Source organism: Heterodontus francisci, chromosome 45, assembly GCF_036365525.1.
Source record: "Heterodontus francisci isolate sHetFra1 chromosome 45, sHetFra1.hap1, whole genome shotgun sequence".
NCBI classification, from domain to species: domain Eukaryota; kingdom Metazoa; phylum Chordata; class Chondrichthyes; order Heterodontiformes; family Heterodontidae; genus Heterodontus; species Heterodontus francisci.
This window is the reverse complement of record NC_090415.1, coordinates 17442274-18018989: the sequence shown is the minus strand read 5'-3', so window position 1 is coordinate 18018989 and position 576716 is coordinate 17442274. Positions and strand designations below refer to the sequence as shown.

Here is a 576716-nt window from a genome sequence, read left to right as displayed (position 1 = left end):
ATGTTTCCCAGGACCAAGGAACCGTGCAGCCCAGCTCCTTCTAACACACAGTAGGTACGTGATCATTCACATAGTGTAAAGGCACAGACAGCTCACCAGTTCCACTGTCAGGGACACCAGAAGGAATCATTCTCACACTGATGCCAAGATCCAGACACACATTTTCAATCCCAACAAGGTAAACAGGGCAGGAGAGACAGACATTGTATCCAGTTCAACCCAATTCCGTGCTGCTGAGAGGTCAAGACATGAATCCCAGGTCAACTATCAGATTTAAACAGAATCAGAGAGTCATTTACAGCCCAGAGGAGGCTATTCGGCCAATTGACTCCATGTTTACCCTCCACGAAGCAATACAGTCAGTCCCAATCCCCGGCTCGATCCCCGTAGTCCTACAAGTCTATTTCTCTCAGGTGACCATCCAACATCCTACTGAAGTCAATGATTGTCTCCACTTCCACCTCCCTTGAGGACAGTGAGTTCCAGGTCATTACCACCCCCTGTGTAAAACAGTGTTTCCTCATATTCCCCCTGAATCTCTGGTCAAAAACATTCAATCTGTGTAACCTAGTCCTTGTACCACTTGTTAATGACAACAGTTTTTCCCTTTCCAGCTTGCCTGTGAAAATCTTGTACTCTTCAGTTAAATCTCCCCTCAATCTCCTTTGTTCTGAGGAGAACAAGCCGAGCTTTTCCAACCTAACATTGTAACTAAAATCCTCCATCCCTGAAACCATTCTGGTAAATCTCCTCTGCACCCTCTCAAGGACCCTCCCATCCATGCTGAGGTATGGTGACCAGAACTGGACACAGTACTCCAGTTGGGGGTCTAACCAGAGCTTTATAAAGGTTCAGTATAACCTCCCTGCCTTTGTACTCAATGCCTCTGTTTATAAAGCCCAAGATCCCATATGCTTTACTAACCACTCTCTGAATATGTCCTGCCAGCGACAATGATCTCTGCACTTGCACCCTCAGGACCCTCTGTTGTTGCAAATTCTTTAGAACTGTGCCAAGAATTATATATTGCCTCTCCCTATTCCTTCTGCCAAAATACATCACCTCACACTTGTCAGTATTAAATTCCATCTGCCACCTCTCTGCCCATTCTACTTGCCCATCTACGTTCTGTTGCAGGTGGTTCATATCATCCTCACTGTTTGCCTCACCTCCATGTTTGGTGTTGCCATCAAATTTTGAAATAGACTCTGTGCAGGATGAGCTATAAATTAAATATTAGATAGATCTGATACACTGTACTCGATTGAAAGGTGTTGAATTCATACCAGGAAGATGCTCCAGGACACAAATTAAAATGTCACCCACTTAACCTACAGTATGAGTTTAAACAATATTCATCCCAATAGTGTAACCTCACACCCAGCTTCGATGCAAGTTCAAAATTCTCTGCAGTATCAGATTGAGTAATGCTGTAAAATAGTGAAATCCCGAGGGACAACTTTGATCACAGTTCAGCATTCATCCACATTATACAGCTGCAAGATGCAGTATCAATTGTTTTCAGCCCAGAGCTACACATCACATCCCATTTCAAACTGAAAGATACAGTGTCAATTCCATCACTGTACATTGAGCACCAGAATACAAGCCAGTCCAAAAACCTCATGCACTATTATTAGTGCTGTAAAGGCTGGACTAATATTATGTATCTCTCTTGTGTTTATAGGGAGACTGAGACAATAGTAGTGAAAAAGACTCTCATAATAGTTAAATAAAACCAACAGCATCAAACACTGTGTTGCAATCATTTCATTTAAATGTCAAGCAAATATATTGTGTGGGATTAATTCTGTTACTTTCAGTGTCTGTTACTGTGTGTGAGCGTGGGATTAATTCTGTTACTTTCAGTGTCTGTTACTGTGAGAGAGTGTGGGATTAATTCTGTATCTGTCAGTATCTGTTACTGTGTGTGTGTGGGATTAATTCTGTATCTGTCAGTGTCTGTTACTGTGTGTGAGTGTGGGATTAGTTCAGTATCTGTCAGTGTCTGTTACTGTGTGTGAGTGTGGGATTAATTCAGTATCTGTCAGTGTCTGTTACTGTGTGTGAGTGTGGGATTAATTCAGTATCTGTCACTCTCTCATACAGTATGTGGTTTAGGTCTAAGTCTCTAGCTGTCATAATCTGTTACTGTGTAAGTGTGAAATTAGTTCTGGATCTTTCTCTCTTTCTCTCTCTCTGTTGTCCATGTGTGTGGAATTTATTCTGTATTCACTCTGCTCTGCTATAGTATGTTAGTGAGTGTTTCAGTCTGTATCTGCCACTCGATGGGAATCCGGATTCATTCTGTATCTGACTGTCTCTGCTATTGTATCTTTGTGTGAGAGAAATTGATTCTGGATCTCTCAGTCCCTGATGCAGTTTGTTAGTGTGAGATTCATTCTGCCTCTGACACTCTGATTCAATATAAATGAGAGATTAATTCTGTATCACACACTGTCTGGTACTGTGTGTGTTTTTGTATTTTACCTGCATCTGTCAGTCTCTGCTATATTTTCATGTGTGGGATTAATATTGTTACTGTCAGTCTCTGTTGCAGTATGTGAGCATGGGATGTATTTTATATTTATATCAGTCTCTGCTACTGTGCGTGTCAAATTCTCCCTGTATCTGTCTGTCCATGGGAAAGTGTGTGTGTGTTTTGGATTCATTCTCAGTGTTCATTACTCTGAGAGTGTTGGATTCTTTCCCTATCTTTCTCTGCTACTGTCTGTGAATGTGAGGTTCATTCTGTATCTCTCAGTCACTGGTACTGTTTGTGTGTGTTGGATTCTTTCTGTCGATGTCAGTTTGTGCTAAAGTACGAGTGAGTGATTAATGCTGTTTGTGTCATTCTCTGTTGCAGTCTATAAGTTCGAGTTTAATTCTGTATTTCTCAGTGTCTGGTATTGTTTGTGAATGTCTAGTATTTGTCAGTCTATGTAGTTTGTCAGTGTGCACTATCTTTTTTACCTGTAAGTCTCTGGTACTGGATCTGAATGTGTGTGTGTTTTCTGTGTGAGAGAGAGAGAAATTCATTCTCTGTCAGAATCTGGTACTGTGTATAAGTGGGATTAATTCTGTATTTTTCAGTCTCTGGCACTGTATGTGAATGTGTGGTTCATTTTGTCTATGTCAGTAGTGTGTGAGTGTGGCATTCTGTCTGTACCTATCAGTCTGTGGTACTGTTTGAGGGGTCTGACATTCCCTGCTACTGTGTGTAAGCATGTGATTCATTCTGTTTGTGGTACTGGAGGAGAGTGTGAGATTTAGTCTGTATCTGTCAGTCTCTTGTATGTTTGTGCATCTGCTGTTCATTTGTCAGATGTATTTCATTTGCATCTCACTTCTGGTCTCTCAAATAATATATTTAACATTAATACCTCAGTAGGTATTTACGTCACATTTAATTTAAATTATGACAACACTGGGTTTGATTCTGTAGATGTTATTTAACGAATATGAGAGTGTTATAACTACTATTGACTCAGTCTCCCTGTAAACACATCAGTGATACATCATTTTAACCCAACCTTTACAGCACTAATGATAGTGCATGAGGTTTTCAGACTGGCTTGTATTCTGGAACTCAATCTACAGTGATGGAATTGACAATGTATCTTTCAGTTTGAAATGGGATGTAATGTGTAGCTCTGGGCTGAAAACAATTGATACTGCATCTTGCAACTGCTTAATGTGGATGAATGCTGAACTGTGATCAAAGTTGTCCCTCGGGGTTTCACTATTTTACAGCATCACTCAATCTGATACTGCAGAGAATTTTGAACTTACATCTAAGCTGGGTGTGAGGTTACACTATTGGGATGAATATTGTTTAAACTGATAGAGCAGTTGTTTTTTTTTTCTAATTTGAGTCCTCGTGCACCTTTTCTGGAATGAATTCTGCACCTTTCAATTGGGTACATGTGTCAGATCCATCTTATATTTAATTTGTAGCTCAGGCTGCACAGAGTCTATTTCCAAATTTGTTGACGGCACCAAACATGGAGGTGAGGCAAACAGTGAGGATGATATAAACCGCCTGCAACAGCACATAGACAGGCTAGTAGAATGGGCAGAGAGGTGGCAGATGGAATTTAATACTGACAAGTGTGAGATGATGCATTTTGGCAGAAGGAATAGGGAGAGGCAATATATAATTATTGGCCCAGTTCTAAAGAGTTTGCAGGAATAGAGGGTCCTGAGGGTGCAAGTGCATAGATCATTGTAGGTGGCAGGAGGTATTGAGAGTGGTTAGTAAAACATATGGGATCTTGGGCTTTATAAACAGCGGCATTGAGTACAAAGGCAGGGAAGTTATGCTGAACCTTTACAAAGCTCTGGTCCAGTTCTGGTCACCATACCTCAGCGTGGATGGGAGGGTCCTTGAGAGGGTGCAGAGGAGATTTACCAGAATGGTTTCAGGGATGGAGGATTTTAGTTACAGGGTGAGGCTGGAAAATCTGGGCTTGTTCTTTTTATTTTAAGAACATGACAGCGCAGTACAGGCCCTTCGGCCCTCGATGTTGCGCCGACCTGTGAAACCATCTGACCTACACTATTCCATTTTCATCCATATGTCTATCCAATGACCTTTTAAATGCCCTTAAAGTTGGCGAGTCTACTACTGTTGCAGGCAGGGCGTTCCACGCCCCTACTACTCTCTGAGTAAAGAAACTACCTCTAACATCTGTCCTATATCTATCACCCTTCAACTTAAAGCTATGTCCCCTTGTGTTTGCCATCACCATCCGAGGAAAAAGACTCTCACTATCCGCCCTATCTAACCCTCTGATTATCTTATATGTCTCTATTAAGTCACCTCTCCTCCTCCTTCTCTCCAACGAAAACAACCTCAAGTCCCTCAGCCTTTCCTCGTAAGACCTTCCCTCCATACCAGGCAACATCCTAGTAAAATAAAAGCAAAATACTGCGGATGCTGGAAATCTGAAACAAAAACAAGAAATGCTGGATTCACTCAGCAGGTCTGGCAGCATCTGTGGAAAGAGAAGCAGAGTTAACGTTTCGGGTCAGTGACCCTTCTTCGGAACATCCTAGTAAATCTCCTCTGCACCCTTTCCAAAGCTTCCACATCCTTCCTATAATGCGGTGACCAGAACTGCACGCAATACTCCAGGTGCGGTCTCACCAGAGTTTTGTACAGCTGCAGCATGACCTCGTGGCTCCGAAACTCGATCCCCCTACTAATAAAAGCTAACACACCATATGCCTTCTTAACAGCCCTATTAACCTGGGGAGCAACTTTCAGGGATTTATGTACCTGGACACCAAGATCTCTCTGTTCATCTACACTACCAAGAATCTTCCCATTAGCCCAGTACTCTGCATTCCTGTTACTCCTTCCAAAGTGAATCACCTCACACCGTTCCGCATTAAACTCCATTTGCCATCTCTCAGCCCAGCTCTGCAGCCTATCTATGTCCCTCTGTACCCGACAACATCCTTCGGCACTATCCACAACTCCACCGACCTTAGTGTCATCTGCAAATTTACTAACCCACCCTTCTACACCCTCTTCCAGGTCATTTATAAAAATGACAAACAGCAGTGGCCCCAAAACAGATCCTTGCGGTACACCACTAGTAACTAAACTCCAGGATGAACATTTGCCATCAACCACCACACTCTGTCTTCTTTCAGCTAGCCAATTTCTGATCCAAAGCTCTAATTCACCTTCAACCCCATACTTCCGTATTTTCTGCAATAGCCTACCGTGGGGAACCTTATCAAATGCCTTACTGAAATCCATATACACCACATCCACTGCTTTACCCTCATCCACCTGTTTGGTCACCTTCTCGAAAAACTCAATAAGGTTTGTGAGGCACGACCTACCTTTCACAAAACCGTGCTGACTATCGCTAATGAACTTATTCTTTTCAAGATGATTATAAATCCTGTCTCATAACCTTTTCCAACATTTTACCCACAACCGAAGTAAGACTCACAGGTCTATAATTACCAGGGCTGTCTCTACTCCCCTTCTTGAACAAGGGGACAACGTTTGCTATCCTCCAGTCTTCCAGCACTATTCCTGTCGACAATGACGACATAAAGATCAAGGACAAAGGCTCTGCAATCTCCTCCCTAGCTTCCCAGAGAAGCCTAGGATAAATCCCATCTGGCCCAGGGGACTTATCTATTTTCACACTTTCCAAAATTGCTAACACCTCCTCCTTGTGAACCTCAATCCCATCTAGCCTAGTAGTCTGAATCTCAGTATTCTCCTCGACAACATTTTCTTTCTCTACTGTAAATACTGACAAAAAATATTCATTTAACGCTTCCCCTATCTCCTCTGATTCCACACACAACTTCCCACTCCTATCCTTGATTGGCCCTAATCTAACTCTAGTCATTCTTTTATTCCGGATATACCTACAGAAAGCCTTAGGGTTTTCCCTGATCCTATCCGCCAATGACTTCTCGTGTCCTCTCCTCGCTCTTCTTAGCTCTCCCTTTAGATCCTTCCTGGCTAGCTTGTAACTCTCAAGCGCCCTAACTGAGCCTTCACGTCTCATCCTAACATGAGCCGCCTTCTTCCTCTTGACAAGCGCTTCAACTTCTTTCGTAAACCACGGCTCCCTCGCTCGACAACTTCCTCCCAGCCTGACGGGTACATACTTATCAAGGACACGCAGTAGCTGCTCCTTGAATAAGCTCCACATTTCGATTGTTCCCATCCCCTGCAGTTTCCTTCCCCATCCTACGCATCCTAAATCTTGCCTAATCGCATCATAATTTCCTTTCCCCCAGCTATAATTCTTGCCCTGCGGTATATACCTGTCCCTGCCCATCGCTAAGGTAAACCTAACCGAATTGTGATCACTATCACCAAAGTGCTCACCTACATCTAAATCTAACACCTGGCCGGGTTCATTACCCAGTACCAAATCCAATGTGGCATCACCCCTGGTTGGCCTGTCTACATACTGTGTCAGAAAACCCTCCTGCACACACTGGACAAAAACAGACCCATCTAAAGTACTCGAACTATAGTATTTCCAGTCTATATTTGGAAAGTTAAAGTCCCCCATAACAACTACCCTGTTACTCTCGCCCGTGTCGAGAATCATCTTCGCTATCCTTTCCTCTACATCTCTGGAACTATTCGGAGGTCTATAGAAGACTCCCAACAGGGTGACCTCTCCTCTCCTGTTTCTAACCTCGGCCCATACTACCTCAGTAGACGAGTCTTCAAACGTCCTTTCTGTCGCTGTAATACTCTCCTTGATTAACAATGCCACCCCCCCCACCCCACCTCTTTTACCATCTTCTCTGTTCTGACTGAAACATCTAAATCCCGGAACCTGCAACATCCATTCCTGCCCCTGCTCTACCCATGTCTCCGAAATGGCCACAACATAGAGATCCCAGGTACCAACCCATGCTGCAAGCTCACCCACCTTATTCCGGATGCTCCTGGCATTGAAGTAGACACACTTTAAACCAAGTTCTTGCTTGCCAGTGCCCTCTTGCGTCCTTGTAACCTTATCCCTGACCTCACTACTCTCAACATCCTGTACACTGGAACTACAATTTAGGTTCCCTTCCCCTGCTGAATTAGTTTAAACCCCCCCAAAGAGCACTAGCAAATCTCCCCCCCCCCAGGATATTGGTACCCCTCTGGTTCAGGTGAAGACCATCCTGTTTGTAGAGGTCCCACCTACCCCAGAAAGAGCCCCAATTATCCAGGAAACCAAAACCCTCCCTCCTACACCATCCCTGCAGCCACGTGTTCAACTCCTCTCTCTCCCAATTCCTCGCTTCGCTATCACGTGGCACGGGCACGGCTCCTCAGAACAAAGGAGATTGAGGGGAGATTTAACTGAAATGTACAAGATATTAACAGGCAAGCTGGAAAGCGAAAAACTGTTCCCATTAACAAATGGTACAAGGACTAGTTTACACAGATTGAATGTTTTTGACCAGAGATTCAGGGGGAATATGAGGAAACACTGTTTTACACAGGGGGTGGTAATGACCTGGAACTCACTGCCCACAAGGGAGGTGGAAGTGGAGACAATCACTGACTTGAGTAGGATGTTGGATGGTCACCTGAGAGAAATAGACTTGCAGGGCTACGGGGATCGAGCCAGGGAGTGGGACTGACTGTATTCCTTTGTGGAGAGTAAACATGGAGTCAATGGGCCGAATAGCCTCCTCTGCTGTATATGACTCTATTTAAATCTGATAGTTGACCTGGGATTCAAGTCTCTACCTGTCAGCAGTACTGAATTGGTTTGAACTGGATACAATGTCTGTCTCTCCTGCTCTATTTACCTTGTTGGGATTGAAAATGTGTGTCTGGATCTTGGTATCAGTTTGAGACTGACTCCTTCTGGTGTCCCTGACAGTGGAACTGGTGAGCTGTCTGTACCTTTACACTATGGGAATGATCACGTACCTACTGTGTGTTAGAAGGAGCTGGGCTGCACGGTTCCTTGGTCCTGGGAAACATCACATCTATTCCGGTTCCTGCACAAAGGAGAAGTATTACCTGTTCTTGTCTTACAGGTGAGGGTTAGATCTTTACAGTTTCATCATTGTCATTTCCACATTAGGAACCCGGTGATACAAAGTGTCCGTGTTGGACAGCACTGCAGTACAGCAGCACAGTTTTGTTCCCCCTTAACCTGACTACAACACATTAACAGAAGAACTAGGAACAGGACTAGGTCATTCAGCCCTTTGAGGCTTCTCCACCATTCAATGAGATCAAGGTTGATCTACTTCAACACCATTTTCCTGCACTATCCCTGTAACCCTTGATGTTTTTAGTATATAGAAATGTACCGATCCCCATCCTGAACATACTCAATGACTGAGTCTCCACAGCCCTCTGGGTAGAGAATTCCCAAGATTCACCAGCCTCTGAGTGTAAGAAATTCCTCCTCATCTCAGTCCTAAATGGTCTGCTCCTTATTCTGAGACTGTATCCCCTGGTTCGAGATCCCCAGTCAGGAAAAACATCCTTCCTGCATCTACACTGTCGAGTCCTGTAAGAATTTTGTATGTTTGAATGAGATCACCTCTCATTCTTCTAAACTCCAGAGAATAAAGGCCCAGTCTGTTTAATCTTCCCTCATCACGCAATCCCTTCATCCCAGGAATTAGTTTGGTGAACCTTCATTGCACTCCCTCGGTGACAAGTATATCTTTTTATAGGTAAGAGACCAAAACTGCACACAATACTCCAGGTACAGTCTCAACAAGGCTCTATTTTATTGCAGCAAGACATCTTTACTCCTATACTCATCCTCTTGCAATGAAGACCAACATACCATTTACCTTGTTAATTGCTTGCTGTACCTGCAAGTTACCTTCAGTGAAAGGAAAGATTGATTGTTTGGATAAATGACAGATCAGATAGCAGGCTTTCCCTGTGGTGTTTGATTGTTAGTCTACAGTACTGCAGATTCCCGGTGCTGTCTGATCATTACTCTACAGTACTGCAGATTCCCGGTGCTGTCTGATCATTACTCTACAGTACTGCAGATCTGCAGATTGAAGACTTCTGGTTGATCAGTATACACATAATGGCCAGCACCTTGAATAGCTGACAAAGCAAAACAAAACATATATGTTAACATTGACAAAGCATGTTGAACAATTTCTAGCATTGACATTTAATACAATTTTGCATGAAGTTATCTATCACTTTTTTTAAAGAAAAATATTCTTAGTCTAGATTATTTGATGTCATGGATGAATCTCAAACCTCCAAAGTTTTCAGAGTGTCCATCTATCCTTTGACATCTTTGTAAGTTTTTGTAGCACTGCCAGATAAACAATCTGTTTCAGCTGGTTGAAAGATTGTTTAAAAGATGAAGATTGGAGCCACATTATCAGTGATTGTTTGGTCATGAGTTAAACAGAAACCCATGAGTTGTGCCGCACTGTAGCAGTATCTGTATTGCTTAAACTAATCACAGCAATTGCCCGAAGGCTCAGTAAATATCATTATACATTATGTAAACTCCTGCTTTACAGGTTGAGATACTTGCTGCAAGTTTATACAGTGAGCAGCTGAGATGCAGAGAGCAGGAAGGTCCTGAATGAATAATTATCATAAAATGATTATAAAATATTCAGTATTTATATAAAAAAATTAAACTGTTCACTGTTAAGACTCGAGTCGACACACACACCAAAAACCCGACCGAACCACAGCGGACCCGACCCAACCCTTCCTGACCCCCAACCTGCAAAAAGCTGCAGCGCATGCGTGATGACCGTCACGGCACCGGCTCACTGCGCAGACTCAATTCCTACCCGGACTCCCAGCTCCGGTCAGTTTTTTTAAATTTCAATACTGACCAGCAGAGACTGACCGAGTGTGTCCGACCCGAACCCGAACTGGACCCGAGCCCGAAAGCCGGAGCCGCAAGCTGGGCCCGAGCCGAGGCGGACACATGTGCTCGGGTTGGACTCGGGTATCCAGGCCTCTAGTGTACATTCCACACAGTCCCCGACTCCCGCTGAACTTCCCCGTTATTCAATGTTAATCTCTGAACACATCTGCAGACTCGCTCCCAAACCTGGTGTTGCTGCTGGAAGCAGATGTTGTTTGTTCACTTACCCCGGGACCCGGATGTCTCCATTCGCAGCTGATTTAAACAATCTTCCGCTCACTCACTGAATGACGCTCAGAGACAGTGTTGGGGGAAGGGGAGCGCATGCGCTCTACGCTTCATTATGACGCAATCAGTGGGCAGGGCTATATGAGTGTGGGATTTCCTTTGTGTCTGTCAGTTTCTAGTGTGAATGAGAGGTTTTTAATTCTGTACATGGCAATTCCTGATAAACGAGCATGTGTTTTACTCTGTAACCCTTGTTCTCTGGTATTTGTGTTTGCGTCTTTTTTCTTCTTGTTAGCTGTCTGTTTCTGAAAAGTTTGTTTTGAATTTTACTTTGTACCAGTTACATACTGATCCCTGTTTGTGGGGTTTACTCTGCACCTCTCAATTTCTTATGTGATTGAGATTTATATCTGTACCAGTCAATCTTTGGTATGTGCATCTAGATTTTACTCCACATCAGTCTAACTCAGATTCGTGAAGGCTGTTTTTTACCTTGTTTCCTTTGTACTTTGCAGTATGGAACTTTATTTTTTTTATTTTAGAGATACATCATTGAAACAGGCCCTTTGGCCCACGGAGTCTGTGCCGACCAAGAACCACCCATTTATACTAACCCTACAGTAAGCCCATATTCCCTACCACCGACCTACACGACGAGCAATTTACAATGGCCAATTTACCTGTCACCTGCAAGTCTTTAGCGGTGGGAGGAAACCGGAGCACCCGGTGAAAACCCACGCGGTGACAGGGAGAACTTGCAAACTCCACACAAGAAGTACCCAGAATTGAACTCCGGACCCTGGAGCTGTGAGGCTGCGGTGCTAACCACTGCGCCGCCCGGACCACTGCACCACTGCGCCACCCCGAACTGTACCTGCCACTTTCTGGTATTTGTGTGTAGCTTTTCTTTCATGGCTGTCAGTCTCTGTTGTGTTTTTCTGTCTTGGGCGGGGGGATGGGGGTGTGGGCGGTTGGCGCGGGGGTTTGCTTCATGCCTGTCATTTTCTGTTATCTGTTTCTGTATTGGTGGGGGGGAGCAGTTGGTTGTGTGGGTGAGGGGGTTTTATTCATGCCTGTCAGTTTCTGGTGTGTTAGTGCAGTTTAATTCTTTTCTAGCGGGTGAGTGTTTTTTTTTTCACTTCTTTTGCTGTATTATTCAGTTCCTTGGATACGGGTGTATGTTTCACTCTATATCTCTCAATCCCTAGTCTACAGTTTATCTCTGTCAGTTTCTGATTTTGAGTGTGGGTTTATCTGTACCTGTCACTTTGTTTTTTGTGAGAAACGTCTTATTCTGTATCTTTCAGTTTCTGATGTTTGTTTGTGTGTCTTGTGTGCCCCTCAGTTTATTGCATGTGAATGTGGGTTTGACTGTCAATCTAACACTCACTTGTATATGAGTGGTGTTCACTCATTATCTTTGATTGTCTGGTTTGTAAATTTAAGTTTTAACCTGTGCCTTTAAACTTCTAATGTGCAGGTCTGGTTTTTAACCTGTCTATGTTATGGTCTGGTATACACAAACGTGTTTCAGTCTGGCTTTTGACTCTGGATTGTACACCACATCTCTACATTCTCTAGAATGTGAGTGTGATTTTTAATCTGTACATGTCAGTTTCTAACATCTGTCTGTGAGGTTTACTTTGTGCATTTCATTCTCTGGTCTGTGACTGCTGAATTTATTCTGTATCTGTCAGTTTATGTTAAGTGACTTTGAGTTTTAGTCTGTATCTGTCAGTATCTGGTATATAAATCTTCTTAATTATGTGTGTGTTTTATTCTGTATCTGTCAGAGTGTGAAGTGCAAGTGTTGGGTTTTCTTTGTGTCTGTCAGTTATGGATGAGAGATTTTCACTCACTAACAGTAAATTTCTTGGAATTCACTGTGGATTTCACTCTGTGTCTGTCAGTCTCTTGTAGTTGAGTGTGGCTTTTCTACTGCATTTGCTATTTTCCGAAATATAAATGTAGATTTTAATCTTTACCTGTTAGTTTCTAGTATGTGAGTCTGGGTGTTAATCTGTATCTGTCAGCTTCTCATATGCGAGGGTAACATTTATCTTGCACCTGTTACTTTCTGAAATGTGTGAAGGTTTTTATCTTTCCCTGTCAGTTTCTGGTATGTGATTGTGGCCTTTGTTCTGTCCCTATCTGTTTCTGTGAATGGAATATGGGTTCTGTTCCTGTCAGTTTCTGGTATGTGATTGTGGCCTTTGTTCTGTCCCTATCTGTTTCTGTGAATGGAATGTGAGTTCTGTTCCTGTCAGTTTCTGGTGTGTGAATGTGGGTTTATTCTGTATCTTTCAATCTTTGGAATTTGATTATGTACTTTCTGCAGCACCTTTTAGATTCTGTTAAGTGAATGAGATGTTAAATCTGCACCTGTCCATTGATAGTATATGAATGTTTATTTTACTCTGTACCTGTCAGTTTATGGAACATGAAGGTGTTCCCGCCCCAACCTGCCAACTTCCAATATGTGATTGTTGTTTAATTCTATACCTGCCATTTCCTGGTATATGATTCTGTTTTTTGATCTTTACCTGTCAGTTTCTGTTACTTGAGTGAGTTTTACTTTGCACCAGTTGGTTTCTGGTATGTGAGTGTCACTGTTAGGCTGTATCTGTAAAGTTAAGATATAATAGTATGGGTTAATTCTGTATCTTTCAAACTCTAGTGTGTGATATGGGGCTTTTCTCTGAATCTTCGATTTTTGGTCTGTGTGTTTTAATCTGCAGCTTACAGTTCCTGATAGGTGTGTGTGCACATTTTCTTTTTTTCTGCAGCTATCAACGTCTACTACACAATTATGTGTGTTATTCCTGTCATTCAATTTCTCTTATTGGAGAATTGATTTTCCTTTGTCCCTCTCAGTCTCTGCTATGTGTCCATGTGTTTTACATGGTAACTGTCTGTCTCTGTTAGGTGACTCTGGTGTTATTCTCTATCTGACAGTCTCTTGCATGTGAGTGGTTTTATTTTCTTCTCTGTAGCTGTCAGTCTCCCTTCTGTGACCGGAGGTTTTAATCTTTACTTTAACTCTTTTATAATTTGTAAATGTGAATTTCACTCTGTGTCTGTCTGTTTACAGTATAGGAATGTGTTTATTTTCTTTTAATCATCAATTTCATAAAATCATCGAAGGTTTAAGGCATGGAAAGAGGCCACTTATTCTAATCCCACCTTCCAGGATTTGGTCGTGAACCCTGCATCTTATGGCACTTGAGGTGCCTTGCCAGAGTACTTCTGAATCAGTTGAGGGTCCCTGCCTCAACTATCCTTTCAGGCAGTGAGTTCCAGACCCCTAACACCCTCTGAGTGATTTTCTTTCCCTCATCTCCCCTCTAATTTTTCTACCAATCACTTTAAATCTCTGGCCTTCATCACTGACCTCTTTGTTAAGATGAATAGACCCTTCACCTCCACTCTGTCCAGGTCCCTCAAAATTCGATACATTTCAATCAGCTCTCCCCTCAGCCTTCACTGTTCCAAAGAGAATAATCCCAGCCTATCCAATCTTTCCTCACAGCTGCATTTTTCCAGCCCTGGCAACATCCAAATAAATATCCTCTTTACCCTCTCTAGTGCAGTTACATCATTTCTGTAATGAGGTGACCAGAACTGCACACAGTTTCAGGTATGTGAGGGTGAGATTCACTCTCTATCTTACTGTCTCCAGGATGTGTCCCTCTTGTGAGATTGATATAGTGTCTTTCAATCTGACCGTGGGTGTGCTTTTGAACTGAGATTGATGTACCTAACATTCAGCAGTACAGAATTGGAATGGATTGGATACAATGTCTGTCTCTTCTGCTTTGTTTGATTGTTGGATTGAAAATGTGTCTCTGAACTTGGGATCAGTGAGAGTTTGACTACTTCTGCTCCATGTGACTCTGGAATTAACTGATGGTCTCTGGGAGTGACAACATACCTACTCTGTGTTGCAAGGAGCTGACTGCACATTTCCTTGTGCCTGGGAATCATCACATTCATTCTGTTCCCTTGAAGTATTTGCCTACAGAAAGGAAGAACAATATCTCTTGTAACTGAAGATCAGTTGAGGTGGAAGCTAGAAAAGAGATTAATGTAACATTTCAATTCATAATCATTATTACTAACCACAAATACTCACCAGAAATACAAAGAATGTCATTGTCTGATTTCACTGCAGATCTCAGCATCTGCTGACCAGGTGTTTTGGCCGATTTACAACAATTTAGTGACATCCAGAAACAAGCCAATATCTGCACTGCTCCAAGATTGGGAATACCTGAGGGATGTTTGTGCAGATCAGGTTTCTGTTTCCATCTGACATTATAACATAAAAACCTAAGAAGTAGGAGCAGGAATAGGCCATTCAGCCTCTCGAGTCTGATCCGCCATTCAATGAGATCATGGCTGATCTGATCCTGGATTCAGCTCCATCATCCTGCCTGCTCCCAGAACACATTACTCCCATGGAGATCAAAAGTTTAACTCATCCTTGAATGTATTTAACAACCCAGCCTCCAGTGCTCTCTGAGGTAGAGAATTCCAAAGATGACTGACGCTTTGAGAGAAGAAATTCCTCCTTACCTCCGTCTAAAATGGGAGACTCCTTATTCTGAAACTGTGCACCCTGGATCTTGATTCCACTATTCACTGTGCACTCACAGTAAACAGCGTGAAACAGGAGTTAAACCACCAACATGTATTACAGAACTGAGACGAGAAACAGCAAAGATTTTCAACAGCAGCTTATTCACGTTCTGTCTCACTTACCCAGTGCACACACACAGGCCGAGAAAGGCCTCTCCATTCCGCCGCTCACTCCATGTTGCGGGATCAGTTCATCCTCCACATTGCCTCTCACAAACAGCCCGCGACTCCCCCTGAACTTTCTCCGGAGTCAATGGTGATCTCTGATCCAGACTGCGGACAGGGTCCCAAAGCAATGTGCTGCTGGAAGCAGATCGCTGTTTGCTGCCTTACCCCGAGGCTGTAATATCTCCATTCCCTCTGTTAAAAACAAACTCTTTCCGCTCACTGAGTAAATGGTGTTCAACAGATTTGCTGGAGGAGGGGAGCGCGCATGCGTACATTCGCTCATTCACAATCAGCGGTGGTGGCGGGTTAATACCGCGCATGCGCCTCATTCGGCAATGGTTTGAAAAACAAAAATCAATCGGAACTTTCTCCAGTTCAGTTTTATCTGATTTTGAGCAATGGAACCGGGACTGTGGGCAAGATTAGAGAAGGTTTCCAGCTGGGAGATTACCCTGTTACCAAGCTCAACTTGAGATCATTCTCTGCACTATGTTTGCTGTTCATTAGCTCGAATTCTCAAAGTGATCCTCCGAGGGAGTCGATGTGTTTGCCGGAATGGAGCAGGAGTTAATATCTGACAGCTACAGTCACAGATCAATTTAATCAGATTGAAACTGTCTGTCACTGAGAGTCATAGCGAAGGGTTTGAGCTGAAAGATTACAGAGAGTTCAACAGGGCAGAGAAAGTTACATTTGGGACATTGTATGCCTCACTCTCTGACACTTTCCCGGACTGTGAGATTAATAATGTGTCTTCCTCTGGCTCCATATCAGTGAGGGATGAGATTGTAACGTCTTGTTTCCCCAGGCGGATCTTTCGAGATAAAACGAATCTTACATTTCAGTCTGCAGCTCAATAATTACAGGCCACTCAGTCTAACCTCAGTAGTGGGCAAATTATTGAAATCTATTCTGAGAGACAAGATAAACTGTCACTTAGAAAGGCACATACCAACTGAATTGAATTTGAAAAAGGATGATAGATGAGGGTAGTGCAGTTGATGGATTCTACATGAATTTTAGCTTTTGACAAGGTCCCAAAATACAGAATCTTTATAAAATAAAATCTCATGGAATCCAGGGAAATGCAGCAAGGTGGATGCAAAATTGGCTCAGTGGCAGGAAACAAAGAGTAATTGTTGACGGCTGCTTTTGAGACTGGAGGGCTGTTTCCAGTGGTTTTCCCCAGGGCTCAGTAATGGGTCACCTGTTTTGTTGATGATCTATATAAACAATTTGGACATAAATGTTGAGGGACACGATCAAAAAGTTTGCAGACGACACCAATATTGGCCGTGTGGTAGATAGTGAGGAGGATTGCTGTGGACTTGAGGAAGATGTTTATGGTCTGGTCAGAAGGGCAGAAAAGTGGCAAATAGAATTCAATCCGGAGAAGTGTGATGTGATGCACTTGGGGAGGTCAAACAATGCAAAGGAATACACGATTAATGGGAAAATACTGAGAGGTGCAGAGGAGGTGAGGGACATGGGAGTAAATGTCCACGGATCCCTGAAGGTAACAGGGTAGGGCGGTAATATGGTTAAGAAGACTTATGGAATCCTTTCCTTTATTGGCCGAGGTATAGAATATAAGAGGAGGAAGGTTATGCTGGAACTTTCTCATCATTGGTTAGGCCAGAACTTGAGTTCTGTGTGCAGTTCTGGTCACCTCATTACAGAAAGGATGTAACTGCACTAGAGAGAGTACAGAGGAGATTTACGAAGATGTTGCCGGGACTGAAAAATGCAGCTCTGAGGAAAGATTGGAAAGACTGTGGTTGTTCTCCTTGGAACAGAGAAGGCTGACGGGAGATCTGATTGAAATGTATAAAATGTGGAAGGGCCTGGATAGAGTGGAGCTGAAGGGTCTATTTACCTCAGCATTGAGATCAAAACCTGTCCTGGGAACTCTAGATTTAGTGAACAGTTCGACATGAGAATGTGTAGATGTGAATATTGTGTAAGAGAGAGTGTATTAAAGGTGCTGGCGGGTTAGTCTAATGTCACTGTGTTTGTGCGTCCGGACTCATCGCCGGATTTCCGAGTCCCTCTTGTGTCAAGTAACAAGATTTTCCAGTCAAAGAAGCACATTGATCCCCTTCTCATTCCCAAAGTGGGAATTCAGTGTTGTTTCTTTGTTGATTTCAAGATTTCAGTCAAAATGTAGAGAACATGTCAGCTATCGGGGGAAAGAGCGCCATCAGTGCAGCAATAAAACGGTTTTCAGTCAAAAATGGAGTCTTTACTTCAAGTGCAAACTTTTGGATAGCAAGCATTCTGATGTCAGAGACAGGAAGGATCTAGTCTGGGATTCCACAGTACCCGAATTTCAGTTTAATTGGAGAGTTTAGGGCCAGAGAGAAACACAGAGAGGCAGCAGGAGCCGGGAGCTGACAGCAGGTTGTCTCCGCCCCCGTCCGCTCACTGCCTTTAAGTTGCTCAGTGCCGCCACCACCGGCTTCATTTCTGACCCAGTTCTGACTGACAGAGAGAAGTTGTGCACAGTCCCGGACATGACCGATACAGCAGCCGCCGAAACGGCTCCTCCAGCCGCCGCCGCTCAAGTCAAGACTCCGAAGAAGAAGAAAGCAGCACCCCGGAACAAGTCAGCCGGTCCCACGTTGAGCGAGCAGATCCTCAGGATTGTGGCGGATTGCTCCGATCGCAAGGGGACCTCACTGCCCGCCATAAAGAAGGCTCTGGGTCGGAGCGGTGTGGATGTGGGGAAGCTCAGGACCCAAATCAAGCAAAGTATCAGGAGGAATGTGAACAAAGGTTCCCTGGTGCAGAGCAGCGGTACAGGTGCCTCGGGCTCCTTCAGAATCCCTAAGCAGGGAACCAAGGGAAATGTGGGAAAGAAAGTGAAGTCAGGAGCAGGCAAAAAACCTTTAGTGAAGAAAACAGCTGGCAAGAAAGTGACAGCAAAGAGATCAGCAGCCAAGAAATTACCAGTCAAGAAACTAGCAGCCAAGAAATCGGCAGCGAAGAAAGCAGCAGGCAAGAAAGTGACCAGCAAGAAGGCGGCAACGCCAAAGAAATCCCCAGGGAAGAAAGCAGCGCTTCCGAAAAAGTCTCCTGTGAAGAAGGCCAAAAAACCCAAGAGTGCCACGGGCGGAAAGGTGCTCAAGAAAGTTCAATCATCAAGGGGCAAGACCAAGCCGAAAGCAGCAAAGGCTCAGAAAGCAGCCCCTGGAAAGAAGTGAAACTGCACGGGAAACTTGTACACATCTGAACCCAAAGGCTCTTTTCAGAGCCACCCACATCTCTCAAGAAAGAGCTGATCCCCCGATCAAATGATCCCTGTCCCGCCGCCGTGTGCACATTTCACATAGAAATGATGGGAAGTAAATGCAGGATCCCTGGTGACTCGCTGACATACACCACACTCTGCCCTTCCCCCACTCTCTGTAACAAAACAGAGGGATGTTCCGTCCTCACTAACTGGGGATCTGTTATGTACAGTCTCAGTTCATGCTCCTTTCACTAATTCAGAGCGAGAGGGTCTAACACAGGAATACTGGCGAGAAACCCCGCGTCACAACTCAATTCTCTAATTCAGCTGGGGTAAGGTGTTAGTAAAATACTCAATCCGTCTGGGAGGGGAGGTGTGTGGAAACGGGTTGACTTGTGATCGGAAGCACTGTACATAGGCGGGTAGATGATCAACTTTTAATTGTTATAGATCCTTATTTAACAGCTCTGGGTTTCTGTTATCTTTGACTTTCAAGGTTGAGTCTGGAAGTTTTGTGCTGAGCTCTGTTGTTGAGAGTTCTTTTTTGAATTGGCGGTTCGAGCAAGTGGGAGGCGGAGCTGGAGGATGAAAGACATTTCTCTGCTCTGTCTGTCACTCAGTTTCCTCTCCGCCCCGCCCCTCACTCTCTGTCACTTTCTCAGTCAGGTCCGGGCGGGCTGTATAAAAAAGGCAGCAGAATCAGCTCGTTTCTCATTCAGCAGTGCTTTGACTGAAGAAGCGTCATGTCTGGAAGAGGTAAAGGAGGCAAAGGACTGGGCAAAGGCGGAGCAAAGCGGCACCGCAAAGTGCTTCGTGATAACATCCAGGGTATCACCAAGCCAGCAATCCGCCGCCTGGCTCGCCGTGGTGGAGTGAAGCGCATCTCGGGTTTGATCTATGAGGAGACCCGCGGGGTGCTGAAGGTTTTCCTGGAGAATGTGATCAGAGATGCGGTCACCTACACTGAGCACGCCAAGCGCAAGACGGTCACCGCCATGGATGTGGTGTACGCTCTGAAACGCCAGGGCCGCACTCTCTATGGATTCGGCGGCTAAACAAATCCACCCTTTCTACCAAACACAAAGGCTCTTCTAAGAGCCACCCAAAGACTCACATAGAGAGCAGTGACCTTGCAACTTGAATTAATAAGATCAAGTTATCACTATATTGTTTATCTTTATCAACAACTGCTTTTGTACATCATTTCATTCAGTAAATTTACATATCACAGAAATTTCACTGTCTTTTTCTCTACATTATTCATCGAACGCGTCATGAATTAAACGGTTGCATTTGATAATTTATACGCGAGGGTCTGAACTGCCGGCACGAAGCGGGATTTCCTGCCGTTATAGTAAGTAATGACTGGCGCTTTATTCCCGCCAGAGTACACTGTTTAAACTGTGTTGGAGGACACAGAGGGGGATGTAGGAAGAAAGAAATAAAGCTGCAAGGAGTGAGATTTTATAATTTTATAATTTCCGCCAAATTAGGTGTTTTTTAATCTTTCCCTTGTTTGCTCATCGGAAATTGGCGGGCTTTTTGAAATTGATAAAATTTCAGTTTCAGTTACAGTTCAACCAATCAGTGCACAGCATTTCCCGCCGCCCTTTTACTTCCCAGAACTGGTTTCAAACTTGACTGATGGACGGGGCTGCATCCAATCACAACACTAGGGCGGTCCCTCTACTGTCTTAAATAGACAGTCCCTGAGCAGTCTCAACATTTACAGTGTCTTTGTTCCACATCTTCCACCAGAATGGCCAGAACCAAGCAGACAGCGCGCAAATCGACTGGAGGGAAAGCTCCCCGCAAGCAGCTGGCTACAAAAGCGGCCCGCAAGAGCGCTCCAGCCACGGGCGGAGTGAAGAAGCCTCACCGTTACAGACCCGGCACTGTGGCTCTGCGGGAGATCCGCCGCTACCAGAAATCCACCGAGCTGCTCATCCGCAAACTGCCCTTCCAGCGCCTGGTGCGGGAGATCGCACAGGACTTCAAGACAGACCTGCGCTTCCAGAGCTCGGCCGTCATGGCCCTGCAGGAGGCCAGCGAGGCTTACCTGGTGGGGCTCTTTGAAGACACCAACCTGTGCGCCATCCACGCCAAGCGAGTCACCATCATGCCCAAAGACATCCAGCTGGCCCGCCGTATCCGCGGGGAGCGCGCCTAAACTCACCCTGCCCCGAACTGAGTTTGGCATCAAATAACACAACGGCTCTTTTAAGAGCCACCAAATCGGCAAAACAAAGAGCTGCGATCACCTGTTGTCAGAGAAATGGGGTCTGGAGCAGATCATTTTATTAGAGAGCCGATCATTTTGCAAAAGCTTTTGTTGTGCATAAGCGGTAGATTTGTTAAAATGTCACAAGAGGAGAGCAGCTAAATGCCCGAATCCAGTAGGGAGAAGGCTGAGGGGAGATCTGATTGAAATGTACAACATTTTGGCGGGACTGCAGAGAGTGGAGGTGAAGAGTCTTAGCAGAGAGGTCAGTGACTATGGGGCATATGTTTAAAGCGATTGGTGGAAAAATTAGAGGGAAAACGAGGATTTTATTTTCACCCAGAGGGTGATGGGGGTCTGGAACCCACTGCCTGAAAGGGTAGTTGAGGCAGAGACCCTCAACTCATTCAAAGTGAATCTGGATATGCATTTCAAATGCTGTAATCTGCAGGGCGACGGACTGAATGCTGGACGGTGGGATTAGAATAGGTGGGTCGTTTTTCGGCCGACGACACGACGGGCCAAGTGGCCTCTTTCTGTGCCAATACAAAGCAGCGCGAGCATTATAAAATTGCCGCCTCTCAGATAGCAAGCAACCCTTTAACAGATAAAGTGGGTGGCTCTGAAAAGAGCCTTTGGGTTCGCAGATTTAAGTCAGGCAGCTTCACTTGCTCTTGGTGCTCTGAGCGCTGGTTTTCTTGGGCAGCAGCACGGCCTGGATATTAGGCAGCACCCCGCCTTGTGCGATGGTCACCCCTCCCAGCAGCCTGTTGAGCTCCTCGTCGTTGCGGACTGCCAGCTGGAGGTGTCTGGGGATAATGCGGGTTTTCTTGTTGTCCCGGGCCGCGTTGCCGGCCAGCTCGAGGATTTCAGCTGTCAGATACTCGAGCACAGCAGCCAGATAGACCGGGGCTCCGGCACCCACACGCTCAGCATAGTTCCCCTTTTTAAGGAACCTGTGAACACGGCCCACCGGGAACTGCAGCCCAGCCCGGGAGGAGCGAGACTTGGCCTTGGACCGAGCTTTACCACCGGTCTTCCCTCTTCCAGACATTACCACAATCTGACAAACACTTTCAGGAAGAATGCTGAGAACCGCCCACAATAGTCCCATTTATACCTTCGGGAGGAATGGTGTCGGGGGCACTGGTGATTGGTCATTCTGCACTGGGTGTCATTGTACTCTTCATGTGACCAATCAGAGAGCTGCTGAATTCACCAATCCGGAGACGCCAAGGAGATGAGGGCGGAAAATAACGGCGCGAAATTGTCAGACTGCAAACGATTTTTCACATTTGAAAATCCCGCCAATATATTTGTAAAACACAGAGCGGCTTCAATATAGATCATCACATTTATAGGTAACTTGGTTTTACCGCAAATATTTTAAAATCTTTTTCATATTGTATTATTCTACATGTGGTAACAATTTCCAGATTCACTTTCACATTTCACCATCTATTCGGGTTTACTCTCTATCCTTTTTGAAACATTCTATAACCAGAGGACAGAAAGCCTCTTTCACAGCATTCTGTAACCATTTCAGCTCAATGTTCCTAATGATACCACATCACTGATTATAGATTGATCCCTATTGGTGAAAGACAACAGCGGAGTGTATAATCTTAGTGTCAGGTGTCAAAGAGTGAGACTGAGGGTTCCCACACCACCGGGGTTTCTAGATAATGTACTGATTACTTATTGAGAACAAACTTGATCTCGGGATATGAGTGACTGAGAAATGATGCCTGTGCGTTAAATCAGATTTTATTATCGAAATACAGCAAAGGGGCCGAATATGAACGCGTCCGTGAACAAAGCTCACAAATAGTCAGTAATTAATGATCGGGATATTATTAAGTAGAGACAGGAAGATCACACGGGCAGTGAAACTGTATTAACCAGAATCTGTGGGATTAAAACAGAGATCACAAAGGCAGTTAGAAAATACTTGGTATAAATATCAAAACAAATTGATATTATAGAGATAATGTTGTAGCTTTTTGAGAGACGTTGTGGGTGGCTCTTAAAGGTCAGAAGTCGCATTTTATACACATCCCCAGAGCTCTATGTTAATGAAGGATGGGGTGAAAACCATGTTCGTGATTGGCTGGTTTACAATGATGTCAATTCTTGAGATTCTCTATTTATCTTATTGGTTACTCTAGATAACCAATCAAATTTAGTGCACGGCGAAGCCACAATATTTCACAGCAGTCAGCTCAGTCCATTGCTTTTGCCTGTCACCTATCCACCGATATCCCTGACTTTCTCACTCCCTCTGTTACTGTCTCTTCAACTGGTTCAGTTTTGTTGGCACCAGCCCGTCACCTTTTTCATTCTGCACGGATTATTCCTCCGCACTTCAGCTTACTCACAGAAGACAAGGTGGCCGAGTGATTAAAACGATGAACTGCTAATCTGTTGTGATCTGCATGCGTGGGTTTGAATTCCATACTCCTTGTTTCTGAATGTTTAAAATAAGAGCACCGGCTTCGTGTTCCATTCGAGTGCTCTGGTTCTTTCTAAACAAGAAATACGGATGTGTAAAATAAACACAGTGACGGTGTTGTAGTGGAGTATTGCATCCAGTTCTGGTTATTTGAGGGTTCAGAGGAGATTTATCAGAATGTGTGAAGTCGGTAGAGATGGATTTGTTCTCCATTGAATCAACAACATTGAAACAGTTGAAGAGACAGTAACAGAGGGAGTCAGAAAGTCAGGGATATTGGTGGATAGGTGACAGGCAAGATCAGTGGACGAGCTGACTGAAGGGAGATTTACAACAAGTGTGAAACATCATGACAAGTGAGACAAGGAGAAACAGTTCCCATTCGCTCATTGTACAAGGACATAGTAACAGAAATTGAGGATTTGGGGCGAACACTGAGTGAGTGGTGATGATCTGGAACTCACTTCCCACAAGGGAGCTGGAAGTAGAGACAATCAATTACTTCAAGAGATGATTGAATCAGCATTTGAAGGAATTAAACTTGCAGAGTTACAGGGATAGAGCGGTGGAGTGAGTGTGACTGGATTGCCCTGTCGAGAGCTGTCATGGACTCGATGGGCCAAATAGCCTCCTTCCGTGCTGTAAATAACTCTATGTTTACTATTCGTTTCAGACTGAATACTGATCAGTTTAAAGGCTATTTTAAATCTATATTTATTCAAGAAATGATAAATTTCCAGGAGACGTACATGGATGATGAGAATCATTTTATAAATTGCATTGACTTGTTCAGTTTTAAAACTGTTTTTTTTTGTATTTTGTCTGTGTGTAGCTTGTACTCTGTCCCCGTCAGTTCCTGGTCTGTGAGTGTTATTTTATTTCATTCTCTGTTATCTGAGTGAGGGTACAATCTTTACCCAGAGCGCTGTTTGTGAACTGAACTTTACCTATCTCCCTTTTTATTATTATTAAACAAAGATCTGCACACTCTTGTTTCTGACTGAGAACTCATTTATTAGTTTAAAGGACATGTCTTGTTTAACATAGATTTCATTGAAAGAAAATTGAAGCTCAGCATTGTGGGAGATACACATGGATGATGAGAGTCTTTTGTAAGTTTTAATTTGGAAATCACATTGATAATTTTTATGTTATAAAATGAATCTGTATGATACCAGAATTGAGGTCTGACCTGCAGTAGAGAACTCAGGTCAACTGCTTGGAAAGCAGATATTCTCAGCACTATACCACCATCACTATGTGAGTTTAATGTAGGTAAATGAGTACATTATTCTGTAACATTTATTTTCTGTTATGTGACTATGTCTGGTTCCAGTTCATCATGTCAGCCTCTGGTACTCTGTATGAGGTGGGATTAATGTGGTGTATGTCAGTTTCTGGGACAGCCTGTGAGTGTGAATATACTTCTGTATCCATCAGTCTCTCAAACTGAATGTGAGTGTGGATTAATTCATTTATCATCCGTCTCCGCAACTGACAGTGAGAATGTGATTCATTCAGTATCTCTCTGTCTCTGGTATTGTATGTGAATGTGTTGTTTATTCTGTGTTTTTCTGTGACTGGTAGAGTTTGTGAGTGTGGCATTCATTCTGTACCTGTTAGGAAATATTATTGAATGGCATTGTGGACTCAGTGTTTTTTAGGCACTCCTACTCTGTGTGAATCAGATTTTTACTGTGTCTGTCTGTTTCACGTCATGGAATTGATTATGGGATGCATTATATAGCTATCAGTCTCTGGCTGTGATAGATAGATAGATAGATTTTTGATCTACAAGGCAGTAAAGGGTTATTGGGACAGCGAGGAAAGTGAAGTTAAGCACAATCAGATCAGCCATGATCATACTAAATGGCAGAGTAGGGTGGAGAGGTCAAATGGCCTACTCTTGGTCATATTTGTTATGTTCTTAAGATCTTCTCTTACTTGACATGATTGTGGGCCACATTGTGTATCTTTAAATCTCTGGACCAGAATGTGTGTTTGGAATTCATTCCTTGTGTAGTGGGTGGCACAGTGGCGCAGTGGTTAGCGCCGCAGCCACATAACTCCAGGGACCCGGGTTCGATTCTGGGTACTGCCTGTGTGGAGTTTGCAAGTTCTCCCTGTGACCGTGTGGGTTTTCGCCAAGTGCTTCGGTTTCCTGCCACGGCCATAAGACTTGCAGGTGATAGGTAAATTGCCCCTCGAAGATAGGTGGTCGGGAATATGAGATTACTGTCGGGTTAGTATAAATGGGTAGTTGTTGGTCGCCACAGACTCGGTGGGCCGAAGGGTCTGTTTCAGTGCTGTATCTCTAAATAAATGTATCTGCCTCTGAGGGAGTGTGCAAGTGTAAGATTAATTCTGGAGCAGCCAGTGTGTGTACTGTACATGCATGTTGGATCCATTCAGTATATGTAAATTATGGGTATGATATGTGATTCATTCTCCATCCATTAGGCTCTGGTACCCTGTTTCAGTGTCAGGTTCAATTTGCATCTCTGTGATGTCTGTGTGATCCTTCAGTACTTAATATGTACCTCAAGCATTCTGTTGGCTACTGTTAAATATTTTCATCTATCAATATTTTTTTCCTTGTGTTTAATATAAAATAGGAATTAACTATTTCATAGCTGTCTATTTTGTTCAATTCTTGTACATGAGTTGTGAATTGGTATCCAATTCCTTTCTCTGCCAAATTAATTGTGAATGTTAATCTTTCAATCTGATCCATGACCTGGTATGTACAGTCAAATTACACCATTTTGTAAAAAAAAAGAATGAATACTGTATGTTTCTGTCTGACCCTTAGTGACATGTTTGGACTGGTTTGTAATCTGTAGCTCAGTTGATATTGTGGGGGACTTTATTGGGATTCATTCTGTAGCTTTCAATCAGATAAATTTTGCCTGTTCTAGTTAAGATATCTTATTTGAAATGTAGTCAAATTGACAGTGTATTTAAATCTGATAATGAGTGTGTTTTTAGACTGGGTTTGATGTATCTACCAGTCAGCTGGAGTGAAATAGATACAACTTCAATCTCTCCTGCTCTGCTTGACTGTTGGATTGAAAATGTGTCTCTTGATCTTGGGATGAGTGTGGGTCTGACTACTTCTTTTGTTTGTTACAGTGGAAATGATGAGCTGGCTGTGTCACTGTGCTTTGTGAGTGATACTGTATCTACCTACTGTGTGTTGGAAGAAACTGGCTGCACTTTTCCTTGTGTCCAGGAGTCAGGACTTTCATTCTGGTTCCTTCAAATGTTTGCCTGCAGCAAGAAAAAGTAATTCTTATACTTGAAGAAAGGTCAGTGAGAAGAATCACAGAATCATTACAGTGCAGAAGGAGGCCATTTGGCCCATCGTGTCTGCACCGGTTCTCTGAAAGAGCAACTCCCTCAGTTCCATTCCCCTGCCTTCTCCCCATAACCCCACCAAATTCTTCCCTTTCATAAAACTTTCTAATTCCCTTTTGAATACTTCAGTCAAACCTGCCTCCATCAAATTCCAGATCTTAACCACTCGCTGCATGAAAAAGATTTTCCTCATGTACCTTTTGCTACTCTTACCAAATACTTTAAATTTGTGCCATCTCGTTCTTGATCCTCTGAGTGGGAACAGTTTAGTTTAGAGATACAGCACTGAAACAGGCTCTTCAGCCCACCGAGACTGTGCCGACCATCAACCACCCATTTATACTAATCCTACACTAATCCCATATTCCTACCACATCCCCACCTGTCCCTATATTTCCTTACCAGCTACCTATATTAGGGGCAATTTATAATGGCCAATTTACCTCCCAAACTGCAAGTCTTCTGGCTGTGGGAGGAAAGCGGAGCACCCGGAGAAAACCCACACAGACACAGGGAGAACTTGCAAACTCCACACAGGCAGTACCCAGAATTGAACCCAGGTCGCTGGAGCTGTGAGGCTGCGGTGCTAACCACTGCGCCACCCCTAGAGTTTCTCTCTATCCACTCTACCCAGACACCTCATGATTTTGAATACCTCTATCAAATCACCTCTCAGTCTTCTCTTCCCCTGGGAAAACAGTCCTAACTTCTCCAATCTATCTTTAAAACTAAATTTCCTCATCCCTGGATCCATTTTCGTGACTCTTCTCTTTACTCTCTCCCATGCTGTCAGGTCTTTCCTCAAGTGAGGTGCCCAGAATTGGACATCATACTTCAGCAGAGGCTGAATTAGTGTCTTACAGAAGGTCAACATAACTTCCTTGCTCTTGTACTTTATTCCACTATGAATGAAGTCTAGGATGCTGTATGTTTTATTAAACACATTCTAAACCTGTCCGGCCACTTTCAATAACTTATGCGCATACACACCTCAGTCCATCTGCTCCTGCTCCTCGAATTATACCCTTTATTCTATACAATTCCTCCATGTTCTTACTACCAAAATGAATCACCTTACATTTCTGTGCATTGAACTTCATCTGCCACCTGTCTGTCCATTCCACCAACTTGTCTATGTCCTTTTGTAGTTCTACACTATCCACCTCACAGTTCACAATGCTTCCAAGTTTCGTATCATCTGCATACTTTGAAATTGTGCACCAAGGTCGAGGAGATTAAGCTATATCAGCAAAAGCAAGGGTCCAAACACTGATCCCAGGGAAACTCCATCACAAGCTTCCTGCAGCCAAAAAACATCCATTAACCACTGCTCTTTGTTTCCTGTAACTCAGGCAATTTCGTATCTAGTTGCGACTGTCCATTTTACTGCATGAACTATAAGTTTGCTCACATGTCTGTTGTGTGGCACTGTATCAAACACCTTTTGAAGATCCATGTACACCACATCAACAGCATTGCCCTCATCAATCCTCTCTGTTAACTGCACAAAAGACTTCAGCTATTTGGTTAAACATGATTTTCCCTGAAGAAATCCATGCTGCTTTTCCTTAATTAACTCACATTTAGAGTCATCGAGTTCGACAGCACATAAATAGGCCCTTCAGCCCATCATGTACATCAGGTACCTAAGTATTCTCATCCCATTTTCCAGCACTTGGTCAGTATCCTTGTACACTATGGCAGTTCAAATGTTCATACAAATACTGCTTGAATGTTGAGGGTTTCTGCCTCTACCATCTCTTCAGGCAGTGTGATCCACATTCCAACCATCTTCTGGGTGAAAGCATTTTTCCTCAAAGCCCCTCTAAACCTCCTGCTCCTTGCCTTAAATCTCTGTCCCCTGGTTATTGACATCTCTGCTCAGGGAAAAAAAAATTCCTATCTCTGCTTCTCATAATTTTGTTTATTTTTTTTATTTAAAGATACAGCACTGAAACAGGCCCTTCGGCCCACCGAGTCTGTGCCGAACATCAACCACCCATTTATACTAATCCTACACTAATTCCATATTCCTACCACATCCCCACCTGTCCCTATATTTCCCTCCCACCTACCAATACTAGGGGAAATTTATAATGGCCAATTTACCTTTCAACCTGCAAGTTTTTGGCATGTGGGAGGAAACCGGAGCATCCGGAGGAAACCCACGCAGACACAGGGAGAACTTGCAAACTCCACACAGGCAGTACCCAGAATTAAACCCGGGTCGCTGGAACTGTGAGGCTGCGGTGCTAACCACTGTGCCAGCCAAGTCAGGTTGCCCCTCATCCATCTCTGCTTTAATAGTCCCTGTGACTATTGATTTTGCCCCCAATTACTTTTTCTCTATGTTTTTCCAACACTGAATTTAAACTAACTGGCCTGCAGTTGATAGGCTTATATTTACACCCTTTTTTGAAAAATTCCGCAGTTCTTTATCACCACCACCGAGTCTAAGGAAGAGTGGAAAATTATGTCCAGATCCTCTGTGATTTCCACCCTCACTTCCCTCAGTTTCCTTAGATGCATCTCATCTGGCTCTGGTGCTTTATCCACTTTAAGTACAGACAGACTATCTAACATTTCTTCTTTATCAATTTTAAAACCCTTTAATATCTGACTTACCTCCTCTTTCAACATTACCAAGGAAGAAGATGCAACCCAGCCAAAGACAGATGCAAAGTATTCTTTTAATACCTCAGCTTTGCCCTCTGCCTCCATGTGTAAATCCTCTTTCTGGTCCCTAATCGGCCGCACTCCTCCTTTTACCACCTTTTTACTATTTATATGCTTATAGAAAACGTTGGGATTTCCTTTAATGCTCGCTGGCCGTCTCTTTTCATCTTCTCTCATTGCTTCTCCTATTTGTTTTTTTTTCACTTCCCCTCTGGACCTTCTATATTCAGCCTGGTTCACAGTAATATTTTCTACCTGGCATCTCTCAGAAGCACACTTTTTCTTCTTTATCTCAATCTCTACCTCTTTTGCCATCCAAGGAGTTCTGGTTGTTGGTTTTAATTTTCCCCTTCAAGGGAACATACGTCGACTGTGCCCGAACTATCTGTTCTTTGAAGGTAACCCAATGTTCATCTACCTGCTTTACTGCCAGCTTTTGACTCCAATTTATTCGCCCCAGCTCCATTCTTACCCCATTGAAGTTGACTTTCCCCCAGTTAATTATTCTTACCTTGGATTGCTCTTTGTCCTTTTCCATAGTCAACCTAAACCTTATGATACAATGATCACTATCCCCTAAATGCTCTCCTACTGATACTTGATCCACTTGGCCCACCTCATTCCCAAGAACCAGGTCTAGCAGTGCCTCCTTTCTCGTTGGACTAGCAACATACTGTTGTAGAAAATTTTCCTGAACACACTCTGGGAACTCCTGCCCTTTACACTACTATTATCCCAGTCTATGTTTGGATAATTAAACTCTTACATTATAATTACCCTATAATCTTTGCACCGTGCAGTAATTTCCTTGCAAATTTGTTTTTCCATGTCCTACCCACTAGCTGGTGGCCTATAGATAACACTGATCAATGTAACTGCAGCTTTTTTGTTCCTTAGCTCCAACCAAGTTGATTCTGTCCTCGACCTCTCTGGGACATCCTTTTTCTCCAGCACTGAAATACTCTCATTAATCAATACTGACAACCCTCCCCCTTTATTTCCTTTCATATCTTTCCTGAATACCTTGTATCCAGGAATATTTAATACCCAGTCTTTCCCAGTCTCTGTTCGAGCCACAACATCAAATTTGCACATGACAATCTCCGCCTGTACCTCACCATCTTATTAACCACACTCCGTGTGTTCTCATCCATGTACCCTGATTCAGACTGTATTACATTCTGCCTCACTCTGACCCCACTTAATATCGTATTATTCCCGATTCTTGTGCGATGAATCTCCCCAGTATTCTGTACATGTCGGTATTCCTCTCTAATACTTGCTCCTGGTTCCCACACCCCTGACAATTAACTGACATGATACAAAAGTAATCAATATAATGTTTTCAATAATAATCATTATGAACAATCGGAAAAAGAAAACCAGCAACACAAATAGTGTCTGTCTCCTGCAACACTCTGCTTCTGCTGCCCACCTGTTTGCAGCGGTTTTGCGACAGTTTTGCGACATTCAGAAACAACCCACACCCCGCACCGCTCCATGAATCGGACTACCCGATGGAGTCGTCACCTCTCCCTTCCCCCCACCGGCTCACTCCATGTTCCGGGACCAGTTTCTGCTCCACAATCTCCGACTCCCGCTGAACTTCCCCGCTATTCAATGTTAATCTCTGAACACATCTGCAGACTCGCTCCCAAACCTGGTGTTGCTGCTGGAAGCAGATGTTGTTTGTTCACTTACCCCGGGACCCGGATGTCTCCATTCGCACTGATTTAAACAATCTTCCGCTCACTCACTGAATGACGCTCAGAGACAGTGTTGGGGAGAGGGGAGCGCATGCGCTCTACGCTTCATTATGACGTCGCAGTGGGCGGAGCTATAATGCGCTTGCGCAGCTCTCTGCAAGAATTGAGCGTTCAAAACTCAATGGGAACTTTTCCCATTTCACCCTCATCAATGTGTGAACAATGAAACTGAACATGGGGTTAGGGTGGAGGGAGGGTGGGGAGGGGTGGAGGGAATCTATAACCTAGAAAGCCGGGAGCTGATCCCATTTAGATGTTCAAATTGCCGTCTCTCCCTGCAGGGTGTTTGTTATTATTGAGACCCTCCTCTCAAAACAATCCGACAGAAACATGGGAGGAAGGAGGGAGTCGGTGTGTTTGCTGGGACCTTGTAGAATTCATTTCAGTCAGCAAAGGTTTGTCTAACCGGAGTGAAACCCGCGGTCAATGTGAGTAATACCGAATGGTGATCTTCATCGTTTCATTCTAAACAAGAGAGACACGGAGCTGCCGCGATTATACTGGACACACAAACACAGTGACAATAGAGCCCGTCCCAGAGTTTCAGCTCCCGATTGTTAAATGTCCTCATGTACACAGTCTTTGCTGTGAATTTTCAGGGCTCAGTTGCCGATTCCTATTCCTGTATCCCTTAAACACACGGAACCAGGAGATCCTCACACTCCATTTTGAAAGATTTATTGACAGGAATTTTTCCAAACTTTGGCTGAGTCGATCATAACCTGCTGTTCAATCATAGTATTATTCAAGGAATTAATGAGACATTCTGTTCACTACTTGGGTCTTGAACTCGGTTTGAGCAGATCAATAAGTGAAAGGTTCAGCATTTTTCCAGATATAACAGACAGAGCTGGATAGAGGGACTCAGGGTTAATCCTGCACACACAGGACAGTTTGAGTGACAGTCACACAGGGACGGGAACTCCTCTCGATTCCGTTTCCTACTCACCCAACAAGGACAGTTGGGGACTGACTGAACATCCAACTCACTATAATTCAGTACTGGAGAAAGACAGAGGCTTGTCCACTCCATCTGTCCTTACTGTATCTGGTACATTATGTGAGGGAAAGTGTTCCAGTACCTCTCACTCTCAGACAGCAACTGACATGCGTTCAGACAGACAGTGTTAGTCTTTCACTTACCATGAATAGGCGCCTCTCCAAGAACCTGTAAATCCAATATCCCGAAGCAGCTGTTCTACTCAGAACTTGGTCATGGTAGGAGAACCCCAGGAGGACAGTGGAAACACTTCAGAGATGTCCTCAAATCATCCCTCATTTGGGAAGACATTGTACTCTTCAGGGATATTTGTCAGGAACATGCAAAGGTGAACTCGACGCAGCGAAGACAGCACCCACACCTCCAATGCAGTCATTTACCTGACCCTTCCAGCAACACCAGTCCCTGATATGACAGAGTCTGCAGATCATGCATTGGACTTATCAGCCATTTCAGAACACATCAAACTGGAGTGGAAAAAAGTCATCCTTGATCGCGAGGGACTGTCTGAGATGGAAGATAATAAATAGGCCAATATAATGATCAGCAATAATAATGAACTGGAGAGGGAGGAGATCGAGTGCAGGGAGATAGAATAGGGAGGGGAAGTGGCCTGTGACGTTTATATAATGTAACACATTGACAGAGATCCTGTTCTATTTGGTACACGAATTATTCAAGATAGAAAAATGTAAACTGCTCTCTCGCTGACATATTGTACCAGAGACAACCTCTCTATTATTTCCAAACTCAAAACAGGGCCAGATTATCAACAAATACTGTATTTCTCACTGAACCACTTTTAACTGTTGGACTCTCTGCAGATTCGCAGGACAAGGCCATTCAGATATATTTTCAGTCACGAAGAGATTCATTCTGATGACATTAAGCAGAGACTATCAGATGTTTAACTTTCATCCCTCAAACACTCGGATTCACTTTTACACTTCGACGAGATCCGTTTGGACAGTTTAGGAGCCGCCCCCTCACCCCTTCCTCCGCTTTATTCCGACCATCTTCCAGTCTCAGTGTCACACACGTTACCATTAATTTGCTTTTGATCAATATAATTCAAAGGTTGTTTGCAGCGAAAATCATTGAAATAATGATGACAGTGATTTGTACAAAATATCTCATATCCATCCTATCACCATGATTACAAGCAGGCAGAACCAGGGGAAGGAAAAATCTGCTAACAGAGACTATTATTTTTGACATCAGTGCTGAGTTAATAAAGGACAACCAGTACGGATTTGCTCAGGGCAAATCATGTGCGACTAACATGATTGAATTCTTGTGGTTGAAGTTACCGAAGGTAGTACAGTAATTATTGGATATATGCTCTTCCAAAGGCATTCAATCAAGTAGTGAACAACAGACTTACATGGAGAATAGAAATGCATGTTAAAATTGACACTGGTATTCTGAGATGGTAGTTGGTTAAAGGAGAGGAGGCTACTCTGTGAACTTGTCTTAATTACACCTTCTCCTTTGTTATCTCTTGCCCCAACCCCGCTTTACTTGCTTATAAACTTTCACAATTCTAATATTTGCTCGTTCTGAAGTAGGGTCACAGACCTGAAACGTTAACTCTGCTTCTCTCTCCACAGAAGCTGCCAGACCTGTTGAGTATTTCCAGTATTTCTTGTTTTTATTTCAGGATTCCAGCATCCGCAGTATTTTGCTTTTATTTTAGAGTTTATTAGTGAACTGATCCTTTTTGCTTACTGGGCAGAACTATGCAGTGGAGTGACGCAGAAAACTGTACGAAGAACAATGTTTTTAACGGGCCCACAATTTCGAAGTTTAAGGAGGACAAAATACACAGCAATGTATGCATATAGTAAAGAGCTGTAAGTTTCAGGTAGATTTACCTGAACAGAGGTGAGACAGCGAATACCCAACCTGTCTCACCTTTAGATTCCTGACCAAGATAGACCTACAAGGTACAAACTCAAGTTATGTGACCAAGTCAGAGAGTTTATTAGGCTTAACTAAGATGTACAAAGTTAATACTTAACAATGGTAATAGATATTCAGTAACACACAACACCCGTTCTTGTTTCTGTGCTTGCTGCCGCACGGACTTCTCTCCTTCTTCATCCCTTGCTGTGTTTTTTTGACTATATTCTATCTTCTCCTTTTAAGTATCAACGATCTTCTGTTGACCCCTCTCTAAGTGTGCTGACGATGTCCTGTAACACCCTTTCTTTTATCCTTCTTGTGGTGCAAGGATGTTACCATATTAGTTTTGAATTGTTCCAAGTGTCCTAATTGGTCCAGGTTGACATCACTGTTTGACACTAGTTAGTTAATGGTTGAATCTACACACAGTACAGATGTTTCCCGACTCTTTCTATTTTAGCAAGGATCTTAAAGGTTACATTCTTGCTGATCCCAGACATTTTTTTCTTTAATTCTGCCTTTATCTCATCTCTCTCCATGCAAGGAGTGCTGGTGACTCTCCCATTGTTCTCACAAAAAGGTTTAAACAAAGTATAGCCTTGAAAACACATTTCATAATAAAGCAAGCAACAGATCAAACAGACTTCAATATATTGATGTACAAAGCATATCATTAATCCTATTATTTTAGCTGTTCTTATTTGTCACAAACGTAAAATATGTCACGGTCCATCGCGCCCACTTTGTGGATTCTCCTCCAGCGACATGACTTGCCTTTTTTTTTCCTATGGCTACGTGCATCTTCCACACAGACACATCTCTCAACATGACATTTTAACATAGTTCAGTGAAGATGACCGTCATGCTTCACAATCCAACCTTAACATTGCAGTTCTTGCATAAATGTAAGCCATGAAAATACTCTAAACTTTACACAGCGGTGAGCAGTGTTCAGGTGATACAGAAAATCTGGTGCGTTGAGCAGAGACAATCAGTTCATCTATCAAAGTCTCTTGATGTTATGCTCCTATCGAGACTACTTACAACACAACTATTCTTTTGTTATTGAAAAGCTTGGATAGATGGCTCTGGATTGTGTTATCTAAGTAGGTGGTTGTTTTCCTGACAGCAATGTGGATTGAGGGGAGATCTGATGCAGGTGTAGGTAAGTTAGACAAGGATAACCCGTTCCCATTAGTTGATGGTACAAGGACTAGGAGACACAGATTGATGGTTTTGGGAAAGAGATGCAGCGAAATGTGAGGAAGCACTTTTTGCTTTACCTGCTCCATTGCAACTGCAATGTCTGTCCACAAGTGTGGTGGAAGCAGAGACAATCAATGATTTCAATAGGAAATTGGAGAAACACTTGAAGGAAACAAACTTGCTCCAGGGTGACGCCAATCAAGCGGGAGAATGAATCTGATTGGATGATAAGAATATTTTATCAATTTCAATTCTGTCAAAGCTTTGACATTTTTTTCGTTTGTAAAATACTGCAACATAAAGTAAACCTGCAATTTAAGGTTGCGATGGCTGGGAATCGAACCCAGGTCAACTGCTTGGAAGACAGCTATGCTCACCACTATACCACCATCGCTTACTGTACTGTGATGGTCCAGCGTTTTGATTAATAGAATGCTGTACAATGGTTTCAACTTGCACCTGAGCAACACGATTTTGTTGACAGAAACACAACACTGTGAATGCTGGAAATCTGAAATAAAATCAGAAAGTGCTGCAAATATTCTGATCAATGGTCACTCACCTGAAACATTAACTCTGCTTCTCTCTCCACAGATGCTGCCAGACCTGCTGAGTATTTCCAGCATTTCTTATTATTATTTCAGATTTCCAGCATCTGCAGTATTTTGCTTTTATTTTCGAGTTTAGTAGCGAACTGATCCTTTTTGCTTACTGGGCAGAACTATGCAGTGGAGTGACGCAGAAAACTGTATGAAGAACAATGTTTTTAACGGGCCCACAATTTCGAAGTTTAAGGAGGACAAAATACACAGCAATGTATGCATATAGTAAAGAGCTGTAAGTTTCAGGTAGATGTTACCTGAACAGAGTTGAGACAGAGAATACCCAACCCGTCTCACCTTTAGATTCCTGACCAAGATAGACCTACAAGGTACAAACTCAAGTTATGTGACCAAGTCAGAGAGTTTATTAGGCTTAACTAAGATGTACAAAGTTAATACTTAACAATGGTAATAGATATTCAGTAACACACAACACCCGTTCTTGTTTCTGTGCTTGCTGCCGCACGGACTTCTCTCCTTCTTCATCCCTTGCTGTGTTTTTTGAATATATTCTAGCTTCTCCTTTTAAGTACCAACGATCTTCTGTTGACCCCTCTCTAAGTGTGCTGACGATGTCCTGCAACACCCTTTCTTTTATCCTTCTTGTGGTGCAAGGATGTTACCATATTAGTTTTGAATTGTTCCAAGTGTCCTAATTGGTCCAGGTTGACATCATTGTTTGACACTAGTTAGTTAATGGTTGAATCTACACACAGTACAGATGTTTCCCGATTCTTTCTATTTTAGCAAGGATCCTAAAGGTTACATTCTTGCTGATCCCAGACATTTTTTTCTTTAATTCTTCCTTTATCTCATCTCTCTCCATGCAAGGAGTGCTGGTGAGACTCCCATCGTTCTCACAAAAATGTTTAAACAAAGTATAGCCTTGAAAACACATTTCATAATAAAGCAAGCAACAGATCAAACAGACTTCAATATATTGATGTACAAAGCATATCATTAATCAGATTATTTTAGCTGTCCTTATTTGTCACAAACGTAAAATATGTCACGGTCCATCGCGCCCACATTGTGGATTCTCCTCCAGCTACATGACTTGCCTTTTTTTTTCCTATGGCTACGTGCATCTTCCACACTGACACATCTCTCAACATGACATTTTAACATAGTTCAGTGAAGATGACCGTCATGCTTCACAATCCAACATTAACATTGCAGTTCTTGCATAAATGTAAGCCATGAAAATACTCTAAACTTGACACAGCGGTGAGCAGTGTTCAGGTGATCCAGAAAATCTGGTGCGTTGGGCAGAGACAATCAGTTAATCTATCAAAGTCTCTTGAAGTTATGCTCCTATCTATACTACTTACAACACAACTATTCTTTTGTTATTGAACAGCTTGTATAGATGGCTCTGGATTGTGTTATCTCAGTAAGTGGTTGTTCTCCGACAGCAATGTGAATTGAGGGGAGATCTGATGCAGGTGTAGGTAAATTAGACAAGGATAACCCGTTCCCATTAGTTGATGGTACAAGGACTAGGAGACACGGATTGATGGTTTTGGGAAAGAGATGCAGGGAAATTTGAGGAAACACTTTTTGCTTTACCTGCTACATTGCAACTGCAATGTCTGTCCACAAGTGTGGTGGAAGCAGAGACAATCATTGACTTCAATAGGAAATTGGAGAAACACTTGAAGGAAACAAACTTGCTCCAGGGTGACGCCAATCAAGCAAGAGAATGAATCTGATTGGATGATAAGAATATTTTGTCAATTTCAATTCTGTCAAATCTTTGACATTTTTTTCGTTTGTAAAATACTGCAACCTATAGTAAACCTGCAATTTAAGGTTGCGATGACTGGGAATCGAACCCAGGTCAACTGCTTGGAAGGCAGCTATGCTCAACACTATACCACCATCGCTTACTGTACTGTGCTGGTCCAGCGTTTTGATTAATAGAATGCTGTACAATGGTTTCAACTTGCACCTGAGCAACACGATTATGTTAACAGAGACACAATACTGTGAATGCTGGAAATCTGAAATAAAATCAGAAAGTGCTGCAAATATTCTGATCAATGGTCACTCACCTGAAACGTTAACTCTGCTTCTCTCTCCACAGATGCTGCCAGACCTGCTGAGTATTTCCAGCATTTCTTATTATTATTTCAGATTTCCAGCATCTGCAGTATTTTGCTTTTATTTTAGAGTTTAGTAGCGAACTGATCCTTTTTGCTTACTGGGCAGAACTATGCAGTGAAGTGACGCAGAAAACTGTACGAAGAACAATGTTTTTAACGGGCCCACAATTTCGAAGTTTAAGGAGGACAAAATACAGAGTAATGTATGCATATAGTAAAGAGCTGTAAGTTTCAGGTAGATGTTACCTGAACAGAGGTGAGACAGAGAATACCCAACCCGTCTCACCTTCAGATTCCTGACCAAGACAGACCGACAAGGTACAAACTCAAGTTATGTGACCATGTCAGAGAGTTTATTAGGCTTAACCAAGATGTACAAAGTTAATACTTAACAATGGTAATAGATATTCAGTAACACACAACACCCGTTCTTGTTTCTGTGCTTGCTGCCGCACGGACTTCTCTCCTTCTTCATCCCTTGCTGTGTTTTTTTGACTATATTCTAGCTTCTCCTTTTAAGTACCAACGATCTTCTGTTGACCCCTCTCTAAGTGTGCTGACGATGTCCTGTAACACCCTTTCTTTTATCCTTCTTGTGGTGCAAGGATGTTACCATATTAGTTTTGAATTGTTCCAAGTGTCCTAATTGGTCCAGGTTGACATCATTGTTTGACACTAGTTAGTTAATGGTTGAATCTACACACAGTACAGATGTTTCCCGATTCTTTCTATTTTAGCAAGGATCCTAAAGGTTACATTCTTGCTGATACCAGACATTTTTTTCTTTAATTCTGCCTTTATCTCATCTCTCTCCATGCAAGGAGTGCTGGTGACTCTCCCATTGTTCTCACAAAAGGTTTAAACAAAGTATAGCCTTGAAAACACATTTCATAATAAAGCAAGCAACAGATCAAACAGACTTCAATATATTGATGTACAAAGCATATCATTAATCATATTATTTTAGCTGTCCTTATTTGTCACAAACGTAAAATATGTCACGGTCCATCGCGCCCACTTTGTGGATTCTCCTCCAGCTACATGACTTGCCTTTTTTTTTCCTATGGCTACGTGCATCTTCCACACTGACACATCTCTCAACATGACATTTTAACATAGTTCAGAGAAGATGACCGTCATGCTTCACAATCCAACCTTAACATTGCAGTTCTTGCATAAATGTAAGCCATGAAAATACTCTAAACTTTATACAGCTGTGAGCAGTGTTCAGGTGATACAGAAAATCTGGTGCGTTGGGCAGAGACAATCAGTTAATCTATCAAAGTCTCTTGAAGTTATGCTCCTATCTATACTACTTACAACACAACTATTCTTATGCTATTGAAAAGCTTGGATAGATGGCTCTGGATTGTGTTATCTAAGTAGGTGGTTGTTCTCCTTCCAGCAATGTGGATTGAGGGGAGATCTGATGCAGGTGTAGGTAAGTTAGACAAGGATAACCCGTTCCCATTAGTTGATGGTACAAGGACTAGGAGACACAGATTGATGGTTTTGGGAAAGAGATGCAGGGAAATATGAGGAAGCACCTTTTGCTTTACCTGCTCCATTGCAACTGCAATGTCTGTCCACAACTGTGGTGGAAGCAGAGACAATCAATGATTTCAATAGGAAATTGGAGAAACACTTGAAGGAAACAAACTTGCTCCAGGGTGACGCCAATCAAGGGGGAGAATGAATCTGATTGGATGATAACAATATTTTATCAATTTCAATTCTGTCAAAGCTTTGACATTTTTTTCGTTTGTAAAATACTGCAACATAAAGTAAACCTGCAATTTAAGGTTGCGATGGCTGGGAATCAAACCCAGGTCAACTGCTTGGAAGGCAGTTATGCTCACCACTATACCACCATCGCTTACTGTACTGTGCTGGTCCAGCGTTTTGATTAATAGAATGCTGTACAATGGTTTCAACTTGCACCTGAGCAACACGATTATGTTAACAGAAACACAATACTGTGAATGCTGGAAATCTGAAATAAAATCAGAAAGTGCTGCAAATATTCTGATCAATGGTCACTCACCTGAAACGTTAACTCTGCTTCTCTCTCCACAGATGCTGCCAGACCTGTTGAGTATTTCCAGCATTTCTTGTTTTTATTTCAGATTTCCAGCATCTGCAGTATTTTGCTTTTATTTTAGAGTTCAGTAGCGAACTGATCCTTTTTGCTTACTGGGCAGAACTATGCAGTGGAGTGACGCAGAAAACTGTACGAAGAACAATGTTTTTAACGGGACCACAATTTCGAAGTTTAAGGAGGACAAAATACACAGCAATGTATGCATATAGTAAAGAGCTGTAAGTTTCAGGTAGATGTTACCTGAACAGAGGTGAGACAGAGAATACCCAACCCGTCTCACCTTTAGATTCCTGACCAAGACAGACCGACAAGGTACAAACTCAAGTTATGTGACCATGTCAGAGAGTTTATTAGGCTTAACCAAGATCTACAAAGTTAATACTTAACAATGGTAATAGATATTCAGTAACACACAACACCCGTTCTTGTTTCTGTGCTTACTGCCGCACGGACTTCTCTCCTTCTTCATCCCTTGCTGTGTTTTTTTGACTATATTCTATCTTCTCCTTTTAAGTACCAACGATCTTCTGTTGACCCCTCTCTAAGTGTGCTGACGATGTCCTGTAACACCCTTTCTTTTATCCTTCTTGTGGTGCAAGGATGTTACCATATTAGTTTTGAATTGTTCCAAGTGTCCTAATTGGTCCAGGTTGACATCATTGTTTGACACTAGTTAGTTAATGGTTGAATCTACACACAGTACAGATGTTTCCCGACTCTTTCTATTTTAGCAAGGATCCTAAAGGTTACATTCTTGCTGATCCCAGACATTTTTTTCTTTAATTCTGCCTTTATCTCATCTCTCTCCATGCAAGGAGTGCTGGTGACTCTCCCATTGTTCTCACAAAAAGGTTTAAACAAAGTATAGCCTTGAAAACACATTTCATAATAAAGCAAGCAACAGATCAAACAGACTTCAATATATTGATGTACAAAGCATATCATTAATCCTATTATTTTAGCTGTCCTTATTTGTCACAAAAGTAAAATATGTCACGGTCCATCGCGCCCACTTTGTGGATTCCCCTCCAGCTACATGACTTGCCTTTTTTTTTCCTATGGCTACGTGCATCTTCCACACTGACACATCTCTCAACATGACATTTTAACATAGTTCAGAGAAGATGACCGTCATGCTTCACAATCCAACCTTAACATTGCAGTTCTTGCATAAATGTAATCCATGAAAATACTCTAAACTTTACACAGCGGTGAGCAGTGTTCAGGTGATACAGAAAATCTGGTGCGTTGAGCAGAGACAATCAGTTAATCTATCAAAGTCTCTTGATGTTATGCTCCTATCGAGACTACTTACAACACAACTATTCTTTTGTTATTGAAAAGCTTGGATAGATGGCTCTGGATTGTGTTATCTAAGTAGGTGGTTGTTTTCCTGACAGCAATGTGGATTGAGGGGTGATCTGATGCAGGTGTAGGTAAGTTAGACAAGGATAACCCGTTCCCATTAGTTGATGGTACAAGGACCAGGAGACACAGATTGATGGTTTTGGGAAAGAGATGCAGGGAAATGTGAGGAAGCACTTTTTGCTTTCCCTGCTCCATTGCAACTGCAATGTCTGTCCACAAGTGTGGTGGAAGCAGAGACAATCAATGATTTCAATAGGAAATTGGAGAAACACTTGAACATAGAACATAGAACATAGAACATACAGCACAGAACAGGCCCTTCGGCCCACAATGTTGTGCCGATCCTTTGTCCTCTGTCAAGGACAATTTAATCTATACCCCATCATTCTCCTTTATCCATATACCTATCCAAAAGCCTTTTGAAAGTCCCTAAAGTTTCTGACTCAACAACTTCCCCGGGCAAGGCATTCCATGCCTCGACCACTCTCTGGGTAAAGAAGCTTCCCCTGACATCCCCCTTATATCTCCCACCCTTCACCTTAAATTTATGACCCCTTGTAACGCTTTGCTCCACCCGGGGAAAAAGTTTCTGACTGTCTACCCTATCTATTCCCCTGATCATCTTATAAACCTCTATCATGTCACCCCTCATCCTTCTCCTTTCTAATGAGAAGAGGCCTAGAATGTTCAGCCTTTCCTCGTAAGACTTATTCTCCATTCCAGGCAACATCCTGGTAAATCTCCTCTGCACCCTCTCCAAGGCTTCCACATCCTTCCTAAAATGAGGCGACCAGAACTGCACACAGTACTCCAAATGAGGCCTTACCAAGGTCCTGTACAGCTGCATCATCACCTCACGGCTCTTAAATTCAATCCCTCTGCTAATGAACGCTAACACCCCATATGCCTTCTTCACAGCCCTATCCTATTGAAGGAAACAAACTTGCTCCAGGGTGAAGCCAATCAAGCGGGAGAATGAATCTGATTGGCTGATAAGAATATTTTATCAATTTCAATTCTGTCAAAGCTTTGACATTTTTTTCGTTTGTAAAATACTGCAACATGAAGTAAATAAGCAATTTAAGGTTGCGATGACCTGGAATCGAACCCAGGTCAACTGCTTGGAAGGCAGCTATGCTCACCACTATACCACCATCGCTTACTGTACTGTGCTGGTCCAGCATTTAGATTAATAGAATGCTGTACAATGGTTTCAACTTGCACCTGAGCAACACGATTATGTGAACAGAAACACAATACTGTGAATGCTGGAAATCTGAAATAAAATCAGAAAGTGCTGCAAATATTCTGATCAATGGTCACTCACCTGAAACGTTAACTCTGCTTCTCTGTCCACAGATGCTGCCAGACCTGCTGAGTATTACCAGCATTTCTTATTATTATTTCAGATTTCCAGCATCTGCAGTATTTTGCTTTTATTTTAGAGTTTAGTAGCGAACTGATCCTTTTTGCTTACTGGGCAGAACTATGCAGTGGAGTGACGCAGAAAACTGTACGAAGAACAATGTTTTTAACGGGCCCACAATTTCGAAGTTTAAGGAGGACAAAATACACAGTAATGTATGCATATAGTAAAGAGCTGTAAGTTTCAGGTAGATGTTACCTGAACAGAGGTGAGACAGAGAATACCCAACCCGTCTCACCTTTAGATTCCTGACCAAGATAGACCGACAAGGTACAAACTCAAGTTATGTGACCATGTCAGAGAGTTTATTAGGCTTAACCAAGATGTACAAAGTTAATACTTAACAATGGTAATAGATATTCAGTAACACACAACACCCGTTCTTGTTTCTGTGCTTGCTGCCGCACGGACTTCTCTCCTTCTTCATCCCTTGCTGTGTTTTTTTGACTATATTCTAGCTTCTCCTTTTAAGTACCAACGATCTTCTGTTGACCCCTCTCTAAGTGTGCTGACGATGTCCTGTAACACCCTTTCTTTTATCCTTCTTGTGGTGCAAGGATGTTACCATATTAGTTTTGAATTGTTCCAAGTGTCCTAATTGGTCCAGGTTGACATCATTGTTTGACACTAGTTAGTTAATGGTTGAATCTACACACAGTACAGATGTTTCCCGATTCTTTCTATTTTAGCAAGGATCCTAAAGGTTACATTCTTGCTGATACCAGACATTTTTTTCTTTAATTCTGCCTTTATCTCATCTCTCTCCATGCAAGGAGTGCTGGTGACTCTCCCATTGTTCTCACAAAAAGGTTTAAACAATGTATAGCCTTGAAAGCCTTTGACCTCGTCAGCAGACGTGGTCTCTTCAGACTACTAGAAAAGATCGGATGTCCACCAAAGCTACTAAGTATCATCACCTCATTCCATGACAATATGAAAGGCACAATTCAACATGGTGGCTCCTCATCAGAGCCCTTTCCTATCCTGAGTGGTGTGAAACAGGGCTGTGTTCTCGCACCCACACTTTTTGGGATTTTCTTCTCCCTGCTGCTTTCACATGCGTTCAAATCCTCTGAAGAAGGAATTTTCCTCCACACAAGATCAGGGGGCAGGTTGTTCAACCTTGCCCGTCTAAGAGCGAAGTCCAAAGTACGGAAAGTCCTCATCAGAGAACTCCTCTTTGCTGACGATGCTGCTTTAACATCTCACACTGAAGAATGCCTGCAGAGTCTCATCGACAGGTTTGCGTCTGCCTGCAATGAATTTGGCCTAACCATCAGCCTCAAGAAAACGAACATCATGGGGCAGGATGTCAGAAATGCTCCATCCATCAATATTGGCGACCACGCTCTGGAAGTGGTTCAAGAGTTCACCTACCTAGGCTCAACTATCACCAGTAACCTGTCTCTAGATGCAGAAATCAACAAGCGCATGGGTAAGGCTTCCACTGCTATGTCCAGACTGGCCAAGAGAGTGTGGGAAAATGGCGCACTGACACGGAACACAAAAGTCCGAGTGTATCAGGCCTGTGTCCTCAGTACCTTGCTCTACGGCAGCGAGACCTGGACAACGTATGCCAGCCAAGAGCGACGTCTCAATTCATTCCATCTTCGCTGCCTTCGGAGAATACTTGGCATCAGGTGGCAGGACTATATCTCCAACACAGAAGTCCTTGAAGCGGCCAACACCCCCAGCTTATACACACTACTGAGTCAGCGGCGCTTGAGATGGCTTGGCCATGTGAGCCGCATGGAAGATGGCAGGATCCCCAAAGACACATTGTACAGCGAGCTCGCCACTGGTATCAGACCCACCGGCCGTCCATGTCTCCGTTATAAAGACGTCTGCAAACGCGACATGAAATCGTGTGACATTGATCACAAGTCGTGGGAGTCAGTTGCCAGCATTCGCCAGAGCTGGCGGGCAGCCATAAAGACAGGGCTAAATTGTGGCGAGTCGAAGAGACTTAGTAGTTGGCAGGAAAAAAGACAGAGGCGCAAGGGGAGAGCCAACTGTGCAACAGCCCCAACAAACAAATTTCTCTGCAGCACCTGTGGAAGAGCCTGTCACTCCAGAATTGGCCTTTATAGCCACTCCAGGCGCTGCTTCACAAACCACTGACCACCTCCAGGCGCGTATCCATTGTCTCTCGAGATAAGGAGGCCCAAAAGAAAAGAGCCTTGAAAACACATTTCATAATAAAGCAAGCAACAGATCAAACAGACTTCAATATATTGATGTACAAAGCATATCATTAATCCTATTATTTTAGCTGTCCTTATTTGTCACAAACGTAACATATGTCACAGTCCATCGCGCCCACTTTGTGGATTCCCCTCCAGCTACATGACTTGCCTTTTTTTTTCCTATGGCTACGTGCATCTTCCACACTGACACATCTCTCAACATGACATTTTAACATAGTTCAGAGAAGATGACCGTCATGCTTCACAATCCAACCTTAACATTGCAGTTCTTGCATAAATGTAAGCCATGAAAATACTCTAAACTTTATGCAGCTGTGAGCAGTGTTCAGGTGATACAGAAAATCTGGTGCGTTGGGCAGAGACAATCAGTTAATCTATCAAAGTCTCTTGAAGTTATGCTCCTATCTATACTACTTACAACACAACTATTCTTATGCTATTGAAAAGCTTGGATAGATGGCTCTGGATTGTGTTATCTAAGTAGGTGGTTGTTCTCCTTCCAGCAATGTGGATTGAGGGGAGATCTGATGCAGGTGTAGGTAAGTTAGACAAGGATAACCCGTTCCCATTAGTTGATGGTACAAGGACTAGGAGACACAGATTGATGGTTTTGGGAATGAGATGCCGGGAAATGTGAGGAAGCACCTTTTGCTTTACCTGCTCCATTGCAACTGCAATGTCTGTCCACAAGTGTGGTGGAAGCAGAGACAATCAATGATTTCAATAGGAAATTGGAGAAACACTTGAAGGAAACAAACTTGCTCCAGGGTGACGCCAATCAAGCGGGAGAATGAATCTGATTGGATGATAAGAATATTTTATCAATTTCAATTCTGTCAAAGCTTTGACATTTTTTTCGTTTGTAAAATACTGCAACATAAAGTAAACCTGCAATTTAAGGTTGAATTGGCCAAGAATCGAACCCAGGTCAACTGCTTGGAAGGCAGCTATGCTCACCACTATACCACCATCGCTTACTATACTGCGCTGGTCCAGCGCTTTGATTAATAGAATGCTGTACAATGGTTTCAACTTGCACCTGAGCAACACGATTATGTTCACAGAAACACAATACTGTGAATGCTGGAAATCTGAAATAAAATCAGAAAGTGCTGCAAATATTCTGATCAATGGTCACTCACCTGAAACGTTAACTCTGCTTCTCTCTCCACAGATGCTGCCAGACCTGCTGAGTATTTCCAGCATTTCTTATTATTATTTCAGATTTCCAGCATCTGCAGTATTTTGCTTTTATTTTAGAGTTTAGTAGCGAACTGATCCTTTTTGCTTACTGGGCAGAACTATGCAGTGGAGTGACGCAGAAAACTGTACGAAGAACAATGTTTTTAACGGGCCCACAATTTCGAAGTTTAAGGAGGACAAAATACACAGCAATGTATGCATATAGTAAAGAGCTGTAAGTTTCAGGTAGATGTTACCTGAACAGAGGTGAGACAGAGAATACCCAACCCGTCTCACCTTTAGATTCCTGACCAAGATAGACCGACAAGGTACAAACTCAAGTTATGTGACCATGTCAGAGAGTTTATTAGGCTTAACCAAGATGTACAAAGTTAATACTTAACAATGGTAATAGATATTCAGTAACACACAACACCCGTTCTTGTTTCTGTGCTTGCTGCCGCACGGACTTCTCTCCTTCTTCATCCCTTGCTGTGTTTTTTGACTGTATTCTATCTTCTCCTTTTAAGTACCAACGATCTTCTGTTGACCCCTCTCTAAGTGTGCTGACGATGTCCTGTAACACCCTTTCTTTTATCCTTCTTGTGGTGCAAGGATGTTACCATATTAGTTTTGAATTGTTCCAAGTGTCCTAATTGGTCCAGGTTGACATCATTGTTTGACACTAGTTAGTTAATGGTTGAATCTACACACAGTACAGATGTTTCCCGATTCTTTCTATTTTAGCAAGGATCCTAAAGGTTACATTCTTGCTGATCCCAGACATTTTTTTCTTTAATTCTGCCTTTATCTCATCTCTCTCCATGCAAGGAGTGCTGGTGACTCTCCCATTGTTCTCACAAAAAGGTTTAAACAAAGTATAGCCTTGAAAACACATTTCATAATAAAGCAAGCAACAGATCAAACAGACTTCAATATATTGATGTACAAAGCATATCATTAATCCTATTATTTTAGCTGTCCTTATTTGTCACAAACGTAAAATATGTCACGGTCCATCGCGCCCACTTTGTGGATTCTCCTCCAGCTACATGACTTGCCTTTTTTTTTCCTATGGCTACGTGCATCTTCCACACTGGCACATCTCTCAACATGACATTTTAACATAGTTCAGAGAAGATGACCGTCATGCTTCACAATCCAACCTTAACATTGCAGTTCTTGCATAAATGTAAGCCATGAAAATACTCTAAACTTTATACAGCTGTGAGCAGTGTTCAGGTGATACAGAAAATCTGGTGCGTTGGGCAGAGACAATCAGTTAATCTATCAAAGTCTCTTGAAGTTATGCTGCCATCTATACTACTTACAACACAACTATTCTTATGCTATTGAAAAGCTTGGATAGATGGCTCTGGATTGTGTTATCTAAGTAGGTGGTTGTTCTCCTTCCAGCAATGTGGATTGAGGGGAGATCTGATGCAGGTGTAGGTAAGTTAGACAAGGATAACCCGTTCCCATTAGTTGATGGTACAAGGACTAGGAGACACAGATTGATGGTTTTGGGAAAGAGATGCCGGGAAATGTGAGGAAGCACCTTTTGCTTTACCTGCGACATTGCAACTGCAATGTCTGTCCACAAGTGTGGTGGAAGCAGAGACAATCAATGATTTCAATAATAAATTGGAGAAACACTTGAAGGAAACAAACTTGCTCCAGGGTGACGCCAATCAAGCGGGAGAATGAATCTGATTGGATGATAAGAATATTTTATCAATTTCAACTCTGTCAAAGCTTTGACATTTTTTTCGTTTGTAAAATACTGCAACATGAAGTAAACCTGCAATTTAAGGTTGCGATGGCCAGAAATCGAACCCAGGTCAACTGCTTGGAAGGCAGCTATGCTCACCACTACACCACCATCGCTTACTGTACTGCACTGGTCCAGCGTTTTGATTAATAGAATGCTGTACAATGGTTTCAACTTGCACCTGAGCAACACGATGATGTGAACAGAAACAAAATACTGTGAATGCTGGAAATCTGAATTAAAATCAGAAAGTGCTGCAAATATTCTGATCAATGGTCACTCACCTGAAACGTTAACTCTGCTTCTCTCTCCACAGATGCTGCCAGACCTGCTGAGTATTTCCAGCATTTCTTATTATTATTTCAGATTTCCAGCATCTGCAGTCTTTTGCTTTTATTTTACAGTTTAGTAGCGAACTGATCCTTTTTGCTTACTGGGCAGAACTATGCAGTGGAGTGACGCAGAAAACTGTACGAAGAACAATGTTTTTAACGGGCCCACAATTTCGAAGTTTAAGGAGGACAAAATACACAGCAATGTATGCATATACTAAAGAGCTGTAAGTTTCAGGTAGATGTTACCTGAACAGAGGTGAGACAGAGAATACCCAACCCGTCTCACCTTTAGATTCCTGACCAAGATAGACCGACAAGGTACAAACTCAAGTTATGTGACCATGTCAGAGAGTTTATTAGGCTTAACCAAGATGTACAAAGTTAATACTTAACAATGGTAATAGATATTCAGTAACACACAACACCCGTTCTTGTTTCTGTGCTTGCTGCCGCACGGACTTCTCTCCTTCTTCATCCCTTGCTGTGTTTTTTTGACTATATTCTATCTTCTCCTTTTAAGTACCAACGATCTTCTGTTGACCCCTCTCTAAGTGTGCTGACGATGTCCTGTAACACCCTTTCTTTTATCCTTCTTGTGGTGCAAGGATGTTACCATATTAGTTTTGAATTGTTCCAAGTGTCCTAATTGGTCCAGGTTGACATCATTGTTTGACACTAGTTAGTTAATGGTTGAATCTACACACAGTACAGATGTTTCCCGATTCTTTCTATTTTAGCAAGGATCCTAAAGGTTACATTCTTGCTGATACCAGACATTTTTTTCTTTAATTCTGCCTTTATCTCATCTCTCTCCATGCAAGGAGTGCTGGTGACTCTCCCATTGTTCTCACAAAAAGGTTTAAACAAAGTATAGCCTTGAAAACACATTTCATAATAAAGCAAGCAACAGATCAAACAGACTTCAATATATTGATGTACAAAGCATATCATTAATCCTATTATTTTAGCTGTCCTTATTTGTCACAAACGTAAAATATGTCACGGTCCATCGCGCCCACTTTGTGGATTCTCCTCCAGCTACATGACTTGCCTTTTTTTTTCCTATGGCTACGTGCATCTTCCACACTGACACATCTCTCAACATGACATTTTAACATAGTTCAGAGAAGATGACCGTCATGCTTCACAATCCAACCTTAACATTGCAGTTCTTGCATAAATGTAAGCCATGAAAATACTCTAAACTTTATACAGCTGTGAGCAGTGTTCAGGTGATACAGAAAATCTGGTGCGTTGGGCAGAGACAATCAGTTAATCTATCAAAGTCTCTTGAAGTTATGCTCCTATCTATACTACTTACAACACAACTATTCTTATGCTATTGAAAAGCTTGGATAGATGGCTCTGGATTGTGTTATCTAAGTAGGTGGTTGTTCTCCTTCCAGCAATGTGGATTGAGGGGAGATCTGATGCAGGTGTAGATAAGTTAGACAAGGATAACCCATTCCCATTAGTTGATGGTACAAGGACTAGGAGACACAGATTGATGGTTTTGGGAAAGAGATGCCGGGAAATGTGAGGAAGCACTTTTTGCTTTACCTGCGACATTGCAACTGCAATGTCTGTCCACAAGTGTGGTGGAAACAGAGACAATCAATGATTTCAATAGGAAATTGGAGAAACACTTGAAGGAAACAAACTTGCTCCAGGGTGACGCCAATCAAGCGGGAGAATGAATCTGATTGGATGATAAGAATATTTTATCAATTTCAACTCTGTCAAAGCTTTGACATTTTTTTCGTTTGTAAAGTACTGCAACATGAAGTAAACCTGCAATTTAAGGTTGCGATGGCCGGAAATCGAACCCAGGTCAACTGCTTGGAAGGCAGCTATGCTCACCACTATACCACCATCGCTTACTGTACTGCGCTGGTCCAGCGTTTTGATTAATAGAATGCTGTACAATGGTTTCAACTTGCACCTGAGCAACACGATGATGTGAACAGAAACAAAATACTGTGAATGCTGGAAATCTGAATTAAAATCAGAAAGTGCTGCAAATATTCTGATCAATGGTCACTCACCTGAAACGTTAACTCTGCTTCTCTCTCCACAGATGCTGCCAGACCTGCTGAGTATTTCCAGCATTTCTTATTATTATTTCAGATTTCCAGCATCTGCAGTCTTTTGCTTTTATTTTACAGTTTAGTAGCGAACTGATCCTTTTTGCTTACTGGGCAGAACTATGCAGTGGAGTGACGCAGAAAACTGTACGAAGAACAATGTTTTTAACGGGCCCACAATTTCGAAGTTTAAGGAGGACAAAATACACAGCAATGTATGCATATACTAAAGAGCTGTAAGTTTCAGGTAGATGTTACCTGAACAGAGGTGAGACAGAGAATACCCAACCCGTCTCACCTTTAGATTCCTGACCAAGATAGACCGACAAGGTACAAACTCAAGTTATGTGACCATGTCAGAGAGTTTATTAGGCTTAACCAAGATGTACAAAGTTAATACTTAACAATGGTAATAGATATTCAGTAACACACAACACCCGTTCTTGTTTCTGTGCTTGCTGCCGCACGGACTTCTCTCCTTCTTCATCCCTTGCTGTGTTTTTTTGACTATATTCTATCTTCTCCTTTTAAGTACCAACGATCTTCTGTTGACCCCTCTCTAAGTGTGCTGATGATGTCCTGTAACACCCTTTCTTTTATCCTTCTTGTGGTGCAAGGATGTTACCATATTAGTTTTGAATTGTTCCAAGTGTCCTAATTGGTCCAGGTTGACATCATTGTTTGACACTAGTTAGTTAATGGTTGAATCTACACACAGTACAGATGTTTCCCGATTCTTTCTATTTTAGCAAGGATCCTGAAGGTTACATTCTTGCTGATCCCAGACATTTTTTTCTTTAATTCTGCCTTTATCTCATCTCTCTCCATGCAAGGAGTGCTGGTGACTCTCCCATTGTTCTCACAAAAAGGTTTAAACAAAGTATAGCCTTGAGAACACATTTCATAATAAAGCAAGCAACAGATCAAACAGACTTCAATATATTGATGTACAAAGCATATCATTAATCCTATTATTTTAGCTGTCCTTATTTGTCACAAACGTAAAATATGTCACGGTCCATCGCGCCCACTTTGTGGATTCTCCTCCAGCTACATGACTTGCCTTTTTTTTTCCTATGGCTACGTGCATCTTCCACACTGACACATCTCTCAACATGATATTTTAACATAGTTCAGAGAAGATGACCGTCATGCTTCACAATCCAACCTTAACATTGCAGTTCTTGCATAAATGTAAGCCATGAAAATACTCTAAACTTTATACAGCTGTGAGCAGTGTTCAGGTGATACAGAAAATCTGGTGCGTTGGGCAGAGACAATCAGTTAATCTATCAAAGTCTCTTGAAGTTATGCTCCTATCTATACTACTTACAACACAACTATTCTTATGCTATTGAAAAGCTTCGATAGATGGCTCTGGATTGTGTTATCCAAGTAGGTGGTTGTTCTCCTTCCAGCAATGTGGATTGAGGGGAGATCTGATGCAGGTGTAGGTAAGTTAGACAAGGATAACCCGTTCCCATTAGTTGATGGTACAAGGACTAGGAGACACAGATTGATGGTTTTGGGAAAGAGATGCCGGGAAATGTGAGGAAGCACTTTTTGCTTTACCTGCTACATTGCAACTGCAATGTCTGTCCACAAGTGTGGTGGAAGCAGAGACAATCAATGATTTCAATAGGAAATTGGAGAAACACTTGAAGGAAGCAAACTTGCTCCAGGGTGACGCCAATCAAGCGGCAGAATGAATCTGATTGGATGATAAGAATATTTTATCAATTTCAATTCTGTCAAAGCTTTGACATTTTTTTCGTTTGTAAAATACTGCAACATAAAGTAAACCTTCAATTTAAGGTTGCGATGGCCGGGAATTGAACCCAGGTCAACTGCTTGGAAGGCAGCTATGCTCACCACTATACCACCATCGCTTACTGTACTGTGCTGGTCCAGCGTTTTGATTAATAGAATGCTGTACAATGGTTTCAACTTGCACCTGAGCAACACGATTATGTTAACAGAAACACAATACTGTGAATGCTGGAAATCTGAATTAAAATCAGAAAGTGCTGCAAATATTCTGATCAATGGTCACTCACCTGAAACGTTAACTCTGCTTCTCTCTCCACAGATGCTGCCAGACCTGCTGAGTATTACCAGCATTTCTTATTATTTCAGATTTCCAGCATCTGCAGTATTTTGCTTTTATTTTAGAGTTTAGTAGCGAACTGATCCTTTTTGCTTACTGGGCAGAACTATGCAGTGGAGTGACACAGAAAACTGTACGAAGAACAATGTTTTTAACGGGCCCACAATTTCGAAGTTTAAGGAGGACAAAATACACAGCAATGTATGCATATAGTAAAGAGCTGTAAGTTTCAGGTAGATGTTACCTGAACAGAGGTGAGACAGAGAATACCCAACCCGTCTCACCTTTAGATTCCTGACCAAGATAGACCGACAAGGTACAAACTCAAGTTATGTGACCATGTCAGAGAGTTTATTAGGCTTAACCAAGATGTACAAAGTTAATACTTAACAATGGTAATAGATATTCAGTAACACACAACACCCGTTCTTGTTTCTGTGCCTGCTGCCGCACGGACTTCTCTCCTTCTTCATCCCTTGCTGTGTTTTTTTGACTATATTCTATCTTCTCCTTTTAAGTACCAACGATCTTCTGTTGACCCCTCTCTAAGTGTGCTGACGATGTCCTGTAACACCCTTTCTTTTATCCTTCTTGTGGTGCAAGGATGTTACCATATTAGTTTTGAATTGTTCCAAGTGTCCTAATTGGTCCAGGTTGACATCATTGTTTGACACTAGTTAGTTAATGGTTGAATCTACACACAGTACAGATGTTTCCCGATTCTTTCTATTTTAGCAAGGATCCTAAAGGTTACATTCTTGCTGATCCCAGACATTTTTTCTTTAATTCTGCCTTTATCTCATCTCTCTCCATGCAAGGAGTGCTGGTGACTCTCCCATTGTTCTCACAAAAAGGTTTAAACAAAGTATAGCCTTGAAAACACGTTTCATAATAAAGCAAGCAACAGATCAAACAGACTTCAATATATTGATGTACAAAGCATATCATTAATCCTATTATTTTAGCTGTCCTTATTTGTCACAAACGTAAAATATGTCACGGTCCATCGCGCCCACTTTGTGGATTCTCCTCCAGCTACAAGACTTGCCTTTTTTTTTCCTATGGCTACGTGCATCTTCCACACTGACACATCTCTCAACATGACATTTTAACATAGTTCAGAGAAGACGACCGTCATGCTTCACAATCCAACCTTAACATTGCAGTTCTTGCATAAATGTAAGCCATGAAAATACTCTAAACTTTATACAGCTGTGAGCAGTGTTCAGGTGATACAGAAAATCTGGTGCGTTGGGCAGAGACAATCAGTTAATCTATCAAAGTCTCTTGAAGTTATGCTCCTATCTATACTACTTACAACACAACTATTCTTATGCTGTTGAAAAGCTTGGATAGATGGCTCTGGATTGTCTTATCTAAGTCGGTGGTTGTTCTCCTTCCAGCAATGTGGATTGAGGGGAGATCTGATGCAGGTGTAGGTAAGTTAGACAAGGATAACCCGTTCCCATTAGTTGATGGTACAAGGACTAGGAGACACAGATTGATGGTTTTGGGAAAGAGATGCCGGGAAATGTGAGGAAGCACTTTTTGCTTTACCTGCTACATTGCAACTGCAATGTCTGTCCACAAGTGTGGTGGAAGCAGAGACAATCAATGATTTCAATAGGAAATTGGAGAAACACTTGAAGGAAACAAACTTGCTCCAGGGTGACGCCAATCAAGCGGCAGAATGAATCTGATTGGATGATAAGAATATTTTATCAATTTCAATTCTGTCAAAGCTTTGACATTTTTTTCGTTTGTAAAATACTGCAACATAAAGTAAACCTGCAATTTAAGGTTGCGATGGCCGGGAATTGAACCCAGGTCAACTGCTTGGAAGGCAGCTATGCTCACCACTATACCACCATTGCTTACTGTACTGTGCTGGTCCAGCGTTTTGATTAATAGAATGCTGTACAATGGTTTCAACTTGCACCTGAGCAACACGATTATGTTAACAGAAACACAATACTGTGAATGCTGGAAATCTGAATTAAAATCAGAAAGTGCTGCAAATATTCTGATCAATGGTCACTCACCTGAAACGTTAACTCTGCTTCTCTCTCCACAGATGCTGCCAGACCTGCTGAGTATTACCAGCATTTCTTATTATTTCAGATTTCCAGCATCTGCAGTATTTTGCTTTTATTTTAGAGTTTAGTAGCGAACTGATCCTTTTTGCTTACTGGGCAGAACTATGCAGTGGAGTGACACAGAAAACTGTACGAAGAACAATGTTTTTAACGGGCCCACAATTTCGAAGTTTAAGGAGGACAAAATACACAGCAATGTATGCATATAGTAAAGAGCTGTAAGTTTCAGGTAGATGTTACCTGAACAGAGGTGAGACAGAGAATACCCAACCCGTCTCACCTTTAGATTCCTGACCAAGATAGACCGACAAGGTACAAACTCAAGTTATGTGACCATGTCAGAGAGTTTATTAGGCTTAACCAAGATGTACAAAGTTAATACTTAACAATGGTAATAGATATTCAGTAACACACAACACCCGTTCTTGTTTCTGTGCCTGCTGCCGCACGGACTTCTCTCCTTCTTCATCCCTTGCTGTGTTTTTTTGACTATATTCTATCTTCTCCTTTTAAGTACCAACGATCTTCTGTTGACCCCTCTCTAAGTGTGCTGACGATGTCCTGTAACACCCTTTCTTTTATCCTTCTTGTGGTGCAAGGATGTTACCATATTAGTTTTGAATTGTTCCAAGTGTCCTAATTGGTCCAGGTTGACATCATTGTTTGACACTAGTTAGTTAATGGTTGAATCTACACACAGTACAGATGTTTCCCGATTCTTTCTATTTTAGCAAGGATCCTAAAGGTTACATTCTTGCTGATCCCAGACATTTTTTCTTTAATTCTGCCTTTATCTCATCTCTCTCCATGCAAGGAGTGCTGGTGACTCTCCCATTGTTCTCACAAAAAGGTTTAAACAAAGTATAGCCTTGAAAACACGTTTCATAATAAAGCAAGCAACAGATCAAACAGACTTCAATATATTGATGTACAAAGCATATCATTAATCCTATTATTTTAGCTGTCCTTATTTGTCACAAACGTAAAATATGTCACGGTCCATCGCGCCCACTTTGTGGATTCTCCTCCAGCTACAAGACTTGCCTTTTTTTTTCCTATGGCTACGTGCATCTTCCACACTGACACATCTCTCAACATGACATTTTAACATAGTTCAGAGAAGACGACCGTCATGCTTCACAATCCAACCTTAACATTGCAGTTCTTGCATAAATGTAAGCCATGAAAATACTCTAAACTTTATACAGCTGTGAGCAGTGTTCAGGTGATACAGAAAATCTGGTGCGTTGGGCAGAGACAATCAGTTAATCTATCAAAGTCTCTTGAAGTTATGCTCCTATCTATACTACTTACAACACAACTATTCTTATGCTATTGAAAAGCTTCGATAGATGGCTCTGGATTGTGTTATCCAAGTAGGTGGTTGTTCTCCTTCCAGCAATGTGGATTGAGGGGAGATCTGATGCAGGTGTAGGTAAGTTAGACAAGGATAACCCGTTCCCATTAGTTGATGGTACAAGGACTAGGAGACACAGATTGATGGTTTTGGGAAAGAGATGCCGGGAAATGTGAGGAAGCACTTTTTGCTTTACCTGCTACATTGCAACTGCAATGTCTGTCCACAAGTGTGGTGGAAGCAGAGACAATCAATGATTTCAATAGGAAATTGGAGAAACACTTGAAGGAAGCAAACTTGCTCCAGGGTGACGCCAATCAAGCGGCAGAATGAATCTGATTGGATGATAAGAATATTTTATCAATTTCAATTCTGTCAAAGCTTTGACATTTTTTTCGTTTGTAAAATACTGCAACATAAAGTAAACCTGCAATTTAAGGTTGCGATGGCCGGGATTGAACCCAGGTCAACTGCTTGGAAGGCAGCTATGCTCACCACTATACCACCATCGCTTACTGTACTGTGCTAGTCCAGCGTTTTGATTAATAGAATGCTGTACAATGGTTTCAACTTGCACCTGAGCAACACGATTATGTTCACAGAAACACAATACTGTGAATGCTGGAAATCTGAATTAAAATCAGAAAGTGCTGCAAATATTCTGATCAATGGTCACTCACCTGAAACGTTAACTCTGCTTCTCTCTCCACAGATGCTGCCAGACCTGCTGAGTATTACCAGCATTTCTTATTATTTCAGATTTCCAGCATCTGCAGTATTTTGCTTTTATTTTACAGTTTAGTAGCGAACTGATCCTTTTTGCTTACTGGGCAGAACTATGCAGTGGAGTGACACAGAAAACTGTACGAAGAACAATGTTTTTAACGGGCCCACAATTTCGAAGTTTAAGGAGGACAAAATACACAGCAATGTATGCATATAGTAAAGAGCTGTAAGTTTCAGGTAGATGTTACCTGAGCAGAGGTGAGACAGAGAATACCCAACCCGTCTCACCTTTAGATTCCTGACCAAGATAGACCGACAAGGTACAAACTCAAGTTATGTGACCATGTCAGAGAGTTTATTAGGCTTAACCAAGATGTACAAAGTTAATACTTAACAATGGTAATAGATATTCAGTAACACACAACACCCGTTCTTGTTTCTGTGCTTGCTGCCGCACGGACTTCTCTCCTTCTTCATCCCTTGCTGTGTTTTTTTGACTATATTCTATCTTCTCCTTTTAAGTACCAACGATCTTCTGTTGACCCCTCTCTAAGTGTGCTGACGATGTCCTGTAACACCCTTTCTTTTATCCTTCTTGTGGTGCAAGGATGTTACCATATTAGTTTTGAATTGTTCCAAGTGTCCTAATTGGTCCAGGTTGACATCATTGTTTGACACTAGTTAGTTAATGGTTGAATCTACACACAGTACAGATGTTTCCCGATTCTTTCTATTTTAGCAAGGATCCTAAAGGTTACATTCTTGCTGATCCCAGACATTTTTTTCTTTAATTCTGCCTTTATCTCATCTCTCTCCATGCAAGGAGTGCTGGTGACTCTCCCATTGTTCTCACAAAAAGGTTTAAACAAAGTATAGCCTTGAAAACACGTTTCATAATAAAGCAAGCAACAGATCAAACAGACTTCAATATATTGATGTACAAAGCATATCATTAATCCTATTATTTTAGCTGTCCTTATTTGTCACAAACGTAAAATATGTCACGGTCCATCGCGCCCACTTTGTGGATTCTCCTCCAGCTACAAGACATGCCTTTTTTTTTCCTATGGCTACGTGCATCTTCCACACTGACACATCTCTCAACATGACATTTTAACATAGTTCAGAGAAGACGACCGTCATGCTTCACAATCCAACCTTAACATTGCAGTTCTTGCATAAATGTAAGCCATGAAAATACTCTAAACTTTATACAGCTGTGAGCAGTGTTCAGGTGATACAGAAAATCTGGTGCGTTGGGCAGAGACAATCAGTTAATCTATCAAAGTCTCTTGAAGTTATGCTCCTATCTATACTACTTACAACACAACTATTCTTATGCTATTGAAAAGCTTGGATAGATGGCTCTGGATTGTGTTATTTGAGTAGGTGGTTGTTCTCCTTCCAGCAATGTGGATTGAGGGGAGATCTGATGCAGGTGTAGGTAAGTTAGACAAGGATAACCCGTTCCCATTAGTTGATGGTACAAGGACTAGGAGACACAGATTGATGGTTTTGGGAAAGAGATGCCGGGAAATGTGAGGAAGCACTTTTTGCTTTACCTGCTGCATTGCAACTGCAATGTCTGTCCACAAGTGTGGTGGAAGCAGAGACAATCAATGATTTCAATAGGAAATTGGAGAAACACTTGAAGGAAACAAACTTGCTCCAGGGTGACGCCAATCAAGTGGGAGAATGAATCTGATTGGATGATAAGAATATTTTATCAATTTCAATTCTGTCAAAGCTTTGAAATTTTTTTCGTTTGTAAAATACTGCAACATAAAGGAAAGCTGCAACTTCAGGCTGCGATAGCCTGGAATGAAACCCAGGTCAACTGCTTGGAAGGCAGCTATGCTCACCACTATACCACCATCGCTTACTGTACTGTGCTGGTCCAGCGTTTTGATTAATAGAATGCTGTACAATGGTTTCAACTTGCACCTGAGCAACACGATTATGTTAACAGAAACACAATACTGTGAATGCTGGAAATCTGAAATAAAATCAGAAAGTGCTGCAAATATTCTGATCAATGGTCACTCACCTGAAACGTTAACTCTGCTTCTCTCTCCACAGATGCTGCCAGACCTGCTGAGTATTTCCAGCATTTCTTATTATTATTTCAGATTTCCAGCATCTGCAGTATTTTGCTTTTATTTTAGAGTTCAGTAGCGAACTGATCCTTTTGGCTTACTGGGCAGAACTATGCAGTGGAGTGACGCAGAAAACTGTACGAAGAACAATGTTTTTAACGGGCCCACAATTTCGAAGTTTAAGGAGGACAAAATACACAGCAATGTATGCATATAGTAAAGAGCTGTAAGTTTCAGGTAGATGTTACCTGAAAAGAGGTGAGACAGAGAATACCCAACCCGTCTCACCTTTAGATTCCTGACCAAGATAGACCGACAAGGTACAAACTCAAGTTATGTGACCATGTCAGAGAGTTTATTAGGCTTAACCAAGATGTACAAAGTTAATACTTAACAATGGTAATAGATATTCAGTAACACACAACACCCGTTCTTGTTTCTGTGCTTGCTGCCGCACGGACTTCTCTCCTTCTTCATCCCTTGCTGTGTTTTTTGACTATATTCTATCTTCTCCTTTTAAGTACCAACGATCTTCTGTTGACCCCTCTCTAAGTGTGCTGACGATGTCCTGTAACACCCTTTCTTTTATCCTTCTTGTGGTGCAAGGATGTTACCATATTAGTTTTGAATTGTTCCAAGTGTCCTAATTGGTCCAGGTTGACATCATTGTTTGACACTAGTTAGTTAATGGTTGAATCTACACACAGTACAGATGTTTCCCGATTCTTTCTATTTTAGCAAGGATCCTAAAGGTTACATTCTTGCTGATCCCAGACATTTTTTTCTTTAATTCTGCCTTTATCTCATCTCTCTCCATGCAAGGAGTGCTGGTGACTCTCCCATTGTTCTCACAAAAAGGTTTAAACAAAGTATAGCCTTGAAAACACATTTCATAATAAAGCAAGCAACAGATCAAACAGACTTCAATATATTGATGTACAAAGCATATCATTAATCCTATTATTCTAGCTGTCCTTATTTGTCACAAACGTAAAATATGTCATGGTCCATCGCGCCCACTTTGTGGATTCTCCTCCAGCTGCATGACTTGCCTTTTTTTTTCCTATGGCTACGTGCATCTTCCACACTGACACATCTCTCAACATGACATTTTAACATAGTTCAGAGAAGATGACCGTCATGCTTCACAATCCAACCTTAACATTGCAGTTCTTGCATAAATGTAAGCCATGAAAATACTCTAAACTTTATACAGCTGTGAGCAGTGTTCAGGTGATACAGAAAATCTGGTGCGTTGGGCAGAGACAATCAGTTAATCTATCAAAGTCTCTTGAAGCTATGCTCCTATCTATACTACTTACAACACAACTATTCTTATGCTATTGAAAAGCTTGGATAGATGGCTCTGGATTGTGTTATCTAAGTAGGTGGTTGTTCTCCTTCCAGCAATGTGGATTGAGGGGAGATCTGATGCAGGTGTAGGTAAGTTAGACAAGGATAACCCGTTCCCATTAGTTGATGGTACAAGGACTAGGAGACACAGATTGATGGTTTTGGGAAAGAGATGCCGGGAAATGTGAGGAAGCACTTTTTGCTTTACCTGCTACATTGCAACTGCAATGTCTGTCCACAAGTGTGGTGGAAGCAGAGACAATCAATGATTTCAATAGGAAATTGGAGAAACCCTTGAAGGAAACAAACTTGCTCCAGGGTGACGCCAATCAAGCGGGAGAATGAATCTGATTGGATGATAAGAATATTTTATCAACTTCAATTCTGTCAAAGCTTTGACATTTTTTTCGTTTGTAAAATACTGCAACATGAAGTAAACCTTCAATTTAAGTTTGCGATGGCCGGGAATCGAACCGAGGTCAACTGCTTGGAAGGCAGCTATGCTCACCACTATACCACCATCGCTTACGGTACTGTGCTGGTCCAGCGTTTTGATTAATAGAATACTGTACAATGGTTTCAACTTGCACCTGAGCAACACGATTATGTTAACAGAAACACAATACTGTTAATGCTGGAAATCTGAAATAAAATCAGGTTGTGCTGCAAATATTCTGATCAATGGTCACTCACCTGAAACGTTAACTCTGCTTCTCTCTCCACAGATGCTGCCAGACCTGCTGAGTATTTCCAGCATTTCTTATTATTATTTCAGATTTCCAGCATCTGCAGTATTATGCTTTTATTTTAGAGTTTAGTAGCGAACTTATCCTTTTTGCTTACTGGGCAGAACTATGCAGTGGAGTGACGCAGAAAACTGTACGAAGAACAATGTTTTTAACGGGCCCACAATTTCGAAGTTTAAGGAGGACAAAATACACAGCAATGTATGCATATAGTAAAGAGCTGTAAGTTTCAGGTAGATGTTACCTGAACAGAGGTGATACAGAGAATACCCAACCCGTCTCACCTTTAGATTCCTGACCAAGATAGACCGACAAGGTACAAACTCAAGTTATGTGACCATGTCAGAGAGTTTATTAGGCTTAACCAAGATGTACAAAGTTAATACTTAACAATGGTAATAGATATTCAGTAACACACAACACCCGTTCTTGTTTCTGTGCCTGCTGCCGCACGGACTTCTCTCCTTCTTCATCCCTTGCTGTGTTTTTTTGACTATATTCTATCTTCTCCTTTTAAGTACCAACGATCTTCTGTTGACCCCTCTCTAAGTGTGCTGACGATGTCCTGTAACACCCTTTCTTTTATCCTTCTTGTGGTGCAAGGATGTTACCATATTAGTTTTGAATTGTTCCAAGTGTCCTAATTGGTCCAGGTTGACATCATTGTTTGACACTAGTTAGTTAATGGTTGAATCTACACACAGTACAGATGTTTCCCGACTCTTTCTATTTTAGCAAGGATCCTAAAGGTGACATTCTTGCTGATCCCAGACATTTTTTTCTTTAATTCTGCCTTTATCTCATCTCTCTCCATGCAAGGAGTGCTGGTGACTCTCCCATTGTTCTCACAAAAAGGTTTAAACAAAGTATAGCCTAGAAAACACATTTCATAATAAAGCAAGCAACAGATCAAACAGACTTCAATATATTGATGTACAAAGCATATCATTAATCCTATTATTTTAGCTGTCCTTATTTGTCACAAACGTAAAATATGTCACGGTCCATCGCGCACACTTTGTGGATTCTCCTCCAGCTACATGACTTGCCTTTTTTTTCCTATGGCTACGTGCATCTTCCACTCTGACACATCTCTCAACATGGCATTTTAACATAGTTCAGAGAAGATGACCGTCATGCTTCACAATCCAACCTTAACATTGCAGTTCTTGCATAAATGTAAGCCATGAAAATACTCTAACCTTTATACAGCTGTGAGCAGTGTTCAGGTGATACAGAAAATCTGGTGCGTTGGGCAGAGACAATCAGTTAATCTATCAAAGTCTTTTGAAGTTATGCTCCTATCTATACTACTTACAACACAACTATTCTTATGCTATTGAAAAGCTTGGATAGATGGCTCTGGATTGTGTTATCTAAGTAGGTGGTTGTTCTCCTTCCAGCAATGTGGATTGAGGGGAGATCTGATGCAGGTGTAGGTAAGTTAGACAAGGATAACCCGTTCCCATTAGTTGATGGTACAAGGACTAGGAGACACAGATTGATGGTTTTGGGAAAGAGATGCCGGGAAATGTGAGGAAGCACTTTTTGCTTTACCTGCTGCATTGCAACTGCAATGTCTGTCCACAAGTGTGGTGGAAGCAGAGACAATCAATGATTTCAATAGGAAATTGGGGAAACACTTGAAGGAAACAAACTTGCTCCAGGGTGACGCCAATCAAGTGGGAGAATGAATCTGATTGGATGATAAGAATATTTTATCAATTTCAATTCTGTCAAAGCTTTGACATTTTTTTCGTTTGTAAAATACTGCAACATGAAGGAAAGCTGCAACTTCAGGCTGCGATAGCCTGAAATCGAACCCAGGTCAACTGCTTGGAAGGCAGCTATGCTCACCACTATATCACCATCGCTTACTGTACTGTGCTGGTCCAGCGTTTTGATTAATAGAATGCTGTACAATGGTTTCAACTTGCACCTGAGCAACACGATTATGTTAACAGAAACACAATACTGTGAATGCTGGAAATCTGAAATAAAATCAGAAAGTGCTGCAAATATTCTCATCAATGGTCACTCACCTGAAACGTTAACTCTGCTTCTCTCTCCACAGATGCTGCCAGACCTGCTGAGTATTTCCAGCATTTCTTATTATTATTTCAGATTTCCAGCATCTGCAGTATTTTGCTTTTATTTTAGAGTTCAGTAGCGAACTGATCCTTTTTGCTTACTGGGCAGAACTATGCAGTGGAGTGACGCAGAAAACTGTACGAAGAACAATGTTTTTAACGGGCCCACAATTTCGAAGTTTAAGGAGGACAAAATACACAGCAATGTATGCATATAGTAAAGAGCTGTAAGTTTCAGGTAGATGTTACCTGAACAGAGGTGAGACAGAGAATACCCAACCCGTCTCACCTTTAGATTCCTGACCAAGATAGACCGACAAGGTACAAACTCAAGTTATGTGACCATGTCAGAGAGTTTATTAGGCTTAACCAAGATGTACAAAGTTAATACTTAACAATGGTAATAGATATTCAGTAACACACAACACCCGTTCTTGTTTCTGTGCTTGCTGCCGCACGGAGTTCTCTCCTTCTTCATCCCTTGCTGTGTTTTTTGACTATATTCTATCTTCTCCTTTTAAGTACCAACGATCTTCTGTTGACCCCTCTCTAAGTGTGCTGACGATGTCCTGTAACACCCTTTCTTTTATCCTTCTTGTGGTGCAAGGATGTTACCATATTAGTTTTGAATTGTTCCAAGTGTCCTAATTGGTCCAGGTTGACATCATTGTTTGACACTAGTTAGTTAATGGTTGAATCTACACACAGTACAGATGTTTCCCGATTCTTTCTATTTTAGCAAGGATCCTAAAGGTTACATTCTTGCTGATCCCAGACATTTTTTTCTTTAATTCTGCCTTTATCTCATCTCTCTCCATGCAAGGAGTGCTGGTGACTCTCCCATTGTTCTCACAAAAAGGTTTAAACAAAGTATAGCCTTGAAAACACATTTCATAATAAAGCAAGCAACAGATCAAACAGACTTCAATATATTGATGTACAAAGCATATCATTAATCCTATTATTTTAGCTGTCCTTATTTGTCACAAACGTAAAATATGTCACAGTCCATCGCGCCCACTTTGTGGATTCTCCTCCAGCTGCATGACTTGCCTTTTTTTTTCCTATGGCTACGTGCATCTTCCACACTGACACATCTCTCAACATGACATTTTAACATAGTTCAGAGGACATGACCGTCATGCTTCACAATCCAACCTTAACATTGCAGTTCTTGCATAAATGTAAGCCATGAAAATACTCTAAACTTTACACAGCTGTGAGCAGTGTTCAGGTGATACAGAAAATCTGGTGCGTTGGGCAGAGACAATCAGTTAATCTATCAAAGTCTCTTGAAGCTATGCTCCTATCTATACTACTTACAACACAACTATTCTTATGCTATTGAAAAGCTTGGATAGATGGCTCTGGATTGTGTTATCTAAGTAGGTGGTTGTTCTCCTTCCAGCAATGTGGATTGAGGGGAGATCTGATGCAGGTGTAGGTAAGTTAGACAAGGATAACCCGTTCCCATTAGTTGATGGTACAAGGACTAGGAGACACAGATTGATGGTTTTGGGAAAGAGATGCCGGGAAATGTGAGGAAGCACTTTTTGCTTTACCTGCTACATTGCAACTGCAATGTCTGTCCACAAGTGTGGTGGAAGCAGAGACAATCAATGATTTCAATAGGAAATTGGAGAAACCCTTGAAGGAAACAAACTTGCTCCAGGGTGACGCCAATCAAGCGGGAGAATGAATCTGATTGGATGATAAGAATATTTTATCAACTTCAATTCTGTCAAAGCTTTGACATTTTTTTCGTTTGTAAAATACTGCAACATAAAGTAAACCTTCAGTTTAAGTTTGCGATGGCCGGGAATCGAACCCAGGTCAATTGCTTGGAAGGCAGCTATGCTCACCACTATACCACCATCGCTTACTGCACTGCGTTGGTCCAGCGTTTTGATTAATAGAATACTGTACAATGGTTTCAACTTGCACCTGAGCAACACGATTATGTTAACAGAAACACAATACTGTTAATGCTGGAAATCTGAAATAAAATCAGGTTGTGCTGCAAATATTCTGATCAATGGTCACTCACCTGAAACGTTAACTCTGCTTCTCTCTCCACAGATGCTGCCAGACCTGCTGAGTATTTCCAGCATTTCTTATTATTATTTCAGATTTCCAGCATCTGCAGTATTATGCTTTTATTTTAGAGTTTAGTAGCGAACTTATCCTTTTTGCTTACTGGGCAGAACTATGCAGTGGAGTGACGCAGAAAACTGTACGAAGAACAATGTTTTTAACGGGCCCACAATTTCGAAGTTTAAGGAGGACAAAATACACAGCAATGTATGCATATAGTAAAGAGCTGTAAGTTTCAGGTAGATGTTACCTGAACAGAGGTGATACAGAGAATACCCAACCCGTCTCACCTTTAGATTCCTGACCAAGATAGACGGACAAGGTACAAACTCAAGTTATGTGACCATGTCAGTGAGTTTATTAGGCTTAACCAAGATGTACAAAGTTAATACTTAACAATGGTAATAGATATTCAGTAACACACAACACCCGTTCTTGTTTCTGTGCTTGCTGCCGCACGGAGTTCTCTCCTTCTTCATCCCTTGCTGTGTTTTTTGGACTATATTCTATCTTCTCCTTTTAAGTACCAACGATCTTCTGTTGACCCCTCTCTAAGTGTGCTGACGATGTCCTGTAACACCCTTTCTTTTATCCTTCTTGTGGTGCAAGGATGTTACCATATTAGTTTTGAATTGTTCCAAGTGTCCTAATTTGTCCAGGTTGACATCATTGTTTGACACTAGTTAGTTAATGGTTGAATCTACACACAGTACAGATGTTTCCCGACTCTTTCTATTTTAGCAAGGATCCTAAAGGTGACATTCTTGCTGATCCCAGACATTTTTTTCTTTAATTCTGCCTTTATCTCATCTCTCTCCATGCAAGGAGTGCTGGTGACTCTCCCATTGTTCTCACAAAAAGGTTTAAACAAAGTATAGCCTAGAAAACACATTTCATAATAAAGCAAGCAACAGATCAAACAGACTTCAATATATTGATGTACAAAGCATATCATTAATCCTATTATTTTAGCTGTCCTTATTTGTCACAAACGTAAAATATGTCACGGTCCATCGCGCCCACTTTGTGGATTCTCCTCCAGCTACATGACTTGCCTTTTTTTTTCCTATGGCTACGTGCATCTTCCACTCTGACACATCTCTCAACATGGCATTTTAACATAGTTCAGAGAAGATGACCGTCATGCTTCACAATCCAACCTTAACATTGCAGTTCTTGCATAAATGTAAGCCATGAAAATACTCTAACCTTTATACAGCTGTGAGCAGTGTTCAGGTGATACAGAAAATCTGGTGCGTTGGGCAGAGACAATCAGTTAATCTATCAAAGTCATTTGAAGTTATGCTCCTATCTATACTACTTACAACACAACTATTCTTATGCTATTGAAAAGCTTGGATAGATGGCTCTGGATTGTGTTATCTAAGTAGGTGGTTGTTCTCCTTCCAGCAATGTGGATTGAGGGGAGATCTGATGCAGGTGTAGGTAAGTTAGACAAGGATAACCCGTTCCCATTAGTTGATGGTACAAGGACTAGGAGACACAGATTGATGGTTTTGGGAAAGAGATGCCGGGAAATGTGAGGAAGCACTTTTTGCTTTACCTGCTGCATTGCAACTGCAATGTCTGTCCACAAGTGTGGTGGAAGCAGAGACAATCAATGATTTCAATAGGAAATTGGAGAAACACTTGAAGGAAACAAACTTGCTCCAGGGTGACGCCAATCAAGTGGGAGAATGAATCTGATTGGATGATAAGAATATTTTATCAATTTCAATTCTGTCAAAGCTTTGACATTTTTTTCGTTTGTAAAATACTGCAACATGAAGGAAAGCTGCAACTTCAGGCTGCGATAGCCTGAAATCGAACCCAGGTCAACTGCTTGGAAGGCAGCTATGCTCACCACTATATCACCATCGCTTACTGTACTGTGCTGGTCCAGCGTTTTGATTAATAGAATGCTGTACAATGGTTTCAACTTGCACCTGAGCAACACGATTATGTTAACAGAAACACAATACTGTGAATGCTGGAAATCTGAAATAAAATCAGAAAGTGCTGCAAATATTCTCATCAATGGTCACTCACCTGAAACGTTAACTCTGCTTCTCTCTCCACAGATGCTGCCAGACCTGCTGAGTATTTCCAGCATTTCTTATTATTATTTCAGATTTCCAGCATCTGCAGTATTTTGCTTTTATTTTAGAGTTCAGTAGCGAACTGATCCTTTTTGCTTACTGGGCAGAACTATGCAGTGGAGTGACGCAGAAAACTGTACGAAGAACAATGTTTTTAACGGGCCCACAATTTCGAAGTTTAAGGAGGACAAAATACACAGCAATGTATGCATATAGTAAAGAGCTGTAAGTTTCAGGTAGATGTTACCTGAACAGAGGTGAGACAGAGAATACCCAACCCGTCTCACCTTTAGATTCCTGACCAAGATAGACCGACAAGGTACAAACTCAAGTTATGTGACCAAGTCAGAGAGTTTATTAGGCTTAACCAAGATGTACAAAGTTAATACTTAACAATGGTAATAGATATTCAGTAACACACAACACCCGTTCTTGTTTCTGTGCTTGCTGCCGCACGGAGTTCTCTCCTTCTTCATCCCTTGCTGTGTTTTTTGACTATATTCTATCTTCTCCTTTTAAGTACCAACGATCTTCTGTTGACCCCTCTCTAAGTGTGCTGACGATGTCCTGTAACACCCTTTCTTTTATCCTTCTTGTGGTGCAAGGATGTTACCATATTAGTTTTGAATTGTTCCAAGTGTCCTAATTGGTCCAGGTTGACATCATTGTTTGACACTAGTTAGTTAATGGTTGAATCTACACACAGTACAGATGTTTCCCGATTCTTTCTATTTTAGCAAGGATCCTAAAGGTTACATTCTTGCTGATCCCAGACATTTTTTTCTTTAATTCTGCCTTTATCTCATCTCTCTCCATGCAAGGAGTGCTGGTGACTCTCCCATTGTTCTCACAAAAAGGTTTAAACAAAGTATAGCCTTGAAAACACATTTCATAATAAAGCAAGCAACAGATCAAACAGACTTCAATATATTGATGTACAAAGCATATCATTAATCCTATTATTTTAGCTGTCCTTATTTGTCACAAACGTAAAATATGTCACAGTCCATCGCGCACACTTTGTGGATTCTCCTCCAGCTGCATGACTTGCCTTTTTTTTTCCTATGGCTACGTGCATCTTCCACACTGACACATCTCTCAACATGACATTTTAACATAGTTCAGAGAAGATGACCGTCATGCTTCACAATCCAACCTTAACATTGCAGTTCTTGCATAAATGTAAGCCACGAAAATACTCTAAACTTTATACAGCTGTGAGCAGTGTTCAGGTGATACAGAAAATCTGGTGCGTTGGGCAGAGACAATCAGTTAATCTATCAAAGTCTCTTGAAGCTATGCTCCTATCTATACTACTTACAACACAACTATTCTTATGCTATTGAAAAGCTTGGATAGATGGCTCTGGATTGTGTTATCTAAGTAGGTGGTTGTTCTCCTTCCAGCAATGTGGATTGAGGGGAGATCTGATGCAGGTGTAGGTAAGTTAGACAAGGATAACCCGTTCCCATTAGTTGATGGTACAAGGACTAGGAGACACAGATTGATGGTTTTGGGAAAGAGATGCCGGGAAATGTGAGGAAGCACTTTTTGCTTTACCTGCTACATTGCAACTGCAATGTCTGTCCACAAGTGTGGTGGAAGCAGAGACAATCAATGATTTCAATAGGAAATTGGAGAAACCCTTGAAGGAAACAAACTTGCTCCAGGGTGACGCCAATCAAGCGGGAGAATGAATCTGATTGGATGATAAGAATATTTTATCAACATCAATTCTGTCAAAGCTTTGACATTTTTTTCGTTTGTAAAATACTGCAACATGAAGTAAACCTTCAAATTAAGTTTGCGATGGCCGGGAATCGAACCCAGGTCAACTGCTGGGAAGGCAGCTATGCTCACCACTATACCACCATCGCTTACTGTACTGTGCTGGTCCAGCGTTTTGATTAATAGAATACTGTACAATGGTTTCAACTTGCACCTGAGCAACACGATTATGTTAACAGAAACACAATACTGTTAATGCTGGAAATCTGAAATAAAATCAGAAAGTGCTGCAAATATTCTGATCAATGGTCACTCACCTGAAACGTTAACTCTGCTTCTCTCTCCACAGATGCTGCCAGACCTGCTGAGTATTTCCAGCATTTCTTATTATTATTTCAGATTTCCAGCATCTGCAGTATTTTGCTTTTATTTTAGAGTTTAGTAGCGAACTTATCCTTTTTGCTTACTGGGCAGAACTATGCAGTGGAGTGACGCAGAAAACTGTACGAAGAACAATGTTTTTAACGGGCCCACAATTTCGAAGTTTAAGGAGGACAAAATACACAGCAATGTATGCATATAGTAAAGAGCTGTAAGTTTCAGGTAGATGTTACCTGAACAGAGGTGATACAGAGAATACCCAACCCGTCTCACCTTTAGATTCCTGACCAAGATAGACGGACAAGGTACAAACTCAAGTTATGTGACCATGTCAGTGAGTTTATTAGGCTTAACCAAGATGTACAAAGTTAATACTTAACAATGGTAATAGATATTCAGTAACACACAACACCCGATCTTGTTTCTGTGCTTGCTGCCGCACGGAGTTCTCTCCTTCTTCATCCCTTGCTGTGTTTTTTTGACTATATTCTATCTTCTCCTTTTAAGTACCAACGATCTTCTGTTGACCCCTCTCTAAGTGTGCTGACGATGTCCTGTAACACCCTTTCTTTTATCCTTCTTGTGGTGCAAGGATGTTACCATATTAGTTTTGAATTGTTCCAAGTGTCCTAATTTGTCCAGGTTGACATCATTGTTTGACACTAGTTAGTTAATGGTTGAATCTACACACAGTACAGATGTTTCCCGACTCTTTCTATTTTAGCAAGGATCCTAAAGGTGACATTCTTGCTGATCCCAGACATTTTTTTCTTTAATTCTGCCTTTATCTCATCTCTCTCCATGCAAGGAGTGCTGGTGACTCTCCCATTGTTCTCACAAAAAGGTTTAAACAAAGTATAGCCTAGAAAACACATTTCATAATAAAGCAAGCAACAGATCAAACAGACTTCAATATATTGATGTACAAAGCATATCATTAATCCTATTATTTTAGCTGTCCTTATTTTTCACAAACGTAAAATATGTCACGGTCCATCGCGCCCACTTTGTGGATTCTCCTCCAGCTACATGACTTGCCTTTTTTTTTCCTATGGCTACGTGCATCTTCCACACTGACACATCTCTCAACATGGCATTTTAACATAGTTCAGAGAAGATGACCGTCATGCTTCACAATCCAACCTTAACATTGCAGTTCTTGCATAAATGTAAGCCATGAAAATACTCTAAACTTTACACAGCTGTGAGCAGTGTTCAGGTGATACAGAAAATCTGGTGCGTTGGGCAGAGACAATCAGTTAATCTATCAAAGTCTCTTGAAGTTATGCTCCTATCTATACTACTTACAACACAACTATTCTTATGCTATTGAAAAGCTTGGATAGATGGCTCTGGATTGTGTTATCTAAGTTAGTGGTTGTTCTCCTTACAGCAATGTGGATTGAGGGGAGATCTGATGCAGGTGTAGGTAAGTTAGACAAGGATAACCCGTTCCCATTAGTTGATGGTACAAGGACTAGGAGACACAGATTGATGGTTTTGGGAAAGAGATGCCGGGAAATGTGAGGAAGCACTTTTTGCTTTACCTGCTCCATTGCAACTGCAATGTCTGTCCACAAGTGTGGTGGAAGCAGAGACAATCAATGATTTCAATAGGAAATTGGAGAAACACTTGAAGGAAACAAACTTGCTCCAGGGTGACGCCAATCAAGTGGGAGAATGAATCTGATTGGATGATAAGAATATTTTATCAATTTCAACTCTGTCAAAGCTTTGACATGTTTTTCGTTTGTAAAATACTGCAACATAAAGTAAACCTGCAATTTGAGGTTGCGATGGCTGGGAATCGAACCCAGGTCAACTGCTTGAAAGGCAGCTATGCTCACCACTATAACACCATCGCTTACTGTACTGTGCTGATCCAGCGTTTTGATTAATAGAATGCTGTACAATGGTTTCAACTTGCACCTGAGCAACACGATTATGTGAACAGAAACACAATACTGTGAATGCTGGAAATCTGAAATAAAATCAGAAAGTGCTGCAAATATTCTGATCAATGGTCACTCACCTGAAACGTTAACTCTGCTTCTCTCTCCACAGATGCTGCCAGACCTGCTGAGTATTTCCAGCATTTCTTATTATTATTTCAGATTTCCAGCATCTGCAGTATTTTGCTTTTATTTTAGAGTTTAGTAGCGAACTGATCCTTTTTGCTTACTGGGCAGAACTATGCAGTGGAGTGACGCAGAAAACTGTACGAAGAACAATGTTTTTAACGGGCCCACAATTTCGAAGTTTAAGGAGGACAAAATACACAGCAATGTATGCATATAGTAAAGAGCTGTAAGTTTCAGGTAGATGTTACCTGAACAGAGGTGAGACAGAGAATACCCAACCCGTCTCACCTTTAGATTCCTGACCAAGATAGACCGACAAGGTACAAACTCAAGTTATGTGACCATGTCAGAGAGTTTATTAGGCTTAACCAAGATGTACAAAGTTAATACTTAACAATGGTAATAGATATTCAGTAACACACAACACCCGTTCTTGTTTCTGTGCTTGCTGCCGCACGGACTGCTCTCCTTCTTCATCCCTTGCTGTGTTTTTTTGACTATATTCTAGCTTCTCCTTTTAAGTACCAACGATCTTCTGTTGACCCCTCTCTAAGTGTGCTGATGATGTCCTGCAACACCCTTTCTTTTATCCTTCTTGTGGTGCAAGGATGTTACCATATTAGTTTTGAATTGTTCCAAGTGTCCTAATTGGTCCAGGTTGACATCATTGTTTGACACTAGTTAGTTAATGGTTGAATCTACACACAGTACAGATGTTTCCCGATTCTTTCTATTTTAGCAAGGATCCTAAAGGTTACATTCTTGCTGATCCCAGACATTTTTTTCTTTAATTCTGCCTTTATCTCATCTCTCTCCATGCAAGGAGTGCTGGTGACTCTCCCATTGTTCTCACAAAAAGGTTTAAACAAAGTATAGCCTTGAAAACACATTTCATAATAAAGCAAGCAACAGATCAAACAGACTTCAATATATTGATGTACAAAGCATATCATTAATCCTATTATTTTAGCTGTCCTTATTTGTCACAAAAGTAAAATATGTCACGGTCCATCGCGCACACTTTGTGGATTCTCCTCCAGCTACATGACTTGCCTTTTTTTTTCCTATGGCTACGTGCATCTTCCACACTGACACATCTCTCAACATGACATTTTAACATAGTTCAGAGAAGATGACCGTCATGCTTCACAATCCAACCTTAACATTGCAGTTCTTGCATAAATGTAAGCCATGAAAATACTCTAAACTTTATACAGCTGTGAGCAGTGTTCAGGTGATACAGAAAATCTGGTGCGTTGGACAGAGACAATCAGTTAATCTATCAAAGTCTCTTGAAGTTATGCTCCTATCTATACTACTTACAACACAACTATTCTTATGCTATTGAAAAGCTTGGATAGATGGCTCTGGATTGTGTTATCTAAGTCGGTGGTTGTTCTCGTTCCAGCAATGTGGATTGAGGGGAGATCTGATGCAGGTGTAGGTAAGTTAGACAAGGATAACCCGTTCCCATTAGTTGATGGTACAAGGACTAGGAGACACAGATTGATGGTTTTGGGAAAGAGATACCGGGAAATGTGAGGAAGCACCTTTTGCTTTACCTGCTCCATTGCAACTGCAATGTCTGTCCACAAGTGTGGTGGAAGCAGAGACAATCAATGATTTCAATAGGAAATTGGAGAAACACTTGAAGGAAACAAACTTGCTCCAGGGTGACGCCAATCAAGCGGGAGAATGAATCTGATTGGATGATAAGAATATTTTATCAATTTCAATTCTGTCAAAGCTTTGACATGTTTTTCGTTTGTAAAATACTGCAATATGAAGAAAACCTGCAATTTAAGGTTGAATTGGCCAAGAATCGAACCCAGGTCAACTGCTTGGAAGGCAGCTATGCTCACCACTATACCACCATCGCTTACTGTACTGTGCTGATCCAGCGTTTTGATTAATAGAATGCTGTACAATGGTTTCAACTAGCACCTGAGCAACACGATTATGTTCACAGAAACACAATACTGTGAATGCTGGAAATCTGAAATAAAATCAGAAAGTGCTGCAAATATTCTGATCAATGGTCACTCACCTGAAACGTTAACTCTGCTTCTCTCTCCACAGATGCTGCCAGACCTGCTGAGTATTTCCAGCATTTCTTATTATTATTTCAGATTTCCAGCATCTGCAGTATTTTGCTTTTATTTTAGAGTTTAGTAGCGAACTGATCCTTTTTGCTTACTGGGCAGAACTATGCAGTGGAGTGACGCAGAAAACTGTACGAAGAACAATGTTTTTAACGGGCCCACAATTTCGAAGTTTAAGGAGGACAAAATACACAGCAATGTATGCATATAGTAAAGAGCTGTAAGTTTCAGGTAGATGTTACCTGAACAGAGGTGAGACAGAGAATACCCAACCCGTCTCACCTTTAGATTCCTGACCAAGATAGACCGACAAGGTACAAACTCAAGTTATGTGACCATGTCAGAGAGTTTATTAGGCTTAACCAAGATGTACAAAGTTAATACTTAACAATGGTAATAGATATTCAGTAACACACAACACCCGTTCTTGTTTCTGTGCTTGCTGCCGCACGGACTTCTCTCCTTCTTCATCCCTTGCTGTGTTTTTTGACTATATTCTATCTTCTCCTTTTAAGTACCAACGATCTTCTGTTGACCCCTCTCTAAGTGTGCTGACGATGTCCTGTAACACCCTTTCTTTTATCCTTCTTGTGGTGCAAGGATGTTACCATATTAGTTTTGAATTGTTCCAAGTGTCCTAATTGGTCCAGGTTGACATCATTGTTTGACACTAGTTAGTTAATGGTTGAATCTACACACAGTACAGATGTTTCCCGATTCTTTCTATTTTAGCAAGGATCCTAAAGGTGACATTCTTGCTGATCCCAGACATTTTTTTCTTTAATTCTGCCTTTATCTCATCTCTCTCCATGCAAGGAGTGCTGGTGACTCTCCCATTGTTCTCACAAAAAGGTTTAAACAAAGTATAGCCTTGAAAACACATTTCACAATAAAGCAAGCAACAGATCAAACAGACTTCAATATATTGATGTACAAAGCAAATCATTAATCCTATTATTTTAGCTGTCCTTATTTGTCACAAACGTAAAATATGTCACGGTCCATCGCGCCCACTTTGTGGATTCTCCTCCAGCTACATGACTTGCCTTTTTTTTTCCTATGGCTACGTGCATCTTCCACACTGACACATCTCTCAACATGACATTTTAACATAGTTCAGTGAAGATGACTGTCATGCTTCACAATCCAACCTTAACATTGCAGTTCTTGCATAAATGTAAGCCATGAAAATACTCTAAACTTTATACAGCTGTGAGCAGTGTTCAGGTGATACAGAAAATCTGGTGCGTTGGGCAGAGACAATCAGTTAATCTATCAAAGTCTCTTGAAGTTATGCTCCTGTCTATACTACTTACAACACAACTATTCTTATGCTATTGAAAAGCTTGGATAGATGGCTCTGGATTGTGTTATCTAAGTAGGTGGTTGTTCTCCTTCCAGCAATGTGGTTTGAGGGGAAATCTGATGCAGGTGTAGATAAGTTAGACAAGGATAACCCATTCCCATTAGTTGATGGTACAAGGACTAGGAGGCACAGATTGATGGTTTTGGGAAAGAGATGCCGGGAAATGTGAGGAAGCACTTTTTGCTTTACCTGCTACATTGCAACTGCAATGTCTGTCCACAAGTGTGGTGGAAGCAGAGACAATCAATGATTTCAATAGGAAATTGGAGAAACACTTGAAGGAAACAAACTTGCTCCAGGGTGACGCCAATCAAGCGGGAGAATGAATCTGATTGGATGATAAGAATATTTTATCAATTTCAACTCTGTCAAAGCTTTGACATTTTTTTCGTTTGTAAAATACTGCAACATGAAGTAAACCTGCAATTTAAGGTAGCGATGGCCAGGAATCGAACCCAGATCAACTGCTTGGAAGGCAGCTATGCTCACCACTATACCACCATCGCTTACTGTACTGCGCTGGTCCAGCGTTTTGATTAATAGAATGCTGTACAATGGTTTCAACTTGCACCTGAGCAACACGATGATGTGAACTGAAACAAAATACTGTGAATGCTGGAAATCTGAATTAAAATCAGAAAGTGCTGCAAATATTCTGATCAATGGTCACTCACCTGAAACGTTAACTCTGCTTCTCTCTCCACAGATGCTGCCAGACCTGCTGAGTATTACCAGCATTTCTTATTATTTCAGATTTCCAGCATCTGCAGTATTTTGCTTTTATTTTACAGTTTAGTAGCGAACTGATCCTTTTTGCTTACTGGGCAGAACTATGCAGTGGAGTGACACAGAAAACTGTACGAAGAACAATGTTTTTAACGGGCCCACAATTTCGAAGTTTAAGGAGGACAAAATACACAGCAATGTATGCATATAGTAAAGAGCTGTAAGTTTCAGGTAGATGTTACCTGAACAGAGGTGAGACAGAGAATACCCAACCCGTCTCACCTTTAGATTCCTGACCAAGATAGACCGACAAGGTACAAACTCAAGTTATGTGACCATGTCAGAGAGTTTATTAGGCTTAACCAAGATGTACAAAGTTAATACTTAACAATGGTAATAGATATTCAGTAACACACAACACCCGTTCTTGTTTCTGTGCTTGCTGCCGCACGGACTTCTCTCCTTCTTCATCCCTTGCTGTGTTTTTTGACTATATTCTATCTTCTCCTTTTAAGTACCAACGATCTTCTGTTGACCCCTCTCTAAGTGTGCTGACGATGTCCTGTAACACCCTTTCTTTTATCCTTCTTGTGGTGCAAGGATGTTACCATATTAGTTTTGAATTGTTCCAAGTGTCCTAATTGGTCCAGGTTGACATCATTGTTTGACACTAGTTAGTTAATGGTTGAATCTACACACAGTACAGATGTTTCCCGATTCTTTCTATTTTAGCAAGGATCCTAAAGGTTACATTCTTGCTGATCCCAGACATTTGTTTCTTTAATTCTGCCTTGATCTCATCTCTCTCCATGCAAGGAGTGCTGGTGACTCTCCCATTGTTCTCACAAAAAGGTTTAAACAAAGTATAGCCTTGAAAACACATTTCATAATAAAGCAAGCAACAGATCAAACAGACTTCAATATATTGATGTACAAAGCATATCATTAATCCTATTATTTTAGCTGTCCTTATTTGTCACAAAAGTAAAATATGTCACGGTCCATCGCGCCCACTTTGTGGATTCTCCTCCAGCTACATGACTTGCCTTTTTTTTTCCTATGGCTACGTGCATCTTCCACACTGACACATCTCTCAACATGACATTTTAACATAGTTCAGAGAAGATGACCGTCATGCTTCACAATCCAACCTTAACATTGCAGTTCTTGCATAAATGTAAGCCATGAAAATACTCTAAACTTTATACAGCTGTGAGCAGTGTTCAGGTGATACAGAAAATCTGGTGCGTTGGACAGAGACAATCAGTTAATCTATCAAAGTCTCTTGAAGTTATGCTCCTATCTATACTACTTACAACACAACTATTCTTATGCTATTGAAAAGCTTGGATAGATGGCTCTGGATTGTGTTATCTAAGTCGGTGGTTGTTCTCCTTCCAGCAATGTGGATTGAGGGGAGATCTGATGCAGGTGTAGGTAAGTTAGACAAGGATAACCCGTTCCCATTAGTTGATGGTACAAGGACTAGGAGACACAGATTGATGGTTTTGGGAAAGAGATACCGGGAAATGTGAGGAAGCACCTTTTGCTTTACCTGCTCCATTGCAACTGCAATGTCTGTCCACAAGTGTGGTGGAAGCAGAGACAATCAATGATTTCAATAGGAAATTGGAGAAACACTTGAAGGAAACAAACTTGCTCCAGGGTGACGCCAATCAAGCGGGAGAATGAATCTGATTGGATGATAAGAATATTTTATCAATTTCAATTCTGTCAAAGCTTTGACATGTTTTTCGTTTGTAAAATACTGCAATATGAAGAAAACCTGCAATTTAAGGTTGAATTGGCCAAGAATCGAACCCAAGTCAACTGCTTGGAAGGCAGCTATGCTCACCACTATACCACCATCGCTTACTGCACTGTGCTGATCCAGCGTTTTGATTAATAGAATGCTGTACAATGGTTTCAACTAGCACCTGAGCAACACGATTATGTTCACAAGAACACAATACTGTGAATGCTGGAAATCTGAAATAAAATCAGAAAGTGCTGCAAATATTCTGATCAATGGTCACTCACCTGAAACGTTAACTCTGCTTCTCTCTCCACAGATGCTGCCAGACCTGCTGAGTATTTCCAGCATTTCTTATTATTATTTCAGATTTCCAGCATCTGCAGTATTTTGCTTTTATTTTAGAGTTTAGTAGCGAACTGATCCTTTTTGCTTACTGGGCAGAACTATGCAGTGGAGTGACGCAGAAAACTGTACGAAGAACAATGTTTTTAACGGGCCCACAATTTCGAAGTTTAAGGAGGACAAAATACACAGCAATGTATGCATATAGTAAAGAGCTGTAAGTTTCAGGTAGATGTTACCTGAACAGAGGTGAGACAGAGAATACCCAACCCGTCTCACCTTTAGATTCCTGACCAAGATAGACCGACAAGGTACAAACTCAAGTTATGTGACCATGTCAGAGAGTTTATTAGGCTTAACCAAGATGTACAAAGTTAATACTTAACAATGGTAATAGATATTCAGTAACACACAACACCCGTTCTTGTTTCTGTGCTTGCTGCCGCACGGACTTCTCTCCTTCTTCATCCCTTGCTGTGTTTTTTGACTATATTCTATCTTCTCCTTTTAAGTACCAACGATCTTCTGTTGACCCCTCTCTAAGTGTGCTGACGATGTCCTGTAACACCCTTTCTTTTATCCTTCTTGTGGTGCAAGGATGTTACCATATTAGTTTTGAATTGTTCCAAGTGTCCTAATTGGTCCAGGTTGACATCATTGTTTGACACTAGTTAGTTAATGGTTGAATCTACACACAGTACAGATGTTTCCCGATTCTTTCTATTTTAGCAAGGATCCTAAAGGTGACATTCTTGCTGATCCCAGACATTTTTTTCTTTAATTCTGCCTTTATCTCATCTCTCTCCATGCAAGGAGTGCTGGTGACTCTCCCATTGTTCTCACAAAAAGGTTTAAACAAAGTATAGCCTTGAAAACACATTTCACAATAAAGCAAGCAACAGATCAAACAGACTTCAATATATTGATGTACAAAGCAAATCATTAATCCTATTATTTTAGCTGTCCTTATTTGTCACAAACGTAAAATATGTCACGGTCCATCGCGCCCACTTTGTGGATTCTCCTCCAGCTACATGACTTGCCTTTTTTTTTCCTATGGCTACGTGCATCTTCCACACTGACACATCTCTCAACATGACATTTTAACATAGTTCAGTGAAGATGACTGTCATGCTTCACAATCCAACCTTAACATTGCAGTTCTTGCATAAATGTAAGCCATGAAAATACTCTAAACTTTATACAGCTGTGAGCAGTGTTCAGGTGATACAGAAAATCTGGTGCGTTGGGCAGAGACAATCAGTTAATCTATCAAAGTCTCTTGAAGTTATGCTCCGGTCTATACTACTTACAACACAACTATTCTTATGCTATTGAAAAGCTTGGATAGATGGCTCTGGATTGTGTTATCTAAGTAGGTGGTTGTTCTCCTTCCAGCAATGTGGTTTGAGGGGAAATCTGATGCAGGTGTAGATAAGATAGACAAGGATAACCCATTCCCATTAGTTGATGGTACAAGGACTAGGAGGCACAGATTGATGGTTTTGGGAAAGAGATGCCGGGAAATGTGAGGAAGCACTTTTTGCTTTACCTGCTACATTGCAACTGCAATGTCTGTCCACAAGTGTGGTGGAAGCAGAGACAATCAATGATTTCAATAGGAAATTGGAGAAACACTTGAAGGAAACAAACTTGCTCCAGGGTGACGCCAATCAAGCGGGAGAATGAATCTGATTGGATGATAAGAATATTTTATCAATTTCAACTCTGTCAAAGCTTTGACATTTTTTTCGTTTGTAAAATACTGCAACATGAAGTAAACCTGCAATTTAAGGTTGCGATGGCCAGGAATCGAACCCAGATCAACTGCCTGGAAGGCAGCTATGCTCACCACTATACCACCATCGCTTACTGTACTGCACTGGTCCAGCGTTTTGATTAATAGAATGCTGTACAATGGTTTCAACTTGCACCTGAGCAACACGATGATGTGAACAGAAACAAAATACTGTGAATGCTGGAAATCTGAATTAAAATCAGAAAGTGCTGCAAATATTCTGATCAATGGTCACTCACCTGAAACGTTAACTCTGCTTCTCTCTCCACAGATGCTGCCAGACCTGCTGAGTATTACCAGCATTTCTTATTATTTCAGATTTCCAGCATCTGCAGTATTTTGCTTTTATTTTAGAGTTTAGTAGCGAACTGATCCTTTTTGCTTACTGGGCAGAACTATGCAGTGGAGTGACGCAGAAAACTGTACGAAGAACAATGTTTTTAACGGGCCCACAATTTCGAAGTTTAAGGAGGACAAAATACACAGCAATGTATGCATATAGTAAAGAGCTGTAAGTTTCAGGTAGATGTTACCTGAACAGAGGTGAGACAGAGAATACCCAACCCGTCTCACCTTTAGATTCCTGACCAAGATAGACCGACAAGGTACAAACTCAAGTTATGTGACCATATCAGAGAGTTTATTAGGCTTAACCAAGATGTACAAAGTTAATACTTAACAATGGTAATAGATATTCAGTAACACACAACACCCGTTCTTGTTTCTGTGCTTGCTGCCGCACGGACTTCTCTCCTTCTTCATCCCTTGCTGTGTTTTTTGACTATATTCTATCTTCTCCTTTTAAGTACCAACGATCTTCTGTTGACCCCTCTCTAAGTGTGCTGACGATGTCCTGTAACACCCTTTCTTTTATCCTTCTTGTGGTGCAAGGATGTTACCATATTAGTTTTGAATTGTTCCAAGTGTCCTAATTGGTCCAGGTTGACATCATTGTTTGACACTAGTTAGTTAATGGTTGAATCTACACACAGTACAGATGTTTCCCGATTCTTTCTATTTTAGCAAGGATCCTAAAGGTTACATTCTTGCTGATCCCAGACATTTTTTCTTTAATTCTGCCTTTATCTCATCTCTCTCCATGCAAGGAGTGCTGGTGACTCTCCCATTGTTCTCACAAAAAGGTTTAAACAAAGTATAGCCTTGAAAACACATTTCATAATAAAGCAAGCAACAGATCAAACAGACTTCAATATATTGATGTACAAAGCATATCATTAATCCTATTATTTTAGCTGTCCTTATTTGTCACAAACGTAAAATATGTCACGGTCCATCGCGCCCACTTTGTGGATTCTCCTCCAGCTACATGACTTGCCTTTTTTTTTCCTATGGCTGCGTGCATCTTCCACACTGACACATCTCTCAACATGACATTTTAACATAGTTCAGAGAAGATGACCGTCATGCTTCACAATCCAACCTTAACATTGCAGTTCTTGCATAAATGTAAGCCATGAAAATACTCTAAACTTTATACAGCTGTGAGCAGTGTTCAGGTGATACAGAAAATCTGGTGCGTTGGGCAGAGACAATCAGTTAATCTATCAAAGTCTCTTGAAGTTATGCTCCTATCTATACTACTTACAACACAACTATTCTTATGCTATTGAAAAGCTTGGATAGATGGCTCTGGATTGTGTTATCTAAGTAGGTGGTTGTTCTCCTTCCAGCAATGTGGATTGAGGGGAGATCTGATGCAGGTGTAGGTAAGTTAGACAAGGATAACCCATTCCCATTAGTTGATGGTACAAGGACTAGGAGACACAGATTGATGGTTTTGGGAAAGAGATGCCGGGAAATGTGAGGAAGCACTTTTTGCTTTACCTGCGACATTGCAACTGCAATGTCTGTCCACAAGTGTGGTGGAAGCAGAGACAATCAATGATTTCAAAAGGAAATTGGAGAAACACTTGAAGGAAACAAACTTGCTCCAGGGTGACGCCAATCAAGCGGCAGAATGAATCTGATTGGATGATAAGAATATTTTATCAATTTCAATTCTGTCAAAGCTTTGACATTTTTTTCGTTTGTAAAATACTGCAACATAAAGGAAAGTTGCAATTTAAGGTTGCGATGGCCGGGAATCGAACCCAGGTCAACTGCTTGGAAGGCAGCTATGCTCACCACTATACCACCATCGCTTACTGTACTGTTCTGGTCCAGCGTTTTGATTAATAGAATGCTGTACAATGGTTTCAACTTGCACCTGAGCAACACGATTATGTTAACAGAAACACAATACTGTGAATGCTGGAAATCTGAAATAAAATCAGAAAGTGCTGCAAATATTCTGATCAATGGTCACTCACCTGAAACGTTAACTCTGCTTCTCTCTCCACAGATGCTGCCAGACCTGCTGAGTATTTCCAGCATTTCTTATTATTATTTCAGATTTCCAGCATCTGCAGTATTTTGCTTTTATTTTAGAGTTTAGTAGCGAACTGATCCTTTTTGCTTACTGGGCAGAACTATGCAGTGGAGTGACGCAGAAAACTGTACGAAGAACAATGTTTTTAACGGGCCCACAATTTCGAAGTTTAAGGAGGACAAAATACACAGCAATGTATGCATATAGTAAAGAGCTGTAAGTTTCAGGTAGATGTTACCTGAACAGAGGTGAGACAGAGAATACCCAACCCGTCTCACCTTTAGATTCCTGACCAAGATAGACCGACAAGGTACAAACTCAAGTTATGTGACCATGTCAGAGAGTTTATTAGGCTTAACCAAGATGTACAAAGTTAATACTTAACAATGGTAATAGATATTCAGTAACACACAACACCCGTTCTTGTTTCTGTGCTTGCTGCCGCACGGACTTCTCTCCTTCTTCATCCCTTGCTGTGTTTTTTGACTATATTCTAGCTTCTCCTTTTAAGTACCAACGATCTTCTGTTGACCCCTCTCTAAGTGTGCTGACGATGCCCTGTAACACCCTTTCTTTTATCCTTCTTGTGGTGCAAGGATGTTACCATATTAGTTTTGAATTGTTCCAAGTGTCCTCATTTGTCCAGGTTGACATCATTGTTTGACACTAGTTAGTTAATGGTTGAATCTACACACAGTACAGATGTTTCCCGATTCTTTCTATTTTAGCAAGGATCCTAAAGGTTACATTCTTGCTGATCCCAGACATTTTTTTCTTTAATTCTGCCTTTATCTCATCTCTCTCCATGCAAGGAGTGCTGGTGACTCTCCCATTGTTCTCACAAAAAGGTTTAAACAAAGTATAGCCTTGAAAACACATTTCATAATAAAGCAAGCAACAGATCAAACAGACTTCAATATATTGATGTACAAAGCATATCATTAATCCTATTATTTTAGCTGTCCTTATTTGTCACAAACGTAACATATGTCACGGTCCATCGCGCCCGCTTTGTGGATTCCCCTCCAGCTACATGACTTGCCTTTTTTTTCCTATGGCTACGTGCATCTTCCACACTGACACATCTCTCAACATGACATTTTAACATAGTTCAGAGAAGATGACCGTCATGCTTCACAATCCAACCTTAACATTGCAGTTCTTGCATAAATGTAAGCCATGAAAATACTCTAAACTTTACACAGCGGTGAGCAGTGTTCAGGTGATGCAGAAAATCTGGTGCGTTGGGCAGAGACAATCAGTTAATCTATCAAAGTCTCTTGAAGTTATGCTCCTATCTATACTACTTACAACACAACTGTTCTTATGCTATTGAAAAGCTTGGATAGATGGCTCTGGATTGTGTTATCTAAGTAGGTGGTTGTTCTCCTTCCAGCAATGTGGATTGAGGGGAGATCTGATGCAGGTGTAGGTAAGTTAGACAAGGATAACCCGTTCCCATTAGTTGATGGTACAAGGACCAGGAGACACAGATTGATGGTTTTGGGAAAGAGATGCAGCGAAATGTGAGGAAGCACTTTTTGCTTTCCCTGCTCCATTGAAACTGCAATGTCTGTCCACAAGTGTGGTGGAAGCAGAGACAATCAATGATTTCAATAGGAAATTGGAGAAACACTTGAAGGAAACAAACTTGCTCCAGGGTGAAGCCAATCAAGCGGGAGAATGAATCTGATTGGCTGATAAGAATATTTTATCAATTTCAATTCTGTCAAAGCTTTGACATTTTTTTCGTTTGTAAAATACTGCAACATGAAGTAAACCTGCAATTTACGGTTGCGATGAGCTGGAATCGAACCCAGCTCAACTGCTTGGAAGGCAGCTATGCTCACCACTATACCACCATCGCTTACTGTACTGTGTTGGTCCAGCGTTTTGATTAATAGAATGCTGTACAATGGTTTCAACTTGCACCTGAGCAACACGATTATGTTCACAGAAACACAATACTGTGAATGCTGGAAATCTGAAATAAAATCAGAAAGTGCTGCAAATATTCTGATCAATGGTCACTCACCTGAAACGTTAACTCTGCTTCTCTCTCCACAGATGCTGCCAGACCTGCTGAGTATTACCAGCATTTCTTATTATTATTTCAGATTTCCAGCATCTGCAGTATTTTGCTTTTATTTTAGAGTTTAGTAGCGAACTGATCCTTTTTGCTTACTGGGCAGAACTATGCAGTGGAGTGACGCAGAAAACTGTACGAAGAACAATGTTTTTAACGGGCCCACAATTTCGAAGTTTAAGGAGGACAAAATACACAGTAATGTATGCATATAGTAAAGAGCTGTAAGTTTCAGGTAGATGTTACCTGAACAGAGGTGAGACAGAGAATATCCAACCCGTCTCACCTTTAGATTCCTGACCAAGATAGACCGACAAGGTACAAACTCAAGTTATGTGACCATGTCAGAGAGTTTATTAGGCTTAACCAAGATGTACAAAGTTAATACTTAACAATGGTAATAGATATTCAGCAACACACAACACCCGTTCTTGTTTCTGTGCTTGCTGCCGCACGGACTTCTCTCCTTCTTCATCCCTTGCTGTGTTTTTTTGACTATATTCTAGCTTCTCCTTTTAAGTACCAACGATCTTCTGTTGACCCCTCTCTAAGTGTGCTGACGATGCCCTGTAACACCCTTTCTTTTATCCTTCTTGTGGTGCAAGGATGTTACCATATTAGTTTTGAATTGTTCCAAGTGTCCTAATTTGTCCAGGTTGACATCATTGTTTGACACTAGTTAGTTAATGGTTGAATCTACACACAGTACAGATGTTTCCTGATTCTTTCTATTTTAGCAAGGATCCTAAAGGTTACATTCTTGCTGATCACAGACATTTTTTTCTTTAATTCTGCCCTTATCTCATCTCTCTCCATGCAAGGAGTGCTGGTGACTCTCCCATTGTTCTCACAAAAAGGTTTAAACAAAGTATAGCCTTGAAAACACATTTCATAATAAAGCAAGCAACAGATCAAACAGACTTCAATATATTGATGTACAAAGCATATCATTAATCCTATTATTTTAGCTGTCCTTATTTGTCACAAAAGTAAAATATGTCACGGTCCATCGCGCCCACTTTGTGGATTCTCCTCCAGCTACATGACTTGCCTTTTTTTATCCTATGGCTACGTGCATCTTCCACACTGACACATCTCTCAACATGACATTTTAACATAGTTCAGAGAAGATGACCGTCATGCTTCACAATCCAACCTTAACATTGCAGTTCTTGCATAAATGTAAGCCATGAAAATACTCTAAACTTTATACAGCTGTGAGCATTGTTCAGGTGATACAGAAAATCTGGTGCGTTGGGCAGAGACAATCAGTTAATCTATCAAAGTCTCTTGAAGTTATGCTCCTATCTATACTACTTACAACACAACTATTCTTATGCTGTTGAAAAGCTTGGATAGATGGCTCTGGATTGTCTTATCTAAGTCGGTGGTTGTTCTCCTTCCAGCAATGTGGATTGAGGGGAGATCTGATGCAGGTGTAGGTAAGTTAGACAAGGATAACCCGTTCCCATTAGTTGATGGTACAAGGACTAGGAGACACAGATTGATGGTTTTGGGAAAGAGATGCCGGGAAATGTGAGGAAGCACTTTTTGCTTTACCTGCCACATTGCAACTGCAATGTCTGTCCACAAGTGTGGTGGAAGCAGAGACAATCAATGATTTCAAAAGGAAATTGGAGAAACACTTGAAGGAAACAAACTTGCTCCAGGGTGACGCCAATCAAGCGGCAGAATGAATCTGATTGGATGATAAGAATATTTTATCAATTTCAATTCTGTCAAAGCTTTGACATTTTTTTCGTTTGTAAAATACTGCAACATAAAGGAAAGTTGCAATTTAAGGTTGCGATGGCCGAGATTCGAACCCAGGTCAACTGCTTGGAAGGCAGCTATGCTCACCACTATACCACCATCGCTTACTGTACTGTGCTGGTGTAGCGTTTTGATTAATAGAATGCTGTACAATGGTTTCAACTTGCACCTGAGCAACACGATTATGTTAACAGAAACACAATACTGTGAATGCTGGAAATCTGAAATAAAATCAGAAAGTGCTGCAAATATTCTGATCAATGGTCACTCACCTGAAACGTTAACTCTGCTTCCCTCTCCACAGATGCTGCCAGACCTGCTGAGTATTTCCAGCATTTCTTATTATTATTTCAGATTTCCAGCATCTGCAGTATTTTGCTTTTATTTTAGAGTTTAGTAGCGAACTGATCCTTTTTGCTTACTGGGCAGAACTATGCAGTGGAGTGACGCAGAAAACTGTACGAAGAACAATGTTTTTAACGGGCCCACAATTTCGAAGTTTAAGGAGGACAAAATACACAGCAATGTATGCATATAGTAAAGAGCTGTAAGTTTCAGGTAGATGTTACCTGAACAGAGGTGAGACAGAGAATACCCAACCCGTCTCACCTTTAGATTCCTGACCAAGATAGACCGACAAGGTACAAACTCAAGTTATGTGACCATGTCAGAGAGTTTATTAGGCTTAACCAAGATGTACAAAGTTAATACTTAACAATGGTAATAGATATTCAGTAACACACAACACCCGTTCTTGTTTCTGTGCTTGCTGCCGCACGGACTTCTCTCCTTCTTCATCCCTTGCTGTGTTTTTTGACTATATTCTATCTTCTCCTTTTAAGTACCAACGATCTTCTGTTGACCCCTCTCTAAGTGTGCTGACGATGTCCTGTAACACCCTTTCTTTTATCCTTCTTGTGGTGCAAGGATGTTACCATATTAGTTTTGAATTGTTCCAAGTGTCCTAATTGGTCCAGGTTGACATCATTGTTTGACACTAGTTAGTTAATGGTTGAATCTACACACAGTACAGATGTTTCCCGATTCTTTCTATTTTAGCAAGGATCCTAAAGGTTACATTCTTGCTGATCCCAGACATTTTTTCTTTAATTCTGCCTTTATCTCATCTCTCTCCATGCAAGGAGTGCTGGTGACTCTCCCATTGTTCTCACAAAAAGGTTTAAACAAAGTATAGCCTTGAAAACACATTTCATAATAAAGCAAGCAACAGATCAAACAGACTTCAATATATTGATGTACAAAGCATATCATTAATCCTATTATTTTAGCTGTCCTTATTTGTCACAAACGTAAAATATGTCACGGTCCATCGCGCCCACTTTGTGGATTCTCCTCCAGCTACATGACTTGCCTTTTTTTTTCCTATGGCTGCGTGCATCTTCCACACTGACACATCTCTCAACATGACATTTTAACATAGTTCAGAGAAGATGACCGTCATGCTTCACAATCCAACCTTAACATTGCAGTTCTTGCATAAATGTAAGCCATGAAAATACTCTAAACTTTATACAGCTGTGAGCAGTGTTCAGGTGATACAGAAAATCTGGTGCGTTGGGCAGAGACAATCAGTTAATCTATCAAAGTCTCTTGAAGTTATGCTCCTATCTATACTACTTACAACACAACTATTCTTATGCTATTGAAAAGCTTGGATAGATGGCTCTGGATTGTGTTATCTAAGTAGGTGGTTGTTCTCCTTCCAGCAATGTGGATTGAGGGGAGATCTGATGCAGGTGTAGGTAAGTTAGACAAGGATAACCCATTCCCATTAGTTGATGGTACAAGGACTAGGAGACACAGATTGATGGTTTTGGGAAAGAGATGCCGGGAAATGTGAGGAAGCACTTTTTGCTTTACCTGCGACATTGCAACTGCAATGTCTGTCCACAAGTGTGGTGGAAGCAGAGACAATCAATGATTTCAAAAGGAAATTGGAGAAACACTTGAAGGAAACAAACTTGCTCCAGGGTGACGCCAATCAAGCGGCAGAATGAATCTGATTGGATGATAAGAATATTTTATCAATTTCAATTCTGTCAAAGCTTTGACATTTTTTTCGTTTGTAAAATACTGCAACATAAAGGAAAGTTGCAATTTAAGGTTGCGATGGCCGGGAATCGAACCCAGGTCAACTGCTTGGAAGGCAGCTATGCTCACCACTATACCACCATCGCTTACTGTACTGTTCTGGTCCAGCGTTTTGATTAATAGAATGCTGTACAATGGTTTCAACTTGCACCTGAGCAACACGATTATGTTAACAGAAACACAATACTGTGAATGCTGGAAATCTGAAATAAAATCAGAAAGTGCTGCAAATATTCTGATCAATGGTCACTCACCTGAAACGTTAACTCTGCTTCTCTCTCCACAGATGCTGCCAGACCTGCTGAGTATTTCCAGCATTTCTTATTATTATTTCAGATTTCCAGCATCTGCAGTATTTTGCTTTTATTTTAGAGTTTAGTAGCGAACTGATCCTTTTTGCTTACTGGGCAGAACTATGCAGTGGAGTGACGCAGAAAACTGTACGAAGAACAATGTTTTTAACGGGCCCACAATTTCGAAGTTTAAGGAGGACAAAATACACAGCAATGTATGCATATAGTAAAGAGCTGTAAGTTTCAGGTAGATGTTACCTGAACAGAGGTGAGACAGAGAATACCCAACCCGTCTCACCTTTAGATTCCTGACCAAGATAGACCGACAAGGTACAAACTCAAGTTATGTGACCATGTCAGAGAGTTTATTAGGCTTAACCAAGATGTACAAAGTTAATACTTAACAATGGTAATAGATATTCAGTAACACACAACACCCGTTCTTGTTTCTGTGCTTGCTGCCGCACGGACTTCTCTCCTTCTTCATCCCTTGCTGTGTTTTTTGACTATATTCTAGCTTCTCCTTTTAAGTACCAACGATCTTCTGTTGACCCCTCTCTAAGTGTGCTGACGATGCCCTGTAACACCCTTTCTTTTATCCTTCTTGTGGTGCAAGGATGTTACCATATTAGTTTTGAATTGTTCCAAGTGTCCTCATTTGTCCAGGTTGACATCATTGTTTGACACTAGTTAGTTAATGGTTGAATCTACACACAGTACAGATGTTTCCCGATTCTTTCTATTTTAGCAAGGATCCTAAAGGTTACATTCTTGCTGATCCCAGACATTTTTTTCTTTAATTCTGCCTTTATCTCATCTCTCTCCATGCAAGGAGTGCTGGTGACTCTCCCATTGTTCTCACAAAAAGGTTTAAACAAAGTATAGCCTTGAAAACACATTTCATAATAAAGCAAGCAACAGATCAAACAGACTTCAATATATTGATGTACAAAGCATATCATTAATCCTATTATTTTAGCTGTCCTTATTTGTCACAAACGTAACATATGTCACGGTCCATCGCGCCCGCTTTGTGGATTCCCCTCCAGCTACATGACTTGCCTTTTTTTTCCTATGGCTACGTGCATCTTCCACACTGACACATCTCTCAACATGACATTTTAACATAGTTCAGAGAAGATGACCGTCATGCTTCACAATCCAACCTTAACATTGCAGTTCTTGCATAAATGTAAGCCATGAAAATACTCTAAACTTTACACAGCGGTGAGCAGTGTTCAGGTGATGCAGAAAATCTGGTGCGTTGGGCAGAGACAATCAGTTAATCTATCAAAGTCTCTTGAAGTTATGCTCCTATCTATACTACTTACAACACAACTGTTCTTATGCTATTGAAAAGCTTGGATAGATGGCTCTGGATTGTGTTATCTAAGTAGGTGGTTGTTCTCCTTCCAGCAATGTGGATTGAGGGGAGATCTGATGCAGGTGTAGGTAAGTTAGACAAGGATAACCCGTTCCCATTAGTTGATGGTACAAGGACCAGGAGACACAGATTGATGGTTTTGGGAAAGAGATGCAGCGAAATGTGAGGAAGCACTTTTTGCTTTCCCTGCTCCATTGAAACTGCAATGTCTGTCCACAAGTGTGGTGGAAGCAGAGACAATCAATGATTTCAATAGGAAATTGGAGAAACACTTGAAGGAAACAAACTTGCTCCAGGGTGAAGCCAATCAAGCGGGAGAATGAATCTGATTGGCTGATAAGAATATTTTATCAATTTCAATTCTGTCAAAGCTTTGACATTTTTTTCGTTTGTAAAATACTGCAACATGAAGTAAACCTGCAATTTACGGTTGCGATGAGCTGGAATCGAACCCAGCTCAACTGCTTGGAAGGCAGCTATGCTCACCACTATACCACCATCGCTTACTGTACTGTGTTGGTCCAGCGTTTTGATTAATAGAATGCTGTACAATGGTTTCAACTTGCACCTGAGCAACACGATTATGTTCACAGAAACACAATACTGTGAATGCTGGAAATCTGAAATAAAATCAGAAAGTGCTGCAAATATTCTGATCAATGGTCACTCACCTGAAACGTTAACTCTGCTTCTCTCTCCACAGATGCTGCCAGACCTGCTGAGTATTACCAGCATTTCTTATTATTATTTCAGATTTCCAGCATCTGCAGTATTTTGCTTTTATTTTAGAGTTTAGTAGCGAACTGATCCTTTTTGCTTACTGGGCAGAACTATGCAGTGGAGTGACGCAGAAAACTGTACGAAGAACAATGTTTTTAACGGGCCCACAATTTCGAAGTTTAAGGAGGACAAAATACACAGTAATGTATGCATATAGTAAAGAGCTGTAAGTTTCAGGTAGATGTTACCTGAACAGAGGTGAGACAGAGAATATCCAACCCGTCTCACCTTTAGATTCCTGACCAAGATAGACCGACAAGGTACAAACTCAAGTTATGTGACCATGTCAGAGAGTTTATTAGGCTTAACCAAGATGTACAAAGTTAATACTTAACAATGGTAATAGATATTCAGCAACACACAACACCCGTTCTTGTTTCTGTGCTTGCTGCCGCACGGACTTCTCTCCTTCTTCATCCCTTGCTGTGTTTTTTTGACTATATTCTAGCTTCTCCTTTTAAGTACCAACGATCTTCTGTTGACCCCTCTCTAAGTGTGCTGACGATGCCCTGTAACACCCTTTCTTTTATCCTTCTTGTGGTGCAAGGATGTTACCATATTAGTTTTGAATTGTTCCAAGTGTCCTAATTTGTCCAGGTTGACATCATTGTTTGACACTAGTTAGTTAATGGTTGAATCTACACACAGTACAGATGTTTCCTGATTCTTTCTATTTTAGCAAGGATCCTAAAGGTTACATTCTTGCTGATCACAGACATTTTTTTCTTTAATTCTGCCCTTATCTCATCTCTCTCCATGCAAGGAGTGCTGGTGACTCTCCCATTGTTCTCACAAAAAGGTTTAAACAAAGTATAGCCTTGAAAACACATTTCATAATAAAGCAAGCAACAGATCAAACAGACTTCAATATATTGATGTACAAAGCATATCATTAATCCTATTATTTTAGCTGTCCTTATTTGTCACAAAAGTAAAATATGTCACGGTCCATCGCGCCCACTTTGTGGATTCTCCTCCAGCTACATGACTTGCCTTTTTTTATCCTATGGCTACGTGCATCTTCCACACTGACACATCTCTCAACATGACATTTTAACATAGTTCAGAGAAGATGACCGTCATGCTTCACAATCCAACCTTAACATTGCAGTTCTTGCATAAATGTAAGCCATGAAAATACTCTAAACTTTATACAGCTGTGAGCATTGTTCAGGTGATACAGAAAATCTGGTGCGTTGGGCAGAGACAATCAGTTAATCTATCAAAGTCTCTTGAAGTTATGCTCCTATCTATACTACTTACAACACAACTATTCTTATGCTGTTGAAAAGCTTGGATAGATGGCTCTGGATTGTCTTATCTAAGTCGGTGGTTGTTCTCCTTCCAGCAATGTGGATTGAGGGGAGATCTGATGCAGGTGTAGGTAAGTTAGACAAGGATAACCCGTTCCCATTAGTTGATGGTACAAGGACTAGGAGACACAGATTGATGGTTTTGGGAAAGAGATGCCGGGAAATGTGAGGAAGCACTTTTTGCTTTACCTGCCACATTGCAACTGCAATGTCTGTCCACAAGTGTGGTGGAAGCAGAGACAATCAATGATTTCAAAAGGAAATTGGAGAAACACTTGAAGGAAACAAACTTGCTCCAGGGTGACGCCAATCAAGCGGCAGAATGAATCTGATTGGATGATAAGAATATTTTATCAATTTCAATTCTGTCAAAGCTTTGACATTTTTTTCGTTTGTAAAATACTGCAACATAAAGGAAAGTTGCAATTTAAGGTTGCGATGGCCGAGATTCGAACCCAGGTCAACTGCTTGGAAGGCAGCTATGCTCACCACTATACCACCATCGCTTACTGTACTGTGCTGGTGTAGCGTTTTGATTAATAGAATGCTGTACAATGGTTTCAACTTGCACCTGAGCAACACGATTATGTTAACAGAAACACAATACTGTGAATGCTGGAAATCTGAAATAAAATCAGAAAGTGCTGCAAATATTCTGATCAATGGTCACTCACCTGAAACGTTAACTCTGCTTCCCTCTCCACAGATGCTGCCAGACCTGCTGAGTATTTCCAGCATTTCTTATTATTATTTCAGATTTCCAGCATCTGCAGTATTTTGCTTTTATTTTAGAGTTTAGTAGCGAACTGATCCTTTTTGCTTACTGGGCAGAACTATGCAGTGGAGTGACGCAGAAAACTGTACGAAGAACAATGTTTTTAACGGGCCCACAATTTCGAAGTTTAAGGAGGACAAAATACACAGCAATGTATGCATATAGTAAAGAGCTGTAAGTTTCAGGTAGATGTTACCTGAACAGAGGTGAGACAGAGAATACCCAACCCGTCTCACCTTTAGATTCCTGACCAAGATAGACCGACAAGGTACAAACTCAAGTTATGTGACCATGTCAGAGAGTTTATTAGGCTTAACCAAGATGTACAAAGTTAATACTTAACAATGGTAATAGATATTCAGTAACACACAACACCCGTTCTTGTTTCTGTGCTTGCTGTCGCACGGACTTCTCTCCTTCTTCATCCCTTGCTGTGTTTTTTTGACTATATTCTATCTTCTACTTTTAAGTACCAGCGATCTTCTGTTGACCCCTCTCTAAGTGTGCTGACAATGTCCTGTAACACCCTTTCTTTTATCCTTCTTGTGGTGCAAGGATGTTACCATATTAGTTTTGAATTGTTCCAAGTGTCCTAATTGGTCCAGGTTGACATCATTGTTTGACACTAGTTAGTTAATGGTTGAATCTACACACAGTACAGATGTTTCCCGATTCTTTCTATTTTAGCAAGGATCCTAAAGGTTACATTCTTGCTGATACCAGACATTTTTTTCTTTAATTCTGCCTTTATCTCATCTCTCTCCATGCAAGGAGTGCTGGTGACTCTCCCATTGTTCTCACAAAAAGGTTTAAACAAAGTATAGCCTTGAAAACACATTTCATAATAAAGCAAGCAACAGATCAAACAGACTTCAATATATTGATGTACAAAGCATATCATTAATCCTATTATTTTAGCTGTCCTTATTTGTCACAAACGTAACATATGTCACGGTCCATCGCGCCCACTTTGTGGATTCCCCTCCAGCTACATGACTTGCCTTTTTTTTCCTATGGCTACGTGCATCTTCCACACTGACACATCTCTCAACATGACATTTTAACATAGTTCAGAGAAGATGACCGTCATGCTTCACAATCCAACCTTAACATTGCAGTTCTTGCATAAATGTAAGCCATGAAAATACTCTAAACTTTATACAGCTGTGAGCAGTGTTCAGGTGATACAGAAAATCTGGTGCGTTGGGCAGAGACAATCAGTTAATCTATCAAAGTCTCTTGAAGTTATGCTCCTATCTATACTACTTACAACACAACTATTCTTATGCTATTGAAAAGCTTGGATAGATGGCTCTGGATTGTGTTATCTAAGTAGGTGGTTGTTCTCCTTCCAGCAATGTGGATTGAGGGGAGATCTGATGCAGGTGTAGGTAAGTTAGACAAGGATAACCCGTTCCCATTAGTTGATGGTACAAGGACTAGGAGACACTGATTGATGGTTTTGGGAAAGAGATGCCGGGAAATGTGAGGAAGCACCTTTTGCTTTACCTGCTCCATTGCAACTGCAATGTCTGTCCACAAGTGTGGTGGAAGCAGAGACAATCAATGATTTCAATAGGAAATTGGAGAAACACTTGAAGGAAACAAACTTGCTCCAGGGTGACGCCAATCAAGCGGGAGAATGAATCTGATTGGATGATAAGAATATTTTATCAATTTCAATTCTGTCAAAGCTTTGACATTTTTTTCGTTTGTAAAATACTGCAACATAAAGTAAACCTGCAACTTAAGGTTGCGATGGCTGGGAATCGAACCCAGGTCAACTGCTTGGAAGGCAGCTATGCTCACCACTATACCACCATCGCTTACTGTACTGTGTTGGTCCAGCGTTTTGATTAATAGAATGCTGTACAATGGTTTCAACTTGCACCTGAGCAACACGATTATGTGAACAGAAACACAATACTGTGAATGCTGGAAATCTGAAATAAAATCAGAAAGTGCTGCAAATATTCTGATCAATGGTCACTCACCTGAAACGTTAACTCTGCTTCTCTCTCCACAGATGCTGCCAAACCTGCTGAGTATTACCAGCATTTCTTATTATTATTTCAGATTTCCAGCATCTGCAGTATTTTGCTTTTATTTTAGAGTTTAGTAGCGAACTGATCCTTTTTGCTTACTGGGCAGAACTATGCAGTGGAGTGACGCAGAAAACTGTACGAAGAACAATGTTTTTAACGGGCCCACAATTTCGAAGTTTAAGGAGGACAAAATACACAGTAATGTATGCATATAGTAAAGAGCTGTAAGTTTCAGGTAGATGTTACCTGAACAGAGGTGAGACAGAGAATACCCAACCCGTCTCACCTTTAGATTCCTGACCAAGATAGACCGACAAGGTACAAACTCAAGTTATGTGACCATGTCAGAGAGTTTATTAGGCTTAACCAAGATGTACAAAGTTAATACTTAACAATGGTAATAGATATTCAGTAACACACAACACCCGTTCTTGTTTCTGTGCTTGCTGCCGGACGGACTTCTCTCCTTCTTCATCCCTTGCTGTGTTTTTTGACTATATTCTAGCTTCTCCTTTTAAGTACCAACGATCTTCTGTTGACCCCTCTCTAAGTGTGCTGACGATGCCCTGTAACACCCTTTCTTTTATCCTTCTTGTGGTGCAAGGATGTTACCATATTAGTTTTGAATTGTTCCAAGTGTCCTAATTTGTCCAGGTTGACATCATTGTTTGACACTAGTTAGTTAATGGTTGAATCTACACAAAGTACAGATGTTTCCCGATTCTTTCTATTTTAGCAAGGATCCTAAAGGTTACATTCTTGCTGATCCCAGACATTTTTTTCTTTAATTCTGCCTTTATCTCATCTCTCTCCATGCAAGGAGTGCTGGTGACTCTCCCATTGTTCTCACAAAAAGGTTTAAACAAAGTATAGCCTTGAAAACACATTTCATAATAAAGCAAGCAACAGATCAAACAGACTTCAATATATTGATGTACAAAGCATATCATTAATCCTATTATTTTAGCTGTCCTTATTTGTCACAAAAGTAAAATATGTCACGGTCCATCGCGCCCGCTTTGTGGATTCTCCTCCAGCTACATGACTTGCCTTTTTTTTTCCTTTGGCTACGTGCATCTTCCACACTGACACATCTCTCAACATGACATTTTAACATAGTTCAGAGAAGTTGACCGTCATGCTTCACAATCCAACCTTAACATTGCAGTTCTTGCATAAATGTAAGCCATGAAAATACTCTAAACTTTATACAGCTGTGAGCAGTGTTCAGGTGATACAGAAAATCTGGTGCGTTGGGCAGAGACAATCAGTTAATCTATCAAAGTCTCTTGAAGTTATGCTCCTATCTATACTACTTACAACACAACTATTCTTATGCTGTTGAAAAGCTTGGATAGATGGCTCTGGATTGTCTTATCTAAGTCGGTGGTTGTTCTCCTTCCAGCAATGTGGATTGAGGGGAGATCTGATGCAGGTGTAGGTAAGTTAGACAAGAATAACCCGTTCCCATTAGTTGATGGTACAAGGACTAGGAGACACAGATTGATGGTTTTGGGAAAGAGATGCCGGGAAATGTGAGGAAGCACTTTTTGCTTTACCTGCTACATTGCAACTGCAATGTCTGTCCACAAGTGTGGTGGAAGCAGAGACAATCAATGATTTCAATAGGAAATTGGAGAAACCCTTGAAGGAAACAAACTTGCTCCAGGGTGACGCCAATCAAGCGGGAGAATGAATCTGATTGGATGATAAGAATATTTTATCAATTTCAACTCTGTCAAAGCTTTGACATTTTTTTCGTTTGTAAAATACTGCAACATAAAGTAAACCTGCAATTTAAGGTTGCGATGGCAGGGAATCAAACCCAGATCAACTGCTTGAAAGGCAGCTATGCTCACCACTATAACACCATCGCTTACTGTACTGTGCTGATCCAGCGTTTTGATTAATAGAATGCTGTACAATGGTTTCAACTTGCACCTGAGCAACACGATTATGTTCACAGAAACACAATACTGTGAATGCTGGAAATCTGAAATAAAATCAGAAAGTGCTGCAAATATTCTGATCAATGGTCACTCACCTGAAACGTCAACTCTGCTTCTCTCTCCACAGATGCTGCCAGACCTGCTGAGTATTTCCAGCATTTCTTATTAATATTTCAGATTTCCAGCATCTGCAATATTTTGCTTTTATTTTAGAGTTTAGTAGCGAACTGATCCTTTTTGCTTACTGGGCAGAACTATGCAGTGGAGTGACGCAGAAAACTGTACGAAGAACAATGTTTTTAACGGGCCCACAATTTCGAAGTTTAAGGAGGACAAAATACACAGCAATGTATGCATATAGTAAAGAGCTGTAAGTTTCAGGTAGATGTTACCTGAACAGAGGTGAGACAGAGAATACCCAACCCGTCTCACCTTTAGATTCCTGACCAAGATAGACCGACAAGGTACAAACTCAAGTTATGTGACCATGTCAGAGAGTTTATTAGGCTTAACCAAGATGTACAAAGTTAATACTTAACAATGGTAATAGATATTCAGTAACACACAACACCCATTCTTGTTTCTGTGCTTGCTGCCGCACGGACTGCTCTCCTTCTTCATCCCTTGCTGTGTTTTTTTGACTATATTCTAGCTTCTCCTTTTAAGTACCAACGATCTTCTGTTGACCCCTCTCTAAGTGTGCTGACGATGTCCTGTAACACCCTTTCTTTTATCCTTCTTGTGGTGCAAGGATGTTACCATATTAGTTTTGAATTGTTCCCAGTGTCCTAATTGGTCCAGGTTGACATCATTGTTTGACACTAGTTAGTTAATGGTTGAATCTACACACAGTACAGATGTTTCCCGATTCTTTCTATTTTAGCAAGGATCCTAAAGGTTACATTCTTGCTGATCACAGACATTTGTTTCTTTAATTCTGCCTTGATCTCATCTCTCTCCATGCAAGGAGTGCTGGTGACTCTCCCATTGTTCTCACAAAAAGGTTTAAACAAAGTATAGCCTTGAAAACACATTTCATAATAAAGCAAGCAACAGATCAAACAGACTTCAATATATTGATGTACAAAGCATATCATTAATCCTATTATTTTAGCTGTCCTTATTTGTCACAAACGTAAAATATGTCACGGTCCATCGCGCCCATTTTGTGGATTCTCCTCCAGCTAAATGACTTGCCTTTTTTTTTCCTATGGCTACGTGCATCTTCCACACTGACACATCTCTCAACATGACATTTTAACATAGTTCAGTGAAGATGACCGTCATGCTTCACAATCCAACCTTAACATTGCAGTTCTTGCATAAATGTAAGCCATGAAAATACTCTAAACTTTATACAGCTGTGAGCAGTGTTCAGGTGATACAGAAAATCTGGTGCGTTGGGCAGAGACAATCAGTTAATCTATCAAAGTCTCTTGAAGTTATGCTCCTATCTATACTACTTACAACACAACTATTCTTATGCTATTGAAAAGCTTGGATAGATGGCTCTGGATTGTGTTATCTAAGTAGGTGGTTGTTCTCCTTCCAGCAATGTGGATTGAGGGGAGATCTGATGCAGGTGTAGGTAAGTTAGACAAGGATAACCCGTTCCCATTAGTTGATGGTACAAGGACTAGGAGACACAGATTGATGGTTTTGGGAAAGAGATGCAGGGAAATGTGAGGAAGCACCTTTTGCTTTACCTGCTCCATTGCAACTGCAATGTCTGTCCACAAGTGTGGTGGAAGCAGAGACAATCAATGATTTCAATAGGAAATTGGAGAAACACTTGAAGGAAACAAACTTGCTCCAGGGTGACGCCAATCAAGCGGGAGAATGAATCTGATTGGATGATAACAATATTTTATCAATGTCAACTCTGTCAAAGCTTTGACATTTTTTTCGTTTGTAAAATACTGCAACATAAAGTAAACCTGCAATTTAAGGTTGCGATGGCAGGGAATCAAACCCAGGTCAACTGTTTGGAAGGCAGCTATGCTCACCACTATAACACCATCGCTTACTGTACTGTGCTGATCCAGCGTTTTGATTAATAGAATGCTGTACAATGGTTTCAACTTGCACCTGAGCAACACGATTATGTTCACAGAAACACAATACTGTGAATGCTGGAAATCTGAAATAAAATCAGAAAGTGCTGCAAATATTCTGATCAATGGTCACTCACCTGAAACGTCAACTCTGCTTCTCTCTCCACAGATGCTGCCAGACCTGCTGAGTATTTCCAGCATTTCTTATTAATATTTCAGATTTCCAGCATCTGCAATATTTTGCTTTTATTTTAGAGTTTAGTAGCGAACTGATCCTTTTTGCTTACTGGGCAGAACTATGCAGTGGAGTGACGCAGAAAACTGTACGAAGAACAATGTTTTTAACGGGCCCACAATTTCGAAGTTTAAGGAGGACAAAATACACAGCAATGTATGCATATAGTAAAGAGCTGTATGTTTCAGGTAGATGTTACCTGAACAGAGGTGAGACAGAGAATACCCAACCCGTCTCACCTTTAGATTCCTGACCAAGATAGACCGACAAGGTACAAACTCAAGTTATGTGACCATGTCAGAGAGTTTATTAGGCTTAACCAAGATGTACAAAGTTAATACTTAACAATGGTAATAGATATTCAGTAACACACAACACCCGTTCTTGTTTCTGTGCTTGCTGCCGCACGGACTGCTCTCCTTCTTCATCCCTTGCTGTATTTTTTTGACTATATTCTAGCTTTTCCTTTTAAGTACAACGATCTTCTGTTGACCCCTCTCTAAGTGTGCTGACGATGTCCTGTAACACCCTTTCTTTTATCCTTCTTGTGGTGCAAGGATGTTACCATATTAGTTTTGAATTGTTCCAAGTGTCCTAATTGGTCCAGGTTGACATCATTGTTTGACACTAGTTAGTTAATGGTTGAATCTACACACAGTACAGATGTTTCCCGATTCTTTCTATTTTAGCAAGGATCCTAAAGGTTACATTCTTGCTGATCACAGACATTTGTTTCTTTAATTCTGCCTTGATCTCATCTCTCTCCATGCAAGGAGTGCTGGTGACTCTCCCATTGTTCTCACAAAAAGGTTTAAACAAAGTATAGCCTTGAAAACACATTTCATAATAAAGCAAGCAACAGATCAAACAGACTTCAATATATTGATGTACAAAGCATATCATTAATCCTATTATTTTAGCTGTCCTTATTTGTCACAAACGTAAAATATGTCACGGTCCATCGCGCCCACTTTGTGGATTCTCCTCCAGCTACATGACTTGCCTTTTTTTTTCCTATGGCTACGTGCATCTTCCACACTGACACATCTCTCAACATGACATTTTAACATAGTTCAGAGAAGATGACCGTCATGCTTCACAATCCAACCTTAACATTGCAGTTCTTGCATAAATGTAAGCCATGAAAATACTCTAAACTTTATACAGCTGTGAGCAGTGTTCAGGTGATACAGAAAATCTGGTGCGTTGGACAGAGACAATCAGTTAATCTATCAAAGTCTCTTGAAGTTATGCTCCTATCTATACTACTTACAACACAACTATTCTTATGCTATTGAAAAGCTTGGATAGATGGCTCTGGATTGTGTTATCTAAGTAGGTGGTTGTTCTCCTTCCAGCAATGTGGATTGAGGGGAGATCTGATGCAGGTGTAGGTAAGTTAGACAAGGATAACCCGTTCCCATTAGTTGATGGTACAAGGACCAGGAGACACAGATTGATGGTTTTGGGAAAGAGATGCAGCGAAATGTGAGGAAGCACTTTTTGCTTTCCCTGCTCCATTGCAACTGCAATGTCTGTCCACAAGTGTGGTGGAAGCAGAGACAATCAATGATTTCAATAGGAAATTGGAGAAACACTTGAAGGAAACAAACTTGCTCCAGGGTGACGCCAATCAAGCGGGAGAATGAATCTGATTGGATGATAAGAATATTTTATCAATTTCAATTCTGTCAAAGCTTTGACATGTTTTTCGTTTGTAAAATACTGCAACATGAAGAAAACTTGCAATTTAAGGTTGAATTGGCCAAGAATCGAACCCAGGTCAACTGCTTGGAAGGCAGCTATGCTCACCACTATACCACCATCGCTTACTATACTGCGCTGGTCCAGCGCTTTGATTAATAGAATGCTGTACAATGGTTTCAACTTGCACCTGAGCAACACGATTATGTTAACAGAAACACAATACTGTGAATGCTGGAAATCTGAAATAAAATCAGAAAGTGCTGCAAATATTCTGATCAATGGTCACTCACCTGAAACGTTAACTCTGCTTCTCTCTCCACAGATGCTGCCAGACCTACTGAGTATTTCCAGCATTTCTTATTATTATTTCAGATTTCCAGCATCTGCAGTATTTTGCTTTTATTTTAGAGTTTAGTAGCGAACTGATCCTTTTTGCTTACTGGGCAGAACTATGCAGTGGAGTGACGCAGAAAACTGTACGAAGAACAATGTTTTTAACGGGCCCACAATTTCGAAGTTTAAGGAGGACAAAATACACAGCAATGTATGCATATAGTAAAGAGCTGTAAGTTTCAGGTAGATGTTACCTGAACAGAGGTGAGACAGAGAATACCCAACCCGTCTTAACTTTAGATTCCTGACCAAGATAGACCGACAAGGTACAAACTCAAGTTATGTGACCATGTCAGAGAGTTTATTAGGCTTAACCAAGATGTACAAAGTTAATACTTAACAATGGTAATAGATATTCAGTAAAACACAACACCCGTTCTTGTTTCTGTGCTTGCTGCCGCACGGACTTCTCTCCTTCTTCATCCCTTGCTGTGTTTTTTTGACTATATTCGATCTTCTCCTTTTAAGTACCAACGATCTTCTGTTGTCCCCTCTCTAAGTGTACTGACGATGTCCTGTAACACCCTTTCTTTTATCCTTCTTGTGGTGCAAGGATGTTACCATATTAGTTTTGAATTGTTCCAAGTGTCCTAATTGGTCCAGGTTGACATCATTGTTTGACACTAGTTAGTTAATGGTTGAATCTACACACAGTACAGATGTTTCCCGACTCTTTCTATTTTAGCAAGGATCCTAAAGGTTACATTCTTGCTGATCCCAGACATTTTTTTCTTTAATTCTGCCTTGATCTCATCTCTCTCCATGCAAGGAGTGCTGGTGACTCTCCCATTGTTCTCACAAAAAGGTTTAAACAAAGTATAGCCTTGAAAACACATTTCATAATAAAGCAAGCAACAGATCAAACAGACTTCAATATATTGATGTACAAAGCATATCATTAATCCTATTATTTTAGCTGTCCTTATTTGTCACAAAAGTAAAATATGTCACGGTCCATCGCGACCACTTTGTGGATTCTCCTCCAGCTACATGACTTGCCTTTTTTTTTCCCTATGGCTACGTGCATCTTCCACACTGACACATCTCTCAACATGACATTTTAACATAGTTCAGAGAAGATGACCGTCATGCTTCACAATCCAACCTTAACATTGCAGTTCTTGCATAAATGTAAGCCATGAAAATACTCTAAACTTTATACAGCTGTGAGCAGTGTTCAGGTGATACAGAAAATCTGGTGCGTTGGGCAGAGACAATCAGTTAATCTATCAAAGTCTCTTGAAGTTATGCTCCTATCTATACTACTTACAACACAACTATTCTTATGCTATTGAAAAGCTTGGATAGATGGCTCTGGATTGTGTTATCTAAGTTAGTGGTTGTTCTCCTTACAGCAATGTGGATTGAGGGGAGATCTGATGCAGGTGTAGGTAAGTTAGACAAGGATAACCCGTTCCCATTAGTTGATGGTACAAGGACTAGGAGACACAGATTGATGGTTTTGGGAAAGAGATGCCGGGAAATGTGAGGAAGCACTTTTTGCTTTACCTGCTACATTGCAACTGCAATGTCTGTCCACAAGTGTGGTGGAAGCAGAGACAATCAATGATTTCAATAGGAACTTGGAGAAACACTTGAAGGAAACAAACTTGCTCCAGGGTGACGCCAATCAAGCGGGAGAATGAATCTGATTGGATGACAAGAATATTTTATCAATTTCAATTCTGTCAAAGCTTTGACATGTTTTTCGTTTGGAAAATACTGCAACATAAAGTAAACCTGCAATTTAAGGTTGCGATGGCCGAGAATCGAACCCAGGTCAACCCCTTGAAAGGCAGCTATGCTCACCACTATACCACCATCACTTACTGTACTATGCGGATTCAGCGTTTTGATTAATAGAATGCTGTACAATGGTTTCAACTTGCACCTGAGCAACACGATTATGTTCACAGAAACACAATACTGTGAATGCTGGAAATCTGAAATAAAATCAGAAAGTGCTGCAAATATTCTGATCAATGGTCACTCACCTGAAACGTTAACTCTGCTTCTCTCTCCACAGATGCTGCCAGACCTGCTGAGTATTTCCAGCATTTCTTATTATTATTTCAGATTTCCAGCATCTGCAGTATTTTGCTTTTATTTTAGAGTTCAGTAGCGAACTGATCCTTTTTGCTTACTGGGCAGAACTATGCAGTGGAGTGACGCAGAAAACTGTACGAAGAACAATGTTTTTAACGGGCCCACAATTTCGAAGTTTAAGGAGGACAAAATACACAGCAATGTATGCATATAGTAAAGAGCTGTAAGTTTCAGGTAGATGTTACCTGAACAGAGGTGAGACAGAGAATACCCAACCCGTCTCACCTTTAGATTCCTGACCAAGATAGACCGACAAGGTACAAACTCAAGTTATGTGACCATGTCAGAGAGTTTATTAGGCTTAACCAAGATGTACAAAGTTAATACTTAACAATGGTAATAGATATTCAGTAACACACAACACCCGTTCTTGTTTCTGTGCTTGCTGCCGCACGGACTTCTCTCCTTCTTCATCCCTTGCTGTGTTGTTTTGACTATATTCTATCTTCTCCTTTTAAGTACCAACGATCTTCTGTTGACCCCTCTCTAAGTGTGCTGACGATGTCCTGTAACACCCTTTCTTTTATCCTTCTTGTGGTGCAAGGATGTTACCATATTAGTTTTGAATTGTTCCAAGTGTCCTAATTAGTCCAGGTTGACATCATTGTTTGACACTAGTTAGTTAATGGTTGAATCTACACACAGTACAGCTGTTTCCCGATTCTTTCTATTTTAGCAAGGATCCTAAAGGTGACATTCTTGCTGATCCCAGACATTTTTTTCTTTAATTCTGCCTTTATCTCATCTCTCTCCATGCAAGGAGTGCTGGTGACTCTCCCATTGTTCTCACAAAAAGGTTTAAACAAAGTATAGCCTTGAAAACACATTTCACAATAAAGCAAGCAACAGATCAAACAGACTTCAATATATTGATGTACAAAGCATATCATTAATCCTATTATTTTAGCTGTCCTTATTTGTCACAAACGTAAAATATGTCACGGTCCATCGCGCCCACTTTGTGGATTCTCCTCCAGCTACATGACTTGCCTTTTCTTTTCCTATGGCTACGTGCATCTTCCACACTGACACATCTCTCAACATGACATTTTAACATAGTTCAGTGAAGATGACCGTCATGCTTCACAATCCAACCTTAACATTGCAATTCTTGCATAAATGTAAGCCATGAAAATACTCTAAACTTGAGACAGCTGTGAGCAGTGTTCAGGTGATACAGAAAATCTGGTGCGTTGGGCAGAGACAATCAGTTAATCTATCAAAGTCTCTTGAAGGTATGCTCCTGTCTATACTACTTACAACACAACTATTCTTATGCTATTGAAAAGCTTGGATAGATGGCTCTGGATTGTGTTATCTAAGTAGGTGGTTGTTCTCCTTCCAGCAATGTGGATTGAGGGGAGATCTGATGCAGGTGTAGATAAGTTACACAAGGATAACCCATTCCCATTAGTTGATGGTACAAGGACTAGGAGACACAGATTGATGGTTTTGGGAAAGAGATGCCGGGAAATGTGAGGAAGCACTTTTTGCTTTACCTGCTACATTGCAACTGCAATGTCTGTCCACAAGTGTGGTGGAAGCAGAGACAATCAATGATTTCAATAGGAAAATGGAGAAACACTTGAAGGAAACAAACTTGCTCCAGGGTGACGCCAATCAAGCGGGAGAATGAATCTGATTGGATGATAACAATATTTTATCAATTTCAACTCTGTCAAAGCTTTGACATTTTTTTCGTTTGTAAAATACTGCAACATGAAGTAAACCTGCAATTTAAGGTTGCGACGGCCGGGAATCGAACCCAGGTCAACTGCTTGGAAGGCAGCTATGCTCACCACTATACCACCATCGCTTACTGTGCTGCGCTGGTCCAGCGTTTTGATTAATAGAATGCTGTACAATGGTTTCAACTTGCACCTGAGCAACACGATGATGTGAACAGAAACAAAATACTGTGAATGCTGGAAATCTGAATTAAAATCAGAAAGTGCTGCAAATATTCTGATCAATGGTCACTCACCTGAAACGTTAACTCTGCTTCTCTCTCCACAGATGCTGCCAGACCTGCTGAGTATTACCAGCATTTCTTATTATTTCAGATTTCCAGCATCTGCAGTATTTTGCTTTTATTTTAGAGTTTAGTAGCGAACTGATCCTTTTTGCTTACTGGGCAGAACTATGCAGTGGAGTGACGCAGAAAACTGTACGAAGAACAATGTTTTTAACGGGCCCACAATTTCGAAGTTTAAGGAGGACAAAATACACAGCAATGTATGCATATAGTAAAGAGCTGTAAGTTTCAGGTAGATGTTACCTGAACAGAGGTGAGACAGAGAATACCCAACCCGTCTCACCTTTAGATTCCTGACCAAGATAGACCGACAAGGTACAAACTCAAGTTATGTGACCATGTCAGAGAGTTTATTAGGCTTAACCAAGATGTACAAAGTTAATACTTAACAATGGTAATAGATATTCAGTAACACACAACACCCGTTCTTGTTTCTGTGCTTGCTGCCGCACGGACTTCTCTCCTTCTTCATCCCTTGCTGTGTTTTTTGACTATATTCTATCTTCTCCTTTTAAGTACCAACGATCTTCTGTTGACCCCTCTCTAAGTGTGCTGACGATGTCCTGTAACACCCTTTCTTTTATCCTTCTTGTGGTGCAAGGATGTTACCATATTAGTTTTGAATTGTTCCAAGTGTCCTAATTGGTCCAGGTTGACATCATTGTTTGACACTAGTTAGTTAATGGTTGAATCTACACACAGTACAGATGTTTCCCGATTCTTTCTATTTTAGCAAGGATCCTAAAGGTTACATTCTTGCTGATCCCAGACATTTTTTTCTTTAATTCTGCCTTTATCTCATCTCTCTCCATGCAAGGAGTGCTGGTGACTCTCCCATTGTTCTCACAAAAAGGTTTAAACAAAGTATAGCCTTGAAAACACATTTCATAATAAAGCAAGCAACAGATCAAACAGACTTCAATATATTGATGTACAAAGCATATCATTAATCCTATTATTTTAGCTGTCCTTATTTGTCACAAACGTAAAATATGTCACGGTCCATCGCGCCCACTTTGTGGATTCTCCTCCAGCTACATGACTTGCCTTTTTTTTTCCTATGGCGACGTGCATCTTCCACACTGACACATCTCTCAACATGACATTTTAACATAGTTCAGAGAAGATGACCGTCATGCTTCACAATCCAACCTTAACATTGCAGTTCTTGCATAAATGTAAGCCATGAAAATACTCTAAACTTTATACAGCTGTGAGCAGTGTTCAGGTGATACAGAAAATCTGGTGCGTTGGGCAGAGACAATCAGTTAATCTATCAAAGTCTCTTGAAGCTATGCTCCTATCTATACTACTTACAACACAACTATTCTTATGCTATTGAAAAGCTTGGATAGATGGCTCTGGATTGTGTTATCTAAGTAGGTGGTTGTTCTCCTTCCAGCAATGTGGATTGAGGGGAGATCTGATGCAGGTGTAGGTAAGTTAGACAAGGATAACCCGTTCCCATTAGTTGATGGTACAAGGACTAGGAGACACAGATTGATGGTTTTGGGAAAGAGATGCCGGGAAATGTGAGGAAGCACTTTTTGCTTTACCTGCTACATTGCAACTGCAATGTCTGTCCACAAGTGTGGTGGAAGCAGAGACAATCAATGATTTCAATAGGAAATTGGAGAAACCCTTGAAGGAAACAAACTTGCTCCAGGGTGACGCCAATCAAGCGGGAGAATGAATCTGATTGGATGATAAGAATATTTTATCAACTTCAATTCTGTCAAAGCTTTGACATTTTTTTCGTTTGTAAAATACTGCAACATGAAGTAAACCTTCAATTTAAGTTTGCGATGGCCGGGAATCGAACCCAGGTCAACTGCTTGGAAGGCAGCTATGCTCACCACTATACCACCATCGCTTACTGTACTGTGCTGGTCCAGCGTTTTGATTAATAGAATGCTGTACAATGGTTTCAACTTGCACCTGAGCAACACGATTATGTTAACAGAAACACAATACTGTGAATGCTGGAAATCTGAATTAAAATCAGAAAGTGCTGCAAATATTCTGATCAATGGTCACTCACCTGAAACGTTAACTCTGCTTCTCTCTCCACAGATGCTGCCAGACCTGCTGAGTATTACCAGCATTTCTTATTATTTCAGATTTCCAGCATCTGCAGTATTTTGCTTTTATTTTAGAGTTTAGTAGCGAACTGATCCTTTTTGCTTACTGGGCAGAACTATGCAGTGGAGTGACACAGAAAACTGTACGAAGAACAATGTTTTTAACGGGCCCACAATTTCGAAGTTTAAGGAGGACAAAATACACAGCAATGTATGCATATAGTAAAGAGCTGTAAGTTTCAGGTAGATGTTACCTGAACAGAGGTGAGACAGAGAATACCCAACCCGTCTCACCTTTAGATTCCTGACCAAGATAGACCGACAAGGTACAAACTCAAGTTATGTGACCATGTCAGAGAGTTTATTTGGCTTAACCAAGATGTACAAAGTTAATACTTAACAATGGTAATAGATATTCAGTAACACACAACACCCGTTCTTGTTTCTGTGCTTGCTGCCGCACGGACTTCTCTCCTTCTTCATCCCTTGCTGTGTTTTTTTGACTATATTCTATCTTCTCCTTTTAAGTACCAACGATCTTCTGTTGACCCCTCTCTAAGTGTGCTGACGATGTCCTGTAACACCCTTTCTTTTATCCTTCTTGTGGTGCAAGGATGTTACCATATTAGTTTTGAATTGTTCCAAGTGTCCTAATTGGTCCAGGTTGACATCATTGTTTGACACTAGTTAGTTAATGGTTGAATCTACACACAGTACAGATGTTTCCCGATTCTTTCTATTTTAGCAAGGATCCTAAAGGTTACATTCTTGCTGATCCCAGACATTTTTTTCTTTAATTCTGCCTTTATCTCATCTCTCTCCATGCAAGGAGTGCTGGTGACTCTCCCATTGTTCTCACAAAAAGGTTTAAACAAAGTATAGCCTAGAAAACACGTTTCATAATAAAGCAAGCAACAGATCAAACAGACTTCAATATATTGATGTACAAAGCATATCATTAATCCTATTATTTTAGCTGTCCTTATTTGTCACAAACGTAAAATATGTCACGGTCCATCACGCCCACTTTGTGGATTCTCCTCCAGCTACATGAATTGCCTTTTTTTTTCCTATGGCTACGTGCATCTTCCACACTGACACATCTCTCAACATGACATTTTAACATAGTTCAGAGAAGACGACCGTCATGCTTCACAATCCAACCTTAACATTGCAGTTCTTGCATAAATGTAAGCCATGAAAATACTCTAAACGTTATACAGCTGTGAGCAGTGTTCAGGTGATACAGAAAATCTGGTGCGTTGGGCAGAGACAATCAGTTAATCTATCAAAGTCTCTTGAAGTTATGCTCCTATCTATACTACTTACAACACAACTATTCTTATGCTATTGAAAAGCTTGGATAGATGGCTCTGGATTGTGTTATTTGAGTAGGTGGTTGTTCTCCTTCCAGCAATGTGGATTGAGGGGAGATCTGATGCAGGTGTAGGTAAGTTAGACAAGGATAACCCGTTCCCATTAGTTGATGGTACAAGGACTAGGAGACACAGATTGATGGTTTTGGGAAAGAGATGCCGGGAAATGTGAGGAAGCACTTTTTGCTTTACCTGCTACATTGCAACTGCAATGTCTGTCCACAAGTGTGGTGGAAGCAGAGACAATCAATGATTTCAATAGGAAATTGGAGAAACACTTGAAGGAAACAAACTTGCTCCAGGGTGACGCCAATCAAGTGGGAGAATGAATCTGATTGGATGATAAGAATATTTTATCAATTTCAATTCTGTCAAAGCTTTGACATTTTTTTCGTTTGTAAAATACTGCAACATAAAGGGAAGCTGCAACTTCAGGCTGCGATAGTCTGGAATCGAACCCAGGTCAACTGCTTGGAAGGCAGCTATGCTCACCACTATACCACCATCACTTACTGTACTGCGCTGGTCCAGCGTTTTGATTAATAGAATACTGTACAATGGTTTCAACTTGCACCTGAGCAACACGATTATGTTAACAGAAACACAATACTGTTAATGCTGGAAATCTGAAATAAAATCAGAAAGTGCTGCAAATATTCTGATCAATGGTCACTCACCTGAAACGTTAACTCTGCTTCTCTCTCCACAGATGCTGCCAGACCTGCTGAGTATTTCCAGCATTTCTTATTATTATTTCAGATTTCCAGCATCTGCAGAATTTTGCTTTTATTTTAGAGTTTAGTAGCGAACTTATCCTTTTTGCTTACTGGGCAGAACTATGCAGTGGAGTGACGCAGAAAACTGTACGAAGAACAATGTTTTTAATGGGCCCACAATTTCGAAGTTTAAGGAGGACAAAATACACAGCAATGTATGCATATAGTAAAGAACTGTAAGTTTCAGCTAGATATTACCTGAACAGAGGTGAGACAGAGAATGCCCAACCCGTCTCACCTTTAGATTCCTGACCAAGATAGACGGACAAGGTACAAACTCAAGTTATGTGACCATGTCAGTGAGTTTATTCGGCTTAACCAAGATGTACAAAGTTAATACTTAACAATGGTAATAGATATTCAGTAACACACAACACCCGTTCTTGTTTCTGTGCTTGCTGCCGCACGGACTTCTCTCCTTCTTCATCCCTTGCTGTGTTTTTTTGACTATATTCTATCTTCTCCTTTTAAGTACCAACGATCTTCTGTTGACCCCTCTCTAAGTGTGCTGACGATGTCCTGTAACACCCTTTCTTTTATCCTTCTTGTGGTGCAAGGATGTTACCATATTAGTTTTGAATTGTTCCAAGTGTCCAAATTTGTCCAGGTTGACATCATTGTTTGACACTAGTTAGTTAATGGTTGAATCTACACAAAGTACAGATGTTTCCCGACTCTTTCTATTTTGGCAAGGATCCTAAAGGTGACATTCTTGCTGATCCCAGACATTTTTTTCTTTAATTCTGCCTTTATCTCATCTCTCTCCATGCAAGGAGTGCTGGTGACTCTCCCATTGTTCTCACAAAAAGGTTTAAACAAAGTATAGCCTAGAAAACACATTTCATAATAAAGCAAGCAACAGATCAAACAGACTTCAATATATTGATGTACAAAGCATATCATTAATCCTATTATTTTAGCTGTCCTTATTTGTCACAAACGTAAAATATGTCACGGTCCATCGCGCCCACTTTCTGGATTCTCCTCCAGCTACATGACTTGCCTTTTTTTTTCCTATGGCTACGTGCATCTTCCACAATGACACATCTCTCAACATGGCATTTTAACATAGTTCAGAGAAGATGACCGTCATGCTTCACAATCCAACCTTAACATTGCAGTTCTTGCATAAATGTAAGCCATGAAAATACTCTAACCTTTATACAGCTGTGAGCAGTGTTCAGGTGATACAGAAAATCTGGTGCGTTGGGCAGAGACAATAAGTTAATCTATCAAAGTCTCTTGAAGTTATGCTCCTATCTATACTACTTACAACACAACTATTCTTATGCTATTGAAAAGCTTGGATAGATGGCTCTGGATTGTGTTATCTAAGTAGGTGGTTGTTCTCCTTCCAGCAATGTGGATTGAGGGGAGATCTGATGCAGGTGTAGGTAAGTTAGACAAGGATAACCCGTTCCCATTAGTTGATGGTACAAGGACTAGGAGACACAGATTGATGGTTTTGGGAAATAGATGCAGCGAAATGTGAGGAAGCACTTTTTGCTTTCCCTGCGACATTGCAACTGCAATGTCTGTCCACAAGTGTGGTGGAAGCAGAGACAATCAATGATTTCAATAGGAAATTGGAGAAACACTTGAAGGAAACAAACTTGCTCCAGGGTGACGCCAATCAAGCGGGAGAATGAATCTGATTGGATGATAAGAATATTTTATCAATTTCAATTCTGTCAAAGCTTTGACATTTTTTTCGTTTTTAAAATACTGCAACATAAAGTAAACCTGCAATTTAAGGTTGCGATGGTCAGAAATCGAACCCAGATCAATTGCTTGGAAGGCAGTTATTCTCACCACTATACCACCACCGCTTATTGCACTGTGCTGGTCCAGCGTTTTGATTAATAGAATGCTGTACAATGGTTTCAACTTGTACCTGAGCAATGCGATTATGTTAACAGAAACACAATACTGTGAATGCTGGAAATCTGAAATAAAATCAGAAAGTGCTGCAAATATTCTCATCAATGGTCACTCACCTGAAACGTTAACTCTGCTTCTCTCTCCACAGATGCTGCCAGACCTGCTGAGTATTTCCAGCATTTCTTGTTTTTATTTCAGATTTCCAGCATCTGCAGTATTTTGCTTTTATTTTAGAGTTCAGTAGCGAACTGATCCTTTTTGCTTACTGGGCAGAACTATGCAGTGGAGTGACGCAGAAAACTGTACGAAGAACAATGTTTTTAACGGGCACACAATTTCGAAGTTTAAGGAGGACTAAATACACAGCAATGTATGCATATAGTAAAGAGCTGTAAGTTTCAGCTAGATATTACCAGAACAGAGGTGAGACAGAGAATACCCAACCCGTCTCACCTTTAGATTCCTGACCAAGATAGACCTACAAGGTACAAACTCAAGTTATGTGACCAAGTCAGAGAGTTTATTAGGCTTAACTAAGATGTACAAAGTTAATACTTAACAATGGTAATAGATATTCAGTAACACACAACACCCGTTCTTGTTTCTGTGCTTGCTGCCGCACGGACTTCTCTCCTTCTTCATCCCTTGCTGTGTTTTTTGGACTATATTCTATCTTCTCCTTTTAAGTACCAACGATCTTCTGTTGACCCCTCTCTAAGTGTGCTGACGATGTCCTGTAACACCCTTTCTTTTATCCTTCTTGTGGTGCAAGGATGTTACCATATTAGTTTTGAATTGTTCCAAGTGTCCTAATTGGTCCAGGTTGACATCATTGTTTGACACTAGTTAGTTAATGGTTGAATCTACACACATTACAGATGTTTCCCAACTCTTTCTATTTTAGCAAGGATCCTAAAGGTTACATGCTTGTGATCCCAGACATTTTTTTCTTTAATTCTGCCTTTATCTCATCTCTCTCCATGCAAGGAGTGCTGGTGAGACTCCCATCGTTCTCACAAAAATGTTTAAACAAAGTATAGCCTTGAAAACACATTTCATAATAAAGCAAGCAACAGATCAAACAGACTTCAATATATTGATGTACAAAGCATATCATTAATCCTATTATTTTAGCTGTCCTTATTTGTCACAAACGTAAAATATGTCACGGTCCATCGCGCCCACATTGTGGATTCTCCTCCAGCTACATGACTTGCCTTTTTTTTTCCTATGGCTACGTGCATCTTCCACACTGACACATCTCTCAACATGACATTTTAACATAGTTCAGAGAAGATGACCGTCATGCTTTACAATCCAACATTAACATTGCAGTTCTTGCATAAATGTAAGCCATGAAAATACTCTAAACTTTACACAGCTGTGAGCAGTGTTCAGGTGATACAGAAAATCTGGTGCGTTGGGCAGAGACAATCAGTTAATCTATCAAAGTCTCTTGAAGTTATGCTCCTATCTATACTCCTTACAACACAACTATTCTTATGCTATTGAAAAGCTTGGATAGATGGCTCTGGATTGTGTTATCTAAGTAGGTGGTTGTTCTCCTTCCAGCAATGTGGATTGAGGGGAGATCTGATGCAGGTGTAGGTAAGTTAGACAAGGATAACCCGTTCCCATTAGTTGATGGTACAAGGACTAGGAGACACAGATTGATGGTTTTGGGAAAGAGATGCCGGGAAATGTGAGGAAGCACTTTTTGCTTTACCTGCTACATTGCAACTGCAATGTCTGTCCACAAGTGTGGTGGAAGCAGAGACAATCAATGATTTCAATAGGAAATTGGAGAAACACTTGAAGGAAACAAACTTGCTCCAGGGTGACGCCAATCAAGCGGGAGAATGAATCTGATTGGATGAGAAGAATATTTTATCAATTTCAATTCTGTCAAAGCTTTGACGTTTTTTTCGTTTGTAAAATACTGCAACATAAAGTAAACCTGCATTTTAAGGTTGCTATGGCCGGGAATCAAACCCAGGTCAACTGCTTGGAAGGCAGCTATGCTCACCACTACACCACCATCGCTTACTGTACTGTGCTGCTCCAGCGTTTTGATTAATAGAATGCTGTACAATGGTTTCAACTTGTACCTGAGCAATACGATTGTGTTAACAGAAACACAAAACTGTGAATGCTGGAAATCTGAAATAAAATCAGAAAGTGCTGCAAATATTCTGATCAATGGTCACTCACCTGAAACGTTAACTCTGCTTCTCTCTCCACAGATGCTGCCAGACCTGCTGAGTATTTCCAGCATTTCTTGTTTTTATTTCAGATTTCCAGCATCTGCAGTATTTTGCTTTTATTTTAGAGTTTAGTAGCGAACTGATCCTTTTTCTTACTGGGCAGAACTATGCAGTGGAGTGACGCAGAAAACTGTACGAAGAACAATGTATTTAACGGGCCCACAATTTCGAAGTTTAAGGAGGACAAAATACACAGCAATGTATGCATATAGTAAAGAGCTGTAAGTTTCAGGTAGATGTTACCTGAACAGAGGTGAGACAGAGAATACCCAACCCGTCTCACCTTTAGATTCCTGACCAAGATAGACCGACAAGGTACAAACTCAAGTTATGTGACCAAGTCAGAGAGTTTATTAGGCTTAACCAAGATGTACAAAGTTAATACTTAACAATGGTAATAGATATTCAGTAACACACAACACCCGTTCTTGTTTCTGTGCTTGCTGCCGCATGGACTTCTCTCCTTCTTCATCCCTTGCTGTGTTTTTTGGACTATATTCTATCTTCTCCTTTTAAGTACCAACGATCTTCTGTTGACCCCTCTCTAAGTGTGCTGACGATGTCCTGTAACACCCTTTCTTTTATCCTTCTTGTGGTGCAAGGATGTTACCATATTAGTTTTGAATTGTTCCAAGTGTCCTAATTGGTCCAGGTTGACATCACTGTTTGACACTGGTTAGTTAATGGTTGAATCTACACACAGTACAGATGTTTCCCGACCCTTTCTATTTTAGAAAGGATCCTAAAGGTTACATTCTTGCTGATCCCAGACATTTTTTTCTTTAATTCTGCCTTTATATCATCTCTCTCCATGCAAGGAGTGCTGGTGACTCTCCCATTGTTCTCACAAAAAGGTTTAAACAAAGTATAGCCTTGAAAACACATTTCATAATAAAGCAAGCAACAGATCAAACAGACTTCAATATATTGATGTACAAAGCATATCATTAATCCTATTATTTTAGCTGTCCTTATTTGTCACAAAAGTAAAATATGTCACGGTCCATCGCGCCCACATTGTGGATTCTCCTCCAGCTACATGACTTGCCTTTTTTTTTCCTATGGCTACGTGCATCTTCCACACTGACACATCTCTCAACATGACATTTTAACATAGTTCAGTGAAGATGACCGTCATGCTTCACAATCCAACCTTAACATTGCAGTTCTTGCATAAATGTAAGCCATGAAAATACTCTAAACTTTACACAGCTGTGAGCAGTGTTCAGGTGATACAGAAAATCTGGTGCGTTGGGCAGAGACAATCAGTTAATCTATCAAAGTCTCTTGAAGTTATGCTCCTATCGAGACTACTTACAACACAACTATTCTTTTGTTATTGAAAAGCTTGGATAGATGGCTCTGGATTGTGTTATCTAAGGAAGTGGTTGTTCTCCTTGCAGCAATGTGGATTGAGGGGAGATCTGATGCAGGTGTAGGTAAGTTAGACAAGGATAACCCGTTCCCATTAGTTGATGGTACAAGGACTAGGAGACACAGATTGATGGTTTTGGGAAAGAGATGCCGGGAAATTTGAGGAAGCAATTTTTGCTTTACCTGCTACATTGCAACTGCAATGTCTGTCCACAAGTGTGGTGGAAGCAGAGTCAATCAATGATTTCAATAGGAAATTGGAGAAACACTTGAAGGAAACAAACTTGCTCCAGGGTGACGCCAATCAAGCGGGAGAATGAATCTGATTGGATGATAAGAATATTTTATCAATTTCAATTCTGTCAAAGCTTTGACATTTTTTTCGTTTGTAAAATACTGCAACATAAATTAAACCTGCAATTTAAGGTTGTGATGTTCAGGAATCAAACCCAGGTCAACTGCTTGGAAAGCAGCTATGCTCACCACTATACCACCATCGCTTACTATAAAATATTCATTCAAATATTTGACCTACGATTGGACATTGCAGTGACCAAGCACAACAGCTCCTTGCAGATCTCCACAATGTACAAAAATAAAGCACCAAGCAGATCGGCTCTTTTAAGATCCACTGACAGCCTCTCTGAAAGAGTCGATTTACTGCAGTTATTTGAATACCAACTGCTCACATTTCAGCTGGAGGTAATTTCGAGATCTCCTACAAGAACGTTCATGGATCGGATCGATCATTGCGTCACTTTTTAATTCCCTGCCTTCAAATAAATACCGGCCAACGATCTGTATTGTACCTGTCAGTTCCTGGTATGTGAATGTTGATTTTACTCTGCACCTGTCAGTTCCTGGTATGTGAATTTTGATTTTACTCTGTATCTGTCTGTTCCTGGTATGTGAATGTTGATTTTTCTCTGTACCTGTCAGTTCCTGGTATGTGAATGTTGATTTTACTCTGTACCTGTCAGTTCCTGGTCTGTGAATGTTGATTTTACTCTGTACCTGTCAGTTCCTGGCATGTGAATGTTGATTTTACTCTGTACCTGTCAGTTCCTGGTCTGTGAATGTTGATTTTACTCTGTACCTGTCAGTTCCTGGTCTGTGAATGTTGATTTTACTCTGTACCTGTCAGTTCCTGGCATGTGAATGTTGATTTTACTCTGTACCTGTCAGTTCCTGGTCTGTGAATGTTGATTTTACTCTGTACCTGTCAGTTCCTGGCATGTGAATGTTGATTTTACTCTGTACCTGTCAGTTCCTGGTATGTGAATGTTAATTTTACTCTGTACCTGTCAGTTCCTGGTATGTGAATGTTGATTTTACTCTGTACCTGTCAGTTCCTGGTATGTGAATGTTGATTTTACTCTGTCCCTGTCAGTTCCTGTTATGTGAATGTTAATTTTACTCTGTCCCTGTCAGTTCCTGGTATGTGAATGTTGATTTTACTCTGTATCTGTCAGTTCCTGGGATGTGAATGTTGATTTTACTCTGTACCTGTCAGTTCCTGGTATGTGAATGTTGATTTTACTCTGTACCTGTCAGTTCCTGGTATGTGAATGTTGCTTTTACTCTGTACCTGTCAGTTCCTGGTATGTGAATGTTGATTTTACTCTGTCCCTGTCAGTTCCTGGTATGTGAATGTTGATTTTACTCTGTCCCTGTCAGTTCCTGGTATGTGAATGTTGATTTTACTCTGTACCTGTCAGTTCCTGGTATGTGAATGTTGATTTTATTCTGCACCTGTCAGTTCCTGGTATGTGAATGTTGATTTTACTCTGTACCTGTCAGTTCCTGGTATGTGAATGTTGATTTTACTCTGTACCTGTCAGTTCCTGGTATGTGAATGTTGATTTTACCCTGTATCTGTCAGTTCCTGGTATGTTAATGTTGATTTTACTCTGTACCTGTCAGTTCCTGGTATGTGAATGTTGATTTTACTCTGTATCTGTCAGTTCCTGGGATGTGAATGTTGATTTTATTCTGCACCTGTCAGTTCCTGGTATGTGAATGTTGATTTTACTCTGTACCTGTCAGTTCCTGGTATGTGAATGTTGATTTTACTCTGTACCTGTCAGTTCCTGGTATGTGAATGTTGATTTTACTCTGTACCTGTCAGTTCCTGGTATGTGAATGTTGATTTTATTCTGCACCTGTCAGTTCCTGGTATGTGAATGTTGATTTTACTCTGTACCTGTCAGTTCCTGGTATGTGAATGTTGATTTTACTCTGTACCTGTCAGTTCCTGGTATGTGAATGTTGATTTTACCCTGTATCTGTCAGTTCCTGGTATGTTAATGTTGATTTTACTCTGTACCTGTCAGTTCCTGGTATGTGAATGTTGATTTTACTCTGTATCTGTCAGTTCCTGGGATGTGAATGTTGATTTTATTCTGCACCTGTCAGTTCCTGGTATGTGAATGTTGCTTTTACTCTGTACCTGTCAGTTCCTGGTATGTGAATGTTGATTTTACTCTGTCCCTGTCAGTTCCTGGTATGTGAATGTTGATTTTACTCTGTCCCTGTCAGTTCCTGGTATGTGAATGTTGATTTTACTCTGTACCTGTCAGTTCCTGGTATGTGAATGTTGATTTTATTCTGCACCTGTCAGTTCCTGGTATGTGAATGTTGATTTTACTCTGTACCTGTCAGTTCCTGGTATGTGAATGTTGATTTTACTCTGTACCTGTCAGTTCCTGGTATGTGAATGTTGATTTTACCCTGTATCTGTCAGTTCCTGGTATGTTAATGTTGATTTTACTCTGTACCTGTCAGTTCCTGGTATGTGAATGTTGATTTTACTCTGTACCTGTCAGTTTCTGGTATGTGAATGTTGATTTTACTCTGTACCTGTCAGTTTCTGGTTTGTGAATGTTGATTTTAATCTGTACCTGTCAGTTCCTGGTATGTGAATGTTGATTTTACTCTGTACCTGTCAGTTTCTGGTATGTGAATGTTGATTTTACTCTGTCCCTGTCAGTTCCTGGTACGTGAAGGTTGATGTTACTCTGTATCTGTCAGTTTCTGCAATGAGAGGGGTCAACAGAAGATCGTTACCTCTTGGAAGGAGAAGGTAGAACACAGTCAAGAAAACACAGCAAAGGAAGAAGAAGGAGAGAAGTCCGTGCCGCAGCAAGCACAGAAACAAGAACGGGTGTTGGGTGTTACTGAATATCTATTACCATTGTTAAGTATTAACTTTGTGCATCTTAGGTAAGCCTAATAAACTCTCTGACTTGGTCACATAACTTGAGTTTGTACCTTGTTGGTCTATCTTGGTCAGGAATCTAAAGGTGAGACGGGTTGGGTATTCTTTGTCTCACCTCTGTTCAGGTAACATCTACGTGAAACTTACAGCTCTTTACTATTTGCATACATTGCTATTTATTTTGTCCTCCTCAAACTTCGAAATTGTGGGACCGTTAAAAACATTGTTCTTCGTACAGTTTTCTGCGTCACTCCACTGCATAGTTCTGCCCAGTAAGCAAAAAGGATCAGTTCACTACTAAACTCTAAAATAAAAGCAAAATACTGCAGATGCTGGAAATCTGAAATAAAAACAAGAAATGCTGGAAATACTCAGCAGGTCTGGCAGCATCTGTGGAGAGAGAAGCAGAGTTAACGTTTCAGGTGAGTGTTCTTTGATCAGAATATGAGCAGCACTTTCTGTTTTTATTTCAGATTTCCAGCATTCACAGTATTGTGTTTTTATTAACATAAACGTGTTGCTCAGGTGCAAGTTAAAATGATTGTAAAGTGTTCTGTGAATTAAACCAAAGCACACAGTGCAGTAAGCGATGGTGGTATAGTGGTGAGCATCGCTGTTTTCCAAGTTGTTGACCCAGATTTGATTCCCAGCCTTCGCAATCTTAAATTGCTGTTTATTTTTATGTTGCAGTATTTTGCAAAGGAAAAAAACTGTCAAACCCTTGACAGAATTGAAGTTGATAAAATATTCTCATCATCCAATCAGATTCATTCTCCTGCTTGATGGACGTCGCCCTGCAGCAAGTTTGTTTCCTTCAAGTGTTTCTCCAATTTCCTTTTGAAATCATTGATTTTCTCTGCTTCCACCACACTTGTGGGCAGGGAGTTGTCGCAGGTAAAACAAAAAGTGCTTCCTCACATTTCCCTGCATCTCTTTCCCAAAACCATCTATCTGTGTCTCCTTGTCCTTGCACCATCAACTAATGGGAACTGGTTCTCCTTGTCTAACTTACCTACACCTGCATCAAATTTCCCCTCAATCCACATTACTGGAAGGAGAACAACCACTTACTTACCATCCATCAATATTGGCGACCACGCTCTGGAAGTGGTTCAAGAGTTCACCAGCCTAGGCTCAACTATCACCAGTAACCTGTCTCTAGATGCTGAAATCAACAAGCGCATGGGTAAGGCTTCCACAGCTATGTCCAGACTGGCCAAGAGAGTGTGGGAAAATGGCGCACTGACACGGAACACAAAAGTCCGAGTGTATCAGGCCTGTGTCCTCATTACCTTGCTCTACAGCAGCGAGGCCTGGACAACGTATGCCAGCCAAGAGCGACGTCTCAATTCATTCCATCTTCGCTGCCTTTGGAGAATAATTGGCATCAGGTGGCAGGACTATATCTCCAACACAGAAGTCCTTGAAGCGGCCAACACCCCCAGCTTGTACACACTACTGAGTCAGCGGCGCTTGAGATGGCTTGGCCATGTGAGCCGCATGGAAGATGGCAGGAACCCCAAAGACACATTGTACAGCGAGCTCGCCACTGGTATCAGACCCACCGGCCGTCCATGTCTCTGCTATAAAGACGTCTGCAAACGCGACATGAAATCGTTTGACATTGATCACAAGTCATGGGAGTCAGTTGCAAGCATTCGCCAGAGCTGGCGGGCAGCCAGAAAGACAGGGCTAAATTGTGGCGAGTCGAAGAGACTGAGTAGTTGGCAGGAAAAAAGACAGAGGCGCAAGGGGAGAGCCAACTGTGCAACAGCCCCGACAAACAAATTTCTCTGCAGCACCTGTGGAAGAGCCTGTCACTCCAGAATTGGCCTTTATAGCCACTCCAGGCGCTGCTTCACAAACCACTGACCACCTCCAGGCGCGTATAAATTGTCTCTCGAGATAAGGAGGCCCAAAAGAAGAAAAAAAGAAAAAGAAGGAGAACAACCACTTACTTAGATAACATAGTCCAGAGCCATCTATCCAAGCTTTTAGATAACAAAAGAATAGTTGTGTTGTAAGTAGTATAGATAGGAGCATTACATCAAGAGACTTTGATAGATCAACTGATTGTCTCTGCCCAATGCACCAGATTTTCTGTATCACCTGAACACTGCTCACCGCTGTGTAAAGTTTAGAGCATTTTCATAGCTTACATTTATGCAAGAACTGCAATGTTAAGGTTGGATTGTGAAGCATGACGGTCATCTTCACTGAACTATGTTAAAATGTCATGTTGAGAGATGTGTCAGTGTGGAAGATGCACATAGCCATAGGGGAAAAAGAGGCAAGTCATGTAGCTGGAGGAGAATCCACAATGTGGGTGCGATGGACTGTGACATATTTTACGTTTGTGACAAATAAGGACAGCTAAAATAATAGGATTAATTTGTACATCAATATATTGAAGTCTGTTTGATCTGTTGCTTGCTTTATTATGAAATGTGTTTTCAAGGCTATACTTTGTTTAAACCTTTTTGTGAGAACAATGGGAGAGTCACCAGCACTCCTTGCATGGAGAGAGATGAGATAAAGGCAGAATTAAAGAAAAAAATGTCTGGGATCAGCAAGAATGTAACCTTTAGGATCCTTGCTAAAATAGAAAGAGTCGGGAAACATCTGTACTGTGTGTAGATTCAACCATTAACTAACAAGTGTCAAACAATGATGTCACCCTGGACCAATTAGGACACTTGGAACATTTCAAAACTAATATGGTAACATCCTTGCACCACAAGAAGGATAAAAGAAAGGGTGTTACAGGACATCGTCAGCACACTTAGAGAGGGGTCAACAGAAGATCGTTGGTACTTAAAAGGAGAAGATAGAATACAGTCAAGAAAACACAGCAAGGGAAGAAGAAGGAGAGAAGTCCGTGCGGCAGCAAGCAGAGAAACAAGAACGGGTGTTGTGTGTTACTGAATATCTATTACCATTGTTAAGTATTAACTTTGTACATCTTAGTTAAGCCTAATAAACTCTCTGACTTGGTCACATAACTTGAGTTTGTACCTTGTAGGTCTATCTTGGTCAGGAATCTAAAGGTGAGACAGGTTGGGTATTCTCTGTCTCACCTCTGTTCAGGTAACATCTACCTGAAACTTACAGCTCTTTAATATTTGCATACATTACTGTGTATTTTGTCCTCCTCAAACTGCAACATTGTGGGCCCTATTGAAGTAATGTTCTTCGTACAGTTTTCTGCGTCACACCACTGCATAGTTCTGCCCAGTCAGCAGAAAGGATCAGTTCACTACTAAACTCTAAAATAAAAGCAAAATACTGCGGATGCTGGAAATCTGAAATAAAAACAAGAAATGCTGGAAATACTCAGCAGATCTGGCAGCATCTGTGGAGAGAGAAGCAGAATTAACGTTTCAGGTCTGTGACCCTACTTCAGAACAAGCAAATATTAGAATAGTCAGAGGTGAAAAGCAAGTAAAGCGGGGGTGGGGCAAGAGATAACAAAGGAGAAGGTGTAAGTAATACAAGGTCACAGAATAGGCTCCTATCCTTGAACCAACTACCATCTCAGGATACCAGTGTCAATTTTAACATGCATTCTATTCTCCATGTAAGTCTGTTATTCACTACTTGATCGAATGCCTTTGGAAGAGCATGTATCCAATAATTACTGTACTACCTTCAGTAACTTCAACCACAAGAATTCAATCATGTTAGTAGCACATGATTTGCCCTCAGCAAATCCGTACTGGTTGTCCTTTATTAATTCACCACTGATGTCAAAAATAATGGTCTTTGTTACCAGATTTTTCCTTCCCCTGGTTCTGCCTGCTTGTAATCATGGTGATAGGATGGATATGGGATGTTTTGTACAAATCACTGTCATCATTATTTCTATGATTGTCGCTGCAAACAACCTTTGAATTATATTGATCAAAAGCAAATTAATGGTAACGTGTGTGACACTGAGACTGGAAGATGGTCGGAATAAAGCGGAGGAAGGGGTGAGGGGGCGGCTCCTAAACTGTCCAAACGGATGTCGTCGAAGTGTAAAAGTGAATCCGAGTGTTTGAGGGATGAAAGTTAAACATCTGATAGTCTCTGCTTAATGTCATCAGAATGAATCTCTTAGACTGAAAATATATCTGAATGGCCTTGTCCTGCGAATCTGCAGAGAGTCCAACAGGTAAAAGTGGTTCAGTGAGAAATACAGTATTTGTTTATAATCTGGCCCTGTTTTGAGTTTGGAAATAATAGAGAGCTTGTCTCTGGTACAATATGTCATCGAGAGAATAGTTTACATTTTTCTATCTTGAATAAGTCTTTACCCAAATAGAACAGGATCTCTGTCAATGTGTTACATTATATAAACGTCCCAGGCAACTTCCCCTCCCTATTCTGTCTCCCTGCTCTCGATCTCCTCCCTATCCAGTTCATTATTATTGCTGATCATTATATTGGCCTATTTATTCTCTTCCATCTCAGACAGTCTCTCGTGATCAAGGATGACTTTTTTCCACTCCAGTTTGTTGAGTTATGAAATGGCTGATAAGTCCAATGCATGATCTGCAGATTCTGTCATATCAGGGACAGGTGGTGCTGGAAGGGTCAGGTAAATGACTGCATCGGACGTGTGGGTGCTGTCTTCGCTGCGTCGAGTTCGCCTTTGCATGTTCCTGACAAATATCCCTGAAGAGTACAATGTCTTCCCAAATGAGGGATGATTTGAGGACATCTCTGAAGTGTTTCCACTGTCCTCCTGGGGTTCTCCTACCATGACCAAGTTCTGAGTAGAACAACTGCTTCGGGATATTGGATTTACAGGTTCTTGGAGAGGCGCCTATTCATGGTAAGTGAAAGACTAACACTGACTGTCTGAACACATGTCAGTTGCTCTCTGAGAGTGAGAGGTACTGGAACACTTTCCCTTACATAATGTCCCAGATACAGTAAGGAAAGATGGAGTGGACAAGCCTCTGTCTTTCTCCAGTACTGAATTATAGTGAGTTGGATGTTTAGTCAGTCCCGAACTGTCCTTGTTGGGTGAGTAGGCAACGGAATCGAGATCAGTTCCCGTCCCTGTGTGACTGTCACTCAAACTGCCCTGTGTGTGCAGGATTAACCCTGAGTCCCTCTATCCAGCTCTGTCTGCTTTATCTTGAAAAATGCTGAAGCTTTCACTTATTGATCTGCTCAAACCGAGTTCAAGACCCAAGTAGTGAACAGAATGTCCCATTAATTGTTTGAATAATACTATGCTTGATCAGCAGGTTATGTTCGACTCAGCCAAAGTTTGGAAAAATTCCTGTCAATAAATCTTTCAAAATGGAGTGTGAGGATCTCCTGGTTCCGTGTGTTTAAGGGATACAGGAATAGGAATCGGCAACTGAACCCTGAAAATTCACAGCAAAGACTGTGTACATGAGGACATTTAACAACCGGGAGCTGAAACTCTGGGAGGGGCTCTATTGTCACTGTGTTTGTGTGTCCGGTATAATCGCGGCAGCTCCGTGTCTCTCTTGTTTAGAATGAAACGATGAAGATCACCATTCGGTATTACTCACATTGACCGCGGGTTTCACTCCGGTTAGACAAACCTTTGCTGACTGAAATGAATTCTACAAGGTCCCAGCAAACACACCGACTCCCTCCTTCCTCCCATGTTTCTGTCGATTGTTTTGAGAGGAGGGTCTCAATAATAACAAACACCCTGCAGGGAGAGACGGCAATTTGAACATCGAAATGGGATCAGCTCCCGGCTTTCTAGGTTATAGATTCCCTCCACCCCTCCCCACCCTCCCTCCACCCTAACCCCATGTTCAGTTTCATTGTTCACACATTGATGAGGGTGAAATGGGCAAAGTTCCCATTGAGTTTTGAACGCTCAATTGTTGCAGAGATCTGCGCAAGCGCATTATAGCTCCGCCCACTGGGACGTCATAATGAAGCGTAGAGCGCATGCGCTCCCCTTCCCCCAACACTGTCTCTGAACGTCATTCAGTGAGTGAGCGGAAGATTGTTTCAATCAGCTGCGAATGGAGACATCCGGGTCCCGGGGTAAGTGAACAAACAACATCTGCTTCCAGCAGCAACACCAGGTTTGGGAGCGAGTCTGCAGATGTGTTCAGAGATTAACATTGAATAGCGGGGAAGTTCAGCGGGAGTCGGAGATTGTGGAGCAGAAACTGGTCCCGGAACATGGAGTGAGCCGGTGGGGGGAAGGGAGAGGTGACGACTCCATCGGGTAGTCCGATTCATGGAGCGGTGCGGGGTGTGGGTTGTTTCTGAGTGTCGCAAAACTGTCGCAGACAGGTGGGCAGCAGAAGCAGAGTGTTGCAGGAGACAGACACTGTTTGTGTTGCTGGTTTTCTTTTTCCGATTGTTCATAATGATTATTATTGAAAAGATTATATTGATTACTTTTGTATCATGTCAGTTAACTTGTCAGGGAGCAAGTAATAGAGAGGGATACCGACATGTACAGAATACTGGGGGAGATTGATAACACAAGAGTAGGGAATAATACGTTATTAAGTGGAGTCAGAGTAAGGCAGAATGTAATACAGTCTGAATCAGGGTACATGTATGTGAACACACGGAGTGTGGTTAATAAGATGGTGAGGTACAGGCGGAGATTGTCATGTGCAAATTTGATGTTGTGGCTCGAACAGAGACTGGGAAAGTCTGGGTGTTAAACATTCCTGGATACAAGGTGATCAGGGAAAACATGAAAGGGAATAAAGGGGGAGGGGTGTCAGTATTGATTAAGGAGAGTATTTCAGTGTTGGAGAAAAAGGATGTCCCAGAGTGGTCGAGGACAGAATCAATTTGGTTCGAGCTTAGGAACAAAAAAGCTGCAGTTACATTGCTCGGTGTTGTCTATAGGCCACCAGCTAGTGGGTAGGACATGGAAAAATAAATTTGCAAGGAAATTACAGCAAGGTGCAAACATTATAGGGTAGTTATAATGGAAGAGTTTAATTATTCAAACATAGACTGGGATAATAACAGTGTGAAGGGCAGTGAGGGGCAAGAGTTCCTAGAGTGTGTTCAGGAAAATTTTCTACAACAGTATGTTGCTAGTCCAACGAGAAAGGAGGCACTGCTAGACCTGGTTCTTGGGAATGAGGTGGGCCAAGTGGATCACGTATCAGTAGGAGAGCATTTAGGGGATAGTGATCATTGTATCATAAGGTTTAGGTTGACTATGGAAAAGGACAAAGAGCAATCCAAGGTAAGAATAATTAACTGGGGGGAAAGCCAACTTCAATGGGGTAAGGATGGAGCTGGGGCGAATAAATTGGAGTCAAAAGATGGCAGTAAAACAGGTAGATGAACATTGGGTTACCTTCAAAGAACAGATAGTTCGGGCACAGTCGATGTATGTTCCCTTGAAGGGGAAAATTAAAACAAACAAACCCAGAACTCCTTGGATGGCAAAAGAGGTAGAGATTAAGATAAAGAAGAAAAAGTGTGCTTCTGAGAGATGCCAGGTAGAAAATATTACTGTGAACCAGGCTGAATATAGAAGGTCCAGAGGGGAAGTGAAAAAAAAACAAATGGGAGAATCAATGAGAGAAGATGAAAAGAGACGGCCAGCGAGCATTAAAGGAAATCCCAACGTTTTCTATAAGCATATAAATAGTAAAAAGGTGGTAAAAGGAGGAGTGCGGCCGATTAGGGACCAGAAAGGGGATTTACACATGGAGGCAGAGGGCATAGCTGAAGTATTAAAAGAATACTTTGCATCTGTCTTTGACTGGGTTGCATCTTCTTCCTTGGTAATGTTGAAAGAGGAGGTAAGTCAGATATTAAAGGGTTTTAAAATTGATAAAGAAGAAATATTAGATAGTCTGTCTGTACTTAAAGTGGATAAAGCACCAGAGCCAGATGAGATGCATCTAAGGAAACTGAGGGAAGTAAGGGTGGAAATCACAGAGGATCTGGCCATAATTTTTCACTCTTCCTTAGACTCGGTGGTGGTGATAAAGAACTGCAGAATATTACAAAAAAGGGTGTAAATATAAGCCTATCAACTACAGGCCAGTTAGTTTAAATTCAGTGTTGGAAAAACATAGAGAAAAAATAATTGGGGGCAAAATCAATAGTCACAGGGACTATTAAAGCAGAGATGGATGAGGGGCAACCTGACTTGGCCAGCACAGTGGCGCAGTGGTTAGCACCGCAGCCTCACAGCTCCAGCGACCTGGGTTTAATTCTGGGTACTGCCTGTGTGGAGTTTGCAAGTTCTCCCTGTGTCTGTGTGGGTTTCCTCCGGATGCTCTGGTTTCCTCCCACATGTCAAAGACTTGCAGGTTGAAAGGTAAATTGGCCATTATAAATTTCCCCTAGTATAGGTAGCTGGGAGGGAAATATAGGGACAGGTGCGGATGTGGTAGGAATATGGAATTAGTGTAGGATTAGTATAAATGGGTGGTTGATGGTCGGCACAGACTCGGTGGGCCGAAGGGCCTGTTTCAGTGCTGTATCTCTAAATAAAAAAAATAAACAAAATTATGAGAAGCAGAGATAGGAAGATTTTTTTCCCTGAGCAGAGATGTCAATAACCAGGGGACAGAGATTTAAGGTAAGGAGCAGGAGGTTTAGAGGGGCTTTGAGGAAAAATGCTTTCACCCAGAAGATGGTTGGAATGTGGATCACACTGCCTGAAGAGGTGGTAGAGGCAGAAACCCTCACAACATTCAAGCAGTATTTGGATGAACATTTGAACTGCCATAGCGTACAAGGATACTGACCAAGTGCTGGAAAATGGGATTAGAATACTGAGGTACCTGATGTACATGATGGGCTGAAGGGCCTATTTATGTGCTGTCGAACTCGATGACTCTAAATGTGAGTTAATTAAGGAAAAGCAGCATGGATTTCTTCAGGGAAAATCATGTTTAACCAAATTGCTGAAGTCTTTTGTGGAGGTAACAGAGAGGGTTGATGAGGGCAATGCAGTTGATGTGGTGTACATGGACCTTCAAAAGGTGTTTGATACAGTGCCACACAACAGACATGTGAGCAAACTTATAGTTCATGCAGTAAAATGCACAGTCGCAACTAGATACGAAATTGCCTGAGTTAGAGGAAACAAAGAGCAGTGGTTAATGGATGTTTTTTGGCTGGAGGAAGGTTGTGTTGGAGTTTCCCTGGGATCAGTGTTTGGACCCTTGCTTTTGCTGATATAGGTTAATCTCCGAGACCTTGGTGCACAATTTCAAAGTATGCAGATGATAAGAAACTTGGAAGCATTGTGAACTGTGAGGTGGATAGTGTAGAACTACAAAAGGACATAGACAAGTTGGTGGAATGGACAGACAGGTGGCAGATGAAGTTCAATGCACAGAAATGTAAGGTGATTCATTTTGGTAGTAAGAACATGGAGAAACAGTATAAAATAAAGGGTATAATTCGAGGAGCAGGAGCAGATGGACTGAGGTGTGTATGTGCATAAGTCATTGAAAGTGGCCGGACAGGTTTAGAATGTGTTTAATAAAACATACAGCATCCTAGACTTCATTCATAGTGGAATAAAGTACAAGAGCAAGGAAGTTATGTTGAACTTCTGTAAGACACTAATTCAGCCTCTGCTGAAGTATGATGTCCAATTCTGGGCACCTCACTTGAGGAAAGACCTGACGGCATGGGAGAGAGTGAAGAGAAGAGTCACGAAAATGGATCCAGGGATGAGGAAATTCAGTTTTAAAGATAGATTGGAGAAGTTAGGACTGTTTTCCCAGGGGAAGAGAAGACTGAGAGGTGATTTGATAGAGGTATTCAAAATCATGAGGTGTCTGGGTAGAGTGGATAGAGAGAAACTCTAGGGGTGGTGCAGTGGTGAGCACCGCAGCCTCACAGCTCCAGCGACCTGGGTTCAATTCTGGGTACTGCCTGTGTGGAGATTGCAAGTTCTCCCTGTGTCTGCGTGGGTTTTCTCCGGGTGCTCCAGTTTCCTCCAACAGCCAAAAGACTTGCAGTTTGGGAGGTAAATTGGCCATTATAAATTGCCCCTAGTATAGGTAGCTGGTAGGGAAATATAGGGACAGGTGGGGATGTGGTAGGAATATAGGATTAGTATAATTGGGTGGTTGATGGTCGGCACAGACTCGTTGGGCCGAAGAGCCTGTTTCAGTGCTGTATCTCTAAACTAAACTGTTCCCACTCATGAGAGGATCAAGAATGAGAGGGCACAAATTTAAAGTATTTGGTAAGAGTAGCAAAAGGTACATGAGGGAAATCTTTTTCATGCAGCGAGTGGTTAAGATCTGGAATTTGATGGAGGCAGGTTTGACTGAAGTATTCAAAAGGGAATTAGAATGTTTTATGAAAGGGAAGAATTTGGTGGGGTTATGGGGAGAAGGCAGGGGAATGGAACTGAGGGAGTTGCTCTTTCAGAGAACCGGTGCAGACGCGATGGGCCAAATGGCCTCCTTCTGCACTGTAATGATTCTGTGATTCTTCTCACTGACCTTTCTTCAAGTATAAGAATTACTTTTTCTTGCTGCAGGCAAACATTTGAAGGAACCAGAATGAAAGTCCTGACTCCTGGACACAAGGAAAAGTGCACCCAGCTTGTTCCAACACACAGTAGGTAGATACAGTATCACTCTCAAAGCACAGTGACACAGCCAGCTCATCATTTCCACTGTAACAAACAAAAGAAGTAGTCAGACCCACACTGATCCCAAGATCAAGAGACACATTTTCAATCCAACAGTCAAGCAGAGCAGGAGAGATAGAAGTTGTATCTATTTTACTCCAGCTGACTGGTAGATACATCAAACCCAGTCTAAAAACACACTCATTATCAGATTTAAATACACTGTCAATTTGACTACATTTCAAATAAGATATCTTAACTAGAACAGGGAGAACTTGCAAACTCCACACAGGCAGTACCCAGAATTGAACCCGGATCCCTGGAGTTATGTGGCTGCGGCGCTAACCACTGCGCCACTGTGCCACCCACTAGACAAGGAATGAATTCCAAGCACACATTCTGGACCAGAGATTTAAAGATACAGAATGTGGCCCACAATCATCTCAAGTAAGAGAAGATCTTAAGAACATAACAAATATGACCAAGAGTAGGCCATTTGACCTCTCCACCCTACTCTGCCATTTAGTATGATCATGGCTGATCTGATTGTGCTTAACTTCACTTTCCTCGCTGTCCCAATAACCCTTTACTGCCTTGTAGATCAAAAATCTATCTCTCTATCTCTCTATCTCTCTATCTCTCTATCTCTCTATCTCTCTATCTCTCTATCTCTCTATCTCTCTATCTCTCTATCTCTCTATCTCTCTATCTCAGACTGACAGCTATATAATGCATCCCATAATCAATTACATGACGTGAAACAGACAGACACAGTAAAAATCTGATTCACATAGAGTAGGAGTGCCTAAAAAACAGAGTCCACAATGCCATTCAATAATATTTCCTAACAGGTACAGAATGAATGCCACACTCACAAACTCTACCAGTCACAGAAAAACACAGAATAAACAACACATTCACATACAATACCAGAGACAGAGAGATACTGATTGAATCACATTCTCACTGTCAGTTGCGGAGACGGATGATAAATGAATTAATCCACACTCACATTCAGTTTGAGAGACTGATGGATACAGAAATATATTCACACTCACAGGCAGTACCAGAAACTGACATACACCACATTAATCCCACCTCATACAGAGTACCAGAGGCTGACATGATGAACTGGAACCAGACATAGTCACATAACAGAAAATAAATGTTACAGAATAATGTACTCATTTACCTGCATTAAACTCACATAGTGATGGTGGTATAGTGCTGAGAATATCTGCTTTCCAAGCAGTTGACCTGAGTTCTCTACTGCAGGTCAGACCTCAATTCTGGTATCATGCAGATTCATTTTATAACTTAAAAATTATCAATGTGATTTCCAAATTAAAACTTACAAAAGACTCTCATCATCCATGTGTATCTCCCACAATGCTGAACTTCAATTTTCTTTCAATGAAATCTATGTGAAACAAGACATGTCCTTTAAACTAATAAATGAGTTCACAGTCAGAAACAAGAGTGTGCAGATCTTTGTTTAATAATAATAAAAAGGGAGATAGGTAAAGTTCAGTTCACAAACAGCACTCTGGGTAAAGATTGAACCCACACTCAGATAACAGAATGAAACAAAATGAGGTAAACTCACACTCACAGACCAGGAACTGACGGGGACAGAGTACAAGCTACACACAGACAAAATACAAAAAAATAACAGTTTTAAAACTGAACAAGTCAATGCAATTTATAAAATGATTCTCATCATCCATGTACGTCTCCCGGAAATTTATCATTTCTTGAATAAATACAGATTTAAAATAGCCTTTAAACTGATCAGTATTCAGTCAGAAACTAATAGTAAACATAGTTATTTACAGCACCGAAGGAGGCTATTTGGCCCATCGAGTCCATGACAGCTCTCCACAGTGCAATCCAGTCACACTCACTCCACCGCTGGATCCCTGTAACTCTGCAAGTTTAATTCCTTCAAATGCTGATTCAATAATCTCTTGAAGTAACTGATTGTCTCTACTTCCAGCACCGTTGTGGGAAGTGAGTTCCAGATCATCACCACTCACTCCGTGTTCGCCCCAAATCCTCAATTTCTGTCACTATGTCCTTGTACAATGAGCGAATGGGAACTGTTTATCCTTGTCTCACTTGTCATGATGTTTCACACTTGTTGTAAATCTCCCTTCAGTCAGCTCGTCCACTGATCTTGCCTGTCACCTATCCACCAATATCCCTGACTTTCTGACTCCCTCTGTTACTGTCTCTTCAGCTGTTTCAATGTTGTTGATTCAATGGAGAACAAATCCATCTCTACCGACTTCACACATTCTGATAAATCTCCTCTGAACCCTCAAATAACCAGAACTGGATGCACCGTCACTGTGTTTATTTTACACATCCGTATTTCTTGTTTAGAAAGAACCAGTGCACTCGAATGGAACACGAAGCCGGTGCTCTTATTTTAAACATTCAGAAACAAGGAGTATGGAATTCAAACCCACGCATGCAGAGCACAACAGATTAGCAGTTCATCGTTTTAATCACTCGGTCACCTTGTCTTCTGTGAGTAAACTGAAGTGCGGAGGAATAATCCGTGCAGAATGAAAAAGGTGACGGGCTGGTGCCAATAAAACTGAACCAGTTGAAGAGACAGTAACAGAGGGAGTGAGAAAGTCAGGGATATTGGTGGATAGGTGACAGGCAAAAGCAATGGACTGAGCTGACTGCTGTGAAATATTGTGGCTTCGCCGAGCACTAAATTTGATTGGTTACTTTAGATAACCAATCAGATAAATAGAGAATCTCAAGAATTGACATCATTGTAAACCAGCCAATAACGAACATGCTTTTCACCCCATCCTTCATTAACATAGAGCTCTGGGGATGTGTATAAAATGCGAGTTCTGACCTTTAAGAGCCACCCACAACGTCTCTCAAAAAGCTACAACATTATCTCTATAATATCAATTTGTTTGGATATTTTTACCAAGTATTTTCTAACTGCCTTTGTGATCTCAGTTTTAATCCCACAGATTCTGGTTAATACAGTTTCACTGCCCGTGCGATCTTCCTGTCTCTACTTAATAATATCCCGATCATTAATTACTGACTATTTGTGAGCTTTGTTCACGGACGCGTTCATATTCGGCCCCTTTGCTGTATTTCGATAGTAAAATCTGATTTAACGCGCAGGCATCATTTCTCAGTCACTCATATCCCGAGATCAAGTTTGTTCTCAATAAGTAATCAGTACATTATCTAGAAACCCCGGTGGTGTGGGAACCCTCAGTCTCACTCTTTGACACCTGACACTAAGATTATACACTCCGCTGTTGTCTCTCACCAATAGGGATCAATCTATAATCAGTGATGCGGTATCATTAGGAACATTGAGCTGAAATGGTTACAGAATGCTGTGAAAGAGGCTTTCTGTCCGCTGGTTATAGAATGTTTCAAAAAGGATAGAGAGTAAACCCGAATAGATGGTGGAATGTGAAAGTGAATCTGGAAATTGTTACCACATGTAGAATAATACAATATGAAAAAGATTTTAAAATATTTGCGGTAAAACCAAGTTACCTATAAATGTGATGATCTATATTGAAGCCGCTCTGTGTTTTACAAATATATTGGCGGGATTTTCAAATGTGAAAAATCGTTTGCAGTCTGACAATTTCGCGCCGTTATTTTCCGCCCTCATCTCCTTGGCGTCTCCGGATTGGTGAATTCAGCAGCTCTCTGATTGGTCACATGTAGAGTACAATGACACCCAGTGCAGAGTGACCAATCACCAGTGCCCCCGACACCATTCCTCCCGAAGGTATAAATAGGACTATTGTGGGCGGTTCTCAGCATTCTTCCTGAAAGTGTTTGTCAGATTGTGGTAATGTCTGGAAGAGGGAAGACCGGTGGTAAAGCTCGGTCCAAGGCCAAGTCTCGCTCCTCCCGGGCTGGACTGCAGTTCCCGGTGGGCCGTGTTCACAGGTTCCTTAAAAAGGGGAACTATGCTGAGCGTGTGGGTGCCGGAGCCCCGGTCTATCTGGCTGCTGTGCTCGAGTATCTGACAGCTGAAATCCTCGAGCTGGCCGGCAACGCGGCCCGGGACAACAAGAAGACCCGCATCATCCCCAGACACCTCCAGCTGGCCGTCCGCAACGACGAGGAGCTCAACAGGCTGCTGGGAGGGGTGACCATCGCTCAGGGCGGGGTGCTGCCTAATATCCAGGCCGTGCTGCTGCCCAAGAAAACCAGCGCTCAGAGCAGCAAGAGCAAGTGAAGCTGCCTGACTAAAATCTGCGAACCCAAAGGCTCTTTTCAGAGCCACCCACTTTATCTGTTAAAGGGCTGCTTGCTGTCTGAGAGGCGGCAATTTTATAATGCTCGCGCTGTTCTGTGTTGGCGGAGAAAGAGGCCACTTGGCCCATCGTGTCGGTGTCGGGCGAGAAACGACCCACCTATTCTAATCCCACCGTCCAGCATTCAGTCCGTCGCCCTGCAGATTACAGCATTTGAGATGCATATCCAGATTCCTTTTGAATGAGTTGGGGGTCTCTGCCTCAACTACCCTTTCAGGCAGTGAGTTCCAGACCCCCATCAGCCTCTGGGTCAAAATAAAATCCTCGTTTTCCCTCTAATTTTTCCACCAATCGCTTTAAACATATGCCCCATAGTCACTGACCTCTCTGCTAAGACTAAAAGCAAAATACTGTGGATGCTGGAAATCTGAAACAAAAACAAGAAATGCTGGATTCACTCAGCAGGTCTGGCAGCATCTGTGGAAAGAGAAGCAGAGTTAACGTTTCGGGTCAGTGACCCTTCTTCCGAAGGGCGGATTGCTGGCTTGGTGATACCCTGTATGTTATCACGAAGCACTTTGCGGTTCCGCCTTTGCCCAGTCCTTTGCCTCCTTTACCTCTTCCAGACATGCCGCTTCTTCAGACAAACCGATTCTGAATGAGAAACGAGCTGATTCTGCTGCCTTTTTTATACAGCCCGCCCGGACCTGACTGAGAAAGTGACAGAGAGTGAGAGGCGGGGCGGAGAGGAAACTGAGTGACAGACAGAGCAGAGAAATGTCTTTCATCCTCCAGCTCCGCCTCCCACTTGCTCGAACCGCCAATTCAAAAAAAAACTCTCAACAATAGAGCTCAGCACAAAACTTCCATACTCGACCTTTATAGTCAAAGATAACAGAAACCCAGAGCTTTTAAATAAGGATCTATAACAATTAAAAGTTGATCATCTACCCGCCTAAGTACAGTGCTTCCGATCACAAGTCAACCCGTTTCCACACACCTCCCCTCCCAGACGGATTGAGTATTTTACTAACACCTTACCCCAGCTGAATTAGAGAATTGAGTTGTGACGCGGGGTTTCTCGCCAGTATTCCTGTGTTAGATCCTCTCACTCTGAATTAGTGACACGAGCATGAACTGAGACTGTACCGAACAGATCCCCAGTTACAGTGAGGCCGGGACATCCCTCTGTTTTGTTACAGAGAGTGGGGGAAGGGCTGAGTGTAGTGCATGTCAGCGAGTCACCAGGGATCCTGCATTTACTTCCCATCATTTCTGTGTGAAATGTGCACACGGCGGCGGGACAGGGATCATTTGATCGGGGGATCAGCTCTTTCCTGAGAGATGTGGGTGGCTCTGAAAAGAGCCTTTGGGTTCAGATGTCTACAAGTTTCCCGTGCAGTTTCACTTCTTTCCAGGGGCTGCTTTCTGAGCCTTTGCTGCTTTCGGCTTGGTCTTGCCCCTTGATGATTGAACTTTCTTGAGCACCTTTCCGCCCGTGGCACTCTTGGGTTTTTTGGCCTTCTTCACAGGAGACTTTTTCGGAAGCGCTGCTTTCTTCGCAGGGGATTTCTTTGGCGTTGCCGCCTTCTTGCTGGTCACTTTCTTGCCTGCTGCTTTCTTCGCTGCCGATTTCTTGGCTGCTAGTTTCTTGACTGGTAATTTCTTGCCTGCTGATCTCTTTGCTGTCACTTTCTTGCCAGCTGTTTTCTTCACTGAAGGTTTTTTGCCTGCTCCTGACTTCACTTTCTTTCCCACATTTCCCTTGGTTCCCTGCTTCGGGATTCTGAAGGAGCCGGAGGCGCCCGTACCGCTGCTCTGCACCAGGGAGCCTTTGTTCACATTCCTCCTGATACTTTGCTTGATTTGGGTCCTGAACTTCCCCACATCCACACCGCTCCGACCCAGAGCCTTCTTTATGGCGGGCAGTGAGGTCCCCTTGCGATCGGAGCAATCCGCCACAATCTTGAGGATCTTCTCGCTCAACGTGGGACTGGCTGACTTGTTCCGGGGAGCCGCTTTCTTCTTCTTGGCAGTCTTGACTTGAGCGGCGGGGACTGGAGGAGCCGTTTCGGCGCCTGCTGTATCGGTCATGTCCGAGACTCTGCACAAAGTCTCTCTGTCAGTCAGAACTGGGTCAGAAATGAAGCCGGTGGTGGCGGCACTGAGCAACTTAAAGGCAGTGAGCGGACGGGGGCGGAGACAACCTGCTGTCAGCTCCCGGCTCCTGCTGCCTCTTTGTGTTTCTCTCTGGTCCTAAACTCTCCAATTCCACTGAAATTCGGGTACTGTAGAATCCCAGACTAGATCCTTCCTGTCTCTGACATCAGAATGCTTGCTGTTCAAAAGTTTGCACTTGAAGTAAAGACTCCATTTTTGACTGAAACCCGTTTTATTGCTGCACTGATGGCGCTCTTTCCCCCGATAGCTGACATGTTCTCTACATTTTGACTGAAGTCTTGAAATCAACAAAGAAATTACACTGAATTCCCACTTTGGGAATGAGGAGGGGATCAATGTGCTTCTTTGACTGGAAAATCTTGTTACTTGACACAAGAAGGACTCGGAAATCCGGCGATGTGTCCGGACCCACAAACACAGTGACATTAGACAAACCCGCCTGCCCCTTTAATACACTCTCTCTTACACAATATTCACATCTACACATTCCCATGCCGAACTGTTCGATAAATGTAGAGTTCCCAGGACAGGTTTTGATCTCAATGCTGAGGTAAATAGACCCTTCAGCTCCACTCTATCCAGGCCCTTCAACATTTTATACATTTCAATCAGATCTCAAGTCAGCCCTCTCTGTTCCAAGGAGAACAACCACAGTCTATCCAATCTTTCCTCAGAGCTGCATTTTTCAGTCCCGGCAACATGCTCGTAAATCTCCTCTGTACTCTCTCTAGTGCAGTTACATCCTTTCTGTAATGAGGTGACCAGAACTGCACACAGAACTCAAGTTCTGGCCTAACCAATGATGAGAAAGTTCCAGCATAACCTTCCTCCTCTTATATTCTATACCTCGGCCAATAAAGGAAAGGATTCCATAAGTCTTCTTAACCATATTACCGCCCTACCCTGTTACCTTCAGGGATCCGTGGACACTTACTCCAAGGTCCCTCACCTCCTCTGCACCTCTCAGTATTTTCCCATTAATCGTGTATTCCTTTGCATTGTTTGACCTCCCCAAGTGCATCACGTCACACTTCTCCGGATTGAATTCTATTTGCCACTTTTCTGCCCTTCTGACCAGACCATAAACATCTTCCTCAAGTCCACAGCAATCCTCCTCGCTATCTACCACACGGCTAATATTGGTGTCGTCTGCAAACTTCTTGATCGTGTCCCTCAACATTTATGTCCAAATTGTTTATATAGATCATCAACAAAACAGGCAACCCATTACTGAACCCTGGGGAAAACCAGTGGAAACCGCCCTCCAGTCTCAAAAGCAGCCGTCAACAATTACTCTTTGTTTCCTGCAACTGAGCCAATTTTGCATCCACCTTGCTGCATTTCCCTGGATCCCATGAGATTTTATTTTATAAAGATTCTGTATTTTGGGACCTTGTCAAAAGCAAAAATTCATGTAGAATCCATCAACTGCACTACCCTCATCTATCATCCTTTTTCAAATTCAATTCAGTTGGTATGTGCCTTTCTAAGTGACAGTTTGTCTTGTCTCTCAGAATAGATTTCAATAATTTGCCCACTACTGAGGTTAGACTGAGTGGCCTGTAATTATTGAGCTGCAGACTGAAATGTAAGATTCGTTTTATCTCGAAAGATCCGCCTGGGGAAACAAGACGTTACAATCTCATCTCTCACTGATATGGTGCCAGAGGAAAACACATTATTCATCTCACAGTCCGGGAAAGTGTCAGAGAGTGAGGCATACAATGTCCCAAGTGTAACTTTCTCTGCCCTGTTGAACTCTCTGTAATCTTTCAGCTCAAACCCTTCGCTATGACTCTCAGTGACAGACAGTTTCAATCTGATTAAATTGATCTGTGACTGTAACTGTCAGATATTAACTCCTGCTCCATTCCTGCAAACACATCGACTCCCTCGGAGGATCACTTTGAGAATTCGAGCTAATGAACAGCAAACATAGTGCAGAGAATGATCTCAAGTTGAGCTTGGTAACAGGGTAATCTCCCAGCTGGAAACCTTCTCTAATCTTGCCCACAGTCCCGGTTCCATTGCTCAAAATCAGATAAAACTGAACTGGAGAAAGTTCCGATTGATTTTTGTTTTTCAAACCATTGCCGAATGAGGCGCATGCGCGGTATTAACCCGCCCCCACCGCTGATGTGAATGAGCGAATGTACGCATGCGCGCTCCCCTCCTCCAGCAAATCTGTTGAACGCCATTCATTCAGTGAGCGGAAAGAGTTTGTTTTTAACAGAGGGAATGGAGATATTACAGCCTCGGGGTCAGGCAGTAAACAGCAATCTGATTCCAGCAGCACATTGCTTTGGGACCCTGTCCGCAGTCTGGATCAGAGATCACCATTGACTCCGGAGCAAGTTCAGGGGGAGTCGCGGGCTGTTTGTGAGAGGCAATGTGGAGGATGAACAGATCCCAGAACATGGAGTGAGCGGCGGAATGGAGAGGCCTTTCTCGGCCTGTGTGTGTGCACTGGGTAAGTGAGACAGAACGTGAATAAGCTGCTGTTGAAAATCTTTGCTGTTTCTCGCCTCAGTTCTGTAATACATGTTGGTGGTTTAACTCCTGTTTCACGCTGTTGACTGTGAGTGTACAGTGAATAGTGGAATCAAGATCCAGGGTGCACAGTTTCAGAATAAGGAGTCTCCCATTTTCGACGGAGTGAAGGAGGAATTTCTTCTCTCAAAGCGTCAGTCATCTTTGGAATTCTCTACCTCAGAGAGCAGTGGAGGCTGGGTTGTTAAATATATTCAAGGATGAGTTAAACTTTTGATCTCCATGGGAGTAATGTGTTCTGGGAGCAGGCAGGATAATGGAGCTGAATCCATGATCTCATTGAATGGCGGATCAGACTCGAGAGGCTGAATGGCCTATTCCTGCTCCTACTTCTTAGGTGCTTATGTTATAATGTCAGATGGAAATAGAAACCTGATCTGCACAAACATCCCTCAGGTAGTCCCAATCTTAGAGCAGTGCAGATATTGGCTTGTTTCTGGATGTCACTAAATTGTTGTAAATCGGCCAAAACACCTGGTCAGCAGATGCTGAGATCTGCAGTGAAATCAGACACTGACATTCTTTGTATTTCTGGTGAGTATTTGTGGTTAGTAATAATGGTTATTAATTGAAATGTTACATTAATCTCTTTTCTAGCTTCCCCCTCAACTGATCTTCAGTTACAAGATATATTGTTCTTCCTTTCTGTAGGCAAATACTTCAAGGGAACAGAATGAATGTAATGATTCCCAGGCACAAGGGAATGTGCAGTCAGCTCCTTGCAACACAGAGTAGGTATGTTCTCACTCCCAGAGACCATCAGTTAATTCCAGAGTCACATGGAGCAGAAGTAGTCAAACTCTCACTGATCCCAAGTTCAGAGACACATTTTCAATCCAGCAATCAAACAAAGCAGAAGAGACAGACATTGTATCCAATCCATTCCAATTCTATACTGCTGAATGTTAGGTACATCAATCTCAGTTCAAAAGCACTCCCACTATCAGATTGAAAGGCACTAATTCAATCTCACAAGAGGGACACATCCTGGATACAGTAAGATAGAGAGTGAATCTCACCCTCACATACCTGAAACTGTGTGCAGTTCTGGTCACCTCATCACAGAAATGATGTAACTGCACTAGAGAGGGTAAAGAGGATATTTATTTGGATGTTGCCAGGGCTGGAAAAATGCTGTTGTGAGGAAAGATTGGATAGGCTGGGATTATTCTCTTTGGAACAGTGAAGGCTGAGGGGAGAGCTGATTGAAATGTATCGAATTTTGAGGTACCCGGACAGAGTGGAGGTGAAGGTTCTATTCACCAAAACAAAGAGGTCAGTGACGAAGGCCAGAGATTTAAATTGATTGACAAAAAAATTAGAGGGGAGATGAGGGATAGAAAATCACTCAGAGGGTGTTCGGGGTCTGGAACTCACTGCCTGAAAGGATAGTTGAGGCATGGACCCTCAACTGATTCAGAAGTACTCTGGCAAGGCACCTCAAGTGCCATAAGCTGCAGGGTTCACGACCAAATCCTGGAAGGTGGGATTAGAATAAGTGGCCTCTTTCCATGCCTTAAACTTTCTATGATTCTATGAAATTGATGATTAAAAGAAAATAAACACATTCCTATACTGTAAACAGACAGACACAGAGTGAAATTCACATTTACAAATTATAAAAGAGTTAAAGTAAAGATTAAAACCTCCAGCCACAGAAGGGAGACTGACAGCTACAGAGAAGAAAATAAAACCACTCACATGCAAGAGACTGTCAGATAGAGAATAACACCAGAGTCACCTAACAGAGACAAACACTTACCATGTAAAACACATGGACACATACCAGAGACTGAGAGGGACAATGAAAAATCAATTCTCCAATAAGAGAAATTGAATGACAGGAATAACACACATACTTGTGTAGTAGACATTGACAGCTGCAGAAAAAAAGAAAATGTGCACACACACCTATCAGGAACTGTAAGCTGCAGATTAAAACACACAGACCAAAAATCGAAAGATTCAGAGAACAGTCCCATATCACACACTAGAGTTTGAAAGATACAGAATAAACCCACACTGTTATATCTTAACTTTACAGGGACAACTTAAAAGTGACACATACCAGAAACCAACTGGTGCAAAGTAAAACTCACTCAAGTAACAGAAACTGACAGGTAAAGATCAAAAACCAGAATTATATACAGAAAATGGCAGGTCTACAATAAAACAACAATCACATCTTGGCAGTTAGCAGGTGGGGGGGGGGGGACACCTTCATGTTCCATAAACTGACAGGTACAGAGTAAAATAAACATTCATCTACTATCAATGGACAGGTACAGATTTAACATCTCATTCACTTAACAGAAACTAAAAGGTGCTGCAGAAAGTACATAATCAAATTCCAAAGATTGAAAGATACAGAATAAACCCACATTCACATGCCAGATATTGACAGGAACAGAACCCACATTCCATTCACAGAAACAGATAGGGACAGAACAAGGGCCACAATCACATACCAGAAACTGACAGGGAAAGATAAAAACCTTCACACATTTCAGAAAGTAAAAGGTGCAGAATAACTGCCTCCCTCACATGAGAAACTGGCAGATACAGATTGACAACCAGACTCACATACTAGAAACTAACAGGTAAAGATAAAAATCTACATTTACATGTCAGAAAATAGCAAATGCAGTATAAAAGCCACACTCAACTACCAGAGACTGACAGACACAGAGTGAAATCCACAGTGAATTCCAAGAAATTTACTGTTAGAGAGTGAAAATCTCTCATCCATAACTGACAGGTACAAAGAAAACCCAACACTTGCACTTCACACTCTGACAGATACAGAATAAAACACACACATAATTAAGAAGATTTATATACCAGATACTGACAGATACAGACGAAAATTCAATGTCACATCACATAAACTGACAGATACAGAATAAATTCAGCAGTCACAGACCAGAGAATGAAATGTACAAAGTAAACCTCACAGACACATGTCAGAAACTGACATGTACAGATTAAAAATCACACTCACATTCTAGAGAATGTAGAGATGTGGTGTACAATCCAGACTCAAAAGCCAGACTGAAACACGTACTTGTGTACCAGACCATGACATAAACAGGTTGAAAACCAGACCTGCTCATTAGAAATTTAAATGCACTGGTTAAAACTTAAATTTACAAACCAGACAATCAAAGATAAAGAGTAAACACCACTCATATCCAAGTAAGTGTTAGATTAACAGTAAAACACACATTCACATGCAATAAACTGAGGGGCACAAGTTCAAGACACACAAACAAACATCAGAAACTGAAAGATACAGAATAAGACGTTTCTCACATAAAACAAAGTGACAGTTACAGATAAACCCACACTCAAAATCAGAAACTAACAGAGATAAACTGTAAACTAGAGATAGAGAGTGAAACTTACACCCAAGGTCAAGAAACTGAATAATACAGCAAAAGAAGTGAAAACAACACTGACCCACCAGAAAAGAATAAAACTGCACTAACATACCAGAAACTGACAGGCAAGAAGCAAACCCCCACACCCACCCAACCAACCGCTCCCCCCACACCCCCAATACAGAAACACATAACAGAAACTGACAGGCATGAAACAAACCCCCTCACCCACCCACCCAACCGCTTCCCCTGTGTCCCTCCACTCCCGCCCCACCCCGCGCAATACAGAAAAACACAGCAGAGACTGACAGCCATGAAATAAAAGCTACACACAAATACCAGAAAGTGACAAGTACAGTTCCATACTGCAAAGTACAAAGGAAACAAGGTAAAAACTAACACTCACGATTCTGAGTTAGACTGATGTGGAGTAAAATCTAGATGCACATACCAGAGACTGACTGGTACAGATATAAATCTCAATCACATAAGAAATTGAGAGGTGCAGAGTAAACCACACAAACAGGGATCAGAATGTAACTTGTACAATGTAAAATTCAAACCAACTTTTCACAAACAGGCAGGTAATGAGAAGAAGAAAGACACAAACTCAAATACCAGAATATGAGTGTTACAGAGTAATACACATGCTCATATATCAGGAATTGCCATGTACAGAATTAAAAACCTCTCTAGAAACTTACAGACACAAAGGAAATCCCACACTCACACTTCAGAGACTGACAGATACTCAGAATAAAATGCTGTTATAACAGAGACTGACAGGAACAGAATTAAGTATACCATCAAGATAAACAAATGGCAGATTCAGCATAAATCACAAATTCCCATTGCAGATACTGACATGAACAGAGTTAAATGAACACCTATTTAGCAGAAATTAACAATCACCCTTTAAAAGTACAGTCACAGAATAGAAACTGTCAGTTCAAGGCTGAAGCAGATTCACAGAACAAATTGAAATATACAATTTGAACCTCATACTCAAATACCAGAAGCTGATGGATACACAGTAAAACTGATAATGACTTACCAGACACAGACAGACAGAGAAAAGCCAATATCACATCGCAGAATCTGACAAGTGCAGAATAAAATGTATAGTAGCATATCAGAGATTGACAGGAAAAGCACTACCATAAATCAACAAGTACAGAATAATGGCCACACTCACAAGTGTGATATTGATAGGTACAGGGAAAACTTTACACTCACCAGAGACATGCAGAAACAGAATAAAACCCACATAGACATAAAGTAACTCAGAGGTACATAGCGAAATCCACATTCACATGCCAGAAACAGACTGGGAAAGTAAAACATATCCTCACAAATCATGCACAGACAAATACAGAGTAATAGCGGCATTCACATTACAGAGACTGACAGATGCAGGTTAAAATCCACAATCAATTACCACAAACAAAAAGGTACAGAATAAAACAGATATTTGTGTTGCAGTAAATGACAACATGCTGGGTAAAATCCCCATTCATATATCAGAAATGAAAGGGTGAAGAGTGATCCCACATTCACTTGCCAGAATAGAAAGGGTACAGTGTAAATGAAAGCAGAAAATGCTGGAATACTCTGCAAGTCTGCCGGCACCTGTGGAGAGATGGAGACAGTTAACATTTCAGGTCAATGACCTTTGATCAGGACAGACGTTTCTGATAAAAGAACATTGACCTGAAATGTTAACTCTGTTTCTGTCTCCGCAGATGTTAGCAGGCCTGCTGAGTATTTACAGCATTTTCTGTTTGTAATTTCCAGCATTCACAGTATTTTGCTTTGTATTATGTTCAATGTAAAGAGCTTTCTTCTATTCCAGAAATTGACAAGAAAAAAACAATGCTCATTCTCACATAACAGACAGTGAGAGATTCAAACCAAAACCACTGTTCAGTTCAGCAGAAACTGACAGGTACATTACAAAACCAACACTTACATACCAGAAGCTGATAGGTACATAATAAAACCCACACTCACATCAGAAGTAGACAGGTACAGTGGAAAGCCCACATGTGTTTATCAGTAATTGACAGATACAGAGAAAAACCCATAGTCACAGTCCACATCCTGAGATAAAGAATAAATCCCTCACTCTCATACCATACAAAGAGGGACAGATAGTTGGACAGATCTAGATGCGTAAGAGTTCCTTCATTGTTTTTTAAATATAAACAAACAGATCCTGTCTTTCAGACTGACAGATGTAGAATGACTTCTACACTCATACTGTACCAGTGATGAACAGACACAGAACGAATGTTATTCATATACACACCTTTATGATTATTTGTAGTGTATGTTTATGGGATGTGAGCATCTCTAGAAAGGAGAGTAGTTTTTGTCCATCCCTCATTGCCCTTTCGAAGATGGTGTCGAGTGGCCTTCTTGCTCCCTCCAGTCTTTGTAGTGTAGGTACACCCAAAGTGGTGTTCGGTAGGGAGTTGCAGAATTTGGACTGAGTGATGATGCAGGAATGGTGTTATATTTTCAAGTCAGGATGACATATGAACTGGAGATGAACTTGCAGGTGGTAATGTCCTCATACGTTTGCTGCCTATGTTCTACTTGGTCGCAGATGTCGGAGGTTTGGAAGGTGCAGTTTCATGGTGCTTCCTCAGGTTGATGCAGTACATCTTGTAGATGGTACACACTGTGCACTGGTGGTAGAGGGAGTAAATGGTTAATCTGGTGAATGGTAAGCCAATCAAGCCTGCTGTTTTGTCCTGGATGGTATCGAGTTTCTTGAGTGTTGTTAGAGGTGCACACATCCAGGCAAGTGGGGAGTAATCCATCAGACTTCTGACTTGTGGCTTGTAGGTGGTGGAAAGTCTTTAAGGAGTTTGGATGTGAGTTACTAACCACAGGGTTTCCGGCTTCTGACCAGCTCTTGAAGCCACAGTCGTAATATGGCAGGAAATGTCTAAATCCTGCAGTCATTTCCCATAAAGTAACATGCACAGAATAATGGGCATATGCAAACAAGTTAGTGACAGGTCTAGGACACAAGTCACAATCACTAATCATAGGCTTGTGGATACAGAATAAAACCCACAATCACAGACCAGGAACTGAGAGATACATAGTAAAATCCACATTCATATGTCAGGAACAGAAAGGGAAAGTAAAACACTTGCTGGCAAATCAGACACAGACAGACACAGAGTAATAGCAACATTCACATTCCAGAGACTGACAGATATAGAGTAAAAGCTCCAATCAATTACAGGAAACAAACAGGGACAGAATAAAATACAAACTTGCTTTGTAGTAACTGACAGGTACAGAATAAAATCCACATTCACATATCAGAAACTGACAGGTGAAGAGTAAAAGACACAGTAACATGTCACAAACTGACAGATACAGAGTGATCTCACATTCACTTGTCAGAATATAAAAGGTAAAGAATAAAAAATTTTCTTCCAGACCAGAAAATGACAGGCACAGAATAAAGGAGCAACTTACATTGCAGTAACTGACTGGAACAGAGGAAAATCCATATTCACATGTCAGAAACTGACAGGAACAGAAAGAACACACACTCACAGCCCAGAAATTGGCACACAGAATAAAATTCACACGCTCATATCAGAAATTAACTTTACAGATGAAAATCCACAATCATACAGCAGAGAGTGAGATGTACAATTAAACCCAGCTTCTGACACGTGAGGCTAACACACACAGAGTAAAAACAATGCTCATGTCACATACCAGAAACAGGCAGATGCAGATCACAACCCACACTCACATATCAGATACCGGCAGTTACAGTGTAAAATAACTCTTAATGATCACTGACAGGGATATGATACAATCCACATTCATTCATCAGAAACTTACAGATACAGATAATAAACAGTACTGACATATAACAGATTGGCAGGAACAGGTTAAAACCCACCCTCATATATAGATAAAAGCAAAATACTGCGGATGCTGGAAATCTGAAATAAAAACAAGAAATGCTGGAATCACTCGGCAGGTCTGGCAGCATCTGTGGAAAGAGAAGCAGAGTTAACGTTTCGGGTCAGTGACCCTTCATCCTCAAAAATAGATGTCTGATCGGTACAGAATACAGTCGAGGCCTCCAAACCAGAGACTGACATGTAGAGTGAAAACAACCACTGACACGTCATCAATTAACATGTGCAGTGTGAAGTTACACAAACATATTACTGACTAACAAGTACAGAGGGAAAATCAAACAACCTTCCATAGCAGAAACTGACAGGTACAGATTAAACTCCAAATTCACATATCAGAAACTAACAAAGAGAAAGGCCCAGACTCCCATCAGTTTAGCTTCAATAATTAATAAGTACATTATTTAGAAACCCTGGTGGTGTAGGAACCCTCAGTCTCACTCTTTACACCTCACACTGAAAATGGACATCCGCTTTTGTCTCCCACAAACAGGGACCAATTTATAATGTGTGATGTGTTTTTTTTTAACATTGATCTGAAATGTATCCGGTTACTGAATGTTGTGAATGAGACTTTTTACCTGCCGGTTACAGACTGTTTTAAAACAGGACAGAGAATGAATCCGAATAGATGCCGGATTGGAAAAGCGAATCTGGAACTAGTGAGAAAATGTGAAATAATACAATATTGGGGATATTTTTACATTCCTGTCAAAAGGCTATATGACCTATTAACGTGATATGCAGTGAAGCCGCTCCTTGTTTTACAAATCTGTTGGCGGGCTTTTCAAATTTGAAAAAGAAACGGTTTGGAGTCTGCCAATCCGGAGCGGTTATTTTCCGCCATATTAACGTGATGTCTCCGGATTGGTGAACTAAGCAACTATCTGATTGGTAACATGAACAACACAATGAGAAGCTGCACAGAGTGACCAATCACCAGTGTCCTCACTATCATTCATCCAGAAGGGAGAAGTGAGGCGGATTTGATCATTCTTCCTGAACTTTTATAATGTAGTTTTTACAGATTTTTATGAATAAAGTATTTTTTTTTGGGGGGTGGGGTGGGAATGTCTGGAAGAGGGAAGACTGGTGGCAAAGTTTGGGCCAAGGTCAAGTCTCACTCCTCCCGGGCTGGACTGCAGTTCCCGGTGGGCCGTGTTCACAGGTTCCTTAAAAAGGGGAACGATGTTGAGAGTGTGAGTGCCGGAGCCCCGGTCTATCTGGCTGCTGTGCTCGAGTATCTGACAGCTGAAATCCTCGAGTTGGCCGGCAACGCGGCCCGGGACAAGAAGAAGACCCGCATCATCCCCAGCCACCTCCAGCAGGCCCAAAGACTCTTTTCAGAGCCACCCACTTTATCTGTGAAAGAGCTGGTTCCTGTCTGACAGACGGCAATTTTATAATGCAAGCGCTGCTTTCTGTTGGTATGATTCGGGATTTAGCCGCTTGCCTTTGGAGATATTTGTCAGGCATTTTAACAACTCTACTGTTTCTGTACAATTAAAGCTTTTGTTGAGTCCTAAAATGATCGCCTCTCTAATAAAATGATCTGTTCTGTGCACATTGGTATCGCTGCTCCAGACCCCATTTCTCTGACAACTGGTGATCGCAGCTCTTTGTTTTGCCGATTTGGTGGCTCTTAAAAGAGCCGTTGTGTTATTTGATGCCAAACTCAGTTCGGGGCAGGGTGAGTTTAGGCGCGCTCCCCGCGGATACGGCGGGCCAGCTGGATGTCTTTGGGCATGATGGTGACTCGCTTGGCGTGGATGGCGCACAGGTTGGTGTCCTCAAAGAGCCCCACCAGGTAAGCCTCGCTGGCCTCCTGCAGGGCCATGACGGCCGAGCTCTGGAAGCGCAGGTCTGTCTTGAAGTCCTGTGCGATCTCCCGCACCAGGCGCTGGAAGGGCAGTTTGCGGATGAGCAGCTCGGTGGATTTCTGGTAGCGGCGGATCTCCCGCAGAGCCACAGTGCCGGGTCTGTAACGGTGTGAGGCTTCTTCACTCCGCCCGTGGCTGGAGCGCTCTTGCGGGCCGCTTTTGTAGCCAGCTGCTTGCGGGGAGCTTTCCCTCCAGTCGATTTGCGCGCTGTCTGCTTGGTTCTGGCCATTCTGGTGGAAGCTCTGGAACAAAGACACTGTAAATGTTGAGACTGCTCAGGGACTGTCTATTTAAGACAGTAGAGGGACCGCCCTAGTGTTGTGATTGGATGCAGCCCCGTCCATCAGTCAAGTTTGAAACCAACTCTGGGAAGTAAAAGGGCGGCGGGAAATGCTGCGCCCTGATTGGTTAACTTGTAACTGGAATGTCATCGATCTCAAAAAGCCCGCCAATTTCAGACAGCAAAACAAGACAAAGATTTTTTTAAAACCCTAATTGGCGGGAAGAATGATGAAATCTGACTCCTTGCAGCTTCATTTATTTCGTCCGAGATCCCCCCACTCTCTGACAACACAGTTTGAATCGGCCCTCACGAATACATTATCACTTGCAGCCGTTTAATTCATGACGCTCTGAATAAAATGGAACAGAAATATACAGTAAAACAACGGGACAGAGTTGGGTATCCTGGTACATGAATCACAAAAAAGTTTGTTGGTACGTACAACATGAGTTTAGGAAGGCAAATGGAATGATGTCAGTTATTGCAAGAGGAATGGACTATTAAAGTAAGGAAGATTTGCTACAGTTGTCCAGGGTATTGGTGAAACTGTATCTGTAATAATGTGTACAGTTTTGGTCTCCTTACTGTTGAAAACAAAGAAATTGCATTAGAAGCAGTTCGGAGAAGATTCACTCGACTGATCGCTGGGATGAAGGGGTTATCTTCTGGGAAATGGTTGGACAGGTTGCCCTGTATCCATTAGAATTGAGAATGAGAAGTGATCTTATTGAAATGCATAAGATCTTGAGAACACTTGGCCGGGTGGATACTGAGAGGATGTTTCCCCTTATGAGAGAGACTGGAACCAGGGAACACAAGGATCCTTGCTAAATGTGAAAGACACAGGAAGCATCTGTAAAGTGTATAGATTGAACCAATTAGGATAACCGGAACAATTCAGAACCTAATATGGTCAGATCCCAGCACACCGAGAAGGGTAAAATAAAGGGTGATAGGGGATGTCATCGGTACACTTTGCAAGGGGTGAACAGAACATTGTTGGCACATTTAGAAGGAGCAGATACACTATGGTCAACACAGCAAGAGACGAAGAAGGAGAGAAGTCCATGTCCCAGCAAGCTCAGAAGCAAGAACCAGTACTGAGTGCTACTGTATACTTATTGCTGTTGTTAAGGATTAACTTTGTGAATCTTAGTTAAGTCTAATAAACTCTCTGACTTGATCACATAACTTGACTCTGTACCTTGTAGGTCCATCTTGGTCCAGAATCTCAAGGTGAGACAGGTTGGGTATTCTCTGTCTCACCTCTGTTCAGGTAACATCTACCTGAAACTTACAGCTCTTTACTATTCACATACATTGCTATGTATTTTGTCCTCCTCAAACTTCCAAATTATGTTCCCTATAAAAGCAATGTTGTTAATAAAGATTTCTGTGTCACCCTACTGCATACTTCTTCACATTAAAAAGACATCAGTTCACTACTACACTCTGTCTCCTATCCTTTAGCCAACTACCATCTCAGCATAACAGTAACAATTTTTAACATGAATTTCTATTTTCTGTGTAACTCTGTTATGTACTACTTGATCGAATGCCTTTTAAAAAGCAGATATCCAATATCGATAATACTACCTTCAGCAAAGTCAACCCCAAGAATTCAATCAGGTTAGTCTCACATGATTTGTCCTTAGCAGATCGGTACTGCTTGTCCCTTATTAACTCATCATTCTTCAAGTTGAAGTTTATTTGATCCTTGACACTTGTTTCCAATTGTTTTCGACCACTGATGACAAAATTCATTGGTCTGTAGTCACCAGCTTTTTCCTTCCCATTTTTGGAACAGGAGTGTAACATTTGCACTGATTCGGTCAACTGGAACTACTTCAATATCCAAACATTGTCGTCAGGATTTCTGTTATCTCCCTCAGTAATCTGAGATGCTTTCTATCTGGACTCATTAACTTAAAGTGATGCCAATCTATTGAGAACCTCCTTTCTGTCTATTTTCATTCTATCCAATATCTCTGTACCCCTCCTCTACTGGGACATTAACTTCATCCTGGCTTTTGTGAACAGACATATAATGCTCTCATTCATTACCTTTTCCAACACAAGGAGATTTCATTTCTTTATCCCTAAAAGCTCCGCAATTTTTTGCACTGTCATTTTACATTTTTGTTTAGTTATAAATTATTTTTGTTTCTCTTGGTTGCTACTCATTAATATTTTCTTATACTCTTTTAGAAACATGTTTTGTTTTTTACCTGCACTCTCACTATTCTGCCTGGTTGGAATCATGGTGATGTCGAGGATATGGGATATTTGTACAAATCACTGCCATTATTATTTAAGTGATTGACACTGCAAACAATCTTTGAGTCATATTGATCAAAAGCAAATTAATGGTAACGAGTGTGAGGCTGAGACTGGAAGGTTGTCTGAATAAGGCAGGGGAGCGGGTGTGGGGGCGGCTCCTCATTTGGCCAAAACAATCTGGTAGAAGTGTAAGAGTGAGTCCGAGTATTTCCAGGATGAAGGATAAATATCTGATAGTCTCTGTTTAATATCATCGGAATGAAACTCTTGGTCACGGAAATGATACCTGAAAGGCCTTGTGCTGTCAATCTGCCGTGTGTACGGGAGGGAAGAATGGAGTGGAAGAGCCTCTGTATTTCTCCAGTACTGAATTGTAGTGGGTTGGATGTTTGATCAGTCTCTAACTCTGCCTGTTGGGTGAGTAGGCGACAGAAACGATACCAGTTCCCATCCCTGTGTGACTGTCACTCCTTCTGTTGTGTGTGTGCAGGATTAAACCCTGAGTCCCTCTATCCAGCTCTGGCTGCTATATCTGGAAAGATGCTGAATCTTTCAGTAGTTGGTCTGCTCAAACCGAGTTCAAGGCCCAAGTAGTGAACAGAATTTCACATTAATTGTTTGAATAATACTATGTTTGAACAACAGGTTATGATCGACTGGACCAAAGGCTGGAAAAATTCCTGTCCATAAATCTTTCAACAGGGAGTGCGAGGATCTCCTGGTTCCGAGTGTTTAAGGGATACAGGATTAGGAATCGGCAACTGAGCCCTGAAAACTCACAGCAAAGACTGTGTACATGAGGACATTTAACAACCGGGAGCTGAAACTCTGGGACGGGCTCTATTGTCACTGTGTTTGTGTGTCCGGTATAATCGCGGCAGCTCCGTGTCTCTTGTTTAGAATGAAACGATGAAGATCACCATTGTGTATTTCTCACATTGACCGCGGGTTTCACTCCGGTTAGACAAACCTTTGCTGACTGAAATGAATTCTACAAGGTCCCAGCAAACACACCGACTCCCTCCTTCCTCCCATGTTTCTGTCGGATTGTTTTGAGAGGAGGGTCTCAATAATAACAAACACCCTGCAGGGAGAGACGGCAATTTGAACATCTAAATGGGATCAGCTCCCGGCTTTCTAGGTTATAGATTCCCTCCACCCCTCCCCACCCTCCCTCCACCCTAACCCCATGTTCAGTTTCATTGTTCACACATTGATGAGGGTGAAATGGGCAAAGTTCCCATTGAGTTTTGTTGCAGAGAGCTGCGCACGCGCGATATAACCCCGCCCTCTGTGATGTCATCATGAGGATAAGAGCGCATGCGCTCCCCTTCCCCCAACACTGTCTCTGAGTGTCATTCAGTGAGTGAGCGGAAGATTGTTTAAATCAGCTGCGAATGGAGACATCCGGGTCCCGGGGTAAGTGAACAAACAACATCTGCTTCCAGCAGCAACACCAGGTTTGGGAGCGAGTCTGCAGATGTGTTCAGAGATTAACATCGAATAGCGGGGAAGTTCAGCGGGAGTCGGAGATTGTGGAGCACAAACTGGTCCCGGAACATGGAGTGAGCCGGTGGGGGGAAGAAACTGACAGGAACAGAACCCACATTCCATTCACAGAAACAGATAGGGACAGAACAAAGGTCACATTCACACACCAGAAACTGACAGGGAAAGATAAAAACCTTCACACATTTCAGAAAGTAACAGGTGCAGAATAACTGCCTCCCTCACATATGTGAAACTGACAGATACAGATTGACAACCAGACTCGCATACTAGAAAATAACAGGTAAAGATTAAAATCTACATTTGCATATCAGAAAATAGCAAATGCAGTATAAAAGCCACACTCAACGACCAGAGACTGACAGACACAGAGTGAAATCCACAGTGAATTCCAAGAAATTTACTGTTAGAGAGTGAAAATCTCTCATCCATAACTGACAGGTACAAAGAAAACCCAACACTTGCACTTCACACACTGACAGATACCGAATAAAACACACACATAATTAAGATGATTTATATACCAGATACTGACAGATACAGACTAAAACTCAAAGTCACTTTACATAAACTGACAGATACAGAATAAATTCAGCAGTCACAGACCAGAGAATGAAATGTACAAAGTAAACCTCACAGACACATGTCAGAAACTGACATGTACAGATTAAAAATCACACTCGCATTCTAGAGAATGTAGAGATGTGGTGTACAATCCAGAGTCAAAAGCCAGACTGAAAAACGTACTTGTATACCAGACCGTGACATAGACAGGTTAAAAACCATACCTGCACATTCGAAATTTAAATGCACAGGTTAAAACTTAAATTTACAAACCAGACAATCAAAGATAAAGAGTGAACACCACTCATATACAAGTAAGTGTTAGATTAACAGTAAAACCCACACTCACATGCAATAAAATGAGGGGCAAAAGTTCAAGACACACAAACAAACATCAGAAACTGAAAGATACAGAATAAGATGTTTCTCACATAAAACAATGTGACAGGTACAGATAAACCCACACTCAAAATCAGAAACTGACAGAGATAAACTGTAGACTAGGGATTGAGAGATATAGAGTGAAACATACACCCGTATCCAAGGAACTGAATAATACAGCTAAAGAAGTGAAAAAAAAAACACACACCCACTAGAAAATAAAACCGCACTAACATATAGAAACTGACAGGCATGAAGCAAACCCACTCACCCCACGCCTAATACAGAAAAACACAACAGAGACTGAGAGGCATGAAAGAAAAGCAACACACAAATACCAGAAAGTGACAATTACAGTTCCATACTGCAAAGTACAAAGGAAACAAGGTAAAAATCAACACTCACGATTCTAAGTTAGACTGATGTGGAGTAAAATCTTGATGCAAATACCAGAGATTGACTGGTACAGATAAAAATCTCAATCACATAAGAAAGTGAGAGGTGCAGAGTAAACCCCACAAACAGGGATCAGTATGTAACTGGTACAAAGTAAAATTCAAATCAACTTTTCAGAAACAGACAGGTAATGAGAAGAAAAAGACACAAACACAAATACCAGAGTATGAGGGTTACAGAGTTAAATCCATGCTCGCTTTTCAGGAATTGCCATGTACAGATTTAAAAACCTCTCATTCACACTAGAAACTTACAGACACAAAGGAAATCCCACACTCACACGTCAGAGACTGACAAATACTCAGAAAAAAATCCTTAAAAACAGAGACTGACAGGAACAGAATTAAGCATACCATCAAGATAAACAAATGGCAGATTCAGCATAAATCACAAACTCTCATTGCAGAGACTGACATGAACAGAGTTAAATGAACACCTATTGAGCAGAAATTAACAATTATCCTTTAAATGTACAGTCACAGAATAGAAACTGTCAGTTCAAGGACGAAGTAGATTCACAGAACAGATTGAAATATACAATGAGAACCTCATACTCAAATACCAGAAGCTAATAAGTACACAGTAAAACTGATAATGACATACCAGACACACATAGACAGAGAAAAACAATATCACATCACAGAATCTGACAAGTACAGAATAAAATGTAAAGTAGCATATCAGAGATTGACAGGAAAAGCACTACCATAAAGAAACAGGTACAGAATAAAGGCCAGACTGACAAGTGTGATATTTATAGGTACAGGGAAAACGTTACACTCACCAGAGACATGCAGAAACAGAATAAAACCCACATAGACATAAAGTAACTCAGAGGTACATAGCGAAATACACATTCAGATGCCAGAAACAGACAGGGAAAGTAAAACATATCCTCACAAATCATGCACAGACAAATACAGAGTAATAGCAGCATTCACATTACAGAGACTGACAGATGCAGGTTAAAATCCACAATCAATTACCACAAACAAAAAGGTACAGAATAAAACAGATATTTGCATTGCAGTAAATGACAACACGCTGGGTAAAATCCACATTCACATATCAGAAATGAAAGGGTGAAGAGTGATCCCACATTCACTCGCCAGAATAAAGAAGGTACAGTGTAAATGAAAGCAGAAAATGCTGGACATACTCTGCAAATCTGGCAGCACCTGTGGAGAGAGGGAGACTGTTCACATTTCAGATCAATGATGTAAGGCCATTGACCTGAAAGGTTAACTCTGTTTCTGACTCCATAGTTGTTGGCAGTCCTGCTGAGTGTTTACAGCATTTTCTGTTTTTAAATTCCATCATTCACAATATTTTGCTGTGTATTATGTGCAATGTAAAGAGCTTTCTTCTATTCCAGAAATTGACAAGTACAAAACAATGCTCATTCTCACATAACAGATAGTGAGAGATTCAAACCAAAACCACTGTTCAGTTCAGCAGAAACTGACAGGTACATGACAAAACCAACACATACATACCAGAAGCTGATAGATACATAATAAACCCCACACTCACATCAGAAGTTGGCAGGTAGATTGAAGCACATGCTCATACATCGGATACTGACTGAAAAGAGTTAAACCCACACTCACATCAGATGTAGACAGGTACACTGGAAAGCACACATGTGCTTATCAGTAATTGACAGATACAGAGAAAAACCCACAGTCACATTCCACATTCTGAGATAAAGAATGCATCCCTCACTCTCATACCATACAAAGAGGGAAAGATAATTGGACAGATCTAGATGTGTAAGAGTTCCTTCATTGTTCCTTAAATATAAACAAACAGATCCTGTCTTTCAGAATGACAGATGTGGAATGACTTCCAAACTCATACTGTACCAGTGATGAACAGACACAGAACAAATGTCATTCATATACACACCTTTATGATTATTTGTCGTGTATGTTTATGGGATGTGAGCATCTGTAGAAAGGAGAGTAGTTTTTGTCCATCCCTCATTGCCCTTTAGAAGATGGTGTCGAGTGGCCTTCTTGCTCCCTCCAGTCTTTGTAGTGTAGGTAGACCCAAAGTGGTGTTCGGTAGGGAGTTGCAGAATTTGGACTGAGTGATGATGCAGGAATGGTGTTATATTTTCAAGTCAGGATGACATATGAACTGGAGATGAACTTGCAGATGGTAATGTTCTCATACGTTTGCTGCCTATGTTCTACTTGGTAGCAGATGTTTGAAAGGTGCTGTTCACGGTGCTTCCTCAGGTTGATGCAATACATCTTGTAGATGGTACACACTGTGCATTGCTGGCAGAGGGAGTAAATGGCTAATCCGGTGAATGGTAAGCCAATCAAGCCTGCTGTTTTGTCCTGGATGGTATAGAGTTTGTTGAGTGTTGTTTGGGTGCACACATCCAGGCAAGTGGGGAGTAATCCATCAGACTTCTGACTTGTGGCTTGTAGGTTGTGGAAAGTCTTTAGGAGTTAGGACGTGAGTTACTAACCACAGAGTTTCTGGCTTCTGACCAGCTCTTGAAGTCATAGTAGTAATATGGCAGGAAAAGAATAAATCCTGCAGTCATTTCCCATAAAGTAACATGCACAGAATAATGGACATATTAAACAAGATAGTGAAAGACCTAGGACACAAGCCACAATCACTAATCATAGGCTTGTGGATATAGAATAAAACCCACAATCACATCCCAGTAACTGAGAGATACATGGTAAAATCCACATTCATATGTCAGGAACAGAAAGGGAAAGTAAAACACTTGCTGACAAATCTGACACAGACAGCAAAGACTGTGTACATGAGCTCATTTAACAACCGGGAGCTGAAACTCTGGGACGGGCTCTATTGTCACTGTGTTTGTGTGTCTGGTATAATCGCGGCAGCTCCGTGTCTCTCTTGTTTAGAATGAAACGATGAAGATCACCATTGTGTATTTCTCACATTGACCGCGGGTTTCACTCCGGTTAGACAAACCTTTGCTGACTGAAATGAATTCTACAAGGTCCCAGCAAACACACCGACTCCCTCCTTCCTCCCATGTTTCTGTCGGATTGTTTTGAGAGGAGGGTCTCAATAATAACAAACACCCTGCAGGGAGAGACGGCAATTTGAACATCTAAATGGGATCAGCTCCCGGCTTTCTAGGTTATAGATTCCCTCCACCCCTCCCCACCCTCCCTCCACCCTAACCCCATGTTCAGTTTCATTGTTCACACATTGATGAGGGTGAAATGGGCAAAGTTCCCATTGAGTTTTGTTGCAGAGAGCTGCGCACGCGCGATATAACCCCGCCCTCTGTGATGTCATCATGAGGATAAGAGCGCATGCGCTCCCCTTCCCCCAACACTGTCTCTGAGTGTCATTCAGTGAGTGAGCGGAAGATTGTTTAAATCAGCTGCGAATGGAGACATCCGGGTCCCGGGGTAAGTGAACAAACAACATCTGCTTCCAGCAGCAACACCAGGTTTGGGAGCGAGTCTGCAGATGTGTTCAGAGATTAACATCGAATAGCGGGGAAGTTCAGCGGGAGTCGGAGATTGTGGAGCACAAACTGGTCCCGGAACATGGAGTGAGCCGGTGGGGGGAAGAAACTGACAGGAACAGAACCCACATTCCATTCACAGAAACAGATAGGGACAGAACAAAGGTCACATTCACACACCAGAAACTGACAGGGAAAGATAAAAACCTTCACACATTTCAGAAAGTAACAGGTGCAGAATAACTGCCTCCCTCACATATGTGAAACTGACAGATACAGATTGACAACCAGACTCGCATACTAGAAAATAACAGGTAAAGATTAAAATCTACATTTGCATATCAGAAAATAGCAAATGCAGTATAAAAGCCACACTCAACGACCAGAGACTGACAGACACAGAGTGAAATCCACAGTGAATTCCAAGAAATTTACTGTTAGAGAGTGAAAATCTCTCATCCATAACTGACAGGTACAAAGAAAACCCAACACTTGCACTTCACACACTGACAGATACCGAATAAAACACACACATAATTAAGATGATTTATATACCAGATACTGACAGATACAGACTAAAACTCAAAGTCACTTTACATAAACTGACAGATACAGAATAAATTCAGCAGTCACAGACCAGAGAATGAAATGTACAAAGTAAACCTCACAGACACATGTCAGAAACTGACATGTACAGATTAAAAATCACACTCGCATTCTAGAGAATGTAGAGATGTGGTGTACAATCCAGAGTCAAAAGCCAGACTGAAAAACGTACTTGTATACCAGACCGTGACATAGACAGGTTAAAAACCATACCTGCACATTCGAAATTTAAATGCACAGGTTAAAACTTAAATTTACAAACCAGACAATCAAAGATAAAGAGTGAACACCACTCATATACAAGTAAGTGTTAGATTAACAGTAAAACCCACACTCACATGCAATAAAATGAGGGGCAAAAGTTCAAGACACACAAACAAACATCAGAAACTGAAAGATACAGAATAAGATGTTTCTCACATAAAACAATGTGACAGGTACAGATAAACCCACACTCAAAATCAGAAACTGACAGAGATAAACTGTAGACTAGGGATTGAGAGATATAGAGTGAAACATACACCCGTATCCAAGGAACTGAATAATACAGCTAAAGAAGTGAAAAAAAAAACACACACCCACTAGAAAATAAAACCGCACTAACATATAGAAACTGACAGGCATGAAGCAAACCCACTCACCCCACGCCTAATACAGAAAAACACAACAGAGACTGAGAGGCATGAAAGAAAAGCAACACACAAATACCAGAAAGTGACAATTACAGTTCCATACTGCAAAGTACAAAGGAAACAAGGTAAAAATCAACACTCACGATTCTAAGTTAGACTGATGTGGAGTAAAATCTTGATGCAAATACCAGAGATTGACTGGTACAGATAAAAATCTCAATCACATAAGAAAGTGAGAGGTGCAGAGTAAACCCCACAAACAGGGATCAGTATGTAACTGGTACAAAGTAAAATTCAAATCAACTTTTCAGAAACAGACAGGTAATGAGAAGAAAAAGACACAAACACAAATACCAGAGTATGAGGGTTACAGAGTTAAATCCATGCTCGCTTTTCAGGAATTGCCATGTACAGATTTAAAAACCTCTCATTCACACTAGAAACTTACAGACACAAAGGAAATCCCACACTCACACGTCAGAGACTGACAAATACTCAGAAAAAAATCCTTAAAAACAGAGACTGACAGGAACAGAATTAAGCATACCATCAAGATAAACAAATGGCAGATTCAGCATAAATCACAAACTCTCATTGCAGAGACTGACATGAACAGAGTTAAATGAACACCTATTGAGCAGAAATTAACAATTATCCTTTAAATGTACAGTCACAGAATAGAAACTGTCAGTTCAAGGACGAAGTAGATTCACAGAACAGATTGAAATATACAATGAGAACCTCATACTCAAATACCAGAAGCTAATAAGTACACAGTAAAACTGATAATGACATACCAGACACACATAGACAGAGAAAAACAATATCACATCACAGAATCTGACAAGTACAGAATAAAATGTAAAGTAGCATATCAGAGATTGACAGGAAAAGCACTACCATAAAGAAACAGGTACAGAATAAAGGCCAGACTGACAAGTGTGATATTTATAGGTACAGGGAAAACGTTACACTCACCAGAGACATGCAGAAACAGAATAAAACCCACATAGACATAAAGTAACTCAGAGGTACATAGCGAAATACACATTCAGATGCCAGAAACAGACAGGGAAAGTAAAACATATCCTCACAAATCATGCACAGACAAATACAGAGTAATAGCAGCATTCACATTACAGAGACTGACAGATGCAGGTTAAAATCCACAATCAATTACCACAAACAAAAAGGTACAGAATAAAACAGATATTTGCATTGCAGTAAATGACAACACGCTGGGTAAAATCCACATTCACATATCAGAAATGAAAGGGTGAAGAGTGATCCCACATTCACTCGCCAGAATAAAGAAGGTACAGTGTAAATGAAAGCAGAAAATGCTGGACATACTCTGCAAATCTGGCAGCACCTGTGGAGAGAGGGAGACTGTTCACATTTCAGATCAATGATGTAAGGCCATTGACCTGAAAGGTTAACTCTGTTTCTGACTCCATAGTTGTTGGCAGTCCTGCTGAGTGTTTACAGCATTTTCTGTTTTTAAATTCCATCATTCACAATATTTTGCTGTGTATTATGTGCAATGTAAAGAGCTTTCTTCTATTCCAGAAATTGACAAGTACAAAACAATGCTCATTCTCACATAACAGATAGTGAGAGATTCAAACCAAAACCACTGTTCAGTTCAGCAGAAACTGACAGGTACATGACAAAACCAACACATACATACCAGAAGCTGATAGATACATAATAAACCCCACACTCACATCAGAAGTTGGCAGGTAGATTGAAGCACATGCTCATACATCGGATACTGACTGAAAAGAGTTAAACCCACACTCACATCAGATGTAGACAGGTACACTGGAAAGCACACATGTGCTTATCAGTAATTGACAGATACAGAGAAAAACCCACAGTCACATTCCACATTCTGAGATAAAGAATGCATCCCTCACTCTCATACCATACAAAGAGGGAAAGATAATTGGACAGATCTAGATGTGTAAGAGTTCCTTCATTGTTCCTTAAATATAAACAAACAGATCCTGTCTTTCAGAATGACAGATGTGGAATGACTTCCAAACTCATACTGTACCAGTGATGAACAGACACAGAACAAATGTCATTCATATACACACCTTTATGATTATTTGTCGTGTATGTTTATGGGATGTGAGCATCTGTAGAAAGGAGAGTAGTTTTTGTCCATCCCTCATTGCCCTTTAGAAGATGGTGTCGAGTGGCCTTCTTGCTCCCTCCAGTCTTTGTAGTGTAGGTAGACCCAAAGTGGTGTTCGGTAGGGAGTTGCAGAATTTGGACTGAGTGATGATGCAGGAATGGTGTTATATTTTCAAGTCAGGATGACATATGAACTGGAGATGAACTTGCAGATGGTAATGTTCTCATACGTTTGCTGCCTATGTTCTACTTGGTAGCAGATGTTTGAAAGGTGCTGTTCACGGTGCTTCCTCAGGTTGATGCAATACATCTTGTAGATGGTACACACTGTGCATTGCTGGCAGAGGGAGTAAATGGCTAATCCGGTGAATGGTAAGCCAATCAAGCCTGCTGTTTTGTCCTGGATGGTATAGAGTTTGTTGAGTGTTGTTTGGGTGCACACATCCAGGCAAGTGGGGAGTAATCCATCAGACTTCTGACTTGTGGCTTGTAGGTTGTGGAAAGTCTTTAGGAGTTAGGACGTGAGTTACTAACCACAGAGTTTCTGGCTTCTGACCAGCTCTTGAAGTCATAGTAGTAATATGGCAGGAAAAGAATAAATCCTGCAGTCATTTCCCATAAAGTAACATGCACAGAATAATGGACATATTAAACAAGATAGTGAAAGACCTAGGACACAAGCCACAATCACTAATCATAGGCTTGTGGATATAGAATAAAACCCACAATCACATCCCAGTAACTGAGAGATACATGGTAAAATCCACATTCATATGTCAGGAACAGAAAGGGAAAGTAAAACACTTGCTGACAAATCTGACACAGACAGCAAAGACTGTGTACATGAGCTCATTTAACAACCGGGAGCTGAAACTCTGGGACGGGCTCTATTGTCACTGTGTTTGTGTGTCTGGTATAATCGCGGCAGCTCCGTGTCTCTCTTGTTTAGAATGAAACGATGAAGATCACCATTGTGTATTTCTCACATTGACCGCGGGTTTCACTCCGGTTAGACAAACCTTTGCTGACTGAAATGAATTCTACAAGGTCCCAGCAAACACACCGACTCCCTCCTTCCTCCCATGTTTCTGTCGGATTGTTTTGAGAGGAGGGTCTCAATAATAACAAACACCCTGCAGGGAGAGACGGCAATTTGAACATCTAAATGGGATCAGCTCCCGGCTTTCTAGGTTATAGATTCCCTCCACCCCTCCCCACCCTCCCTCCACCCTAACCCCATGTTCAGTTTCATTGTTCACACATTGATGAGGGTGAAATGGGCAAAGTTCCCATTGCTTTTTGTTGCAGAGAGCTGCGCAGGCGCGATATAACCCCGCCCACTGTGACGTCATCATGAGGATAAGAGCGCATGCGCTCCCCTCCCCCCAACACTGTCTCTGAGCGTCATTCAGTGAGTGAGCGGAAGATTGTTTAAATCAGCTGCGAATGGAGACATCCGGGTCCCGGGGTAAGTGAACAAACAACATCTGCTTCCAGCAGCAACACCAGGTTTGGGAGCGAGTCTGCAGATGTGTTCAGAGATTAACATTGAATAGCGGGGAAGTTCAGCGGGAGTCGGGGACTGTGTGGAATGTACACTAGAGGCCTGGATACCCGAGTCCAACCCGAGCGGGACCCGAGCACATGTGTCCGCCTCGGCTCGGGCCCAGCTTGCGGCTCCGGCTTTCGGGCTCGGGTCCAGTTCGGGTTCGGGTCGGACACTCTCGGTCAGTCTCTGCTGGTCAGTATTGAAATTTAAAAAAACTGACCGGAGCTGGGAGTCCGGGTCGGAACTGAGTCTGCGCAGTGAGCCGTTGCCGTCAATTTGCCGTCATCACGCATGCGCTGCAGCATCTTGCAGGTTGGGTGTCAGGAAGGGAAGTGAAGGGATGGTCGGGTCGGGTTCGGGTCCGGTCAGGTACTGTGTGTGTGTGTGGACTAGAGTCCAGACAATGAGCAGGTTATATTTTTAATGTAAATACTGTATATTTTATAATCATTTTGTAATAATTAATCACTCAGAACATTCCTGCTCTTTGCATCTCAGCTGCTCACTGGATAAACTTGCAGCAAGGATTTCAACCTGCAAAGCAGGAGTTTACATAATGTATTATAATATTTACTGAGCCTTCTGGCAATTGCTGTGTTTATTTTAAGCAATACAGATACTGGTACAGTGTGGCACAACTCCATGGGTTTCTGTTTAACTCATGACCAAACAATCACTGACCTCGTGGCTCCAATCGTCATCTTTTTAAACAACCTTTCACGTCCGATTAATACTGTGTTTGTCCGACCCGAGCCCAAGAGCTCGACCCGCAAGAGTGACCGACCCAAACCCGACACACGTCGTCAGGTCCTGTTGGGTTCGGGTCTGGTCGCAGGCCTTTAGCAGGTACTGGTCCTGGGACATGGAGTGAGTCAGGAGAAGAGAGAGGTATTTCTCAGGCAGTGTCTGGACAGGGTGAGAGAGACAGAATGAGAAGTGCTCACTATTGAAAATCATTGCTGCTTTCTGTCTCCAAACTGTAATGAATGTTCCTGGTTCAGATCCAGAGTCTCTCTGTTCATTGTTATTGGACAGTGAACAGCAGAAAAAAATGGCTGAATTATAACGATGCGGCGATTTTTTAAAGACTAGGTGAGAAGTTTAAGGACACATTTTAAACAATGTCTGCTTGTTTTCCCTTCAACAATAGGACTTGGAAGTAGAAATCTGACTTAAAGCCTGGCTGCCTGACCCAAACACGACTAGACCCGACTATATGTGTCCAAAGGTGATTTTACATTACTGTACACTATGGATGTAAAACAAATGCTGTCTACTGGAGAATGTTTAGCAGTGGAAAGTCCTGTCGCTGGAAAACGTAAATCTTCCGTGTGGGAACATTTCAATGTTGTTGTTTTCCGCAATAGTAAAAGTTCAAGTGGATTTGTACAATGTAAATCTTGCAAACTTCTCCTAAAATATCACAGCAAAAAGACAGGAAATTCATCTTTGCAGCGACACACTGTAAAAGGATGTACTCGACCCACAGCAGGGCCAAGTCGGTCAGACTTAACTTCCTTTGTACGGACAAGAAAGAAAAACATACCCACTCACACGAAATCAGAAATTATAGACAAATGCGTGAGTTTCTGTTGCAAAGATATTCGATCTTTCCAAACTGTTTCTGGTGAAGGGTTTGTTGAGCTAGCACAAGAGCTTATCAATGTGGGTGCGACATACGGTCAAGTATCAGCATCAAGTGTGTTACCAAATCCAAGTACAGTTTCAAGAAGGTGTCGTGATGTGGCCAAAGAAAAGAGAAAAGAACTAATTTCTCAGATTACTGACATACTGAAGGATGTGAATGTGGGAATGACAACTGACATGTGGACGGACGACTACAATAAAATCCATTATATGTCGATAACTTGTCATTACATCACAGTAGATTTTAAACTTCATGTCAAAGTTTTAACAACAGCAATGTTTCCACTGGAGGACGTCAAAACTGGTAAAAACATCAGGCAGGAGATTTTAATTCTGCTCGTGAATACATTTGGATTCGACCCAGCAAATTTATATAAACTCGTCTGGGTGACAGATCAAGGCACCAACAGTGTGTTTGATCTGAGACCATATCGATGTCTGGATTGTCAGGGCCATGTATATAACACAGTCCTTCAACATTCACTTGATCCAAAGGAATTATCTTCTGAAGCTCCGGATGTTGTAGAAACTATACATCATGCCAAAGACTTGGTGACATATATTAAACAGTCTGGTCTTGCTGCACAGTTGTCTAAAACTTTAAATCCAATGGAAGAAACGAGGTACAGTACTGTGTATCTGACACTGAATTCAATTCAGGATCTTTATCATGAGCTGTACGAGAAACTGGAACAGCGTGGGGAAAGCTACAGGCTGGAAAATATCACCCCTGATGTCTTGCAGTTTTTGGTGGATTTCCTCCGACCATTTTATGAAGCTCAGAGGGAGCTCGAGGGAGACCAATATCCTACATTGAACCTGGTAATTCCGTGGTTTGAGAAACTTAAACGTCTCTGTATGCCACATTCTTCAGATACTCCAACGCAAGCAGTTGTCAGGGAACGGCACAGACAGTGGCTTCTGAAGAAAGTTAAAATAAATGACGAGCACAAAATAGCAACATTTCTCTGGCCTAAATTTAATCAGCTACGAATGTTATCCAGCCATGATAGGGAAGTAGTTTATTCTGAAGTGCGCAGACTTATCAACAACATTAAAACAGAAGAACCGGTGAAGGAAACGACAGTGGTTGAGAATGAACCTACAGCTGCCAAAAAAGCAGTGACTGCATTTGCTGAATGGGAGAATGTTCATGAAGAAATAGACACAAATGAGGAAGTGCAGCAGTACACAGCACAGAGACCTGCTGTGTTGGCGATGGAAAACGAACGTGATCTGTTGGGCTGGTGGAAGGAACACAGTGTTACATACCCTAAATTGACCAGGCTGGCTAGAAGTATACTTTGCATTCCGGCGAGCTGTAGCATCAGGGAGAGGAACTTCAGTGTAGCTGGAAGGACAATCAACCAGTGGAGGACTGTCCTTCAGCCTTCCACTGTTGACTCTATTCTTTTTTTACATGACAATTTATAAGACATTTTGTTTTTTTTTTTTTGCTCTGACTGAGACTACTCAGTTGCTCTGTCTGCGACTGAGACTACTCAGTTGCTCTGTCTGCGACTGAGACTACCACATCCAATGTTCACCTCACTGCTGATTGGGTGCCTCGTTGGAGTAGGTTATTAGTTTTCTTTTTAATCTATTTTAATCTATTTGGGCGGCACAGTGGCGCAGTGGTTAGCACCGCAGCCTCACAGCTCCAGCGACCCGGGTTCAATTCTGGGTACTGTCTGTGTGGAGTTTGCAAGTTCTCCCTGTGTCTGCGTGGGTTTCCTCCGGGTGCTCCGGTTTCCTCCCACATGCCAAAGACACGCAGGTTGGTAGGTTAATTTGCCATTATAAATTGCCCCTTGTCTCGGTAGGTGGTCTGGATATGGGATTAGTGTAGGATTAGTATAAATGGGTGGTTGATGGTCGGCACAGACTCGGTGGGCCGAAGTGCCTGTTTCAGTGCTGTATCACTAAACTAAACTAAACTATGGTTTGACACGATTTGTTTCTGATGTATCTGGTTATTATCACAGTGCTGTTTGTGGGAACTTGCTGTGGGCAATGGCTGCTGTGTTTCCTACTGTACAACAGTGATGACAATTCACAAAGATCTTCATTGGGTGGAATGTGGTTTGGGACGTCCTGAGATTGTGAAAGGTGCTCGAGAAGAGCAAGTCTTTCTTTGTGGAGAGAAAATGGATAATCTCATGAGAAGACTGCGTAAAAATCACGAGGGAGTCAAGACGTTGTTTGAAAGTCTAAGAGACAGGCTGATATTTCTGACAGAAAAGATAAATACTGTGTGTATTTATAAGTTAACAAAAACTTATTTTGGTTCCTAGAGTTGGGATCTTTAATTTTATGTACTCAAGGAGTTGGAAGAAAGATGTTCAATAAATACATAACTGTATTTGATCATTAGATTATTTGTTTTGCATTTTAATACTTGCAAAGCATTAAGTTAGATAAGTCCCCTGGGCCTGATGGGATCTACCCTAGAATTCTGAGGGATGCAAGGGAAGAAATTGCTGGGGCCTTGACAGAAATCTTTGCATCCTCATTGGCTACAGGTGAGGTCCCTGAGGACTGGAGAATAGCCAATGTTGTTCCTTTGTTTAAGAAGGGTGGCAAGGATAATCCAGGAAATTCTAGGCTGGTGAGCCTGACGTCAGTGGTAGGGAAACTATTGGAAAGGATTCTTCAGGACAGGATTTAATCCCATTTGGAAACAAACAAACTTATTAGCGAGAGACAGCATGGTTTTGTGAAGGGGAGGTCGTGTCTTACTAATTTGATTGACTTTTTTGAGGAAGTGACGAAGATGATTGATGAGGGAAGGGCAGTGGATGTTGTCCATATGGATTTTAGTAAAGCCTTTGACAAAATCCCGCATGGCAGACTGGTGCAAAAGGTGAAGTCACACGGGTTCAGAGGTGAGCTGGCAAGATGGATACAGAACTGGCTCTGTCACAGAAGACAGAGGGTAACAGTGGATGGGTGTTTTTCTGAATGGAGGGATGTGACTAGTGGTGTTCCACAGGGATCAGAGCTGGGACCTTTGCTGTTTGTAGTATATATAAATGATTGAGGAAAATGTAGCTGGTCTGATTAGTAAGTTTGCGGACGACACAAAGGTTGGTGGAGTTACGGATAATGATGAGGATTGTCAGAGGTTACAACAGGATATCGATCGGTTGGAGACTTGGGTGGAGAAGTGGCAGATGGAGTTTAATCCAGACAAATGTGAGGTAATGCATTTTGGAAGGTCTAATGCAGGTGGGAGGTATACAGTAAATGGCAGAACCCTTTGGAGCATTGACAGGCAGAGAGATCTGGGCGTATAGGTCCACAGGTCACTGAAAGTGGCAACGCAGGTGGATAAGGTAGTCAAGAAGGCATACGGCATGCTTGCCTTCATCGGTCGGGGCATAGAGTATAAAAATTGGTAAGTCATGTTGCAGCTGTACAGAACCTTAGTTAGGACCCACTTAGAATATTGCATGCAATTCTGGTCGCCACACTACCAGAAGGACGTGAAGGCTTTGGAGAGGGGACAGAAGAGGTTTACTGGGATGTTGCCTAGTCTGGAGGGCATTAGCTATGAGGGGAGGTTGGAAAAACTCGGATTGATTTCACTGGAACGACGGAGGTGGAGGGGCGACATGATAGAGGTTTACAAAGTTATGAGCGCATGGACAGAGTGGATAGTCAGAAGCTTTTTCCCAGGGTGGAAGAGTCAGTTACTAGGGGACATAGATTTAAGGTGCGAGGGGCAAAGTTTAGAGGGGATGTGCGAGGCAAATTTTTTACACAGAGGGTGGTGAGTGCCTGGAACTTGCTGCCAGGGGAGGTGGTGGAAGCAGATACGATAGCGACGTTTAAGAGCCATCTTGACAAATATATGAATAGGAAGGGAATAGAGGGATATCGGCCCCGGAAGTGCAGAAGGTGTTAGTTTCAGCAGGCATCAAGATCGGCGCAGGCTTGGAGGGCCGAATGGCCTGTTCCTGTGCTGGACTGTTCTTTGTTCACATCAGGGTTTCTGGGATGTTTTATCTCTTCTAAGACTGAACTGTAATTTTTTGAGGAACAGGGCAGTCCAGTGTGTAAAAGCAATGAACAAGCAGCACTTGCTGATTTTTTGTAGTACTGCCAGATAAACACTTACAAAGATCTCAAAGGATAGATGGACACTCTGAAAGCTTTGGAGGGTTGAGATTCACCCATGACATCAAATAATCTAGGGTAAGAATATTTTTATTTGAAAAAAAAAGTGATAGGAAGCTTTATGTAAAATTGTATTAAATGTTAATGCAAGAAACTGTTCAACATACTTTGTCAACATTAACATATATGTTTTGTTTTGTTTTGTAGGCTATTTGAGGTGCTGGCCATTGTGTATGCTGATCAACCAGAAGTCTTCAATCAAACAGTATTGTAGATCTGCAGTACTGTAGACTAATGATCAGACAGCACCGGGAATCTGCAGTACTGTAGACTAATGATCAGACAGAGGATGAGTATAGGAGTGAAGATGTCTTGCTGCAATGAAATAGAGCCTTGTTGAGACTGTACCTGGAGTATTGTGTGCAGATTTGGTCTCTTACCTATAAAAAGATATACTTGTCATAGAGGGAGTGCAATGAAGGTTCACCAAACTAATTCCTGGGATGAAGGGATTACCTTATGAGGAAAGATTAAACAGACTGGGCCTTTATTCTCTGGAGTTTAGAAGAATGAGAGGTGATCTCATTCAAACATACAAAATTCTTACAGGGCTCGATAGGGTAGATGCAGGAAGGATGTTTCCCCTGACTGGGGATCTAGAACCAGGGGACACAGTCTCAGAATAAGGAGCAGGACATTTAGGACTGAGATGAGGAGGAATTTCTTCACTCAGAGGCTGGTGAATCTTTGGAATTCTCTACCCCAGAGGGCTGTGGAGACTCGGTCATTGAGTATGTTGAAGATGGGGATCGGTACATTTCTATATATTAAAAACATCAAGGGTTACAGGTGTTGAAGCAGACCAACCATGATCTCATTGAATGGTGGAGAGGGCTCAATGGGCTGAATGGCCTACTCCTGTTCCTAGTTCTTATGTTCTTGTGCTGTGGTCAGGGTAAGGGGGAACAAAACTGTGCTGCTGTACTGCAGTGCTGTCCAACACTGACACTTTGTATCACCGGGTTCCCACTGTGTAAATGACAATGATGAAACTGTAAAGTTCTAACCCTCACCTGTTCTTGTCTTACAGGGAATACTTCTCCTTTGTGCAGGAACTGGAATAGATGTGATGTTTCCCAGGACCAAGGAACCGTGCAGCCCAGCTCCTTCTAACACACAGTAGGTACGTGATCATTCCCAGAGTGTAAAGGCACAGACAGCTCACCAGTTCCACTGTCAGGTACACCAGAAGGAATCATTCTCACACTGATGCCAAGATCCAGACACACATTTTCAATCCCAACAAGGTAAACAGGGCAGGAGAGACAGACATTGTATCCAGTTCAACCCAATTCCGTGCTGCTGAGAGGTCCAGACATGAATCCCAGGTCAACTATCTGATTTTACAGCCCAGAGGAGGCTATTCGGCCAATTGACTCCATGTTTACCCTCCACGAAGCAATACAGTCAGTCCCAATCCCCGGCTCGATCCCCGTAGCCCTGCAAGTCTATTTCTCTCAGGTGACCATCCAACATCCTACTGAAGTCAGTGATTGTCTCCACTTCCACTTCCCTTGTGGGCAGTAAGTTCCAGGTCATTACCACCCCCTGTGCAAAACAGTGTTTCCTCATATTCCCCCTGAATCTCTGGTCAAAAACATTCAATCTGTGTAACCTAGTCCTTGTACCATTTGTTAATGGCAACACTTTTTCCCTTTCCAGCTTGCCTGTGAAAATCTTGTACACTTCAGTTAAATCTCCCCTCAATCTCCTTTGTTCTGAGGAGAACAAGCCGAGCTTTTCCAACCTCACATTGTAACTAAAATCCTCCATCCCTGAAACCATTCTGGTAAATCTCCCTCTGCACCCTCTCAAGGACCCTCCCATCCATGCTGAGGTATGGTGACCAGAACTGGACACAGTACTCCAGTTGGGGGTCTAACCAGAGCTTTATAAAGGTTCAGTATAACCTCCCTGCCTTTGTACTCAATGCCTCTGTTTATAAAGCCCAAGATCCCATATGCTTCACTAACCACTCTCTCAATATGTCCTGCCAGCGACAATGATCTCTGCACTTGCACCCTCAGGACCCTCTGTTGTTGCAAATTCTTTAGAACTGTGCCAAGAATTATATATTGCCTCTCCCTATTCCTTCTGCCAAAATACATCACCTCACACTTGTCAGTATTAAATTCCATCTGCCACCTCTCTGCCCATTCTACTTGCCTATCTATGTTCTGTTGCAGGCGGTTCATATCATCCTCACTGTTTGCCTCACCTCCATGTTTGGTGTTGCCATCAAATTTTGAAATAGACTCTGTGCAGGCTGAGCTATAAATTAAATATTCGACAGATCTGACACACTGTACTCGATTGAAAGGTGTTGAATTCATACCAGGAAGATGCTCCATGACACAAATTAAAATGTCACCCACTTAACCAACAGTATGAGTTTAAACAATATTCATCCCAATAGTGTAACCTCACACCCAGCTTAGATGCAAGTTCAAAATTCTGTGCAGTTTCAGATTGAGTGATGCTATAAAATAGTGAAACCCCGAGGGACAACTTTGATCACAGTTCAGCATTCATCCACATTATACAGCTGCAAGATGCAGTATCAATTGTTTTCAGCCCAGAGCTACACATTACATCCCATTTCAAACTGAAAGATACAATGTCAATTCCATCACTGTACATTGAGCTCCAGAATACAAGCCAGTCCAAAAACCTCATGCACTATTATTAGTGCTGTAAAGGCTGGACTAATATTATGTATCTCTCGTGTTTATAGGGAGACTGAGACAATAGTAGTTAAAAAGACTCTCATAATAGTTAAATAAAACCAACACAATCAAACACTGTGTTGCCATCATTTCATTTAAATGTCAAGCAAATATATTGTGTGGGATTAATTCTGTATCTGTCAGTGTCTGTGACTGTGTGTGATGATGTGATTAATTCTGTATCTGTCAGTATCTGTTACTGTGTGTGATGATGTGATTAATTCTGTATCTGTCAGTGTCTGTGACTGTGTGATGTGATTAATTCTGTATCTGTCAGTGTCTGTGACTGTGTGTGATGATGTGATTAATTCTGTATCTGTCAGTGTCTGGTACTGTGTGTGACTGGAATTAATTCTCTCGCTGTCACTCTCTCGTACAGTATGTGGTTTAGGTCTAAGTCTCTAGCTGTCATAATCTGTTACTGTGTCAGTGTGAAATTAGTTCTGGATCTTTCTCTCTCTCTCTGTTGTCCTTGTGTGTGGAATTTATTCTGTATTCACTCTGCTCTGCTATAGTATGTTAGTGAGTGTTTCAGTCTGTATCTGCCACTCTATGGGAATCCGGATTCATTCTGTATCTGACTGTCTCTGCTATTGTATCTTTGTGTGAGAGAAATTGATTCCGGATCTCTCAGTCCCTGATGCAGTTTGTTAGTGTGAGATTCATTCTGCCTCTGACACTCTGATTCAATATGAATGAGAGATTAATTCTGTATCACACACTGTCTGGTACTGTGTGTGTTTTTGTATTTTACCTGCATCTGTCAGTCTCTGCTATTTTTTCATGTGTGGGATTAATATTGTTCCTGTCAGTCTCTGTTGCAGTATGTGAGCATGGGATGTATTTTATATTTACATCAGTCTCTGCTACTGTGCGTGACAAATTCTCCCTGTATCTGTCTGTCCATGGGAAAGTGTGTGTGTGTTTTGGATTCATTCTCAGTGTTCATCACTCCATGAGAGTGTGGGATTCTTTCTGCACCTGTCTCTGCATGTGGGATTCATTCAGTATTTGTCAGTCTATGTAGTTTGTCAGTGTGCACTATCTTTTTTATCTGTAAGTCTCTGGTACTGGATCTGAATGTGTGTGTGTTTTCTGTGTGAGAGAGAGAGAAGTGGGATTAATTCTGTATTTTTCAGTCTCTGGCACTGTATGTGAATGTGTGGTTCATTTTGTCTATGTCAGTGGTGTGTGAGTGTGGCATTCTGTCTGTACCTATCAGTCTGTGGTACTGTTTGAGGGGTCTGACATTCCCTGCTACTGTGTGTAAGCATGTGATTCATTCTGTTTGTGGTACTGGAGGAGAGTGTGAGATTTAGTCTGTATCTGTCAGTCTCTTGTATGTTTGTGCATCTGCAGTTCATTTGTCAGATGTATTTCATTTGCATCTCACTTCTGGTCTCTCAAATAATATATTTAACATTAATACCTCAGTAGGTATTTACATCACATTTAATTTAAATTATGACAACACTGGGTTTGATTCTGTAGATGTTATTTAACAAATATGAGAGTGTTATAACTACTATTGACTCAGTCTCCCTGTAAACACATCAGTGATACATCATTTTAACCCAACCTTTACAGCACTAATGATAGTGCATGAGGTTTTTAGACTGGCTTGTATCCTGGAGCTCAATCTACAGTGATGGAATTGACAATGTATCTTTCAGTTTGAAATGGGATGTGATGTGTAGCTCTGGGCTGAAAACAATTGATAATGCATCTTGCAACTGCTTAATGTGGATGAATGCTGAACTGTGATCAAAGTTGTCCCTCGGGGTTTCTTTATTTTACAGCATCACTCAATCTGATACTGCAGAGAATTTTGAACTTGCATCTAAGATGGGTGTGAGGTTACACTATTGGGATGAATATTGTTTAAACTGATAGAGCAGGTTAAGTGGGTTGTTTTTAAATTTGAGTCCTCGTGCACCTTTTCTGGGATGAATTCTGCACCTTTCAATCGGGTACATGTGTCAGATCTATCTTATATTTAATTTGTAGCTCAGGCTGAACAGAGTCTATTTCCAAATTTGTTGACGGCACCAAACATGGAGGTGAGGCAAACAGCGAGGATGATATAAACCGCCTGCAACAGCACATAGACAGGCTAGTAGAATGGGCAGAGAGGTGGCAGATGGAATTTAATACTGACAAGTGTGAGATGATGCATTTTGGCAGAAGGAATAGGGAGAGGCAATATATAATTATTGGCCCAGTTCTAAAGAGTTTGCAGGAATAGAGGGTCCTGAGGGTGCAAGTGCAAAGGTCATTGTAGGTGGCAGGAGGTATTGAGAGAGTAGTCAGTAAAACATATGGGATCTTGGGCTTTAAAAACAGCGGCATTGAGTACAAAGGCAGGGAAGTTATGCTGAACCTTTACAAAGCTCTGGTCCCGTTCTGGTCACCATACCTCAGCATGGATGGGAGGGTCCTTGAGAGGGTGCAGAGGAGATTTACCAGAATGGTTTCAGGGATGCAGGATTTTAGTTACAAGGTTTGGCTGGAAAATCTGGGCTTGTTCTTTTTTTTTTTAAAAGAACATTACAGCGCAGTACAGGCCCTTCGGCCCTCGATGTTGCGCCGACCTGTGAAACCATCTGACCTACACTATTTCATTTTCATCCATATGTCTATCCAATGACCACTTAAATGCCCTTAAAGTTGGTGAGTCTACTACTGTTGCAGGCAGGGCGTTCCACGCCCCTACTACTCTCTGAGTAAAGAAACTACCTCTAACATCTGTCCTATATCTATCACCCTTCAACTTAAAGCTATGTCCCCTCGTGTTTGCCATCACCATCCGAGGAAAAAGACTCTCACTATCCGCCCTCTCTCACCCTCTGATTATCTTATATGTCTCTATTAAGTAACCTCTCCTCCTCCTTCTCTCCAACGAAAACAACCTCAAGTCCCTCAGCCTTTCCTCGTAAGACCTTTCCTCCATACCAGGCAACATCCGAGTAAATCTCCTCTGCACCCTTTCCAAAGCTTCCACATCCTTCCTATATTGCGGTGACCAGAACTGCACGCAATACTCCAGGTGCGGTCTCACCAGAGTTTTGTACAGCTGCAGCATGACCTCGTGGCTCCGAAACTCGATCCCCCTACTAATAAAAGCTAACACACCATATGCCTTCTTAACAGCCCTATTAACCTGGGGAGCAACTTTCAGGGATTTATGTACCCGGACACCAAGATCTCTCTGTTCATCTACACTACCAAGAATCTTCCCATTAGCCCAGTACTCTGCATTCCTGTTCCTCCTTCCAAAGTGAATCACCTCACACTGTTCTGCATTAAACTCCATTTGCCATCTCTCAGCCCGACTCTGCAGCCTATCTATGTCCCTCTGTACCCGACAACATACTTCGGCACTATCCACAACTCCACCGACCTTAGTGTCATCTGCAAATTTACTAACCCACCCTTCTACACCCTCTTCCAGGTCATTTATAAAAATGACAAACAGCAGTGGCCCCAAAACAGATCCTTGCGGTACACCACTAGTAACTAAACTCCAGGATGAACATTTGCCATTAACCACCACACTCTGTCTTCTTTCAGCTAGCCAATTTCTGATCCAAAGCTCTAAATCACCTTCAACCCCATACTTCCGTATTTTATGCAATAGCCTACCGTGGGGAACCTTATCAAATGCCTTACTGAAATCCATATACACCACATCCACTGCTTTACCCTCATCCACCTGTTTGGTCACCTTCTCGAAAAACTCAATAAGGTTTGTGAGGCACGACCTACCCTTCACAAAACCGTGCTGACTATCGCAAATGAACTTATTCTTTTCAAGATGATTATAAATCCTGTCTCTCATAACCTTTTCCAACATTTTACCCACAACCGAAGTAAGGCTCACAGGTCTATAATTACCAGGGCTGTCTCTACTCCCCTTCTTGAACAAGGGGACAACATTTGCTATCCTCCAGTCTTCCGGCACTATTCCTGTCGACAATGACGACATAAAGATCAAGGACAAAGGCTCTGCAATCTCCTCCCTAGCTTCCCAGAGAAGCCTAGGATAAATCCCATCTGGCCCAGGGGACTTATCTATTTTCACACTTTCCAAAATTGCTAACACCTCCTCCTTGTGAACCTCAATCCCATCGAGCCTAGTAGTCTGAATCTCCGTATTCTCCTCGACAATATTTTCTTTCTCTACTGTAAATACTGACGAAAAATATTCATTTAACGCTTCCCCTATCTCCTCTGATTCCACACACAACTTCCCACTACTATCCTTGATTGGCCCTAATCTAACTCTAGTCATTCTTTTATTCCTGATATACCTATAGAAAGCCTTAGGGTTTTCCCTGATCCTATCCGCCAATGACTTCTCGTGTCCTCTCCTCGCTCTTCTTAGCTCTCCCTTTAGATCCTTCCTGGCTCGCTTGTAACTCTCAAGCGCCCTAACTGAGCCTTCACGTCTCATCCTAACATAAGCCTTCTTCCTCTTGACAAGCGCTTCAACTTCTTTAGTAAACCACAGCTCCCTCGCTCGACAACTTCCTCCCAGCCTGACAGGTACATACTTATCAAGGACACGCAGTAGCTGCTCCTTGAATAAGCTCCACATTTCGATTGTTCCCATCCCCTGCAGTTTCCTTCCCCATCCTACGCATCCTAAATCTTGCCTAATCGCATCATAATTTCCTTTCCCCCAGTTATAATTCTTGCCCTGCGGTATATACCTGTCCCTGCCCATCGCTAAGGTAAACCTAACCGAATTGTGATCACTATCACCAAAGTGCTCACCTACATCTAAATCTAACACCTGGCCGGGTTCATTACCCAGTACCAAATCCAATGTGGCATCACCCCTGGTTGGCCTGTCTGCATACTGTCAGAAAACCCTCCTGCACACACTGGACAAAAACTGACCCATCTAAAGTACTCAAACTATAGTATTTCCAGTCAATATTTGGAAAGTTAAAGTCCCCCATAACAACTACCCTGTTACTCTCGCCCCTGTCGAGAATCATCTTCGCTATCCTTTCCTCTACATCTCTGGAACTATTCGGAGGTCTATAGAAGACTCCCAACAGGGTGACCTCTCCTCTCCTGTTTCTAACCTCAGCCCATACTACCTCAGTAGACGAGTCCTCAAACGTCCTTTCTGTCGCTGTGATACTCTCCTTGATTAACAATGCCACCCCCCCCCCACCTCTTTTACCATCTTCTCTGTTCTTACTGAAACATCTAAATCCCGGAATCTGCAACATCCATTCCTGCCCCTGCTCTACCCATGTCTCCGAAATGGCCACAACATCGAGATCCCAGGTACCAACCCATGCTGCAAGCTCACCCACCTTATTCCGGATGCCTCTGGCGTTGAAGTAGACACACTTTAAACCAAGTTCTTGCTTGCCAGTGCCCTCTTGCGTCCTTGTAACCTTATCCCTGACCTCACTACTCTCAACATCCTGTACACTGGAACTACAATTTAGGTTCCCATTCCCCTGCTGAATTAGTTTAAACCCCCCCGAAGAGCACTAGCAAATCTCCCCCCCGCCCCCCCCAGGATATTGGTACCCCTCTGTTTCAGGTGAAGACCATCCTGTTTGTAGAGGTCCCACCTACCCCAGAAAGAGCCCCAATTATCCAGGAAACCAAAACCCTCCCTCCTACACCATCCCTGCAGCCACGTGTTCAACTCCTCTCTCTGCCAATTCCTCGCTTCGCTATCATGTGGCACGGGCACGGCTCCTCAGAACAAAGGAGATTGAGGGGAGATTTAACTGAAATGTACAAGATATTAACAGGCAAGCTGGAAAGCGAAAAACTGTTCCCACTAACAAATGGTACAAGGACTAGTTTACACAGATTGAATGTTTTTGACCAGAGATTCAGGGGGAATATGAGGAAACACTGTTTTACACAGGGGGTGGTAATGACCTGGAACTCACTGCCCACAAGGGAGGTGGAAGTGGAGACAATCACTGAATTCAGTAGGATGTTGGATGGTCACCTGAGAGAAATAGACTTGCAGGGCGACGGGGATCGAGCCAGGGTGTGAGACTGACTGTATTCCTTTGTGGAGAGTAAACATGGAGTCAATGGGCCGAATAGCCTCCTCTGCTGTATATGACTCTATTTAAATCTGATAGTTGACCTGGGATTCATGTCTCTACCTGTCAGCAGTACTGAATTGGTTTGAACTGGATACAATGTCTGTCTCTCCTGCTCTATTTACCTTGTTGGGATTGAAAATGTGTGTCTGGATCTTGGGATCAGTTTGAGACTGACTCCTTCTGGTGTCCCTGACAGTGGAACTGGTGAGCTGTCTGTACCTTTACACTATGGGAATGATCACGTACCTACTGAGTGTTAGAAGGAGCTGGGCTGCACGGTTCCTTGGTCCTGGGAAACATCACATCTATTCCGGTTCCTGCACAAAGGAGAAGTATTCCCTGTAAGACAAGAACAGGTGAGGGTTAGAACTTTACAGTTTCATCATTGTCATTTCCACATTAGGAACCCGGTGATACAAAGTGTCCATGTTGGACAGCATTGCAGTACAGCAGCACAGTTTTGTTCCCCTGAACCTGACTACAACACATTAACATCAGAACTAGGAACAGGACTAAGTCATTCAGCCCTTTGAGCCCTCTCCACCATTCAATGAGATCAAGGTTGATCTACTTCAACACCATTTTCCTGCACTATCCCTGTAACCCTTGATGTTTTTAGTATATAGAAATGTACCGATCCCCATCCTGAACATACTCAATGACTGAGTCTCCACAGCCCTCTGGGTAGAAAATTCCCAAGATTCACCAGCCTCTGAGTGTAAGAAATTCCTCCTCATCTCAGTCCTAAATGGTCTGCTCCTTATTCTGAGACTGTATCCCCTGGTTCGAGATCCCCAGTCAGGGGAAACATCCTTCCTGCATCTACCCTGTCGAGTCCTGTAAGAATTTTGTATGTTTGAATGAGATCACCTCTCATTCTTCTAAACTCCAGAGAATAAAGGCCCAGTCTGTTTAATCTTCCCTCATCACGCAATCCCTTCATCCCAGGAATTAGTTTGGTGAACCTTCATTGCATTCCCTCTATGACAAGTATATCATTTTTATAGGTGAGAGACCAAAACTGCACACAATACTCCAGGTACAGTCTCAACAAGGCTCTATTTCATTGCAGCAAGACATCTTTACTCCTATACTCATCCTCTTGCAATGAAGACCAACACACCATTTACCTTGTTAATTGCTTCCTGTACCTGCAAGTTACCTTCAGTGAAAGGAAAGATTGATTGTTTGGATAAATGACAGATCAGATAGCAGGCTTTCCCTGTGCTGTTTGATTGTTAATGTACAGTACTGCAGATTCCCCGTGCTGTCTGATCATTACTCTACAGATCTGCAGATTGAAGACTTCTGGTTGATCAGTGTACACATAATGGCCAGAACCTCGAATAGCTGACAAAGCAAAACAAAACATATATGTTAACATTGACAAAGCATGTTGAACAATTTCCAGCATTGACATTTAATACAATTTTGCATGAAGTTATCTATCACTTTTTTTAAAGAAAAATATTCTTAGTCTAGATTATTTGATGTCATGGATGAATCTCAAACCTCCAAAGTTTTCAGAGTGTCCATCTATCCTTTGACATCTTTGTAAGTTTTTGTAGCACTGCCAGATAAACAATGTTTCAGCTGGTTGAAAGATTGTTTCAAAGATGAAGATTGGAGCCACAATGTCAATGATTGTTTGGTCATGAGTTAAACAGAAACCCATGGAGTTGTGCCGCACTGTACCAGTATCTGTATTGCTTAAACTAATCACAGCAATTGCCCGAAGGCTCAGTAAATATCATTATACATTATGTAAACTCCTGCTTTACAGGTTGAGATACTTGCTGTAAGTTTATCCAGTGAGCAGCTGAGATGCAGAGAGCAGGAAGGTCCTGAATGAATAATTATCATAAAATGATTATAGAATATTCAGTATTAATATAAAAAAATTAAACTGTTCACTGTTCGGACTCGAGTCGACACACACACCAAGAACCCGACCGAACAACAGCGGACCCGACCCAACCCTTCCTGACCCCCAACCTGCAAAAAGCTGCAGCGCATGCGTGATGACCGTCACGGCACCGGCTCACTGCGCAGACTCAATTCCGACCCGGACTCCCAGCTCCGGTCAGTTTTTTTAAATTTCAATACTGACCAGCAGAGACTGACCGAGTGTGTCCGACCCGAACCCGAACTGGACCCGAGCCCGAAAGCCGGAGCCGCAAGCTGGGCCCGAGCCGAGGCGGACACATGTGCTCGGGCCCCGCTCGGGTTGGACTCGGGTATCCAGGCCTCTAGTGTACATTTCCTTTCCTATCCTGAGTGGTGTGAAACAGGGCTGTGTTCTCGCACCCACACTTTTTGGGATTTTCTTCTCCCTGCTGCTTTCACATGCGTTCAAATCCTCTGAAGAAGGAATTTTCCTCCACACAAGATCAGGGGGCAGGTTGTTCAACCTTGCCCGTCTAAGAGCGAAGTCCAAAGTACGGAAAGTCCTCATCAGAGAACTCCTCTTTGCTGACGATGCTGCTTTAACATCTCACACTGAAGAATGCCTGCAGAGTCTCATCGACAGGTTTGCGTCTGCCTGCAATGAATTTGGCCTAACCATCAGCCTCAAGAAAACGAACATCATGGGGCAGGATGTCAGAAATGCTCCATCCATCAATATTGGCGACCACGCTCTGGAAGTGGTTCAAGAGTTCACCTACCTAGGCTCAACTATCACCAGTAACCTGTCTCTAGATGCAGAAATCAACAAGCGCATGGGTAAGGCTTCCACTGCTATGTTCAGACTGGCCAAGAGAGTGTGGGAAAATGGCGCACTGACACGGAACACAAAAGTCCGAGTGTATCAGGCCTGTGTCCTCAGTACCTTGCTCTACGGCAGCGAGGCCTGGACAACGTATGCCAGCCAAGAGCGACGTCTCAATTCATTCCATCTTCGCTGCCTTCGGAGAATACTTGGCATCAGGTGGCAGGACTATATCTCCAACACAGAAGTCCTTGAAGCGGCCAACATCCCCAGCTTATACACACTACTGAGTCAGCGGCGCTTGAGATGGCTTGGCCATGTGAGCCGCATGGAAGATGGCAGGATCCCCAAAGACACATTGTACAGCGAGCTCGCCACTGGTATCAGACCCACCGGCCGTCCATGTCTCCGTTATAAAGACGTCTGCAAACGCGACATGAAATCGTGTGACATTGATCACAAGTCGTGGGAGTCAGTTGCCAGCATTCGCCAGAGCTGGCGGGCAGCCATAAAGACAGGGCTAAATTGTGGCGAGTCGAAGAGACTTAGTAGTTGGCAGGAAAAAAGACAGAGGCGCAAGGGGAGAGCCAACTGTGCAACAGCCCCAACAAACAAATTTCTCTGCAGCACCTGTGGAAGAGCCTGTCACTCCAGAATTGGCCTTTATAGCCACTCCAGGCGCTGCTTCACAAACCACTGACCACCTCCAGGCGCGTATCCATTGTCTCTCGAGATAAGGAGGCCCAAAGAAGAAGTGTACATTCCACACAGTCCCCGACTCCCGCTGAACTTCCCCGTTATTCAATGTTAATCTCTGAACACATCTGCAGACTCGCTCCCAAACCTGGTGTTGCTGCTGGAAGCAGATGTTGTTTGTTCACTTACCCCGGGACCCGGATGTCTCCATTCGCAGCTGATTTAAACAATCTTCCGCTCACTCACTGAATGACGCTCAGAGATAGTGTTGGGGGAAGGGTAGCGCATGCGCTCTACGCTTCATTATGACGCAATCAGTGGGCAGGGCTATATGAGTGTGGGATTTCCTTTGTTTCTGTCAGTTTCTAGTGTGAATGAGAGGTTTTTAATTCTGTACATGGCAATTCCTGATAAACGAGCATGTGTTTTACTCTGTAACCCTTGTTCTCTGGTATTTGTGTTTGTGTCTTTTTTCTTCTTGTTACCTGTCTGTTTCTGAAAAGTTTGTTTTGAATTTTACTTTGTACCAGTTACATACTGATCCCTGTTTGTGGGGTTTACTCTGCACCTCTCAATTTCTTATGTGATTGAGATTTATACCAGTCAATCTTTGGTATGTGCATCTAGATTTTACTCCACATCAGTCTAACTCAGATTCGTGAAGGCTGTTTTTTACCTTGTTTCCTTTGTACTTTGCAGTATGGAACTTTACTTTTTTTATTTTAGAGATACAGCATTGAAACAGGCCCTTTGGCCCACGGAGTCTGTGCCGACCAAGAACCACCCATTTATACTAACCCTACAGTAAGCCCATATTCCCTACCACCGACCTACACGACGAGCAATTTACAATGGCCAATTTACCTGTCACCTGCAAGTCTTTAGCGGTGGGAGGAAACCGGAGCACCCGGTGAAAACCCACGCGGTGACAGGGAGAACTTGCAAACTCCACACAAGAAGTACCCAGAATTGAACTCCTGTCCCTGGAGCTGTGAGGCTGCGGTGCTAACCACTGCGCCGCCCGGACCACTGCACCACCCCGAACTGTACCTGCCACTTTCTGGTATTTGTGTGTAGCTTTTCTTTCATGGCTGTCAGTCTCTGTTGTGTTTTTCTGTCTTGGGCGGGGGGATGGGGGTGTGGGCGGTTGGCGCGGGGGTTTGCTTCATGCCTGTCATTTTCTGTTATCTGTTTCTGTATTGGTGGGGGGGGGGGGGAGCAGTTGGTTGTGTGGGTGAGGGGGTTTTATTCATGCCTGTCAGTTTCTGGTGTGTTAGTGCAGTTTAATTCTTTTCTAGCGGGTGAATGTTTTTTTTCACTTCTTTTGCTGTATTATTCAGTTCCTTGGATACGGGTGTATGTTTCACTCTATATCTCTCAATCCCTAGTCTACAGTTTATCTCTGTCAGTTTCTGATTTTGAGTGTGGGTTTATCTGTACCTGTCACTTTGTTTTATGTGAGAAACGTCTTATTCTGTATCTTTCAGTTTCTGATGTTTGTTTGTGTGTCTTGTACTTGTGCCCCACAGTTTATTGCATGTGAATGTGTGCTTGATTGTCAATCTAACACTCACTTGTATATGAGTGGTGTTCACTCATTATCTTTGATTGTCTGGTTTGTAAATTTAAGTTTTAACCTGTGCCTTTAAACTTCTAATGTGCAGGTCTGGTTTTTAACCTGTCTATGTTATGGTCTGGTATACACAAACATGTTTCAGTCTGGCTTTTGACTCTGGATTGTACACCACATCTCTACATTCTCGAGAATGTGAGTGTGATTTTTAATCTGTACATGTCAGTTTCTGACATCTGTCTGTGAGGTTTACTTTGTGCATTTCATTCTCTGGTCTGTGACTGCTGAATTTATTCTGTATCTGTCAGTTTATGTTAAGTGACTTTGAGTTTTAGTCTGTATCTGTCAGTATCTGGTTTATAAATCTTCTTAATTATGTGTGTGTTTTATTCTGTATCTGTCAGAGTGTGAAGTGCAAGTGTTGGGTTTTCTTTGTACCTGTCAGTTATGGATGAGAGATTTTCACTCTCTAACAGTAAATTTCTTGGAATTCACTGTGGATTTCACTCTGTGTCTGTCAGTCTCTTGTAGTTGAGTGTGGCTTTTATACTGCATTTGCTATTTTCCGAAATATAAATGTAGATTTTAATCTTTACCTGTTAGTTTCTAGTATGTGAGTCTGGGTGTTAATCTGTATCTGTCAGTTTCTCATATGCAAGGGTAACATTTATCCTGCACCTGTTACTTTCCGAAATGTGTGAAGGTTTTTATCTTTCCCTGTCAGTTTCTGGTATGTGATTGTGTCCCTATCTGTTTCTGTGAATGGAATGTGGGTTCTGTTCCTGTCAGTATCTGGTGTGTGAATGTGGGTTTATTCTGTATCTTTCAATCTTTGGAATTTGATTATGTACTTTCTGCAGCACCTTTTAGCTTCTGTTAAGTGAATGAGATGTTAAATCTGTACCTGTCCATTGATAGTATATGAATGTTTATTTTACTCTGTACCTGTCAGTTTATGGAACATGAAGGTGTTCCCGCCCCAACCTGCCAACTTCCAATATGTGATGATTGTTGTTTTATTCTATACCTGCCATTTCCTGGTATATGATTCTGTTTTTTGATCTTTACCTGTCAGTTTCTGTTACTTGAGTGAGTTTTACTTTGCACCAGTTGGTTTCTGGTATGTGAGTGTCACTGTTAGGCTGTATCTGTAAAGTTAAGATATAATAGTATGGGTTAATTCTGTATCTTTCAAACTCTAGTGTGTGATGTGGGGCTTTTCTCTGAATCTTTCGATTTTTGGTCTGTGTGTTTTAATCTGCAGCTTACAGTTCCTGACAGGTGTGTGTGCACATTTTCTTTTTTTCTGCAGCTATCAATGTCTACTACACAATTATGTGTGTTATTCCTATCATTCAATTTCTCTTATTGGAGAATTGATTTTCCTTTGTCACTCTCAGTTTCTGGTATGTGTCCATGTGTTTTACATGGTAAGTGTCTGTCTCTGTTAGGTGACTCTGGTGTTATTCTCTATCTGACAGTCTCTTGCATGTGAGTGGTTTTATTTTCTTCTCTGTAGCTGTCAGTCTCCCTTCTGTGGCTGGAGGTTTTAATCTTTACTTTAACTCTTTTATAATTTGTAAATGTGAATTTCACTCTGTGTCTGTCTGTTTACAGTATAGGAATGTGTTTATTTTCTTTTAATCATCAATTTCATAGAATCATAGAAAGTTTAAGGCATGGAAAGAGGCCACTTAATCGAATCCCACCTTCCAGGATTTGGTCGTGAACCCTGCAGCTTATGGCACTTGAGGTGCCTTGCCAGAGTACTTCTGAATCAGTTGAGGGTCCATGCCTCAACTATCCTTTCAGGCAGTGAGTTCCAGACCCCGAACACCCTCTGAGTGATTTTCTATCCCTCATCTCCCCTCTAATTTTTTTGTCAATCAATTTAAATCTCTGGCCTTCGTCACTGACCTCTTTGTTTTGGTGAATAGAACCTTCACCTCCACTCTGTCCGGGTACCTCAAAATTCGATACATTTCAATCAGCTCTCCCCTCAGCCTTCACTGTTCCAAAGAGAATAATCCCAGCCTATCCAATCTTTCCTCACAACAGCATTTTTCCAGCCCTGGCAACATCCAAATAAATATCCTCTTTACCCTCTCTAGTGCAGTTACATCATTTCTGTGATGAGGTGACCAGAACTGCACACAGTTTCAGGTATGTGAGGGTGAGATTCACTCTCTATCTTACTGTCTCCAGGATGTGTCCCTCTTGTGAGATTGAATTAGTGCCTTTCAATCTGATAGTGGGAGTGCTTTTGAACTGAGATTGATGTACCTAACATTCAGCAGTACAGAATTGGAATGGATTGGATACAATGTCTGTCTCTTCTGCTTTGTTTGATTGCTGGATTGAAAATGTGTCTCTGAACTTGGGATCAGTGAGAGTTTGACTACTTCTGCTCCATGTGACTCTGGAATTAACTGATGGTCTCTGGGAGTGATAACATACCTACTCTGTGTTGCAAGGAGCTGAATGTACGTTCCCTTGTGCCTGGGAATCATCACATTCATTCTGTTCCCTTGAAGTATTTGCCGACAGAAAGGAAGAACAATATATCTTGTAACTGAAGATCAGTTGAGGTGGAAGCTAGAAAAGAGATTAATGTAACATTTCAATTCATAATCATTATTACTAACCACAAATACTCACCAGAAATACAAAGAATGTTAGTGTCTGATTTCACTGCAGATCTCAGCATCTGCTGACCAGGTGTTTTGGCCGATTTACAACAATTTAGTGACATCCAGAAACAAGCCAATATCTGCACTGCTCCAAGATTGGGAATACCTGAGGGATGTTTGTACGGATCAGGTTTCTATTTCCATCTGACATAACATAAGAACCTAAGAAGTAGGAGCAGGAGTAGGCCATTCAGCCTCTCGAGTCTGATCCGCCATTCAATAAGATCATGGCTGATCTGATCCTGGATTCAACTCCATTATCCTACCTGCTCCCAGAACACATTACTCCCATGGAGATCAAAAGTTTAACTCATCCTTGAATATATTTAACAACCCAGCCTCCACTGCTCTCTGAGGTAGAGAATTCCAAAGATGACTGACGCTTCAAGAGAAGAAATTCCTCCTTACCTCCGTCCAAAATGGGAGATTCCTTATTCTGAAACTGTGCACCCTGGATCTTGATTCCACTATTCACTGTTCACTCACAGTAAACAGCGTGAAACAGGAGTTAAACCACCAACATGTATTACAGAACTGAGGCGAGAAACAGCAAAGATTTTCAACAGCAGCTTATTCACGTTCTGTCTCACTTACCCAGTGCCCACACACAGGCCGAGAAAGGCCTCTCCATTCCGCCGCTCACTCCATGTTCTGGGATCAGTTCATCCTCCACATTGCCTCTCACAAACAGCCCGCGACTCCCCCTGAACTTGCTCCGGAGTCAATGGTGATCTCTGATCCAGACTGCGGACAGGGTCCCAAAGCAATGTGCTGCTGGAAGCAGATTGCTGTTTGCTGCCTTACCCCGAGGCTGTAATATCTCCATTCCCTCTGTTAAAAACAAACTCTTTCCGCTCACTGAGTAAATGGCGTTCAACAGATTTGCTGGAGGAGGGGAGCGCGCATGCGTACATTCGCTCATTCACAATCAGCGGTGGGGGCGGGTTAATACCGCGCATGCGCCTCATTCGGCAATGGTTTGAAAAACAAAAATCAATCGGAACTTTCTCCAGTTCAGTTTTATCTGATTTTGAGCAATGGAACCGGGACTGTGGGCAAGATTAGAGAAGGTTTCCAGCTGGGAGATTACCCTGTTACCAAGCTCAACTTGAGATCATTCTCTGCACTATGTTTGCTGTTCATTAGCTCGAATTCTCAAAGTGATCCTCCGAGGGAGTCGATGTGTTTGCAGGAATGGGTCAGGAGTTAATATCTGACAGTTACAGTCACAGATCCATTTAATCAGATTGAAACTGTCTGTCACTGAGAGTCATAGCGAAGGGTTTGAGCTAAAAGATTACAGAGAGTTCAACAGGGCAGAGAAAGTTACATTTGGGACATTGTATGCCTCACTCTCTGACACTTTCCCGGACTGTGAGATTAATAATGTGTTTTCCTCTGGCACCATATCAGTGAGAGATGAGATTGGAAAGTCTTGTTTCCCCAGGCGGATCTTTCGAGATAAAACGAATCTTACAGTTCAGCCGAAAACTCAATAATTACAGGCCACTCAGTCTAACCTCAGTAGTGGGTAAATTATTGAAATCTATTCTGAGAGACAAGACAAACTGTCACTTAGAAAGGCACATACAAACTGAATTGAATTTGAAAAAGGATGATAGATGAGGGTAGTGCAGTTGATGGATTCTACATGAATTTTAGCAAGGCTTTTGACAAGGTCACAAAATACAGAATCTTTATAAAATAACATCTCATGGGATCCAGGGAAATGCAGCAAGGTGGATGCAAAATTGGCTCAGTGGCAGGAAACAAAGAGTAATTGTTGACGGCTGCTTTTGAGACTGGAGGGCTGTTTCCAGTGGTTTTCCCCAGGGCTCAGTAATGGGTCACCTGTTTTGTTGATGATCTATATAAACAATTTGGACATAAATGTTGAGGGACACGATCAAGAAGTTTGCAGACGACACCAACATTGGCCGTGTGGTCGATAGTGAGGAGGATTGCTGTGGACTTGAGGAAGATGTTTATGGTCTGGTCAGAAGGGCAGAAAAGTGGCACATCGAATTCAACCTGGAGAAGTGTGATGTGATGCACTTGGGGAGGTCAAACAATGCAAAGGAATACACGATTAATGGGAAAATACTGAGAGGTGCAGAGGAGGTGAGGGACCTTGGAGTAAATGTCCACGGATCCCTGAAGGTAACAGGGTAGGGCGGCAATATGGTTAAGACGACATATGGAATCCCTGGTTATTAACCGAGGTATAGAATATAAGAGGAGGAAGGTTATGCTGGAACTTTATCAACATTGGTTCGGCCAGAACTTGAGTTCTGTGTGCAGTTCTGGTCACCTCATTACAGAAAGGATGTAACTGCACCAGAGAGAGTACAGAGGAGATTTACGAGCATGTTGCCGGGACTGAAAAATGCAGCTCTGAGGAAAGATTGGAAAGACTGTGGTTGTTCTCCTTGGAACAGAGAAGGCTGACTTGAGATCTGATTGAAATGTATAAAATGTGGAAGGGCCTGGATAGAGTGGAGCTGAAGGGTCTATTTACCTCAGCATTGAGATCAAAACCTGTCCTGGGAACTCTACATTTAGTGAACAGTTCGACATGAGAATGTGTAGATGTGAATATTGTGTAAGAGAGAGTGTATTAAAGGTGCTGGCGGGTTAGTCTAATGTCACTGTGTTTGTGCGTCCGGACTCATCGCCGGATTTCCGAGTCCCTCTTGTGTCAAGTAACAAGATTTTCCAGCCAAAGAAGCACATTGATCCCCTTCTCATTCCCAAAGTGGGAATTCAGTGTAGTTTCTTTGTTGATTTCAAGATTTCAGTGAAAATGTAGAGAACATGTCAGCTATCGGGGGAGAGAGCGCCATCAGTGCAGCAATAAAACGGGTTTCGGTCAAAAATGGAGTCTTTACTTCAAGTACAAACTTTTGGATAGCAAGCATTCTGATGTCAGAGACAGGAAGGATCTAGTCTGGGATTCTACAGTACCCGAATTTCAGTGGAATCGGAGAGTTTAGGACCAGAGAGAAACACAGAGAGGCAGCAGGAGCCGGGAGCTGACAGCAGGTTGTCTCCGCCCCCGTCCGCTCACTGCCTTTAAGTTGCTCAATGCCGCCACCACCGGCTTCATTTCTGACCCAGTTCTTACTGACAGAGAGAAGTTGTGCAGAGTCCCGGACATGACCGATACAGCAGCCGCCGAAACGGCTCCTCCAGCCGCCGCCGCTCAAGTCAAGACTCCGAAAAAGAAGAAAGCAGCACCCCGGAACAAGTCAGCCGGTCCCACGTTGAGCGAGCAGATCCTCAGGATTGTGGCGGATTGCTCCGATCGCAAGGGGACCTCACTGCCCGCCATAAAGAAGGCTCTGGGTCGGAGCGGTGTGGATGTGGGGAAGCTCAGGACCCAAATCAAGCAAAGTATCAGGAGGAATGTGAACAAAGGCTCCCTGGTGCAGAGCAGCGGTACGGGCGCCTCCGGCTCCTTCAGAATCCCGAAGCAGGGAACCAAGGGAAATGTGGGAAAGAAAGTGAAGTCAGGAGCAGGCAAAAAACTTTTAGTGAAGAAAACAGCTGGCAAGAAAGTGACAGCAAAGAAATCAGCAGGCAAGAAATTACCAGTCAAGAAACTAGCAGCCAAGAAATCGGCAGCGAAGAAAGCAGCAGGCAAGAAAGTGACCAGCAAGAAGGCGGCAACGCCAAAGAAATCCCCAGGGAAGAAAGCAGCGCTTCCGAAAAAGTCTCCTGTGAAGAAGGCCAAAAAACCCAAGAGTGCCACGGGCGGAAAGGTGCTCAAGAAAGTTCAATCATCAAGGGGCAAGACCAAGCCGAAAGCAGCAAAGGCTCAGAAAGCAGCCCCTGGAAAGAAGTGAAACTGCACGGGAAAGTTGTAGACATCTGAAACCAAAGGCTCTTTTCAGAGCCACCCACATCTCTCAGGAAAGAGCTGTTCCCCCTATCAAATGATCCCTGTCCCGCCGCCGTGTGCACATTTCACATAGAAATGATGGGAAGTAAATGCAGGATCCCTGGTGACTCGCTGACATGCACTACACTCAGCCCTTCCCCCACTCTCTGTAACAAAACAGAGGGAAGTTCCGTCGTCACTGTAACTGGGGATCTGTTCGGTACAGTCTCAGTTCATGCTCGTTTCACTAATTCAGAGTGAGAGGGTCTAACACAGGAATACTGGCGAGAAACCCCGCGTCACAACTCAATTCTCTAATTCAGCTGGGGTAAGGTGTTAGTAAAATACTCAATCCGTCTGGGAGGGGAGGTGTGTGGAAACGGGTTGACTTGTGATCGGAAGCACTGTACTTAGGCGGGTAGATGATCAACTTTTAATTGTTATAGATCCTTATTTAACAGCTCTGGGTTTCTGTTATCTTTGACTATAAAGGTTGAGTCTGGAAGTTTTGTGCTGAGCTCTATTGTTGAGAGTTTATTTTTTGAATTGGCGGTTCGAGCAAGTGGGAGGCGGAGCTGGAGGATGAAAGACATTTCTCTGCTCTGTCTGTCACTCAGTTTCCTCTCCGCCCCGCCTCTCACTCTCTGTCACTTTCTCAGTCAGGTCCGGGCGGGCTGTATAAAAAAGGCAGCAGAATCAGCTCGTTTCTCATTCAGCAGTGCTTTGACTGAAGAAGCGTCATGACAGGAAGAGGTAAAGGAGGCAAAGGACTGGGCAAAGGCGGAGCAAAGCGGCACCGCAAAGTGCTTCGTGATAACATCCAGGGTATCACCAAGCCAGCAATCCGCCGCCTGGCTCGCCGTGGTGGAGTGAAGCGCATCTCGGGTTTGATCTATGAGGAGACCCGCGGGGTGCTGAAGGTTTTCCTGGAGAATGTGATCAGAGATGCGGTCACCTACACTGAGCACGCCAAGCGCAAGACGGTCACCGCCATGGATGTGGTGTACGCTCTGAAACGCCAGGGCCGCACTCTCTATGGATTCGGCGGCTAAACAAATCCACCCTTTCTACCAAACACAAAGGCTCTTCTAAGAGCCACCCAAAGACTCACAGAGAGAGCAGTGACCTTGCAACTTGAATTAATAAGATCAAGTTATCAGTATATTGTTTATCTTTATCAACAACGGCTTTTATACATCATTTCATTCTCTCAGTAAATTTACAGATCGCAGAATTTTCACTCTCTTTTTCTCTTCATTATTTATCGAACACGTCATGAATTAAACGGTTGCATTTGATAATTGATACGTGAGGGTCTGAACTGCCGGCACGAAGCGGGATTTACTGCCGTTATAGTAAGTAATGACTGGCGCTTTATTCCCGCCAGAGAACACTGTTTAATCTGTGTTGTAAGACACAGAGGGGGATCTAGGAAGAAAGAAATAAAGCTACAAGGAGTGAGATTTTATAATTGTTTCCGCCAAATTAGGTGTTTTTTAATCTTTCCCTTGTTTGCTCATCGGAAATTGGCGGGCTTTTTGAAATTGATAAAATTTCAGTTTCAGTTACAGTTCAACCAATCAGTGCACAGCATTTCCCGCCGCCCTTTTACTTCCCAGAGCTGGTTTCAAACTTGTCTGATGGACGGGGCTGCATCCAATCACAACACTAGGGCGGTCCCTCTACTGTCTTAAATAGACAGTCCCTGAGCAGTCTCAACATTTACAGTGTCTTTGTTCCTGATCTTCTACCAGAATGGCCAGAACCAAGCAGACAGCGCGCAAATCGACCGGAGGGAAAGCTCCCCGCAAGCAGCTGGCTACAAAAGCGGCCCGCAAGAGCGCTCCAGCCACGGGCGGAGTGAAGAAGCCTCACCGTTACAGACCCGGCACTGTGGCTCTGCGGGAGATCCGCCGCTACCAGAAATCCACCGAGCTGCTCATCCGCAAACTGCCCTTCCAGCGCCTGGTGCGGGAGATCGCACAGGACTTCAAGACAGACCTGCGCTTCCAGAGCTCGGCCGTCATGGCCCTGCAGGAGGCCAGCGAGGCTTACCTGGTGGGGCTCTTTGAAGACACCAACCTGTGCGCCATCCACGCCAAGCGAGTCACCATCATGCCCAAAGACATCCAGCTGGCCCGCCGTATCCGCGGGGAGCGCGCCTGAACTCACCCTGCCCCAAACTGAGTTTGGCATCAAATAACACAACGGCTCTTTTAAGAGCCACCAAATCGGCAAAACAAAGAGCTCCGATCACCTGTTGTCAGAGAAATGGGGTCTGGAGCAGATCATTTTATTAGAGAGCCGATCATTTTGCAAAAGCTTTTGTTGTGCATAAACGGTAGATTTGTTAAAATGTCACAAGAGGAGAGCAGCTAAATGCCCGAATCCAGTAGGGAGAAGGCTGAGGGGAGATCTGATTGAAATGTACAACATTTTGGCGGGACTGCAGAGAGTGGAGGTGAAGAGTCTTAGCAGAGAGGTCAGTGACTATGGGGCATATGTTTAAAGCGATTGGTGGAAAAATTAGAGGGAAAACGAGGATTTTATTTTCACCCAGAGGGTGATGGGGGTCTGGAACCCACTGCCTGAAAGGGTAGTTGAGGCAGAGACCCTCAACTCATTCAAAGGGAATCTGGATATGCATTTCAAATGCTGTAATCTGCAGGGCGACGGACTGAATGCTGGACGGTGGGATTAGAATAGGTGGGTCGTTTTTCGGCCGACGACACGACGGGCCAAGTGGCCTCTTTCTGTGCCAATACAAAGCAGCGCGAGCATTATAAAATTGCCGCCTCTCAGACAGCAAGCAACCCTTTAACAGATAAAGTGGGTGGCTCTGAAAAGAGCCTTTGGGTTCGCAGATTTAAGTCAGGCAGCTTCACTTGCTCTTGGTGCTCTGAGCGCTGGTTTTCTTGGGCAGCAGCACGGCCTGGATATTAGGCAGCACCCCGCCTTGTGCGATGGTCACCCCTCCCAGCAGCCTGTTGAGCTCCTCGTCGTTGCGGACTGCCAGCTAGAGGTGTCTGGGGATGATGCGGGTTTTCTTGTTGTCCCGGGCCGCGTTGCCGGCCAGCTCGAGGATTTCAGCTGTCAGATACTCGAGCACAGCAGCCAGATAGACCGGGGCTCCGGCACCCACACGCTCAGCATAGTTCCCCTTTTTAAGGAACCTGTGAACACGGCCCACCGGGAACTGCAGTCCAGCCCGGGAGGAGCGAGACTTGGCCTTGGACCGAGCTTTACCACCGGTCTTCCCTCTTCCAGACATTACCACAATCTGACAAACACTTTCAGGAAGAATGCTGAGAACCGCCCACAATAGTCCTATTTATACCTTCGGGAGGAATGGTGTCGGGGGCACTGGTGATTGGTCACTCTGCACTGGGTGTCATTGTACTCTTCATGTGACCAATCAGAGAGCTGCTGAATTCACCAATCCGGAGACGCCAAGGAGATGAGGGCGGAAAATAACGGCGCGAAATTGTCAGACTGCAAACGATTTTTCAAATTTGAAAATCCCGCCAATATATTTGTAAAACACAGAGCGGCTTCAATATAGATCATCACATTTATAGGTAACTTGGTTTTACCGCAAATATTTTAAAATCTTTTTCATATTGTATTATTCTACATGTGGTAACAATTTCCAGATTCACTTTCACATTCCACCATCTATTCGGGTTTACTCTCTATCCTTTTTGAAACATTCTATAACCAGAGGACAGAAAGCCTCTTTCACAGCATTCTGTAACCATTTCAGCTCAATGTTCCTAATGATACCACATCACTGATTATAGATTGATCCCTATTGGTGAGAGACAACAGCGGAGTGTATAATCTTAGTGTCAGGTGTCAAAGAGTGAGACTGAGGGTTCCCACACCACCGGGGTTTCTAGATAATGTACTGATTACTTATTGAGAACAAACTTGATCTCGGGATATGAGTGACTGAGAAATGATGTATGTGCGTTAAATCAGATTTTATTATCGAAATACAGCAAAGGGGCCGAATATGAACGCGTCCGTGAACAAAGCTCACAAATAGTCAGTAATTAATGAACGGGACATTATTAAGTAGAGACAGGAAGATCACACGGGCAGTGAAACTGTATTAACCAGAATCTGTGGGATTAAAACAGAGATCACAAAGGCAGTTAGAAAATACTTGGTAAAAATATCCAAACAAATTGATATTATAGAGATAATGTTGTAGCTTTTTGAGAGACGTTGTGGGTGGCTCTTAAAGGTCAGAAGTCGCATTTTATACACATCCCCAGAGCTCTATGTTAATGAAGGATGGGGTGAAAACCATGTTCGTGATTGGCTGGTTTACAATGATGTCAATTCTTGAGATTCTCTATTTATCTGATTGGTTACTTTAGATAACCAATCAAATTTAGTGCTCGGCGAAGCCACAATATTTCGCCGCAGTCAGCTCAGTCCATTGCTTTTGCCTGTCACCTATCCACCGATATCCCTGACTTTCTCACTCCCTCTGTTACTGTCTCTTCAACTGGTTCAGTTTTGTTGGCACCAGCCCGTCACCTTTTTCATTCTGCACGGATTATTCCTCCGCACTTCAGCTTACTCACAGAAGACAAGGTGGCCGAGTGATTAAAACGATGAACTGCTAATCTGTTGTGATCTGCATGCGTGGGTTTGAATTCCATACTCCTTGTTTCTGAATGTTTAAAATAAGAGCACCGGCTTCGTGTTCCATTCGAGTGCGCTGGTTCTTTCTAAACAAGAAATACGGATGTGTAAAATAAACACAGTGACGGTGTTGTAGTGGAGTATTGCATCCAGTTCTGGTTATTTGAGGGTTCAGAGGAGATTTATCAGAATGTGTGAAGTCGGTAGAGATGGATTTGTTCTCCATTGAATCAACAACATTGAAACAGTTGAAGAGACAGTAACAGAGGGAGTCAGAAAGTCAGGGATATTGGTGGATAGGTGACAGGCAAGATCAGTGGACGAGCTGACTGAAGGGAGATTTACAACAAGTGTGAAACATCATGACAAGTGAGACAAGGATAAACAGTTCCCATTAGCTCATTGTACAAGGACATAGTAACAGAAATTGAGGATTTGGGGCGAACACGGAGTGAGTGGTTTGGCACTCACTTCCCACAAGGGTGCTGGAAGTAGAGACCATCAATTACTTCAAGAGATTATTGAATCAGCATTTGAAGGAATTAAACTTGCAGAGTTACAGGGATCCAGCGGTGGAGTGAGTGTGACTGGATTGCACTGTGGAGAGCTGTCATGGACTCGATGGGCCAAATAGCCTCCTTCGGTGCTGTAAATAACTCTATGTTTACTATTAGTTTCTGACTGAATACTGATCAGTTTAAAGGCTATTTTAAATCTGTATTTATTCAAAAAATGATAAATTTCCAGGAGACGTACATGGATGATGAGAATCATTTTATAAATTGCATTGATTTGTTCAGTTTTAAAACTGTTATTTTTTTGTATTTTGTCTGTGTGTAGCTTGTACTCTGTCCCCGTCAGTTCCTGGTCTGTGAGTGTGAGTTTACCTCATTTTATTTCATTCTCTGTTATCTGAGTGTGGGTTCAATCTTTACCCAGAGCGCTGTTTGTGAACTGAACTTTACCTATCTCCCTTTTTATTATTATTTAACAAAGATCTGCACACTCTTGTTTCTGACTGTGAACTCATTTATTAGTTTAAAGGACATGTCTTGTTTCACATAGATTTCATTGAAAGAAAATTGAAGCTCAGCATTGTGGGAGATACACATGGATGATGAGAGTCTTTTGTAAATTTTAATTTGGAAATCACATTGATCATTTTTATGTTATAAAATGAATCTGTCTGATACCAGAATTGAGGTCTGACCTGCAGTAGAGAACTCATGTCAACTGCTTGAAAAGCAGATATTCTCAGCATTATACCACCATCACTATGTGAGTTTAATGTAGGTAAATGAGTACATTATTCTGTAACATTTATTTTCTGTTATGTGACTATGTCTGGTTCCAGTTCATCATGTCAGCCTCTGGTACTCTGTATGAGGTGGGATTAATGTGGTGTATGTCAGTTTCTGGGACAACCTGTGAGTGTGAATATATTTCTGTATCCATCAGTCTCTCAAACTGAATGTGAGTGTGGATTAATTCATTTATCATCCGTCTCCGCAACTAACAGTGAGAATGTGATTCATTCAGTATCTCTCTGTCTCTGGTATTGTATGTGAATGTGTTGTTTATTCTGTGTTTTTCTGTGACTGGTAGAGTTTGTGAGTGTGGCATTCATTCTGTACCTGTTAGGAAATATTACTGAATGGCATTGTGGACTATGTTTTTTAGGCACTCCTACTCTATGTGAATCAGATTTTTACTGTGTCTGTCTGTTTCACGTCATGTAATTGATTATGGGATGCATTATATAGCTATCAGTCTCTGGCTGTGATAGATAGATAGATAGATTTTTGATCTACAAGGCAGTAAAGGGTTATTGGGACAGCGAGGAAAGTGAAGTTCAGCACAATCAGATCAGCCATGATCATACTAAATGGCAGAGTAGGGTGGAGAGGTCAAATGGCCTACTCTTGCTCATATTTGTTATGTTCTTAAGATCTTCTCTTACTTGACATGATTGTGGACCACATTCTGTATCTTTAAATCTCTGGTCCAGAATGTGTGTTTGGAATTCATTCCTTGTGTAGTGGGTGGCACAGTGGCGCAGTGGTTAGCGCCGCAGCCACATAACTCCAGGGACCCGGGTTCGATTCTGGGTACTGCCTGTGTGGAGTTTGCAAGTTCTCCCTGTGACCGTGTGGGTTTTCGCCAAGTGCTTCGGTTTCCTGCCACAGCCATAAGACTTGCAGGTGATAGGTAAATTGCCCCTCGAAGATAGGTGGTCGGGAATATGAGATTACTGTTGGGTTAGTATAAATGGGTAGTTGTTGGTCGCCACAGACTCGGTGGGCCGAAGGGTCTGTTTCAGTGCTGTATCTCTAAATAAATGTATCTGCCTCTGAGGGAGTGTGCAAGTGTAAGATTAATTCTGGAGCAGCCAGTGTGTGTACTGTACATGCATGTTGGATCCATTCAGTATATGTAAATTATGGGTATGATATGTGATTCATTCTCCATCCATTAGGCTCTGGTACCCTGTTTCAGTGTCAGGTTCAATTTGCATCTCTGTGATGTCTGTGTGATCCTTCAGTATTTAATATGTACCTCAAGCATTCTGTTGGCTACTGTTAAATATTTTCATCTATCAATATTTTTTTCCTTGTGTTTAATATAAAATAGGAATTAACTATTTCATAGCTGTCTATTTTGTTCAATTCTTGTACATGAGTTGTGAATTGGTATCCAATTCCTTGCTCTGCCAAATTAATTGTGAATGTTAATCTTTCAATCTGATCCATGACCTGGTATGTACAGTCAAATTACACCATTTTGTAAAAAAAAAGAATGAATACTGTATGTTTCTGTCTGACCCTTAGTGACATGTTTGGACTGGTTTGTAATCTGTAGCTCAGTTGATATTGTGGGGGACTTTATTGGGATTCATTCTGTAGCTTTCAATCAGATAAATTTTGCCTGTTCTAGTTAAGATATCTTATTTGAAATGTAGTCAAATTGACAGTGTATTTAAATCTGATAATGAGTGTGTTTTTAGACTGGGTTTGATGTATCTACCAGTCAGCTGGAGTGAAATAGATACAACTTCAATCTCTCCTGCTCTGCTTGACTGTTGGATTGAAAATGTGTCTCTTGATCTTGGGATCAGTGTGGGTCTGACTACTTCTTTTGTTTGTTACAGTGGAAATGATGAGCTGGCTGTGTCACTGTGCTTTGTGAGTGATACTGTATCTACCTACTGTGTGTTGGAAGAAGCTGGCTGCACTTTTCCTTGTGTCCAGGAGTCAGGACTTTCATTCTGGTTCCTTCAAATGTTTGCCTGCAGCAAGAAAAAGTAATTCTTATACTTGAAGAAAGGTCAGTGAGAAGAATCACAGAATCATTACAGTGCAGAAGGAGGCCATGTGCCCCATCATGTCTGCACCGGTTCTCTGAAAGAGCAACTCCCTCAGTTCCATTCCCCTGCCTTCTCCCCATAACCCCACCAAATTCTTCCCTTTCATAAAACTTTCTAATTCCCTTTTGAATACTTCAGTCAAACCTGCCTCCATCAAATTCCAGATCTTAACCACTCGCTGCATGAAAAAGATTTTCCTCATGTACCTTTTGCTACTCTTACCAAATACTTTAAATTTGTGCCTTCTCGTTCTCGATCCTCTCATGAGTGGGAACAGTTTAGTTTAGAGATACAGCACTATAACAGGCCCTTCGGCCCAACGAGTCTGTGCCGACCATCAACCACCCAATTATACTAATCCTATATTCCTACCACATCCCCACCTGTCCCTACATTTCCCTACCACCTACCTATACTCGGGGCAATTTATAATGGCCAATTTAACTGCCAACCTGCAAGTCTTTTGGCTGTTGGAGGAAAGCGGAGCACCCGGAGGAAACCCATGCAGACACAGGGAGAACTTGCAAACTCCACACAGACAGTACCCAGAATTGAACCCAGGTTACTGGAGCTGTGAGGCTGCAGTGCTAACCACTGCACCACTGTGCCACCCCCAGAGTTTCTTTCTATCTACTCTACCCAGACACCTCATGATTTTGAATACCTCTATCAAATCACCTCTCAGTCTGCTCTTCCCCAGGGAAAACAGTCCTAACTTCTCCAATCTATCTTCAAAACTGAATTTCCTCATCCCTGGATCCATCCTCATGAATCTTCTCTGTACTATCTCCCATGCTGTCAGGTCTTTCCTCAAGTGAGGTGCCCAGAATTGGACATCATACTCCAGCAGAGGCTGAATTAGTGTCTTACAGAAGGTCAACATAACTTCCTTGCTCTTGTACTTTATTCCACTATGAATGAAGTCTAGGATGCTGTATGTTTTATTAAACACATTCTAAACCTGTCCTGCCACTTTCAATGACTAATGCACATACACACCTCAGTCGATCTGCTCCTGCTCCTCGAATTATACCCTTTATTTTATACTGTTTCTCCATGTTCTTACTACCAAAATGAATCACCTCACATTTCTTTGCATTGAACTTCATCTGCCACCTGTCTGTCCATTCCACCAACTTGTCTATGTCCTTTTGTAGTTCTACACTATCCACCTCACAGTTCACAATGCTTCCAAGTTTCGTATCATCTGCATACTTTGAAATTGTGCACCAAGGTCTCGGAGATTAACCTATATCAGGAAAAGCAAGGGTCCAAACACTGATCCCAGGGAAACTCCATCACAACCTTCCTCCAGCCAAAAAACATCCATTAACCACAGCTCTTTGTTTCCTGTAACTCAGGCAATTTCGTATCTAGTTGCGACTGTCCATTTTATTGCACGAACTACAAGTTTGCTCACAAGTCTATTGTTGCACTGTATCAAACGCCTTTTGAAGGTCCATGTGCAGCACATCAACAGCATTGCCCTCATCAACCCTCTCTGTTACCTCCTCAAAAGACTTCAGCAATTTGGATCAACATGATTTTCCCTGAAGAAATCCATGCTGCTTTTCCTTAATTAACTCACATTTAGAGTCATAGAGTTCTACAGCACATAAATAGGCCCTTCGGCCCATCATGTACATGCTGGCCATCAGGTACCTAAGTATTCTAATCCCATTTTCCAGCACTTGGTCAGTATCCTTGTATGCTATGGCGGTTCAAATGTTCCTCTAAATACTTCTTGAATGTTGTGAGGGTTTCTGCCTCTACCATCTCTTCAGGCAGTGTGATCCACATTCCAACCATCTTCTGGGTTAAAACATTTTTCCTCAAGGCCCCTCTAAACCTCCTGCTCCTAACCTTAAATCTATGTCCCCTGGTTATTGACATCTCTGCTCAGGGAAAACAAATCGTCCTATCTATACTTCTCATAATTTTGTTTTCCTCAGTCAGGTCCCCCCTCAGCCTTCTCTGCTTTAATAGTCCCTGTGACTATTGATTTTGCCCCTAATTATTTTTTCTCGATTTTTTCCCAACACTGAATTTAAACTAACTGGCCTGCAGTTGATAGGCTTATATTTACACCCTTTATTGAAAAATTCTGCAGTTCTTTATCACCACCCCCGAGTCTAAGGAAGAGTGAAAAATTATGGCCAGATCCTCTGTGATTTCCACCCTCACTTCCCTCAGTTTCCTTAGATGCATCTCATCTGGCTCTGGTGCTTTCTCCACTTTAAGTACAGACAGACTATCTAACATTTCTTCTTTATCAATTTTAAAACCCTTTAATATCTGACTTACCTCCTCTTTCAACATTACCAAGGAAGAAGATGCAACCCAGACAAAGACAGATGCAAAGTATTGCTTTAATACCTCAGCTATGCCCTCTGCCTCCATGTGTAAATCCACGTTCTGGCCCCTAATCGGCCGCATTCCTCCTTTTACCACCTTTTTACTATTTATATGCTTATAGAAAACGTTGGGATTTCCTTTAATGCTCGCTGGCCGTCTCTTTTCATCTTCTCTCATTGCTTCTCCTATTTATTTTTTTTTCCACTTCCCCTCTGGACCTTCTATATTCAGCCTGGTTCTCAATAGTATTTTCTATCTGGCATCTCTTATAAGCACACTTTTTCTTCTTTATCTTAATCTCTACCTCTTTTGCCATCCAAGGAGTTCTGGGTTTGTTTGTTTTAATTTTCCCCTTCAAGGGAACATACATCGACTGTGCCCAAACTATCTGTTCTTTGAAGGTAACCCAATGTTCATCTACCAGTTTTGATGCCAGCTTTTGACTCCAATTTATTCGCCCCAGCTCCATTCTTCCCCCATTGAAGTTGACTTTCCCCCAGTTAATTATTCTTACCCTGGATTGCTCTTTGTCCTTTTCCATAGTCAGCCTAAACCTTATGATACAATGATCACTATCCCCCTAAATGCACTCCTCCTGATACTTGATCCAATTGGCCCACCTCATTCCTTAGAACCAGGTCTAGCAGTGCCTTCTTTCTCGTTGGACTAGCAACATACTGTTGTCGAAAATTTTCCTGAACACACTCTGGGAACTCTTGTCCCTCATTGCCCTTAACACTACTATTATCCCAGTCCATATTTGGATAATTAAACTCTTCCATTATTACTACCCTATAATGTTTGCACCTTGCTTTAATTTCCTTGCAAATTTGTTTTTCCATGTCTTACCCACTGGCTGGTGGCCTGCAGACAACACTGAGCAATGTCACTGCAGCTTTTTTGTTCCTTAGCTCTCGCTTAATTGATTCTGTCCTCGACCCCTCTGGGACATCCTTTTTCTCCAGCACTGAAATACTCTCCTTAATCAATACTGACAACTCTCCCCCTTTATTCCCTTTCATATCTTTCCCGAACACCTTGTATCCAGGAATGTTTCACACCCAGTCTCTGTTCGAGCCACAACATCAAATTTCCACATGACAATCTCCGCCTGTACCTCACCATCTTATCAACCATACTCCGTGTGTTCACATACATGTACCCTGATTCAGACTGTATTACATTCTGCCTTACTCTGACTCCACTTAATAACGTATTATTCCCGACTCTTGTGTTATCAATCTCCCCCAGTATTCTGTACATGTCGGTATTCCTCTCTATTACTTGCTCCCTGACAAGTTAACTGACATGATACAAAAGTAATCAATATAATCTTTTCAATAATAATCATTATGAACAATCGGAAAAAGAAAACCAGCAACACAAACAGTGTCTGTCTCCTGCAACACTCTGCTTCTGCTGCCCACCAGTTTGCAGCGGTTTTGCGACAGTTTTGCGACACTCAGAAACAACCCACACCCCGCACCGCTCCATGAATCGGACGACCCGATGGAGTCGTCACCTCTCCCTTCCCCCCACCGGCTCACTCCATGTTCCGGGACCAGTTTCTGCTCCACAATCTCCGACTCCCGCTGAACTTCCCCGCTATTCAATGTTAATCTCTGAACACATCTGCAGACTCGCTCCCAAACCTGGTGTTGCTGCTGGAAGCAGATGTTGTTTGTTCACTTACCCCGGGACCCGGATGTCTCCATTCGCAGCTGATTTAAACAATCTTCCGCTCACTCACTGAATGACGCTCAGAGACAGTGTTGGGGAGAGGGGAGCGCATGCGCTCTACGCTTCATTATGACGTCCCAGTGGGCGGAGCTATAATGCGCTTGCGCAGATCTCTGCAAGAATTGAGCGTTCAAAACTCAATGGGAACTTTCCCCATTTCACCCTCATCAATGTGTGAACAATGAAACTGAACATGGGGTTAGGGTGGAGGGAGGGTGGGGAGGGGTGGAGGGAATCTATAACCTAGAAAGCCGGGAGCTGATCCCATTTAGATGTTCAAATTGCCGTCTCTCCCTGCAGGGTGTTTGTTATTATTGAGACCCTCCTCTCAAAACAATCCGACAGAAACATGGGAGGAAGGAGGGAGTCGGTGTGTTTGCTGGGACCTTGTAGAATTCATTTCAGTCAGCAAAGGTTTGTCTAACCGGAGTGAAACCCGCGGTCAATGTGAGTAATACCGAATGGTGATCTTCATCGTTTCATTCTAAACAAGAGAGACACGGAGCTGCCGCGATTATACCGGACACACAAACACAGTGACGATAGAGCCCGTCCCAGAGTTTCAGCTCCCGGTTGTTAAATGTCCTCATGTACACAGTCTTTGCTGTGATTTTTCAGGGTTCAGTTGCCGATGTCTACTTCTGTATCCCTGAAACACTCGGAGCCAGGAGATCCTCACACTCCATTTTGAAAGATTTATGGACAGGAATTTTTCCAAACTTTGGCTGAGTCGATCATAACCTGCTGTTCAATCATAGTATTATTCAAGGAATTAATGAGACATTCTGTTCACTACTTGGGTCTTGAACTCGGTTTGAGCAGATCAACAAGTGAAAGGTTCAGCATTTTTCCAGATATAACAGACAGAGCTGGATAGAGGGACTCAGGGTTAATCCTGCACACACAGGACAGTTTGAGTGACAGTCACACAGGGACGGGAACTGATCTCGATTCCGTTGCCTACTCACCCAACAAGGACAGTTCGGGACTGACTAAACATCCAACTCACTATAATTCAGTACTGGAGAAAGACAGAGTCTTGTCCACTCCATCTGTCCTTACTGTATCTGGGACATTATGTGAGGGAAAGTGTTCCAGTCCCTCTCACTCTCAGACAGCAACTGACATGTGTTCAGACAGTCAGTGTTAGTCTTTCACTTACCATGAATAGGCGCCTCTCCAAGAACCTGTAAATCCAATATCCCGAAGCAGCTGTTCTACTCAGAACTTGGTCATGGTAGGAGAACCCCAGGAGGACAGTGGAAACACTTCAGAGATGTCCTCAAATCATCCCTCATTTGGGAAGACATTGTACTCTTCAGGGATATTTGTCAGGAGCATGCAAAGGTGAACTCGACGCAGTGAAGGCAGCACCCACACCTCCAATGCAGTCATTTTCCTGACCCTTCCAGCACCACCTGACTCTGATATGACAGAGTCTGCAGATCATGAATTGGACTTATCAGCCATTTCATAACTCATCAAACTGGAGTGGAAAAAAGTCATCCCTGATCGCGAGAGACTGTCCGAGATGGAAGAGAATAAATAGGCCAATATAATGATCAGCAATAATAATGAACTGGAGAGGGAGGAGATCGAGAGCAGGGAGATAGAATAGGGAGCGGAAGTGGCCTGTGACCTTTATATAATGTAACACATTGACAGAGATCCTGTTCTATTTGGGTAAAGAGTTATTCAAGATAGAAACATTTAAACTAGTCTCTCGCTGACATATTGTACCAGAGACAAGCTCTCTATTATTTCCAAACTCAAAACAGGGCCAGATTATAAACAAATACTGTATTTCTCACTGAACCACTTTTACCTGTTGGACTCTCTGCAGATTCGCAGGACAAGGCCATTCAGATATATTTTCAGTCACTAAGAGATTCATTCTGATGACATTAAGCAGAGACTATCAGATGTTTAACTTTCATCCCTCAAACACTCGGATTCACTTTTACACTTCGACGAGATCCGTTTGGACAGTTTAGGAGCCGCCCCCTCACCCCTTCCTCCACTTTATTCCGACCATCTTCCAGTCTCAGTGTCACACACGTTACCATTAATTTGCTTTTGATCAATATAATTCAAAGGTTGTTTGCAGCGACAATCATTGAAAAAATGATGACAGTGATTTGTAATAAACATCCCATATCCATCCTATCACCATGATTACAACCAGGCAGAACCAGGGGAAGGAAAAATCTGCTAACAAAGACTATTATTTTTGACATCAGTGCTGAGTTAATAAAGGACAACCAGTACGGATTTGCTCAGGGCAAATCATGTGCGACTAACATGATTGAATTCTGGTGGTTGAAGTTACTGAAGGTAGTACAGTAATTATTGGATATATGCTCTTCCAAAGGCATTCAATCCAGTAGTGAATAACAGACTTACATGGAGAATAGAAATGCATGTTAAAATTGACACTGGTATTCTGAGATGGTAGTTGGTTAAAGGAGAGGAGGCTACTCTGTGAACTTGTCTTAATTACACCTTCTCCTTTGTTATCTCTTGCCCCAACCCCGCTTTACTTGCTTATAACCTTTCACAATTCGAATATTTGCTCGTTCTGAAGTAGGGTCACAGACCTGAAATGTTAACTCTGCTTCTCTCTCCACAGATGCTGCCAGACCTGTTGAGTATTTCCAGTATTTCTAGTTTATATTTCAGATTTCCAGCATCTGCAGTATTTTGCTTTTATTTTAGAGTTTACTAGTGAACTGATCCTTTTTGCTTACTGGGCAGAACTATGCAGTGGAGTGACGCAGAAAACTGTACGAAGAACAATGTTTTTAACAGGCCCACAATTTCGAAGTTTAAGGAGGACAAAATACACAGCAATGTATGCATATAGTAGAGAGCTGTAAGTTTCAGCTAGATTTACCTGAACAGAGGTGAGACAGAGAATACCCAACCCATCTCACCTTTAGATTCCTGACCAAGATAGACCTACAAGGTGCAAACTCAAGTTATGTGACCAAGTCAGAGAGTTTATTAGGCTTAACTAAGATGTACAAAGTTAATACTTAACAATGGTAATAGATATTCAGTAACACACAACACCCGTTCTTGTTTCTGCGCTTGCTGCCGCATGGACTTCTCTCCTTCTTCATCCCTTGCTGTGTTTTTTGACCATATTCTATCTTCTCCTTTTAAGTACCAACGATCTTCTGTTGACCCCTCTCTAAGTGTGCTGATGATGTCCTGTAACACCCTTTTTTTATCCTTCTTGTGGTGCAAGGATGTTACCATATTAGTTTTGAATTGTTCCAAGAGTCCTAATTGGTCCAGGTTGACATCACTGTTTGACACTAGTTAGTTAATGGTTGAATCTACACACAGTACAGATGTTTCCCGACTCTTTCTATTTTAGCAAGGATCCTAAAGGTTACATTCTTGCTGATCCCAGACATTTTTTTCTTTAATTCTGCCTTTATCTCATCTCTCTCCATGCAAGGAGTGCTGGTGACTCTCCCATTGTTCTCACAATAAGGTTTAAGCAAAGTATAGCCTTGAAAACACATTTCATAATAAAGCAAGCAACAGATCAAACAGACTTCAATATATTGATGTACAAAGCATATCATTAATCCTATTATTTTAGCTGTCCTTATTTGTCACAAACGTAAAATATGTCACGGTCCATCACCCCCACATTGTGGATTCTCCTCCAGCTACATGACTTGCCTTTTTTTTCCCTATGGCTACGTGCATCTTCCACACTGACACATCTCTCAACATGACATTTTAACATAGTTCAGTGAAGATGACCGTCATGCTTCACAATCCAACATTAACATTGCAGTTCTTGCATAAATGTAAGCCATGAAAATACTCTAAACTTTACACAGCGGTGAGCAGTCTTCAGGTGATACAGAAAATCTGGTGCGTTGGGCAGAGACAATCAGTTAATCTATCAAAGTCTCTTGATGTTATGCTCCTATCGAGACTACTTACAACACAACTATTCTTTTGTTATTGAAAAGCTTGGATAGATGGCTCTGGATTGTGTTATCTAAGGAAGTGGTTGTTCTCCTGACAGCAATGTGGATTGAGGGGAGATCTGATGCAGGTGTAGGTAAGTGAGACAAGGATAACCCGTTCCCATTAGTTGATGGTACAAGGACTAGGAGACACAGATTGATGGTTTTGGGAAAGAGATGCAGCGAAATGTGAGGAAGCACTTTTTGCTTTACCTGCTACATTGCAACTGCAATGTCTGTCCACAAGTGTGGTGGAAGCAGAGACAATCAATGATTTCAATAGGAAATTGGAGAAACACTTGAAGGAAACAAACTTGCTCCAGGGTGACGCCAATCAAGCGGGAGAATGAATCTGATTGGATGATAAGAATATTTTATCATTTTCAATTCTGTCAAAGCTTTGACATTTTTTTCGTTTGTAAAATACTGCAACATAAAGTAAACCTGCAATTTAAGGTTGCGCTGGCCAGGAATCGAACCCAGGTCAGCTGCTTGGAAGGCAGCTATGCTCACCACTATACCACCATCGCTTACTGTACTATGCTGGTCCAGCGTTTTGATTAATAGAATGCTGTACAATGGTTTCAACTTGCACCTGAGCAATACGATTATGTTGACAGAAACACAATACTGTGAATGCTGGAAATCTGAAATAAAATCAGAAAGTGCTGCAAATATTCTGATCAATGGTCACTCACCTGAAAAGTTAAATCTGCTTCTCTCTCCACAGATGCTGCCAGACCTGCTGAGTATTTCCAGCATTTCTTGTTTTTATTTCAGATTTCCAGCATCTGCAGTATTTTGCTTTTATTTTAGAGTTTAGTAGCGAACTGATCCTTTTTGCTTACTGGGCAGAACTATGCAGTGGAGTGACGCAGAAAACTGTACGAAGAACAATGTTTTTAACGGGCCCACAATTTCGAAGTTTAAGGAGGACAAAATACACAGCAATGTATGCAGATAGTAAAGAGCTGTAAGTTTCAGGTAGATGTTACCTGAACAGAGGTGAGACAGAGAATACCCAACCCGTCTCACCTTTAGATTCCTGACCAAGATAGACCGACAAGGTACAAACTCAAGTTATGTGACCAAGTCAGAGAGTTTATTAGGCTTAACCAAGATGTACAAAGTTAATACTTAACAATGGTAATAGATATTCAGTAACACACAACACCCGTTCTTGTTTCTGTGCTTGCTGCCGCACGGACTTCTCTCCTTCTTCATCCCTTGCTGTGTTTTTTTGACTATATTCTATCTTCTCCTTTTAAGTACCAACGATCTTCTGTTGACCCCTCTCTAAGTGTGCTGACGATGTCCTGTAACACCCTTTCTTTTATCCTTCTTGTGGTGCAAGGATGTTACCATATTAGTTTTGAATTGTTCCAAGTGTCCTAATTGGTCCAGGTTGACATCATTGTTTGACACTAGTTAGTTAATGGTTGAATCTACACACAGTACAGATGTTTCCCGACTCTTTCTATTTTAGCAAGGATCCTAAAGGTTACATTCTTGCTGATCCCAGATATTATTTTCTTTAATTCTGCCTTTATCTCATCTCTCTCCATGCAAGGAGTGCTGGTGACTCTCCCATTGTTCTCACAAAAAGGTTTAAACAAAGTATAGCCTTGAAAACACATTTCATAATAAAGCAAGCAACAGATCAAACAGACTTCAATATATTGATGTACAAAGCATATCATTAATCCTATTATTTTAGCTGTCCTTATTTGTCACAAACGTAAAATATGTCACGGTCCATCGTGCCCACATTGTGGATTCTCCTCCAGCTACATGACTTGCCTTTTTTTTTTCCTATGGCTACGTGCATCTTCCACACTGACACATCTCTCAACATGACATTTTAACATAGTTCAGTGAAGGTGACCGTCATGCTTCACAATCCAACATTAACATTGCAGTTCTTGCATAAATGTAAGCCATGAAAATACTCTAAACTTTACACAGCGGTGAGCAGTGTTCAGGTGATACAGAAAATCTGGTGCGTTGGGCAGAGACAATCAGTTAATCTATCAAAGTCTCTTGAAGTTATGCTCCTATCGAGACTACTTACAACGCAACTATTCTTTTGTTATTTTTAAAGCTTGGATAGATGGCTCTGGATTGTGTTATCTAAGTAAGTGGTTGTTCTCCTTACAGCAATGTGGATTGAGGGGAGATCTGATGCAGGTGTAGGTAAGTTAGACAAGGATAACCCGTTCCCATTAGTTGATGGTACAAGGACTAGGAGACACAGATTGATGGTTTTGGGAAAGAGATGCAGGGAAATTTGAGGAAGCACTTTTTGCTTTACCTGCTACATTGCAACTGCAATGTCTGTCCACAAGTGTGGTGGAAGCGGAGACAATCAGTGATTTCAATAGGATATTGGAGAAACACTTGAAGGAAACAAACTTGCTCCAGGGTGACGCCAATCAAGCGGGAGAATGAATCTGATTGGATGATAAGAATATTTTATCAATTTCAATTCTGTCAAAGCTTTGACATTTTTTTCGTTTGTAAAATACTGCAACATAAGGAAAAGCTGCAATTTAAAGTTGCGATGGCCGGGAATCGAACCAAGGTCAACTGCTTGGAAGGCAGCTATGCTCACCACTATACCACCATCGCTTACGGTGCAGTGTTGGTCCAGCGTTTTAATTAATAGAATGCTGTACAATGGTTTCAACTTGTACCTGAGCAATACGATTGTGTCAACAGAAACACAAAACTGTGAATGCTGGAAATCTGAAATAAAATCAGAAAGTGCTGCAAATATTCTGATCAATGGTCACTCACCTGAAACGTTAACTCTGCTTCTCTCTCCACAGATGCTGCCAGACCTGCTGAGTATTTCCAGCATTTCTTGTTTTTATTTCAGATTTCCAGCATCTGCAGTATTTTGCTTTTATTTTAGAGTTTCGTAGCGAACTGATCCTTTTTGCTTACTGGGCAGAACTATGCAATGGGGTGACGCAGAAAACTGTACGAAGAACAATGTTTTTAACGGGCCCACAATTTCGAAGTATAAGGAGGACAAAATACACAGCAATGTATGCAGATAGTAAAGAGCTGTAAGTTTCAGATAGATGTTACCTGAGCAGAGGTGAGACAGAGAATACCCAACCCGTCTCACCTTTAGATTCCTGACCAAGATAGACCTACAAGGTACAAACTCAAGTTATGTGACCAAGTCAGAGAGTTTATTAGGCTTAACTAAGATGTACAAAGTTAATACTTAACAATCATTTGCGATAGTCAGCACGGTTTTGTGAAAGGTAGGTCGTGCCTCACAAACCTTATTGTGTTTTTCGAGAAGGTGACCAAACAGGTGGATGAGGGTAAAGCCGTGGATGTGGTGTATATGGATTTCAGTAAGGCGTTTGGTAAGGTTCCCCACGGTAGGCTATTGCAGAAAATACGGAAGTATGGGGTTGAAGGTGATTTAGAGCTTTGGATCAGAAATTGGCTAGCTGAAAGAAGACAGAGGGTGGTGGTTGATGGCAAATGTTCCTCCTGGAGTTTAGTTACTAGTGGTGTACCGCAAGGTTCTGTTTTGGGGCCACTGCTGTTTGTCATTTTTATAAACGACCTGGATGAGGGTGTAGAAGGGTGGGTTAGTAAATTTGCGGATGACACGAAGGTCGGTGGAGTTGTGGATAGTGTCGAAGAGTGTTGTAGGGTACAGAGGGACATAGATAGGCTGCAGAGCTGGGCTGAGAGATGGCAAATGGAGTTTAATGCGGAGGAGTGTGAGGTGATTCACTTTGGAAGGAGTAACAGCAATGCAGAGTACTGGGCTAATGGGAAGATTCTTGGTAGTGTAGATGAGCAGAGAGATCTTGGTATCCAGGTACATAAATCCCTGAAAGTTGCTACTCAGGTTAATAGGGCTGTTAAGAAGGCATATGGTGTGTTAGCTTTTATTAGTAGGGGGATCGAGTTTCGGAGCCACGAGGTCATGATGCAGCTGTCCAAAACTCTGGTGAGGCCGCACCTTGAGTATTGCGTGCAGTTCTGGTCACCGCATTATAGGAAGGATGTGGAAGCTTTGGAAAGGGTGCAGAGGAGATTTACTAGGATGTTGCCTGGTATGGAAGGAAGGTCTTACGAGGAAAGGCTGAGGGACTTGGGGTTGTTTTCGTTAGAGAGAAGGAGGAGGAGAGGTGACTTAATAGAGACATACAAGATAATCAGAGGGTTAGATAGGGTGGATAGTGAGAGTCTTTTTCCTCGGATGAGGATGGCAAACACGAGGGGACATAGCTTTAAGTTGAGGGGTGAAAGATATAGGACAGATGTCAGAGGTAGTTTCTTTACGCAGAGAGTAGTAGGGGCATGGAACGCCCTGCCTGCAACAGTAGTAGACTCGCCAACTTTAAGGGCATTTAAGTGGTCATTGGATAGACATATGGATGCAAATAGAATAGTGTAGGTCAGATGATCGGCGCAACATCGAGGGCCGAAGGGCCTGTACTGCGCTGTAATATTCTAATTCTAATTCTAATTCTAATGGTAATAGATATTCAGTAACACACAACACCCGTTCTTGTTTCTGTGCTTGCTGCCGCACGGACTTCTCTCCTTCTTCATCCCTTGCTGTGTTTTTTTGACTATATTCTATCTTCTCCTTTTAAGTACCAACGATCTTCTGTTGACCCCTCTCTAAGTGTGCTGACGATGTCCTGTAACACCCTTTCTTTTATCCTTCTTGTGGTGCAAGGATGTTACCATATTAGTTTTGAATTGTTCCAAGTGTCCTAATTGGTCCAGGTTGACATCATTGTTTGACACTAGTTAGTTAATGGTTGAATCTACACACAGTACAGATGTTTCCCGACTCTTTCTATTTTAGCAAGGATCCTAAAGGTTACATTCTTGCTGATCCCAGACATTTTTTTCTTTAATTCTGCCTTTATCTCATCTCTCTCCATGCAAGGAGTGCTGGTGACTCTCCCATTGTTCTCACAAAAAGGTTTAAACAAAGTATAGCCTTGAAAACACATTTCATAATAAAGAAAGCAACAGATCAAACAGACTTCAATATATTGATGTACAAAGCATATCATTAATCCTATTATTTTAGCTGTCCTTATTTGTCACAAATGTAAAATATGTCACGGTCCATCGCGCCCACATTGTGGATTCTCCTCCAGCTACATGACTTGCCTTTTTTTTCCCTATGGCTACGTTCATCTTCCACACTGACACATCTCTCAACATGACATTTTAACATAGTTCAGTGAAGATGACCGTCATGCTTCACAATCCAACCTTAACATTGCAGTTCTTGCATAAATGTAAGCCATGAAAATACTCTAAACTTTACACAGCGGTGAGCAGTGTTCAGGTGATACAGAAAATCTGGTGCGTTGGGCAGAGACAATCAGCTAATCTATCAAAGTCTCTTGAAGTTATGCTCCTATCTATACTACTTACAACACAACTATTCTTATGCTATTGAAAAGCTTGGATAGATGGCTCTGGATTGTGTTATCTAAGTAGGTGGTTGTTCTCCTTCCAGCAATGTGGATTGAGGGGAGATCTGATGCAGGTGTAGGTAAGTTAGACAAGGATAACCCGTTCCCATTAGTTGATGGTGCAAGGACTAGGAGACACAGATTGATGGTTTTGGGAAAGAGATGCAGCGAAATGTGAGGAAGCACCTTTTGCTTTACCTGCTACATTGCAACTGCAATGTCTGTCCACAAGTGTGGTGGAAGCAGAGACAATCAATGATTTCAATAGGAAATTGGAGAAACACGTGAAGGAAACAAACTTGCTCCAGGGTGACGCCAATCAAGCGTGAGAATGAATCTGATTGGATGATAAGAATATTTTATCAATTTCAATTCTGTCAAAGCTTTGACATTTTTTTCGTTTGTAAAATACTGCAACATAAAGGAAAGCTGCAATTTAAGGTTGCGATGGCTGGGAATCGAACCCAGGTCAATTGCTTGGAAGGCAGTTATGCTCACCACTATACCACCATCGCTTACCATACTATGCTGGTTCAGCGTTTTGATTAATAGAATGCTGTACAACGTGCACCTGAGCAACACGATTTTGTTTACAGAAACACAATACTGTGAATGCTGGAAATCTGAAATAAAATCAGAAAGTGCTGCAAATATTCTGATCAATGGTCACTCACCTGAAACGATAACTCTGCTTCTCTCTCCACAGATGCTGCCAGACCTGCTGAGTATTTCCAGCATTTCTTGTTTTTATTTCAGATTTCCAGCATCTGCAGTATTTTGCTTTTATTTTAGAGTTTAGTAGCGAACTGATCCTTTTTGCTTACTGGGCAGAACTATGCAATGGAGTGACGCAGAAAACTGTACGAAGAACAATGTTTTTAACGGGCCCACAATTTCGAAGTATAAGGAGGACAAAATACACAGCAATGTATGCATATAGTAAAGAGCTGTAAGTTTCAGATAGATGTTACCTGAACAGAGGTGAGACAGAGAATACCCAACCCGTCTCACCTTTAGATTCCTGACCAAGATAGACCTACAAGGTACAAACTCAAGTTATGTGACCAAGTCAGAGAGTTTATTAGGCATAACTAAGATGTACAAAGTTAATACTTAACAATCATTTGCGATAGTCAGCACGGTTTTGTGAAAGGCAGGTCGTGCCTCACAAACCTTATTGTGTTTTTCGAGAAGGTGACCAAACAGGTGGATGAGGGTAAAGCCGTGGATGTGGTGTATATGGATTTCAGTAAGGCGTTTGGTAAGGTTCCCCACGGTAGGCTATTGCAGAAAATACGGAAGTATGGGGTTGAAGGTGATTTAGAGCTTTGGATCAGAAATTGGCTAGCTGAAAGAAGACAGAGGGTGGTGGTTGATGGCAAATGTTCATCCTGGAGTTTAGTTACTAGTGGTGTACCGCAAGGTTCTGTTTTGGGGCCACTGCTGTTTGTCATTTTTATAAACGACCTGGATGAGGGTGTAGAAGGGTGGGTTAGTAAATTTGCGGATGACACGAAGGTCGGTGGAGTTGTGGATAGTGTCGAAGAGTGTTGTAGGGTACAGAGGGACATAGATAGGCTGCAGAGCTGGGCTGAGAGATGGCAAATGGAGTTTAATGCGGAGGAGTGTGAGGTGATTCACTTTGGAAGGAGTAACAGCAATGCAGAGTACTGGGCTAATGGGAAGATTCTTGGTAGTGTAGATGAGCAGAGAGATCTTGGTATCCAGGTACATAAATCCCTGAAAGTTGCTACTCAGGTTAATAGGGCTGTTAAGAAGGCATATGGTGTGTTAGCTTTTATTAGTAGGGGGATCGAGTTTCGGAGCCACGAGGTCATGATGCAGCTGTCCAAAACTCTGGTGAGGCCGCACCTTGAGTATTGCGTGCAGTTCTGGTCACCGCATTATAGGAAGGATGTGGAAGCTTTGGAAAGGGTGCAGAGGAGATTTACTAGGATGTTGCCTGGTATGGAAGGAAGGTCTTACGAGGAAAGGCTGAGGGACTTGGGGTTGTTTTCGTTAGAGAGAAGGAGGAGGAGAGGTGACTTAATAGAGACATACAAGATAATCAGAGGGTTAGATAGGGTGGATAGTGAGAGTCTTTTTCCTCGGATGAGGATGGCAAACACGAGGGGACATAGCTTTAAGTTGAGGGGTGAAAGATATAGGACAGATGTCAGAGGTAGTTTCTTTACGCAGAGAGTAGTAGGGGCGTGGAACGCCCTGCCTGCAACAGTAGTAGACTCGCCAACTTTAAGGGCATTTAAGTGGTCATTGGATAGACATATGGATGCAAATAGAATAGTGTAGGTCAGATGATCGGCGCAACATCGAGGGCCGAAGGGCCTGTACTGCGCTGTAATATTCTAATTCTAATTCTAATTCTAATGGTAATAGATATTCAGTAACACACAACACCCGTTCTTGTTTCTGTGCTTGCTGCCGCACGGACTTCTCTCCTTCTTCATCCCTTGCTGTGTTTTTTTGACTATATTCTATCTTCTCCTTTTAAGTACCAACGATCTTCTGTTGACCCCTCTCTAAGTGTGCTGACGATGTCCTGTAACACCCTTTCTTTTATCCTTCTTGTGGTGCAAGGATGTTACCATATTAGTTTTGAATTGTTCCAAGTGTCCTAATTGGTCCAGGTTGACATCATTGTTTGACACTAGTTAGTTAATGGTTGAATCTACACACATTACAGATGTTTCCCGACTCTTTCTATTTTAGCAAGGATCCTAAAGGTTACATTCTTGCTTATCCCAGACAATGTTTTCTTTAATTCTGCCTTTATCTCATCTCTCTCCATGCAAGGAGTGCTGGTGTCTCTGCCATCGTTCTCACAAAAAGGTTTCAACAAAGTATAGCCTTGAAAACACATTTCATAATAAAGCAAGCAACAGATCAAACAGACTTCAATATATTGATGTACAAAGCATATCATTAATCCTATTATTTTAGCTGTCCTTATTTGTCACAAACGTAAAATATGTCACGGTCCATCGCGCCCACATTGTGGATTCTCCTCCAGCTACATGACTTGCCTTTTTATTTCCTATGGCTGCGTGCATCTTCCACACTGACACATCTCTCAACATGACATTTTAACATAGTTCAGTGAAGATGACCGTCATGCTTCACAAACCAACCTTGACATTGCAATTCTTGCATAAATGTAAGCTATGAAAATGATCTAAACGTTACTCAGCGGTGAGCAGTGCTCAGGTGAGTTGGGCAGAGACAATCAGTTAATCTATCAAAGTCTCTTGATGTTATGCACCTATCTATACTACTTACAATACAACTATTCTTTTGTTATTGAAAAGCTTGGATAGATGGCTCTGGATTGATTTATCTAAGTGGTTGTTCTCCTTACAGCAATGTGGATTGAGGGGAGATCTGATGCAGGTGTAGGTAGGTTAGACAAGGATAACCCGTTCCCATTAGTTGATGGTACAAGGACTAGGAGACACAGATTGATGGTTTTGGGAAAGAGATGCAGGGAAATGTGAGGAAGCACTTTTTGCTTTACCTGCTACATTGCAACTGCAATGTCTGTCCACAAGTGTGGTGGAAGCAGAGACAATCAATGATTTCAATAGGAAATTGGAGAAACACTTGAATGAAACAAACTTGCTCCAGGGCGACGTCGAACGAGCAGGAGAATGAATCTGATTGGATGATGATAATATATTATCAACTTCTATTCAGTAATGGCTTTGACATTTTTTTCCTTTGTAAAATACTGCAACATAAATTTGACCTGCGATTGGACATTGGGGTGACCAAGAACAACAGCTCCTTGCAGATCTCCACAACGTACAACAATAAAGCACCAAGCATACCGGCTCTTTTAAGATCCACTGACAGCCTCTCTGAAAGAATCGATTTACTGCAGTAATTTGATTACCAACTGCTAACATTTCAGCTGGAGGTATTTTCCAGATCTCCGACAAGAACATTCATGGATCGGTTCGATCATTGTGTCAATTTTTAATTCCCTGCCTTAAAATAAATACCGGCCAACGATCTGTATTGTACCTGTCAGTTCCTGGTATGTGAATGTTGATTTTACTCTGTACCTGTCAGGTCCTTGTATGTGAATGTTGATTTCACTCTGTACCTGTCAGTTCCTGGTATGTGAATGTTGATTTTACTCTTTACCTGTCAGTTCCTGGTATGTGAATGTTGATTTTTCTCTGTACCTGTCAGTTCCTGGTATGTGAATGTTGATTTTACTCTGTACCTGTCAGTTCCTGGTATGTGAATGTTGATTTTACTCTGCACCTGTCAGTTCCTGGTATGTGAATGTTGATTTTACTCTTTACCTGTCAGTTCCTGGTATGTGAATGTTGATTTTTCTCTGTACCTGTCAGTTCCTGGTATGTGAATGTTGATTTTACTCTGTACCTGTCAGTTCCTGGTATGTGAATGTTGATTTTACTCTGTACCTGTCAGTTCCTGGTATGTGAATGTTGATTTTACTCTTTACCTGTCAGTTCCTGGTATGTGAATGTTCATTTTTCTCTGTACCTGTCAGTTCCTGGTATGTGAATGTTGATTTTACTCTATACCTGTCAGTTCCTGGTATGTGAATGTTGATTTTACTCTGTACCTGTCAGTTCCTGGTATGTGAATGTTGATTTTACTCTTTACCTGTCAGTTCCTGGTATGTGAATGTTGATTTTTCTCTGTACCTGTCAGTTCCTGGTTTGTGAATGTTGATTTTACTCTGTACCTGTCAGTTCCTGGTATGTGAATGTTGATTTTACTCTGTGCCTGTCAGTTCCTGGTATGTGAATGCTGATTTTACTCTGTATCTGTCAGTTCCTGGTATGTGAATGTTAATTTTACTCTGTACCTGTCAGTTCCTGGTATGTGAATGTTGATTTTACTCTGTACCTTTCAGTTCATGGCATGTGAATGTTGATTTTACTCTGTACCTGTCAGTTCCTGTTATGTAAATGTTGATTTTACTCTGTACCTATCAGTTCCTGGTATGTGAATGTTGATTTTACTCTGTACCTATCAGTTCCTGGTATGTGAATGTTGATTTTACTCTGTACCTGTCAGTTCCTGGTATGTGAATGTTGATTTTACTCTGTACCTATCAGTTCCTGGTATGTGAATGTTGATTTTACTCTGTACCTGTCAGTTCCTGGTCTGAGAATGTTAATTTTACTCTGTACCTGTCAGTTCCTGGTATGTGAATGTTGATTTTACTCTGTACCTGTCAGTTCCTGGTAAGTGAATGTTAATTTTACTCTGTACCTGTCAGTTCCTGGTATGTGAATGTTGATTTTACTCGGTACCTTTCAGTTCCTGGTATGTGAATGTTGATTTTACTCTGTACCTGTCAGTTCCTGGTATGTGAATGTTGATTTTACTCTGTACCTGTCAGTTCCTGGTATGTGAATGTTGATTTTACTCTGTACCTGTCAGTTCCTGGTATGTGAATGTTAATTTTACTCTGTACCTGTCAGTTCCTGGTATGTGAATGTTGATTTTTCTCTGTACCTGTCAGTTCCTGGTATGTGAATGTTGATTTTACTCTGTACCTGTCAGTTCCTGGTCTTTGAATGTTGAATTTACCCTGTACCTGTCAGTTCCTGGTATGTGAATGTTGATTTTACTCTGTACCTGTCAGTTCCTGGTATGTGAATGTTGATTTTACTCTGTACCTGTCAGTTCCTGGTATGTGAATTTTGATTTTACTCTGTACCTTTCAGTTCCTGGTATGTGAATGTTGATTTTACTCTGTACCTGTCAGTTCCTGGTATGTGAATGTTGATTTTACTCTGTACCTGTCAGTTCCTGGTATGTGAATGTTGATTTTACTCTTTACCTGTCAGTTCCTGGTATGTGAATGTTAATTTTTCTCTGTATCTGTCAGTTCCTGGTATGTGAATGTTGATTTTACTCTATACCTGTCAGTTCCTGGTATGTGAATGTTGATTTTACTCTGTACCTGTCAGTTCCTAGTATGTGAATGTTGATTTCACTCTTTACCTGTCAGTTCCTGGTATGTGAATGTTGATTTTTCTCTGTACCTGTCAGTTCCTGGTTTGTGAATGTTGATTTTACTCTGTACCTGTCAGTTCCTGGTATGTGAATGTTGATTTTACTCTGTGCCTGTCAGTTCCTGGTATGTGAATGCTGATTTTACTCTGTATCTGTCAGTTCCTGGTATGTGAATGTTAATTTTACTCTGTACCTGTCAGTTCCTGGTATGTGAATGTTGATTTTACTCTGTACCTTTCAGTTCATGGCATGTGAATGTTGATTTTACTCTGTACCTGTCAGTTCCTGTTATGTAAATGTTGATTTTACTCTGTACCTATCAGTTCCTGGTATGTGAATGTTGATTTTACTCTGTACCTGTCAGTTCCTGGTCTGTGAATGTTAATTTTACTCTGTACCTGTCAGTTCCTGGTATGTGAATGTTGATTTTACTCTGTACCTGTCAGTTCCTGGTATGTGAATGTTAATTTTACTCTGTACCTGTCAGTTCCTGGTATGTGAATGTTGATTTTACTCTGTACCTTTCAGTTCCTGGTATGTGAATGTTCATTTTACTCTGTACCTGTCAGTTCCTGGTATGTGAATGTTGATTTTACTCTGTACCTGTCAGTTCCTGGTATGTGAATGTTGATTTTACTCTGTACCTGTCAGTTCCTGGTATGTGAATGTTAATTTTACTCTGTACCTGTCAGTTCCTGGTATGTGAATGTTGATTTTACTCTGTACCTGTCAGTTCCTGGTTTGTGAATGTTGATTTGACTCTGTACCTGTCAGTTTCTGGTATGTGAATGTTGATTTTACTCTGTACCTGTCAGTTCCTGGTATGTGAATGTTGATTTTACTCTGTACCTGTCAGTTCCTGGTATGTGAATGTTGATTTTACTCTGTACCTGTCAGTTCCTGGTCTGTGAATGCTGATTTTAATCTGTATCTGTCAGTTCCTGGTATGTGAATGTTGATTTTACTCTGTACCTTTCAGTTCCTGGTATGTGAATGTTGATTTTACTCTGTATCTGTCAGTTCCTGGTATGTGAATGTTAATTTTACTCTGTATCTGTCAGTTCCTGGTATGTGAATGTTAAATTTTCTCTGTATCTGTCAGTTCCTGGTATGTGAATGTTGATTTTACTCCGTACCTGTCAGTTCCTGGTATGTGAATGTTGATTTTACTCTGTACCTGTCAGTTCCTGGTATCTGAATGTTGATTTTACTCTGTACCTGTCAGTTCCTGGTATGTGAATGTTGATTTTACTCTGTATCTGTCAGTTCCTGGTATGTGAATGTTGATTTTACTATGTACCTGTCAGTTCCTGGTCTGTGAATGTTGATTTCACTCTGTAACTGTCAGTTCCTGGTCTGTGAATGTTGATTTTGCTCTGTACCTGTCAGTACCTGGTATGTGAATGTTGATTTTACTCTGTACCTGTCAGTTCCTGGTCTGCGAATGCTGATTTTACTCTGTACCTGTCAGTTCCTGGTATGTGAATGTTGATTTTACTCTGTATCTGTCAGTTCCTGGTATGTGAATGTTGATTTTACTCTGTACCTGTCAGTCCCTGGTATGTGAATGTTGATTTTACTCTGTACCTTTCAGTTCCTGGTCTGTGAATTTTGATTTTACTCTGTACCTGTCAGTACCTGGTATGTGAATGTTGATTTTACTCTGGACCTGTCAGTTCCTGGTATGTGAATGTTGATTTTACTCTGTACCTTTCAGTTCCTGGTCTGTGAATTTTGATTTTACTCTGTACCTGTCAGTACCTGGTATGTGAATGTTGATTTTACTCAGTACCTGTCAGTTCCTGGTATGTGAATGTTGATTTTACTCTGTACCTGTCAGTTCCTGGTATGTGAATGTTGATTTTTCTCTGTACCTGTCAGTTCCTGGTATGTGAATGTTGATTTTACTCTGTACCTGTCAGTTCCTGGTCTTTGAATGTTGATTTTACCCTGTCCCTGTCAGTTCCTGGTATGTGAATGTTGATTTTACTCTGTACCTGTCAGTTCCTGGTATGTGAATGTTGATTTTACTCTGTACCTGTCAGTTCCTGGTATGTGAATTTTGATTTTACTCTGTACCTTTCAGTTCCTGGTATGTGAATGTTGATTTTACTCTGTACCTGTCAGTTCCTGGTATGTGAATGTTGATTTTGCTCTGTACCTTTCAGTTCCTGGTATGTGAATGTTGATTTTACTCTGTCCCTGCCAGTTCCAGGTATGTGAATGTTGATTTTACTCGGTACCTGTCAGTTCCTGGTATGTGAATGTTGATTTTACTCTGTACCTTTCAGTTCCTGGTATGTGAATGTTGATTTTACTCTGTACCTGTCAGTTCCTGGGATGTGAAGGTTGATTTTACTCTGTACCTTTCAGTTCCTGGTATGTGAATGTTGATTTTACTCTGTACCTGTCAGTTCCTGGTATGTGAATGTTGATTTTACTCTGTACCTGTCAGTTCCTGGTATGTGAATGTTGATTTTACTCTGTACCTTTCAGTTCCTGGTATGTGAATGTTGATTTTACTCTGTATCTGTCAGTTCCTGGTATGTGATGGTTGATTTTACCCTGTACCTTTCAGTTCCTGGTATGTGAATGTTGATTTTACTCTGTACCTGTCAGTTCCTGGTATGTGAATGTTGATTTTACTCTGTACCTGTCAGTTCCTGGTATGTGAATGTTGATTTTACTCTGTACCTGTCAGTTCCTGGTATGTGAATGTTGATTTTACTCTGTACCTGTCAGTTCCTGGTATGCGAATGTTGATTTTACTCTTTACCTGTCAGTTCCTGGTATGTGAATGTTGATTTCACTCTGTACCTGTCAGTTCCTGGTCTGTGAATGTTGATTTTACTCTGTACCTGTCAGTTCCTGGTATGTGAATGTTGATTTTACTCTGTATCTGTCAGTTCCTGGTATGTGAATGTTGATTGTACTCTACCAGTCAGTTCCTCGTATGTGAATGTTGATTTTGCTCTGTACCTGTCAGTTCCTGGTATGTGAAGGTTGATTTTACTCTGTGTCTGTCAGTTCCTGGTATGTGAATGTTGATTTTACTCTGTACCTGTCAGTTCCTGGTATGTGAATGTTGATTTTACTCTGTACCTGTCAGTTCCTGGTATGTGAATGTTGATTTTACTCTGTACCTGTCAGTTCCTGGTATGTGAATGTTGATTTTACTCTGTACCTGTCAGTTCCTGGTATGTGAATGTTGATTTTACTCTGTACCTGTCAGTTCCTGGTATGTGAATGTTGATTTTACTCTGTACCTGTCAGTTCCTGGTATGTGAATGTTGATTTTACTCTGTACCTGTCAGTTCCTGGTCTGTGAATGTTGATTTTACTCTGTACCTGTCAGTTCCTGGTATGTGAATGTTGATTTTACTCTGTATCTGTCAGTTCCTGGTATGTGAATGTTGATTTTACTCTGTACCTGTCAGTTCCTGGTATGTGAATGTTGATTTTACTCTGTACCTTTCAGTTCCTGGTCTGTGAATTTTGATTTTACTCTGTACCTGTCAGTACCTGGTATGTGAATGTTGATTTTACTCAGTACCTGTCAGTTCCTGGTATGTGAATGTTGATTTTACTCTGTACCTGTCAGTTCCTGGTATGTGAATGTTGATTTTACTCTGTACCTTTCAGTTCCTGGTCTGTGAATTTTGATTTTACTCTGTACCTGTCAGTACCTGGTATGTGAATGTTGATTTTACTCTGTACCTATCAGTTCCTGGTATGTGAATGTTGATTTTACTCTGTACCTGTCAGTTCCTGGTCTGCGAATGCTGATTTTACTCTGTACCTGTCAGTTCCTGGTATGTGAATGTTGATTTTACTCTGTATCTGTCAGTTCCTGGTATGTGAATGTTGATTTTACTCTGTACCTGTCAGTCCCTGGTATGTGAATGTTGATTTTACTCTGTACCTTTCAGTTCCTGGTCTGTGAATTTTGATTTTACTCTGTACCTGTCAGTACCTGGTATGTGAATGTTGATTTTACTCTGGACCTGTCAGTTCCTGGTACGTGAATGTTGATTTTACTCTGTACCTTTCAGTTCCTGGTCTGTGAATTTTGATTTTACTCTGTACCTGTCAGTACCTGGTATGTGAATGTTGGTTTTACTCAGTACCTGTCAGTTCCTGGTATGTGAATGTTGATTTTACTCTGTACCTGTCAGTTCCTGGTATGTGAATGTTGATTTTTCTCTGTACCTGTCAGTTCCTGGTATGTGAATGTTGATTTTACTCTGTACCTGTCAGTTCCTGGTCTTTGAATGTTGATTTTACCCTGTCCCTGTTAGTTCCTGGTATGTGAATGTTGATTTTACTCTGTACCTGTCAGTTCCTGGTATGTGAATGTTGATTTTACTCTGTACCTGTCAGTTCCTGGTATGTGAATTTTGATTTTACTCTGTACCTTTCAGTTCCTGGTATGTGAATGTTGATTTTACTCTGTACCTGTCAGTTCCTGGTATGTGAATGTTGATTTTGCTCTGTACCTTTCAGTTCCTGGTATGTGAATGTTGATTTTACTCTGTACCTGTCAGTTCCTGGTATGTGAATGTTGATTTTACTCTGTACCTTTCAGTTCCTGGTATGTGAATGTTGATTTTACTCTGTATCTGTCAGTTCCTGGTATGTGAAGGTTGATTTTACCCTGTACCTTTCAGTTCCTGGTATGTGAATGTTGATTTTACTCTGTACCTGTCAGTTCCTGGTATGTGATTGTTGATTTTACTCTGTACCTGTCAGTTCCTGGTATGTGAATGTTGATTTTACTCTGTACCTGTCAGTTCCTGGTATGCGAATGTTGATTTTACTCTGTACCTGTCAGTTCCTGGTATGTGAATGTTGATTTCACTCTGTACCTGTCAGTTCCTGGTCTGTGAATGTTGATTTTACTCTGTACCTGTCAGTTCCTGGTATGTGAATGTTGATTTTACTCTGTATCTGTCAGTTCCTGGTATGTGAATGTTGATTGTACTCTACCAGTCAGTTCCTCGTATGTGAATGTTGATTTTGCTCTGTACCTGTCAGTTCCTGGTATGTGAAGGTTGATTTTACTCTGTGTCTGTCAGTTCCTGGTATGTGAATGTTGATTTTACTCTGTACCTGTCAGTTCCTGGTATGTGAATGTTGATTTTACTCTGTACCTGTCAGTTCCTGGTATGTGAATGTTGATTTTACTCTGTACCTGTCAGTTCCTGGTATGTGAATGTTGATTTTACTCTGTACCTGTCAGTTCCTGGTATGTGAATGTTGATTTTACTCTGTACCTGTCAGTTCCTGGTATGTGAATGTTGATTTTACTCTGTACCTGTCAGTTCCTGGTCTGTGAATGTTGATTTTACTCTGTACCTGTCAGTTCCTGGTATGTGAATGTTGATTTTACTCTGTATCTGTCAGTTCCTGGTATGTGAATGTTGATTGTACTCTACCAGTCAGTTCCTGGTATGTGAATGTTGATTTTGCTCTGTACCTGTCAGTTCCTGGTATGTGAAGGTTGATTTTAATCTGTGTCTGTCAGTTCCTGGTATGTGAATGTTGATTTTACTCTGTACCTGTCAGTTCCTGGTATGTGAATGTTGATTTTACTCTGTACCTGTCAGTTCCTGGTATGTGAATGTTGATTTTACTCTGTATCTGTCAGTTCCTGGTATGTGAATGTTGATTTCACTCTGTAACTGTCAGTACCTGGTATGTGAATGTTGATTTTACTCTGTACCTGTCAGTTCCTGGTCTGCGAATGCTGATTTTACTCTGTACCTGTCAGTTCCTGGTATGTGAATGTTGATTTTACTCTGTATCTGTCAGTTCCTGGTATGTGAATGTTGATTTTACTCTGTACCTGTCAGTCCCTGGTATGTGAATGTTGATTTTACTCTGTACCTTTCAGTTCCTGGTCTGTGAATTTTGATTTTACTCTGTACCTGTCAGTACCTGGTATGTGAATGTTGATTTTACTCTGGACCTGTCAGTTCCTGGTATGTGAATGTTGATTTTACTCTGTACCTTTCAGTTCCTGGTCTGTGAATTTTGATTTTACTCTGTACCTGTCAGTACCTGGTATGTGAATGTTGATTTTACTCAGTACCTGTCAGTTCCTGGTATGTGAATGTTGATTTTACTCTGTACCTGTCAGTTCCTGGTATGTGAATGTTGATTTTTCTCTGTACCTGTCAGTTCCTGGTATGTGAATGTTGATTTTACTCTGTACCTGTCAGTTCCTGGTCTTTGAATGTTGATTTTACCCTGTCCCTGTTAGTTCCTGGTATGTGAATGTTGATTTTACTCTGTACCTGTCAGTTCCTGGTATGTGAATGTTGATTTTACTCTGTACCTGTCAGTTCCTGGTATGTGAATGTTGATTTTACTCTGTACCTGTCAGTTCCTGGTATGTGAATGTTGATTTTACTCTGTACCTGTCAGTTCCTGGTATGTGAATGTTGATTTTACTCTGTACCTGTCAGTTCCTGGTATGTGAATGTTGATTTTACTCTGTACCTGTCAGTTCCTGGTCTGTGAATGTTGATTTTACTCTGTACCTGTCAGTTCCTGGTATGTGAATGTTGATTTTACTCTGTATCTGTCAGTTCCTGGTATGTGAATGTTGATTGTACTCTACCAGTCAGTTCCTGGTATGTGAATGTTGATTTTGCTCTGTACCTGTCAGTTCCTGGTATGTGAAGGTTGATTTTAATCTGTGTCTGTCAGTTCCTGGTATGTGAATGTTGATTTTACTCTGTACCTGTCAGTTCCTGGTATGTGAATGTTGATTTTACTCTGTACCTGTCAGTTCCTGGTATGTGAATGTTGATTTTACTCTGTATCTGTCAGTTCCTGGTATGTGAATGTTGATTTCACTCTGTAACTGTCAGTACCTGGTATGTGAATGTTGATTTTACTCTGTACCTGTCAGTTCCTGGTCTGCGAATGCTGATTTTACTCTGTACCTGTCAGTTCCTGGTATGTGAATGTTGATTTTACTCTGTATCTGTCAGTTCCTGGTATGTGAATGTTGATTTTACTCTGTACCTGTCAGTCCCTGGTATGTGAATGTTGATTTTACTCTGTACCTTTCAGTTCCTGGTCTGTGAATTTTGATTTTACTCTGTACCTGTCAGTACCTGGTATGTGAATGTTGATTTTACTCTGGACCTGTCAGTTCCTGGTATGTGAATGTTGATTTTACTCTGTACCTTTCAGTTCCTGGTCTGTGAATTTTGATTTTACTCTGTACCTGTCAGTACCTGGTATGTGAATGTTGATTTTACTCAGTACCTGTCAGTTCCTGGTATGTGAATGTTGATTTTACTCTGTACCTGTCAGTTCCTGGTATGTGAATGTTGATTTTTCTCTGTACCTGTCAGTTCCTGGTATGTGAATGTTGATTTTACTCTGTACCTGTCAGTTCCTGGTCTTTGAATGTTGATTTTACCCTGTCCCTGTTAGTTCCTGGTATGTGAATGTTGATTTTACTCTGTACCTGTCAGTTCCTGGTATGTGAATGTTGATTTTACTCTGTACCTGTCAGTTCCTGGTATGTGAATTTTGATTTTACTCTGTACCTTTCAGTTCCTGGTATGTGAATGTTGATTTTACTCTGTACCTGTCAGTTCCTGGTATGTGAATGTTGATTTTGCTCTGTACCTTTCAGTTCCTGGTATGTGAATGTTGATTTTACTCTGTCCCTGCCAGTTCCTGGTATGTGAATGTTGATTTTACTCGGTACCTGTCAGTTCCTGGTATGTGAATGTTGATTTTACTCTGTACCTTTCAGTTCCTGGTATGTGAATGTTGATTTTACTCTGTACCTGTCAGTTCCTGGGATGTGAAGGTTGATTTTACTCTGTACCTTTCAGTTCCTGGTATGTGAATGTTGATTTTACTCTGTACCTGTCAGTTCCTGGTATGTGAATGTTGATTTTACTCTGTACCTGTCAGTTCCTGGTATGTGAATGTTGATTTTACTCTGTACCTTTCAGTTCCTGGTATGTGAATGTTGATTTTTCTCTGTATCTGTCAGTTCCTGGTATGTGAAGGTTGATTTTACTCTGTACCTTTCAGTTCCTGGTATGTGAATGTTGATTTTACTCTGTACCTGTCAGTTCCTGGTATGTGAATGTTGATTTTACTCTGTACCTGTCAGTTCCTGGTATGTGAATGTTGATTTTACTCTGTACCTGTCAGTTCCTGGTATGTGAATGTTGATTTTACTCTGTACCTGTCAGTTCCTGGTATGCGAATGTTGATTTTACTCTGTACCTGTCAGTTCCTGGTATGTGAATGTTGATTTCACTCTGTACCTGTCAGTTCCTGGTCTGTGAATGTTGATTTTACTCTGTACCTGTCAGTTCCTGGTATGTGAATGTTGATTTTACTCTGTATCTGTCAGTTCTGGTATGTGAATGTTGATTGTACTCTACCAGTCAGTTCCTCGTATGTGAATGTTGATTTTGCTCTGTACCTGTCAGTTCCTGGTATGTGAAGGTTGATTTTACTCTGTGTCTGTCAGTTCCTGGTATGTGAATGTTGATTTTACTCTGTACCTGTCAGTTCCTGGTATGTGAATGTTGATTTTACTCTGTACCTGTCAGTTCCTGGTATGTGAATGTTGATTTTACTCTGTACCTGTCAGTTCCTGGTATGTGAATGTTGATTTTACTCTGTACCTGTCAGTTCCTGGTATGTGAATGTTGATTTTACTCTGTACCTGTCAGTTCCTGGTATGTGAATGTTGATTTTACTCTGTACCTGTCAGTTCCTGGTATGTGAATGTTGATTTTACTCTGTACCTGTCAGTTCCTGGTCTGTGAATGTTGATTTTACTCTGTACCTGTCAGTTCCTGGTATGTGAATGTTGATTTTACTCTGTATCTGTCAGTTCCTGGTATGTGAATGTTGATTGTAGTCTACCAGTCAGTTCCTGGTATGTGAATGCTGATTTTGCTCTGTACCTGTCAGTTCCTGGTATGTGAAGGTTGATTTTAATCTGTGTCTGTCAGTTCCTGGTATGTGAATGTTGATTTTACTCTGTACCTGTCAGTTCCTGGTATGTGAATGTTGATTTTACTCTGTACCTGTCAGTTCCTGGTATGTGAATGTTGATTTTACTCTGTACCTGTCAGTTCCTGGTATTTGAATGTTGATTTCACTCTGTATCTGTCAGTTTCTGGTATGTGAATGTTGATTTTACTCTATACCTTTCAGTTCCTGATATGTGAATGTTGATTTTACTCTGTACCTGTCAGATCCTGGTATGTGAATGTTGATTTTACTCTGTACCTGTCAGTTCCTGGTATGTAAATGTTGATTTTACTCTGTACCTGTCAGTTCCTGGTCTGTGAATGTTGATTTTACTCTGTACCTGTCAGTTCCTGGTCTGTGAATGTTGATTTTACACTGTACCTGTCAGTTCCTGGTCAGTGAATGTTGATTTTATTCTATACCTTTCAGTTCCTGGAGTGTGAATGTTGATTTTACTCTGTACCTGTCAGTTCCTGGTATGTGAATGTTGATTTTACTGTGTACCTGTCAGTTCCTGGTATGTGAATGTTGATTTGACTCTGTACCTGTCAGTTCCTGCTATGTGAATGTTGATTTAACTCTGTACCTGTCAATTTCTGGTCTGTCAATGTTGATTTTTCTCTGTACCTGTCAGTTCCTGGTATGTGAATGTTGATTTTACTCTGTATCTGTCAGTTCCTGGTATGTGAATGTTGATTTTACTCTGTACCTGTCAGTTCCTGGTATGTGAAGGTTGATTTTACTCTGTACCTGTCAGTTTCTGAGATGTGAATGTTGATTTTACTCTGTACCTGTCAGTTCCTGGTATGTGAAGGTTGATTTTACTCTGTACCTGTCAGATTCTGGGATGTGAATGTTGATTTTACTCTGTACCTGTCAGTTTCTGGGATGTGAATGTTAATTTTACTCTGTACCTGTCAGTTCCTGGTATGTGAATGTTGATTTTACTCTGTACCTGTCAGTTCCTGGTATGTGAATGTTGATTTTACTCTGTACCTGTCAGTTCCTGGTCTGTGAATGTTGATTTTACTCTGTACCTGTCAGTTCCTGGTATGTGAATGTTGATTTTACTCTGTACCTGTCAGTTCCTGGTATGTGAATGTTGATTTTACTCTGTATCTGTCAGTTTCTGGTATGTGAATGTTGATTTTACTCTATACCTTTCAGTTCCTGGTATGTGAATGTTGATTTTACTCTGTACCTGTCAGTTCCTGGTATGTGAATGTTGATTTTACTCTGTACCTGTCAGTTCCTGGTATGTGAATGTTGATTTTACTCTGAGCCTGTCAGTTCCTGGTCGGTGAATGTTGATTTTACTCTGTACCTGTCAGTTCCTGGTCTGTGAATGTTGATTTTACACTGTACCTGTCAGTTCCTGGTCAGTGAATGTTGATTTTACTCTGTACCTTTCAGTTCCTGGAGTGTGAATGTTGATTTTACTCTGTACCTGTCAGTTACTGGTATGTGAATGTTGATTTTACTCTGTACCTGTCAGTTCCTGTTATGTAAATGTTGATTTTACTCTGTACCTGTCAGTTCCTGGCCTGTGAATGTTGATTTTACTCTATACCTGTCAGTTCCTGGTATGTGAATGTTGATTTTACTGTGTACCTGTCAGTTCCTGGTATGTGAATGTTGATTTTCCTCTGTACCTGTCAGTTCCTGGTATGTGAATGTTGATTTTACTCTTTACCTGTCAGTTCCTGGTATGTGAATGTTGATTTTACTCTGTACCTTTCTGTTCCTGGTATGTGAATGTTGATTTTACTCTGTACCTTTCAGTTCCTGGTATGTGAATGTTGATTTTACTCCGTCCCTGCCAGTTCCTGGTATGTGAATGTTGATTTTACTCGGTACCTGTCAGTTCCTGGTCTGTGAATGTTGATTTTACTCTGTACCTGTCAGTTCCTGGGTTGTGAATGTAGATTTTATTCTGTAGCTGTCAATTCCTGGTATGTGAATGTTGATTTTACTCTGTACCTTTCAGTTCCTGGCATGTGAATGTTGATTTTACTCTGTACCTGTCAGTTCCTGGTATGTGAAGTTTGATTTTACTCTGTACCTTTCAGTTCCTGGTATGTGAATGTTGATTTTACTCTGTGTCTGTCAGTTCCTGGTATGTGAATGTTGATTTTACTCTGTACCTGTCAGTTCCTGGTATGTGAATGTTGATTTTACTCTGCACCTGTCAGTTTCTGGTATGTGAATGTTGATTTTACTCTGTACCTGTCAGTTCCTGGTATGTGAATGTTGATTTTACTCTGTATCTGTCAGTTCCTGGTATGTGAATGTTGATTTTACTCGGTACCTGTCAGTTCCTGGTATGTGAATGTTGATTTTACTCTGTACCTGTCAGTTCCTGGGATGTGAATGTAGATTTTACTCTGTACCTGTCAATTCCTGGTATGTGAATGTTGATTTTACTCTGTACCTTTCAGTTCCTGGCATGTGAATGTTGATTTTACTCTGTACCTGTCAGTTCCTGGTATGTGAAGGTTGATTTTACTCTGTACCTTTCAGTTCCTGGTATGTGAATGTTGATTTTACTCTGTAATTGTCAGTTCCTGGTATGTGAATGTTGATTTTAATCTGTATCTGTCAGTTCCTGGTATGTGAATGTTGATTTTACTCTGTACCTGTCAGTTCCTGGTATGTGAAGGTTAATTTTACTCTGTAACTGTCAGTTCCTGGTATGTGAATGTAGAATTTACTCTGTACCTGTTAGTTCCTGGTATGTGAATGTTGATTTTACTCTGTACCTGTCCGTTCCTGGTATGTGAATATTGATCTTACTCTGTACCTGTCAGTTCCTGGTATGTGAATGTTGATTTTACTCTGTACCTGTCAGTTCCTGGTATGTGAATGTTGATTTTACTCTGCACCTGTCAGTTTCTGGTATGTGAATGTTGATTTTACTCTGTACCTGTCAGTTCCTGGTATGTGAATGTTGATTTTACTCTGTATCTGTCAGTTCCTGGTATGTGAATGTTGATTTTACTCTGTACCTGTCAGTTCCTGGTATGTGAATGTTGATTTTACTCTGTACCTGTCAGTTCCTGGTATGTGAAGTTTGATTTTACTCTGTGTCTGTCAGTTCCTGGTTTGTGAATGTTGATTTTACTCTGTACCTGTCAGTTCCTGGTCTGTGAATGTTGATTTTACTCTGTACCTGTCAGTTCCTGGTCTGTGAATGTTGATTTTACTCTGTACCTGTCAGTTCCTGGTATGTGAATGTTGATTTTACTCTTTACCTGTCAGTTCCTGGAGTGTGAATGTTGATTTTACTCTGTACCTGTCAGTTCCTGGTATGTGAATGTTGATTTTACTCTGTACCTGTCAGTTCCTGTTATGTAAATGTTGATTTTACTCTGCACCTGTCAGTTCCTGGCATGTGAATGTTGATTTTACTCTATACCTTTCAGTTCCTGGTATGTGAATTTTGATTTTACTCTGTACCTGTCAGTTCCTGGTATGTGAATGTTGATTTTACTCTGTACCTGTCAGTTCCTGGTATTTGATGTTGATTTTACTCTGTACCTGTCAGTTTCTGGTATGTGAATGTTGATGTTATTCTGTATCTGTCAGTTCCTGGTATGTGAATGTTGATTTTACTCTGTACCTATCAGATCCTGGGATGTGAATGTTGATTTTACTCTGTACCTGTCAGTTCCTTGTATGTGAATGTTGATTTTACTCTGTACCTGTCAGTTCCTGGTATGTGAATGTTGATTTTACTCTGTACCTGTCAGTTCCTGTTATGTAAATGTTGATTTTACTCTGTACCTGTCAGTTCCTGGCATGTGAATGTTGATTTTACTCTATACCTGTCAGTTCCTGGTATGTGAATGTTGATTTTACTCTGTACCTGTCAGTTCCTGGTATGTGAATGTTGATTTTACTCTGTACCTGTCAGTTCCTGGTATGTGAATGTTGATTTTACTCTGTACCTGTCAGTTCCTGGTATGTGAATGTTGATTTTACTCTGCACCTGTCAGTTCCTGGTATGTGAATGTTGATTTTACTCTGTACCTTTCAGTTCCTGGTATGTGAAAGTTGATTTTACTCTGTCCCTGCCAGTTCCTGGTATGTGAATGTTGATTTTACTCGGTACCTGTCAGTTCCTGGTATGTGAATGTTGATTTTACTCTGTACCTGTCAGTTCCTGGGATGTGAATGTAGATTTTACTCTGTACCTGTCAATTCCTGGTATGTGAATGTTGATTTTACTCTGTACCTGTCAGTTCCTGGTATGTGAATGTTGATTTTACTCTTTACCTGTCAGTTCCTGGAATGTGAATGTTGATTTTACTCTGTACCTTTCTGTTCCTGGTATGTGAATGTTGATTTTACTCTGTACCTTTCAGTTCCTGGTATGTGAATGTTGATTTTACTCTGTCCCTGCCAGTTCCTGGTATGTGAATGTTGATTTTACTCTGTACCTGTCAGTTCCTGGTATGTGAATGTTGATTTTACTCTGTACCTGTCAGTTCCTGGGATGTGAATGTAGATTTTACTCTGTACCTGTCAATTCCTGGTATGTGAATGTTGATTTTACTCTGTACCTTTCAGTTCCTGGCATGTGAATGTTGATTTTACTCTGTACCTGTCAGTTCCTGGTATGTGAAGGTTGATTTTACTGTGTACCTTTCAGTTCCTGGTATGTGAATGTTGATTTTACTCTGTACCTGTCAGTTCCTGGTATGTGAATGTTGATTTTACTCTGTATCTGTCAGTTCCTGGTATGTGAATGTTGATTTTACTCTGTACCTGTCAGTTCCTGGTAAGTGAAGGTTAATTTTACTCTGTACCTGTCAGTTCCTGGTATGTGAATGTAGAATTTACTCTGTACCTGTTAGTTCCTGGTATGTGAATGTTGATTTTACTCTGTACCTGTCCGTTCCTGGTATGTGAATGTTGATTTTACTCTGTACCTGTCAGTTCCTGGTATGTGAATGTTGATTTTACTCTGTACCTGTCAGTTCCTGGGATGTGAATGTTGATTTTACTCTGCACCTGTCAGTTTCTGGTATGTGAATGTTGATTTTACTCTGTCCCTGTCAGTTCCTGGTATGTGAATGTTGATTTTACTCTGTATCTGTCAGTTCCTGGTATGTGAATGTTGATTTTACTCTGTACCTGTCAGTTCCTGGTATGTGAATGTTGATTTTACTCTGTACCTGTCAGTTCCTGGTATGTGAAGTTTGATTTTACTCTGTGTCTGTCAGTTCCTGGTTTGTGAATGTTGATTTTACTCTGTTCCTGTCAGTTCCTGGTCTGTGAATCTTGATTTTACTCTGTACCTGTCAGTTCCTGGTCGGTGAATGTTGATTTTACTCTGTACCTGTCAGTTCCTGGTCAGTGAATGTTGATTTTACTCTATACCTGTCAGTTCCTGGAGTGTGAATGTTGATTTTACTCTGTACCTGTCAGTTCCTGGTATGTGAATGTTGATTTTACTCTGTACCTGTCAGTTCCTGTTATGTAAATGTTGATTTTACTCTGCACCTGTCAGTTCCTGGCATGTGAATGTTGATTTTACTCTGTACCTGTCAGTTCCTGGTATGTGAATGTTGATTTTACTCTGTACCTGTCAGTTCCTGGTATTTGAATGTTGATTTTACTCTGTACCTTTCAGTTTCTGGTATGTGAATGTTGATGTTATTCTGTATCTGTCAGTTCCTGGTATGTGAATGTTGATTTTACTCTGTACCTGTCAGATCCTGGTATGTGAATGTTGATTTTACTCTGTACCTGTCAGTTCCTTGTATGTGAATGTTGATTTTACTCTGTACCTGTCAGTTCCTGGTATGTGAATGCTGATTTTACTCTGTACCTGTCAGTTCCTGTTATGTAAATGTTGATTTTACTCTGTACCTGTCAGTTCCTGGCATGTGAATGTTGATTTTACTTATACCTGTCAGTTCCAGGTATGTGAATGTTGATTTTACTGTGTACCTGTCAGTTCCTGGTATGTGAATGTTGATTTTACTCTGTACCTGTCAGTTCCTGGTATGTGAATGTTGATTTTACTCTGTACCTGTCAATTTCTGGTCTGTGAATGTTGATTTTACTCTGTACCTGTCAGTTCCTGGTATGTGAATGTTGATTTTACTCTGTACCTGTCAGTTCCTGGTATGTGAATGTTGATTTTACTCTGTACCTGTCAATTGCTGGTCTGTGAATGTTGATTTTACTCTGTACCTTTCAGTTCCTGGTATGTGAAGGTTGATTTTACTCTGTACCTGTCAGTTCCTGGTATGTGAATGTTGGTTTTACTCTTTACCTGTCAGTTCCTGGTATGTGAATGTTGATTTTACACTGTACCTTTCTGTTCCTGGTATGTGAATGTTGATTTTACTCTGCACCTGTCAGTTCCTGGTATGTGAATGTTGATTTTACTCTGTACCTTTCAGTTCCTGGTATGTGAATGTTGATTTTACTCTGTCCCTGCCAGTTCCTGGTATGTGAATGTTGATTTTACTCGGTACCTGTCAGTTCCTGGTATGTGAATGTTGATTTTACTCTGTACCTGTCAGTTCCTGGGATGTGAATGTAGATTTTACTCTGTACCTGTCAATTCCTGGTATGTGAATGTTGATTTTACTCTGTACCTGTCAGTTCCTGGTATGTGAATGTTGATTTTACTCTTTACCTGTCAGTTCCTGTTATGTGAATGTTGATTTTACTCTGTACCTTTCTGTTCCTGGTATGTGAATGTTGATTTTACTCTGTACCTTTCAGTTCCTGGTATGTGAATGTTGATTTTACTCTGTCACTGCCAGTTCCTGGTATGTGAATGTTGATTTTACTCGGTACCTGTCAGTTCCTGGTATGTGAATGCTGATTTTACTCTGTACCTGTCAGTTCCTGGGATGTGAATGTAGATTTTACTCTGTACCTGTCAATTCCTGGTATGTGAATGTTGATTTTACTCTGTACCTTTCAGTTCCTGGTATGTGAATGTTGATTTTACTCTGTACCTGTCAGTTCCTGGTATGTGAATGTTGATTTTACTCTGTATCTGTCAGTTCCTGGTATGTGAATGTTGATTTTACTCTGTACCTGTCAGTTCCTGGTATGTGAAGGTTAATTTTACTCTGTACCTGTCAGTTCCTGGTATGTGAATGTAGAATTTACTCTGTACCTGTTAGTTCCTGGTATGTGAATGTTGATTTTACTCTGTACCTGTCCGTTCCTGGTATGTGAATGTTGATTTTACTCTGTACCAGTCAGTTCCTGGTATGTGAATGTTGATTTTACTCTGTACCTGTCAGTTCCTGGTATGTGAATGTTGATTTTACTCTGCACCTGTCAGTTTCTGGTATGTGAATGTTGATTTTACTCTGTCCCTGTCAGTTCCTGGTATGTGAATGTTGATTTTACTCTGTATCTGTCAGTTCCTGGTATGTGAATGTTGATTTTACTCTGTACCTGTCAGTTCCTGGTATGTGAATGTTGATTTTACTCTGTACCTGTCAGTTCCTGGTATGTGAAGTTTGATTTTACTCTGTGTCTGTCAGTTCCTGGTTTGTGAATGTTGATTTTACTCTGTACCTGTCAGTTCCTGGTCTGTGAATCTTGATTTTACTCTGTACCTGTCAGTTCCTGGTCTGTGAATGTTGATTTTACTCTGTACCTGTCAGTTCCTGGTCAGTGAATGTTGATTTTACTCTATACCTGTCAGTTCCTGGAGTGTGAATGTTGATTTTACTCTGTACCTGTCAGTTCCTGGTATGTGAATGTTGATTTTACTCTGTACCTGTCAGTTCCTGTTATGTAAATGTTGATTTTACTCTGCACCTGTCAGTTCCTGGCATGTGAATGTTGATTTTACTCTATACCTTTCAGTTCCTGGTATGTGAATGTTGATTTTACTCTGTACCTGTCAGTTCCTGGTATGTGAATGTTGATTTTACTCTGTACCTGTCAGTTCCTGGTATTTGAATGTTGATTTTACTCTGTACCTGTCAGTTTCTGGTATGTGAATGTTGATGTTATTCTGTATCTGTCAGTTCCTGGTATGTGAATGTTGATTTTACTCTGTACCTGTCAGATCCTGGTATGTGAATGTTGATTTTACTCTGTACCTGTCAGTTCCTGGTATGTGAATGTTGATTTTACTCTGTACCTGTCAGTTCCTGGTATGTGAATGTTGATTTTACTCTGTACCTGTCAGTTCCTGTTATGTAAATGTTGATTTTACTCTGTACCTGTCAGTTCCAGGTATGTGAATGTTGATTTTACTGTGTACCTGTCAGTTCCTGGTATGTGAATGTTGATTTTACTCTGTACCTTTCAGTTCCTGGTATGTGAATGTTGATTTTACTCTGTACCTGTCAGTTCCTGTTATGTGAATGTTGATTTTACTCTATACCTGTCAGTTCCAGGTATGTGAATGTTGATTTTACTGTGTACCTGTCAGTTCCTGGTATGTGAATGTTGATTTTACTCTGTACCTGTCAGTTCCTGGTATGTGAATGTTGATTTTACTCTGTACCTTTCAGTTCCTGGTATGTGAATGTTGATTTTACTCTGCCCCTGCCAGTTCCTGGCATGTGAATGTTGATTTTACTCGGTACCTGTCAGTTCCTGGTATGTGAATGTTGATTTTACTCTGTACCTGTCAGTTCCTGGGATGTGAATGTAGATTTTACTCTGTACCTGTCAATTCCTGGTATGTGAATGTTGATTTTACTCTGTACCTTTCAGTTCCTGGCATGTGAATGTTGATTTTACTCTGTACCTGTCAGTTCCTGGTATGTGAAGGTTGATTTTACTCTGTCCCTTTCAGTTCCTGGTATGTGAATGTTGATTTTACTCTGTACCTGTCAGTTCCTGGTATGTGAATGTTGATTTTACTCTGTATCTGTCAGTTCCTGGTATGTGAATGTTGATTTTACTCTGTACCTGTCAGTTCCTGGTATGTGAAGGTTGATTTTACTCTGTACCTGTCAGTTCCTGGTATGTGAATGTTAATTTTACTCTGTACCTGTCAGTTCCTGGTATGTGAATGTAGAATTTACTCTGTACCTGTCAGTTCCTGGTATGTGAATGTTGATTTTACTCTGTACCTGTCCGTGCCTGGTATGTGAATTTTGATTTTACTCTGTACCTGTCAGTTCCTGGTATGTGAATGTTGATTTTACTCTGTACCTGTCAGTTCCTGGTATGTGAAGTTTGATTTTACTCTGTGTCTGTCAGTTCCTGGTATGTGAATGTTGATTTTACTCTGTACCTGTCAGTTCCTGGTCTGTGAATGTTGATTTTACTCTGTACCTGTCAGTTCCTGGTCTGTGAATGTTGATTTTACTCTGTACCTGTCAGTTCCTGGTCAGTGAATGTCGATTTTACTCTATACCTTTCAGTTCCTGGAGTGTGAATGTTGATTTTACTCTGTACCTGTCAGTTCCTGGTATGTGAATGTTGATTTTACTCTGTACCTGTCAGTTCCTGTTATGTAAATGTTGATTTTACTCTGCACCTGTCAGTTCCTGGCATGTGAATGTTGATTTTACTCTATACCTGTCAGTTCCTGGTATGTGAATGTTGATTTTACTCTGTACCTGTCCGTTCCTGGTATGTGAATGTTGATTTTACTCTGTACCTGTCAGTTCCTGGTATTTGAATGTTGATTTTACTCTGTACCTGTCAGTTTCTGGTATGTGAATGTTGATGTTATTCTGTATCTGTCTGTTCCTGCTTTGTGAATGTTGATTTTACTCTGTACCTGTCAGTTCCTGGTATGTGAATGTTGATTTTACTCTGTACCTGTCAGTTCCTGGTATTTGAATGTTGATTTTACTCTGTACCTGTCAGTTTCTGGTTTGTGAATGTTGATGTTATTCTGTATCTGTCAGTTCCTGGTATGTGAATGTTGATTTTACTCTGTACCTGTCAGTTCCTGGTATGTGAATGTTGATTTTACTCTGTACCTGTCAGTTCCTTGTATGTGAATGTTGATTTTACTCTGTACCTGTCAGTTCCTGGTATGTGAATGTTGATTTTACTCTGTACCTGTCAGTTCCTGTTATGTAAATGTTGATTTTACTCTGTACCTGTCAGTTCCTGGCATGTGAATGTTGATTTTACTCTATACCTGTCAGTTCCTGGTATGTGAATGTTGATTTTACTGTGTACCTGTCAGTTCCTGGTATGTGAATGTTGATTTTACTCTGTACCTGTCAGTTCCTGGTATGTGAATGTTGATTTTACTCTGTACCTGTCAAGTTCTGGTCTGTGAATGTTGATTTTACTCTGTACCTGTCAGTTCCTGGTATGTGAAGGTTGATTTTACTCTGTACCTGTCAGTTCCTGGGATGTGAATGTTGATTTTACTCTGTACCTGTCAGTTCCTGGTATGTGAAAGTTGATTTTACTCTGTACCTTTCTGTTCCTGGTATGTGAATGTTGATTTTACTCTGCACCTGTCAGTTCCTGGTATGTGAATGTTGATTTTACTCTGTACCTTTCAGTTCCTGGTATGTGAATGTTGATTTTACTCTGTCCCTGCCAGTTCCTGGTATGTGAATGTTGATTTTACTCGGTACCTGTCAGTTCCTGGTATGTGCATGTTGATTTTACTCTGTACCTTTCAGTTCCTGGGATGTGAATGTAGATTTTACTCTGTACCTGTCAATTCCTGGTATGTGAATGTTGATTTTACTCTGTACCTTTCAGTTCCTTGCATGTGAATGTTGATTTTACTCTGTACCTGTCAGTTCCTGGTATGTGAAGGTTGATTTTACTCTGTACCTTTCAGTTCCTGGTATGTGAATGTTGATTTTACTCTGTACCTGTCAGTTCCTGGTATGTGAATGTTGATTTTACTCTGTATCTGTCAGTTCCTGGTATGTGAATGTTGATTTTACTCTGTACCTGTCAGTTTCTGGTATGTGAAGGTTGATTTTACTCTGTACCTGTCAGTTCCTGGTATGTGAATGTAGAATTTACTCTGTACCTGTCAGTTCCTTGTATGTGAATGTTGATTTTACTCTGTACCTGTCCGTTCCTGGTATGTGAATGTTGATTTTACTCTGTACCTGTCAGTTCCTGGTCTGTGAATGTTGATTTTACTCTGTACCTGTCAGTTCCTGGTCAGTGAATGTCGATTTTACTCTATACCTTTCAGTTCCTGGAGTGTGAATGTTGATTTTACTCTGTACCTGTCAGTTCCTGGTATGTGAATGTTAATTTTACTCTGTACCTGTCAGTTCCTGGTCAGTGAATGTCGATTTTACTCTATACCTTTCAGTTCCTGGAGTGTGAATGTTGATTTTACTCTGTACCTGTCAGTTCCTGGTATGTGAATGTTAATTTTACTCTGTACCTGTCTGTTCCTGGTATGTGAATGTTGATTTTACTCTGTACCTGTCAGTTCCTGGTCTGTGAATGTTGATTTTACTCTGTACCTGTCAGTTCCTGGTCTGTGAATGTTGATTTTACTCTGTACCTGTCAGTTCCTGGTATGTGAATGTTGACTTTACTCTGTACCTGTCAGTTCCTGGTATGTGAAGTTTGATTTTACTCTGTGTCTGTCAGTTCCTGGTATGTGAAGGTTGATTTTACTCTGTACCTGTCAGTTCCTGGTCTGTGAATGTTGATTTTACTCTGTACCTGTCAGTTCCTGGTCTGTGAATGTTGATTTTACTCTGTACCTGTCAGTTCCTGGTCAGTGAATGTCGATTTTACTCTATACCTTTCAGTTCCTGGAGTGTGAATGTTGATTTTACTCTGTACCTGTCAGTTCCTGGTATGTGAATGTTAATTTTACTCTGTACCTGTCAGTTCCTGGTATGTGAATGTTGATTTTACTCTGTACCTGTCAGTTCCTGGTCTGTGAATGTTGATTTTACTCTGTACCTGTCAGTTCCTGGTCTGTGAATGTTGATTTTACTCTGTACCTGTCAGTTCCTGGTCTGTGAATGTTGATTTTACTCTGTACCTGTCAGTTCCTGGTCTGTGAATGTTGATTTTACTCTGTACCTGTCAGTTCCTGGTCAGTGAATGTCGATTTTACTCTATACCTTTCAGTTCCTGGAGTGTGAATGCTGATTTTACTCTGTACCTGTCAGTTCCTGGTATGTGAATGTTAATTTTACTCTGTACCTGTCAGTTCCTGTTATGTAAATGTTGATTTTACTCTGCACCTGTCAGTTCCTGGCATGTGAATGTTGATTTTACTCTATACCTGTCAGTTCCTGGTATGTGAATGTTGATTTTACTCTGTACCTGTCAGTTCCTGGATGTGAATGTTGATTTTTCTCTGTACCTGTCAGTTCCTGGTATTTGAATGTTGATTTTACTCTGTACCTGTTAGTTTCTGGTATGTGAATGTTGATGTTATTCTGTATCTGTCAGTTCCTGTTATGTGAATGTTGATTTTACTCTGTACCTGTCAGTTCCTGGTATGTGAATGTTGATTTTACTCTGTACCTGTGAGTTCCTTGTATGTGAATGTTGATTTTACTCTGTACCTGTCAGTTCCTGGTATGTGAATGTTGATTTTACTCTGTACCTGTCAGTTCCTGTTATGTGAATGTTGATTTTACTCTGTACCTGTCAGTTCCTGGCATGTGAATGTTGATTTTACTCTATACCTGTCAGTTCCTGGTATGTGAATTTTGATTTTACTGTGTACCTGTCAGTTCCTGGTATGTGAATGTTGATTTTACTCTGTACCTGTCAGTTCCTGGTATGTGAATTTTGATTTTACTCTGTAACTCTCAATTTCTGGTCTGTGAATGTTGATTTTACTCTGTACCTGTCAATTCCTGGTATGTGAAGGTTGATTTTACTCTGTACCTGTCAGTTCCTGGTATGTGAAGGTTGATTTTACTCTGTACCTTTCAGTTCCTGGTATGTGAATGTTGATTTTACTCTGTACCTGTCAGTTCCTGGTATGTGAATGTTGATTTTACTCTGTATCTGTCAGTTCCTGGTATGTGAATGTTGATTTTACTCTGTACCTGTCAGTTCCTGGTATGTGAAGGTTGATTTTACTCCGTACCTGTCAGTTCCTGGTATGTGAATGTTAATTTTACTCTGTACCTGTCAGTTCCTGGTATGTGAATGTAGAATTTACTCTGTACCTGTCAGTTCCTGGTAGGTGAATGTTGATTTTACTCTGTACCTGTCCGTTCCTGGTATGTGAATGTTGATTTTACCCTGTACCTGTCCGTTCCTGCTATGTGAATGTTGATTTTACTCTGTACCTGTCAGTTCCTGGTATGTGAATGTTGATTTTACTCTGCACCTGACAGTTTCTGGTATGTGAATGTTGATTTTACTCTGGACCTGTCAGTTCCTGGTATGTGAATGTTGATTTTACTCTGTACCTGTCAATTCCTGGTATGTGAATGTTGATTTTACTCTGCACCTGTCAGTTTCTGGTATGTGAATGTTGATTTTACTCTGTACCTGTCAGTTCCTGGTCTGTGAATGTTGATTTTACTCTGTACCTGTCAGTTCCTGGTCTGTGAATGTTGATTTTACTCTGTAGCTGTCAGTTCCTGGTCAGTGAATGTCGATTTTACTCTATACCTTTCAGTTCCTGGAGTGTGAATGTTGATTTTACTCTGTACCTGTCAGTTCCTGGTATGTGAATGTTGATTTTACTCTGTACCTGTCAGTTCCTGTTATGTAAATGTTGATTTTACTCTGCACCTGTCAGTTCCTGGCATGTGAATGTTGATTTTACTCTGTACCTGTCAGTTCCTGGTATGTGAATGTTGATTTTACTCTGTACCTGTCAGTTCCTGGTATTTGAATGTTGATTTTACTCTGTACCTGTCAGTTTCTGGTATGTGAATGTTGATGTTATTCTGTATCTGTCAGTTCCTGGTATGTGAATGTTGATTTTACTCTGTACCTGTCAGATCCTGGTATGTGAATGTTGATTTTACTCTGTACCTGTCAGTTCCTTGTATGTGAATGTTGATTTTACTCTGTACCTGTCAGTTCCTGGTATGTGAATGCTGATTTTACTCTGTACCTGTCAGTTCCTGTTATGTAAATGTTGATTTTACTCAGTACCTGTCAGTTCCTGGCATGTGAATGTTGATTTTCCTCTATACCTGTCAGTTCCAGGTATGTGAATGTTGATTTTACTGTGTACCTGTCAGTTCCTGGTATGTGAATGTTGATTTTACTCTGTACCTGTCAGTTCCTGGTATGTGAATGTTGATTTTACTCTGTACCTGTCAATTTCTGGTCTGTGAATGTTGATTTTACTCTGTACCTGTCAGTTCCTGGTATGTGAATGTTGATTTTACTCTGTACCTGTCAGTTCCTGGTATGTGAATGTTGATTTTACTCTGTACCTGTCAATTTCTGGTCTGTGAATGTTGATTTTACTCTGTACCTTTCAGTTCCTGGTATGTGAATGTTGATTTTACTCTGTATCTGTCAGTTCCTGGTATGTGAATGTTGATTTTACTCTGTACCTGTCAGTTCCTGGTATGTGAAGGTTGATTTTACTCCGTACCTGTCAGTTCCTGGTATGTGAATGTTAATTTTACTCTGTACCTGTCAGTTCCTGGTATGTGAATGTAGAATTTACTCTGTACCTGTCAGTTCCTGGTAGGTGAATGTTGATTTTACTCTGTACCTGTCCGTTCCTGGTATGTGAATGTTGATTTTACCCTGTACCTGTCCGTTCCTGCTATGTGAATGTTGATTTTACTCTGTACCTGTCAGTTCCTGGTATGTGAATGTTGATTTTACTCTGCACCTGACAGTTTCTGGTATGTGAATGTTGATTTTACTCTGTACCTGTCAGTTCCTGGTATGTGAATGTTGATTTTACTCTGTACCTGTCAATTCCTGGTATGTGAATGTTGATTTTACTCTGCACCTGTCAGTTTCTGGTATGTGAATGTTGATTTTACTCTGTACCTGTCAGTTCCTGGTCTGTGAATGTTGATTTTACTCTGTACCTGTCAGTTCCTGGTCTGTGAATGTTGATTTTACTCTGTAGCTGTCAGTTCCTGGTCAGTGAATGTCGATTTTACTCTATACCTTTCAGTTCCTGGAGTGTGAATGTTGATTTTACTCTGTACCTGTCAGTTCCTGGTATGTGAATGTTGATTTTACTCTGTACCTGTCAGTTCCTGTTATGTAAATGTTGATTTTACTCTGCACCTGTCAGTTCCTGGCATGTGAATGTTGATTTTACTCTGTACCTGTCAGTTCCTGGTATGTGAATGTTGATTTTACTCTGTACCTGTCAGTTCCTGGTATTTGAATGTTGATTTTACTCTGTACCTGTCAGTTTCTGGTATGTGAATGTTGATGTTATTCTGTATCTGTCAGTTCCTGGTATGTGAATGTTGATTTTACTCTGTACCTGTCAGATCCTGGTATGTGAATGTTGATTTTACTCTGTACCTGTCAGTTCCTTGTATGTGAATGTTGATTTTACTCTGTACCTGTCAGTTCCTGGTATGTGAATGCTGATTTTACTCTGTACCTGTCAGTTCCTGTTATGTAAATGTTGATTTTACTCAGTACCTGTCAGTTCCTGGCATGTGAATGTTGATTTTCCTCTATACCTGTCAGTTCCAGGTATGTGAATGTTGATTTTACTGTGTACCTGTCAGTTCCTGGTATGTGAATGTTGATTTTACTCTGTACCTGTCAGTTCCTGGTATGTGAATGTTGATTTTACTCTGTACCTGTCAATTTCTGGTCTGTGAATGTTGATTTTACTCTGTACCTGTCAGTTCCTGGTATGTGAATGTTGATTTTACTCTGTACCTGTCAGTTCCTGGTATGTGAATGTTGATTTTACTCTGTACCTGTCAATTTCTGGTCTGTGAATGTTGATTTTACTCTGTACCTTTCAGTTCCTGGTATGCGAAGGTTGATTTTACTCTGTACCTGTCAGTTCCTGGTATGTGAATGTTGATTTTACTCTTTACCAGTCAGTTCCTGGTATGTGAATGTTGATTTTACTCTGCACCTGTCAGTTCCTGGTATGTGAATGTTGATTTTACTCTGTACCTTTCTGTTCCTGGTATGTGAATGTTGATTTTACTCTGCACCTGTCAGTTCCTGGTATGTGAATGTTGATTTTACTCTGTACCTTTCAGTTCCTGGTATGTGAATGTTGATTTTACTCTGTCCCTGCCAGTTCCTGGTATGTGAATGTTGATTTTACTCGGTACCTGTCAGTTCCTGGTATGTGAATGTTGATTTTACTCTGTACCTGTCAGTTCCTGGTATGTGAATGTTGATTTTACTCTGTACCTGTCAGTTCCTGGTATGTGAAGGTTAATTTTACTCTGTACCTGTCAGTTCCTGGTATGTGAATGTAGAATTTACTCTGTACCTGTTAGTTCCTGGTATGTGAATGTTGATTTTACTCTGTACCTGTCCGTTCCTGGTATGTGAATGTTGATTTTACTCTGTACCTGTCAGTTCCTGGTATGTGAATGTTGATTTTACTCTGTACCTGTCAGTTCCTGGTATGTGAATGTTGATTTTACGCTGCACCTGTCAGTTTCTGGTATGTGAATGTTGATTTTACTCTGTCCCTGTCAGTTCCTGGTATGTGAATGTTGATTTTACTCTGTATCTGTCAGTTCCTGGTATGTGAATGTTGATTTTACTCTGTACCTGTCCGTTCCTGGTATGTGAATGTTGATTTTACTCTGTACCTGTCAGTTCCTGGTATGTGAAGTTTGATTTTACTCTGTGTCTGTCAGTTCCTGGTTTGTGAATGTTGATTTTACTCTGTACCTGTCAGTTCCTGGTCTGTGAATCTTGATTTTACTCTGTACCTGTCAGTTCCTGGTCTGTGAATGTTGATTTTACTCTGTACCTTTCAGTTCCTGGTCAGTGAATGTTGATTTTACTCTATCCCTGTCAGTTCCTGGAGTGTGAATGTCGATTTTACTCTGTACCTGTCAGTTCCTGGTATGTGAATGTTGATTTTACTCTGTACCTGTCAGTTCCTGTTATGTAAATGTTGATTTTACTCTGCACCTGTCAGTTCCTGGCATGTGAATGTTGATTTTACTCTATACCTTTCAGTTCCTGGTATGTGAATGTTGATTTTACTCTGTACCTGTCAGTTCCTGGTATGTGAATGTTGATTTTACTCTGTACCTGTCAGTTCCTGGTATTTGAATGTTGATTTTACTCTGTACCTGTCAGTTTCTGGTATGTGAATGTTGATGTTATTCTGTATGTGTCAGTTCCTGGTATGTGAATGTTGATTTTACTCTGTACCTGTCAGATCCTGGTATGTGAATGTTGATTTTACTCTGTACCTGTCAGTTCCTTGTATGTGAATGTTGATTTTACTCTGTACCTGTCAGTTCCTGGTATGTGAATGTTGATTTTACTCTGTACCTGTCAGTTCCTGGCATGTGAATGTTGATTTTACTCTATACCTGTCAGTTCCTGTTATGTAAATGTTGATTTTACTCTGTACCTGTCAGTTCCTGGCATGTGAATGTTGATTTTACTCTATACCTGTCAGTTCCAGGTATGTGAATGTTGATTTTACTGTGTACCTGTCAGTTCCTGGTATGTGAATGTTGATTTTACTCTGTACCTGTCAATTTCTGGTCTGTGAATGTTGATTTTACTCTGTACCTGTCAGTTCCTGGTATGTGAAGGTTGATTTTACTCTGTACCTGTCAGTTCCTGGTATGTGAATGTTGATTTTACTCTTTACCTGTCAGTTCCTGGTATGTGAATGTTGATTTTACTCTGTACCTTTCTGTTCCTGGTATGTGAATGTTGATTTTACTCTGCACCTGTCAGTTCCTGCTATGTGAATGTTGATTTTACTCTGCACCTTTCAGTTCCTGTTATGTGAATGTTGATTTTACTCTGCCCCTGCCAGTTCCTGGCATGTGAATGTTGATTTTACTCGGTACCTGTCAGTTCCTGGTATGTGAATGTTGATTTTACTCTGTACCTGTCAGTTCCTGGGATGTGAATGTAGATTTTACTCTGTACCTGTCAATTCCTGGTATGTGAATGTTGATTTTACTCTGTACCTTTCAGTTCCTGGCATGTGAATGTTGATTTTACTCTGTACCTGTCAGTTCCTGGTATGTGAAGGTTGATTTTACTCTGTACCTTTCAGTTCCTGGTATGTGAATGTTGATTTTACTCTGTACCTGTCAGTTCCTGGTATGTGAATGTTGAATTTACTCTGTATCTGTCAGTTCCTGGTATGTGAATGTTGATTTTACTCTGTACCTGTCAGTTCCTGGTATGTGAAGGTTGATTTTACTCTGTACCTGTCAGTTTCTGGTATGTGAATGTTGATGTTATTCTGTATCTGTCTGTTCCTGCTTTGTGAATGTTGATTTTACTCTGTACCTGTCAGTTCCTGGTATGTGAATGTTGATTTTACTCTGTACCTGTCAGTTCCTGGTATTTGAATGTTGATTTTACTCTGTACCTGTCAGTTTCTGGTTTGTGAATGTTGATGTTATTCTGTATCTGTCAGTTCCTGGTATGTGAATGTTGATTTTACTCTGTACCTGTCAGTTCCTGGTATGTGAATGTTGATTTTACTCTGTACCTGTCAGTTCCTGTTATGTAAATGTTGATTTTACTCTGTACCTGTCATTTCCTGGCATGTGAATGTTGATTTTACTCTATACCTGTCAGTTCCTGGTATGTGAATGTTGATTTTACTGTGTACCTGTCAGTTCCTGGTATGTGAATGTTGATTTTACTCTGTACCTGTCAGTTCCTGGTATGTGAATGTTGATTTTACTCTGTACCTGTCAAGTTCTGGTCTGTGAATGTTGATTTTACTCTGTACCTGTCAGTTCCTGGTATGTGAAGGTTGATTTTACTCTGTACCTGTCAGTTCCTGGTATGTGAATGTTGATTTTACTCTGTACCTGTCAGTTCCTGGTATGTGAAGGTTGATTTTACTCTGTACCTTTCTGTTCCTGGTATGTGAATGTTGATTTTACTCTGCACCTGTCAGTTCCTGGTATGTGAATGTTGATTTTACTCTGTACCTTACAGTTCCTGGTATGTGAATGTTGATTTTACTCTGTCCCTGCCAGTTCCTGGTATGTGAATGTTGATTTTACTCGGTACCTGTCAGTTCCTGGTATGTGCATGTTGATTTTACTCTGTACCTGTCAGTTCCTGGGATGTGAATGTAGAGTTTACTCTGTACTTGTCAATTCCTGGTATGTGAATGTTGATTTTACTCTGTACCTTTCAGTTCCTTGCATGTGAAGGTTGATTTTACTCTGTACCTTTCAGTTCCTGGTATGTGAATGTTGATTTTACTCTGTACCTGTCAGTTCCTGGTATGTGAATGTTGATTTTACTCTGTATCTGTCAGTTCCTGGTATGTGAATGTTGATTTTACTCTGTACCTGTCAGTTTCTGGTATGTGAAGGTTGATTTTACTCTGTACCTGTCAGTTCCTGGTATGTGAACGTTGATTTTACTCTGCACCTGTCAGTTTCTGGTATGTGAATGTTGATTTTACTCTGTACCTGTCAGTTCCTGGTATGTGAATGTTGATTTTACTCTATATCTGTCAGTTCCTGGTATGTGAATGTTGATTTTACTCTGTACCTGTCAGTTCCTGGTATGTGAATGTTGATTTTACTCTGTACCTGTCAGTTCCTGGTATGTGAAGTTTGATTTTACTCTGTGTCTGTCAGTTCCTGGTATGTGAATGTTGATTTTACTCTGTACCTGTCAGTTCCTGGTCTGTGAATGTTGATTTTACTCTGTACCTGTCAGTTCCTGGTCTGTGAATGTTGATTTTACTCTGTACCTGTCAGTTCCTGGTCAGTGAATGTCGATTTTACTCTATACCTTTCAGTTCCTGGAGTGTGAATGTTGATTTTACTCTGTACCTCTCAGTTCCTGGTATGTGAATGTTGATTTTACTCTGTACCTGTCAGTTCCTGTTATGTAAATGTTGATTTTACTCTGCACCTGTCAGTTCCTGGCATGTGAATGTTGATTTTACTCTATACCTGTCAGTTCCTGGTATGTGAATGTTGATTTTACTCTGTACCTGTCCGTTCCTGGTATGTGAATGTTGATTTTACTCTGTACCTGTCAGTTCCTGGTATTTGAATGTTGATTTTACTCTGTACCTGTCAGTTTCTGGTATGTGAATGTTGATGTTATTCTGTATCTGTCTGTTCCTGCTTTGTGAATGTTGATTTTACTCTATACCTGTCAGTTCCTGGTATGTGAATGTTGATTTTACTCTGTACCTGTCAGTTCCTGGTATTTGAATGTTGATTTTACTCTGTACCTGTCAGTTTCTGGTTTGTGAATGTTGATGTTATTCTGTATCTGTCAGTTCCTGGTATGTGAATGTTGATTTTACTCTGTACCTGTCAGTTCCTGGTATGTGAATGTTGATTTTACTCTGTACCTGTCAGTTCCTGTTATGTAAATGTTGATTTTACTCTGTACCTGTCATTTCCTGGCATGTGAATGTTGATTTTACTCTATACCTGTCAGTTCCTGGTATGTGAATGTTGATTTTACTGTGTACCTGTCAGTTCCTGGTATGTGAATGTTGATTTTACTCTGTACCTGTCAGTTCCTGGTATGTGAATGTTGATTTTACTCTGTACCTGTCAAGTTCTGGTCTGTGAATGTTGATTTTACTCTGTACCTGTCAGTTCCTGGTATGTGAAGGTTGATTTTACTCTGTACCTGTCAGTTCCTGGTATGTGAATGTTGATTTTACTCTGTACCTGTCAGTTCCTGGTATGTGAAGGTTGATTTTACTCTGTACCTTTCTGTTCCTGGTATGTGAATGTTGATTTTACTCTGCACCTGTCAGTTCCTGGTATGTGAATGTTGATTTTACTCTGTACCTTTCAGTTCCTGGTATGTGAATGTTGATTTTACTCTGTCCCTGCCAGTTCCTGGTATGTGAATGTTGATTTTACTCGGTCCCTGTCAGTTCCTGGTATGTGCATGTTGATTTTACTCTGTACCTGTCAGTTCCTGGGATGTGAATGTAGAGTTTACTCTGTACCTGTCAATTCCTGGTATGTGAATGTTGATTTTACTCTGTACCTTTCAGTTCCTTGCATGTGAATGTTGATTTTACTCTGTACCTGTCAGTTCCAGGTATGTGAAGGTTGATTTTACTCTGTACCTTTCAGTTCCTGGTATGTGAATGTTGATTTTACTCTGTACCTGTCAGTTCCTGGTATGTGAATGTTGATTTTACTCTGTATCTGTCAGTTCCTGGTATGTGAATGTTGATTTTACTCTGTACCTGTCAGTTTCTGGTATGTGAAGGTTGATTTTACTCTGTACCTGTCAGTTCCTGGTATGTGAATGTTAATTTTACTCTGTACCTGTCAGTTCCTGGTATGTGAATGTAGAATTTACTCTGTACCTGTCAGTTCCTGGTATGTGAATGTTGATTTTACTCTGTACCTGTCCGTTCCTGGTATGTGAATGTTGATTTTACTCTGTACCTGTCAGTTCCTGGTATGTGAATGTTGATTTTACTCTGTACCTGTCAGTTCCTGGTTTGTGAATGTTGATTTTACTCTGTACCTTTCAGTTCCTGGTATGTGAATGTTGATTTTACTCTGTACCTGTCAGTTCCTGGTATGTGAATGTTGATTTTACTCTGTATCTGTCAGTTCCTGGTATGTGAATGTTGATTTTACTCTGTACCTGTCAGTTTCTGGTATGTGAAGGTTGATTTTACTCTGTACCTGTCAGTTCCTGGTATGTGAATGTTAATTTTACTCTGTACCTGTCAGTTCCTGGTATGTGAATGTAGAATTTACTCTGTACCTGTCAGTTCCTGGTATGTGAATGTTGATTTTACTCTGTACCTGTCCGTTCCTGGTATGTGAATGTTGATTTTACTCTGTACCTGTCAGTTCCTGGTATGTGAATGTTGATTTTACTCTGTACCTGTCAGTTCCTGGTTTGTGAATGTTGATTTTACTCTGCACCTGTCAGTTTCTGGCATGTGAATGTTGATTTTACTCTGTACCTGTCAGTTCCTGGTATGTGAATGTTGATTTTACTCTGTATCTGTCAGTTCCTGGTATGTGAATGTTGATTTTACTCTGTACCTGTCAGTTCCTGGTATGTGAATGTTGACTTTACTCTGTACCTGTCAGTTCCTGGTATGTGAAGTTTGATTTTACTCTGTGTCTGTCAGTTCCTGGTATGTGAATGTTGATTTTACTCTGTACCTGTCAGTTCCTGGTCTGTGAATGTTGATTTTACTCTGTACCTGTCAGTTCCTGGTCTGTGAATGTTGATTTTACTCTGTACCTGTCAGTTCCTGGTCAGTGAATGTCGATTTTACTCTATACCTTTCAGTTCCTGGAGTGTGAATGTTGATTTTACTCTGTACCTGTCAGTTCCTGGTATGTGAATGTTAATTTTACTCTGTACCTGTCAGTTCCTGTTATGTAAATGTTGATTTTACTCTGCACCTGTCAGTTCCTGGCATGTGAATGTTGATTTTACTCTATACCTGTCAGTTCCTGGTATGTGAATGTTGATTTTACTCTGTACCTGTCAGTTCCTGGTATGTGAATGTTGATTTTTCTCTGTACCTGTCAGTTCCTGGTATTTGAATGTTGATTTTACTCTGTACCTGTTAGTTTCTGGTATGTGAATGTTGATGTTATTCTGTATCTGTCAGTTCCTGGTATGTGAATGTTGATTTTACTCTGTACCTGTCAGTTCCTGGTATGTGAATGTTGATTTTACTCTGTACCTGTGAGTTCCTTGTATGTGAATGTTGATTTTACTCTGTACCTGTCAGTTCCTGGTATGTGAATGTTGATTTTACTCTGTACCTGTCAGTTCCTGTTATGTGAATGTTGATTTTACTCTGTACCTGTCAGTTCCTGGCATGTGAATGTTGATTTTACTCTATACCTGTCAGTTCCTGGTATGTGAATTTTGATTTTACTGTGTACCTGTCAGTTCCTGGTATGTGAATGTTGATTTTACTCTGTACCTGTCAGTTCCTGGTATGTGAATTTTGATTTTACTCTGTAACTGTCAATTTCTGGTCTGTGAATGTTGATTTTACTCTGTACCTGTCAGTTCCTGGTATGTGAAGGTTGATTTTACTCTGTACCTGTCAGTTCCTGGTATGTGAATGTTGATTTTACTCTTTACCTGTCAGTTCCTGGTATGTGAATGTTGATTTTACTCTGTACCTTTCTGTTCCTGGTATGTGAATGTTGATTTTACTCTGCACCTGTCAGTTCCTGGTATGTGAATGTTGATTTTACTCTGTACCTTTCAGTTCCTGGTATGTGAATGTTGATTTTACTCTGTCCCTGCCAGTTCCTGGTATGTGAATCTTGATTTTACTCGGTACCTGTCAGTTCCTGGTATGTGAATGTTGATTTTACTCTGTACCTGTCAGTTCCTGGGATGTGAATGTAGATTTTACTCTGTACCTGTCAATTCCTGGCATGTGAATGTTGATTTTACACTGTACCTTTCAGTTCCTGGCATGTGAATGTTGATTTTACTCTGTACCTGTCAGTTCCTGGTATGTGAAGGTTGATTTTACTCTGTACCTTTCAGTTCCTGGTATGTGAATGTTGATTTTACTCTGTACCTGTCAGTTCCTGGTATGTGAATGTTGATTTTACTCTGTATCTGTCAGTTCCTGGTATGTGAATGTTGATTTTACTCTGTACCTGTCAGTTCCTGGTATGTGAAGGTTGATTTTACTCCGTACCTGTCAGTTCCTGGTATGTGAATGTAAATTTTACTCTGTACCTGTCAGTTCCTGGTATGTGAATGTAGAATTTACTCTGTACCTGTCAGTTCCTGGTATGTGAATGTTGATTTTACTCTCTACCTGTCCGTTCCTGGTATGTGAATGTTGATTTTACTCTGTACCTGTCAGTTCCTGGTATGTGAATGTTGATTTTACTCTGCACCTGACAGTTTCTGGTATGTGAATGTTGATTTTACTCTGTACCTGTCAGTTCCTGGTATGTGAATGTTGATTTTACTCTGTACCTGTCAATTCCTGGTATGTGAATGTTGATTTTACTCTGCACCTGTCAGTTTCTGGTATGTGAATGTTGATTTTACTCTGTACCTGTCAGTTCCTGGTCTGTGAATGTTGATTTTACTCTGTAGCTGTCAGTTCCTGGTCAGTGAATGTCGATTTTACTCTATACCTTTCAGTTCCTGGAGTGTGAATGTTGATTTTACTCTGTACCTGTCAGTTCCTGGTATGTGAATGTTGATTTTACTCTGTACCTGTCAGTTCCTGTTATGTAAATGTTGATTTTACTCTGCACCTGTCAGTTCCTGGCATGTGAATGTTGATTTTACTCTGTACCTGTCAGTTCCTGGTATGTGAATGTTGATTTTACTCTGTACCTGTCAGTTCCTGGTATGTGAATGTTGATTTTTCTCTGTACCTGTCAGTTCCTGGTATTTGAATGTTGATTTTACTCTGTACCTGTCAGTTCCTGGTATGTGAATGTTGATTTTACTCTGTACCTGTCAGTTCCTTGTATGTGAATGTTGATTTTACTCTGTACCTGTCAGTTCCTGGTATGTGAATGTTGATTTTACACTGTACCTGTCAGTTCCTGTTATGTGAATGTTGATTTTACTCTGTACCTGTCAGTTCCTGGCATGTGAATGTTGATTTTACTCTATACCTGTCAGTTCCTGGTATGTGAATGTTGATTTTACTGTGTACCTGTCAGTTCCTGGTATGTGAATGTTGATTTTACTCTGTACCTGTCAGTTCCTGGTATGTGAATGTTGATTTTACTCTGTAACTGTCAATTTCTGGTCTGTGAATGTTGATTTTACTCTGTACCTGTCAGTTCCTGGTGTGTGAAGGTTGATTTTACTCTGTACCTGTCAGTTCCTGGTATGTGAATGTTGATTTTACTCTTTACCTGTCAGTTCCTGGTATGTGAATGTTGATTTTACTCTGTACCTTTCTGTTCCTGGTATGTGAATGTTGATTTTACTCTGCACCTGTCAGTTCCTGGTATGTGAATGTTGATTTTACTCTGTACCTTTCAGTTCCTGGTATGTGAATGTTGATTTTACTCTGTCCCTGCCAGTTCCTGGGATGTGAATCTTGATTTTACTCGGTACCTGTCAGTTCCTGGTATGTGAATGTTGATTTTACTCTGTACCTGTCAGTTCCTGGGATGTGAATGTAGATTTTACTCTGTACCTGTCAATTCCTGGTATGTGAATGTTGATTTTACTCTGTACCTTTCAGTTCCTGGCATGTGAATGTTGATTTTACTCTGTACCTGTCAGTTCCTGGTATGTGAAGGTTGATTTTACTCTGTACCTTTCAGTTCCTGGTATGTGAATGTTGATTTTACTCTGTACCTGTCAGTTCCTGGTATGTGAATGTTGATTTTACTCTGTATCTGTCAGTTCCTGGTATGTGAATGTTGATTTTACTCTGTACCTGTCAGTTCCTGGTATGTGAAGGTTGATTTTACTCTGTACCTGTCAGTTCCTGGTATGTGAATGTTAATTTTACTCTGTACCTGTCAGTTCCTGGTATGTGAATGTAGAATTTACTCTGTACCTGTCAGTTCCTGGTATGTGAATGTTGATTTTACTCTGTACCTGTCCGTTCCTGGTATGTGAAGTTTGATTTTACTCTGTACCTGTCAGTTCCTGGTATGTGAATGTTGATTTTACTCTGCACCTGTCAGTTTCTGGTATGTGAATGTTGATTTTACTCTGTACCTGTCAGTTCCTGGTATGTGAATGTTGATTTTACTCTGTACCTGTCAATTCCTGGTATGTGAATGTTGATTTTACTCTGCACCTGTCAGTTTCTGGTATGTGAATGTTGATTTTACTCTGTACCTGTCAGTTCCTGGTCTGTGAATGTTGATTTTACTCTGTACCTGTCAGTTCCTGGTCTGTGAATGTTGATTTTACTCTGTAGCTGTCAGTTCCTGGTCAGTGAATGTCGATTTTACTCTATACCTTTCAGTTCCTGGAGTGTGAATGTTGATTTTACTCTGTACCTGTCAGTTCCTGGTATGTGAATGTTGATTTTACTCTGTACCTGTCAGTTCCTGTTATGTAAATGTTGATTTTACTCTGCACCTGTCAGTTCCTGGCATGTGAATGTTGATTTTACTCTATACCTGTCAGTTCCTGGTATGTGAATGTTGATTTTACTCTGTACCTGTCAGTTCCTGGTATGTGAATGTTGATTTTTCTCTGTACCTGTCAGTTCCTGGTATTTGAATGTTGATTTTACTCTGTACCTGTCAGTTTCTGGTATGTGAATGTTGATGTTATTCTGTATCTGTCAGTTCCTGGTATGTGAATGTTGATTTTACTCTGTACCTGTCAGTTCCTGGTATGTGAATGTTGATTTTACTCTGTACCTGTCAGTTCCTTGTATGTGAATGTTGATTTTACTCTGTACCTGTCAGTTCCTGGTATGTGAATGTTGATTTTACTCTGTACCTGTCAGTTCCTGTTATGTGAATGTTGATTTTACTCTGTACCTGTCAGTTCCTGGCATGTGAATGTTGATTTTACTCTATACCTGTCAGTTCCTGGGATGTGAATGTTGATTTTACTGTGTACCTGTCAGTTCCTGGTATGTGAATGTTGATTTTACTCTGTACCTGTCAGTTCCTGGTATGTGAATGTTGATTTTACTCTGTACCTGTCAATTTCTGGTCTGTGAATGTTGATTTTACTCTGTACCTGTCAGTTCCTGGTATGTGAAGGTTGATTTTACTCTGTACCTGTCAGTTCCTGGTATGTGAATGTTGATTTTACTCTTTACCTGTCAGTTCCTGGTATGTGAATGTTGATTTTACTCTGTACCTTTCTGTTCCTGGTATGTGAATGTTGATTTTACTCTGCACCTGTCAGTTCCTGGTATGTGAATGTTGATTTTACTCTGTACCTTTCTGTTCCTTGTATGTGAATGTTGATTTTACTCTGTCCCTGCCAGCTCCTGGTATGTGAATGATGATTTTACTCGGTACCTTTCAGTTCCTGGTATGTGAATGTTGATTTTACTCTGTACCTGTCAGTTCCTGGGATGTGAATGTAGATTTTACTCTGTACCTGTCAATTCCTGGTATGTGAATGTTGATTTTACTCTTTACCTTTCAGTTCCTGGCATGTGAATGTTGATTTTACTCTGTACCTGTCAGTTCCTGGTATGTGAAGGTTGATTTTACTCTGTACCTTTCAGCTCCTGGTATGTGAATGTTGATTTTACTCTGTACCTGTCAGTTCCTGGTATGTGAATGTTGATTTTACTCTGTATCTGTCAGTTCCTGGTATGTGAATGTTGATTTTACTCTGTACCAGTCAGTTCCTGGTATGTGAAGGTTGATTTTACTCTGTACCTGTCAGTACCTGGTATGTGAATGTTAATTTTACTCTGTACCTGTCAGTTCCTGGTATGTGAATGTAGAATTTACTCTGTACCTGTCAGTTCCTGGTATGTGAATGTTGATTTTACTCTGCACCTGTCAGTTTCTGGTCTGTGAATGTTGATTTTACTCTGTACCTGTCAGTTCCTGGTATGTGAATGTTGATTTTACTCTGTACCTGTCAGTTTCTGGTCTGTGAATGTTGATTTTACTCTGTACCTGTCAGTTCCTGGTATGTGAATGTTGATTTTACTCTGTATCTGTCAGTGCCTGGTATGTGAATGTTGATTTTACTCTGTACCTTTCAGTTCCTGGTATGTGAATGTTGATTTTACTCTGTACCTGTCAGTTCCTGGTATGTGAAGTTTGATTTTACTCTGTGTCTGTCAGTTCCTGGTATGTGAATGTTGATTTTACTCTGTACCTGTCAGTTCCTGGTCTGTGAATGTTGATTTTACTCTGTACCTGTCAGTTCCTGGTCAGTGAATGTTGATTTTACTCTATACCTTTCAGTTCCTGGAGTGTGAATGTTGATTTTACTGTGTACCTGTCAGTTCCTGGTATGTGAATGTTGATTTTACTCTGTACCTGTCAGTTCCTGTTATGTAAATGTTGATTTTACTCTGCACCTGTCAGTTCCTGGTATGTGAATGTTGATTTTACTCTGTACCTTTCAGTTCCTTGCATGTGAATGTTGATTTTACTCTGTACCTGTCAGTTCCAGGTATGTGAAGGTTGATTTTACTCTGTACCTTTCAGTTCCTGGTATGTGAATGTTGATTTTACTCTGTACCTGTCAGTTCCTGGTATGTGAATGTTGATTTTACTCTGTATCTGTCAGTTCCTGGTATGTGAATGTTGATTTTACTCTGTACCTGTCAGTTCCTGGTATGTGAATGTTAATTTTACTCTGTACCTGTCCGTTCCTGGTATGTGAATGTTGATTTTACTCTGTACCTGTCAGTTCCTGGTATGTGAATGTTGATTTTACTCTGTACCTGTCAGTTCCTGGTTTGTGAATGTTGATTTTACTCTGTACCTTTCAGTTCCTGTTATGTGAATGTTGATTTTACTCTGTACCTGTCAGTTCCTGGTATGTGAATGTTGATTTTACTCTGTATCTGTCAGTTCCTGGTATGTGAATGTTGATTTTACTCTGTACCTGTCAGTTTCTGGTATGTGAAGCTTGATTTTACTCTGTACCTGTCAGTTCCTGATATGTGAATGTTAATTTTACTCTGTACCTGTCAGTTCCTGGTATGTGAATGTAGAATTTACTCTGTACCTGTCAGTTCCTGGTATGTGAATGTTGATTTTACTCTGTACCTGTCCGTTCCTGGTATGTGAATGTTGATTTTACTCTGTACCTGTCAGTTCCTGGTATGTGAATGTTGATTTTACTCTGTACCTGTCAGTTCCTGGTTTGTGAATGTTGATTTTACTCTGCACCTGTCAGTTTCTGGCATGTGAATGTTGATTTTACTCTGTACCTGTCAGTTCCTGGTATGTGAATGTTGATTTTACTCTGTATCTGTCAGTTCCTGGTATGTGAATGTTGATTTTACTCTGTACCTGTCAGTTCCTGGTATGTGAATGTTGACTTTACTCTGTACCTGTCAGTTCCTGGTATGTGAAGTTTGATTTTACTCTGTGTCTGTCAGTTCCTGGTATGTGAATGTTGATTTTACTCTGTACCTGTCAGTTCCTGGTCTGTGAATGTTGATTTTACTCTGTACCTGTCAGTTCCTGGTCTGTGAATGTTGATTTTACTCTGTACCTGTCAGTTCCTGGTCAGTGAATGTCGATTTTACTCTATACCTTTCAGTTCCTGGAGTGTGAATGTTGATTTTACTCTGTACCTGTCAGTTCCTGGTATGTGAATGTTAATTTTACTCTGTACCTGTCAGTTCCTGTTATGTAAATGTTGATTTTACTCTGCACCTGTCAGTTCCTGGCATGTGAATGTTGATTTTACTCTATACCTGTCAGTTCCTGGTATGTGAATGTTGATTTTACTCTGTACCTGTCAGTTCCTGGTATGTGAATGTTGATTTTTCTCTGTACCTGTCAGTTCCTGGTATTTGAATGTTGATTTTACTCTGTACCTGTTAGTTTCTGGTATGTGAATGTTGATGTTATTCTGTATCTGTCAGTTCCTGGTATGTGAATGTTGATTTTACTCTGTACCTGTCAGTTCCTGGTATGTGAATGTTGATTTTACTCTGTACCTGTGAGTTCCTTGTATGTGAATGTTGATTTTACTCTGTACCTGTCAGTTCCTGGTATGTGAATGTTGATTTTACTCTGTACCTGTCAGTTCCTGTTATGTGAATGTTGATTTTACTCTGTACCTGTCAGTTCCTGGCATGTGAATGTTGATTTTACTCTATACCTGTCAGTTCCTGGTATGTGAATTTTGATTTTACTGTGTACCTGTCAGTTCCTGGTATGTGAATGTTGATTTTACTCTGTACCTGTCAGTTCCTGGTATGTGAATTTTGATTTTACTCTGTAACTGTCAATTTCTGGTCTGTGAATGTTGATTTTACTCTGTACCTGTCAGTTCCTGGTATGTGAAGGTTGATTTTACTCTGTACCTGTCAGTTCCTGGTATGTGAATGTTGATTTTACTCTTTACCTGTCAGTTCCTGGTATGTGAATGTTGATTTTACTCTGTACCTTTCTGTTCCTGGTATGTGAATGTTGATTTTACTCTGCACCTGTCAGTTCCTGGTATGTGAATGTTGATTTTACTCTGTACCTTTCAGTTCCTGGTATGTGAATGTTGATTTTACTCTGTCCCTGCCAGTTCCTGGTATGTGAATCTTGATTTTACTCGGTACCTGTCAGTTCCTGGTATGTGAATGTTGATTTTACTCTGTACCTGTCAGTTCCTGGGATGTGAATGTAGATTTTACTCTGTACCTGTCAATTCCTGGCATGTGAATGTTGATTTTACACTGTACCTTTCAGTTCCTGGCATGTGAATGTTGATTTTACTCTGTACCTGTCAGTTCCTGGTATGTGAATGTTGATTTTACTCTGTATCTGTCAGTTCCTGGTATGTGAATGTTGATTTTACTCTGTACCTGTCAGTTTCTGGTATGTGAATGTTGATTTTACTCTGTACCTGTCAGTTCCTGGTATGTGAATGTTGATTTTACTCTGTACCTGTGAGTTCCTTGTATGTGAATGTTGATTTTACTCTGTACCTGTCAGTTCCTGGTATGTGAATGTTGATTTTACTCTGTACCTGTCAGTTCCTGTTATGTGAATGTTGATTTTACTCTGTACCTGTCAGTTCCTGGCATGTGAATGTTGATTTTACTCTATACCTGTCAGTTCCTGGTATGTGAATTTTGATTTTACTGTGTACCTGTCAGTTCCTGGTATGTGAATGTTGATTTTACTCTGTACCTGTCAGTTCCTGGTATGTGAATTTTGATTTTACTCTGTAACTGTCAATTTCTGGTCTGTGAATGTTGATTTTACTCTGTACCTGTCAGTTCCTGGTATGTGAAGGTTGATTTTACTCTGTACCTGTCAGTTCCTGGTATGTGAATGTTGATTTTACTCTTTACCTGTCAGTTCCTGGTATGTGAATGTTGATTTTACTCTGTACCTTTCTGTTCCTGGTATGTGAATGTTGATTTTACTCTGCACCTGTCAGTTCCTGGTATGTGAATGTTGATTTTACTCTGTACCTTTCAGTTCCTGGTATGTGAATGTTGATTTTACTCTGTCCCTGCCAGTTCCTGGTATGTGAATCTTGATTTTACTCGGTACCTGTCAGTTCCTGGTATGTGAATGTTGATTTTACTCTGTACCTGTCAGTTCCTGGGATGTGAATGTAGATTTTACTCTGTACCTGTCAATTCCTGGCATGTGAATGTTGATTTTACACTGTACCTTTCAGTTCCTGGCATGTGAATGTTGATTTTACTCTGTACCTGTCAGTTCCTGGTATGTGAATGTTGATTTTACTCTGTATCTGTCAGTTCCTGGTATGTGAATGTTGATTTTACTCTGTACCTGTCAGTTTCTGGTATGTGAAGGTTGATTTTACTCTGTACCTGTCAGTTCCTGGTATGTGAATGTTAATTTTACTCTGTACCTGTCAGTTCCTGGTATGTGAATGTAGAATTTACTCTGTACCTGTCAGTTCCTGGTATGTGAATGTTGATTTTACTCTGTACCTGTCCGTTCCTGGTATGTGAATGTTGATTTTACTCTGCACCTGTCAGTTCCTGGTATGTGAATGTTGATTTTACTCTGTACTGTCAGTTCCTGGTTTGTGAATGTTGATTTTACTCTGCACCTGTCAGTTTCTGGCATGTGAATGTTGATTTTACTCTGTACCTGTCAGTTCCTGGTATGTGAATGTTGATTTTACTCTGTATCTGTCAGTTCCTGGTATGTGAATGTTGATTTTACTCTGTACCTGTCAGTTCCTGGTATGTGAATGTTGACTTTACTCTGTACCTGTCAGTTCCTGGTATGTGAAGTTTGATTTCACTCTGTGTCTGTCAGTTCCTGGTATGTGAATGTTGATTTTACTCTGTACCTGTCAGTTCCTGGTCTGTGAATGTTGATTTTACTCTGTACCTGTCAGTTCCTGGTCTGTGAATGTTGATTTTACTCTGTACCTGTCAGTTCCTGGTCAGTGAATGTCGATTTTACTCTATACCTTTCAGTTCCTGGAGTGTGAATGTTGATTTTACTCTGTACCTGTCAGTTCCTGGTATGTGAATGTTAATTTTACTCTGTACCTGTCAGTTCCTGTTATGTAAATGTTGATTTTACTCTGCACCTGTCAGTTCCTGGCATGTGAATGTTGATTTTACTCTATACCTGTCAGTTCCTGGTATGTGAATGTTGATTTTACTCTGTACCTGTCAGTTCCTGGTATGTGAATGTTGATTTTTCTCTGTACCTGTCAGTTCCTGGTATTTGAATGTTGATTTTACTCTGTACCTGTTAGTTTCCGGTATGTGAATGTTGATGTTATTCTGTATCTGTCAGTTCCTGGTATGTGAATGTTGATTTTACTCTGTACCTGTCAGTTCCTGGTATGTGAATGTTGATTTTACTCTGTACCTGTGAGTTCCTTGTATGTGAATGTTGATTTTACTCTGTACCTGTCAGTTCCTGGTATGTGAATGTTGATTTTACTCTGTACCTGTCAGTTCCTGTTATGTGAATGTTGATTTTACTCTGTACCTGTCAGTTCCTGGCATGTGAATTTTGATTTTACTCTATACCTGTCAGTTCCTGGTATGTGAATTTTGATTTTACTGTGTACCTGTCAGTTCCTGGTATGTGAATGTTGATTTTACTCTGTACCTGTCAGTTCCTGGTATGTGAATTTTGATTTTACTCTGTAACTGTCAATTTCTGGTCTGTGAATGTTGATTTTACTCTGTACCTGTCAGTTCCTGGTATGTGAAGGTTGATTTTACTCTGTACCTGTCAGTTCCTGGTATGTGAATGTTGATTTTACTCTTTACCTGTCAGTTCCTGGTATGTGAATGTTGATTTTACTCTGTACCTTTCTGTTCCTGGTATGTGAATGTTGATTTTACTCTGCACCTGTCAGTTCCTGGTATGTGAATGTTGATTTTACTCTGTACCTTTCAGTTCCTGGTATGTGAATGTTGATTTTACTCTGTCCCTGCCAGTTCCTGGTATGTGAATCTTGATTTTACTCGGTACCTGTCAGTTCCTGGTATGTGAATGTTGATTTTACTCTGTACCTGTCAGTTCCTGGGATGTGAATGTAGATTTTACTCTGTACCTGTCAATTCCTGGCATGTGAATGTTGATTTTACACTGTACCTTTCAGTTCCTGGCATGTGAATGTTGATTTTACTCTGTACCTGTCAGTTCCTGGTATGTGAAGGTTGATTTTACTCTGTACCTTTCAGTTCCTGGTATGTGAATGTTAATTTTACTCTGTACCTGTCAGTTCCTGGTATGTGAATGTTGATTTTACTCTGTATCTGTCAGTTCCTGGTATGTGAATGTTGATTTTACACTGTACCTGTCAGTTCCTGGTATGTGAAGGTTGATTTTACTCTGTACCTGTCAGTTCCTGGTATGTGAATGTAAATTTTACTCTGTACCTGTCAGTTCCTGGTATGTGAATGTAGAATTTACTCTGTACCTGTCAGTTCCTGGTATGTGAATGTTGATTTTACTCTCTACCTGTCCGTTCCTGGTATGTGAATGTTGATTTTACTCTGTACCTGTCAGTTCCTGGTATGTGAATGTTGATTTTACTCTGCACCTGACAGTTTCTGGTATGTGAATGTTGATTTTACTCTGTACCTGTCAGTTCCTGGTATGTGAATGTTGATTTTACTCTGTACCTGTCAATTCCTGGTATGTGAATGTTGATTTTACTCTGCACCTGTCAGTTTCTGGTATGTGAATGTTGATTTTACTCTGTACCTGTCAGTTCCTGGTCTGTGAATGTTGATTTTACTCTGTAGCTGTCAGTTCCTGGTCAGTGAATGTCGATTTTACTCTATACCTTTCAGTTCCTGGAGTGTGAATGTTGATTTTACTCTGTACCTGTCAGTTCCTGGTATGTGAATGTTGATTTTACTCTGTACCTGTCAGTTCCTGTTATGTAAATGTTGATTTTACTCTGCACCTGTCAGTTCCTGGCATGTGAATGTTGATTTTACTCTATACCTGTCAGTTCCTGGTATGTGAATGTTGATTTTACTCTGTACCTGTCAGTTCCTGGTATGTGAATGTTGATTTTTCTCTGTACCTGTCAGTTCCTGGTATTTGAATGTTGATTTTACTCTGTACCTGTTAGTTTCTGGTATGTGAATGTTGATGTTATTCTGTATCTGTCAGTTCCTGGTATGTGAATGTTGATTTTACTCTGTACCTGTCAGTTCCTGGTATGTGAATGTTGATTTTACTCTGTACCTGTCAGTTCCTTGTATGTGAATGTTGATTTTACTCTGTACCTGTCAGTTCCTGGTATGTGAATGTTGATTTTACACTGTACCTGTCAGTTCCTGTTATGTGAATGTTGATTTTACTCTGTACCTGTCAGTTCCTGGCATGTGAATGTTGATTTTACTCTATACCTGTCAGTTCCTGGTATGTGAATGTTGATTTTACTGTGTACCTGTCAGTTCCTGGTATGTGAATGTTGATTTTACTCTGTACCTGTCAGTTCCTGGTATGTGAATGTTGATTTTACTCTGTAACTGTCAATTTCTGGTCTGTGAATGTTGATTTTACTCTGTACCTGTCAGTTCCTGGTATGTGAAGGTTGATTTTACTCTGTACCTGTCAGTTCCTGGTATGTGAATGTTGATTTTACTCTTTACCTGTCAGTTCCTGGTATGTGAATGTTGATTTTACTCTGTACCTTTCTGTTCCTGGTATGTGAATGTTGATTTTACTCTGCACCTGTCAGTTCCTGGTATGTGAATGTTGATTTTACTCTGTACCTTTCAGTTCCTGGTATGTGAATGTTGATTTTACTCTGTCCCTGCCAGTTCCTGGGATGTGAATCTTGATTTTACTCGGTACCTGTCAGTTCCTGGTATGTGAATGTTGATTTTACTCTGTACCTGTCAGTTCCTGGGATGTGAATGTAGATTTTACTCTGTACCTGTCAATTCCTGGTATGTGAATGTTGATTTTACTCTGTACCTTTCAGTTCCTGGCATGTGAATGTTGATTTTACTCTGTACCTGTCAGTTCCTGGTATGTGAAGGTTGATTTTACTCTCTACCTGTCCGTTCCTGGTATGTGAATGTTGATTTTACTCTGTACCTGTCAGTTCCTGGTATGTGAATGTTGATTTTACTCTGCACCTGACAGTTTCTGGTATGTGAATGTTGATTTTACTCTGTACCTGTCAGTTCCTGGTATGTGAATGTTGATTTTACTCTGTACCTGTCAATTCCTGGTATGTGAATGTTGATTTTACTCTGCACCTGTCAGTTTCTGGTATGTGAATGTTGATTTTACTCTGTACCTGTCAGTTCCTGGTCTGTGAATGTTGATTTTACTCTGTAGCTGTCAGTTCCTGGTCAGTGAATGTCGATTTTACTCTATACCTTTCAGTTCCTGGAGTGTGAATGTTGATTTTACTCTGTACCTGTCAGTTCCTGGTATGTGAATGTTGATTTTACTCTGTACCTGTCAGTTCCTGTTATGTAAATGTTGATTTTACTCTGCACCTGTCAGTTCCTGGCATGTGAATGTTGATTTTACTCTATACCTGTCAGTTCCTGGTATGTGAATGTTGATTTTACTCTGTACCTGTCAGTTCCTGGTATGTGAATGTTGATTTTTCTCTGTACCTGTCAGTTCCTGGTATTTGAATGTTGATTTTACTCTGTACCTGTTAGTTTCTGGTATGTGAATGTTGATGTTATTCTGTATCTGTCAGTTCCTGGTATGTGAATGTTGATTTTACTCTGTACCTGTCAGTTCCTGGTATGTGAATGTTGATTTTACTCTGTACCTGTCAGTTCCTTGTATGTGAATGTTGATTTTACTCTGTACCTGTCAGTTCCTGGTATGTGAATGTTGATTTTACACTGTACCTGTCAGTTCCTGTTATGTGAATGTTGATTTTACTCTGTACCTGTCAGTTCCTGGCATGTGAATGTTGATTTTACTCTATACCTGTCAGTTCCTGGTATGTGAATGTTGATTTTACTGTGTACCTGTCAGTTCCTGGTATGTGAATGTTGATTTTACTCTGTACCTGTCAGTTCCTGGTATGTGAATGTAGATTTTACTCTGTAACTGTCAATTTCTGGTCTGTGAATGTTGATTTTACTCAGTACCTGTCAGTTCCTGGTATGTGAAGGTTGATTTTACTCTGTACCTGTCAGTTCCTGGTATGTGAATGTTGATTTTACTCTTTACCTGTCAGTTCCTGGTATGTGAATGTTGATTTTACTCTGTACCTTTCTGTTCCTGGTATGTGAATGTTGATTTTACTCTGCACCTGTCAGTTCCTGGTATGTGAATGTTGATTTTACTCTGTACCTTTCAGTTCCTGGTATGTGAATGTTGATTTTACTCTGTCCCTGCCAGTTCCTGGGATGTGAATCTTGATTTTACTCGGTACCTGTCAGTTCCTGGTATGTGAATGTTGATTTTACTCTGTACCTGTCAGTTCCTGGGATGTGAATGTAGATTTTACTCTGTACCTGTCAATTCCTGGTATGTGAATGTTGATTTTACTCTGTACCTTTCAGTTCCTGGCATGTGAATGTTGATTTTACTCTGTACCTGTCAGTTCCTGGTATGTGAAGGTTGATTTTACTCTGTACCTTTCAGTTCCTGGTATGTGAATGTTGATTTTACTCTGTACCTGTCAGTTCCTGGTATGTGAATGTTGATTTTACTCTGTATCTGTCAGTTCCTGGTATGTGAATGTTGATTTTACTCTGTACCTGGCAGTTCCTGGTATGTGAAGGTTGATTTTACTCTGTACCTGTCAGTTCCTGGTATGTGAATGTTAATTTTACTCTGTACCTGTCAGTTCCTGGTATGTGAATGTAGAATTTACTCTGTACCTGTCAGTTCCTGGTATGTGAATGTTGATTTTACTCTGTACCTGTCCGTTCCTGGTATGTGAAGTTTGATTTTACTCTGTACCTGTCAGTTCCTGGTATGTGAATGTTGATTTTACTCTGCACCTGTCAGTTTCTGGTATGTGAATGTTGATTTTACTCTGTACCTGTCAGTTCCTGGTATGTGAATGTTGATTTTACTCTGTACCTGTCAATTCCTGGTATGTGAATGTTGATTTTACTCTGCACCTGTCAGTTTCTGGTATGTGAATGTTGATTTTACTCTGTACCTGTCAGTTCCTGGTCTGTGAATGTTGATTTTACTCTGTACCTGTCAGTTCCTGGTCTGTGAATGTTGATTTTACTCTGTAGCTGTCAGTTCCTGGTCAGTGAATGTCGATTTTACTCTATACCTTTCATTTCCTGGAGTGTGAATGTTGATTTTACTCTGTACCTGTCAGTTCCTGGTATGTGAATGTTGATTTTACTCTGTACCTGTCAGTTCCTGTTATGTAAATGTTGATTTTACTCTGCACCTGTCAGTTCCTGGCATGTGAATGTTGATTTTACTCTATACCTGTCAGTTCCTGGTATGTGAATGTTGATTTTACTCTGTACCTGTCAGTTCCTGGTATTTGAATGTTGATTTTACTCTGTACCTGTCAGTTTCTGGTATGTGAATGTTGATGTTATTCTGTATCTGTCAGTTCCTGGTATGTGAATGTTGATTTTACTCTGTACCTGTCAGTTCCTGGTATGTGAATGTTGATTTTACTCTGTACCTGTCAGTTCCTTGTATGTGAATGTTGATTTTACTCTGTACCTGTCAGTTCCTGGTATGTGAATGTTGATTTTACTCTGTACCTGTCAGTTCCTGTTATGTGAATGTTGATTTTACTCTGTACCTGTCAGTTCCTGGCATGTGAATGTTGATTTTACTCTATACCTGTCAGTTCCTGGTATGTGAATGTTGATTTTACTGTGTACCTGTCAGTTCCTGGTATGTGAATGTTGATTTTACTCTGTACCTGTCAGTTCCTGGTATGTGAATGTTGATTTTACTCTGTACCTGTCAATTTCTGGTCTGTGAATGTTGATTTTACTCTGTACCTGTCAGTTCCTGGTATGTGAAGGTTGATTTTACTCTGTACCTGTCAGTTCCTGGTATGTGAATGTTGATTTTACTCTTTACCTGTCAGTTCCTGGTATGTGAATGTTGATTTTACTCTGTACCTTTCTGTTCCTGGTATGTGAATGTTGATTTTACTCTGCACCTGTCAGTTCCTGGTATGTGAATGTTGATTTTACTCTGTACCTTTCTGTTCCTGGTATGTGAATGTTGATTTTACTCTGTCCCTGCCAGCTCCTGGTATGTGAATGATGATTTTACTCGGTACCTTTCAGTTCCTGGTATGTGAATGTTGATTTTACTCTGTACCTGTCAGTTCCTGGGATGTGAATGTAGATTTTACTCTGTACCTGTCAATTCCTGGTATGTGAATGTTGATTTTACTCTTTACCTTTCAGTTCCTGGCATGTGAATGTTGATTTTACTCTGTACCTGTCAGTTCCTGGTATGTGAAGGTTGATTTTACTCTGTACCTTTCAGCTCCTGGTATGTGAATGTTGATTTTACTCTGTACCTGTCAGTTCCTGGTATGTGAATGTTGATTTTACTCTGTATCTGTCAGTTCCTGGTATGTGAATGTTGATTTTACTCTGTACCAGTCAGTTCCTGGTATGTGAAGGTTGATTTTACTCTGTACCTGTCAGTACCTGGTATGTGAATGTTAATTTTACTCTGTACCTGTCAGTTCCTGGTATGTGAATGTAGAATTTACTCTGTACCTGTCAGTTCCTGGTATGTGAATGTTGATTTTACTCTGCACCTGTCAGTTTCTGGTCTGTGAATGTTGATTTTACTCTGTACCTGTCAGTTCCTGGTATGTGAATGTTGATTTTACTCTGTACCTGTCAATTCCTGGTATGTGAATGTTGATTTTACGCTGCAGCTGTCAGTTTCTGGTCTGTGAATGTTGATTTTACTCTGTACCTGTCAGTTCCTGGTATGTGAATGTTGATTTTACTCTGTATCTGTCAGTGCCTGGTATGTGAATGTTGATTTTACTCTGTACCTGTCAGTTCCTGGTATGTGAATGTTGATTTTACTCTGTACCTGTCAGTTCCTGGTATGTGAAGTTTGATTTTACTCTGTGTCTGTCAGTTCCTGGTATGTGAATGTTGATTTTACTCTGTACCTGTCAGTTCCTGGTCTGTGAATGTTGATTTTACTCTGTACCTGTCAGTTCCTGGTCAGTGAATGTTGATTTTACTCTATACCTTTCAGTTCCTGGAGTGTGAATGTTGATTTTACTCTGTACCTGTCAGTTCCTGGTATGTGAATGTTGATTTTACTCTGTACCTGTCAGTTCCTGTTATGTAAATGTTGATTTTACTCTGCACCTGTCAGTTCCTGGCATGTGAATGTTGATTTTACTCTATACCTGTCAGTTCCTGGCATGTGAATGTTGATTTTACTCTGTACCTGTCAGTTCCTGGTATGTGAAGGTTGATTTTACTCTGTACCTTTCAGTTCCTGGTATGTGAATGTTGATTTTACTCTGTACCTGTCAATTTCTGGTCTGTGAATGTTGATTTTACTCTGTACCTGTCAGTTCCTGGTATGTGAATGTTGATTTTACTCTGTACCTGTCAGTTCCTGGTATGTAAATGTTGATTTTACTCGGTACCTGTCAGTTCCTGGTATGTGAATGTTGATTTTACTCGGTACCTGTCAGTTCCTGGGATGTGAATGTAGATTTTACTCGGTACCTGTCAATTCCTGATATGTGAATGTTGATTTTACTCTGTACCTGTCAGTTCCTGGTATGTGAATGTTGATTTTACTCTGCACCTGTCAGTTCCTGTTATGTAAATGTTGATTTTACTCTGCACCTGTCAGTTCCTGGCATGTGAATGTTGATTTTACTCTATACCTGTCAGTTCCTGGCATGTGAATGTTGATTTTACTCTGTACCTGTCAGTTCCTGGTATGTGAAGGTAGATTTTACTCTGTACCTTTCAGTTCCTGGTATGTGAATGTTGATTTTACTCTGTACCTGTCAATTTCTGGTATGTGAAGGTAGATTTTACTCTGTACCTTTCAGTTCCTGGTATGTGAATGTTGATTTTACTCTGTACCTGTCAATTTCTGGTCTGTGAATGTTGATTTTACTCTGTACCTGTCAGCTCCTGGTATGTGAATGTTGATTTTACTCTGTACCTGTCAGTTCCTGGTATGTAAATGTTGATTTTACTCGGTCCCTGTCAGTTCCTGGTATGTGAATGTAGATTTTACTCGGTACCTGTCAATTCCTGGTCTGTGAATGTTGATTTTACTCTGTACCTGTCAGTTCCTGGTATGTGAAGGTTGATTTTACTCTGTACCTTTCAGTTCCTGGTATGTGAATGTTGATTTTACTCTGTACCTGTCAGTTCCTGGTATGTGAATGTTGATTTTTCTCTGTACCTGTCAGTTCCTGGTATTTGAATGTTGATTTTACTCTGTACCTGTCAGTTTCTGGTATGTGAATGTTGATGTTATTCTGTATCTGTCAGTTCCTGGTATGTGAATGTTGATTTTACTCTGTACCTGTCAGTTCCTGGTATGTGAATGTTGATTTTACTCTGTACCTGTCAGTTCCTTGTATGTGAATGTTGATTTTACTCTGTACCTGTCAGTTCCTGGTATGTGAATGTTGATTTTACTCTGTACCTGTCAGTTCCTGTTATGTGAATGTTGATTTTACTCTGTACCTGTCAGTTCCTGGCATGTGAATGTTGATTTTACTCTATACCTGTCAGTTCCTGGGATGTGAATGTTGATTTTACTGTGTACCTGTCAGTTCCTGGTATGTGAATGTTGATTTTACTCTGTACCTGTCAGTTCCTGGTATGTGAATGTTGATTTTACTCTGTACCTGTCAATTTCTGGTCTGTGAATGTTGATTTTACTCTGTACCTGTCAGTTCCTGGTATGTGAAGGTTGATTTTACTCTGTACCTGTCAGTTCCTGGTATGTGAATGTTGATTTTACTCTTTACCTGTCAGTTCCTGGTATGTGAATGTTGATTTTACTCTATACCTTTCTGTTCCTGGTATGTGAATGTTGATTTTACTCTGCACCTGTCAGTTCCTGGTATGTGAATGTTGAATTTACTCTGTACCTTTCTGTTCCTGGTATGTGAATGTTGATTTTACTCTGTCCCTGCCAGTTCCTGGTATGTGAATGTTGATTTTCCTCGGTACCTGTCAGTTCCTGGTATGTGAATGTTGATTTTACTCTGTACCTGTCAGTTCCTGGGATGTGAATGTAGATTTTACTCTGTACCTGTCAATTCCTGGTATGTGAATGTTGATTTTACTCTGTACCTTTCAGTTCCTGGCATGTGAATGTTGATTTTACTCTGTACCTGTCAGTTCCTGGTATGTGAAGGTTGATTTTACTCTGTACCTTTCAGCTCCTGGTATGTGAATGTTGATTTTACTCTGTACCTGTCAGTTCCGGGTATGTGAATGTTGATTTTACTCTGTATCTGTCAGTTCCTGGTCTGTGAATGTTGATTTTACTCTGTACCAGTCAGTTCCTGGTATGTGAAGGTTGATTTTACTCTGTACCTGTCAGTAAATGGTATGTGAATGTTAATTTTACTCTGTACCTGTCAGTTCCTGGTATGTGAATGTAGAATTTACTCTGTACCTGTCAGTTCCTGGTATGTGAATGTTGATTTTACTCTGCACCAGTCAGTTTCTGGTCTGTGAATGTTGATTTTACTCTGTACCTGTCAGTTCCTGGTATGTGAATGTTGATTTTACTCTGTACCTGTCAATTCCTGGTATGTGAATGTTGATTTTACGCTGCAGCTGTCAGTTTCTGGTATGTGAATGTTGATTTTACTCTGTACCTGTCAGTTCCTGGTATGTGAATGTTGATTTTACTCTGTATCTGTCAGTGCCTGGTATGTGAATGTTGATTTTACTCTGTACCTGTCAGTTCCTGGTATGTGAATGTTGATTTTACTCTGTACCTGTCAGTTCCTGGTATGTGAAGTTTGATTTTACTCTGTGTCTGTCAGTTCCTGGTATGTGAATGTTGATTTTACTCTGTACCTGTCAGTTCCTGGTCTGTGAATGTTGATTTTACTCTGTACCTGTCAGTTCCTGGTCAGTGAATGTTGATTTTACTCTATACCTTTCAGTTCCTGGAGTGTGAATGTTGATTTTACTCTGTACCTGTCAGTTCCTGGTATGTGAATGTTGATTTTACTCTGTACCTGTCAGTTCCTGTTATGTAAATGTTGATTTTACTCTGCACCTGTCAGTTCCTGGCATGTGAATGTTGATTTTACTCTATACCTGTCAGTTCCTGGTATGTGTATGTTGATTTTACTCTGTACCTGTCAGTTCCTGGTATGTGAATGTTGATTTTACTCTGTACCTGTCAGTTCCTGGTATGTGAATGTTGATTTTACTCTGTACCTGTCAGTTTCTGGTATTTGAATGTTGATGTTATTCTGTATCTGTCAGTTCCTGGTATGTGAATGTTGATTTTACTCTGTACCTGTCAGTTCCTGGTATGTGAATGTTGATTTTACTCTGTACCTGTCAGTTCCTTGTATGTGAATGTTGATTTTACTCTGTACCTGTCAGTTCCTGGTATGTGAATGTTGATTTTACTCTGTACCTGTCAGTTTCTGGTATGTGAATGTTGATTTTACTCTGTACTTGTCAGTTCCTGGTATGTGAATGTTGATTTTACTCTGTACCTTTCAGTTCCTGGTATGTGAATGTTGATTTTGCTCTGTACCTGTCAGTTCCTGGTATGTGAATGTTGATTTTACTCTGTATCTGTCAGTTCCTGGTATGTGAAGGTTGATTTTACTCTGTACCTTTTAGTTCCTGGTATGTGAATGTTGATTTTACTCTGTACCTGTCAGTTCCTGGTATGTGAATGTTGATTTTACTCTGTACCTGTCAGTTCCTGGTATGTGAATGTTGATTTTACTCTGTACCTGTCAGTTCCTGGTATGTGAATGTTGATTTTACTCTGTACCTGTCAATTTCTGGTCTGTGAATGTTGATTTTACTCTGTACCTGTCAGTTCCTGGTATGTGAATGTTGATTTTACTCTGTCCCTGCCAGTTCCTGGTATGTGAATGTTGATTTTACTCTGTACCTGTCAGTTCCTGGTATGTGAAGTTTGATTTTACTCTGTGTCTGTCAGTTCCTGGCATGTGAATGTTGATTTTACTCTGTACTTGTCAGTTCCTGGTCTGTGAATGTTGATTTTACTCTATACCTTTCAGTTCCTGGAGTGTGAATGTTGATTTTACTCTGTACCTGTCAGTTCCTGGTATGTGAATGTTGATTTTACTCTGTACCTGTCAGTTCCTGTTATGTGAATGTTGATTTTACTCTGCACCTGTCAGTTCCTGGCATGTGAATGTTGATTTTACTCTATACCTGTCAGTTCCTGGTATGTGAATGTTGATTTTACTCTGTACCTGTCAGTTCCTGGTATGTGAATGTTGATTTTTCTCTGTACCTGTCAGTTTCTGGTATGTGAATGTTGATGTTATTCTATATCTGTCAGTTCCTGGTATGTGAATGTTGATTTTACTCTGTACCTGTCAGTTCCTGGTATGTGAATGTTGATTTTACTCTGTACCTGTCATTTCCTTGTATGTGAATGTTGATTTTACTCTGTACCTGTCAGTTCCTGGTATGTGAATGTTGATTTTACTCTGTACCTGTCAGTTCCTGTTATGTAAATGTTGATTTTACTCTGTACCTGTCAGTTCCTGGCATGTGAATGTTGATTTTACTCTATACCTGTCAGTTCCTGGTATGTGAATTTTGATTTTACTGTGTACCTGTCAATTCCTGGTATGTGAATGTTGATTTTACTCTGTACCTGTCAGTTCCTGGTATGTGAATGTTGATTTTACTCTGTACCTGTCAATTTCTGGTCTGTGAATGTTGATTTTACTCTGTACCTGTCAGTTCCTGGTATGTGAAGGTTGATTTTACTCTGTACCTGTCAGTTCCTGGTATGTGAATGTTGATTTTACTCTGTATCTGTCAGTGCCTGGTATGTGAATGTTGATTTTACTCTGTACCTGTCAGTTCCTGGTATGTGAATGTTGATTTTACTCTGTACCTGTCAGTTCCTGGTATGTGAAGTTTGATTTTACTCTGTGTCTGTCAGTTCCTGGTATGTGAATGTTGATTTTACTCTGTAACTGTCAGTTCCTGGTCTGTGAATGTTGATTTTACTCTGTACCTGTCAGTTCCTGGTCAGTGAATGTTGATTTTACTCTATACCTTTCAGTTCCTGGAGTGTGAATGTTGATTTTACTCTGTACCTGTCAGTTCCTGGTATGTGAATGTTGATTTTACTCTGTACCTGTCAGTTCCTGGTATGTTAATGTTGATTTTACTCTGTACCTGTCAGTTCTTGGTATGTGAATGTTGATTTTACTCTGTACCTGTCAGTTCCTGTTATGTAAATGTTGATTTTACTCTGCACCTGTCAATTCCTGGCATGTGAATGTTGATTTTACTCTATACCTGTCAGTTCCTGGTATGTGTATGTTGATTTTACTCTGTACCTGTCAGTTCCTGGTATGTGAATGTTGATTTTACTCTGTACCTGTCAGTTCCTGGTATTTGAATGTTGATTTTACTCTGTACCTGTCAGTTTCTGGTATTTGAATGTTGATGTTATTCTGTATCTGTCAGTTCCTGGTATGTGAATGTTGATTTTACTCTGTACCTGTCAGTTCCTGGTATGTGAATGTTGATTTTACTCTGTACCTGTCAGTTCCTTGTATGTGAATGTTGATTTTACTCTGTACCTGTCAGTTCCTGGTATGTGAATGTTGATTTTACTCTGTACCTGTCAGTTTCTGGTATGTGAATGTTGATTTTACTCTGTACTTGTCAGTTCCTGGTATGTGAATGTTGATTTTACTCTGTACCTTTCAGTTCCTGGTATGTGAATGTTGATTTTGCTCTGTACCTGTCAGTTCCTGGTATGTGAATGTTGATTTTACTCTGTATCTGTCAGTTCCTGGTATGTGAAGGTTGATTTTACTCTGTACCTTTTAGTTCCTGGTATGTGAATGTTGATTTTACTCTGTACCTGTCAGTTCCTGGTATGTGAATGTTGATTTTACTCTGTACCTGTCAGTTCCTGGTATGTGAATGTTGATTTTACTCTGTACCTGTCAGTTCCTGGTATGTGAATGTTGATTTTACTCTGTACCTGTCAATTTCTGGTCTGTGAATGTTGATTTTACTCTGTACCTGTCAGTTCCTGGTATGTGAATGTTGATTTTACTCTGTACCTGTCAGTTCCTGGTATGTGAAGTTTGATTTTACTCTGTGTCTGTCAGTTCCTGGCATGTGAATGTTGATTTTACTCTGTACCTGTCAGTTCCTGGTCTGTGAATGTTGATTTTACTCTATACCTTTCAGTTCCTGGAGTGTGAATGTTGATTTTACTCTGTACCTGTCAGTTCCTGGTATGTGAATGTTGATTTTACTCTGTACCTGTCAGTTCCTGTTATGTGAATGTTGATTTTACTCTGCACCTGTCAGTTCCTGGCATGTGAATGTTGATTTTACTCTATACCTGTCAGTTCCTGGTATGTGAATGTTGATTTTACTCTGTACCTGTCAGTTCCTGGTATGTGAATGTTGATTTTTCTCTGTACCTGTCAGTTTCTGGTATGTGAATGTTGATGTTATTCTATATCTGTCAGTTCCTGGTATGTGAATGTTGATTTTACTCTGTACCTGTCAGTTCCTGGTATGTGAATGTTGATTTTACTCTGTACCTGTCAGTTCCTTGTATGTGAATGTTGATTTTACTCTGTACCTGTCAGTTCCTGGTATGTGAATGTTGATTTTACTCTGTACCTGTCAGTTCCTGTTATGTAAATGTTGATTTTACTCTGTACCTGTCAGTTCCTGGCATGTGAATGTTGATTTTACTCGAAACCTGTCAGTTCCTGGTATGTGAATTTTGATTTTACTGTGTACCTGTCAGTTCCTGGTATGTGAATGTTGATTTTACTCTGTACCTGTCAGTTCCTGGTATGTGAATGTTGATTTTACTCTGTACCTGTCAATTTCTGGTCTGTGAATGTTGATTTTACTCTGTACCTGTCAGTTCCTGGTATGTGAAGGTTGATTTTACTCTGTACCTGTCAGTTCCTGGTATGTGAATGTTGATTTTACTCTTTCCTGTCAGTTCCTGGTATGTGAATGTTGATTTTACTCTGTACCTTTCTGTTCCTGGTATGTGAATGTTGATTTTTCTCTGTACCTGTCAGTTTCTGGTATGTGAATGTTGATGTTATTCTATATCTGTCAGTTCCTGGTATGTGAATGTTGATTTTACTCTGTACCTGTCAGTTCCTGGTATGTGAATGTTTATTTTACTCTGTACCTTTCAGTTCCTGATATGTGAATGTTGATTTTACTCTGTCCCTGCCAGTTCCTGGTATGTGAATGTTGATTTTACTCGGTACCTGTCAGTTCCTGGTATGTGAATGTTGATTTTACTCTGTACCTGTCAGTTCCTGGGATGTGAATGTAGATTTTACTCTGTACCTGTCAATTCCTGGTATGTGAATGTTGATTTTACACTGTACCTTTCAGTTCCTGGCATGTGAATGTTGATTTTACTCTGTACCTGTCAGTTCCTGGTATGTGAAGGTTGATTTTACTCTGTACCTTTCAGTTCCTGGTATGTGAATGTTGATTTTACTCTGTACCTGTCAGTTCCTGGTATGTGAATGTTGATTTTACTCTGTATCTGTCAGTTCCTGGTATGTGAATGTTGATTTTACTCTGTACCTGTCAGTTCCTGGTATGTGAAGGTTGATTTTACTCTGTACCTGTCAGTTCCTGGTATGTGAATGTTAATTTTACTCTGTACCTGTCAGTTCCTGGTATGTGAATGTAGAATTTACTCTGTACCTGTCAGTTCCTGGTATGTGAATGTTGATTTTACTCTGTACCTGTCCGTTCCTGGTATGTGAATGTTGATTTTACTCTGTACCTGTCAGTTCCTGGTATGTGAATGTTGATTTTACTCTGTACCTGTCAGTTCCTGGTATGTGAATGTTGATTTTACTCTGCACCTGTCAGTTTCTGGTATGTGAATGTTGATTTTACTCTGTACCTGTCAGTTCCTGGTATGTGAATGTTGATTTTACTCTGTATCTGTCAGTTCCTGGTATGTGAATGTTGATTTTACTCTGTACCTGTCAGTTCCTGGTATGTGAATGTTGATTTTACTCTGTACCTGTCAGTTCCTGGTATGTGAAGTTTGATTTTACTCTGTACCTGTCAGTTCCTGGTCTGTGAATGTTGATTTTACTCTGTACCTGTCAGTTCCTGGTCAGTGAATGTTGATTTTACTCTATACCTTTCAGTTCCAGGAGTGTGAATGTTGATTTTACTCTGTACCTGTCAGTTCCTGGTATGTGAATGTTGATTTTACTCTGTACCTGTCAGTTCCTGTTATGTAAATGTTGATTTTACTCTGCACCTGTCAGTTCCTGGCATGTGAATGTTGATTTTACTCTATACCTGTCAGTTCCTGGTCTGTGAATGTTGATTTTACTCTGTACCTGTCAGTTCCTGGTCTGTGAATGTTGATTTTACTCTGTACCTGTCAGTTCCTGGTCAGTGAATGTTGATTTTACTCTATACCTTTCAGTTCCAGGAGTGCGAATGTTGATTTTACTCTGTACCTATCAGTTCCTGGTATGTGAATGTTGATTTTACTCTGTACCTGTCAGTTCCTGTTATGTAAATGTTGATTTTACTCTGCACCTGTCAGTTCCTGGCATGTGAATGTTGATTTTACTCTATACCTGTCAGTTCCTGGCATGTGAATGTTGATTTTACTCTGTACCTGTCAGTTCCTGGTATGTGAATGTTGATTTTACTCTGTACCTGTCAGTTCCTGGTATTTGAATGTTGATTTTACTCTGTACCTGTCAGTTTCTGGTATGTGAATGTTGATGTTATTCTGTATCTGTCAGTTCCTGGTATGTGAATGTTGATTTTACTCTGTACCTGTCAGTTTCTGGTATGTGAATGTTGATTTTACTCTGTACCTGTCAGTTCCTGGTATGTGAATGTTGATTTTACTCTGTACATTTCAGTTCCTGGTATGTGAATGTTGATTTTGCTCTGTACCTGTCAGTTCCTGGTATGTGAATGTTGATTTTACTCTGTACCTTTCAGTTCCTGGTATGTGAATGTTGATTTTACTCTGTATCTGTCAGTTCCTGGTATGTGAAGGTTGATTTTACTCTGTACCTTTCAGTTCCTGGTATGTGAATGTTGATTTTACTCTGTACCTGTCAGTTCCTGGTATGTGAATGTTGATTTTACTCTGTACCTGTCAGTTCCTGGCATGTGAATGTTGATTTTACTCTGTACCTGTCAATTTCTGATCTGTGAATGTTGATTTTACTCTGTACCTGTCAGTTCCTGGTATGTGAATGTTGATTTTACTCTGTACCTGTCAGTTCCTGGTATGTGAATGTTGATTTTACTCTTTACCTGTCAGTTCCTGGTATGTGAATGTTGATTTTACTCGGTACCTGTCAGTTCCTGGTATGTGAATGTTGATTTTACTCTGTACCTTTCTGTTCCTGGTATGTGAATGTTGATTTTTCTCTGTACCTGTCAGTTTCTGGTATGTGAATGTTGATGTTATTCTATATCTGTCAGTTCCTGGTATGTGAATGTTGATTTTACTCTGTACCTGTCAGTTCCTGGTATGTGAATGTTTATTTTACTCTGTACCTTTCAGTTCCTGATATGTGAATGTTGATTTTACTCTGTCCCTGCCAGTTCCTGGTATGTGAATGTTGATTTTACTCGGTACCTGTCAGTTCCTGGTATGTGAATGTTGATTTTACTCTGTACCTGTCAGTTCCTGGGATGTGAATGTAGATTTTACTCTGTACCTGTCAATTCCTGGTATGTGAATGTTGATTTTACACTGTTCCTTTCAGTTCCTGGCATGTGAATGTTGATTTTACTCTGTACCTGTCAGTTCCTGGTATGTGAAGGTTGATTTTACTCTGTACCTTTCAGTTCCTGGTATGTGAATGTTGATTTTACTCTGTACCTGTCAGTTCCTGGTATGTGAATGTTGATTTTACTCTGTATCTGTCAGTTCCTGGTATGTGAATGTTGATTTTACTCTGTACCTGTCAGTTCCTGGTATGTGAAGGTTGATTTTACTCTGTACCTGTCAGTTCCTGGTATGTGAATGTTAATTTTACTCTGTACCTGTCAGTTCCTGGTATGTGAATGTAGAATTTACTCTGTACCTGTCAGTTCCTGGTATGTGAATGTTGATTTTACTCTGTACCTGTCCGTTCCTGGTATGTGAATGTTGATTTTACTCTGTACCTGTCAGTTCCTGGTATGTGAATGTTGATTTTACTCTGTACCTGTCAGTTCCTGGTATGTGAATGTTGATTTTACTCTGCACCTGTCAGTTTCTGGTATGTGAATGTTGATTTTACTCTGTACCTGTCAGTTCCTGGTATGTGAATGTTGATTTTACTCTGTATCTGTCAGTTCCTGGTATGTGAATGTTGATTTTACTCTGTACCTGTCAGTTCCTGGTATGTGAATGTTGATTTTACTCTGTACCTGTCAGTTCCTGGTATGTGAAGTTTGATTTTACTCTGTACCTGTCAGTTCCTGGTCTGTGAATGTTGATTTTACTCTGTACCTGTCAGTTCCTGGTCAGTGAATGTTGATTTTACTCTATACCTTTCAGTTCCAGGAGTGTGAATGTTGATTTTACTCTGTACCTGTCAGTTCCTGGTATGTGAATGTTGATTTTACTCTGTACCTGTCAGTTCCTGTTATGTAAATGTTGATTTTACTCTGCACCTGTCAGTTCCTGGCATGTGAATGTTGATTTTACTCTATACCTGTCAGTTCCTGGTCTGTGAATGTTGATTTTACTCTGTACCTGTCAGTTCCTGGTCTGTGAATGTTGATTTTACTCTGTACCTGTCAGTTCCTGGTCAGTGAATGTTGATTTTACTCTATACCTTTCAGTTCCAGGAGTGCGAATGTTGATTTTACTCTGTACCTATCAGTTCCTGGTATGTGAATGTTGATTTTACTCTGTACCTGTCAGTTCCTGTTATGTAAATGTTGATTTTACTCTGCACCTGTCAGTTCCTGGCATGTGAATGTTGATTTTACTCTATACCTGTCAGTTCCTGGCATGTGAATGTTGATTTTACTCTGTACCTGTCAGTTCCTGGTATGTGAATGTTGATTTTACTCTGTACCTGTCAGTTCCTGGTATTTGAATGTTGATTTTACTCTGTACCTGTCAGTTTCTGGTATGTGAATGTTGATGTTATTCTGTATCTGTCAGTTCCTGGTATGTGAATGTTGATTTTACTCTGTACCTGTCAGTTTCTGGTATGTGAATGTTGATTTTACTCTGTACCTGTCAGTTCCTGGTATGTGAATGTTGATTTTACTCTGTACATTTCAGTTCCTGGTATGTGAATGTTGATTTTGCTCTGTACCTGTCAGTTCCTGGTATGTGAATGTTGATTTTACTCTGTACCTTTCAGTTCCTGGTATGTGAATGTTGATTTTACTCTGTATCTGTCAGTTCCTGGTATGTGAAGGTTGATTTTACTCTGTACCTTTCAGTTCCTGGTATGTGAATGTTGATTTTACTCTGTACCTGTCAGTTCCTGGTATGTGAATGTTGATTTTACTCTGTACCTGTCAGTTCCTGGCATGTGAATGTTGATTTTACTCTGTACCTGTCAATTTCTGATCTGTGAATGTTGATTTTACTCTGTACCTGTCAGTTCCTGGTATGTGAATGTTGATTTTACTCTGTACCTGTCAGTTCCTGGTATGTGAATGTTGATTTTACTCTTTACCTGTCAGTTCCTGGTATGTGAATGTTGATTTTACTCGGTACCTGTCAGTTCCTGGTATGTGAATGTTGATTTTACTCTGTACCTGTCAGTTCCTGGGATGTGAATGTAGAATTTACTCTGTACCTGTCAATTCCTGGTATGTGAATGTTGATTTTACTCTGTACCTGTCAGTTCCTGGTATGTGAATGTTGATTTTACTCTGTACCTGTCAGTTCCTGGGATGTGAATGTTGATTTTACTCTGCACCTGTCAATTCCTGGTATGTGAATGTTGATTTTACTCTGTACCTTTCAGTTCCTGGTATGTGAATGTTGATTTTACTCTGTACCTGTCAGTTCCTGTTATGTGAAGTTTGATTTTACTCTGTACCTTTCAGTTCCTGGCATGTGAATGTTGATTTTACTCTGTACCTGTCAGTTCCTGGTATGTGAATGTTGATTTTACTCTGTACCTGTCAATTTCTGGTCTCTGAATGTTGATGTTATTCTGTATCTGTCAGTTCCTGGTATGTGAATGTTGATTTTACTCTGTACCTGTCAGTTCCTGGTATGTGAATGTTGATTTTACTCTGTACCTGTCAGTTCCTTGTATGTGAATGTTGATTTTACTCTGTACCTGTCAGTTCCTGGTATGTGAATGTTGATTTTACTCTGTACCTGTCAGTTTCTGGTATGTGAATGTTGATTTTACTCTGTACTTGTCAGTTCCTGGTATGTGAATGTTGATTTTACTCTGTACCTTTCAGTTCCTGATATGTGAATGTTGATTTTGCTCTGTACCTGTCAGTTCCTGGTATGTGAATGTTGATTTTACTCTGTATCTGTCAGTTCCTGGTATGTGAAAGTTGATTTTACTCTGTACCTTTTAGTTCCTGGTATGTGAATGTTGATTTTACTCTGTACCTGTCCGTTCCTGGTATGTGAATGTTGATTTTACTCTGTACCTGTCAGTTCCTGGTATGTGAATGTTGATTTTACTCTGTACCTGTCAGTTCCTGGTATGTGAATGTTGATTTTACTCTGTACCTGTCAATTTCTGGTCTGTGAATGTTGATTTTACTCTGTACCTGTCAGTTCCTGGTATGTGAATGTTGATTTTACTCTGTCCCTGCCAGTTCCTGGTATGTAAATGTTGATTTTACTCAGTACCTGTCAGTTCCTGGTATGTGAATGTTGATTTTACTCTGTACCTGTCAGTTCCTGGGATGTGAATGTAGATTTTACTCGGTACCTGTCAATTCCTGGTATGTGAATGTTGATTTTACTCGGTACCTTTCAGTTCCTGGCATGTGAATGTTGATTTTACTCTGTACCTGTCAGTTCCTGGTATGTGACGGTTGATTTTACTCTGTACCTTTCAGTTCCTGGTATGTGAATGTTGATTTTACTCTGTACCTGTCAGTTCCTGGTATGTGAATGTTGATTGTACTCTGTACCTGTCAGTTCCTGGTATGTGAATGTTGATTTTACTCTGCACCTGTCAGTTCCTGGTATGTGAATGTTGATTTTACTCTGCACCTGTCAGTTTCTGGTATGTGAATGTTGATTTTACTCTGTACCTGTCAGTTCCTGGTATGTGAATGTTGATTTTACTCTGTATCTGTCAGTTCCTGGTATGTGAATGTTGATTTTACTCTGTACCTGTCAGTTCCTGGTATGTGAATGTTGATTTTACTCTGTACCTGTCAGTTCCTGGTATGTGAATGTTGATTTTACTCTGTACCTGTCAGTTCCTGGGATGTGAATGTTGATTTTACTCTGCACCTGTCAATTCCTGGTATGTGAATGTTGATTTTACTCTGTACCTTTCAGTTCCTGGTATGTGAATGTTGATTTTACTCTGTACCTGTCAGTTCCTGTTATGTGAAGTTTGATTTTACTCTGTACCTTTCAGTTCCTGGCATGTGAATGTTGATTTTACTCTGTAACTGTCAGTTCCTGGTATGTGAATGTTGATTTTACTCTGTACCTGTCAATTTCTGGTCTCTGAATGTTGATGTTATTCTGTATCTGTCAGTTCCTGGTATGTGAATGTTGATTTTACTCTGTACCTGTCAGTTCCTGGTATGTGAATGTTGATTTTACTCTGTACCTGTCAGTTCCTTGTATGTGAATGTTGATTTTACTCTGTACCTGTCAGTTCCTGGTATGTGAATGTTGATTTTACTCTGTACCTGTCAGTTTCTGGTATGTGAATGTTGATTTTACTCTGTACTTGTCAGTTCCTGGTATGTGAATGTTGATTTTACTCTGTACCTTTCAGTTCCTGGTATGTGAATGTTGATTTTGCTCTGTACCTGTCAGTTCCTGGTATGTGAATGTTGATTTTACTCTGTATCTGTCAGTTCCTGGTATGTGAAGGTTGATTTTACTCTGTACCTTTTAGTTCCTGGTATGTGAATGTTGATTTTACTCTGTACCTGTCCGTTCCTGGTATGTGAATGTTGATTTTACTCTGTACCTGTCAGTTCCTGGTATGTGAATGTTGATTTTACTCTGTACCTGTCAGTTCCTGGTATGTGAATGTTGATTTTACTCTGTACCTGTCAATTTCTGGTCTGTGAATGTTGATTTTACTCTGTACCTGTCAGTTCCTGGTATGTGAATGTTGATTTTACTCTGTCCCTGCCAGTTCCTGGTATGTAAATGTTGATTTTACTCAGTACCTGTCAGTTCCTGGTATGTGAATGTTGATTTTACTCTGTACCTGTCAGTTCCTGGGATGTGAATGTAGATTTTACTCGGTACCTGTCAATTCCTGGTATGTGAATGTTGATTTTACTCGGTACCTTTCAGTTCCTGGCATGTGAATGTTGATTTTACTCTGTACCTGTCAGTTCCTGGTATGTGAAGGTTGATTTTACTCTGTACCTTTCAGTTCCTGGTATGTGAATGTTGATTTTACTCTGTACCTGTCAGTTCCTGGTATGTGAATGTTGATTGTACTCTGTACCTGTCAGTTCCTGGTATGTGAATGTTGATTTTACTCTGCACCTGTCAGTTCCTGGTATGTGAATGTTGATTTTACTCTGCACCTGTCAGTTTCTGGTATGTGAATGTTGATTTTACTCTGTACCTGTCAGTTCCTGGTATGTGAATGTTGATTTTACTCTGTATCTGTCAGTTCCTGGTATGTGAATGTTGATTTTACTCTGTACCTGTCAGTTCCTGGTATGTGAATGTTGATTTTACTCTGTACCTGTCAGTTCCTGGTATGTGAAGTTTGATTTTACTCTGTACCTGTCAGTTCCTGGTATGTGAATGTTGATTTTACTCTGTATCTGTCAGTTCCTGGTATGTGAATGTTGATTTTACTCTGTACCTGTCAGTTCCTGCTATGTGAATGTTGATTTTACTCTGTACCTGTCAGTTCCTGGTATGTGAAGTTTGATTTTACTCTGTGTCTGTCAGTTCCTGGCATGTGAATGTTGATTTTACTCTGTACCTGTCAGTTCCTGGTCTGTGAATGTTGCTTTTACTCTATACCTTTCAGTTCCTGGAGTGTGAATGTTGATTTTACTCTGTACCTGTCAGTTCCTGGTATGTGAATGTTGATTTTACTCTGTACCTGTCAGTTCCTGTTATGTGAATGTTGATTTTACTCTGCACCTGTCAGTTCCTGGAGTGTGAATGTTGATTTTACTCTGTACCTGTCAGTTCCTGGTATGTGAATGTTGATTTTACTCTGTACCTGTCAGTTCCTGTTATGTGAATGTTGATTTTACTCTGCACCTGTCAGTTCCTGGCATGTGAATGTTGATTTTACTCTGTACCTGTCAGTTCCTGTTATGTGAATGTTGATTTTACTCTGCACCTGTCAGTTCCTGGCATGTGAATGTTGATTTTACTCTGTACCTGTCAGTTCCTGTTATGTGAATGTTGATTTTACTCTGCACCTGTCAGTTCCTGGTATGTGAATGTTGATTTTACTCTGTACCTGTCAGTTCCTTGTATGTGAATGTTGATTTTACTCTGTACCTGTCAGTTCCTGGTATGTGAATGTTGATTTTACTCTGTACCTGTCAGTTCCTGTTATGTAAATGTTGATTTTACTCTGTACCTGTCAGTTCCTGGCATGTGAATGTTGATTTTACTCTATACCTGTCAGTTCCTGGTATGTGAATGTTGATTTTACTGTGTACCTGTCAGTTCCTGGTATGTGAATGTTGATTTTACTCTGTACCTGTCAGTTCCTGGTATGTGAATGTTGATTTTACTCTGTACCTGTCAATTTCTGGTCTGTGAATGTTGATTTTACTCTGTACCTGTCAGTTCCTGGTATGTGAAGGTTGATTTTACTCTTTACCTGTCAGTTCCTGGTATGTGAATGTTGATTTTACTCTGTACCTTTCTGTTCCTGGTATGTGAATGTTGATTTTACTCTGCACCTGTCAGTTCCTGGTATGTGAATGTTTATTTTACTCTGTACCTTTCAGTTCCTGATATGTGAATGTTGATTTTACTCTGTCCCTGCCAGTTCCTGGTATGTGAATGTTGATTTTACTCGGTACCTGTCAGTTCCTGGTATGTGAATGTTGATTTTACTCTGTACCTGTCAGTTCCTGGGATGTGAATGTAGATTTTACTCTGTACCTGTCAATTCCTGGTATGTGAATGTTGATTTTACACTGTACCTTTCAGTTCCTGGTATGTGAATGTTGATTTTACTCTGTACCTGTCAGTTCCTGGTATGTGAAGGTTGATTTTACTCTGTACCTTTCAGTTCCTGGTATGTGAATGTTGATTTTACTCTGTACCTGTCAGTTCCTGGTATGTGAATGTTGATTTTACTCTGTATCTGTCAGTTCCTGGTATGTGAATGTTGATTTTACTCTGTACCTGTCAGTTCCTGGTATGTGAAGGTTGATTTTACTCTGTACCTGTCAGTTCCTGGTATGTGAATGTTAATTTTACTCTGTACCTGTCAGTTCCTGGTATGTGAATGTAGAATTTACTCTGTACCTGTCAGTTCCTTGTATGTGAATGTTGATTTTACTCTGTACCTGTCCGTTCCTGGTATGTGAATGTTGATTTTACTCTGTACCTGTCAGTTCCTGGTATGTGAATGTTGATTTTACTCTGTACCTGTCAGTTCCTGGCATGTGAATGTTGATTTTACTCTGCACCTGTCAGTTTCTGGTATGTGAATGTTGATTTTACTCTGTACCTGTCAGTTCCTGGTATGTGAATGTTGATTTTACTCTGTATCTGTCAGTTCCTGGTATGTGAATGTTGATTTTACTCTGTACCTGTCAGTTCCTGGTATGTGAATGTTGATTTTACTCTGTACCTGTCAGTTCCTGGTATGTGAAGTTTGATTTTACTCTGTGTCTGTCAGTTTCTAGTATGTGAACGTTGATTTTACTCTGTACCTGTCAGTTCCTGGTCTGTGAAAGTTGATTTTACTCTGTACCTGTCAGTTCCTGGTCTGTGAATGTTGATTTTACTCTGTACCTGTCAGTTCCTGGTCAGTGAATGTTGATTTTACTCTATACCTTTCAGTTCCTGGAGTGTGAATGTTGATTTTACTCTGTACCTATCAGTTCCTGGTATGTGAATGTTGATTTTACTCTGTACCTGTCAGTTCCTGTTATGTAAATGTTGATTTTACTCTGCACCTGTCAGTTCCTGGCATGTGAATGTTGATTTTACTCTATACCTGTCAGTTCCTGGTATGTGAATGTTGATTTTACTCTGTACCTGTCAGTTCCTGGTATGTGAATGTTGATTTTACTCTGTACCTGTCAGTTCCTGGTATTTGAATGTTGATTTTACTCTGTACCTGTCAGTTTCTGGTATGTGAATGTTGATGTTATTCTGTATCTGTCAGTTCCTGGTATGTGAATGTTGATTTTACTCTGTACCTGTCAGTTTCTGGTATGTGAATGTTGATTTTACTCTGTACCTGTCAGTTCCTGGTATGTGAATGTTGATTTTACTCTGTACCTTTCAGTTCCTGGTATGTGAATGTTGATTTTGCTCTGTACCTGTCAGTTCCTGGTATGTGAATGTTGATTTTACTCTGTACCTTTCAGTTCCTGGTATGTGAATGTTGATTTTACTCTGTATCTGTCAGTTCCTGGTATGTGAAGGTTGATTTTACTCTGTACCTTTCAGTTCCTGGTATGTGAATGTTGATTTTACTCTGTACCTGTCAGTTCCTGGTATGTGAATGTTGATTTTACTCTGGACCTGTCAGTTCCTGGTATGTGAATGTTGATTTTACTCTGTACCTGTCAGTTCCTGGTATGTGAATGTTGATTTTACTCTGTACCTGTCAATCTCTGGTCTGTGAATGTTGATTTTACTCTGTACCTGTCAGTTCCTGGTATGTGAATGTTGATTTTACTCTGTACCTGTCAGTTCCTGGTCTGTGAATGTTGATTTTACTCTGTACCTGTCAGTTCCTGTTATGTGAATGTTGATTTTACTCTGCACCTGTCAGTTCCTGGAGTGTGAATGTTGATTTTACTCTGTACCTGTCAGTTCCTGGTATGTGAATGTTGATTTTACTCTGTACCTGTCAGTTCCTGTTATGTGAATGTTGATTTTACTCTGCACCTGTCAGTTCCTGGCATGTGAATGTTGATTTTACTCTGTACCTGTCAGTTCCTGTTATGTGAATGTTGATTTTATCTGCACCTGTCAGTTCCTGGCATGTGAATGTTGATTTTACTCTGTACCTGTCAGTTCCTGTTATGTGAATGTTGATTTTACTCTGCACCTGTCAGTTCCTGGTATGTGAAGGTTGATTTTACTCTGTACCTGTCAGTTCCTTGTATGTGAATGTTGATTTTACTCTGTACCTGTCAGTTCCTGGTATGTGAATGTTGATTTTACTCTGTACCTGTCAGTTCCTGTTATGTAAATGTTGATTTTACTCTGTACCTGTCAGTTCCTGGCATGTGAATGTTGATTTTACTCTATACCTGTCAGTTCCTGGTATGTGAATGTTGATTTTACTGTGTACCTGTCAGTTCCTGGTATGTGAATGTTGATTTTACTCTGTACCTGTCAGTTCCTGGTATGTGAATGTTGATTTTACTCTGTACCTGTCAATTTCTGGTCTGTGAATGTTGCTTTTACTCTGTACCTGTCAGTTCCTGGTATGTGAAGGTTGATTTTACTCTTTACCTGTCAGTTCCTGGTATGTGAATGTTGATTTTACTCTGTACCTTTCTGTTCCTGGTATGTGAATGTTGATTTTACTCTGCACCTGTCAGTTCCTGGTATGTGAATGTTTATTTTACTCTGTACCTTTCAGTTCCTGATATGTGAATGTTGATTTTACTCTGTCCCTGCCAGTTCCTGGTATGTGAATGTTGATTTTACTCGGTACCTGTCAGTTCCTGGTATGTGAATGTTGATTTTACTCTGTACCTGTCAGTTCCTGGGATGTGAATGTAGATTTTACTCTGTACCTGTCAATTCCTGGTATGTGAATGTTGATTTTACACTGTACCTTTCAGTTCCTGGTATGTGAATGTTGATTTTACTCTGTACCTGTCAGTTCCTGGTATGTGAAGGTTGATTTTACTCTGTACCTTTCAGTTCCTGGTATGTGAATGTTGATTTTACTCTGTACCTGTCAGTTCCTGGTATGTGAATGTTGATTTTACTCTGTATCTGTCAGTTCCTGGTATGTGAATGTTGATTTTACTCTGTACCTGTCAGTTCCTGGTATGTGAAGGTTGATTTTACTCTGTACCTGTCAGTTCCTGGTATGTGAATGTTAATTTTACTCTGTACCTGTCAGTTCCTGGTATGTGAATGTAGAATTTACTCTGTACCTGTCAGTTCCTTGTATGTGAATGTTGATTTTACTCTGTACCTGTCCGTTCCTGGTATGTGAATGTTGATTTTACTCTGTACCTGTCAGTTCCTGGTATGTGAATGTTGATTTTACTCTGTACCTGTCAGTTCCTGGCATGTGAATGTTGATTTTACTCTGCACCTGTCAGTTTCTGGTATGTGAATGTTGATTTTACTCTGTACCTGTCAGTTCCTGGTATGTGAATGTTGATTTTACTCTGTATCTGTCAGTTCCTGGTATGTGAATGTTGATTTTACTCTGTACCTGTCAGTTCCTGGTATGTGAATGTTGATTTTACTCTGTACCTGTCAGTTCCTGGTATGTGAAGTTTGATTTTACTCTGTGTCTGTCAGTTTCTAGTATGTGAACGTTGATTTTACTCTGTACCTGTCAGTTCCTGGTCTGTGAAAGTTGATTTTACTCTGTACCTGTCAGTTCCTGGTCTGTGAATGTTGATTTTACTCTGTACCTGTCAGTTCCTGGTCAGTGAATGTTGATTTTACTCTATACCTTTCAGTTCCTGGAGTGTGAATGTTGATTTTACTCTGTACCTATCAGTTCCTGGTATGTGAATGTTGATTTTACTCTGTACCTGTCAGTTCCTGTTATGTAAATGTTGATTTTACTCTGCACCTGTCAGTTCCTGGCATGTGAATGTTGATTTTACTCTGTACCTGTCAGTTCCTGGCATGTGAATGTTGATTTTACTCTGCACCTGTCAGTTTCTGGTATGTGAATGTTGATTTTACTCTGTACCTGTCAGTTCCTGGTATGTGAATGTTGATTTTACTCTGTATCTGTCAGTTCCTGGTATGTGAATGTTGATTTTACTCTGTACCTGTCAGTTCCTGGTATGTGAATGTTGATTTTACTCTGTACCTGTCAGTTCCTGGTATGTGAAGTTTGATTTTACTCTGTGTCTGTCAGTTTCTAGTATGTGAACGTTGATTTTACTCTGTACCTGTCAGTTCCTGGTCTGTGAAAGTTGATTTTACTCTGTACCTGTCAGTTCCTGGTCTGTGAATGTTGATTTTACTCTGTACCTGTCAGTTCCTGGTCAGTGAATGTTGATTTTACTCTATACCTTTCAGTTCCTGGAGTGTGAATGTTGATTTTACTCTGTACCTATCAGTTCCTGGTATGTGAATGTTGATTTTACTCTGTACCTGTCAGTTCCTGTTATGTAAATGTTGATTTTACTCTGCACCTGTCAGTTCCTGGCATGTGAATGTTGATTTTACTCTATACCTGTCAGTTCCTGGTCAGTGAATGTTGATTTTACTCTGTACCTGTCCGTTCCTGGTATGTGAATGTTGATTTTACTCTGTACCTGTCAGTTCCTGGTATGTGAATGTTGATTTTACTCTGTACCTGTCAGTTCCTGGCATGTGAATGTTGATTTTACTCTGTACCTATCAGTTCCTGGTATGTGAATGTTGATTTTACTCTGTACCTGTCAGTTCCTGTTATGTAAATGTTGATTTTACTCTGCACCTGTCAGTTCCTGGCATGTGAATGTTGATTTTACTCTATACCTGTCAGTTCCTGGTATGTGAATGTTGATTTTACTCTGTACCTGTCAGTTCCTGGTATGTGAATGTTGATTTTACTCTGTACCTGTCAGTTCCTGGTATTTGAATGTTGATTTTACTCTGTACCTGTCAGTTTCTGGTATGTGAATGTTGATGTTATTCTGTATCTGTCAGTTCCTGGTATGTGAATGTTGATTTTACTCTGTACCTGTCAGTTTCTGGTATGTGAATGTTGATTTTACTCTGTACCTGTCAGTTCCTGGTATGTGAATGTTGATTTTACTCTGTACCTTTCAGTTCCTGGTATGTGAATGTTGATTTTGCTCTGTACCTGTCAGTTCCTGGTATGTGAATGTTGATTTTACTCTGTACCTTTCAGTTCCTGGTATGTGAATGTTGATTTTACTCTGTATCTGTCAGTTCCTGGTATGTGAAGGTTGATTTTACTCTGTACCTTTCAGTTCCTGGTATGTGAATGTTGATTTTACTCTGTACCTGTCAGTTCCTGGTATGTGAATGTTGATTTTACTCTGGACCTGTCAGTTCCTGGTATGTGAATGTTGATTTTACTCTGTACCTGTCAGTTCCTGGTATGTGAATGTTGATTTTACTCTGTACCTGTCAATCTCTGGTCTGTGAATGTTGATTTTACTCTGTACCTGTCAGTTCCTGGTATGTGAATGTTGATTTTACTCTGTACCTGTCAGTTCCTGGTCTGTGAATGTTGATTTTACTCTGTACCTGTCAGTTCCTGTTATGTGAATGTTGATTTTACTCTGCACCTGTCAGTTCCTGGAGTGTGAATGTTGATTTTACTCTGTACCTGTCAGTTCCTGGTATGTGAATGTTGATTTTACTCTGTACCTGTCAGTTCCTGTTATGTGAATGTTGATTTTACTCTGCACCTGTCAGTTCCTGGCATGTGAATGTTGATTTTACTCTGTACCTGTCAGTTCCTGTTATGTGAATGTTGATTTTATCTGCACCTGTCAGTTCCTGGCATGTGAATGTTGATTTTACTCTGTACCTGTCAGTTCCTGTTATGTGAATGTTGATTTTACTCTGCACCTGTCAGTTCCTGGTATGTGAAGGTTGATTTTACTCTGTACCTGTCAGTTCCTTGTATGTGAATGTTGATTTTACTCTGTACCTGTCAGTTCCTGGTATGTGAATGTTGATTTTACTCTGTACCTGTCAGTTCCTGTTATGTAAATGTTGATTTTACTCTGTACCTGTCAGTTCCTGGCATGTGAATGTTGATTTTACTCTATACCTGTCAGTTCCTGGTATGTGAATGTTGATTTTACTGTGTACCTGTCAGTTCCTGGTATGTGAATGTTGATTTTACTCTGTACCTGTCAGTTCCTGGTATGTGAATGTTGATTTTACTCTGTACCTGTCAATTTCTGGTCTGTGAATGTTGCTTTTACTCTGTACCTGTCAGTTCCTGGTATGTGAAGGTTGATTTTACTCTTTACCTGTCAGTTCCTGGTATGTGAATGTTGATTTTACTCTGTACCTTTCTGTTCCTGGTATGTGAATGTTGATTTTACTCTGCACCTGTCAGTTCCTGGTATGTGAATGTTTATTTTACTCTGTACCTTTCAGTTCCTGATATGTGAATGTTGATTTTACTCTGTCCCTGCCAGTTCCTGGTATGTGAATGTTGATTTTACTCGGTACCTGTCAGTTCCTGGTATGTGAATGTTGATTTTACTCTGTACCTGTCAGTTCCTGGGATGTGAATGTAGATTTTACTCTGTACCTGTCAATTCCTGGTATGTGAATGTTGATTTTACACTGTACCTTTCAGTTCCTGGTATGTGAATGTTGATTTTACTCTGTACCTGTCAGTTCCTGGTATGTGAAGGTTGATTTTACTCTGTACCTTTCAGTTCCTGGTATGTGAATGTTGATTTTACTCTGTACCTGTCAGTTCCTGGTATGTGAATGTTGATTTTACTCTGTATCTGTCAGTTCCTGGTATGTGAATGTTGATTTTACTCTGTACCTGTCAGTTCCTGGTATGTGAAGGTTGATTTTACTCTGTACCTGTCAGTTCCTGGTATGTGAATGTTAATTTTACTCTGTACCTGTCAGTTCCTGGTATGTGAATGTAGAATTTACTCTGTACCTGTCAGTTCCTTGTATGTGAATGTTGATTTTACTCTGTACCTGTCCGTTCCTGGTATGTGAATGTTGATTTTACTCTGTACCTGTCAGTTCCTGGTATGTGAATGTTGATTTTACTCTGTACCTGTCAGTTCCTGGCATGTGAATGTTGATTTTACTCTGCACCTGTCAGTTTCTGGTATGTGAATGTTGATTTTACTCTGTACCTGTCAGTTCCTGGTATGTGAATGTTGATTTTACTCTGTATCTGTCAGTTCCTGGTATGTGAATGTTGATTTTACTCTGTACCTGTCAGTTCCTGGTATGTGAATGTTGATTTTACTCTGTACCTGTCAGTTCCTGGTATGTGAAGTTTGATTTTACTCTGTGTCTGTCAGTTTCTAGTATGTGAACGTTGATTTTACTCTGTACCTGTCAGTTCCTGGTCTGTGAAAGTTGATTTTACTCTGTACCTGTCAGTTCCTGGTCTGTGAATGTTGATTTTACTCTGTACCTGTCAGTTCCTGGTCAGTGAATGTTGATTTTACTCTATACCTTTCAGTTCCTGGAGTGTGAATGTTGATTTTACTCTGTACCTATCAGTTCCTGGTATGTGAATGTTGATTTTACTCTGTACCTGTCAGTTCCTGTTATGTAAATGTTGATTTTACTCTGCACCTGTCAGTTCCTGGCATGTGAATGTTGATTTTACTCTATACCTGTCAGTTCCTGGTATGTGAATGTTGATTTTACTCTGTACCTGTCAGTTCCTGGTATGTGAATGTTGATTTTACTCTGTACCTGTCAGTTCCTGGTATTTGAATGTTGATTTTACTCTGTACCTGTCAGTTTCTGGTATGTGAATGTTGATGTTATTCTGTATCTGTCAGTTCCTGGTATGTGAATGTTGATTTTACTCTGTACCTGTCAGTTTCTGGTATGTGAATGTTGATTTTACTCTGTACCTGTCAGTTCCTGGTATGTGAATGTTGATTTTACTCTGTACCTTTCAGTTCCTGGTATGTGAATGTTGATTTTGCTCTGTACCTGTCAGTTCCTGGTATGTGAATGTTGATTTTACTCTGTACCTTTCAGTTCCTGGTATGTGAATGTTGATTTTACTCTGTATCTGTCAGTTCCTGGTATGTGAAGGTTGATTTTACTCTGTACCTTTCAGTTCCTGGTATGTGAATGTTGATTTTACTCTGTACCTGTCAGTTCCTGGTATGTGAATGTTGATTTTACTCTGGACCTGTCAGTTCCTGGTATGTGAATGTTGATTTTACTCTGTACCTGTCAGTTCCTGGTATGTGAATGTTGATTTTACTCTGTACCTGTCAATCTCTGGTCTGTGAATGTTGATTTTACTCTGTACCTGTCAGTTCCTGGTATGTGAATGTTGATTTTACTCTGTACCTGTCAGTTCCTGGTCTGTGAATGTTGATTTTACTCTTTACCTGTCAGTTCCTGGTATGTGAATGTTGATTTTACTCGGTACCTGTCAGTTCCTGGTATGTGAATGTTGATTTTACTCTGTACCTGTCAGTTCCTGGGATGTGAATGTAGATTTTACTCTGTACCTGTCAATTCCTGGTATGTGAATGTTGATTTTACTCTGTACCTGTCAGTTCCTGGTATGTGAATGTTGATTTTACTCTGTACCTGTCAGTTCCTGGGATGTGAATGTTGATTTTACTCTGCACCTGTCAATTCCTGGTATGTGAATGTTGATTTTACTCTGTACCTTTCAGTTCCTGGGATGTGAATGTTGATTTTACTCTGTACCTGTCAGTTCCTGTTAAGTGTAGGTTGATTTTACTCTGTACCTTTCAGTTCCTGGCATGTGAATGTTGATTTTACTCTGTACCTGTCAGTTCCTGGTATGTGAATGTTGATTTTACTCTGTACCTGTCAATTTCTGGTCTCTGAATGTTGATTTTACTCTGTACCTGTCAGTTCCTGGTATGTGAATGTTGATTTTACTCGGTACCTGTCAGTTCCTGGTATGTGAATGTTGATTTTACTCTGTACCTGTCAGTTCCTGGGATGTGAATGTAGATTTTACTCTGTACCTGTCAATTCCTGGTATGTGAATGTTGATTTTACTCTGTACTTGTCAGTTCCTGGGTTGTGAATGTTGATTTTACTCTGCACCTGTCAATTCCTGGTATGTGAATGTTGATTTTACTCTGTACCTTTCAGTTCCTGGTATGTGAATGTTGATTTTACTCTGTACCTTTCAGTTCCTGGTATGTGAATGTTGATTTTACTCTGTACCTGTCAGTTCCTGTTATGTGAAGGTTGATTTTACTCTGTACCTTTCAGTTCCTGGCATGTGAATGTTGATTTTACTCTGTACCTGTCAGTTCCTGGTATGTGAATGTTGATTTTACTCTGTACCTGTCAATTTCTGGTCTGTGAAGGTTGATTTTACTCTGTACCTGTCAGTTCCTGGTATGTGAATGTTGATTTTACTCTGTACCTGTCAGTTCCTGGTATGTGAATGTTGATTTTACTCTTAACTTGTCAGTTCCTGGTATGTGAATGTTGATTTTATTCGGTACCTGTCAGTTCCTGGTATGTGAATGTTGATTTTACTCTGTACCTGTCAGTTCCTGGGATGTGAATGTAGATTTTACTCTGTACCTGTCAATTCCTGGTATGTGAATGTTGATTTTACTCTGTACCTGTCAGTTCCTGGTATGTGAATGTTGATTTTACTCTGTACCTGTCAGTTCCTGGGATGTGAATGTTGATTTTACTCTGCACCTGTCAATTCCTGGTATGTGAATGTTGATTTTACTCTGTACCTTTCAGTTCCTGGTATGTGAATGTTGATTTTACTCTGTACCTGTCAGTTCCTGGTATGTGAAGGTTGATTTTACTCTGTACCTGTCAGTTCCTGGTATGTGAATGTTGGTTTTACTCTATACCTGTCTGTTCCTGGTATGTGAAGGTTGATTTTACTCTGTACCTTTCAGTATCTGGTATGTGAATGTTGATTTTACTCTGTACCTGTCAGTTCCTGGTATGTGAATGTTAATTGTACTCTGTACCTGTCAGTTCCTGGTATGTGAATGTTGATTTTACTCTGTACCTGTCTGTTCCTGGTATGTGAATGTTGATTTTACTCTGTATCTGTCAGTTTGTGCAATGAGAGGGGTCAACAGAAGATCGTTACCTCTTGGAAGGAGAAGGTAGAACACAGTCAAGAACCACAGCAAGGGATGAAGAAGGAGAGAAGTCCGTGTGGCAGCAAGCACAGAAACAAGAATGGGTGTTGTGTGTCACTGCATATCTATTACCATTGTTAAATATTAACTTTGTACACCTTAGTTAAGCCTAATAAACTCTCTGACTTGCTCACATAACTTGAGTTTGTACCTTGTAGGTCTATCTTGGTCAGGAATCTAAAGGTGAGACGGGTTGGCTATTCTCTGCCTCACCTCTGTTCAGGAAACATCTACCTGAAACTTACAGCTCTTTACTATATGCGTACATTACTGTGTATATTGTCCTCCTCAAACTTCGAAATTGTGGGCCCGATAAAAACATTTTTCTTTGTACAGTTTTCTGCGTCACTCCACTGCATAGTTCTGCCCAGTAAGCAAAAAGGATCAGTTCGCTACTAAACTCTAAAATAAAAGCAAAATACTGCAGATGCTGGAAATCTGAAATAAAAACAAGAAATGCTGGAAATACTCAGCAGGTCTGGCAGCATCTGTGTAGAGAGAAGCAGAGTTAACGTTTCAGGTCAGTGATCTTTGATCAGAATATTTGCAGTACTTTCTGTTTTTATTTCAGATTTCCAGCATTCACAGTATTGTGTTTTGATTAACATAAACGTATTGCTCAGGTCCAAGTTATAATGATTGTAAAGCGTTCTGTTAATTAAACCGACGCCCGAAACACACAGTGCAGTAAGCGATCGTGGTATAGTGGTGAGCATAGCTGTATTTTGCAAAGGAAAAAAATGAAAAGCCTTGACAGAATTGAAGTTGATAAAATATTCTTATCATCCAATCAGATTCATTCTCCTGCTTGAACAGCATCGCCCTGCAGCAAGTTTGTTTCCTTCTAGTGTTTCTCCAATTTCCTATTGAAATCATTGATTGTCTCTGCTTCCACCACACTTGTGGACAAACATTGCAGTTGCAATGTAGCAGGTAAAACAAAAAGTGCTTCCTCACATTTCCCTGCATCTCTTTCCCAAAACCATCAATCTGTGTCTCCTTGTCCTTGTACCATCAACTAATGGGAACTGGTTCTCCTTGTCTAACTTACCTACACCTGCATCAGATCTCCCCTCAATCCACATTGCTGTCAGGAGAACAACCACTTACTTAGATAACACAGTCCAGAGCCATCTATCCAAGCTTTTCAATAACAAAATAATAGTTGTGTTGTAAGTAGTATAGATAGGAGCATAACATCAAGAGACTTTGATAGATCAACTGATTGTCTCTGCCCAACGCACCAGATTTTCTGTATCACCTGAACACTGCTCACCGCTGTGTAAAGTTTAGAGCATTTTCATAGCTTCCATTTATGCAAGAACTGCAATGTTAATGTTGGATTGTGAAGCATGACGGTCATCTTCACTGAACTACGTCAAAATGTCATGTTGAGAGATGTGTCAGTGTGGAAGATGCACGTAGCCATAGGGGAAAAAAAGGCAAGTCATGTAGCTGGAGGAGAATCCACAATGTGGGCGCGATGGACCGTGACATATTTTGCATTTGTGCCAAATAAGGACAGCTAAAATAATAGGATTAATTATATGCTTTGTACATCAATATATTGAAGTCTGTTTGATCTGTTGCTTGCTTTATTATGAAATGTGTTTTCAAGGCACATTTGTGTGAGAACAATGGGAAAGAAACCAGCACTCCTTGCAGGGAGAGAGATGGGATAAAGGCAGAATTAAATAAAAAAAATGTCTGGGATCAGCAGGAATGTAACCTTTAGGATCCTTGCTAAAATAGAAAGAATCGGGAAACATCTGTACTGTGTGTAGATTCAACCATTAACTAACTAGTGTCAAACAATGATGTCAACCTGGACCAATTAGGACACTTGGAACAATTCAAAACTAATATGGTAACATCCTTGCACCACAAGAAGGATAAAAGAAAGGGTGTTACAGGACATCGTCAGCACACTTAGAGAGGGGTCAACAGAAGATCGTTGGTACTGAAAAGGAGAAGATAGAATATAGTCAAAAAAACACAGCAAGGGATGAAGAAGGAGAGAAGTCCGTGTGGCAGCAAGCACAGAAACAAGAACGGGTGTTGTGTGTTACTGAATATCTATTACCATTGTTAAGTATTAACTTTGTACATCTTAGTAAAAACTAATAAACTCTCTGACTTGGTCACAGAACCTGAGTTTGTACCTTGCTGGTCTATCTTGGTCAGTAATCTAAAGGTGAGACGGGTTGGGTATTCTCTGTCTCACCTCTGTTCAGGTAACATCTACCTGAAACTTACAGCTCTTTACTATTTGCATACATTGCTATGTATTTTGTCATCCTCAAACTTCAACATTGTGGGCCCTATTGAAATAATGTTCTTCGTACATTTATCTGCGTCACCCCACTGCATAGTTCTGCCCAGTCAGCAGAAAGGATCAGTTCACTACTAAACTCTAAAATAAAAGCAAAATATTGCGGATGCTGGAAATCTGAAATAAAAACAAGAAATGCTGGAAATACTCAGCAGGTCTGGCAGCATCTGTGGAGAGAGAAGCAGAGTTAACCTTTCAGGTGAGTGACCCTACTTCAGAACGAGCAAATATTAGAATTGTAAAATGTTATAAGCAAGTAAAGCGGGGTTGGGGCAAGAGATAACAAAGGAGAAGGTGTAAATAAGACAAGGTCACAGAAGAGCCTCCTATCCTTTAACCAACTACCATCTCAGGATACCAGTGTCAATTTTAACATGCATTTCTATTCTCCATGTAAGTCTGTTATTCACTACTTGATGGAATGCCTTTGGAAGAGCATGTATCCAATAATTACTGTACTACCTTCAGTAACTTCAACCACAAGAATTCAATCATGTTAGTCGCACATGATTTGCCCTGAGCAAATCCGTACTGGTTGTCCTTTATTAACTCAACACTGTTGTCAAAAATAATGGTCTTTGTTACCAGATTTTTCCTTCCCCTGGTTCTGCCTGCTTGTAATCATGGTGATAGGGTGGATCTGGGATGTTTTGTACAAATCACTGTCATCATTATTTCAATGATTGTCGCTGCAAACAACCTTTGAATTATATTGATCAAAAGCAAATTAATGGTAACGTGTGTGACACTGAGACTGGAAGATGGTCGGAATAAAGCGGAGGAAGGGGTGAGGGGGCGGCTCCTAAACTGTCCAAACGGATCTCGTCGAAGTGTAAAAGTGAATCCGAGTGTTTGAGGGATGAAAGTTAAACATCTGATAGTCTCTGCTTAATGTCATCAGAATGAATCTCTTAGTGACTGAAAATATATCTGAATGGCCTTGTCCTGAGAATCTGCAGAGAGTCCAACAGGTAAAAGTGGTTCAGTGAGAAATACAGTATTTGTTTATAATCTGGCCCTGTTTTGAGTTTGGAAATAATAGAGAGGTTGTCTCTGGTACAATATGTCAGCGAGAAACTAGTTTACATTTTTCTATCTTGAATAAGTCTTTACCCAAATAGAACAGGATCTCTGTCAATGTGTTACATTATATAAACGTCACAGGCCACTTCCCCTCCCTATTCTATCTCACTGCTCTCGATCTCCTCCCTCTCCAGTTCATTATTATTGCTGATCATTATATTGGCCTATTTATTCTCTTCCATCTCAGACAGTCCCTAGCGATCAAGGATGACTTTTTTCCACTCCAGTTTGATGGGTTCTGAAATGGCTGATAAGTCCAATGCATGATCTGCAGATTCTGTCATATCAGGGACAGGTGGTGCTGGAAGGGTCAGGTAAATCACTGCATCGGACGTGTGTGTGCTCCCTTCGCTGCCTTCGCTGCGTCGAGTTCACCTTTGCATGTTCCTGACAAATATCCCTGAAGTGTACAATGTCTTCCCAAATGAGGGATGATTTGAGGACATCTCTGAAGTGTTTCCACTGTCCTCCTGGGGTTCTCCTGCCATGACCAAGTTCTGAGTAGAGCAGCTGCTTCGGGATATTGGATTTCCAGGTTCTTGGAGAGGCGCCTATTCATGGTAAGTGAAAGACTAACACTGACTATCTGAACACATGTCAGTTGCTGTCTGAGAGTGAGAGGTACTGGAACACTTTCCCTCACATAATGTCCCAGATACAGTAAGGAAAGATGGAGTGGACAAGCCTCTGTCTTTCTCCAATACTGAATTATGGTGAGTTGGATGTTTAGTCAGTCCCGAACTGCCCTTGTTGGGTGAGTAGGCAATGGAATCGAGACCATTTCCCGTCCCTGTGTGACTGTCGCTCAAACTGCCCTGTGTGTGCAGGATTAACCCTGAGTCCCTCTATCCAGCTCTGTCTGTTATATCAGGAAAAATGCTGAACCTTTCACTTGTTGATCTGCTCAAACCGTGTTCAAGACCCAAGTAGTGAACAGAATGTCCCATTAATTGTTTGAATAATACTATGCTTGATCAGCAGGTTATGATCGACTCAGCCAAAGTTTAGAAAAATTCCTGTCAATAAATCTTTCAAAATGGAGTGTGAGGATCTCCTGGCTCCGAGTGTTTCAGGGATACAGGAGTAGACATCAGCAACTGAGCCCTGAAAATTCACAGCAAAGACTGTGTACATGAGGACATTTAACAACCGGGAGCTGAAACTCTGGGACGGGCTCTATTGTCACTGTGTTTGTGTGTCTGGTATAATCGCGGCAGCTCCGTGTCTCTCTTGTTTCGAATGAAACGATGAAGATCACCATTCGGTATTACTCACATTGACCGCGGGTTTCACTCCGGTTAGACAAACCTTTGCTGACTGAAATGAATTCTACAAGGTCCCAGCAAACACACCGACTCCCTCCTTCCTCCCATGTTTCTGTCGGATTGTTTTGAGAGGAGGGTCTCAATAATAACAAACACCCTGCAGGGAGAGACGGCAATTTGAACATCTAAATGGGATCAGCTCCCGGCTTTCTAGGTTATAGATTCCCTCCACCCCTCCCCACCCTCCCTCCACCCTAACCCCATGTTCAGTTTCATTGTTCACACATTGATGAGGGTGAAATGGGAAAGTTCCCATTGAGTTTTGTTGCAGAGAGCAGCGCACGCGCGATATAACCCCGCCCACCGTGACGTCATCATGAGGATAAGAGCGCATGCGCTCCCCTCCCCCCAACACTGTCTCTGAGCGTCATTCAGTGAGTGAGCGGAAGATTGTTTAAATCAGCTGCGAATGGAGACATCCGGGTCCCGGGGTAAGTGAACAAACAACATCTGCTTCCAGCAGCAACACCAGGTTTGGGAGCGAGTCTGCAGATGTGTTCAGAGATTAACATTGAATAGCGGGGAAGTTCAGCGGGAGTCGGAGATTGTGGAGCAGAAACTGGTCCCGGAACATGGAGTGAGCCGGTGGGGGGAAGGGAGAGGTGACGACTCCATCGGGTAGTCCGATTCATGGAGCGGTGAGGGGTGTGGGTTGTTTCTGAGTGTCGCAAAACTGTCGCAAAACCGCTGCAAACAGGTGGGCAGCAGAAGCAGAGTGTTGCAGGAGACAGACACTGTTTGTGTTGCTGGTTTTCTTTTTCCGATTGTTCATAATGATTATTATTGAAAAGATTATATTGATTACTTTTGTATCATGTCAGTTAACTTGTCAGGGAGCAAGTAATAGAGAGGGATACCGACATGTACAGAATACTGGGGGAGACTGATAACACAAGAGTCGGGAATAAAACGATATTAAGTAGGATCAGAGGAAGGCAGAATGTAATACAGTCTGAATCAGGGTACATGTATGTGAACACACGGAGTATGGTTAATAAGATGGTGAGGTACAGGCGGAGATTGTCATGTGGAAATTTGATGTTGTGGCTCGAACAGAGACTGGGTGTTAAACATTCCTGGATACAAGGTGATCAGGGAAAACATGAAAGGGAATAAAGGGGGAGGGGTGTCAGTATTGATCAAGGAGAGTGTTGGAGAAAAAGGATGTCCCAGAGTGGTCGAGGACAGAATCAATTTGGCTAGAGCTAAGGAACAAAAAAGCTGCAGTTACATTGCTCGGTGTTGTCTATCGGCCACCAGCTAGTGGGTAGGACATGGAAAAACAAATTTGCAAGGAAATTACAGCAAGGTGCAAACATTATCGGGTAGTTATAATGGAAGAGTTTAATTATTCAAATATGGACTGGGATAATAACAGTGTGAAGGGCAGTGAGGGGCAAGAGTTCCTACAGTGTGTTCAGGAAAATTTTCTACAACAGTATGTTGCTAGTCCAACGAGAAAGGAGGCACTGCTAGACCTGGTTCTTGGGAATGAGGTGGGCCAAGTGGATCACGTATCAGTAGGAGAGCATTTAGGGGGATAGTGATCATTGTTTCATCAGGTTTAGGTTGACTATGGAAAAGGACAAAGAGAAATCCAAGGGAAGAATAATTAACTGGGGGTAAGTCAACTTCAATGGGGTAAGGATGGAGCTGGGGCGAATAAATTGGAGTCAAAAGCTGGCAGCAAAAAAAAGGTAGATGAACATTGGGTTACCTTCAAAGAACAGATAGTTCGGGCACAGTCGACGTATGTTCCCTTGAAGGGGAAAATTAAAACAAACAAACCCAGAACTCCTTGGATGGCAAAAGAGGTAGAGATTAAGATAAAGAAGAAAAAGTGTGCTTCTGAGAGATGCCAGGTAGAAAATATTACTGTGAACCAGGCTGAATATAGAAGGTCCAGAGGGGAAGTGAAAAAAAAACAAATGGGAGAATCAATGAGAGAAGATGAAAAGAGACGGCCAGCGAGCATTAAAGGAAATCCCAACGTTTTCTATAAGCATATAAATAGTAAAAAGGTGGTAAAAGGAGGAGTGCGGCCGATTAGGGACCAGAAAGGGGATTTACACATGGAGGCAGAGGGCATAGCTGAAGTATTAAAAGAATACTTTGCATCTGTCTTTGACTGGGTTGCATCTTCTTCCTTGGTAATGTTGAAAGAGGAGGTAAGTCAGATATTAAAGGGTTTTAAAATTGATAAAGAAGAAATATTAGATAGTCTGTCTGTACTTAAAGTGGATAAAGCACCAGAGCCAGATGAGATGCATCTAAGGGAAGTGAGGGTGGAAATCACAGAAGATCTGGCCATAATTTTTCACTCTTCCTTAGACTCGGTGGTGGTGATAAAGAACTGCAGAATTTTTCAAAAAAGGGTGTAAATATAAGCCGATCAACTACAGGCCAGTTAGTTTAAATTCAGTGTTGGAAAAACATCGAGAAAAAATAATTGGGGGCAAAATCAATAGTCACAGGGACTATTAAAGCAGAGATGGATGAGGGGCAACCTGACTTGGCCAGCACAGTGGCGCAGTGGTTAGCACCGCAGCCTCACAGCTCCAGCGACCTGGGTTTAATTCTGGGTACTGCCTGTGTGGAGTTTGCAAGTTCTCCCTGTGTCTGTGTGGGTTTCCTCCGGATGCTCTGGTTTCCTCCCACATGTCAAAGACTTGCAGGTTGAAAGGTAAATTGGCCATTATAAATTTCCCCTAGTATAGGTAGCTGGGAGGGAAATATAGGGACAGGTGCGGATGTGGTAGGAATATGGAATTAGTGTAGGATTAGTATAAATGGGTGGTTGATGGTCGGCACAGACTCGGTGGGCCGAAGGGCCTGTTTCAGTGCTGTATCTCTAAATAAAAAAAATAAACAAAATTATGAGAAGCAGAGATAGGAAGATTTTTTTCCCTGAGCAGAGATGTCAATAACCAGGGGACAGAGATTTAAGGTAAGGAGCAGGAGGTTTAGAGGGGCTTTGAGGAAAAATGCTTTCACCCAGAAGATGGTTGGAATGTGGATCACACTGCCTGAAGAGATGGTAGAGGCAGAAACCCTCACAACATTCAAGCAGTATTTGGATGAACATTTGAACTGCCATAGCGTACAAGGATACTGACCAAGTGCTGGAAAATGGGATTAGAATACTGAGGTACCTGATGTACATGATGGGCTGAAGGGCCTATTTATGTGCTGTCGAACTCGATGACTCTAAATGTGAGTTAATTAAGGAAAAGCAGCATGGATTTCTTCAGGGAAAATCATGTTTAACCAAATTGCTGAAGTCTTTTGTGGAGGTAACAGAGAGGGTTGATGAGGGCAATGCAGTTGATGTGGTGTACATGGACCTTCAAAAGGTGTTTGATACAGTGCCACACAACAGACATGTGAGCAAACTTATAGTTCATGCAGTAAAATGCACAGTCGCAACTAGATACGAAATTGCCTGAGTTAGAGGAAACAAAGAGCAGTGGTTAATGGATGTTTTTTGGCTGGAGGAAGGTTGTGTTGGAGTTTCCCTGGGATCAGTGTTTGGACCCTTGCTTTTGCTGATATAGGTTAATCTCCGAGACCTTGGTGCACAATTTCAAAGTATGCAGATGATAAGAAACATGGAAGCATTGTGAACTGTGAGGTGGATAGTGTAGAACTACAAAAGGACATAGACAAGTTGGTGGAATGGACAGACAGGTGGCAGATGAAGTTCAATGCACAGAAATGTAAGGTGATTCATTTTGGTAGTAAGAACATGGAGAAACAGTATAAAATAAAGGGTATAATTCGAGGAGCAGGAGCAGATGGACTGAGGTGTGTATGTGCATAAGTCATTGAAAGTGGCCGGACAGGTTCAGAGTGTGTTTAATAAAACATACAGCATCCTAGACTTCATTCATAGTGGAATAAAGTACAAGAGCAAGGAAGTTATGTTGAACTTCTGTAAGACACTAATTCAGCCTCTGCTGAAGTATGATGTCCAATTCTGGGCACCTCACTTGAGGAAAGACCTGACGGCATGGGAGAGAGTGAAGAGAAGAGTCACGAAAATGGATCCAGGGATGAGGAAATTCAGTTTTAAAGATAGATTGGAGAAGTTAGGACTGTTTTCCCAGGGGAAGAGAAGACTGAGAGGTGATTTGATAGAGGTATTCAAAATCATGAGGTGTCTGGGTAGAGTGGATAGAGAGAAACTCTAGGGGTGGTGCAGTGGTGAGCACCGCAGCCTCACAGCTCCAGCGACCTGGGTTCAATTCTGGGTACTGCCTGTGTGGAGATTGCAAGTTCTCCCTGTGTCTGCGTGGGTTTTCTCCGGGTGCTCCAGTTTCCTCCAACAGCCAAAAGACTTGCAGTTTGGGAGGTAAATTGGCCATTATAAATTGCCCCTAGTATAGGTAGCTGGTAGGGAAATATAGGGACAGGTGGGGATGTGGTAGGAATATAGGATTAGTATAATTGGGTGGTTGATGGTCAGCACAGACTCGTTGGGCCGAAGAGCCTGTTTCAGTGCTGTATCTCTAAACTAAACTGTTCCCACTCATGAGAGGATCAAGAATGAGAGGGCACAAATTTAAAGTATTTGGTAAGAGTAGCAAAAGGTACATGAGGGAAATCTTTTTCATGCAGCGAGTGGTTAAGATCTGGAATTTGATGGAGGCAGGTTTGACTGAAGTATTCAAAAGGGAATTAGAAAGTTTTATGAAAGGGAAGAATTTGGTGGGGTTATGGGGAGAAGGCAGGGGAATGGAACTGAGGGAGTTGCTCTTTCAGAGAACCGGTGCAGACGCGATGGGCCAAATGGCCTCCTTCTGCACTGTAATGATTCTGTGATTCTTCTCACTGACCTTTCTTCAAGTATAAGAATTACTTTTTCTTGCTGCAGGCAAACATTTGAAGGAACCAGAATGAAAGTCCTGACTCCTGGACACAAGGAAAAGTGCACCCAGCTTGTTCCAACACACAGTAGGTAGATACAGTATCACTCTCAAAGCACAGTGACACAGCCAGCTCATCATTTCCACTGTAACAAACAAAAGAAGTAGTCAGACCCACACTGATCCCAAGATCAAGAGACACATTTTCAATCCAACAGTCAAGCAGAGCAGGAGAGATAGAAGTTGTATCTATTTTACTCCAGCTGACTGGTAGATACATCAAACCCAGTCTAAAAACACACTCATTATCAGATTTAAATACACTGTCAATTTGACTACATTTCAAATAAGATATCTTAACTAGAACAGGCAAAATTTACCTGATTGAAAGCTACAGAATGAATCCCAATAAAGTCCCCCACAATATCAACTGAGCTACAGATTACAAACCAGTCCAAACATGTCACTAAGGGTCAGACAGAAACATACAGTATTCATTCTTTTTTTTTTACAAAATGGTGTAATTTGACTGCACATACCAGGTCATGTATCAGATTGAAAGATTAACACTCACAATTAATTTGGCAGAGCAAGGAATTGGATATCAATTCACAACTCATGTCCAAGAATTGAACAAAATAGACAGCTATGAAATAGTTAATTCCTATTTTATATTAAACACAAGGAAAAAAATATTGATACACGAAAAAATTTAACAGCAGCCAACAGAATGCTTGAGGTACATATTAAGTACTGAAGGATCACACAGACATCACAGAGATGCAAATTGAACCTGACACTGAAACAGGGTACCAGAGCCTAATGGATGGAGAATGAATCACATATCATACCCATAATTTACATATACTGAATGGATCCAATATGCATGTACAGTACGCACACTGGCTGCAACAGAATTAATCTCACACTTGCACACTCCCTCAGAGGCAGATACATTTATTTAGAGATACAGCACTGAAACAGACCCTTCGGCCCACCGAGTCTGTGGCGACCAACAACTACCCATTTATACTAACCCCACAGTAATCTCATATTCCCGACCAGCCTATCCCGACTATCTTCTAGCGGCAATTTACCTATCACCTGCAAGTCTTATGGCTGTGGCAGGAAACGGAAGCACTTGGCGAAAACCCACACGGTCACAGGGAGAACTTGCAAACTCCACACAGGCAGTACCCAGAATTGAACCCGGGTCCCTGGAGTTATGTGGCTGCGGCGCTAACCACTGCGCCACTGTGCCACCCACTAGACAAGGAATGAATTCCAAGCACACATTCTGGACCAGAGATTTAAAGATACAGAATGTGGCCCACAATCATGTCAAGTAAGAGAAGATCTTAAGAACATAACAAATATGACCAAGAGTAGGCCATTTGACCTCTCCACCCTACTCTGCCATTTAGTATGATCATGGCTGATCTGATTGTGCTTAACTTCACTTTCCTCGCTGTCCCAATAACCCTTTACTGCCTTGTAGATCAAAAATCTATCTCTCTATCTCTCTATCTCAGACTGACAGCTATATAATGCATCCCATAATCAATTACATGACGTGAAACAGACAGACACAGTAAAAATCTGATTCACATAGAGTAGGAGTGCCTAAAAAACAGAGTCCACAATGCCATTCAATAATATTTCCTAACAGGTACAGAATGAATGCCACACTCACAAACTCTACCAGTCACAGAAAAACACAGAATAAACAACACATTCACATACAATACCAGAGACAGAGAGATACTGAATGAATCACATTCTCACTGTCAGTTGCGGAGACGGATGATAAATGAATTAATCCACACTCACATTCAGTTTGAGAGACTGATGGATACAGAAATATATTCACACTCACAGGCAGTACCAGAAACTGACATACACCACATTAATCCCACCTCATACAGAGTACCAGAGGCTGACATGATGAACTGGAACCAGACATAGTCACATAACAGAAAATAAATGTTACAGAATAATGTACTCATTTACCTACATTAAACTCACATAGTGATGGTGGTATAGTACTGAGAATATCTGCTTTCCAAGCAGTTGACCTGAGTTCTCTACTGCAGGTCAGACCTCAATTCTGGTATCATACAGATTCATTTTATAACTTAAAAATGATCAATGTGATTTCCAAATTAAAACTTACAAAAGACTCTCATCATCCATGTGTATCTCCCACAATGCTGAACTTCAATTTTCTTTCAATGAAATCTATGTGAAACAAGACATGTCCTTTAAACTAATAAATGAGTTCACAGTCAGAAACAAGAGTGTGCAGATCTTTGTTTAATAATAATAAAAAGGGAGATAGGTAAAGTTCAGTTCACAAACAGCGCTCTGGGTAAAGATTGAACCCACACTCAGATAACAGAGAATGAAATAAAATGAGGTAAACTCACACTCACAGACCAGGAACTGACGGGGACAGAGTACAAGCTACACACAGACAAAATACAAAAAAATAACAGTTTTAAAACTGAACAAGTCAATGCAATTTATAAAATGATTCTCATCATCCATGTACGTCTCCCGGAAATTTATCATTTCTTGAATAAATACAGATTTAAAATAGCCTTTAAACTGATCAGTATTCAGTCAGAAACTAATAGTAAACATAGTTATTTACAGCACCGAAGGAGGCTATTTGGCCCATCGAGTCCATGACAGCTCTCCACAGTGCAATCCAGTCACACTCACTCCACCGCTGGATCCCTGTAACTCTGCAAGTTTAATTCCTTCAAATGCTGATTCAATCATCTCTTGAAGTAATTGATTGTCTCTACTTCCAGCTCCCTTGTGGGAAGTGAGTTCCAGATCATCACCACTCACTCAGTGTTCGCCCCAAATCCTCAATTTCTGTCACTATGTCCTTGTACAATGAGCGAATGGGAACTGTTTATCCTTGTCTCACTTGTCATGATGTTTCACACTTGTTGTAAATCTCCCTTCAGTCAGCTCGTCCACTGATCTTGCCTGTCACCTATCCACCAATATCCCTGACTTTCTGACTCCCTCTGTTACTGTCTCTTCAGCTGTTTCAATGTTGTTGATTCAATGGAGAACAAATCCATCTCTACCGACTTCGCACATTCTGATAAACTTCCTCTGTACCCTCAAATAACCAGAACTGGATGCAATACTCCACTACAACACTGTCACTGTGTTTATTTTACACATCCGTATTTCTTGTTTAGAAAGAACCAGCGCACTCGAATGGAACACGAAGACGGTGCTCTTATTTTAAACATTCAGAAACAAGGAGTATGGAATTCAAACCCACGCATGCAGAGCACAACAGATTAGCAGTTCATCGTTTTAATCACTCGGTCACCTTGTCTTCTGTGAGTAAACTGAAGTGCGGAGGAATAATCCGTGCAGAATGAAAAAGGTGACGGGCTGGTGCCAATAAAACTGAACCAGTTGAAGAGACAGTAACAGAGGGAGTGAGAAAGTCAGGGATATCGGTGGATAGGTGACAGGCAAAAGCAATGGACTGAGCTGACAGCTGTGAAATGTTGTGGCTTCGCCGAGCACTAAATTTGATTGGTTATCTAAAGTAACCAATCAGATAAATAGAGAATCTCAAGAATTGACATCATTGTAAACCAGCCAATCACGAACATGGTTTTCACCCCATCCTTCATTAACATAGAGCTCTGGGGATGTGTATAAAATGCGAGTTCTGACCTTTAAGAGCCACCCACAACGTCTCTCAAAAAGCTACAACATTATCTCTATAATATCAATTTGTTTTGATATTTTTACCAAGTATTTTCTAACTGCCTTTGTGATCTCTGTTTTAATCCCACAGATTCTGGTTAATACAGTTTCACTGCCCATGTGATCTTCCTGTCTCTACTTAATAATATCCCGATCATTAATTACTGACTATTTGTGAGCTTTGTTCACGGACGCGTTCATATTCGGCCCCTTTGCTGTATTTCGATAATAAAATCTGATTTAACGCACAGGCATCATTTCTCAGTCACTCATATCCCGAGATCAAGTTTGTTCTCAATAAGTAATCAGTACATTATCTAGAAACCCCGGTGGTGTGGGAACCCTCAGTCTCACTCTTTGACACCTGACACTAAGATTATACACTCCGCTGTTGTCTCTCACCAATAGGGATCAATCTATAATCAGTGATGTGGTATCATTAGGAACATTGAGCTGAAATGGTTACAGAATGCTGTGAAAGAGGCTTTCTGTCCTCTGGTTATAGAATGTTTCAAAAAGGATAGAGAGTAAACCCGAATAGATGGTGGAATGTGAAAGTGAATCTGGAAATTGTTACCACATGTAGAATAATACAATATGAAAAAGATTTTAAAATATTTGCGGTAAAACCAAGTTACCTATAAATGTGATGATCTATATTGAAGCCGCTCTGTGTTTTACAAATATATTGGCGGGATTTTCAAATTTGAAAAATCGTTTGCAGTCTGACAATTTCGCGCCGTTATTTTCCGCCCTCATCTCCTTGGCGTCTCCGGATTGGTGAATTCAGCAGCTCTCTGATTGGTCACATGAAGAGTACAATGACACCCAGTGCAGAGTGACCAATCACCAGTGCCCCCGACACCATTCCTCCCGAAGGTATAAATGGGACTATTGTGGGCGGTTCTCAGCATTCTTCCTGAAAGTGTTTGTCTGATTGTGGTAATGTCTGGAAGAGGGAAGACCGGTGGTAAAGCTCGGTCCAAGGCCAAGTCTCGCTCCTCCCGAGCTGGACTGCAGTTCCCGGTGGGCCGTGTTCACAGGTTCCTTAAAAAGGGGAACTATGCTGTGCGTGTGGGTGCCGGAGCCCCGGTCTATCTGGCTGCTGTGCTCGAGTATCTGACAGCTGAAATCCTCGAGCTGGCCGGCAACGCGGCCCGGGACAACAAGAAGACCCGCATCATCCCCAGACACCTCCAGCTGGCAGTCCGCAACGACGAGGAGCTCAACAGGCTGCTGGGAGGGGTGACCATTGCTCAGGGCGGGGTGCTGCCTAATATCCAGGCCGTGCTGCTGCCCAAGAAAACCAGCGCTCCGAGCACGAAGAGCAAGTGAAGCGGCCTGACTTAAATCTGCGAACCCAAAGGCTCTTTTCAGAGCCACCCACTTTATCTGTTAAAGGGTTGCTTGCTGTCTGAGAAGGCAATTTTATAATGCTAGCGCTGCTTTGTATTGGCCTACAACGAGGCCACTTGGCCCATCGTGTCGGTGTCGGCCGAAAAATGACCCACCTATTCTACTCCCACCTTCCAGCATTCAGTCCGTCGCCCTGCAGATTACAGCACTTGAGATGCATATCCAGATTCCTTTTGAATGAGTTGGGGGTCTCTGCCTCAACTACCCTTTCAGGCAGTGGGTTCCAGACCCCCACCACCCTCTGGGTGAAAATAAAATCCTCGTTTTCCCTCTAATTTTTGTACCAATCACTTGAAACATATGCCCCATAGTCACTGACCTCTCTGCTAAGACTCTTCACCTTCACTCTCTCCAGACCCGCCAAAATGTTGTACATTTCAATCAGATCTCCCCTCAGCCTTCTCAGTACTGGATTCGGGCACTTAGCTGCTCTCCTCTTCCTATATTTGTCAGGGATTTTAGCAATTCTACCGTTTACGCAAACGAAAGCTTTTACACAATGATCGGCTCTCTAATAAAATGACCTGCTGTAGACCACAGTTCTCTGACAACAGGAGATCGCAGCTCTTTGTTTTGCCGATTTGGTGGCTCTTAAAAGAGCCGTTGTGTTATTTGATGCCAAACTCAGTTCGGGGCAGGGTGAGTTTAGGCGCGCTCCCCGCGGATACGGCGGGCCAGCTGGATGTCTTTGGGCATGATGGTGACTCGCTTGGCGTGGATGGCGCACAGGTTGGTGTCCTCAAAGAGCCCCACCAGGTAAGCCTCGCTGGCCTCCTGCAGGGCCATGACGGCCGAGCTCTGGAAGCGCAGGTCTGTCTTGAAGTCCTGTGCGATCTCCCGCACCAGGCGCTGGAAGGGCAGTTTGCGGATGAGCAGCTCGGTGGATTTCTGGTAGCGGCGGATCTCCCGCAGAGCCACAGTGCCGGGTCTGTAACGGTGAGGCTTCTTCACTCCGCCCGTGGCTGGAGCGCTCTTGCGGGCCGCTTTTGTAGCCAGCTGCTTGCGGGGAGCTTTCCCTCCAGTCGATTTGCGCGCTGTCTGCTTGGTTCTGGCCATTCTGGTGGAAGCTCTGGAACAAAGACACTGTAAATGTTGAGACTGCTCAGGGACTGTCTATTTAAGACAGTAGAGGGACCGCCCTTGTGTTGTGATTGGATGCATCAGTCAAGTTTGAAACCAGCTCTGGGAAGTAAAAGAGCGGCGGGAAATGCTGTGCACTGATTGGTTGAACTGTAACTGAAACTGAAATTTTATCAATTTCAAAAAGCCCGCCAATTTCCGATGAGCAAACAAGGGAAAGATTAAAAAACACCTAATTTGGCGGGAACAATTGTAAAATCTCACTCCTTGTAGCTTTATTTCTTTCTTCCTACATCCCCCTCTGTGTCTGACAACACAGTTTGAATAGTGTTCTCTGGCGGGAATAAAGCACCAGTCATTACTTACTATAACGGCAGTAAATCCCGCTTCGTGCCGGCAGTTCAGACCCTCATGTATAAATTATCAAATGCAACCATTTAATTCATGACGTGTTCGATAAATAATGAAGAGAAAAAGACAGTGAAATTTCTGTGATATGTAAATTTACTGAGAGAATGTAATGATGTACAAAAGCCGTTGTTGATAATGATAAACAATATTCAGATAACTTGATCTTATTAATTCAAGTTGCAAGGTCACTGCTCTCTCTGTGAGTCTTTGGGTGGCTCTTAGAAGAGCCTTTGTGTTTGGTAGAAAAGGTGGATTTGTTTAGCCGCCGAATCCATAGAGAGTGCGGCCCTGGCGTTTCAGAGCGTACACCACATCCATGGCAGTGACCGTCTTGCGCTTGGCGTGCTCAGTGTAGGTGACCGCATCTCTGATCACATTCTCCAGGAAAACCTTCAGCACCCCGCGGGTCTCCTCATAGATCAAACCCGAGATGCGCTTCACTCCACCACGGCGAGCCAGGCGGCGGATTGCTGGCTTGGTGATACCCTGGATGTTATCACGAAGCACTTTGCGGTGCCGCTTTGCTCCGCCTTTGCCCAGTCCTTTCCCTCCTTTACCTCTTCCAGACATGACGCTTCTTCACTCAAATCACTGCTGAATGAGAAACGAGCTGTTTCAGCTGCCTTTTTTATACAGCCCGCCCGGACCTGACTGAGAAAGTGACAGAGAGTGAGAGGCGGGGCGGAGAGGAAACTGAGTGACAGACAGAGCAGAGAAATGTCTTTCATCCTCCAGCTCCGCCTCCCACTTGCTCGAACCGCCAATTCAAAAATAAAACTCTCAACAACAGAGCTCAGAACAAAACTTCCAGACTCAACCTTTATAGTCAAAGATAACAGAAACCCAGAGCTGTTAAATAAGGATCTATAACAATTAAAAGTTGATCATCTACCCGCCGAAGTAGTGCTTCCGATCACAAGTCAACCCGTTTCCACACACCTCCCCTCCCAGACGGATTGAGTATTTTACTAACACCTTACCCCAGCTGAATTAGAGAATTGAGTTGTGACGCGGGGTTTCTCGCCAGTATTCCTGTGTTAGACCCTCTCACTCTGAATTAGTGAAACGAGCATGAACTGAGACTGTACCGAACAGATCCCCAGTTACGGTGAGGCCGGAACATCCCTCTGTTTTGTTACAGAGAGTGGGGGAAGGGCAGAGTGTAGTGCATGTCAGCGAGTCACCAGGGATCCTGCATTTACTTCCCATCATTTCTATGTGAAATGTGCACACGGCGGCGGGACAGGGATCATTTGATCGGGGGAACAGCTCTTTCCTGAGAGATGTGGGTGGCTCTGAAAAGAGCCTTTGGGTTCAGATGTCTGCAAGTTTCCCGTGCAGTTTCACTTCTTTCCAGGGGCTGCTTTCTGAGCCTTTGCTGTTTTCGGCTTGGTCTTGCCCCTTGATGATTGAACTTTCTTGAGCACCTTTCCGCCCGTGGCACTCTTGGGTTTTTTGGCCTTCTTCACAGGAGACTTTTTCGGAAGCGCTGCTTTCTTCGCTGGAGATTTCTTTGGCGTTGCCGCCTTCTTGCTGGTCACTTTCTTGCCTGCTGCTTTCTTTGCTGCCGATTTCTTGGCTGCTAGTTTCTTGACTGGTAATTTCTTGGCTGCTGATTTCTTTGCTGTCACTTTCTTGCCAGCTGTCTTCTTCACTAAAGGTTTTTTGCCTGCTCCTGACTTCACTTTCTTTCCCACATTTCCCTTGGTTCCCTGCTTAGGGATTCTGAAGGAGCCGGAGGCGCCCGTACCGCTGCTCTGCACCAGGGAGCCTTTGTTCACATTCCTCCTGATACTTTGCTTGATTTGGGTCCTGAACTTCCCCACGTCCACACCGCTCCGACCCAGAGCCTTCTTTATGGCGGGCAGTGAGGTCCCCTTGCGATCGGTGCAATCCGCTACAATCTTGAGGATCTGCTCGCTCAACGTGGGACCGGCTGACTTGTTCCGGGGAGCCGCTTTCTTCTTCTTGGCAGTCTTGACTTGAGCGGCGGGAGCTGGAGGAGCCGTTTCGGCGCCTGCTGTATCGGTCATGTCCGAGACTCTGCACAAAGTCTCTCTGTCAGTCAGAACTGGGTCAGAAATGAAGCCGGTGGTGGCGGCACTGAGCAACTTAAAGGCAGTGAGCGGACGGGGGCGGAGACAACCTGCTGTCAGCTCCCGGCTCCTGCTGCCTCTCTGTGTTTCTCTCTGGTCCTAAACTCTCCGATTCCACTGAAATTCGGGTACTGTAGAATCCCAGACTAGATCCTTCCTGTCTCTGACATCAGAATGCTTGCTGTTCAAAAGTTTGTACTTGAAGTAAAGACTCCATTTTTGACCGAAACCCGTTTTATTACTGCACTGATGGCGCTCTCTCCCCCGATAGCTGACATGTTCTCTACATTTTCACTGAAATCTTGAAATCAACAAAGAAATTACACAGAATTCCCACTTTGGGAATGAGAAGGGGATCAATGTGCTTCTTTGACTGGAAAATCTTGTTACTTGACACAAGAGGGACTCGGAAATCCGGCGATGAGTCCGGACCCACAAACACAGTGACATTAGACTAACCCGCCAGCACCTTTAATACACTCTCTCTTACACAATATTCACATCTACACATTCTCATGCCGAACTGTTCGATAAATGTAGAGTTCCCAGGACAGGTTTTGATCTCTCTGCTGAGGTAAATAGACCCTTCAGCTCCACTCTATCCAGGCCCTTCAACATTTTATACATTTCAATCAGATCTCCCGTCAGCCTTCTCTGTTCCAAGGAGAACAACCACAGTCTATTCAATCTTTCCTCAGAGCTGCATTTTTCAGGCCCGGCAACATGCTCGTAAATCTCCTCTGTACCCTCTCTAGTGCAGTTACATCCTTTCTGTAATGAGGTGACCAGAACTGCACACAGAACTCATTTCTGGCCTAACCAATGATGAGAAAGTTCCAGCATAACCTTCCTCCTCTTATATTCTATACCTCGGCCAATAAAGGAAAGGATTCCATAAGTCTTCTTAACCATATTACCGCCCTACCCTGTTACCTTCAGGGATCCGTGGACATTTACTCCAAGGTCCCTCACCTCCTCTGCACCTCTCAGTATTTTCCCATTAATCGTGTATTCCTTTGCATTGTTTGACCTCCCCAAGTGCATCATGTCACACTTCTCCGGATTGAATTCTATTTGCCACTTTTCTGCCCTTCTGACCAGACCATAAACATCTTCCTCAAGTCCACAGCAATCCTCCTCGCTATCTACCACACGGCCAATATTGGTGTCGTCTGCAAACTTCTTGATCGTGTCCCTCAACATTTATGTCCAAATTGTTTATATAGATCATCAACAAAACAGGTGACCCATTACTGAGCCCTGGGGAAAAACACTGGAAACAGCCCTCCAGACTCAAAAGCAGCCGTCAACAATTACTCTTTGTTTCCTGCCACTGAGCCAATTTTGCATCAACCTTGCTGCATTTCCCTGGATCCCATGAGATTTTATTTTATAAAGATTCTGTATTTTGGGACCTTGTCATGTAGAATCCATCAACTGCACTACCCTCATCTATCATCCTTTTTCAAATTCAATTCAGTTGGTATGTGCCTTTCTAAGTGACAGTTTATCTTGTCTCTCAGAATAGATTTCAATAATTTGCCCACTACTGAGGTTAGACTGAGTGGCCTGTAATTATTGAGCTGCAGACTGAAATGTAAGATTCGTTTTATCTCGAAAGATCCGCCTGGGGAAACAAGACGTTACAATCTCATCTCTCACTGATATGGAGCCAGAGGAAGACACATTATTAATCTCACAGTCCGGGAAAGTGTCAGAGAGTGAGGCATACAATGTCCCAAATGTAACTTTCTCTGCCCTGTTGAACTCTCTGTAATCTTTCAGCTCACACCCTTCGCTATGACTCTCAGTGACAGACAGTTTCAATCTGATTAAATTGATCTGTGACTGTAACTGTCAGATATTAACTCCTGCTCCATTCCGGCAAACACATCGACTCCCTCGGAGGATCACTTTGAGAATTCGAGCTAATGAACAGCAAACATAGTGCAGAGAATGATCTCAAGTTGAGCTTGGTAACAGGGTAAATCTCCCAGCTGGAAACCTTCTCTAATCTTGCCCACAGTCCCGGTTCCATTGCTCAAAATCAGATAAAACTGAACTGGAGAAAGTTCCGATTGATTTTTGTTTTTCAAACCATTGCCGAATGAGGCGCATGCGCGGTATTAACCCGCCCCCACCAGTGATTGTGAATGATCGAACGAGCGCATGCGCGCTCCCCTCCGCCAGCAAATCCGTTGAACGCCATTTACTCAGTGAGCGGAAAGAGTTTGTTTTTAACAGAGGGAATGGAGATATTACGGCCTCCTGCAGGGCCATGACGGCAGAGCTCTGGAAGCGCAGGTCTGTCTTGAAGTCCTGTGCGATCTCCCGCACCAGGCGCTGGAAGGGCAGTTTGCGGATGAGCAGCTCGGTGGATTTCTGGTAGCGACGGATCTCCCGCAGAGCCACAGTGCCGGGTCTGTAACGGTGAGGCTTCTTCACTCCGCCCGTGGCTGGAGCGCTCTTGCGGGCCGCTTTGGTAGCCAGCTGCTTGCGGGGAGCTTTCCCTCCGGTCGATTTGCGCGCTGTCTGCTTGGTTCTGGCACTTTTTTCCCCCAAAATATACTTTATTCATAAAAATCTGTAAAAATTACATTGCCAAACAGTTTCTAAACAGCACCAAAAAATACAAACATTGCAAGGGAGATCAGTTTCCTTCAATACTGTCATGAGTTTCTTCACAACCCTTCCGTTTCACAATTGTCATGTCAATTACAGTTTTACATTTACAGCAATTGAGAATATTAACGATACAGTTCGAGGGGTTTCCCATGGATCCAGCCCCTCAGTTCAGCTTGGTGGGGGACCTTACACTGTGGTCTTTCCCCATTGAGCCTTTGCTGCGGCTGCCCCAAGCTTTAGTGCATCCCTCAGCACGTAGTCCTGGACCTTGGAATGTGCCAGTCTGCAACATTCGGTGGTGGACAACTCTTTGCGCTGGAAGACCAGCAAGTTTCGGGCAGACCAAAGGGCGTCTTTCACCGAATTGATAGTCCTCCAGCAGCAGTTGATGTTTGTCTCGGTGTGCGTCCCTGGGAACAGCCCGTAGAGCACAGACTCCTGTGTTACAGAGCTGCTTGGGATGAACCCCGACAAAAACCACTGCATCTCTTTCCACACCTGCTTTGCAAAGACACATTCCAGGAGGAGGTGGGCGACCAGCTTGGTTCTGGCCATTATGGTAGAAGATCTGGAACAAAGCCACTGTAAATGTTGAGGCTGCTCAGGGACTGTCTATTTAAGACAGTAGAGGGACCGCCCTCGTGTTGTGATTCGATGCAGCCCCGTCCATCAGTCAAGTTTGAAACCAGTTCCGGGAAGTCCAAGGGCGGCGGGAAATGCTGCGCCCTGATTGGTTGAAATGTAACTGAAGTTGAAATTTAATCAATTTCAAAAAGCCCGCCAATTTCCGATGAGCAAACAATGTAAAGAGTAAAAAAAACTAATTTGGCGGGAAGAATTATGAAATCTGAGTTTTTGTAGCTTCATTTATTTCGGCTGAGATCCCCCACTGTCTTACAACACAGTTTGAATCGGCCCTCAAGAATACATTATCAAATGCAACCGTTTAATTCATGACGCACTGAATCAACATGGAACAGAAACATACAGTAAAACAACGGGACAGAGTTGGGTATCCTGGTACATGAATCACAAAAAAGTTGGTTGGTACGTACAACATGAGTTTAGGAAGACAAATGGAATGATGTCAGTTATTGCAAGGAGAATGGACTATTAAAGGAAGGAAGATTTGCTACAGTTGTCCAGGGTATTGGTGAAACTGTATCTGTAATAATGTGTACAGTTTTGGTCTCCTTACTGTTGAAAACAAAGAAATTGCATTAGAAGCAGTTCAGAGAAGATTCACTCGACTGATCGCTGGGATGAAGGGGTTATCTTCTGGGAAATGGTTGGACAGGTTGTCCTGTATCCATTAGAATTAAGAATGAGAAGTGATCTTATTGAAATGCATAAGATCTTGAGAGCACTTGGCCGGGTGGATACTGAGAGGATGTTTTCCCTTATGAGAGAGACTAGAACCAGGGAACACAAGGATCCTTGCTAAATGTGAAAGACACAGGAAGCATCTGTAAAGTGTGTAGATTGAACCAATTAGGATACTCGGAACAATTCAGAACCTAATATGGTCAGATCCCAGCACACCAAGAAGCGTAAAATAAAGGTACTCGGCCCTGTGGGACTGGGTCGGCCCAGACCTGCTGGAAGTATACGAGAGTATGCTCCTGGCCGGCAGCATGTCAGAATCCATGAGAAAAGGCATCATCACCCTCATTTACAAGCAGAAGGGGGAGAGGGCAGAAATCAGAAATTGGCGGCCCATCTCACTGCTTAATGTTGATTACAAGATTCTGTCCAAAGTCATAGCCAGTCGAGTCAAGTCTGCTCTGGAGTTGGTGATTCACCCCGATCAGACCTGTACTGTACCCGGCAGGAAGATCTCTGATAGTCTCGCACTACTCAGGGATACGATCGCCTACGTACGGGACAGGAGGGTGGACACCTGCCTCATCAGCCTGGACCAGGAGAAGGCTTTTGACAGGATATCGCACACCTACATGATGGACGTGCTTTCCAAAATGGGGTTTGGGGAGGGAATCTGCAATTGGATCCAACTGCTCTACACAAACATCAGTAGCACAGTGTCAATCAACGGGTGGGAATCTGAAAGTTTCCCGATCAAATCTGGAGTCAGACAGGGCTGTCCTCTGTCCCCGGTCTTGTTTGTTTGCTGTATTGAACCCTTTGCTGAGTCTATTAGGAAGGATGCGAGCATAAGAGGGGTGACAATCCCAGGCAGCGGAGGCAGTCAGGTCAAAACCTCCCTGTACATGGATGACGTCACCGTCTTCTGCTCGGATCTGCTGTCCATGCGCAGCCTGATGAGCATCTGCGACCAGTTCGAACTGGCCTCGGGAGCCAAAGTTAACCACGGCAAGAGCGAGGCCATGTTCTTTGGGAACTGGGCTGACCGATCCTTTGTCCCCTTCACCGTCAGGTCAGATTACCTGAAGGTGCTGGGGATATGGTTCGGAAGGGCCGGGGCGTGCACCAAAACATGGGAGGAGTGAGTAGCCAAGGTACGACAAAAGTTGGGCATGTGGGGGCAGCGATCTCTCTCCATTGTGGGTAAGAACCTGGTCATCAGGTGCGAGGCGCTCACGTTGTTGCTCTACGTGGCGCAGGTCTGGCCCATACCCCACTCCTGCGCCGTGGCAGTCACCCGAGCCATTTTCCGCTTCGTCTGGGGATCTAAAATGGACCGGGTCCGGAGGGACACGATGTTCAAATCTCTGGACATGGGCGGGAAAAATGTACCCAACGTGGCCCTCATCCTGATGACCACCTTCATGTGCGGCTGCATCAAGCTATGTGTAGATCCCCAGTACGCAAACTCCAAGTGTCACTACGTGCTGAGGTTCTATCTGTCCCCGGTGTTGCGAAGGATGGGCCTGGTCACATTGCCACGGAACGCACCATGCAGTTGGGCGGCGCCGTACCACCTATCCTTCGTGGAGCAGTTTCTGCGGAAAAACACCTTTGACCACCGGTCCATCAGGCAGTGATCTGCACGGAATGTCCTCAAGGCCCTACGGGAAAAGGAAACGGTGGATCCTGTCGGATGGTTCCCCGAGCAGACCGTCAAAGTCATTTGGCGGAATGCCTCATCACCAGAACTTTCAAACAAGCACCAAGACGTAGCTTGGCTGGTGGTGAGAAGGGCCCTCCCCGTCAGATCCTTCATGCACACCCGAAGTCTCGCCCCCTCCGCACAGTGTCCCCGCGTTGGCTGTGGTGGGGAAGAGATGGTCGCCCACCTCCTCCTGGAATGTGCCTTTGCAAAGCAGGTGTGGAAAGAGATGCAGTGGTTTTTGTCAAGGTTCATCCCAAGCAGCTCTGCAACACAGGAGTCTGTGCTCTTCGGGCTGTTCCCAGGGACGCACACCGAGACAAACATCAACTGCTGCTGGAGGACTATCAATTCAGTGAAAGACGCCCTTTGGTCTGCCCGAAACTTGCTGGTCTTCCAGCGCAAAGAGTTGTCCACCACCGAATGTTGCAGACTGGCACATTCCAAGGTCCAGGACTACGTGCTGAGGGACGCACTAAAGCTTGGGGCAGCCGCAGCAAAGGCTCAATGGGGAAAGACCACAGTGTAAGGTTCCCCCACCAAGCTGGACTGAGGGGCTGGATCCATGGGAAACCCCTCGAACTGTATCGTTAATATTCTGAATTGCTGTAAATGTAAAACTGTAATTGACATGACAATTGTGAAACGGAAGGGTTGGGAAGAAACTCATGACAGTATTGAAGGAAACTGATCTCCCTTGCAGTGTTTGTATTTTTTGGTGCTGTTTGGAAACTGTTTGGCAATGTAATTTTTACAGATTTTTATGAATAAAGTATATTTTGGAAAAAAAAATAAAAAAATAATGGGTGATATGGGATGTCATCGGTACACTTAGCAAGGGGTGAACAGAACATTGTTGACACACTTAGAAGGAGAAGATAGACTATGGTCAACACAGCAAGAGACGAAGAAGGAGAGAAGTCCATGTCCCAGCAAGCTCAGAAGCAAGAACCAGTACTGAGTGTTACTGTATACTTATTGCTGTTGTTAAGGATTAACTTTGTGCATCTTACTTAAGCCCAATAAACTCTCTGACTTGATCACAGAACTTGACTCTGTACCTTGTCGGTCCATCTTGGTCAAGAATCTCAAGGTGAGACAGGTTGGATATTCTCTGTCTCACCTCTGTTCAGGTAACATCTACCTGAAACTTACAGCTTTTTACTATTCACATACATTGCTATGTATTTTGTCCTCCTCAAACTTCCAAATTATGTTCCCTATAAAAGCAATGTTGTTAATAAAGATTTCTGTGTCACCCTACTGCATACTTCTTCACATTAAAAAGACATCAGTTCACTACTACACTCTGTCTCCTATCCTTTAGCCAACTACCATCTCAGCATAACAGTATCAATTTTTAACATGAATTTCTATTTTCTGTGTAACTCTGTTATGCACTACTTGATCGAATGCCTTTCAAAAAGCAGATATCCAATATCGATAATACTACCTTCAGCAAAGTCAACCCCAAGAATTCAATCAGGTTAGTCTCACATGATTTGTCCTTAGCAAATCGGTACTGCTTGTCCCTTATTAACTTATCATTCTTCAAGTTGAAGTTTATTTGATCCTTGACACTTGTTTCCAATTGTTTTCGACCACTGATGACAAAATTCATTGGTCTGTAGTCACCAGCTTTTTCCTTTCCATTTTTGGAACAGGAGTGTAACATTTGCACTGATTCGGTCAACTGGAACGACTTCAATATCCAAACATTGTCGTCAGGATTTCTGTTATCTCCCTCAGTAATCTGAGATGCTTTCTATCTGGACTCATTAACTTAAAGTGATGCCAATCTATTGAGAACCTCCTTTCTGTCTATTTTCATTCTATCCAATATCTCTGTACCTCTCCTCTACCGGGACATTAACTTCATCCTGGCTTTTGTGAACAGACATATAACGCTCTCATTCATTACCTTTTCCAACACAAGGAGATTTCATTTCTTTATCCCTAAAAGCTCCGCAATTTCTTGCACCATCAGTTTGTATTTTATATATTTATAAATGATGTTTGTTTCTCTTGGTTGCTACTCATTATTTTTTTTAAATTCTCTCTCATAATCATTATTTTGTTTTTTTACCTGCGATCTCACTCTTCTGCCTGGTTGGAATCATGGTGATGTCGAGGATATGGGATATTTGTACAAATCACTGCCATTATTATTGAAGTGATTGACACTGCAAACAATCTTTGAGTCATATTGATCAAAACCAAATTAATGGTAACGTGTGTGAGGCTGAGACTGGAAGGTTGTCTGAATAAGGCAGGGGAGCGGGTGAAGGGGCGGCTCCTCATTTGGCCAAAACAATCTGGTAGAAGTGTAAGAGTGAGTCCGAGTATTTCCAGGATGAAGGATAAACATCTGATAGTCTCTGTTTAATATCATCGGAATGAAACTCTTGGTCACGGAAATGATACCTGAAAGGCCTTGTGCTGTCAATCTGCCGAGTGTACGGGATGGAAGGATGGAGTGGAAGAGCCTCTGTATTTCTCCAGTACTGAATTGTAGTGGGTTGGATGTTTAATCAGTTTCTAACTCTGCCTGTTGGGTGAGTAGGCGACAGAAACGATACCAGTTCCCATCCCTGTGTGACTGTCACTCCTTCTGTTGTGTGTGTGCAGGATTAAACCCTGAGTCCCTCTATCCAGCTCTGGCTGCTATATCTGGAAAGATGCTGAATCTTTCAGTAGTAGATCTGCTCAAACTGAGTTCAAGGCCCAAGTAGTGAACAGAATTTCACATTAATTGTTTGAATAATACTATGATTGAACAACAGGTTATGATCGACAGGACCAAAGGCTGGAAAAATTCCTGTCCATAAATCTTTCAACAGGGAGTGCGAGGATATCCTGGTTCCGAGTGTTTAAGGGATACAGGATTAGGAATCGGCAACTGAGCCCTGAAAATTCACAGCAAAGACTGTGTACATGAGGACATTTAACAACCGGGAGCTGAAACTCTGGGACGGGCTCTATCGTCACTGTGTTTGTGTGTCTGGTATAATCGCGGCAGCTCCGTGTCTCTCTTGTTTCGAATGAAACGATGAAGATCACCATTGTGTATTTCTCACATTGACCGCGGGTTTCACTCCGGTTAGACAAACCTTTGCTGACTGAAATGAATTCTACAAGGTCCCAGCAAACACACCGACTCCCTCCTTCCTCCCATGTTTCTGTCGGATTGTTTTGAGAGGAGGGTCTCAATAATAACAAAGACCCTGCAGGGAGAGACGGCAATTTGAACATCTACATGGGATCAGCTCCCGGCTTTCTAGGTTATAGATTCCCTCCACCCCTCCCCACCCTCCCTCCACCCTAACCCCATGTTCAGTTTCATTGTTCACACATTGATGAGGGTGAAATGGGGAAAGTTCCTATTGCTTTTTGCTGCAGAGAGCTGCGCACGCGCGATATAACCCCGCCCACTGTGACGTCTTCATGAGGATAAGAGCGCATGCGCTCCCCTTCCCCCAACACTGTCTCTGAACGTCATTCAGTGAGTGAGCGGAAGATTGTTTAAATCAGCTGCGAATGGAGACATCCGGGTCCCGGGGTAAGTGAACAAACAACATCTGCTTCCAGCAGCAACACCAGGTTTGGGAGCGAGTCTGCAGATGTGTTCAGAGATTAACATTGAAGAGCGGGGAAGTTCAGCGAGAGTCGGGGACTGTGTGGAATGTACACTAGAGGCCTGGATACCCGAGTCCAACCCGAGCGGGACCCGAGCACATGTGTCCGCCTCGGCTCGGGCCCAGCTTGCGGCTCCGGCTTTCGGGCTCGGGTCCGGGTCGGGGTCGGAATTGAATCTGCGCAGTGAGCCGGTGCCGTCACTATCATCACGCATGCGCTGCAGCTTTTTACCAGTTGGGGGGCTCAGGAAGGGTAAGGTCGGGTCCGGTGTTGTTCGGTTGGGTGCTTGGTGTGTGTGTAGACTCGAGTCCTAACAGTGAACAGTTTAATTTTTTTTTTAAATAAATACTGTATATTTTATAATCATTTTATGATAATTATTCATTCAGGACCTTCCTGCTCTCTGCATCTCAGCTGCTCACTGGATAAACTTACAGCAAGTATCTCAACCTGTAAAGCAGGAGTTTACATAATGTATAATGATATTTACTGAGCCTTCGGGCAATTGCTGTGATTAGTTTAAGCAATACAGATACTGGTACAGTGCGGCACAACTCCATGGGTTTCTGTTTAACTCATGACCAAACAATCATTGACATTGTGGCTCCAATCTTCATCTTTGAAACAATCTTTCAACCAGCTGAAACATTGTTTATCTGGCAGTGCTACAAAAACTTACAAAGATGTCAAAGGATAGATAGACACTCTGAAAACTTTGGAGGTTTGAGATTCATCCATGACATCAAATAATCTAGACTAAGAATATTTTTCTTTAAAAAAAGTGATAGATAACTTCATGCAAAATTGTATTAAATGTCAATGCTGGAAATTGTTCAACATGCTTTGTCAATGTTAACATATATGTTTTGTTTTGCTTTGTCAGCTATTCGAGGTTCTGGCCATTATGTGTATACTGATCAACCAGAAGTCTTCAATCTGCAGATCTGTAGAGTAATGATCAGACAGCACCGGGAATCTGCAGTACTGTAGACTAACAATCAAACAGCACAGGGAAAGCCTGCTATCTGATCTGTCATTTATCCAAACAATCAATCTTTCCTTTCACTGAAGGTAACTTGCAGGTACAGGAAGCAATTAACAAGGTAAATGGTGTGTTGGTCTTCATTGCAAGAGGATGAGTATAGGAGTAAAGATGTCTTGCTGCAATGAAATAGAGCCTTGATGAGACTGTACCTGGAGTATTGTGTGCAGTTTTGGTCTCTTACCTATAAAAAGATATACTTGTCACCGAGGGAGTGCAATGAAGGTTCACCAAACTAATTCCTGGGATGAAGGGATTGCGTGATGAGGGAAGATTAAACAGACTGGGCCTTTATTCTCTGGAGTTTAGAAGAATGAGAGGTGATCTCATTCAAACATACAAAATTCTTACAGGGCTCGACAGTGTAGATGCAGGAAGGATGTTTCCCCTGACTGGGGATCTCGAACCAGGGGATACAGTCTCAGAATAAGGAGCAGACCATTTAGGACTGAGATGAAGAGGAATTTCTTACACTCAGAGGCTGGTGAATCTTGGGAATTTTCTACCCAGAGGGCTGTGGAGACTCCGTCATTGAGTATGTTCAGGATGGGGATCGGTACATTTCTATATACTAAAAACATCAAGGGTTACAGGGATAGTGCAGGAAAATGGTGTTGAAGTAGATCAACCTTGATCTCATTGAATGGTGGAGAGGGCTCAAAGGGCTGAATGACCTAGTCCTGTTCCTAGTTCTGATGTTAATGTGTTGTAGTCAGGTTCAGGGGAACAAAACTGTGCTGCTGTATTGCAATGCTGTCCAACATGGACACTTTGTATCACCGGGTTCCTAATGTGGAAATGACAATGATGAAACTGTAAAGTTCTAACCCTCACCTGTTCTTGTCCTACAGGGAATACTTCTCCTTTGTGCAGGAACCGGAATAGATGTGATGTTTCCCAGGACCAAGGAACCGTGCAGCCCAGCTCCTTCTAACACTCAGTAGGTACGTGATCATTCCCATAGTGTAAAGGTACAGACAGCTCACCAGTTCCACTGTCAGGGACACCAGAAGGAGTCAGTCTCAAACTGATCCCAAGATCCAGACACACATTTTCAATCCCAACAAGGTAAATAGAGCAGGAGAGACAGACATTGTATCCAGTTCAAACCAATTCAGTACTGCTGACAGGTAGAGACATGAATCCCAGGTCAACTATCAGATTTAAATAGAGTCATATACAGCAGAGGAGGCTATTCGGCCCATTGACTCCATGTTTACTCTCCACAAAGGAATACAGTCAGTCTCACACCCTGGCTCGATCCCCGTCGCCCTGCAAGTCTATTTCTCTCAGGTGACCATCCAACATCCTACTGAATTCAGTGATTGTCTCCACTTCCACCTCCCTTGTGGGCAGTGAGTTCCAGGTCATTACCACCCCCTGTGTAAAACAGTGTTTCCTCATATTCCCCCTGAATCTCTGGTCAAAAACATTCAATCTGTGTAAACTCGTCCTTGTACCATTTGTTAGTGGGAACAGTTTTTCGCTTTCCAGCTTGCCTGTTAATATCTTGTACATTTCAGTTAAATCTCCCCTCAATCTCCTTTGTTCTGAGGAGCCGTGCCCGTGCCAGGTGATAGCGAAGCGAGGAATTGGCAGAGAGAGGAGTTGAACACGTGGCTGCAGGGATGGTGTAGGAGGGAGTGTTTTGGTTTCCTGGATAATTGGGGCTCTTTCTGGGGTAGGTGGGACCTCTACAAACAGGATGGTCTTCACCTGAAACAGAGGGGTACCAATATCCTGGGGGGGGCGGGGGGGGGAGATTTGCTAGTGCTCTTCGGGGGGGTTTAAACTAATTCAGCAGGGGAATGGGAACCTAAATTGTAGTTCCAGTGTACAGGATGTTGAGAGTAGTGAGGTCAGGGATAAGGTTACAAGGACGCAAGAGGGCACTGGCAAGCAAGAACTTGGTTTAAAGTGTGTCTACTTCAATGCCAGGAGCATCCGGAATAAGGTGGGTGAGCTTGCAGCATGGGTTGGTACCTGGGATCTCGATGTTGTGGCCATTTCGGAGACATGGGTAGAGCAGGGGCAGGAATGGATGTTGCACATTCCGGGATTTAGATGTTTCAGTAAGAACAGAGAAGATGGTAAAAGAGGTGGGGGGGGTGGCATTGTTAATCAAGGAGAGTATCACAGCGACAGAAAGGACGTTTGAGGACTCGTCCACTGAGGTAGTATGGGCTGAGGTTAGAAACAGGAGAGGAGAGGTCACCCTGTTGGGAGTCTTCTATAGACCTCCGAATAGTTCCAGAGATGTAGAGGAAAGGATAGCGAAGATGATTCTCGACAGGGGCGAGAGTAACAGGGTAGTTGTTATGGGGGACTTTAACTTTCCAAATATTGACTGGAAATACTATAGTTTGAGTACTTTAGATGGGTCAGTTTTTGTCCAGTGTGTGCAGGAGGGTTTTCTGACACAGTATGCAGACAGGCCAACCAGGGGTGATGCCACATTGGATTTGGTACTGGGTAATGAACCTGGCCAGGTGTTAGATTTAGATGTAGGTGAGCACTTTGGTGATAGTGATCACAATTCGGTTAGGTTTACCTTAGCGATGGGCAGGGACAGGTATATACCGCAGGGCAAGAATTATAGCTGGGGGAAAGGAAATTATGATGCGATTAGGCAAGATTTAGGATGCGTAGGATGGGGAAGGAAACTGCAGGGGATGGGAACAATCGAAATGTGGAGCTTATTCAAGGAGCAGCTACTGCGTGTCCTTGATAAGTATGTACCTGTCAGGCTGGGAGGAAGTTGTCGAGTGAGGGAGCTGTGGTTTACTAAAGAAGTTGAAGCGCTTGTCAAGAGGAAGAAGGCTTATGTTAGGATGAGACGTGAAGGCTCAGTTAGGGCGCTTGAGAGTTACAAGCAAGCCAGGAAGGATCTAAAGGGAGAGCTAAGAAGAGCGAGGAGAGGACACGAGAAGTCATTGGCGGATAGGATCAGGGAAAACCCTAAGGCTTTCTATAGGTATATCAGGAATAAAAGAATGACTAGAGTTAGATTAGGGCCAATCAAGGATAGTAGTGGGAAGTTGTGTGTGGAATCAGAGGAGATAGGGGAAGCGTTAAATGAATATTTTTCGTCAGTATTTACAGTAGAGAAAGAAAATATTGTCGAGGAGAATACTGAGATTCAGACTACTAGGCTCGATGGGATTGAGGTTCACAAGGAGGAGGTGTTAGCAATATTGGAAAGTGTGAAAATAGATAAGTCCCCTGGGCCAGATGGGATTTATCCTAGGCTTCTCTGGGAAGCTAGGGAGGAGATTGCAGAGCCTTTGTCCTTGATCTTTATGTCGTCATTGTCGACAGGAATAGTGCCGGAAGACTGGAGGATAGCAAATGTTGTCCCCTTGTTCAAGAAGGGGAGTAGAGACAGCCCTGGTAATTATAGACCTGTGAGCCTTACTTCGGTTGTGGGTAAAATGTTGGAAAAGGTTATGAGAGACAGGATTTATAATCATCTTGAAAAGAATAAGTTCATTTGCGATAGTCAGCACGGTTTTGTGAAGGGTAGGTCGTGCCTCACAAACCTTATTGAGTTTTTCGAGAAGGTGACCAAACAGGTGGATGAGGGTAAAGCAGTGGATGTGGTGTATATGGATTTCAGTAAGGCATTTGATAAGGTTCCCCACGGTAGGCTATTGCATAAAATACGGAAGTATGGGGTTGAAGGTGATTTAGAGCTTTGGATCAGAAATTGGCTAACTGAAAGAAGACAGAGTGTGGTGGTTAATGGCAAATGTTCATCCTGGAGTTTAGTTACGAGTGGTGTACCGCAAGGATCTGTTTTGGGGCCACTGCTGTTTGTCATTTTTATAAATGACCTGGAAGAGGGTGTAGAAGGGTGGGTTAGTAAATTTGCAGATGACACTAAAGGTCGGTGGAGTTGTGGATAGTGCCGAAGTATGTTGTCGGGTACAGAGGGACATAGATAGGCTGCAGAGTCGGGCTGAGAGATGGCAAATGGAGTTTAATGCAGAACAGTGTGAGGTGATTCACTTTGGAAGGAGGAACAGGAATGCAGAGTACTGGGCTAATGGGAAGATTCTTGGTAGTGTAGATGAACAGAGAGATCTTGGTGTCTGGGTACATAAATCCCTGAAAGTTGCTCCCCAGGTTAATAGGGCTGTTAAGAAGGCATATGGTGTGTTAGCTTTTATTAGTAGGGGGATCGAGTTTCGGAGCCACGAGGTCATGCTGCAGCTGTACAAAACTCTGGTGAGACCGCACCTGGAGTATTGCGTGCAGTTCTGGTCACCGCAATATAGGAAGGATGTGGAAGCTTTGGAAAGGGTGCAGAGGAGATTTACTCGGATGTTGCCTGGTATGGAGGAAAGGTCTTGCGAGGAAAGGCTGAGGGACTTGAGGTTGTTTTCGTTGGAGAGAAGGAGGAGGAGAGGTTACTTAATAGAGACATATAAGATAATCAGAGGGTGAGAGGGCGGATAGTGAGAGTCTTTTTCCTCGGATGGTGATGGCAAACACGAGGGGACATAGCTTTAAGTTGAAGGGTGATAGATATAGGACAGATGTTAGAGGTAGTTTCTTTACTCAGAGAGTAGTAGGGGCGTGGAACGCCCTGCCTGCAACAGTAGTAGACTCACCAACTTTAAGGGCATTTAAGTGGTCATTGGATAGACATATGGATGAAAATGAAATAGTGTAGGTCAGATGGTTTCACAGGTCGGCGCAACATCGAGGGCCGAAGGGCCTGTACTGCGCTGTAATGTTCTTTTTAAAAAAAAAAAAGAACAAGCCCAGATTTTCCAGCCAAACCTTGTAACTAAAATCCTGCATCCCTGAAACCATTCTGGTAAATCTCCTCTGCACCCTCTCAAGGACCCTCCCATCCATGCTGAGGTATGGTGACCAGAACGGGACCAGAGCTTTGTAAAGGTTCAGCATAACTTCCCTGCCTTTGTACTCAATGCCGCTGTTTTTAAAGCCCAAGATCCCATATGTTTTACTGACTACTCTCTCAATACCTCCTGCCACCTACAATGACCTTTGCACTTGCACCCTCAGGACCCTCTATTCCTGCAAACTCTTTAGAACTGGGCCAATAATTATATATTGCCTCTCCCTATTCCTTCTGCCAAAATGCATCATCTCACACTTGTCAGTATTAAATTCCATCTGCCACCTCTCTGCCCATTCTACTAGCCTGTCTATGTGCTGTTGCAGGCAGTTTATATCATCCTCGCTGTTTGCCTCACCTCCATGTTTGGTGCCGTCAACAAATTTGGAAATAGACTCTGTTCAGCCTGAGCTACAAATTAAATATCAGATAGATCTGACACATGTACCCGATTGAAAGGTGCAGAATTCATCCCAGAAAAGGTGCACGAGGACTCAAATTTAAAAACAACCCACTTAACCTGCTCTATCAGTTTAAACAATATTCATCCCAATAGTGTAACCTCACACCCAGCTTAGATGCAAGTTCAAAATTCTCTGCAGTATCAGATTGAGTGATGCTGTAAAATAAAGAAACCCCAAGGGACAACTTTGATCACAGTTCAGCATTCATCCACATTAAGCAGTTGCAAGATGCAGTATCAATTGTTTTCAGCCCAGAGCTACACATCACATCCCATTTCAAACTGAAAGATACATTGCCAATTCCATCACTGTAGATTTAGCTCCAGGATACAAGCCAGTCTAAAAACCTCATGCACTATCATTAGTGCTGTAAAGGTTGGGTTAAAATGATGTATCACTGATGTGTTTACAGGGAGACTGAGTCAATAGTAGTTATAACACTCTCATATTTGTTAAATAACATCTACAGAATCAAACCCAGTGTTGTCATAATTTAAATTAAATGTGATGTAAATACCTACTGAGGTATTAATGTTAAATATATTATTTGAGAGACCAGAAGTGAGATGCAAATGAAATACATCTGACAAATGAACTGCAGATGCACAAACATACAAGAGACTGACAGATACAGATTAAATCTCACACTCTCCTCCAGTACCACAAACAGAATGAATCACATGCTTACACACAGTAGCAGGGAATGTCAGACCCCTCAAACAGTACCACAGACTGATAGGTACAGACAGAATGCCACACTCACACACTACTGACATAGACAAAATGAACCACACATTCACATACAGTGCCAGAGACTGAAAAATACAGAATTAATCCCACTTCTCTCTCTCACACAGAAAACACACACACATTCAGATCCAGTACCAGAGACTTACAGATAAAAAAGATAGTGCACACTGACAAACTACATAGACTGACAAATACTGAATGAATCCCACATGCAGAGACAGGTGCAGAAAGAATCCCACACTCTCATGGAGTGATGAACACTGAGAATGAATCCAAAACACACACACACTTTCCCATGGACAGACAGATACAGGGAGAATTTGACACGCACAGTAGCAGAGACTGATGTAAATATAAAATACATCCCATGCTCACATACTGCAACAGAGACTGACAGGAACAATATTAATCCCACACATGAAAAAATAGCAGAGACTGACAGATGCAGGTAAAATACAAAAACACACACAGTACCAGACAGTGTGTGATACAGAATTAATCTCTCATTCATATTGAATCAGAGTGTAGAGGCAGAATGAATCTCACACTAAAACTGCATCAGGGACTGAGAGATCCGGAATCAATTTCTCTCACACAAAGATACAATAGCAGAGACAGTCAGATACAGAATGAATCCGGATTCCCATAGAGTGGCAGATACAGACTGAAACACTCACTAACATACTATAGCAGAGCAGAGTGAATACAGAATAAATTCCACACAAGGACAACAGAGAGAGAGAGAGAAAGATCCAGAACTAATTTCACACTGACACAGTAACAGATTATGACAGCTAGAGACTTAGACCTAAACCACATACTGTACGAGAGAGTGACTGCGAGAGAATTAATTCCAGTCACACACAGTACCAGACACTGACAGATACAGAATTAATCACATCATCACACACAGTAACAGATACTGACAGATACAGAATTAATCCCACACTCAGTTACAGACACTGACAGATACTGAATTAATCCCACACTCTCACACAGTTACAGACACTGACAGATACAGAATTAATCCCACACAATATATTTGCTTGACATTTAAATGAAATGATGGCAACACATTGTTTGATTGTGTTGGTTTTATTTAACTATTATGAGAGTCTTTTTAACTACTATTGTCTCAGTCTCCCTGTAAACACATCAGTGATACATAATTTTAACCCAACCTTTACAGCACTAATGATAGTGCATGAGGTTTTTAGACTGGCTTGTATTCTGGAGCTCAATGTACAGTGATGGAATTGACACTGTATCTTTCAGTTTGAAATGGGATGTAATGTGTAGCTCTGGGCTGAAAACAATTGATACTGCATCTTGCAGCTGTATAATGTGGATGAATGCTGAACTGTGATCAAAGTTGTCCCTCGGGGTTTCACTATTTTATAGCATCACTCAATCTGAAACTGCACAGAATTTTGAACTTGCATCTAAGCTGGGTGTGAGGTTACACTATTGGGATGAATATTGTTTAAACTCATACTGTTGGTTAAGTGGGTGACATTTTAATTTGTGTCCTGGAGCATCTTCCTGGTATGAATTCAACACCTTTCAATCGAGTACAGTGTGTCAGATCTATCTAATATTTAATTTATAGCTCAGCCTGCACAGAGTCTATTTCAAAATTTGATGGCAACACCAAACATGGAGGTGAGGCAAACAGTGAGGATGATATGAACCGCCTGCAACAGAACATAGATAGGCAAGTAGAATGGGCAGAGAGGTGGCAGATGGAATTTAATACTGACAAGTGTGAGGTGATGTATTTTGGCAGAAGGAATAGGGAGAGGCAATATATAATTCTTGGCACAGTTCTAAAGAATTTGCAACAACAGAGGGTCCTGAGGGTGCAAGTGCAGAGATCATTGTCGCTGGCAGGACATATTGAGAGAGTGGTTAGTGAAGCATATGGGATCTTGGGCTTTATAAACAGAGGCATTGAGTACAAAGGCAGGGAGGTTATACTGAACCTTTATAAAGCTCTGGTTAGACCCCCAACTGGAGTACTGTGTCCAGTTCTGGTCACCATACCTCAGCATGGATGGGAGGGTCCTTGAGAGGGTGCAGAGGGAGATTTACCAGAATGGTTTCAGGGATGGAGGATTTTAGTTACAATGTGAGGTTGGAAAAGCTCTGCTTGTTCTCCTCAGAACAAAGGAGATTGAGGGGAGATTTAACTGAAGTGTACAAGATTTTCACAGGCAAGCTGGAAAGGGAAAAACTGTTGCCATTAACAAATGGTACAAGGACTAGGTTACACAGATTGAATGTTTTTGACCAGAGATTCAGGGGGAATATGAGGAAACACTGTTTTACACAGGGGGTGGTAATGACCTGGAACTCACTGCCCACAAGGGAGGTGGAAGTGGAGACAATCACTGACTTCAGTAGGATGTTGGATGGTCACCTGAGAGAAATAGACTTGCAGGACTACGGGGATCGAGCCGGGGATTGGGACTGACTGTATTGCTTCGTGGAGGGTAAACATGGAGCCAATTGGCCGAATAGCCTCCTCTGGGCTGTAAATGACTCTCTGATTCTGTTTAAATCAGATAGTTGACCTGGGATTCATGTCTCGACCTCTCAGCAGCACGGAATTGGGTTGAACTGGATACAATGTCTGTCTCTCCTGCCCTGTTTACCTTGTTGGGATTGAAAATGTGTGTCTGGATCTTGGCATCAGTGTGAGAATGATTCCTTCTGGTGTACCTGACAGTGGAACTGGTGAGCTGTCTGTGCCTTTACACTCTGGGAATGATCACGTACCTACTGTGTGTTAGAAGGAGCTGGGCTGCACGGTTCCTTGGTCCTGGGAAACATCACATCTATTCCAGTTCCTGCACAAAGGAGAAGTATTCCCTGTAAGACAAGAACAGGTGAGGGTTAGAACTTTACAGTTTCATCATTGTCATTTCCACAGTGGGAACCCGGTGATACAAAGTGTCAGTGTTGGACAGCACTGCAGTACAGCAGCACAGTTTTGTTCCCCCTTACCCTGACCACAGCACAAGAACATAAGAACTAGGAACAGGAGGAGGCCATTCAGCCCATTGAGCCCTCTCCACCATTCAATGAGATCATGGTTGGTCTGCTTCAACACCTGTAACCCTTGATGTTTTTAATATATAGAAATGTACCGATCCCCATCTTCAACATACTCAATGACCGAGTCTCCACAGCCCTCTGGGGTAGAGAATTCCAAAGATTCACCAGCCTCTGAGTGAAGAAATTCCTCCTCATCTCAGTCCTAAATGTCCTGCTCCTTATTCTGAGACTGTGTCCCCTGGTTCTAGATCCCCAGTCAGGGGAAACATCCTTCCTGCATCTACCCTATCGAGCCCTGTAAGAATTTTGTATGTTTGAATGAGATCACCTCTCATTCTTCTAAACTCCAGAGAATAAAGGCCCAGTCTGTTTAATCTTTCCTCATAAGGTAATCCCTTCATCCCAGGAATTAGTTTGGTGAACCTTCATTGCACTCCCTCTATGACAAGTATATCTTTTTATAGGTAAGAGACCAAATCTGCACACAATACTCCAGGTACAGTCTCAACAAGGCTCTATTTCATTGCAGCAAGACATCTTCACTCCTATACTCATCCTCTGTCTGATCATTAGTCTACAGTACTGCAGATTCCCAGTGCTGTCTGATCATTAGTCTACAGTACTGCAGATTCCCGGTGCTGTCTGATTAGTCTACAGTACTGCAGATCTACAATACTGTTTGATTGAAGACTTCTGGTTGATCAGCATACACATAATGGCCAGCACCTCAAATAGCCTACAAAACAAAACAAAACGTATATGTTAATGTTGACAAAGTATGTTGAACAGTTTCTTGCATTAACATTTAATACAATTTTACATAAAGCTTCCTTTCACTTTTTTTTTTCAAATAAAAATATTCTTACCCTAGATTATTTGATGTCATGGGTGAATCTCAACCCTCCAAAGCTTTCAGATTGTCCATCTATCCTTTGAGATCTTTGTAAGTGTTTATCTGGCAGTACTACAAAAAATCAGCAAGTGCTGCTTGTTCATTGCTTTTACACACTGGACTGCCCTGTTCCTCAAAAAATTACAGTTCAGTCTTAGAAGAGATAAAACATCCCAGAAACCCTGATGTGAACAAAGAACAGTCCAGCACAGGAACAGGCCATTCGGCCCTCCAAGCCTGCGCCGATCTTGATGCCTGCTGAAACTAACACCTTCTGCACTTCCGGGGCCGATATCCCTCTATTCCCTTCCGATTCATATATTTGTCAAGATGGCTCTTAAACGTCGCTATCGTATCTGCTTCCACCACCTCCCCTGGCAGCAAGTTCCAGGCACTCACCACCCTCTGTATAAAAAAATTTGCCTCGCACATCCCCTCTAAACTTTTCCCCTCGCACCTTAAATCTATGTCCCCTAGTAACTGACTCTTCCACCCTGGGAAAAAGCTTCTGACTATCCACTCTGTCCATGCGCTCATAACTTTGTAAACCTCTATCATGTCGCCCCTCCACCTCCGTCGTTCCAGTGAAATCAATCCGAGTTTTTCCAACCTCTCCTCATAGCTAATGCCCTCCAGACCAGGCAACATCCCAGTAAACCTCTTCTGTACCCTCTCCAAAGCCTTCACGTCCTTCTGGTAGTGTGGCGACCAGAATTGCATGCAATATTCTAAGTGGGTCCTAACTAAGGTTCTGTACAGCTGCAACATGACTTACCAATTTTTATACTCTATGCCCCGACCGATGAAGGCAAGCATGCCGTATGCCTTCTTGACTACCTTATCCACCTGCGTTGCCACTTTCAGTGACCTGTGGACCTATACGCCCAGATCTCTCTGCCTGTCAATGCTCCAAAGGGTTCTGCCATTTACTGTATACCTCCCACCTGCATTAGACCTGCCAAAATGCATTACCTCACATTTGTCTGGATTAAACTCCATCTGCCATTTCTCCACCCAAGTCTCCAACCGATCGATATCCTGTTGTAACCTCTGACAATCCTCATCATTATCCGTAACTCCACCAACCATTGTGTCGTCCGCAAACTTACTAATCAGACCAGCTACATTTTCCTCCAAATCATTTATATATACTACAAACAGCAAAGGTCCCAGCTCTGATCCCTGTGGAACACCACTAGTCACATCCCTCCATTCAGAAAAACACCCATCCACTGTTACCCTCTGTCTTCTGTGACAGAGCCAGTTCTGTATCCATCTTGCCAGCTCACCTCTGAACCCGTGTGACTTCACCTTTTGCACCAGTCTGCCATGCGGGATTTTGTCAAAGGCTTTACTAAAATCCATATGGACAACATCCACTGCCCTTCCCTCATCAATCATCTTCGTCACTTCCTCAACAAAGTCAATCAAATTAGTAAGACACGACCTTCCCTTCACAAAACCATGCTGTCTCTCGCTAATAAGTTTGTTTGTTTCCAAATGGGATTAAATCCTGTCCTGAAGAATCCTTTCCAATAGTTTCCCTACTACTGACGTCAGGCTCACCAGCCTAGAATTTCCTGGATTATCCTTGCCACCCTTCTTAAACAAAGGAACAACATTGGCTATTCTCCAGTCCTCAGGGACCTCACCTGTAGCCAATGAGGATGCAAAGATTTCTGTCAAGGCCCCAGCAATTTCTTCCCTTGCATCCCTCAGAATTCTAGGGTAGATCCCATCAGGCCCAGGGGACTTATCTAACTTAATGCTTTGCAAGTATTAAAATGCAAAACAAATAATCTAATGATCAAATACAGTTATGTATTTATTGAACATCTTTCTTCCAACTCCTTGAGTACATAAAATTAAAGATCCCAACTCTAGGAACCAAAATAAGTTTTTGTTAACTTATAAATACACACAGTATTTATCTTTTCTGTCAGAAATATGAGCCTGTCTCTTAGACTTTCAAACAACGTCTTGACTCCCTCGTGATTTTTACGCAGTCTTCTCATGAGATTATCCATTTTCTCTCCACAAAGAAAGACTTGCTCTTCTCGAGCACCTTTCACAATCTCAGGACGTCCCAAACCACATTCCACCCAATGAAGATCTTTGTGAATTGTCATCACTGTTGTACAGTAGGAAACACAGCAGCCATTGCCCACAGCAAGTTCCCACAAACAGCACTGTGATAATAACCAGATACATCAGAAACAAATCGTGTCAAACCATAGTTTAGTTTAGTGATACAGCACTGAAACAGGCACTTCGGCCCACCGACTCTGTGCCGACCATCAACCACCCATTTATACTAATCCTACACTAATCCCATATCCAGACCACCTACCGAGACAAGGGGCAATTTATAATGGCCAATTAACCTACCAACCTGCGTGTCTTTGGCATGTGGGAGGAAACCGGAGCACCCGGAGGAAACCCACGCAGACACAGGGAGAACTTGCAAACTCCACACAGACAGTACCCAGAATTGAACCCGGGTCGCTGCAGCTGTGAGGCTGCGGTGGTAACGACTGTGCCGCCCAAATAGATTAAAATAGATTAAAAAGAAAACTAATAACCTACTCCAACGAGGCACCCAATCAGCAGTGAGGTGAACATTGGATGTGGTAGTCTCAGTTACAGACATAACAAGTAAGTAGTCTCAGTTACAGGCAGAGCAGGTCAGTCGTCCCATTCACAGACAGAGCAAGTAAGCAGTCTCAGTTACAGACAGAGCAAGTAAGCAGTCTCAGTTACAGACAGAGCAAGTAAGTCGTCTCAGTTACAGACAGAGCAAGTAAGTCGTCTCAGTTACAGACAGAGCAAGTAAGTCGTCTCAGTTACAGACAGAGCAAGTAAGTCGTCTCAGTTACAGACAGAGCAAGTAAGTAGTCTCAGTTACAGGCAGAGCAGGTCAGTCGTCCCATTCACAGACAGAGCAAGTAAGCAGTCTCAGTTACAGACCGAGCAAGTAAGTCGTCTCTGTTACAGACCGAGCAAGTAAGTCGTCTGTTACAGACAGAGCAAAAAAAACAAAAAAGGTCTTATAAATTGTCATGTAAAAAAAGAATAGAGTCAACAGTGGAAGGCTGAAGGACAGTCCTCCACTGGTTGATTGTCCTTCCAGCTACACTGAAGTTCCTCTCCCTGATGCTACAGCTCGCCGGAATGCAAAGTATACTTCTAGCCAGCCTGGTCAATTTAGGGTATGTAACACTGTGTTCCTTCCACCAGCCCAACAGATCACGTTCGTTTTCCATCGCCAACACAGCAGGTCTCTGTGCTGTGTACTGCTGCACTTCATCATTTGTGTCTATTTCTTCATGAACATTCTCCCATTCAGCAAATGCAGTCACTGCTTTTTTGGCAGCTGTAGTTTCATTCTCAACCACTGTCGTTTCCTTCACCGGGTCTTCTGTTTTAATGTTGTTGATAAGTCTGCGCACTTCAGAATAAACATCTTCCCTATCATGGCTGGATAACATTCGTAGCTGATTAAGTTTAGGCCAGAGAAATGTTGCTATTTTGTGCTCGTCATTTATTTTAACTTTCTTCAGAAGCCACTGTCTGTGCCGTTCCCTGACAACTGCTTGCATTGGAGTATCTGGAGAATGTGGCATACAGAGACGTTTAAGTTTCTCAAACCACGGAATTACCAGGTTCAATGTAGGATATTGGTCTCCCTCCAGTTCCCTCTGAGCTTCATAAAATGGTCGGAGGAAATCCACCAAAAACTGCAAGACATCAGGGGTGATATTTTCCAGCCTGTAGCTTTCCCCACGCTGTTCCAGTTTCTCGTGCAGCTCATGATAAATATCCTGAATTGAATTCAGTGTCAGATACACAGTACTGTACCTCGTTTCTCCCATTGGATTTAAAGTTTTAGACAACTGTGCAGCAAGACCAGACTGTTTAATATATGTCACCAAGTCTTTGGCATGATGTATAGTTTCTAAAACTTCTGGAGCTTCAGAAGCTAATTCCTTTGGATCAAGTGAATGTTGAAGGACTGTGTTATATACATGGCCCTGACAATCCAGACGTCGATATGGTCTAAGATCAAACACTATGTTGGTGCCTTGATCTGTCACCCAGACGAGTTTATATAAATTTGCTGGGTCGAATCCAAATGTATTCACGAGCAGAATTAAAATCTCCTGCCTGATGTTTTTACCAGTTTTGACGTCCTCCACTGGAAACATTGCTGTTAAAACTTTGACATGAAGTTTAAAATCTACTGTGATGTAATGACAAGTTATCGACATATAATGGATTTTATTGTAGTCGTCCGTCCACATGTCAGTTGTCATTCCCACATTCACATCCTTCAGTATGTCAGTAATCTGAGAAATTAGTTCTTTTCTCTTTTCTTTGGCCACATCACAACACCTTCTTGAAACTGTACTTGGATTTGGTAACACACTTGATGCTGATACTTGACCGTATGTCGCACCCACATTGATAAGCTCTTGTGCTAGCTCAACAAACCCTTCACCAGAGACAGTTTGGAAAGATCGAATATCTTTGCAACAGAAACTCACGCATTTGTCTATAATTTCTGATTTCTTGTGAGTGGGTATGTTTTTTTTTCTTGTCCGTACAAAGGAAGTTAAGTCTGACCGACTTGGCCCTGCTGTGGGTCGAGTACATCCTTTCACAGTGTGTCGCTGCAAAGATGAATTTCCTGTCTTTTTGCTGTGATATTTTAGTAGAAGTTTGCAAGATTTACATTGTACAAATCCACTTGAACTTTTACTATTGCGGAAAACAACAACATTGAAATGTTCCCACACGGAAGATTTACGTTTTCCAGCGACAGGACTTTCCACTGCTAAACATTCTCCAGTAGACAGCATTTGTTTTACATCCATAGTGTACAGTAATGTAAAATCACCTTTGGACACATATAGTCGGGTCTAGTCGTGTTTGGGTCAGGCAGCCAGGATTTAAGTCAGATTTCTACTTCCACATCCTATTGTGGAAGGGAAAACAAGCAGACACTGTTTAAAATGTGTCCTTAAACTTCTCACCGAGTCTTTAAACAATCGCCGCATCGTTAGTGCGGCCATTTTTTTCTGCTGTTCACTGTCCAATAACAATGAACAGAGAGACTCTGGATCTGAACCAGGAACATTCATTACAGTTTGGAGACAGAAAGCAGCAATGATTTTCAATAGTGAGTACTTCTCATTCTGTCTCTCTCACCCTGTCCGGACACTGCCTGAGAAATACCTCTCTCTTCACTCCGACTCACTCCAAGTCCCAGGACCAGTACCTGCTAAAGGCCTGCGACCAGACCCGAACCCAACAGGACCTGACGACATGTGTCAGGTTTGGGTCAGTCACTCTTCCGGGTCGAGCTCTTGGGCTCGGGTCGGACAAACACAGTATTAATCGGACATGAAAGGTTGTTTAAAAAGATGAAGATTAGAGCCACGAAGTCAGTGATTGTTTGGTCATGAGTTAAACAGAAACCCATGGAATTGTGTCCAGACAGGTTGTGCCGCACTGTACCAGTATCTGTATTGCTTAAAATAAACAAAGCAATTGCCCGAAGGCTCATTAAATATCATTATACATTACCTAGACTCCTGCTTTCCAGGTTGAAATACTTGTTGCAAGTTTATCCAGTGAGCAGCTGAAATGCAAAGAGCCACCTGTTTGCGACAGTTTTGCGACAGTCAGAAACAACCCACACCCCGCACCGCTCCATGAATCGGACTACCCGATGGAGTCGTCACCTCTCCCTTCCCCCCACCGGCTCACTCCATGTTCCGGGACCAGTTTCTGCTCCACAATCTCCGACTCCCGCTGAACTTCCCCGCTATTCAATGTTAATCTCTGAACACATCTGCAGACTCGCTCCAAAACCTGGTGTTGCTGCTGGAAGCAGATGTTGTTTGTTCACTTACCCCGGGACCCGGATGTCTCCATTCGCAGCTGATTTAAACAATCTTCCGCTCACTCACTGAATGACGCTCAGAGACAGTGTTGGGGGAAGGGGAGCGCATGCGCTCTTATCCTCATGACGTCACAGTGGGCGGGGATATATCGCGCGTGCGCTGCTCTCTGCAACAAAAAGCAATGGGAACTTTCCCCATTTCACCCTCATCAATGTGTGAACAATGAAACTGAACATGGGGTTAGGGTGGAGGGAGGGTGGGGAGGGGTGGAGGGAATCTATAACCTAGAAAGCCGGGAGCTGATCCCATGTAGATGTTCAAATTGCCGTCTCTCCCTGCAGGGTCTTTGTTATTATTGAGACCCTCCTCTCAAAACAATCCGACAGAAACATGGGAGGAAGGAGGGAGTCGGTGTGTTTGCTGGGACCTTGTAGAATTCATTTCAGTCAGCAAAGGTTTGTCTAACCGGAGTGAAACCCGCGGTCAATGTGAGTAATACACAATGGTGATCTTCATCGTTTCATTCTAAACAAGAGAGACACGGAGCTGCCGCGATTATACCAGACACACAAACACAGTGACAATAGAGCCCGTCCCAGAGTTTCAGCTCCCGGTTGTTAAATGTCCTCATGTACACAGTCTTTGCTGTGAATTTTCAGGGCTCAGTTGCCGATTCCTAATCCTTTAACCCTTAAACACTCGGAACCAGGAGATCCTCACACTCCCTGTTGAAAGATTTATGGACAGGAATCTTTCCAGCCTTTGGTCCAGTCGATCATAACCTGTTGTTCAAACATAGTATTATTCAAACAATTAATGTGAAATTCTGTTCACGACTTGGGCCTTGAACTCGGTTTGAGCAGATCTACTACTGAAAGATTCAGCATCTTTCCAGATATAGCAGCCAGAGCTGGATAGAGGGACTCAGGGTTTATCCTGCACACACACAACAGAAGGAGTGACAGTCACACAGGGATGGGAACTGGTATCGTTTCTGTCGCCTACTCACCCAACAGGCAGAGTTAGAAACTGATTAAACATCCAACCCACTGCAATTCAGTACTGGAGAAATACAGAGGCTCTTCCACTCCATCCTTCCCTCCCGGACACTCGGCAGATTGACAGCACAAGGCCTTTCAGGTATCATTTCCGTGACCAAGAGTTTCATTCCGATGATATTAAACAGAGACTATCAGATGTTTATCCTTCATCCTGGAAATACTCGGACTCACTCTTACACTTCTACCAGATTGTTTTGGCCAAATGAGGAGCCGCCCCCGCACCCGCTCCCCTGCCTTATTCAGGCAACCTTCCAGTCTCAGCCTCACACTCGTTACCAATAATTTGGTTTTGATCAATATGACTCAAAGATTGTTTGCAGTGCCAATCACTTCAATAATAATGGCAGTGATTTGTACAAATATCCCATATCCTCGACATCACCATGATTCCAACCAGGCAGAATAGTGAGATTGCAGGTAAAAAACAAAACATGTTTCTAAAAGAGTATAAGAAAATATTAATGAGTAGCAACCAAGAGAAACAAAAATAATTTATAACTAAACAAAAATGTAAAATGATAGTGCAAAAAATTGCGGAGCTTTTAGGGATAAAGAAATGAAATCTCCTTGTGTTGGAAAAGGTAATGAATGAGAGCGTTATATGTCTGTTCACAAAAGCCAGGATGAAGTTAATGTCCCGGTAGAGGAGAGGTACAGAGATATTGGATAGAATGAAAATAGACAGAAAGGAGGTTCTCAATAGATTGGCATCACTTTAAGTTAATGAGTCCAGATAGAAAGCATCTCAGATTACTGAGAGAGATAACAGAAATCCTGACGACAATGTTTGGATATTGAAGTAGTTCCAGTTGACCGAATCAGTGCAAATGTTACACTCCTGTTCCAAAAATGGGAAGGAAAAAGCTGGTGACTACAGACCAATGAATTTTGTCATCAGTGGTCGAAAACAATTGGAGACAAGTATCAAGGATCAAATAAACTTCAACTTGAAGAATGATGAGTTAATAAGGGACAAGCAGTACCGATTTGCTAAGGACAAATCATGTGAGACTAACCTGATTGAATTCTTGGGGTTGACTTTGCTGAAGGTAGTATTATCGATATTGGATATCTGCTTTTTAAAAGGCATTCGATCAAGTAGTACACAACAGAGTTACACAGAAAATAGAAATTCATGTTAAAAATTGATACTGTTATGCTGAGATGGTAGTTGGCTAAAGGATAGGAGACAGAGTGTAGTAGTGAACTGATGTCTTTTTAATGTGAAGAAGTATGCAGTAGGGTGACACAGAAATCTTTATTAACAACATTGCTTTTATAGGGAACATAATTTGGAAGTTTGAGGAGGACAAAATACATAGCAATGTATGTGAATAGTAAAGAGCTGTAAGTTTCAGGTAGATGTTACCTGGACAGAGGTGAGACAGAGAATACCCAACCTGTCTCACCTTGAGATTCTGGACCAAGATGGACCTACAAGGTACAGAGTCAAGTTATGTGATCAAGTCAGAGAGTTTATTAGACTTAACTAAGATTCACAAAGTTAATCCTTAACAACAGCAATAAGTATACAGTAGCACTCAGTACTGGTTCTTGCTTCTGAGCTTGCTGGGACATGGACTTCTCTCCTTCTTCGTCTCTTGCTGTGTTGACCATAGTGTATCTGCTCCTTCTAAATGTGCCAACAATGTTCTGTTCACCCCTTGCAAAGTGTACCGATGACATCCCCTATCACCCTTTATTTTACCCTTCTCGGTGTGCTGGGATCTGACCATATTAGGTTCTGAATTGTTCCGGTTATCCTAATTGGTTCAATCTACACACTTTACAGATGCTTCCTGTGTCTTTCACATTTAGCAAGGATCCTTGTGTTCCCAGGTTCTAGTCTCTCTCATAAGGGAAAACATCCTCTCAGTATCCACCCGGCCAAGTGCGCTCAAGATCTTATGCATTTCAATAAGATCACTTCTCATTCTTAATTCTAATGGATACAGGACAACCTGTCCAACCATTTCCCAGAAGATAACCCCTTCATCCCAGCGATCAGTCGAGTGAATCTTCTCTGAACTGCTTCTAATGCAATTTCTTTGTTTTCAACAGTAAGGAGACCAAAACTGTACACATTATTACAGATACAGTTTCACCAATACCCTGGACAACTGTAGCAAATCTTCCTTACTTTAATAGTCCATTCTCCTTGCAATAACTGACATCATTCCATTTGTCTTCCTAAACTCATGTTGTACGTGTCAACCAACTTTTTTGTGATTCATGTACCAGGATACCCAACTCTGTCCCGTTGTTTTACTGTATGTTTCTGTTCCATTTTATTCAGAGCGTCATGAATTAAACGGTTGCATTTGATAATGTATTCTTGAGGGCCGATTCAAACTGTGTTGTAAGACAGTGGGGGATCTCAGCCGAAATAAATGAAGCTACAAAAACTCAGATTTCATAATTCTTCCCGCCAAATTAGTTTTTTTTACTCTTTACATTGTTTGCTCATCGGAAATTGGCGGGCTTTTTGAAATTGATTAAATTTCAACTTCAGTTACATTTCAACCAATAAGGGCGCAGCATTTCCCGCCGCCCTTTGACTTCCCGGAGCTGGTTTCAAACTTGACTGATGGACGGGGCTGCATCGAATCACAACACGAGGGCGGTCCCTCTACTGTCTTAAATAGACAGTCCCTGAGCAGCCTCAACATTTACAGTGTCTTTGTTCCAGATCTTCTACCATAATGGCCAGAACCAAGCCGGTCGCCCACCTCCTCCTGGAATGTGTCTTTGCAAAGCAGGTGTGGAAAGAGATGCAGTGGTTTTTGTCGAGGTTCATCCCAAGCAGCTCTGTAACACAGGAGTCTGTGCTCTATGGGCTGTTCCCAGGGACGCACACCGAGACAAACATCAACTGCTGCTGGAGGACTATCAATTCGGTGAAAGACGCCCTTTGGTCTGCCCGAAACTTGCTGGTCTTCCAGCGCAAAGAGTTGTCCACCACCGAATGTTGCAGACTGGCACATTCCAAGGTCCAGGACGACGTGCTGAGGGACGCACTAAAGCTTGGGGCAGCCGCAGCAAAGGCTCAATGGGGAAAGACCACAGTGTAAGGTCCCCCACCAAGCTGAACTGAGGGGCTGGATCCATGGGAAACCCCTCGAACTGTATCGTTAATATTTTCAATTGCTGTAAATGGAAAACTGTAATTGACATGACAATTGTGAAACGGAAGGGTTGTGAAGAAACTCATGACAGTATTGAAGGAAACTGATCTCCCTTGCAATGTTTGTATTTTTTGGTGCTGTTTTGAAACTGTTTAGCAATGTAATTTTTACAGATTTTTATGAATAAAGTATATTTTGGGGGGAAAAAATGGCCAGAACCAAGCAGACAGCGCGCAAATCGACCGGAGGGAAAGCTCCCCGCAAGCAGCTGGCTACCAAAGCGGCCCGCAAGAGCGCTCCAGCCACGGGCGGAGTGAAGAAGCCTCACCGTTACAGACCCGGCACTGTGGCTCTGCGGGAGATCCGTCGCTACCAGAAATCCACCGAGCTGCTCATCCGCAAACTGCCCTTCCAGCGCCTGGTGCGGGAGATCGCACAGGACTTCAAGACAGACCTGCGCTTCCAGAGCTCTGCCGTCATGGCCCTGCAGGAGGCCAGCGAGGCTTACCTGGTGGGGCTCTTTGAGGACACCAACCTGTGCGCCATCCACGCCAAGCGAGTCACCATCATGCCCAAAGACATCCAGCTGGCACGCCGCATCCGCGGGGAGCGCGCCTAAACTCACCCTGCCCCGAACTGAGTTTGGCATCAAATAACACAACGGCTCTTTTAAGAGCCACCAAATCGGCAAAACAAAGAGCTGCGATCTCCTGTTGTCAGAGAAATGGGGTCTGGAGCAGCGATACCAATGTGCACAGAACAGATCATTTTATTAGAGAGGCGATCATTTTAGGACTCAACAAAAGCTTTAATTGTACAGAAACAGTAGAGTTGTTAAAATGCCTGACAAATATCTCCAGAGGCAAGCGGCTAAATCCCGAATCATACCAACACAAAGCAGCGCTTGCATTATAAAATTGCCGTCTGTCAGACAGGAACCAGCTCTTTCACAGATAAACTGGGTGGCTCTGAAAAGAGTATTTGGGCCTGCTGGAGGTGTCTGGGGATGATGCGGGTCTTCTTCTTGTCCCGGGCCGCGTTGCCGGCCAACTCGAGGATTTCAGCTGTCAGATACTCGAGCACAGCAGCCAGATAGACCGGGGCTCCGGCTCCCACACTCTCAGCAAAGTTCCTCATTTCTCGGGAGCCAGTGAACACGGCCCACCGGGAACTGCAGTCCAGACTGTGAAGAGAGACTTGGCCTTGGACCGAGCTTTGACACCGGTTTTCCCTCTTCCAGACACTATTTTACCCCCCCAAAAATATACTTTATTCACAAAAATCTGTAAAAACTACAATTCAAAACAGTTCAGGAAGAATGATCAAATCTGCCTCACTTATACCTTCTGGATGAATGATAGTGAGGACACTGGTGATTGGTCACTCTGTGCAGCTTCTCATTGTGTTGTTCATGTTACCAATCAGATAGTTGCTTAGTTCACCAATCCGGAGACATCACGTTAATAAGGCGGAAAATAACCGCTCCGGATTGGCAGAATCCAAACCGTTTCTTTTTCAAATTTCAAAAGCCCGCCAACAGATTTGTAAAACAAGGAGCGGCTTCACTGCATATCACGTTAATAGGTCATATAGCCTTTTGACAGGAATGTAAAAATATCCCCAATATTGTATTATTTCACATTTTCTCACAAGTTCCAGATTCGCTTTTCCAATCCGGCATCTATTCGGATTCATTCTCTGTCCTGTTTTAAAACAGTTTGGAACCGGCAGGCAAAAAGTCTCATTCACAACATTCAGTAACCGGATACATTTCAGATCAATGTTAAAAAAAAACACATCACACATTATAAATTGGTCCCTGTTTGTGGGAGACAAAAGCGGAGTGTAGATTCTCAGTGTGAGGTGTTAAAGAGTCAGACTGAGGGTTCCTACACCACCGGGGTTTCTAAATAATGTACTTATTAATTATTGAAGCTAAACTGATGGGAGTCTGGGCCTTTCTCTTTGTTAGTTTCTGATATGTGAATTTGGAGTTTAATCTGTACCTGTCAGTTTCTGCTATGGAAGGTTGTTTGATTTTCCCTCTGTACTTGTTAGTCAGTAATATGTTTGTGTAACTTCACACTGCACATGTTAATTGATGACGTGTCAGTGGTTGTTTTCACTCTCCATGTCAGTCTCTGGTTTGGAGGCCTCGACTGTATTCTGTACCGATCAGACATCAAGATATGAGGGTGAAGGGTCACTGACCCGAAACGTTAACTCTGCTTCTCTTTCCACAGATGCTGCCAGACCTGCTGAGTGATTCCAGCATTTCTTGTTTTTATTTCAGATTACCAGCATCCGCAGTATTTTGCTTTTATCTACATATGAGGGTGGGTTTTAACCTGTTCCTGCCAATCTGTTTTATGTCAGTACTGTTTATTATCTGTATCTGTAAGTTTCTGATGAATGAATGTGGACTGTATCATATCCCTGTCAGTGATCATTAAGAGTTATTTTACACTGTAACTGCCAATATCTGATATGTGAGTGTGGGTTGTGATCTGCATCTGCCTGTTTCTGGTATGTGACATGAGCATTGTTTTTACTCTGTGTGTGTTAGTCTCACGTGTCAGAAGCTGGGTTTAATTGTACATCTCACTCTCTGCTGTATGATTGTGGATTTTCATCTATAAAGTTAATTTCTGATATGGGTGTGTGAATTTTATTCTGTGTGCCAATTTCTGGGATGTGAGTGTGTGTTCTTTCTGTTCCTGTCAGTTTCTGACATGTGAATATGGATTTTCCTCTGCTCTGGTCAGTTACTGCAATGAAAGGCGCTCCTTTATTCTGTGCCTGTCATTTTCTGGTCTGGAAGAAAATTTTTTATTCTTTACCTTTTATATTCTGACAAGTGAATGTGAGCTCACCCTGTATCTGTCAGTTTGTGACATGTGAATGTGGATTTTATTCTGTATCTGTCAGTTACTACAAAGCAAGTATGTATTTTATTCTGTACCTGTTTGTTTCCTGTAATTTTTTGGAGCTTTTACTCTATATCTGTCAGTCTCTGGAATGTGAATGTTGCTATTACTCTGTGTCTGTCTGTGTCAGATTTGTCAGCAAGTATTTAACTTTCCCTTTCTGTTCCTGACATATGAATGTGGATTTTACGATGAATCTCTCAGTTACTGGTATGTGATTGTGGGTTTTATTCTGTATCCACAAGCCTATGATTAGTGATTGTGACATGTGTCCTAGTCCTGTCACTATCTTGTTTCATATGCCCATTATTCTGTGCATGTTACTTTATGGGAAATGACTGCAGGATTTATTCTTTTCCTGCCGTATTCCCACTATGGCTTCAAGAGCTGGTCAGAAGCCAGAAACTCTGTGGTTAGTAACAAACGTCCTATCTCCTTAAAGACTTTCCACCACCTACAAGCCACAAGTCAGAAGTCTGATGGATTACTCCCCACTTGCCTGGATGTGTGCACCCCAAACAACACTCAAGAAACTCTATACCATCCAGGACAAAGCAGCAGGCTTGATTGGCTTACCATTCACCAGATTAACCATTTACTCCCTCCACCACCAGTGCACAGTGTGTACCATCTACAAGATGTATTGCATCAACCTGAGGAAGCACCATGAAACAGCACCTTCCAAACCTCCGACATCTGCGACCAAGTAGAACATAGGCAGCAAACGTATGAGGACATTACCACCTGCAAGTTCATCTCCAGTTCATATGTCATCCTAATTTGAAAATATAACATCACTCCTGCATCATCACTCAGTCCAAATTCTGCAACTCCCTACCTAACACCACTTTGGGTGTACCTACACTACAAAGACTGGAGGGAGCAGGAAGGCCACTCGACACCATCTTCTAAAGGGCAATGAGGGATGGATAACAATTACTCTCCTTTCTACAGATCCTCACATTCCATAAACATACACTACAAATAATCATAAAGGTGTGTATATGAATAACATTTGTTCTGTGTCTGTTCATCACTGGTACAGTGTGAGTGTAGAAGTCATTCTCCACCTGTTAGTCTGAAAGACAGGATCTGTTTGTTTATATTTAAAAAACAATGAAGGAACTCTTACACATCTAGATCTGTTCAACTATCTGTCCCTCTTTGTATGGTATGAGAGTGAGGGATTTATTCTTTATCTCAGAATGTGGAATGTGACTGTGGGTTTTTCTCTGTACCTGTCAATTACTGATAAACACATGTGTGCTTTCCAATCTACCTGCCAACTTCTGGTGTGAGTGTGGGTTTTATTATGTATCTATCAGCTTCTGGTATGTAACTGTTGGTTTTGTAATGTACCTGTCAGTTTCTGCTGAACTGAACAGTGGTTTTGGTTTGAATCTCTCACTTTCTGTTATGTGAGAATGAGTATTCATTTGTACTTGTAAATTTCTGCAATAGAAGAAAACTCTTTACATTGCACATAATACAAAGCAAAATACTGTGAATGCTGGAAATTAAAAACAGAAAATGCTGTAAACACTCAGCAGGCTGCCAACAACTGTGGAGACAGAAACAAAGTTAACCTTTCAGGTCAATGGCCGTTCATCATTGATCTGAAATGTTAACTGTCTCCCTCTCTCCACAGGTGCTGCCAGACTTGCAGAGTATTTCCAGCCTTTTCTGCTTTCATTTACACTGTACCTTCTTTATTCTGGCGAGTGAATGTGGCATCACTCTTCACCCTTTCATTTCTGATATATGAATGTGGATTTTACCCAGCATGTTGTCATTTACTGCAACACAAATATCTGTTTTATTCTGTACCTTTTTGTTTGTGGTAATTGATTGTAGGTTTTACCATGTATCTGTCAGTCTCTGTAATGTGAATGCTGCTATTACTCTGTACTTGTCTGTGCATGATTTGTGAGGATATGTTTTACTTTCCCTGTCTGTTTCTGGCATGTGAATGTGGATTTTACTATGTACCTCTGAGTTACTTTATGTCTATGTGGGTTTTATTCTGTTTCTGCATGTCTCTGGTGAGTGTAAAGTTTTCCCTGTACCTATCAATATCACACTTGTCAGTGTGACCATTATTCTGTTGCTTTATGGTAGTGCTTTTCCTGTCAATCTCTGATATGCTACTATACATTTTATTCTGCACTTGTCAGATTCTGCTCTGTGATATTGGTATTTCTCTGTCTGTCTGTGTCTGGTAAGTCATTATCAGTTTTACTGTGTATCCATCAGCTTCTGGTATTTGAGTAGGAGGTTCACATTGCATATTTCAATTTGTTCTGTGAATCTGCTTCGGACTTGAACGGACAGTTTCTATTCTGTGACTGTCCTTTTAAAGGGTGATTGTTAATTTCTGCTAAATAGGTGTTCATTTTACTCTGTTCATGTCAGTCTCTGAAATGGGAATTTGGGATTTATGCTGAATCTGCCATTTGTTTATCTTGATGGTATGCTTAATTCTGTACCTGTCAGTCTCTGTTATAACGGTATTTTTTTCTGAATATTTGTCAGTCTCTGAAGTGTGAGTGTGGGATTTCCTTTGTGTCTGTAAGTTTCTAGTGTGAATGAGAGGTTTTTAATTCTGTACATGGCAATTCCTGATAAACGAGCATGTGTTTTACTCTGTAACCCTTGTTCTCTGGTATTTGTGTTTGCGTCTTTTTTCTTCTTGTTACCTGTCTGTTTCTGAAAAGTTGGTTTGAATTTTACTTTGTACCAGTTACATACTGATCCCTGTTTGTGGGGTTTACTCTGCACCTCTCAATTTCTTATGTGATTGAGATTTATATCTGTACCAGTCAATCTTTGGTATGTGCATCTAGATTTTACTCCACATCAGTCTAACTCAGATTCGTGAAGGCTGTTTTTTACCTTGTTTCCTTTGTACTTTGCAGTATGGAACTTTATTTTTTTTTATTTTAGAGATACATCATTGAAACAGGCCCGTTGGCCCACGGAGTCTGTGCCGACCAAGAACCACCCATTTATACTAACCCTACAGTAAGCCCATATTCCCTACCACCGACCTACACGACGAGCAATTTACAATGACCAATTTACCTGTCACCTGCAAGTCTTTAGCGGTGGGAGGAAACCGGAGCACCCGGTGAAAACCCACGCGGTGACAGGGAGAACTTGCAAACTCCACACAGGAAGTAACCAGAATTGAACTCCGGTCCCTGGAGCTGTGAGGCTGCGGTGCTAACCACTGCGCCGCCCGGACCACTGCACCACTGTGCCACCCCGAACTGTACCTGCCACATTCTGGTATTTGTGTGTAGCTTTTCTTTCATGGCTGTCAGTCTCTGTTGTGTTTTTCTGTCTTGGGCGGGGGGATGGGGGTGTGGGCGGTTGGCGCGGGGGTTTGCTTCATGCCTGTCATTTTCTGTTATCTGTTTCTGTATTGGTGGGGGGATGCAGTTGGTTGTGTGGGTGAGGGGGTTTTATTCATGCCTGTCAGTTTCTGGTATGTTAGTGCAGTTTAATTCTTTTCTAGCGGGTGAGTGTTTTTTTTTCACTTCTTTTGCTGTATTATTCAGTTCCTTGGATACGGGTGTATGTTTCACTCTATATCTCTCAATCCCTAGTCTACAGTTTATCTCTGTCAGTTTCTGATTTTGAGTGTGGGTTTATCTGTACCTGTCACTTTGTTTTATGTGAGAAACATCTTATTCTGTATCTTTCAGTTTCTGATGTTTGTTTGTGTGTCTTGTACTTGTGCCCCTCAGTTTATTGCATGTGAATGTGGGTTTGACTGTCAATCTCACACTCACTTGTATATGAGTGGTGTTCACTCATTATCTTTGATTGTCTGGTTTGTAAATTTAAGTTTTAACCTGTGCCTTTAAACTTCTAATGTGCAGGTCTGGTTTTTAACCTGTCTATGTTATGGTCTGGTATACACAAACGTGTTTCAGTCTGGCTTTTGACTCTGGCTTGTACACCACATCTCTACATTCTCTGGAATGTGAGTGTGATTTTTAATCTGTACATGTCAGTTTCTAACATCTGTCTGTGAGGTTTACTTTGTGCATTTCATTCTCTGGTCTGTGACTGCTGAATTTAGTCTGTATCTGTCAGTATCTGGTATATAAATCTTCTTAATTATGTGTGTGTTTTATTCTGTATCTGTCAGAGTGTGAAGTGCAAGTGTTGGGTTTTCTTTGTACCTGTCAGTTATGGATGAGAGATTTTCACTCACTAACAGTAAATTTCTTGGAATTCACTGTGGATTTCACTCTGTGTCTGTCAGTCTCTTGTAGTTGAGTGTGGCTTTTATACTGCATTTGCTATTTTCCGAAATATAAATGTAGATTTTAATCTTTACCTGTTAGTTTCTAGTATGTGAGTCTGGGTGTTAATCTGTATCTGTCAGTTTCTCATATGCGAGGGTAACATTTATCCTGCACCTGTTACTTTCCGAAATGTGTGAAGGTTTTTATCTTTCCCTGTCAGTTTCTGGTATATGATTGTGGCCTTTGTTCTGTCCCTATCTGTTTCTGTGAATGGAATATGGGTTCTGTTCCTGTCAGTTTCTGGTATGTGATTGTGGCCTTTGTTCTGTCCCTATCTGTTTCTGTGAATGGAATATGGGTTCTGTTCCTGTCAGTTTCTGGTCTGTGATTGTGACCTTTGTTCTGTCCCTATCTGTTTCTGTGAATGGAATATGGGTTCTGTTCCTGTCAGTATCTGGTGTGTGAATGTGGGTTTATTCTGTATCTTTCAATCTTTGGAATTTGATTATGTACTTTCTGCAGCACCTTTTAGCTTCTGTTAAGTGAATGAGATGTTAAATCTGTACCTGTCCATTGATAGTATATGAATGTTTATTTTACTCTGTACCTGTCAGTTTATGGAACATGAAGGTGTTCCCGCCCCAACCTGCCAACTTCCAATATGTGATTGTTGTTTTATTCTATACCTGCCATTTCCTGGTATATGATTCTGTTTTTTGATCTTTACCTGTCAGTTTCTGTTACTTGAGTGAGTTTTACTTTGCACCAGTTGGTTTCTGGTATGTGAGTGTCACTGTTAGGCTGTATCTGTAAAGTTAAGATATAATAGTATGGGTTAATTCTGTATCTTTCAAACTCTAGTGTGTGATATGGGGCTTTTCTCTGAATCTTCGATTTTTGGTCTGTGTGTTTTAATCTGCAGCTTACAGTTCCTGACAGGTGTGTGTGCACATTTTCTTTTTTTCTGCAGCTATCAATGTCTACTACACAAGTATGTGTGTTATTCCTATCATTCAATTTCTCTTATTGGAGAATTGATTTTCCTTTGTCCCTCTCAGTCTCTGGTATGTGTCCATGTGTTTTACATGGTAAGTGTCTGTCTCTGTTAGGTGACTCTGGTGTTATTCTCTATCTGACAGTCTCTTGCATGTGAGTGGTTTTATTTTCTTCTCTGTAGCTGTCAGTCTCCCTTCTGTGACCGGAGGTTTTAATCTTTACTTTAACTCTTTTATAATTTGTAAATGTGAATTTCACTCTGTGTCTGTCTGTTTACAGTATAGGAATGTGTTTATTTTCTTTTAATCATCAATTTCATAAAATCATCGAAAGTTTAAGGCATGGAAAGAGGCCACTTATTCTAATCCCACCTTCCAGGATTTGGTCGTGAACCCTGCAGCTTATGGCACTTGAGGTGCCTTGCCAGAGTACTTCTGAATCAGTTGAGGGTCCCTGCCTCAACTATCCTTTCAGGCAGTGAGTTCCAGACCCCTAACACCCTCTGAGTGATTTTCTTTCCCTCATCTCCCCTCTAATTTTTCCACCAATCACTTTAAATCTCTGGCCTTCGTCACTGACCTCTTTGTTAAGATGAATAGACCCTTCACCTCCACTCTGTCCAGGTCCCTCAAAATTCGATACATTTCAATCAGCTCTCCCCTCAGCCTTCACTGTTCCAAAGAGAATAATCCCAGCCTCTCCAATCTTTCCTCACAACTGCATTTTTCCAGCCCTGGCAACATCCAAATAAATATCCTCTTTACCCTCTCTAGTGCAGTTACATCATTTCTGTAATGAGGTGACCAGAACTGCACACAGTTTCAGGTATGTGAGGGTGAGATTCACTCTCTATCTTACTGTATCCAGGATGTGTCCCTCTTGTGAGATTGATATAGTGTCTTTCAATCTGACCGTGGGTGTGCTTTTGAACTGAGATTGATGTACCTAACATTCAGCAGTACAGAATTGGAATGGATTGGAAACAATGTCTGTCTCTTCTGCTTTGTTTGATTGCTGGATTGAAAATGTGTCTCTGAACTTGGGATCAGTGAGAGTTTGACTACTTCTGCTCCATGTGACTCTGGAATTAACTGATGGTCTCTGGGAGTGATAACATACCTACTCTGTGTTGCAAGGAGCTGACTGCACATTTCCTTGTGCCTGGGAATCATCACATTCATTCTGTTCCCTTGAAGTATTTGCCTACAGAAAGGAAGAACAATATCTCTTGTAACTGAAGATCAGTTGAGGTGGAAGCTAGAAAAGAGATTAATGTAACATTTCAATTCATAATCATTATTACTAACCACAAATACTCACCAGAAATACAAAGAATGTCATTGTCTGATTTCACTGCAGATCTCAGCATCTGCTGACCAGGTGTTTTGGCCGATTTACAACAATTTAGTGACATCCAGAAACAAGCCAATATCTGCACTGCTCCAAGATTGGGAATACCTGAGGGATGTTTGTGCAGATCAGGTTTCTATTTCCATCTGACATTATAACATAAGAACCTAAGAAGTAGGAGCAGGAATAGGCCATTCAGTCTCTCGAGTCTGATCCGCCATTCAATAAGATCATGGCTGATCTGATCCTGGATTCAGCTCCATTATCCTGCCTGCTCCCAGAACACATTACTCCCATGGAGATCAAAAGTTTAACTCATCCTTGTATATATTTAACAACCCAGCCTCCACTGCTCTCTGAGGTAGAGAATTATAAAGATGACTGACGCTTTGAGAGAAGAAATTCCTCCTTCACTCCGTCTAAAATGGGAGACTCCTTATTCTGAAACTGTGCACCCTGGATCTTGATTCCACTATTCGCTGTACACTCACAGTAAACAGCGTGAAACAGGAGTTAAACCACCAACATGTATTACAGAACTGAGGCGAGAAACAGCAAAGATTTTCAACAGCAGCTTATTCACGTTCTGTCTCACTTACCCAGTGCACACACACAGGCCGAGAAAGGCCTCTCCATTCCGCCGCTCACTCCATGTTCTGGGATCAGTTCATCCTCCACATTGCCTCTCACAAACAGCCCGCGACTCCCCCTGAACTTGCTCCGGAGTCAATGGTGATCTCTGATCCAGACTGCGGACATTCGCTCATTCACAATCAGCGGTGGTGGCGGGTTAATACCGCGCATGCGCCTCATTCGGCAATGGTTTGAAAAACAAAAATCAATCGGAACTTTCTCCAGTTCAGTTTTATCTGATTTTGAGCAATGGAACCGGGACTGTGGGCAAGATTAGAGAAGGTTTCCAGCTGGGAGATTACCCTGTTACCAAGCTCAACTTGAGATCATTCTCTGCACTATGTTTGCTGTTCATTAGCTCGAATTCTCAAAGTGATCCTCCGAGGGAGTCGATGTGTTTGCAGGAATGGGTCAGGAGTTAATATCTGACAGTTACAGTCACAGATCAATTTAATCAGATTGAAACTGTCTGTCACTGAGAGTCATCGCGAAGGATTTGAGCTGAAAGATTACAGAGAGTTCAACAGGGCAGAGAAAGTTACATTTGGGACATTGTATGCCTCACTCTCTGACACTTTCCCGGACTGTGAGATTAATAATGTGTTTTCCTCTGGCACCATATCAGTGAGAGATGAGATTGTAACGTCTTGTTTCCCCAGGCGGATCTTTCGAGATAAAACGAATCTTACATTTCAGTCTGCAGCTCAATAATTACAGGCCACTCAGTCTAACCTCAGTAGTGGGTAAATTATTGAAATCTATTCTGAGAGACAAGATAAACTGTCACTTAGAAAGACACATACCAACTGAATTGAATTTGAAAAAGGATGATAGATGAGGGTAGTGCAGTTGATGGATTCTACATGAATTTTAGCTTTTGACAAGGTCCCAAAATACAGAATCTTTATAAAATAAAATCTCATGGGATCCAGGGAAATGCAGCAAGGTGGATGCAAAACTGGCTCAGTGGCAGGAAACAAAGAGTAATTGTTGATGGCTGCTTTTGAGACTGGAGGGCTGTTTCCAGTGGTTTCCCCCAGGGCTCAGTAATGGGTCACCTGTTTTGTTGATGATCTACATAAACAATTCGGACATAAATGTTGAGGGACACGATCAAGAAGTTTGCAGACGACACCAATATTGGCCGTGTGGTAGATAGCGAGGAGGATTGCTGTGGACTTGAGGAAGATGTTTATGTTCTGGTCAGAAGGGCAGAAAAGTGGCATATAGAATTCAATCCGGAGAAGTGTGACGTGATGCACTTGGGGAGGTCAAACAATGCAAAGGAATACACGATTAATGGGAAAATACTGAGAGGTGCAGAGGAGGTGAGGGCCCTTGGAGTAAATGTCCACGGATCCCTGAAGGTAACAGGGTAGGGCGGTAATATGGTTAAGAAGACTTATGGAATCCTTTCCTTTATTGGCCGAGGTATAGAATATAAGAGGAGGAAGGTTATGCTGGAACTTTCTCATCATTGGTTAGGCCAGAACTTGAGTTCTGTGTGCAGTTCTGGTCACCTCATTACAGAAAGGATGTAACTGCAGTAGAGAGAGTACAGAGGAAATTTACGAGCATGTTGCAGGGACTGAAAAATGCAGCTCTGAGGAAAGATTGGAAAGACTGTGGTTGTTCTCCTTGGAACAGAGAAGGCTGACGGGAGATCTGACTGAAATGTACAAAATGCTGAAGAGCCTGGATAGAGTGGAGCTGAAGGGTCTATTTACCTCAGCATTGAGATCAAAACCTGTCCTGGGAACTCTACATTTAGTGAACAGTTCGACATGAGAATGTGTAGATGTGAATATTGTGTAAGAGAGAATGTATTAAAGGTGCTGACAGGTTAGACTAATGTCACTGTGTTTGTGGGTCCGGACTGATCCCCCGATTTCCGAGTCCCCCTTGTGTCAAGTAACAAGATTTTCCACTCAAAGAAGCACATTGATCCCCTTCTCATTCCCAAAGTGGGAATTCAGTGTAGTTTCTTTGTTGATTTCAAGATTTCAATCAAAATATAGAGAACATGTCAGCTATCGGGGGAAAGAGCGCCATCAGTGCAGCAATAAAACGGGTTTCAGTCAAAAATGGAGTCTTTACTTCAAGTGCAAACTTTTGGATAGCAAGCATTCTGATGTCAGAGACAGGAAGGATCTAGTCTGGGATTCTACAGTACCCGAATTTCAGTGGAATTGGAGAGTTTAGGACCAGAGTGAAACACAAAGAGGCAGCAGGAGCCGGGAGCTGACAGCAGGTTGTCTCCGCCCCCGTCCGCTCACTGCCTTTAAGTTGCTCAGTGCCGCCACCACCGGCTTCATTTCTGATCCAGTTCTGACTGACAGAGAGAATTTGTGCAGAGTCTCGGACATGACCGATACAGCAGCCACCGAAACGGCTCCTCCAGCCGCCGCCGCTCAAAGCAAGACTCACAAGAAGAAGAAAGCGGCTCCCCGGAACAAGTCAGCCGGTCCCACGTTGAGCGAGAAGATCCTCAAGATTGTGGCGGATTGCTCCGATCGCAAGGGGACCTCACTGCCCGCCATAAAGAAGGCTCTGGGTCGGAGCGGTGTGGATGTGGGGAAGTTCAGGACCCAAATCAAGCAAAGTATCAGGAGGAATGTGAACAAAGGCTCCCTGGTGCAGAGCAGCGGTACGGGCGCCTCCGGCTCCTTCAGAATCCCTAAGCAGGGAACCAAGGGAAATGTGGGAAAGAAAGTGAAGTCAGGAGCAGGCAAAAAACCTTTAGTGAAGAAAACAGCTGGCAAGAAAGTGACAGCAAAGAGATCAGCAGGCAAGAAATTACCAGTCAAGAAACTAGCAGCCAAGAAATCGGCAGCGAATAAAGCAGCAGGCAAGAAAGTGACCAGCAAGAAGGCGGCAACGCCAAAGAAATCTCCAGCGAAGAAAGCAGCGCTTCCGAAAAAGTCTCCTGTGAAGAAGGCCAAAAAACCCAAGAGTGCCACTGGCGGAAAGGTGCTCAAGAAAGTTCAATCATCAAGGGGCAAGACCAAGCCGAAAGCAGCAAAGGCTCAGAAAGCAGCCCCTGGAAAGAAGTGAAACTGCACGGGAAAGTTGCAGACATCTGAGCCCAAAGGCTCTTTTCAGAGCCACCCACATCTCTCAGGAAAGAGCTGATCCCCCGATCTAATGATCCCTGTCCCGCCGCCGTGTGCACATTTCACACAGAAATGATGGGAAGTAAATGCAGGATCCCTGGTGACTCGCTGACATGCACTACACTCAGCCCTTCCCCCACTCTGTTACAAAACAGAGGGATGTCCCGGCCTCACTGTAACTGGGGATCTGTTCGGTACATTCTCAGTTCATGCTCGTTTCACTAATTCAGAGCGAGAGGGTCTAACACAGGAATACTGGCGAGAAACCCCGCGTCACAACTCAATTCTCTAATTCAGCTGGGGTAAGGTGTTAGTAAAATACTCAATCCGTCTGGGAGGGGAGGTGTTTGGAAACGGGTTGACTTGTGATCGGAAGCACTGTACTTAGGCGGGTAGATGATCAACTTTTAATTGTTATTGATCCTTATTTAACAGCTCTGGGTTTCTGTTATCTTTGACTTTCAAGGTTGAGTCTGGAAGTTTTGTGCTGAGCTCTGTTGTTGAGAGTTCTTTTTTGAATTGGCGGTTCGAGCAAGTGGGAGGCGGAGCTGGAGGATGAAAGACATTTCTCTGCTCTGTCTGTCACTCAGTTTCCTCTCCGCCCCGCCTCTCACTCTCTGTCACTTTCTCAGTCAGGTCCGGGCGGGCTGTATAAAAAAGGCAGCAGAATCAGCTCGTTTCTCATTCAGAATCGGTTTGTCTGAAGAAACATCATGACAGGAAGAGGTAAAGGAGGGAAAGGACTGGGCAAAGGCGGAGCAAAGCGGCACCGCAAAGTGCTTCGTGATAACATCCAGGGTATCACCAAGCCAGCAATCCGCCGCCTGGCTCGCCGTGGTGGAGTGAAGCGCATCTCGGGTTTGATCTATGAGGAGACCCGCGGGGTGCTGAAGGTTTTCCTGGAGAATGTGATCAGAGATGCGGTCACCTACACTGAGCACGCCAAGCGCAAGACGGTCACCGCCATGGATGTGGTGTACGCTCTGAAACGCCAGGGCCGCACTCTCTATGGATTCGGCGGCTAAACAAATCCACCCTTTCTACCAAACAAAGGCTCTTCTAAGAGCCACCCAAAAGACTCACATAGAGAGCAGTGACCTTGCAACTTGAATTAATAAGATCTAGTTATCACTATATTGTTTATCTTTATCAACAGCTGCTTTTATACATCATTTCATTCTCTCAGTAAATTTACATATCACAGAAATTTCATTGTCTTTTTCTCTTCATTATTTATTGAAACGCGTCATGAATTAAGCAGTTACATTTGATAATTTATACTTTCGGGTCTGAACTGCCGGGATTTACTGCCGTTATAGTAAGTAATGTCTGGCACTTTATTCCCGCCAGAGAACACTGTTTAAACTGTGTTGTCAGACACAGAGGGGGATGTCGGAAGAAAGAAATCAAGCGACAAGGAGTGAGATTTTATAATTGTTCCCGCCAAATTAGGTGTTTTTTAATCTTTCCCTTGTTTGCTCATCGGAAATTGGCGGGCTTTTTGAAATTGATAAAATTTCAGTTTCAGTTACAGTTCAACCAATCAGTGAACAGCATTTCCCGCCGCCCTTTTCCTTCCCGGTGCTGGTTTCAAACTTGACTGATGGACGGGGCTGCATCCAATCACAACACTAGGGCGGTCCCTCTACTGTCTTAAATAGACAGTCCCTGAGCAGTCTCAACATTTACAGTGTCTTTGTTCCTGATCTTCTACCAGAATGGCCAGAACCAAGCAGACAGCGCGCAAATCGACTGGAGGGAAAGCTCCCCGCAAGCAGCTAGCTACCAAAGCGGCCCGCAAGAGCGCTCCAGCCACGGGCGGAGTGAAGAAGCCTCACCGTTACAGACCCGGCACTGTGGCTCTGCGGGAGATCCGCCGCTACCAGAAATCCACCGAGCTGCTCATCCGCAAACTGCCCTTCCAGCGCCTGGTGCGGGAGATCGCACAGGACTTCAAGACAGACCTGCGCTTCCAGAGCTCGGCCGTCATGGCCCTGCAGGAGGCCAGCGAGGCTTACCTGGTGGGGCTCTTTGAGGACACCAACCTGTGCGCCATCCACGCCAAGAGAGTCACCATCATGCCCAAAGACATCCAGCTGGCCCGCCGTATCCGCGGGGAGCGCGCCTAAACTCACCCTGCCCCGAACTGAGTTTGGCATCAAATAACACAACGGCTCTTTTAAGAGCCACCAAATCGGCAAAACAAAGAGCTGCGATCACCTGTTGTCAGAGAAATGGGGTCTGGAGCAGATCATTTTATTAGAGAGCCGATCATTTTGCAAAAGCTTTTGTTGTGCATAAGCGGTAGATTTGTTAAAATGTCACAAGAGGAGAGCAGCTAAATGCCCGAATCCAGTAGGGAGAAGGCTGAGGGGAGATCTGATTGAAATGTACAACATTTTGGCGGGACTGCAGAGAGTGGAGGTGAAGAGTCTTAGCAGAGAGGTCAGTGACTATGGGGCATATGTTTAAAGCGATTGGTGGAAAAATTAGAGGGAAAACGAGGATTTTATTTTCACCCAGAGGGTGATGGGGGTCTGGAACCCACTGCCTGAAAGGGTAGTTGAGGCAGAGACCCTCAACTCATTCAAAGGGAATCTGGATATGCATTTCAAATGCTGTAATCTGCAGGGCGACGGACTGAATGCTGGACGGTGGGATTAGAATAGGTGGGTCGTTTTTCGGCCGACGACACGACGGGCCAAGTGGCCTCTTTCTGTGCCAATACAAAGCAGCGCGAGCATTATAAAATTGCCGCCTCTCAGACAGCAAGCAGCCCTTTAACAGATAAAGTGGGTGGCTCTGAAAAGAGCCTTTGGGTTCGCAGATTTAAGTCAGGCAGCTTCACTTGCTCTTGCTGCTCTGAGCGCTGGTTTTCTTGGGCAGCAGCACGGCCTGGATATTAGGCAGCACCCCGCCCTGAGCGATGGTCACCCTTCCCAGCAGCCTGTTGAGCTCCTCGTCGTTGCGGACTGCCAGCTGGAGGTGTCTGGGGATGATGCGGGTCTTCTTGTTGTCCCGGGCCGCGTTGCCGGCCAGCTCGAGGATTTCAGCTGTCAGATACTCGAGCACAGCAGCCAGATAGACCGGGGCTCCGGCACCCACCCGCTCAGCATAGTTCCCCTTTTTAAGGAACCTGTGAACACGGCCCACCGGGAACTGCAATCCAGCCCGGGAGGAGCGAGACTTGGCCTTGGACCGAGCTTTACCACCGGTCTTCCCTCTTCCAGACATTACCACAATCTAACAAACACTTTCAGGAAGAATGCTGAGAACCGCCCACAATAGTCCCATTTATACCTTCGGGAGGAATGGTGTCGGGGGCACTGGTGATTGGTCATTCTGCACTGGGTGTCATTGTACTCTTCATGTGACCAATCAGAGAGCTGCTGAATTCACCAATCCGGAGACGCCAAGGAGATGAGGGCGGAAAATAACGGCGCGAAATTGTCAGACTGCAAACGATTTTTCAAATTTGAAAATCCCGCCAATATATTTGTAAAACACAGAGCGGCTTCAATATAGATCATCACATTTATAGGTAACTTGGTTTTACCGCAAATATTTTAAAATCTTTTTCATATTGTATTATTCTACATGTGGTAACAATTTCCAGATTCACTTTCACATTCCACCATCTATTCGGGTTTACTCTCTATCCTTTTTGAAACATTCTATAACCAGAGGACAGAAAGCCTCTTTCACAGCATTCTGTAACCATTTCAGCTCAATGTTCCTAATGATACCACATTACTGATTCTAGATTGATCCCTATTGGTGAAAGACAACAGCGGAGTGTATAATCTTAGTGTCAGGTGTCAAAGAGTGAGACTGAGGGTTCCCACACCACCGGGGTTTCTAGATAATGTACTGATTACTTATTGAGAACAAACTTGATCTCGGGATATGAGTGACTGAGAAATGATGTATGTGCGTTAAATCAGATTTTATTATCGAAATACAGCAAAGGAGCCGAATATGAACGCGTCCGTGAACAAAGCTCACAAATAGTCAGTAATTAATGATCGGGATATTATTAAGTAGAGACAGGAAGATCGCACGGGCAGTGAAACTGTATTAACCAGAATCTGTGGGATTAAAACAGAGATCACAAAGGCAGTTAGAAAATACTTGGTAAAAATATCAAAACAAATTGATATTATAGAGATAATGTTGTAGCTTTTTGAGAGACGTTGTGGGTGCCTCTTAAAGGTCAGAACTCGCATTTTATACACATCCCCAGAGCTCTATGTTAATGAAGGATGGGGTGAAAACCATGTTCGTGATTGGCTGATTTACAATGATGTCAATTCTTGAGATTCTCTATTTATCTGATTGGTTACTCTAGATAACCAATCAAATTTAGTGCTCGGCGAACCCACAACATTTCACAGCTGTCAGCTCGTCCGTTGCTTTTGCCTGTCACCTATCCACCGATATCCCTGACTTTCTCACTCCCTCTGTTACTGTCTCTTCAACTGGTTCAGTTTTGTTGGCACCAGCCCGTCACCTTTTTCATTCTGCACGGATTATTCCTCCGCACTTCAGCTTACTCACAGAAGACAAGGTGACCGAGTGATTAAAACGATGAACTGCTAATCTGTTGTGATCCGCATGCGTGGGTTTGAATTCCATACTCCTTGTTTCTGAATGTTTAAAATAAGAGCACCGGCTTCGTGTTCCATTCGAGTGCGCTGGTTCTTTCTAAACAAGAAATACGGATGTGTAAAATAAACACAGTGACGGTGTTGTAGTGGAGTATTGCATCCAGTTCTGGTTATTTGAGGGTACAGAGGAGATTTATCAGAATGTGTGAAGTCGGTCGAGATGGATTTGTTCTCCATTGAATCAACAACATTGAAACAGTTGAAGAGACAGTAGTAGAGGGAGTCAGAAAGTCAGGGATATTGGTGGATAGGTGACAGGCAAGATCAGTGGACGAGCTGACTGAAGGGAGATTTACAACAAGTGTGAAACATCATGACAAGTGAGACAAGGATAAACAGTTCCCATTCGCTCATTGTACAAGGACACAGTGACAGAAATTGAGGATTTGGGGCGAACACGGAGTGAGTGGTTTGGCACTCACTTCCCACAAGGGTGCTGGAAGTAGAGACAATCAATTACTTCAAGAGATTATTGAATCAGCATTTGAAGGAATTAAACTTGCAGAGTTACAGGGATCCAGCGGTGGAGTGAGTGTGACTGGATTGCACTGTGGAGAGCTGTCATGGACTCACGATGGGCCAAATAGCCTCCTTCGGTGCTGTAAATAACTCTATGTTTACTATTAGTTTCTGACTGAATACTGATCAGTTTAAAGGCTATTTTAAATCTGTATTTATTCAAAAAATGATAAATTTCCAGGAGACGTACATGGATGATGAGAATCATTTTATAAATTGCATTGATTTGTTCAGTTTTGAAACTGTTATTTTTTTGTATTTTGTCTGTGTGTAGCTTGTACTCTGTCCCCGTCAGTTCCTGGTCTGTGAGTGTGAGTTTACCTCATTTTATTTCATTCTCTGTTATCTGAGTGTGGGTTCAATCTTTACCCAGAGCGCTGTTTGTGAACTGAACTTTACCTATCTCCCTTTTTATTATTATTTAACAAAGATCTGCACACTCTTGTTTCTGACTGTGAACTCATTTATTAGTTTAAAGGACATGTCTTGTTTCACATAGATTTCATTGAAAGAAAATTGAAGTTCAGCATTGTGGGAGATACACATGGATGATGAGAGTCTTTTGTAAGTTTTAATTTGGAAATCACATTGATCATTTTTAAGTTATAAAATGAATCTGTCTGATACCAGAATTGAGGTCTAACCTGCAGTAGAGAACTCATGTCAACTGCTTGGAAAGCAGATATTCTCAGCACTATACCACCATCACTATGTGAGTTTAATGTAGGTAAATGAGTACATTATTCTGTAACATTTATTTTCTGTTATGTGACTATGTCTGGTTCCAGTTCATCATGTCAGCCTCTGGTACTCTGTATGAGGTGGGATTAATGTGGTGTATGTCAGTTTCTGGGACAGCCTGTGAGTGTGAATATACTTCTGTATCCATCAGTCTCTCAAACTGAATGTGAGTGTGGATTCATTCATTTATCATCCGTCTCTGCAACTGACAGTGAGAATGTGATTCATTCAGTATCTCTCTGTCTCTGGTATTGCATGTGAATGTGTTGTTTATTCTGTGTATTTTTGTGACTGGTAGAGTTTGAGAGTGTGGCATTCATTCTGTACCTGTCAGGAAATATTATTGAATGGCATTGTGTACTCAGTGTTTTTTAGGCACTCCTACTCTATGTGAATCAGATTTATTCTGTGTCCATCTGTTTCACGTCATGTAATTGAGTGTAGGATGCATTAAATAGCTGTCAGTCTCTGGCTGTGATAGATAGATAGACAGACAGACAGAGACAGATAGATAGATTTTTGATCTACAAGGCAGTAAAGGGTTATTGGGACAGCGAGGAAAGTGAAGTTAAGCACAATCAGATCAGCCATGATCATACTAAATGGCAGAGTAGGGTGGAGAGGTCAAATGGCCTACTCTTGCTCATATTTGTTATGTTCTTAAGATCTTCTCTTACTTGACATGATTGTGGGCCACATTCTGTATCTTTAAATCTCTGGTCCAGAATGTGTGTATTGAATTCATTCCTTGTGTAGTGGGTGACACAGTGGCGCAGTGGTTAGCGCCGCAGCCACATAACTCCAAGGACCCGGGTTCGATTCTGGGTACTGCCTGTGTGGAGTTTGCAAGTTCTCCCTGTGACCGTGTGGGTTTTCGCCAAGTGCTTCGGTTTCCTGCCACGGCCATAAGACTTGCAGGTGATAGGTAAATTGCCCCTCGAAGATAGGTGGTCGGGAATATGAGATTACTGTAGGGTTAGTATAAATGGGTAGTTGTTGGTCGCCACAGACTCGGTGGGCCGAAGGGTCTGTTTCAGTGCTGTATCTCTAAATAAATGTATCTGCCTCTGAGGGAGTGTGCAAGTGTGAGATTAATTCTGTAGCAGCCAGTATGCGTACTGTACATGCATGTTGGATCCATTCAGTATATGTAAATTATGGGTATGATATGTGATTCATTCTCCATCCATTAGGCTCTGGTACCCTGTTTCAGTGTCAGGTTCAATTTGCATCTCTGTGATGTCTGTGTGATCCTTCAGTACTTAATATGTACCTCAAGCATTCTGTTGGCTGCTGTTAAATTTTTTCGTCTATCAATATTTTTTTCCTTGTGTTTAATATAAAATAGGAATTAACTATTTCATAGCTGTCTATTTTGTTCAATTCTTGTACATGAGTTGTGAATTGATATCCAATTCCTTGCTCTGCCAAATTAATTGTGAATGTTAATCTTTCAATCTGATACATGACCTGGTATGTACAGTCAAATTACACCATTTTGTAAAAAAAAAAGAATGAATACTGTATGTTTCTGTCTGACCCTTAGTGACATGTTTGGACTGGTTTGTAATCTGTAGCTCAGTTGATATTGTGGGGGACTTTATTGGGATTCATTCTGTCGCTTTCAATCAGGTAAATTTTGCCTGTTCTAGTTAAGATATCTTATTTGAAATGTAGTCAAATTGACAGTGTATTTAAATCTGATAATGAGTGTGTTTTTAGACTGGGTTTGATGTATCTACCAGTCAGCTGGAGTGAAATAGATACAACTTCTATCTCTCCTGCTCTGCTTGACTGTTGGATTGAAAATGTGTCTCTTGATCTTGGGATCAGTGTGGGTCTGACTACTTCTTTTGTTTGTTACAGTGGAAATGATGAGCTGGCTGTGTCACTGTGCTTTGTGAGTGATACTGTATCTACCTACTGTGTGTTGGAAGAAACTGGCTGCACTTTTCCTTGTGTCCAGGAGTCAGGACTTTCATTCTGGTTCCTTCAAATGTTTGCCTGCAGCAAGAAAAAGTAATTCTTATACTTGAAGAAAGGTCAGTGAGAAGAATCACAGAATCATTACAGTGCAGAAGGAGGCCATGTGCCCCATCGTGTCTGCACCGGTTCTCTGAAAGAGCAACTCCCTCAGTTCCATTCTCCTGCCTTCTCCCCATAACCCCACCAAATTCTTCCCTTTCATAAAACTTTCTAATTCCCTTTTGAATACTTCAGTCAAACCTGCCTCCATCAAATTCCAGATCTTAACCACTCGCTGCATGAAAAAGATTTTCCTCATGTACCTTTTGCTACTCTTACCAAATACTTTAAATTTGTGCCTTCTCGTTCTCGATCCTCTCATGAGTGGGAACAGTTTAGTTTAGAGATACAGCACTATAACAGGCCCTTCGGCCCAACGAGTCTGTGCCGACCATCAACCACCCAATTATACTAATCCTATATTCCTACCACATCCCCACCTGTCCCTACATTTCCCTACCACCTACCTATACTCGGGGCAATTTATAATGGCCAATTTACCTGCCAACCTGCAAGTCTTTTGGCTGTTGGAGGAAAGCGGAGCACCCGGAGGAAACCCATGCAGACACAGGGAGAACTTGCAAACTCCACACAGACAGTACCCAGAATTGAACCCAGGTTACTGGAGCTGTGAGGCTGCAGTGCTAACCACTGCACCACTGTGCCACCCCCAGAGTTTCTTTCTATCTACTCTACCCAGACACCTCATGATTTTGAATACCTCTATCAAATCACCTCTCAGTCTGCTCTTCCCCAGGGAAAACAGTCCTAACTTCTCCAATCTATCTTCAAAACTGAATTTCCTCATCCCTGGATCCATCCTCATGAATCTTCTCTGTACTATCTCCCATGCTGTCAGGTCTTTCCTCAAGTGAGGTGCCCAGAATTGGACATCATACTCCAGCAGAGGCTGAATTAGTGTCTTACAGAAGGTCAACATAACTTCCTTGCTCTTGTACTTTATTCCACTATGAATGAAGTCTAGGATGCTGTATGTTTTATTAAACACATTCTAAACCTGTCCTGCCACTTTCAATGACGAATGCACATACACACCTCAGTCGATCTGCTCCTGCTCCTCGAATTATACCCTTTATTTTATACTGTTTCTCCATGTTCTTACTACCAAAATGAATCACCTCACATTTCTTTGCATTGAACTTCATCTGCCACCTGTCTGTCCATTCCACCAACTTGTCTATGTCCTTTTGTAGTTCTACACTATCCACCTCACAGTTCACAATGCTTCCAAGTTTCGTATCATCTGCATACTTTGAAATTGTGCACCAAGGTCTCGGAGATTAACCTATATCAGGAAAAGCAAGGGTCCAAACACTGATCCCAGGGAAACTCCATCACAACCTTCCTCCAGCCAAAAAACATCCATTAACCACAGCTCTTTGTTTCCTGTAACTCAGGCAATTTCGTATCTAGTTGCGACTGTCCATTTTATTGCACGAACTACAAGTTTGCTCACAAGTCTATTGTTGCACTGTATCAAACGCCTTTTGAAGGTCCATGTGCAGCACATCAACAGCATTGCCCTCATCAGCCCTCTCTGTTACCTCCTCAAAAGACTTCAGCAATTTGGATCAACATGATTTTCCCTGAAGAAATCCATGCTGCTTTTCCTTAATTAACTCACATTTAGAGTCATAGAGTTCCACAGCACATAAATAGGCCCTTCGGCCCATCATGTACATGCTGGCCATCAGGTACCTAAGTATTCTAATCCCATTTTCCAGCACTTGGTCAGTATCCTTGTATGCTATGGCGGTTCAAATGTTCCTCTAAATACTTCTTGAATGTTGTGAGGGTTTCTGCCTCTACCATCTCTTCAGGCAGTGTGATCCACATTCCAACCATCTTCTGGGTGAAAACATTTTGCCTCAAGGCCCCTCTAAACCTCCTGCTCCTAACCTTAAATCTATGTCCCCTGGTTATTGACATCTCTGCTCAGGGAAAACAAATCGTCCTATCTATACTTCTCATAATTTTGTTTTCCTCAGTCAGGTCCCCCCTCAGCCTTCTCTGCTTTAATAGTCCCTGTGACTATTGATTTTGCCCCTAATTATTTTTTCTCGATTTTTTCCCAACACTGAATTTAAACTAACTGGCCTGCAGTTGATAGGCTTATATTTACACCCTTTATTGAAAAATTCTGCAGTTCTTTATCACCACCCCCGAGTCTAAGGAAGAGTGAAAAATTATGGCCAGATCCTCTGTGATTTCCACCCTCACTTCCCTCAGTTTCCTTAGATGCATCTCATCTGGCTCTGGTGCTTTCTCCACTTTAAGTACAGACAGACTATCTAACATTTCTTCTTTATCAATTTTAAAACCCTTTAATATCTGACTTACCTCCTCTTTCAACATTACCAAGGAAGAAGATGCAACCCAGACAAAGACAGATGCAAAGTATTGCTTTAATACCTCAGCTATGCCCTCTGCCTCCATGTGTAAATCCCCTTTCTGGTCCCTAATCGGCCGCATTCCTCCTTTTACCACCTTTTTACTATTTATATGCTTATAGAAAACGTTGGGATTTCCTTTAATGCTCGCTGGCTGTCTCTTTTCATCTTCTCTCATTGCTTCTCCTATTTATTTATTTTTTTTCACTTCCCCTCTGGACCTTCTATATTCAGCCTGGTTCACAGTAATATTTTCTATCTGGCATCTCTCACAAACACACTTTTTCTTCTTTATCTTAATCTCTACCTCTTTTGCCATCCAAGGAGTTCTGGGTTTGTTTGTTTTAATTTTCCCCTTCAAGGGAACATACATCGACTGTGCCCGAACTATCTCTTCTTTGAAGGTAACCCAATGTTCATCTACCAGTTTTGATGCCAGCTTTTGACTCCAATTTATTCGCCCCAGCTCCATTCTTACCCCATTGAAGTTGACTTTCCCCCAGTTAATTATTCTTACCTTGGATTGCTCTTTGTCCTTTTCCATAGTCAGCCTAAACCTTATGATACAATGATCACTATCCCCTAAATGCACTCCTCCTGATACTTGATCCAATTGGCCCACCTCATTCCTTAGAACCAGGTCTAGCAGTGCCTTCTTTCTCGTTGGACTAGCAACATACTGTTGTCGAAAATTTTCCTGAACACACTCTGGGAACTCTTGTCCCTCATTGCCCTTAACACTACTATTATCCCAGTCCATATTTGGATAATTAAACTCTTCCATTATAACTACCCTATAATGTTTGCACCTTGCTTTAATTTCCTTGCAAATTTGTTTTTCCATGTCTTACCCACTGGCTGGTGGCCTGCAGACAACACTGAGCAATGTAACTGCAGCTTTTTTGTTCCTTAGCTCTCGCTAAATTGATTCTGTCCTCGACCCCACTGGGACATCCTTTTTCTCCAGCACTGAAATACTCTCCTTAATCAATACTGACAACTCTCCCCCTTTATTCCCTTTCATATCTTTCCCGAACACCTTGTATCCAGGAATGTTTCACACCCAGTCTCTGTTCGAGCCACAACATCAAATTTCCACATGACAATCTCCGCCTGTACCTCACCATCTTATCAACCACACTCCGTGTGTTCACATACATGTACCCTGATTCAGACTGTATTACATTCTGCCTTACTCTGACTCCACTTAATATCGTATTATTCCCTACTCTTGTGTTATCAATCTCCCCCAGTATTCTGTACATGTCGGTATCCCTCTCTATTACTTGCTCCCTGACAAGTTAACTGACATGATACAAAAGTAATCAATATAATCTTTTCAATAATAATCATTATGAACAATCGGAAAAAGAAAACCAGCAACACAAACAGTGTCTGTCTCCTGCAACACTCTGCTTCTGCTGCCCACCTGTTTGCAGCGGTTTTGCGACACTCAGAAACAACCCAAGCCCCATGAATCGGACTACCCGATGGAGTCGTCACCTCTCCCTTCCCCCCACCGGCTCACTCCATGTTCCGGGACCAGTTTCTGCTCCACAATCTCCGACTCCCGCTGAACTTCCCCGCTATTCAATGTTAATCTCTGAACACATCTGCAGACTCGCTCCCAAACCTCGTGTTGCTGCTGGAAGCAGATGTTGTTTGTTCACTTACCCCGGGACCCGGATGTCTCCATTCGCAGCTGATTTAAACAATCTTCCGCTCACTCACTGAATGACGTTCAGAGACAGTGTTGGGGGAAGGGGAGCGCATGCGCTCTACGCTTCATTATGACGTCCCAGTGGGCGGAGCTATAATGCGCTTGCGCAGATCTCTGCAACAATTCAGCGTTCAAAACTCAATGGGAACTTTCCCCATTTCACCCTCATCAATGTGTGAACAATGAAACTGAACATGGGGTTAGGGTGGAGGGAGGGTGGGGAGGGGTGGAGGGAATCTATAACCTAGAAAGCCGGGAGCTGATCCCATTTAGATGTTCAAATTGCCGTCTCTCCCTGCAGGGTCTTTGTTATTATTGAGACCCTCCTCTCAAAACAATCCGACAGAAACATGGGAGGAAGGAGGGAGTCGGTGTGTTTGCTGGGACCTTGTAGAATTCATTTCAGTCAGCAAAGGTTTGTCTAACCGGAGTGAAACCCGCGGTCAATGTGAGTAATACCGAATGGTGATCTTCATCGTTTCATTCCAAACAAGAGAGACACGGAGCTGCCGCGATTATACTGGACACACAAACACAGTGACAATAGAGCCCGTCCCAGAGTTTCAGCTCCCGGTTGTTAAATGTCCTCATGTACACAGTCTTTACTGTGAATCTCTGGGGTTAGTTGACGATGTCTAGTCCTGTATCCCTTAAACACTCGGAGCCAGGAGATCCTCACATTCCATTTTGAAAGATTTATGGACAGGAATTTTTCCAAACTTTGGCTGAGTCGATCATAACCTGCTGTTCAATCATAGTATTATTCAAAGAATTAATGAGACATTCTGTTCACTACTTGGGTCTTGAACTCGGTTTGAGCAGATCAATAAGTGAAAGGTTCAGCATTTTTCCAGATATAACAGACAGAGCTGTATAGAGGGACTCAGGGTTAATCCTGCACACACAGGACAGTTTGAGTGACAGTCACACAGGGACGGGAACTCCTCTTGATTCCGTTGCCTACTCACCCAACAAGGACAGTTGGGGACTGACTGAACATCCAACTCACTATAATTCAGTACTGGAGAAAGACAGAGGCTTGTCCACTCCATCTGTCCTTACTGTATCTGGTACATTATGTGAGGGAAAGTGTTCCAGTACCTCTCACTCTCAGACAGCAACTGACATGCGTTCAGACAGACAGTGTTAGTCTTTCACTTACCATGAATAGGCGCCTCTCCAAGAACCTGTAAATCCAATATCCCGAAGCAGCTGTTCTACTCAGAACTTGGTCATGGTAGGAGAACCCCAGGAGGACAGTGGAAACACTTCAGAGATGTCCTCAAATCATCCCTCATTTGGGAAGACATTGTACTCTTCAGGGATATTTGTCAGGAACATGCAAAGGTGAACTCGACGCAGCGAAGACAGCACCCACACCTCCAATGCAGTCATTTACCTGACCCTTCCAGCAACACCAGTCCCTGATATGACAGAGTCTGCAGATCATGCATTGGACTTATCAGCCATTTCAGAACACATCAAACTGGAGTGGAAAAAAGTCATCCTTGATCGCGAGGGACTGTCTGAGATGGAAGATAATAAATAGGCCAATATAATGATCAGCAATAATAATGAACTGGAGAGGGAGGAGATCGAGTGCAGGGAGATAGAATAGGGAGGGGAAGTGGCCTGTGACGTTTATATAATGTAACACATTGACAGAGATCCTGTTCTATTTGGTACACGAATTATTCAAGATAGAAAAATGTAAACTGCTCTCTCGCTGACATATTGTACCAGAGACAACCTCTCCATTATTTCCAAACTCAAAACAGGGCCAGATTATCAACAAATACTGTATTTCTCACTGAACCACTTTTAACTGTTGGACTCTCTGCAGATTCGCAGGACAAGGCCATTCAGATATATTTTCAGTCACGAAGAGATTCATTCTGATGACATTAAGCAGAGACTATCAGATGTTTAACTTTCATCCCTCAAACACTCGGATTCACTTTTACACTTCGACGAGATCCGTTTGGACAGTTTAGGAGCCGCCCCCTCACCCCTTCCTCCGCTTTATTCCGACCATCTTCCAGTCTCAGTGTCACACACGTTACCATTAATTTGCTTTTGATCAATATAATTCAAAGGTTGTTTGCAGCGAAAATCATTGAAATAATGATGACAGTGATTTGTACAAAATATCCCATATCCATCCTATCACCATGATTACAAGCAGGCAGAACCAGGGGAAGGAAAAATCTGCTGACAGAGACTATTATTTTTGACATCAGTGCTGAGTTAATAAAGGACAACCAGTACGGATTTGCTGAGGGCAAATCATGTGCGACTAACATGATTGAATTCTTGTGGTTGAAGTTACTGAAGGTAGTACAGTAATTATTGGATATATGCTCTTCCAAAGGCATTCAATCAAGTAGTGAACAACAGACTTACATGGAGAATAGAAATGCATGTTAAAATTGACACTGGTATTCTGAGATGGTAGTTGGTTAAAGGAGAGGAGGCTACTCTGTGAACTTGTCTTAATTACACCTTCTCCTTTGTTATCTCTTGCCCCAACCCCGCTTCACTTGCTTATAAACTTTCACAATTCTAATATTTGCTCGTTCTGAAGTAGGGTCACAGACCTGAAACGTTAACTCTGCTTCTCTCTCCACAGATGCTGCCAGACCTGTTGAGTATTTCCAGTATTTCTTGTTTTTATTTCAGAATTCCAGCATCCGCAGTATTTTGCTTTTATTTTAGAGTTTATTAGTGAACTGATCCTTTTTGCTTACTGGGCAGAACTATGCAGTGGAGTGACGCAGAAAACTGTACGAAGAACAATGTTTTTAACGGGCCCACAATTTCGAAGTTTAAGGAGGACAAAATACACAGCAATGTATGCATATAGTAAAGAGCTGTAAGTTTCAGGTAGATTTACCTGAACAGAGGTGAGACAGCGAATACCCAACCCGTCTCACCTTTAGATTCCTGACCAAGATAGACCTACAAGGTACAAACTCAAGTTATGTGACCAAGTCAGAGAGTTTATTAGGCTTAACTAAGATGTACAAAGTAAATACTTAACAATGGTAATAGATATTCAGTAACACACAACACCCGTTCTTGTTTCTGTGCTTGCTGCCGCACGGACTTCTCTCCTTCTTCATCCCTTGCTGTGTTTTTTTGACTATATTCTATCTTCTCCTTTTAAGTATCAACGATCTTCTGTTGACCCCTCTCTAAGTGTGCTGACGATGTCCTGTAACACCCTTTCTTTTATCCTTCTTGTGGTGCAAGGATGTTACCATATTAGTTTTGAATTGTTCCAAGTGTCCTAATTGGTCCAGGTTGACATCACTGTTTGACACTAGTTAGTTAATGGTTGAATCTACACACAGTACAGATGTTTCCCGACTCTTTCTATTTTAGCAAGGATCTTAAAGGTTACATTCTTGCTGATCCCAGACATTTTTTTCTTTAATTCTGCCTTTATCTCATCTCTCTCCATGCAAGGAGTGCTGGTGACTCTCCCATTGTTCTCACAAAAAGGTTTAAACAAAGTATAGCCTTGAAAACACATTTCATAATAAAGCAAGCAACAGATCAAACAGACTTCAATATATTGATGTACAAAGCATATCATTAATCCTATTATTTTAGCTGTCCTTATTTGTCACAAACGTAAAATATGTCACGGTCCATCGCGCCCACTTTGTGGATTCTCCTCCAGCTACATGACTTGCCTTTTTTTTTCCTATGGCTACGTGCATCTTCCACAGTGACACATCTCTCAACATGACATTTTAACATAGTTCAGTGAAGATGACCGTCATGCTTCACAATCCAAAATTAACATTGCAGTTCTTGCATAAATGTAAGCCATGAAAATACTCTAAACGTTACACAGCGGTGAGCAGTGTTCAGGTGATACAGAAAATCTGGTGCGTTGAGCAGAGACAATCAGTTAATCTATCAAAGTCTCTTGATGTTATGCTCCTATCGAGACTACTTACAACACAACTATTCTTTTGTTATTGAAAAGCTTGGATAGATGGCTCTGGATTGTGTTATCTAAGTAGGTGGTTGTTTTCCTGACAGCAATGTGGATTGAGGGGAGATCTGATGCAGCTGTAGGTAAGTTAGACAAGGATAACCCGTTCCCATTAGTTGATGGTACAAGGACCAGGAGACACAGATTGATGGTTTTGGGAAAGAGATGCAGCGAAATGTGAGGAAGCACTTTTTGCTTTACCTGCTCCATTGCAACTGCAATGTCTGTCCACAAGTGTGGTGGAAGCAGAGACAATCAATGATTTCAATAGGAAATTGGAGAAACACTTGAAGGAAACAAACTTGCTCCAGGGTGACGCCAATCAAGCGGGAGAATGAATCTGATTGGATGATAAGAATATTTTATCAATTTCAATTCTGTCAAAGCTTTGACATTTTTTTCGTTTGTAAAATACTGCAACATAAAGTAAACCTGCAATTTAAGGTTGCGATGGCTGGGAATCGAACCCAGGTCAACTGCTTGGAAGGTAGCTATGCTCACCACTATACCACCATCGCTTACTGTACTGTGATGGTCCAGCGTTTTGATTAATAGAATGCTGTACAATGGTTTCAACTTGCACCTGAGCAACACGATTTTGTTGACAGAAACACAACACTGTGAATGCTGGAAATCTGAAATAAAATCAGAAAGTGCTGCAAATATTCTCATCAATGGTCACTCACCTGAAACATTAACTCTGCTTCTCTCTCCACAGATGCTGCCAGACCTGCTGAGTATTTCCAGCATTTCTTATTATTATTTCAGATTTCCAGCATCTGCAGTATTTTGCTTTTATTTTCGAGTTTAGTAGCGAACTGATCCTTTTTGCTTACTGGGCAGAACTATGCAGTGGACTAACGCAGAAAACTGTACGAAGAACAATGTTTTTAACGGGCCCACAATTTCGAAGTTTAAGGGGGACAAAATACACAGCAATGTATGCATATAGTAAAGAGCTGTAAGTTTCAGGTAGATGTTACCTGAACAGAGGTGAGACAGAGAATACCCAACCCGTCTCACCTTTAGATTCCTGACCAAGATAGACCTACAAGGTACAAACTCAAGTTATGTGACCAAGTCAGAGAGTTTATTAGGCTTAACTAAGATGTACAAAGTTAATACTTAACAATGGTAATAGATATTCAGTAACACACAACACCCGTTCTTGTTTCTGTGCTTGCTGCCGCACGGACTTCTCTCCTTCTTCATCCCTTGCTGTGTTTTTTGAATATATTCTAGCTTCTCCTTTTAAGTACCAACGATCTTCTGTTGACCCCTCTCTAAGTGTGCTGACGATGTCCTGCAACACCCTTTCTTTTATCCTTCTTGTGGTGCAAGGATGTTACCATATTAGTTTTGAATTGTTCCAAGTGTCCTAATTGGTCCAGGTTGACATCATTGTTTGACACTAGTTAGTTAATGGTTGAATCTACACACAGTACAGATGTTTCCCGATTCTTTCTATTTTAGCAAGGATCCTAAAGGTTACATTCATGCTGATCCCAGACATTTTTTTCTTTAATTCTTCCTTTATCTCATCTCTCTCCATGCAAGGAGTGCTGGTGAGACTCCCATCGTTCTCACAAAAATGTTTAAACAAAGTATAGCCTTGAAAACACATTTCATAATAAAGCAAGCAACAGATCAAACAGACTTCAATATATTGATGTACAAAGCATATCATTAATCAGATTATTTTAGCTGTCCTTATTTGTCACAAACGTAAAATATGTCACGGTCCATCGCGCCCACTTTGTGGATTCTCCTCCAGCTACATGACTTGCCTTTTTTTTTCCTATGGCTACGTGCATCTTCCACACTGACACATCTCTCAACATGACATTTTAACATAGTTCAGTGAAGATAACCGTCATGCTTCACAATCCATCATTAACATTGCAGTTCTTGCATAAATGTAAGCCATGAAAATACTCTAAACTTTACACAGCGGTGAGCAGTGTTCAGGTGATCCAGAAAATCTGGTGCGTTGGCAGAGACAATCAGTTAATCTATCAAAGTCTCTTGAAGTTATGCTCCTATCTATGCTACTTACAACACAACTATTCTTTTGTTATTGAACAGCTTGGATAGATGGCTCTGGATTGTGTTATCTCAGTAAGTGGTTGTTCTCCGACAGCAATGTGAATTGAGGGGAGATCTGATGCAGGTGTAGGTAAATTAGACAAGGATAACCCGTTCCCATTAGTTGATGGTACAAGGACTAGGAGACACGGATTGATGGTTTTGGGAAAGAGATGCAGGGAAATTTGAGGAAACACTTTTTGCTTTACCTGCTACATTGCAACTGCAATGTCTGTCCACAAGTGTGGTGGAAGCAGAGACAATCATTGACTTCAATAGGAAATTGGAGAAACACTTGAAGGAAACAAACTTGCTCCAGGGTGACGCCAATCAAGCAAGAGAATGAATCTGATTAGATGATAAGAATATTTTGTCAATTTCAATTCTGTCAAATCTTTGACATTTTTTTCGTTTGTAAAATACTGCAACCTAAAGTAAACCTGCAATTTAAGGTTGCGATGGTTGGGAATCGAACCCAGGTCAACTGCTTGGAAGGCAGCTATGCTCAACACTATACCACCATCGCTTACTGTACTGTGCTGGTCCAGCGTTTTGATTAATAGAATGCTGTACAATGGTTTCAACTTGCACCTGAGCAACACGATTATGTTAACAGTGACACAATACTGTGAATGCTGGAAATCTGAAATAAAATCAGAAAGTGCTGCAAATATTCTGATCAATGGTCACTCACCTGAAACGTTAACTCTGCTTCTCTCTCCACAGATGCTGCCAGACCTGCTGAGTATTTCCAGCATTTCTTATTATTATTTCAGATTTCCAGCATCTGCAGTATTTTGCTTTTATTTTAGAGTTTAGTAGCGAACTGATCCTTTTTGCTTACTGGGCAGAACTATGCAGTGGAGTGACGCAGAAAACTGTACGAAGAACAATGTTTTTAACGGGCCCACAATTTCGAAGTTTAAGGAGGACAAAATACACAGCAATGTATGCATATAGTAAAGAGCTGTAAGTTTCAGGTAGATGTTACCTGAACAGAGGTGAGACAGAGAATACCCAACCCGTCTCACCTTTAGATTCCTGACCAAGACAGACCGACAAGGTACAAACTCAAGTTATGTGACCATGTCAGAGAGTTTATTAGGCTTAACCAAGATGTACAAAGTTAATACTTAACAATGGTAATAGATATTCAGTAACACACAACACCCGTTCTTGTTTCTGTGCTTGCTGCCGCACGGACTTCTCTCCTTCTTCATCCCTTGCTGTGTTTTTTTGACTATATTCTAGCTTCTCCTTTTAAGTACCAACGATCTTCTGTTGACCCCTCTCTAAGTGTGCTGACGATGTCCTGTAACACCCTTTCTTTTATCCTTCTTGTGGTGCAAGGATGTTACCACATTAGTTTTGAATTGTTCCAAGTGTCCTAATTGGTCCAGGTTGACATCATTGTTTGACACTAGTTAGTTAATGGTTGAATCTACACACAGTACAGATGTTTCCCGATTCTTTCTATTTTAGCAAGGATCCTAAAGGTTACATTCTTGCTGATACCAAACATTTTTTTCTTTAATTCTGCCTTTATCTCATCTCTCTCCATGCAAGGAGTGCTGGTGACTCTCCCATTGTTCTCACAAAAAGGTTTAAACAAAGTATAGCCTTGAAAACACATTTCATAATAAAGCAAGCAACAGATCAAACAGACTTCAATATATTGATGTACAAAGCATATCATTAATCCTATTATTTTAGCTGTCCTTATTTGTCACAAACGTAAAATATGTCACGGTCCATCGCGCCCACTTTGTGGATTCTCCTCCAGCTACATGACTTGCCTTTTTTTTTCCTATGGCTACGTGCATCTTCCACACTGACACATCTCTCAACATGACATTTTAACATAGTTCAGAGAAGATGACCGTCATGCTTCACAATCCAACCTTAACATTGCAGTTCTTGCATAAATGTAAGCCATGAAAATACTCTAAACTTTATACAGCTGTGAGCAGTGTTCAGGTGATACAGAAAATCTGGTGCGTTGGGCAGAGACAATCAGTTAATCTATCAAAGTCTCTTGAAGTTATGCTCCTATCTATACTACTTACAACACAACTATTCTTATGCTATTGAAAAGCTTGGATAGATGGCTCTGGATTGTGTTATCTAAGTAGGTGGTTGTTCTCCTTCCAGCAATGTGGATTGAGGGGAGATCTGATGCAGGTGTAGGTAAGTTAGACAAGGATAACCCGTTCCCATTAGTTGATGGTACAAGGACCAGGAGACACAGATTGATGGTTTTGGGAAAGAGATGCAGCGATATGTGAGGAAGCACTTTTTGCTTTCCCTGCTCCATTGCAACTGCAATGTCTGTCCACAAGTGTGGTGGAAGCAGAGACAATCAATGATTTCAATAGGAAATTGGAGAAACACTTGAAGGAAACAAACTTGCTCCAGGGTGAAGCCAATCAAGCGGGAGAATGAATCTGATTGGCTGATAAGAATATTTTATCAATTTCAATTCTGTCAAAGCTTTGACATTTTTTTCGTTTGTAAAATACTGCAACATGAAGTAAACCTCAATTTAAGGTTGCGATGACCTGGAATCGAACCCAGGTCAACTGCTTGAAAGGCAGCTATGCTCACCACTATACCACCATCGCTTACTGTACTGTGCTCGTCCAGCGTTTAGATTAATAGAATGCTGTACAATGGTTTCAACTTGCACCTGAGCAACACGATGATGTGAACAGAAACACAATACTGTGAATGCTGGAAATCTGAAATAAAATCAGAAAGTGCTGCAAATATTCTGATCAATGGTCACTCACCTGAAACGTTAACTCTGCTTCTCTCTCCACAGATGCTGCCAGACCTGCTGAGTATTACCAGCATTTCTTATTATTATTTCAGATTTCCAGCATCTGCAGTATTTTGCTTTTATTTCAGAGTTTAGTAGCGAACTGATCCTTTTTGCTTACTGGGCAGAACTATGCAGTGGAGTGACGCAGAAAACTGTACGAAGAACAATGTTTTTAACGGGCCCACAATTTCGAAGTTTAAGGAGGACAAAATACACAGTAATGTATGCATATAGTAAAGAGCTGTAAGTTTCAGGTAGATGTTACCTGAACAGAGGTGAGACAGAGAATACCCAACCCGTCTCACCTTTAGATTCCTGACCAAGATAGACCGACAAGGTACAAACTCAAGTTATGTGACCATGTCAGAGAGTTTATTAGGCTTAACCAAGATGTACAAAGTTAATACTTAACAATGGTAATAGATATTCAGTAACACACAACACCCGTTCTTGTTTCTGTGCTTGCTGCCGCACGGACTTCTCTCCTTCTTCATCCCTTGCTGTGTTTTTTTGACTATATTCTAGCTTCTCCTTTTAAGTACCAACGATCTTCTGTTGACCCCTCTCTAAGTGTGCTGACGATGTCCTGTAACACCCTTTCTTTTATCCTTCTTGTGGTGCAAGGATGTTACCATATTAGTTTTGAATTGTTCCAAGTGTCCTAATTGGTCCAGGTTGACATCATTGTTTGACACTAGTTAGTTAATGGTTGAATCTACACACAGTACAGATGTTTCCCGATTCTTTCTATTTTAGCAAGGATCCTAAAGGTTACATTCTTGCTGATCCCAGACATTTTTTTCTTTAATTCTGCCTTTATCTCATCTCTCTCCATGCAAGGAGTGCTGGTGACTCTCCCATTGTTCTCACAAAAAGGTTTAAACAAAGTATAGCCTTGAAAACACATTTCATAATAAAGCAAGCAACAGATCAAACAGACTTCAATATATTGATGTACAAAGCATATCATTAATCCTATTATTTTAGCTGTCCTTATTTGTCACAAAAGTAAAATATGTCACGGTCCATCGCGCCCACTTTGTGGATTCTCCTCCAGCTACATGACTTGCCTTTTTTTTTCCTATGGCTACGTGCATCTTCCACACTGACACATCTCTCAACATGACATTTTAACATAGTTCAGAGAAGATGACCGTCATGCTTCACAATCCAACCTTAACATTGCAGTTCTTGCATAAATGTAATCCATGAAAATACTCTAAACTTTACACAGCGGTGAGCAGTGTTCAGGTGATACAGAAAATCTGGTGCGTTGAGCAGAGACAATTCGTTAATCTATCAAAGTCTCTTGATGTTATGCTCCTATCGAGACTACTTACAACACAACTATTCTTTTGTTATTGAAAAGCTTGGATAGATGGCTCTGGATTGTGTTATCTAAGTAGGTGGTTGTTTTCCTGACAGCAATGTGGATTGAGGGGAGATCTGATGCAGGTGTAGGTAAGTTAGACAAGGATAACCCGTTCCCATTAGTTGATGGTACAAGGACCAGGAGACACAGATTGATGGTTTTGGGAAAGAGATGCAGCGAAATGTGAGGAAGCACTTTTTGCTTTCCCTGCTACATTGCAACTGCAATGTCTGTCCACAAGTGTGGTGGAAGCAGAGACAATCAATGATTTCAATAGGAAATTGGAGAAACACTTGAAGGAAACAAACTTGCTCCAGGGTGAAGCCAATCAAGCGGGAGAATGAATCTGATTGGCTGATAAGAATATTTTATCAATTTCAATTCTGTCAAAGCTTTGACATTTTTTTCGTTTGTAAAATACTACAACATGAAGTAAATCTGCAATTTAAGGTTGCGATGACCTGGAATCGAACCCAGGTCAACTGCTTGGAAGGCAGCTATGCTCACCACTATACCACCATCGCTTACTGTACTGTGCTGGTCCAGCGTTTAGATTAATAGAATGCTGTACAATGGTTTCAACTTGCACCTGAGTACCACGATTATGTGAACAGAAACACAATACTGTGAATGCTGGAAATCTGAAATAAAATCAGAAAGTGCTGCAAATATTCTGATCAATGGTCACTCACCTGAAACGTTAACTCTGCTTCTCTCTCCACAGATGCTGCCAGACCTGCTGAGTATTACCAGCATTTCTTTTTATTATTTCAGATTTCCAGCATCTGCAGTATTTTGCTTTTATTTTAGAGTTTAGTAGCGAACTGATCCTTTTTGCTTACTGGGCAGAACTATGCAGTGGAGTGACGCAGAAAACTGTACGAAGAACAATGTTTTTAACGGGCCCACAATTTCGAAGTTTAAGGAGGACAAAATACACAGTAATGTATGCATATAGTAAAGAGCTGTAAGTTTCAGGTAGATGTTACCTGAACAGAGGTGAGACAGAGAATACCCAACCCGTCTCACCTTTAGATTCCTGACCAAGATAGACCGACAAGGTACAAACTCAAGTTATGTGACCATGTCAGAGAGTTTATTAGGCTTAACCAAGATGTACAAAGTTAATACTTAACAATGGTAATAGATATTCAGTAACACACAACACCCGTTCTTGTTTCTGTGCTTGCTGCCGCACGGACTTCTCTCCTTCTTCATCCCTTGCTGTGTTTTTTTGACTATATTCTAGCTTCTCCTTTTAAGTACCAACGATCTTCTGTTGACCCCTCTCTAAGTGTGCTGACGATGTCCTGTAACACCCTTTCTTTTATCCTTCTTGTGGTGCAAGGGTGTTACCATATTAGTTTTGAATTGTTCCAAGTGTCCTAATTGGTCCAGGTTGACATCATTGTTTGACACTAGTTAGTTAATGGTTGAATCTACACACAGTACAGATGTTTCCCGATTCTTTCTATTTTAGCAAGGATCCTAAAGGTTACATTCTTGCTGATACCAGACATTTTTTTCTTTAATTCTGCCTTTATCTCATCTCTCTCCATGCAAGGAGTGCTGGTGACTCTCCCATTGTTCTCACAAAAAGGTTTAAACAAAGTATAGCCTTGAAAACACATTTCATAATAAAGCAAGCAACAGATCAAACAGACTTCAATATATTGATGTACAAAGCATATCATTAATCCTATTATTTTAGCTGTCCTTATTTGTCACAAACGTAACATATGTCACGGTCCATCGCGCCCACTTTGTGGATTCCCCTCCAGCTACATGACTTGCCTTTTTTTTCCTATGGCTACGTGCATCTTCCACACTGACACATCTCTCAACATGACATTTTAACATAGTTCAGAGAAGATGACCGTCATGCTTCACAATCCAACCTTAACATTGCAGTTCTTGCATAAATGTAAGCCATGAAAATACTCTAAACTTTATGCAGCTGTGAGCAGTGTTCAGGTGATACAGAAAATCTGGTGCGTTGGGCAGAGACAATCAGTTAATCTATCAAAGTCTCTTGAAGTTATGCTCCTATCGAGACTACTTACAACACAACTATTCTTATGCTATTGAAAAGCTTGGATAGATGGCTCTGGATTGTGTTATCTAAGTAGGTGGTTGTTCTCCTTCCAGCAATGTGGATTGAGGGGAGATCTGATGCAGGTGTAGGTAAGTTAGACAAGGATAACCCGTTCCCATTAGTTGATGGTACAAGGACTAGGAGACACAGATTGATGGTTTTGGGAATGAGATGCCGGGAAATGTGAGGAAGCACCTTTTGCTTTACCTGCTCCATTGCAACTGCAATGTCTGTCCACAAGTGTGGTGGAAGCAGAGACAATCAATGGTTTCAATAGGAAATTGGAGAAACACTTGAAGGAAACAAACTTGCTCCAGGGTGACGCCAATCAAGCGGGAGAATGAATCTGATTGGATGATAAGAATATTTTATCAATTTCAATTCTGTCAAAGCTTTGACATTTTTTTCGTTTGTAAAATACTGCAACATAAAGTAAACCTGCAATTTGAGGTTGCGATGGCCAGGAATCGAACCCAGGTCAACTGCTTGAAAGGCAGCTATGCTCACCACTATAACACCATCGCTTACTATACTGTGCTGATCCAGCGTTTTGATTAATAGAATTCTGTACAATGGTTTCAACTTGCACCTGAGCAACACGATGATGTGAACAGAAACAAAATACTGTGAATGCTGGAAATCTGAATTAAAATCAGAAAGTGCTGCAAATATTCTGATCAATGGTCACTCACCTGAAACGTTAACTCTGCTTCTCTCTCCACAGATGCTGCCAGACCTGCTGAGTATTTCCAGCATTTCTTATTATTATTTCAGATTTCCAGCATCTGCAGTCTTTTGCTTTTATTTTACAGTTTAGTAGCGAACTGATCCTTTTTGCTTACTGGGCAGAACTATGCAGTGGAGTGACGCAGAAAACTGTACGAAGAACAATGTTTTTAACGGGCCCACAATTTCGAAGTTTAAGGAGGACAAAATACACAGCAATGTATGCATATACTAAAGAGCTGTAAGTTTCAGGTAGATGTTACCTGAACAGAGGTGAGACAGAGAATACCCAACCCGTCTCACCTTTAGATTCCTGACCAAGATAGACCGACAAGGTACAAACTCAAGTTATGTGACCATGTCAGAGAGTTTATTAGGCTTAACCAAGATGTACAAAGTTAATACTTAACAATGGTAATAGATATTCAGTAACACACAACACCCGTTCTTGTTTCTGTGCTTGCTGCCGCACGGACTTCTCTCCTTCTTCATCCCTTGCTGTGTTTTTTGACTATATTCTATCTTCTCCTTTTAAGTACCAACGATCTTCTGTTGACCCCTCTCTAAGTGTGCTGACGATGTCCTGTAACACCCTTTCTTTTATCCTTCTTGTGGTGCAAGGATGTTACCATATTAGTTTTGAATTGTTCCAAGTGTCCTAATTGGTCCAGGTTGACATCATTGTTTGACACTAGTTAGTTAATGGTTGAATCTACACACAGTACAGATGTTTCCCGATTCTTTCTATTTTAGCAAGGATCCTAAAGGTTACATTCTTGCTGATCCCAGACATTTTTTTCTTTAATTCTGCCTTTATCTCATCTCTCTCCATGCAAGGAGTGCTGGTGACTCTCCCATTGTTCTCACAAAAAGGTTTAAACAAAGTATAGCCTTGAAAACACGTTTCATAATAAAGCAAGCAACGGATCAAACAGACTTCAATATGTTGATGTACAAAGCATATCATTAATCCTATTATTTTAGCTGTCCTTATTTGTCACAAACGTAAAATATGTCACGGTCCATCGTGCCCACTTTGTGGATTCTCCTCCAGCTACATGACTTGCCTTTTTTTTCCTATGGCTACGTGCATCTTCCACACTGACACATCTCTCAACATGACATTTTAACATAGTTCAGAGAAGATGACCGTCATGCTTCACAATCCAACCTTAACATTGCAGTTCTTGCATAAATGTAAGCCATGAAAATACTCTAAACTTTATACAGCTGTGAGCAGTGTTCAGGTGATACAGAAAATCTGGTGCGTTGGGCAGAGACAATCAGTTAATCTATCAAAGTCTCTTGAAGTTATGCTCCTATCTATACTACTTACAACACAACTATTCTTATGCTATTGAAAAGCTTGGATAGATGGCTCTGGATTGTGTTATCTAAGTAGGTGGTTGTTCTCCTTCCAGCAATGTGGATTGAGGGGAGATCTGATGCAGGTGTCGATAAGTTAGACAAGGATAACCCATTCCCATTAGTTGATGGTACAAGGACTAGGAGACACAGATTGATGGTTTTGGGAAAGAGATGCCGGGAAATGTGAGGAAGCACTTTTTGCTTTACCTGCGACATTGCAACTGCAATGTCTGTCCACAAGTGTGGTGGAAGCAGAGACAATCAATGATTTCAATAGGAAATTGGAGAAACACTTGAAGGAAACAAACTTGCTCCAGGGTGACGCCAATCAAGCGGGAGAATGAATCTGATTGGATGATAAGAATATTTTATCAATTTCAACTCTGTCAAAGCTTTGACATTTTTTTCGTTTGTAAAATACTGCAACATGAAACAAACCTGCAATTTAAGGTTGCGATGGCCGGAAATCGAACCCAGGTCAACTGCTTGGAAGGCAGCTATGCTCACCACTATACCACCATCGCTTACTGTACTGCGCTGGTCCAGCGTTTTGATTAATAGAATGCTGTACAATGGTTTCAACTTGCACCTGAGCAACACGATGATGTGAACAGAAACAAAATACTGTGAATGCTGGAAATCTGAATTAAAATCAGAAAGTGCTGCAAATATTCTGATCAATGGTCACTCACCTGAAACGTTAACTCTGCTTCTCTCTCCACAGATGCTGCCAGACCTGCTGAGTATTTCCAGCATTTCTTATTATTATTTCAGATTTCCAGCATCTGCAGTCTTTTGCTTTTATTTTAGAGTTTAGTAGCGAACTGATCCTTTTTGCTTACTGGGCAGAACTATGCAGTGGAGTGACGCAGAAAACTGTACGAAGAACAATGTTTTTAACGGGCCCACAATTTCGAAGTTTAAGGAGGACAAAATACACAGCAATGTATGCATATACTAAAGAGCTGTAAGTTTCAGGTAGATGTTACCTGAACAGAGGTGAGACAGAGAATACCCAACCCGTCTCACCTTTAGATTCCTGACCAAGATAGACCGACAAGGTACAAACTCAAGTTATGTGACCATGTCAGAGAGTTTATTAGGCTTAACCAAGATGTACAAAGTTAATACTTAACAATGGTAATAGATATTCAGTAACACACAACACCCGTTCTTGTTTCTGTGCTTGCTGCCGCACGGACTTCTCTCCTTCTTCATCCCTTGCTGTGTTTTTTTGACTATATTCTAGCTTCTCCTTTTAAGTACCAACGATCTTCTGTTGACCCCTCTCTAAGTGTGCTGACGATGTCCTGTAACACCCTTTCTTTTATCCTTCTTGTGGTGCAAGGATGTTACCATATTAGTTTTGAATTGTTCCAAGTGTCCTAATTGGTCCAGGTTGACATCATTGTTTGACACTAGTTAGTTAATGGTTGAATCTACACACAGTACAGATGTTTCCCGATTCTTTCTATTTTAGCAAGGATCCTGAAGTTTACATTCTTGCTGATCCCAGACATTTTTTTCTTTAATTCTGCCTTTATCTCATCTCTCTCCATGCAAGGAGTGCTGGTGACTCTCCCATTGTTCTCACAAAAAGGTTTAAACAAAGTATAGCCTTGAAAACACATTTCATAATAAAGCAAGCAACAGATCAAACAGACTTCAATATATTGATGTACAAAGCATATCATTAATCCTATTATTTTAGCTGTCCTTATTTGTCACAAACGTAAAATATGTCACGGTCCATCGCGCCCACTTTGTGGATTCTCCTCCAGCTACATGATTGCCTTTTTTTTTCCTATGGCTACGTGCATCTTCCACACTGACACATCTCTCAACATGACATTTTAACATAGTTCAGTGAAGATGACCGTCATGCTTCACAATCCAACATTAACATTTCAGTTCTTGCATAAATGTAAGCCATGAAAATACTCTAACCTTTATACAGCTGTGAGCAGTGTTCAGGTGATACAGAAAATCTGGTGCGTTGGGCAGAGACAATCAGTTAATCTATCAAAGTCTCTTGAAGTTATGCTCCTATCTATACTACTTACAACACAACTATTCTTATGCTATTGAAAAGCTTCGATAGATGGCTCTGGATTGTGTTATCTAAGTAGGTGGTTGTTCTCCTTCCAGCAATGTGGATTGAGGGGAGATCTGATGCAGGTGTAGGTAAGTTAGACAAGGATAACCCGTTCCCATTAGTTGATGGTACAAGGACTAGGAGACACAGATTGATGGTTTTGGGAAAGAGATGCCGGGAAATGTGAGGAAGCACTTTTTGCTTTACCTGCTACATTGCAACTGCAATGTCTGTCCACAAGTGTGGTGGAAGCAGAGACAATCAATGATTTCAATAGGAAATTGGAGAAACACTTGAAGGAAGCAAACTTGCTCCAGGGTGACGCCAATCAAGCGGCAGAATGAATCTGATTGGATGATAAGAATATTTTATCAATTTCAATTCTGTCAAAGCTTTGACATTTTTTTCGTTTGTAAAATACTGCAACATAAAGTAAACCTGCAATTTAAGGTTGCGATGGCCGGTAATTGAACCCAGATCAACTGCTTGGAAGGCAGCTATGCTCACCACTATACCACCATCGCTTACTGCACTGTGCTGGTCCAGCGTTTTGATTAATAGAATGCTGTACAATGGTTTCAACTTGCACCTGAGCAACACGATTATGTTAACAGAAACACAATACTGTGAATGCTGGAAATCTGAATTAAAATCAGAAAGTGCTGCAAATATTCTGATCAATGGTCACTCACCTGAAACGTTAACTCTGCTTCTCTCTCCACAGATGCTGCCAGACCTGCTGAGTATTACCAGCATTTCTTATTATTTCAGATTTCCAGCATCTGCAGTATTTTGCTTTTATTTTAGATTTTGGTAGCGAACTGATCCTTTTTGCTTACTGGGCAGAACTATGCAGTGGAGTGACACAGAAAACTGTACGAAGAACAATGTTTTTAACGGGCCCACAATTTCGAAGTTTAAGGAGGACAAAATACACAGCAATGTATGCATATAGTAAAGAGCTGTAAGTTTCAGGTAGATGTTACCTGAACAGAGGTGAGACAGAGAATACCCAACCCGTCTCACCTTTAGATTCCTGACCAAGATAGACCGACAAGGTACAAACTCAAGTTATGTGACCATGTCAGAGAGTTTATTAGGCTTAACCAAGATGTACAAAGTTAATACTTAACAATGGTAATAGATATTCAGTAACACACAACACCCGTTCTTGTTTCTGTGCTTGCTGCCGCACGGACTTCTCTCCTTCTTCATCCCTTGCTGTGTTTTTTTGACTATATTCTATCTTCTCCTTTTAAGTACCAACGATCTTCTGTTGACCCCTCTCTAAGTGTGCTGACGATGTCCTGTAACACCCTTTCTTTTATCCTTCTTGTGGTGCAAGGATGTTACCATATTAGTTTTGAATTGTTCCAAGTGTCCTAATTGGTCCAGGTTGACATCATTGTTTGACACTAGTTAGTTAATGGTTGAATCTACTCACAGTACAGATGTTTCCCGATTCTTTCTATTTTAGCAAGGATCCTAAAGGTTACATTCTTGCTGATCCCAGACATTTTTTTCTTTAATTCTGCCTTTATCTCATCTCTCTCCATGCAAGGAGTGCTGGTGACTCTCCCATTGTTCTCACAAAAAGGTTTAAACAAAGTATAGCCTTGAAAACACGTTTCATAATAAAGCAAGCAACAGATCAAACAGACTTCAATATATTGATGTACAAAGCATATCATTAATCCTATTATTTTAGCTGTCCTTATTTGTCACAAACGTAAGATATGTCACGGTCCATCGCGCCCACTTTGTGGATTCTCCTCCAGCTACAAGACTTGCCTTTTTTTTTCCTATGGCTACGTGCATCTTCCACACTGACACATCTCTCAACATGACATTTTAACATAGTTCAGAGAAGACGACCGTCATGCTTCACAATCCAACCTTAACATTGCAGTTCTTGCATAAATGTAAGCCATGAAAATACTCTAAACTTTATACAGCTGTGAGCAGTGTTCAGGTGATACAGAAAATCTGGTGCGTTGGGCAGAGACAATGAGTTAATCTATCAAAGTCTCTTGAAGTTATGCTCCTATCTATACTACTTGCAACACAACTATTCTTATGCTATTGAAAAGCTTGGATAGATGGTTCTGGATTGTGTTATCTAAGTAGGTGGTTGTTCTCCTTCCAGCAATGTGGATTGAGGGGAGATCTGATGCAGGTGTAGGTAAGTTAGACAAGGATAACCCGTTCCCATTAGTTGATGGTACAAGGACTAGGAGACACAGATTGATGGTTTTGGGAAAGAGATGCCGGGAAATGTGAGGAAGCACTTTTTGCTTTACCTGCTGCATTGCAACTGCAATGTCTGTCCACAAGTGTGGTGGAAGCAGAGACAATCAATGATTTCAATAGGAAATTGGAGAAACACTTGAAGGAAACAAACTTGCTCCAGGGTGACGCCAATCAAGCGGGAGAATGAATCTGATTGGATGATAAGAATATTTTATCAATTTCAATTCTGTCAAAGCTTTGACATTTTTTTCGTTTGTAAAATACTGCAACATAAAGGAAAGCTGCAACTTCAGGCTGCGATAGCCTGGAATCGAACCCAGGTCAACTGCTTGGAAGGCAGCTATGCTCACCACTATACCACCATCGCTTACTGTACTGTGCTGGTCCAGCGTTTTGATTAATAGAATGCTGTACAATGGTTTCAACTTGCACCTGAGCAACACGATTATGTTAACAGAAACACAATACTGTGAATGCTGAAATCTGAAATAATATCAGAAAGTGCTGCAAATATTCTGATCAATGGTCACTCACCTGAAACGTTAACTCTGCTTCTCTCTCCACAGATGCTGCCAGACCTGCTGAGTATTTCCAGCATTTCTTATTATTATTTCAGATTTCCAGCATCTGCAGTCTTTTGCTTTTATTTTAGAGTTTAGTAGCGAACTGATCCTTTTTGCTTACTGGGCAGAACTATGCAGTGGAGTGACGCAGAAAACTGTACGAAGAACAATGTTTTTAACGGGCCCACAATTTCGAAGTTTAAGGAGGACAAAATACACAGCAATGTATGCATATAGTAAAGAGCTGTAAGTTTCAGGTAGATGTTACCTGAACAGAGGTGAGACAGAGAATACCCAACCCGTCTCACCTTTAGATTCCTGACCAAGATAGACCGACAAGGTACAAACTCAAGTTATGTGACCATGTCAGAGAGTTTATTAGGCTTAACCAAGATGTACAAAGTTAATACTTAACAATGGTAATAGATATTCAGTAACACACAACACCCGTTCTTGTTTCTGTGCTTGCTGCCGCACGGACTTCTCTCCTTCTTCATCCCTTGCTGTGTTTTTTTGACTATATTCTATCTTCTCCTTTTAAGTACCAACGATCTTCTGTTGACCCCTCTCTAAGTGTGCTGACGATGTCCTGTAACACCCTTTCTTTTATCCTTCTTGTGGTGCAAGGATGTTACCATATTAGTTTTGAATTGTTCCAAGTGTCCGAATTGGTCCAGGTTGACATCATTGTTTGACACTAGTTAGTTAATGGTTGAATCTACACACAGTACAGATGTTTCCCGATTCTTTCTATTTTAGCAAGGATCCTAAAGGTTACATTCTTGCTGATCCCAGACATTTTTTTCTTTAATTCTGCCTTTATCTCATCTCTCTCCATGCAAGGAGTGCTGTTGACTCTCCCATTGTTCTCACAAAAAGTTTTAAACAAAGTATAGCCTTGAAAACACATTTCATAATAAAGCAAGCAACAGATCAAACAGACTTCAATATGTTGATGTACAAAGCATATCATTAATCCTATTATTTTAGCTGTCCTTATTTGTCACAAACGTAAAATATGTCACGGTCCATCGCGCCCACTTTGTGGATTCTCCTCCAGCTACAAGACTTGCCTTTTTTTTTCCTATGGCTACGTGCATCTTCCACACTGACACATCTCTCAACATGACATTTTAACATAGTTCAGAGAAGACGACCGTCATGCTTCACAATCCAACCTTAACATTGCAGTTCTTGCATAAATGTAAGCCATGAAAATACTCTAAACTTTATACAGCTGTGAGCAGTGTTCAGGTGATACAGAAAATCTGGTGCGTTGGGCAGAGACAATCAGTTAATCTATCAAAGTCTCTTGAAGTTATGCTCCTATCTATACTACTTACAACACAACTATTCTTATGCTATTGAAAAGCTTGGATAGATGGCTCTGGATTGTGTTATTTGAGTAGGTGGTTGTTCTCCTTCCAGCAATGTGGATTGAGGGGAGATCTGATGCAGGTGTAGGTAAGTTAGACAAGGATAACCCGTTCCCATTAGTTGATGGTACAAGGACTAGGAGACACAGATTGATGGTTTTGGGAAAGAGATGCCGGGAAATGTGAGGAAGCACTTTTTGCTTTACCTGCTGCATTGCAACTGCAATGTCTGTCCACAAGTGTGGTGGAAGCAGAGACAATCAATGATTTCAATAGGAAATTGGAGAAACACTTGAAGGAAACAAACTTGCTCCAGGGTGACGCCAATCAAGTGGGAGAATGAATCTGATTGGATGATAAGAATATTTTATCAATTTCAATTCTGTCAAAGCTTTGACATTTTTTTCGTTTGTAAAATACTGCAACTTAAAGGAAAGCTGCAACTTCAGGCTGCGATAGCCTGGAATGTAACCCAAGTCAACTGCTTGGAAGGCAGCTATGCTCACCACTATACCACCATCGCTTACTGTACTGTGCTGGTCCAGCGTTTTGATTAATAGAATGCTGTACAATGGTTTCAACTTGCACCTGAGCAACACGATTATGTTCACAGAAACACAATACTGTGAATGCTGGAAATCTGAAATAAAATCAGAAAGTGCTGCAAATATTCTGATCAATGGTCACTCACCTGAAACGTTAACTCTGCTTCTCTCTCCACAGATGCTGCCAGACCTGCTGAGTATTTCCAGCATTTCTTATTATTATTTCAGATTTCCAGCATCTGCAGTATTTTGCTTTTATTTTAGAGTTCAGTAGCGAACTGATCCTTTTTGCTTACTGGGCAGAACTATGCAGTGGAGTGACGCAGAAAACTGTACGAAGAACAATGTTTTTAACGGGCCCACAATTTCGAAGTTTAAGGAGGACAAAATACACAGCAATGTATGCATATAGTAAAGAGCTGTAAGTTTCAGGTAGATGTTACCTGAAAAGAGGTGAGACAGAGAATACCCAACCCGTCTCACCTTTAGATTCCTGACCAAGATAGACCGACAAGGTACAAACTCAAGTTATGTGACCATGTCAGAGAGTTTATTAGGCTTAACCAAGATGTACAAAGTTAATACTTAACAATGGTAATAGATATTCAGTAACACACAACACCCGTTCTTGTTTCTGTGCTTGCTGCCGCACGGACTTCTCTCCTTCTTCATCCCTTGCTGTGTTTTTTGACTATATTCTATCTTCTCCTTTTAAGTACCAACGATCTTCTGTTGACCCCTCTCTAAGTGTGCTGACGATGTCCTGTAACACCCTTTCTTTTATCCTTCTTGTGGTGCAAGGATGTTACCATATTAGTTTTGAATTGTTCCAAGTGTCCTAATTGGTCCAGGTTGACATCATTGTTTGACACTAGTTAGTTAATGGTTGAATCTACACACAGTACAGATGTTTCCCGATTCTTTCTATTTTAGCAAGGATCCTAAAGGTTACATTCTTGCTGATCCCAGACATTTTTTTCTTTAATTCTGCCTTTATCTCATCTCTCTCCATGCAAGGAGTGCTGGTGACTCTCCCATTGTTCTCACAAAAAGGTTTAAACAAAGTATAGCCTTGAAAACACGTTTCATAATAAAGCAAGCAACGGATCAAACAGACTTCAATATGTTGATGTACAAAGCATATCATTAATCCTATTATTTTAGCTGTCCTTATTTGTCACAAACGTAAAATATGTCACGGTCCATCGCGCCCACTTTGTGGATTCTCCTCCAGCTACAAGACTTGCCTTTTTTTTTCCTATGGCTACGTGCATCTTCCACACTGACACATCTCTCAACATGACATTTTAACATAGTTCAGAGAAGACGACCGTCATGCTTCACAATCCAACCTTAACATTGCAGTTCTTGCATAAATGTAAGCCATGAAAATACTCTAAACTTTATACAGCTGTGAGCAGTGTTCAGGTGATACAGAAAATCTGGTGCGTTGGGCAGAGACAATCAGTTAATCTATCAAAGTCTCTTGAAGTTATGCTCCTATCTATACTACTTACAACACAACTATTCTTATGCTATTGAAAAGCTTGGATAGATGGCTCTGGATTGTGTTATTTGAGTAGGTGGTTGTTCTCCTTCCAGCAATGTGGATTGAGGGGAGATCTGATGCAGGTGTAGGTAAGTTAGACAAGGATAACCCGTTCCCATTAGTTGATGGTACAAGGACTAGGAGACACAGATTGATGGTTTTGGGAAAGAGATGCCGGGAAATGTGAGGAAGCACTTTTTGCTTTACCTGCTGCATTGCAACTGCAATGTCTGTCCACAAGTGTGGTGGAAGCAGAGACAATCAATGATTTCAATAGGAAATTGGAGAAACACTTGAAGGAAACAAACTTGCTCCAGGGTGACGCCAATCAAGTGGGAGAATGAATCTGATTGGATGATAAGAATATTTTATCAATTTCAATTCTGTCAAAGCTTTGACATTTTTTTCGTTTGTAAAATACTGCAACTTAAAGGAAAGCTGCAACTTCAGGCTGCGATAGCCTGGAATGTAACCCAAGTCAACTGCTTGGAAGGCAGCTATGCTCACCACTATACCACCATCGCTTACTGTACTGTGCTGGTCCAGCGTTTTGATTAATAGAATGCTGTACAATGGTTTCAACTTGCACCTGAGCAACACGATTATGTTCACAGAAACACAATACTGTGAATGCTGGAAATCTGAAATAAAATCAGAAAGTGCTGCAAATATTCTGATCAATGGTCACTCACCTGAAACGTTAACTCTGCTTCTCTCTCCACAGATGCTGCCAGACCTGCTGAGTATTTCCAGCATTTCTTATTATTATTTCAGATTTCCAGCATCTGCAGTATTTTGCTTTTATTTTAGAGTTCAGTAGCGAACTGATCCTTTTTGCTTACTGGGCAGAACTATGCAGTGGAGTGACGCAGAAAACTGTACGAAGAACAATGTTTTTAACGGGCCCACAATTTCGAAGTTTAAGGAGGACAAAATACACAGCAATGTATGCATATAGTAAAGAGCTGTAAGTTTCAGGTAGATGTTACCTGAAAAGAGGTGAGACAGAGAATACCCAACCCGTCTCACCTTTAGATTCCTGACCAAGATAGACCGACAAGGTACAAACTCAAGTTATGTGACCATGTCAGAGAGTTTATTAGGCTTAACCAAGATGTACAAAGTTAATACTTAACAATGGTAATAGATATTCAGTAACACACAACACCCGTTCTTGTTTCTGTGCTTGCTGCCGCACGGACTTCTCTCCTTCTTCATCCCTTGCTGTGTTTTTTGACTATATTCTATCTTCTCCTTTTAAGTACCAACGATCTTCTGTTGACCCCTCTCTAAGTGTGCTGACGATGTCCTGTAACACCCTTTCTTTTATCCTTCTTGTGGTGCAAGGATGTTACCATATTAGTTTTGAATTGTTCCAAGTGTCCTAATTGGTCCAGGTTGACATCATTGTTTGACACTAGTTAGTTAATGGTTGAATCTACACACAGTACAGATGTTTCCCGATTCTTTCTATTTTAGCAAGGATCCTAAAGGTTACATTCTTGCTGATACCAGACATTTTTTTCTTTAATTCTGCCTTTATCTCATCTCTCTCCATGCAAGGAGTGCTGGTGACTCTCCCATTGTTCTCACAAAAAGGTTTAAACAAAGTATAGCCTTGAAAACACGTTTCATAATAAAGCAAGCAACGGATCAAACAGACTTCAATATGTTGATGTACAAAGCATATCATTAATCCTATTATTTTAGCTGTCCTTATTTGTCACAAACGTAAAATATGTCACGGTCCATCGCGCCCACTTTGTGGATTCTCCTCCAGCTACATGACTTGCCTTTTTTTTTCCTATGGCTACGTGCATCTTCCACACTGACACATCTCTCAACATGACATTTTAACATAGTTCAGAGAAGACGACCGTCATGCTTCACAATCCAACCTTAACATTGCAGTTCTTGCATAAATGTAAGCCATGAAAATACTCTAAACTTTATACAGCTGTGAGCAGTGTTCAGGTGATACAGAAAATCTGGTGCGTTGGGCAGAGACAATCAGTTAATCTATCAAAGTCTCTTGAAGTTATGCTCCTATCTATACTACTTACAACACAACTATTCTTATGCTATTGAAAAGCTTGGATAGATGGCTCTGGATTGTGTTATTTGAGTAGGTGGTTGTTCTCCTTCCAGCAATGTGGATTGTGGGGAGATCTGATGCAGGTGTAGGTAAGTTAGACAAGGATAACCCGTTCCCATTAGTTGATGGTACAAGGACTAGGAGACACAGATTGATGGTTTTGGGAAAGAGATGCCGGGAAATGTGAGGAAGCACTTTTTGCTTTACCTGCTGCATTGCAACTGCAATGTCTGTCCACAAGTGTGGTGGAAGCAGAGACAATCAATGATTTCAATAGGAAATTGGAGAAACACTTGAAGGAAACAAACTTGCTCCAGGGTGACGCCAATCAAGTGGGAGAATGAATCTGATTGGATGATAAGAATATTTTATCAATTTCAATTCTGTCAAAGCTTTGACATTTTTTTCGTTTGTAAAATACTGCAACATAAAGTAAACCTGCAATTTAAGGTTGCGATGGCCGGGAATCGAACCCAGGTCAATTGCTTGGAAGGCAGTTACTCTCACCACTATACCACCACCGCTTATTGTACTGTGATGGTCCAGCGTTTTGATTAATAGAATGCTGTACAATGGTTTCAACTTGTACCTGAGCAATGCGATTATGTTAACAGAAACACAATACTGTGAATGCTGGAAATCTGAAATAAAATCAGAAAGTGCTGCAAATATTCTCATCAATGGTCACTCACCTGAAACGTTAACTCTGCTTCTCTCTCCACAGATGCTGCCAGACCTGCTGAGTATTTCCAGCATTTCTTGTTTTTATTTCAGATTTCCAGCATCTGCAGTATTTTGCTTTTATTTTAGAGTTCAGTAGCGAACTGATCCTTTTTGCTTACTGGGCAGAACTATGCAGTGGAGTGACGCAGAAAACTGTACGAAGAACAATGTTTTTAACGGGCACACAATTTCGAAGTATAAAGAGGACAAAATACACAGCAATGTATGCATATAGTAAAGAGCTGTAAGTTTCAGCTAGATATTATCAGAACAGAGGTGAGACAGAGAATACCCAACCCGTCTCACCTTTAGATTCCTGACCAAGATAGACCTACAAGGTACAAACTCAAGTTATGTGACCAAGTCAGAGAGTTTATTAGGCTTAACTAAGATGTACAAAGTTAATACTTAACAATGGTAATAGATATTCAGTAACACACAACACCCGTTCTTGTTTCTGTGCTTGCTGCCGCACGGACTTCTCTCCTTCTTCATCCCTTGCTGTGTTTTTTGGACTATATTCTATCTTCTCCATTTAAGTACCAACGATCTTCTGTTGACCCCTGTCTAAGTGCGCTGACGATGTCCTGTAACACCCTTTCTTTTATCCTTCTTGTGGTGCAAGGATGTTACCATATTAGTTTTGAATTGTTCCAAGTGTCCTAATTGGTCCAGGTTGACATCATTGTTTGACACTAGTTAGTTAATGGTTGAATCTACACACATTACAGATGTTTCCCAACTCTTTCTATTTTAGCAAGGATCCTAAAGGTTACATGCTTGCTGATCCCAGACATTTTTTTCTTTAATTCTGCCTTTATCTCATCTCTCTCCATGCAAGGAGTGCTGGTGAGACTCCCATCGTTCTCACAAAAATGTTTAAACAAAGTATAGCCTTGAAAACACATTTCATAATAAAGCAAGCAACAGATCAAACAGACTTCAATATATTGATGTACAAAGCATATCATTAATCCTATTATTTTAGCTGTCCTTATTTGGCACAAACGTAAAATATGTCACGGTCCATCGTGCCCACATTGTGGATTCTCCTCCAGCTACATGACTTGCCTTTTTTTTTCCTATGGCTACGTGCATCTTCCACACTGACACATCTGTCAACATGACATTTTAACATAGTTCAGTGAAGATGACCGTCATGCTTCACAATCCAACATTAACATTGCAGTTCTTGCATAAATGTAAGCCATGAAAATACTCTAAATTTTACACAGCGGTGAGCAGTGTTCAGGTGATACAGAAAATCTGGTGCGTTGGGCAGAGACAATCAGTTAATCTATCAAAGTCTCTTGAAGTTATGCTCCTATCGAGACTACTTACAACACAACTATTCTTTTGTAATTGAAAAGCTTGGATAGATGGCTCCGGATTGTGTTATCTAAGTAAGTGGTTCTTCTCCTTACAGCAATGTGGATTGAGGGGAGATCTGATGCAGGTGTAGGTAAGTTAGACAAGGATAACCCGTTCCCATTAGTTGATGATGCAAGGACTAGGAGACACAGATTGATGGTTTTGGGAAATAGATGCAGCGAAATGTGAGGAAGCACTTTTTGCTTTCCCTGCTACATTGCAACTGCAATGTCTGTCCACAAGTGTGGTGGAAGCAGAGACAATCAATGATTTCAATAGGAATTTGGAGAAGCACTTGAAGGAAACAAACTTGCTCCAGGGTGACGTCAATCAAGCGGGAGAATGAATCTGATTGGATGATAAGAATATTTTATCAATTTCAATTCTGTCAAAGCTTTGACATTTTTTTCGTTTGTAAAATACTGCAACATAAAGTAAACCTGCATTTTAAGGTTGCGATGGCCGGGAATCAAACGCAGGTCAACTGCTTGGAAGGCAGCTATGCTCACCACTATACCACCATCGCTTACTGTACTGTGCTGCTCCAGCGTTTTGATTAATAGAATGCTGTACAATGGTTTCAACTTGTACCTGAGCAATACGATTGTGTTAACAGAAACACAAAACTGTGAATGCTGGAAATCTGAAATAAAATCAGAAAGTGCTGCAAATATTCTGATCAATGGTCACTCACCTGAAACGTTAACTCTGCTTCTCTCTCCACAGATGCTGCCAGACCTGCTGAGTATTTCCAGCATTTCTTGTTTTTATTTCAGATTTCCAGCATCTGCAGTATTTTGCTTTTATTTTAGAGTTTTGTAGTGAACTGATCCTTTTTGCTTACTGGGCAGAACTATGCAGTGGAGTGACGCAGAAAACTGTACAAAGAACAATGTATTTAACGGGCCCACAATTTCGAAGTTTAAGGAGGACAAAATACACAGCAATGTATGCATATAGTAAAGAGCTGTAAGTTTCAGGTAGATGTTACCTGAACAGAGGTGAGACAGAGAATACCCAACCCGTCTCACCTTTAGATTCCTGACCAAGATAGACCGACAAGGTACAAACTCAAGTTATGTGACCAAGTCAGAGAGTTTATTAGGCTTAACCAAGATGTACAAAGTTAATACTTAACAATGGTAATAGATATTCAGTAACACACAACACCCGTTCTTGTTTCTGTGCTTGCTGCCGCATGGACTTCTCTCCTTCTTCATCCCTTGCTGTGTTTTTTTGACTATATTCTATCTTCTCCTTTTAAGTACCAACGATCTTCTGTTGACCCCTCTCTAAGTGTGCTGACGATGTCCTGTAACACCCTTTCTTTTATCCTTCTTGTGGTGCAAGGATGTTACCATATTAGTTTTGAATTGTTCCAAGTGTCCTAATTGGTCCAGGTTGACATCACTGTTTGACACTAGTTAGTTAATGGTTGAATCTACACACAGTACAGATGTTTCCCGACCCTTTCTATTTTAGAAAGGATCCTAAAGGTTACATTCTTGCTGATCCCAGACATTTTTTTCTTTAATTCTGCCTTTATATCATCTCTCTCCATGCAAGGAGTGCTGGTGACTCTCCCATTGTTCTCACAAAAAGGTTTAAACAAAGTATAGCCTTGAAAACACATTTCATAATAAAGCAAGCAACAGATCAAACAGACTTCAATATATTGATGTACAAAGCATATCATTAATCCTATTATTTTAGCTGTCCTTATTTGGCACAAACGTAAAATATGTCACGGTCCATCGCGCCCACATTGTGGATTCTCCTCCAGCTACATGACTTGCCTTTTTTTTTCCTATGGCTACGTGCATCTTTCACACTGACACATCTCTCAACATGACATTTTAACATAGTTCAGTGAAGATGACCGTCATGCTTCACAATCCAACCTTAACATTGCAGTTCTTGCATAAATGTAAGCCATGAAAATACTCTAAACTTTATACAGCTGTGAGCAGTGTTCAGGTGATACAGAAAATCTGGTGCGTTGGGCAGAGACAATCAGTTAATCTATCAAAGTCTCTTGAAGTTATGCTCCTATCTATACTACTTACAACACAACTATTCTTATGCTATTGAAAAGCTTGGATAGATGGCTCTGGATTGTGTTATCTAAGTAGGTGGTTGTTCTCCTTCCAGCAATGTGGATTGAGGGGAGATCTGATGCAGGTGTAGATAAGTTAGACAAGGATAACCCGTTCCCATTAGTTGATGGTACAAGGACTAGGAGACATAGATTGATGGTTTTGGGAAAGAGATGCCGGGAAATGTGAGGAAGCACTTTTTGCTTTCCCTGCTACATTGCAACTGCAATGTCTGTCCACAAGTGTGGTGGAAGCAGAGACAATCAATGATTTCAATAGGAAATTGGAGAAACACGTGAAGGAAACAAACTTGCTCCAGGGTGACGCCAATCAAGCGGGAGAATGAATCTGATTGGATGATAAGAATATTTTATCAATTTCAATTCTGTCAAAGCTTTGACATTTTTTTCGTTTGTAAAATACTGCAACATAAAGTAAACCTGCATTTTAAGGTTGCGATGGCCGGGAATCAAACGCAGGTCAACTGCTTGGAAGGCAGCTATGCTCACCACTATACCACCATCGCTTACTGTACTGTGCTCGTCCAGCGTTTTGATTAATAGAATGCTGTACAATGGTTTCAACTTGCACCTGAGCAACACGATTATGTTAACAGTAACACAATACTGTGAATGCTGGAAATCTGAAATAAAATCAGAAAGTGCTGCAAATATTCTGATCAATGGTCACTCACCTGAAACGTTAACTCTGCTTCTCTCTCCACAGATGCTGCCAGACCTGCTGAGTATTTCCAGCATTTCTTATTATTATTTCAGATTTCCAGCATCTGCAGTATTTTGCTTTTATTTTAGAGTTTAGTAGCGAACTGATCCTTTTTGCTTACTGGGCAGAACTATGCAGTGGAGTGACGCAGAAAACTGTACGAAGAACAATGTTTTTAACGGGCCCACAATTTCGAAGTTTAAGGAGGACAAAATACACAGCAATGTATGCATATAGTAAAGAGCTGTAAGTTTCAGGTAGATGTTACCTGAACAGAGGTGAGACAGAGAATACCCAACCCGTCTCACCTTTAGATTCCTGACCAAGATAGACCGACAAGGTACAAACTCAAGTTATGTGACCATGTCAGAGAGTTTATTAGGCTTAACCAAGATGTACAAAGTTAATACTTAACAATGGTAATAGATATTCAGTAACACACAACACCCGTTCTTGTTTCTGTGCTTGCTGCCGCACGGACTTCTCTCCTTCTTCATCCCTTGCTGTGTTTTTTTGACTATATTCTATCTTCTACTTTTAAGTACCAGCGATCTTCTGTTGACCCCTCTCTAAGTGTGCTGACAATGTCCTGTAACACCCTTTCTTTTATCCTTCTTGTGGTGCAAGGATGTTACCATATTAGTTTTGAATTGTTCCAAGTGTCCTAATTGGTCCAGGTTGACATCATTGTTTGACACTAGTTAGTTAATGGTTGAATCTACACACAGTACAGATGTTTCCCGATTCTTTCTATTTTAGCAAGGATCCTAAAGGTTACATTCTTGCTGATACCAGACATTTTTTTCTTTAATTCTGCCTTTATCTCATCTCTCTCCATGCAAGGAGTGCTGGTGACTCTCCCATTGTTCTCACAAAAAGGTTTAAACAAAGTATAGCCTTGAAAACACATTTCATAATAAAGCAAGCAACAGATCAAACAGACTTCAATATATTGATGTACAAAGCATATCATTAATCCTATTATTTTAGCTGTCCTTATTTGTCACAAACGTAACATATGTCACGGTCCATCGCGCCCACTTTGTGGATTCCCCTCCAGCTACATGACTTGCCTTTTTTTTCCTATGGCTACGTGCATCTTCCACACTGACACATCTCTCAACATGACATTTTAACATAGTTCAGAGAAGATGACCGTCATGCTTCACAATCCAACCTTAACATTGCAGTTCTTGCATAAATGTAAGCCATGAAAATACTCTAAACTTTACACAGCGGTGAGCAGTGTTCAGGTGATGCAGAAAATCTGGTGCGTTGGGCAGAGACAATCAGTTAATCTATCAAAGTCTCTTGAAGTTATGCTCCTATCTATACTACTTACAACACAACTGTTCTTATGCTATTGAAAAGCTTGGATAGATGGCTCTGGATTGTGTTATCTAAGTAGGTGGTTGTTCTCCTTCCAGCAATGTGGATTGAGGGGAGATCTGATGCAGGTGTAGGTAAGTTAGACAAGGATAACCCGTTCCCATTAGTTGATGGTACAAGGACTAGGAGACACAGATTGATGGTTTTGGGAAAGAGATGCCGGGAAATGTGAGGAAGCACTTTTTGCTTTACCTGCTACATTGCAACTGCAATGTCTGTCCACAAGTGTGGTGGAAGCAGAGACAATCAATGATTTCAATGGGAAATTGGAGAAACACTTGAAGGAAACAAACTTGCTCCAGGGTGACGCCAATCAAGCGGGAGAATGAATCTGATTGGATGATAAGAATATTTTATCAATTTCAACTCTGTCAAAGCTTTGACATGTTTTTCCTTTGTAAAATACTGCAACATAAAGTAAACCTGCAATTTGAGGTTGCGATGGCTGGGAATCGAACCCAGGTCAACTGCTTGAAAGGCAGCTATGCTCACCACTATAACACCATCGCTTACTGTACTGCGCTGATCCAGCGTTTTGATTAATAGAATGCTGTACAATGGTTTCAACTTGCACCTGAGCAACACGATTATGTTCACAGAAACACAATACTGTGAATGCTGGAAATCTGAAATAAAATCAGAAAGTGCTGCAAATATTCTGATCAATGGTCACTCACCTGAAACGTTAACTCTGCTTCTCTCTCCACAGATGCTGCCAGACCTGCTGAGTATTTCCAGCATTTCTTATTATTATTTCAGATTTCCAGCATCTGCAGTATTTCGCTTTTATTTTAGAGTTTAGTAGCGAACTGATCCTTTTTGCTTACTGGGCAGAACTATGCAGTGGAGTGACGCAGAAAACTGTACGAAGAACAATGTTTTTAACGGTCCCACAATTTCGAAGTTTAAGGAGGACAAAATACACAGCAATGTATGCATATAGTAAAGAGCTGTAAGTTTCAGGTAGATGTTACCTGAACAGGGATGAGACAGAGAAACCCAACCCGTCTCACCTTTACATTCCTGACCAAGACAGACCGACAAGGTACAAACTCAAGTTATGTGACCATGTCAGAGAGTTTATTAGGCTTAACCAAGATGTACAAAGTTAATACTTAACAATGGTAATAGATATTCAGTAACACACAACACCCGTTCTTGTTTCTGTGCTTGCTGCCGCACGGACTTCTCTCCTTCTTCATCCCTTGCTGTGTTTTTTGACTATATTCTAGCTTCTCCTTTTAAGTACCAACGATCTTCTGTTGACCCCTCTCTAAGTGTGCTGACGATGCCCTGTAACACCCTTTCTTTTATCCTTCTTGTGGTGCAAGGATGTTACCATATTAGTTTTGAATTGTTCCAAGTGTCCTAATTTGTCCAGGTTGACATCATTGTTTGACACTAGTTAGTTAATGGTTGAATCTACACACAGTACAGATGTTTCCCGATTCTTTCTATTTTAGCAAGGATCCTAAAGGTTACATTCTTGCTGATCCCAGACATTTTTTTCTTTAATTCTGCCTTTATCTCATCTCTCTCCATGCAAGGAGTGCTGGTGACTCTCCCATTCTTCTCACAAAAAGGTTTAAACAAAGTATAGCCTTGAAAACACATTTCATAATAAAGCAAGCAACAGACCAAACAGACTTCAATATATTGATGTACAAAGCATATCATTAATCCTATTATTTTAGCTGTCCTTATTTGTCACAAAAGTAAAATATGTCACAGTCCATCGCGCACGCTTTGTGGATTCTCCTCCAGCTACATGACTTGCCTTTTTTTTTCCTTTGGCTACGTGCATCTTCCACACTGACACATCTCTCAACATGACATTTTAACATAGTTCAGAGAAGTTGACCGTCATGCTTCACAATCCAACCTTAACATTGCAGTTCTTGCATAAATGTAAGCCATGAAAATACTCTAAACTTTATACAGCTGTGAGCAGTGTTCAGGTGATACAGAAAATCTGGTGCGTTGGGCAGAGACAATCAGTTAATCTATCAAAGTCTCTTGAAGTTATGCTCCTATCTATACTACTTACAACACAACTATTCTTTTGTTATTGAAAAGCTTGGATAGATGGCTCTGGATTGTGTTATCTAAGTAAGTGGTTGTTCTCCTTCCAGCAATGTGGATTGAGGGGAGATCTGATGCAGGTGTAGGTAAGTTAGACAAGGATAACCCGTTCCCATTAGTTGATGGTACAAGGACTAGGAGACACAGATTGATGGTTTTGGGAAAGAGATGCCGGGAAATGTGAGGAAGCACTTTTTGCTTTACCTGCTACATTGCAACTGCAATGTCTGTCCACAAGTGTGGTGGAAGCAGAGACAATCAATGATTTCAATGGGAAATTGGAGAAACACTTGAAGGAAACAAACTTGCTCCAGGGTGACGCCAATCAAGCGGGAGAATGAATCTGATTGGATGATAAGAATATTTTATCAATTTCAACTCTGTCAAAGCTTTGACATGTTTTTCCTTTGTAAAATACTGCAACATAAAGTAAACCTGCAATTTGAGGTTGCGATGGCTGGGAATCGAACCCAGGTCAACTGCTTGAAAGGCAGCTATGCTCACCACTATAACACCATCGCTTACTGTACTGCGCTGATCCAGCGTTTTGATTAATAGAATGCTGTACAATGGTTTCAACTTGCACCTGAGCAACACGATTATGTTCACAGAAACACAATACTGTGAATGCTGGAAATCTGAAATAAAATCAGAAAGTGCTGCAAATATTCTGATCAATGGTCACTCACCTGAAACGTTAACTCTGCTTCTCTCTCCACAGATGCTGCCAGACCTGCTGAGTATTTCCAGCATTTCTTATTATTATTTCAGATTTCCAGCATCTGCAGTATTTCGCTTTTATTTTAGAGTTTAGTAGCGAACTGATCCTTTTTGCTTACTGGGCAGAACTATGCAGTGGAGTGACGCAGAAAACTGTACGAAGAACAATGTTTTTAACGGTCCCACAATTTCGAAGTTTAAGGAGGACAAAATACACAGCAATGTATGCATATAGTAAAGAGCTGTAAGTTTCAGGTAGATGTTACCTGAACAGAGGTGAGACAGAGAAACCCAACCCGTCTCACCTTTACATTCCTGACCAAGACAGACCGACAAGGTACAAACTCAAGTTATGTGACCATGTCAGAGAGTTTATTAGGCTTAACCAAGATGTACAAAGTTAATACTTAACAATGGTAATAGATATTCAGTAACACACAACACCCGTTCTTGTTTCTGTGCTTGCTGCCGCACGGACTTCTCTCCTTCTTCATCCCTTGCTGTGTTTTTTGACTATATTCTAGCTTCTCCTTTTAAGTACCAACGATCTTCTGTTGACCCCTCTCTAAGTGTGCTGACGATGCCCTGTAACACCCTTTCTTTTATCCTTCTTGTGGTGCAAGGATGTTACCATATTAGTTTTGAATTGTTCCAAGTGTCCTAATTTGTCCAGGTTGACATCATTGTTTGACACTAGTTAGTTAATGGTTGAATCTACACACAGTACAGATGTTTCCCGATTCTTTCTATTTTAGCAAGGATCCTAAAGGTTACATTCTTGCTGATCCCAGACATTTTTTTCTTTAATTCTGCCTTTATCTCATCTCTCTCCATGCAAGGAGTGCTGGTGACTCTCCCATTCTTCTCACAAAAAGGTTTAAACAAAGTATAGCCTTGAAAACACATTTCATAATAAAGCAAGCAACAGATCAAACAGACTTCAATATATTGATGTACAAAGCATATCATTAATCCTATTATTTTAGCTGTCCTTATTTGTCACAAAAGTAAAATATGTCACAGTCCATCGCGCACGCTTTGTGGATTCTCCTCCAGCTACATGACTTGCCTTTTTTTTTCCTTTGGCTACGTGCATCTTCCACACTGACACATCTCTCAACATGACATTTTAACATAGTTCAGAGAAGTTGACCGTCATGCTTCACAATCCAACCTTAACATTGCAGTTCTTGCATAAATGTAAGCCATGAAAATACTCTAAACTTTATACAGCTGTGAGCAGTGTTCAGGTGATACAGAAAATCTGGTGCGTTGGGCAGAGACAATCAGTTAATCTATCAAAGTCTCTTGAAGTTATGCTCCTATCTATACTACTTACAACACAACTATTCTTTTGTTATTGAAAAGCTTGGATAGATGGCTCTGGATTGTGTTATCTAAGTAAGTGGTTGTTCTCCTTCCAGCAATGTGGATTGAGGGGAGATCTGATGCAGGTGTAGGTAAGTTAGACAAGGATAACCCGTTCCCATTAGTTGATGGTACAAGGACTAGGAGACACAGATTGATGGTTTTGGGAAAGAGATGCCGGGAAATGTGAGGAAGCACTTTTTGCTTTACCTGCTACATTGCAACTGCAATGTCTGTCCACAAGTGTGGTGGAAGCAGAGACAATCAATGATTTCAATGGGAAATTGGAGAAACACTTGAAGGAAACAAACTTGCTCCAGGGTGACGCCAATCAAGCGGGAGAATGAATCTGATTGGATGATAAGAATATTTTATCAATTTCAACTCTGTCAAAGCTTTGACATGTTTTTCCTTTGTAAAATACTGCAACATAAAGTAAACCTGCAATTTGAGGTTGCGATGGCTGGGAATCGAACCCAGGTCAACTGCTTGAAAGGCAGCTATGCTCACCACTATAACACCATCGCTTACTGTACTGCGCTGATCCAGCGTTTTGATTAATAGAATGCTGTACAATGGTTTCAACTTGCACCTGAGCAACACGATTATGTTCACAGAAACACAATACTGTGAATGCTGGAAATCTGAAATAAAATCAGAAAGTGCTGCAAATATTCTGATCAATGGTCACTCACCTGAAACGTTAACTCTGCTTCTCTCTCCACAGATGCTGCCAGACCTGCTGAGTATTTCCAGCATTTCTTATTATTATTTCAGATTTCCAGCATCTGCAGTATTTTGCTTTTATTTTAGAGTTTAGTAGCGAACTGATCCTTTTTGCTTACTGGGCAGAACTATGCAGTGGAGTGACGCAGAAAACTGTACGAAGAACAATGTTTTTAACGGGCCCACAATTTCGAAGTTTAAGGAGGACAAAATACACAGCAATGTATGCATATAGTAAAGAGCTGTAAGTTTCAGGTAGATGTTACCTGAACAGAGGTGAGACAGAGAATACCCAACCCGTCTCACCTTTAGATTCCTGACCAAGATAGACCTACAAGGTACAAACTCAAGTTATGTGACCATGTCAGAGAGTTTATTAGGCTTAACCAAGATGTACAAAGTTAATACTTAACAATGGTAATAGATATTCAGTAACACACAACACCCGTTCTTGTTTCTGTGCTTGCTGCCGCACGGACTGCTCTCCTTCTTCATCCCTTGCTGTGTTTTTTTGACTATATTCTAGCTTCTCCTTTTAAGTACCAACGATCTTCTGTTGACCCCTCTCTAAGTGTGCTGATGATGTCCTGTAACACCCTTTCTTTTATCCTTCTTGTGGTGCAAGGATGTTACCATATTAGTTTTGAATTGTTCCAAGTGTCCTAATTGGTCCAGGTTGACATCATTGTTTGACACTAGTTAGTTAATGGTTGAATCTACACACAGTACAGATGTTTCCCGATTCTTTCTATTTTAGCAAGGATCCTAAAGGTTACATTCTTGCTGATCCCAGACATTTTTTTCTTTAATTCTGCCTTTATCTCATCTCTCTCCATGCAAGGAGTGCTGGTGACTCTCCCATTGTTCTCACAAAAAGGTTTAAACAAAGTATAGCCTTGAAAACACATTTCATAATAAAGCAAGCAACAGATCAAACAGACTTCAATATATTGATGTACAAAGCATATCATTAATCCTATTATTTTAGCTGTCCTTATTTGTCACAAAAGTAAAATATGTCACGGTCCATCGCGCCCACTTTGTGGATTCTCCTCCAGCTACATGACTTGCCTTTTTTTTTCCTATGGCTACGTGCATCTTCCACACTGACACATCTCTCAACATGACATTTTAACATAGTTCAGAGAAGATGACCGTCATGCTTCACAATCCAACCTTAACATTGCAGTTCTTGCATAAATGTAAGCCATGAAAATACTCTAAACTTTATACAGCTGTGAGCAGTGTTCAGGTGATACAGAAAATCTGGTGCGTTGGACAGAGACAATCAGTTAATCTATCAAAGTCTCTTGAAGTTATGCTCCTATCTATACTACTTAGAACACAACTATTCTTATGCTATTGAAAAGCTTGGATAGATGGCTCTGGATTGTGTTATCTAAGTAGGTGGTTGTTCTCCTTCCAGCAATGTGGATTGAGGGGAGATCTGATGCAGGTGTAGGTAAGTTAGACAAGGATAACCCGTTCCCATTAGTTGATGGTACAAGGACTAGGAGACACAGATTGATGGTTTTGGGAAAGAGATACCGGGAAATGTGAGGAAGCACCTTTTGCTTTACCTGCTCCATTGCAACTGCAATGTCTGTCCACAAGTGTGGTGGAAGCAGAGACAATCAATGATTTCAATAGGAAATTGGAAAAACACTTGAAGGAAACAAACTTGCTCCAGGGTGACGCCAATCAAGCGGGAGAATGAATCTGATTGGATGATAAGAATATTTTATCAATTTCAATTCTGTCAAAGCTTTGACATGTTTTCGTTTGTAAAATACTGCAATATGAAGAAAACCTGCAATTTAAGGTTGAATTGGCCAAGAATCGAACCCAGGTCAACTGCTTGGAAGGCAGCTATGCTCACCACTATACCACCATCGCTTACTATACTGCGCTGGTCCAGCGCTTTGATTAATAGAATGCTGTACAATGGTTTCAACTTGCACCTGAGCAACACGATTATGCTCACAGAAACACAATACTGTGAATGCTGGAAATCTGAAATAAAATCAGAAAGTGCTGCAAATATTCTGATCAATGGTCACTCACCTGAAACGTTAACTCTGCTTCTCTCTCCACAGATACTGCCAGACCTGCTGAGTATTTCCAGCATTTCTTATTATTATTTCAGATTTCCAGCATCTGCAGTATTTTGCTTTTATTTTAGAGTTTAGTAGCGATCTGATCCTTTTTGCTTACTGGGCAGAACTATGCAGTGGAGTGACGCAGAAAACTGTACGAAGAACAATGTTTTTAACGGGCCCACAATTTCGAAGTTTAAGGAGGACAAAATACACAGCAATGTATGCATATAGTAAAGAGCTGTAAGTTTCAGGTAGATGTTACCTGAACAGATGTGAGACAGAGAATACCCAACCCGTCTTACCTTTAGATTCCTGACCAAGATAGACCGACAAGGTACAAACTCAAGTTATGTGACCATGTCAGAGAGTTTATTAGGCTTAACCAAGATGTACAAAGTTAATACTTAACAATGGTAATAGATATTCACTAACACACAACACCCGTTCTTGTTTCTGTGCTTGCTGCCGCACGGACTTCTCTCCTTCTTCATCCCTTGCTGTGTTTTTTTGACTATATTCGATCTTCTCCTTTTAAGTACCAACGATCTTCTGTTGACCCCTCTCTAAGTGTGCTGACGATGTCCTGTAACACCCTTTCTTTTATCCTTCTTGTGGTGCAAGGATGTTACCATATTAGTTTTGAATTGTTCCAAGTGTCCTAATTGGTCCAGGTTGACATCATTGTTTGACACTAGTTAGTTAATGGTTGAATCTACACACAGTACAGATGTTTCCCGATTCTTTCTATTTTAGCAAGGATCCTAAAGGTTACATTCTTGCTGATCCCAGACATTTTTTCTTTAATTCTGCCCTTATCTCATCTCTCTCCATGCAAGGAATGCTGGTGACTCTCCCATTGTTCTCACAAAAAGGTTTAAACAAAGTATAGCCTTGAAAACACATTTCATAATAAAGCAAGCAACAGATCAAACAGACTTCAATATATTGATGTACAAAGCATATCATTAATCCTATTATTTTAGCTGTCCTTATTTGTCACAAAAGTAAAATATGTCACGGTCCATCGCGACCACTTTGTGGATTCTCCTCCAGCTACATGACTTGCCTTTTTTTTGCCTATGGCTACGTGCATCTTCCACACTGACACATCTCTCAACATGACATTTTAACATAGTTCAGAGAAGATGACCGTCATGCTTCACAATCCAACCTTAACATTGCAGTTCTTGCATAAATGTAAGCCATGAAAATACTCTAAACTTTATACAGCTGTGAGCAGTGTTCAGGTGATACAGAAAATCTGGTGCGTTGGGCAGAGACAATCAGTTAATCTATCAAAGTCTCTTGAAGTTATGCTCCTATCTATACTACTTACAACACAACTATTCTTATGCTATTGAAAAGCTTGGATAGATGGCTCTGGATTGTGTTATCTAAGTAAGTGGTTGTTCTCCTTACAGCAATGTGGATTGAGGGGAGATCTGATGCAGGTGTAGGTAGGTTAGACAAGGATAACCCGTTCCCATTAGTTGATGGTACAAGGACTAGGAGACACAGATTGATGGTTTTGGGAAAGAGATGCCGGGAAATGTGAGGAAGCACTTTTTGCTTTACCTGCTGCATTGCAACTGCAATGTCTGTCCACAAGTGTGGTGGAAGCAGAGACAATCAATGATTTCAATAGGAAATTGGAGAAACACTTGAAGGAAACAAACTTGCTCCAGGGTGACGCCAATCAAGTGGGAGAATGAATCTGATTGGATGATAAGAATATTTTATCAATTTCAATTCTGTCAAAGCTTTGACATGTTTTTCGTTTGGAAAATACTGCAACATAAAGTAAACCTGCAATTTAAGGTTGCGATGGCCGAGAATCGAACCCAGGTCAACCGCTTGAAAAGCAGCTATGCTCACCACTATACCACCATCGCTTACTGTACTGCGCTGATCCAGCGTTTTGATTAATAGAATGCTGTACAATGGTTTCAACTAGCACCTGAGCAACACGATTATGTTCACAGAAACACAATACTGTGAATGCTGGAAATCTGAAATAAAATCAGAAAGTGCTGCAAATATTCTGATCAATGGTCACTCACCTGAAACGTTAACTCTGCTTCTCTCTCCACAGATGCTGCCAGACCTACTGAGTATTTCCAGCATTTCTTATTATTATTTCAGATTTCCAGCATCTGCAGTATTTTGCTTTTATTTTAGAGTTTAGTAGCGAACTGATCCTTTTTGCTTACTGGGCAGAACTATGCAGTGGAGTGACGCAGAAAACTGTACGAAGAACAATGTTTTTAACGGGCCCACAATTTCGAAGTTTAAGGAGGACAAAATACACAGCAATGTATGCATATAGTAAAGAGCTGTAAGTTTCAGGTAGATGTTACCTGAACAGAGGTGAGACAGAGAATACCCAACCCGTCTCACCTTTAGATTCCTGACCAAGATAGACCGACAAGGTACAAACTCAAGTTATGTGACCATGTCAGAGAGTTTATTAGGCTTAACCAAGATGTACAAAGTTAATACTTAACAATGGTAATAGATATTCAGTAACACACAACACCCGTTCTTGTTTCTGTGCTTGCTGCCGCACGGACTTCTCTCCTTCTTCATCCCTTGCTGTGTTTTTTGACTATATTCTATCTTCTCCTTTTAAGTACCAACGATCTTCTGTTGACCCCTCTCCAAGTGTGCTGACGATGTCCTGTAACACCCTTTCTTTTATCCTTCTTGTGGTGCAAGGATGTTACCATATTAGTTTTGAATTGTTCCAAGTGTCCTAATTGGTCCAGGTTGACATCATTGTTTGACACTAGTTAGTTAATGGTTGAATCTACACACAGTACAGATGTTTCCCGATTCTTTCTATTTTAGCAAGGATCCTAAAGGTTACATTCTTACTGATCCCAGACATTTTTTTCTTTAATTCTGCCTTTATCTCATCTCTCTCCATGCAAGGAGTGCTGGTGACTCTCCCATTGTTCTCACAAAAAGGTTTAAACAAAGTATAGCCTTGAAAACACATTTCATAATAAAGCAAGCAACAGATCAAACAGACTTCAATATATTGATGTACAAAGCATATCATTAATCCTATTATTTTAGCTGTCCTTATTTGTCACAAAAGTAAAATATGTCACGGTCCATCGCGACCACTTTGTGGATTCTCCTCCAGCTACATGACTTGCCTTTTTTTTGCCTATGGCTACGTGCATCTTCCACACTGACACATCTCTCAACATGACATTTTAACATAGTTCAGTGAAGATGACCGTCATGCTTCACAATCCAACCTTAACATTGCAGTTCTTGCATAAATGTAAGCCATGAAAATACTCTAAACTTTATACAGCTGTGAGCAGTGTTCAGGTGATACAGAAAATCTGGTGCGTTGGGCAGAGACAATCAGTTAATCTATCAAAGTCTCTTGAAGTTATGCTCCTATCTATACTACTTACAACACAACTATTCTTATGCTATTGAAAAGCTTGGATAGATGGCTCTGGATTGTGTTATTTGAGTAGGTGGTTGTTCTCCTTCCAGCAATGTGGATTGAGGGGAGATCTGATGCAGGTGTAGGTAAGTTAGACAAGGATAACCCGTTCCCATTAGTTGATGGTACAAGGACTAGGAGACACAGATTGATGGTTTTGGGAAAGAGATGCCGGGAAATGTGAGGAAGCACTTTTTGCTTTACCTGCTGCATTGCAACTGCAATGTCTGTCCACAAGTGTGGTGGAAGCAGAGACAATCAATGATTTCAATAGGAAATTGGAGAAACACTTGAAGGAAACAAACTTGCTCCAGGGTGACGCCAATCAAGTGGGAGAATGAATCTGATTGGATGATAAGAATATTTTATCAATTTCAATTGTGTCAAAGCTTTGACATTTTTTTCGTTTGTAAAATACTGCAACATAAAGGAAAGCTGCAACTTCAGGCTGCGATAGCCTGGAATCGAACCCAGATCAACTGCTTGGAAGGCAGCTATGCGCACCACTATACCACCATCGCTTACTGTACTGTGCTGGTCCAGCGTTTTGATTAATAGAATGCTGTACAATGGTTTCAACTTGCACCTGAGCAACACGATTATGTTAACAGAAACACAATACTGTGAATGCTGGAAATCTGAAATAAAATCAGAAAGTGCTGCAAATATTCTGATCAATGGTCACTCACCTGAAACGTTAACTCTGCTTCTCTCTCCACAGATGCTGCCAGACCTGCTGAGTATTTCCAGCATTTCTTATTATTATTTCAGATTTCCAGCATCTGCAGTATTTTGCTTTTATTTTAGAGTTCAGTAGCGAACTGATCCTTTTTGCTTACTGGGCAGAACTATGCAGTGGAGTGACGCAGAAAACTGTACGAAGAACAATGTTTTTAACGGGCCAACAATTTCGAAGTTTAAGGAGGACAAAATACACAGCAATGTATGCATATAGTAAAGAGCTGTAAGTTTCAGGTAGATGTTACCTGAACAGAGGTGAGACAGAAAATACCCAACCCGTCTCACCTTTGGATTCCTGACCAAGATAGACCGACAAGGTACAAACTCAAGTTATGTGACCATGTCAGAGAGTTTATTAGGCTTAACCAAGATGTACAAAGTTAATACTTAACAATGGTAATAGATATTCAGTAACACACAACACCCGTTCTTGTTTCTGTGCTTGCTGCCGCACGGACTTCTCTCCTTCTTCATCCCTTGCTGTGTTTTTTGACTATATTCTATCTTCTCCTTTTAAGTACCAACGATCTTCTGTTGACCCCTCTCTAAGTGTGCTGACGATGTCCTGTAACACCCTTTCTTTTATCCTTCTTGTGGTGCAAGGATGTTACCATATTAGTTTTGAATTGTTCCAAGTGTCCTAATTGGTCCAGGTTGACATCATTGTTTGACACTAGTTAGTTAATGGTTGAATCTACACACAGTACAGATGTTTCCCGATTCTTTCTATTTTAGCAAGGATCCTAAAGGTTACATTCTTGCTGATCCCAGACATTTTTTTCTTTAATTCTGCCTTTATCTCATCTCTCTCCATGCAAGGAGTGCTGGTGACTCTCCCATTGTTCTCACAAAAAGGTTTAAACAAAGTATAGCCTTGAAAACACATTTCATAATAAAGCAAGCAACAGATCAAACAGACTTCAATATATTGATGTACAAAGCATATCATTAATCCTATTATTTTAGCTGTCCTTATTTGTCACAAACGTAAAATATGTCACGGTCCATCGCGCCCACTTTGTGGATTCTCCTCCAGCTACATGACTTGCCTTTTTTTTTCCTATGGCTACGTGCATCTTCCACACTGACACATCTCTCAACATGACATTTTAACATAGTTCAGAGAAGATGACCGTCATGCTTCACAATCCAACCTTAACATTGCAGTTCTTGCATAAATGTAAGCCATGAAAATACTCTAAACTTTATACAGCTGTGAGCAGTGTTCAGGTGATACAGAAAATCTGGTGCGTTGGGCAGAGACAATCAGTTAATCTATCAAAGTCTCTTGAAGCTATGCTCCTATCTATACTACTGACAACACAACTATTCTTATGCTATTGAAAAGCTTGGATAGATGGCTCTGGATTGTGTTATCTAAGTAAGTGGTTGTTCTCCTTACAGCAATGTGGATTGAGGGGAGATCTGATGCAGGTGTTGGTAAGTTAGACAAGGATAACCCGTTCCCATTAGTTGATGGTACAAGGACTAGGAGACACAGATTGATGGTTTTGGGAAAGAGATGCCGGGACATATGAGGAAGCACTTTTTGCTTTACCTGCTACGTTGCAACTGCAATGTCTGTCCACAAGTGTGGTGGAAGCAGAGACAATCAATGATTTCAATAGGAAATTGGAGAAACCCTTGAAGGAAACAAACTTGCTCCAGGGTGACGCCAATCAAGCGTGAGAATGAATCTGATTGGATGAAAAGAATATTTTATCAACTTCAATTCTGTCAAAGCTTTGACATTTTTTTCGTTTGTAAAATACTGCAACATGAAGTAAACCTTCAGTTTAAGTTTGCGATGGCCAGGATTCGAACCCAGGTCAACTGCTTGGAAGGCAGCTATGCTCACCACTATACCACCATCGCTTACTACACTGTGCTGGTCCAGCGTTTTGATTAATAGAATACTGTACAATGGTTTCAACTTGCACCTGAGCAACACGATTATGTTAACAGAAACACAATACTGTTAATGCTGGAAATCTGAAATAAAATCAGAAAGTGCTGCAAATATTCTGATCAATGGTCACTCACCTGAAACGTTAACTCTGCTTCTCTCTCCACAGATGCTGCCAGACCTGCTGAGTATTTCCAGCATTTCTTATTATTATTTCAGATTTCCAGCATCTGCAGAATTTTGCTTTTATTTTAGAGTTTAGTAGCGAACTTATCCTTTTTGCTTACTGGGCAGAACTATGCAGTGGAGTGACGCAGAAAACTGTACGAAGAACAATGTTTTTAATGGGCCCACAATTTCGAAGTTTAAGGAGGACAAAATACACAGCAATGTATGCATATAGTAAAGAGCTGTAAGTTTCAGCTAGATATTACCTGAACAGAGGTGAGACAGAGAATGCCCAACCCGTCTCACCTTTAGATTCCTGACCAAGATAGACGGACAAGGTACAAACTCAAGTTATGTGACCATGTCAGTGAGTTTATTCGGCTTAACCAAGATGTACAAAGTTAATACTTAACAATGGTAATAGATATTCAGTAACACACAACACCCGTTCTTGTTTCTGTGCTTGCTGCCGCACGGACTTCTCTCCTTCTTCATCCCTTGCTGTGTTTTTTTGACTATATTCTATCTTCTCCTTTTAAGTACCAACGATCTTCTGTTGACCCCTCTCTAAGTGTGCTGACGATGTCCTGTAACACCCTTTCTTTTATCCTTCTTGTGGTGCAAGGATGTTACCATATTAGTTTTGAATTGTTCCAAGTGTCCAAATTTGTCCAGGTTGACATCATTGCTTGACACTAGTTAGTTAATGGTTGAATCTACACAAAGTACAGATGTTTCCCGACTCTTTCTATTTTGGCAAGGATCCTAAAGGTGACATTCTTGCTGATCCCAGACATTTTTTTCTTTAATTCTGCCTTTATCTCATCTCTCTCCATGCAAGGAGTGCTGGTGACTCTCCCATTGTTCTCACAAAAAGGTTTAAACAAAGTATAGCCTAGAAAACACATTTCATAATAAAGCAAGCAACAGATCAAACAGACTTCAATATATTGATGTACAAAGCATATCATTAATCCTATTATTTTAGCTGTCCTTATTTGTCACAAACGTAAAATATGTCACGGTCCATCGCGCCCACTTTCTGGATTCTCCTCCAGCTACATGACTTGCCTTTTTTTTTCCTATGGCTACGTGCATCTTCCACAATGACACATCTCTCAACATGGCATTTTAACATAGTTCAGAGAAGATGACCGTCATGCTTCACAATCCAACCTTAACATTGCAGTTCTTGCATAAATGTAAGCCATGAAAATACTCTAACCTTTATACAGCTGTGAGCAGTGTTCAGGTGATACAGAAAATCTGGTGCGTTGGGCAGAGACAATAAGTTAATCTATCAAAGTCTCTTGAAGTTATGCTCCTATCTATACTACTTACAACACAACTATTCTTATGCTATTGAAAAGCTTGGATTGATGGCTCTGGATTGTGTTATCTAAGTAGGTGGTTGTTCTCCTTCCAGCAATGTGGATTGAGGGGAGATCTGATGCAGGTGTAGATAAGTTAGACAAGGATAACCCGTTCCCATTAGTTGATGGTACAAGGACTAGGAGACACAGATTGATGGTTTTGGGAAATAGATGCAGCGAAATGTGAGGAAGCACTTTTTGCTTTCCCTGCGACATTGCAACTGCAATGTCTGTCCACAAGTGTGGTGGAAGCAGAGACAATCAATGATTTCAATAGGAAATTGGAGAAACACTTGAAGGAAACAAACTTGCTCCAGGGTGACGCCAATCAAGCGGGAGAATGAATCTGATTGGATGATAAGAATATTTTATCAATTTCAATTCTGTCAAAGCTTTGACATTTTTTTCGTTTTTAAAATACTGCAACATAAAGTAAACCTGCAATTTAAGGTTGCGATGGTCAGAAATCGAACCCAGGTCAATTGCTTGGAAGGCAGCTATGCTCACCAGTATACCACCATCGCTTACTGTACTGTGCTGGTCCAGCGTTTTGATTAATAGAATGCTGTACAATGGTTTCAACTTGTACCTGAGCAATCCGATTATGTTAACAGAAACACAATACTGTGAATGCTGGAAATCTGAAATAAAATCAGAAAGTGCTGCAAATATTCTCATCAATGGTCACTCACCTGAAACGTTAACTCTGCTTCTCTCTCCACAGATGCTGCCAGACCTGCTGAGTATTTCCAGCATTTCTTGTTTTTATTTCAGATTTCCAGCATCTGCAGTATTTTGCTTTTATTTTAGAGTTCAGTAGCGAACTGATCCTTTTTGCTTACTGGGCAGAACTATGCAGTGGAGTGACGCAGAAAACTGTACGAAGAACAATGTTTTTAACGGGCACACAATTTCGAAGTTTAAGGAGGACTAAATACACAGCAATGTATGCATATAGTAAAGAGCTGTAAGTTTCAGCTAGATATTACCAGAACAGAGGTGAGACAGAGAATACCCAACCCGTCTCACCTTTAGATTCCTGACCAAGATAGACCTACAAGGTACAAACTCAAGTTATGTGACCAAGTCAGAGAGTTTATTAGGCTTAACTAAGATGTACAAAGTTAATACTTAACAATGGTAATAGATATTCAGTAACACACAACACCCGTTCTTGTTTCTGTGCTTGCTGCCGCACGGACTTCTCTCCTTCTTCATCCCTTGCTGTGTTTTTTGGACTATATTCTATCTTCTCCTTTTAAGTACCAACGATCTTCTGTTGACCCCTCTCTAAGTGTGCTGACGATGTCCTGTAACACCCTTTCTTTTATCCTTCTTGTGGTGCAAGGATGTTACCATATTAGTTTTGAATTGTTCCAAGTGTCCTAATTGGTCCAGGTTGACATCATTGTTTGACACTAGTTAGTTAATGGTTGATTCTACACACATTACAGATGTTTCCCAACTCTTTCTATTTTAGCAAGGATCCTAAAGGTTACATGCTTGTGATCCCAGACATTTTTTTCTTTAATTCTGCCTTTATCACATCTCTCTCCATGCAAGGAGTGCTGGTGAGACTCCCATCGTTCTCACAAAAATGTTTAAACAAAGTATAGCCTTGAAAACACATTTCATAATAAAGCAAGCAACAGATCAAACAGACTTCAATATATTGATGTACAAAGCATATCATTAATCCTATTATTTTAGCTGTCCTTATTTGTCACAAACGTAAAATATGTCACGGTCCATCGCGCCCACATTGTGGATTCTCCTCCAGCTACATGACTTGCCTTTTTTTTTCCTATGGCTACGTGCATCTTCCACACTGACACATCTCTCAACATGACATTTTAACATAGTTCAGAGAAGATGACCGTCATGCTTTACAATCCAACATTAACATTGCAGTTCTTGCATAAATGTAAGCCATGAAAATACTCTAAACTTTACACAGCTGTGAGCAGTGTTCAGGTGATACAGAAAATCTGGTGCGTTGGGCAGAGACAATCAGTTAATCTGTCAAAGTCTCTTGAAGTTATGCTCCTATCTATACTCCTTACAACACAACTATTCTTATGCTATTGAAAAGCTTGGATAGATGGCTCTGGATTGTGTTATCTAAGTAGGTGGTTGTTCTCCTTCCAGCAATGTGGATTGAGGGGAGATCTGATGCAGGTGTAGGTAAGTTAGACAAGGATAACCCGTTCCCATTAGTTGATGGTACAAGGACTAGGAGACACAGATTGATGGTTTTGGGAAAGAGATGCCGGGAAATGTGAGGAAGCACTTTTTGCTTTACCTGCTACATTGCAACTGCAATGTCTGTCCACAAGTGTGGTGGAAGCAGAGACAATCAATGATTTCAATAGGAAATTGGAGAAACACTTGAAGGAAACAAACTTGCTCCAGGGTGACGCCAATCAAGCGGGAGAATGAATCTGATTGGATGAGAAGAATATTTTATCAATTTCAATTCTGTCAAAGCTTTGACATTTTTTTCGTTTGTAAAATACTGCAACATAAAGTAAACCTGCATTTTAAGGTTGCGATGGCCGGGAATCGAACCCAGGTCAACTGCTTGGAAAGCAGCTATGCTCACCACTATACCACCATCGCTTACTATAAAATATTCATTCAAATATTTGACCTACGATTGGACATTGCAGTGACCAAGCACAACAGCTCCTTGCAGATCTCCACAATGTACAAAAATAAAGCACCAAGCAGATCGGCTCTTTTAAGATCCACTGACAGCCTCTCTGAAAGAGTCGATTTACTGCAGTTATTTGAATACCAACTGCTCACATTTCAGCTGGAGGTAATTTCGAGATCTCCGACAAGAACGTTCATGGATCGGATCGATCATTGCGTCACTTTTTAATTCCCTGCCTTCAAATAAATACCGGCCAACGATCTGTATTGTACCTGTCAGTTCCTGGTATGTGAATGTTGATTTTACTCTGCACCTGTCAGTTCCTGGTATGTGAATTTTGATTTTACTCTGTATCTGTCTGTTCCTGGTATGTGAATGTTGATTTTTCTCTGTACCTGTCAGTTCCTGGTATGTGAATGTTGATTTTACTCTGTACCTGTCAGTTCCTGGTATGTGAATGTTGATTTTTCTCAGTACCTTTCAGTTCCTGGTATGTGAATGTTGATTTTTCTCTGTACCTTTCAGTTCCTGGTATGTGAATGTTGATTTTACTCTGTACCTGTCAGTTCCTGGTATGTGAATGTTGATTTTACTCTGTACCTGTCAGTTCCTGGTATGTGAATGTAGATTTTACTCTGTACCTGTCAGTTCCTGGTATGTGAATGTTGATTTTACTCTGTACCTGTCAGTTCCTGGCATGTGAATGTTGATTTTACTCTGTACCTGTCAGTTCCTGGTATGTGAATGTTGATTTTACTCTGTACCCGTCAGTTACTGGTATGTGAATGTTGATTTTACTCTGTACCTGTCAGTTCCTGGTATGTGAATGTTGATTTTACTCTGTACCTGTCAGTTCCTGGTATGTGAATGTTGATTTTACTCTGTACCTGTCAGTTCCTGGTATGTGAATGTTGATTTTACTCTGTTCCTGTCAGTTCCTGGTCTGTGAATGTTGATTTTACTCTGTACCTGTCAGTTTCTGGTATGTGAATGTTGATTTTACTCTGTACCTTTCAGTTCCTGGTATGTGAATGTTGATTTTACTCTGTATCAGTCAGTTCCTGGTATGTGAAGGTTGATTTTACTCTGTACCTGTCAGTTCCTGGCATGTGAATGTTGATTTTACTCTGTACCTGTCAGTTCCTGGCATGTGAATGTTGATTTTACTCTGTCCCTGTCAGTTCCTGGTATGTGAATGTTAATTTTACTCTGTACCTGTCAGTTCCTGGTATGTGAATGTTGATTTTACTCTGTACCTGTCAGTTCCTGGTATGTGAATGTTGATTTTACTCTGTCCCTGTCAGTTCCTGTTATGTGAATGTTAATTTTACTCTGTACCTGTCAGTTCCTGGTATGTGAATGTTGATTTTACTCTGTATCTGTCAGTTCCTGGGATGTGAATGTTGATTTTACTCTGTACCTGTCAGTTCCTGGTATGTGAATGTTGATTTTACTCTGTACCTGTCAGTTCCTGGTATGTGAATGTTGCTTTTACTCTGTACCTGTCAGTTCCTGGTATGTGAATGTTGATTTTACTCTATACCTTTCAGTTCCTGGTATGTGAATGTTGATTTTACTCTGTCCCTGTCAGTTCCTGGTATGTGAATGTTGATTTTACTCTGTCCCTGTCAGTTCCTGGTATGTGAATGTTGATTTTACTCTGTCCCTGTCAGTTCCTGGTATGTGAATGTTGATTTTACTCTGTACCTGTCAGTTCCTGGTATGTGAATGTTGATTTTATTCTGCACCTGTCAGTTCCTGGTATGTGAATGTTGATTTTACTCTGTACCTGTCAGTTCCTGGTATGTGAATGTTGATTTTACTCTGTACCTGTCAGTTCCTGGTATGTGAATGTTGATTTTACCCTGTATCTGTCAGTTCCTGGTATGTTAATGTTGATTTTACTCTGTACCTGTCAGTTCCTGGTCTGTGAATGTTGATTTTACTCTGTACCTGTCAGTTCCTGGTATGTGAATGTTGATTTTACTCTGTACCTGTCAGTTCCTGGTATGTGAATGTTGATTTTAATCTGTACCTGTCAGTTCCTGGTATGTGAATGTTGATTTTACTCTACACCTGTCAGTTTCTGGTATGTGAATGTTGATTTTACTCTGTCCCTGTCAGTTCCTGGTACGTGAAGGTTGATGTTACTCTGTATCTGTCAGTTTCTGCAATGAGAGGGGTCAACAGAAGATCGTTACCTCTTGGAAGGAGAAGGTAGAACACAGTCAAGAAAACACAGCAAAGGAAGAAGAAGGAGAGAAGTCCGTGCCGCAGCAAGCACAGAAACAAGAACGGGTGTTGGGTGTTACTGAATATCTATTACCATTGTTAAGTATTAACTTTGTGCATCTTAGGTAAGCCTAATAAACTCTCTGACTTGGTCACATAACTTGAGTTTGTACCTTGTTGGTCTATCTTGGTCAGGAATCTAAAGGTGAGACGGGTTGGGTATTCTTTGTCTCACCTCTGTTCAGGTAACATCTACGTGAAACTTACAGCTCTTTACTATTTGCATACATTGCTATTTATTTTGTCCTCCTCAAACTTCGAAATTGTGGGACCGTTAAAAACATTGTTCTTCGTACAGTTTTCTGCGTCACTCCACTGCATAGTTCTGCCCAGTAAGCAAAAAGGATCAGTTCACTACTAAACTCTAAAATAAAAGCAAAATACTGCAGATGCTGGAAATCTGAAATAAAAACAAGAAATGCTGGAAATACTCAGCAGGTCTGGCAGCATCTGTGGAGAGAGAAGCAGAGTTAACGTTTCAGGTGAGTGTTCTTTGATCAGAATATGAGCAGCACTTTCTGTTTTTATTTCAGATTTCCAGCATTCACAGTATTGTGTTTTTATTAACATAAACGTGTTGCTCAGGTGCAAGTTAAAATGATTGTAAAGCGTTCTGTGAATTAAACCAAAGCACACAGTGCAGTAAGCGATGGTGGTATAGTTGTGAGCATCGCTGTTTTCCAAGTTGTTGACCCAGATTTGATTCCCAGCCTTCGCAATCTTAAATTGCTGTTTATTTTTATGTTGCAGTATTTTGCAAAGGAAAAAATCTGTCAAACCCTTGACAGAATTGAAGTTGATAAAATATTCTCATCATCCAATCAGATTCATTCTCCTGCTTGATGGACGTCGCCCTGCAGCAAGTTTGTTTCCTTCAAGTGTTTCTCCAATTTCCTTTTGAAATCATTGATTTTCTCTGCTTCCACCACACTTGTGGGCAGGGAGTTGTCGCAGGTAAAACAAAAAGTGCTTCCTCACATTTCCCTGCATCTCTTTCCCAAAACCATCTATCTGTGTCTCCTTGTCCTTGCACCATCAACTAATGGGAACTGGTTCTCCTTGTCTAACTTACCTACACCTGCATCAAATTTCCCCTCAATCCACATTACTGGAAGGAGAACAACCACTTACTTACCATCCATCAATATTGGCGACCACGCTCTGGAAGTGGTTCAAGAGTTCACCAGCCTAGGCTCAACTATCACCAGTAACCTGTCTCTAGATGCTGAAATCAACAAGCGCATGGGTAAGGCTTCCACAGCTATGTCCAGACTGGCCAAGAGAGTGTGGGAAAATGGCGCACTGACACGGAACACAAAAGTCCGAGTGTATCAGGCCTGTGTCCTCATTACCTTGCTCTACAGCAGCGAGGCCTGGACAACGTATGCCAGCCAAGAGCGACGTCTCAATTCATTCCATCTTCGCTGCCTTTGGAGAATAATTGGCATCAGGTGGCAGGACTATATCTCCAACACAGAAGTCCTTGAAGCGGCCAACACCCCCAGCTTGTACACACTACTGAGTCAGCGGCGCTTGAGATGGCTTGGCCATGTGAGCCGCATGGAAGATGGCAGGAACCCCAAAGACACATTGTACAGCGAGCTCGCCACTGGTATCAGACCCACCGGCCGTCCATGTCTCTGCTATAAAGACGTCTGCAAACGCGACATGAAATCGTTTGACATTGATCACAAGTCATGGGAGTCAGTTGCAAGCATTCGCCAGAGCTGGCGGGCAGCCAGAAAGACAGGGCTAAATTGTGGCGAGTCGAAGAGACTGAGTAGTTGGCAGGAAAAAAGACAGAGGCGCAAGGGGAGAGCCAACTGTGCAACAGCCCCGACAAACAAATTTCTCTGCAGCACCTGTGGAAGAGCCTGTCACTCCAGAATTGGCCTTTATAGCCACTCCAGGCGCTGCTTCACAAACCACTGACCACCTCCAGGCGCGTATAAATTGTCTCTCGAGATAAGGAGGCCCAAAAGAAGAAAAAAAGAAAAAGAAGGAGAACAACCACTTACTTAGATAACATAGTCCAGAGCCATCTATCCAAGCTTTTAGATAACAAAAGAATAGTTGTGTTGTAAGTAGTATAGATAGGAGCATTACATCAAGAGACTTTGATAGATCAACTGATTGTCTCTGCCCAATGCACCAGATTTTCTGTATCACCTGAACACTGCTCACCGCTGTGTAAAGTTTAGAGCATTTTCATAGCTTACATTTATGCAAGAACTGCAATGTTAAGGTTGGATTGTGAAGCATGACGGTCATCTTCACTGAACTATGTTAAAATGTCATGTTGAGAGATGTGTCAGTGTGGAAGATGCACATAGCCATAGGGGAAAAAAAGACAAGTCATGTAGCTGGAGGAGAATCCACAATGTGGGTGCGATGGACTGTGACATATTTTACGTTTGTGACAAATAAGGACAGCTAAAATAATAGGATTAATTTGTACATCAATATATTGAAGTCTGTTTGATCTGTTGCTTGCTTTATTATGAAATGTGTTTTCAAGGCTATACTTTGTTTAAACCTTTTTGTGAGAACAATGGGAGAGTCACCAGCACTCCTTGCATGGAGAGAGATGAGATAAAGGCAGAATTAAAGAAAAAAATGTCTGGGATCAGCAAGAATGTAACCTTTAGGATCCTTGCTAAAATAGAAAGAGTCGGGAAACATCTGTACTGTGTGTAGATTCAACCATTAACTAACAAGTGTCAAACAATGATGTCACCCTGGACCAATTAGGACACTTGGAACAATTCAAAACTAATATGGTAACATCCTTGCACCACAAGAAGGATAAAAGAAAGGGTGTTACAGGACATCGTCAGCACACTTAGAGAGGGGTCAACAGAAGATCGTTGGTACTTAAAAGGAGAAGATAGAATACAGTCAAGAAAACACAGCAAGGGAAGAAGAAGGAGAGAAGTCCGTGCGGCAGCAAGCAGAGAAACAAGAACGGGTGTTGTGTGTTACTGAATATCTATTACCATTGTTAAGTATTAACTTTGTACATCTTAGTTAAGCCTAATAAACTCTCTGACTTGGTCACATAACTTGAGTTTGTACCTTGTAGGTCTATCTTGGTCAGGAATCTAAAGGTGAGACAGGTTGGGTATTCTCTGTCTCACCTCTGTTCAGGTAACATCTACCTGAAACTTACAGCTCTTTAATATTTGCATACATTACTGTGTATTTTGTCCTCCTCAAACTTCAACATTGTGGGCCCTATTGAAGTAATGTTCTTCGTACAGTTTTCTGCGTCACACCACTGCATAGTTCTGCCCAGTCAGCAGAAAGGATCAGTTCACTACTAAACTCTAAAATAAAAGCAAAATACTGCGGATGCTGGAAATCTGAAATAAAAACAAGAAATGCTGGAAATACTCAGCAGATCTGGCAGCATCTGTGGAGAGAGAAGCAGAATTAACGTTTCAGGTCTGTGACCCTACTTCAGAACAAGCAAATATTAGAATAGTCAGAGGTGAAAAGCAAGTAAAGCGGGGGTGGGGCAAGAGATAACAAAGGAGAAGGTGTAAATAATACAAGGTCACAGAATAGGCTCCTATCCTTGAACCAACTACCATCTCAGGATACCAGTGTCAATTTTAACATGCATTCTATTCTCCATGTAAGTCTGTTATTCACTAATTGATCGAATGCCTTTGGAAGAGCATGTATCCAATAATTACTGTACTACCTTCAGTAACTTCAACCACAAGAATTCAATCATGTTAGTAGCACATGATTTGCCCTCAGCAAATCCGTACTGGTTGTCCTTTATTAATTCACCACTGATGTCAAAAATAATGGTCTTTGTTACCAGATTTTTCCTTCCCCTGGTTCTGCCTGCTTGTAATCATGGTGATAGGGTGCATATGGGATGTTTTGTACAAATCACTGTCATCATTATTTCTATGATTGTCGCTGCAAACAACCTTTGAATTATATTGATCAAAAGCAAATTAATGGTAACGTGTGTGACACTGAGACTGGAAGATGGTCGGAATAAAGCGGAGGAAGGGGTGAGGGGGCGGCTCCTAAACTGTCCAAACGGATGTCGTCGAAGTGTAAAAGTGAATCCGAGTGTTTGAGGGATGAAAGTTAAACATCTGATAGTCTCTGCTTAATGTCATCAGAATGAATCTCTTAGTGACTGAAAATATATCTGAATGGCCTTGTCCTGCGAATCTGCAGAGAGTCCAACAGGTAAAAGTGGTTCAGTGAGAAATACAGTATTTGTTTATAATCTGGCCCTGTTTTGAGTTTGGAAATAATAGAGAGCTTGTCTCTGGTACAATATGTCATCGAGAGACTAGTTTACATTTTTCTATCTTGAATAAGTCTTTACCCAAATAGAACAGGATCTCTGTCAATGTGTTACAATATATAAACGTCCCAGGCAACTTCCCCTCCCTATTCTGTCTCCCTGCTCTCGATCTCCTCCCTATCCAGTTCATTATTATTGATGATCATTATATTGGCCTATTTATTCTCTTCCATCTCAGACAGTCCCTCGTGATCAAGGATGACTTTTTTCCACTCCAGTTTGATGGGTTCTGAAATGGCTGATAAGTCCAATGCATGATCTGCAGATTCTGTCATATCAGGGACAGGTGGTGCTGGAAGGGTCAGGTAAATGACTGCATCGGACGTGTGGGTGCTGCCTTCGCTGCGTCGAGTTCGCCTTTGCATGTTCCTGACAAATATCCCTGAAGAGTACAATGTCTTCCCAAATGAGGGATGATTTGAGGACATCCCTGAAGTGTTTCTACTGTCCTCCTGGGGTTCTCCTGCCATGACCAAGTTCTGAGTAGAACAGCTGCTTCGGGATATTGGATTTACAGGTTCTTGGAGAGGCGCCTATTCATGGTAAGTGAAAGACTAACACTGACTGCCTAAACACATGTCAGTTGCTCTCTGAGAGTGAGAGGCACTGGAACACTTTCCCTCACATAATGTCCCAGATACAGTAAGGAAAGATGGAGTGGACAAGCCTCTGTCTTTCTCCAGTACTGAATTATGGTGAGTTGGATGTTTAGTCAGTCCCGAACTGCCCTTGTTGGGTGAGTAGGCAACGGAATCGAGACCATTTCCCGTCCCTGTGTGACTGTCACTCAAACTGTCCTGTGTGTGCAGGATTAAACCCTGAGTCCCTCTATCCAGCTCTGTCTGCTATATCTGGAAAAATGCTGAACCTTTCATTTGTTGATCTAATCAAACCGTGTTCAAGACCCAAGTAGTGAACAGAATGTCTCATTAATTGTTTGAATAATACTATGCTTGATCAGCAGGTTATGATCGACTCAGCCAAAGTTTGGAAAAATTCCTGTCCATAAATCTTTCAAAATGGAGTGTGAGGATCTCCTGGCTCCGAGTGTTTAAGGGATACAGGACGAGACATCGGCAACTGAGCCCTGAAAATTCACAGCAAAGACTGTGTACATGAGGACATTTAACAACCGGGAGCTGAAACTCTGGGACGGGCTCTATTGTCACTGTGTTTGTGTGTCTGGTATAATCGCGGCAGCTCCGTGTCTCTCTTGTTTAGAATGAAACGATGAAGATCACCATTCAGTATTACTCACATTGACCGCGGGTTTCACTCCGGTTAGACAAACCTTTGCTGACTGAAATGAATTCTACAAGGTCCCAGCAAACACACCGACTCCCTCCTTCCTCCCATGTTTCTGTCGGATTGTTTTGAGAGGAGGGTCTCAATAATAACAAACACCCTGCAGGGAGAGACGGCAATTTGAACATCTAAATGGGATCAGCTCCCGGCTTTCTAGGTTATAGATTCCCTCCAGCCCTCCCCACCCTCCCTCCACCCTAACCCCATGTTCAGTTTCATTGTTCACACATTGATGAGGGTGAAATGGGCAAAGTTCCCATTGCTTTTTGTTGCAGAGAGCAGCGCACGCGCGATATAACCCCGCCCACTGTGACGTCATCATGAGGATAAGAGCGCATGAGCTCCCCTTCCCCCAACACTGTCTCTGAGCGTCATTCAGTGAGTGAGCGGAAGATTGTTTAAATCAGCTGCGAATGGAGACATCCGGGTCCCGGGGTAAGTGAACAAACAACATCTGCTTCCAGCAGCAACACCAGGTTTGGGAGCGAGTCTGCAGATGTGTTCAGAGATTAACATTGAATAGCGGGGAAGTTCAGCGGGAGTCGGAGTTTGTGGAGCTGAAACTGGTCCCGGAACATGGAGTGAGCCGGTGGGGGGAAGGGAGAGGTGACGACTCCATCGGGTAGTCCGATTCATGGAGCGGTGCGGGGTGTGGGTTGTTTCTGAGTGTCGCAAAACCGCTGCAAACAGGTGGGAAGCAGAAGCAGAGTGTTGCAGGAGACAGACACTGTTTGTGTTGCTGGTTTTCTTTTTCCGATTGTTCATAATGATTATTATTGAAAAGATTATATTGATTACTTTTGTATCATGTCAGTTAACTTGTCAGGGAGCAAGTAATAGAGAGGGATACCGACATGTACAGAATACTGGGGGAGATTGATAACACAAGAGTAGGGAATAATACGATATTAAGTAGGATCAGAGTAAGGCAGAATGTAATACAGTCTGAATCAGGGTACATGGATGTGAACACACGGAGTGTGGTTAATAAGACTGGTGAGGTACAGGCGGAGATTGTCATGTGGAAATTTGATGTTGTGGCTCGAACAGAGACTGGGAAAGACTGGGTGTTAAACATTCCTGGATACAAGGTGTTCAGGGAAAACATGAAAGGGAATAAAGGGGGAGGGGTGTCAGTATTGATCAAGGAGAGTATTTCAGTGTTGGAGAAAAAGGATGTCCCAGAGTGGTCGAGGACAGAATCAATTTGGCTAGAGCGAAGGAACAAAAAAGCTGCAGTTACATTGCTCGGTGTTGTCTATCGGCCACCAGCTAGTGGGTAGGACATGGAAAAACAAATTTGCAAGGAAATTACAGCAAGGTGCAAACATTATAGGGTAGTTATAATGGAAGAGTTTAATTATTCAAACATAGACTGGGATAATAACAGTGTGAAGGGCAGTGAGGGGCAAGAGTTCCTACAGTATGTTCAGGAAAATTTTCGACAACAGTATGTTGCTAGTCCAACGAGAAAGGAGGCACTGCTAGACCTGGTTCTTGGGAATGAGGTGGGCCAAGTGGATCACGTATCAGTAGGAGAGCATTTAGGGGATAGTGATCATTGTATCATAAGGTTTAGGTTGACTCTGGAAAAGGACAAAGAGAAATCCAAGGTAAGAATAATTAACTGGGGGAAAGTCAACTTCAATGGGGTAAGGATGGAGCTGGGGCGAATAAATTGGAGTCAAAAGCTGGCAGCAAAAAAAAGGTAGATGAACATTGGGTTACCTTCAAAGAACAGATAGTTCGGGCACAGTCGACGTATGTTCCCTTGAAGGGGAAAATTAAAACAAACAAACCCAGAACTCCTTGGATGGCAAAAGAGGTAGAGATTAAGATAAAGAAGAAAAAGTGTGCTTCTGAGAGATGCCAGGTAGAAAATATTACTGTGAACCAGGCTGAATATAGAAGGTCCAGAGGGGAAGTGAAAAAAAAACAAATGGGAGAACCAATGAGAGAAGATGAAAAGAGACGGCCAGCGAGCATTAAAGGAAATCCCAACGTTTTCTATAAGCATATAAATAGTAAAAAGGTGGTAAAAGGAGGAGTGCGGCCGATTAGGGACCAGAAAGGGGATTTACACATGGAGGCAGAGGGCATAGCTGAGGTATTAAAGCAATACTTTGCATCTGTCTTTGACTGGGTTGCATCTTCTTCCTTGGTAATGTTGAAAGAGGAGGTAAGTCAGATATTAAAGGGTTTTAAAATTGATAAAGAAGAAATATTAGATAGTCTGTCTGTACTTAAAGTGGATAAAGCACCAGAGCCAGATGAGATGCATCTAAGGAAACTGAGGGAAGTGAGGGTGGAAATCACAGAAGATCTGGCCATAATTTTTCACTCTTCCTTAGACTCGGTGGTGGTGCTAAAGAACTGCAGAATTTTTCAAAAAAGGGTGTAAATATAAGCCCATCAACTACAGGCCAGTTAGTTTAAATTCAGTGTTGGAAAAACAGAGAGAAAAAATAATTGGGGGCAAAATCAATAGTCACAGGGACTATTAAAGCAAAGATGGATGAGGGGCAACCTGACTTGGCCAGCACAGTGGTGCAGTGGTTAGCACCGCAGCCTCACAGCTCCAGCGACCCGGGTTTAATTCTGGGTACTGCCTGTGTGGAGTTTGCAAGTTCTCCCTGTGTCTGTGTGGGTTTCCTCCGGATGCTCTGGTTTCCTCCCACATGCCAAAGACTTGCAGGTTGAAAGGTAAATTGGCAATTATAAATTTCCCCTAGTATAGGTAGCTGGGAGGGAAATATAGGGACAGGTGCGGATGTGGTAGGAATATGGAATTAGTGTAGGATTAGTATAAATGGGTGGTTGATGGTCGGCACAGACTCGGTGGGCCGAAGGGCCTGTTTCAGTGCTGTATCTCTAAATAAAAAAAATAAACAAAATTATGAGAAGCAGAGATAGGAAGATTTTTTTCCCTGAGCAGAGATGTCAATAACCAGGGGACAGAGATTTAAGGTAAGGAGCAGGAGGTTTAGAGGGGCTTTGAGGAAAAATGCTTTCACCCAGAAGATGGTTGGAATGTGGATCACACTGCCTGAAGAGATGGTAGAGGCAGAAACCCTCACAACATTCAAGCAGTATTTGGATGAACATTTGAACTGCCATAGCGTACAAGGATACTGACCAAGTGCTGGAAAATGGGATTAGAATACTGAGGTACCTGATGTACATGATGGGCTGAAGGGCCTATTTATGTGCTGTCGAACTCGATGACTCTAAATGTGAGTTAATTAAGGAAAAGCAGCATGGATTTCTTCAGGGAAAATCATGTTTAACCAAATTGCTGAAGTCTTTTGTGGAGGTAACAGAGAGGGTTGATGAGGGCAATGCAGTTGATGTGGTGTACATGGACCTTCAAAAGGTGTTTGATACAGTGCCACACAACAGACATGTGAGCAAACTTATAGTTCATGCAGTAAAATGCACAGTCGCAACTAGATACGAAATTGCCTGAGTTAGAGGAAACAAAGAGCAGTGGTTAATGGATGTTTTTTGGCTGGAGGAAGGTTGTGTTGGAGTTTCCCTGGGATCAGTGTTTGGACCCTTGCTTTTGCTGATATAGGTTAATCTCTGAGACCTTGGTGCACAATTTCAAAGTATGCAGATGATAAGAAACATGGAAGCATTGTGAACTGTGAGGTGGATAGTGTAGAACTACAAAAGGACATAGACAAGTTGGTGGAATGGACAGACAGGTGGCAGATGAAGTTCAATGCACAGAAATGTAAGGTGATTCATTTTGGTAGTAAGAACATGGAGAAACAGTATAAAATAAAGGTTATAATTCGAGGAGCAGGAGCAGATGGACTGAGGTGTGTATGTGCATAAGTCATTGACAGTGGCCGGACAGGTTCAGAGTGTGTTTAATAAAACATACAGCATCCTAGACTTCATTCATAGTGGAATAAAGTACAAGAGCAAGGAAGTTATGTTGAACTTCTGTAAGACACTAATTCAGCCTCTGCTGAAGTATGATGTCCAATTCTGGGCACCTCACTTGAGGAAAGACCTGACGGCATGGGAGAGAGTGAAGAGAAGAGTCACGAAAATGGATCCAGGGATGAGGAAATTCAGTTTTAAAGATAGATTGGAGAAGTTAGGACTGTTTTCCCAGGGGAAGAGAAGACTGAGAGGTGATTTGATAGAGGTATTCAAAATCATGAGGTGTCTGGGTAGAGTGGATAGAGAGAAACTCTAGGGGTGGTGCAGTGGTGAGCACCGCAGCCTCACAGCTCCAGCGACCTGGGTTCAATTCTGGGTACTGCCTGTGTGGAGATTGCAAGTTCTCCCTGTGTCTGCGTGGGTTTTCTCCGGGTGCTCCAGTTTCCTCCAACAGCCAAAAGACTTGCAGTTTGGGAGGTAAATTGGCCATTATAAATTGCCCCTAGTATAGGTAGCTGGTAGGGAAATATAGGGACAGGTGGGGATGTGGTAGGAATATGGGATTAGTGTAGGATTAGTATAAATGGGTGGTTGATGGTCGGCACAGTCTCGGTGGGCCGAAGAGCCTGTTTCAGTGCTGTATCTCTAAACTAAACTGTTCCCACTCATGAGAGGATCAAGAATGAGAGGGCACAAATTTAAAGTATTTGGTAAGAGTAGCAAAAGGTACATGAGGGAAATCTTTTTCATGCAGTGAGTGGTTAAGATCTGGAATGCACTGCCTGAGAATTTGATGGAGGCAGGTTTGACTGAAGTATTCAAAAGGGAATTAGAAAGTTTTATGAAAGGGAAGAATTTGGTGGGGTTATGGGGAGAAGGCAGGGGAATGGAACTGAGGGAGTTGCTCTTTCAGAGAACCGGTGCAGACACGATGGGCCAAATGGCCTCCTTCTGCACTGTAATGATTCTGTGATTCTTCTCACTGACCTTTCTTCAAGTATAAGAATTACTTTTTCTTGCTGCAGGCAAACATTTGAAGGAACCAGAATGAAAGTCCTGACTCCTGGACACAAGGAAAAGTGCACCCAGCTTGTTCCAACACACAGTAGGTAGATACAGTATCACTCTCAAAGCACAGTGACACAGCCAGCTCATCATTTCCACTGTAACAAACAAAAGAAGTAGTCAGACCCACACTGATCCCAAGATCAAGAGACACATTTTCAATCCAACAGTCAAGCAGAGCAGGAGAGATAGAAGTTGTATCTATTTTACTCCAGCTGACTGGTAGATACATCAAACCCAGTCTAAAAACACACTCATTATCAGATTTAAATACACTGTCAATTTGACTACATTTCAAATAAGATATCTTAACTAGAACAGGCAAAATTTACCTGATTGAAAGCGACAGAATGAATCCCAATAAAGTCCCCCACAATATCAACTGAGCTACAGATTACAAACCAGTCCAAACATGTCACTAAGGGTCAGACAGAAACATACAGTATTCATTCTTTTTTTTTTTACAAAATGGTGTAATTTGACTGCACATACCAGGTCATGTATCAGATTGAAAGATTAACACTCACAATTAATTTGGCAGAGCAAGGAATTGGATACCAATTCACAACTCATGTCCAAGAATTGAACAAAATAGACAGCTATGAAATAGTTAATTCCTATTTTATATTAAACACAAGGAAAAAAATATTGATACACGAAAAAATTTAACAGCAGCCAACAGAATGCTTGAGGTACATATTAAGTACTGAAGGATCACACAGACATCACAGAGATGCAAATTGAACCTGACACTGAAACAGGGTACCAGAGCCTAATGGATGGAGAATGAATCACATATCATACCCATAATTTACATATACTGAATGGATCCAACATGCATGTACAGTACGCATACTGGCTGCTACAGAATTAATCTCACACTTGCACACTCCCTCAGAGGCAGATACATTTATTTAGAGATACAGCACTGAAACAGACCCTTCGGCCCACCGAGTCTGTGGCGACCAACAACTACCCATTTATACTAACCCCACAGTAATCTCATATTCCCGACCAGCCTATCCCGACTATCTTCTAGCGGCAATTTACCTATCACCTGCAAGTCTTATGGCTGTGGCAGGAAACCGAAGCACTTGGCGAAAACCCACACGGTCACAGGGAGAACTTGCAAACTCCACACAGGCAGTACCCAGAATGGAACCCGGGTCCCTGGAGTTATGTGGCTGTGGCACTAACCACTGCGCCACTGTGCCACCCACTAGACAAGGAATGAATTCCAAACACACATTCTGGTCCAGAGATTTAAAGATACAGAATGTGGCCCACAAATCATGTCAAGTAAGAGAAGATCTTAAGAACATAACAAATATGACCAAGAGTAGGCCATTTGACCTCTCCACCCTACTCTGCCATTTAGTATGATCATGGCTGATCTGATTGTGCTTAACTTCACTTTCCTCGCTGTCCCAATAACCCTTTACTGCCTTGTAGATCAAAAATCTATCTCTCTATCTCTCTATCTCTCTATCTCTCTATCTCTCTATCTCTCTATCTCTCTATCTCTCTATCTCTCTATCTCTCTATCTCTCTATCTCTCTATCTCTCTATCTCTCTATCTCAGACTGACAGCTATATAATGCATCCCATAATCAATTACATGACGTGAAACAGACAGACACAGTAAAAATCTGATTCACATACAGTAGGAGTGCCTAAAAAACAGAGTCCACAATGCCATTCAATAATATTTCCTAACAGGTACAGAATGAATGCCACACTCACAAACTCTACCAGTCACAGAAAAACACAGAATAAACAACACATTCACATACAATACCAGAGACAGAGAGATACTGATTGAATCACATTCTCACTGTCAGTTGCGGAGACGGATGATAAATGAATTAATCCACACTCACATTCAGTTTGAGAGACTGATGGATACAGAAATATATTCACACTCACAGGCAGTACCAGAAACTGACATACACCACATTAATCCCACCTCATACAGAGTACCAGAGGCTGACATGATGAACTGGAACCAGACATAGTCACATAACAGAAAATAAATGTTACAGAATAATGTACTCATTTACCTACATTAAACTCACATAGTGATGGTGGTATAGTGCTGAGAATATCTGCTTTCCAAGCAGTTGACATGAGTTCTCTACTGCAGGTCAGACCTCAATTCTGGTATCATACAGATTCATTTTATAACATAAAAATTATCAATGTGATTTCCAAATTAAAATTTACAAAAGACTCTCATCATCCATGTGTATCTCCCACAATGCTGAGCTTCAATTTTCTTTTAATGAAATCTATGTTAAACAAGGCATGTCCTTTAAACTAATAAATGAGTTCACAGTCAGAAACAAGAGTGTGCAGATCTTTGTTAAATAATAATAAAAAGGGAGATAGGTAAAGTTCAGTTCACAAACAGCGCTCTGGGTAAAGATTGAACCCACACTCAGATAACAGAATGAAACAAAATGAGGTAAACTCACACTCACAGACCAGGAACTGACGGGGACAGAGTACAAGCTACACACAGACAAAATACAAAAAAATAACAGTTTTAAAACTGAACAAGTCAATGCAATTTATAAAATGATTCTCATCATCCATGTACGTCTCCTGGAAATTTATCATTTTTTGAATAAATACAGATTTAAAATAGCCTTTAAACTGATCAGTTTTCAGTCAGAAACTAATAGTAAACATAGTTATTTACAGCACGGAAGGAGGCTATTTGGCCCATCGAGTCCATGACAGCTCTCCACAGTGCAATCCAGTCACACTCACTCCACCGCTCGATCCCTGTAACTCTGCAAGTTTAATTCCTTCAAATGCTGATTCAATAATCTCTTGAAGTAACTGATTGTCTCTACTTCCAGCTCCCTTGTGGGAAGTGAGTTCCAGATCATCACCACTCACTCCGTGTTCGCCCCAAATCCTCAATTTCTGTCACTATGTCCTTGTACAATGAGCTAATGGGAACTGTTTATCCTTGTCTCACTTGTCATGATGTTTCACACTTGTTGTAAATCTCCCTTCAGTCAGCTCGTCCACTGATCTTGCCTGTCACCTATCCACCAATATCCCTGACTTTCTGACTCCCTCTGTTACTGTCTCTTCAGCTGTTTCAATGTTGTTGATTCAATGGAGAACAAATCCATCTCTACCGACTTCACACATTCTGATAAATCTCCTCTGTACCCTCAAATAACCAGAACTGGATGCAATACTCCACTACAACACCGTCACTGTGTTTATTTTACACATCCGTATTTCTTGTTTAGAAAGAACCAGCGCACTCGAATGGAACACGAAGCCGGTGCTCTTATTTTAAACATTCAGAAACAAGGAGTATGGAATTCAAACCCACGCATACAGAGCACAACAGATTAGCAGTTCATCGTTTTAATCACTCGGTCACCTTGTCTTCTGTGAGTGAGCTGAAGTGCGGAGGAATAATCCGTGCAGAATGAAAAAGGTGACGGGCTGGTGGCAACAAAACCGAACCAGTTGAAGAGACAGTAACAGAGGGAGTGAGAAAGTCAGGGATATCGGTGGATAGGTGACAGGCAAAAGCAACGGACGAGCTGACAGCTGTGAAATGTTGTGGGTTCGCCGAGCACTAAATTTGATTGGTTATCTAGAGTAACCAATCAGATAAATAGAGAATCTCAAGAATTGACATCATTGTAAACCAGCCAATCACGAACATGGTTTTCACCCCATCCTTCATTAACATAGAGCTCTGGGGATGTGTATAAAATGCGAGTTCTGACCTTTAAGAGCCACCCACAACGTCTCTCAAAAAGCTACAACATTATCTCTAAAATATCAATTTGTTTTGATATTTTTACCAAGTATTTTCTAACTGCCTTTGTGATCTCTGTTTTAATCCCACAGATTCTGGTTAATACAGTTTCACTGCCCGTGCGATCTTCCTGTCTCTACTTAATAATGTCCCGATCATTAATTACTGACTATTTGTGAGCTTTGTTCACGGACGCGTTCATATTCGGCCCCTTTGCTGTATTTCGATAATAAAATCTGATTTAACGCACATACATCATTTCTCAGTCACTCATATCCCGAGATCAAGTTTGTTCTCAATAAGTAATCAGTACATTATCTAGAAACCCCGGTGGTGTGGGAACCCTCAGTCTCACTCTTTGACACCTGACACTAAGATTATACACTCCGCTGTTGTCTCTCACCAATAGGGATCAATCTATAATCAGTGATGTGGTATCATTAGGAACATTGAGCTGAAATGGTTACAGAATGCTGTGAAAGAGGCTTTCTGTCCTCTGGTTATAGAATGTTTCAAAAAGGATAGAGAGTAAACCCGAATAGATGGTGGAATGTGAAAGTGAATCTGGAAATTGTTACCACATGTAGAATAATACAATATGAAAAAGATTTTAAAATATTTGCGGTAAAACCAAGTTACCTATAAATGTGATGATCTATATTGAAGCCGCTCTGTGTTTTACAAATATATTGGCGGGATTTTCAAATTTGAAAAATCGTTTGCAGTCTGACAATTTCGCGCCGTTATTTTCCGCCCTCATCTCCTTGGCGTCTCCGGATTGGTGAATTCAGCAGCTCTCTGATTGGTCACATGTAGAGTACAATGACACCCAGTGCAGAGTGACCAATCACCAGTGCCCCCGACACCATTCCTCCCGAAGGTATAAATAGGACTATTGTGGGCGGTTCTCAGCATTCTTCCTGAAAGTGTTTGTCAGATTGTGGTAATGTCTGGAAGAGGGAAGACCGGTGGTAAAGCTCGGTCCAAGGCCAAGTCTCGCTCCTCCCGAGCTGGATTGCAGTTCCCGGTGGGCCGTGTTCACAGGTTCCTTAAAAAGGGGAACTATGCTGAGCGTGTGGGTGCCGGAGCCCCGGTCTATCTGGCTGCTGTGCTCGAGTATCTGACAGCTGAAATCCTCGAGCTGGCCGGCAACGCGGCCCGGGACAACAAGAAGACCCGCATCATCCCCAGACACCTGCAGCTGGCAGTCCGCAACGACGAGGAGCTCAACAGGCTGCTGGGAGGGGTGACTATCGCTCAGGGCGGGGTGCTGCCTAATATCCAGGCCGTGCTGCTGCCCAAGAAAACCAGCGCTCCGAGCAGCAAGAGCAAGTGAAGCTGCCTGACTTAAATCTGCGAACCCAAAGGCTCTTTTCAGAGCCACCCACTTTATCTCTGAAAGGGCTGCTTGCTGTCTGAGAAGGCAATTTTATAATGCTAGCGCTGCTTTGTATTGGCCTACAACGAGGCCACTTGGCCCATCGTGTCGGTGCCGACCGAAAAATGACCTACCTATTCTAATCCCACCTTCCAGCATTCAGTCCGTCGCCCTGCAGATTACAGCATTTAAGATGCATATCCAGATTCCTTTTGAATGAGTTGAGGGTCTCTGCCTCAACTACCCTTTCAGGCAGTGGGTTCCAGACCCCCATCACCCTCTGGGTGAAAATAAAATCCTCGTTTTCCCTCTAATTTTTCCACCAATCACTTTAAACAGATGCCCCATAGTCACTGACCTCTCTGCTATGACTCTTCACCTCCACTCTCTGCAGTCCCGCCAAAATGTTGTACATTTCAATCTGATCTCCCCTCAGCCTTCTCCCTACTGGATTCGGGCATTTAGCTGCTCTCCTCTTGTGACATTTTAACAAATCTACCGCTTATGCACAACAAAAGCTTTTGCAAAATGATCGGCTCGCTAATAAAATGATCTGCTCCAGACCCCATTTCTCTGACAACAGGTGATCGCAGCTCTTTGTTTTGCCGATTTGGTGGCTCTTAAAAGAGCCGTTGTGTTATTTGATGCCAAACTCAGTTCGGGGCAGGGTGAGTTTCGGCGCGCTCCCCGCGGATACGGCGGGCCAGCTGGATGTCTTTGGGCATGATGGTGACTCGCTTGGCGTGGATGGCGCACAGGTTGGTGTCCTCAAAGAGCCCCACCAGGTAAGCCTCGCTGGCCTCCTGCAGGGCCATGATGGCCGAGCTCTGGAAGCGCAGGTCTGTCTTGAAGTCCTGTGCGATCTCCCGCACCAGGCGCTGGAAGGGCAGTTTGCGGATGAGCAGCTCGGTGGATTTCTGGTAGCGGCGGATCTCCCGCAGAGCCACAGTGCCGGGTCTGTAACGGTGAGGCTTCTTCACTCCGCCCGTGGCTGGAGCGCTCTTGCGGGCCGCTTTGGTAGCAGCTGCTTGCGGGGAGCTTTCCCTCCGGTCGATTTGCGCGCTGTCTGCTTGGTTCTGGCCATTCTGGTAGAAGATCAGGAACAAAGACACTGTAAATGTTGAGACTGCTCAGGGACTGTCTATTTAAGACAGTGGAGGGACCGCCCTAGTGTTGTGATTGGATGCAGCCCCGTCCATCAGTCAAGTTTGAAACCAGCTCTGGGAAGTAAAAGGCCGGCGGGAAATGCTGCGCTCTCATTGGATGAACTGTAACTGAAATTTTATCAATTTCAAAAAGCCCGCCAATTTCCGATGAGCAAACAAGGCAAAGATTAAAAAACACCTAATTTGGCGGGAACAATTGTAAAATCTCACTCCTTGTAGCTTTATTTTTTTCTTCCTGGATCCCTCTCTGTGTCTTGCAACACAGTTTGAACAGTGTTCTCTGGCGGGAATAAAGCGCCAGTCATTACTTACTATAACGGCAGTAAATCCCGCTTCGTGCCGGCAGTTCAGACCCTCACGTATAAATTATCAAATGTAACTGTTTAATTCATGACTCGTTTCAATAAATAATGAAGAGAAAAAGACAGTGAAATTTCTGTGATATGTAAATTTACTGAGAGAATTAAATGATGTATAAAAGCCGTTGTTGATAAAGATAAACAATATAGTGATAACTAGATCTTATTAATTCAAGTTGCAAGGTCACTGCTCTCTATGTGAGTCTTTGGGTGGCTCTTATAAGAGCCTTTGTGTTTGGTAGAAAGGGTGGATTTGTTTAGCCGCCGAATCCATAGAGAGTGCGGCCCTGGCGTTTCAGAGCGTACACCACATCCATGGCGGTGACCGTCTTGCGCTTGGCGTGCTCAGTGTAGGTGACCGCATCTCTGATCACATTCTCCAGGAAAACCTTCAGCACCCCGCGGGTCTCCTCATAGATCAAACCCGAGATGCGCTTCACTCCACCACGGCGAGCCAGGCGGCGGATTGCTGGCTTGGTGATACCCTGGATGTTATCACGAAGCACTTTGCGGTGTCGCTTTGCTCCGCCTTTGCCCAGTCCTTTGCCTCCTTTACCTCTTCCTGTCATGACGCTTCTTCAGACAAACCGATTCTGAATGTGAAACGAGCTGTTTCTGCTGCCTTTTTTATACAGCCCGCCCGGACCTGACTGAGAAAGTGACAGAGAGTGAGAGGCGGGGCGGAGAGGAAACTGAGTGACAGACAGAGCAGAGAAATGTCTTTCATCCTCCAGCTCCGCCTCCCACTTGCTCGAACCGCCAATTCAAAAAAAGAACTCTCAACAACAGAGCTCAGCACAAAACTTCCAGACTCAACCTTTATAGTCAAAGATAACAGAAACCCAGAGCTGTTAAATAAGGATCTATAACAATTAAAAGTTGATCATCTACCCGCCTAAGTACAGTGCTTCCGATCACAAGTCAACCCGTTTCCACACACCTCCCCTCCCAGACGGATTGAGTATTTTACTAACACCTTACCCCAGCTGAATTAGAGAATTGAGTTGTGACGCGGAGTTTTCTCGCCAGTATTCCTGTGTTAGACCCTCTCACTCCGAATTAGTGAAATGAGCATGAACTGAGACTGTACCGAACAGATCCCCAGTTAGTGAGGCCGGGACATCCCTCTGTTTTGTTACAGAGAGTGGGGGAAGGGCTGAGTGTAGTGTGTGTCAGCGAGTCACCAGGGATCCTGCATTTACTTCCCATCATTTCTATGTGAAATGTGCACACGGCAGCGGGACAGGGATCATTTGATCGGGGGAACAGCTCTTTCCTGAGAGATGTGGGTGGCTCTGAAAAGAGCCTTTGGGTTCAGATGTCTACAAGTTTCCCGTGCAGTTTCACTTCTTTCCAGGGGCTGCTTTCTGAGCCTTTGCTGCTTTCGGCTTGGTCTTGCCCCTTGATGATTGAACTTTCTTGAGCACCTTTCCGCCCGTGGCACTCTTGGGTTTTTTGGCCTTCTTCACAGGAGACTTTTTCGGAAGCGCTGCTTTCTTCGCTGGAGATTTCTTTGGCGTAGCCGCCTTCTTACTGGTCACTTTCTTGCCTGCTGCTTTCTTCGCTGCCGATTTCTTGACTGGTAAATTCTTGGCTGCTGATTTCTTGGCTGCACCAGGGAGCCTTTGTTCACATTCCTCCTGATACTTTGCTTGATTTGGGTCCTGAGCTTCCCCACATCCACACCGCTCCGACCCAGAGCCTTCTTTATGGCGGGCAGTGAGGTCCCCTTGCGATCGGAGCAATCCGCCACAATCTTGAGGATTTGCTCGCTCAACGTGGGACCGGCTCATTTCCCGGCGGAGCAGCAGGAGAAGGTAGCGACTCTTCGGTGGGTGAGTGAAGGCATCAGGAGCTGTGTTTTAAAAGTAAGTACTTACTGTTTTACTTACTGTTTTCCTTGTCTTTGAGTTTCTTTTGGCGCCGGAGGAACCGGAAGCTGGTCGGCAGCGAGGACTCCTGGGTAGGTATTTTCCTTAAAGGTGCGGAGCAGAGTATATCCAAGGATGTTATGGGAAGCAAGGGATGAAATTGCAGAGCCGCTGGCAATGATCTTTTCATCTTCTCTGCTGACGGGGGTGGTACCAGGTGATTGGAGGGTGGCAAATGTTGTGCCCCTGTTCAAGAAAGGGAATAGGAACAACCCTGGGAATTACAGGCCAGTTAGTCTTACTTCGGTGGTAGGCAAGTTGATGGAAAAGGTGCTGAGGGATAGGATTTCTGAGCATCTGGAAAGACACTGCTTGATTCGGGACAGTCAGCACGGTTTTGTGAGGGGTAGGTCTTGCCTCACAAGCCTGATTGAATTCTTTGAGCAGGTGACCAAGCAAGTGGATGAGGGTAAACCAGTGGATGTGGTGTACATGGATTTTAGTAAGGCATTTGATAAGGTCCCCCATGGTAGACTTATGGAGAAAGTCAGGAGGCATGGGATAGTGGGGAATGTGGCCAGTTGGATTAAGAATTGGCTAACTGATAGAAGGCAGAGAGTGGTCTTAGATGGTAAATACTCAGCCTGGAGCCCAGTTACCAGTGGCGTGCCGCAGGGATCAGTTCTGGGTCCTCTCCTGTTTGTGATTTTTATTAACGACTTGGATGAGGAAGTCGAAGGGTGGGTCAGTAAATTTGCAGATGATAAAGGTTGGTGGAGTTGTGGATACCGAGGAGGGCTATTGTCGTCTGCAAAGGGACTTGGATAGGTTGCAGTGCTGGGCTGAAAAGTGGCAGATGGAGTTTAACCCTGAAAAGTGTGAGGTCGTCCATTTTGGAAGGACAAACATGAATGCAAAATACTGGGTTAACGGTAGGGTTCTTGGGCATGTGGAGGAGCAGAGAGACCTTGGGGTCTATGTGCATAGATCATTGAAAGTTGCAACTCAAGTGGATAGGGCTGTGAAGAAGGCATATGGGGTGTTAGCGTTCATTAGCAGAGGGATTGAATTTAAGAGCCGTGAGGTGATGATGCAGCTGTACAGGACCTTGGTAAGGCCTCATTTGGAGTACTGTGTGCAGTTCTGGTCGCCTCATTTTAGGAAGGATGTGGAAGCCTTGGAGAGGGTGCAGAGGAGATTTACCAGGATGTTGCCTGGAATGGAGAATAAGTCTTACGAGGAAAGGCTGAACATTCTAGGCCTCTTCTCATTAGAACGGAGAAGGATGAGGGGTGACATGATAGAGGTTTATAAGATGATCAGGGGAATAGATAGGGTAGACAGTCAGAAACTTTTTCCCCGGGTGGAGCAAAGCGTTACAAGGGGTCATAAATTTAAGGTGAAGGGTGGGAGATATAAGGGGGATGTCAGGGGAAGGTTCTTTACCCAGAGAGTGGTCGAGGCATGGAATGCCTTGCCCGGGGAAGTTGTTGAGTCAGAAACTTTAGGGACTTTCAAAAGGCTTTTGGATAGGTATATGGATAAAGGAGAATGATGGGGTATAGATTAAATTGTCCTTGACAGAGGACAAAGGATCGGCACAACATTGTGGGCCGAAGGGCCTGTTCTGTGCTGTATGTTCTATGTTCTATGTTCCGGGGAGCCGCTTTCTTCTTCTTGGCAGTCTTGACTTGAGCGGCGGGAGCTGGAGGAGCCGTTTCGGCGCCTGCTGTATCGGTCATGTCCGGGACTCTGCACAACTTCTCTCTGTCAGTCAGAACTGGGTCAGAAATGAAGCCGGTGGTGGCGGCACTGAGCAACTTAAAGGCAGTGAGCGGACGGGGGCGGAGACAACCTGCTGTCAGCTCCCGGCTCCTGCTGCCTCTCTGTGTTTCTCTCTGGTCCTAAACTCTCCAATTCCACTGAAATTCGGGTACTGTAGAATCCCAGACTAGATCCTTCCTGTCTCTGACATCAGAATGCCTGCTATCCAAAAGTTTGCACTTGAAGTAAAGACTCCATTTTTGACTGAAACCCGTTTTATTGCTGCACTGATGGCGCTCTTTCCCCCGATAGCTGACATGTTCTCTACATTTTGACTGAAATCTTGAAATCAACAAAGAAATTACACTGAATTCCCACTTTGGGAATGAGAAGGGGATCAATTTGCTTCTTTGACTGGAAAATCTTGTTACTTGACACAAGAGGGATTCGGAAATCCGGCGATGAGTCCGGACGCACAAACACAGTGACATTGGACTAACCCGCCAGCACCTTTAATACACTCTCTCTTACACAATATTCACATCTACACATTCTCATGTCGAACTGTTCACTAAATGTAGAGTTCCCAGGACAGGTTTTGATCTCTCTGCTGAGGTAAATAGACCCTTCAGCTCCACTCTATCCAGGCCCTTCAACATTTTATACATTTCAATCAGATCTCCCGTCAGCCTTCTCTGTTCCAAGGAGAACAACCACAGTCTATTCAATCTTTCCTCAGAGCTGCATTTTTCAGTCCCGGCAACATGCTCGTAAATCTCCTCTGTACTCTCTCTAGTGCAGTTACATCCTTTCTGTAATGAGGTGACCAGAACTGCACACAGAACTCAAGTTCTGGCCTAACCAATGTTGATAAAGTTCCAGCATAACCTTCCTCCTCTTATATTCTATACCTCGGTTAATAACCAGGGATTCCATATGTCGTCTTAACCATATTGCCGCCCTACCCTGTTACCTTCAGGGATCCGTGGACATTTACTCCAAGGTCCCGCACCTCCTCTGCACCTCTCAGTATTTTCCCATTAATCGTGTATTCCTTTGCATTGTTTGACCTCCCCAAGTGCATCACATCACACTTCTCCAGGTTGAATTCGATGTGCCACTTTTCTGCCCTTCTGACCAGACCATAAACATCTTCCTCAAGTCCACAGCAATCCTCCTCACTATCTACCACACGGCCAATGTTGGTGTCGTCTGCAAACTTCTTGATCGTGTTCCTCAACATTTATGTCCAAATTGTTTATATAGATCATCAACAAAACAGGTGACCCATTACTGAGCCCTGGGGAAAACCACTGGAAACAGCCCTCCAGTCTCAAAAGCAGCCGTCAACAATTACTCTTTGTTTCCTGCCACTGAGCCAATTTTGCATCCACCTTGCTGCATTTCCCTGGATCCCATGAGATTTTATTTTATAAAGATTCTGTATTTTGGGACCTTGTCAAAAGCGTTGCCAAAATTCATGTAGAATCCATCAACTGCACTACCCTCATCTATCATCCTTTTTCAAATTCAATTCAGTTTGTCTGTGCCTTTCTAAGTGACAGTTTGTCTTGTCTCTCAGAATAGATTTCAATAATTTACCCACTACTGAGGTTACACTGACTGGCCTGCAATTATTGAGTTTTCGGCTGAACTGTAAGATTCGTTTTATCTCGAAAGATCCGCCTGGGAAACAAGACTTTCCAATCTCATCTCTCACTGATATGGTGCCAGAGGAAAACACATTATTAATCTCACAGTCCGGGAAAGTGTCAGAGAGTGAGGCATACAATGTCCCAAATGTAACTTTCTCTGCCCTGTTGAACTCTCTGTAATCTTTCAGCTCAAACCCTTCGCTATGACTCTCAGTGACAGACAGTTTCAATCTGATTAAATTGATCTGTGACTGTAACTGTCAGATATTAACTCCTGCTCCATTCCTGCAAACACATCGACTCCCTCGGAGGATCACTTTGAGAATTCGAGCTAATGAACAGCAAACATAGTGCAGAGAATGATCTCAAGTTGAGCTTGGTAACAGGGTAATCTCCCAGCTGGAAACCTTCTCTAATCTTGCCCACAGTCCCGGTTCCATTGCTCAAAATCAGATAAAACTGAACTGGAGAAAGTTCCGATTGATTTTTGTTTTTCAAACCATTGCCGAATGAGGCGCATGCGCGGTATTAACCCGCCCCCACCGCTGATTGTGAATGAGCGAATGTACGCATGCGCGCTCCCCTCCTCCAGCAAATCTGTTGAACACCATTTACTCAGTGAGCGGAAAGAGTTTGTTTTTAAACAGAGGGAATGGAGATATTACAGCCTCGGGGTAAGGCAGTAAACAGCAATCTGCTTCCAGCAGCACATTGCTTTGGGACCCTGTCCGCAGTCTGGATCAGAGATCACCATTGACTCCGGAGCAAGTTCAGGGGGAGTCGCGGGCTGTTTGTGAGAGGCAATGTGGAGGATGAACTGATCCCAGAACATGGAGTGAGCGGCGGAATGGAGAGACCTTTCTCGGCCTGTGTGTGTGCACTGGGTAAGTGAGACAGAACGTGAATAATCTTTGCTGTTTCTCGCCTCAGTTCTGTAATACATGTTGGTGGTTTAACTCCTGTTTCACGCTGTTTACTGTGAGTGTACAGTGAATAGTGGAATCAAGATCCAGGGTGCACAGTTTCAGCATAAGGAGTCTCCCATTTTAGACGGAGTGAAGGAGGAATTTCTTCTCTCAAAGCGTCAGTCATCTTTGGAATTCTCTACCTCAGAGAGCAGTGGAGGCTGGGTTGTTAAATATATTCAAGGATGAGTTAAACTTTTGATCTCCATGGGAGTAATGTGTTCTGGGAGCAGGCAGGATAATGGAGCTGAATCCAGGATCAGAGCAGCCATGATCTCATTGAATGGCGGATCAGACTCGAGAGGCTGAATGGCCTACTCCTGCTCCTACTTCTTAGGTTCTTATGTTATAATGTCAGATGGAAATAGAAACCTGATCTGTACAAACATCCCTCAGGTATTCCCAATCTTAGAGCAGTGCAGATATTGGCTTGTTTCTGGATGTCACTAAATTGTTGTAAATCGGCCAAAACACCTGGTCAGCAGATGCTGAGATCTGCAGTGAAATCAGACACTGACATTCTTTGTATTTCTGGTGAGTATTTGTGGTTAGTAATAATGATTATGAATTGAAATGTTACATTAATCTCTTTTCTAGCTTCCACCTCAACTGATCTTCAGTTACAAGATATATTGTTCTTCCTTTCTGTCGGCAAATACTTCAAGGGAACAGAATGAATGTGATGATTCCCAGGCACAAGGAAATGTACATTCAGCTCCTTGCAACACAGAGTAGGTATGTTATCACTCCCAGAGACCATCAGTTAATTCCAGAGTCACATGGAACAGAAGTAGTCAAACTCTCACTGATCCCAAGTTCAGAGACACATTTTCCATCCAGCAATCAAACAAAGCAGAAGAGACAGACATTGTATCCAATCCATTCCAATTCTGTACTGCTGAATGTTAGGTACATCAATCTCAGTTCAAAAGCACACCCACGGTCAGATTGAAAGACACTATATCAATCTCACAAGAGGGACACATCCTGGAGACAGTAAGATAGAGAGTGAATCTCACCCTCACATACCTGAAACTGTGTGCAGTTCTGGTCACCTCATCACAGAAATGATGTAACTGCACTAGAGAGGGTAAAGAGGATATTTATTTGGATGTTGCCAGGGCTGGAAAAATGCAGTTGTGAGGAAAGATTGGAGAGGCTGGGATTATTCTCTTTGGAACAGTGAAGGCTGAGGGGAGAGCTGATTGAAATGTATCGAATTTTGAGGGACCTGGACAGAGTGGAGGTGAAGGGTCTATTCATCTTAACAAAGAGGTCAGTGACGAAGGCCAGAGATTTAAAGTGATTGGTAGAAAAATTAGAGGGGAGATGAGGGAAAGAAAATCACTCAGAGGGTGTTAGGGGTCTGGAACTCACTTCCTGAAAGGATAGTTGAGGCAGGGACCCTCAACTGATTCAGAAGTACTCTGGCAAGGCACCTCAAGTGCCATAAGATGCAGGGTTCACGACCAAATCCTGGAAGGTGGGATTAGAATAAGTGGCCTCTTTCCATGCCTTAAACTTTCGATGATTTTATGAAATTGATGATTAAAAGAAAATAAACACATTCCTATACTGTAAACAGACAGACACAGAGTGAAATTCACATTTACAAATTATAAAAGAGTTAAAGTAAAGATTAAAACCTCCGGTCACAGAAGGGAGACTGACAGCTACAGAGAAGAAAATAAAACCACTCACATGCAAGAGACTGTCAGATAGAGAATAACACCAGAGTACCTAACAGAGACAGACACTTACCATGTAAAACACATGGACACATACCAGAGACTGAGAGGGACAAAGGAAAATCAATTCTCCAATAAGAGAAATTGAATGATAGGAATAACACACATACTTGTGTAGTAGACATTGATAGCTGCAGAAAAAAAAACACACACCTATCAGGAACTGTAAGCTGCAGATTAAAACACACAGACCAAAAATCGAAGATTCAGAGAAAAGCCCCATATCACACACTAGAGTTTGAAAGATACAGAATTAACCCATACTATTATATCTTAACTTTACAGATACAGCCTAACAGTGACACTCACATACCAGAAACCAACTGGTGCAAAGTAAAACTCACTCAAGTAACAGAAACTGACAGGTAAAGATCAAAAAACAGAATCATATACCAGGAAATGGCAGGTATAGAATAAAACAACAATCACATATTGGAAGTTGGCAGGTTGGGGCGGGAACACCTTCATGTTCCATAAACTGACAGGTACAGAGTAAAATAAACATTCATATACTATCAATGGACAGGTACAGATTTAACATCTCATTCACTTAACAGAAGCTAAAAGGTGCTGCAGAAAGTACATAATCAAATTCCAAAGATTGAAAGATACAGAATAAACCCACATTCACACACCAGATATTGACAGGAACAGAACCCATATTCCATTCTCAGAAACAGATAGGGACAGAACAAAGGTCACAATCACATACCAGAAACTGACAGGAACAGAACCCATATTCCATTCACAGAAACAGATAGGGACAGAACAAAGGTCACAATCACATACCAGAAACTGACAGGAACAGAACCCATATTCCATTCACAGAAACAGATAGGGACAGAACAAAGGCCACAATCACATACCAGAAACTGACAGGGAAAGATAAAAACCTTCACACATTTCGGAAAGTAACAGGTGCAGGATAAATGTTACCCTCGCATATGAGAAGCTGACAGATACAGATTGACACCCAGACTCACATACTAGAAACTAACAGGTAAAGATTAAAATCTACATTTATATTTCGGAAAATAGCAAATGCAGTATAAAAGCCACACTCAACTACAAGAGACTGACAGACACAGAGTGAAATCCACAGTGAATTCCAAGAAATTTACTGTTAGAGAGTGAAAATCTCTCATCCATAACTGACAGGTACAAAGAAAACCCAACACTTGCACTTCACACTCTGACAGATACAGAATAAAACACACACATAATTAAGAAGATTTATATACCAGATACTGACAGATACAGACTAAATTCAGCAGTCACAGACCAGAGAATGAAATGTACAAAGTAAACCTCACAGACAGATGTTAGAAACTGACATGTACAGATTAAAAATCACACTCACATTCCAGAGAATGTAGAGATGTGGTGTACAAGCCAGAGTCAAAAGCCAGACTGAAACACGTTTGTGTATACCAGACCATAACATAGACAGGTTAAAAACCAGACCTGCACATTAGAAGTTTAAAGGCACAGGTTAAAACTTAAATTTACAAACCAGACAATCAAAGATAATGAGTGAACACCACTCATATACAAGTGAGTGTGAGATTGACAGTCAAACCCACATTCACATGCAATAAACTGAGGGGCACAAGTACAAGACACACAAACAAACATCAGAAACTGAAAGATACGGAATAAGATGTTTCTCACATAAAACAAAGTGACAGGTACAGATAAACCCACACTCAAAATCAGAAACTGACAAGAGATAAACTGTAGACTAGGGATTGAGAGATATAGAGTGAAACATACACCCGTATCCAAGGAACTGAATAATACAGCAAAAGAAGTGAAAAAAAAACACTCACCCGCTAGAAAAGAATTAAACTGCACTAACATACCGGAAACTGACAGGCATGAATAAAACCCCCTCACCCACACAACCAACTGCTCCCCCCCACCAATACAGAAACAGATAACAGAAAATGACAGGCATGAAGCAAACCCCCGCGCCAACCGCCCACACCCCCATCCCCCCGCCCAAGACAGAAAAACACAACAGAGACTGACAGCCATGAAAGAAAAGCTACACACAAATACCAGAATGTGGCAGGTACAGTTCGGGGTGGCACAGTGGTGCAGTGGTCCGGGCGGCGCAGTGGTTAGCAGCGCAGCCTCACAGCTCCAGGGACCGGAGTTCAATTCTGGGTACTTCTTGTGTGGAGTTTGCAAGTTCTCCCTGTCACCGCGTGGGTTTTCACCGGGTGCTCCGGTTTCCTCCCACCGCTAAAGACTTGCAGGTGATAGGTAAATTGGCCATTGTAAATTGCTCGTTGTGTAGGTCGGTGGTAGGGAATATGGGCTTACTGAAGGGTTAGTATAAATGGGTGGTTCTTGGTCGGCACAGACTCCGTGGGCCAAAGGGCCTATTTCAATGCTGTATCTCTAAAATTAAAAAAAATAAAGTTCCATACTGCAAAGTACAAAGGAAACAAGGTAAAAAACAGCCTTCACGAATCTGAGTTAGACTGATGTGGAGTAAAATCTAGATGCACATACCAAAGATTGACTGGTACAGATATAAATCTCAATCACATAAGAAATTGAGAGGTGCAGAGTAAACCCCACAAACAGGGATCAGTATGTAACTGGTACAAAGTAAAATTCAAACCAACTTTTCAGAAACAGACAGGTAACAAGAAGAAAAAAGACGCAAACACAAATACCAGAGAACAAGGGTTACAGAGTAAAACACATGCTCGTTTATCAGGAATTGCCATGTACAGAATTAAAAACCTCTCATTCACACTAGAAACTTACAGACACAAAGGAAATCCCACACTCACACTTCAGAGACTGACAAATATTCAGAAAAAAATACCGTTATAACAGAGACTGACAGGAACAGAATTAAGCATACCATCAAGATAAACAAATGGCAGATTCAGCATAAATCACAAATTCCCATTTCAGAGACTGACATGCACAGAGTAAAATGAACACCTATTTAGCAGAAATTAACAATCACCCTTTAAAAGTACAGTCACAGAATAGAAACTGTCAGTTCAAGTCCGAAGCAGATTCACAGAACAAATTGAAATATGCAATGTGAACCTCCTACTCAAATACCAGAAGCTGATGGATACACAGTAAAACAGATAATGACATACCAGACACAGACAGACAGAGAAATACCAATATCACAGAGCAGAATCTGACAAGTGCAGAATAAAATGTATAGTAGCATATCAGAGATTGACAGGAAAAGCACTACCATAAAGCAACAGAATAATGGTCACACTGACAAGTGTGATATTGATAGGTACAGGGAAAACTTTACACTCACCAGAGACATGCAGAAACAGAATAAAACCCACATAGACATAAAGTAACTCAGAGGTACATAGTAAAATCCACATTCACATGCCAGAAACAGACAGGGAAAGTAAAACATATCCTCACAAATCATGCACAGACAAGTACAGAGTAATAGCAGCATTCACATTACAGAGACTGACAGATACATGGTAAAACCTACAATCAATTACCACAAACAAAAAGGTACAGAATAAAACAGATATTTGTGTTGCAGTAAATGACAACATGCTGGGTAAAATCCACATTCATATATCAGAAATGGAAGGGTGAAGAGTGATGCCACATTCACTCGCCAGAATAAAGAAGGTACAGTGTAAATGAAAGCAGAAAAGGCTGGAAATACTCTGCAAGTCTGGCAGCACCTGTGGAGAGAGGGAGACAGTTAACATTTCAGATCAATGATGAACGGCCATTGACCTGAAAGGTTAACTTTGTTTCTGTCTCCACAGTTGTTGGCAGCCTGCTGAGTGTTTACAGCATTTTCTGTTTTTAATTTCCAGCATTCACAGTATTTTGCTTTGTATTATGTGCAATGTAAAGAGTTTTCTTCTATTGCAGAAATTTACAAGTACAAATGAATACTCATTCTCACATAACAGAAAGTGAGAGATTCAAACCAAAACCACTGTTCAGTTCAGCAGAAACTGACAGGTACATTACAAAACCAACAGTTACATACCAGAAGCTGATAGATACATAATAAAACCCACACTCACACCAGAAGTTGGCAGGTAGATTGGAAAGCACACATGTGTTTATCAGTAATTGACAGGTACAGAGAAAAACCCACAGTCACATTCCACATTCTGAGATAAAGAATAAATCCCTCACTCTCATACCATACAAAGAGGGACAGATAGTTGAACAGATCTAGATGTGTAAGAGTTCCTTCATTGTTTTTTAAATATAAACAAACAGATCCTGTCTTTCAGACTAACAGGTGGAGAATGACTTCTACACTCACACTGTACCAGTGATGAACAGACACAGAACAAATGTTATTCATATACACACCTTTATGATTATTTGTAGTGTATGTTTATGGAATGTGAGGATCTGTAGAAAGGAGAGTAATTGTTATCCATCCCTCATTGCCCTTTAGAAGATGGTGTCGAGTGGCCTTCCTGCTCCCTCCAGTCTTTGTAGTGTAGGTACACCCAAAGTGGTGTTAGGTAGGGAGTTGCAGAATTTGGACTGAGTGATGATGCAGGAGTGATGTTATATTTTCAAATTAGGATGACATATGAACTGGAGATGAACTTGCAGGTGATAATGTTCTTATATGTTTCCTGCCCATGTTCTACTTGGTAGCAGATGTCGGGGGTTTGGAAGGTGCTGTTTCATGGTGCTTCCTCAGGTTGATGCAATACATCTTGTAGATGGTACACACTGTGCACTGGTGGTGGAGGGAGTAAATGGTTAATCTGGTGAATGGTAAGCCAATCAAGCCTGCTGCTTTGTCCTGGATGGTATAGAGTTTCTTGAGTGTTGTTTGGGGTGCACACATCCAGGCAAGTGGGGAGTAATCCATCAGACTTCTGACTTGTGGCTTGTAGGTGGTGGAAAGTCTTTAAGGAGATAGGACGTTTGTTACTAACCACAGAGTTTCTGGCTTCTGACCAGCTCTTGAAGCCATAGTGGGAATACGGCAGGAAAAGAATAAATCCTGCAGTCATTTCCCATAAAGTAACATGCACAGAATAATGGGCATATGAAACAAGATAGTGACAGGTCTAGGACACAAGTCACAATCACTAATCATAGGCTTGTGGATACAGAATAAAACCCACAATCACATACCAGTAACTGAGAGATTCATCGTAAAATCCACATTCATATGTCAGGAACAGAAAGGGAAAGTTAAATACTTGCTGACAAATCTGACACAGACAGACACAGAGTAATAGCAACATTCACATTCCAGAGACTGACAGATATAGAGTAAAAGCTCCAAAAAATTACAGGAAACAAACAGGTACAGAATAAAATACATACTTGCTTTGTAGTAACTGACAGATACAGAATAAAATCCACATTCACATGTCACAAACTGACAGATACAGGGTGAGCTCACATTCACTTGTCAGAATATAAAAGGTAAAGAATAAAAAATTTTCTTCCAGACCAGAAAATGACAGGCACAGAATAAAGGAGCGCCTTTCATTGCAGTAACTGACCAGAGCAGAGGAAAATCCATATTCACATGTCAGAAACTGACAGGAACAGAAAAAACACACACTCACATCCCAGAAATTGGCACACAGAATAAAATTCACACACCCATATCAGAAATTAACTTTATAGATGAAAATCCACAATCATACAGCAGAGAGTGAGATGTACAATTAAACCCAGCTTCTGACACGTGAGGCTAACACACACAGAGTAAAAACAATGCTCATGTCACATACCAGAAACAGGCAGATGCAGATCACAACGCACACTCACATGTCAGATACTGGCAGTTACAGTGTAAAATAACTCTGAATGATCACTGACAGGGATATGATACAATCCACATTCATTCATCAGAAACTTACAGATCCAGATAATAAACAGTACTGACATAAAACAGATTGGCAGGAACAGGTTAAAACCCACCCTCATATGTAGATAAAAGCAAAATACTGCGGATGCTGGTAATCTGAAATAAAAACAAGAAATGCTGGAATCACTCAGCAGGTCTGGCAGCATCTGTGGAAAGAGAAGCAGAGTTAACGTTTCGGGTCAGTGACCCTTCACCCTCATATATAGATGTCTGATCGGTACAGAATACAGTCGAGGCCTCCAAACCAGAGACTGACATGGAGAGTGAAAACAACCACTGACACGTCATCAATTAACATGTGCAGTGTGAAGTTACACAAACATATTACTGACTAACAAGTACAGAGGGAAAATCAAACAACCTTCCATAGCAGAAACTGACAGGTACAAATTAAACTCCAAATTCACATATCAGAAACTAACAAAGAGAAAGGCCCAGACTCCCATAAGTTTAGCTTCAATAATTAATAAGTACATTATTTAGAAACCCTGGTGGTGTAGGAACCCTCAGTCTCACTCTTTACACCTCACACTGAAAATGGACATCCGCTTTTGTCTCCCACAAACAGGGACCAATTTATAATGTGTGATGTGTTTTTTTTTAACATTGATCTGAAATGTATCCGGTTACTGAATGTTGTGAATGAGACTTTTTACCTTCCGGTTACAGACTGTTTTAAAACAGGACAGAGAATGAATCCGAATAGATGCCGGATTGGAAAAGCGAATCTGGAACTAGTGAGAAAATGTGAAATAATACAATATTGGGGATATTTTTACATTCCTGTCATAAGGCTATATGACCTATTAACGTGATATGCAGTGAAGCCGCTCCTTGTTTTACAAATCTGTTGGCGGGCTTTTCAAATTTGAAAAAGAAACGGTTTGGAGTCTGCCAATCCGGAGCGGTTATTTTCCGCCATATTAACGTGATGTCTCCGGATTGGTGAACTAAGCAACTATCTGATTGGTAACATGAACAACACAATGAGAAGATGCTCAGAGTGACCAATCACCAGTGTCCTCACTATCATTCATCCAGAAGGTATAAGTGGGACGGATTTGATCATTCTTCCTGAACTTTTATAATGTAGTTTTTACAGATTTTTATGAATAAAGTATTTTTTTTGGGGGGGTGGGGTGGGAATGTCTGGAAGAGGGAAGACTGGTGGCTAAGTTTGGGCCAAGGTCAAGTCTCACTCCTCCCGGGCTGGACTGCAGTTCCCGGTGGGCCGTGTTCACAGGTTCCTCAAAAAGGGGAACGATGTTGAGAGTGTGAGTGCCGGAGCCCCGGTCTATCTGGCTGCTGTGCTCGAGTATCTGACAGCTGAAATCCTCGAGTTGGCCGGCAACGCGGCCCGGGACAAGAAGAAGACCCGCATCATCCCCAGCCACCTCCAGCTGGCCCAAAGACTCTTTTCAGAGCCACCCACTTTATCTGTGAAAGAGCTGGTTCCTGTCTGACAGACGGCAATTTTATAATGCAAGCGCTGCTTTGTGTTGGTATGATTCGGGATTTAGCCGCTTGCCTCTGGAGATATTTGTCAGGCATTTTAACAACTCTACTGTTTCTGTACAATTAAAGCTTTTGTTGAGTCCTAAAATGATCGCCTCTCTAATAAAATGATCTGTTCTGTGCACATTGGTATCGCTGCTCCAGACCCCATTTCTCTGACAACAGGTGATCGCAGCTCTTTGTTTTGCCGATTTGGTGGCTCTTAAAAGAGCCGTTATGTTATTTGATGCCAAACTCAGTTTGGGGCAGGGTGAGTTCAGGCGCGCTCCCCGCGGATACGGCGGGCCAGCTGGATGTCTTTGGGCATGATGGTGACTCGCTTGGCGTGGATGGCGCACAGGTTGGTGTCCTCAAAGAGCCCCACCAGGTAAGCCTCGCTGGCCTCCTGCAGGGCCATGACGGCCGAGCTCTGGAAGCGCAGGTCTGTCTTGAAGTCCTGTGCGATCTCCCGCACCAGGCGCTGGAAGTGCAGTTTGCGGATGAGCAGCTCGGTGGATTTCTGGTAGCGGCGGATCTCCCGCAGAGCCACAGTGCCGGGTCTGTAACGGTGAGGCTTCTTCACTCCGCCCGTGGCTGGAGCGCTCTTGCGGGCCGCTTTGGTCGCCAGCTGCTTGCGGGGAGCTTTCCCACCGGTCGATTTGCGCGCTGTCTGCTTGGTTCTGGCCATTTTCTCCCCCCAAAATATACTTTATTCATAAAAATCTGTAAAAATTACATTGCCAAACAGTTTCTAAACAGCACCAAAAAATACAAACATTGCAAGGGAGATCAGTTTCCTTCAATACTGTCATGAGTTTCTTCACAACCCTTCCGTTTCACAATTGTCATGTCAATTACAGTTTTACATTTACAGCAATTGAAAATATTAACGATACAGTTCGAGGGGTTTCCCATGGATCCAGCCCCTCAGTTCAGCTTGGTGGGGGAACCTTACACTGTGGTCTTTCCCCATTGAGCCTTTGCTGCGGCTGCCCCAAGCTTTAGTGCGTCCCTCAGCACGTCGTCCTGGACCTTGGAATGTGCCAGTCTGCAACATTCGGTGGTGGACAACTCTTTGCGCTGGAAGACCAGCACGTATCGGGCAGACCAAAGGGCGTCTTTCACCGAATTGATAGTCCTCCAGCAGCAGTTGATGTTTGTCTCGGTGTGCGTCCCTGGGAACAGCCCGTAGAGCACAGACTCCTGTGTTACAGAGCTGCTTGGGTTGAACCTCGACAAAAACCACTGCATCTCTTTCCACACCTGCTTTGCAAAGACACATTCCAGGAGGAGGTGGGCGACCAGCTTGGTTCTGGCCATTATGGTAGAAGATCTGGAACAAAGCCACTGTAAATGTTGAGGCTGCTCAGGGACTGTCTATTTAAGACAGTAGAGGGACCGCCCTCGTGTTGTGATTCGATGCAGCCCCGTCCATCAGTCAAGTTTGAAACCAGTTCCGGGAAGTCCAAGGGCGGCGGGAAATGCTGCGCCCTGATTGGTTGAAATGTAACAAGTTGAAATTTAATCAATTTCAAAAAGCCCGCCAATTTCCGATGAGCAAACAATGTAAAGAGGAAAAAAAACTAATTTGGCGGGAAGAGTTATGAAATCTGAGTTTTTGTAGCTTCATTTATTTCGGCTGAGATCCCCCACTGTCTTACAACACAGTTTGAATCGGCCCTCAAGAATACATTATCAAATGCAACCGTTTAATTCATGACGCACTGAATCAACATGGAACAGAAACATACAGTAAAACAACGGGACAGAGTTGGGTATCCTGGTACATGAATCACAAAAAAGTTGGTTGGCACGTACAACATGAGTTTAGGAAGACAAATGGAATGATGTCAGTTATTGCAAGGAGAATGGACTATTAAAGTAAGGAAGATTTGCTACAGTTGTCCAGGGTATTGGTGAAACTGTATCTGTAATAATGTGTACAGTTTTGGTCTCCTTACTGTTGAAAACAAAGAAATTGCATTGGAAGCAGTTCAGAGAAGATTCACTCGACTGATCGCTGGGATGAAGGGGTTATCTTCTGGGAAATGGTTGGACAGGTTGTCCTGTATCTATTAGAATTAAGAATGAGAAGTGATCTTATTGAAATGCATAAGATCTTGAGAGCACTTGGCCGGGTGGATACTGAGAGGATGTTTTCCCTTATGAGAGAGACTAGAACCAGGGAACACAAGGATCCTTGCTAAATGTGAAAGACACAGGAAGCATCTGTAAAGTGTGTAGATTGAACCAATTAGGATACTCGGAACAATTCAGAACCTAATATGGTCAGATCCCAGCACACCAAGAAGCGTAAAATAAAGGTACTCGGCCCTGTGGGACTGGGTCGGCCCAGACCTGCTGGAAGTATACGAGAGTATGCTCCTGGCCGGCAGCATGTCAGAATCCATGAGAAAAGGCATCATCACCCTCATTTACAAGCAGAAGGGGGAGAGGGCAGAAATCAGAAATTGGCGGCCCATCTCACTGCTTAATGTTGATTACAAGATTCTGTCCAAAGTCATAGCCAGTCGAGTCAAGTCTGCTCTGGAGTTGGTGATTCACCCCGATCAGACCTGTACTGTACCCGGCAGGAAGATCTCTGATAGTCTCGCGCTACTCAGGGATACGATCGCCTACGTACGGGACAGGAGGGTGGACACCTGCCTCATCAGCCTGGACCAGGAGAAGGCTTTTGACAGGATATCGCACACCTACATGATGGACGTGCTTTCCAAAATGGGGTTTGGGGAGGGAATCTGCAATTGGATCCAACTGCTCTACACAAACATCAGTAGCACAGTGTCAATCAACGGGTGGGAATCTGAAAGTTTCCCGATCAAATCTGGAGTCAGACAGGGCTGTCCTCTGTCCCCGGTCTTGTTTGTTTGCTGTATTGAACCCTTTGCTGAGTCTATTAGGAAGGATGCGAGCATAAGAGGGGTGACAATCCCAGGCAGCGGAGGCACTCAGGTCAAAACCTCCCTGTACATGGATGACGTCACCGTCTTCTGCTCGGATCTGCTGTCCGTGCGCAGCCTGATGAGCATCTGCGACCAGTTCGAACTGGCCTCGGGAGCCAAAGTTAACCACGGCAAGAGCGAGGCCATGTTCTTTGGGAACTGGGCTGACCGATCCTTTGTCCCCTTCACCGTCAGGTCAGATTACCTGAAGGTGCTGGGGATATGGTTCGGAAGGGCCGGGGCGTGCACCAAAACATGGGAGGAGTGAGTAGCCAAGGTACGACAAAAGTTGGGCATGTGGGGGCAGCGATCTCTCTCCATTGTGGGTAAGAACCTGGTCATCAGGTGCGAGGCGCTCATGTTGTTGCTCTACGTGGCGCAGGTCTGGCCCATACCCCACTCCTGCGCCGTGGCAGTCACCCGAGCCATTTTCCGCTTCGTCTGGGGATCTAAAATGGACCGGGTCCAGAGGGACACGATGTTCAAATCTCTGGACATGGGCGGGAAAAATGTACCCAACGTGGCCCTCATCCTGATGACCACCTTCATGTGCGGCTGCATCAATCTATGTGTAGATCCCCAGTACGCAAACTCCAAGTGTCACTACGTGCTGAGGTTCTATCTGTCCCCAGTGTTGCGAAGGAGGGGCCTGGTCACATTGCCGCGGAACGCACCATGCAGTTGGGCGGCGCCGTACCACTTATCCTTCGTGGAGCAGTTTCTGCGGAAAAACACCTTTGACCACCGGTCCATCAGGCAGTGGTCTGCACGGAATGTCCTCAAGGCCCTACGGGAAAAGGAAACAGTGGATCCTGTCGGATGGTTCCCCGAGCAGACCGTCAAAGTCATTTGGCGGAATGCCTCATCACCAGAACTTTCAAACAAGCACCAAGACGTAGCTTGGCTGGTGGTGAGAAGGGCCCTCCCCGTCAGATCCTTCATGCACACCCGAAGTCTCGCCCCCTCCGCACAGTGTCCCCGCGTTGGCTGTGGTGGGGAAGAGACGGTCGCCCACCTCCTCCTGGAATGTGCCTTTGCAAAGCAGGTGTGGAAAGAGATGCAGTGGTTTTTGTCAAGGTTCATCCCAAGCAGCTCTGTAACACAGGAGTCTGTGCTCCACAGGCTGTTCCCAGGGACGCACACCGAGACAAACATCAACTGCTGCTGGAGGACTATCAATTCAGTGAAAGACGCCCTTTGGTCTGCCCGAAACTTGCTGGTCTTCCAGCGCAAAGAGTTGTCCACCACCGAATGTTGCAGACTGGCACATTCCAAGGTCCAGGACTACGTGCTGAGGGATGCACTAAAGCTTGGGGCAGCCGCAGCAAAGGCTCAATGGGGAAAGACCACAGTGTAAGGTTCCCCCACCAAGCTGGACTGAGGGGCTGGATCCATGGGAAACCCCTCGAACTGTATCGTTAATATTTTCAATTGCTGTAAATGTAAAACTGTAATTGACATGACAATTGTGAAACGGAAGGGTTGGGAAGAAACTCATGACAGTATTGAAAGAAACTGATCTCCCTTGCAGTGTTTGTATTTTTTGGTGCTGTTTGGAAACTGTTTGGCAATGTAATTTTTACAGATTTTTATGAATAAAGTATATTTTGGAAAAAAAAAATAACGGGTGATATGGGATGTCATCGGTACACTTAGCAAGGGGTGAACAGAACATTGTTGACACACTTAGAAGGAGAAGATAGACTATGGTCAACACAGCAAGAGACGAAGAAGGAGAGAAGTCCATGTCCCAGCAAGCTCAGAAGCAAGAACCAGTACTGAGTGTTACTGTATACTTATTGCTGTTGTTAAGGATTAACTTTGTGCATCTTACTTAAGCCCAATAAACTCTCTGACTTGATCACAGAACTTGACTCTGTACCTTGTCGGTCCATCTTGGTCAAGAATCTCAAGGTGAGACAGGTTGGATATTCTCTGTCTCACCTCTGTTCAGGTAACATCTACCTGAAACTTACAGCTTTTTACTATTCACATACATTGCTATGTATTTTGTCCTCCTCAAACTTCCAAATTATGTTCCCTATAAAAGCAATGTTGTTAATAAAGATTTCTGTGTCACCCTACTGCATACTTCTTCACATTAAAAAGACATCAGTTCACTACTACACTCTGTCTCCTATCCTTTAGCCAACTACCATCTCAGCATAACAGTATCAATTTTTAACATGAATTTCTATTTTCTGTGTAACTCTGTTATGTACTACTTGATCGAATGCCTTTCAAAAAGCAGATATCCAATATCGATAATACTACCTTCAGCAAAGTCAACCCCAAGAATTCAATCAGGTTAGTCTCACATGATTTGTCCTTAGCAAATCGGTACTGCTTGTCCCTTATTAACTCATCATTCTTCAAGTTCAAGTTTATTTGATCCTTGATACTTGTTTCCAATTGTTTTCGACCACTGATGACAAAATTCATTGGCCTATAGTCACCAGCTTTTTCCTTCCCATTTTTGGAACAGGAGTGTAACATTTGCACTGATTCGGTCAACTGGAACTACTTCAATATCCAAACATTGTCGTCAGGATTTCTGTTATCTCTCTCAGTAATCTGAGATGCTTTCTATCTGGACTCATTAACTTAAAGTGATGTCAATCTATTGAGAACCTCCTTTCTGTCTATTTTCATTCTATCCAATATCTCTGTACCTCTCCTCTACCGGGACATTAACTTCATCCTGGCTTTTGTGAACAGACATATAACGCTCTCATTCATTACCTTTTCCAACACAAGGAGATTTCATTTCTTTATCCCTAAAAGCTCCGCAATTTCTTGCACCATCAGTTTGTATTTTATATATTTATAAATGATGTTTGTTTCTCTTGGTTGCTACTCATTATTTTTTTTAAATTCTCTCTCATAATCATTATTTTGTTTTTTTACCTGCGATCTCACTCTTCTGCCTGGTTGGAATCATGGTGATGTCGAGGATATGGGATATTTGTACAAATCACTGCCATTATTATTGAAGTGATTGACACTGCAAACAATCTTTGAGTCATATTGATCAAAACCAAATTAATGGTAACGTGTGTGAGGCTGAGACTGGAAGGTTGTCTGAATAAGGCAGGGGAGCGGGTGTGGGGGCGGCTCCTCATTTGGCCAAAGTAATCTGGTAGAAGTGTAAGAGTGAGTCCGAGTATTTCCAGGATGAAGGATAAACATCTGATAGTCTCTGTTTAATATCATTGGAATGAAACTCTTGGTCACGGATATGATACCTGAAAGGCCTTGTGCTGTCAATCTGCCGAGTGTATGGGAGGGAAGGATGGAGTGGAAGAGCCTCTGTATTTCTCCAGTACTGAATTGTAGTGGGTTGGATGTTTAATCAGTCTCTAACTCTGCCTGTTGGGTGAGTAGGCGACAGAAACGATACCAGTTCCCATCCCTGTGTGACTGTCACTCCTTCTGTTGTGTGTGTGCAGGATTAAACCCTGAGTCCCTCTATCCAGCTCTGGCTGCTATATTTGGAAAGATGCTGAATCTTTCAGTAGTTGGTCTGCTCAAACCGAGTTCAAGGCCCAAGTAGTGAACAGAATTTCACATTAATTGTTTGAATAATACTATGTTTGAACAACAGGTTATGATCGACTGGACCAAAGGCTGGAAAAATTCCTGTCCATAAATCTTTCAACAGGGAGTGCGAGGATCTCCTGGTTCCGAGTGTTTAAGGGATAGAGCCCTAGACATCGGCAACTGAGCCCTGAAAATTCACAGCAAAGACTGTGTACATGAGGACATTTAACAACCGGGAGCTGAAACTCTGGGACGGGCTCTATTGTCACTGTGTTTGTGTGTCCGGTATAATCGCGGCAGCTCCGTGTCTCTTGTTTAGAATGAAACGATGAAGATCACCATTGTGTATTACTCACATTGACCGCGGGTTTCACTCCGGTTAGACAAACCTTTGCTGACTGAAATGAATTCTACAAGGTCCCAGCAAACACACCGACTCCCTCCTTCCTCCCATGTTTCTGTCGGATTGTTTTGAGAGGAGGGTCTCAATAATAACAAACAGGGAGAGACGGCAATTTGAACATCTAAATGGGATCAGCTCCCGGCTTTCTAGGTTATAGATTCCCTCCACCCCTCCCTTCACCCTAACGCCATGTTCAGTTTCATTGTTCACACATTGATGAGGGTGAAATGGGGAAAGTTCTCACTGAGTGTTGTTGCAGCGATCTGCGCACGCGCGATATAACCCCGCCCACTGTGACGTCACAATGAGGATAAGAGCGCATGCGCTCCCCTTCCCCCAACACTGTCTCTGAGCGTCATTCAGTGAGTGAGCGGAAGATTGTTTAAATCAGCTGCGAATGGAGACATCCGGGTCCCGGGGTAAGTGAACAAACAACATCTGCTTCCAGCAGCAACACCAGGTTTGGGAGCGAGTCTGCAGATGTGCTCAGAGATTAACATTGAATAGCGGGGAAGTTCAGCGGGAGTCGGGGACTGTGTGGAATGTACACTAGAGGCCTGGATACCCGAGTCCAACCCGAGCGGGGCCCGAGCACATGTGTCCGCCTCGGCTCGGGCCCAGCTTGCGGCTCCGGCTTTCGGTCTCGGGTCCAGTTCGGGTTCGGGTCGGACACACTCGGTCAGTCTCTGCTGGTCAGTATTGAAATTTAAAAAAACTGACCGGAGCTGGGAGTCCGGGTCGGAACTGAGTCGGCGCAGTGAGCCGTTGCCGTCAATTTGCCGTCATCACGCATGCGGTGTAGCATCTTGCAGGTTGGGTGTCAGGAAGGGAAGTGAAGGGATGGTCGGGTCGGGTTCGGGTCCGGTCAGGTACTGTGTGTGTGTATGTGGACTAGAGTCCAGACAATGAGCAGGTTATATTTTTAATGTAAATACTGTATATTTTATAATCATTTTGTAATAATTAATCACTCAGAACATTCCTGCTCTTTGCATCTCAGCTGCTCACTGGATAAACTTGCAGCAAGGATTTCAACCTGCAAAGCAGGAGTTTACATAATGTATTATAATATTTACTGAGCCTTCGGGCAATTGCTGTGTTTATTTTAAGCAATACAGATACTGGTACAGTGTGGCACAACTCCATGGGTTTCTGTTTAACTCATGACCAAACAATCACTGACCTCGTGGCTCCAATCGTCATCTTTTTAAACAACCTTTCACGTCCGATTAATACTGTGTTTGTCCGACCCGAGCCCAAGAGCTCGACCCGGAAGAGTGACCGACCCAAACCCGACACACGTCGTCAGGTCCTGTTGGGTTCGGGTCTGGTCGCAGGCCTTTAGCAGGTACTGGTCCTGGGACATGGAGTGAGTCAAGAGAAGAGAGAGGTATTTCTCAGGCAGTGTCTGGACAGGGTGAGAGAGACAGAATGAGAAGTACTCACTATTGAAAATCATTGCTGCTTTCTGTCTCCAAACTGTAATGAATGTTCCTGGTTCAGATCCAGAGTCTCTCTGTTCATTGTTATTGGAAAGTGAACAGCAGAAAAAAAATGGATGAATTATAACGATGCGGTGGGTTTTTAAAGACTAGGTGAGAAGTTTAAGGACACATTTTAAACAGTGTCTGCTTGTTTTCCCTTCAACAATAGGACTTGGAAGTAGAAATCTGACTTAAAGCCTGGCTGCCTGACCCAAACACGACTAGACCCGACTATGTGTCCAAAGGTGATTTTACATTACTGTACACTATGGATGTAAAACAAATGCTGTCTACTGGAGAATGTTTAGCAGTGGAAAGTCCTGTCGCTGGAAAACGTAAATCTTCCGTGTGGGAACATTTCAATGTTGTTGTTTTCCGCAATAGTAAAAGTTCAAGTGGATTTGTACAATGTAAATCTTGCAAACTTCTACTAAAATATCACAGCAAAAAGACAGGAAATTCATCTTTGCAGCGACACACTGTAAAAGGATGTACTCGACCCACAGCAGGACCAAGTCGGTCAGACTTAACTTCCTTTGTACGGACAAGAAAAAAAAACATACCCACTCACAAGAAATCAGAAATTATAGACAAATGCGTGAGTTTCTGTTGCAAAGATATTCGATCTTTCCAAACTGTTTCTGGTGAAGGGTTTGTTGAGCTAGCACAAGAGCTTATCAATGTGGGTGCGACATACGGTCAAGTATCAGCATCAAGTGTGTTACCAAATCCAAGTACAGTTTCAAGAAGGTGTTGTGATGTGGCCAAAGAAAAGAGAAAAGAACTAATTTCTCAGATTACTGACATACTGAAGGATGTGAATGTGGGAATGACAACTGACATGTGGACGGACGACTACAATAAAATCCATTATATGTCGATAACTTGTCATTACATCACAGTAGATTTTAAACTTCATGCCAAAGTTTTAACAACAGCAATGTTTCCACTGGAGGACGTCAAAACTGGTAAAAACATCAGGCAGGAGATTTTAATTCTGCTCGTGAATACATTTGGATTCGACCCAGCAAATTTATATAAACTCGTCTGGGTGACAGATCAAGGCACCAACAGTGTGTTTGATCTGAGACCATATCGATGTCTGGATTGTCAGTGCCATGTATATAACACGGTCCTTCAACATTCACTTGATCCAAAGGAATTAGCTTCTGAAGCTCCGGATGTTGTAGAAACTATACATCATGCCAAAGACTTGGTGACATATATTAAACAGTCTGGTCTTGCTGCGCAGTTGTCTAAAACTTTAAATCCAATGGAAGAAACGAGGTACAGTACTGTGTATCTGACACTGAATTCAATTCAGGATCTTTATCATGAGCTGTACGAGAAACTGGAACAGCGTGGGGAAAGCTACAGGCTGGAAAATATCACCCCTGATGTCTTGCAGTTTTTGGTGGATTTCCTCCGACCATTTTATGAAGCTCAGAGGGAGCTCGAGGGAGACCAATATCCTACATTGAACCTGGTAATTCCGTGGTTTGAGAAACTTAAACGTCTCTGTATGCCACATTCTTCAGATACTCCAACGCAAGCAGTTATCAGGGAACGGCACAGACAGTGGCTTCTGAAGAAAGTTAAAATAAATGACGAGCACAAAATAGCAACATTTCTCTGGCCTAAATTTAATCAGCTACGAATGTTATCCAGCCATGATAGGGAAGTAGTTTATTCTGAAGTGCGCAGACTTATCAACAACATTAAAACAGAAGACCCGGTGAAGGAAACGACAGTGGTTGAGAATGAACCTACAGCTGCCAAAAAAGCAGTGACTGCATTTGCTGAATGGGAGAATGTTCATGAAGAAATAGACACAAATGATGAAGTGCAGCAGTACACAGCACAGAGACCTGCTGTGTTGGCGATGGAAAACGAACGTGATCTGTTGGGCTGGTGGAAGGAACACAGTGTTACATACCCTAAATTGACCAGGCTGGCTAGAAGTATACTTTGCATTCCGGCGAGCTGTAGCATCAGGGAGAGGAACTTCAGTGTAGCTGGAAGGACAATCAACCAGTGGAGGACTGTCCTTCAGCCTTCCACTGTTGACACTATTCTTTTTTTACATGACAATTTATAAGACATTTTGTTTTTTTTTTTTTGCTCTGTCTGCGACTGAGACTACTCAGTTGCTCTGTCTGCGACTGAGACTACCACATCCAATCTTCACCTCACTGCTGATTGGGTGCCTCGTTGGAGTAGGTTATTAGTTTTCTTTTTAATCTATTTTAATCTATTTGGGCGGCACAGTGGCGCAGTGGTTAGCACCGCAGCCTCACAGCTCCAGCGACCCGGGTTCAATTCTGGGTACTGTCTGTGTGGAGTTTGCAAGTTCTCCCTGTGTCTGCGTGGGTTTCCTCCGGGTGCTCCGGTTTCCTCCCACATGCCAAAGACACGCAGGTTGGTAGGTTAATTTGCCATTATAAATTGCCCCTTGTCTCGGTAGGTGGTCTGGATATGGGATTAGTGTAGGATTAGTATAAATGGGTGGTTGATGGTCGGCACAGACTCGGTGGGCCGAAGTGCCTGTTTCAGTGCTGTATCACTAAACTAAACTAAACTATGGTTTGACACGATTTGTTTCTGATGTATCTGGTTATTATCACAGTGCTGTTTGTGGGAACTTGCTGTGGGCAATGGCTGCTGTGTTTCCTACTGTACAACAGTGATGACAATTCACAAAGATCTTCATTGGGTGGAATGTGGTTTGGGACGTCCTGAGATTGTGAAAGGTGCTCGAGAAGAGCAAGTCTTTCTTTGTGGAGAGAAAATGGATAATCTCATGAGAAGACTGCGTAAAAATCACGAGGGAGTCAAGACGTTGTTTGAAAGTCTAAGAGACAGGCTGATATTTCTGACAGAAAAGATAAATACTGTGTGTATTTATAAGTTAACAAAAACTTATTTTGGTTCCTAGAGTTGGGATCTTTAATTTTATGTACTCAAGGAGTTGGAAGAAAGATGTTCAATAAATACATAACTGTATTTGATCACTATTAGATCATTTGTTTTGCATTTTAATACTTGCAAAGCATTAAGTTAGATAAGTCCCCTGGGCCTGATGGGATCTACCGTAGAATTCTGAGGGATGCAAGGGAAGAAATTGCTGGGGCCTTGACAGAAATCTTTGCATCCTCATTGGCTACAGGTGAGGTCCCTGAGGACTGGAGAATAGCCAATGTTGTTCCTTTGTTTAAGAAGGGTGGCAAGGATAATCCAGGAAATTCTAGGCTGGTGAGCCTGACGTCAGTGGTAGGGAAACTATTGGAAAGGATTCTTCAGGACAGGATAAGGTAGTCAAGAAGGCATACGGCATGCTTGCCTTCATCGGTCGGGGCATAGAGTATAAAAATTGGTAAGTCATGTTGCAGCTGTACAGAACCTTAGTTAGGACCCACTTAGAATATTGCATGCAATTCTGGTCGCCACACTACCAGAAGGACGTGAAGGCTTTGGAGAGGGTACAGAAGAGGTTTACTGGGATGTTGCCTGGTCTGGAGGGCATTAGCTATGAGGAGAGGTTGGAAAAACTCGGATTGATTTCACTGGAACGACGGAGGTGGAGGGGCGACATGATAGAGGTTTACAAAGTTATGAGCGCATGGGCAGAGTGGATAGTCAGAAGCTTTTTCCCAGGGTGGAAGAGTCAGTTACTGGGGGACATAGATTTAAGGTGCGAGGGGCAAAGTTTAGAGGGGCTGTGCGAGGCAAATTTTTTACAGAGAGTGATGAGTGCCTGGAACTTGCTGCCAGGGCAGGTGGTGGAAGCAGATACGATAGCGACGTTTAAGAGCCATCTTGACAAATATATGAATAGGAAGGGAATAGAGGGATATCGGCCCCGGAAGTGCAGAAGGTGTTAGTTTCAGCAGGCATCAAGATCGGCACCGGCTTGGAGGGCCGAATGGCCTGTTCCTGTGCTGTACTGTTCTTTGTTAACATCAGGGTTTCTGGGATGTTTTATCTCTTCGAAGACTGAACTGTCATTTTTTGAGGAACAGGGCAGTCCAGTGTGTAAAAGCAATGAACAAGCAGCACTTGCTGATTTTTTGTAGTACTGCCTGATAAACACTTACAAAGATCTCAAAGGATAGATGGACACTCTGAAAGCTTTGGAGGGTTGAGATTCACCCATGACATCAAATAATCTAGGGTAAGAATATTTTTATTTGGAAAAAAAAGTGATAGGAAGCTTTATGTAAAATTGTATTAAATGTTAATGCGAGAAATTGTTCAACATACTTTGTCAACATTAACATATATGTTTTGTTTTGTTTTGTAGGCTATTTGAGGTGCTGGCCATTATGTGTATGCTGATCAACCAGAAGTCTTCAATCAAACAGTATTGTAGATCTGCAGTACTGTAGACTAATGATCAGACAGCACCGGGAATCTGCAGTACTGTAGACTAATGATCAGACAGCACCGGGAATCTGCAGTACTGTAAACTAATGATCAGACAGCACTGGGAATCTGCAGTACTGTAGACTAATGATCAGACAGCACCGGGAATCTGCAGTACTGTAGACTAATGATCAGACAGCACTGGGAATCTGCAGTACTGTAGACTAATGATCAGACAGCACTGGGAAAGCCTGCTATCTGATCTGTCATTTTTCCAATCAATCAATCTTTCCTTTCACTGAAGGTAACTTGCAGGTACAGCAAGCAATTAACAAGGTAAATGGTATGTTGGTCTTCATTGCAAGAGGATGAGTATAGGAGTAAAGATGTCTTGCTGCAATGAAATAGAGCCTTGTTGAGACTGTACCTGGAGTATTGTGTGCAGTTTTGGTCTCTTACCTATAAAAATGATATACTTGTCATAGAGGGAGTGCAATGAAGGTTCACCAAACTAATTCCTGGGATGAAGGGATTACCTTATGAGGAAAGATTAAACAGACTGGGCCTTTATTCTCTGGAGTTTAGAAGAATGAGAGGTGATCTCATTCAAACATACACAATTCTTACAGGACTCGACAGGGTAGATGCAGGAAGGATGTTTCCCCGGACTGGGGATCTAGAACCAGGGGACACAGTCTCAGAATAAGGAGCAGGACATTTAGGACTGAGATGAGGAGGAATTTCTTGACTCAGAGGCTGGTGAATCTTTGGAATTCTCTACCCCAGAGGGCTGTGGAGACTCGGTCATTGAGTATGTTGAAGATGGGGATCGGTACATTTCTATATATTAAAAACATCAAGGGTTACAGGTGTTGAAGCAGACCAACCATGATCTCATTGAATGGTGGAGAGAGCTCAAAGGGCTGAATGGCCTACTCCTGTTCCTAGTTCTTATGTTCTTGTGCTGTGGTCAGGGTAAGGGGGAACAAAACTGTGCTGCTGTACTGCAGTGCTGTCCAACACTGACACTTTGCATCACCGTGTTCCCACTGTGGACATGACAATGATGAAACTGTAAAGTTCTAACCCTCACCTGTTCTTGTCTTACAAGGAATACTTCTCCTTTGTGCAGGAACCGGAATAGATGTGATGTTTCCCAGGACCAAGGAACCGTGCAGCCCAGCTCCTTCTAACACACAGTAGGTACGTGATCATTCCCATAATGTAAAGGCACAGACAGCTCACCAGTTCCACTGTCGGGTACACCAGAAGGAATCATTCTCGCACTGATGCCAAGATCCAGACACACATTTTCAATCCCAACAAGGTAAACAGGGCAGGAGAGACAGACATTGTATCCAGTTCAACCCAATTCAGTGCTGCTGAGAGGTAGAGACATGAATCCCAGGTCAACTATCAGATTTAAACAGAATCAGAGAGTCATTTACAGCCCAGAGGAGGCTATTCGGCCAATTGACTCCATGTTTACCCTCCACGAAGCAATACAGTCAGTCCCAATCCCCGGCTCGATCCCCGTAGCCCTGCAAGTCTATTTCTCTCAGGTGACCATCCAACATCCTACTGAAGTCAGTGATTGTCTCCACTTCCACCTCCCTTGTGGGCAGTGAGTTCCAGGTCATTACCACCCCCTGTGCAAAACAGTGTTTCCTCATATTCCCCCTGAATCTCTGGTCAAAAACATTCAATCTGTGTAACCTAGTCCTTGTACCATTTGTTAATGGCAACACTTTTTCCCTTTCCAGCTTGCCTGTGAAAATCTTGTACACTTCAGTTAAATCTCCCCTCAATCTCCTTTGTTCTGAGGAGAACAAGCCGAGCTTTTCCAACCTCACATTGTAACTAAAATCCTCCATCCCTGAAACCATTCTGGTAAATCTCCCTCTGCACCCTCTCAAGGACCCTCCCATCCATGCTGAGGTATGGTGACCAGAACTGGACACAGTACTCCAGTTGGGGGTCTAACCAGAGCTTTATAAAGGTTCAGTATAACCTCCCTGCCTTTGTACTCAATGCCTCTGTTTATAAAGCCCAAGATCCCATATGCTTCACTAACCACTCTCTCAATATGTCCTGCCAGCGACAATGATCTCTGCACTTGCACCCTCAGGACCCTCTGTTGTTGCAAATTCTTTAGAACTGTGCCAAGAATTATATATTGCCTCTCCCTATTCCTTCTGCCAAAATACATCACCTCACACTTGTCAGTATTAAATTCCATCTGCCACCTCTCTGCCCATTCTACTTGCCTATCTATGTTCTGTTGCAGACGGTTCATATCATCCTCACTGTTTGCCTCACCTCCATGTTTGGTGTTGCCATCAAATTTTGAAATAGACTCTGTGCAGGCTGAGCTATAAATTAAATATTAGATAGATCTGACACACTGTACTCGATTGAAAGGTGTTGAATTCATACCAGGAAGATGCTCCAGGACACAAATTAAAATGTCACCCACTTAACCAACAGTATGAGTTTAAACAATATTCATCCCAATAGTGTAACCTCACACCCAGCTTAGATGCAAGTTCAAAATTCTGTGCAGTATCAGATTGAGTGATGCTGTAAAATAGTGAAACCCCGAGGGACAACTTTGATCACAGTTCAGCATTCATCCACATTATACAGCTGCAAGATGCAGTATCAATTGTTTTCAGCCCAGAGTTACACATTACATCCCATTTCAAACTGAAAGATACAGTGTCAATTCCATCACTGTACATTGAGCTCCAGAATACAAGCCAGTCCAAAAACCTCATGCACTATTATTAGTGCTGTAAAGGCTGGACTAATATGTATCTCTCTTGTCTTTATAGGGAGACTGAGACAATAGTAGTTAAAAAGACTCCCATAATAGTTAAATAAAACCAACAGCATCAAACACTGTGTTGCCATCATTTCATTTAAATGTCAAGTAAATATATTGTGTGGGATTAATTCTGTATCTGTTAGTGTCTGTTACTGTGTGTGAGTATGGGATTAATTCTGTTTCAATCAGTGTCTGTTACTGTGTTTGAATGTGGGATTAATTCTGTATCTGTCAGTGTCTGTAACTGTGAGTGTGGGATTAATTCTGTATCTGTCAGTGTCTGTTACTGTGTGTGAGTATGGGATTAATTCTGTATCTGTCAGTGTCTGTTACTGTGTGTGAGTATGGGATTAATTCTGTATCTGTCAGTGTCTGTTACTGTGTGTGACTGTGGAATTAATTCTCTAGCTGTGACTCTCGTACAGTATGTGGTTTAGGTCTAAGTCTTGAGCTGTCATAATCTGTTACTGTGTCAGTGTGAAATTAGTTCTGGATCTTTCTCTCTCTGTTGTCCATGTGTGTGGAATTTATTCTGTATTCACTCTGCTCTGCTATAGTATGTTAGTGAGTGTTTCAGTCTGTATCTGCCACTCGATGGGAATCCGGATTCATTCTGTATCTGACTGTCTCTGCTATTGTATCTTTGTGTGAGAGAAATTGATTCTGGATCTCTCAGTCCCTGATGCAGTTTGTTAGTGTGAGATTAATTCTGCCTCTGCACTCTGATTCAATATGAATGAGAGATTAATTCTGTATCACACACTGTCTGGTTCTGTGTGTGTTTTTGTATTTTACCTGCATCTGTCAGTCTCTGCTATTTTTTCATGTGTGGGATTAATATTGTTACTGTCAGTCTCTGTTGCAGTATGTGAGCATGGGATGTATTTTATATTTATATCAGTCTCTGCTACTGTGCGTGTCAAATTCTACCTGTATCTGTCTGTCCATGGGAATGTGTGTGTGTGTTTTGGATTCATTCTCAGTGTTCATTACTCTGAGAGTGTTGGATTCTTTCCCTATCTTTCTCTGCTACTGTCTGTGAATGTGAGGTTCATTCTGTATCTCTCAGTCACTGGTACTGTTTGTGTTTGTTGGATTCTTTCTGTCGATGTCAGTTTGTGCTAAAGTACGAGTGAGTGATTAATGCTGTTTGTGTCATTCTCTGTTGCAGTCTATAAGTTCGAGTTTAATTCTGTATTTCTCAGTGTCTGGTATTGTTTGTGAATGTGGGATTCATTCAGTATTTGTCAGTCTCTGTAGTTTATTGTCAGTGTGCACTATCTTTTTTATCTGTAAGTCTCTGGTACTGGATCTGAATGTGTGTGTGTTTTCTGTGTGTGAGAGAGAGAGAAATTCATTCTCTGTCAGAATCTGGTACTGTGTTTAAGTGGGATTAATTCTGTATTTTTCAGTCTCTGGCACTGTTTGTGAATGTGTGGTTCATTTTGTCTATGTCAGTAGTGTGTGAGTGTGGCATTCTGTCTGTACCTATCAGTCTGTGGTACTGTTTGAGGGGTCTGACATTCCCTGCTACTGTGTGTAAGCATGTGATTCATTCTGTTTGTGGTACTGGAGGAGAGTGTGAGATTTAGTCTGTATCTGTCAGTCTCTTGTATGTTTGTGCATCTGCTGTTCATTTGTCAGATGTATTTCATTTGCATCTCACTTCTGGTCTCTCAAATAATATATTTAACATTAATACCTCAGTCGGTATTTACGTCACATTTAATTTAAATTATGACAACACTGGGTTTGATTCTGTCGATGTTATTTAACGAATATGAGAGTGTTATAACTACTATTGTCTCAGTCTCCCTATAAACACAAGAGAGATACATAATATTAGTCCAGCCTTTACAGCACTAATAATAGTGCATGAGGTTTTTGGACTGGCTTGTATCCTGGAGCTCAATCTACAGTGATGGAATTGACACTGTATCTTTCAGTTTGAAATGGGATGTCATGTGTAGCTCTGGGCTGAAAACAATTGATACTGCATCTTGCAACTGCTTAATGTGGATGAATGCTAAACTGTGATCAAAGTTGTCCCTCGGGGTTTCTTTATTTTACAGCATCACTCAATCTGATACTGCAGAGAATTTTGAACTTGCATCTAAGCTGGGTGTGAGGTTACACTATTGGGATGAATATTGTTTAAACTGATAGAGCAGGTTAAGTGGGTTGTTTTTTTTTTAATTTGAGTCCTCGTGCACCTTTTCTGGGATGAATTCTACACCTTTCAATCGGGTACATGTGTCAGATCTATCTTATATTTAATTTGTAGCTCAGGCTGAACAGAGTCTATTTCCAAATTTGTTGACTGCACCAAACATGGAGGTGAGGCAAACAGTGAGGATGATATAAACTGCCTGCAACAGCACATAGACAGGCTAGTAGAATGGGCAGAGAGGTGGCAGATGGAATTTAATACTGACAAGTGTGAGATGATGCATTTTGGCAGAAGGAATAGGGAGAGGCAATATATAATTATTGGCCCAGTTCTAAAGAGTTTGCAGGAATAGAGGGTCCTGAGGGTGCAAGTGCATAGATCATTGTAGGTGGCAGGAGGTATTGAGAGTGGTTAGTAAAACATATGGGATCTTGGGCTTTATAAACAGCGGCATTGAGTACAAAGGCAGGGAAGTTATGCTGAACCTTTACAAAGCTCTGGTCCAGTTCTGGTCACCATACCTCAGCATGGATGGGAGGGTCCTTGAGAGGGTGCAGAGGAGATTTACCAGAATGGTTTCAGGGATGGAGGATTTTAGTTACAAGGTTAGGCTGGAAAATCTGGGCTTGTTTTTTTTTTAGAATATTACAGCGCAGTACAGGCCCTTCGGCCCTCGATGTTGCGCCGACCTGTGAAACCATCTGACCTACACTATTCCATTTTCATCCATATGTCTATCCAATGACCACTTAAATGCCCTTACAGTTGGCGAGTCTACTACTGTTGCAGGCAGGGCGTTCCACGCCCCTACTACTCTCTGAGTAAAGAAACTACCTCTAACATCTGTCCTATATCTATCACCCTTCAACTTAAAGCTATGTCCCCTCGTGTTTGCAATCATCATCCGAGGAAAAAGACTCTCACTATCCACCCTATCTAACCCTCTGATTATCTTATATGTCTCTATTAAGTCACCTCTCCTCCTCCTTCTCTCCAACGAAAACAACCTCAAGTCCCTCAGCCTTTCCTCGTAAGACCTTCCCTCCATACCAGGCAACATCCTAGTAAATCTCCTCTGCACCCTTTCCATAGCTTCCAAATCCTTCCTATAATGCGGTGACCAGAACTGCACGCAATACTCCAGGTGCGGTCTCACCAGAGTTTTGTACAGCTGCAGCATGACCTTGTGGCTCCGAAACTCGATCCCCCTACTAATAAAAGCTAACACACCATATGCCTTCTTAACAGCCCTATTAACCTGGGGAGCAACTTTCGGGGATTTATGTACCTGGACACCAAGATCTCTCTGTTCATCTACACTACCAAGAATCTTCCCATTAGCCCAGTACTCTGCATTCCTGTTACTCCTTCCAAAGTGAATCACCTCACACTTTTCTGCATTAAACTCCATTTGCCATCTCTCAGCCCAGCTCTGCAGCCTATCTATGTCCCTCTGTACCCTACAACATCCTTCGGCACTATCCACAACTCCACCGACCTTAGTGTCATCCGCAAATTTACTAACCCACCCTTCTACACCCTCTTCCAGGTCATTTATAAAAATGACAAACAGCAGTGGCCCCAAAACAGATCCTTGCGGTACACCACTCGTAACTAAACTCCAGGATGAACATTTGCCATTAACCACCACACTCTGTCTTCTTTCAGCTAGCCAATTTCTGATCCAAAGCTCGAAATCACCTTCAACCCCATACTTCCGTATTTTCTGCAATAGCCTACCGTGGGGAACCTTATCAAACGCCTTACTGAAATCCATATACACCACATCCACTGCTTTACCCTCATCCACCTGTTTGGTCACCTTCTCGAAAAACTCAATAAGGTTTGTGAGGCACGACCTACCATTCACAAAACCGTGCTGACTATATCAAATGAACTTATTCTTTTCAAGATGATTATAAATCCTGTCTCTTATAACCTTTTCCAACATTTTACCCACAACCAAAGTAAGGCTCACAGGTCTATAATTACCAGGGCTGTCTCTACTCCCCTTCTTGAACAAGGGGACAACATTTGCTATCCTCCAGTCTTCCAGCACTATTCCTGTCAACAATGACGACATAAAGATCAAGGACAAAGGCTCTGCAATCTCCTCCCTAGCTTCCCAGAGAAGCCTAGGATAAATCCCATCTGGCCCAGGGGACTTATCTATTTTCACACTTTCCAAAATTGCTAACACCTCCTCCTTGTGAACCTCAATCCCATCTAGCCTAGTAGTCTGAATCTCAGTATTCTCCTCGACAACATTTTCTTTCTCTACTGTAAATACTGATGAAAAATATTCATTTAACGCTTCCCCTATCTCCTCTGATTCCACACACAACTTCCCACTACTATCCTTGATTGCCCTAATCTAACTCTAGTCATTCTTTTATTCTGATATACCTATAGAAAGCCTTAGGGTTTTCTTTGATCCTATCTGCCAATGACTTCTCGTGTCCTCTCCTCGCTCTTCTTAGCTCTCCCTTTAGATCCTTCCTGGCTAGCTTGTAACTCTCAAGCGCCCTAACTGAGCCTTCACGTCTCATCCTAACATAAGCCTTCTTCTTCCTCTTGACAAGCGCTTCAACTTCTTTAGTAAACCACGGCTCCCTCGCTCGACAACTTCCTCCCAGCCTGACGGGTACATACTTATCAAGGACACGCAGTAGCTGCTCCTTGAATAAGCTCCACATTTCGATTGTTCCCATCCCCTGCAGTTTCCTTCCCCATCCTACGCATCCTAAATCTTGCCTAATCGCATCATAATTTCCTTTCCCCCAGCTATAATTCTTGCCCTGCGGTATATACCTGTCCCTGCCCATCGCTAAGGTAAACCTAACCGAATTGTGATCACTATCACCAAAGTGCTCACCTACATCTAAATCTAACACCTGGCCGGGTTCATTACCCAGTACCAAATCCAATGTGGCATCGCCCCTGGTTGGCCTGTCTACATACTGTGTCAGAAAACCCTCCTGCACACACTGGACAAAAACAGACCCATCTAAAGTACTCGAACTATAGTATTTCCAGTCAATATTTGGAAAGTTAAAGTCCCCCATAACAACTACCCTGTTACACTCGCCCCTGTCGAGAATCATCTTCGCTATCCTTTCCTCTACATCTCTGGAACTACTCGGAGGTCTATAGAAGACTCCCCACAGGGTGACCTCTCCTCTCCTGTTTCTAACCTCGGCCCATACTACCTCAGTAGACGAGTCCTCAAACGTCCTTTCTGTCGCTGTAATACTCTCCTTGATTAACAATGCCACCCCCCCCCCCCACCTCTTTTACCATCTTCTCTGTTCTTACTGAAACATCTAAATCCCGGAACCTGCAACATCCATTCCTGCCCCTGCTCTACCCATGTCTCCGAAATGGCCACAACATCGAGATCCCAGGTACCAACCCATGCTGCAAGCTCACCCACCTTATTCCGGATGCTCCTGGCATTGAAGTAGACACACTTTAAACCAAGTTCTTACTTGCCAGTGCCCTCTTGCGTCCTTGTAACCTTATCCCTGACCTCACTACTCTCAACATCCTGTACACTGGAACTACAATTTAGGTTCCCATTCCCCTGCTGAATTAGTTTTAAACCCCCCCGAAGAGCACTAGCAAATCTCACCCCCCCCCCCCCCCCCCCCCCGCACAGGATATTGGTACCGCTCTGGTTCAGGTGAAGACCATCCTGTTTGTAGAGGTCCCACCTACCCCAGAAAGAGCCCCAATTATCCAGGAAACCAAAACCCTCCCTCCTACACCATCCCTGCAGCCACGTGTTCAACTCCTCTCTCTCCCAATTCCTCGCTTAGCTATCACGTGGCACGGGCACGGCTCCTCAGAACAAAGGAGATTGAGGGGAGATTTAACTGAAATGTACAAGATATTAACAGGCAAGCTGGAAAGCGAAAAACTGTTCCCACTAACAAATGGTACAAGGACTAGGTTACACAGATTGAATGTTTTTGACCAGAGATTCAGGGGGAATATGAGGAAACACTGTTTTACACAGGGTGTGGTAATGACCTGGAACTCACTGCCCACAAGGGAGGTGGAAGTGGAGACAATCACTGACTTTAGTAGGATGTTGGATGGTCACCTGAGAGAAATAGACTTGCAGGGCTACGGGGATCGAGCCAGGGAGTGGGACTGACTGTATTCCTTTGTGGGGAGTAAATATGGAGTCAATGGGCCGAATAGCCTCCTCTGCTGTATATGACTCTATTTAAATCTGATAGTTGACCTGGGATTCATGTCTCTACCTGTCAGCAGTACTGAATTGGTTTGAACTGGATACAATGTCTGTCTCTCCTGCTCTATTTACCTTGTTGGGATTGAAAATGTGTGTCTGGATCTTGGGATCAGTTTGAGACTGACTCCTTCTGGTGTCCCTGACACTGGAACTGGTGAGCTGTCTGTACCTTTACACTATGGGAATGATCACGTACCTACTGTGTGTTAGAAGGAGCTGGGCTGCACGGTTCCTTGGTCCTGGGAAACATCACATCTATTCCGGTTCCTGCACAAAGGAGAAGTATTACCTGTTCTTGTCTTACAGGTGAGGGTTAGATCTTTACAGTTTCATCATTGTCATTTCCACATTAGGAACCCGGTGATACAAAGTGTCCGTGTTGGACAGCACTGCAGTACAGCAGCACAGTTTTGTTCCCCCTTAACCTGACTACAACACATTAACAGAAGAACTAGGAACAGGACTAGGTCATTCAGCCCTTTGAGCCCTCTCCACCATTCAATGAGATCAAGGTTGATCTACTTCAACACCATTTTCCTGCACTATCCCTGTAACCCTTGATGTTTTTAGTATATAGAAATGTACCGATCCCCATCCTGAACATACTCAATGACTGAGTCTCCACAGCCCTCTGGGTAGAGAATTCCCAAGATTCACCAGCCTCTGAGTGTAAGAAATTCCTCCTCATCTCAGTCCTAAATGGTCTGCTCCTTATTCTGAGACTGTATCCCCTGGTTCGAGATCCCCAGTCAGGGGAAACATCCTTCCTGCATCTACACTGTCGAGTCCTGTAAGAATTTTGTATGTTTGAATGAGATCACCTCTCATTCTTCTAAACTCCAGAGAATAAAGGCCCAGTCTGTTTAATCTTCCCTCATCACGCAATCCCTTCATCCCAGGAATTAGTTTGGTGAACCTTCATTGCACTCCCTCGGTGACAAGTATATCTTTTTATAGGTAAGAGACCAAAACTGCACACAATACTCCAGGTACAGTCTCAACAAGGCTCTATTTTATTGCAGCAAGACATCTTTACTCCTATACTCATCCTCTTGCAATGAAGACCAACATACCATTTACCTTGTTAATTGCTTGCTGTACCTGCAAGTTACCTTCAGTGAAAGGAAAGATTGATTGTTTGGATAAATGACAGATCAGATAGCAGGCTTTCCCTGTGGTGTTTGATTGTTAGTCTACAGTACTGCAGATTCCCGGTGCTGTCTGATCATTACTCTACAGTACTGCAGATTCCCGGTGCTGTCTGATCATTACTCTACAGTACTGCAGATTGAAGACTTCTGGTTGATCAGTATACACATAATGGCCAGCACCTTGAATAGCTGACAAAGCAAAACAAAACATATATGTTAACATTGACAAAGCATGTTGAACAATTTCTAGCATTGACATTTAATACAATTTTGCATGAAGTTATCTATCACTTTTTTTAAAGAAAAATATTCTTAGTCTAGATTATTTGATGTCATGGATGAATCTCAAACCTCCAAAGTTTTCAGAGTGTCCATCTATCCTTTGACATCTTTGTAAGTTGTTGTAGCACTGCCAGATAAACAATCTGTTTCAGCTGGTTGAAAGATTGTTTAAAAGATGAAGATTGGAGCCACATTGTCAATGATTGTTTGGTCATGAGTTAAACAGAAACCCATGAGTTGTGCCGCACTGTACCAGTATCTGTATTGCTTAAACTAATCACAGCAATTGCCCGAAGGCTCAGTAAATATCATTATACATTATGTAAACTCCTGCTTTACAGGTTGAGATACTTGCTGCAAGTTTATCCAGTGAGCAGCTGAGATGCAGAGAGCAGGAAGGTCCTGAATGAATAATTATCATAAAATGATTATAAAATATTCAGTATTTATATAAAAAAATTAAACTGTTCACTGTTAGGACTCGAGTCGACACACACACCAAGAACCCGACCGAACCACAGCGGACCCGACCCAACCCTTCCTGACCCCCAACCTGCAAAAAGCTGCAGCGCATGCGTGATGACCGTCACGGCACCGGCTCACTGCGCAGACTCAATTCCGACCCGGACTCCCAGCTCCGGTCAGTTTTTTTAAATTTCAATACTGACCAGCAGAGACTGACCGAGTGTGTCCGACCCGGACCCGAACCCGAACTGGACCCGAGCCCGAAAGCCGGAGCCGCAAGCTGGGCCCGAGCCGAGGCGGACACATGTGCTCGGGTCCCGCTCGGGTTGGACTCGGGTATCCAGGCCTCTAGTGTACATTCCACACAGTCCCCGACTCCCGCTGAACTTCCCCGCTATTCAATGTTAATCTCTGAACACATCTGCAGACTCGCTCCCAAACCTGGTGTTGCTGCTGGAAGCAGATGTTGTTTGTTCACTTACCCCGGGACCCGGATGTCTCCATTCGCAGCTGATTTAAACAATCTTCCGCTCACTCACTGAATGACGCTCAGAGACAGTGTTGGGGGAAGGGTAGCGCATGCGCTCTACGCTTCATTATGACGCAATCAGTGGGCAGGGCTATATGAGTGTGGGATTTCCTTTGTGTCTGTCAGTTTCTAGTGTGAATGAGAGGTTTTTAATTCTGTACATGGCAATTCCTGATAAACGAGCATGTGTTTTACTCTGTAACCCTTGTTCTCTGGTATTTGTGTTTGCGTCTTTTTTCTTCTTGTTACCTGTCTGTTTCTGAAAAGTTTGTTTTGAATTTTACTTTGTACCAGTTACATACTGATCCCTGTTTGTGGGGTTTACTCTGCACCTCTCAATTTCTTATGTGATTGAGATTTATATCTGTACCAGTCAATCTTTGGTATGTGCATTTAGATTTTACTCCACATCAGTCTAACTCAGATTCGTGAAGGCTGTTTTTTACCTTGTTTCCTTTGTACTTTGCAGTATGGAACTTTACTTTTTTTTTATTTTAGAGATACAGCATTGAAACAGGCCCTTTGGCCCACGGAGTCTGTGCCGACCAAGAACCACCCATTTATACTAACCCTACAGTAAGCCCATATTCCCTACCACCGACCTACACGACGAGCAATTTACAATGGCCAATTTACCTGTCACCTGCAAGTCTTTAGCGGTGGGAGGAAGCCGGAGCACCCGGTGAAAACCCACGCGGTGACAGGGAGAACTTGCAAACTCCACACAAGAAGTACCCAGAATTGAACTCCGGTCCCTGGAGCTGTGAGGCTGCGCTGCTAACCACTGCGCCGCCCGGACCACTGCACCACCCCGAACTGTACCTGCCACTTTCTGGTATTTGTGTGTAGCTTTTCTTTCATGGCTGTCAGTCTCTGTTGTGTTTTTCTGTCTTGGGCGGGGGGATGCGGGTGTGGGCGGTTGGCGCGGGGGTTTGCTTCATGCCTGTCATTTTCTGTTATCTGTTTCTGTATTGGTGGGGGGGGAGCAGTTGGTTGTGTGGGTGAGGGGGTTTTATTCATGCCTGTCAGTTTCTGGTGTGTTAGTGCAGTTTAATTCTTTTCTAGCAGGTGAATGTTTTTTTTTCACTTCTTTTGCTGTATTATTCAGTTCCTTGGATACGGGTGTATGTTTCACTCTATATCTCTCAATCCCTAGTCTACAGTTTATCTCTGTCAGTTTCTGATTTTGAGTGTGGGTTTATCTGTACCTGTCACTTTGTTTTAGGTGAGAAACGTCTTATTCTGTATCTTTCAGTTTCTGATGTTTGTTTGTGTGTCTTGTACTTGTGCCCCACAGTTTATTGCATGTGAATGTGGGTTTGACTGTCAATCTAACACTCACTCGTATATGAGTGGTGTTCACTCATTATCTTTGATTGTCTGGTTTGTAAATTTAAGTTTTAACCTGTGCCTTTAAATTTCTAATGTGCAGGTCTGGTTTTTAACCTGTCTATGTTATGGTCTGGTATACACAAACATGTTTCAGTCTGGCTTTTGACTCTGGATTGTACACCACATCTCTACATTCTCTAGAATATGAGTGTGATTTTTAATCTGTACATGTCAGTTTCTGACATCTGTCTGTGAGGTTTACTTTGTGCATTTCATTCTCTGGTCTGTGACTGCTGAATTTATTCTGTATCTGTCAGTTTATGTTAAGTGACTTTGAGTTTTAGTCTGTATCTGTCAGTATCTGGTTTATAAATCTTCTTAATTATGTGTGTGTTTTATTCTGTATCTGTCAGAGTGTGAAGTGCAAGTGTTGGGTTTTCTTTGTCCCTGTCAGTTATGGATGAGAGATTTTCACTCTCCAACAGTAAATTTCTTGGAATTCACTGTGGATTTCACTCTGTGTCTGTCAGTCTCTTGTAGTTGAGTGTGGCTTTTATACTGCATTTGCTATTTTCCGAAATATAAATGTAGATTTTCATCTTTGCCTGTTAGTTTCAAGAATGTGAGTCTGGGTGTTAATCTGTATCTGTCAGTTTCTCATATGCGAGGGTAACATTTATCCTGCACCAGTTACTTTCCGAAATGTGTGAAGGTTTTTATCTTTCCCTGTCAGTTTCTGGTATGTGATTGTGACCTTTGTTCTGTCCCTATCTGTTTCTGTGAATGGAATATGGGTTCTGTTCCTGTCAGTTTCTGGTATGTGATTGCGATCTTTGTTCTGTCCCTATCTGTTTCTGTGAATGGAATGTGGGTTCTGTTCCTGTCATTATCTGATATGTGAATGTGGGTTTATTCTGTATCTTTCAATCTTTGGAATTTGATTATGTACTTTCTGCAGCACCTTTTAACTTCTGTTAAGTGAATGAGATGTTAAATCTGCACCTGTCCATTGATAGTATATGAATGTTTATTTTACTCTGTACCTGTCAGTTTATGGAACATGAAGGTGTTCCCGCCCCAACCTGCCAACTTCCAATATGTGATTGTTGTTTTATTCTATACCTGCCATTTCCTGGTATATGATTCTGTTTTTGATCTTTACCTGTCAGTTTCTGTTACTTGAGTGAGTTTTACTTTGCACCAGTTGGTTTCTGGTATGTGAGTGTCACTGTTAGGCTGTCTCTGTAAAGTTAAGATATAATAGTATGGGTTAATTCTGTATCTTTCAAACTCTAGTGTGTGATATGGGGCTTTTCTCTGAATCTTTCGATTTTTGGTCTGTGTGTTTTCATCTGCAGCTTACAGTTCCTGATAGGTGTGTGTGCACATTTTCTTTTTTTCTGCAGCTATCAATGTCTACTACACATGTATGTGTGTTATTCCTATCATTCAATTTCTCTTATTGGAGAATTGTTTTTCCTTTGTCCCTCTCAGTCTCTGGTATGTGTCCATGTGTTTTACATGGTAAGTGTCTGTCTCTGTTAGGTGACTCTGGTGTTATTCTCTATCTGACAGTCTCTTGCATGTGAGTGGTTTTATTTTCTTCTCTGTAGCTGTCAGTCTCCCTTCTGTGGCCGGAGGTTTTAATCTTTACTTTAACTCTTTTATAATTTGTAAATGTGAATTTCACTCTGTGTCTGTCTGTTTACAGTATAGGAATGTGTTTATTTTCTTTTAATCATCAATTTCATAGAATCATAGAAAGTTTAAGGCATGGAAAGAGGCCACTTATTCTAATCCCACCTTCCAGGATTTGGTCGTGAACCCTGCAGCTTATGGCACTTGAGGTGCCTTGCCAGAGTACGTCTGAATCAGTTGAGGGTCCCTGCCTCAACTATCCTTTCAGGCAGTGAGTTCCAGACCCCTAACACCCTCTGAGTGATTTTCTTTCCCTCATCTCCCCTCTAATTTTTCTACCAATCACTTTAAATCTCTGGCCTTCGTCACTGACCTCTTTGTTAAGATGAATAGACCCTTCACCTCCACTCTGTCCAGGTCCCTCAAAATTCGATACATTTCAATCAGCTCTCCCCTCAGCCTTCACTGTTCCAAAGAGAATAATCCCAGCCTCTCCAATCTTTCCTCACAACTGCATTTTTCCAGCCCTGGCAACATCCAAATAAATATCCTCTTTACCCTCTCTCGTGCAGTTACATCATTTCTGTAATGAGGTGACCAGAACTGCACACAGTTTCAGGTATGTGAGGGTGAGATTCACTCTCTATCTTACTGTCTCCAGGATGTGTCCCTCTTGTGAGATTGATATAGTGCCTTTCAATCTGACCGTGGGTGTGCTTTTGAACTGAGATTGATGTACCTAACATTCAGCAGTACAGAATTGGAATGGATTGGAAACAATGTCTGTCTCTTCTGCTTTGTTTGATTGCTGGATTGAAAATGTGTCTCTGAACTTGGGATCAGTGAGAGTTTGACTACTTCTGCTCCATGTGACTCTGGAATTAACTGATGGTCTCTGGGAGTGATAACATACCTACTCTGTGTTGCAAGGAGCTGACTGCACATTTCCTTGTGCCTGGGAATCATCACATTCATTCTGTTCCCTTGAAGTATTTGCCTACAGAAAGGAAGAACAATATCTCTTGTAACTGAAGATCAGTTGAGGTGGAAGCTAGAAAAGAGATTAATGTAACATTTCAATTCATAATCATTATTACTAACCACAAATACTCACCAGAAATACAAAGAATGTTAGTGTCTGATTTCACTGCAGATCTCAGCATCTGCTGACCAGGTGTTTTGGCCGATTTACAACAATTTAGTGACATCCAGAAACAAGCCAATATCTGCACTGCTCCAAGATTGGGAATACCTGAGGGATGTTTGTACAGATCAGGTTTCTATTTCCATCTGACATAACATAAGAACCTAAGAAGTAGGAGCAGGAGTAGGCCATTCAGCCTCTCGAGTCTGATCCGCCATTCAATAAGATCATGGCTGATCTGATCCTGGATTCAACTCCATTATCCTACCTGCTCCCAGAACACATTACTCCCATGGAGATCAAAAGTTTAACTCATCCTTGAATATATTTAACAACCCAGCCTCCACTGCTCTCTGAGGTAGAGAATTCCAAAGATTAATGACGCTTCAAGAGAAGAAATTCCTCCTTACCTCCGTCCAAAATGGGAGATTCCTTATTCTGAAACTGTGCACCCTGGATCTTGATTCCACTATTCACTGTTCACTCAGTAAACAGCGTGAAACAGGAGTTAAACCACCAACATGTATTACAGAACTGAGGCGAGAAACAGCAAAAATTTTCAACAGCAGCTTATTCACGTTCTGTCTCACTTACCCAGTGCACACACACAGGCCGAGAAAGGCCTCTCCATTCCGCCGCTCACTCCATGTTCTGGGATCAGTTCATCCTCCACATTGCCTCTCACAAACAGCCCGCGACTCCCCCTGAACTTGCTCCGGAGTCAATGGTGATCTCTGATCCAGACTGCGGACAGGGTCCCAAAGCAATGTGCTGCTGGAAGCAGATCGCTGTTTGCTGCCTTACCCCGAGGCTGTAATATCTCCATTCCCTCTGTTAAAAACAAACTCTTTCCGCTCACTGAGTAAATGGTGTTCAACAGATTTGCAGGAGGAGGGGAGCGCGCATGCGTACATTCGCTCATTCACAATCAGCGGTGGGGGCGGGTTAATACCGCGCATGCGCCTCATTCGGCAATGGTTTGAAAAACAAAAATCAATCGGAACTTTCTCCAGTTCAGTTTTATCTGATTTTGAGCAATGGAACCGGGACTGTGGGCAAGATTAGAGAAGGTTTCCAGCTGGGAGATTACCCTGTTACCAAGCTCAACTTGAGATCATTCTCTGCACTATGTTTGCTGTTCATTAGCTCGAATTCTCAAAGTGATCCTCCGAGGGAGTCGATGTGTTTGCAGGAATGGGTCAGGAGTTAATATCTGACAGTTACAGTCACAGATCAATTTAATCAGATTGAAACTGTCTGTCACTGAGAGTCATAGCGAAGGGTTTGAGCTGAAAGATTACAGAGAGTTCAACAGGGCAGAGAAAGTTACATTTGGGACATTGTATGCCTCACTCTCTGACACTTTCCCGGACTGTGAGATTAATAATGTGTTTTCCTCTGGCACCATATCAGTGAGAGATGAGATTGTAACGTCTTGTTTCCCCAGGCGGATCTTTCGAGATAAAACGAATCTTACCTTTCAGTCTGCAGCTCAATAATTACAGGCCACTCAGTCTAACCTCAGTAGTGGGTAAATTATTGAAATCTATTCTGAGAGACAAGACAAACTGTCACTTAGAAAGGCACATACCAACTGAATTGAATTTGAAAAATGATGATAGATGAGGGTAGTGCAGTTGATGGATTCTACATGAATTTTAGCAAGGCTTTTGACAAGGTCCCAAAATACAGAATCTTTATAAAATAACATCTCATGGGATCCAGGGAAATGCAGCAAGGTGGATGCAAAATTGGCTCAGTGGCAGGAAACAAAGAGTAATTGTTGACGGCTGCTTTTGAGACTGGAGGGCTGTTTCCAGTGGTTTTCCCCAGGGCTCAGTAATGGGTCACCTGTTTTGTTGATGATCTATATAAACAATTTGGACATAAATGTTGAGGAACACGATCAAGAAGTTTGCAGACGACACCGATATTGGCCGTGTGGTAGATAGCGAGGAGGATTGCTGTGGACTTGAGGAAGATGTTTATGGTCTGGTCAGAAGGGCAGAAAAGTGGCATATAGAATTCAATCCGGAGAAGTGTGATGTGATGCACTTGGGGAGGTCAAACAATGCAAAGGAATACACGATTAATGGGAAAATACTGAGAGGTGCAGAGGAGGTGAGGGACCTTGGAGTAAATGTCCACGGATCCCTGAAGGTAACAGGGTAGGGCGGCAATATGGTTAAGACGACATATGGAATCCCTGGTTATTAACCGAGGTATAGAATATAAGAGGAGGAAGGTTATGCTGGAACTTTATCAACATTGGTTAGGCCAGAACTTGAGTTCTGTGTGCAGTTCTGGTCACCTCATTACAGAAAGGATGTAACTGCACTAGAGAGAGTACAGAGGAGATTTACGAGCAAGTTGCCGGGACTGAAAAATGCAGCTCTGAGGAAAGATTGGAAAGACTGTGGTTGTTCTCCTTGGAACAGAGAAGGCTGACGGGAGATCTGATTGAAATGTATAAAATGTGGAAGGGCCTGGATAGAGTGGAGCTGAAGGGTCTATTTACCTCAGCATTGAGATCAAAACCTGTCCTGGGAACTCTACATTTAGTGAACAGTTCGACATGAGAATGTGTAGATGTGAATATTGTGTAAGAGAGAGTGTATTAAAGGTGCTGGCGGGTTAGTCTAATGTCACTGTGTTTGTGCGTCCGGACTCATCGCCGGATTTCCGAGTCCCTCTTGTGTCAAGTAACAAGATTTTCCAGCCAAAGAAGCACATTGATCCCCTTCTCATTCCCAAAGTGGGAATTCAGTGTAGTTTCTTTGTTGATTTCAAGATTTCAGTCAAAATGTAGAGAACATGTCAGCTATCGGGGGAAAGAGCGCCATCAGTGCAGCAATAAAACGGGTTTCAGTCAAAAATGGAGTCTTTACTTCAAGTGCAAACTTTTGGATAGCAAGCATTCTGATGTCAGAGACAGGAAGGATCTAGTCTGGGATTCGACAGTACCCGAATTTCAGTGAAATTGGAGAGTTCACAGAGAGAAACACAGAGAGGCAGCAGGAGCCGGGAGCTGACAGCAGGTTGTCTCCGCCCCCGTCCGCTCACTGCCTTTAAGTTGCTCAGTGCCGCCACCACCGGCTTCATTTCTGACCCAGTTCTTCCTGACAGAGAGAAGTTGTGCAGAGTCCCGGACATGACCGATACAGCAGCCGCCGAAACGGCTCCTCCAGCCGCCGCCGCTCAAGTCAAGACTCCGAAAAAGAAGAAAGCAGCACCCCGGAACAAGTCAGCCGGTCCCACGTTGAGCGAGCAGATCCTCAGGATTGTGGCGGATTGCTCCGATCGCAAGGGGACCTCACTGCCCGCCATAAAGAAGGCTCTGGGTCGGAGCGGTGTGGATGTGGGGAAGCTCAGGACCCAAATCAAGCAAAGTATCAGGAGGAATGTGAACAAAGGCTCCCTGGTGCAGAGCAGCGGTACGGGCGCCTCCGGCTCCTTCAGAATCCCTAAGCAGGGAACCAAGGGAAATGTGGGAAAGAAAGTGAAGTCAGGAGCAGGCAAAAAACCTTTAGTGAAGAAAACAGCTGGCAAGAAAGTGACAGCAAAGAAATCAGCAGGCAAGAAATTACCAGTCAAGAAACTAGCAGCCAAAAAATCGGCAGCAAAGAAAGCAGCAGGCAAGAAAGTGACCAGCAAGAAGGCGGCAACGCCAAAGAAATCCCCAGGGAAGAAAGCAGCGCTTCCGAAAAAGTCTCCTGTGAAGAAGGCCAAAAAACCCAAGAGTGCCACGGGCGGAAAGGTGCTCAAGAAAGTTCAATCATCAAGGGGCAAGACCAAGCCGAAAGCAGCAAAGGCTCAGAAAGCAGCCCCTGGAAAGAAGTGAAACTGCACGGGAAAGTTGTAGACATCTGAAACCAAAGGCTCTTTTCAGAGCCACCCACATCTCTCAGGAAAGAGCTGTTCCCCCTATCAAATGATCCCTGTCCCGCCGCCGTGTGCACATTTCACATAGAAATGATGGGAAGTAAATGCAGGATCCCTGGTGACTCACTGACATGCACTACACTCAGCCCTTCCCCCACTCTCTGTAACAAAACAGAGGGAAGTTCCGTCGTCACTGTAACTGGGGATCTGTTATGTACAGTCTCAGTTCATGCTCGTTTCACTAATTCAGAGTGAGAGGGTCTAACACAGGAATACTGGCGAGAAACCCCGCGTCACAACTCAATTCTCTAATTCAGCTGGGGTAAGGTGTTAGTAAAATACTCAATCCGTCTGGGAGGGGAGGTGTGTGGAAACGGGTTGACTTGTGATCGGAAGCACTGTACTTAGGCGGGTAGATGATCAACTTTTAATTGTTATAGATCCTTATTTAACAGCTCTGGGTTTCTGTTATCTTTGACTATAAAGGTTGAGTCTGGAAGTTTTGTGCTGAGCTCTATTGTTGAGAGTTTATTTTTTGAATTGGCGGTTCGAGCAAGTGGGAGGCGGAGCTGGAGGATGAAAGACATTTCTCTGCTCTGTCTGTCACTCAGTTTCCTCTCCGCCCCGCCTCTCACTCTCTGTCACTTTCTCAGTCAGGTCCGGGCGGGCTGTATAAAAAAGGCAGCAGAATCAGCTCGTTTCTCATTCAGCAGTGCTTTGACTGAAGAAGCGTCATGTCTGGAAGAGGTAAAGGAGGCAAAGGACTGGGCAAAGGCGGAGCAAAGCGGCACCGCAAAGTGCTTCGTGATAACATCCAGGGTATCACCAAGCCAGCAATCCGCCGCCTGGCTCGCCGTGGTGGAGTGAAGCGCATCTCGGGTTTGATCTATGAGGAGACCCGCGGGGTGCTGAAGGTTTTTCTGGAGAATGTGATCAGAGATGCGGTCACCTACACTGAGCACGCCAAGCGCAAGACGGTCACCGCCATGGATGTGGTGTACGCTCTGAAACGCCAGGGCCGCACTCTCTATGGATTCGGCGGCTAAACAAATCCACCCTTTCTACCAAACACAAAGGCTCTTCTAAGAGCCACCCAAAGACTCTCAGAGAGAGCAGTGACCTTGCAACTTGAATTAATAAGATCAAGTTATCAGTATATTGTTCATCTTTATCAACAACGGCTTTTATACATCATTTCATTCTCTCAGTAAATTTACATATCACAGAAATTTCACTGTCTTTTTCTCTTCATTATTTATCGAACACGTCATGAATTAAACGGTTGCATTTGATAATTGATACGTGAGGGTCTGAACTGCCGGCACGAAGCGGGATTTACTGCCGTTATAGTAAGTAATGACTGGCGCTTTATTCCCGCCAGAGAACACTGTTTAATCTGTGTTGTAAGACACAGAGGGGGATCTAGGAAGAAAGAAATAAAGCTACAAGGAGTGAGATTTTATAATTGTTTCCGCCAAATTAGGTGTTTTTTAATCTTTCCCTTGTTTGCTCATCGGAAATTGGCGGGCTTTTTGAAATTGATAAAATTTCAGTTTCAGTTACAGTTCAACCAATCAGTGCACAGCATTTCCCGCCGCCCTTTTACTTCCCAGAGCTGGTTTCAAACTTGTCTGATGGACGGGGCTGCATCCAATCACAACACTAGGGCGGTCCCTCTACTGTCTTAAATAGACAGTCCCTGAGCAGTCTCAACATTTACAGTGTCTTTGTTCCTGATCTTCTACCAGAATGGCCAGAACCAAGCAGACAGCGCGCAAATCGACCGGAGGGAAAGCTCCCCGCAAGCAGCTGGCTACAAAAGCGGCCCGCAAGAGCGCTCCAGCCACGGGCGGAGTGAAGAAGCCTCACCGTTACAGACCCGGCACTGTGGCTCTGCGGGAGATCCGGCGCTACCAGAAATCCACCGAGCTGCTCATCCGCAAACTGCCCTTCCAGCGCCTGGTGCGGGAGATCGCACAGGACTTCAAGACAGACCTGCGCTTCCAGAGCTCGGCCGTCATGGCCCTGCAGGAGGCCAGCGAGGCTTACCTGGTGGGGCTCTTTGAAGACACCAACCTGTGCGCCATCCACGCCAAGCGAGTCACCATCATGCCCAAAGACATCCAGCTGGCCCGCCGTATCCGCGGGGAGCGCGCCTAAACTCACCCTGCCCCGAACTGCGTTTGGCATCAAATAACACAACGGCTCTTTTAAGAGCCACCAAATCGGCAAAACAAAGAGCTGCGATCACCTGTTGTCAGAGAAATGGGGTCTGGAGCAGATCATTTTATTAGAGAGCCGATCATTTTGCAAAAGCTTTTGTTGTGCATAAGCGGTAGATTTGTTAAAATGTCACAAGAGGAGAGCAGCTAAATGCCCGAATCCAGTAGGGAGAAGGCTGAGGGGAGATCTGATTGAAATGTACAACATTTTGGCGGGACTGCAGAGAGTGGAGGTGAAGAGTCTTAGCAGAGAGGTCAGTGACTATGGGGCATATGTTTAAAGCGATTGGTGGAAAAATTAGAGGGAAAACGAGGATTTTATTTTCACCCAGAGGGTGATGGGGGTCTGGAACCCACTGCCTGAAAGGGTAGTTGAGGCAGAGACCCTCAACTCATTCAAAGTGAATCTGGATATGCATTTCAAATGCTGTAATCTGCAGGGCGACGGACTGAATGCTGGACGGTGGGATTAGAATAGGTGGGTCGTTTTTCGGCCGACGACACGATGGGCCAAGTGGCCTCTTTCTGTGCCAATACAAAGCAGCGCGAGCATTATAAAATTGCCGCCTCTCAGACAGCAAGCAGCCCTTTAACAGATAAAGTGGGTGGCTCTGAAAAGAGCCTTTGGGTTCGCAGATTTAAGTCAGGCCACTTCACTTGCTCTTGGTGCTCTGAGCGCTGGTTTTCTTGGGCAGCAGCACGGCCTGGATATTAGGCAGCACCCCGCCCTGAGCGATGGTCACCCCTCCCAGCAGCCTGTTGAGCTCCTCGTCGTTGCGGACTGCCAGCTGGAGGTGTCTGGGGATGATGCGGGTCTTCTTGTTGTCCCGGGCCGCGTTGCCGGCCAGCTCGAGGATTTCAGCTGTCAGATACTCGAGCACAGCAGCCAGATAGACCGGGGCTCCGGCACCCACCCGCTCAGCATAGTTCCCCTTTTTAAGGAACCTGTGAACACGGCCCACCGGGAACTGCAGTCCAGCCCGGGAGGAGCGAGACTTGGCCTTGGACCGAGCTTTACCACCGGTCTTCCCTCTTCCAGACATTACCACAATCTGACAAACACTTTCAGGAAGAATGCTGAGAACCGCCCACAATAGTCCCATTTATACCTTCGGGAGGAATGGTGTCGGGGGCACTGGTGATTGGTCATTCTGCACTGGGTGTCATTGTACTCTTCATGTGACCAATCAGAGAGCTGCTGAATTCACCAATCCGGAGACGCCAAGGAGATGAGGGCGGAAAATAACGGCGCGAAATTGTCAGACTGCAAACGATTTTTCAAATTTGAAAATCCCGCCAATATATTTGTAAAACACAGAGCGGCTTCAATATAGATCATCACATTTATAGGTAACTTGGTTTTACCGCAAATATTTTAAAATCTTTTTCATATTGTATTATTCTACATGTGGTAACAATTTCCAGATTCACTTTCACATTCCACCATCTATTCGGGTTTACTCTCTATCCTTTTTGAAACATTCTATAACCAGAGGACAGAAAGCCTCTTTCACAGCATTCTGTAACCATTTCAGCTCAATGTTCCTAATGATACCACATCACTGATTATAGATTGATCCCTATTGGTGAGAGACAACAGCGGAGTGTATAATCTTAGTGTCAGGTGTCAAAGAGTGAGACTGAGGGTTCCCACACCACCGGGGTTTCTAGATAATGTACTGATTACTTATTGAGGACAAACTTGATCTCGGGATATGAGTGACTGAGAAATGATGCATGTGCGTTAAATCAGATTTTATTATCGAAATACAGCAAAGGGGCCGAATATGAACGCGTCCGTGAACAAAGCTCACAAATGGTCAGTAATTAATGATCGGGATATTATTAAGTAGAGACAGGAAGATCACACGGGCAGTGAAACTGTATTAACCAGAATCTGAGGGATTAAAACAGAGATCACAAAGGCAGTTAGAAAATACTTGGTAAAAATATCCAAACAAATTGATATTATAGAGATAATGTTGTAGCTTTTTGAGAGACGTTGTGGGTGGCTCTTAAAGGTCAGAAGTCGCATTTTATACACATCCCCAGAGCTCTATGTTAATGAAGGATGGGGTGAAAACCATGTTCGTGATTGGCTGGTTTACAATGATGTCAATTCTTGAGATTCTCTATTTATCTTATTGGTTACTCTAGATAACCAATCAAATTTAGTGCACGGCGAAGCCACAATATTTCACAGCAGTCAGCTCAGTCCATTGCTTTTGCCTGTCACCTATCCACCGATATCCCTGACTTTCTCACTCCCTCTGTTACTGTCTCTTCAACTGGTTCAGTTTTGTTGGCACCAGCCCGTCACCTTTTTCATTCTGCACGGATTATTCCTCCGCACTTCAGCTTACTCACAGAAGACAAGGTGGCCGAGTGATTAAAACGATGAACTGCTAATCTGTTGTGATCTGCATGCGTGGGTTTGAATTCCATACTCCTTGTTTCTGAACGTTTAAAATAAGAGCACCGGCTTCGTGTTCCATTCGAGTGCTCTGGTTCTTTCTAAACAAGAAATACGGATGTGTAAAATAAACACAGTGACGGTGTTGTAGTGGAGTATTGCATCCAGTTCTGGTTATTTGAGGGTTCAGAGGAGATTTATCAGAATGTGTGAAGTCGGTAGAGATGGATTTGTTCTCCATTGAATCAACAACATTGAAACAGTTGAAGAGACAGTAACAGAGGGAGTCAGAAAGTCAGGGATATTGGTGGATAGGTGACAGGCAAGATCAGTGGACGAGCTGACTGAAGGGAGATTTACAACAAGTGTGAAACATCATGACAAGTGAGACAAGGATAAACAGTTCCCATTCGCTCATTGTACAAGGACATAGTGACAGAAATTGAGGATTTGGGGCGAACACTGAGTGAGTGGTGATGATCTGGAACTCACTTCCCACAAGGGAGCTGGAAGTAGAGACAATCAATTACTTCAAGAGATGATTGAATCAGCATTTGAAGGAATTAAACTTGCAGAGTTACAGGGATAGAGCGGTGGAGTGAGTGTGACTGGGTTGCACTGTCGAGAGCTGTCATGGACTCGATGGGCCAAATAGCCTCCTTCCGTGCTGTAAATAACTCTATGTTTACTATTCGTTTCAGACTGAATACTGATCAGTTTAAAGGCTATTTTAGATCTATATTTATTCAAGAAATGATAAATTTCCGGGAGACGTACATGGATGATGAGAATCATTTTATAAATTGCATTGACTTGTTCAGTTTTAAAACTGTTTTTTTTTGTATTTTGTCTGTGTGTAGCTTGTACTCTGTCCCCGTCAGTTCCTGGTCTGTGACTGTGAGTTTACCTTATTTTATTTCATTCTCTGTTATCTGAGTGAGGGTCCAATCTTTACCCAGAGCGCTGTTTGTGAACTGAACTTTACCTATCTCCCTTTTTATTATTATTAAACAAAGATCTGCACACTCTTGTTTCTGACTGAGAACTTATTTATTAGTTTAAAGGACATGTCTTGTTTAACATAGATTTCATTGAAAGAAAATTGAAGCTCAGCATTGTGGGAGATACACATGGATGATGAGAGTCTTTTGTAAATTTTAATTTGGAAATCACATTGATCATTTTTATGTTATAAAATGAATCTGTCTGATACCAGAATTGAGGTCTGACCTGCAGTAGAGAACTCATGTCAACTGCTTGGAAAGCAGATATTCTCAGCATTATACCACCATCACTATGTGAGTTTAATGTAGGTAAATGAGTACATTATTCTGTAACATTTATTTTCTGTTATGTGACTATGTCTGGTTCCAGTTCATCATGTCAGCCTCTGGTACTCTGTATGAGGTGGGATTAATGTGGTGTATGTCAGTTTCTGGTACTGCCTGTGAGTGTGAATATACTTCTGTATCCATCAGTCTCTCAAACTGAATGTGAGTGTGGATTAATTCATTTGTCATCCGTCTCCGCAACTGACAGTGAGAATGTGATTCATTCAGTATCTCTCTGTCTCTGGTATTGTATGTGAATGTGTTGTTTATTCTGTGTTTTTCTGTGACTGGTAGAGTTTGTGAGTGTGGCATTCATTCTGTACCTGTTAGGAAATATTATTGAATGGCATTGTGGACTATGTTTTTTAGGCACTCCTACTCTATGTGAATCAGATTTTTACTGTGTCTGTCTGTTTCACGTCATGTAATTGATTATGGGATGCATTATATAGCTGTCAGTCTCTGGCTGTGATAGATAGATAGATAGATTTTTGATCTACAAGGCAGTAAAGGGTTATTGGGACAGCGAGGAAAGTGAAGTTAAGCACAATCAGATCAGCCATGATCATACTAAATGGCAGAGTAGGGTGGAGAGGTCAAATGGCCTACTCTTGCTCATATTTGTTATGTTCTTAAGATCTTCTCTTACTTGACATGATTGTGGACCACATTCTGTATCTTTAAATCTCTGGTCCAGAATGTGTGTTTGGAATTCATTCCTTGTGTAGTGGGTGGCACAGTGGCGCAGTGGTTAGCGCCGCAGCCACATAACTCCAGGGACCCGGGTTCGATTCTGGGTACTGCCTGTGTGGAGTTTGCAAGTTCTCCCTGTGACCGTGTGGGTTTTCGCCAAGTGCTTCGGTTTCCTGCCACAGCCATAAGACTTGCAGGTGATAGGTAAATTGCCCCTCGAAGATAGGTGGTCGGGAATATGAGATTACTGTTGGGTTAGTATAAATGGGTAGTTGTTGGTCGCCACAGACTCGGTGGGCCAAAGGGTCTGTTTCAGTGCTGTATCTCTAAATAAATGTATCTGCCTCTGAGGGAGTGTGCAAGTGTAAGATTAATTCTGGAGCAGCCAGTGTGCGTACTGTACATGCATGTTGGATCCATTCAGTATATGTAAATTATGGGTATGATATGTGATTCATTCTCCATCCATTAGGCTCTGGTACCCTGTTTCAGTGTCAGGTTCAATTTGCATCTCTGTGATGTCTGTGTGATCCTTCAGTACTTAATATGTACCTCAAGCATTCTGTTGGCTACTGTTAAATATTTTCATCTATCAATATTTTTTTCCTTGTGTTTAATATAAAATAGGAATTAACTATTTCATAGCTGTCTATTTTGTTCAATTCTTGTACATGAGTTGTGAATTGGTATCCAATTCCTTGCTCTGCCAAATTAATTGTGAATGTTAATCTTTCAATCTGATCCATGACCTGGTATGTACAGTCAAATTACACCATTTTGTAAAAAAAAAGAATGAATACTGTATGTTTCTGTCTGACCCTTAGTGACATGTTTGGACTGGTTTGTAATCTGTAGCTCAGTTGATATTGTGGGGGACTTTATTGGGATTCATTCTGTAGCTTTCAATCAGATAAATTTTGCCTGTTCTAGTTAAGATATCTTATTTGAAATGTAGTCAAATTGACAGTGTATTTAAATCTGATAATGAGTGTGTTTTTAGACTGGGTTTGATGTATCTACCAGTCAGCTGGAGTGAAATAGATACAACTTCAATCTCTCCTGCTCTGCTTGACTGTTGGATTGAAAATGTGTCTCTTGATCTTGGGATCAGTGTGGGTCTGACTACTTCTTTTGTTTGTTACAGTGGAAATGATGAGCTGGCTGTGTCACTGTGCTTTGTGAGTGATACTGTATCTACCTACTGTGTGTTGGAAGAAGCTGGCTGCACTTTTCCTTGTGTCCAGGAGTCAGGACTTTCATTCTGGTTCCTTCAAATGTTTGCCTGCAGCAAGAAAAAGTAATTCTTATACTTGAAGAAAGGTCAGTGAGAAGAATCACAGAATCATTACAGTGCAGAAGGAGGCCATGTGCCCCATCATGTCTGCACCGGTTCTCTGAAAGAGCAACTCCCTCAGTTCCATTCCCCTGCCTTCTCCCCATAACCCCACCAAATTCTTCCCTTTCATAAAACTTTCTAATTCCCTTTTGAATACTTCAGTCAAACCTGCCTCCATCAAATTCCAGATCTTAACCACTCGCTGCATGAAAAAGATTTTCCTCATGTACCTTTTGCTACTCTTACCAAATACTTTAAATTTGTGCCTTCTCGTTCTCGATCCTCTCATGAGTGGGAACAGTTTAGTTTAGAGATACAGCACTATAACAGGCCCTTCGGCCCAACGAGTCTGTGCCGACCATCAACCACCCAATTATACTAATCCTATATTCCTACCACATCCCCACCTGTCCCTACATTTCCCTACCACCTACCTATACTCGGGGCAATTTATAATGGCCAATTTAACTGCCAACCTGCAAGTCTTTTGGCTGTTGGAGGAAAGCGGAGCACCCGGAGGAAACCCATGCAGACACAGGGAGAACTTGTAAACTCCACACAGACAGTACCCAGAATTGAACCCAGGTTACTGGAGCTGTGAGGCTGCAGTGCTAACCACTGCACCACTGTGCCACCCCCAGAGTTTCTTTCTATCTACTCTACCCAGACACCTCATGATTTTGAATACCTCTATCAAATCACCTCTCAGTCTGCTCTTCCCCAGGGAAAACAGTCCTAACTTCTCCAATCTATCTTCAAAACTGAATTTCCTCATCCCTGGATCCATCCTCATGAATCTTCTCTGTACTATCTCCCATGCTGTCAGGTCTTTCCTCAAGTGAGGTGCCCAGAATTGGACATCATACTCCAGCAGAGGCTGAATTAGTGTCTTACAGAAGGTCAACATAACTTCCTTGCTCTTGTACTTTATTCCACTATGAATGAAGTCTAGGATGCTGTATGTTTTATTAAACACATTCTAAACCTGTCCTGCCACTTTCAATGACTAATGCACATACACACCTCAGTCGATCTGCTCCTGCTCCTCGAATTATACCCTTTATTTTATACTGTTTCTCCATGTTCTTACTACCAAAATGAATCACCTCACATTTCTTTGCATTGAACTTCATCTGCCACCTGTCTGTCCATTCCACCAACTTGTCTATGTCCTTTTGTAGTTCTACACTATCCACCTCACAGTTCACAATGCTTCCAAGTTTCGTATCATCTGCATACTTTGAAATTGTGCACCAAGGTCTCAGAGATTAACCTATATCAGGAAAAGCAAGGGTCCAAACACTGATCCCAGGGAAACTCCATCACAACCTTCCTCCAGCCAAAAAACATCCATTAACCACAGCTCTTTGTTTCCTGTAACTCAGGCAATTTCGTATCTAGTTGCGACTGTCCATTTTATTGCACGAACTACAAGTTTGCTCACAAGTCTATTGTTGCACTGTATCAAACGCCTTTTGAAGGTCCATGTGCAGCACATCAACAGCATTGCCCTCATCAACCCTCTCTGTTACCTCCTCAAAAGACTTCAGCAATTTGGATCAACATGATTTTCCCTGAAGAAATCCATGCTGCTTTTCCTTAATTAACTCACATTTAGAGTCATAGAGTTCTACAGCACATAAATAGGCCCTTCGGCCCATCATGTACATGCTGGCCATCAGGTACCTAAGTATTCTAATCCCATTTTCCAGCACTTGGTCAGTATCCTTGTATGCTATGGCGGTTCAAATGTTCCTCTAAATACTTCTTGAATGTTGTGAGGGTTTCTGCCTCTACCATCTCTTCAGGCAGTGTGATCCACATTCCAACCATCTTCTGGGTTAAAACATTTTTCCTCAAGGCCCCTCTAAACCTCCTGCTCCTAACCTTAAATCTATGTCCCCTGGTTATTGACATCTCTGCTCAGGGAAAACAAATCGTCCTATCTATACTTCTCATAATTTTGTTTTCCTCAGTCAGGTCCCCCCTCAGCCTTCTCTGCTTTAATAGTCCCTGTGACTATTGATTTTGCCCCTAATTATTTTTTCTCGATTTTTTCCCAACACTGAATTTAAACTAACTGGCCTGCAGTTGATAGGCTTATATTTACACCCTTTATTGAAAAATTCTGCAGTTCTTTATCACCACCCCCGAGTCTAAGGAAGAGTGAAAAATTATGGCCAGATCCTCTGTGATTTCCACCCTCACTTCCCTCAGTTTCCTTAGATGCATCTCATCTGGCTCTGGTGCTTTATCCACTTTAAGTACAGACAGACTATCTAACATTTCTTCTTTATCAATTTTAAAACCCTTTAATATCTGACTTACCTCCTCTTTCAACATTACCAAGGAAGAAGATGCAACCCAGACAAAGACAGATGCAAAGTATTGCTTTAATACCTCAGCTATGCCCTCTGCCTCCATGTGTAAATCCACGTTCTGGCCCCGAATCGGCCGCATTCCTCCTTTTACCACCTTTTTACTATTTATATGCTTATAGAAAACGTTGGGATTTCCTTTAATGCTCGCTGGCTGTCTCTTTTCATCTTCTCTCATTGCTTCTCCTATTTATTTTTTTTTCCACTTCCCCTCTGGACCTTCTATATTCAGCCTGGTTCTCAATAGTATTTTCTATCTGGCATCTCTTATAAGCACACTTTTTCTTCTTTATCTTAATCTCTACCTCTTTTGCCATCCAAGGAATTCTGGGTTTGTTTGTTTTAATTTTCCCCTTCAAGGGAACATACGTCGGCTGTGCCCGAACTATCTGTTCTTTGAAGGTAACCCAATGTTCATCTACCTGTTTTACTGCCAGCTTTTGACTCCAATTTATTCACCCCAGCTCCATCCTTACCCCATTGAAGTTGGCTTTCCCCCAGTTAATTATTCTTACCTTGGATTTCTCTTTGTCCTTTTCCATAGTCAGCCTAAACCTTATGATACAATGATCACTATCCCCTAAATGCTCTCCTCCTGATACGTGATCCACTTGGCCCACCTCATTCCCAAGAACCAGGTCTAGCAGTGCCTCCTTTCTCGTTGGACCAGCAACATACTGTTGTAGAAAATTTTCCTGAACACACTCTAGGAACTCTTGCCCCTCACTGCCCTTCACACTGTTATTATCCCAGTCTATGTTTGAATAATTAAACTCTTCCATTATAACTACCCTATAATGTTTGCACCGTGCTGTAATTTCCTTGCAAATTTATTTTTCCATGTCCTACCCACTAGCTGGTGGCCTATAGACAACACCGAGCAATGTAACTGCAGCTTTTTTGTTCCTTAGCTCTAGCCAAATTGATTCTGTCCTCGACCACTCTGGGACATCCTTTTTCTCCAACACTGAAATACTCTCCTTAATCAATACTGACACCCCTCCCCCTTTATTCCCTTTCATGTTTTCCCTGATCACCTTGTATCCAGGAATGTTTAACACCCAGTCTTTCCCAGTCTCTGTTCGAGCCACAACATCAAATTTGCACATGACAATCTCCGCCTGTACCTCACCATCTTATTAACCATACTCCGTGTGTTCACATCCATGTACCCTGATTCAGACTGTATTACATTCTGCCTTACTCTGACCCCACTTAATATCGTATTATTCCCTACTCTTGTGTTTTCAATCTCCCCCAGTATTCTGTACATGTCGGTATCCCTCTCTATTACTTGCTCCCTGACAAGTTAACTGACATGATACAAAAGTAATCAATATAATCTTTTCAATAATAATCATTATGAACAATCGGAAAAAGAAAACCAGCAACACAAACAGTGTCTGTCTCCTGCAACACTCTGCTTCTGCTGCCCACCTGTTTGCGACAGTTTTGCGACACTCAGAAACAACCCACACCCCTCACCGCTCCATGAATCGGACTACCCGATGGAGTCGTCACCTCTCCCTTCCCCCCACCGGCTCACTCCATGTTCCGGGACCAGTTTCTGCTCCACAATCTCCGACAACCGGTGAACTTCCCCGCTATTCAATGTTAATCTCTGAACACATCTGCAGACTCGCTCCCAAACCTGGTGTTGCTGCTGGAAGCAGATGTTGTTTGTTCACTTACCCCGGGACCCGGATGTCTCCATTCGCAGCTGATTTAAACAATCTTCCGCTCACTCACTGAATGACGCTCAGAGACAGTGTTGGGGGGAGGGGAGCGCATGCGCTGTTCCCATCACGATGACGTTCGAGTGGGCGGGGATATCCCGCGCGTGCGCAGATCGCTGCAACAAAACTCAATGGGAACTTTCCCCATTTCACCCTCATCAATGTGTGAACAATGAAACTGAACATGGGGTTAGGGTGGAGGGAGGGTGGGGAGGGGTGGAGGGAATCTATAACCTAGAAAGCCGGGAGCTGATCCCATTTAGATGTTCAAATTGCCGTCTCTCCCTGCAGGGTCTTTGTTATTATTGAGACCCTCCTCTCAAAACAATCCGACAGAAACATGGGAGGAAGGAGGGAGTCGGTGTGTTTGCTGGGACCTTGTAGAATTCATTTCAGTCAGCAAAGGTTTGTCTAACCGGAGTGAAACCCGCGGTCAATGTGAGTAATACACAATGGTGATCTTCATCGTTTCATTCTGAACAAGAGAGACACGGAGCTGCCGCGATTATACCAGACACACAAACACAGTGACAATAGAGCCCGTCCCAGAGTTTCAGCTCCTGGTTGTTAAATGTCCTCATGTACACAGTCTTTGCTGTGAATCTCTGGAGTTAGTTGCCGATTCCTATTCCTGTATCCCTTAAACATTCGGAGCCAGGAGATCCTCACATTCCATTTTGAAAGATTTATGGACAGGAATTTTTCCAAACTTTGGCTGAGTCGATCATAACCTGCTGATCAATCATAGTATTATTCAAGGAATTAATGAGACATTCTGTTCACTACTTGGGTCTTGAACTCGGTTTGAGCAGATCAATAAGTGAAAGGTTCAGCATTTTTCCAGATATAAAATACAGAGCTGAAAAGAGGGACTCAGGGTTAATCCGGCACACACAGGACAGGTTGAGTGACAGTCACACAGGGACGGGAACTCCTCTCGATTCCGTTGCCTACTCACCCAACAAGGACAGTTCGGGACTGACTGAACATCCAACTCACTATAATTCAGTACTGGAGAAAGACAGAGGCTTGTCCACTCCATCTTTCCTTACTGTATCTGGTACATTATGTGACGGAAAGTGTTCCAGTACCTCTCACTCTCAGACAGCAACTGACATGTGTTCAGACAGTCAGTGTTAGTCTTTCACTTACCATGAATAGGCGCCTCTCCAAGAACCTGTAAATCCAATATCCCGAAGCAGCTGTTCTACTCAGAACTTGGTCATGGCAGGAGAACCCCAGGAGGACAATGGAAACACTTCAGAGATGTCCTCAAATCATCCCTCATTTGGGAAGACATTGTACTCTTCAGGGATATTTGTCAGGAGCATGCAAAGGTGAACTCGACGCAGTGAAGGCAGTCCAATGCAGTCATTTTCCTGACCCTTCCAGCACCACCTGTCCCTGATATGACAGAGTCTGCAGATCATGTATTGGACTTATCAGCCATTTCATAACTCATCAAACTGGAGTGGAAAAAATTCATCCCTGATCGCGAGAGACTGTCCGAGATGGAAGAGAATAAATAGGCCAATATAATGATCAGCAATAATAATGAACTGGATAGGGAGGAGATCGAGAGTAGGGAGATAGAATAGGGAGGGGAAGTGGCCTGTGACGTTTATATAATGTAACACATTGACAGAGATTCTGTTCTATTTGGGTAAAGACTTATTCAAGATAGAAAAATGTAAACTACTCTCTCGATGACATACTATTATTTCCAAACTCAAAACAGGGCCAGATTATAAACAAATACTGTATTTCTCACTGACCCACTTTTACCTGTTGGACTCTCTGCAGATTCGCAGGACAAGGCCATTCAGATATATTTTCAGTCACTAAGAGATTCATTCTGATGACATTAAGCAGAGACTATCAGATGTTTAACTTTCATCCCTCAAACACTCGGATTCACTTTTACACTTCGACGAGATCCGTTTGGACAGTTTAGGAGCCGCCCCCTCACCCCTTCCTCCGCTTTATTCCGACCATCTTCCAGTCTCAGTGTCACACACGTTACCATTAATTTGCTTTTGATCAATATAATTCAAAGGTTGTTTGCAGCGAAAATCATTGAAATAATGATGACAGTGATTTGTACAAAATATCCCATATCCATCCTATCACCATGATTACAAGCAGGCAGAACCAGGGGAAGGAAAAATCTGCTAACAAAGACTATTATTTTTGACATCAGTGCTGAGTTAATAAAGGACAACCAGTACGGATTTGCTCAGGGCAAATCATGTGCGACTAACATGATTGAATTCTTGTGGTTGAAGTTACTGAAGGTAGTACAGTAATTATTGGATATATGCTCTTCCAAAGGCATTCAATCAAGTAGTGAATAACAGACTTACATGGAGAATAGAAATGCATGTTAAAATTGACACTGGTATTCTGAGATGGTAGTTGGTTAAAGGATAGGAGGCTCTTCTGTGACCTTGTCTTATTTACACCTTCTCCTTTGTTATCTCTTGCCCCAACCCCGCTTTACTTGCTTATAACCTTTTACAATTCTAATATTTGCTCGTTCTGAAGTAGGGTCACAGACCTGAAACGTTAACTCTGCTTCTCTCTCCACAGATGCTGCCAGATCTGTTGAGTATTTCCAGTATTTCATGTTTTTATTTCAGATTTCCAGCATCTGCAGTATTTTGCTTTTATTTTCGAGTTTAGTCGCGAACTGATCCTTTTTGCTACTGGGCAGAACTATGCAGTGGAGTGACGCAGAAAACTGTACGAAGAACAATGTTTTTAACGGGCCCACAATTTCGAAGTTTAAGGAGGACAAAATACACAGCAATGTATGCATATAGTAAAGAGCTGTAAGTTTCAGGTAGATGTTACCTGAACAGAGGTAAGACAGAGAATACCCAACCCGTCTCACCTTTAGATTCCTGACCAAGATAGACCGATAAGGTACAAACTCAGGTTATGTGACCATGTCAGAGAGTTTATTAGGCTTAACCAAGATGTACAAAGTTAATACTTAACAATGGTAATAGATATTCAGTAACACACAACACCCGTTCTTGTTTCTGTGCTTGCTGCCGCACGGACTTCTCTCATTCTTCATCCCTTGCTGTGTTTTTTTGACTATATTCTATCTTCTCCTTTTAAGTACTAACGATCTTCTGTTGACCCCTCTCTAAGTGTGCTGACGATGTCCTGTAACACCCTTTCTTTTATCCTTCTTGTGGTGCAAGGATGTTACCATATTAGTTTTGAATTGTTCCAAGTGTCCTAATTGGTCCAGGTTGACATCATTGTTTGACACTAGTTAGTTAATGGTTGAATCTACACACAGTACAGATGTTTCCCGATTCTTTCTATTTTAGCAAGGATCCTAAAGGTTCCATTCTTGCTGATCCCAGACATGTTTTTCTTTAATTCTGCCTTTATCTCATCTCTCTCCATGCAAGGAGTGCTGGTGACTCTCCCATTGTTCTCACAAAAAAGGTTTAAACAAAGTATAGCCTTGAAAACACATTTCATAATAAAGCAAGCAACAGATCAAACAGACTTCAATATATTGATGTACAAAGCATATCATTAATCCTATTATTTTAGCTGTCCTTATTTGTCACAAACGTAAAATATGTCACGGTCCATCGCGCCCACATTGTGGATTCTCCTCCAGCTACATGACTTGCCTTTTTTTTCCCTATGGCTACGTGCATCTTCCACACTGGCACATCTCTCAACATGACATTTTAACATAGTTCAGTGAAGATGACCGTCATGCTTCACAATCCAACATTAACATTGCAGTTCTTGCATAAATGTAAGCCATGAAAATACTCTAAACTTTACACAGCGGTGAGCAGTGTTCAGGTGATACAGAAAATCTGGTGCGTTGGGCAGAGACAATCAGTTAATCTATCAAATTCTCTTGAAGTTATGCTCCTATCTATACTACTTACAACACAACTATTCTTATGCTATTGAAAAGCTTGGATAGATGGCTCTGGATTGTGTTATCTAAGTAGGTGGTTGTTCTCCTTCCAGCAATGTGGATTGATGGGAGATCTGATGCAGGTGTAGGTAAGTTAGACAAGGATAACCCGTTCCCATTAGTTGATGGGACAAGGACTAGGAGACACAGATTGATGGTTTTGGGAAAGAGATGCCGGGAAATGTGAGGAAGCACTTTTTGCTTTACCTGCTACATTGCAACTGCAATGTCTGTCCACAAGTGTGGTGGAAGCAGAGACAATCAATGATTTCAATAGGAAATTGGAGAAACACTTGAAGGAAACAAACTTGCTCCAGGGTGACGCCAATCAAGCGGGACAATGAATCTGATTGGATGATAAGAATATTTTATCAATTTCAATTCTGTCAAAGCTTTGACATTTTTTTCGTTTGTAAAATACTGCAACATAAAGTAAACCCGCAATTTGAGGTTGCGATGGCCGGGAATCGAACCCAGGTCAACTGCTTGGAAGGCAGCTATACTCACCACTATACCACCATCGCTAACTGGCTTGAGTCAGTCCAGCGTTTCGATTAATAGAATGCTGTACAATGGTTTCAACTTGTACCTGAGCAACACGATTATGTTAACAGAAACACAATACTGTGAATGCTGGAAATCTGAAATAAAATCAGAAAGTGCTGCAAATATTCTGATCAATGGTCACTCACCTGAAAAGTTAAATCTGCTTCTCTCTCCACAGATGCTGCCAGACCTGCTGAGTATTTCCAGCATTTCTTGTTTTTATTTCAGATTTCCAGCATCTGCAGTATTTTGCATTAATTTTAGAGTTCAGTGGCGAACTGATCCTTTTTGCTTACTGGGCAGAACTATGCAGTGGAGTGACGCAGAAAACTGTACGAAGAACAATGTTTTTAACGGGCCCACAATTTCGAAGTTTAAGGAGGACAAAATACACAGCAATGTATGCATCTAGTAAAGAGCTGTAAGTTTCTGGTAGATGTTACCTGAACAGAGGTGAGACAGAGAATACCCAACCCGTCTCACCTTTAGATTCCTGACCAAGATAGACCTACAAGGTACAAACTCAAGTTATGTGACCAAGTCAGAGAGTTTATTCGGCTTACCTCAGCTGTACAACGTTAATACTTAACAATGGTAATAGATATTCAGCAACACACCACACCCGTTCTTGTTTCTGTGCTTGCTGCCGCACGGACTTCTCTCCTTCTTCATCCCTTGCTGTGTTTTTTTGACTATATTCTCTCTTCTCCTTTTAAGTACCAACGATCTTCTGTTGACCCCTCTCTAAGTGTGCTGACGATGTCCTGTAACACCCTTTCTTTTATCCTTCTTGTGGTGCAAGGATGTTCCCATATTAGTTTTGAATTGTTCCAAGTGTCCTAATTGGTCCAGGTTGACATCATTGTTTGACACTAGTTAGTTAATGGTTGAATCTACACACAGTACAGATGTTTCCCGACTCTTTCTATTTTAGCAAGGATCCTAAAGGTTACATTCTTGCTGATCCCAGACATTTTTTTCTTTAATTCTGCCTTTATCTCATCTCTCTCCATGCAAGGAGTGCTGGTGACTCTCCCATTGTTCTCACAAAAAGGTTTAAACAAAGTATAGCCTTGAAAACACATTTCATAATAAAGCAAGCAACAGATCAAACAGACTTCAATATATTGATGTACAAAGCATATCATTAATCCTATTATTTTAGCTGTCCTTATTTGTCACAAAAGTAAAATATGTCACGGTCCATCGCGACCACTTTGTGGATTCTCCTCCAGCTACATGACTTGCCTTTTTTTTGCCTATGGCTACGTGCATCTTCCACACTGACACATCTCTCAACATGACATTTTAACATAGTTCAGAGAAGATGACCGTCATGCTTCACAATCCAACCTTAACATTGCAGTTCTTGCATAAATGTAAGCCATGAAAATACTCTAAACTTTATACAGCTGTGAGCAGTGTTCAGGTGATACAGAAAATCTGGTGCGTTGGGCAGAGACAATCAGTTAATCTATCAAAGTCTCTTGAAGTTATGCTCCTATCTATACTACTTACAACACAACTATTCTTATGCTATTGAAAAGCTTGGATAGATGGCTCTGGATTGTGTTATCGAAGTAGGTGGTTGTTCTCCTTCCAGCAATGTGGATTGAGGGGAGATCTGAAGCAGGTGTAGGTAAGTTAGACAAGGATAACCCATTCCCATTAGTTGATGGTACAAGGACTAGGAGACACAGCTTGATGGTTTTGGGAAAGAGATGCCGGGAAATGTGAGGAAGCACTTTTTGCTTTACCTGCTACATTGCAACTGCAATGTCTGTCCACAAGTGTGGTGGAAGCAGAGGCAATCAATGATTTCAGTAGGAAATTGGAGAAACACTTGAAGGAAACAAACTTGCTCCAGGGTGACGCCAATCAAGCGGGAGAATGAATCTGATTGGATGACAAGAATATTTTATCAATTTCAATTCTGTCAAAGCTTTGACATGTTTTTCGTTTGGAAAATACTGCAACATAAAGTAAACCTGCAATTAAAGGTTGCGATGGCCAAGAATCGAACCCAGGTCAACCGCTCGAAAGGCAGCTATGCTCACCACTATACCACCATCGCTTACTGTACTGTGCTGATCCAGCGTTTTGATTAATAGAATGCTGTACAATGGTTTCAACTAGCACCTGAGCAACACGATTATGTTCACAGAAACACAATACTGTGAATGCTGGAAATCTGAAATAAAATCAGAAAGTGCTGCAAATATTCTGATCAATGGTCACTCACCTGAAACGTTAACTCTGCTTCTCTCTCCACAGATGCTGCCAGACCTGCTGAGTATTTCCAGCATTTCTTATTATTATTTCAGATTTCCAGCATCTGCAGTATTTTGCTTTTATTTTAGTGTTTAGTAGCGAACTGATCCTTTTTGCTTACTGGGCAGAACTATGCAGTGGAGTGACGCAGAAAACTGTACGAAGAACAATGTTTTTAACGGGCCCACAATTTCGAAGTTTAAGGAGGACAAAATACACAGCAATGTATGCATATAGTAAAGAGCTGTAAGTTTCAGGTAGATGTTACCTGAACAGAGGTGAGACAGAGAATACCCAACCCGTCTCACCTTTAGATTCCTGACCAAGATAGACCGACAAGGTACAAACTCAAGTTATGTGACCATGTCAGAGAGTTTATTAGGCTTAACCAAGATGTACAAAGTTAATACTTAACAATGGTAATAGATATTCAGTAACACACAACACCCGTTCTTGTTTCTGTGCTTGCTGCCGCACGGACTTCTCTCCTTCTTCATCCCTTGCTGTGTTGTTTTGACTATATTCTATCTTCTCCTTTTAAGTACCAACGATCTTCTGTTGACCCCTCTCTAAGTGTGCTGACGATGTCCTGTAACACCCTTTCTTTTATCCTTCTTGTGGTGCAAGGATGTTACCAAATTAGTTTTGAATTGTTCCAAGTGTCCTAATTGGTCCAGGTTGACATCATTGTTTGACACTAGTTAGTTAATGGTTGAATCTACACACAGTACAGATGTTTCCCGATTCTTTCTATTTTAGCAAGGATCCTAAAGGTTACATTCTTGCTGATCCCAGACATTTTTTTCTTTAATTCTGCCTTTATCTCATCTCTCTCCATGCAAGGAGTGCTGGTGACTCTCCCATTGTTCTCACAAAAAGGTTTAAACAAAGTATAGCCTTGAAAACACATTTCACAATAAAGCAAGCAACAGATCAAACAGACTTCAATATATTGATGTACAAAGCATATCATTAATCCTATTATTTTAGCTGTCCTTATTTGTCACAAACGTAAAATATGTCACGGTCCATCGCGCCCACTTTGTGGATTCTCCTCCAGCTACATGACTTGCCTTTTTTTTTCCTATGGCGACGTGCATCTTCCACACTGACACATCTCTCAACATGACATTTTAACATAGTTCAGAGAAGATGACCGTCATGCTTCACAATCCAACCTTAACATTGCAGTTCTTGCATAAATGTAAGCCATGAAAATACTCTAAACTTTATACAGCTGTGAGCAGTGTTCAGGTGATACAGAAAATCTGGTGCGTTGGGCAGAGACAATCAGTTAATCTATCAAAGTCTCTTGAAGCTATGCTCCTATCTATACTACTTACAACACAACTATTCTTATGCTATTGAAAAGCTTGGATAGATGGCTCTGGATTGTGTTATCTAAGTAGGTGGTTGTTCTCCTTCCAGCAATGTGGATTGAGGGGAGATCTGATGCAGGTGTAAGTAAGTTAGACAAGGATAACCCGTTCCCATTAGTTGATGGTACAAGGACTAGGAGACACAGATTGATGGTTTTGGGAAAGAGATGCCGGGAAATGTGAGGAAGCACTTTTTGCTTTACCTGCTACATTGCAACTGCAATGTCTGTCCACAAGTGTGGTGGAAGCAGAGACAATCAATGATTTCAATAGGAAATTGGAGAAACCCTTGAAGGAAACAAACTTGCTCCAGGGTGACGCCAATCAAGCGGGAGAATGAATCTGATTGGATGATAAGAATATTTTATCAACTTCAATTCTGTCAAAGCTTTGACATTTTTTTCGTTTGTAAAATACTGCAACATGAAGAAAACCTTGAATTTAAGTTTGCGATGGCCGGGAATCGAACCCAGGTCAACTGCTTGGAAGGCAGCTATGCTCACCACTATACCACCATCGCTTACTGTACAGTGCTGGTCCAGCGTTTTGATTAATAGAATGCTGTACAATGGTTTCAACTTGCACCTGAGCAACACGATTATGTTCACAGAAACACAATACTGTGAATGCTGGAAATCTGAATTAAAATCAGAAAGTGCTGCAAATATTCTGATCAATGGTCACTCACCTGAAACGTTAACTCTGCTTCTCTCTCCACAGATGCTGCCAGATCTGCTGAGTATTTCCAGCATTTCTTATTATTATTTCAGATTTCCAGCATCTGCAGTATTTTGCTTTTATTTTAGAGTTTAGTAGCGAACTGATCCTTTTTGCTTACTGGGCAGAACTATGCAGTGGAGTGACGCAGAAAACTGTACGAAGAACAATGTTTTTAACGGGGCCACATTTTCGAAGTTTAAGGAGGACAAAATACACAGCAATGCATGCATATAGTAAAGAGCTGTAATTTCAGGTAGATGTTACCTGAACAGAGGTGAGACAGAGAATACCCAACCCGTCTCACCTTTAGATTCCTGACCAAGATAGACCGACAAGGTACAAACTCAAGTTATGTGACCATGTCAGAGAGTTTATTAGGCTTAACCAAGATGTACAAAGTTAATACTTAACAATGGTAATAGATATTCAGTAACACACAACACCCGTTCTTGTTTCTGTGCTTGCTGCCGCACGGACTTCTCTCCTTCTTCATCCCTTGCTGTGTTTTTTTGACTATATTCTATCTTCTCCTTTTAAGTACCAACCATCTTCTGTTGACCCTTCTCTAAGTGTGCTGACGATGTCCTGTAACACCCTTTCTTTTATCCTTCTTGTGGTGCAAGGATGTTACCATATTAGTTTTGAATTGTTCCAAGTGTCCTAATTGGTCTAGGTTGACATCATTGTTTGACACTAGTTAGTTAATGGTTGAATCTACACACAGTACAGATGTTTCCCGATTCTTTCTATTTTAGCAAGGATCCTAAAGGTTACATTCTTGCTGATCCCAGACATTTTTTTCTTTAATTCTGCCTTTATCTCATCTCTCTCCATGCAAGGAGTGCTGGTGACTCTCCCATTGTTCTCACAAAAAGGTTTAAACAAAGTATAGCCTAGAAAACACGTTTCATAATAAAGCAAGCAACAGATCAAACAGACTTCAATATATTGATGTACAAAGCATATCATTAATCCTATTATTTTAGCTGTCCTTATTTGTCACAAACGTAAAATATGTCACGGTCCATCGCGCCCACTTTGTGGATTCTCCTCCAGCTACATGACTTGCCTTTTTTTTTCCTATGGCGACGTGCATCTTCCACACTGACACATCTCTCAACATGACATTTTAACATAGTTCAGAGAAGATGACCGTCATGCTTCACAATCCAACCTTAACATTGCAGTTCTTGCATAAATGTAAGCCATGAAAATACTCTAAACTTTATACAGCTGTGAGCAGTGTTCAGGTGATACAGAAAATCTGGTGCGTTGGGCAGAGACAATCAGTTAATCTATCAAAGTCTCTTGAAGCTATGCTCCTATCTATACTACTTACAACACAACTATTCTTATGCTATTGAAAAGCTTGGATAGATGGCTCTGGATTGTGTTATCTAAGTAGGTGGTTGTTCTCCTTCCAGCAATGTGGATTGAGGGGAGATCTGATGCAGGTGTAAGTAAGTTAGACAAGGATAACCCGTTCCCATTAGTTGATGGTACAAGGACTAGGAGACACAGATTGATGGTTTTGGGAAAGAGATGCCGGGAAATGTGAGGAAGCACTTTTTGCTTTACCTGCTACATTGCAACTGCAATGTCTGTCCACAAGTGTGGTGGAAGCAGAGACAATCAATGATTTCAATAGGAAATTGGAGAAACCCTTGAAGGAAACAAACTTGCTCCAGGGTGACGCCAATCAAGCGGGAGAATGAATCTGATTGGATGATAAGAATATTTTATCAACTTCAATTCTGTCAAAGCTTTGACATTTTTTTCGTTTGTAAAATACTGCAACATGAAGAAAACCTTGAATTTAAGTTTGCGATGGCCGGGAATCGAACCCAGGTCAACTGCTTGGAAGGCAGCTATGCTCACCACTATACCACCATCGCTTACTGTACAGTGCTGGTCCAGCGTTTTGATTAATAGAATGCTGTACAATGGTTTCAACTTGCACCTGAGCAACACGATTATGTTCACAGAAACACAATACTGTGAATGCTGGAAATCTGAATTAAAATCAGAAAGTGCTGCAAATATTCTGATCAATGGTCACTCACCTGAAACGTTAACTCTGCTTCTCTCTCCACAGATGCTGCCAGATCTGCTGAGTATTTCCAGCATTTCTTATTATTATTTCAGATTTCCAGCATCTGCAGTATTTTGCTTTTATTTTAGAGTTTAGTAGCGAACTGATCCTTTTTGCTTACTGGGCAGAACTATGCAGTGGAGTGACGCAGAAAACTGTACGAAGAACAATGTTTTTAACGGGGCCACATTTTCGAAGTTTAAGGAGGACAAAATACACAGCAATGCATGCATATAGTAAAGAGCTGTAATTTCAGGTAGATGTTACCTGAACAGAGGTGAGACAGAGAATACCCAACCCGTCTCACCTTTAGATTCCTGACCAAGATAGACCGACAAGGTACAAACTCAAGTTATGTGACCATGTCAGAGAGTTTATTAGGCTTAACCAAGATGTACAAAGTTAATACTTAACAATGGTAATAGATATTCAGTAACACACAACACCCGTTCTTGTTTCTGTGCTTGCTGCCGCACGGACTTCTCTCCTTCTTCATCCCTTGCTGTGTTTTTTTGACTATATTCTATCTTCTCCTTTTAAGTACCAACGATCTTCTGTTGACCCTTCTCTAAGTGTGCTGACGATGTCCTGTAACACCCTTTCTTTTATCCTTCTTGTGGTGCAAGGATGTTACCATATTAGTTTTGAATTGTTCCAAGTGTCCTAATTGGTCCAGGTTGACATCATTGTTTGACACTAGTTAGTTAATGGTTGAATCTACACACAGTACAGATGTTTCCCGATTCTTTCTATTTTAGCAAGGATCCTAAAGGTTACATTCTTGCTGATCCCAGACATTTTTTTCTTTAATTCTGCCTTTATCTCATCTCTCTCCATGCAAGGAGTGCTGGTGACTCTCCCATTGTTCTCACAAAAAGGTTTAAACAAAGTATAGCCTAGAAAACACGTTTCATAATAAAGCAAGCAACAGATCAAACAGACTTCAATATATTGATGTACAAAGCATATCATTAATCCTATTATTTTAGCTGTCCTTATTTGTCACAAACGTAAAATATGTCACGGTCCATCGCGCCCACTTTGTGGATTCTCCTCCAGCTACATGACTTGCCTTTTTTTTTCCTATGGCTACGTGCATCTTCCACACTGACACATCTCTCAACATGACATTTTAACATAGTTCAGAGAAGACGACCGTCATGCTTCACAATCCAACCTTAACATTGCAGTTCTTGCATAAATGTAAGCCATGAAAATACTCTAAACGTTCTACAGCTGTGAGCAGTGTTCAGGTGATACAGAAAATCTGGTGCGTTGGGCAGAGACAATCAGTTAATCTATCAAAGTCTCTTGAAGTTATGCTCCTATCTATACTACTTACAACACAACTATTCTTATGCTATTGAAAAGCTTGGATAGATGGCTCTGGATTGTGTTATTTGAGTAGGTGGTTGTTCTCCTTCCAGCAATGTGGATTGAGGGGAGATCTGATGCAGGTGTAGGTAAGTTAGACAAGGATAACCCGTTCCCATTAGTTGATGGTACAAGGACTAGGAGACACAGATTGATGGTTTTGGGAAAGAGATGCCGGGAAATGTGAGGAAGCACTTTTTGCTTTACCTGCTGCATTGCAACTGCAATGTCTGTCCACAAGTGTGGTGGAAGCAGAGACAATCAATGATTTCAATAGGAAATTGGAGAAACACTTGAAGGAAACAAACTTGCTCCAGGGTGACGCCAATCAAGTGGGAGAATGAATCTGATTGGATGATAAGAATATTTTATCAATTTCAATTCTGTCAAAGCTTTGACATTTTTTTCGTTTGCAAAATACTGCAACATAAAGGGAAGCTGCAACTTCAGGCTGCGATAGCCTGGAATCGAACCCATGTCAACTGCTTGGAAGGCAGCTATGCTCACCACTATAGCACCATCGCTTACTGCACTGTGCTGGTCCAGCGTTTTGATTAATAGAATGCTGTACAATGGTTTCAACTTGCACCTGAGCAACACGATTATGTTAACAGAAACACAATACTGTGAATGCTGGAAATCTGAAATAAAATCAGAAAGTGCTGCAAATATTCTGATCAATGGTCACTCACCTGAAACGTTAACTCTGCTTCTCTCTCCACAGATGCTGCCAGACCTGCTGAGTATTTCCAGCATTTCTTATTATTATTTCAGATTTCCAGCATCTGCAGTATTTTGCTTTTATTTTAGAGTTCAGTAGCGAACTGATCCTTTTTGCTTACTGGGCAGAACTATGCAGTGGAGTGACGCAGAAAACTGTACGAAGAACAATGTTTTTAACGGGGCCACAATTTCGAAGTTTAAGGAGGACAAAATACACAGCAATGTATGCATATAGTAAAGAGCTGTAAGTTTCAGGTAGATGTTACCTGAACAGAGGTGAGACAGAGAATACCCAACCCGTCTCACCTTTAGATTCCTGACCAAGATAGACCGACAAGGTACAAACTCAAGTTATGTGACCATGTCAGAGAGTTTATTAGGCTTAACCAAGATGTACAAAGTTAATACTTAACAATGGTAATAGATATTCAGTAACACACAACACCCGTTCTTGTTTCTGTGCTTGCTGCCGCACGGACTTCTCTCCTTCTTCATCCCTTGCTGTGTTTTTTTGACTATATTCTATCTTCTCCTTTTAAGTACCAACGATCTTCTGTTGACCCCTCTCTAAGTGTGCTGACGATGTCCTGTAACACCCTTTCTTTTATCCTTCTTGTGGTGCAAGGATGTTACCATATTAGTTTTGAATTGTTCCAAGTGTCCTAATTGGTCCAGGTTGACATCATTGTTTGACACTAGTTAGTTAATGGTTGAATCTACACACAGTACAGATGTTTCCCGATTCTTTCTATTTTAGCAAGGATCCTAAAGGTTACATTCTTGCTGATCCCAGACATTTTTTTCTTTAATTCTGCCTTTATCTCATCTCTCTCCATGCAAGGAGTGCTGGTGACTCTCCCATTGTTCTCACAAAAAGGTTTAAACAAAGTATAGCCTTGAAAACACATTTCATAATAAAGCAAGCAACAGATCAAACAGACTTCAATATATTGATGTACAAAGCATATCATTAATCCTATTATTTTAGCTGTCCTTATTTGTCACAAACGTAAAATATGTCACGGTCCATCGCGCCCACTTTGTGGATTCTCCTCCAGCTACATGACTTGCCTTTTTATTTCCTATGGCTACGTGCATCTTCCACACTGACACATCTCTCAACATGACATTTTAACATAGTTCAGAGAAGACGACCGTCATGCTTCACAATCCAACCTTAACATTGCAGTTCTTGCATAAATGTAAGCCATGAAAATACTCTAAACGTTATACAGCTGTGAGCAGTGTTCAGGTGATACAGAAAATCTGGTGCGTTGGGCAGAGACAATCAGTTAATCTATCAAAGTCTCTTGAAGTTATGCTCCTATCTATACTACTTACAACACAACTATTCTTATTCTATTGAAAAGCTTGGATAGATGGCTCTGGATGGTGTTATTTGAGTAGGTGGTTGTTCTCCTTCCAGCAATGTGGATTGAGGGGAGATCTGATGCAGGTGTAGGTAAGTTAGACAAGGATAACCCGTTCCCATTAGTTGATGGTACAAGGACTAGGAGACACAGATTGATGGTTTTGGGAAAGAGATGCCGGGAAATGTGAGGAAGCACTTTTTGCTTTACCTGCTGCATTGCAACTGCAATGTCTGTCCACAAGTGTGGTGGAAGCAGAGACAATCAATGATTTCAAAAGGAAATTGGAGAAACACTTGAAGGAAACAAACTTGCTCCAGGGTGACGCCAATCAAGTGGGAGAATGAATCTGATTGGATGATAAGAATATTTTATCAATTTCAATTCTGTCAAAGCTTTGACATTTTTTTCGTTTGCAAAATACTGCAACATAAAGGGAAGCTGCAACTTCAGGCTGCGATAGCCTGGAATTGAACCCAGGTTAACTGCTTGGAAGGCAGCTATGCTCACCACTACAGCACCATCGCTTACTGTACTGTGCTGGTCCAGCGTTTTGATTAATAGAATGCTGTACAATGGTTTCAACTTGCACCTGAGCAACACGATTATGTTAACAGAAACACAGTACTGTGAATGCTGGAAATCTGAAATAAAATCAGAAAGTGCTGCAAATATTCTGATCAATGGTCACTCACCTGAAACGTTAACTCTGCTTCTCTCTCCACAGATGCTGCCAGACCTGCTGAGTATTTCCAGCATTTCTTATTATTATTTCAGATTTCCAGCATCTGCAGTATTTTGCTTTTATTTTAGAGTTCAGTAGCGAACTGATCCTTTTTGCTTACTGGGCAGAACTATGCAGTGGAGTGACGCAGAAAACTGTACGAAGAACAATGTTTTTAACGGGCCCACAATTTCGAAGTTTAAGGAGGACAAAATACACAGCAATGTATGCATATAGTAAAGAGCTGTAAGTTTCAGGTAGATGTTACCTGAACAGAGGTGAGACAGAGAATACCCAACCCGTCTCACCTTTAGATTCCTGACCAAGATAGACCGACAAGGTACAAACTCAAGTTATGTGACCATGTCAGAGAGTTTATTAGGCTTAACCAAGATGTACAAAGTTAATACTTAACAATGGTAATAGATATTCAGTAACACACAACACCCGTTCTTGTTTCTGTGCTTGCTGCCGCACGGACTTCTCTCCTTCTTCATCCCTTGCTGTGTTTTTTGACTATATTCTATCTTCTCCTTTTAAGTACCAACGATCTTCTGTTGACCCCTCTCTAAGTGTGCTGACGATGTCCTGTAACACCCTTTCTTTTATCCTTCTTGTGGTGCAAGGATGTTACCATATTAGTTTTGAATTGTTCCAAGTGTCCTAATTGGTCCAGGTTGACATCATTGTTTGACACTAGTTAGTTAATGGTTGAATCTACACACAGTACAGATGTTTCCCGATTCTTTCTATTTTAGCAAGGATCCTAAAGGTTACATTCTTGCTGATCCCAGACATTTTTCTCCATGCAAGGAGTGCTGGTGACTCTCCCATTGTTCTCACAAAAAGGTTTAAACAAAGTATAGCCTTGAAAACACATTTCATAATAAAGCAAGCAACAGATCAAACAGACTTCAATATATTGATGTACAAAGCATATCATTAATCCTATTATTTTAGCTGTCCTTATTTGTCACAAACGTAAAATATGTCACGGTCCATCGCGCCCACTTTGTGGATTCTCCTCCAGCTACATGTCTTGCCTTTTTTTTTCCTTTGGCTACGTGCATCTTCCACACTGACACATCTCTCAACATGACATTTTAACATAGTTCAGAGAAGATGACCGTCATGCTTCACAATCCAACCTTAACATTGCAGTTCTTGCATAAATGTAAGCCATGAAAATACTCTAAACTTTATACAGCTGTGAGCAGTGTTCAGGTGATACAGAAAATCTGGTGCGTTGGGCAGAGACAATCAGTTAATCTATCAAAGTCTCTTGAAGCTATGCTCCTATCTATACTACTTACAACACAACTATTCTTATGCTATTGAAAAGCTTGGATAGATGGCTCTGGATTGTGTTATCTAAGTAGGTGGTTGTTCTCCTTCCAGCAATGTGGATTGAGGGGAGATCTGATGCAGGTGTAGGTAAGTTAGACAAGGATAACCCGTTCCCATTAGTTGATGGTACAAGGACTAGGAGACACAGATTGATGGTTTTGGGAAAGAGATGCCGGGAAATGTGAGGAAGCACTTTTTGCTTTACCTGCTACATTGCAACTGCAATGTCTGTCCACAAGTGTGATGGAAGCAGAGACAATCAATGATTTCAATAGGAAATTGGAGAAACACTTGAAGGAAACAAACTTGCTCCAGGGTGAAGCCAATCAAGCGGGAGAATGAATCTGATTGGCTGATCAGAATATTTTATCAATTTCAATTCTGTCAAAGCTTTGACATTTTTTTCGTTTGTAAAATACTGCAACATGAAGTAAACCTGCAATTTAAGGTTGCGATGACCTGGAATAGAACCCAGGTCAACTGCTTGGAAGGCAGCTATGCTCACCACTATACCACCATCGCTTACTGTACTGTGCGTGTCCAGCGTTTTGATTAATAGAATGCTGTACAATGGTTTCAACTTGCACCTGAGCAACACGATTATGTTCACAGAAACACAATACTGTGAATGCTGGAAATCTGAAATAAAATCAGAAAGTGCTGCAAATATTCTGATCAATGGTCACTCACCTGAAACGTTAACTCTGCTTCTCTCTCCACAGATGCTGCCAGACCTGCTGAGTATTACCAGCATTTCTTATTATTATTTCAGATTTCCAGCATCTGCAGTATTTTGCTTTTATTTTAGAGTTTAGTAGCGAACTGATCCTTTTTGCTTACTGGGCAGAACTATGCAGTGGAGTGACGCAGAAAACTGTACGAAGAACAATGTTTTTAACGGGCCCACAATTTCGAAGTTTAAGGAGGACAAAATACACAGCAATGTATGCATATAGTAAAGAGCTGTAAGTTTCAGGTAGATGTTACCTGAACAGAGGTGAGACAGAGAATACCCAACCCGTCTCACCTTTAGATTCCTGACCAAGATAGACCGACAAGGTACAAACTCAAGTTATGTGACCATGTCAGAGAGTTTATTAGGCTTAACCAAGATGTACAAAGTTAATACTTAACAATGGTAATAGATATTCAGTAACACACAACACCCGTTCTTGTTTCTGTGCTTGCTGCCGCACGGACTTCTCTCCTTCTTCATCCCTTGCTGTGTTTTTTGACTATATTCTATCTTCTCCTTTTAAGTACCAACGATCTTCTGTTGACCCCTCTCTAAGTGTGCTGACGATGTCCTGTAACACCCTTTCTTTTATCCTTCTTGTGGTGCAAGGATGTTACCATATTAGTTTTGAATTGTTCCAAGTGTCCTAATTGGTCCAGGTTGACATCATTGTTTGACACTAGTTAGTTAATGGTTGAATCTACACACAGTACAGATGTTTCCTGATTCTTTCTATTTTAGCAAGGATCCTAAAGGTTACATTCTTGCTGATCCCAGACATTTTTTTCTTTAATTCTGCCCTTATCTCATCTCTCTCCATGCAAGGAGTGCTGGTGACTCTCCCATTGTTCTCACAAAAAGGTTTAAACAAAGTATAGCCTTGAAAACACATTTCATAATAAAGCAAGCAACAGATCAAACAGACTTCAATATATTGATGTACAAAGCATATCATTAATCTTATTATTTTAGCTGTCCTTATTTGTCACAAAAGTAAAATATGTCACGGTCCATCGCGCCCACTTTGTGGATTCTCCTCCAGCTACATGACTTGCCTTTTTTTTTCCTATGGCTACGTGCATCTTCCACACTGACTCATCTCTCAACATGACATTTTAACATAGTTCAGAGAAGATGACCGTCATGCTTCACAATCCAACCTTAACATTGCAGTTCTTGCATAAATGTAAGCCATGAAAATACTCTAAACTTTACACAGCGGTGAGCAGTGTTCAGGTGATACAGAAAATCTGGTGCGTTGGGCAGAGACAATCAGTTAATCTATCAAAGTCTCTTGAAGTTATGCTCCTATCTATACTACTGACAACACAACTATTCTTTTGATATTGAAAAGCTTGGATAGATGGCTCTGGATTGTGTTATCTAAGTAAGTGGTTGTTCTCCTTACAGCAATGTGGATTGAGGGGAGATCTGGTGCAGGTGTAGGTAGGTTAGGCAAGGATAACCCGTTCCCATTAGTTGATGGTACAAGGACCAGGAGACACAGATTGATGGTTTTGGGAAAGAGATGCAGGGAAATTTGAGGAAGCTCTTTTTGCTTTACCTGCGACATTGCAACTGCAATGTCTGTCCACAAGTGTGGTGGAAGCAGAGACAATCAATGATTTCAATAGGAAATTGGAGAAACACTTGAAGGAAACAAACTTGCTCCAGGGTGACGCCAATCAAGCGGGAGAATGAATCTGATTGGATGATAAGATTACTTTATCAATTTCAATTCTGTCAAAGCTTTGACATTTTTTTCGTTTGTAAAATACTGCAACATAAAGTAAACCTGCAATTTAAGGTTGCGATGGCTGGGAATCGAACCCAGGTCAACTGCTTGGAAGGCAGCTATGCTCACCACTATACCACCATCACTTACTGTACTGTGATGGTCCAGCGTTTTGATTAATAGAATGCTGTACAATGGTTTCAACTTGCACCTGAGCAACACGATTATGTTCACAGAAACACAATACTGTGAATGCTGGAAATCTGAAATAAAATCAGAAAGTGCTGCAAATATTCTGATCAACGGCCACTCACCTGAAACGTTAACTCCGCTTCCCTCTCCACAGATGCTGCCAGACCTGCTGAGTATTTCCAGCATTTCTTGTTTTTATTTCAGATTTCCAGCATCTGCAGTATTTTGCTTTTATTTCAGAGTTCAGTCGCGAACTGATCCTTTTTGCTTACTGGGCAGAATTATGCAGTGGAGTTACGCAAAAAACTGTACGAAGAACAATGTTTTTAACGGGCCCACAATTTCGAAGTTGAAGGAGGACAAAATACACAGCAATGTATGCATTTAGTAAAGAGCTGCAAGTTTCAGCGAGATTTACCTGAACAGAGGTGAGACAGAGAATACCCAACCCGTCTCACCTTTAGATTCCTGACCAAGATATACCTACAAGGTGAAAACTCAAGTTATGTGACCAAGTCAGAGAGTTTATTAGGCTTAACTAAGATGTACAAAGTTAATACTTAACAATGGTAATAGATATTCAGTAACACACAACACCCGTTCTTGTTTCTGTGCTTGCTGCCGCACGGACTTCTCTCCTTCTTCATCCCTTGCTGTGTTTTTTCGACTGTATTCTATCTTCTCCTTTTAAGTACCAACGATCTTCTGTTGACCCCTCTCTAAGTGTGCTGACGATGTCCTGTAACACCCTTTCTTTTCTCCTTCTTGTGGTGCAAGGATGTTACCATATTAGTTTTGAATTGTTCCAAGTGTCCTAATTGGTCCAGGTTGACATCATTGTTTGACACTAGTTAGTTAATGGTTGAATCTACACACAGTACATATGTTTCCCGACTCTTTCTATTTTAGCAAGGATCCTAAAGGTTCCATTCTTGCTGATCCCAGACATTTTTTTCTTTAATTCTGCCTTTATCTCATCTCTCTCCATGCAAGGAGTGCTGGTGACTCTCCCATTGTTCTCACAAAAAGGTTTAAACAAAGTATAGCCTTGAAAACACATTTCATAATAAAGCAAGCAACAGATCAAACAGACTTCAATATATTGATGTACAAAGCATATCATTAATCCTATTATTTTAGCTGTCCTTATTTGTCACAAACGTAAAATATGTCACGGTCCATCGCGCCCACATTGTGGATTCTCCTCCAGCTACATGACTTGCCTTTTTTTTGCCTATGGCTACGTGCATCTTCCACACTGACACATCTCTCAACATGACATTTTAACATAGTTCAGAGAAGATGACCGTCATGCTTCACAATCCAACCTTAACATTGCAGTTCTTGCATAAATGTAAGCCATGAAAATACTCTAAACTTTACACAGCGGTGAGCAGTGTTCAGGTGATACAGAAAATCTGGTGCGTTGGGCAGAGACAATCAGTTAATCTATCAAAGTCTCTTGAAGTTATGCTCCTATCTATACTACTGACAACACAACTATTCTTTTGATATTGAAAAGCTTGGATAGATGGCTCTGGATTGTGTTATCTAAGTAAGTGGTTGTTCTCCTTACAGCAATGTGGATTGAGGGGAGATCTGATGCAGGTGTAGGTAAGTTAGACAAGGATAACCCGTTCCCATTAGTTGATGGTACAAGGACTAGGAGACACAGATTGATGGTTTTGGGAAAGAGATGCAGGGAAATTTGAGGAAGCACTTTTTGCTTTACCTGCGACATTGCAACTGCAATGTCTGTCCACAAGTGTGGTGGAAGCAGAGACAATCAATGATTTCAATAGGAAATTGGAGAAACACTTGAAGGAAACAAACTTGCTCCAGGGTGACGCCAATCAAGCGGGAGAATGAATCTGATTGGATGATAAGATTACTTTATCAATTTCAATTCTGTCAAAGCTTTGACATTTTTTTCGTTTGTAAAATACTGCAACATAAAGTAAACCTGCAATTTAAGGTTGCGATGGCCGGGAATCGAACCCAGGTCAACTGCTTGGAAGGCAGCTATGCTCACCACTATACCACCATCACTTACTGTACTGTGATGGTCCAGCGTTTTGATTAATAGAATGCTGTACAATGGTTTCAACTTGCACCTGAGCAACACGATTATGTTCACAGAAACACAATACTGTGAATGCTGGAAATCTGAAATAAAATCAGAAAGTGCTGCAAATATTCTGATCAACGGCCACTCACCTGAAACGTTAACTCCGCTTCCCTCTCCACAGATGCTGCCAGACCTGCTGAGTATTTCCAGCATTTCTTGTTTTTATTTCAGATTTCCAGCATCTGCAGTATTTTGCTTTTATTTCAGAGTTCAGTCGCGAACTGATCCTTTTTGCTTACTGGGCAGAATTATGCAGTGGAGTTACGCAAAAAACTGTACGAAGAACAATGTTTTTAACGGGCCCACAATTTCGAAGTTGAAGGAGGACAAAATACACAGCAATGTATGCATTTAGTAAAGAGCTGCAAGTTTCAGCGAGATTTACCTGAACAGAGGTGAGACAGAGAATACCCAACCCGTCTCACCTTTAGATTCCTGACCAAGATATACCTACAAGGTGAAAACTCAAGTTATGTGACCAAGTCAGAGAGTTTATTAGGCTTAACTAAGATGTACAAAGTTAATACTTAACAATGGTAATAGATATTCAGTAACACACAACACCCGTTCTTGTTTCTGTGCTTGCTGCCGCACGGACTTCTCTCCTTCTTCATCCCTTGCTGTGTTTTTTCGACTGTATTCTATCTTCTCCTTTTAAGTACCAACGATCTTCTGTTGACCCCTCTCTAAGTGTGCTGACGATGTCCTGTAACACCCTTTCTTTTCTCCTTCTTGTGGTGCAAGGATGTTACCATATTAGTTTTGAATTGTTCCAAGTGTCCTAATTGGTCCAGGTTGACATCATTGTTTGACACTAGTTAGTTAATGGTTGAATCTACACACAGTACATATGTTTCCCGACTCTTTCTATTTTAGCAAGGATCCTAAAGGTTCCATTCTTGCTGATCCCAGACATTTTTTTCTTTAATTCTGCCTTTATCTCATCTCTCTCCATGCAAGGAGTGCTGGTGACTCTCCCATTGTTCTCACAAAAAGGTTTAAACAAAGTATAGCCTTGAAAACACATTTCATAATAAAGCAAGCAACAGATCAAACAGACTTCAATATATTGATGTCCAAAGCATATCATTAATCCTATTATTTTAGCTGTCCTTATTTGTCACAAACGTAAAATATGTCACGGTCCATCGCGCCCACATTGTGGATTCTCCTCCAGCTACATGACTTGCCTTTTTTTTTCCTATGGCTACGTGCATCTTCCACACTGACACATCTCTCAACATGACATTTTAACATCGTTCAGGGAAGATGACCGTCATGCTTCACAATCCAACCTTAACATTGCAGTTCTTGCATAAATGTAAGCCATGAAAATACTCTAAACTTTACACAGCGGTGAGCAGTGTTCAGGTGATACAGAAAATCTGGTGCGTTGGGCAGAGACAATCAGTTAATCTATCAAAGTCTCTTGAAGTTATGCTCCTATCTATACTACTGACAACACAACTATTCTTTTGATATTGAAAAGCTTGGATAGATGGCTCTGGATTGTGTTATCTAAGTAAGTGGTTGTTCTCCTTACAGCAATGTGGATTGAGGGGAGATCTGGTGCAGGTGTAGGTAGGTTAGGCAAGGATAACCCGTTCCCATTAGTTGATGGTACAAGGACCAGGAGACACAGATTGATGGTTTTGGGAAAGAGATGCAGGGAAATTTGAGGAAGCTCTTTTTGCTTTACCTGCGACATTGCAACTGCAATGTCTGTCCACAAGTGTGGTGGAAGCAGAGACAATCAATGATTTCAATAGGAAATTGGAGAAACACTTGAAGGAAACAAACTTGCTCCAGGGTGACGCCAATCAAGCGGGAGAATGAATCTGATTGGATGATAAGATTACTTTATCAATTTCAATTCTGTCAAAGCTTTGACATTTTTTTCGTTTGTAAAATACTGCAACATAAAGTAAACCTGCAATTTAAGGTTGCGATGGCTGGGAATCGAACCCAGGTCAACTGCTTGGAAGGCAGCTATGCTCACCACTATACCACCATCGCTTACTGTCCTGTGCTGCTCCAGCGTTTTGATTAATAGAATGCTGTACAATGGTTTCAACTTGTCCCTGAGCAATGCGATTATGAAAACAGAAACACAATACTGTGAATGCTGGAAATCTGAAATAAAATCAGAAAGTGCTGCAAATATTCTGATCAATGGTCACTCACCTGAAACGTTAACTCTGCTTCTTTCTCCACAGATGCTGCCAGACCTGCTGAGTATTTCCAGCATTTCTTGTTTTTATTTCAGATTTCCAGCATCTGCAGTATTTTGCTTTTATTTTAGAGTTTTGTCGCGAACTGATCCTTTTTGCTTACTGGGCAGAACTATGCAGTGGAGTGACGCAGAAAACTGTACGAAGAACAATGTTTTTAACGGGCCCACAATTTCGAAGTTTAAGGAGGACAAAATACACAGCAATGTATGCATATAGTAAAGAGCTGTAAGTTTCAGCGAGATTTACCTGAACAGAGGTGAGACAGAGAATACCCAACCCGTCTCACCTTTAGATTCCTGACCAAGATATACCTACAAGGTGAAAACTCAAGTTATGTGACCAAGTCAGAGAGTTTATTAGGCTTAACTAAGATGTACAAAGTTAATACTTAACAATGGTAATAGATATTCAGTAACACACAACACCCGTTCTTGTTTCTGTGCTTGCTGCCGCACGGACTTCACTCCTTCTTCATCCCTTGCTGTGTTTTTTCGACTGTATTCTATCTTCTCCTTTTAAGTACCAACGATCTTCTGTTGACCCCTATCTAAGTGTGCTGACGATGTCCTGTAACACCCTTTCTTTTATCCTTCTTGTGGTGCAAGGATGTTACCATATTAGTTTTGAATTGTTCCAAGTGTCCTAATTGGTCCAGGTTGACATCATTGTTTGACACTAGTTAGTTAATGGTTGAATCTACACACAGTACATATGTTTCCCGACTCTTTCTATTTTAGCAAGGATCCTAAAGGTTCCATTCTTGCTGATCCCAGACATTTTTTTCTTTAATTCTGCCTTTATCTCATCTCTCTCCATGCAAGGAGTGCTGGTGACTCTCCCATTGTTCTCACAAAAAGGTTTAAACAAAGTATAGCCTTGAAAACACATTTCATAATAAAGCAAGCAACAGATCAAACAGACTTCAATATATTGATGTACAAAGCATATCATTAATCCTATTATTTTAGCTGTCCTTATTTGTCACAAACGTAAAATATGTCACGGTCCATCACGCCCACATTGTGGATTCTCCTCCAGCTACATGACTTGCCTTTTTTTTGCCTATGGCTACGTGCATCTTCCACACTGACACATCTCTCAACATGACATTTTAACATAGTTCAGAGAAGATGACCGTCATGCTTCACAATCCAACCTTAACATTGCTGTTCTTGCATAAATGTAAGCCATGAAAATACTCTAAACTTTACACAGCGGTGAGCAGTGTTCAGGTGATACAGAAAATCTGGTGCGTTGGGCAGAGACAATCAGTTAATCTATCAAAGTCTCTTGAAGTTATGCTCCTATCTATACTACTGACAACACAACTATTCTTTTGATATTGAAAAGCTTGGATAGATGGCTCTGGATTGTGTTATCTAAGTAAGTGGTTGTTCTCCTTACAGCAATGTGGATTGAGGGGATATCTGGTGCAGGTGTAGGTAAGTTAGACAAGGATAACCCGTTCCCATTAGTTGATGGTACAAGGACTAGGAGACACAGATTGATGGTTTTGGGAAAGAGATGCAGGGAAATTTGAGGAAGCACTTTTTGCTTTACCTGCGACATTGCAACTGCAATGTCTGTCCACAAGTGTGGTGGAAGCAGAGACAATCAATGATTTCAATAGGAAATTGGAGAAACACTTGAAGGAAACAAACTTGCTCCAGGGTGACGCCAATCAAGCGGGAGAATGAATCTGATTGGATGATAAGATTACTTTATCAATTTCAATTCTGTCAAAGCTTTGACATTTTTTTCGTTTGTAAAATACTGCAACATAAAGTAAACCTGCAATTTAAGGTTGCGATGGCCGGGAATCGAACCCAGGTCAACTGCTTGGAAGGCAGCTATGCTCACCACTATACCACCATCACTTACTGTACTGTGATGGTCCAGCGTTTTGATTAATAGAATGCTGTACAATGGTTTCAACTTGCACCTGAGCAACACGATTATGTTCACAGAAACACAATACTGTGAATGCTGGAAATCTGAAATAAAATCAGAAAGTGCTGCAAATATTCTGATCAACGGCCACTCACCTGAAACGTTAACTCCGCTTCCCTCTCCACAGATGCTGCCAGACCTGCTGAGTATTTCCAGCATTTCTTGTTTTTATTTCAGATATCCAGCATCTGCAGTATTTTGCTTTTATTTCAGAGTTCAGTCGCGAACTGATCCTTTTTGCTTACTGGGCAGAATTATGCAGTGGAGTTACGCAAAAAACTGTACGAAGAACAATGTTTTTAACGGGCCCACAATTTCGAAGTTGAAGGAGGACAAAATACACAGCAATGTATGCATTTAGTAAAGAGCAGCGAGATTTACCTGAACAGAGGTGAGACAGAGAATACCCAACCCGTCTCACCTTTAGATTCCTGACCAAGATATACCTACAAGGTGAAAACTCAAGTTATGTGACCAAGTCAGAGAGTTTATTAGGCTTAACTAAGATGTACAAAGTTAATACTTAACAATGGTAATAGATATTCAGTAACACACAACACCCGTTCTTGTTTCTGTGCTTGCTGCCGCACGGACTTCTCTCCTTCTTCATCCCTTGCTGTGTTTTTTCGACTGTATTCTATCTTCTCCTTTTAAGTACCAACGATCTTCTGTTGACCCCTCTCTAAGTGTGCTGACGATGTCCTGTAACACCCTTTCTTTTCTCCTTCTTGTGGTGCAAGGATGTTACCATATTAGTTTTGAATTGTTCCAAGTGTCCTAATTGGTCCAGGTTGACATCATTGTTTGACACTAGTTAGTTAATGGTTGAATCTACACACAGTACATATGTTTCCCGACTCTTTCTATTTTAGCAAGGATCCTAAAGGTTCCATTCTTGCTGATCCCAGACATTTTTTTCTTTAATTCTGCCTTTATCTCATCTCTCTCCATGCAAGGAGTGCTGGTGACTCTCCCATTGTTCTCACAAAAAGGTTTAAACAAAGTATAGCCTTGAAAACACATTTCATAATAAAGCAAGCAACAGATCAAACAGACTTCAATATATTGATGTACAAAGCATATCATTAATCCTATTATTTTAGCTGTCCTTATTTGTCACAAACTTAAAATATGTCACGGTCCATCGCGCCCACATTGTGGATTCTCCTCCAGCTACATGACTTGCCTTTTTTTTGCCTATGGCTACGTGCATCTTCCACACTGACACATCTCTCAACATGACATTTTAACATAGTTCAGAGAAGATGACCGTCATGCTTCACAATCCAACCTTAACATTGCTGTTCTTGCATAAATGTAAGCCATGAAAATACTCTAAACTTTACACAGCGGTGAGCAGTGTTCAGGTGATACAGAAAATCTGGTGCGTTGGGCAGAGACAATCAGTTAATCTATCAAAGTCTCTTGAAGTTATGCTCCTATCTATACTACTGACAACACAACTATTCTTTTGATATTGAAAAGCTTGGATAGATGGCTCTGGATTGTGTTATCTAAGTAAGTGGTTGTTCTCCTTACAGCAATGTGGATTGAGGGGATATCTGGTGCAGGTGTAGGTAAGTTAGACAAGGATAACCCGTTCCCATTAGTTGATGGTACAAGGACCAGGAGACACAGATTGATGGTTTTGGGAAAGAGATGCAGGGAAATTTGAGGAAGCACTTTTTGCTTTACCTGCGACATTGCAACTGCAATGTCTGTCCACAAGTGTGGTGGAAGCAGAGACAATCAATGATTTCAATAGGAAATTGGAGAAACACTTGAAGGAAACAAACTTGCTCCAGGGTGACGCCAATCAAGCGGGAGAATGAATCTGATTGGATGATAAGATTACTTGATCAATTTCAATTCTGTCAAAGCTTTGACATTTCTTTCGTTTGTAAAATACTGCAACATGAAGTAAACCTGCAATTTAAGGTTGCGATGGCCAGGAATCGAACCCAGGTCAACTGCTTGGAAGGCAGCTATGCTCACCACTATACCACCTTCGCTTACTGTACTGTGCTACTCCAGCGTTTTGATTAATAGAAGGCTGTACAATGGTTTCAACTTGTCCCTGAGCAATGCGATTATGAAAACAGAAACACAATACTGTGAATGCTGGAAATCTGAAATAAAATCAGAAAGTGCTGCAAATATTCTGATCAATGGTCACTCACCTGAAACGTTAACTCTGCTTCTCTCTCCACAGATGCTGCCAGACCTGCTGAGTATTTCCAGCATTTCTTGTTTTTATTTCAGACTTCCGGCATCTGCAGTATTTTGCTTTTATTTCAGAGTTCAGTCGCGAACTGATCCTTTTTGCTTACTGGGCAGAATTATGCAGTGGAGTTACGCAAAAAACTGTACGAAGAACAATGTTTTTAACGGGCCCACAATTTCGAAGTTGAAGGAGGACAAAATACACAGCAATGTATGCATTTAGTAAAGAGCTGCAAGTTTCAGCGAGATTTACCTGAACAGAGGTGAGACAGAGAATACCCAACCCGTCTCACCTTTAGATTCCTGACCAAGACAGACCGACAAGGTACAAACTCAAGTTATGTGACCAAGTCAGAGAGTTTATTAGGCTTAACCAAGATGTACAAAGTTAATACTTAACAATGGTAATAGATATTCAGTAACACACAACACCCGTTCTTGTTTCTGTGCTTGCTGCCGCACGGACTTCTCTCCTTCTTCATCCCTTGCTGTGTTTTTTCGACTGTATTCTATCTTCTCCTTTTAAGTACCAACGATCTTCTGTTGACCCCTCTCTAAGTGTGCTGACGATGTCCTGTAACACCCTTTCTTTTATCCTTCTTGTGGTGCAAGGATGTTACCATATTAGTTTTGAATTGTTCCAAGTGTCCTAATTGGTCCAGGTTGACATCATTGTTTGACACTAGTTAGTTAATGGTTGAATCTACACACAGTACATATGTTTCCCGACTCTTTCTATTTTAGCAAGTATCCTAAAGGTTCCATTCTTGCTGATCCCAGACATTTTTTTCTTTAATTCTGCCTTTATCTCATCTCTCTCCATGCAAGGAGTGCTGGTGACTCTCCCATTGTTCTCACAAAAAGGTTTAAACAATGTATAGCCTTGAAAACACATTTCATAATAAAGCAAGCAACAGATCAAACAGACTTCAATATATTGATGTACAAAGCATATCATTAATCCTATTATTTTAGCTGTCCTTATTTGTCACAAACGTAAAATATGTCACGGTCCATCGCGCCCACATTGTGGATTCTCCTCCAGCTACATGACTTGCCTTTTTTTTTCCTATGGCTACGTGCATCTTCCACACTGACACATCTCTCAACATGACATTTTAACATAGTTCAGGGAAGATGACCGTCATGCTTCACAATCCAACCTTAACATTGCAGTTCTTGCATAAATGTAAGCCATGAAAATACTCTAAACTTTACACAGCGGTGAGCAGTGTTCAGGTGATACAGAAAATCTGGTGCGTTGGGCAGAGACAATCAGTTAATCTATCAAAGTCTCTTGAAGTTATGCTCCTATCTATACTACTGACAACACAACTATTCTTTTGATATTGAAAAGCTTGGATAGATGGCTCTGGATTGTGTTATCTAAGTAAGTGGTTGTTCTCCTTACAGCAATGTGGATTGAGGGGATATCTGGTGCAGGTGTAGGTAAGTTAGACAAGGATAACCCGTTCCCATTAGTTGATGGTACAAGGACCAGGAGACACAGATTGATGGTTTTGGGAAAGAGATGCAGGGAAATTTGAGGAAGCACTTTTTGCTTTACCTGCGACATTGCAACTGCAATGTCTATCCACAAGTGTGGTGGAAGCAGAGACAATCAATGATTTCAATAGGAAATTGGAGAAACACTTGAAGGAAACAAACTTGCTCCAGGGTGACGCCAATCAAGCGGGAGAATGAATCTGATTGGATGATAAGATTACTTTATCAATTTCAATTCTGTCAAAGCTTTGACATTTTTTTCGTTTGTAAAATACTGCAACATAAAGTAAACCTGCAATTTAAGGTTGCGATGGCTGGGAATCGAACCCAGGTCAACTGCTTGGAAGGCAGCTATGCTCACCACTATACCCACCACTATACCACCATCGCTTACTGTCCTGTGCTGCTTCAGCGTTTTGATTAATAGAATGCTGTACAATGGTTTCAACTTGTCCCTGAGCAATGCGATTATGAAAACAGAAACACAATACTGTGAATGCTGGAAATCTGAAATAAAATCAGAAAGTGCTGCAAATATTCTGATCAATGGTCACTCACCTGAAACGTTAACTCTGCTTCTCTCTCCACAGATGCTGCCAGACCTGCTGAGTATTTCCAGCATTTCTTGTTTTTATTTCAGATTTCCAGCATCTGCAGTATTTTGCTTTTATTTCAGAGTTCAGTCGCGAACTGATCCTTTTTGCTTACTGGGCAGAATTATGCAGTGGAGTTACGCAAAAAACTGTACGAAGAACAATGTTTTTAACGGGCCCACAATTTCGAAGTTGAAGGAGGACAAAATACACAGCAATGTATGCATTTAGTAAAGAGCTGCAAGTTTCAGCGAGATTTACCTGAACAGAGGTGAGACAGAGAATACCCAACCCGTCTCACCTTTAGATTACTGACCAAGATATACCTACAAGGTGAAAACTCAAGTTATGTGACCAAGTCAGAGAGTTTATTAGGCTTAACTAAGATGTACAAAGTTAATACTTAACAATGGTAATAGATATTCAGTAACACACAACACCCGTTCTTGTTTCTGTGCTTGCTGCCGCACGGACTTCTCTCCTTCTTCATCCCTTGCTGTGTTTTTTTGACTGTATTCTATCTTCTCCTTTTAAGTACCTACGATCTTCTGTTGACCCCTCTCTAAGTGTGCTGACGATGTCCTGTAACACCCTTTCTTTTATCCTTCTTGTGGTGCAAGGATGTTACCATATTAGTTTTGAATTGTTCCAAGTGTCCTAATTGGTCCAGGTTGACATCATTGTTTGACACTAGTTAGTTAATGGTTGAATCTACACACAGTACATATGTTTCCCGACTCTTTCTATTTTAGCAAGGATCCTAAAGGTTCCATTCTTGCTGATCCCAGACATTTTTTTCTTTAATTCTGCCTTTATCTCATCTCTCTCCATGCAAGGAGTGCTGGTGACTCTCCCATTGTTCTCACAAAAAGGTTTAAACAAAGTATAGCCTTGAAAACACATTTCATAATAAAGCAAGCAACAGATCAAACAGACTTCAATATATTGATGTACAAAGCATATCATTAATCCTATTATTTTAGCTGTCCTTATTTGTCACAAACGTAAAATATGTCACGGTCCATCGCGCCCACATTGTGGATTCTCCTCCAGCTACATGACTTGCCTTTTTTTTTCCTATGGCTACGTGCATCTTCCACACTGACACATCTCTCAACATGACATTTTAACATAGTTCAGGGAAGATGACCGTCATGCTTCACAATCCAACCTTAACATTGCAGTTCTTGCATAAATGTAAGCCATGAAAATACTCTAAACTTTACACAGCGGTGAGCAGTGTTCAGGTGATACAGAAAATCTGGTGCGTTGGGCAGAGACAATCAGTTAATCTATCAAAGTCTCTTGAAGTTATGCTCCTATCTATACTACTTACAACACAACTATTCTTTTGATATTGAAAAGCTTGGATAGATGGCTCTGGATTGTGTTATCTAAGTAAGTGGTTGTTCTCCTTACAGCAATGTGGATTGAGGGGATATTTGGTGCAGGTGTAGGTAAGTTAGACAAGGATAACCCGTTCCCATTAGTTGATGGTACAAGGACCAGGAGACACAGATTGATGGTTTTGGGAAAGAGATGCAGGGAAATTTGAGGAAGCACTTTTTGCTTTACCTGCGACATTGCAACTGCAATGTCTGTCCACAAGTGTGGTGGAAGCAGAGACAATCAATTATTTCAATAGGAAATTGGAGAAACACTTGAAGGAAACAAACTTGCTCCAGGGTGACGCCAATCAAGCGGGAGAATGAATCTGATTGGATGATAAGATTACTTTATCAATTTCAATTCTGTCAAAGCTTTGACATTTTTTTCGTTTGTAAAATACTGCAACAAAAAGCAAACCTGCAATTTAAGGTTGCGATGGCTGGGAATCGAACCCAGGTCAACTGCTTGGAAGGCAGCTATGCTCACGACTATACCACCATCGCTTACTGTCCTGTGCTGCTCCAGCGTTTTGATTAATAGAATGCTGTACAATGGTTTCAACTTGTCCCTGAGCAATGCGATTATGAAAACAGAAACACAATACTGTGAATGCTGGAAATCTGAAATAAAATCAGAAAGTGCTGCAAATATTCTGATCAATGGTCACTCACCTGAAACGTTAACTCTGCTTCTCTCTCCACAGATGCTGCCAGACCTGCTGAGTATTTCCAGCATTTCTTGTTTTTATTTCAGATTTCCAGCATCTGCAGTATTTTGCTTTTATTTTAGAGTTTAGTCGCGAACTGATCCTTTTTGCTTACTGGGCAGAACTATGCAGTGGAGTGACGCAGAAAACTGTACGAAGAACCATGTTTTTAACGGGCCCACAATTTCGAAGTTTAAGGAGGACAAAATACACAGCAATGTATGCATATAGTAAAGAGCTGTAAGTTTCAGCGAGATTTACCTGAACAGAGGTGAGACAGAGAATACCCAACCCGTCTCACCTTTAGATTCCTGACCAAGATATACCTACAAGGTGAAAACTCAAGTTATGTGACCAAGTCAGAGAGTTTATTAGGCTTAACTAAGATGTACAAAGTTAATACTTAACAATGGTAATAGATATTCAGTAACACACAACACCCGTTCTTGTTTCTGTGCTTGCTGCCGCACGGACTTCTCTCCTTCTTCATCCCTTGCTGTGTTTTTTCGACTGTATTCTATCTTCTCCTTTTAAGTACCAACGATCTTCTGTTGACCCCTCTCTAAGTGTGCTGACGATGTCCTGTAACACCCTTTCTTGTATCCTTCTTGTGGTGCAAGGATGTTACCATATTAGTTTTGAATTGTTCCAAGTGTCCTAATTGGTCCAGCTTGACATCATTGTTTGACACTAGTTAGTTAATGGTTGAATCTACACACGGTACAGATGTTTCCCGACTCTTTCTATTTTAGCAAGGATCCTAAAGGTTCCATTCTTGCTGATCCCAGACATGTTTTTCTTTAATTCTGCCTTTATCTCATCTCTCTCCATGCAAGGAGTGCTGGTGACTCTCCCATTGTTCTCACAAAAAGGTTTAAACAAAGTATGGCGCAGTGGTTAGCACTGCAGCCTCACAGCTCCAGGGACCCGGGTTCGATTCTGGGTATTCCATGTGTGGAGTTTGTAAGTTCTCCCTGTGTCTGCGTGGGTTTCCTCCAGGTGCTCCGGTTTCCTCCCACATGCCCAAGACTTGCAGGTTGATAGGTTAATTGGCCATTATAAAATTGCCCCTAGTATAGGTAGGTGGTAGGGAAATAGAGGGACAGGTGGGGATGTAGTAGGAATCTGGGATTAGTATAGGTTTAGTATAAATGGGTGGTTGATGGTCGGCACAGACTCGGTGGGCCGAAGGGCCTGTTTCAGTGCTGTATCTCTAAACTAAATTAAACTAAAACACATTTCATAACAAAGCAAGCAACAGATCAAACAGACTTCAATATATTGATGTACAAAGCATATCATTAATCCTATTATTTTAGCTGTCCTTATTTGTCACAAACGTAAAATATGTCACGGTCCATCGCGCCCACATTGTGGATTCTCCTCCAGCTACATGACTTGCCTTTTTTTTCCCTATGGCTACGTGCATCTTCCACACTGACACATCTCTCAACATGACATTTTAACATAGTTCAGTGAAGATGACCGTCATGCTTCACAATCCAACCTTAACATTGCAGTTCTTGCATAAATGTAAGCCATGAAAATACTCTAAACTTTACACAGCTGTGAGCAGTGTTCAGGTGATACAGAAAATCTGGTGCGTTGGGCAGAGACAATCAGTTAATCTATCAAAGTCTCTTGATGTTATGCTCCTATCTATACAACTGACAACACAACTATTCTTATGCTATTGAAAAGCTTGGATAGATGGCTCTGGATTGTGTTATCTAAGTAAGTGGTTGTTCTCCTTCCAGCAATGTGGATTGAGGGGAGATCTGATGCAGGTGTAGGTAAGTTAGACAAGGATAACTCGTTCCCATTAGTTGATGGTACAAGGACTAGGAGACACAGATTGATGGTTTTGGGAAAGAGATGCAGGGAAATTTGAGGAAGCACTTTTTGCTTTACCTGCGACATTGCAACTGCAATGTCTGTCCACAAGTGTGGTGGAAGCAGAGTCAATCAATGATTTCAATAGGAAAATGGAGAAACACTTGAAGGAAACAAACTTGCTCCAGGGTGACGCCAATCAAGCGGGAGAATGAATCTGATTGGATGATAAGAATATTTTATCAATTTCAACTCTGTCAAAGCTTTGACATTTTTTTCGCTTGTAAAATACTGCAACACAAAGTAAACCTGCAATTTAAGGTTACGATGGCCTGGAATCGAACCCAGGTCAATTGCTTGGAAGGCAGCTATGCTCACCACTATACCACCATCGCTAACTGGCCTGTGTCGGTCCAGCGTTTCGATTAATAGAATGCTGTACAATGGTTTCAACTTGTCCCTGAGCAATCCGATTATGTTCACAGAAACACAATACTGTGAATGCTGGAAATCTGAAGTAAAATCAGAAAGTGCTGCAAATATTCTGATCAATGGTCACTCACCTGAAAAGTTAAATCTGCTTCTCTCTCCACAGATGCTGCCAGACCTGCTGAGGATTTCCAGCATTTCTTGTTTTTATTTCAGATTTCCAGCATCTGCAGTATTTTGTTTTTATTTTCGAGTTCAGTAGCGAACTGATCCTTTTTGCTTACTGGGCAGAACTATGCAGTGGAGTGACGCAGAAAACTGTACGAAGAACAATGTTTTTAACGGGCCCACAATTTCGAAGTTTAAGGAGGACAAAATACTCAGCAATGTATGCATATAGTAAAGAGCTGTAAGTTTCAGGTCGATGTCACCTGAACAGAGATGAGACAGAGAATACCCAACCAGTCTCTCCTTTAGATTCCTGACCAAGATAGACCTACAAGGTACAAACTCAAGTTATGTGACCAAGTCAGAGAGTTTATTAGGCTTAACCAAGATGTACAAAGTTAATACTTAACAATGGTAATAGATATTCAGTAACACACAACACCCGTTCTTGTTTCTGTGCTTGCTGCGGCACGGACTTCTCTCCTTCTTCATCCCTTGCTGTGTTTTCTTGACTGTATTCTATCTTCTCCTTTTAAGTACCAACGATCTTCTGTTGACCCCTCTCTAAGTGTGATGACGATGTCCTGTAACACCCTTTCTTTTATCCTTCTTGTGGTGCAAGGATGTTACCATATTAGTTTTGAATTGTTCCAAGTGTCCTAATTGGTCCAGGTTGACATCATTGTTTTTACACTAGTTAGTTAATGGTTGAATCTACACACAGTACAGATGTTTCCCGACTCTTTCTATTTTAGCAAGGATCCTAAAGGTTCCATTCTTGCTGATCCCAGACATTTTTTTCTTTAATTCTGCCTTTATCTCATCTCTCTCCATGCAAGGAGTGCTGGTGACTCTCCCATTGTTCTCACAAAAAGGTTTAAACAAAGTATAGCCTTGAAAACACATTTCATAATAAAGCAAGCAACAGATCAAACAGACTTCAATATATTGATGTCCAAAGCATATCATTAATCCTATTATTTTAGCTGTCCTTATTTGTCACAAACGTAAAATATGTCACGGTCCATCGCGCCCACATTGTGGATTCTCCTCCAGCTACATGACTTGCCTTTTTTTTTCCTATGGCTACGTGCATCTTCCACACTGACACATCTCTCAACATGACATTTTAACATAGTTCAGTGAAGATGACCGTCATGCTTCACAATCCAACCTTAACATTTCAGTTCTTGCATAAATGTAAGCCATGAAAATACTCTAAACTTTACACAGCGGTGAGCAGTTTTCAGGTGATACAGAAAATCTGGTGCGTTGGGCAGAGACAATCAGTTAATCTATCAAAGTCTCTTGAAGTTATGCTCCTATCTATACTACTTACAACACAACTATTCTTATGGTATTGAAAAGCTTGGATAGATGGCTCTGGATTGTGTTATCAAAGTAGGTGGTTGTTCTCCTTCCAGCAATGTGGATTGAGGGGAGATCTGATGCAGGTGTAGGTAAGTTAGACAAGGATAACCCGTTCCCATTAGTTGATGGTACAAGGACTAGGAGACACAGATTGATGGTTTTGGGAAAGAGATGCCGGGAAATGTGAGGAAGCACTTTTTGCTTTCCCTGCTACATTGCAACTGCAATGTCTGTCCACAAGTGTGGTGGAAGCAGAGACAATCAATGATTTCAATAGGAAATTGGAGAAACACTTGAAGGAAACAAACTTGCTCCAGGGTGACGCCAATCAAGCAGGAGAATGAATCTGATTGGATGATAAGAATATTTTATCACTTTCAATTCTGTCAAAGCTTTGACATTTTTTTCGTTTGTAAAATACTGCAACATAAAGTAAACCTGCAATTTAAGGTTGCAATGGCCGGGAATCGAACCCAAGTCAACTGCTTGGAAGGCAGCTATGCTCTCCACTATACCACCATCGCTTACTGCACTGTGGTGGTCCAGCGTTTTGATTAATAGAATGCTGTACAATGGTTTCAACTTGCACCTGAGCAACACGATTATGTCAACAGAAACACAATACTGTGAATGCTGGAAATCTGAAATAAAATCAGAAAGTGCTGCACATATTCTGATTAATGGTCACTCACCTGAAAAGTTAAATCTGCTTCTCTCTCCACAGATGCTGCCAGACCTGCTGAGTATTTCCAGCATTTCTTGTTTTTATTTCAGATTTCCAGCATCTGCAGTATTTTGCATTTATTTTAGAGTTCAGTAGCGAACTGATCCTTTTTGCTTACTGGGCAGAACTATGCAGTGGAGTGACGCAGAAAACTGTACGAAGAACAATGTTTTTAACGGGCCCACAATTTCGAAGTTTAAGGAGGACAAAATACACAGCAATGCATGCATATAGTAAAGAGCTGTCAGTTTCTGGTAGATGTTACCTGAACAGAGGTGAGACAGAGAATACCCAACCCGTCTCACCTTTAGATTCCAGACCAAGATAGACCGACAAGGTACAAACTCAAGTTATGTGACCAAGTCAGAGAGTTTATTAGGCTTAACCAAGATGTACAAAGTTAACACTTAGCAAGGGTAATAGATATTCAGTAACACACAACACCCGTTCTTGTTTCTGTGCTTGCTGCGGCACGGACTTCTCTCCTTCTTCATCCCTTGCTGTGTTTTCTTGACTGTATTCTATCTTCTCCTTTTAAGTACCAACGATCTTCTGTTGACCCCTCTCTAAGTGTGATGACGATGTCCTGTAACACCCTTTCTTTTATCCTTCTTGTGGTGCAAGGATGTTACCATATTAGTTTTGAATTGTTCCAAGTGTCCTAATTGGTCCAGGTTGACATCATTGTTTGACACTAGTTAGTTAATGGTTGAATCTACACACAGTACAGATGTTTCCCGACTCTTTCTATTTTAGCAAGGATCCTAAAGGTTACATTCTTGCTGATCCCAGACATTTTTTTCTTTAATTCTGCCTTTATCTCATCTCTCTCCATGCAAGGAGTGCTGGTGACTCTCCCATTGTTCTCACAAAAAGGTTTAAACAAAGTATAGCCTTGAAAACACATTTCATAATAAAGCAAGCAACAGATCAAACAGACTTCAATATATTGATGTACAAAGCATATCATTAATCCTATTATTTTAGCTGTCCTTATTTGTCACAAACGTAAAATATGCCACGGTCCATCGCGCCCACATTGTGGATTCTCCTCCAGCTACATGACTTGCCTTTTTTTTTCCTATGGCTACGTGCATCTTCCACACTGACACATCTCTCAACATGACATTTTAACATAGTTCAGTGAAGATGACCGTCATGCTTCACAATCCAACATTAACATTGCAGTTCTTGCATAAATGTAAGCCATGAAAATACTCTAAACTTTACACAGCGGTGAGCAGTGTTCAGGTGATACAGAAAATCTGGTGCGTTGGGCAGAGACAATCAGTTAATCTATCAAAGTCCCTTGAAGTTATGCTCCTATCTATACTACTTACAACACAACTATTCTTTTGATATTGAAAAGCTTGGATAGATGGCTCTGGATTGTGTTATCTAAGTAAGTGGTTGTTCTCCTGACAGCAATGTGGATTGAGGGGAGATCTGATGCAGGTGTAGGTAAGTTAGACAAGGATAACCCGTTCCCATTAGTTGATGGTACAAGGACTAGGAGACACAGATTGATGGTTTTGGGAAAGAGATGCAGGGAAATTTGAGGAAGCACTTTTTGCTTTACCTGCCACATTGCAACTGCAATGTCTGTCCACAAGTGTGGTGGAAGCAGAGACAATCAATGATTTCAATAGGAAATTGGAGAAACACTTGAAGGAAACAAACTTGCTCCAGGATGACGCCAATCAAGCAAGAGAATGAATCTGATTGGATGATAAGAATATTTTATCAATTTCAATTCTGTCAAAGCTTTGACATTTTTTTCGTTTGCAAAATACTGCAACATAAAGCAAACCTGCAATTTAAGGTTGCGATGGCTGGGAATCATACCCAGGTCAATTTCTTGGAAAGCAGCTATGCTCACCACTATACCACCATCGCTTACTGTACTATGTTGGTCCAGCGTTTTGATTAATAGAATGCTGTACAATGGTTTCAACTTGCACCTGAGCAACACGATTTTGTTCACAGAAACACAATACTGTGAATGCTGGAAATCTGAAAAAAAATCAGAAAGTGCTGCAAATATTCTGATCTGCTTCTCTCTCCACAGATGCTGCCAGACCTGCTGAGTATTTCCAGCATTTCTTGTTTTTATTTCAGATTTCCAGCATCTGCAGTATTTTGCTTTTATTTTAGAGTTGAGTAGCGAACTGATCCTTTTTGCTTACTGGGCAGAACTATGCAGTGGAGTGACGCAGAAAACTGTACGAAGAACAATGTTTTTAACGGGCCCACAATTTCGAAGTATAAGGAGGACAAAATACACAGCAATGTATGCATATAGTAAAGAGCTGTAAGTTTCAGATAGATGTTACCTGAACAGAGGTGAGACAGAGAATACCCAACCCGTCTCACCTTTAGATTCCTGACCAAGATAGACCGACAAGGTACAAACTCAAGTTATGTGACCAAGTCAGAGAGTTTATTAGGCTTACCCAAGATGTACAAAGTTAATACTTAACAATGGTAATAGATATTCAGTAACACACAACACCCGTTCTTGTTTCTGTGCTTGCTGCCGCACGGACTTCTCTCCTTCTTCATCCCTTGCTGTGTTTTTTCGACTGTATTCTATCTTCTCCTTTTAAGTACCAACGATCTTCTGTTGACCCCTCTCTAAGTGTGCTGACGATGTCCTGTAACACCCTTTCTTTTATCCTTCTTGTGGTGCAAGGATGTTACCATATTAGTTTTGAATTGTTCCAAGTGTCCTAATTGGTCCAGGTTGACATCATTGTTTGACACTAGTTAGTTAATGGTTGAATCTACACACAGTACAGATGTTTCCCGATTCTTTCTATTTTAGCAAGGATCCTAAAGGTTACATTCTTGCTGATCCCAGACATTTTTTTCTTTAATTCTGCCTTTATCTCATCTCTCTCCATGCAAGGAGTGCTGGTGACTCTCCCATTGTTCTCACAAAAAGGTTTAAACAAAGTATAGCCTTGAAAACACATTTCATAATAAAGCAAGCAACAGATCAAACAGACTTCAATATATTGATGTACAAAGCATATCATTAATCCTATTATTTTAGCTGTCCTTATTTGTCACAAACGTAATATATGTCACGGTCCATCGCACCCACATTGTGGATTCTCCTCCAGCTACATGACTTGCCTTTTTTTTTCCTATGGCTACGTGCATCTTCCACACTGACACATCTCTCAACATGACATTTTAACATAGTTCAGAGAAGATGACCGTCATGCTTCACAATCCAACCTTAACATTGCAGTTCTTGCATAAATGTAAGCCATGAAAATACTCTAAACTTTATACAGCTGTGAGCAGTGTTCAGGTGATACAGAAAATCTGGTGCGTTGGGCAGAGACAATCAGTTAATCTATCAAAGTCTCTTGATGTTATGCTCCTATCTATACTACTTACAACACAACTATTCTTTTGTTATTGAAAAGCTTGGATAGATGGCTTTGGATTGTGTTATCTAAGTAAGTGGTTGTTCTCCTTCCAGCAATGTGGATTGAGGGGAGATCTGATGCAGGTGTAGGTAAGTTAGACAAGGATAACCCGTTCCCATTAGTTGATGGTACAAGGACTAGGAGACACAGATTGATGGTTTTGGGAAAGAGATGCCGGGAAATGTGAGGAAGCACTTTTTTCTTTACCTGCTACATTGCAACTGCAATGTCTGTCCACAAGTGTGGTGGAAGCAGAGACAATCAATGATTTCAATAGGAAATTGGAGAAACACTTGAAGGAAACAAACTTGCTCCAGGGTGACGCCAATCAAGCGGGAGAATGATTCTGATTGGATGATAAGAATATTTAATCAATTTCAATTCTGTCAAAGCTTTGACATTTTTTTTGTTTGTACGATACTGCAACATAAAGTAAACGTGCAATTAAAAGTTGTGTTGGCCAGGAATCGAACCCAGATCAACTGTTTGGAAGGCAGTTGGGGTCACCACTATACCACCATCGCTTACTGCAACATATTCATTCAAATATTTGACCTACGATTGGACATTGCAGTGACCAAGCACAACAGCTCCTTGCAGATCTCCACAATGTACAAAAATAAAGCACCAAGCAGATCGGCTCTTTTAAGATCCACTGACAGCCTCTCTGAAAGAGTCGATTTACTGCAGTTATTTGAATACCAACTGCTCACATTTCAGCTGGAGGTAATTTCGAGATCTCCGACAAGAACGTTCATGGATCGGATCGATCATTGCGTCACTTTTTAATTCCCTGCCTTAAAATAAATACCGGCCAACGATCTGTATTGTACCTGTCAGTTCCTGGTATGTGAATGTTGATTTTACTCTGCACCTGTCAGTTCCTGGTATGTGAATGTTGATTTTAGTCTGTATCTGTCAGTTCCTGGTATGTGAATGTTGATTTTTCTCTGTACCTGTCAGTTCCTGGGATGTGAATGTTGATTTTACTCTGTACCTGTCAGTTCCTGGTATGTGAATGTTGATTTTTCTCTGTACCTTTCAGTTCCTGGTATGTGAATGTTGATTTTTCTCTGTACCTTTCAGTTCCTGGTATGTGAATGTTGATTTTACTCTGTACCTGTCAGTTCCTGGTATGTGAATGTTGATTTTACTCTGTGCCTGTCAGTTCCTGGCATGTGAATATTGATTTTACTCTGTACCTGTCAGTTCCTGGTATGTGAATGTTGATTTTACTCTGTACCTGTCAGTTCCTGGTATGTGAATGTTGATTTTACACTGTACCTGTCAGTTCCTGGTATGTGAATGTTGCTTTTACTCTGTACCTGTCAGTTCCTGGCATATGAATGTTGATTTTACTCTGTACCTGTCAGTTCCTGGTCTGTGAATGTTGATTTTACTCTGTACCTTTCGGTTTCTGGTATGTGAATGTTGATTTTAATCTGTACCTTTCAGTTCCTGGTATGTGAATGTTGATTTTACTCTGTATCTATCAGTTCCTGGTATGTGAAGGTTGATTTTACTCTGTACCTGTCAGTTCCTGGCATGTGAATGTTGATTTTACTCTGTACCTGTCGGTTCCTGGCATGTGAATGTTGATTTTACTCTGTACCTGTCAGTTCCTGGTATGTGAATGTTGATTTTACTCTGTACCTGTCAGTTCCTGGTCTGTGAATGTTGATTTTACTCTGTCCCTGTCAGTTCCTGGTATGTGAATGTTGATTTTACTCTGTACCTGTCAGTTCCTGGTATGTGAATGTTGATTTTACTCTGCACCTGTCAGTTCCTGGTATGTGAATGTTGATTTTAGTCTGTATCTGTCAGTTCCTGGTATGTGAATGTTGATTTTTCTCTGTACCTGTCAGTTCCTGGGATGTGAATGTTGATTTTACTCTGTACCTGTCAGTTCCTGGTATGTGAATGTTGATTTTTCTCTGTACCTTTCAGTTCCTGGTATGTGAATGTTGATTTTTCTCTGTACCTTTCAGTTCCTGGTATGTGAATGTTGATTTTACTCTGTACCTGTCAGTTCCTGGTATGTGAATGTTGATTTTACTCTGTGCCTGTCAGTTCCTGGCATGTGAATATTGATTTTACTCAGTACCTGTCAGTTCCTGGTATGTGAATGTTGATTTTACTCTGTACCTGTCAGTTCCTGGTATGTGAATGTTGATTTTACACTGTACCTGTCAGTTCCTGGTATGTGAATGTTGCTTTTACTCTGTACCTGTCAGTTCCTGGCATATGAATGTTGATTTTACTCTGTACCTGTCAGTTCCTGGTCTGTGAATGTTGATTTTACTCTGTACCTGTCGGTTTCTGGTATGTGAATGTTGATTTTAATCTGTACCTTTCAGTTCCTGGTATGTGAATGTTGATTTTACTCTGTATCTATCAGTTCCTGGTATGTGAAGGTTGATTTTACTCTGTACCTGTCAGTTCCTGGCATGTTAATGTTGATTTTACTCTGTACCTGTCAGTTCCTGGCATGTGAATGTTGATTTTACTCTGTACCTGTCAGTTCCTGGTATGTGAATGTTGATTTTACTCTGTACCTGTCAGTTCCTGGTCTGTGAATGTTGATTTTACTCTGTACCTGTCGGTTTCTGGTATGTGAATGTTGATTTTAATCTGTACCTTTCAGTTCCTGGTATGTGAATGTTGATTTTACTCTGTATCTATCAGTTCCTGGTATGTGAAGGTTGATTTTACTCTGTACCTGTCAGTTCCTGGCATGTTAATGTTGATTTTACTCTGTACCTGTCAGTTCCTGGCATGTGAATGTTGATTTTACTCTGTACCTGTCAGTTCCTGGTATGTGAATGTTGATTTTACTCTGTACCTGTCAGTTCCTGGTCTGTGAATGTTGATTTTACTCTGTACCTGTCGGTTTCTGGTATGTGAATGTTGATTTTAATCTGTACCTTTCAGTTCCTGGTCTGTGAATGTTGATTTTACTCTGTATCTATCAGTTCCTGGTATGTGAAGGTTGATTTTACTCTGTACCTGTCAGTTCCTGGCATGTGAATGTTGATTTTACTCTGTACCTGTCAGTTCCTGGCATGTGAATGTTGATTTTACTCTGTCCCTGTCAGTTCCTGGTATGTGAATGTTGATTTTACTCTGTACCTGTCAGTTCCTGGTATGTGAATGTTGATTTTACTCTGTACCTTTCAGTTCCTGTTATGTGAATGTTGCTTTTACTCTGTACCTGTCAGTTCCTGGCATGTGAATGTTGATTTTACTCTGTACCTGTCAGTTCCTGGTCTGTGAATGTTGATTTTACTCTGTACCTGTCGGTTTCTGGTATGTGAATGTTAATTTTACTCTGTACCTTTCAGTTCCTGGCATGTGAATGTTGATTTTACTCCGTACCTGTCAGTTCCTGGCATGTGAATGTTGATTTTACTCTGTCCCTGTCAGTTCCTGGTATGTGAATGTTAATTTTACTCTGTACCTGTCAGTTCCTGGTATGTGAATGTTGATTTTACTCTGTACCTGGCAGTTCCTGGTATGTGAATGTTGATTTTACTCCGTCCCTGTCAGTTCCTGGTATGTGAATGTTGATTTTACTCTGTACCTGTCAGTTCCTGGTATGTGAATGTTGATTTTACTCTGTACCTGTCAGTTCCTGGTATGTGAATGTTGATTTTACTCTGTACCTGTCAGTTCCTGGTATGTGAATGTTGATTTTACTCTGTACCTGTCAGTTCCTGGTATGTGAATGTTAATTTTACTCTGTATCTGTCAGTTCCTGGGATGTGAATGTTGATTTTACTCTGTACCTGTCAGTTCCTGGTATGTGAATGTTGATTTTACTCTGTACCTGTCAGTTCCTGGTATGTGAATGTTGATTTTACTCTGTACCTGTCAGTTCCTGGTATGTGAATGTTGATTTTACTCTGTACCTGTCAGTTCCTGGTATGTGAATGTTGATTTTACTCTGTACCTGTCAGTTCCTGGTATGTGAATGTTGATTTTACTCTGTATCTGTCAGTTCCTGGTATGTGAATGTTGATTTTACTCTGTACCTGTCAGTTCCTGGTATGTGAATGTTGATTTTACTCTGTACCTGTCATTTCCTGGTATGTGAATGTTGATTTTACTCTGTACCTGTCAGTTCCTGGTATGTGTATGTTGATTTTACTCTATACCTTTCAGTTCCTGGTATGTGAATGTTGATTTTACTCTGTCCCTGTCAGTTCCTGGTATGTGAATGTTGATTTTACTCTGGCCCTGTCAGTTCCTGGTATGTGAATGTTGATTTTACTCTGTACCTGTCAGTTCCTGGTATGTGAATGTTGATTTTACTCTTTCCCTGTCAGTTCCTGGTATGTGAATGTTGATTTTACTCTGTACCTGTCAGTTCCTGGTATGTGAATGTTGCTTTTACTCTGTACCTGTCAGTTCCTGGCATGTGAATGTTGATTTTACCCTGTACCTGTCAGTTCCTGGTCTGTGAATGTTGATTTTTACTCTGTTCCTGTCGGTTTCTGGCATGTGAATGTTGATTTTACTCTGTACCTGTCAGTTCCTGGTCTGTGAATGTTGATTTTTACTCTGTACCTGTCAGTTCCTGGTATGTGAATGTTGCTTTTACTCTGTACCTGTCAGTTCCTGGCATGTGAATGTTGATTTTACTCTGTACCTGTCAGTTCCTGGTCTGTGAATGTTGATTTTTACTCTGTTCCTGTCAGTTCCTGATATGTGAATGTTGCTTTTACTCTGTACCTGTCAGTTCCTGGTATGTGAATGTTGATTTTACTCTTTCCCTGTCAGTTCCTGGTATGTGAATGTTGATTTTACTCTGTACCTGTCAGTTCCTGGTCTGTGAATGTTGATTTTACTCTGTACCTGTCGGTTTCTGGTATGTGAATGTTGATTTTAATCTGTACCTTTCAGTTCCTGGTCTGTGAATGTTGATTTTACTCTGTATCTATCAGTTCCTGGTATGTGAAGGTTGATTTTACTCTGTACCTGTCAGTTCCTGGCATGTGAATGTTGATTTTACTCTGTACCTGTCAGTTCCTGGCATGTGAATGTTGATTTTACTCTGTCCCTGTCAGTTCCTGGTATGTGAATGTTGATTTTACTCTGTACCTGTCAGTTCCTGGTATGTGAATGTTGATTTTACTCTGCACCTGTCAGTTCCTGGTATGTGAATGTTGATTTTAGTCTGTATCTGTCAGTTCCTGGTATGTGAATGTTGATTTTTCTCTGTACCTGTCAGTTCCTGGGATGTGAATGTTGATTTTACTCTGTACCTGTCAGTTCCTGGTATGTGAATGTTGATTTTTCTCTGTACCTTTCAGTTCCTGGTATGTGAATGTTGATTTTTCTCTGTACCTTTCAGTTCCTGGTATGTGAATGTTGATTTTACTCTGTACCTGTCAGTTCCTGGTATGTGAATGTTGATTTTACTCTGTGCCTGTCAGTTCCTGGCATGTGAATATTGATTTTACTCAGTACCTGTCAGTTCCTGGTATGTGAATGTTGATTTTACTCTGTACCTGTCAGTTCCTGGTATGTGAATGTTGATTTTACACTGTACCTGTCAGTTCCTGGTATGTGAATGTTGCTTTTACTCTGTACCTGTCAGTTCCTGGCATATGAATGTTGATTTTACTCTGTACCTGTCAGTTCCTGGTCTGTGAATGTTGATTTTACTCTGTACCTGTCGGTTTCTGGTATGTGAATGTTGATTTTAATCTGTACCTTTCAGTTCCTGGTATGTGAATGTTGATTTTACTCTGTATCTATCAGTTCCTGGTATGTGAAGGTTGATTTTACTCTGTACCTGTCAGTTCCTGGCATGTTAATGTTGATTTTACTCTGTACCTGTCAGTTCCTGGCATGTGAATGTTGATTTTACTCTGTACCTGTCAGTTCCTGGTATGTGAATGTTGATTTTACTCTGTACCTGTCAGTTCCTGGTCTGTGAATGTTGATTTTACTCTGTACCTGTCGGTTTCTGGTATGTGAATGTTGATTTTAATCTGTACCTTTCAGTTCCTGGTATGTGAATGTTGATTTTACTCTGTATCTATCAGTTCCTGGTATGTGAAGGTTGATTTTACTCTGTACCTGTCAGTTCCTGGCATGTTAATGTTGATTTTACTCTGTACCTGTCAGTTCCTGGCATGTGAATGTTGATTTTACTCTGTACCTGTCAGTTCCTGGTATGTGAATGTTGATTTTACTCTGTACCTGTCAGTTCCTGGTCTGTGAATGTTGATTTTACTCTGTACCTGTCGGTTTCTGGTATGTGAATGTTGATTTTAATCTGTACCTTTCAGTTCCTGGTCTGTGAATGTTGATTTTACTCTGTATCTATCAGTTCCTGGTATGTGAAGGTTGATTTTACTCTGTACCTGTCAGTTCCTGGCATGTGAATGTTGATTTTACTCTGTACCTGTCAGTTCCTGGCATGTGAATGTTGATTTTACTCTGTCCCTGTCAGTTCCTGGTATGTGAATGTTGATTTTACTCTGTACCTGTCAGTTCCTGGTATGTGAATGTTGATTTTACTCTGTACCTTTCAGTTCCTGTTATGTGAATGTTGCTTTTACTCTGTACCTGTCAGTTCCTGGCATGTGAATGTTGATTTTACTCTGTACCTGTCAGTTCCTGGTCTGTGAATGTTGATTTTACTCTGTACCTGTCGGTTTCTGGTATGTGAATGTTAATTTTACTCTGTACCTTTCAGTTCCTGGCATGTGAATGTTGATTTTACTCCGTACCTGTCAGTTCCTGGCATGTGAATGTTGATTTTACTCTGTCCCTGTCAGTTCCTGGTATGTGAATGTTAATTTTACTCTGTACCTGTCAGTTCCTGGTATGTGAATGTTGATTTTACTCTGTACCTGGCAGTTCCTGGTATGTGAATGTTGATTTTACTCCGTCCCTGTCAGTTCCTGGTATGTGAATGTTAATTTTACTCTGTATCTGTCAGTTCCTGGGATGTGAATGTTGATTTTACTCTGTACCTGTCAGTTCCTGGTATGTGAATGTTGATTTTACTCTGTACCTGTCAGTTCCTGGTATGTGAATGTTGATTTTACTCTGTACCTGTCAGTTCCTGGTATGTGAATGTTGATTTTACTCTGTACCTGTCAGTTCCTGGTATGTGAATGTTGATTTTACTCTGTACCTGTCAGTTCCTGGTATGTGAATGTTGATTTTACTCTGTATCTGTCAGTTCCTGGTATGTGAATGTTGATTTTACTCTGTACCTGTCAGTTCCTGGTATGTGAATGTTGATTTTACTCTGTACCTGTCATTTCCTGGTATGTGAATGTTGATTTTACTCTGTACCTGTCAGTTCCTGGTATGTGTATGTTGATTTTACTCTATACCTTTCAGTTCCTGGTATGTGAATGTTGATTTTACTCTGTCCCTGTCAGTTCCTGGTATGTGAATGTTGATTTTACTCTGGCCCTGTCAGTTCCTGGTATGTGAATGTTGATTTTACTCTGTACCTGTCAGTTCCTGGTATGTGAATGTTGATTTTACTCTTTCCCTGTCAGTTCCTGATATGTGAATGTTGATTTTACTCTGTACCTGTCAGTTCCTGGTATGTGAATGTTGCTTTTACTCTGTACCTGTCAGTTCCTGGCATGTGAATGTTGATTTTACCCTGTACCTGTCAGTTCCTGGTCTGTGAATGTTGATTTTTACTCTGTTCCTGTCGGTTTCTGGCATGTGAATGTTGATTTTACTCTGTACCTGTCAGTTCCTGGTCTGTGAATGTTGATTTTTACTCTGTACCTGTCAGTTCCTGGTATGTGAATGTTGCTTTTACTCTGTACCTGTCAGTTCCTGGCATGTGAATGTTGATTTTACTCTGTACCTGTCAGTTCCTGGTATGTGAATGTTGCTTTTACTCTGTACCTGTCAGTTCCTGGTATGTGAATGTTGCTTTTACTCTGTACCTGTCAGTTCCTGGTATGTGAATGTTGATTTTACTCTGTACCTGTCAGTTCCTGGTATGTGAATGTTGATTTTACTCTGTACCTGTCAGTTCCTGGTATGTGAATGTTGCTTTTACTCTGTACCTGTCAGTTCCTGGCATGTGAATGTTGATTTTACTCTGTACCTGTCAGTTCCTGGTATGTGAATGTTGATTTTACTCTGTACCTGTCAGTTCCTGGCATGTGAATGTTGATTTTACTCTGTCCCTGTCAGTTCCTGGTATGTGAATGTTGATTTTACTCTGTACCTGTCAGTTCCTGGTATGTGAATGTTGATTTTACTCTGTGCCTGTCAGTTCCTGGAATGTGAATGTTGCTTTTACTATGTACCTGTCAGTTCCTGGCTTGTGAATGTTGATTTTACTCTGTACCTGTCAGTTCCTGGTCTGTGAATGTTGATTTTACTCTGTACCTGTCGGTTTCTGGTATGTGAATGTTGATTTTACTCTGTACCTGTCAGTTCCTGGTCTGTGAATGTTGATTTTACTCTGTACCTTTCAGTTCCTGGTATGTGAATGTTGATTTTACTCTGTATCTATCAGTTCCTGGTATGTGAAGGTTGATTTTACTCTGTACCTGTCAGTTCCTGGCATGTGAATGTTGATTTTACTCCGTACCTGTCAGTTCCTGGTATGTGAATGTTGATTTTTCTCTGTACCTGTCAGTTCCTGGTATGTGAATGTTGATTTTACTCTGTCCCTGTCAGTTCCTGGTATGTGAGTGTTGATTTTACTCTGTACCTGTCAGTTCCTGGTATGTGAATGTTGCTTTTACTCTGTACCTGTCAGTTCCTGGCATGTGAATGTTGATTTTACTCTGTACCTGTCAGTTCCTGGTCTGTGAATGTTGATTTTACTCTGTACCTGTCGGTTTCTGGTATGTGAATGTTGATTTTACTCTGTACCTTTCAGTTCCTGGTGTGTGAATGTTGATTTTACTCTGTATCTATCAGTTCCTGGTATGTGAAGGTTGATTTTACTCTGTACCTTTCAGTTCCTGGCATGTGAATGTTGATTTTACTCCGTACCTGTCAGTTCCTGGCATGTGAATGTTGATTTTACTCTGTCCCTGTCAGTTCCTGGTATGTGAATGTTAATTTTACTCTGTACCTGTCAGTTCCTGGTATGTGAATGTTGATTTTACTCTGTACCTGGCAGTTCCTGGTATGTGAATGTTGATTTTACTCCGTCCCTGTCAGTTCCTGGTATGTGAATGTTAATTTTACTCTGTATCTGTCAGTTCCTGGGATGTGAATGTTGATTTTACTCTGTACCTGTCAGTTCCTGGTATGTGAATGTTGATTTTACTCTGTACCTGTCAGTTCCTGGTATGTGAATGTTGATTTTACTCTGTACCTGTCAGTTCCTGGTATGTGAATGTTGATTTTACTCTGTACCTGTCAGTTCCTGGTATGTGAATGTTGATTTTACTCTGTACCTGTCAGTTCCTGGTATGTGTATGTTGATTTTACTCTATACCTTTCAGTTCCTGGTATGTGAATGTTGATTTTACTCTGTCCCTGTCTGTTCCTGGTATGTGAATGTTGATTTTACTCTGGCCCTGTCAGTTCCTGGTCTGTGAATGTTGATTTTACTCTGTACCTGTCAGTTCCTGGTATGTGAATGTTGATTTTACTCTGTCCCTGTCAGTTCCTGGTATGTGAATGTTGATTTTACTCTGTACCTGTCAGTTCCTGGTATGTGAATGTTGCTTTTACTCTGTACCTGTCAGTTCCTGGCATGTGAATGTTGATTTTACTCTGTACCTGTCAGTTCCTGGTCTGTGAATGTTGATTTTTACTCTGTTCCTGTCGGTTTCTGGTATGTGAATGTTGATTTTACTCTGTACCTTTCAGTTCCTGGTATGTGAATGTTGATTTTACTCTGTATCTATCAGTTCCTGGTATGTGAAGGTTGATTTTACTCTGTACCTGTCAGTTCCTGGTATGTGAATGTTGATTTTACTCTGTACCTGTCAGTTCCTGGCATGTGAATGTTGATTTTACTCTGTCCCTGTCAGTTCCTGATATGTGAATGTTGATTTTACTCTGTACCTGTCAGTTCCTGGTATGTGAATGTTGATTTTACTCTGTACCTGTCAGTTCCTGGTATGTGAATGTTGCTTTTACTCTGTACCTGTCAGTTCCTGGCATGTGAATGTTGATTTTACTCTGTACCTGTCAGTTCCTGGTCTGTGAATGTTAATTTTGCTCTGTACCTGTCGGTTTCTGGTCTGTGAATGTTGATTTTACTCTGTACCTTTCAGTTCCTGGTATGTGAATGTTGATTTTACTCTGTATCTATCAGTTCCTGGTATGTGAAGGTTGATTTTACTCTGTACCTGTCAGTTCCTGGCATGTGAATGTTGATTTTACTCCGTACCTGTCAGTTCCTGGCATGTGAATGTTGATTTTACTCTGTCCCTGTCAGTTCCTGGTATGTGAATGTTAATTTTACTCTGTACCTGTCAGTTCCTGGTATGTGAATGTTGATTTTACTCTGTACCTGTCAGTTCCTGGTATGTGAATGTTGATTTTACTCTGTCCCTGTCAGTTCCTGGTATGTGAATGTTAATTTTACTCTGTACCTGTCAGTTCCTGGTATGTGAATGTTGATTTTACTCTGTACCTGTCAGTTCCTGGTATGTGAATGTTGATTTTACTCTGTACCTGCCAGTTCCTGGTATGTGAATGTTGATTTTACTCTGTACCTGTCAGTTCCTGGTATGTGAATGTTGATTTTACTCTGTACCTGTCAGTTCCTGGTATGTGTATGTTGATTTTACTCAATACCTTTCAGTTCCAGGTATGTGAATGTTGATTTTACTCTGTCCCTGTCAGTTCCTGGTATGTGAATGTTGATTTTACTCTGTCCCTGTCAGTTCCTGGTATGTGAATGTTGATTTTGTTCTGCACCTGTCAGTTCCTGGTATGTGAATGTTGATTTTACTCTGTACCTGTCAGTTCCTGGTATGTTAATGTTGATTTTACTCTGTACCTGTCAGTTCCTGGTATGTGAATGTTGATTTTACCCTGTATCTGTCAGTTCCTGGTATGTGAATGTTGATTTTACTCTGTACCTGTCAGTTTCTGGTATCTGAATGTTGATTTTGCTCTGTACCTGTCAGTTTCTGGTATGTGAATGTTGATTTTACTCTGTACCTGTCAGTTTCTGGTTTGTGAATGTTGATTTTACTCTGTACCTGTCAGTTCCTGGTATGTGAAGGTTGATTTTACTCTGTATCTGTCAGTTTCTGCAATGAGAGTGGTCAACAGAAGATCGTTACCTCTTGGAAGGAGAAGGTAGAACACAGTCAAGAAAACACAGCAAAGGAAGAAGAAGGAGAGAAGTCCGTGCCGCAGCAAGCACAGAAACAAGAACGCGTGTTGTGTGTTACTGAATATCTATTACCATTGTTAAGTATTAACTTTGTACATCTTAGTTAAGCCTAATAAACTCTCTGATTTGGTCACATAACTTGAGTTTGTACCTTGTAGGTCTATCTTGGTCAGGAATCTAAAGGTGAGACGGGTTGGGTATTCTCTGCCTCATCTCTGTTCAGGTAACATCTACCTGAAACTTACAGCTCTATACTATTTGCATACATTGCTATTTATTTTGTCCTCCTCAAACTTCGAAATTGTGGGCCCGATAAAAACATTGTTCTTCGGACAGTTTTCTGCATCACTCCACTGCATAGTTCTGCCCAGTAAGCAAAAAGGATCAGTTCACTACTGAACTCTAAAATAAAAGCAAAATACTGCGCATGCTGGAAATCTGAAATAAAAACAAGAAATGCTGGAAATACTCAGCAGGTCTGGCAGCATCTGTGTAGAGAGAAGCAGAGTTAACGTTTCAGGTGAGTGATCTTTGATCAGAATATGAGCAGCACTTTCTGTTTTTATTTCAGATTTCCAGCATTCACAGTATTGTGTTTTTATTAACATAAACGTGTTGCTCAGGTGCAAGTTAAAATGATTGTAAAGCGTTCTGTGAATTAAACCAAAACACACAGTGCAGTAAGCGATGGTGGTATAGTGGTGAGCATCGCTGCTTTTCAAGCTGTTGACCCAGGTTCGATTCCCAGCCTTCGCAATCTTAAATTGCTGTTTATTTTTACTTTGCAAAGGAAAAAAACTGTCAAACCCTTGACAGAATTGAAGTTGATAAAATATTCTCATCATCCAATCAGATTCATTCTCCTGCTTGATGGACGTCGCCCTGCAGCAAGTTTGTTTCCTTCAAGTGTTTCTCCAATTTCCTTTTGAAATCATTGATTTTCTCTGCTTCCACCACACTTGTGGGCAGGGAGTTGTCGCAGGTAAAACAAAAAGTGCTTCCTCACATTTCCCTGCATCTCTTTCCCAAAACCATCAATCTGTGTCTCCTTGTCCTTGTACCATCAACTAATGGGAACTGGTTCTCCTTGTCTAACTTACCTACACCTGCATCAAATTTCCCCTCAATCCACATTACTGGAAGGAGAACAACCACTTACTTACCATCCATCAATATTGGCGACCACGCTCTGGAAGTGGTTCAAGAGTTCACCTGCCTAGGCTCAACTATCACCAGTAACCTGTCTCTAGATGCAGAAATCAACAAGCGCATGGGTAAGGCTTCCACAGCTATGTCCAGACTGGCCAAGAGAGTGTGGGAAAATGGCGCACTGGCACGGAACACAAAAGTCCGAGTGTATCAGGCCTGTGTCCTCATTACCTTGCTCTACGGCAGCGAGGCCTGGACAACGTATGCCAGCCAAGAGCGACATCTCAATTCATTCCATCTTCGCTGCCTTTGGAGAATAATTGGCATCAGGTGGCAGGACTATATCTCCAACACAGAAGTCCTTGAAGCGGCCAACACCCCCAGCTTGTACACACTACTGAGTCAGCGGCGCTTGAGATGGCTTGGCCATGTGAGCCGCATGGAAGATGGCAGGAACCCCAAAGACACATTGTACAGCGAGCTCGCCACTGGTATCAGACCCACCGGCCGTCCATGTCTCTGCTATAAAGACGTCTGCAAACGTGACATGAAATCGTTTGACATTGATCACAAGTCATGGGAGTCAGTTGCCAGCATTCGCCAGAGCTGGCGGGCAGCCAGAAAGACAGGGCTAAATTGTGGCGAGTCGAAGAGACTTAGTAGTTGGCAGGAAAAAAGACAGAGGCACAAGGGGAGAGCCAACTGTGCAACAGCCCCGACAAACAAATTTCTCTGCAGCACCTGTGGAAGAGCCTGTCACTCCAGAATTGGCCTTTATAGCCACTCCAGGCGCTGCTTCACAAACCACTGACCACCTCCAGGCGCGTATAAATTGTCTCTCGAGATAAGGAGGCCCAAAAGAAGAAAAAAAGAAAAAGAAGGAGAACAACCACTTACTTAGATAACATAGTCCAGAGCCATCTATCCAAGCTTTTCAATAACAAAAGAATAGTTGTGTTGTAAGTAGTACAGATAGGAGCATTACATCAAGAGACTTTGATAGATCAACTGATTGTCTCTGCCCAATGCACCAGATTTTCTGTATCACCTGAACACTGCTCACCGCTGTGTAAAGTTTAGAGCATTTTCATAGCTTACATTTATGCAAGAACTGCAATGTTAAGGTTGGATTGTGAAGCATGACGGTCATCTTCACTGAACTATGTTAAAATGTCATGTTGAGAGATGTGTCAGTGTGGAAGATGCACGGAGCCATAGGAAAAAAAAGGCAAGTCATGTAGCTGGAGGAGAATCCACAATGTGGGCGCGATGGACTGTGACATATTTTACGTTTGTAACAAATAAGGACAGCTAAAATAATAGGATTAATTTGTACATCAATATATTGAAGTCTGTTTGATCTGTTGCTTGCTTTATTATGAAATGTGTTTTCAAGGCTATACTTTGTTTAAACCTTTTTGTGAGAACAATGGGAGAGTCACCAGCACTCCTTGCATGGAGAGAGATGGGATAAAGGCAGAATTAAAGAAAAAAATGTCTGGGATCAGCAAGAATGTAACCTTTAGGATCCTTGCTAAAATAGAAAGAATCGGGAAGCATCTGTAATGTGTGTAGATTCAACCATTAACTAACTAGTGTCAAACAATGATGTCAAACTGGACCAATTAGGACACTTGGAACAATTCAAAACTAATATGGTAACATCCTTGCACCACAAGAAGGATAAAAGAAAGGGTGTTACAGGACATCGTCAGCACACTTAGAGAGGGGTCAACAGAAGATCGTTGGTACTTAAAATGAGAAGATAGAATACAGTCAAGAAAACACAGCAAGGGAAGAAGAAGGAGAGAAGTCCGTGCGGCAGCAAGCACAGAAACAATAACGGGTGTTGTGTGTTACTGAATATCTATTACCATTGTTAAGTATTAACTTTGTACATCTTGGTTAAGCCTAATAAACTCTCTGACTTGGTCACATAACTTGAGTTTGTACCTTGTCGGTCTATCTTGGTCAGGAATCTAAAGGTGAGACAGGTTGGGTATTCTCTGTCTCACCTCTGTTCAGGTAACATCTACCTGAAACTTACAGCTCTTTAATATTTGCATACATTACTGTGTATTTTGTCCTCCTCAAACTTCAACATTGTGGGCCCTATTGAAGTAATGTTCTTCGTCCAGTTTTCTGCGTCACACCACTGCATAGTTCTGCCCAGTCAGCAGAAAGGATCAGTTCACTACTAAACTCTAAAATAAAAGCAAAATACTGCGGATTCTGGAAATCTGAAATAAAAACAAGAAATACTGGAAATACTCAGCAGATCTGGCAGCATCTGTGGAGAGCGAAGCAGAATTAACGTTTCAGGCCTGTGACCCTACTTCAGAACAAGCAAATATTAGAATTGTCAGAGGTGAAAAGCAAGTAAAGCGGGGGTGGGGCAAGAGATAACAAAGGAGAAGGTGTAATTAAGACAAGGTCACAGAATAGGCTCCTATCCTTGAACCAACTACCATCTCAGGATACCAGTGTCAATTTTAACATGCATTTCTATTCTCCATGTAAGTCTGTTATGCACTACTTGATTGAATGCCTTTGGAAGAGCATGTATCCAATAATTACTGTACTACCTTCAGTAACTTCAACCACAATAATTCAATCATGTTTGTAGCACATGATTTGCCCTCAGCAAATCCGTACTGGTTGTCCTTTATTAATTCACCACTGATGTCAAAAATAATGGTCTTTGTTACCAGATTGTTCCTTCCCCTGGTTCTGCCTGCTTGTAATCATGGTGATAGGGTGGATATGGGATGTTTTGTACAAATCACTGTCATCATTATTTCAATGATTGTCGCTGCAAACAACCTTTGAATTATATTGATCAAAAGCAAATTAATGGTAACGTGTGTGACACTGAGACTGGAAGATGGTCGGAATAAAGCAGAGGAAGGGGTGAGGGGGCGGCTCCTAAACTGTCCACACGGATCTCGTCGAAGTGTAAAAGTGAATCCGAGTGTTTGAGGGATGAAAGTTAAACATCTGATAGTCTCTGCTTAATGTCATCAGAATGAATCTCTTAGTGACTGAAAATATATCTGAATGGCCTTGTCCTGCGAATCTGCAGAGAGTCCAACAGGTAAAAGTGGTTCAGTGAGAAATACAGTATTTGTTTATAATCTGGCCCTGTTTTGAGTTTGGAAATAATAGAGAGCTTGTCTCTGGTACAATATGTCATCGAGAGACTAGTTTACATTTTTCTATCTTGAATAAGTCTTTACCCAAATAGAACAGAATCTCTGTCAATGTGTTACATTATATAAACGTCCCAGGCAACTTCCCCTCCCTATTCTGTCTCCCTGCTCTCGATCTCCTCCCTGTCCAGTTCATTATTATTGCTGATCATTATATTGGCCTATTTATTCTTTTCCATCTCAGACAGTCCCTCGTGATCAAGGATGACTTTTTTCCACTCCAGTTTGATGAGTTCTGAAATGGCTGATAAGTCCAATGCATGATCTGCAGATTCTGTCATATCAGGGACACGTGGAGCTGGAAGGGTCAGGTAAATGACTGCATCGGACGTGTGGGTGCTGTCTTCGCTGCGTCGAGTTCACCTTTGCATGTTCCTGACAAATATCTCTGAAGAGTACAATGTCTTCCCAAATGAGGGATGATTTGAGGACATCTCTGAAGTGTTTCCACTGTCCTCCTTGGGTTCTCCTGCCATGACCAAGTTCTGAGTAGAACAACTGCTTCGGGATATTGGATTTACAGGTTCTTGGAGAGGCGCCTATTCATGGTAAGTGAAAGACTAACACTGACTGTCTAAACACATGTCAGTTGCTGTCTGAGAGTGAGAGGTACTGGAACACTTTCCCTCACATAATGTACCAGATACAGTAAGGAAAGATGGAGTGGACAAGCCTCTGTCTTTCTCCAGTACTGAATTATGGTGAGTTGGATGTTTAGTCAGTCCCGAACTGCCCTTGTTGGGTGAGTAGGCAACGGAATCGAGACCATTTCCCGTCCCTGTGTGACTGTCGCTCAAACTGCCCTGTGCGTGGAGGGTTAACCCTGAGTCCCTCCATCCAGCTCTGTCTGCTATATCTGGAAAAATGCTGAACCTTTCACTTGTTGATCTGCTCAAACCGTGTTCAAGACCCAAGTAGTGAACAGAATGTCTCATTAATTGTTTGAATAATACTATGATTGATCAGCAGGTTATGTTCGAATCAGCCAAAGTTTGGAAAAATTCCTGTCAATAAATCTTTCAAAATGGAATGTGAGGATCTCCTGGTTCCGAGTGTTTCAGGGATACAGGACAAGACATCGGCAACTGAGCCCTGAAAATTCACAGCAAAGACTGTGTACATGAGGACATTTAACAACCAGGAGCTGAAACTCTGGGACGGGCTCTATTGTCACTGTGTTTGTGTGTCCGGTATAATCGCGGCAGCTCCGTGTCTCTCTTGTTCAGAATGAAACGATGAAGATCACCATTGTGTATTACTCACATTGACCGCGGGTTTCACTCCGGTTAGACAAACCTTTGCTGACTGAAATGAATTCTACAAGGTCCCAGCAAACACACCGACTCCCTCCTTCCTCCCATGTTTCTGTCGGATTGTTTTGAGAGGAGGGTCTCAATAATAACAAACACCCTGCAGGGAGAGACGGCAATTTGAACATCTAAATGGGATCAGCTCCCGGCTTTCTAGGTTCTAGATTCGCTCCACCCCTCCCCACCCTCCCTCCACCCTAACCCCATGTTCAGTTTCATTGTTCACACATTGATGAGGGTGAAATGGGGAAAGTTCCCATTGAGTTTTGTTGCAGAGATCTGCGCACGCGCGATATAGCCCCGCCCACTGGGACGTCATAATGAAGCGAAGAGCGCATGCGCTCCCCTCCCCCAACACTGTCTCTGAGCGTCATTCAGTGAGTGAGCGGAAGATTGTTTAAATCAGCTGCGAATGGAGACATCCGGGTCCCGGGGTAAGTGAACAAACAACATCTGCTTCCAGCAGCAACACCAGGTTTGGGAGCGAGTCTGCAGATGTGTTCAGAGATTAACATTGAATAGCGGGGAAGTTCAGCGGGAGTCGGAGACTGTGTGGAATGTACACTAGAGGCCTGGATACCCGAGTCCAACCCGAGCGGGACCCGAGCACATGTGTCCGCCTCGGCTCGGGCCCAGCTTGCGGCTCCGGCTTTCGGGCTCGGGTCCAGTTCGGGTTCGGGTCGGACACACTCGGTCAGTCTCTGCTGGTCAGTATTGAAATTTAAAAAAACTGACCGGAGCTGGGAGTCCGGGTCGGAATTGAGTCTGCGCAGTGAGCCGGTGCCGTCAATTTGCCGTCATCACGCATGCGGTGTAGCATCTTGCAGGTTGGGTGTCAGGAAGGGAAGTGAAGGGATGGTCGGGGTCGGGTCCGCTGTGGTTCGGTCAGGTACTGTGTGTGTGTGGACTAGAGTCCTGACAGTGAGCAGGTTATATTTTTAATACAAATACTGTATATTTTATTATCATTTTGTAATAATTAATCACTCAGAACATTCCTGCTCTTTGCATTTCAGCTGCTCACTGGATAAACTTGCAGCAAGTATTTCAACCTGGAAAGCAGGAGTCCAGGTAATGTGTAATGATATTTACTGAGCCTTCTGGCAATTGCTGTGTTTAGTTTAAGCAATACAGATACTGGTACAGTGTGGCACAACCTGTCTGGACACAACTCCATGGGTTTCTGTTTAACTCATGACCAAACAATCACTGACTTCGTGGCTCCAATCTTCATCTTTTTAAACAACCTTTCATGTCCGATTAATACTGTGTTTGTCCGACCCGAGCCCAAGAGCTCGACCCGGAAGAGTGACCGACCCAAACCCGACACATGTCGTCAGGGCCTGTCGCGTTCGGGTCTGGTAGCAGGCCTTTAGCAGGTACTGGTCCTGGGACATGGAGTCGGAGTGGAGAGAGAGGTATTTCTCAGGCAGTGTCTGGACAGGGTGAGTGAGACAGAATGAGAAGTACTCACTATTGAAAATCATTGCTGCTTTCTGTCTCCAAACTGCAATGAATGTTCCTGGTTCAGATCCAGTGTCTCTCTGTTCATTGTTATTGGACAGTGAACAGCAGAAAAAAATGGCCGCACTAACGATGCGGCGATTGTTTAAAGACTCGGTGAGAAGTTTAAGGACACATTTTAAACAGTGTCTGCTTGTTTTCCCTTCAACAATAGGACTTGGAAGTAGAAATCTGACTTAAAGCCTGGCTGCCTGACCCAAACGCAACTGGACCCGACTATGTGTCCAAAGGTGATTTTACATTACTGTACACTATGGATGTAAAACAAATGCTGTCGACTGGAGAATGTTTAGCAGTGGAAAGTCCTGTCGCTGGAAAACGTAAATCTTCCGTGTGGGAACATTTCAATGTTGTTGTTTTCCGAAATAGTAAAAGTTCAAGTGGATTTGTACAATGTAAATCTTGCAAACTTCTACTAAAATATCACAGCAAAAAGACAGGAAATTCATCTTTGCAGCGACACACTGTAAAAGGATGTACTCGACCCACAGCAGGGCCAAGTCGGTCAGACTTAACTTCCTTTGTACGGACAAGAAAAAAAAACATACTCACTCACAAGAAATCAGAAATTATAGACAAATGCGTGAGTTTCTGTTGCAAAGATATTCGATCTTTCCAAACTGTCTCTGGTGAAGGGTTTGTTGAGCTAGCACAAGAGCTTATCAATGTGGGTGCGACCTACGGTCAAGTATCAGCATCAAGTGTGTTACCAAATCCAAGTACAGTTTCAAGAAGGTGTTGTGATGTGGCCAAAGAAAAGAGAAAAGAACTAATTTCTCAGATTACTGACATACTGAAGGATGTGAATGTGGGAATGACAACTGACATGTGGACGGACGACTACAATAAAATCCATTATATATCGATAACTTGTCATTACATCACAGTAGATTTTAAACTTCATGCCAAAGTTTTAACAACAGCAATGTTTCCACTGGAGGACGTCAAAACTGGTAAAAACATCAGGCAGGAGATTTTAATTCTGCTCGTGAATACATTTGGATTCGACCCAGCAAATTTATATAAACTGGTCTGGGTGACAGATCAAGGCACTAACATAGTGTTTGATCTGAGACCATATCGATGTCTGGATTGTCAGTGCCATGTATATAACACGGTCCTTCAACATTCACTTGATCCAAAGGAATTATCTTCTGAAGCTCCGGATGTTGTAGAAACTATACATCATGCCAAAGACTTGGTGACATATATTAAACAGTCTGGTCTTGCTGCACAGTTGTCTAAAACTTTAAATCCAATGGAAGAAACGAGGTACAGTACTGTGTATCTGACACTGAATTCAATTCAGGATATTTATCATGAGCTGCACGAGAAACTGGAACAGCGTGGGGAAAGCTACAGGCTGGAAAATATCACCCCTGATGTCTTGCAGTTTTTGGTGGATTTCCTCCGACCATTTTATGAAGCTCAGAGGGAGCTCGAGGGAGACCAATATCCTACATTGAACCTGGTAATTCCGTGGTTTGAGAAACTTAAACGTCTCTGTATGCCACATTCTTCAGATACTCCAACGCAAGCAGTTGTCAGGGAACGGCACAGACAGTGGCTTCTGAAGAAAGTTAAAATAAATGACGAGCACAAAATAGCAACATTTCTCTGGCCTAAATTTAATCAGCTACGAATGTTATCCAGCCCTGACAGGGAAGAAGTTTATTCTGAAGTGCGCAGACTTATCAACAACATTAAAACAGAAGACCCGGTGAAGGAAACGACAGTGGTTGAGAATGAACCTACAGCTGCCAAAAAAGCAGTGACTGCATTTGCTGAATGGGAGAATGTTCATGAAGAAATAGACACAAATGATGAAGTGCAGCAGTACACAGCACAGAGACCTGCTGTGTTGGCGATGGAAAACGAACGTGATCTGTTGGGCTGGTGGAAGGAACACAGTGTTACATACCCTAAATTGACCAGGCTGGCTAGAAGTATACTTTGCATTCCGGCGAGCTGTAGCATCAGGGAGAGGAACTTCAGTCTAGCTGGAAGGACAATCAACCAGTGGAGGACTGTCCTTCAGCCTTCCACTGTTGACTCTATTTTTTTTTTACATGACAATTTGTAAGACCTTTTGTTTTTTTTTGCTGTGTCTGTCACTGTGACTACTTACTTGCTCTGCCTGGGACTGAGACTACTTACTTGCTCTGCCTGGGACTGAGACTACTTACTTGCTCTGCCTGGGACTGAGACTACTTACTTGCTCTGCCTGGGACTGAGACTACTTACTTGCTATGTCTGTGAATGGGACGACTGACCTGTTATGTCTGTAACTGAGACAACTAAATCCAATGTTCACCTCACTGCTGATTGGGTGCCTCGTTGGAGTAGGCTATTTGTTTTCTTTTTAATTTACGGTTTGACACGATTTGTTTCTGATGTATCTGGTTATTATCACAGTGCTGTTTGTGGGAACTTGCTGTGGACAATGGCTGTTGTGTTTCCTACTTTACAACAGTGACGACAATTCACAAAGACCTTGATTGGGTGGAAAGTGGTTTGGGACGTCCTGAGATTGTGAAAGGTGCTCGAGAAGAGCAAGTCTTTCTTTGTGGAGAGAAAATGGAAAATCTCATGAGAAGACTGCTTAAAAATCATGAGGGAGTGAAGACATTCTTTGAAAGTCTCAGAAGAGACAGGCTGATATTTCTGACAGAAAAGAGAAACACTGTGTACTTGAAAGTTATTTACAAAAACTTACTTCCACTCCTAGAGTTGAGATCTTTAATTTTATGGACTCGAGGAGTTTGATGACAGATTTTCAATAAATACATAACTGTATTTGATCACTTTTAGATTATTTGTTTTGCATTTTAATACTTCAAATCAGGGTTTCTGGGATGTTTTATCTCTTCTAAGACTGAACTGTAATCTTATAGAGGAACAAGACAGTCCAGTGTGGAAAAACAATTAACAAGCATCACTTGCGGATTGTTTATCTGGCAGTGTGACAAAAACTTACAAAGATCTAAAACATAGATGGACAATCTGAAAGCTTTTGAGGGTTGAGATTCACCCATGACATCAAATAATCTGAGGTAAGAATATTTTCTTTAAAAAAGTGACAGGAAATTTAATGTAAAAATGATTTAAATGTCAATGCTAGAAATTGTTCAACATACTTTGTCAACATTAACATATATGTTTTGTTTTCCTTTGCAGGCTATTCAATGTGCAGGCCATTATGTGCATGCTGATCAACCAGATGTCTTCAATCAATCACTACTGCACATCTGCAGTACTGTAAACTAATGATCAGACAGCACCGGGAATCTGCAGTACTGTAGACTAATGATCAGACAGCACCGGGAATCTGCAGTACTGTAGACTAATGATCAGACAGCACCGGGAATCTGCAGTACTGTAGACTAATGATCAGACAGCACCGGGAATCTGCAGTACTGTAGACTAATGATCAGACAGCACCGGGAATCTGCAGTACTGTAGACTAATGATCAGACAGCACCGGGAATCTGCAGTACTGTAGACTAATGATCAGACAGCACCGGGAATCTGCAGTACTGTAAACTAATGATCAGACAGCACCGGGAATCTGCAGTACTGCAGACTAATGATCAGACAGCACCGGGAATCTGCAGTACTGCAGACTAATGATCAGACAGCACCGGGAATCTGCAGTACTGCAGACTAATGATCAGACAGCACCGGGAATCTGCAGTACTGTAAACTAATGATCAGACAGCACCGGGAATCTGCAGTACTGTAAACTAATGATCAGACAGCACCGGGAATCTGCAGTACTGTAGACTAATGATCAGACAGCACTGGGAAAGCCTGCTATCTAATCTGTCATTTTTCCAATCAATCAATCTTTCCTTTCACTGAAGGTAACTTGCAGGTACAGGAAGCAATTAACAAGGTAAATGGTATGTTGGTCTTCATTGCAAGAGGATGAGTATAGGAGTAAAGATGTCTTGCTGCAATGAAATAGAGCCTTGTTGAGACTGTACCTGGAGTATTGTGTGCAGTTTTGCTCTCTTACCTATAAAAATGAGAAACTTGTCATCGAGGGAGTGCAATGAAGGTTCACCAAACTAATTCCTGGGATAAAGGGATTACCTTATGAGGAAAGATTAAACAGACTGGGCCTTTATTCTCTGGAGTTTAGAAGAATGAGAGGTGATCTCATTCAAACATACAAAATTCTTACAGGGCTCGACAGTGTAGATGCAGGAAGGATGTTTCCCCTGACTGGGGATCTAGAACCAGGTGACACAGTCTCAGAATAAGGAGCAGGACATTTAGGACTGAGATGAGGAGGAATTTCTTACACTCAGAGGCTGGTGAATCTTTGGAATTCTCTACCCCAGAGGGCTGTGGATGCTCAGTCATTGAGTATGTTGAAGATGGGGATCGGTACATTTCTATATATTAAAAACATCAAGGGTTACAGGTGTTGAAGCAGACCAACCATGATCTCATTGAATGGTGGAGAGGGCTCAAAGGGCTGAATGGCCTACTCCTGTTCCTAGTTCTTATGTTCTTGTGCTGTGGTCAGGGTAAGGGGGAACAAAACTGTGCTGCTGTACTGCAGTGCCGTCCAACACTGACACTTTGTATCACCGTGTTCCCACTGTGGAAATGACCATGATGAAACTGTAAAGTTCTAACCCTCACCTGTTCTTGTCTTACAGGGAATACTTCTCCTTTGTGCAGGAACTGGAATAGATGTGATGTTTCCCAGGACCAAGGAACCGTGCAGCCCAGCTCCTTCTAACACACAGTAGGTACGTGATCATTCACATAGTGTAAAGGCACAGACAGCTCACCAGTTCCACTGTCAGGGACACCAGAAGGAATCATTCTCACACTGATGCCAAGATCCAGACACACATTTTCAATCCCAACAAGGTAAACAGGGCAGGAGAGACAGACATTGTATCCAGTTCAACCCAATTCCGTGCTGCTGAGAGGTCAAGACATGAATCCCAGGTCAACTATCAGATTTAAACAGAATCAGAGAGTCATTTACAGCCCAGAGGAGGCTATTCGGCCAATTGACTCCATGTTTACCCTCCACGAAGCAATACAGTCAGTCCCAATCCCCGGCTCGATCCCCGTAGTCCTGCAAGTCTATTTCTCTCAGGTGACCATCCAACATCCTACTGAAGTCAGTGATTGTCTCCACTTCCACCTCCCTTGAGGACAGCGAGTTCCAGGTCATTACCACCCCCTGTGTAAAACAGTGTTTCCTCATATTCCCCCTGAATCTCTGGTCAAAAACATTCAATCTGTGTAACCTAGTCCTTGTACCACTTGTTAATGACAACAGTTTTTCCCTTTCCAGCTTGCCTGTGAAAATCTTGTACTCTTCAGTTAAATCTCCCCTCAATCTCCTTTGTTCTGAGGAGAACAAGCCGAGCTTTTCCAACCTAACATTGTAACTAAAATCCTCCATCCCTGAAACCATTCTGGTAAATCTCCTCTGCACCCTCTCAAGGACCCTCCCATCCATGCTGAGGTATGGTGACCAGAACTGGACACAGTACTCCAGTTGGGGGTCTAACCAGAGCTTTATAAAGGTTCAGTATAACCTCCCTGCCTTTGTACTCAATGCCTCTGTTTATAAAGCCCAAGATCCCATATGCTTTACTAACCACTCTCTGAATATGTCCTGCCAGCGACAATGATCTCTGCACTTGCACCCTCAGGACCCTCTGTTGTTTCAAATTCTTTAGAACTGTGCCAAGAATTATATATTGCCTCTCCCTATTCCTTCTGCCAAAATACATCACCTCACACTTGTCAGTATTAAATTCCATCTGCCACCTCTCTGCCCATTCTACTTGCCCATCTACGTTCTGTTGCAGGTGGTTCATATCATCCTCACTGTTTGCCTCACCTCCATGTTTGGTGTTGCCATCAAATTTTGAAATAGACTCTGTGCAGGATGAGCTATAAACTAAATATTAGATAGATCTGATACACTGTACTCGATTGAAAGGTGTTGAATTCATACCAGGAAGATGCTCCAGGACACAAATTAAAATGTCACCCACTTAACCTACAGTATGAGTTTAAACAATATTCATCCCAATAGTGTAACCTCACACCCAGCTTCGATGCAAGTTCAAAATTCTCTGCAGTATCAGATTGAGTAATGCTGTAAAATAGTGAAATCCCGAGGGACAACTTTGATCACAGTTCAGCATTCATCCACATTATACAGCTGCAAGATGCAGTATCAATTGTTTTCAGCCCAGAGCTACACATTACATCCCATTTCAAACTGAAAGATACAGTGTCAATTCCATCACTGTACATTGAGCTCCAGAATACAAGCCAGTCCAAAAACCTTATGCACTATTATTAGTGCTGTAAAGGCTGGACTAATATTATGTATCTCTCTTGTGTTTATAGGGAGACTGAGACAATAGTAGTGAAAAAGACTCTCATAATAGTTAAATAAAACCAACAGCATCAAACACTGTGTTGCAATCATTTCATTTAAATGTCAAGCAAATATATTGTGTGGGATTAATTCTGTTACTTTCAGTGTCTGTTACTGTGTTGGAATGTGGGATTAATTCTGTTACTTTCAGTGTCTGTTACTGTGTGAGAGTGTGGGATTAATTCTGTATCTGTCAGTATCTGTTACTGTGTGTGTGTGGGATTAATTCTGTATCTGTCAGTGTCTGTTACTGTGTGTGAGTGTGGGATTAGTTCAGTATCTGTCAGTGTCTGTTACTGTGTGTTAGTGTGGGATTAATTCAGTATCTGTCAGTGTCTGTTACTGTGTGTGAGTGTGGGATTAATTCAGTATCTGTCACTCTCTCATACAGTATGTGGTTTAGGTCTAAGTCTCTAGCTGTCATAATCTGTTACTGTGTAAGTGTGAAATTAGTTCTGGATCTTTCTCTCTTTCTCTCTCTCTGTTATCCGTGTGTGTGGAATTTATTCTGTATTCACTCTGCTCTGCTATAGTATGTTAGTGAGTGTTTCAGTCTGTATCTGCCACTCGATGGGAATCCGGATTCATTCTGTATCTGACTGTCTCTGCTATTGTATCTTTGTGTGAGAGAAATTGATTCTGGATCTCTCAGTCCCTGATGCAGTTTGTTAGTGTGAGATTCATTCTGCCTCTGACACTCTGATTCAATATAAATGAGAGATTAATTCTGTATCACACACTGTCTGGTACTGTGTGTGTTTTTGTATTTTACCTGCATCTGTCAGTCTCTGCTATATTTTCATGTGTGGGATTAATATTGTTACTGTCAGTCTCTGTTGCAGTATGTGAGCATGGGATGTATTTTATATTTATATCAGTCTCTGCTACTGTGCGTGTCAAATTCTACCTGTATCTGTCTGTCCATGGGAAAGTGTGTGTGTGTTTTGGATTCATTCTCAGTGTTCATTACTCTATGAGAGTGTTGGATTCTTTCCCTATCTTTCTCTGCTACTGTCTGTGAATGTGAGGTTCATTCTGTATCTCTCAGTCACTGGTACTGTTTGTGTGTGTTGGATTCTTTCTGTCGATGTCAGTTTGTGCTAAAGTACGAGTGAGTGATTAATGCTGTTTGTGTCATTCTCTGTTGCAGTCTATAAGTTCGAGTTTAATTCTGTATTTCTCAGTGTCTGGTATTGTTTGTGAATGTGGGATTCATTCAGTATTTGTCAGTCTATGTAGTTTGTCAGTGTGCACTATCTTTTTTACCTGTAAGTCTCTGGTACTGGATCTGAATGTGTGTGTGTTTTCTGTGTGAGAGAGAGAGAAATTCATTCTCTGTCAGAATCTGGTACTGTGTATAAGTGGGATTAATTCTGTATTTTTCAGTCTCTGGCACTGTATGTGAATGTGTGGTTCATTTTGTCTATGTCAGTAGTGTGTGAGTGTGGCATTCTGTCTGTACCTATCAGTCTGTGGTACTGTTTGAGGGGTCTGACATTCCCTGCTACTGTGTGTAAGCATGTGATTCATTCTGTTTGTGGTACTGGAGGAGAGTGTGAGATTTGTCTGTATCTGTCAGTCTCTTGTATGTTTGTGCATCTGCTGTTCATTTGTCAGATGTATTTCATTTGCATCTCACTTCTGGTCTCTCAAATAATATATTTAACATTAATACCTCAGTAGGTATTTACGTCACATTTAATTTAAATTATGACAACACTGGGTTTGATTCTGTAGATGTTATTTAACGAATATGAGAGTGTTATAACTACTATTGACTCAGTCTCCCTGTAAACACATCAGTGATACATCATTTTAACCCAACCTTTACAGCACTAATGATAGTGCATGAGGTTTTCAGACTGGCTTGTATTCTGGAACTCAATCTACAGTGATGGAATTGACAATGTATCTTTCAGTTTGAAATGGGATGTAATGTGTAGCTCTGGGCTGAAAACAATTGATACTGCATCTTGCAACTGCTTAATGTGGATGAATGCTGAACTGTGATCAAAGTTGTCCCTCGGGGTTTCACTATTTTACAGCATCACTCAATCTGATACTGCAGAGAATTTTGAACTTACATCTAAGCTGGGTGTGAGGTTACACTATTGGGATGAATATTGTTTAAACTGATAGAGCAGTTGTTTTTTTTTTCTAATTTGAGTCCTCGTGCACCTTTTCTGGAATGAATTCTGCACCTTTCAATTGGGTACATGTGTCAGATCCATCTTATATTTAATTTGTAGCTCAGGCTGAACAGAGTCTATTTCCAAATTTGTTGACGGCACCAAACATGGAGGTGAGGCAAACAGTGAGGATGATATAAACCGCCTGCAACAGCACATAGACAGGCTAGTAGAATGGGCAGAGAGGTGGCAGATGGAATTTAATACTGACAAGTGTGAGATGATGCATTTTGGCAGAAGGAATAGGGAGAGGCAATATATAATTATTGGCCCAGTTCTAAAGAGTTTGCAGGAATAGAGGGTCCTGAGGGTGCAAGTGCATAGATCATTGTAGGTGGCAGGAGGTATTGAGAGTGGTTAGTAAAACATATGGGATCTTGGGCTTTATAAACAGTGGCATTGAGTACAAAGGCAGGGAAGTTATGCTGAACCTTTACAAAGCTCTGGTCCAGTTCTGGTCACCATACCTCAGCGTGGATGGGAGGGTCCTTGAGAGGGTGCAGAGGAGATTTACCAGAATGGTTTCAGGGATGGAGGATTTTAGTTACAGGGTTAGGCTGGAAAATCTGGGCTTGTTCTTTTTATTTTAAGAACATGACAGCGCAGTACAGGCCCTTCGGCCCTCGATGTTGCGCCGACCTGTGAAACCATCTGACCTACACTATTCCATTTTCATCCATATGTCTATCCAATGACCTTTTAAATGCCCTTAAAGTTGGCGAGTCTACTACTGTTGCAGGCAGGGCGTTCCACGCCCCTACTACTCTCTGAGTAAAGAAACTACCTCTAACATCTGTCCTATATCTATCACCCTTCAACTTAAAGCTATGTCCCCTTGTGTTTGCCATCACCATCCGAGGAAAAAGACTCTCACTATCCGCCCTATCTAACCCTCTGATTATCTTATATGTCTCTATTAAGTCACCTCTCCTCCTCCTTCTCTCCAACGAAAACAACCTCAAGTCCCTCAGCCTTTCCTCGTAAGACCTTCCCTCCATACCAGGCAACATCCTAGTAAAATAAAAGCAAAATACTGCGGATGCTGGAAATCTGAAACAAAAACAAGAAATGCTGGATTCACTCAGCAGGTCTGGCAGCATCTGTGGAAAGAGAAGCAGAGTTAACGTTTCGGGTCAGTGACCCTTCTTCGGAACATCCTAGTAAATCTCCTCTGCACCCTTTCCAAAGCTTCCACATCCTTCCTATAATGCGGTGACCAGAACTGCACGCAATACTCCAGGTGCGGTCTCACCAGAGTTTTGTACAGCTGCAGCATGACCTCGTGGCTCCGAAACTCGATCCCCCTACTAATAAAAGCTAACACACCATATGCCTTCTTAACAGCCCTATTAACCTGGGGAGCAACTTTCAGGGATTTATGTACCTGGACACCAAGATCTCTCTGTTCATCTACACTACCAAGAATCTTCCCATTAGCCCAGTACTCTGCATTCCTGTTACTCCTTCCAAAGTGAATCACCTCACACCGTTCCGCATTAAACTCCATTTGCCATCTCTCAGCCCAGCTCTGCAGCCTATCTATGTCCCTCTGTACCCGACAACATCCTTCGGCACTATCCACAACTCCACCGACCTTAGTGTCATCTGCAAATTTACTAACCCACCCTTCTACACCCTCTTCCAGGTCATTTATAAAAATGACAAACAGCAGTGGCCCCAAAACAGATCCTTGCGGTACACCACTAGTAACTAAACTCCAGGATGAACATTTGCCATCAACCACCACACTCTGTCTTCTTTCAGCTAGCCAATTTCTGATCCAAAGCTCTAATTCACCTTCAACCCCATACTTCCGTATTTTCTGCAATAGCCTACCGTGGGGAACCTTATCAAATGCCTTACTGAAATCCATATACACCACATCCACTGCTTTACCCTCATCCACCTGTTTGGTCACCTTCTCGAAAAACTCAATAAGGTTTGTGAGGCACGACCTACCTTTCACAAAACCGTGCTGACTATCGCTAATGAACTTATTCTTTTCAAGATGATTATAAATCCTGTCTCATAACCTTTTCCAACATTTTACCCACAACCGAAGTAAGACTCACAGGTCTATAATTACCAGGGCTGTCTCTACTCCCCTTCTTGAACAAGGGGACAACGTTTGCTATCCTCCAGTCTTCCAGCACTATTCCTGTCGACAATGACGACATAAAGATCAAGGACAAAGGCTCTGCAATCTCCTCCCTAGCTTCCCAGAGAAGCCTAGGATAAATCCCATCTGGCCCAGGGGACTTATCTATTTTCACACTTTCCAAAATTGCTAACACCTCCTCCTTGTGAACCTCAATCCCATCTAGCCTAGTAGTCTGAATCTCAGTATTCTCCTCGACAACATTTTCTTTCTCTACTGTAAATACTGACAAAAAATATTCATTTAACGCTTCCCCTATCTCCTCTGATTCCACACACAACTTCCCACTCCTATCCTTGATTGGCCCTAATCTAACTCTAGTCATTCTTTTATTCCGGATATACCTACAGAAAGCCTTAGGGTTTTCCCTGATCCTATCCGCCAATGACTTCTCGTGTCCTCTCCTCGCTCTTCTTAGCTCTCCCTTTAGATCCTTCCTGGCTAGCTTGTAACTCTCAAGCGCCCTAACTGAGCCTTCACGTCTCATCCTAACATGAGCCGCCTTCTTCCTCTTGACAAGCGCTTCAACTTCTTTCGTAAACCACGGCTCCCTCGCTCGACAACTTCCTCCCAGCCTGACGGGTACATACTTATCAAGGACACGCAGTAGCTGCTCCTTGAATAAGCTCCACATTTCGATTGTTCCCATCCCCTGCAGTTTCCTTCCCCATCCTACGCATCCTAAATCTTGCCTAATCGCATCATAATTTCCTTTCCCCCAGCTATAATTCTTGCCCTGCGGTATATACCTGTCCCTGCCCATCGCTAAGGTAAACCTAACCGAATTGTGATCACTATCACCAAAGTGCTCACCTACATCTAAATCTAACACCTGGCCGGGTTCATTACCCAGTACCAAATCCAATGTGGCATCACCCCTGGTTGGCCTGTCTACATACTGTGTCAGAAAACCCTCCTGCACACACTGGACAAAAACAGACCCATCTAAAGTACTCGAACTATAGTATTTCCAGTCTATATTTGGAAAGTTAAAGTCCCCCATAACAACTACCCTGTTACTCTCGCCCGTGTCGAGAATCATCTTCGCTATCCTTTCCTCTACATCTCTGGAACTATTCGGAGGTCTATAGAAGACTCCCAACAGGGTGACCTCTCCTCTCCTGTTTCTAACCTCGGCCCATACTACCTCAGTAGACGAGTCTTCAAACGTCCTTTCTGTCGCTGTAATACTCTCCTTGATTAACAATGCCACCCCCCCCACCCCACCTCTTTTACCATCTTCTCTGTTCTGACTGAAACATCTAAATCCCGGAACCTGCAACATCCATTCCTGCCCCTGCTCTACCCATGTCTCCGAAATGGCCACAACATAGAGATCCCAGGTACCAACCCATGCTGCAAGCTCACCCACCTTATTCCGGATGCTCCTGGCATTGAAGTAGACACACTTTAAACCAAGTTCTTGCTTGCCAGTGCCCTCTTGCGTCCTTGTAACCTTATCCCTGACCTCACTACTCTCAACATCCTGTACACTGGAACTACAATTTAGGTTCCCTTCCCCTGCTGAATTAGTTTAAACCCCCCCAAAGAGCACTAGCAAATCTCCCCCCCCCCCCCCCCAGGATATTGGTACCCCTCTGGTTCAGGTGAAGACCATCCTGTTTGTAGAGGTCCCACCTACCCCAGAAAGAGCCCCAATTATCCAGGAAACCAAAACCCTCCCTCCTACACCATCCCTGCAGCCACGTGTTCAACTCCTCTCTCTCCCAATTCCTCGCTTCGCTATCACGTGGCACGGGCACGGCTCCTCAGAACAAAGGAGATTGAGGGGAGATTTAACTGAAATGTACAAGATATTAACAGGCAAGCTGGAAAGCGAAAAACTGTTCCCATTAACAAATGGTACAAGGACTAGTTTACACAGATTGAATGTTTTTGACCAGAGATTCAGGGGGAATATGAGGAAACACTGTTTTACACAGGGGGTGGTAATGACCTGGAACTCACTGCCCACAAGGGAGGTGGAAGTGGAGACAATCACTGACTTGAGTAGGATGTTGGATGGTCACCTGAGAGAAATAGACTTGCAGGGCTACGGGGATCGAGCCAGGGAGTGGGACTGACTGTATTCCTTTGTGGAGAGTAAACATGGAGTCAATGGGCCGAATAGCCTCCTCTGCTGTATATGACTCTATTTAAATCTGATAGTTGACCTGGGATTCAAGTCTCTACCTGTCAGCAGTACTGAATTGGTTTGAACTGGATACAATGTCTGTCTCTCCTGCTCTATTTACCTTGTTGGGATTGAAAATGTGTGTCTGGATCTTGGTATCAGTTTGAGACTGACTCCTTCTGGTGTCCCTGACAGTGGAACTGGTGAGCTGTCTGTACCTTTACACTATGGGAATGATCACGTACCTACTGTGTGTTAGAAGGAGCTGGGCTGCACGGTTCCTTGGTCCTGGGAAACATCACATCTATTCCGGTTCCTGCACAAAGGAGAAGTATTCCCTGTAAGACAAGAACAGGTGAGGGTTAGAACTTTACAGTTTCATCATTGTCATTTCCACATTAGGAACCCGGTGATACAAAGTGTCCGTGTTGGACAGCACTGCAGTACAGCAGCACAGTTTTGTTCCCCCTTAACCTGACTACAACACATTAACAGAAGAACTAGGAACAGGACTAGGTCATTCAGCCCTTTGAGCCCTCTCCACCATTCAATGAGATCAAGGTTGATCTACTTCAACACTATTTTCCTGCACTATCCCTGTAACCCTTGATGTTTTTAGTATATAGAAATGTACCGATCCCCATTCTGAACATACTCAATGACTGAGTCTCCACAGCCCTCTGGGTAGAGAATTCCCAAGATTCACCAGCCTCTGAGTGTAAGAAATTCCTCCTATTCTCAGTCCTAAATGGTCTGCTCCTTATTCTGAGACTGTATCCCCTGGTTCGAGATCCCCAGTCAGGGGAAACATCCTTCCTGCATCTACCCTGTCGAGTCCCGTAAGAATTTTGTATGTTTGAATGAGATCACCTCTCATTCTTCTAAACTCCAGAGAATAAAGGCCCAGTCTGTTTAATCTTCCCTCATCACGCAATCCCTTCATCCCAGGAATTAGTTTGGTGAACCTTCATTACACTCCCTCGGTGACAAGTATATCTTTTTATAGGTAAGAGACCAAAACTGCACACAATACTCCAGGTACAGTCTCAACAAGGCTCTATTTCATTGCAGCAAGACATCTTTACTCCTATACTCATCCTCTTGCAATGAAGGCCAACATACCATTTACCTTGTTAATTGCTTGCTGTACCTGCAAGTTACCTTCAGTGAAAGGAAAGATTGATTGTTTGGATAAATGACAGATCAGATAGCAGGCTTTCCCAGTGCTGTCTGATCATTAGTCTACAGTACTGCAGATTCCCGGTGCTGTCTGATCATTAGTCTACAGTACTGCAGATTCCCAGTGCTGTCTGATCATTAATCTACAGTACTGCAGATTTCCGGTGCTGTCTGATCATTAATCTACAGTACTGCAGATCTGCAGATTGAAGACTTCTGCTTGATCAGTATACACATAATGGCCAGCACCTCGAATAGCTGACAAAGCATGTTGAACAATTTCCAGCATTGACATTTAATACAATTTTGCATGAAGTTATCTATCACTTTTTTGAAGAAAAATATTCTTGGCCTAGATTATTTGATGTCATGGATGAATCTCAAACCTCCAAAGCTTTCAGTGTCCATCTATCCTTTGACATCTTTGTAAGTGTTTATCTGGCAGTGCTACAAACGATCTGTTTCAGCTGGTTGAAAGATTGTTTAAAAGATGAAGATTGGAGCCACATTGTCAGTGATTGTTTGGTCATGAGTTAAACAGAAACCCATGAGTTGTGCCACACTGTACCAGTATCTGTATTGCTTAAACTAATCACAGCAATTGCCCGAAGGCTCAGTAAATATCATTATACATTATGTAAACTCCTGCTTTACAGGTTGAGATACTTGCTGCAAGTTTATACAGTGAGCAGCTGAGATGCAGAGAGCAGGAAGGTCCTGAATGAATAATTATCATAAAATGATTATAAAATATACAGTATTTATATAAAAAAATTAAACTGTTCACTGTTAGGACTCGAGTCGACACACACACCAAGAACCCGACCGAACAACACCGGACCCGACCCAACCCTTTCCTGACCCCCAACCTGCAAAAAGCTGCAGCGCATGCGTGATGACCGTAACGGCACCGGCTCATTGCGCAGACTCAGTTCCGACCCGAGCCCGAAAGCCGGAGCCGCAAGCTGGGCCCGAGCCGAGGCGGACACATGTGCTCGGGCCCCGCTCGGGTTGGACTCGGGTATCCAGGCCTCTAGTGTACATTCCACACAGTCCCCGACTCCCGCTGAACTTCCCCGCTATTCAATGTTAATCTCTGAACACATCTGCAGACTCGCTCCCAAACCTGGTGTTGCTGCTGGAAGCAGATGTTGTTTGTTCACTTACCCCGGGACCCGGATGTCTCCATTCGCAGCTGATTTAAACAATCTTCCGCTCACTCACTGAATGACGGTCAGAGACAGTGTTGGGGGAAGGGGAGCGCATGCGCTGTTCCCATCACGCTGACGTAGTGGGCGGGGATAACACGCGCGTGCGCAGATCGCTGCAACAAAACTCAATGGGAACTTTCCCCATTTCACCCTCATCAATGTGTGAACAATGAAACTGAACATGGGGTTAGGGTGGAGGGAGGGTGGGGAGGGGTGGAGGGAATCTATAACCTAGAAAGCCGGGAGTTGATCCCATTTAGATGTTCAAATTGCCGTCTCTCCCTGCAGGGTCTTTGTTATTATTGAGACCCTCTGATGGATACACATCAGCTTCTGGTATTTGAGTAGGAGGTTCACATTGTATATTTCAATTTGTTCTGTGAATCTGCTTCGGACTTGAACTGACAGTTTCTATTCTGTGACTGTCCTTTTAAAGGGTGATTGTTAATTTCTGCTAAATAGGTGTTCATTTTACTCTGTGCATGTCAGTCTCTGAAATGGGAATTTGGGATTTATGCTGAATCTGCCATTTGTTTATCTTGATGGTGTGCTTAATTCTGTTCCTGTCAGTCTCTGTTATAACGGTATTTTTTTCTGAATATTTGTCAGTCTCTGAAGTGTGAGTGTGGGATTTCCTTTGTGTCTGTCAGTTTCTAGTGTGAATGAGAGGTTTTTAATTCTGTACATGGCAATTCCTGATAAACGAGCATGTGTTTTACTCTGTAACCCTTGTTCTCTGGTATTTGTGTTTGTGTCTTTTTTCTTCTTGTTACCTGTCTGTTTCTGAAAAGTTTGTTTTGAATTTTACTTTGTACCAGTTACATACTGATCCCTGTTTGTGGGGTTTACTCTGCACCTCTCAATGTCTTATGTGATTGAGATTTATATCTGTACCAGTCAATCTTTGGTATGTGCATCTAGATTTTACTCCACATCAGTCTAACTCAGATTCGTGAAGGCTGTTTTTTACCTTGTTTCCTTTGTACTTTGCAGTATGGAACTTTACTTTTTTTATTTTAGAGATACAGCATTGAAACAGGCCCTTTGGCCCACGGAGTCTGTGCCGACCAAGAACGACCCATTTATACTAACCCTTCAGTAAGCCCATATTCCCTACCACCGACCTACACGACGAGCAATTTACAATGGCCAATTTACCTGTCACCTGCAAGTCTTTAGCGGTGGGAGGAAACCGGAGCACCCGGTGAAAACCCACGCGGTGACAGGGAGAACTTGCAAACTCCACACAAGAAGTACCGAGAATTGAACTCCGGTCCCTGGAGCTGTGAGGCTGCGGTGCTAACCACTGCGCCGCCCGGACCACTGCACCACTGTGCCACCCCGAACTGTACCTGCCACTTTCTGGTATTTGTGTGTAGCTTTTCTTTCATGGCTGTCAGTCTCTGTTGTGTTTTTCTGTCTTGAGCGGGGGGATGGGGGTGTGGGCGGTTGGCGGGGGGGTTTGCTTCATGCCTGTCATTTTCTGTTATCTGTTTCTGTATTGGTGGGGGGGAGCAGTTGGTTGTGTGGGTGAGGGGGTTTTATTCATGCCTGTCAGTTTCTGGTGTGTTAGTGCAGTTTAATTCTTTTCTAGCGGGTGAGTGTTTTTTTTTTCACTTCTTTTGCTGTATTATTCAGTTCCTTGGATACGGGTGTATGTTTCACTCTATATCTCTCAATCCCTAGTCTACAGTTTATCGCTGTCAGTTTCTGATTTTGAGTGTGGGTTTATCTGTACCTGTCACTTTGTTTTTTGTGAGAAACGTCTTATTCTGTATCTTTCAGTTTCTGATGTTTGTTTGTGTGTCTTGTGTGCCCCTCAGTTTATTGCATGTGAATGTGGGTTTGACTGTCAATCTAACACTCACTTGTATATGAGTGGTGTTCACTCATTATCTTTGATTGTCTGGTTTGTAAATTTAAGTTTTAACCTGTGCCTTTAAACTTCTAATGTGCAGGTCTGGTTTTTAACCTGTCTATGTTATGGTCTGGTATACACAAACGTGTTTCAGTCTGGCTTTTGACTCTGGATTGTACACCACATCTCTACATTCTCTGGAATGCGAGTGTGATTTTTATTCTGTACATGTCAGTTTCTAACATCTGTCTGTGAGGTTTACTTTGTGCATTTCATTCTCTGGTCTGTGACTGCTGAATTTATTCTGTATCTGTCAGTTTATGTTAAGTGACTTTGAGTTTTAGTCTGTATCTGTCAGTATCTGGTATATAAATCTTCTTAATTATGTGTGTGTTTTATTCTGTATCTGTCAGAGTGTGAAGTGCAAGTGTTGGGTTTTCTTTGTGTCTGTCAGTTATGGATGAGAGATTTTCACTCACTAACAGTAAATTTCTTGGAATTCACTGTGGATTTCACTCTGTGTCTGTCAGTCTCTTGTAGTTGAGTGTGGCTTTTCTACTGCATTTGCTATTTTCCGAAATATAAATGTAGATTTTAATCTTTACCTGTTAGTTTCTAGTATGTGAGTCTGGGTGTTAATCTGTATCTGTCAGCTTCTCATATGCGAGGGTAACATTTATCCTGCACCTGTTACTTTCTGAAATGTGTGAAGGTTTTTATCTTTCCCTGTCAGTTTCTGGTATGTGATTGTGGCCTTTGTTCTGTCCCTATCTGTTTCTGTGAATGGAATATGGGTTCTGTTCCTGTCAGTTTCTGGTATGTGATTGTGACCTTTGTTCTGTCCCTATCTGTTTCTGTGAATGGAATATGGGTTCTGTTCCTGTCAGTTTCTGGTGTGTGAATGTGGGTTTATTCTGTATCTTTCAATCTTTGGAATTTGATTATGTACTTTCTGCAGCACCTTTTAGATTCTGTTAAGTGAATGAGATGTTAAATCTGTACCTGTCCATTGATAGTATATGAATGTTTATTTTACTCTGTACCTGTCAGTTTATGGAACATGAAGGTGTTCCCGCCCCAACCTGCCAACTTCCAATATGTGATTGTTGTTTTATTCTATACCTGCCATTTCCTGGTATATGATTCTCTTTTTTGATCTTTACCTGTCAGTTTCTGTTACTTGAGTGAGCTTTACTTTGCACCAGTTGGTTTCTGGTATGTGAGTGTCACTGTTAGGCTGTATCTGTAAAGTTAAGATATAATAGTATGGGTTAATTCTGTATCTTTCAAACTCTAGTGTGTGATGTGGGGCTTTTCTCTGAATCTTTCGATTTTTGGTCTGTGTGTTTTAATCTGCAGCTTACAGTTCCTGATAGGTGTGTGTGCACATTTTCTTTTTTTCTGCAGCTATCAATGTCTACTACACAATTATGTGTGTTATTCCTATCATTCAATTTCTCTTATTGGAGAATTGATTTTCCTTTGTCCCTCTCAGTCTCTGGTATGTGTCCATGTGTTTTACATGGTAAGTGTCTGCCTCTGTTAGGTGACTCTGGTGTTATTCTCTATCTGACAGTCTCTTGCATGTGAGTGGTTTTATTTTCTTCTCTGTAGCTGTCAGTCTCCCTTCTGTGACCGGAGGTTTTAATCTTTACTTTAACTCTTTTATAATTTGTAAATGTGAATTTCACTCTGTGTCTGTCTGTTTACAGTATAGGAATGTGTTTATTTTATTTTAATCATCAATTTCATAAAATCATCGAAAGTTTAAGGCATGGAAAGAGGCCACTTATTCTAATCCCACCTTCCAGGATTTGGTCGTGAACCCTGCATCTTATGGCACTTGAGGTGCCTTGCCAGAGTACTTCTGAATCAGTTGAGGGTCCCTGCCTCAACTATCCTTTCAGGCAGTGAGTTCCAGACCCCTAACACCCTCTGAGTGATTTTCTTTCCCTCCTCTCCCCTCTAATTTTTCCACCAATCACTTTAAATCTCTGGCCTTCGTCACTGACCTCTTTGTTAAGATGAATAGACCCTTCACCTCCACTCTGTCCAGGTCCCACAAAATTCGATACATTTCAATCAGCTCTCCCCTCAGCCTTCACTGTTCCAAAGAGAATAATCCCAGCCTCTCCAATCTTTCCTCACAGCTGCATTTTTCCAGCCCTGGCAACATCCAAATAAATATCCTCTTTACCCTCTCTAGTGCAGTTACATCATTTCTGTAATGAGGTGACCAGAACTGCACACAGTTTCAGGTATGTGAGGGTGAGATTCACTCTCTATCTTACTGTCTCCAGGATGTGTCCCTCTTGTGAGATTGAATTAGTGCCTTTCAATCTGACCGTGGGTGTGCTTTTGAACTGAGATTGATGTACCTAACATTCAGCAGTACAGAATTGGAATGGATTGGAAACAATGTCTGTCTCTTCTGCTTTGTTTGATTGCTGGATTGAAAATGTGTCTCTGAACTTGGGATCAGTGAGAGTTTGACTACTTCTGCTCCATGTGACTCTGGAATTAACTGATGGTCTCTGGGAGTGATAACATACCTACTCTGTGTTGCAAGGAGCTGACTGCACATTTCTTTGTGCCTGGGAATCATCACATTCATTCTGTTCCCTTGAAGTATTTGCCTACAGAAAGGAAGAACAATATCTCTTGTAACTGAAGATCAGTTGAGGTGGAAGCTAGAAAAGAGATTAATGTAACATTTCAATTCATAATCATTATTACTAACCACAAATACTCACCAGAAATACAAAGAATGTTAGTGTCTGATTTCACTGCAGATCTCAGCATCTGCTGACCAGGTGTTTTGGCCGATTTACAACAATTTAGTGACATCCAGAAACAAGCCAATATCTGCACTGCTCCAAGATTGGGAATACCTGAGGGATGTTTGTATAGATCAGGTTTCTATTTCCATCTGACATAACATAAGAACCTAAGAAGTAGGAGCAGGAGTAGGCCATTCAGCCTCTCGAGTCTGATCCGCCATTCAATAAGATCATGGCTGATCTGATCCTGGATTCAACTCCATTATCCTACCTGCTCCCAGAACACATTACTCCCATGGAGATCAAAAGTTTAACTCATCCTTGAATATATTTAACAACCCAGCCTCCACTGCTCTCTGAGGTAGAGAATTCCAAAGATGACTGACGCTTCAAGAGAAGAAATTCCTCCTTACCTCCGTCCAAAATGGGAGATTCCTTATTCTGAAACTGTACACCCTGGATCTTGATTCCACTATTCACTGTTCACTCACAGTAAACAGCGTGAAACAGGAGTTAAACCACCAACATGTATTACAGAACTGAGGCGAGAAACAGCAAAAATTTTCAACAGCAGCTTATTCACGTTCTGTCTCACTTACCCAGTGCACACACACAGGCCGAGAAAGGCCTCTCCATTCCGCCGCTCACTCCATGTTCTGGGATCAGTTCATCCTCCACATTGCCTCTCACAAACAGCCCGCGACTCCCCCTGAACTTGCTCCGGAGTCAATGGTGATCTCTGATCCAGACTGCGGACAGGGTCCCAAAGCAATGTGCTGCTGGAAGCAGATCGCTGTTTGCTGCCTTACCCCGAGGCTGTAATATCTCCATTCCCTCTGTTAAAAACAAACTCTTTCCGCTCACTGAGTAAATGGTGTTCAACAGATTTGCAGGAGGAGGGGAGCGCGCATGCGTACATTCGCTCATTCACAATCAGCGGTGGGGGCGGGTTAATACCGCGCATGCGCCTCATTCGGCAATGGTTTGAAAAACAAAAATCAATCGGAACTTTCTCCAGTTCAGTTTTATCTGATTTTGAGCAATGGAACCGGGACTGTGGGCAAGATTAGAGAAGGTTTCCAGCTGGGAGATTACCCTGTTACCAAGCTCAACTTGAGATCATTCTCTGCACTATGTTTGCTGTTCATTAGCTCGAATTCTCAAAGTGATCCTCCGAGGGAGTCGATGTGTTTGCAGGAATGGAGCAGGAGTTAATATCTGACAGTTACAGTCACAGATCAATTTAATCAGATTGAAACTGTCTGTCACTGAGAGTCATAGCGAAGGGTTTGAGCTGAAAGATTACAGAGAGTTCAACAGGGCAGAGAAAGTTACATTTGGGACATTGTATGCCTCACTCTCTGACACTTTCCCGGACAGTGAGATTAATAATGTGTTTTCCTATGGCACCATATCAGTGAGAGATGAGATTGGAAAGTCTTGTTTCCCCAGGCGGATCTTTCGAGATAAAACGAATCTTACAGTTCAGCCGAAAACTCAATAATTGCAGTCCAGTCAGTGTAACCTCAGTAGTGGGTAAATTATTGAAATCTATTCTGAGAGACAAGACAAACTGTCACTTAGAAAGGCACATACAAACTGAATTGAATTTGAAAAAGGATGATAGATGAGGGTAGTGCAGTTGATGGATTCTACATGAATTTTAGCAAGGCTTTTGACAAGGTCCCAAAATACAGAATCTTTATAAAATAACATCTCATGGGATCCAGGGAAATGCAGCAAGGTGGATGCAAAATTGGCTCAGTGGCAGGAAACAAAGAGTAATTGTTGACGGCTGCTTTTGAGACTGGAGGGCTGTTTCCAGTGGTTTTCCCCAGGGCTCAGTAATGGGTCACCTGTTTTGTTGATGATCTATATAAACAATTTGGACATAAATGTTGAGGGACACGATCAAGAAGTTTGCAGACGACACCGATATTGGCCGTGTGGTAGATAGTGAGGAGGATTGCTGTGGACTTGAGGAAGATGTTTATGGTCTGGTCAGAAGTGCAGAAAAGTGGCACATCGAATTCAACCTGGAGAAGTGTGATGTGATGCACTTGGGGAGGTCAAACAATGCAAAGGAATACACGATTAATGGGAAAATACTGAGAGGTGCAGAGGAGGTGAGGGACCTTGGAGTAAATGTCCACGGATCCCTGAAGGTAACAGGGTAGGGCGGCAATATGGTTAAGACGACATATGGAATCCCTGGTTATTAACCGAGGTATAGAATATAAGAGGAGGAAGGTTATGCTGGAACTTTCTCATCATTGGTTAGGCCAGAACTTGAGTTCTGTGTGCAGTTCTGGTCACCTCATTACAGAAAGGATGTAACTGCACTAGAGAGGGTACAGAGGAGATTTACGAGCATGTTGCCGGGACTGAAAAATGCAGCTCTGAGGAAAGATTGGAAAGACTGTGGTTGTTCTCCTTGGAACAGAGAAGGCTGACGGGAGATCTGATTGAAATGTATAAAATGTGGAAGGGCCTGGATAGAGTGGAGCTGAAGGGTCTATTTACCTCAGCATTGAGATCAAAACCTGTCCTGGGAACTCTACATTTAGTGAACAGTTCGACATGAGAATGTGTAGATGTGAATATTGTGTAAGAGAGAGTGTATTAAAGGTGCTGGCGGGTTAGTCTAATGTCACTGTGTTTGTGCGTCCGGACTCATCGCCGGATTTCCGAGTCCCTCTTGTGTCAAGTAACAAGATTTTCCAGTCAAAGAAGCACATTGATCCCCTTCTCATTCCCAAAGTGGGAATTCAGTGTAGTTTCTTTGTTGATTTCAAGATTTCAGTCAAAATGTAGAGAACATGTCAGCTATCGGGGGAAAGAGCGCCATCAGTGCAGCAATAAAACGGGTTTCAGTCAAAAATGGAGTCTTTACTTCAAGTGCAAACTTTTGGATAGCAAGCATTCTGATGTCAGAGACAGGAAGGATCTAGTCTGGGATTCTACAGTACCCGAATTTCAGAGGAATTGGAGAGTTTAGGACCAGAGAGAAACACAGAGAGGCAGCAGGAGCCGGGAGCTGACAGCAGGTTGTCTCCGCCCCCGTCCGCTCACTGCCTTTAAGTTGCTCAGTGCCGCCACCACCGGCTTCATTTCTGACCCAGTTCTGACTGACAGAGAGAAGTTGTGCAGAGTCCCGGACATGACCGATACAGCAGCCGCCGAAACGGCTCCTGCAGCCGCCGCCGCTCAAGTCAAGACTCCGAAGAAGAAGAAAGCAGCACCCCGGAACAAGTCAGCCGGTCCCACGTTGAGCGAGCAGATCCTCAGGATTGTGGCGGATTGCTCCGATCGCAAGGGGACCTCACTGCCCGCCATAAAGAAGGCTCTGGGTCGGAGCGGTGTGGATGTGGGGAAGCTCAGGACCCAAATCAAGCAAAGTATCAGGAGGAATGTGAACAAAGGCTCCCTGGTGCAGAGCAGCGGTACGGGCGCCTCCGGCTCCTTCAGAATCCCTAAGCAGGGAACCAAGGGAAATGTGGGAAAGAAAGTGAAGTCAGGAGCAGGCAAAAAACCTTTAGTGAAGAAAACAGCTGGCAAGAAAGTGACAGCAAAGAGATCAGTAGCCAAGAAATTACCAGTCAAGAAACTAGCAGCCAAGAAATCGGCAGCGAAGAAAGCAGCAGGCAAGAAAGTGACCAGCAAGAAGGGGGCAACGCCAAAGAAATCCCCAGCGAAGAAAGCAGCGCTTCCGAAAAAGTCTCCTGTGAAGAAGGCCAAAAAACCCAAGAGTGCCACGGGCGGAAAGGTGCTCAAGAAAGTTCAATCATCAAGGGGCAAGACCAAGCCGAAAGCAGCAAAGGCTCAGAAAGCAGCCCCTGGAAAGAAGTGAAACTGCACGGGAAAGTTGTAGACATCTGAACCCAAAGGCTCTTTTCAGAGCCACCCACATCTCTCAGGAAAGAGCTGATTCCCCGATCAAATGATCCCTGTCCCGCCGCCGTGTGCACATTTCACATAGAAATGATGGGAACTAAATGCAGGATCCCTGGTGACTCGCTGACATGCACTACACTCAGCCCTTCCCCCACTCTCTGCAACAAAACAGAGGGATGTTCCGTCCTCACTGTAACTGGGGATCTGTTCGGCACAGTCTCAGTTCATGCTCCTTTCACTAATTCAGAGCGAGAGGGTCTAACACAGGAATACTGGCGAGAAACCCCGCGTCACAACTCAATTCTCTAATTCAGCTGGGGTAAGGTGTTAGTAAAATACTCAATCCGTCTGGGAGGGGAGGTGTGTGGAAACGGGTTGACTTGTGATCGGAAGCACTGTACTTAGGCGGGTAGATGATCAACTTTTAATTGTTATAGATCCTTATTTAACAGCTCTGGGTTTCTGTTATCTTTGACTATAAAGGTTGAGTCTGGAAGTTTTGTGCTGAGCTCTATTGTTGAGAGTTCTTTTTTGAATTGGCGGTTAGAGCAAGTGGGAGGCGGAGCTGGAGGATGAAAGACATTTCTCTGCTCTGTCTGTCACTCAGTTTCCTCTCCGCCCCGCCTCTCACTCTCTGTCACTTTCTCAGTCAGGTCCGGGCGGGCTGTATAAAAAAGGCCGCAGAATCAGCTCGTTTCTCATTCAGCAGTGCTTTGACTGAAGAAGCGTCATGTCTGGAAGAGGTAAAGGAGGCAAAGGACTGGGCAAAGGCGGAGCAAAGCGGCACCGCAAAGTGCTTCGTGATAACATCCAGGGTATCACCAAGCCAGCAATCCGCCGCCTGGCTCGCCGTGGTGGAGTGAAGCGCATCTCGGGTTTGATCTATGAGGAGACCCGCGGGGTGCTGAAGGTTTTCCTGGAGAATGTGATCAGAGATGCGGTCACCTACACTGAGCACGCCAAGCGCAAGACGGTCACCGCCATGGATGTGGTGTACGCTCTGAAACGCCAGGGCCGCACTCTCTATGGATTCGGCGGCTAAACAAATCCACCCTTTCTACCAAACACAAAGGCTCTTCTAAGAGCCACCCAAAGACTCAGAGAGAGCAGTGACCTTGCAACTTGAATTAATAAGATCAAGTTATCTGAATATTGTTTATCTTTATCAACAACGGCTTTTATACATCATTTCATTCTCTCAGTAAATTTACATATCACAGAAATTTCACTGTCTTTTTCTCCATTATTTATCGAACACGTCATGAATTAAACGGTTGCATTTGATAATTTATACGTGAGGGTCTGAACTGCCGGCACGAAGCGGGATTTACTGCCGTTATAGTAAGTAATTTCTTTTCTTTTGGGCCTCCTTATCTCGAGAGACAATGGATACGCGCCTGGAGGTGGTCAGTGGTTTAATACGTAATTACTGGCGCTTTATTCCCGCCAGAGAACACTGTTTAAACTGTGTTGTCAGACACAGAGGGGGATCTAGGAAGAAAGAAATAAAGCTACAAGGAGTGAGATTTTATAATTGTTTCCGCCAAATTAGGTGTTTTTTAATCTTTGCCTTGTTTGCTCATCGGAAATTGGCGGGCTTTTTGAAATTGATAAAATTTCAGTTTCAGTTCCAGTTCAACCAATCAGTGCACAGCATTTCCCGCCGCCCTTTTACTTCCCAGAGCTGGTTTCAAACTTGACTGATGGACGGGGCTGCATCCAATCACAACACTAGGGCGGTCCCTCTACTGTCTTAAATAGACAGTCCCTGAGCAGCCTCAACATTTACAGTGTTTTCCTGATCTTCCACCAGAATGGCCAGAACCAAGCAGACAGCGCGCAAATCGACTGGAGGGAAAGCTCCCCGCAAGCAGCTGGCTACAAAAGCGGCCCGCAAGAGCGCTCCAGCCACGGGCGGAGTGAAGAAGCCTCACCGTTACAGACCCGGCACTGTGGCTCTGCGGGAGATCCGCCGCTACCAGAAATCCACCGAGCTGCTCATCCGCAAACTGCCCTTCCAGCGCCTGGTGCGGGAGATCGCACAGGACTTCAAGACAGACCTGCGCTTCCAGAGCTCGGCCGTCATGGCCCTGCAGGAGGCCAGCGAGGCTTACCTGGTGGGGCTCTTTGAGGACACCAACCTGTGCGCCATCCACGCCAAGCGAGTCACCATCATGCCCAAAGACATCCAGCTGGCACGCCGCATCCGCGGGGAGCGCGCCTAAACTCACCCTGCCCCGAACTGAGTTTGGCATCAAATAACACAACGGCTCTTTTAGGAGCCACCAAATCGGCAAAACAAAGAGCTGCGATCACCTGTTGTCAGAGAAATGGGGTCTGGAGCAGCGATACCAATGTGCACAGAGCAGATCACTTTATTATAAGCCGATCATTTTGCAAAAGCTTTTGCTATGCTTAAACGGTAGATTTGTTAAAATGTCACAAGAGGAGAGCAGTTAAATGCCCGAATCCAGTAGGGAGAAGGCTGAGAGGAGATCTGATTGAAATGTACAACATTTTGGCGGGTCTGGAGAGAGTGAAGGTGAAGAGTCTGAGCAGAGAGGCCAGTAACTGTGGGGCATATGTTTCAAGTGATTGGTGGAAAAATTAGAGGGAAAACGAGGATTTTATTTTCACCCAGAGGGTGGTGGGGTCTGGAACCCACTGCCTGAAAGGGCAGTTGAGGCAGAGACTCTCAACTCATTCAAAAGGAATCTGGATATGCATCTCAAATGCTGTAATCTGCAGGGCGACGGACTGAATGCTGGACGGTGGGATTAGAATAGGTGGGTCGTTTCTCGCCCGACACCGACACGATGGGCCAAGTGGCCTCTTTCTCCGCCAACACAGAACAGCGCGAGCATTATAAAATTGCTGCCTCTCAGACAGCAAGCTGCCCTTTAACAGATAAAGTGGGTGGCTCTGAAAAGAGCCTTTGGGTTCGCAGATTTAAATCAGGCCGCTTCACTTGCTCTTGGTGCTCGGAGCGCTAGTTTTCTTGGGTAGCAGCACGGCCTGGATATTGGGCAGCACCCCGCCCTGAGCGATGGTCACCCCTCCCAGCAGCCTGTTGAGCTCCTCGTCGTTGCGGACGGCCAGCTGGAGGTGTCTGGGTATGATGCGGGTCTTCTTGTTGTCCCGGGCCGCGTTGCCGGCCAGCTCGAGGATTTCAGCTGTCAGATACTCGAGCACAGCAGCCAGATAGACCGGGGCTCCGGCACCCACACGCTCAGCATACTTCCCCTTTTTAAGGAACCTGTGAACACGGCCCACCGGGAACTGCAGTCCAGCCCGGGAG

The 576716-nt window shown here is 41.8% G+C and overlaps 13 protein-coding genes, 6 long non-coding RNA genes, 47 other non-coding genes and 1 pseudogene across 71 annotated transcripts; 10 read left to right on the top strand and 57 right to left on the bottom strand.

Moving 5' to 3' along the window:
* The first annotated feature begins 17908 nt into the window (after window positions 1-17908).
* On the top strand, window positions 17909-18625 carry LOC137356482 (histone H1-like). Its single transcript, XM_068022368.1, has one exon. It carries the CDS (start codon window positions 17924-17926, stop codon window positions 18611-18613), a length of 690 nt encoding a protein of 229 aa, XP_067878469.1. The 5' UTR covers window positions 17909-17923; the 3' UTR covers window positions 18614-18625.
* A 2902-nt stretch (window positions 18626-21527) lies between these two features.
* LOC137356370 (histone H2A.J-like) lies at window positions 21528-21917 on the bottom strand. The gene has a single exon (XM_068022257.1). It carries the CDS (start codon window positions 21915-21917, stop codon window positions 21528-21530), a length of 390 nt encoding a protein of 129 aa, XP_067878358.1.
* A 665-nt stretch (window positions 21918-22582) lies between these two features.
* On the bottom strand, window positions 22583-31132 carry LOC137356492 (uncharacterized). 2 transcript variants are annotated; one of them, XR_010971090.1, is made up of 3 exons: window positions 31050-31132; window positions 26502-26585; window positions 22583-23388 (listed from the first exon to the last, which is right to left on the bottom strand). It is a non-coding gene; the product is annotated as an uncharacterized lncRNA (long non-coding RNA). The 2 variants fall into 2 exon arrangements; XR_010971089.1 differs by having other exon boundaries at window positions 22587-23388; window positions 26506-26585.
* Window positions 31133-35547: 4415 nt separating this feature from the next.
* On the bottom strand, window positions 35548-35619 carry trnag-ucc (transfer RNA glycine (anticodon UCC)). Its single transcript has one exon. It is a non-coding gene; the product is annotated as a tRNA-Gly (tRNA).
* Window positions 35620-37641: 2022 nt separating this feature from the next.
* trnag-ucc (transfer RNA glycine (anticodon UCC)) lies at window positions 37642-37713 on the bottom strand. The gene has a single exon. It is a non-coding gene; the product is annotated as a tRNA-Gly (tRNA).
* Window positions 37714-39736: 2023 nt separating this feature from the next.
* On the bottom strand, window positions 39737-39808 carry trnag-ucc (transfer RNA glycine (anticodon UCC)). The gene has a single exon. It is a non-coding gene; the product is annotated as a tRNA-Gly (tRNA).
* Window positions 39809-42488: 2680 nt separating this feature from the next.
* Window positions 42489-42560, bottom strand: trnag-ucc (transfer RNA glycine (anticodon UCC)). Its single transcript has one exon. It is a non-coding gene; the product is annotated as a tRNA-Gly (tRNA).
* Window positions 42561-48031: 5471 nt separating this feature from the next.
* Window positions 48032-48103, bottom strand: trnag-ucc (transfer RNA glycine (anticodon UCC)). The gene has a single exon. It is a non-coding gene; the product is annotated as a tRNA-Gly (tRNA).
* A 2024-nt stretch (window positions 48104-50127) lies between these two features.
* On the bottom strand, window positions 50128-50199 carry trnag-ucc (transfer RNA glycine (anticodon UCC)). Its single transcript has one exon. It is a non-coding gene; the product is annotated as a tRNA-Gly (tRNA).
* Window positions 50200-52223: 2024 nt separating this feature from the next.
* On the bottom strand, window positions 52224-52295 carry trnag-ucc (transfer RNA glycine (anticodon UCC)). The gene has a single exon. It is a non-coding gene; the product is annotated as a tRNA-Gly (tRNA).
* Window positions 52296-54315: 2020 nt separating this feature from the next.
* On the bottom strand, window positions 54316-54387 carry trnag-ucc (transfer RNA glycine (anticodon UCC)). The gene has a single exon. It is a non-coding gene; the product is annotated as a tRNA-Gly (tRNA).
* Window positions 54388-56407: 2020 nt separating this feature from the next.
* On the bottom strand, window positions 56408-56478 carry trnag-ucc (transfer RNA glycine (anticodon UCC)). The gene has a single exon. It is a non-coding gene; the product is annotated as a tRNA-Gly (tRNA).
* A 4116-nt stretch (window positions 56479-60594) lies between these two features.
* trnag-ucc (transfer RNA glycine (anticodon UCC)) lies at window positions 60595-60666 on the bottom strand. The gene has a single exon. It is a non-coding gene; the product is annotated as a tRNA-Gly (tRNA).
* Window positions 60667-64784: 4118 nt separating this feature from the next.
* Window positions 64785-64856, bottom strand: trnag-ucc (transfer RNA glycine (anticodon UCC)). The gene has a single exon. It is a non-coding gene; the product is annotated as a tRNA-Gly (tRNA).
* A 4119-nt stretch (window positions 64857-68975) lies between these two features.
* On the bottom strand, window positions 68976-69047 carry trnag-ucc (transfer RNA glycine (anticodon UCC)). The gene has a single exon. It is a non-coding gene; the product is annotated as a tRNA-Gly (tRNA).
* A 2024-nt stretch (window positions 69048-71071) lies between these two features.
* trnae-uuc (transfer RNA glutamic acid (anticodon UUC)) lies at window positions 71072-71143 on the bottom strand. Its single transcript has one exon. It is a non-coding gene; the product is annotated as a tRNA-Glu (tRNA).
* Window positions 71144-75262: 4119 nt separating this feature from the next.
* Window positions 75263-75334, bottom strand: trnag-ucc (transfer RNA glycine (anticodon UCC)). The gene has a single exon. It is a non-coding gene; the product is annotated as a tRNA-Gly (tRNA).
* Window positions 75335-81540: 6206 nt separating this feature from the next.
* On the bottom strand, window positions 81541-81612 carry trnag-ucc (transfer RNA glycine (anticodon UCC)). Its single transcript has one exon. It is a non-coding gene; the product is annotated as a tRNA-Gly (tRNA).
* Window positions 81613-85730: 4118 nt separating this feature from the next.
* On the bottom strand, window positions 85731-85802 carry trnag-ucc (transfer RNA glycine (anticodon UCC)). The gene has a single exon. It is a non-coding gene; the product is annotated as a tRNA-Gly (tRNA).
* A 2022-nt stretch (window positions 85803-87824) lies between these two features.
* trnag-ucc (transfer RNA glycine (anticodon UCC)) lies at window positions 87825-87896 on the bottom strand. Its single transcript has one exon. It is a non-coding gene; the product is annotated as a tRNA-Gly (tRNA).
* A 4118-nt stretch (window positions 87897-92014) lies between these two features.
* On the bottom strand, window positions 92015-92086 carry trnag-ucc (transfer RNA glycine (anticodon UCC)). Its single transcript has one exon. It is a non-coding gene; the product is annotated as a tRNA-Gly (tRNA).
* Window positions 92087-94109: 2023 nt separating this feature from the next.
* trnag-ucc (transfer RNA glycine (anticodon UCC)) lies at window positions 94110-94181 on the bottom strand. The gene has a single exon. It is a non-coding gene; the product is annotated as a tRNA-Gly (tRNA).
* A 10407-nt stretch (window positions 94182-104588) lies between these two features.
* On the bottom strand, window positions 104589-104660 carry trnag-ucc (transfer RNA glycine (anticodon UCC)). Its single transcript has one exon. It is a non-coding gene; the product is annotated as a tRNA-Gly (tRNA).
* Window positions 104661-106680: 2020 nt separating this feature from the next.
* On the bottom strand, window positions 106681-106752 carry trnag-ucc (transfer RNA glycine (anticodon UCC)). The gene has a single exon. It is a non-coding gene; the product is annotated as a tRNA-Gly (tRNA).
* A 6212-nt stretch (window positions 106753-112964) lies between these two features.
* On the bottom strand, window positions 112965-113036 carry trnag-ucc (transfer RNA glycine (anticodon UCC)). Its single transcript has one exon. It is a non-coding gene; the product is annotated as a tRNA-Gly (tRNA).
* Window positions 113037-123803: 10767 nt separating this feature from the next.
* LOC137356155 (uncharacterized) lies at window positions 123804-131554 on the top strand. 2 transcript variants are annotated; one of them, XR_010971010.1, is made up of 3 exons: window positions 123804-123872; window positions 128329-128408; window positions 130807-131554. It is a non-coding gene; the product is annotated as an uncharacterized lncRNA (long non-coding RNA). The 2 variants fall into 2 exon arrangements; XR_010971009.1 differs by having other exon boundaries at window positions 128329-128412.
* Window positions 131555-132277: 723 nt separating this feature from the next.
* LOC137356336 (histone H2A.J-like) lies at window positions 132278-132667 on the top strand. Its single transcript, XM_068022216.1, has one exon. The coding sequence runs from the start codon at window positions 132278-132280 to the stop codon at window positions 132665-132667; it is 390 nt and encodes a 129-aa protein (XP_067878317.1).
* Window positions 132668-134090: 1423 nt separating this feature from the next.
* On the bottom strand, window positions 134091-134780 carry LOC137356124 (histone H1-like). Its single transcript, XM_068021922.1, has one exon. The coding sequence runs from the start codon at window positions 134778-134780 to the stop codon at window positions 134091-134093; it is 690 nt and encodes a 229-aa protein (XP_067878023.1).
* Window positions 134781-161111: 26331 nt separating this feature from the next.
* On the bottom strand, window positions 161112-348068 carry LOC137356111 (uncharacterized). The gene is made up of 3 exons (XR_010971005.1): window positions 347931-348068; window positions 347101-347184; window positions 161112-161419 (listed from the first exon to the last, which is right to left on the bottom strand). It is a non-coding gene; the product is annotated as an uncharacterized lncRNA (long non-coding RNA).
* LOC137356109 (histone H1-like) lies at window positions 185982-186689 on the top strand. Its single transcript, XM_068021906.1, has one exon. The coding sequence runs from the start codon at window positions 185982-185984 to the stop codon at window positions 186669-186671; it is 690 nt and encodes a 229-aa protein (XP_067878007.1). The 3' UTR covers window positions 186672-186689.
* On the bottom strand, window positions 189588-189977 carry LOC137356123 (histone H2A.J-like; annotated as a pseudogene).
* On the bottom strand, window positions 205370-205441 carry trnag-ucc (transfer RNA glycine (anticodon UCC)). Its single transcript has one exon. It is a non-coding gene; the product is annotated as a tRNA-Gly (tRNA).
* On the bottom strand, window positions 208734-208805 carry trnag-ucc (transfer RNA glycine (anticodon UCC)). The gene has a single exon. It is a non-coding gene; the product is annotated as a tRNA-Gly (tRNA).
* Window positions 294084-303170, top strand: LOC137356450 (uncharacterized). Of its 3 annotated transcripts, none has more exons than XR_010971061.1 (3): window positions 294084-294165; window positions 298608-298687; window positions 302438-303170. It is a non-coding gene; the product is annotated as an uncharacterized lncRNA (long non-coding RNA). The 3 variants fall into 3 exon arrangements; XR_010971059.1 differs by having other exon boundaries at window positions 301821-303158; XR_010971060.1 differs by having other exon boundaries at window positions 298608-298691; window positions 301821-303158.
* On the bottom strand, window positions 306597-307286 carry LOC137356509 (histone H1-like). The gene has a single exon (XM_068022394.1). The coding sequence runs from the start codon at window positions 307284-307286 to the stop codon at window positions 306597-306599; it is 690 nt and encodes a 229-aa protein (XP_067878495.1).
* A 2260-nt stretch (window positions 348069-350328) lies between the features above and the next one.
* On the top strand, window positions 350329-351018 carry LOC137356504 (histone H1-like). Its single transcript, XM_068022392.1, has one exon. The coding sequence runs from the start codon at window positions 350329-350331 to the stop codon at window positions 351016-351018; it is 690 nt and encodes a 229-aa protein (XP_067878493.1).
* Window positions 351019-353921: 2903 nt separating this feature from the next.
* Window positions 353922-354311, bottom strand: LOC137356456 (histone H2A.J-like). The gene has a single exon (XM_068022350.1). The coding sequence runs from the start codon at window positions 354309-354311 to the stop codon at window positions 353922-353924; it is 390 nt and encodes a 129-aa protein (XP_067878451.1).
* A 648-nt stretch (window positions 354312-354959) lies between these two features.
* Window positions 354960-363197, bottom strand: LOC137356466 (uncharacterized). The gene is made up of 3 exons (XR_010971071.1): window positions 363115-363197; window positions 358929-359008; window positions 354960-355781 (listed from the first exon to the last, which is right to left on the bottom strand). It is a non-coding gene; the product is annotated as an uncharacterized lncRNA (long non-coding RNA).
* A 4415-nt stretch (window positions 363198-367612) lies between these two features.
* On the bottom strand, window positions 367613-367684 carry trnag-ucc (transfer RNA glycine (anticodon UCC)). Its single transcript has one exon. It is a non-coding gene; the product is annotated as a tRNA-Gly (tRNA).
* A 2021-nt stretch (window positions 367685-369705) lies between these two features.
* On the bottom strand, window positions 369706-369777 carry trnag-ucc (transfer RNA glycine (anticodon UCC)). Its single transcript has one exon. It is a non-coding gene; the product is annotated as a tRNA-Gly (tRNA).
* Window positions 369778-371800: 2023 nt separating this feature from the next.
* On the bottom strand, window positions 371801-371872 carry trnae-uuc (transfer RNA glutamic acid (anticodon UUC)). Its single transcript has one exon. It is a non-coding gene; the product is annotated as a tRNA-Glu (tRNA).
* Window positions 371873-373896: 2024 nt separating this feature from the next.
* On the bottom strand, window positions 373897-373968 carry trnag-ucc (transfer RNA glycine (anticodon UCC)). The gene has a single exon. It is a non-coding gene; the product is annotated as a tRNA-Gly (tRNA).
* A 4117-nt stretch (window positions 373969-378085) lies between these two features.
* Window positions 378086-378157, bottom strand: trnag-ucc (transfer RNA glycine (anticodon UCC)). The gene has a single exon. It is a non-coding gene; the product is annotated as a tRNA-Gly (tRNA).
* Window positions 378158-380180: 2023 nt separating this feature from the next.
* On the bottom strand, window positions 380181-380252 carry trnag-ucc (transfer RNA glycine (anticodon UCC)). The gene has a single exon. It is a non-coding gene; the product is annotated as a tRNA-Gly (tRNA).
* A 2021-nt stretch (window positions 380253-382273) lies between these two features.
* On the bottom strand, window positions 382274-382345 carry trnag-ucc (transfer RNA glycine (anticodon UCC)). Its single transcript has one exon. It is a non-coding gene; the product is annotated as a tRNA-Gly (tRNA).
* A 12500-nt stretch (window positions 382346-394845) lies between these two features.
* trnae-uuc (transfer RNA glutamic acid (anticodon UUC)) lies at window positions 394846-394917 on the bottom strand. The gene has a single exon. It is a non-coding gene; the product is annotated as a tRNA-Glu (tRNA).
* A 2022-nt stretch (window positions 394918-396939) lies between these two features.
* trnae-uuc (transfer RNA glutamic acid (anticodon UUC)) lies at window positions 396940-397011 on the bottom strand. Its single transcript has one exon. It is a non-coding gene; the product is annotated as a tRNA-Glu (tRNA).
* Window positions 397012-399033: 2022 nt separating this feature from the next.
* Window positions 399034-399105, bottom strand: trnae-uuc (transfer RNA glutamic acid (anticodon UUC)). The gene has a single exon. It is a non-coding gene; the product is annotated as a tRNA-Glu (tRNA).
* Window positions 399106-403223: 4118 nt separating this feature from the next.
* On the bottom strand, window positions 403224-403295 carry trnae-uuc (transfer RNA glutamic acid (anticodon UUC)). The gene has a single exon. It is a non-coding gene; the product is annotated as a tRNA-Glu (tRNA).
* A 4118-nt stretch (window positions 403296-407413) lies between these two features.
* Window positions 407414-407485, bottom strand: trnag-ucc (transfer RNA glycine (anticodon UCC)). Its single transcript has one exon. It is a non-coding gene; the product is annotated as a tRNA-Gly (tRNA).
* Window positions 407486-411604: 4119 nt separating this feature from the next.
* Window positions 411605-411676, bottom strand: trnag-ucc (transfer RNA glycine (anticodon UCC)). Its single transcript has one exon. It is a non-coding gene; the product is annotated as a tRNA-Gly (tRNA).
* An 8321-nt stretch (window positions 411677-419997) lies between these two features.
* On the top strand, window positions 419998-429073 carry LOC137356454 (uncharacterized). 2 transcript variants are annotated; one of them, XR_010971062.1, is made up of 3 exons: window positions 419998-420081; window positions 424566-424649; window positions 427875-429073. It is a non-coding gene; the product is annotated as an uncharacterized lncRNA (long non-coding RNA). The 2 variants fall into 2 exon arrangements; XR_010971063.1 differs by having other exon boundaries at window positions 424566-424645; window positions 427875-429072.
* A 271-nt stretch (window positions 429074-429344) lies between these two features.
* On the top strand, window positions 429345-429734 carry LOC137356493 (histone H2A-like). The gene has a single exon (XM_068022377.1). It carries the CDS (start codon window positions 429345-429347, stop codon window positions 429732-429734), a length of 390 nt encoding a protein of 129 aa, XP_067878478.1.
* A 2910-nt stretch (window positions 429735-432644) lies between these two features.
* LOC137356429 (histone H1.M6.2-like) lies at window positions 432645-433094 on the bottom strand. Its single transcript, XM_068022321.1, has one exon. It carries the CDS (start codon window positions 433092-433094, stop codon window positions 432645-432647), a length of 450 nt encoding a protein of 149 aa, XP_067878422.1.
* Window positions 433095-478369: 45275 nt separating this feature from the next.
* LOC137356116 (histone H1-like) lies at window positions 478370-479092 on the top strand. Its single transcript, XM_068021913.1, has one exon. It carries the CDS (start codon window positions 478385-478387, stop codon window positions 479072-479074), a length of 690 nt encoding a protein of 229 aa, XP_067878014.1. The 5' UTR covers window positions 478370-478384; the 3' UTR covers window positions 479075-479092.
* Window positions 479093-481990: 2898 nt separating this feature from the next.
* Window positions 481991-482380, bottom strand: LOC137356442 (histone H2A.J-like). Its single transcript, XM_068022335.1, has one exon. The coding sequence runs from the start codon at window positions 482378-482380 to the stop codon at window positions 481991-481993; it is 390 nt and encodes a 129-aa protein (XP_067878436.1).
* A 13257-nt stretch (window positions 482381-495637) lies between these two features.
* On the bottom strand, window positions 495638-495709 carry trnag-ucc (transfer RNA glycine (anticodon UCC)). Its single transcript has one exon. It is a non-coding gene; the product is annotated as a tRNA-Gly (tRNA).
* Window positions 495710-499829: 4120 nt separating this feature from the next.
* On the bottom strand, window positions 499830-499901 carry trnag-ucc (transfer RNA glycine (anticodon UCC)). The gene has a single exon. It is a non-coding gene; the product is annotated as a tRNA-Gly (tRNA).
* Window positions 499902-501924: 2023 nt separating this feature from the next.
* On the bottom strand, window positions 501925-501996 carry trnag-ucc (transfer RNA glycine (anticodon UCC)). Its single transcript has one exon. It is a non-coding gene; the product is annotated as a tRNA-Gly (tRNA).
* Window positions 501997-510276: 8280 nt separating this feature from the next.
* Window positions 510277-510348, bottom strand: trnag-ucc (transfer RNA glycine (anticodon UCC)). The gene has a single exon. It is a non-coding gene; the product is annotated as a tRNA-Gly (tRNA).
* A 2023-nt stretch (window positions 510349-512371) lies between these two features.
* trnag-ucc (transfer RNA glycine (anticodon UCC)) lies at window positions 512372-512443 on the bottom strand. The gene has a single exon. It is a non-coding gene; the product is annotated as a tRNA-Gly (tRNA).
* A 2023-nt stretch (window positions 512444-514466) lies between these two features.
* On the bottom strand, window positions 514467-514538 carry trnag-ucc (transfer RNA glycine (anticodon UCC)). The gene has a single exon. It is a non-coding gene; the product is annotated as a tRNA-Gly (tRNA).
* A 2023-nt stretch (window positions 514539-516561) lies between these two features.
* On the bottom strand, window positions 516562-516633 carry trnag-ucc (transfer RNA glycine (anticodon UCC)). Its single transcript has one exon. It is a non-coding gene; the product is annotated as a tRNA-Gly (tRNA).
* A 4108-nt stretch (window positions 516634-520741) lies between these two features.
* Window positions 520742-520825, bottom strand: trnag-ucc (transfer RNA glycine (anticodon UCC)). The gene has a single exon. It is a non-coding gene; the product is annotated as a tRNA-Gly (tRNA).
* A 2023-nt stretch (window positions 520826-522848) lies between these two features.
* trnag-ucc (transfer RNA glycine (anticodon UCC)) lies at window positions 522849-522920 on the bottom strand. The gene has a single exon. It is a non-coding gene; the product is annotated as a tRNA-Gly (tRNA).
* Window positions 522921-527376: 4456 nt separating this feature from the next.
* On the bottom strand, window positions 527377-527448 carry trnag-ucc (transfer RNA glycine (anticodon UCC)). Its single transcript has one exon. It is a non-coding gene; the product is annotated as a tRNA-Gly (tRNA).
* A 45236-nt stretch (window positions 527449-572684) lies between these two features.
* LOC137356112 (histone H1-like) lies at window positions 572685-573380 on the top strand. Its single transcript, XM_068021909.1, has one exon. The coding sequence runs from the start codon at window positions 572685-572687 to the stop codon at window positions 573372-573374; it is 690 nt and encodes a 229-aa protein (XP_067878010.1). The 3' UTR covers window positions 573375-573380.
* Window positions 573381-576716: the final 3336 nt, after the last annotated feature.

Coding starts and splice junctions, on each gene's coding strand:
- LOC137356482 (XM_068022368.1), top strand. CDS start 17,924: ATGACCGATACAGCAGCCGCCGAAACGGCTCCTCCAGCCGCCGCCGCT.
- LOC137356370 (XM_068022257.1), bottom strand. CDS start 21,917: ATGTCTGGAAGAGGGAAGACCGGTGGTAAAGCTCGGTCCAAGGCCAAG.
- LOC137356336 (XM_068022216.1), top strand. CDS start 132,278: ATGTCTGGAAGAGGGAAGACCGGTGGTAAAGCTCGGTCCAAGGCCAAG.
- LOC137356124 (XM_068021922.1), bottom strand. CDS start 134,780: ATGACCGATACAGCAGGCGCCGAAACGGCTCCTCCAGTCCCCGCCGCT.
- LOC137356109 (XM_068021906.1), top strand. CDS start 185,982: ATGACCGATACAGCAGCCGCCGAAACGGCTCCTCCAGCCGCCGCCGCT.
- LOC137356509 (XM_068022394.1), bottom strand. CDS start 307,286: ATGACCGATACAGCAGGCGCCGAAACGGCTCCTCCAGCTCCCGCCGCT.
- LOC137356504 (XM_068022392.1), top strand. CDS start 350,329: ATGACCGATACAGCAGCCACCGAAACGGCTCCTCCAGCCGCCGCCGCT.
- LOC137356456 (XM_068022350.1), bottom strand. CDS start 354,311: ATGTCTGGAAGAGGGAAGACCGGTGGTAAAGCTCGGTCCAAGGCCAAG.
- LOC137356493 (XM_068022377.1), top strand. CDS start 429,345: ATGTCTGGAAGAGGGAAGACCGGTGGTAAAGCTCGGTCCAAGGCCAAG.
- LOC137356429 (XM_068022321.1), bottom strand. CDS start 433,094: ATGAGCCGGTCCCACGTTGAGCGAGCAAATCCTCAAGATTGTGGCGGA.
- LOC137356116 (XM_068021913.1), top strand. CDS start 478,385: ATGACCGATACAGCAGCCGCCGAAACGGCTCCTCCAGCCGCCGCCGCT.
- LOC137356442 (XM_068022335.1), bottom strand. CDS start 482,380: ATGTCTGGAAGAGGGAAGACCGGTGGTAAAGCTCGGTCCAAGGCCAAG.
- LOC137356112 (XM_068021909.1), top strand. CDS start 572,685: ATGACCGATACAGCAGCCGCCGAAACGGCTCCTGCAGCCGCCGCCGCT.